This window comes from Phalacrocorax carbo, chromosome 7, assembly GCF_963921805.1.
Source record: "Phalacrocorax carbo chromosome 7, bPhaCar2.1, whole genome shotgun sequence".
In the NCBI taxonomy this organism is placed as follows: domain Eukaryota; kingdom Metazoa; phylum Chordata; class Aves; order Suliformes; family Phalacrocoracidae; genus Phalacrocorax; species Phalacrocorax carbo.
The window spans coordinates 53,010,185-53,582,765 of record NC_087519.1 but is presented as its reverse complement, the minus strand read 5'-3'; the positions used below and the strand labels follow the sequence as shown (position 1 = coordinate 53,582,765).

The following is a 572,581-nucleotide window of genomic DNA, read 5'->3' as shown; positions in this document are numbered from 1 at the left end:
TGCGATGTTCGGCAACGTTTTTTTTTTAGGTTTGCCTGACACGAACCCCTTTGACATGAAGGTGGCTGGGAAGTTAACGATGCTGTCCCAGCCCAGGTGCGAGCGAATGCAGGCAGTGAGCGCCCACAGAGAGCGCAAGTGGGGACAGCCTCACTGCTGGAGGAAGTACTTGCTTTCCACGTTCATTCACTCATTGGGCTGCTCTTGAATCCTGATTTATTTGAAATCAGCGGAGGTTTGGCTGCTGATCTCAGTGGACCAGGGTCAGATGTCCAGACTGGATATTCTCTTTCTTTGGAAATATTTCTTTGGTTCTTTTTGGGTTTGCTACCGAATATGCAAAACTTCTAGCATCTGGCTCAGTGGGACTAATAAGCAGCTACTCCTTGGGAAGCAGAGATTTGTGAAGGGCCACACGTTGCACCCATGAAATGAAACCCTGGGTGTTATTTCCAAACAGGGCATGCCACCTGCACGAGAGTTTTGTGGCCTCGGACTTGCCTTAGGGCCACCCTTCAGGGCCAGCTCTGTCGGCAGGAGAGGCGGCGGTCGCTGGACCGAGGGTTGTGTGTCTGGTGCGTCCCGGCTACTGCAACCCCCGGTGCTGCCCGTGCAGAGCGAGGCCCCCCATCAACTCACGCCCTGGGAAACCCCCGCGTGGAAGGAGATGATCCTTGTTTCTCCTGAGCATACCAGAATGTCTCATTTATTCATGTTTGCTAGTTGTCGCTTTCCCTACCTGCTTTCCCCCTCTTTCCTGGGGGCGGTTTAACAGAAGCACTTCCCATGGCAGTTTACGTGCTACAGGCTAGCACGCTCTGGGACAGATTGCCTGGCCCGTGTTTGCTGTTGGGTGGGAGAGAATGTCTAATACTTGGAGGCTGAGTCCCATCACCTCCCCTGTGCAGGGGTGGGAGCTAGCACGTGCCAGGGAGGGAAGAGAGCGGCTGGTGGTGGGAAATATGCTGCCGCTGGTACTAACTTGCTTTCCCACCCATCTTTAAGCATATGGTAAAGTGGTGCAGAGGAAGAGGCAACTAATTACACCAGGACTCCCTCTGTGTTGGGTTTTGCAGCCTTCTGCAGTTTAGGCAAGCTCCCGTTGTATTGTTCAGCTGTCTTGCTGTATTAATGGCCTTGAACTCTTGCTTGTGAGGGGAGTGATTGAGGTGTTGCTGCTTAGTCATCACACTTTGCTTCCTACTTAATCTGTGATGAATATAACAGAGCTTATGTGCACGGTGATTAAAACCGTAAGTGCCTTCCATGTGGAAGGGTTTCAAAGCACTCTTCCTTCTTGCCTACTTGATTTTGGGGTCTGGAGCTGCCCAGCAGCCTCTGATACAGGAGATCCTTTGCTTCTGACCTGGAGTTAAGTGTGCGGGTGGCTGGGGTATTAAAAAGTGCTTTTATAATTAAATACAGAATAATAATTGTGGTTATGCAAAAGAATAGCCCGGTTGGAGACTTTAAGGAGAGACATGATGATGAAACCGCCCACCTTCCTCATGTACATTATCACATGATGTATTGCAAAGTCTACCCTAGGAGACGCTTTCTTGGACATTTTACCCTGAGTTGTGTGGGAAGGATGTTTTCAGTTCCACAACATTTTAGTTGTTTTTTTTCTATCCTGCATACGGGATGAGAAATGGAAGTTTTCAAAATTTTCTGCAAACTGAAAAATCTGAAAAAAAAAGAAAAAGTTGGGTCAATATAAAGAACTTGTGGGATAGTGGCAGATCGCTCCATTTCAGGTTCAAATTTTATCTGTGTATTTTCTTCCAAACCAAATGAGTTTAACTTTTGGAACAAAATGGTGTATTAGGAAATGTTGTATTTAAAAATGAAGCTAGCGCGGTGTGAACTGAGTGGCACAAAGAGTGTTTCAGCAGTTTCCTAACGTTTTTCCCTGTAATGCATTAGAAATGGAGGACACTCCTGGAAAAAAATAGTCATCGCTTTATTTTTTTTTGCGACCTATAGCAGGGGCCGATCCTGCTGTGCTGCGCCAGAGGGGGTGCACATATCTGCTCCCCTGAATCTGACCTGCCTGACTCCTTCTGGAGACGCTTCTACTTCTCACCTGTTTTTCTTGAACTTCCGAAGTAAACAAACCTTTTCTGTGTTTTGGGCGAGAAAGTCGATTCCCCATCTCTGCTCATCTTTTTTATGAGTCATTTGATGCTCTTCTGCCTGGAAATGGCCACGCTTCAGTATTTCGGGATATATTGAGTTTGCAGAGCATTTGAGAATGAGCATCTCTTACCCTCTATATTACAGTAAAATCAGTAGGCAATGAAATACGTAAGTTGTCACCTGAATAAATGTAGTTCAGTTAAAAATATATACTCACTTACCAGCTCCCTGTATGAAAATGGAGAACTATAAAAAGTAGACAGGCTTGTATGGACGGTTCTGCTAATGTTAATGCATTTTTCAGTGTTTGGAGAAATTTGATTCATTTAAAAAAGCCTGGTGTGAATTCACCTGGCAGCATTTCCCTTTTTTTTTTTTTTTAGATCACTTCAGAAGGGCAAAGAAGTCCTTTGTGTGAAATGGGGTTTGGTTTACATTCAGTAATCACAGGTCGGGGCCAAAAAAGGGCTTGTCAGGGGAGCGGCGCGTGGATGGAGGCATCCACCCCTCCTGCTTCGCTGTGATTTCTCAAAACGTAAGGGAGGACGCAGGCAGGGAGAGCCAGCTCCCAACGGGCCAAGCGCTGTGCCGGCCCTGGGCTCTGCCCGCGGGGCCCTCCCTATCGCGCAACCGCTCGGACACCCGAATCGCGTGGCCCGGCCGCTCCGCTTCGTGTGACAAGTATTAAGCTGGTTTGGTTTAAGATGCCCAGAGGACGTGCCCACGAGCTGCTCCCTGGAGCAGCAGCAGCTTCTGCGGGGGCACCCGCACCCGGGCGGGGAGCTGGTGTCCGGGGGCCGCTGCCCCACACAGGTCGTGACAGTGGATAAATGCTCCGCTCCCCCTGATTTCGTACCCGTTATGCTCTTCGAGGTAGGTGCCGTGCTCTGCTTTACTCACGGCGACGGTCAGCGCTGCTGTCTGAGGCGACCGCCCCAGCCTGGCCGGAGCTCGGTGGTTACGCCTGTGTGACCGATCCTGCGCTTGGCTGATGGCTCAGAAAAACGGAAGAAAGGAAACGTGTTGCTGGTCATCCCCCCCCCAAAAAATAAAATGTTCAAAATGTTCGGTGAACTGAGCCGTTTCTGATAGTTTTGTTTCACATCAGAGGAGCTATAACATTTATTTTTCAAGCTTTCCTAATTAAAAAAAAACCTACCCCCGCCCCTGGGCTTCAAAAGGCAACATTGATTCAAGCTAAACAATTGAAACATGTTGTTTTGAAAACACTGAAACAAAATGATATATATTTACCCCAGCTTTTCACTTTTCTGCCCAACAAAAAACAATTTGGCAAGGTTTGTGCCCAGCTGTGAGGTGTTGGGGAACGCCACAAACCGTGGGTTGTTCCTCCTGCAAAATCAAGGGCTGGGAAGTGACGAGGGTTCAGTGGAGCTGAAAAGTGAGGTTTTTTCCCCAAACCTTTGATAGATGGTGGCTATTGGAGAGCTGATGCTACTGTGCTTAGACATCGGGTCTATGAAAAATTTGTATTGCTGCCAAGGTACTGGTTCAGTCCACCTGAACGGCTGCCGCTGTGTTAATAAGGGCATGACTGTGTGAGAAGGGAAGTCAGCTGGCCAGTTTTCATGGTGGTATTACCTTGAAATTGCCGTTCCCTTTAGAAGTTACACTAGTACGGTTGTATCGTTGTCAGGTCAGAGCTTTCATAGTCAGACAAGGGCAGGAGTCTGCTCGGACCAGGCTTGCCCCAGACAGTACTTTCTCAGCAGCTGCTTCCACGGAACTCCTCTGTGGCTGGTGACGAGGGTGGAGATGCGGATGCGAAGCCGGCACCGTCCCCAGCCTTGCCTTGGGACCTTCATTCCCTTTTTGCCCCTTGGCTTTGAAATTACTGCATGTGCCTTCTCGAGGTGTGCCGGCTCCCGTGGTTCCCCAGCCCCGACTCCTTTCTGCGTCCACCTCAGGCTCACACTGGCGCCGGGTACACGAGCACCCTGGGAACCTTTTGTGAGGTGAAGTGACATCTCAGAAAAGCTAAACCAAAATAAGCCCTCCCTTGTCCTAGCTGGTGACATTTAGTAAGCCTGCTGCAAGGTGCTGAGTTTGAGAGCATTACAGCAGGGATGTTCACACTTCAGCTTCAGATTTAGCCGTTCCGGAACAGAAATAAGATCTGACGTGATCTAATTAAGAAAATAACTATTAAAAGGCCATGTGAATTTGGCACCTGGAAAACTTACGCATGCTTTAAATCCCACAAGGGTGCCTCTCACGGGCTTACGATGCCTTGGAACGCTGCGCCGCCGTTTCCATACCGCACTTTTGCATTCAGGGGTTTTGCAGGACTGGTTGTTACCTGCCGTCCCGAACGCCCAGCTGGGACGTCAAGAGGTGAAATATTTGTGCTGGGAAGAATCAAGACCAGTCTCAGACACGCGGTGGATTTGCCTGAGCGCTGAATTTCGCTACCGTGGATTTCTCGCTCATTTGAGCCGCCTGCAGGAACATCAGTTCCTTTTGCAGGGGATAAGTGTACTATTAAAATGGAAGCAGAGGAAGAAATAGAACAGGGTAATATCCCCTCTGAAACACAACCTCTTTTTTGGGGGCAGCAGGAGATGTCAAAATGGTGTTTGCAGTGCTAACGCTTCAGTAGGGGGTTAACGGTGCCAGCGATCAGACGGATAATTCCCCTCAAAATTATTGTTTTACCTCACTCCATCCAATTACTCAAGTCGTTTTGCTATCCCACAGATCTCTGTTAACGTCAACAAAATGATTACAGACTGCAACGGCGTCAAGATGTTTCACTCACAGGAGCGCCGGCGAAATGTTTGTGGCGCGACACGTTGGAAGCAGCATTTGATGTGTAAATGTCAGGACAGCCAGCCTTCCTGTCACCAGCACCAAACCGCACAAATACGGGTGCTGAAAATGTCACCCCCACAACCAAAGAGCGCTTTTATCGCGGGCCGCGTAAATCGCCACGTAAGAGGCCGACGTCGCTGTCAGTAGCGGCGTGGAAAAGCTGCGGCAGCCCTCCGCTAGCGGCACCGCGCGCCGCCTCCGAGAGCTGCGGTCGGCAGCGCCGTCCTGCCTCTGGCATCGCCGAGGGGGCCGATGGCAGCCGGACGGGTGAAGGACACCCATGAGGGCGGCAACGCCGGCCACGGATCAAACCTCTCTGCTTGGAGGGAAAGCGACGTTGTTAAGGGTGAGGGGGCACCCCGGGAGCCACCCGGGCTGGCTAGAAATGGGTCAAGAAGCCGCCTCGGCTGTGTGGCTCTGGGGCCTCGCCCAGTACCTCCGTTCTTGGCAAAACCTGCAGAATAAGGTTTTGTGACGACGACGACGAGCGGCTGTAGCCTGGAGCGCCTGGCGTCACGGGCACCGGGCGAGGAGCGCCCGTGTCCCTGCACGGCGGGGCCCGGCCCCCGACTCTGACCCCCAGCCGCTCCGGCCCCTGCGCTGTCGCGCTTTCTGCTGGCCGACGGGCGGTCGAATAAAGGTTGCTCTCGGTCCACCGAAGACTTTGCGGCTCCAGTCCCACTGGCTGCGCCCAGATCCGCCGATGATGGTTTCTGCGAATCCCAGGAATTGAGGAAAACTACATTTTTGCAAATAAACCTCTATGAATTCCCTGTTGCCTCAGCACTCTTCATTTCTTGGTAAGAGAAGCTACAAAGAAAACTCTGATGAAACAAGCCAGATCTGAAGGCAGGAGATACTGAAACCTGGAAGATTTAATTTCATATTTTTATTACATGTTTTTGGAGCCCTGATTATACCCCCACCCTCCAAGAATTTATTTACCTAAGGAAAATTATACTACTGATTACAAGATTGCAGGTTCATTTTCACTGTTGAGAACTCATTTTTTTACAGCTCACGTTACACTCGCATGACTTGTAAAGTTTTGTAACATCTTGAAATTTTTAATGCTACATCGCAGAAAGGTACTTATATATAGATGAACTAGGCAGAACGCTTGCTTTGCAGTCTTATTTGGGGGGAAAAAAGTTAGTTTCTTGGTTTGAATAGGCCTGTAAATGACTTCTTGGAATTACTGGACAGTGAGTTCGCAGGGTGCTCGCAGGAGCTGCCTCGCATTTGTCCTTCAGGCTGGGTGCAAAGTGAGAAACTGAGACATGTGTTCATAACATAACATAAGAAAGAATGCTTTCTACAGGGGAATAAAAATAAATTATGCAGAAATCGTGACTATAGTGTGCATGAAATGATACTGGCAAGGTCCCCATGGTAAATATTTGACAGGTAGGACATCTTAGCCAGAATCTCAGTCTTTCCAATAAATCATTGCACCTGGGCCTTTTAAATCATAATTCGCATCAGCCAGCATTGCACACTGAGTTAAGGCCAGGAGAGATTTCCAGATGTATTATGACAATTATTCAGTTAATAGAGCCATAGAATTGGATGAGATTTTTGTCAATTCCGATGTCACAGCAACAGCGACCTTTGACTGAAACATCACCATGACTATTGGATAAGGTCCTGCAGTGCTGCTCCTCCGTGTTACCCAAGGATGAAGGTTGTAAATACATGAGTTACACTGTTCGCTTTTCAGTTGGTAAAAACAAAGGAAAAAAAACCCCATAATCAAGTTCCAATACACAACTAGATATAATATAGCTTTTTCTTTTTATATATATCTGTATATATATCAAGTAAAAAAATCTAAAATAGTTGGAAGTAAAAAATGAAAAAATAGCTGATTATGTTATTTTGTTTTTTCTTTACAGTGATATGGTAGCAAATACAAGACAAATGAATAATAAACCTTTATATAAGGTGTTCTGGTCCCATCTCCATCGATTGGGCTCAGACTAGAATAGAAAATGGATCAAGGTGATTTTTGTGGTTTTTTTGGCTACAGCTTCTGCAAGTGACAAAGATGATGTTGATAAGACAGAAGGAAATTATAGCACTAAATAAAATAAAACTCCAAAGGGTTTTCCAAAAGACCTTAAACACCACAGGGTGAAATTTACTTCTGAACTGGGGGAGCAAACACAAAGCATCACCAAGTCCTACTTAGGCTGAAAATACTGTATGCTTATCCTGGCCTCAAAATACATCCTTTTTGTGCCATCTTGCCATAAAAAAAAAAAACCCTATCAATGCGTTCCCCCCCCTCGGCAGCTGATAATAAAAAAGCAAAGCCACAAATCCATCGACTGGACCGAGCCAGACGTGAGACCTCAGTGGTGCGCTAGTGGCTGGCTGCCCTTCGCCCAGCGTGAGCCTCCCCCAGAATCCTCTACACTGAGATGGCACTTGACTAAGCTTGGCAAACGGTCACACCGAGCCCTGTTTTGGCTGTAGAAAAGAAAGAAGTACTACTCTCAGCCTAAAACAAGATTATATAGACGGTCAACACAAAACAGTGGGTTTTTTTCAGTTGTCTGCATAATAATAACATCATGTTTGCATATAGAACAGCTTTTGCATTATTGCTCTACTCATAAGAATATAGTAAGGAACTTATAACAGACTTGCACGTTACAAACTTAAGGTTCTTTGGTGAAGAATGAGAAAACAGTATTTTCGCTGTAATTGAATCTCAGAGAAGTTTTTGTTTTTTATCTGTTGATCCTTTGGAGTCTCTCACAGAGGAGGGAAAGATATTGAGTCAGCTTTACCATGGCGACGATGGCGACCCCGCCGATCATCATGCAGGTGGGCCAGAAGAGCGAGTGGAACAGCACGTTGGAGCTGTACAGTTTGGTTAATATCACGTTCTTCTGAACGCCTTCGGGGTCGTAGAAGCAGGAGAAGCGTTGGTACTTTCTGAAGTTTTCCATCACGACGTTCACCAGCGACATGGACTCCTCATAATTCTTGCCGCACTTGGGTATGTACGAACACTGGGAAGAAATTAGAGGGAGAAAAATGCATCTCCAAACCAGATACCTTGTCTGCTTTCAGGTGGCAAGCAGGAAAATCTCAAGATGATTATGCTTTTCATAATAAGAGTGGAATATTATTAAGCTAATAATAAATTTATCACAGACAAAACTCAATATTTTGCACATCTACAGAATTTCCCATTGGAGGCCCTCCAAGTGCTGTACAAACATTAATGCTTTAATCTGCACAGCGGCCTCGTGAGATAGGTGAATATATTATTACTGCTAATTTACACATGCAAAAATGGAACTGATGAAGTACCTCTTCATCTTAAGTGGCACGCATATGCTCGCAGTTAGATGGGTAATTGACTCTCTGTAAATACAAATCTGGTAGTTCAGATCTCACTCGGGTTGGATCCAAGTGATCACGGTGGGCACAGGAGGTTGCTCACAGAGGAGAGGCTGATGAGGGACAATTATACATATCCCCCTGGGGGTAAAGCCTCGATTAGGGACAAATAGATAGTCTAGGAGAGACCGCAGTTTTCTTACTGACGGCCTGGAAGACTTTCATTCAATCTCTAGCTGAAGATCAGCCTGGCAACCAGGATGGCTCTTAGTGGTGTTTTTGCTCCTGACCCCAGCGTAAGTCCAACAGTTCCTTCTCTCTGAAGATGCTGCGTGAATTTCGGTCTCAGTCACAAAGAAAAGAAGATTTGGGGGTGGCTCTAAGACAGTTTCAACCTAGCATTCCTAAGGAATACTAAAACCAAGGTAATTAAAAAACCCGCTTATGGAGTCTATGTGTTGAAGATACTCCACGGGACACGTAGGATGGTGGCTGTGGGCTGTACTGACCATTCCCTGCAAGGAGCTCGTGTGGGCTGGTGAGGTGGTGGGCAGACACACAAGGATTGGGGCCACTCCTGGGTTTTGATCTAGAGCAGAAACACCTGAATTTGTTGTTGTTGCTGCTGCTATTGGTCTGGAAGAGGATTGATGGGAGCAGCCCAGGGCCCCTCGCTCCCTCCTCTCTTTTAGACACTTATGTCCCTCCACACCTGAAGGTTTTCTACACCCGCCCAGGAGCTGGATTACATTCCCGACCTAGGCTTCAGGACAGGGGGAAGTCAGCTGCTTAACTTCTCGCTGAACGTGCATGGGAGGGCCCAGCAGGTCATTGTTCCCTGGCAGCTATGGGGGGATCGTGGGTCCCCGCCATGTTCCCTGCCTGCGCTGCTGAACCTGCTCGGTTACTGTAGAAAGTAAGTTTTGCAAAGGAAAAAAGCTATTTTGTTTGCAATAACGTGACCCGTGGCTTTTGATTATTATTGTTTTAATGTATATACTTTATAAATGCCCCTCAGTTCTTTTTCGTGACTATGCTGTGACTTTTTGTAACGTACTGCGACAAATCTCTAGTCCTAATAATGATCAAAGGATTAACCTCATAACAGGGTTTGATTGATTCATTGGCGAGTTTATTAGCACAGAATATGATCTGAAGCGTGGCAGAAAGATTGCCTGGTGGTAGCAGGCTGGAGCGTTAAGGGTAGAGCATGGCAGCACTGCCATTATGAATATTTCATGCAGCTCTAGAAATTAGAGATGGAAAATATTAGGGCAGTAATATCCCATCTGTCTTCCTGCTGGTGCAGGTCTGCTTCCTCCAGGATATTCTCTTGCACTCTGCCCAGCTTTGTTTTAAATGTCCAAAGCCACAAGCCCTCCTCCAGCGTTATGACTCTCTAACGGTTCATAATCCCATAAGTAGGGGAAATTTCTCAGTGAGGCGTACCTCATTTTCTTTTACTAAATTCTGTGCTATCACTGTCCTAACAGCAGTATTTCCAGCTCAGATATTTTTTTGTTGTTGTTTTTTTTTTTCTCTTGCGAGTTTGGTGCTATACATTTTTGTTTCTTGAAGTCCCAGCTGTTACTATCCTGAGCAGGGAGATTAAATGAGGACTTGGCCACACTTGCCAAAGCCCAGCCCTCCCTTCCTTGACAAAAAACAGCAGGCACGTGAAAGCCCAAATGATGACAGATTCCCGGACTCAAAGTCTGTGGAAAAGTCCCAAAAGCGTGGCGGGGGGAGGTCTGACTTCCTGCAAGTCCAAGTATTTTCTGAGCATTTTCAAAGGAGACCCGATGCTGAAGCAGAACCCGAGGTGTCGCCTCCTACACGTGATGGCACAGAGCCACCGGCTGTGTCGGGCTGGTCAGGCTGCCCATGACATGAGGGTCTGGGAGCGTGAAGCTGTGGAATGCAGTTGTGTAAGGGAGGATGATTTACTTCGCCTCTGAGCCAGGCTCCTTGTGCTGAAACCGTCGATCTCCAGGCTATGGTGTCCCCAGGTGCCCTTTACACCACATGCTATCTGCCTCGTCTCAGTTCTCCTGAGCTCCTGGAGGCATCTTGGCCTCAGCTTTGAGGAGCTCCTCGGCACAAGAAATCGCTGCGTGCATTAAGCTGTGGTTGTGGCATGGTCCTGGCCTCCTTCCCCTCCTTGGCTTCCCCAGAGAGATCCCAGGGATAGCACAGGGCTAGCTCTGCCGTGCTGTGTAGGTCATCAGCAAGCAAGTAGGTAGACACGGATAATGGGATGCTTTGAGTGTTTTCTTTGGTTTGATCTTCGTTGAGTTTTCTCCAGTGCCTGGTAGTGAATTCTAGATCTGCAATCGTTACGCTGTACATGTGCACGTAGGCTACTAAATCTATGCCATTCTGTTAGACCTCTGCATTGTCAAACACCTGGAAGTCTGCAAATCTGGAAGTAAACAATGCCTGGCTCTCTACGTCAAGCGAGGACTCTGTGACACAACGTAAGAAAAGCGGTTCTTGCGTTACTTGCAATCTGATCACAAGAGGGACATACTGGACAGTTACAGAGAGAATTTGTTATTACATTTCCAGCTCAGTGTTTCTCATTTAAAGGACCGATAGGTAGCCTATACGAACCATCTTTGGACGTGTCCAGTCCAAGGCCCTGCTCAGTGCAGAGTTGCTCAGGGACCTGTCCAGCCTAGTTATGAATATCCCCAAGGATGGGGACCACACACACCTCCAGTAATGCTGGGGGCAGTTTCATTTAAGACGATGAAGTTACACCGACAACCCTATCGCTAGAGAGGCCCCCAGTTCAGGCTGGGCAGAGAAATACATGGCTCTCGTCATGCGTCTGCCCTTGGGGCGTATGTCCCTGCCACGCTGAGCTTCGAAGCTGGGGCTGGAAGCTTTGACAGGATGTGCCGTGGCAACCTTTGTGAGAAAGTGGTCAGGGTGTCAATTTACACCTCTTTTGGAAAGTGCAACAGGTTTGAACCAAGGGCTGAAGGAGGAGCTCTGCGTCTGTGTTGGCCTGATATTGATTCCCGAATTCTCCAGCCCCAGCCAAGAAATGGGCCTGGTGGGAACCGCAGCTGAACATCGCTGCTCCCCCCACACCAGGCAAGCTCCCCTGGGATATAAATATCTGAATCTTCGGCAGGAAACAATGACATCCCCCATCATTTCTTGGTCTCAGGCAGTTACAGCTGGTATAACGGTGATTCTGGCGATTAAAGCCTGCTTGTTATCTCACTTATGGAGCACGGGTATAAATCAGCAGTAGCTCCGACGACATGAAAAGAATCAATATGATATAGTATGAGATTGAAATGGGGCCTCTAGAACTGCTTTAACTACTGCAGCCCTTCCTCAGGGTGACAGCCTGGCTCCGTGGTCCGGGCGCGAGGGGACACCGGCCGATTTACCTCTCCCAGAGGCTTTTACAGCCTCTGACAGCTGAGAAAGGAAAGTGTAGCTGTGAAAGCATTTAAGCTGCTATGGATGTAGTATTGATGAGAGGCTGAGCTTGTCTTAAAGGCTAGAAATAAAGTATGCACAGCGAGAGCAATGAAAAGCCATGAAAAACCTTGTGTGCTTTCCTGGGAAAGACTCAAGCAGCTTGACTGGTATCCATTTACTTCCCACTGATTCCCACCGAGACTGGCAGCAGCACGTTGTAGATCTCAATATAAATTGCACCTCCTTCTTCCCGCACCTTGTGGGACAACAGCTACATTAGACAGCAGGTCACCTAGATTAATCGTTATTTAAAATCCAAGTGCATTTTGCTCCATCCATGCTAGCTGGCGGGGAGAGGAGAGAGACAGGCTCCACATGCTGCTCCGTGTGCGCGGTGCTGCTCAGCGAGGCAGAGAGGTTGGCGGGGGGATGCTGACCTTCTGAAGGTCGCTGGTGTTGGCCTTGGAGGGTAAGCACCGCGCTCTGCGGCGTCCCCAGTAATGCCAGGGCTCAGTGAGCCGGGGACGGCGCTTTTTTTTGTTTATTTGGCAAGGAGAAAGATAAGAAATGTAGACCTGAGTAGGTGGGTGGAGAGAGACAGCTAGCCCCCAGCTCAGCACCGCTCGTCCTGCTGCACGGGGCTGCTGAGGGAGCGCCCATCCAGGGGGCTGGGATGGGTTGTGCTGGTCTGAGCTTGGAGCCTCTGCTGATCCCAGCCGGGCACAAGAAGGCAGGCATTTTATAGACATTGCAAACTTCCATTCAAAACCGTGTTTGGATTCAGGTCACATAGCCAGTGGCATGGCAGGAAAACCTAGGAATCCTCCCGAGAACAGAGCTTAACCTGTAAAACAACCTTGGGCAGGAGAAGTATTAACTGTGCCTACATTAAATTAAGAGGAGGCGGCATCTGGGAGAATTTCAAAGTCCGTTTCAGCAAGCAAAAATCATCAATAACAGAATGTGGAGATTTACGCTGAACCTCTTGATTTATTTGAATCCAGCAGAGCACAGAGACCGATCTGATCTGTTTTAATCAAACTGAGGTATGAGCATCACTGGATTTTGCTTCTGCCCCGTCAGAAAGCAGGGTCTGTCTTGCCACAGGCTTCACGAATGGCAGGTGCCTCCTTTCTGCACCGACGCTGAACAGGAGGGTAAGATGGGGGCACTCTTCTCCATTCCACACTCCGCACCCAGCGGACTTCGTCTCTCAGCCACCGGAGCTAATTACCCAGCAGAATAAGCAGCCCGGTGCAACCATGCCGTGCTTTGACTAATTTTAATATCGCTTCATCTTAATATGCAGAAGTAATTTGGTCTACTGAACTGCTGCCATAAATAGAAACACAATAGAATATGTTGTCAGCAGCTTGAACCGGGGCTCTGCTGTTAACGGGCTGTGCTTTGCCGAGCGCCCATAGTTTGGGGTTCAGTGACCTTGGATAACTAAGCAGCTAATGCAAATCTGGCACTTGTAAGTAATGACTTAGCTGCGTGCTGGCTCACTGCAGCTTGCAGTCTTAGGTCCCCAGGTGCTGTAGGTATGAAGAAAGGAAGGTGGGGAGAGGGACGTTTCTCAGTCCGACCCTGCCTCGCTACGCGGAGGGAGCCAAGAGCCACCTGCGAAGAGGCGGTCGCTTGCCCGGGTGTGATGCACGGCCCTGTGTCAGCTGCACAGCTGTGGCCGCGGGCCGGCGGGGAGACGCCTTCTGTGCATCCGCTGCGTTCGTTATAGCCTCCAGACAGGAGCTGTCTCCGTCCCACCTGGCTGGGGGTACGCTGGGTTTTTCACTTGTTGAAGCAGAGAGAGGAATTCTTCTGCAGACTTGTTAAAAATAATTTTTTTTCTTCAATGTCGGCAATCAGGGAATCTGTGCGAGAAAGATGGGCTGAGCCCTTAGCTTACGCATGCCCAAAAGCCAGGCCTTTTATTTTTGTGCTGCTGCTTTTATCTTGACAGTCCCTACACAGCAAACTTTCAGCATCTTTGCGCCATCCACAGGGGTAAGTGCTGTGCCTTGGCCCCAGCGGCACAGCTGACCGCAGCGGGGGATGCTCAGGGTGCAGACTTTGTCACCAGAGATTAAAACAGACGCGCCTGCTGTTAGACACGGGGCTCCTGCTGCTCCCCGTCGCCTTGCCTGGCCCCGCAGTAACCAGGCCATTGCTGTTCTCACCTCCGCGGACACCCCGGGTGCATCGCTGGGGTGTTGGCTAGCCTGCAGAGCCATTCCCGGGTGGGAAGCGGCTTGTCCCCAGCTCCACAAGAATGTCGGTGTGAGAAGCGCTCAGCGCTGGCCTGCACCCGGAAAGCACTGGCAAAGGGCGAGGGAGGCTCCAGCCCCCGGGGCCACCATCCCGTGTGGGATGGGCTGCGCTCCCTGCATGGGATGGAGGTGGAACACTGACCCTGCCACACATGGGGGCTCTGTTTGTGCACTCATTTCTGCTTTCTCTGCTCTGTATTTACCAGGGAAGCAGGAGCCTTATTACTTTAGAGCGAGGAATGGGTATAACAAGGTGAGCAGCCCTCCAGAAACCCATTTAGGAAGAAATTTGATTCCGTGCTCCTACCTCAGAATTAATTTTCATCGTTTCCTCGGTGTGGTAGAGCAGAAGCTTCTGGCCAGAAGAGGTGAGATTAACGTACACCTGGAGGCAGGGGTACTGAGAGATTTTCCAGCAGTCTGGACCGCAGCTAAATGAGCAGTTGAAGGTTTCTGTGATGGATGCGTTGAGGAGCGAGCACTGAGCCTCTTCTGTCCAGACACTAAGCAGGAAAAAAAGAGACATTAGAGCATGGTGAGAATGGGCAATAAGCACTAAATACAGCTCAGGCTTTCCATCGCGGTGGACCAGGGGCATCTCGTAGGGATAGTACATGTTGCAGAGCTTTGAGCAAAGGCTGGGCTTTCCCACATCACACATCACAGAGAGAGTGTATTATTCTGTAGTACCTAAAGTTTGTGCTTTGGGCGGAAAAACATGTGATTCGCTTATGTCTATGTATAAATGAAAAAGGAACTGGAACTTTTGGTCTGGAGAAAAGGTATATTTGAAACCAAAGGGAATCAGCAGAGATATCGGAGAAGAAAACTGAGCAGCCGGCCCCGGGAAGAGCACAACACGTGCAGTGCTGCATGACGGGGCGTCCTGGACTAAGACTTGATGGTTAACCACCAAGCCCAGTTCAATTTAAAGCAAAGGCTGGGAGGACAACTTTGAATTTCCAGGGCGTGTATATTCATATGCATGAAGACACAGTAACACACAAGTGGTACCGCATGGAGCTCCACCTGCGGAAAGGCTTTTTCTAGTGGCAGCTTGCTGAGTTTTCTGTAAATTAAGCCAGCTGATGCAATCATTCTGGAGGATTTCAGCTTATCTCCAGTTCACCAGAGGCTAAAACTGGAGTGATGGAGCCTGGGTGTGCACTGGCAATGTTCACTTGGGTCTCTTGCATGTATTTGAAAATCCCCGGCTGTATTTTCCTTAGGGACGAGAGCAGTGGGAAGGGCACGCGGAGGGCTCTGCGCGAGGCCCTTCACGGGCTCGGGGACACGTCTCACCCCAGAGCTCCCATTTAGCCCCTCTCAGCCCCTCAGCCCACACCCACGAATGGGCTGAGGGTCTGCCCGCCCCTTGCCAGACCTACAAAAGGCTTTACAGAGCAAGAGATATAAAAGATTTCTGACTAATTCTCTTGGTATTTTACTTTGGCAATAATTCTGCCCATATATTCCATTTTACATTTATATTAAATTATGTTATGATTTCTGGGGGGAAATCAAGTGAAAGGATTTCCCCCCCTCCCAGGCAGTATTTTGCTGGAGGGGTATTGCTGTCTGTAAAGGAGAATAACCCCTGAGCTCTGGCTGTGCAAAGAGAAGTGACAGCAGAGACTCCTGGGTTGTCGTCTCCTCCTCACTTTCACCTCTCTGACTGCTGCTTTATTCATGCATGGGGGTAATAAAGTAACACCTACCTACAACAGACTTGTGAAGATGGAATATTTGATACTTCATAGGTGTTTTGATATCTTCTGACAATTTTTCACGTAGTTTGTAATATAAATCCTCTCTTTCCACATGAGCAATTTTGACCTTAGCAGCCTCTGCGACTGACCCTGATATTGCTGAAAGGTCTGCGAGAGCAGTTTGAAAAAGCAAATGCTTTTGGATTCTTAACAGGTCTTGACCTCTGTTTTCAAAATCTAAACTTTGCCTGGATTTAAAAGGGGACAAATACCTTTATTGCACAGATAAGATGCTGCAAATCTGTACGGCTCCTCCTCGGGCATTGCTACTTTTTCCTTATCATTGCGGGGTCAAGAAGGAATATTCTCCTGCAGGTACGCTACTAGAATAGAGGAGGTTCATCCCAGTTAACTGTAGGCACTTATTTTACATGCCTAAAGAAGGAGCCTGTGGTGGACAAGCCAGGACATGCCAGGTATTGGCTGCTGCCTCAGGGTAGTTTTGGGCATGACAGACTAATGTTTTGAGCCCCAATTACCCATTTTTCATTCTCCTAACTCCACTGATCAGGGCGGAAAAAACATTGTTGACAGTCTCATTACAGTCTGGGCTGGATTTTAAATAGGGCTGGTGCTTGAGAACTGATTTCAAATGCTGCTAATGAATCACAGGCCAAACTTCCTGCTCCGTGGCAGAGAAGGAAGCCAGAGAAGACCTCAGAAAAATTAAATGCAGTGCAGTAATGATGAAACATGATCTTTCACTTTCAGTAAATTACTATATTTCAGGAGGATTTCACTTGTTAAAATGAAAGTAATAACCTACATGGAAAACTACATGCTGCAAAGCAGCTTGGTTTCTTTCCCAAGCTAATTATCCATTCTTCACTTGAAAGTGCGTTGTTTCTCGAGGCTGCTAAATTTTTTTGCTGTTTTCTCCTGAGTTTGTCTGGGCTTTGCAGCAACAGCCCCGGAGAGGCGTACAGGGCTCAGCAGGCTGCCCACCAGCAGATACGGATATTCTACTGGTGTTACGCTGTGGCAAGTCTAAATCCTACGGATCAAGATCTTGTCAAACAGGGATCTAATTCTTCCCTCACTTATGCCAGTATTACTCAACTTGCTTTCACTACAGTTATGCCTAATTTACACTGGGGTAAGGAAGTGGATAATCAGCTCTGTGTTGACCAAAGGAAAAAATGATAAAACTTTAATAAAAAGAGTCAAAAGGATAAGCCACGAGAAGTAAGCTGGAGCAGAGAGTGTGAGATCATGAGATCATGAAATTACCTTTGCATGTAAGACCGCAGCAGGGTGATTCCCAGGAGGAAGTACATCATGATAGAGCACACCATCATGGCCAGCCCGAGGAGTATGGCCCGGTCTTCTCCGGCTTTTAGGGCTGTGACTGTTTTCCTTTTGTCCAGTAGATCGTGATCCCTGATTTTTTGGTAAATATTTCTGAGGTTGAAAATAATACATTCTTATGTGAAGTTCATATTTAATCAACAAACCCTCTACAGGGTGGGTAGTTCCACCTCCATACCCATCTCGTGGGAGAGAAAGGCTTAAGGGTCCTCAGGTGTCCTTTTTCATCGGATTCACTCTGACCTGGTGGAACCTTATTCATCTCCAAAACAAATTACAGCCATTTCTGAAAAGGTAAAAGCCTCTTATAGCAAATATAAAGATTAGACAGTTGTGCCAGCTCAGTAAATCCTTCTTTGGTACAGCTTCATTGGCTCAGTTGAATTATACCATAGGTGAATTTGACCTGTCAATGCCAACGTAGGCCACTAGATGTTGATTAGGTATATGAGGTGTCTTTCTTCAGCTGAATATGGTAACAGGTCTTATGTTACCATATGTAGAAAATAGCCTGAAGAAAGTTGTCACTTAAACTATCTGAAAGGATCATGGGTTGGTTTTTCTTTTTTTATTCCCTACAGGCTAGAGGTTTGGGTAATTTTCTGCTCCGAGTGTGACTCAAAGCTCATGAAACACTATGGGGATTTTGCAATTGATTTCTGTGGTGGTTTTTTTTTTTCGCTTGGGAGCTTTTTTATTTATAAAATAGCCTTCTGGAAGCCCAGTTACTCATTAGAGTGAAAACCCTTGCTGAAAATTATCCACCAAAGCTATTTGTTCTGGGATTAAAAAGAAGAAGCTACAACAAACCATTCCCCCTTCAGCAGAGAGACCGTTGCATTTTCTAACCATAAGTCCTCCTTTCATCTCCGAGCCTTTGATGATTCAATGGGTCATGAGGACACAATGGTGAAGAAGGAAATATTTGAGTACATTTCAAACACACTCAAACTTTGTGGGTTTAAAATGTACTTACAGACCTGAGGCTGGTCAAAATCTCCTGTGTTTTCTGTTACGGTTCTTTGAATCATCCAGGCAGCACCCGAAGCATGTGAACCGCACGCCTCTGAGCCCTGGCACCACCATAACGTGGACATAGTAGTGCACGTGGAAGAAGTTCCTCTTCTACTGTCTGCAAAATGGCAGGTGAGCAACGTCAACATCACTTTGGGCTCTAGCAAACCCGCCACTCGTTTAAGCTGAAACCACCAAGTTTCACTCAACCTTGGAAAAAAGCACTGTGTGTCAGAGCAACCAGGTAACTTACATTCACCAACAGGGACAAAGAAATAGAGTTAAGACAGGTGTATAATCACACATAAACAGAGTAGAAACAAGAAAATCGGTATAATCATAAACTCCCTGAAACTGGAATTGAATTTGTATTTCGATGATGAGTCACAGCCAGGAAAAGCACATATGGTGTGGGGTTTTATAGCAGAAACTTTGCTTAGACAGTACTGCAGGCAACAGTCTCCCATACCAAAGACCCCTTGAGGTTTCTTCATCCAACTGTAATTTACGTCTTTAGATGTCCATGGTTTCTCTTCAAAACCATCCTTTAAAGCTTGTCAATGTTTTCCTAGTTGGAAATGAAATGGTAATTCGGCCTGTCAAATTTTTCTCTGGTGTTGGGGAGAAAAATACATTGTGAACTGGCAGATGCAATTGCCTTCAAAAAAAGTAATGTAGAGTAATAATCTAATATTTCTTTTCTATTATTATTTATCAAACTGTATTTAACTCTGAGAGCTGCTATTAGGATTTGCATTGCTCCCAAATGGAAGCAGGCAGGAAGGCAGAGATTGTCATGCAGTTCCAGCACATTAACCGATCACACAGCATAACTTATGTCAGCACGTAGACATAAAACAGAGACAGTGCAATCGCTCACTGATGTCACCGGAGCAGCTAGGCCATAAAAGGGAAACAAATGGACAACTGAAAAACAAATAGCTAATTGAGAACGGTTACAAATACTTCCCGTGTGGTCTTGAGCCAAGAAACGTGCGATGAGAGGTAAAAAAGGATGGGCTGAAGGGAGTGTTGTAGAAATGATCTATCTGGCAGGTGACTGGCAAAGGGGCCCCTGTGCGGTGACCGCCTGCCAGGGGGATCTCCCACGCTCGCCTGCCATGGTAAATAAAGCTAAATAAAGCTCTGCCTCGGGGGTCATGCTCGGAGCAGACGTTCCGTCGCTTTTTTACAAATAGTGGTTATTCAAAGCCCCGAACAACAGGAAAGCGGTAGCCTGGTGCACCTTGCGGGGGGTGTTTTTTCCTCCTGAATCCCTGCCAGGAGTCAGTCTGGTAACACAGGCCAAGGCGTGCGGTGGCGTGGCACGCGCCGCGCGTGACGCACCGGTCCTGACGCAGCCCAGGGGACACGCTGAGTAACCATTCCTCCTCCTCCTCCTCGCTTGTGCCTGCGCCGGGGAGGTACCGATTTGCTCTGTATGATACTGGGAACGCCTGCTATTACCAGACGTCACGTTTTACCCCCAAGAGCCCTGGTTTTGGGGGACGGGATACGTTGCGCAGAGTATTTTGCCACTAACAGCGCAGCCTCGGCACCTCCTTAGCCGGAGCGGCAGCGGTGGCCTGCCCACGTGTGTGTGCTCCTCCGTGGGGGGGGGGTTGTGTTCGTGTGAACTTTTGGCACAGCTCAGGGACCTCTTTCTGCTCGGTGAGCTGGAAGAGCGCCGTGCTTAGCTGGCTGATTTTGGATGCCAGGGCTGCACCGCCACAATTAGCTGACGGCTGCGGTGTGTTTAAGTGCGGAACACTGCATCCCAGACGCTACTCCTCTAGGTGACTCCATCTAATACTTATGGTTACCTGTCATAACTCCCCAAATGTGACACCGAGGGGGGCTGTTTGTTTTTAAAGAAGTCCCAGCTGTCAGACCACGGGGTCTCTCTGCCCAGCACAAAGATATTTAATAGAAAGCAAGCCTCCAAGGACAAAAGGTCTTTGCTCTCCTGATCATTTCCAAACCGAAGTTCTCTCCTGCTAAATCTCTGTGTTCCTTTTGCCAAATTGCTCAGAGGATACGGGCTGGCTGCTCTACCCAGGCTCGGCTGCCAAAGGGGAAATCTCGGCCGTGACCGTGCCTGCTGGGGACGGAGCAGAGATTTCCCTCTCCATATCTCTGCACAGCGCAGTGCGGGGATCCCTCTGCAGTGTGGTCAGCAGCTCCTTACGTGATCTCCAGGCTTAGGGAGGACCTGTGCGATGAAATCAGGCAGCCCAGGTTGCGTTAGTCAGCCTGAACACGAGACAGCCGAGGAAAATTACAGTGCCAGTGGAAGGCTACTGGCCTTAATAAGAAATTCTACGTCTTCTGTAGAGTTACTCATATTTGCTGCAGCCAAGACCTTTCTTTGCCATCATGAGGGACATGGCCTTTTAGCACTCGCTTATGTGAAGGACAAGGCACGCCACGTGCATCCTACGTGCTCTGTGCTCTGCTGGTGCAGCACTGCTCTGCAGCTCCGGGGATATGATGAATTTATTGGCATGGATTAGGAACAGTCCGGTATGCCAAGGGCTTGCAGCTGGGCACTGCCACGTAGAGCAGAGAAGGGTAAAGTAGTGCTTCTTCTGACCCAGTACAACCGTTCTTGTTTTGCTCCAAAATGGGTAGATCTAAGAGCACTGCAAAGGGGCTCTAGTTTCCTCCCTAGAAATCTAGAATAACCAGGCACCTGCAATTACTTTATTTTTTTGAAAATATACACGAATTACCTATCCTCGAATTCCTTCCCTTGCAAATGGACCGAGGGGGACGCTGCCTCCCCCGGCACTGCGCCGTCACGGGGCTGTCAGGTGGGGATACCTGCCTGCCTGAATTATTCAGAGTGACTTTGAGTTCTCATTCAGTTCTCTGATATCACAGTTCTTATGCGGATGTCACTCAAATTACCTCACGTTAAGGTGTTTACTGATACCAGAAATCCTTGAACACAAGGGTCAAAAAACCCTCCTGTATCTTACCTGCAGAATTCCCAATGCTCGGGGACTTTTCTGCTCAGAAGCCAATTTCTTAATTTTTTCCTTACCGAGTATATTTAGCTGAATCAATTTTTGTTATTAGAGCTACGGCGACAGGAAAAGTCTCTGGAGCTCTCACAAAAGTCTCAGTGATGGCTGTAGAAAGATTTCTATCAATACAAATCGAGTTCATTCACTCAATTCTTTCCCTCTTCCCCACCAAACTGGACCGAACTGAACCAAACTAAACCACTGCTTTGGTTTTCCAAGCTTACGATGCTGTGGAAAACATAACTGACGGCTGAGAAAGAATGAGGGCTTGACTAGGTTCCCGAAGCCTAAAAAATGGCAGTTGGGAAAGAGCAGATGTCTAGAACAGCAATGAAATACATAAATTTAGGGCTCGATCCTGCAAAAGCAGATGCCTGAGAGACACCTTCCACCCTGGAGGAGGTGATTCATCCACAGCAAGTGACCCGTGGCTGCACAGGGTGTTATTATGGTGAGATGCCTCAAAAGTCAGCAGTCGTGGCGTATGTTAGGTGGAAGGTTTTCTGCCCCAGCTGACAGTCTTCCTGTCTACAGTTTAAAGAACAAGATTTGCTAGGAAAGGGTCATTTAGGGGAACTAATTTCTCTAAAATGCACCGCCTGTTTGATACAGCGATGCTGCTGGTGACCTTACACGTGTTAAAATCACTGCCAGATGCTGATGGATGAGTTTCTCCCACCAGCAACACTTGCTTTGTGTTCACACCTCTCTTCTGCAGTCCTGAGGCTGCAATCAGCACTCTCCTATTTCCATTTTCTCTTCCTCCCTTTCCCTCCTGCATTTTATTAATCGCTCATAGGATATGAACAATTCCTTCTGTACGGCTCTACAGGACCACCTGGGAAATAAACCCACCTGAAGGCTTCAAAAGGCACCTGAAATTACCGCGGCTGGTGTGTAAGCACAGAGATACTGCTCCCTGCCTCCCCATTTCTGCAGGCAGACAGGGACGAGCTCTGCCCAGGGTTTAAGCTGACCACATGCCGGTGAGCCCTGCCCAAGTTAATAAATCCCACTGAAAGGCACGGTGTGGGCTGAAGGCCACGCTAATCGGGAGTGCATGGCTTCCAGCCAGCCCAACTTGTGGGCAGATCTCTCCTGCAAGTGTCTAACCTTGGACCATCCTGTCTGTGACAGTGTTTTAATGCAGCAGAACATTAGCCTGGGGAGAATTCAGGTAAAGAGGAGCCTTGCAGAAGTACAGCTAGATAACCAGCGCCAGCCGAAAGCCCAGGGAAACCTGCTGCCAAGCTGGCCTTTGCCGCTTCAAAATACCTGCTTGTGACCGGATTATCAAAAGAGCTGAACACCTATGCAGCCTTTGCAGAAAAGTTCAGCAAACGGACCAGTTCTCCAAAGAGGCCCTGTGTCCTGAGGGCAGCTCTGCTGCCTGAACCCCTGAGTGCGCTTTCCCAAGCAGATGCCAGCAGTAATGTCTCATTAGTACAACTGAGGAGTGTGCTTTGCTAATTGGCACTGTGGATATATTGACCTCTGTTTTTGTTTCACCGGAGTCTGATTTATTTTTGCGATTACATTTAACAGTGACTGCAAGGGGAACTGAAGGAGAGGAGGCAAGGAAGGGAAGGGGGAAAGAAACAAGAAGAAAGGGAAATGTGTCTGGTTGTGACAAGACAAGCTGGCCGGCAAATATCACTACAAAGGAGAAAGATTTTGGGAGGGTGAGCCTGAGCATTACCGACAATTGTTCTTTCATCAGTGATATTTAACTTCTTTCATTCCCAACTGAGCGCTGCCTTTGTGGACTTAAAACCTCTCCTTCCCTTTCCTCTCTTCTGTGTGATTCTCTGCCCCCCCTTTGGAGATCCAGTAACTCTTTTATTCCTCTGTCTCCTTCAGCCTATTCCCTCCAGGAGCACCACTAAAGTGAGCTGGTGGGCTACCAGTAATCAGCTCGCTTTCAAGCTGCTTGTCATCCCCCAGCCCACGTGCAATGTGCTGTGCTCACACTCATCCTCACACACACTTGCATATAGACAGAAAACACCTCTAACAGCTGGATGCACCATCCAGATGTGTAAAAGTTGCATAGGGCTGGGGGAGAGGAGGCTGTGTGTGTGTGTGTGTGGTGGCTGGGGGGTGGTGTGGGAGTGGTGTGGGATGATGGCTGGAAGCAGGATGCCTGCAAAAGACATAAAGGCTTCACAGGGCTTGGAGCTGGGGCTGCAAACCTGCGGCTGGGGGTTAGCGTGTTTTTAAAAGTGTGATGTCTGTGTGCTGACCTCAGAGTCACAGTGTGCTGCTGATGACCTGAGGGCAAGGAAGACTTTGGCCATGGGTCTGGCATAGTCCCTCCAACTCTGTTTTTTGCCATGTTAACCCTGGCACTCATCAGCTGGTCCTGTTGTTTTTGGAGCAATAGCCGGGGCCAGGGGTGAGAGGCAAGGTGGGCACACCGTTTGCATCCCTCCTACTTCTCCAGTGCCACTGCTGAAGAGAAGCTACAGGCCGCACTCCTAAAGATTCAAAACCCATAAGAGACAATCAGCATAGATGCTGTTTACCTTTTCTCATCATGTCTGTAAGATGTAGAGCTCCGGCCACTGGTCCAAATAAACATTTTAGAGGGTTGCCCAGTGTTGGCTTTGCTCGCTGTAGTGGGACGATGGAAGGACCTGTGGGAAGAGGCGTAATTTTTGTCACTGCCCATCCACCGAGGCAGACCACGTTATAACCAGCGTGCCAAATCCCCTGTGGCCGTGCCCAGTGTGCTCTGAAGATGGACCATTTGTTAACTCAAGGTGGGATGTAAAATAATGGGGATGAAAGCTCACCGTGTGGGAACGAAGGATAAATCTCATTAGCCCCACTGGCAAAATGTGATCCTGTCTAATCAGGCTTAGCTACGCTCCACACTGCAAAGGATTTGCACCATGGACAAGAAATCACCGGTAGTTTAAGAAAAGGTAATAGCTGCATCCAATGTTCTTATGGCAGTATTCTGGAGGTAGAAAGCGGCTCTCGTTTAAGGACACCCACGTTCATTGCAGCCTGTTAGCTGTATGGCAGCTCTCAGTGCCATGAGGCTCTCAAGGAAGGCGTCTGAACGAGGCACAAGCATGAGACATAAATGCAGCATTTTGTGGAAGTGTAACTGATGTGACAAAGGTGCCTTTTCCCATAGAGAAATTACTGTCCCAAAGCCATTTGACCAGACCAGTTAGATTTCTGCCCAGGGACTTTGTTTCACAGTAGAGTATGAGACCTACTGCCTGCTCTCAGCGTCTTCTGAAGAGGGGAAAAGTCTGAGGGGTCTCATTTTAAGGACTGAATTTGAACTCTGAATTTGACTTAGATCTCATAAAATCATAAATATAGAGTTGAAAGGATCTTGAGTGTTGCTGCTCTCTTGCCCTGATTCAAGACACATTCACTATGTTATTCGTAGCAGATTTTGGTTATCCTAGATCAACTGAATGTGAACAACCAGCTTTCCAGATGGTAACTTCATTGCCAGGCTGGAAGCATAGGCTGTGTCGGCCCTGCTAGTGGGGCTACAGCTCCCTTCGTAGCTCCTCCTAATCTGCTCCTGGTTTTAGTGAGGCTTAGTTAAAATATCAACCTCTCAGAACAGGGTGCTTCTTGGTGAGGGCTGTATTTCACATTATTTTACGGCACAGCACTTTGTCCTTTTACTGCACTCAGAGAAAGGCTTAAGGAAAAAAAAGAAATATTCCAGATACCAAATACTTCAAAATACTAAAGGTTTTCATGAACTGGGGACCATTCTTTAGCTCACTGAAAAATAAACCTGGCTGTTGATGCTGTCAGCAGAGAAGGCACATGAATTCCTCACTGCTCCTTGCCTGAAAAAGTCTGTAATGTCACTATCTACATAATTACGTAAAGGGATAATTTCAATATTTGCATAGTGGTGAACCTGAGAGAATACTTAAATCCTGTAGAGGTGGCTGCAGGGGAAGGCTGATGTGGACGGGAGCCAAAATCCATCCATAGGCAGACAGGCTGATGGGTGCCAAGCGACCAGCCTCTCCTGGAGTCAGCCCTGAGCCCCACCACGGGGTCTGTGTGCAGACCCCAGCCAAACTCACCAACTGGCCAAACTGGTGACCCTGCCACCTCCTCCTTGCTGGGATCCTGCTGCTCCCTGTTGCTGCGATGCTCAGAGACGCTGCCTCGGGACTGGCGCTTGCAGGCAGGGACAAAGTTTTTATGTTGCATTCATGTGCAGCAAATTGGGCAGGAAGGTGGCCCAAAAGAAGGGGGGCAGAAGGAGAGGAATCTCCCCCAGCCCTTTCCCTGACTCTGTGGTCATCACTGCGGCTGTGAGAGTCCCAAACCAGTCTTATCTTTCCTTAAAACTGCTGTAGTTAAGTATTGGGAAATAAGCAATAAGAGGAGGCACTTTCTCCCTGAAATAAGTACAGTTTAGAAGGTGAAATAGCATCTACCAGAATCTAATCAATATAGCCACTGACTAAGAAGTGGTTGTATAGTGATCACGGCCTGGAATTTGGGTCGCAGGGCCTTGGGTTTAATCCTCACTCTGGTATGTAAGATTGCACCTGCACTACCCGAGACAGCACAGCAGCGACTGCCAAGCCTGCACCGAACGAGCTGGTGTTTCTGTACCGAGCAATGCAGGAGGGCTCAGAGCAACTATCCAGGGGCTCGGAGGCCACACTGGATGTTGGACTGAGACCTGTCCCAGGCTGAGCCCTGAATGATGGAAAATAAAATATTATATATATAATTTTTTTTTCCACTGCACCCTTTAGGATGTCACGGGTGAGTTGCATGGCAGGAAAGCCTGTCTGGCTGTCCTGCCACAGCCTGAGTGGTCCCAGAGCCATCAGGAGATGGTGGGGAATGCTATTAGAGAGTCTGTTCTTAATTAAGGAAAACTTGGGCACACATTAAAGGTGATCAGCAGCTTCTGACGCCTGTCTGAGTCAACAGGGACACCTGGGCAGGACTGCCTGAGCAGGGAGGCAGGTTGACAAGCTCCAGAGCAAATTGCAGGAGCACCCCTGGTGTGGGAGCGGGGTGAGAGGGCTCTGTTCCACCGAGGGGACACCAGGGGAAGAAAAGGGGTGTTTCTCTTCCCACTAAAGTCGCAGTGATTTCAGATTCCCGTATAGTGCCAGTGTCCTGGAGCAGTCCACATGTGATGCTGCCTGCTCCATTCGTTGGGCAATCCAAGCTAACCATCACTATTTAACACAGAATTACATGCCTAATTTTGTGTAAAATTGTTACACTGACGACATTGCAGCGAAGGTCAGATGTAAGTGACTAAAGTCCCTGTTTCCTTTAGGTGGGGGTTAGCTGTGAGGTAAGAGCTTTTTGCAGGACAGGATCAACACAAACTCCCCAAGACCCACCTTTGAAGGCCTTCAGAGGACTTGTAACTTGCAATGGTTACAACCTACAGGACCATGTTCTGCTCCACCAGATCAGTTAGCAAACTTCCATGCCATTCTCCTCCCCTGAGTTAATCCCAAGGCAGGACTGTGAACCCTGTTCCTTCCCTGTTCCTTCCCTGTCCCCTCTCTGTTTTCTGAGAAAACAAGTAGCATTACTTTTTTTTTTTTTTTGCCCGTTGCCTCTCTGAGTCAGCTGCTGGCAACGTATTTTTATCATGCAACAAGTAATCAGCCTGTGAAACTCATTACTGCAGGATGTCAGCCTGGCATTTAGAGTGGATTGTGCTATTGCTCAAACAGGCTGAACACCTGAAGTCATAACAATACCTGTCAAAAAAACAGTTTAGAAGAGGTGCTTCAAGCTGCTTTTGGGCTATCAGGAGTATGTGGGGGATATTCCTATAGGACAGGCTACCAGCAAACCGCTCTGCTTGATGGGACTTTTGCTGTGTGCTCTTAGTCAGGAGACTAGGCTGGACCCCGGGCTTTGCTCGACTTTGCTCGAACATCCCTGTCTCCATTATTTACCTAGTGTGGCATCAACACAGTTGTCTCTTGGCACGGTTGCCACAGGGACAGGCAAGGAGGCCATGCTTTGGTTTTTACAAAACACGTCTTGTTCTTGGCATTCGGGTCAATTCTGAATAAATGCGCAATGTTTAAGAGAGAATTGCAGAGCGGAGAGTATACAATCGCCTGTGCATACACGTACGCTGGCCAAGGAGCAACCGCAAGGGCCCGCGATGCTGCCACAGCGGGTCTCCCCGGCACTCACCCACTCCTCCCATCTTCACCCGTTCTCATCCTTCTCTTGAACATTGTCTCCTGGTGAATGTTACGGACCTCACCAGAAAACCTGACAAGACTTGAGATAGTTCTTATAAGATTAGAACTACTCTGCCCGATTCTAAGGAGTACCAACAAGTCCACCCAACAGCAACCCACCGGAGAGAGGGCTGCAGTGTGAAGAAAACAGGCTGGGGCAGCATTTGCTTCAAATTGCTCCAAAAAAGATGTAATTCTGAGGGTGAATCTCAGAATCCTTAGGAGGTGCCTTGATTATATTATGTATATATTGTACATACATATACACACACACACACACATCTATGTACATATTTATTTTTACCCTGCGCTGGCCGCTTTCCTTCCTCACGCTTCAGTTTATGTCACAATTTATATGAAAAGTCCCTTACCTCGAGGTCACCACATCTGTGAACAGAGGGATATTGTGGACCACGTTTTTAGATGGAGAGCTAGGTTTTATATGTGTGTTTATTTGTAATTGCCTCTGTCTATGTTTATGTTAATCACAGGGTTTCTGAGACCTTGGAGAACCTTTTACATCACCAAACTAATGAGCTTTGTTCCCCTTATGGCATTTTATTTCCTGGGAAATGTGGCCACTGTAAAAAGAGAAGCACTTGCATTAATTTTGCCTCATAGAAGACGCCCTGAGTCATCAAAAGCCAACAAAAGCTAAGCATTCACCTAAAGACATAATCACTGACCTCTTAAGCTTTGTCTGAGTACACCCCCATCCCGCACTGTCCATGCTGCCGAGTGCTCTGGGTGCTTCATCCCAACATTTCCCAGCCAGAGGATTCATTTGGACCCCGAGGCAGTTCCCTGCGAGCCCTGAAGTTTTCCTGCTAGTCCGCCCTTTAGCCACACCACAGAGGTCAGTGCCAGTGCCTGAACAGACAGGGTGGCTGCTCTCGAGTGATGGGAGATATTTGGTCTCCTTCACAGGTGGAGAGACTTTTTTTGGGGTGGTCCCACCCACCATCGCCCTCGGAAAAGGCAGAGGCTGGAACTGTCATCAAAGGCAGCCCGTAAGGGGATGATTGTTCACTTCGAGGTGATTTTACTGAATATGGACAGTTAGACTTAATGCCCCGATAGGTCTTACCCACATCTGTGTCTGATGATAGTATGTTTTCCTATGGCTTTGCTAAGCCAGAAAACAGGGAGAAGTATTGTGTGATAAAGGACGGGAGATAAATAAAATGGCCTGTTAAATTTCTGATGTAAAATGTAGCCTGGCTGCTGGGTAGCCTGGCATTCAGGTGCCTTAGTGCGTGGAGTTTCCCAGGCGGAGTGGTGGAGGTAAGTACTAAATCAGGATGCTCCTGTCTGATTCAGGAGGTGATCCAGGGATGGTTTTCAGTCCTGGTATTAAAAGAATGTAAGAGCTGGACCCAGGACTAAAACCAGTGCCTGGAATTTGTGACTCCTAGGTATGGTCCATGGCAACATGAAGGGCAGATGGAAGCAGAGCTACACCAGGGAGAAACCCAACGGGGTAGTAAAAACTGAGCAGGCGACTGCCTGGGGTATCTGTGCGAGACCTGCTGGGGCCGTGGCCGTGGTGCAACACCGCATGTACCAAGGGAGGTTTCACACACTAGCACTGAAGATGCAAACCAGAAGCCAGGTGAACCCCCAGCTGGCAATGCCCCTGTTCTGACACGATTCGGAGGGCAGTGTTTCTTGTGTAACAAAAATCCCTGCTTTCTCTGCACGGCTCCATCTGAGCACAGTATCTGCTTGCCCTAAACCCGCTCGTCTGCAGCCACAACCGAACAGCAAGCATGGACCAAGAACAGCAATAAGCTAACTCATAAAAGAAATGCATCTGCATTAGTAGAAGACAGTTACCACTTAGCGAACGTTTAACGCTCTGGCAGCAGCAACACTAAATTGTGAAGCAGCAACAGCAACATCAGCTGTATTTTTGCCTCATGACTGGACTTTGCTGTACCGCAAGCTAATGGGCACAGTGCAGGACAGAGCGACATAAATAACTGCTCTCGCTGAAGCATCTCGGGAGCTCCGGCTGTACTAACTGACTAATCCAACTGGTAGATGACCTTGAATTTGGGGTTCCTCATTACAGCAAAGAAAAAATAGACAATGGGCAGCTGGTGTTAATGTACTGACAAGGGTTTAGGAAGCCTGATGGCTAATGATGCTTCATTAATGAATTCAACTCTATTTCTGGCCCTTCTCCTAAATATCCCCAGAGCTCAGAGCTGAGCTCTCCATCTAGTTTTTGAGTTGAATGGTACTGTGGTAGAGGCATGTCTGGGACACTCCATGTCCAAAGGAGGAGAAGAACGGGACAGCCAGTAACAACTGAAGCCACCACATATGGATGCAGCTTAGCTGTGTGTGAAACACAGAAGCATTTGGTTACGTTTTCAAAGGCAAAATTTCTTTTACCTTCAAATCGTACCTTACCATTGTTGATTTCCTCTCCCCAGTACATACAGGAGTAAGAGATATTCAGAAAGGCTGAGGTATCTGTACCTCTTTGCTACATGACAACATGCAATATGTACACACTTCAAAACCAAATATTCCAAAGTAAACTCTAAATCTTCCAGGTTTCCATCTCATGATGATTTTTTTCATCTAGTGCTGGCTGTTTTGAAAAAACTTTTCAAGCCTTGCCATTTAGTGATGCCTGTTATCCCTAGGCTTCTCCTTTGCCAAGAACTACCTGCCTAGTATGAGTCTAAGTAGCCCACATGGCATGGCTAGTGACTTTATAGTCTTTATTCTTCCTAATCTTTTTAATTTTAACTTCCTTCTCCACTTTTTCTTTTCCTTTTATTTTTGTTTCCCCCAATGCCTCTTCCTATACATTGCTATCCCCATGACGACTTGTTTCACTCACCCTGGCTGCACTGTGTTAGTCTTGATTATTCTGATTTACCTGATCAAAACAGTAACTTTTTGAAGAAATTCCTGTCTCCCCAGGTCAGCTACCAAGGAGGGAGCTACCATCTGTCATCACAAGCAAGAGAGTCCCAACTTCTCTTCTTTGGCAACCTTCTGGCCACCTCGGAGCAGTCTGACACTACGGCCTCAGCTCCCTCACCTGCACAAGGGATGTGTTAGTGCCATCACTGTTCCTGGCAGAGGGCATTTTCAGGCCACATCCAGGTAGCAGAGCACCTAGTGAAGAGCCCGCCCGTATCACCATCCTCATGTTTTGGTGTGGGTGAGTTTGCAATCCAAGCACGAGGCAATGCCTCTCTTGGCACGTTGCGGTCACCAGGGATGAACGTTTGTGAGGAACAGCTGAGGATAATTGTCACCTTTGCCTGTCAGGACTCTGCAAACATTTTTAGCTTTCCATGCTGAATCTGAATTTACGTAGCAAGTGACACATTGGACAAGCACTATACTCATCATCTTGGCTGCTCTCTGGCGTCAGAGAAGGGCACAATCTGCATGTAAAATGGGCTGGCTTTGGGAGGGGACAAGCGCTGGGTCACCCCCCTGCAACATGCCCCTAGTCAATTGAGCCAAGAGAGTTTTATGGGGAGATCTACCCTGCCAAGGACCAGGTAGCATTACACTGATGAGGAAGGATCGTGGGGGTGAGAATGAAGCTGTGAAAGTGCTGCGCTACTTCACTTGATGCTTTCCTTTAAACCTTAGCACACTTCTCTGTGATTGCAGGGGGATATATCACCTTAGGTCCTGCAATGTACCAGGAGAGCTATATGGCCCTGGGGCAGGATGGCTGGCAGTGAAGATGTTCTGTGTCCTGTGATCATGCCATGATAAACCCAGTGGGAAATGGAGGGAGGGTGAGAGAAAGGAGACAAAGTGGAGGCTCACTGCTGCATTGCTCCTCCACTCCCAGGGCTGGGAGGTGTTTCCAGCTCTAGCTCCGTGCTGAAGTCGGTCTCTTTGATGGTCATCAAGAAGGAATGACCTTCTCCCCAGCTGAGATTTTGTGGGTATCCACTTGACCAGATCTTAGAAGAGGCTCTTTTGGATACTAAAAGGGCTATTTTTAAGAATATTTGGTTGCACATTTGGGAGCTGGACACCTCTGACTATGCTGAAGTGAAGTGGCTTTTGACACGACTCGCATGTCCCTGCACCACTGTCATCTCGGGGACCTGGGATTTACACCCAAACTGTGAAGCAACAGGGTGTTGGCACTGCCTTTTTACAGGTGATGAACAGAGGCACAGAGGCTGCTAAGACTTGGCCAAAGTCTCCCAGGAAGTCTGCGGTTGATGTAGTAGAGAAAACAGCCTAAAAAATGGTGGACAACCACTTTCCAACCAGCAAGGAGGGGGGAGAGCCAAGACACATGCAGATTCCCATGTCAGGGAGCAAAGGCAGAGCCTTGCTTTGGGGAAGCGCCAAGTCCCATCCATGGGGACATCCCCTCCAGCCTCAGCTTTACGCCCTCTCAGAGAAGACCTGCTCTGAGAAGTACACGGCTTTTAAAAATCCCTGAAGAGACCGTTTCATTTCAGGAAAGCAGTGCTAAAACCCTGAAGGTGCGTTCGCGGGTGGGAGCACAGGGAGGGGAAGAGTGGGGTGCTGCTAGGGACAGGCAGCCCTTAGGGAAGCCACTGAGAAGCAGCAGATCACACAAGCAACGTGGCTGGGGAGAGAGGTGAGGACTGAGAAAGATAAACAGACGCAGAGCAACACCCAGAGGAAAAGCACAAACAGCCAGGGCAGATACAGCAGGAGTGGTTTTTCTCCCACCTAATTCCTTGAGCGGGTCAATCATCTTTTATCTCCTTTAAGTCAGGCCCATGCCATGGAGAGCACCAGCTGGAACAAAGCAAAGGCAGAGGCGAGCAAAAACTACTGCCCAGCGGGAAGTGAATGCTCTGGCACTATTTATTTTTGAGTCCACATTTGGATTAGCTGTAAAAAGCTGTGTGGATAAGCAAGCAGGCAATTACAGCTGGGACGTGCTGCTCATGAATGGAAACAGCTCCAATCTGCTCAGGACATATTGAAATTCTAATTCAGTTAGATTCCTTTAGTTACAGCGCTCATCACAGACACTAAAAGAGATGGGATCAAAAAATAAATACAATTCTTATGTTGCCTTTGGTGTGCCTTCTCTGCTCCACTTTCCCCCCTCCCCTCCCCAGTGTTAGCTGTTGTTTGACTTTATTTTCTGTGGCAAAATACAGCAGTCTGCATTTAGTCCGCTTGTTAATTTTTACAAGAATCTAGCGAACTGCAGTTGGCCGAACGCGTGCGCTGCTAACGAGCGGGCAGTCAGCATGCACGCTAGACCACCGCTGGGGTTTCACGCATCACATCTTACTAAAGACCATGACCCGGAGATGTCTGTTAACACTGCAGAAGGGCAGGTGTGAGACGGAGGCACAGAGCAAGAGGGTGATTCGCACAAGCTCTTCACTGGCTTCATTCCTGGTTCGGAGCAGTGCTCAAGGCCACCAGCCTGCACTGCTGGAGGATCTCTGAATGCAGAGGGATGTCTACAGACAGGTTGTGGATAGTACTGACCACATCAGCTCAGAAACCTGTTTGTGACAGACACTGGGCAGAAATTACTTGTCTCCCTCGAAACTAAGAAAAGGGCTTGTTGGGCAAAGGAAGCTATAATACCTCCATACTAGGGTACTGAGGCAGGGAGCTGTGAAATAAACACTTCTGTGGCAAAAGCAGACACCCAGCTTGGATCTCTTGAGCATCTTTCCTCTTTGTCTCATTACAAAAGGGTGAATCTTGCAGCATAAACACTCTGTGGTGGCTCCTCATCCTGTCAGGACACAGACTTCACCATCTGGAGCCCTCTTAGTTGAATATGATCAACTGTTGCGTCAAATCTACAAAACAGAATTTTATGCCCAAGTGCTGTAGAAAAAGCACCGGAATTATTTTTTTCCTGCAGATATTTCATGTAATTTTCACAGACTTGAATACTTTAAGTGTCCTTATTTTTTTAAAATGTAATTCTGTAGAGGCAGCCACCTATTGGCTCTTGAGTCTAAGTTGTGTGCTACAGTACGGCTACATCCCCGTGGACCGCTGAACTCACACGTGTGCTCTCTGGGGCTTCCTGGTTGCTTTGCCTACTGGCATCTCCCAGTCGCATATTAGGGACAGAAACCTACTGCCTGAATGGGAAACCAATGCAAAATCCTAATTTCTACTGAGAAGGTGCCTGTGCCAGAGAACAATTTCCAGTGTAAGATGAAGGAAGGGTTTCTAACGGATTCATTTGTAGTTAGAACAAAGAACAAATCCAGCCTGATGAGCAAGACTGGGAGAAAGTGAGAAATTAAGTGGGTTGCATTAAGGCAGAGCATTAGAAAGACAGGGAACACAACATAAAAGATAATAGTGATGTGCACACACAAGAGAGAGCAGGAACGGCTGCATATTGCACAAAGGTAGTAACGAAGTCTACAGAAGTAGAGGGAAATCTGGCGGAGTCAATGAGTCAAATGACTATGGAGACAGGGCTGATGAGCCGGGCTTAGCACAGTGCTGCACCAGTCTATTAGGTCAAAAATCAGTGTAAGCAGTAAATCACCTGCTTTGTGGATGAGTTCAGTGCGTGATGCGCTGGGTAGTACAGATGCAGATTTAGCTTCCTTAGAAAACCAATAGCTTGAGAGCTCATGAATCTCTTTATAAATGTGTTCTTGTAATATACTTTTTAGCATAAACACAATTTTTCTTAAGAGTCAGGAGAAAAGATAATGAGAAAGAACAAAAGCAAAGTCACTGTAAGAAAGAACAGTGTAGATATGCCCTCTACCCAGTTTTGAACCAACAAAGAGAACAAAATCTCTGCAGTCCTCTGAGGCCAGCGGCACACTCCAAACAGCGAAGGGGCCATGTCCATGAAACAAAACCCCAATGTATTTGTTGTGGTTTAGCCCCAGTCGGTGACCAAGCACCCCACAGCCGCCCGGTCCCCCTTCCCCCCACCCCCGGTGGGATGGGGGACAGAATCAGAAGAGCAAACGTAAGAAATCTTGTGGGTTGAGATAAGAACAATTTGATAATTGAAATATTGTAATAATAATAATATTGATGATGTAAAGGAAAGGAAAACAATGAGAGAGAGAGAGAAAACCCAGGAAAAACAAATTATGCAACTGCTCACCAACCGCCGACTGACTCCCAGCCCGTCCCCGAGCAGCGATCGCTGCCCCCCAGCCAACTCCCCCCAGTTAATATACTGAGCATGACATCATGTGGCATGTAATATCCCTTTGGCCAGTTGGGGTCAGCTGTCCCGGCTGTGCCCCCTCCCCTTCCAGCTCCTTGTGCCCCCGGCAGAGCATGGGGAGCGGGAAGTGTCCTTGACTAGCGTATGCACTATTTAGCAACAACTAAACCATCACCGTGTTATCAACATTATTCTCATCCTAAATTGAAAATGCAGCACGGGACCAGCTACTAGGAAGAAAATGAACTCTATTCCAGCCAAATCCAGGACAGTATTTTGGTCTCATAACTGGTCTAGAAACGAAAACAATGGTAGGAACAGGCACAGACGCTTCTATTCCTCCGATGGAATCCATATTAATTACAACAAACGTCCAGCTTCGAACAATGTCACTGCAGTGCTATTACTGTTGAAGTGTATTGAGTTTCCAAGGAGGTGAATGTCTTTTTCTCTCCCTAATCATGATTACTTGGCTTAGTACTTGGGCTAAGCTTTCATTTAACCAAGATAAATGGATATTTCCAAAACCAGCGAGTTAACACTATGCATCACATTATTACTTTCTTCTCAGATTTCTTGCCTCGCGTGCTGTTTTACTCAGCTGCTAAACACAAATAACAATAAGAATAGGAAGGAGGAGCTGCGCAGGATGCCATATGGATTAAAGATCAAAAAAAAAAAATCAATCTGGTTTTGACCCATTACTTTATCCTATTCTGTGCTAGCATTTTCCCTCAATCAACATAACAACATTATTTTGTCCTCTAATTTCCCTTTCTGGAAACACGAGTGCCCACACCACATTTTTGCAGACACCACCAGCCTATCTGACTAATATTGTGTTGCTTTCTATTCGGAATCCCTATTTATCATTTAAGCTTATGTGCCAATACTGTAAGTTAACATTCAGAAGAGCAGATGGGGAATTAGAGGCAAAACTTCTGTCAGTGATAACGGGACTTCCACGCTTCATTTCCCCCAGGGCACAGCGAATATCTTCCTTTCAACAGTGCTGGGAAAAACTGCCTTAAGGAACAGGTGGCAGCAAAACTGTGCGCTGGCAACACACTGAAGCTGTCAGGATGCAGGGATGGATTTTTGGTTGCTGTGCCATTTGCGGGAAGTTATTTTGTAGTAGCTCCTGGAAGATACCCATCTCAGTACAGAAGTTCAAGTGCAAAATAGCCAGCAAGAATTGCTTTTCTAGCAAAGTCAGAGAGAGGTCTGGCGGCGAACACCTCCTCCTACACAGGCGGGTTCACCTGGCCACGTTGCTGCCCAGCGGCTTGGCTTTTGATGACCAGGGCAGGCTGTGGATCCAGGAGAGGTCCTAACTTCAGGTCCCTAAACTCTGCAAATGGCGTTATTTCAGCGGCCATCCCACTCCGCACTCTTCTGTCCCTCTGGGGACCAACGCTGGCAACATGACTTCACATGGTGGGAAGCTGTTCATCTGCTGTAGGCACAAAACCCCTCACCAAGGAGTGACACTCAGACAAAAGTCCGTCTGTCCTGGGGATGCTCCCCAGCTGGAGAGCCCCATGGCACCTCACTGGGACCCATCATCCCTGTGTTCTCGTGGCTTTGCTCCGGGCCTCAGGCTGCGCTGCCGATACCGGCCCGCTGCCACTCCGCAGTTGCTGAATGACAGGATCTATCAGGATCAAGGCAAAATTCAGTGTCCTAACACACCAAATGCCACACAGGAGATTAAAAGCAGCTTCTGGCTCCTAAAACGTGCAGTAAAGACATGCTAGAGGCCTGCCCAGAGAGCAGGAGCTTGCCCCCGCTCTCAAGTGCCACACAGATGGGGCTTGTCCAAATAATTACCACCAGATACAGGCTGCACCATCTTCTCTGGCCCTTTATCTATAAGGTGTCCATCATTTGGCCAGCCTCCAGCCACCTTCTCCCCAACAACAAAAGGCTTCTGCTAAGCACTTAATACTGCTATTAATGAAACAAGAAAATAGACGTTGACAGTCAGGACACGTGGGTTATGTCGGTGTTCTCTACTTTTTAGAGCGGTTTAACAAATGCTTGTTAATTTTCACCTTTTTTTATGCTTTTATGAAAGCTCTTCCTGCCTCTGCCTCTCCTAATGCTCCCTGAGCCCCAGTAATCATGTGAATTACATTCAAATCAAAATGCAGAAAAGCTGTGTTTTCACATTGACCTTGAAATCTTGAAGGCCATTTCCACTTCCCACGGGACAGCATTGAGGAGGCTGCTAACATAAGTTTAACCAAAAATGTCTTTCCTATGTAGATGTTCTCCAGATCCTGTCCTGCAGCTAAAAACTGGCATCTGAATTCTTCAATTTATTTAGATCAATTTAAGGAAACCTACCTGTGGGAAAACTTGTTAAGGTACCAGCTAACACCAGGCAGGAGACTTGAGCTGGCCCTGTTGTAACACTTGTGTGCCTCTTGCTGTAATACAGTGTAGTAGGTAAATAAAAGCCGGTAGTCTTCCTCCTAATGCGTTCAGGAGGCCTTTCTCCCATATTAATTTGATAGTAGTAATTAAATTACAGAAAATATTATCAGAGGCTGCTGTAATATTGACGGACTTTTATTTCATAGGGTGTAAAACATAACTTTCACTCCCACCTGCTCTTCTTCCTTACACTGGAAATGCTGCCATCAATTCCCCAGCTCAGCTTTTTTTTTCCCTTTTAAAGCTAACGTACTAGCTTAATGAAGTCTATAATTTCAATGTTCTTCGATACGTGCTTCAGAAGAGACTGGGTACTTGATTCTCTTCTTATTTACATCAGCGAGGTCAGGAGCCGAATGCAGAAGCAAGTGGAGGGGTGGAGCAATGCCACAGAACCTCTCAGCACCAGAGCAAAGGCATTTCTTCAGTTTGCTGTGGTCCCTTGGGAGATCCTAACGGCTGGACTGACGTTGGGTGTAATGTAAGAAATAGCCTCATTAAAACACCAGGAGGTTCAGTATCCGAATATAATCCCTGCTGAAAGAATGCTCAAAAACTGAATTTTGACCTTCAAGCAAGCCAAAAAAGAGATTTTTTCCGTATCTGTAAAGATTTAACAAATGATGTGGAACACTTTGTCCAATAGTAAGTAGCTTTTTGATTTCTTCATACTGTTTGTATTTATTTTTACCTTTTGTCACAATGGAAATTCAAGTACAATATTCAATCAAAGTCAAGCATTCTATCACCTTTCCACTCAAATTCCTGAGTCAGATGCTTGAAATGTAACACCAGCAGCACTGTGAGTAGTGGGTGTACAAGTACATGGAAAATCAACCTTTTGCACTATAGTCCAAGGAAGTGCCTTTTCTTTTTTGCTTTATCCTGGTGGAGCATTTGCTATCAGAACACGCTGCCATCAAAAGGGATCTGCTATTGGTGTCTTACAGCTGTAGGAAAATGCTACTGCCCGAGTATTCCAGTTGCGCTCCCCAGTCAGACCAGTTCGCTGGTGCAAAGTTCGGAGCTTGTGGCGCATTTACCAGCTGGGAATTGGCAATTTGCTTCCTCTCAGGTGCAGAGAAAGGCAATGGTTGTTTAATCTGAAAGGTGGAAAGCTGGCGTGGACCAAGAGTGACCGCCACCCTGTGCCTTTCCAGCTTAAATTTTTGCTCCCAGGAATTTTGCTTTTGCACCTTGAGAGCTCTCTCTCCCTCTGCTGCTGCTAGAGCAGCCGTGCTTTCGGCAGTCAGCTCCTTCTGGGGCTTTCTAGTCCCAGGCTTGGTCTGATGCGAAGGCGACCGTTCGGTGACAGAAGATACTCACCCAGCCTATTGCCACGGTCAGTCCTACCACGGGACACCAACACTAGGGTTAAGGTGGTGGGAGAGGAAGGGCTGCCTACGAGACAGCACACCCAGTTCTGTTTCTGCAGGTTTTGATGAGCAAAATGGATTGCTGTGGGATATGCAAGTACTGGGCATTGGCCACTGAACAAAGATATCCACCTGTGGGTTCTTACTCCATGTACCCCGCAGTAAATACAAACCCGTCCACTGACCTGGAAAGTCAGGTTGGCTCCAGGAGTGGCCTGGCCCTCCTTTCTGCTCATCTCTTGAAAAGCATCACCCCAAGCACTGAGCAGCACTTGGAAGCGCAGCAGCAGTTGCAATAAGTAACCAACTGTATTTCCTAAGCGTCTGTATTTTCACTTTTATGGAAAACATGGAGCTGCTCTAGGAGTACTTAATTTGGGAGCTGTAACTCAACTGGAGTGAAAAGCAGCACTGGAAGACTACCCATGGATTTCAGCAGATCAGATCCCCTGTAGTTAAACTAAATGCCATCAGACTGTACAAGGCTGCTGATTTCAGGTTTGCTAATTTGTAAAACAGTGTGAAGAAGATGTTGCAGTTGTGAGTGGAGCAGCTGAATTATGGGTACTTAGGCAGCACTGTAGGGATATGAATTCTGTTTATTGCACAAACCTGCCTCTATAATTAATAGAAACAGTAACATTTCCTTGCTCTGTTTCCATTAATTCAGACTGATAGCTTTGGAAGATCAGAATGGATTAGGAAACACATTTTGGAAGAAGAGGAGAGAACCAGAGGACTCTCTTGGCTTTTCAGCATCACTCCAGATCTCCTCCTTCAATGTGCAAGGAGCAAAATTACTAGCAATGCTCTGTGTGTAACAGACCATCTGTCACCATAATTGTAGCTTTATTTTAGTTTTCCCTGCTTCTGGGAGAACAGATCCAAACTTTCCTAGCTGCCTGCCGGAACGGAACATTATGAAATTTATTTTAAAACCTTGAGAAACAATCACAGTCAGTCCAAAGCCTGCTTAAACCCCAGCAGCTAACACCAGTGCCGGCACCTCCTAAGAAAAACTGGCTCCAGGGTTTACCTAGGTAAACCCAACAAGATGCCAACGATCTGAACAGCCACCTCTCCTTTAGCAGGAGTTTTATAGGCCTTTCCCCCTCTCTTAGGAGGTGTAAACATATCAAGGTTTAAAATTGCGCTTTATTTATCTCAGTGGTATGGTATGATATTGTTCCCACCGAAGCTCTGGTGATACTTTATCATGGCAGAGGGGAGGGCACGGCATGAAGCAGAGCTGATGCATGAGCCAGCGTAGCCGCAGCTGGTGACAACCAAAGTATGGCACAGGCTTCAGTCTGGGGGTTATTTTATTATTTTGGATGCTTCGGGGACTGGAAGAAAGGGGTGTCCAGAAATGTGCATGAAAACCAGAGAGCTACCCGAAGGGCTTTTCACCTCTCCTGGCGGAAAGCTTTGCCTCCCCCTGCCCCGTCCCTCTTGGGATTACCTACAGGAACAGGTATGTCAGAGGGGACTTATTTTCCCAATGACTAACTGAAAAAAAATATTAATCTTAATAGCTTTCTAACATGAAGTACGTGCAGACCACTGAACCGCTCTAAGGAGGGCCTTTTATTGGTATGACTCCTTAGCCAAATGTAATGCAATTAAATGATTGGGTTTCATTACGTATATTGACATGGTGTCAGTGACAATTTCCATTCTCCCTATTATTTCTATAAATGAAGTCATCTGCCATAATTAGAAAATATGAACGTGCTAAGACCTCCATTAATTCTTCCCTATATTAATCTAAGAGCTGGGCAGATGTTTATTAATACCTTGTTACACTGTGTTCATCAGCTGTTACCAGGAATAGAAAGGCTGGGACCAGATCTCATGCTGAAGGTTAAATAAGAGCAGATCTGGCTAAATCACAGAACAAATCTTGGATTCCAGTTAACTTTTTGGCAATATCTTTGGTTTTATCAGAATGCTTTTTAAATTTCTAACCTCTCCCTCTCTTTCCTCCCCTCGGTGTGCTTCGGACCACGTATGAAACTCAGCAGGGTTCCCCTCCTGGAGCAGCAGTGAGTTCAGCCGTCCTTTAGCCACATCCTGATGTCTGTTTTGATTTCAGCAGAGCTGAATTACATCAGCCTGTGACCTGCCCTCTGCTTCTCCCTCCTGGAAGGTATTTAAACGCAGCGGTGCCAGGCGAGAGCCCAGGTCCACCCCATTCAGTGCTGGGATGGATGTGAGGAACAGCAGGTATGGATGGACCCGCACCAAGCCGCAATGGGTGCTGCGACCAGCCCGTGGGACCTCCCGCTCCCTCCTGGCATCTTGTGGTTGGCAGGTTTCAGAGCTGGTCTAACCTCTGTCCTAAGTCATCTCCCATTGTCACCTTCACGGGGTCTTCTGCCAAAAAGCTCCATAATTTACTTATGTTTTCTGTGAAGGTACATTTTTTCCTGTTTCTTTTGAATCTTGTGCTCAATAATCTGAGGTTTCTTCCTGATCTTCTCCTTTCCTACTTGCCTGGCGTTTTCGGTCTCTTCTCACTCTCTGCTCTTCCTCACCACCACCTGGACCTGTTCTCTTGGCACTTACCGTCTGGGTTTGGTGCCCATCAGGGCACCTCCGCTGACTTCAGCAGTGCTGCAGTGACTTGTACCAGCAAAGCAATGGTCCTGTGACCTCTGCAGTCACGGCGGATGCTTGGCACTGCCTGTGCCTATGTGGCTGCATCAAGGAGCTCTGAGGTTCAGGCTGGTGCCAAACTCCTGCTCGCACACGTTCCAGGTGTGCTCAGGCTGCCTACGGGGAGAGGAGGTGCTTGATTTCTGGGATGAGCCAACTAAAGTACAAACAGTGCTGATTCACATCAGATGTTCACAGAAACAGCGCATAAGATATATTTTTACTGTGTTGGGACTATAATGGAGCCTATTTCCTTATTTCAGGAAAAGTTTAAATCTTGCTGGCTAAACCTGATCAACTTCTGAAGGACTTGGCCTTCCAGGCTAAAACAATTTTTTTGCATCTGATAATTTTGTAATTTTTTGCAGTCTCAATATTTTCATGGACACTGAAGTGGATGAGATGAAATTGTACGTATCTTGTGACCTTTCCTCAGAATACTGGGCTGCTGCCGTTCCTCATTTAAAGCCAAGCAAAGGATGGCTGTTCACAACTGGGATTCACTTCTTAGGGTAAGATGTAATGCAGTGGAGCGGATGAGGCAGTGCTAGGTCTGAACCTGCCTTTATATTTTCATCTGGGCCAGACCTGAAATAAAACTAGAACATGTTGTGAGTTGTCCAGGGCTGGAGCTGGCCTTTCTTTACTCCTGTACCCAGCACTGAGCAGCTGGGGCTCCTGGTCTTCATCAGGCCTTGAAAAAGGATTTAAATAATATTTTCAAGATAGGTTGTCTTCACTACAGTGTAGGATAGGCATGACCCAAAGCCTACTGTACTGTTATCAGCCTAAATCCTGAACTGATGGCTGATATGTACTTTGAAAGACTGGTGGTGGCGGAGGCTGGCCCAGGCGCATCCCACCCCATCCCAGGGCAGATGAAAAATGGCTCAGTAAATCCAACAAGCAGGGTTCATGTCAAAACTTCTCTTGACTTCAGACAAGAACATGGATGCTAAATTAGACTGCCCAACCACGGAAAACATATATATGCAGATACCTGTGCTGTTCCTGTACTCTTCCCTGGGTTGATTTCAGTAACAGTGCTCAGATCTTGCTCTGTACAAAGTCATTTTAAATTAATATATTTTAAAAAATATTTTAAAATCCAGTGTTGCTTCCACCACTTTCTAGCCTTTGCCCATCTCCTTTGAGCTGGGTGCTGCTTGTCGTCTTGTCTGCCACCTCTAAAATTACCCACTTACTTTTTGCGTTCTCTTTCCCTTTCTCAGAATTGCCTTTGCAGAAATGCACATAAACAGCTATTCTTCAGGTCAGCATTTCAATTTGTTTTAAATTGTACGTTTCTATTTCCTGGGTCCTTACTTGTTTACTATTGTTTATATTGAATCTTTTTTTCTCAATATTTGCATTGATTCCGATAACTCTGATAGGTGCTTATCTGTATAAATAGATCAATAGCTTTTGGACTGTGCTTTCTGAAGCAATGGACTGAGGGGCTTGCTTTGAACGTGAAAGCTTCTGTACTGAATTTATTAATACAGCAAGCTATTGCAAATGTACGATCCATAAAATTACTTCAATCCCACATTAAGTAAGTGGATTTTGTACCTTTTTTTTCTGGCCAGTTGTATTTAAGCAGCTGCTCCTCCTTTTTTCCATTACAGACACCCTCAGTTCATCAGGGACTGATGTCACGATGACACTCTTTCCAGCTAATTGCTGGTCCCAGCAGAGAAGGGTGTGTGGATCATCCTTGGCTCCTCCAAGGGACTAATCATAAGGGAGGATCTAACAGGAATCAATCTCCCACCTCAAATGAAAGATGCTCCCTTCTCTTAAATGGCAGTAAAACAAACCCTCCTCTAATCTGATCTGCATTAAAATCAGGCACGAGCTAAGACTTTCATTTCTATTTCTAGCTTACTCAAGGGAAGACCTCTTTGCACTGTCTTCCTCCAAGCCAATTTTGGGCTAAGTGAAAAAATGTAGTTCCACAAAATCTCTGTGTGAAGCCACCAGGAACGCAGCAAGATAATAGTGTAGCAAGATAAGGGGGATTAAGATTACGTCTGGGCTTTTTAAGAAATAAGGGGTGAAAAAGTTAATGGAACACTCAACTGGGAGACATTGCTGGGACCTGCAAAAAGTGATAGACCAAGATATCTGGGTGCACAGCAGTTGTGTTATGTGAAATACCATTGCATGGCAGCCTTTTCCCTACACATTGAAGCCTGCAGGATTCCACGTGGATTATGGCATGGAGCTGTTAGGAGCTATGGATAATGATGCTGATCATCTCCAGCTGATGTGTGCAATAAAGAGGTAGCTGAAGGACAATGAGCTGGCCGGCAGTGACATGAGAAATACAATGGCTGGCAACGCGACGGCATAATCGTTGCAAGATGGGCGGCATGCCTCTTGTTGGCTGTTCATGGGTCTCTCGGAGGATGAGCCTAGGATTCTTGTCTGGGGTCTGCCTATTGATTACACCTCATTTAAGAAGGTCTGATGTTTGCATCCCACCCACTTGTGATTTTTCTTGGCCAGTTGGGTTCTCGTTTAGCGCAGCAAATGGCTCTGGCGCAAACGCAGCGGTGCCAGCAAGAGCAGCGCACATGGAGAACGTGCTTGTATTGTTGTGGAAATTAGACGTTACTTTAATCGCCGTGGTGAGTTTGAGTGAAATATTCTCTAGATACAATAACAGCCACCGACAATCCAAAACCAACAGAGGCCTGATCCAGCTTGTATTGGAGCTGATGAAGTATTTCTATTGGACATGGGTGCCAGGGACCCGAAACCTGCCCCGAGCCCGCCGGCAGGACAGGTTTCACCACCGCAGCTCAGTCACCGCGGCAACCGAGCGGGCCGGGCCGGCAGCGGGGCCGCCCGGCGAGGCCTGCCCGGCGGCGGCGCGCCTGTCCCGCGGCCGCTGGAGCGCGCGCCCTCCGCGCGTGCGCCGGGCCCAGCGCCGGCTGACGGGGCCCGGGCCCTCTAGAACTTTCCCGCGCCCTCCGGTGGCGGTACTGGGCATGCGCGGCGCCGCCGGGCGGGAGGCGGGGGAGGGAAACCAGCCACTGTAAAAAGGGGGAGCCGGCGAGGACCATGAGGAGTGCCTTGGAATATCCTCCTTGTTGCAGGATTTGAAGATACATTGGATGTGTGGACTGCACTGACCAACTGGACAGTAGGATGGGATGGACTGACTGCATGGACAGCCGCAGATCCGTGGTGGTAGCTATTGCAACATTCTTGTGTTTGCTTGCTCTCTCTTTCCCCCCTCCCCTTTCCTCCCTGTTTTTTTTCTCTCTTTCTCTGCTTTTCTCATGTGTATTTATTGTTGGCCAATAGTCTTAATTGGCCAAGAGTCTTAATTCTGTTCCTGGGAATGTAAAAGGAACCTGGTCACGATAGCACATTGGAGTCAGTCAGAGGTTAAGCCCAGCTGCCCCCGGCCTCCCAGAGGTACCCGAGGCTGGTTGGAAAGCCAGGGGGTTTCACCTCTGCCAAACTGCTCAACCCAGCCGCGGATCGTGTCACTGGGCCTCAGCCTCAGAAGGTGCACTTCAGATTGAATGTCTCTGCTTTTGCAGAGATCTTATTAGATTTGCAGAGTTGGTATTAGATTTGCTCAGTGGTTTGAGAACATTACTATTCTGTTAAATTACTTTTTCAGTTCATAATATATTCTTTTCTACAGGGGTTTTTCTTTCTTAAGTCCTTTTTACCTGTTTGCCTTCAACTGGTTAGGGAATTCATTCTCACTTTGTCTTGAACTACTACCTACCGTTATCTTGCAGGATTAAACAGCTCTCATCCACCTCTCAGATGAGGGCTCTATATGCTAAACTTTATTGTTCTTTGGGCAGGGTGTCCCTTTTTCACTGGTGGAAGCAAAACAAGACCCTCGTGAATTATGAGGAAACCTAAATCAAAACAGGTTCTTGATCCCAAGCTCTTCCAGGACCAGGCTCAGCACTAACTTCTGGGGAAGCCCTCCTCATACCTGAACATCTTTTATCACAACATACAGATACACTTTGTAAGCCCATTCCTAATGAAACAGATCTCCAAGATCCAAACTGTATTACATTATTTGTAGTATTTACTCCTGTAATACCAGCAGCAAGCTAAGTGCTTTGAAGGGATGTTGGAAGACAAAGTCCCTGCCTAATGAGCTTAATATTCATATTTTATTCAAAATAAAAAATATCCATACCTCGAGGCTGTAAGATACTGGATTAAAAAGGCTTTTCTCCTTAAATTAGCTTACAGAAATACAACCCCCCGCAGGGAGCGGAGGAGACAGCTGCGGAGGGAAGGGAGCCAGCACTACGGAGTACAAAGCGACTTTCAGCTGCCTCATCCAGAGATGCACTTTCAGCCTCAGCCTGGGGTCCTTAAGGACACTTTTATCCCTGGGAGCCCAGCTGGGATTAGAGAGGGTCATATCCACTGGGCGGCGTTCCCCATGCAGAAGGAGACCCAGCCCAGCTCCACCTGGGATGGGGGGACCGGGGGTGGTATAATGGGAAGTTAGCCTTTGGATCTGCCTGTTCAAATGGCAGCCCTTGCTATTGGAACAAAATCGGATCTTTCTTCCTTTTTGTCAGAAGTCAGGAGTGTATAACGCACAGTTTCTCAGTTCTGGTTGCACTATTCCCAGTATTTTGCCACAGTACAACTATTTGCTGTTTCTATGTGCAGCACGTCAGTGTCAACATTCTTTATAAAAAGGTATTAAATTATTTAAACCAAAGGAATTTATCTTTTGGAAAAGGTTGTATTTCTGCATCAGGTAGACTAGAGGTTCAGTGGAAGTAGGATAGTTTTGCTGCAATGGACAACAGTGAGGGAGAAACGGAGCACAGCGCTCAGGAAGGGAACAGTGAGCGCGCCTAGCAACATTTTGAGGAGAAGGTGGCAAACCACCAGTTACCTGTTGACGGTTAAGGAGCAAAGCTGATGAGTTTTGAAGCTGTAAGTTCCATCTTATTGCAGAATTTTGATGTGTTTCCACATGAGTGATATTAGGTAAGATATTGTAAACACAGTACTGGAAAATTAGGGTTAGCAAATGAGTAAATTAAACTGCAACTTGGGCAAAGGGATTTGAAGGTAGACATAAGCACTTCAGTCTTTTTTTTTTTTCTTTTTCTAATAGTCTGTGAATTCTTATTGGATTTGAAATTGTCTCCATTACAGACGCTAGAGATTTTGCAAGGAAATCTGCTGGGGTTATAGAAGAACGGTAACAGAACAACAACAGAAGAGGCGTAGGTTGAAAGTGATGCGGTTTTGACTTAATGATCTCTCTTGTGAAATGCTTGTCACAGACGAAATTTCTGGGCTTCATTCCTGGCCACAACACAATGACAAAACCACTTAACGCAAACCTCACTGAGCCACTCCTGCTTCTTAAGAAAATGTCTGTTACATGGCCAAACCCCACATCTGTCTTTGCAGGGTTAATTATTTCTGAAACCCAAGTGAGACACAAATAAAGCTGCACTGATAGATGCAGGACGTAAATAACGCTGGCCATTAGCTGCACAGCGGGGAGATCACCCAAAGGCGGCAGGCGGAGGAGGTGGATCTGCGGTGGACCCTGGGGTACGCCAGCATGCCCAAGCACCTGCACCGGAGCGCCCTGCCAAGCGCGCTAAGCTGAATCCACTTCCGAACAATGGTACTTTGATTAACACAGGAGACGGGATGCTGTGCAAACCGGCCTCGCGCTGATGCTGAAATGAAACAGGCAGCTCAAATACGAGAAATGGAAAAAGCAATAAGCATTAGCAAAAGAAAATAGCAGCTTGTGTGTCGCCCCAATGACTTTGCCAGTATATTGTCTATTGTCTTTTCCATGAAGATCTGAAAGATCTGACGTTTTTATATTGGTTCTCAAGGAACACTGCAAGAATATTAGAGATAGAGGAACAGAGATGCAGGGCAGTCCTCCGATAGCTTACCATGATAGTACCTAACAAGGCAAAATTACATCCAAGGCTTCCCTTTCCAATTTGTGAGGTGAGATCATGCTGATTGTATCAGCAAGGTCATTTTAGCACCCATGCTTAATCCAAACTCTAGTCTGATATTTGTTTAGGAGATTTGAGTAATCTCTTTAAGAGAATTAACAAGTGCTGGAGTCCTAAGGAACAATCTTTTCTCAGCCCTGTCTGGAGCAGAAGGATTTGAGGTCAAAGCTAGGTGAAGGGTTTTTTAAGGCAGTCTGGAAACAAAATCTCTTTAGAGCCAGTCAGATTATGGAGAATGGTAGCACAAAACCTGCAACTGATTTTAGGTTGGTTTTTTGGGTTCAGTCGTTTGGCTGCTCTGGAGGCGACCCATGACACCCTGCATGATGCTGTAGTACTGATAACACGATATGCAGAGGGGCTCGCTCCGACGGGTTTCCTCTCTGAGCCAAGTACACCTGCAGTCAGTAGCCAAAGAACACGCGAATGTTTTGCTGCCTCTTCCACCGTCACTGCGTGCTGCCTCTTGGCCCTTTGTGACGCAACGCTGGCCCTGGAGCTGTGTGATGGGAGCTAATTCCTATTTAAGGGAGCAGATGGGAAAATTCAGTGAAACAGTCACTGAAGGTGAAGTGCCAAGCTGTTCAATCCTTAGTAAGTCTTAGTTCAGGAATCAGTCATCTTTTCTTACAAATAATTAGATAATCAGTGGACATAAAGTCAAATATTCACTTGAGGTTCTTGGGATAAATGTTGGGAAGGGCTTTGAGGAACTGGCTTTGAATCCTTGTATCCAGAGCTATTCTGTGTGTTCTGATTGTCAGATGGATCTAAAATAAACCATTTCTACATGTTCTTGTCTGAGAATGTGTGGCTGACATCACATAAGATTAGCCCTTCTCTTGCAGATCTGTCCAAGAAAATAATGAAAAACCCACAAAAGCAGCGTTCTCACGAGACTTCTATCATGTCAGGCAGAACGGTCACCTAGCAGCTCGTGGCATTGTTGTACTGTTAACCCTTACACCCTTTTGCTTCCCAAAAGGCTGATGAATTTTTATCTAGATCCAGGAACAAAGAACAACATCTTGGCCTGCGGAGGTGGATGCTGCGGATGCTCATCTCAGGCACCCCGCCATTTCAGAGCTGGCAGCAACAGATAAATTTATCAGTCATGTGAGCCAAGGTTCACCAGATGGAAGCACATCCCACTTAGAGGTAACGTTGGACTATTGCAGCTTCAAGAGAAGAGGTAGGTTTAGGTATTAAAGTTCCCAAGTTTTGGACTAAAAGATTTGAAATATAACTGGGAGTCCTGAGGCCAAATACCCTAAACTTAAGAGCACATAATGCAGCAGCTACAGCTGGAAGGGGGACTAAAACTCACCTAGCCAAGTTTTACAGTGAAGTTTGCTATCCAAGCCATAAGAAGGTTGTTAGCTCTATGAAGCTGATAAATTGCAACAGAAGTGGGAAGAGGACACTGCGACTGCCCAGCCTTGGGGCTCAGAGGGTGCTAAAAAGCCCGACTGTAATGCAGGCCATACATGTCTCCTTTAAGATGAATGATGAGGACTTGCTGCAAGGCAGCCTGCCTGAAGGAAACAGATGTGTATTAAAGGGCCCATGCAAGTGTGGTCCACAAAACCACTGCTTAAAGTCACTCAGAAGAGATGGTTAGCCAGCCAAGCGGGCCCATTGGGGTGGGTTCTCTGGCGTGAGCGGCCGTGCTCCTGCAGATGGTCTGATGGGGCACCCATGCTGAATGCAAGACCACAAGGGTTAAATACTTGGCACTTGCAGACTTCTGTAATAAGAAAGCTGTAAAAGAAAGCAGCCATCTGCTTCAGGAAAGGCATCATGCAACGATCAGCCTGCATTTCTTACCAAAGCAGTGAGATGGGGAATCGAACAAGATGAGACTAGGCAGGCTAAGCCCCAGCTGCCTTCAAACTCTGCAGGAGGAACTCAGCCTTCCCCGTGCTCTCACAGTGGTTTACAATTACAAAGCAAAACACGCCCGACACCCTCATTAGGGTCCTCTGAATGCCCCAACAGGGGGCTGGAGCCGGAGGTCACAGTACTGAAAGTGTCCCTGTGCCAGGTCCCTGGCTGGCGGCTCTGGCAGGCACCGACCGACTGCTGGTGGCACCTCAGACTCTTCTTTCTCTGACACAAAACTGTCTAACACCGAAATGGAGAATTAGGCAGTCCTGCTCCTACTGCATGGGAAAACAAAATGAACACCCCACGGGGGGGACAGGGGAGGAAAGAGGAATGCGATATTTCCAGCGTTCTCGGTGCTGTGTGGTAGTAGACATGAGAAATTACCCCCAGTGCTTAAGCCCTTAACCCTTAGATACTTTCTTCTATTAATGCCAAATGGAAGATCTCGAAGTCTGAAAGTATAGTGAAAATACATTACAGGAAGGCACGCAGAGTTAAACAAGTCATTGAATGCTCAGTTCTTCAGTTCTGTGCATCTTGGTGTACCACTCACTTCAGCAGAAATGCTACCAGCTCCCTGGGATCCGTTCCAGCTTTATTCCAGGGCAAGGCTGAACAGGTACTGCCCAAAATAAGGGACCCGTGAGGCTGCCAAAGAAAAACGCTGGGGTAAGAAATACCGGCTGCCGCTGCCCAGACCAAAAGTTTGGCCTGAATTTCAAGGAGGAGTAGAATTTGGCCCGATTCAGACTCCTGGTCGCCATATCTTCCCATGATCAATCAGAAGAGCTCCAGGACACACTGGAGACATAGGAGGCTCTGCAAGCTCAGCTAAGCTTTTGGATGCTTACCCAGATGGAGCCTTAAGTACAAATATATAATGTTTGTCAGTGTTAATGAAAGCCTCGTGATGAGCCTCTCTGTAATACTCACAATTTATGATAGCCTAAAAACACCTGGTCCTATATCAAACTCATCACTATTTGCAGAAACAAATTCAAAACAAAAAGCCTGAAGCAAACATAAATTAAATAAGAGCTACTTCTTTGGTGGCTTCTCAGAGACAAGACACCTGAGGGTGTAGAGGCACCCCATAATATACAGTTGGGGTGTATATATAACTATGTATGGTTATCACATCCATATACCAGCACCTTTCTGTACATAAGCACACCTAACTGGTTCGGTAAAGGTTAATAACCATGCCTTTCTTCTTCAACGTCCACATCTTCAAATTGAAGCCTACTGTTGCTGCTAGTGCAACACAAAAGTCACATGAATGTCTATTTCTGGTGATAGTTTCAGAAATGATTAGGTGGTTTAGTAACTAAGGCTTTGGTTGTATCACGTAAGGGGAACTAGAAAGCACCAATATTCAGAGCGTGGTGTCATCAAGACATTTTTGGCGTGCCATGTCCTGATGTTATACCTTAATGTTGCCAGGAGCTGTAACAGTGCATCGGAAAAATAGGGGTTTTCTTTTCCTGTGTCTATCTGAAGGGTTAGATATAATTGTTAATACATAGCATGCTACTACTAGTAAGAAATTTAGTATAGAACTCCTATTGCTAGTGTTTTATATTATTAGCTACTTCTCTTAATGTGTATTTTCAGAGGTGAGTGAAAATATGTGATAAAGGCATTCCTCACCAAGTTCGTGCAGTATACTCTCCAGCTATGACTCACCCCTTACTGGGAGAAGCAAAGCCCAAGTGACCCAGCTGTGGTGAGCACACGGGCAGCTCGGAGGGTGGTTCCTTAGCAACACCAGCCACACAAAAACATCCAAAACATCTACCTCCTGCTTGCTGTCCCTTGAAGTTGTTGCTAAGTAAGTGGATGCTAAACCTCTTACCTGAATTTCAGAGGTACTGTCAATGTATCACAAAGCAAAACCTTTTGCTTGCAGGCATGTCAACCTTTGCTACTGCCCTGACTTCAGGCTTAATAGGAAAAATATCTTTTCTTTTTGTACTGTGTTACCTCCAAATCCTGCCTCAAAAACAAATAAAGGAAGCAGCCCCTTGGCCCTCAGCTGATACCAATTGTCATTAGGGATCTGTTAAAGGTAATGAACTATGGCAAATTAGAGCAATCAGCTGAGGGTCTGCTGGGTGTTTGCTGGTTCCAGGTGCTCCTGATCAAGGCTAGATTAAGAGTGGACAAATAGCTCGCTCACCAGCTGGTGTTGGGTGTGGTTTTGTGTTGAGGCACTGTGGAGAAGGTGGGGTTTTTGGAGGTGTTGGACCAAAGAAGTGGGAGCTGTTTGGAGTGGGGAAAGATGTTTGCAAGCAAGGGGAAAGCACTGCTTGTACATCCAAGGTATTGTGTTCTGAAGTATTTCTTTTTTTATTTGTGTGTTTCTTGAAGTATCTTTGCTCCTTGTATTGCAGCCTTCTGGGGTAGAGCATGTGTATTGTACTGTGCTGAGATTCTACTTCTTTGTGTTCACTGTAATCTAAACTAAAGCTCACTAAGGCTGAATGTGTGGCTTTCCTCCTTGTGTAGGCACACAGTCATGGAAGAGCTGTGCAGAAATAAGTGTATTGATTTATGACTACTGTTGTTTGGCAAGAGCAGGTGGGGTCTTGGAGTTTTGGTTTAGCTGATGGGCCTTACTAAATGTAGCCTGGTCTGCTGCTATTATGTGTGAGTTATCTTTGATGCAGCCAAGTTGCTTCTGAAGTGTTGTAGAAGGTGAAACAGAGCCAGCTTTATGGGCAACAATAACAGAATGATATTATTTAGGCTAAAATGAATCAATATTTAGAAAATTCCACTCTTAGTAATATAGACCTTGCCTGAGGGAGGCTGATTGGCGCTGCCTGTAAGGAGAGAGCCTGTACCAGTGGGGAGGGTGAGTTAGTAGCATGAGACAGAGCCTGAGTGCTCCTGAGAGGCAATGCTTGGGGGGGGGCAGCTTAGGGGGAAGCACAGGGGTGCAGCAGGAAAAGAGGAATATGGGCACCCAAGTCACCTGAAACTGGGAAAGTAAGATATGGGAAATAGAGTTTTAGTTGCAGTGTTGTATAGGGCATAAGTGCTGGTGGTGGTAACCTGGTTGGTAGTGGGAGGGGATGCACATCTGTATATTGAGGCATAGTGTGAGCATGGCATAGCCACAGCTTTTGGTTAAAGGTGGAGAAAAAAAGGCAAATTTGGAGGAGGTGTAAAATGGTAGAGACTTGAGCTATTGGGGAGCTTGTCCCTGGTAGCCTTTGATGGTGATCCTGTCTCCAGCTGGAACCCAGCACAAGGCTGCCTGACCTGCTTTTCTAGGGCTGCTTAGCTCCTGCTGGCGTGAGGAGCATGAGGCCCTGGCTATGCTGTGCTGACACTGGTCCTATAAAACTGACAGCAATAATGAATAACAGTCCATATTTCTGTAATATCTTCTTCCTTGGAACACTTAACATGCCATTGACAACACTTTTGAGGGCTGGGTTGCAGCCAGTTTCTTGAACAGTTTGGCCATGGCCCTACAACAGGGAGCCCCAGTCTTTAATGCTTATGAGCGGGATGAGGGATTTCCTTTCCCTTCTCCCCCTGCCTACCTCTCCCAAATTATTAACCTGTTCTTACAGCAAGTGCTGCACATCCAGGACTGTCAAGAGGGGCATTAAGGGTGTTAACTGCTCAACTTGAGCACCTAGCTGGTCTCTGATAATCAAACTCTGAAGCCATCCCCTCTAGCTGAACAAGTGTATGTGCTCTAATCAGTGTTATTAGATGGGAGCAGCTGTCTAGTACCAGACAGCAGATCTAATGACACATTGCTGGAGGAGTTCTGGGCTAGACTATAGCAATCAGTTATGAAATATAACTCTAAGGGAGCCAGTTTTGCTAGTTTTGGAGAGATTACAAACAATTGAGAACTAAATGAGTGTTCTTTCTGTCCTTGGCCTGTTGCACATGTCAGGACTTCTAGTTATCTGTGGGCTGAATCTTGTTATTGACCATTGTATTCCTTGGCATGAACTGACATTTCAGCCTCCAGGTTCATGGCCATTAACTGTGGTGAAAATAAGTGATGCATTCATCTCACATGATGAGTTTGCCTGTGGAAGCTGCAGGTGGTTTGATTGACTTATGACTGGGTACTTGTATCAGGTGCCTAGAAAAACAGCCAGTCTGGAATGGCTGCTTGCTTGTGTGCTGAGATGGTCCCCTGCAGATGCTGGGCACTTGGCTAGGAGAAGTGCTCCAAAACAGCTGTGAATTTCTAGTGCCCTGATGGAATTTGCTGCTTCTGTGTTGAGAGTGTGGTTGCAAGGATTAAAATGGGATGGATTAAACTGACCTGATCCTTTATGGTGGATTCTGGTAGAGCTTTTCCGCTCTTTCGCCTTGCTTCCTCTGACATGAGCCACTGACATGAGCAGGTCCTTTTGATTCAACAGCATAAAAGAAAACAGTTGTGATTTGGACTGCAGGAGTAAGGATGGGAGCCAAAGCTTTTAAGCACCTTGTGTGTATGCAAAGGAGACTAATGCACTTGAGGTGGTGACTACACTAAAGACTACTTTAAATCCTTGAGTGTGTGCCTGAGTGGAGTTTGAACAAGCTGTGTGCTTATGTAATTAAGGTGAAGCTGTGCTGTTGCTTGAGCACTTAGAGCACTTGATAGGGATACAGACAGGTGAGCTAACTGCTATGTGGTCATCTATTTAATCACCAAATGGAGGGAAATGGGCGCCTGGAGGAGGCCATGGGTTTCAGTCTTGGGCTGTGTAACTGCAGGCTCAGATCCCGAGGAGTGACTGCCTCTTTAGCAGCACCAGTGCTCTTGTTTTGCTCGTGGTGTTGCTTATTTTTATGGAGCAGGAGGTTGCAGTCAATTCCAAAAGTACCAAACATACAGTCTGAGCTTGAGATCAGGAGTGGATGTGCACTGAAGAAAAAACACTTTTGAAAGAAGTAACAATTTTATAACCACTGTAAAGGATTGATACAACAAGGGACTGTTTTTTTCGTTGAGTGAAATGGAAAACAAGGAATCAACATTTCCAGATTCTGTTTTCAGCTTTTCCATCAACTTGTGTTTGGAGGCAATCAAGCACCTTCCTTCCCTGCTTTGCCTCCTGTACACAAGGCAGAGCTGTAACTGGGAACAGAGGTGTCCTGTGGCTTTAAGACCGTACAGTGATGGAAAGCTCTGGTGAATACTCCTATAGAGATATAAAATGATTAATCTGCAGGCATCCAAGAACACTTATGACTTAGCTTTTGGTTCTGTATCTGTCATTTTACTTATGGGGCTGTTAATATCTCATAATGCACATCAGACCATATCTTAATGATTAAAAAGGGTCTGTTTTATCTGTAACTAGTGAGAAATGCAATAATTTTTAGTAACTCTTGCACCAGTCAGATGAGTGGCATTAAATGGCTTTAATAATTTGGCTGGAGGCTTCTTTCGAGGTGCTGACAGCACACTGTCCCTCAGATCAGCATGTCATCACTACGGCTCCAGAGCTGGTGTGGGGATAATGCAGAGGGGCAAGAGTCCTGGAGGCCATGAGATGGAGGGGAGGGATAAGGCATTTTGCAGTGTCAGATGTAGCATCTTGGCCTGAGAGCAGCTGGGGAGGGAGAACTAGACCTGGGCAGGATGGGAGAAATCTAGTAAGGAAGACAGAGCTGGGGGATACTGAAGGATGGACATGTGAAGAGTGGGAGGGAAGAGGGCTGAAGCCGGGGTGAGGGGGAAGGAAAGGTCATTTCTTTCCACACCAAGACCTTGTTCTGACAGCAAATCCCATCTAGGAGCAACCTTTGCCTCCTAATGCTGACCTGCTAATAGCTGGGATGCAGCCTGCAGTGCTGTGACCCGGCAGGTCTGCCGGCAGCAGCAGGATGCTTTCCATCATGCTCCCCTGCCCCTGAAACTTCCAGCACTTGTCCAAAACATGCAGCTTCACTCTGAGCTAATTAACTGTGTATTAGCAGAGACTGATTTTAAGCAGAATTAACCCAACTGTGAGCATGTGGGTAGGACATGGGTGGGCTTAAGCTATTTCTGAATTTTGCATTCATTCTTCCCTTGTACAGGACATGTTTTGTCTCCTTTGCACATCAGCAGAAGAGTTAAGAATTAGAAGCAGAGCAAAAAAAAAAGAACAGTTTTCCGAGCTTGCCATGTGTCTAGAGTGGAGGGCTACAGTTCAATTCAAATAAACCAGTACAGAAGGTAATTGCAGAGAAACAGTGGGATCTTTCAAAGCTCTAATTAACAGCAATTTAAAATCTCCGCTGATAATAGTGGGAGCATAAAACTGCTGCTGGACATGTACCAGTTAGTGAGACCAGCTTACCAACCGAGGGGTGCAGCTGACCCGTTTTAGAAATGGGCATGGTTCTGCTGAGCAAATTGGGAGTTAAATTGACTGATGTTGTGTAGAAATTTGGCCTGTTACCCCTCCTGCACACCCCTGGCAGTGCAGCTGGGAAATTATATTTCTGAGCACTAAGTGGCAGGTATGTGCCTGTGCTGAAGGGTGAGCGTGGTGCTAAGTGAAGCCAATCTGATTTGGACCCAGCCCAGCAGAGAATATCGATGTGTGCCTGAAGCACAAGGGTACAGGCATCCTTAGGGCTGCATCAGAAGTGCAGATTTCCAGTTCTGTACTGAAGTAAAAGCTTTACCTAAATGACAGTTAAGTCACTATCTAACTCCATGCTTTCGTCTTGCTTCATTTCTGGTGAAACACCTATTGAAATCACACTGCCTCATACTTTTGTAAACAACTGATATTCCACCCAGCAGCATTTATCTGTACGTGGGTGCACAGAAGTGAGTCCCTGGCTGTGCAGGAGCCGGAGGGAGTTTTGCCACTTAGTTCAACTGGCAGTAAAACTATTCTTGTAGAAGTGCATTTCTACAGTTGCACTGTGATATCTCTGCTGTAGACCTCTAGTTAAATGCATGTTAAAGTCTAGGGTCAAGCCACCTGGTAGTAAATTAATGGTCCATAGTGTAGCTACTGCTGTGATGCCTCTCTTCCATTCAGAGAGGCGATGTTGCTGTAAGTGGCTTATATGCCTAGATAACGGTGCTTGTGGCTTGCACCTGCATAGGAGAGGATGCTTGTTGCATTTAAAGAAGATTATATTAGCCAAAAAGCATTGCTTAGCTCAAGAGGCACTGTGGAGCTGCAGCGTCCCAAAGTCAGACTCATGGGAGTGGGGATTTCTGGTGTGTGTCCCCCGTGCATCACATCAGGAGGATTCACGCAGACCCCTTCAATTATAGGGTTTTGCTGCCTCTGCCTGCCCTTCACCTGGAGGGGTGTTGCAAGCATCAATGCTTCTGTGTTTGCAGCCTCTGAACAAGCATGCAAAAACCAGGAGGCTCCTCTGCTACCACCGTCCCTCTGCCAGCACAACATGCAGCACTTGCTTATTGTTACTTATTTATCAAATAGTCCTTAAATTTAAAGAAGAGAACTGTTGGATCATTCTGGACACATGCAACACTCCAGTCCACTAGGTTGCCTCTCGGCTTTTGGATAGTAGCCTGGAAGGTGAGGTTCAGCCCTCGGCATTGGAGTCCCCCCAACACCCTGCTGCTTGGCATGCAAAGTAGCACAGGGAGGGGGTGATTTCTCTGGCTTCTTTAAAAGAAAGGAGTAGAAAAGGAAATAAGAGACATTACCAGCTTTGAAGGTGGGAAGGTTGCTGAGGCTGCCTGCTTTCCTTTCCCATTGCTGTGCTCCTTGTCTCTCTTGGGCCCCATGTTGTAAATCCTATGCTCCCATCTGAAGAGCACCAGCTGTGGGCTCCCTCCAGAGCCCATTGACGCAATCTGGGTCAGTCAGAGAAGGCTGTCAGGAAGGATCCTGCGCCTCCCTGCTGTGCTGCTGCTAAGCTTTGCCTTCCAGAGGCTGCGAGGGGCTGGTCTGGTCCTGACCCCTGCTCTCAAACCTGGCTTGCTCAACCCACTGCAGCCTTGGGCTTCAGGGTGTCCCATGGGGTGACTGGCTGAGGGAAGGCAATGCTGGGGCACCACATCGGGGACATGGGAAATACCTGGTGGGATCTGTCTAAGCACTTTTCTGGGTGGGGACAAGTCAATGGCTGAAGCTAGCATGGAGTATCTGTGAGAGGCAAACCTAACCTGCCCTGCCAAGGGACTGCTGGTGAATGAGAGGGTTTCTAGCAAGGCAACAAAGCCCTCCTGGGGAAAGACAGGATTTGTTCAAGTGGGACTGAGTGGATTATGACTGAAAACTAATCTGTATGGTTGCTTCATAAGTTTCCCCAGTGCTTGGACTCCGTGCTCAGCAACAGACACTCTATGTGCTGAGAATAACTGATTTCTCAGAAACACTATGTAAAAATATGCATGCAGAGGTCTGGAGCAAATTACATGAGTTTCTTTGTATTTTAGCTTTATCTGTAACAAAATCTCTCCCTGTTCCAACACCAAATTAGTACTAGGGGACCAGATGTGCTGTCAAGCACCATGGCTTGATGGAGGCCACCCTCCACCTGGCAGTTCATATTCCTCACAAATCCCGACCTTTTCCTAGATATTTACACAGACACATGCTAGTGGCAACAAACCCAACTCCAAAGCCAGTGTTTAGATGATTGTCAATGTCCTGCTCACTTACTGCAGTCAAAATTCACAAGCAAAGGCAGGATGCAGGTGGTACTCTAGCCCAGGGGCCACACCATACTGGGGCAATGCTGCTGTTAGTCCCTGTGCTCTGACCAGCTTTGCTGCATAGCAAAAGTCATGAGTGATGAACTTTCAAGATTTTCCAGATTAATAGAAACTTAAATCGTCACTTCCATTGCTCTGTAGTAAGTACCTGGACACTTTTTCTGTTCGGCTGCAGGTTTTTATCAGAATTACTTAAGTGCTTACTGCCTCAGTTTCTCCATTTGTAAATTCCTAACCTGCCTGTTTGCTATTCTTGGATTAAAAATGCTGGGTAAGATAAGCTTCACGTTCTGGCAGCTGCTGCTTGTACACATTTGGAAAAGCAAACTCGGTGTTTTCTGGGGTTGATGGGTATCCCAAATCAGCCCCAGGCCAGAATAACGGCACTGTTGCAGCATAGCATGGTGTTTGTAAGCTGGAGAGTGCCTGGAAGTTTGTGCTGTGCCCCTGGGAAGTTTGTGTGCAATTACTGCATCCTCAGCCCTTTTCTGGTTTAAACGCAAATATATAAATGACTTCAACTTCACCTTAAAGTGGATAAAGATCATAAATATGAAGTCAAATAAGACCCAATAGCCCATTAAGTGCATGAAAGCTGACAGCTTGTTTTAATTTGCTGCTGGCACACCTTTAATATGCCTGGCACAGCTGGGAAGTGCAGTGAGTGAATGCTGTGCAAGCCCCTGTGTGTGAAGTTGGAGGGGGGATGAAAAGCAAATTACCCACTGGCTGTGAGCTGTGGCTTGGAATTTCTGTACAGATTATTTTTTTGCAATGCTGAAAGCAGCTTGCTGCCAGCAAGTGTGCTCCTTCCCTTCCCTGTCTGCTGCTTCCAGTCTCTGTTGCAGCATGCTGAAGTGTTTTGCTTTCCAAACAAGAGGGCCATGGGGTATTCAAGGAAATTGTGTCCGTCCCCCCATAATAACATTATAATATGCATCACTAAAGTACTACTGTATGAGCGTCTAGCTCCAGCCCACAAATGCTACCAACACCTAATTCCTCAGATGAGCAAGTGTAATTTAAATCATAAAACAGCACTTGAAACTTTTGCCTCTAGAAAGTCCTTCTCTTGAATCCTCCGTTAAAGCCTGGCTTGCACCAGCCTCTTGTCAGATGTAACTGCTCTAGGAAATCCTTTTCCAGGCTGCGCTTAGCAGCAGTGCCTGATTTTGCTCTAACACATGCTCTAACCTTCCCCGATACTTCACGGCAGCCCAGCTAAGCTCCCGACACTGTCCCTGTCCCGAACGCCTCGGCACGTCCTGCAGCTTCCCCCGGTAAGGATCAGGTTTACCTTAGCAGCAGCAGAGCAGCAGTGCCCAAAATGGAGATTTCAGTGGGATCTGATGGGGAGATTTTTCCCCCTCATCTACATGCTTCTGTAGTTTCCACCGTTGGGAAAACAGCCTATCTACAAGCAGGAGGCTTTCGTATATCTTGTCACTTGATGTCTCCAAATGTTTCTCACTGCTCTTGCAGTTCCCAGGCAGTTTTAATTACTTTGTGTTTTTAAATAGAGGCGAAGCACCAGTGTTCAGTAATTATTCAGAAACAAGTCACCAGAAGGAAGTGGGTGCAGAGACCCTCTGAATAAAGTCAGCCCTAAAAAGCTGAGCCTTCTCTCTCCAAACTTTATTTCATGATGCTCCTTGTTATCCTCACCTTCATAAAAACTCCTCTTCCCACCTGCTCTGCCCGTGCATCCCCAGCTGCCTGGGCTCCTCTGGGGCATGATGGCCATCCCATGGGGGCAGGATGCTCAGCGTGGGGTCAGTGCCTTCACTGTCACTTGGCAAAACTCATCCCTTTCACCTGCTCTTCGAAGAGGAAGAGAACTGCAGGAGTTGGGCAGGAAAGCAGGCTCAGACTGGGGCAACCCCACTACTGTGCCGAGCCTGTGGCTGGCACACGGATAGGCAGCGCTTGCCCGTGCAGTCTTTACTTTCTGAGATGCCAGGGCTGTGCAGAAGCAGGTGTGCAGCTCTTCCTCCAGTGCTCGCTCACCCCTGCGTATCCTTGTTTGTGCTGGTGTGAAATCGGGGGTTTCCCAGCCTTTCCCTCAGTCACCTCCATCGGCCCACTCTGTCCTTGGGTGGTATTTGCTTTTCTGAGTCAAGAGCGTGCTGGAGAGATGCTCCCGTTTGTCTCGGGCTGCTCACTGATTTCTCATGCTGTGCACTTGCTGTTTGCTCCTATGGCAAAAATAAAAGCTGCTTTCGCTGCTGTGGTCCACAGTTGTGATAGGATATTTTTTTCCCTGTTTAAAATGTAAGGTCTCACAAATTAAGAAGCTACAGCCTGTCTAGATCTTATACCAGTCAGTCTCTGATTCATCAGAGGATCTCCTTGGTAACTAGCTGTTCCTCTCTGATTTGTTACAAAAAAGCTCTCCCAATTTAAAGATAAAATACAGTGAAAGTAGAAAGAGGAGCTATACTATATAGATACCTTATACAGGGACATATGCCTTGTGTGCATGTAGCTATACTGGATATTTTCTGCTGTGTGTGGGAAGCAGCCTCTCTGAAAGCGTGGTATCACCCCCTGGATGGGAAACATACCCCGGCTGCTAGAAATCCTTTCTGCTGCTCTAGGGCCAGCAACCCCATCTGCAGGGTAAATAATCCCCCAGGGGAGGATGTTATTGGCGTCTAACAAAGGGTTCAGCGGTTCATGCTTTAATAAGCTAGATCTCTGGCCTTGTGTGGGACTGGTCACCAATTACAAGGACTCGGAGAGGGGGTGACTCTGCCGGAGGTGTGCCCAGCATGTTTGATGCTGCCTTGTAGCCCTCCTACTCTCGTAATGAGCCCTGGCCGCCTGACCCTCCTGTTGGCACGCACCAAAGCACTGCCTGTGCTCCAGCAACTGCTCGAGTTGGAGGGAAGGTGTTTGCTGAAGATTTGTGGGTGTCTTGTTTGTTTAATTGGTTTGGGTTTGTTTTTCTCCCTAGAAACCAGCATTGCTGGAAAAGTTGATCCAAGGTGAGGCTAAGAATGCGTTGTGTTTGAAATAGCTGGTAATTGTGTTCAGAAAAAAATCAGTGTAAGGGAAGTTTGACCCATGAATGCCCAAGGTTGGGAAGCTTTGCCGTGAGAGCTGCCCAGGTCACAGAAGGACAAGGCAATGGTACAGGGCTAGGAACAAGTTTTCACACTGCATATGTCATCTTCCTCACTGTATTTTCTCAGTGGCATTATGCTCTTTCTCTCCTGTAACGCTAATTCCTCTGAATTAATACAAATAAGAGCAACCCCAGGTCTATGAGGTGTCTTTTATCTCTGCACGAGGCACTTGAGCTCACCGTTGAAGCTTGCCCACACCTGGGGAAGCACATGGCAGCTGGAGCAAGGCTCCCCCAGGCAGCTCTGGCAGTAGGGCTATTGTGTACCGTGGGTGTCAGCCGCTTGGGACAAAATCTGTGTTCCCACAGGTGTTGTGGCATCTCTAATGTCTGGGCAGGAGGGACCCAGGATCGTGTACTCTGCTTGGAGGGGCCTGATCCAGATACAGACCTGTGGTTTCAGGGTGTTTAAATCTTTGCAGGCAAATGCACTGCCCCTACCAGAAAAGCCTAAAGCACTCAAATCTCCTTTTACCAAGTAATATAGGAGACTATGAACTGGCTCTGATAAATGAGGGTTAAGATAATCAAGCTCATTTTTGATGCAGTTGACCTATGCCAGGAACACAACCTCATTCTGATAAGGGATGGGTCTTTAGATAACCAAAGCTGTGATAAGCAAGGCTTGACTCTCCTCCCCCTCAGCCAAGAGGAAAAGGAGAGAGATGTTCATCCTTCCGCAGTCCTGCTCTCGTGCAGCTGCTGTGGGTGCTGAGCCGTGGGAGGGTGGGGAGCCCCTCCTGTGGCTCCGGCTTGTTGCATGGCTGCGTGCTGTCTCAGGCCAGAAGGGGAAATACAAGGGGAAGTTTCTCTTCTGCCCTGCCTCTTAGTTTTCTTTCTGAACCTTAAAAGAAAGAGCAAAGCCTTTGCTGCTATCAGATCTCTGCACCTGTGTGTCTTGGTGAGCGGCAAAGAGAAGTGGAGGGAGACCCTGATGGGAGGTATGTCTGTGGGGCATGTCCCGTCTGGCTTTGTCTCCAGGCTCCCTCGATGGAGGGAGGTCAGGTCCCACAGTGCTGGTGCCTGATGTTGACATATCTAATACCCAGTGCCAATCTGAACCACGGCGTGGCTGAAGCTAGCAGGCTGGGGAAAGCAGGCTTGCTTTTGTTTTACCCAGGGGTAGCAGGAGCCGCATGTTCCCCCAAGCAGAGCATTGGGGCAGAGCTGGGGTGCCATGTCCCACTGTGTGATCCTCCTGGAGTAGGAGATGCTCCTCTGGAGCCTGTCCTGACCTGTGGAGGTGCTGGGCAGACCTGAAGATGGGCTGTTTACCCTTGCTGAAGCTCTGGAGCAGCCAGGAGGGGCAGATCTCAAATTTTTTGTTACATATTTTAGATGCACCATTGTGACTTGGTGCTTGGTGTGGGGAGAAGTGGAAAAGCAGCAAAACCTGCTTGTTCCTTACCCCCACCTGGTGCCTGCAGCCTTCAGAGTTGACCTGCAGGTGCCTGCAGACAGCATCTCCTCGGCTGTATTATTGCATACCTTGGGAGTTTTGGTTATAAATTCATGTTTATGAAAAAAAAAAAAAAGGTTATGTGCAGTGTTTTGCTGTTCCTATTTCCTTTGCAGTGTGTTGCTATTTTGGAAACAGCAAAGGTGGCTGCAGCTATTTATAGCAGGGGAAGGTGCATGGATCCGGGTGTCTGCAGCTTGGGGTGGGCATGGGGCTGCCTGCCTGAAGGTGGCAAGAGTGTGCCCTGCAATCAGATGTGGGGTTTTCTTTTTGCTTTTCTGTGGCTCATCCTTTTTATTTCAATTGCTGGCCTAATCCTCAATCAGATTTGAACTCAAACGTATGTCAGTGACAGTAAAAAAATCGGGGGGGGAGAAACCAACACAAAAAATGAAATGTGCGCAGCCTTGGCGAGTATTTTTTATGAATTGAATCTCTTGAGATGAAAGCTTCATTACTATGAAACAATGAGCCCGCTACAGTCTCAGTAGTACAAATGGTTTCATTTGTATTAGGAAGATACAAGCTTATTATTTTTAGTCTGTTCGTGTAGCACCAGGAATGTTTAATGTGATAATCAATGTAATTGAGGAACTGAAGGTACAGAAAATTGCGACACTCTCAGGGGTGATAACGACTACAGCTGTAGCACTGTTGAGAGGTCTGGGGGACGGGTACAGGTGTAGGGAAAATAGACTTGGATCCTGAGTATGGATGATGCCATGTCATGCTGGGGTCTGGGGGAGGGCACCAGGCAGCTCCAGTGCAGCCCTTCCAGTAGGGACTGGACCTGGCCCCAAGCACCCAGTGAGAGGCTCAGGGCTGTGGGACGGACCCAAGGGTGGCTCAGCTGGAAGGGCATGGGGAGAAGGAGCTGCTACTTTCTTCCCCCAAACCCAAGGGCTCAGGAGGGGCAGTGTCCCTTCCTGGGGTCTGGTGGGAAGGAGGGCATCCCAGAGCAACCCTGGCTGCTGAATTTGGCAGCTACATTTGTTTGACCAGGTCTTTCCTGGGTGTTTGTAAACCTTGATACCTTCATAGGTTGGCCAGTTAGGCTGCCTTTCCTCCCCACCCCCTGAGAAATAGCAAAAAGCACACTTTTGACACCAAATTCCCAGCTCCTCCTCTGAAGCAGAGGGATGCTAAAGCTTTTCAATTTAATGCTTCAGAGCCTTTAACGTAGACAAATCACAGCGTTTTCTCTCCAGCCTGGTGCTTGGAAACTGTTAAGCTGTTTTGTGAGGCTTCCCCCCCTCAAACTCAGCCTGTGGCAGGCACCCTCCACAAATATCAGTCTGAATTCTATGGAAAGCATAAGTAGCAAACTTGTCAGAGGACCCGCCAGCTATAGGTGGGCCACCTATAGCACTTCAGCCACTTCTTGCCATGACCCTGGCCGCATGCAGCTTCTGCTCAGGCTTTGGGGAGCTGCTGGTCACCATGCACCAAATTCAACAGCTCCTGTACCTCCAGGCAATTTCACCACTAAATTTAGGCCCTCTGTGATAATACAGGGTTTTTTTTCCCCTGTTTGCTGGTGATTTACTGTGTGTGTTAGTCTGTAGAAGAGGTGGCAGGGAGGAAGACTGCTCGCTGGCTCTGCCCTGGCCGCTGCTCCTGGGGCGAGGAGGCTGAGTGTGGGGCAGCTGGGCTCCCCGTGAGCTGCTGGACATCAGCCTGGGTGGTGCTGGGTGAGGAGACATGTCTGGGACCCAGGGAAAATGGAATACTTTTTAGATGCAGACTCTGAAGCTGCTAAATTTAGAGCAAGCCTGAAAGAAGTGACAGCCTGCAAGGGTGCAGTCAGGTTTGTTTTTGGCCCTCTCCATTTTAATTTGTTTCACTTAAAGGAGGGAAATTTTCTCTGTTAGGGAAGTAGCTGTGTGGCTAGTGGTTTTCTAATAAATCATGGCTTTAGAGCCACTTGGTGCCCTCCCTTTTGGGGAGGGCTGCTGGAGCTGCCCTCCCACACTGGCACCAGCTCCTGGTTAGAGCCAGTGCCCAGTGCCACCCCACGCTGTGGGGTTTCTCCCTCTGCCAGTCTCGCACAGACACCTACAGAGAAGCCAGGTTTGTCCATTAAATGAACTCACTTTAGCATATGTAATCAGTTGTGCCATGAGCTGCCTTTAAGCGTACTGCAATTAGAGGGAACTCTGAGGGAAAGGGCTGAAGCCAGAGCCGAAGGTACGGCGATGCACTGGCTGTGGTGTTCACGCTCATAATGCAATTGCTTACATTACAAAGCAATTATCAGGGTTTAAAATTCCGGTAGCAGTTTGAAGGTGTGTATGCCTGGGGGTTTTCCATTTGCAGAGATGTTTCTTTTATTGTACCTACTTGCCTAATAACTTTTATCATCTTAAACACATCAGGTGTTTTAGCAACCTATTTGTGATCTTTGTTGAACAACAAAGGCAATCCTGCCAGCACCACGCAGAATGCTTGCTCCATCGCATGCCGCTCCTAAGGCCTGATTTAGGTTTTGTGCAAGTTTAATGAGGTAAAACCCCTGTAAAGTCTTTCCTGCTCCCTTAATTTTTGGCAGTGCATCCTTCAGCTGGGGCAGAGCACTTCGGTGCTCTATCACTGTGAAACCATTAGCTTTCCCCTATCTGTCCAACCCCTCTGGGAGCAGCAGTCACTGTTGCAGTAAATTTTCACCCCAAATAACACATACATCATTCTCGCAGCCCGTTCCCTGTGCTCTGCAGGCAGGCTGGCAGAGGGAGTGGGAAGGGCAAACTTTCTCCATCAGTTGCTAAAGAGCAAATTTGCTGCTGGTGCTTTGAGGTGGTACCGCGTTGGAGAAGTGGGGTGCTGGGGCAGGGCTCTGCGCAGCTCCAGTCCAGCCCAGAAGGGCCAAGAACTGAAGTGGCACCTACTGGAGGAGATAATTCAAACAACCCTTTTCGCCTCACAAGGGAGAGACTCTGCAGAGAGGGTGATGTCCGAACCTGACACTTCAACACCTCCTAGGGGTGCTATGGTTCCCTTAAACAAAATCAACAGCCTAATTATCACACAACCATTTATCATGTGCAAAATGCCTGAGTAATTTCCATAGTAACCATAATCATAACCTTCCTATGTTAGGGATTCAAATGCCAGAATGAGGCATACTTGATAGTACCATGTACATATGTGTCCTTGCACAAAGCATACACTCTTCTGGCAGCCAGCATTTTGTTTCTGGGCTTCCACTCCTTGGTGCTTAAGCGCTTACAAAAAACCTTGATTACTCATGTGTAATACCCTTGCACCAGACACGTGCTTCTGTAACGTCTTTAAGGTTATGTGGAAATCTATTTGCAATCCCTTTTATAAATAATAATACAAAACACTTGCTGCTAAATCTGGCTGTCAGCAAGCAAATGCCAGCAACCAAAATGATTATTATTACTATTATTTGTACCATTCCAAAAATCCATTAATTTGCTTGTTGCGGCGTTAGGTAATAAACGCCTCTGCAGCAAGGTCACAATTCCATTTTACATCAGATAACTATCTTTTTCTCATGTATGATACATGAAGCATATTTCTTGCTGAGGGCATAATGTTTTATTAAAATTATTTTCTTTGTTCTCTCTTTCAGATTGTCTATTATGACTCTAAACATTGCCTGCATGACATCTTTTTTAATTCAATGCATAATTATATAAACCAGAAATTCATCTGATGGTACGTTGTTAAACCTCTCATTTTCTTTGAATGGGGCAACACGCTGCTACTTTTTTTACCAGACAACATGGATTTATCGAAGCTTTGTGGAATTTCGCAGTCACTGACACACGTATCGGATACGGGCAGAGCAATGATGGAAATAATGTGAAGGCAAACTGTTCAGTTCAAGCCAAAAAGAGTAATGGAAGTAGTAAAAATAAAGATATGAAAGCAAGAACTACTGAAATAAATAGACGGGAACTTGCAGGAAAGGTTCGCTGCAGCTGTGCCTGGCTGAGTGTCAGCCTGGGTTAATTTGCAAGGTGACAGATGCCTTGGGAATGGGTGAACGCTGAAGAAAAGCTGGTGTTTCTGGGCCAGGTCTGCTCGTGGAGCTGAGCCGCACTCGGGTGTCCTTGGAGCATCACTGATTTACTGCAGCTGTGGCTTTGCTGCTTGTGTTTAAGGATTATTATGCAAACTTACACCTCTGGGTTTTAATCTTTGGTCATGCACAAGGCCTCAACCCCCTCCTGGCAGCACAAACATTGTTTTGATTGACTGACCCTACACTGCTTGATCTGCTTCATCCACTTCAGCTGGTCTTGTCTCATCTCTGGCTCTTCCTTTGAGCCCGTTTTTGCCTTGACTGGCTGTAACCACCTCTTGCTGGGCTTCCCAGGGCTCCCGCCAGCCACCATGCCCTGGTGCCTCTGGTTCCCCTGGCTCCTTCTGCACCAGGCCTGCTCCTAAACACCCACCCGTGCTGTGCTGTGATTTCACTGTCTCCTTGCTGTGGCTGGAGGAGCCTCAAGGATGTCCCCAACCGTTGTAGCATCCCCTGCACAAGGACAGAGCAGCAAAGTGGTCCCCATACCCTAAACTTGGCTTCTGAATTTGCAGGTAAGTGTTGCTGTTACAGTTCTGTAGATAGAAAAACTACTGGGTGGCAGGTGTTAAGTGGGTGGCTCAAGGTCACAGCGTGTATCTTTGAAAGCGCTTGACAAACATTTCATTTGCAGCAGAGGCTGTGATCTTATCCTATAACAAAAGCTGTGATACGTTCCTCTTTCGTTCTAGTCCAGGGGTATATTTTGCTCACACTTAATAAGTGGAAAATCATTAACTTTGCCTTCTGATATATGTTTTTAATTTCTTTATTCATAATGAGTTCATTGCTACAGCAGCAGGAGTGAAATATGTGATGCTACTGGAATTTCTTTGCAATTCAGCATTAATTAATGTCCACTTCTTGCACAGCGTTAACAATAATGTGCCTAATCTTTCAGAGGCCGTTGTGGGAAATTCTTTGTTCTTTTCCAGCCAGCAAGAAAAGGGAAATTTGCATTTTAGCCTCTTGTTTAAAATTGCCTCTTAATGGTTTTGAAGCGTAGGAGAGTTGAACGTAGCGCCCTTGTTGTCTGATTGGGATTCCGGTTGCTCTGCTCACCTTGCCTCTCCATGTTTTTGCCCATCGGTGCAGGGAAGAATGCTTCATTTCCACAGAGACCCTGATAAACTTTTTGTTAGAGCAATAGATCTGTTAAGCCTTATTTCTCCTCTTCCAGCAGAGTTTTGGTTACATGCCCTGTGTCGCTTGCTACCACTGAGACTCTTTGCCTCCCCTTGCGTGGGAAGGACTCCTGGTCCCGAGGCGGGACTGTAAGGTGCTTTTCCTCTCTTGTCCATTGCAATAACAATTTACTGCAAGTTTTGCTGGTCTGTGGCTCTCTGGAGGATTAGACATGCAGTTTAGCCAAGCTAATAAAAATACGACACTGAACTCAAGTTTCTATTTGTCTATACTCTGAGACTTGCCCTAATACCATCCCCAGGTTAAACCCGTTTCTTCATGGGTCAAAGGGGATGGATTTACTGGTTTGAAACGCTGATTTTTAGCACACCTTGCTGCCGCTTTGGGTGTGCGGTGTGCATGCTCACCTCCTCAGCCCTGCCTGGGGGAAAGGAGCGGCTGGGGGTTGGGAAACCCTGGCCTGTGGTTCTCAGTACAGACTGGGGGGGGAGCTGGGCTGATGGTTCATGGCTCCTAAATGGTGTGCAGCCCTCTGCATTTAATGATCTCTCTAGGTCAGCAGCAGGCTTAGGTAGACTTTAGGCCTTCAGCACCTCACCAAATGCCCCTGCTGTGAAGATTAAAGGAGCATCTTGCTGTCAGAAGTCAAAAGTTGTTGCACTCTCTCTTCCTGACCCTTTAAAGCATGGTGTAGTGTGTCCTTTCAATGTAGATGGAGAGCTGAGAACTTTATTGATGCGCACAGATTTAAATAAGAGATGCCGCTTCTTTGCGAGCCCAGTAAGGCCCTGCAGGAGTGGGATGTTGTTACATGGTAAACTTGGGAATTTCTGTGTGACCTTGCTGCTTATAAGCTCCATCTTGCTGCACCAATGGATACCACTAAACTTGTGAATGAACTCTTATTTTTGGCTGTTCTTAGGCTGCTGAATGAGCAGCTGTGGAAACCAATGGGTTTGAGTGCAGAGATTCACTCTCAGGTACTATTTGCTATTCGGCCTTTTTTTAAAGGCAGGAAATTTGCTGATCTATGTAGGGATCTATGTGGACACCAGATCTCTTCTCCAAGGCCACGTGGGAGTTGGAAACCCACCTTCTCTGGGGTCTGCATGCTGCCTCTGTCCCCTTCCCCTGCCTAGATGGGGCTGCCTGGACTCTGCTGCCTGCTATGCATGACAAGGTGCTCACAAATTGCTGAGGTGGCTCTGACCCCTCTCCAAAGGTGGCAGCTGAAATATCGCTGCCAGCTGGGACGTGCTGGCATCCATATTACAGGGGGTTGAACTGGTTTTATGTAATAAGCCCCTTCTGTCCTAAAAACCCTAACTAAACTGTTTCCCATCACTGGAGAAAGGGCACAGTTTAGCAGGGAAATGCCATGGGAGCTTATGGGATTCCCCATCTCCCTTTCCTACTGGCACCGTGCTGTCCTCTATTAACAGCTCCGTGGCTCCTTGAGCCCAGTTTAAAGAACAGGAGAGCACCGTGTTGCTGTGCTGAGACTGAACAATGCCAGTGTTAGGGCACATTGGAGGAGGCGAGAGATTTGTGGCACAGTTCAGAGCTATCACTGGCTGGAGCCACTGCCTGCTCCTGCCTGAATCCGCCATCTCGTAATTGTGTGCCACAAAGGGAGCTCTCTTAGACCTCCCTGGATCAGGCAATGGAGAGAATTGGCTGCCAACCAGCCTGTGGGAAGGCAGGGCAGGTTGCTCATGTGCTGCTTCTCGCAGCTTATGCTCTGCGTGCTTGGGAAGGCATTCCCAAAGGCTTCTGCCATGGCCAGAAATGTCCTGTGCCTGAAGACAGCCGGCGGGTGGAACAGCCTCGTAGTGTGGAGGGGTGTGATTGGGGGGGGCTGCTCTTCACCTTGTGCCCTTGGCCATCCCTGATGCCTTACTCTGTGTGTGTGTGCATCTGAGCTTGAGGAGTGACTTTGCTGGCTGGGATAGATGCAGCTGGGAAATCCCTCACCCCAGCAAGAGCCATCTCTTCTGCTTTTCAGCTTTCCAGCCCTGCTTCGCTCCAGGCTGGAGCTCTCCCAGTGCCAGTGCAAAGCAGCAGTCACAAAGCCAACGCCTGGGGAAGCTGCGGGTTGGGGGTGTGGAGGCATTTTGAGCTCTTGTGTGCCGGGGATGTCCGAGAGGCATTGGTCTGGCCCCTCTCCCTCACCAGAGCAGCTGGGGCAAACTGCTTCTTTCACACCCCTGCACCGTCACATCGGAAACAAAACTGGAAGTGATGGTTATTGCAGCTTCCTATCCTTGCTCGGCAGGGGGACGGCACTCATCGTCACAGCCAAGCCTGCCGCCTCCTGACCTGGCAGCTTTGGCAGGAAAACTTGGCGGGAGGGATGCCGGATCCTGCTCCAGCCTGCTTCACTAACTTCCCATTAATAAGGTTTCTTGCTTTTTGTGTCTAATTTGGAACATGTGTAGATTTTGGTAAAGAAAAATGAACAAACATCAACGTTAATTGCTGCCCCCTGAGGGCAATGGCATCAGCCTCCCCATACTGCATCTAACTTACTGAGATTAAGAGAGGCTAAATACAAATTCCAGTGGTAGCTCAGGCTCTTTAGTAGTATGCTATATTGCTTATAAATGTGTTTTGCAGGAAAAAGCTTACTTTAAACCTTCCTCTTTGCTGTACTCACAGACAAATGTGGCCCTGACTTAATGATGTATTTTTCAAACCTCCCATTGTATCTGTCTGCTGAATTCATATGCAGAAGTTTATGTGAAGAAATGAATTGCTAAAATTCCTAATGAATTTAGTTATCAGAGAGGCCTTTCTAATAAAGATAATATATGTCAGCAGAGCTGGCAGGGTTCTTACTGGGGCAATTTTTCATTGAGTCCAGAGTAGATGTTCTTTGATAAATCTTGTCAGTGCTGTCACTCTTGGTCTTAATGTCATGAATTTAGCTTGCAAACAGCAGAGGCGGTCAGTGGCTCCTGGGATTTGGCATCCTGCTCTAGTGTTCTCCAGCCTTTCCTGTCTTTTGCTAATATCTCTGTGACTAATTCACTACCTTCTTTATAGTGCAAGAGAGGCTCCTGCAATGCATCTCATCTCTTAACCTCTGCTGTTCAGACCCTTATGATGGATGCTGCCTACTTTGACTGCAGGGTCTGACCACTGCTGCAGCTGACCTGGCTGCACCATCACAGGAATGTAGCTAGAGTTAACAGTTTGATCTCAGAAGAGCTGCGTGGTTTGTTTTGTATTTAGCTTTTCCTTTCAGAAGCTCTTGAGTCAGGCTTCCTCTCTGGCTCTGACAGCTAGTTACAGCTCTGGACCAAACCGAAGTCTGAGATCAACCACTCTTTATATTTTTTGTGCATCGTTTTGTATGGCAGGTTCATTCATTGCGGGGATGCCGTTGCTTGCTGAGCCACCGCCAGCTAGTTGTGTATCTCCTGAGCATTGCGGTCTGTCTCATGGAGACACCCGCAGCCTGAGGCTGTGAGTCCACAGCTGCGATGGTCGCTTGCCGTCACGATGACAGTGACCTTGTCTCCCTGGCTGGGCCTGAAATTACCACTGTGTAATGCAGGGTGTGTACCCTGCAAATGGGGGCAAGCGGGGGAATTTGGAAACTGCCAACCTGTGCGTGGTACCTGGGACGAGTGCTCATGCTCCTTCCTTGCCATGCGCTCTGTGGGACCAGCGGGGCCTGGTCCTGCTGTGTCAGCCTCACAGTAGCATGTGGGAGAGTCTTTATTTCTTTGAAAGTATCTGATGCTGATCTTATGTCAACAAACTCCAGTGTCTGCAGCAGAAACGATATCTTAATGAGTGAGTTAGCATCTGCAGAGACCTCAGGAGAAACAGAAAAATGAGGAAATGCTATATAGTTTAGTGAGACCTGTGTATCAGCTTTATCTAATACTGACCTTGCAAGAAGTCCTTGGATGAAGTGAACTGGCTCTTATTGCTAGCGGAGAAGATAAAGTTGAAGCAGTTTATACCAGCTGAGCACCTGGTCATTATATCTAATGTTGTAAAAGCTGCTGTGGAAGCACAGGCTAAAATGGCTATTCATCTTTGATCCCTCAGCAATACAAGAGTCTCTAGTAATCTCTAAGATTAGGGTTAGAGAGCTCAAATTTTATCTACAGCCTGCTAAACCCTGTTTACAAAATCTTTCAGTTTGAAGAGGAAAGTACTGCACATGCAGGGTTGTGAGGGTCTCCCCTCCTTCACCGTGCCTCTCTTGGGCTTTTAAGTGCATGTACATGGTGCCTTGAGAGTCTGACTTTGTGCTGGGTGCTGTGAGCTCAAGGTCAGCACCGCTGGGCCCAGCACCTGGTATTTCCAGGGGAAACAGTGCAGCTGGAGGCCGGGGTGCCACGTGTTTACCGAATCCCCTGTCTGCGGGGAGCAGGGATGGAGCCAGACTGCGTTTGAGATATGTAAAACCAAGTTAAAGGAATACACTAGTCCTGCAAGACTAGTGGCTTTGCTGTCAGCTGGCTGCATGGTGAAATGCACTTCACGTTTCCAGGTGGCTTTAATTATTCCTCCTCTGCAGGCGAGGATGTAAAAATACAACTGCGCAAATAAATAAAATGATCGAGCTAGTAGGAGGCACAGTTGCAGGCTCTTAGTTTCCAAACCAACATATGTTTCCAAACCAGCCATTGTTTCTGGGTTTGCTGTATGTGTCTTATTAAAAAAAAAAAAGGCAATTAATGAGTGGCAGAAAGCCACTGACACTGGGAGCCAGCTTGTCTTGGGCCAAGCCTGGGCTTGCTCCCCAGGCTTCGGTGGAGCGACAGAGGGTTTGCTCTGGGAGAACAGCGTGCCTGACCATCAAGAGAAAAATGTAGCTCAGACTGCAGAGCAAAGCAGGGTGAATTTTGTGGTTTGCTTGCAAAAGCCTTGCTCTTTTCAGCGTCTGCTCTGGTCTCGCATGCGATAACGGAAAAAGATGGATATGGTAAAGGTTGGGGTGCTTCAGTGATGGATGGAGAACTGTTTTCTTCTCTCTCAACTTGTAGCAGTTACATCACGTATCTGTTCAGAAGTTTCTTAGGAAACTATTTGTATCCCTTCTGCAATACTGGGTACCCTGGGTATCTCGGAGTCTGCAGGAAATGTTTACTCTGTCTTGTTTGCCCTTCTCCCAACAATGCACATGCATAAAAGACAACTTGGAAATGTTTGTGCTTTTTGATTGACAATAGAAGTCTTTGCTTTGAGTTTTGGCAAAAGGTTCACGGTGCCCAGAATGCTTTTCAGTTAACTCTCATTTCATTTGCATGACTAAACAGCGGTTCTGCATCGCTTCATTGCAAAAGACTTGCAGAGCTCTGAATGTGTTTCGCTGCTGGAAAAAAATCCAGCAGTAAATCAAGCTTCTGTGTATGGTTAAATTGCTTTAAACTGAAAATCTCAATAGCAACAATGCATTCTATCCCTTCAAATGAAGCCTTAGGCAATATGTAATGGTGAGGCTTCAAACTCTGGAAGAATCTGGATGTGGATGGTAGAAAAAAGGGGAGATACCTTCATTTAAGAAATAATCCTGGTTGCTGTCAGCACAATAATGTGAAACACTGATGGTTCACTGCTGGAACTTGCTACTACATCAAACATCTTGCCATGAATTATTTAGCAAATCTAATAGAATGTTAATTTTGCTATTGGAGATAAGTAGCCATTGAGCTTAGTCTGAAAAATCCATTTGTAGGTGTCACAGTTCTGATATCCCATAGAAGTTGCTTGGAATCATGCACAGTGCTGCCTCCTTTCCGCTGCGGTTTTATGTCCTTCTGTTGGTACTGGTTTGGCCTGGGATGTCCAGCAGCCCTGAGCTCTCTGAAATTTTACATGCAGGAGGATGTAAATCTCCCTGGATTTCCAGGGTGGGGGACATCTCGAATGCTGCTTTGTCCTTTCTGGAGCATTTACAACATTTTTTGGGTGCTATGACAGAAACACCTGGTTCCCCAAATGGTGCGGGAGGGCTTGGGTTTGCTCCCTGCAGCTGGCAGAGCTCGCGGCGGAGGTGGTGTGGATGCGCTGAGCCACAGTGGAAGTGAGCCAGCACGTAACAGAGCTGGAAACTAGCTCTGCGATGGAAGCTAGGAAACAGCGTAAAGATGACGTGTAGGTTAAGAAACCTAGATTTGGTCTATCGAGGTCAACATCATCTACTGGGGATTAGGTAGGATCAAGTAATTAATGAAAAGGATAATTTATACCAGTTTTCTAATCCCTTCAGACAGAATAGATGACACACTTCTGCTGTCAACTCTGGGTGGTGTGGTTTTTTTTGCGAAGAAGTGCGGGGAGGGGACGCACGGGCAACAGGCTGCAGAAGTTGTCATTAATGCTTCCCGAGTGCTCTTCTCTGCCAGCCCAGCAACCCCTCTCCATGGCAGATCCCTGGTATGCCAAACTCAAGGCCCATCCATGAGGCTATGCCAGCCCCACCCCAGTCCCCTAAAGTACCCAGCAGTGCAACCTGTCCCTGCTCTGGCACACTGCTGCTGTGCCCTGGGGGGATGGTGATGCTGCTGAGTCAACTCACGCCTGAAACTGCTCCTGGAGGCAACAACGGGAGCGATAGGAGCCTCCATTGCTGTATTTCATTAATCTCAAAGTAGTGGGAAGAGTAGCATCCTTGGGGGTGCTCAAACTCTGGTCTTAACTATGTGGTTTGGCCTAATTGCCTCCGTGGCTCACGCAACCGAAGCACTTCCCTGGGCACTGGTGTGTGACGTGGCTGGAGCTGCAGGCTGGCAGGTCCAGCCGTTCCGTGGGAAGGGCTGGATTCTTAATAAGCTGATACCCCGTAGTTAGAGCCAACAAGAAAAACAAGGAACAGGCGTACCTTTCTCTTAGAATATATGTCTGAATGACAAAAAAAATAGTTGGAGTCAAAGGTAAATCAACTGACCAAGGACTAATTACTGCAAAATAATCCCCTTGGTCCATGAACAACGGGATTTGCTACCTTGTGAAAGCTGTCTCGCATCAGGTGGACGCGTGGGTCTTGGCAAACTACAACTCCATTTGACATCTCCAGTGGTAGGGTTGAATGAGCTCAGTGGTGGGTGGAAATTTTTCTGCTTCCAAATAGTTTTCACCAAAATGGCCTAAATCAGAGGGATAGTTTTGGCTGCAGATAGGAGGAGGAGGACTACTTCTGAAACTGTCACTCTGTTTCAAAGCTCATAAAATGCTGTTTCAATACTTTCAAAAGAAAACTCTTGGACTCTGTTCTGAGTTAGTTTTCTAGTTTAAAAATGTCAATTTAAAAATGGCTCGATTTTAAAACATTTGAAGGAGACTTGACATGAAATGTGGGTTTTATTTAAATGAAAAATGTCCTCTTCAGATCAACTTAAACTAAATTTTTCCTCTCTGACCTGCTTTGTCCATTGGCCTGGAAACTCCGTTATTTGTCCATCTCTACAAGGGTTATTAGATACTTAGCAGGGGGGAAATGCTGCTCTCCTAAAACGGGTGCTGCTTCTGCCAGTGCCCAGCCTGGGCCTTGAGATGGGAGAGGGCACAGCCAGGTTGGCCACGGGAAGGGTTTGCACCGGGGAATCCCCTGCTGCGTTTTGGGGTACAGAGGTGTGATGTTTTAGTACGCAGGTGCACTGCTGCTCTTGACATAGCAGCTTTGATGCCAAATACGTGAGGCCCGAGTCCTCTGGTGCTTGCGGTTTCAATATGGATATCAAAGGTTGTTTCCCACAATGTTCTCGCTTTTATTGCTGAAACATGACACCCCAAATGACTTTACTGTGGTGCCTGGAGCTGTTTAGCCACGTGCAAGGGCCTGTTTCTGGGTGTACATTGCAGGGCTGCATCTCGCCTTGCTCTACAGGGTGTGCCCGCTGCCGCTCTGCTGGTGCCCTGGTGCAAGGGCGTTTGCCCACCCGCTTCAGCCCTCTGTGTGGGGAGCCTTAATGCTAAAGTAAAGGCGATGTAGTTGGGGAAATGAGTCATTCCCTTGGTGCCTGTGTTCCTCCTTTGGCTGGAGGCTGCAGCGCAGGAGCTCGGCTGCAGGGCTCAGGAGGGAGCGGAGTGCTGCCACCCACGGCTGCGGGGATGTGGGGGTCAGCTGGGGCCAAAAGCCATTTAAACTACTCCAGCCTTCAGGCAGAGAAAGTTGGATTTACAGGCAGCTTTGATCCTGCTCGGAGAGGTTTTGGTGTGCCTGCCTTCTTGCTCCCATACCCATTCTGCTCATCATGGGACATCTATCATCTCCCTTGACCTATATGAGATAGATAATCTCTTCTAAAACTTTTTCTAGCCTCTTCTAAAACTTTTCTGGAAGTTTGAATTTTGCCTTGCCTCCAACATCAGAGAAATGGTGCACTCACACCCTTTGAAATCAGTGTCTGCAATACAAAAGCAGCATATTGGGTTACACTGTTACGCTGGGTTTGGCCTCTGCTAGGCAGCTCTTAGTCCCTCTGCTGCAGCAACTTGCTCAGAAACATGTTATTAGATTAGCATAACCAAAGTGGGAATGGCTCCAAAACACTGGTAGAGATAAAACAGCATAATCAGATGCAACGTGCCTGTTTTTTTCCCAGCACATGCGAAAAGATGTGATAGATGGTCACCCCGGCAAAAGCAGATAAGAAACTCCTTGAGGTAGAGGGAATTAAATAGGAAGCTGTTTCCCACTGCCTGTTTGTAATAGTTTGTAGAGCACTACAGATCAAACTCTGTAGTATTTTTAGTCTGCATTATTGTCAGCCTATAGCATTTGGGAGCATTTGGGACTCAAAACAGGTTTTACGTGCACAATTTTTTGCCTTTTTATGTCACTTTACAGCTGTGTGACGCACCACCGAGGCTGCAGCTGGGTGAGGAAGCTTCCAACGGGGCTGTGGTGGGGCATGGAAAATGCAATGGGATATTTTCCATCAAAGGTGGATTTCTATTTCAAATGTTTCTCCAGCAAGACGAGCCCTTTCCTCCACTGTTCTCATGACCTTATCCACCTCAGAGTGAGCCTGAGTCCTGGGGAGCCTCATGTTCCCGGCAAGACCTCTGCAGCATCATGACTCTTGTCTTCTAAAGCCTAGTGCATATATTCCACGCCATATGCCACAGTAATCCCACTCCTATAGCACTAACTGCGAGCAGGCAGGTACGAGGGGTGGTGGTGCAAGACATTTCCCCAGGAGGGGAGGAAGCTTTGCTCCCTGCTTGCAGGTTGTGCACCTTGTGAACATCTTGCGTGGCCCAGTCTGGGCTGCCACTGCCGCACTCGTAGGCTCGTGCACAGGCAGCAGGCAGAGTCTGACAAGCCCTGTTGTACCTGAGCAGTGGCTGTTGGCTGACTGCATGGCCGTCCTTCTACTTGGCTGTTTGTCCTGCCCCTGTCTGTTTGGGGAAGGTATTCAGTTTGTTGCGGGAATAGTCCCAAGAGAATTTGATCCCAGCTTTGGTTATTTAAAGCCAGTGAATCAGTGCAGTGTTTTATGGGCTGTTACTGCACTTTATTGGACCATCTTTACGGATGAACGGGGCAGTGAGAGGCGTAGTCACTTGGCTCTTGCTACGTTTTGCATGGTAAAGTACTGACTTGCACAGGATGGTGGTAAAGCTAATGTCAAAGTGAGAACTGTAGTCCTAGAAAGTATAAAACACAAGCAGGTCAAAAGCTTTGGGAGTTACCCACTGGCATCCAAAAGCAGAATAAAGTGCAGAGGTCTTGCCAGCTGAAGAAGGAAGCGGCACCCATCAAACTTGCAAAGACCTGGTGGGAGAAAGGCCTCGTTCAGCAGTGGGCTATCAGCAGCTGGCGCCTGGGGCCCTGGGCTGTAAGCTAGCAGGCACACCATTTTCTGTGGCCCTTGGGATGGGTGCCTTCCCTCACACCTGCATGGGAGGAGGGTATCGGTGTGAATGCCTCTCCTCAAGGAAGCTTTGCAGGCAGGAATCCTGCCCCAGCTGCAGGTGAAGCTGAAGGCCCTGAAGTTACTTAATCACCACTGCCATCCCCAAACCGTGCATTTAAAGCTGCTTTATTTCTCTTTGTTATGTTCTCTGGGCCATACTCTCTCCTGATAGCATGGGTATTGGAGGTAAACTTTACCTTGACATAACTGTAATGGTTATTGAGCTTTACGCTGAGTGTCTTTGCACCCATTAACAGCACAATCAGCCTAACGCTGCTTAGCTGCCCTGCAGTTACAACTAAGCAACGCAGTGATGTTTTGACAGGCAAAGGGTATGCTTTAAAAGGTTATCAGTGAAAGGAGGGATGGATCCCATAAAAGCAAGGGTGCAGCTGGGTTGAGATCTCTTCACTGCCTGTTTGCGTGGGATGATACAGCAGAAATGTTAAAATAAGCAAATAGGCTGGGTCTGCTTCACAGCTGGGTGGGGAAGGGGGTTTTTCTGCACATCTGGAATTCACTGATCCTCCCTGGCAGTTGTTTTGGCCCTTGCTCCTGTCCAGCCTCGATGCTACTGGGCCTTGTCCTCTGCTGAAAGCCCTGCAATGTGCAGCAGGAAAGGAGATAGCTGGGGTAGAAACTCCTTGAATGATCGGGGGAAGTGCTCTGTGGGGGAGGACAGAATGGAGAGGCAGCAGAGAGGGCTGTCCTGGGCTAGCCTGCAGGGGTGGGCAAGTGGCCAGAGCCTGAGGGGGGAGCAGGAGGGAGAAGAATTAGAGAAGGTGGGGCAAGAATCTGTAATAACCCCACTCCCTGGTTTCATAGATCTGTGGTGGATTAGGATTGTCCTGTTGAGCTAATATGGAGTTGGAGGTCCGGGAAATCAATCCACAGCAGTTTGTGCATTGATCTGTTTGGAAGCATTAACCTGAGAAATTTCTCCATCTACACTTGTTTTCATTGGGGTGCATGCTCACAGGGATTGATTTTCTTAAGATCTGAGCATTGAATTAGATGTTTTTTCTGGATGCACTGGTTCAGCTTTTGTAAGGAGGTATCAGCTGGGATTTTACCTAGTTTGACTTTGTTATTGAGATTCACTGACAGCAAGCAGGAGGTTTGTGACTGCGTTTTCCTCAGTAGCCCTTGAAAGGGCAGAGAGCTCTTTTATCTGTGAGGCTTAACTGTGTTTTCACCCAAGTGCTGCTGGAAAGGGGGTCTAAACCCAGCTATCGCTGTGCAGCAGGGTTGTGTGGCATGACATGGGGCTGAATTCCTTACCCAACAAAACATGGTGACCTCTTGACAGGCAAAGATGACACTAAAGTGTCATCTTTCCTTAGGAAAAGCAATGTGTGTATAGATACATATGATCTGTGTGTAAATATGTGTGTGTGTGTATATATTTTCTTAATTGCTTTGTTGTCCTCTGGCCATAGAAGAACGAGAGTGGAGCCTTAAATAAAGGCAAAGCCTGGTGGCCCTTGGCTGTGCGATTCTCGTGGAAAACACGTCTGGGAGAGAAGGAAGTCACAGGATATACCAGAGGGCTATGGGAGAGGATCCCCATTACATCCACTTGGTGATGGTGCTGCCCATTTTCTAGCTACTCTTGTTTGGGTGCCTTGCTGTGGCTCTTGGAGAGTGCCAGGCCACTTAAGGAAAGGGGTGGATATCTGTGCCCAAATCGCTGAATCGGGCGTTAATACAGCCTCGCTTTCCATGTCTGCGCCTCCCCCAAGGGCTCTCTGCATGCTCCTGCCCGCTGCTCGTCACTTAGCCCTGGTGGTCCCAGGGTGGACTGCCCTGAATCACAGCGAGACTGCTCCAAAGCCAGCTGAAAGTGGCGCTGCTGCGCAGCTGCAGAAATGAAAGAAGAGTGACTTCGTCCTCTGTAGGCTTAGCACCTCTTTACCTTGAAGCCATGAAGAGCTTGACGTGCAGGGGTCAAGTTGGAGTGAGATAAAGTGCAACTCATTTCAGTGGTATTTTGTATGCAGGGTCTGAGCTCAGCACGCTGCGTTACCACAAGGTGATAACAAATAGATATGAAACATCTTTGAAATGTTAACTTATTCTGAAAAGCCCATTTCTTGAATGCTTCTGAGCAACACAAAGCTTCATCCCAGACAATCTGTTCCCTGCTCTCTCTGTTAATAAGCGAGAAGCATAGCATTTGGCTGAAAAAGGATGCAACAAATATTTCCACATTCAAAAAAGCTTGGGAAAGAAGGGATGTTGCAAAACTCAAGAAATCCCAGTTTCGAAGCACAGAGGTGAACAGACAGAAGAGAAAGCAGAGAGCAGCGAGGTCTTGGGGAGGAGCATGCCTCTCCCTCTCAGCTTCACGGCCCCATCTTTTCCCTGTAGGCTGTAAGTGTCTGCAAGGGCTGTGCCCTTCCAGGGGATGTTTTCTTTTTGACCTGCATTGCGAGAGCAGCCAGAAGACCAGCTTTCCGTTGTTCCAGGCTCTGTTTAACACAATACACGCTTGTTCTCCCCGGCTGCGTTTTCCCTGTGCTCCTTCTGAAGTTTGGTTTGCTGCTGAACTCCTTGTGTGGGTACACTGTGACCCATTTCAGTTCAAATGAACTAGGTTAGCTAAAGCAGTGTAAAATGTAGGTCTCTTGCTATTTTGCCTCGCTTCGAGTGAAATCCATTGGATGCAAAAGACCAGTCCCTGGGCTGATGTAAGTCCTGTGACTTTGATGGAGGCTCACCTCTTCGTTCAGCCGTGGATCTCGCCTGGCATCTGGTACAGTGGTGTTTATTTTGATAGCCTGATAAAACTATTATTCTCAAGGGGACACAGTGGCTAGTAGCTGTGTTTAGCAAAAATCTGCACCCGTACAGATTCCATAAGTATTTGCTTCAAAGATGTAAACACCACATTACCCAATTAAAGGAGTGTCCTTAATAATTTATCAGGCAATTAAAGTATTCATTGCCCTTTATTCCAGAGAGCTCTGCCAGTGATACATAATCTGAACCTAAGTTAAAATGCTATAATAAATGAACAGTGATGCAATGGATCAAACATAATGAGAACATTAAGGCAATGAAGGGTGGTTTGTCAAGAATGGAGGATATAACGCAGTTAGTGGAGCCAAGAATTTCTGGAAATACCACTGCTCTTGAGGAGTGGGGCATGGACGGGGATGTCTGAGGAAGAAATCCCAGTAACGTGTTCCAGGGGACGCTTACCCATTACAAAGTTAGCGGTGGAAAAGATCTGTCTCACCAGTTGTTATTAATAAGACTCTTGAGATTGTCATGAGAAAGGGAAATGAACAGCCAAAAGAGAGGGATTATAGCAGAAGCGGTGGTTCAGTTTAGCTCTGACTGTTGTAGTACAATACTGCTTCATACTTGCGTGATGAAAAATGCAAAAGCAAAATGGAGGGGTGGAGAAGCAAATTCTGGCCTGGATGCTTAAAAAGTGACCCAACAGGTTAGGGGTCCATTTCACAGAGTTGTAATCAGATTTGGACGGTTTGTTTACCTTTTGAAAATCTCAGTCACTACTGTAAAAACGCCAGAGCCTCGGTGGTACCAAATCTCCTGCCTGTGCCGTTACCTCTGCTGCTGGGAGTTGCTTCTGGTGGTATTTTGGGGTGTGAACGTGTACCCAGAGATGTGGAGGTCATGTAAACGTACAATTGTGATGTGTTGTGCTGTGAATGAAGAAGGGATGATGGTTTCATCTTCCCAATTTTTAATAGTATCTTGAGGCGAGGGGATGATTAAGGGCCACTATTACTGCTTTTGAAGAGCTCTTCTTAGGCCATTCAATTCTGGATATGAAAAAGGATGGGACGGAAGTGAATGGAGGTATGAAAGTGATGGTCCTACAGCTCTGAGGTTCAAAAATATAGGGAAGTGATTTGCTTTAACAGGAAAAACCCAAGTGAGGCTTGTTCTCTGACCAGAGTTTGAGATGGGCTTCACAGATATTCACAGCTGCTTTGACTGTGGGCAGGAACGTGGCATGCTTTGAAAATGGCTTCCCACAATAGTGCTTTTAGTGTGTGTATCTTTGATCTTTTTATGGTGACACCCCTTATCTGCCAGTTTAGGAAAGAACTGCCCTGTTCAAGGCACTACTCCATGCTTGCTTGGTTTATTTGTAAGCCTTGATACCTATGGAAACTATGGTCATTAAGACTGGAGTCTTAGCACAGCGGCTTACATCAAGCTATCTGACCAAAAGACATGTTGCACGCAGCAAGGACAAGAAGGATGTGGGCTCTACTCCTGCTTCCGTTAGTGGCTTGCTCCCTAACCTTGGCTACTTTGTGCTATTATCATTTTTCCTTTGCTTATTTGGTCTCTTGTGACTCTTTAGAGAATGAACAGCTGCTTGCTGCAGGATCGCACGGCACTCGGCGCTGGCACTGTACACCAACTCGTAACTATGGCAGGGAGGGCTATTGGATAGCGAGCTTTGTATCAGCTAATTTGGATTGGATTATACGGACTAGAACAGTGTAATTGAATGCAGGGCTCATCTTTTTCCCCATCACTTGGAGTATGCTTTAACTCCATTTATTTATATTGTCATGCTTTCTTCTTTGTGTGGTGCAAATGAGAGTCAGCCTCCTGTTACAAACTCCCCAAAGACTTTTGGGGCTGGGATCTGCTCTTTACTACACATCAGAAAGCTTTTGTAGTTGTTGCTAGTCTCTGGAAGAAGCCGCTTTCCAGACGTACGTGCAGCTCTGCCATCCTAGCCTGCACAGCAGCATCTGTGCTGGTGCTACCTGCCCTCCCTGGAGCAATCGGCTGGGGAGCTGGACGCTTCTTAGCAATCCCCTGTCCTAGTTTAAAGAATAACCACATCTACAGGCATAAAATGGTTTGGTTTGTCAGGTCACTTCAGAACTAACTTTTTCACTGGATAAAACTTAAGGGCAAAAGATTGCACAGAAATAAAAGCATGAACCACAAAACAAATAGCAAAATATGCTTTTAAAGTGATACCTAATACAAATGACTCTTTGTTGGTTTAACTGAGCCAGCTTTTAGTTCTTTGTTGTAGGTTACAGCAGGCATCTCCCTCTCTTTTCTTCTCTGTGCCTTTCTGAAGCTGCAGTGTCCCTGTCTCTGCCATTAGGAGCCTGCATGTCCTTGTCTTTCCCTCTTGCCTTTTGCACTTGGTTCCCTTCTTTTTGTAACGCAGCATTTGGATGCGGTTCAGCCCGATGGGGGACTACAGCTGTTCCTTCCCTCCTCATCATTCTGGTCATTTGGCTGACATTTCTACTGTGTACCTAAACTTTCCCATTCCTGGATTCAGTCTGCTTTTCTTTTCACCCCTTTGAAGGCAGAGCAGTAAGACCTTTTGTATTGTTATGAGATTGAAAATAAAATGCCCAGGCTTTTTAGCACAGTCATAACTATTTTCTCTTAAGATGCTTAAATGAGAAATGGCTTGTGTGGTTTGCTGATGCTCCACCTCACTGCAGGGTTATAGTGACTGCTGAAAGTCCCTCTGCAGCTAGACACTGCCATTATTTTGTTTGTATAACTGCTATTCCTTGCATAAAACTTAGCAGGAGAGCTGAACCAAAGCCAAAGATGCAATATCCTATCCTGAGAAAATCAGGAAAAACTCAGCTCTAAATTTGCTGTGAAAACATTTGATTTGTGATTAATTTCGGGGGGTGGGGGATGGAATAAAAATTGCCACCTTGCAGAAGAATTGCATGCACAAGAATTTCAGTAGCTTACTAAAGAAGTGTTCCTCTTGACTGCCTGAATCCTCCTCATGTCATATAATTTATGTTAATTAAATGCTGATGGAATCTGAAGAAGCATATTGATGGAAGATATATTTGAGATACTGTTATTAATTCATCATTTGGTAGCTAGTGCGTGAAATAATACATTCCTAGACTCTGATTTAGGACATTTCACTTTCAGTATTACCAAGATGTCTCTTTCCTACAGAAATAACCCTTTAATCTACAATTTAACAAAACAACCCCACAAAAAAACCAAACACAAAAAACCTCAAACCCAAACAAAACACATCATCAAACAACAAACTCACCAAAAAGTGCTTTGGAGGCAGCCTGAACAGCTCTGAAGTAATTATTTATGCACTTTCAGAGCTCTAGCACATACTGATCATAATTTTCCAGGCAAACAGACAATAAAACATTAATTTAAAAGTAGTTATAACATTCAGGTATGAAGGAAAACTTATAAACTCAACAACTTGTGCTTCATTGCACCCCAAGCTTATATTTCAGCAAGCGTAAGGATGTGGCAACCTTTCTGCAAGCTCAGCAAACCTACAGTTTGTATCTAAGCTACCTACAGTGGTAGCGAGCTGCGGCCAGGACTCAGCATCCTCCATCTCACTGAGGCTGGCTGCTAAACCTGACCTTAGGACAAGGTGATGTGGGGGCACTGGTGGTGTCCGCTTGATGCGGATGGCCTGGTACCGTCCCAGCAGGCAGGCGGGGATCAGGGATGGTCCCTGCCCCTGCCGAGCCTCTCCGCCTGCCAAGATTTCCATCAGCACAAGTGGGGGTGAGCCTTGGCTGCCCCTGAGCTGCCAGCAGAGACTCTTCAGCAGCTCAAAGCATGGAGAAGGGGCAGCCTTGCCTTGGCTCTGGCTTGTCACCTCTCTTGGACAATGGCATAGTTATAAGTAGGTGAGCCTGGAGATCATCCCAAACTGTTTGTCGCTGCTGCGTCTGCTGCTAGCGCAGGAGTCTGGCAGAGCGGAGCACAACAGGAAAGATGGTCTGGATACCTGAGACCCTCAGCTAGAGCTGACCTAGGAAGCAACCTTTGTCAAACAGTAGGATGGGATGTTTTGGAGAGCGAGAGACTAAGGAAGAGTGGTAATGATAGTCTAATGCAAACCTAAAAGCTCGCCTTCTATTCAGGGGGAGCATTTCTATTGACTTGTGTGTGTTTTGGATCAGGTCCCCAGTGCCGAGGGTGCTCGTAAGTGCTCCTAAATAGTTGGAGGGAGGGAATGAAAACATGGGAGCCGGTTTCCCACCATGCCGTGATATTCACTGGTGCTGGAGTTGATTTCAGAGGTCGTCTGTAAATGTACAGTGAGTGTTTTATAAGTTCATTTGGGGAAGCAATAGTGCCCGGAAACTTAACTGCTTCCACTATCCTGAGCTTTATGGGAAAAAGGGAGGCAGTCTCATCTCCAAACGTTACAAAAAAGCTAAAGCTGTAGTAGTTAGCTAAAAGGCAAAGGCTGGCTCTGTAACCTGCACCCACCTGTTATGCCACCAAGAGGAAGGACCAACACATGGCCCTGTGATTCCCTTAGCTGAGGGATGGAGGGTGTCTGACCCCAATGCCAGGAAGAGGCAGAGGGGGTGCTGTGATGCACTGACTCTGTGGTGCCTCTAGAAGGGCTTTGCTGCTTTCATGGGACCACATGAAACTGGGTCCTGATTTGTCTGCAAAAGCTTTAGGGGGTTCACCCAAGGCTGACAGCTTCCTCTCCTCTATAAAAGCATTATTGCTTCAGGTGATGGGGAAGTGTTGCCGTTGACAAGTTAATGCAAGAGGATGTTCATGTTTTCCCCATCACTGCACTGAGTTCAGAAGTGATGGAGAAACCTAATGATGAGCTTCTCTGAGACTATTACAAATGTAATGGGGAATGGAATGAGGTAAGCAATGAAAATCAAGGTGAAATTTCCCGACTGGCTGAAGCTGAACTAACTGTGGGCACTGCTGAAGGAAGCTCTCCCACCCTCTACTCCTAGGTGTGCAGGTTTTGCCAGTTTCTTGACCCAGTACTGTCACACGGGTGGCAAGCTGAGCTGCGTTTAAAGCTATGGGATTAGTTTTCAGGTGGATTATTTGAGCTAAAGTCACTGGGAAATTCCTGCTCTTGCTACAACTTTACCCCGTCTTAAGCATTACCGAACTGTGCTGTACAATTGAAAGTATAGTGTGGCTACTGGTAATGCCGTAGGCTGGATATATAGGCATATGTCACAACTATGCTCTCTCTCTGCTTTGGGGAAACGTTGGCTTTTAGAGCTCATAAGCAACTGGAAGAACTGAATATTAGGTTTTAGCCTCTGGGGACCTTTGTATTTCACCATCAAGAGAGAAATTAAGATCTGGGAAGAGGTTTCTTTGAGCGTCTGCATGGAAAGGACAGAGGTGTTCCAGATTGCAAAGGGCCACATTCCCCTTCTGCTCCCTGAGACTAAACAACCCCAGAGTCATTCTGCATTTGCTCATAACCATTCAGACTGGTGAATTCCTTTATTTAAATGTAATTCCTGCAGCTTCTGAAATGGCAGCTGGAAACCTTTCCTTGAGCCTCCACCAGGTTGCTTAGAAAAAGCACTTCTAGCCCGTTGTGTTTTGCCAAGGAGATTGTTATTGAAGTCGGTGTGAAAGGGGTTTGCAAACAGTGTGTGTGTTTGTGTAGAGCAGGGAGAGGAGGCTGCCTTCTTTAATTCCGAGTTAAGGCTGTGCTTGGGGAAGGCTCCAACTATCCCAAAGACCAAAGGTGCCCATTTATATGACCTGCTTTTTGACTGCTTTCTGCTAATGATGGTGTCTGGCCAGGTAGTCCCAGGTATTAGCAGTCATGACACACGGACAGCTCTACGCAGAGGTGCCAAGCTGGAACTACTGACGCATTTCCCTTTGCCACCCTCCCTCCCAAAGCCGTTTGGATCTCTGGAGGATCAACTGGAAAAGGCACTCACCAGAGACATGGCTAGGAGCTACCAGCATCCCATCCTGGTTGCACTCATGGATTCAGGCATCTCTATAGCCTGCAAACCTGTGTTCTCTCTCCCTAGCTGTCAGTCTTCAGCGTTAAGGTGTTTTTATGATAGTAAGGTTTGAGAATATTTCTTGCTAGGGCTGGTATTTGCCTTTGGTTTTGGCTTCTTCGCATCCCAGGGTTGGGGCAAGGTGCAAGACCAGAAGCTGTGTGGTCTGTACAGCAAAGCACAAGAACTTTTTAGCTTCTGCATCGCATTCATGTCCTCTTTGTTTTTGCACTGCTGTGGTTTTATGTACATCCACTTGCCTGGGGACTTGTCATCGTATTTGTAATCTATTGTTCTAATTATTTTCTGTGAAGGTGCCCAAAGACCTTGGGGTATTGAGACATAAATGCATTATTTATTCATTAATTATTCATTATTGCTAACTGCTTGCTACAATATAGTTGTCTGCAGTAATGTGTCTGGGTACCCCCTCTTCCATGGTTAACAGGGTAGCTGTTTTATTTGCTGACTATTCCTTGGTCAGGGGTAAGATTGCTTAGAAGAATTGGGGGGGAATAGCTATATTTGGCTAGTAACTCGCTTTCTGACATGAATCTCTAAGAGTTGACCTGAAAATCATCAGATGGAACATAGGCTCCCTAATCAACATCTGGGGCCATAACCTATTGCTGATTTGTCCCAGAATTACCAGGAGAGGGATTTACCGGCTGGGTAAAAGGGCTTTAATTGCCCTGGTGATCACTGACTTTTCCCACTTCTGAAATCTGTCTCCTCCTTCCTCTGCAGGTTCACCTCAGTTGAAACCACTCCGGTTACCTCTGCAACTCAGTGCACAGGTAGTCATCTTCCCTGCATTTTTCTGAAATGCAGAAATAAACACAGGAATGTTAAAAATAGAAATAACCCTGAGCTGAAATAACTTCCCCTTCCTGGCTGACTGCCTCGCGCACCAGCCTTCAGTCGTATTTCATCTGAGATTGTTGAGTCTGGAGCTACCCACTGCTAATCTCAGCGATGATTTTTTTTCAGAGGAGTACTCGGTCCCAGTTCTTCATGGGCTTTTACTCTTTTTTTTTTTTTTTTTTTTTTTTTGTCCCTCTGTGATTTGCTTTCCATGATGTACTTGCACTGATTGCTAAAAAAGAGGGGCCTGCAGCAAGCCTCCAGGTGCCGTCCTGCCTGACTTCCACAGCAGCAGATGCACGTTCTTGGCCAAAACACAGTGACTTCAGCCTCCCTGATGCTGCAGGTCATTGCATCCCTCGATACCAGCGAGTAATTGTGTGGTTTAAAATGCAGGTAGAGGTTGGAGCTCTGGTCCTTGTGGGGGCTGTGATCCTCTGCCAGCCCCACCGCTGCACGTGCAGCTGTGGGTCAAGCGGGATGATGTGCAGCTTTGGAGCTGGTTAAATACAGCCGGTGAGTGACAGCTTTAAACAAGGTCCTTTGAAACCTCAGGGGAGTTTCACCAGGCTGTAGGATATCTGTTTTGGTGTTTTGTTTAAAATAACTAATAATTGCTGAACTTCTTGGATTTTTTAGCTTGAGGGGAAACCTCTTAATTAGTGACTTGATTGGTAACAGGTCAGAGAGGTTGAAATATCTCAGGTGGATTGATGAGAGCGGACTTTCTGGGGATGGGGAGACAGACTGGAGGGGTCGGAGAGCTGTGTGTAATATCTAGTGGCAGTGTTTTGTCCTCCCAAAAGAGCGTCTCTTCAGGGACTATTGCGGCAACTTGAATTTGTGCGTGCGCTTCTGGAAATAAAGCTCCGCCACACAGGAAAACCAGTGCAGGCTGCTGGGCACTGTTGTGACTAGCAGGTCTTGTGGGACCGTCGGGAGAATCTTTTTGTTAGTGTCTTGAGATAATTTCTGGGAGTTTTGAGTCTGAGAGAAAAAACCTCTTTGGGTTCGTAGCCTCATCAAAAAATCCCTCCTGGGACATTGTGGTCACCATGACTGTCTGCTCAGGAAATCTTTGCATCTGCTTGATTAGTGTGTTGGATTGCTATGGTAATCAAGGAAATCTAAGTCTTTAGTGATATGGACAGATTTTCTGTTGGCCTGGAGAGGGCAGAGAGGAAGCTTGGGTAGAAAATCCTGGCACTGGAAGGGTAAATGGAGCACCCAGCATTGCTGTCAGCTCTTGAATGGAAGACAGCTCAATCACTGGCACGATCAATCCCTATAGACCGAGCCCATGGCTATTATCAGCTTTTCCTATGTCCTTGCTGCTTTTAAGTTTAACTCCACCTCTCCATAATTTTAAGTGAAAGGCACAGCAGTGCTGCAGAGAAAGGAAACAAAATGCTTCCCTACCACATTTCTTTCTGAGTGCCCCTCTTTCTGTGTGAAGCTTAGCTTCTCCCTGTTGCCTACGCAGGTCTGTGGCTCAAGTTTGTTCCTCCCTTCGCTCTCTGTGGTGGTTGAGTGCAGCCACAGCGTGATGCAGCCGGGATGTACCTGCCTCTGCCCCTCCATAGTTACGAAACCCTCTTGTAAACGCTTTAAGAAAAATCTTCTTGGGAGAGCACAGCCCATTACAGGTGGTTGTGAGAGCCCCTAGCAGAATTGCATATACTGAATGGTTAGCATCTTAGGCGTTTCGCAGGGTAATTCTCCCTCTGTTGCTCTCTCCAGTGCTCCTACCCTCTTGGAGTTATATGAAAGTAGGACTTCAGTGTTTTCAGTCTGTCCTGGTTTTGGCTGGGATAGAGTTAATTTTTTTCCTAGTAGCTGGTGCAGTGCTGTGTTTTGGATTTAGTGTGAGAATAATGTTGATAACACGCTGATGGTTTAGTTGTTGCTGAGCAGGGCTTACACCGAGTCAAGGCCTTTTCAGCTTCTCATGCTCTGAGAAGGCGGGGGTGCACATGAAGCTGGGAGGGGGCACGGCCAGGACCACTGACCCCGACCGGCCAAAGGGATAGTCCATATCATATGACATCACGCTGAGGGTATGAAGTTGGGGAAAGGTGGCCGGGGAGCTGCTGCTTGGGGACAGGCTGGGCATTGGTTGTCTGGTGATGAGCAACTGTTTATTATTTGGGTCACTTGTCTGTCTGGGTTTTTATTTCTCTCTTTTTGTTATTTTCCTTTTCATTACCATTTTTTCAATTATTACATTTTGATTATTAAGCTGTTCTTATCTCAACCCATGAGTTTTGTCACTTTTACTCTTCCAATTCTCTCCCTCGCCCCACTGCGGGGGAGTGAGCAAGTGGCTGTGTGGGGCTGACTTGCTGGCTGGGGTTGAACCACGACAGTCTCTTGCTGGTCTACCTGGAGAGGTCTGGAAAGCAAGGTGGGAAAATGCTGGAAAAGTGACTATTAGCATTCTTGCACCAGCAAACAGCTTTGGAGCTGTGCTGCTTGGCTGCCTCTTCCATTTGAGAGGACCATGAAAAGGGGCATCAGTGACCACCCAAAAACTGTCAGGGTAGTGGCTGAGCGCTGCTGGCTCGGCTGCTGGGAGGCGATGGCCGGAGCTGGGGTGAGGAATGACAGAAAAAGCTTGCCTAATGCAAGCTCCAGGTTTGGCTGTAGGCGCACAGCGAGCGTTTTTAGCTTTCACGCTCTCCCTGGCACTTAGGTGTTAATTTTATAGCACCCCGATCTGTTTGCCTACAACTGTCTGTCTCACACAGCCCTGCTGTCCGCTTCGCGTCAAACCCAGGCACGAAGCCAATGACTGGAGGCATTGGATATGGCAGCAACAGGAGCATCCCATGCCAAATACCACCTCCTAGGCCCGGGTTAATAGAAGACCGCCCAGATGCTTGCTCGGTTTAACAAAAAAAAAAAAAGAAGAGATGTCAACATGTCTTGGCAACTGAAGGCTTTAGTGTGTAATTGTGTAGAGGCTAAAATTGTGCAGAAAGTGATAAACTCGGAGTGTTTCAGCATTTATGGGAACGAATACCCCATATATTATCATCAGACATTATAATATAAATTATCACCTCCTCTATACCTCCCAATTGCACCATAATCTTCCCTAACGCTGCTCTTTGCCGTGCAAGGAGCAGCGAGGAGCCCTGTATTTCACACTGCTTTTCATACAATGAAAGTGCAACATTATTCTGACAGCCGCTCTGTCTGGTGCCCGGGTGCCTGGAGCACGTCCAAAGCCGTCTACCCCGCACCTGCGAGACAAGCAGAGCTAATCTGACACTGCATCTGCCTACTCTGTCCGATGCTCCTCATAAATAAAGAAACAGTTCAGACTGACATCTGTAGAAATGGGATATTACAAGCCTCGCTGCCACATATATTTCAATCTTTGCTCAAAGGAGAGAGAGAAACTGAAGTCGAAAGGAGCCTACTTTTGACGCGTGGTTGCCGTAGTAAAACCAAACTTCTTCCATGCAAAGGGTGTGAAAAGGTAAAAGTTTGTACTTAAAGCAAGCAGGTTCATTATAGGAGAAAAAAAAATAGAGGGGAGAGCCCTAGGGTAGGAAAACACTCCTTCAGAAATTTCATCATGGATTATGTGAGACAAAGGAGCCGTTGAAAAGGCTTTAACACGTTCCAATTATGTTGCTTTCAACAGGTCTTGCCAAAGCCTAAGACCCCAAGGTTCCAGGCAGAATGTGATAACGATGGAGATGGGCCTCAAAAATACAAATTACAGAAACTGGATCTGATGCGGGGAGTTCGCTTGAGGTTGTTTTGAAAAGCAGCATTTCTCTCCAAATCCTCCCTGTCTTAGTCTGTCAGGAAGATATACACATGTATATAGGACACGCTCAATACCAGACAGGTATATCACTGATGAATAAAGAACTTTGTAGACGGATAGCCGCAGGTTTAACACACAAACAAAGCCTCTTTGCCGTAGTGAGCAAAAATACGGTAGGGAAAGCTAACAGCCTTTCGCCAGCGGATTGTTTTCAAATGCGTAATTGGTACCAAGTTGTGACACCACAAAAACCAGCAAAAAATGTAACCAATGATCAGAAAGCAGCAGTTGCTAGAGAGAAAGAGTTTTCTCCCTGGTTTTGTAGACCTTGTTAATTTATCTGACCGTGCAGGGCAGATGAGTGCTGCAGCATCTTAGAGCTCTCCTCCTCTCTTAGCGCCTACAGCTGCTCTCCACGCTCCCCTCCCGTCGCAGCTGTTTTGATCCCAGGCATATACTGCCAGCACCTGAGAAGGTTTGCAGAGTGGCATTGCCCGTGTCCAGCCGGGAGGGCTGTTTGCCTTCTCTGCTTGACATGGGAGCCCTGGGGTGCAGACCTGCAAGGACACCATGTGGAGAGGTGTGGGGATCCTTCCTTTAGAAAAACAAGGCAGGGCCCATCCTCAGGTCTTTTCCCTGTAAGAAGGCAGTTTTTATTCAGTCTCTCTCTTTGTCTCAATATGCATGTGGAGCCATCCTCCCTTGACCTGGGATAACTGGTCTGTGAGGGTCGTGTGCCCCTCGCAAGGATTACAAGGTCGCTTCATCCAGCATGGGGCAGATCCTGGGGCTCTCACTCAGATTTCTCTCGGCTGTTATTTCAAGCCAAAGATCTCCCTTAGACAAGCCATCTGTATTTATAGCTGAGCTAATGTTTATACCATTCCCCCAACAACCATCTTGTTTCCAGGTCCCCCACTTTCGCCTTGCAGAGCACGCCTGGCTCGAGGCCTCATTCTGCCTCGGAGGAGCTCAGAGGCGGCCAAGGTGATGCTGTGCTTTGACCCAACTCCAGCTGAAGTCAATGCAACTTTTCTCTCTCTCATCCTATTAATGTATATCGGGGTAGGGGTTTTCCAGATGGGGATAAAGTTTGCAGTAGCGTTATGGTGCGGTAAATAAACATCAAAGTCTGCTCTGCCCATAGAAAATAAATTTGCCCCAGTGAGCTCGCTGTGCAGCGCAAAGGTAGCTGCCGTCTGCTGAAAAAAGACGCTGAATGTAAGGACCCACAGGTAAAAGAATAAGCAAGAAAGTCTGCTCCACATGTACGTAGGAAGTTTCTGATCGAAAGCAGCAAACTTTTTAGATTATGGAAGTTGTTTATGAAAATGGTATCTGGGGGTTTTTAGCTGGTACAAATGAGAGGGGCTCGTCCTCCCCTCCCTGCGGTTTGTTGGTCTCCAACCTCTCACTACCTGGTTGCACAGCTGAAAACCTGGCTTTTACCTGAGGAAATGAAATTTAGCAAAAAGTATTTTTATGAAAGCAATCTGATCCCTGAGCCTGGGGAGGAAAACACTACAGCTGCAGTATTTAATACAATTTAAAAGCTGATTACCCCGCATGTGGAATAAGTACTTGTCAGGAGGCTTTCTGCTATGTATGCTATGCGCCCTAATTCCTATTAACAGCTCCTAAGGAGCCATCGTAGCTTATCAAGAAAGTAATATGCATTTTAAAAGCACTTAAATGGAGATTTACATGATAAACCTTAATGACTCCAGAATGTGTTATTAGCTATTGTACACTTCCAGAAGCACTCACTCACTGCAGGCAAGTGAGGTAATTCGAGAAACCCGTGAAAAACTTCAGAATTAAGCTGCTGTTCAGCCACTCTCTAGGATTTATTTCATGTATTAAGGGGCACTTTCCACCTCAGCCTTTGTATGGCAAGTGGCTATTTTGTGCGCAGGAACATTGCTATGATCCCTTCTAAAGAAAACAACCTGTTAAGCTTTAACGCTCATTATTTATCTTATAATGGCCTTATATCTCTGGCAATATTTTCCTGCAATTGTCCTGTCAGCTAGATGCTAAGTAAGATATCAGTATAAACTGGTTCCACAATATCTGTGAAATATGGCTGGAAGATAACGACGTTACTGAGATGATGTTTTTAAATCATGACAAAAGCCAGCCAGTAAATGGATAGCTTCCGTAAAGCCAATGGAAAAATGAATACTGTGGAGAAGCGGGGCTAGCAACTGCATTTCCCCCAGCAAGATGAGATCAAAGCAACTGTGAAAATGAAAATTCAATGATTCTTAATTGTGCTGAAGATTAGGACCTCCTTCCCCCCCCCCCACCCCGTGATACAAAGACTTGCATGGAAAAAGAAAAAAAATGCATCCTAGGGAATAACTGCGTCCTCCAAGTCAAAGGATTAACTGACCTTTCTCTGTCCTAGTCCAGGTAATTTTACTTTATACATCCTACTGTACTACTTCTTAGTGAGACTGGTCATGTCCTTAAAAATGAGCGATTTACACTTTTTTCCCCAACACTGAATTCTGAACTGATGTTTTCGTGCTGTTGACCCTCCATTTTTTGGCTTTTCTGTAGTTGTGGTCATTCTCACGTGGCAGTCGCTCTGTGCTGCGGCTGGTGCTGCTGGCCGGTCAGCCTCACGGGGCTGGCTGGGCACGAAAGGCTGCCAGCCCGAAAAACAGAGGAAAGGCTTAATTGCCCAGACCGTGAGCGTGCTGCCACAGCACTGCCTAGAGGAGTGGTTTTTTCTTCCTTTTTTTTCGTGGGGGGGTTGTCCTTAGACGTGCTTCTCTTGTGGGCTTACTGTGCCCTTGTGGTTTTACACCTTTGCAGCTTTGGAGGAAAGCTCTCTGGAGCACAGGTTGGGGGAGCCGCAAATGCTTGTGTATTCCTCTGCCGTTCAGAGAATTAATAGGAGTGGAAAAACCAAATTTTAAATGCACTATACTTTTTAGACACTTAGATACCAGAGGGTCTTAGTCAGCTGGAGCAAACTCGGATAGCTAAGACCTGGTGAGGGAAATTATTCTGAAAGATTAAAAGCCTTAATTTATCTTGAGTGGCACTAGAAATGTTTACCCACCTTTGCAGGGCCTGCGCTACAAAAGATCAGCTGCTGACTGTGGTCAGGGGAAGAACTTACTGAGGGAAAATGGGATCAAAGGGGAGAAAGATAATTTTACCTAACTGATCTGCTCGTTACCCGTGCCTCTGCATGACCGGACAGTGCAGAAAAGTGCGTGCAAATGTGGATTATAGCTGAGTGGGGCAGTGTGGGAGCTGGCTGTGTCAGAGCCACGACCACCAAACGCCTGGCGGTAGGTGTATGGCTTGCATTACCCAAAAGCTGTTATCTGCTGGACTGCAGAGCACTTGGTATGGCAAAATCACATCAAGCTGGTTAGTGCAGAAGCGATTAGTGCCGTGCACTGATTGCTCCTCACCTGGGCTCAATTGCGAAGGGGCCAGCCCAGCACTGCGGGTGGGGGGAAAGCTCAGCCAGCCGTCGCTGGCAGCAGGATCATCCCACCTGGGTGCCCAACAGCGAAGGAGAAGCTGGAAAAGGCTGCCTGGGGTTTTCCTGGGGATTTGCTTGGATGGTTTGTTGTTTTTAAATGCCTGTGTAGCAGGGGCTGAAGGAGCAGGGTCAGGTGGCTGCCTGCGAGGAAGGGGATTGTACCATCCTTCTTCTTGCAGAGAAAAAAAGCAACTTTTGGGGAGTTCTCTGTATGCTATAAGGCTGTGATATCCGAGTTACTGCCTCTGGACCCCCTTGCCCAGAGTGCTGTCAGGCAATGCAATGGGAGCTTTGCTGCAGGGGAGGAAGGAGCCCTGGCTTATCCCCAGCTGACCCACACTCAGTACCTGTTTATAAAGAGGCTAAATGTCCCTGAATGCAAGTGCAAATCTGAAAAACTGGGCTGCCTCCAACTGAGCTGCAGCTGCCGTTTGAGTAAATGACACACAGCTTTGTCTGGTGCTGGGGAGTGGACAAGAGGAGGTTTGGGAAGTGCTGCACTGTCTGAGGTCTGTGCAGCCTCACTGGAACAGTGCTTGCCTTCCCTTGGACGGGGTGGCCCTGAAACACCACGGTCCTGCCTCGGTCCTTGCTTTATAACCCTTCCAACAGTTCGTCAGAGCTAGGCAGGGTCAAAGGCCACTTCTGACTTCCCTCTGGTCCCTTCAAGGTATGTCTCTAATGAGGTACCTGAGAGAAAGCACGTTCATCGTGGTGCTACCCGTCCTCTTTCTGGTCTGGTGAGTGCCGTGGCAGCCCGGCCTTGGCGTGGAGGAAGCTGCCTTTTGGTGAGGCCATGGGAGGCAGCGGAGAGGGCAAAGGATGACCTGGGACATTTGGTGATAGCTGGAGAGGGAGTGCAGTGGGGCCAATGACTTGCATCCTGGGGTATTTTTCCTTAGCACATGAGAGAGGAAGGGGAGGTGGGTCTCCTGCTCTGTTTCTCTGTTGAGTAGCTGCTCAAGAAAGTGAAAAAGAGACCATCTAGAGTCATCTTCCCCTGAATGCCTTGCTAATAGCTGCCTGGGATGGATTTCTAGCTGTGTTAATTACCTCTAATAGGCTGCAGCTTTGTGGTCAGCCTCGCCTCTCCCCAGGAGGTGATGGCCTGGGGGGAACAGGGGCGACCTCATTGGATGGGACCCCAGGAGCTGCTCCTTGTGGCCAGAGACCCCTTGCCCGTGTCTTCCCCCAGTGCTCAGCACCGATCACTTGGGCATCTTAGCACCTGTGGGTACTCAAGGGAAAATAAATGTTTTGGCTCCTACTAGTTTTGTAACATCTTTATAAATATGCATATAACAAAAATGTTTTTTTAACCTGAGATTTCCTTCAGGTGCCTGATTCTGCTGATCTCAACTGGAGCATTATATGAATTTCTGGGAGTTGTAATGGGAAAATAAACCTTGAAAAGGGAGTTTAAAGTGTTCCTATAAAGACACAGGGAAGTTTTCCTTTCCTCCTAGTGCAGAGATAGACTTTTGGTCTATCTTTGATTTGTGCACTTGAAAAAAAGAAAGCTGGTTAAGAGTTTTAGGGGCATTTAGTATCTGTCTACACAAAATCTAGGGCTTAGCTGTGAAGAGATAGAAGTAAATCTGGCTTTATTGTTTCTCTTCCTCATTTAAGCGATCACAGAAGAAGCAGCCGTAGCCCCAGTGCTCAGACACGCTCCTTTCACGTTTAGTTTTTTTTCGTATTGGTGCAAGTCAGAGTTTGAAATGAATTTTCTGCAAGTTTGTTTGTACGAAGTTTGGCACAAAGCAAATTCAAAACTTGGCATGGCAACAGTGAAGGGGAAACCATTCAGAAATCCAGAGAAACAAGCCTGGCAGCGTTTCAGCCTTCTCCACCTTGATCTAAAATCTCACTTGTGAATACCGGGACTAGTGAAAAATAGGCCGGGCTCCTCTCTTCTCTCCTCCATCATTAACCTGGTAGTTCTTGTTAACTGACAGGCCTGTGGGTCTCGTATTATCCCCTGACATCCATCACAAAAAAAATTGCACTAATGAAACAGGTAACTGAACGGTTCGGTGTGAGAGTGTGACTTCTGCGATGGACCGGACATGTCTGTGGGTAATGTGAATGCTTGCAGTAATAATATTTAGCACTAATAAATCGGATTTTTGGAACAGCCATAAAAATTTATGCTTCAAGGCTTAAGGTTTATCTCTGTCAGGATAAGAGCTTCATTGGCATAGATTATCCCACATTTACCAATTAAGGAACTTCTCGTATCTTCCCTAGAAGACCATTGCTGCCTGGCTTAGACAAGATTGTGTCAAGGCAGAGGTTTTGCCTTACCGAGGTGGCGGTTCTCACACCGGGTGCACCAGCCCAGGGGGATGAGGCAGAAATGGGTACGATTCCATGAATGCAAGAGTAGGAGACATTAATTGGGGTTTAGTCTTTGTGCTGGGATTTGGGAGACTGACTGCTTAACTCTGCTCTATGCTTCCGATGTGTTTTTGGACAATACCCATAATTTTTCTGTGCCTCTGCTCATCTGCTTTCAAATAAGAAAACACCTTCCCTCTTCCCATGCCTTTCGGTCGAGCCACTAACCCTGTACTGCGCAGGGATCAGTTCTTGCTATGGGCTGCCACAGTGAGCACCTGGCACTGCACAATCATGGAACATTGATTGAATTTGAGGGTTTTCATTTTCTATCGTGATGCTGTTGCCACTCTTGGTGATAAGGATGACAGCTGTAGCTTTGCATTTTCTGAAGTTTATTGGTTTCAGCATTTGTTTTTATGTTTCATTTTCTTGTGTTAAAAACCGCTTTTCACGCATAATAGCCTGTTTGTTCGATTTTTCAGTTGTGAGGATGGATAGTAAAGACAATCGGGAGTTAGCAGAATGTGAAGTAATTTGACAATATCACTAGAATCTGAATGAAGAAATCAGGGTTAATTTATGATAAAACACTTTTGCAACACACGCTCGGTCCTATTCACACAGATTTAGTAAAAAAGATACCAGCGAGACGCATCTGAAACCTCAGGAGGTGGGGAGGTGCTGTCAGATATAATTTGTAACTGTTTTTTCATGTCTGGATATAAAATAAGTTATAGATGAAAAATGAGCTAGAGAGGAAAAGGAACTCTGTTTGGATAGGCAATGTTTCCTAGTTGTGTGCATGCGAAAGCCAGAAATATAATGTATAAAATACACGTAAGGAGGAGTGGAAGAAAAAGATATACTATCCTGGGAAATGTGTGCCTGAGAATGTGAAAGGCAGATGCTGCTTCAGAGAGGGAAGATTTGTTTCTGTGGCTCCTATGAAACCTCATGAATGAAAATGTCGTTCTGGATTTATGATATTATCCAGTGTAATTTAATGGCAGGCAACAACCTCTTTGGAAGAAGAGCTAATGGTCAGGTTCCCGTGATGCCGTTAATACATCCCCCCACCCAGAAAAAAAAATAACCAAAGAGCTAGAAAATAGTACAGTCTCTAATTACCCTTCTACTTTTCACTTCCCTGGCCAGACCACCGCTGCTCTGCTTCCCTCTGCCCCAGGATATTAGTTATCGTGTAACCAGCCTCAGGTGGCTGCAAAATAAACGTTCAGTACCTGCGATACGGCAATTCCTTTGCAGCTGCTACTCCCCCAATCTTTCATCCCTCTCTGCCGCTCACACCGAACGCTTTAGAAATGCGAATAAAGCCCTCCAGGAAAGCGAAGCAGCCAGAGAGATGGTGAGCGTGTGTTTGGTTGCTGGGGTCTGCGCAACCTTCCCCGTACGAGGCGCGACGCCGGCTCGGCACTCGCTCTCGGGCTACACCCGGCGCTGGGTCAACGCGCGTGGCTCGGCCGGGTGACCAAGAGCCTGCGAGGGCAAGGGTGGCCGGAGGGTACTGCTCTCCTAACTGCGTGCGGCGCCTCGCGTGGAGCTGCCGTGGTTTCGCTCGCTGCACGTCACCAGTTCGGCCCAGTAGGAATCTCCGCGTCTAAGGAGCACAGAGTGGCCAGCAGGATAATGCCAACGGTACTGCAAACACGGCCAGCTGCTTGCTGCCCTGCCCCTCTGAGATGCTGCAAAAACACGTGTAAAACTCACGCAGCGATCGTGCACGTGCTTTGGGTGTCATTTTTTCTGTGAAAGATACACTCCGAGCTGTCAGCCTGCCGTTGATCGGCAGTCCTGCTCTGGGGAGGGACGAGAAGTGGAGCGAGAAGTGCCCGGGTGAGGCTGCGGGAGGGCTCTGGCTGCAGCGGGGACTTTGGTCCTGCCCAAATCTAGCCTGGGGACCAGCCGTGGGTTGCTGTGTGGTGTGATGCTCACGGGCACCAGGCCCACCAAGCTCATTTTCCTAGCAGGTCCCCTCCCCGTGCAGGACCCTCCTCGGTACCATTCCAGTGTTCCCCTCCAAAGGTCACCGTGCATTTACAGCGGTGGGAGAAATGGGGTGCTGCCTCTCCTCCCCCGGCTCGGGTAATGCCCGCGGGGCTGTCCAGTGCCTTTTGCAAGTGTTGCATTCGTGTGCGACGCCTAAACGCATTTAATTGGTCTTTATGGCTACATGTTTGTCTTCCACCTGGCACAATCTGAGACTTTAGTTGGCTGCCATGTAGCACGCATCAATAATAAATACACTAATTAGATAAAATTGCGCTTATTAGTTTGGTAACTGCTTTGCATTACGTATCACGCATTGAAGGTACCCAAACGTTGCCGGGCGGCCTCACCAACCAAATACACAGGCACTCGTTCAGAGCTCATGCCGGGGACTTTCTCCTGTGCCTCTGCTTGAAGCAGCTAGCAATGCGAGTGCTCCTTCACAAAAAATAGAGATTTTTCAGTATTAGGTAACCCTGTTACACATCACGCCGTTTTCTGACCTGTAGGAAAGGTGTGGTGGCTGCTAGTTGTTTTATAGGGCAGGCTGGTGACGAAAGCCCAATGCCCCCGTCCTCAGTTCTCTGTTTCCCAGGGAAGTCTGAAGGCACTCTTGATGCCAAGCTGCTTTGAAAATCCAGCCCGTAATTTTGGCAAACTCTTTGAAGATAAAGTGTTGTTATTGTTGGTGTTCCCAGCTCTCAGCGGACCCCAAATTTGTGATGTTGTATCTCTGTCCCCTACCAGCCAAAAGAAGGCAGTGCGCAGCCACCTTGTACTGAACAGAAGAAAGGCAAGTGCCTTTGTCATACCTCTGATGAAGTACTTGGATTTGATTTTGTATCAACTTTGAGACAAGAATCAAGCTGGTTTTCATCCAAAACAGTTTGTTCATCTTTAGTTGATTGAAAAAGGTCTTTATACTCAGTCTCCAGCTATCATTGGCACTGTGCTGTGTAATCCCTTCTGTTGCGCTATCGGACTCCATCATAAAAATAGTCAGGAATTTTTCCCCTCCATCACTGAAGGTTACTTTTCATATCCTGATCCCTTTAGGGTGAGGTGATTTGACACCTAATATAATTTTCAAGGCAGAATATATTATGAAGGCAAAACTAAGCATTAACATTTATTCTCTGATTGCCTTTATACACTCCTAACACATCTTGGCGCACTTAACTCTTTTATAAATCTCTGACATCTGCATAAGAGATAAAAGTTATCGGCGTAAAGAAATGCAAAAATCATTAAGGATGCTGTCACAGGTGACTACGATATTTATTCCTGCATGTCTGGGGGCTTCTAAGGTTTACGGTGTCATTCAATAGAAATTACAAGGTTGGGTTTTTTTTAGCATTAACAGTTGTTAAATGTGTCAAAGCTAGTGAAGTCAGAGGAGTTTAACAAAGACAAATGTATGAGCAGCATGACAGCTGGTGAAGTTCATTGATGAATTCTAGTAAGATTGATTGGAAAGAATCATCTCAACTTCTTGTGTGTTGGTGGATTTTAAATTAATTATATTTTAACTGCTGTGGAGACAGGTCTGAGAATAAATTTGTGGAGCCCAGTGTGAGTGGCTGCTCAATAAATGAGAGAGGAATAGAAAAGTAATCAACATTTTAGCTGTGTACAGAATGAAAAAGAAATCAAACACTGAAAATATTATTACAATGCCATTAACATAAATCAATTGCATGCTCTATCCTCAGAATCTTTTTTCATTTCTGGTCATCCTATCTCATAAAGTCTTTAATGGGTATAAAAAGAGTCCGGAGATTGACAGTGAAAATGATTAGAGACGTGTGGAGATTTTTGTAAGAGGGGAGGCAACGAACTGGGACTGCTTAGAAAAAAGCTTTAGCTCCACCAGGAGCCTTAAACACCTCAGCAGGGCCGAGGCAGGTTGTAGGTGGAAAAAGTGGTCCCTCGACCACCTTACTCGCCCCCTCCCCAGCCCTCGGGGTCCCCGAACTCCATGAGCATGTTGGGTTTTGATCGGAGGCCCCAGAGGCTCGCGGTTGTGCATCTGTTGCCAGCTGTCACTCCCGTTGCAGCGCAGGGAAAGGCCCTGCAGCATCGACGTCCGCGGCAAGCAGGAGCAGCTCGCCCCGGCGTATGGGGCAGGCGCGACTGACCGCAGCCCGGCCTGGGGCTATTCCGAGGCCTGCAGTTACAGAAACAGTCGAAACTTCCCAAAACGCTATTTAAGATGATGCAGTTCTCTGAAAGACCGATGGAAGGGCTCGCCCTCGATCTGTGCCATGTGCCCCTTGGTGGAGGTGGGATTTCAAGCCTGTCTCGTCAGTGCCTTGTCCAGGTACCTCGGTTTGGGGAGCACCCAGCGCAGCACACCTGCTGACTCTGAGGATTTTAACTCCCTGCCCCCTCCAGACCCCACAAAATGAAGCTGCTGGTACCTTTTTATCATGCTAAAATATTTGCCAGAAGTTACCCACCAACTGGATAATAGGATTTAAAAAAAAAATCTAGAAATATCTGTAGGTAAAAAAAGCGTATATCAGTTTTATTGAGCAAGCTAAATATTTTAAAGGATATGTTATCTCACTCTTCAAGGTATGACTCAAACACGCAGCCACAGCAGGTTTGGGCAATGGTTCCCTTCTCGGCAGATTCCTCTGCAGTTTTGTGCCGTCCTTGGAGGACACGCGTGGGCTGGTGGGATCCCCAGGCACGATGCAAATTGGGGTTCCCACGGGCAGGGGAAGGAGACCCGTCTTCCCTGCCATTGCATTTGGGGTGGGCTCAGCCCCCTGCTCACAGAGGTGCTCCTGAAAACCTCATCCCCTCTACCTTTCTCCTTGGCAAATGGAAGAGATTAAAGAAATAGCATTTCTGAGCGAGACGTAAATAATGTTTAATGAGTGGGCCTTGGACTTGTAAAAAAACTCATGCGCTTACGCTTAAATCATGTTGGTGGTTGATTTAGAGCCAAATCCTGCTGGCCTTACTGAGGCAATTAGCCTGATTATTGCCAGAGGGATGCTCACACGGTTAAGGTGAGCAGTGTTTGTTTTTTATCCCAGACACCAGTTGTCTGTGCAGAAGTAGTTGTTGCCGCGTTGTGGTGCTGAGGCAGTACCGTGACGGGCACGGAGAGGAACCTTCGCACCCAGACGAAAACCTGGCATCCTTCAAAGAAGAGGGATGGACAGACAGACCACCCACCTGACGCTGCTCTGAGAGGAAAGCTAAAACCCGATGGTGAGAGACGTGACCTCGCGTGTTTGCTCTGTGGGACTGCAAGCGCTGTTGCTTCCCCAGCTTTTCCAGAGGAGGGGACCAGCTAATTGGATCTACAAATGCCATTTATCAAAAAGAGCATCTGAAATCTTCCCGTGATATTTTTTTCTGTCTCTCCCTGCTATTTCTAAGGCACCTATCAGTGTGGTACATAAGTACCATCTGGATATCTGGCTAGTGACCAGCAGGCTGTGATATGTGAGGCTTTTTAAATAGAGACAAGCAGAATGGAGAGTAGAAAGAGTAGACAAACAGAACATGTTTTAATGGAGGCTGAAGAAGGCATATATTAACTCAGTGACAAAGAGGGTTGGCAAAGCACCTTTGCCCAAGATTTCCTGCTCAAAGAAGAGGTGGGGTATGTGAAATCTTCTAGGAACCTCCCCAGGTATATTTAAATCACCTGGGAAGTGTGCTTGCAAGACTAACAGGGCTGCTGCATTGACTCTGTAGGTGAACACTCACCACAGAGCATGAACACCTCTGCAGAGGAAACGTCTTTCTGCTCTGCCAGGAGAACCTCTGCACCTTGTGCTGGATGCCAGCGCTTGTTTACGTTCCTGGCACAGATGTGCTGGGGTTTTATTAAGGAAGGGCACAGCTTTGAGATCGAGAGTCTTGATTTCCTCCTCCCTCACCCTGAATTCAAGGAAATCTAGAGTTTTTATTTGGCTTATAAGAAATCAAAGAAACTTTACAAAATGGGAATTTGCCTTTTGGATCATCCTTAAGACCTTATGAAGAGTCTAGCCCAAGGTTTTAGTGTGAAGACACTTGTGTCTTCTTGCTGATGGCAAATTCACTGGTGTCAACGGAGTTTACTGTTTGTGTTAGCACTTTGCCCCGTGTGGGTGCCTGTGCGTGCCTAAAATAACGTCTCAGCCTGGCAGAATATCAGTGCTGAGAAAACTTCTGTTGCCAATTACTGGGGATTTTCCCTGAACTCTGCTGGTTCTGGAGCAGAGTTGGGGCTTCTGGTGTTACGACAGAATTTCACGAGTTCTGCGATAGCTTTTGACAGTCCAGGTCCCAGCAGGGCGAGACTCCTCACTTGAAATCAATCCACTTCATCACACGGGAAAAAATAAACCCACTTAGAAACTCAAACCTAGTGTAGAAGGGGATCCTCTCTGACTGAGCTGAGTTACTGCAGGTATCTCCACACGCCAAGTGTGCTCATGTAGGGAAGCATCTAAAGGCAGGCGCACCTAACAAAGACATCCTGTTCACGCTTAATGCACCGGATAAATTGTCTTAAAATGCAGAGGTGTTTTGTGAGTTATTAGTGAATAACTCACATATTAGCGCATCCACATATGCATCTCTGAAGAGATTTTTAATTAATTGTTTTCAGTCATTTTCTCTTTGTAAAATTAGAACAATGATGGAATAGACTGACTGTGGAGTTTGGCCGAGGAAAGATTATACTAATCCACTTGAAATATGACTGAAACAGAAAGCAAGAAGGGATAAAAGCAATATCTTTATAAAGCTTGTTTACCTGTGAGAGAATCTTTCCGGATCAACTGCACACAAATTACTGGATCATCTTAATTAAACTCTACCAGAAAAGATTTTGCTGTGGACTTTTTGGGGTATTTTACAACCAGTGACGCTTTTTACAAGATGGGGGAATACGCGTTTCAAGCAATTAATAATTGGAAGAGCAGAGTGGCAGCAAGATCAACGTGTTGTATGGAAGCAGGCAAAGAAGGGGAGTTCGTCAGAAGTTTATGCTATACCCTGATGCATCATTAACGTGGGCTTTCAAAAGTCAGGGGACTTTTCAGTTGCAGATCATCCCGTTAATAAAATGCTATCTTTGCAAATGAGCTTCCTTTGTTCCCTGCTTGGATTATTGCTCCCCATGCCTTGAGGTGTATATGCTTTGTTGAAGGAATTGAAAGATGCCCTAGTTTCATTGATGTTTTCCATTCAGGCCTGCTTTCTGACACTCTTATTTCCTGGATCGGTAAACGTCATCAAATCACAACAGTCATCCTTACACCTGCTCTGCAAGGACAATTTTTCACAGCTGAATCAATTCTTTCCCTATCACCACAACAGCAGCTCTGGAATCCAACATACAAGCTTAAAAACTGCTCATCGATAGCTAGATGGGTCCTGACGATCAAAGACCAATAAGCGCGGACAAGCTGTTGTCCTTTTCTGCCCTTCACTTCTTTTACAACCCTTGGGCTCTGGAACATGTTGCTGGGGTCAAGGTGTGGTTATCTGAAGCCTGCTTCTGCAGCAGTCTCACTGGGTCATTAGGACAGAGTAATTTAGGGGTGTTTAGCTAGAAAACGTGCTGTGTCAGGACTGGCTGCTCCTTGCTCCCCATACCTCGCTCCTGGCTATGCCCTTCTGCTTTTCTTGCGCCAGCTTTAGTGCTCGTTGGCTCCCAGCTGGGCTCCCTCAGCCAGCCAAAAGCAAAGCATGGTTTTCTGGAGGTTTTGTGAGCCGAACCGGCTCCCAGAGGGCCAGGAGAGCCTGGCAAGGTGCTGGAGGGGGTGGCTGGGTGGGAAGGGGAAGCAGCAGGAGAGCGAGGGGCAGCTGGAAGCTGCCAGGGCAGCCTGGCTTCTGGGTCCCTTGGGCCGTCCCGCCAAAAAACATACCCACGTAACCAAGGTCAGGGAGTCGGTGTGTCTGGCAGTAGCACTGAGGTGCACGCCAGCTCCCGTGGATGGAGAGGGATACAGCCTCCAGAAGGATTTTACATTTCTTTGTTTCCTCTGACTTTGATTTAACCATGGGCTCTGATGCTTTAAGTACAAGATATTAATTAGAAGTGGTAGGGAGTGTGTCCCAAAGGGGCCATACTCCTGGTCTTCTCACCATTCCTAGTTTGACTTATTTCAAGTTATTGCGCTGAAACATTATTTATTCACTCAGGAGCCTGACGTTTATAAGGCCTATCCAAATTTGCAAATAACTAATGGTTGTCAGTAAGAAGTACCACTCTGCTGAGGTGGAAAATAGCTTGCCCACAAGTAAAATACAGCCAAGGGTACTGACTGTTTTCTGCGACACTTCTTTAAGGCAGGCAGTGTTATCTCGTCCCTTCTTCGGTTCCGCGCCTCAGCAGGCACACAAGGACAGTGCTGTCCAGACGGATCCTGCCAGGATGGCAACCTCGGGCAGATGAACCACTTTGGGCTTAAGAAGAAACTTCAGTCCCGCTCTGAGCCACTGAAAGGGAAGCGGGGGAATGGGAGAAATGCTCTTTTGTCTCCTCTGGTCTTCAAAACCCTTCTGGCAGTCATTCATTTAGGACAATGCAGTGGCACACAGCACGGGAGGAACACTGAATTCAGACAAAATTGCTGGGTACCTGAGGATGGCTGGGGCATGGGTCCTGGCCGGTTATTGTGCCCATCACGTCTGCAGTCTGGGGATCTGGCTATAACCCCCTTTTAGTGTTTCTGAGACGCTTAACATCTATGGCTTGTTTGAAATTTTTCTCCTTTCCCCTGAAGGACACCTTCCCTATTGCTTTTGGATCTACCAGTCCCCTGCGATGGGGAGCTGTGGGGCAGATCAGTGCCAAGGATTCAGCAGGCAAGATAGGCTCGTGCAGGCTTTGATGAGGTTTTGTCCAGTTACGTGGTGCAAAGGCTTGCCTAAAGAGCTTCTGCAATTACCAGAGTAGTTTTGAAAGACCGTTGAGGACCTCAGAGCTGCCAGGTCACTCCTGTGGAGTTTTAGTAGATGATAAATAAACAGTGGGGACACCCAGGTGCACTCGTGACTGTTGCTGCCTCCAACCTTTCAAGGACCTTAGGAAAAGACGCTACAGCTCCAAGATGTTGCTGTGTGTCCCTGCAGGGCTTGCCAGTGGGAGCTCTCTGCTCTCGACCGGACATCAGAGGCACCAAAGCATGGACCAGAGGGGCAACTGGCGAGGTAGGCAGAGAGAGCTGGGATTTGACTTTTTCTGTGTTTTCCCTTTAAAAATTATCTACTTCTTTAAAAGTGGTCCATATGAAATTATCCCACTTGGCACAAGCAGAGATGGGGGTTAATTATGGGCAATAGGACAGCTTGATATTAAGAAAGAAAAAGAGGCATTGGAAGACCTAATGGGAGCTTTAGTGGTGTCCAGGGGGAGTTTCAAGTGGGAATTTCATTCCAGAGTACACAGAGTCAATTTTTGTCCTGGCAAAGATCCTCTGTGCTTGCTTTGATTTTAGCTCCTCTGATTCTTCCCATTCTCTTACCCTCCCCAAGAAATATTAACCTGGAATTACATGTGCCCTGACAGAATATGGAGGCACACGTACTGCCCGCAGTGGCACTCGCTGTGCGGCTCGCACGGAGTGCTTGCTGTGTGCAACGTGGATGCGTTCCTGTTTTTAGAACAAATAAGGATATTTAGGATCTTTGGACTTGAAAATCATTGAAGAGGTAAAAAAGGCCGCCTAACGGGGGCGTAACACTGCTGGTTGGCTCCGCGCAGTCACAGCAGCCCTGTCGATTCAACACACACCTGGTTTACTCTGCATAAAGCGGGAAGTAGTTGGACAGCACAGCTCACCCGGTAGGAGACCTGAGGTTTCCTCCTATATGCTATAAGTACAGCGCAAAGATAATTCAAAAGGCAAATATATTCGTGTTTTATAACCTTTTCCGCCTCGTTTGTTTCTTCGTCAAAAGAGATTGATGTTTTGACGGCTGATTTTTTTTTTTTTGCCTCTGAGACAACACGCTTGACAGAAATTCTTCACCCAACTGACTTTTGCTGCCTTTAAACCACGCGTCAGGTGTTAGTTAGTTTTCTTCTTGTCTGTTATTTTCACAGCTCCTCCATACGTCCCTGGCATGCCATCAGACCCCTGCCTGACAAAAGCTAAACTACCTCACCTCCTTGCTTGGCTGCACCTGCAGCGAGCACCCCCGTAGCGCCCGCGTGGGGAAGGATTGGGAGCGGCAGCTCCAGGGCTTGCCGTGGGCTGGGTCTGGTAAGACCATAAACCTTGAGGTTAATGAACCCAAATTCATTAGATTAATTGTTGAAAATTATACTAGTGTGTTTATGTGCTCATGCTCTGTCAGTCCCTACCTCCTACATATGTACTCGACATGTGGCGGATCCCCCTCTACCTATGGTCATCCTTATTTTCCCCTCTTTCAATGTTTTCTCTCCTACGCTCATACGTCACCACTGATGCTCTCTTGCTGCCCTCCCCGTTGGCTCTCTTCATCTCGTGCAATGTGCAAGACAGGCACAACAGGAGTGGCTACAACGTGGAAAATGTAGAAATTTCCACGATGGTGGTATTTTCCCTTTTGCTTTGGCTGCACAAGCAGTTTCGCCAGGCGTTGTGGGCTTATACAGGAGCGTTAGGGAGAAGGTAGGGACATGGCAAATGCTGTGAGAGAATGGCCCATGCAGCACGCGATGGATGACGCTGACTATTCATTTTAACTGAGCTGCAAGGATTCAAACACTTTCCATGAATATTCATATGAAAGTGAAAGCTGTTTAACCCGGCTCTCACATCTGTCTGGTGGGAGCACTTCAGCGCTTATGTGTTGCTCCTATGACTACTTGCAAGACATGAATTTTAAACCTGACTGCTCAGATAGTGATGGAAACCCAATACGAAACAGTACGCTTGGCTGTGAAATTTGCAATTCACTTCCTGCTAGTTAGCTGTACAAATCATCTAATCAAGGGAACGCCACATGACTGAACTAAGCAACGCAGGATGAATTTGCAAACATTTGCCATTCCCAAAAGATCTGGAAGCCAAGAGTTATTCACTAAAGAAATTCCCAAATAATATCAAATAAATACATTAGAAAATTGCATGAGCTCCACAGACAATTCATAGGCAGAAGGGCAAGTGAGATTCGCGGCAAAAAGTACTCACTGAGCATCTGAAGAAAACGAGGAAATTGTTTCTCAGTGCAGTGAATCAATCTGATGCAGTTTGTTTCATTATCTGCTGTATGTCGATGGAGCAAAGGGGATGCTGAGAGCTTCGGAGTCACTTCTGACAGGCTCTCAGATGAATGGATATTTGCTGCTGGCAGAAGTTTTTGTAAGTGGCAAATTATTCTGGAATAGTTTTGAAAGCAGATTTGGTTTTGGATCACGGGATTTGCAATATGTCTTATTTTACAGCTGAAAATGTCTGAAATATTAACCTGCTCCTGCTCCAGAATTTTGCCTTGTATTTTTCCTTACCCGGAGCTCTGTGCTCAGCCTCGTTCCCTGAGCACCGCCGCCTGTATTTCCATTGCACCGTTAGAGCGCTGTCCTCACTCTCACTTTGCAAACCCTGCCCGTTTTGCAGAGGGGCTGGGGGACTCGCCCGAGTCCCCCCAGAAGGCCGTGGCTGGGCGCAGTTTGAGCGCCGTTTCCCACCTCCTTGTGGTTTTACCCTTCCAGCCCCTTCCCTCAGAAAGGCACTGAAGTAAAGCAAAGTAAAATTGTCCGAGCCTCTAGACGAAAGTGGGACAGGGAAGACAAAGTAGGTACTTGATCTCCATATGCATTGCTTATTTCTGAGACAGATTTAATATCGCTGCATAAAATCTCTTTGATCCACGCCGCAAACTGCTAGAAACGATTTCTTTGGAAGAAAGTTTTCACTCATATCGTTATATACCAAGTGGTGAGGATAACACAGGTTGAAATGATTTTTCCCCCCAATTTGCAGTGCAGAGTAATGCACTTGACTGAAAAGTTGTTGCTTGGAACTAATGGAGAATATTTATGTTATGTTTCTTAAAAGGAGTCCTTACCACTCCTGAGCCAGTGTTGCTTCTCTTTGGCACAAGCTCTATCTACTGTGACCGAATGCATTGAGTGTTCTTGTTGTTAAATTGTCATCAGTGTTTTGTTATTAAATGAATTATATCACAACCTATTTACAACGTAGTATAATACACTGAAATTCTCCTTAAAGGGAACATTAGTTAGCGTGAGTAAATTCAAATGACTTGGTAGGTCCCTGCTGTATAGCAATTCTTTTTCTAATGAAGATCTAATGAAAACAATCAGTCTAACAGAATTCTCTCAAGTTGTGAGCTTTTGACAACTGTATTGTAAAGTATGCCTGATGACACCCACATTAAAGTAGATTTAAAATGGCATCATAACCTTAATTTTAAAATTTAGCAGAGCAAGGGATAGTACACCCCTTACTGCAAGCTCTCAGCTCCTTTAAGTGCATTTTTAATAGCTCCTGTGAGAAGCATTTCCGCAAGCAGAACGTTTTATTGTTACTAAATACCGCTCACTCCGAAGTCTCTCTCGTGTTTGGAAATGAAACTTTAATGCACGAGTCCAAACAATTCATCAACACAGGGAACATCACAAACACACCAAATGATAAGGACTCCGCATCTGCATGCACGTAAGGTTTTCGCTCGTTTAGTCCCCGCTGCTTATCTCAGCGAGGGTCATAGGCAAGGACAAAACCGCAAACTTGCAGCCCAGCGCTGCCCAGGACCCCACGCAAACCTCACCGCCCTGCTGTGCCGTGCAGACCCGGCTCTTTGATGTTCAGACATTTTCTTGTCTGGTAATGCTAAACAGGCGCGTCAGGAAAAAGTACACGGGGCTTCTAACCTTGCATATCGCTTCCTGGACTTCTGGCTGGGGAGAAACACGCTTTTTCAAGGGGAAGCTTCCCTGTTATACTATTCCCCCCTCAGCCCTCGCTCCCAGCCTGTTCAGCATCCGACCAAACGGCGTTTACATCCTTCCCCACACTGCTGTTTCTCGGTGGGAGGGAGGGTGGCAGGGGACTGGTGGCGGCACAGGGGGAAATCATACCTTTTTCTGTCTGAAACTACAATCCTTGTCCAGCAAAACAATGCCAACAGTGCAGAGGAAGCTTTGATTATGCAAAATGGATGGACACATCGTGCTTTTTTTTTTTTTTTTTTGCAATAGGTTATAACCTAAGGAGTTCCTCACGCGGAAAATCCCTCCCACCCCCCACCCTGGCTCTGTTTTCCCCTTTTCAAATGACATCGGTGGCACTCCAGACACATTTTACACGCTAATAGTATGTCTCCCTCATCTTATAGGATCCATAGCTCTCCTCTTCCCCTTTTATTTTAGGGCAGCTTCCTCTCTCCCGCCTCAGAAACAGCCCAGCTGGCTCAGTACAAAAGGAGTAAAGTGTTTTCTGCATGACCTCTATGTATTTTACTCCGTGGGAAGAGCAGCGTGGAATGCACACTCAGCAGGCGGCGAGATTCGAGCCAGTTCGTCCTCGAGGCATTTCTGCCATAAAACGCAGGACTATCAACAGTATTTCCACCCTTGGCTCTCCCCTCCGTCCCATCACCCCCTCCCCACCACCGCCTCGCCGCTGCCGACTGCACCTGGCTGTGCTGGGAAAGCCGGGGAGCAGCGCACAAACAATGGGCACCGAGCAGCAACAGCTCCCTTTGTTTCCCATGCAAATCCTACCTCCGATAGCTGTCACATCTTCCTCCGAGGCGAAGCCTAATTATTAATAAACAGAGATCCAGCGGAATCCTCCAAACTGCCACCAGTTGTTAAGCGCTGTCATCGTTCCCTCCTGGTGCTTAAACCTTTTTGGACCATTAAAGTCACAACCTCTGCTAACTCATAGCTTAGTACTCCCTGCTCAAAATGTCTGAAAGAGTTTGAAAGAACAATAGGAATGACAAGCACACTAGACAGCCATGCTTGAAATTAGTTATCTCAAGCTGACTTAAGGCTGTTTTGTGGTGCTTTTAAGGCATGCTCTCAGTAGGGTTTCTTAACCTAGGCTAGACATGCCATTCCTGCTTTTATTCAGCGCTGTAATAGGATGGCTGCGAGAAACGCAGCGATAGGTCTAACCCCATTCATCCCTCCGTAGTTTTTAAACCTCCCTAGGAGAGGAAATAGCTTCAGTCATCCTTAAACTTACTGAGGCTACTGTTTCTGCAGAGCAGGGTTTCACACATTGTTTTGAAACTAAGGAGAAAACCACTCCCGGGAATGGAAGGTGCCGTAGCTCTCGCGACTGATGCGAACAGCAAAATGAATGCGACAGCATCCACCCCCACCGCAAGCCGGGGCTGCCGCAGGAGTTAGTGGAAGTAGCGATTGGAAGCTGAAAGTTCATAAAACTCTGAGAGGCAGATGTGGCATGAAGCGAATTAGGGGGACGTATGGACCCTGCCGTGGTCTGTATTTACACAGTGGCGCGCACGCTACGCTTCCCGGAAGGCGAAGTGCAGTTTGCAGGTAGCACAGCCTTGCGATCTGAATTTGCAAGTTGGCAGCACCGGGGATAACGATGGGCAGGAGAAACGCGAGCGATGCACTGGCATTCGCGGTGCCTGTGATGTGTGGAAGAGGGGTGGTGAGAGGATGCTATTGGATACTGCTGTTTGTAGGAAAACCGTGCGCATCCCTAGATCCCGGAAATATCTCGGAAGTCTCAGTGCTCTGCTGAGACTTTTTCTTCTTGGTTGTCAGTTAATGACCAGCCTGGGTCAAGACGGATCAAAGCTTGTGAACATCTGCTGTCAGTTCAGTGCTGCTGATCTCGGTGTGGTCCCTAGTGGGCAGACGTAAAAGCCACCAGCACAGATGTGTCCCTGCCAGCAGCAATGGCACGCTGGCTGAAGGGCTGGAGAGGCAACCTGCTGCCAAGGCAGGCTGGGAGAGAGCAAGGGGGGACTTAGCACTTCTGCTCCTTGTTCAGCACCTGCCTAACTTCTTGGTACCACCCGGTTCACAGCCCTTGGCTTAAAATGAAAATACCATGCATGGAGACATCTCAGAAATGAATGGTGGTTAGAGAGATCAAGGAGGAGATCAGATCACAGCAAAAACCCAGCCGTGGCTGCCTCACCGTGTGGGAGTGAAGGGGATAAGAGAGCACTAATGGCAAACACACATTAGGTTTTTAAATGGCTGGGTCCTGAGGGCACTGAGGGTTGGGTAAGGTGCGATCCTTCTCATCTGAGAAGATCTCATTTGGATTTGTGTTGGTCCTTTGCCCTGGTGACTGTTAGGGACTACCTGAAGGTTGCCCTTGCTGGAGAGGAGGCTGCTGGTCTGTGCTGCACCAGCTGGTGAATTCTGCCTTGCTCCCGGGGGGAAAGTGGCCAAGCTAAACCCCTTTTTATTACCACAGAATCCCAGGCTGGAAGGGACCTCAGGGATCATCTAGTCCAACCTTTCTAGGCAGAGCCCAGCCTAGACAAGATGCCCCAGCGCCCTGTCCAGCCGACTCTTGAAGGTGTCCAACGTGGCCGAGCCAGCCCCTTCCCTGGGGAGATTATTCCAGTGGTGACTGTCCTCACTGTGAAAAATGTCCCTCTGGTGTCCCATCGGAATCTCCCCAAGAGCAACTTGTGTCCATCCCCCTTGCCCTCTCCATGGGACTCCGTGTAAAAAGAGAGTCTCCATCTCCTTTGTAGCTGCCCCCTAAGTGCTGGTACATGGGGATGAGATCCCCTCTGAGCCTCCTTTTCTCCAGGCTGATTTCCACATCGTTTCCTGCCACCAACACGCTGCCAAGGGCTTTACCGAACAGTGCGCTAGTGTGTGCTACAGCCCCTCCTTCTGAATTGGCCTTCGTGGGAACTGCTGAGGCAGAGCAAGCGTGCTGCTGGTGTAAGCAAGCCATAGATGCTGATGGGGACCTCTGGGGCTACCACAAGCATGATGTTTGTCCCTAGATCAACATTGCTCCTACCCAGGCTGCCTTTGCGCTCTGTGCTTCCCCATGCCTGTACTTGCTGTCGCTCCTGGACGTCCTCCCTTCCCCTTTTCACCCCCTGCACCTGACACAGTCAGTGTGTTAGAGGGGAGGTCTCAGGGCTCCAGTCTGGTTTCCCAGTTTACAGTGGGGAATTAACACTGGAAGCTTCTCCCAGAGTTGGTGAGAGCAAACGGGACGTTGAGTTTTTTAGGCGCAAGTCTCAGGGTGGGCTGTTGCATGCCAACTCCCAGCACATCTCCCAGAACGATAGCTGCTCTGTGAATAATTTAAATAAATTTTTCACTGCCATTTATCTAGTATTTTTCATAAACACTACATTTGCTTTAAGGCAGAAGACAAAAAGGGGGAAAAAAGAGTAGTTCTTGTCCTGAGCAATATACCTGTGCCTCGCTAAGGGGCTCGCTGCGGAGCTGATTTCTGAGTGGGATGACACAGCAGTTGAAGAGATGTTAGGGAGATTCCTGTTGCAGAGACACAGGTCTAGGGGTGCTGACTTTGTTGATGACCTTTTGAGAGATTTCCGTGCTGAACTGGACACAAGAGTGTTCAATGACAGGTTAAAGTAGGTGACCATCGCCACCCATGTCCGCAGCCCACCAATTATGTGTGCTGTATACAAGGCAGCTCATAAAAACCAGATGACTATCCCAGCTCCCCCCTTCCTTACGCGGTGAATACATTACCGATGGACCTCCCCGCCACAGTGATCCCAAAGGCTTCAATCCTTTGCCTTAGGTTAAAGTCACTCAGACTTGGTGGTCAACAGGTGATAACTACCCGTGAGTGCTGCGCACTGGAAGGGACAAGGAGATGTATTTTCATTGCGTGGTAACTGAAAGGGGGGCAAACCATTCAAGATGTGAGGTGTAAGCCAGCGGAGGATGATCAGAAAGATCTAGGGGCTGATTAGTTCAAAATGGCTCAGTTTTAGGGAGATATTCTGAGACGCTCCCCCTTTCCTCAGGCTTTTTCTAATCACTGAGCAGCAACAGCAGCTGCCACCAGTGATGGGGCTCGTGCATACTCCCCGCCCTTGCCATGGCTCTGCTGCTGTTGCATTTTTCTGATGCTCCAATCTGCTCCTTGCTGGAAAGAAGGTACAAAGAGCGGTGGAGCACTGATCTCATCAGGTATGGCAATTTTCTGACTTCCTGGACTGTATGAGTGCTGCAAAGTAGGATTGCCCTGGGAAACAGAGGGCTCACACGTGCTTTCACTTTGACCTCCATCAGCAAAACCCTATTGACTGCTGTAGGAGCTGAGATTGCGGCTCCGCTCTGCAGCAGTAGCCCCTCTGAGAAAACTCATTGCTTGCAAAGGAGTTGCAACAGTTTAAAAAGCCTCTGTCTGTTTCTGACCGGTATTTGCTTTGGAAACGGCCAAGGGGGATGAAGGAGAGGAAGACTGCAGAAGATTTGTAGTTTGCATGCTGACTGTAAGTCAAACAATATAATGAATTGAGCGACTAATGCATAATTTCATTATGAGTCATGCTAATTATAAAGAGAATTTGACAGACACATAACTAGAAAGTGTAACTATCTGTTACAAATACACATTTCTAATTGCACAGGGAAATACACAATATAATTAAAGCTGCAGGTTACACACACAATAACCTTTTCTTCCCCTGTGGTGACAAATTCTCCAGGAACAGTATGAATTTGTTTTGAAGTTGCGTACCTATCAGACAGCGTTCTTTCTACCCACTCACTGAGTCTTTTTGAAACAGCAGCAGGGAGCCTCACTAAGCCGTAGATACTTGGTGAGAATCACGTATTAAAGGAATTGCAGGAATGATCCATCGACAGCTCTTCCATGTTGGGTCTCTCTATGGAGTGTCAGTGGTCAGTGCAGCGTTACCCTGGCATAGCTACAGCTGTGACGTGCACAGCAGGTAACAGATTGTATTAAGTATGTATAATTACAGTGTAAATGAAAATTAGTCTAAACAAGAAGAAGGACCGTTCGAAGAGGCCAAATTCTGTCACACACACCTAGGTAACTCCTGGGTTTTGTGGAGCCTGAACTCAGGACTGAGCTTTGCAGATGGCAGCTGTTCCCTAAGAAGGGCGAGTCCAGCATGGGGGAAGGTAAATTCCTAACAGTTATCTTGGCTACATGCATTAATCCCTTCTCTGTCCTTTAAATGCAAGAATTATCAAGAAAGCTGGTTGATGTCAGTCCCTCAGTTTGCAGCTCTGGTGGGTCTCCCTTGCCTTCTGCACCTTCAGACGTGCCGCCACAGGAAAACACAGCCAGGCTGCCCTGGGTGACTAGTCATAAACTGTTATCTTCAGCATCAAGTCAGAAATCACTTGTTTATTGATGGTGAAGTGCAACCCTGTGTTTGGGAATAGTCTTGCAGTCTCTCTTATGCTGAGAATCACAGGACACCCAAGTGTCCTGGGAATCTGTTTATTTAACTGAGTTGTATTACACCGTCTCGCTAATCACTTCCACATGCTGCTTGATTGTCCCTCTTTATATGCTGACTGTCTTTTTCTTGCATAGCTCTTTTTGAGCCACTCGCCTAGGAGAAAATAACTACATCTGGAGTGGTGTTAAATGACCCAGAAGTTGCTGCTTTGCAGGCTGACAGCATTTGATGCAAATAGATGGCTCCTTGCTGTGAAAATCTCCTTGGTTGACAATCCATTGGGTACTTTTGATGATAGTTGTCTGAGGAGTTAAAACACTGGCTCCTCTTTGCATATTCACACTATCATTCTAACAGAACTGCTGGTATTAAATTCTTCCTGCACAGTTTCAGTGGAGGCCTTTCTACTCCCCATTTGTTCAACAGCTGCTGGTGTGCATTGCTCCTTCTCTTTGCCTTCAGCTTTTGCCATCTGCCATCATTAAGTTGCCCAGGTGTCGGAAATCTTCTTCCTCTTCTCTTGTAAACATTATTCTGCCGCCTTCTTCACTAACTCAACCTTCATTTATATAGAGGCTGATAGATCAGGCTAGCTGTTCTCCAAACATCTGCTACATTTCATACTTTATGGGGGCGGATGGAGAACAGAGTATGTATACTTGCTTTGCAAAAATAGAGACTGGTTAACTCTTCCTTCGCTTTCCTTTCCATCTCCGAAAGCCTACTGTTCTCCTGCTTTTCCACTTCTGGATGTGCCAGTTAGTTAATACTTGCCAGCTGGGATGTTACCTGGAGCAAATATATCATAAAGCACAGCTAATTTTCAGAAACTTCAAAGCTTCTGCGTATTGTACCAATGGCTAGTCCTCAGTGGTACTGAGGAGCAGCAGAGATGGGACACCCCTGAGGCAGCTGTCAGCAAAAGCGTCGGCATAAACCTTTTTCCCGCTTTAGACTGCTTCTGCTGGTGCAAACAGGGGCCACTCCACTGGCTTCGGTATGTTTTCTGCTCAGATACTGGTCAGGCATCTTTTTATGGTTAGGTGGAGGGGAAATCCAGACTGAAAGAGCATCTTTCACAATAACGGATAGTGTAAACTATTGAATTCTTTTGGCAGAGATGATGAAATTAAATGATTTCTGGTGCGCCTAATCCTCCTCAGTAAATCACGGAAGATTGACCGTGAGTTTGAACAGCAACAAAACAGATTCCAGCAAAACAGGCTGCTTACACAATGCTGCTTGCTGGGCCCAGTGAATGTTTACTGCTGAAAGGGTAGTAAAATATGTATCTGAGGATGCACACCCAGTTGTTGGGGCCAGTCTCCAGTGCGAGCATTGAGTAATTCCAACAGGATTTCATGCTTCAGTGATTTTACTCTCCTCAGTACGGGTCTCAGTACCAGTGCTTTCAAAGCCTGGTTTTGTGTGCAACTATTGGGCAGAGATGGTTTCCTGCTCTGAACGGTTCTGCTGAGCAGCAATTGCTGCCTGCTGCTTTCTCGTTTGTTAAGCAATGGATTACTGTTCAAACATTTGCAGCCCGTGTTGGTCTAAGCTCTGTGTGCAATTCTCCACATTTACTCCTCTCCTGGAATGCCGTGATCAGAGGTTGTTTCTTGCTTGTTCAGTAATTTCCTGAAGCATTGCTCCAGTCACCTCTGCCGTGATTTCCTTGCTTTGTGACGGGTAATGCATTGTGCTATTCACCTTTCACAGAAAAAACAAATTGGCCACTTAGACGCGCTCTGATTTTTACATACAGTGCCTAGCTGTTTCTCCACCAACCCTTCGATGGCTTTTTCTATTCATACGTTCCTATTCCTGTGTTAATATTACTTCTCCAGCAACTCTAGCAAGATATTGCTAGCTAATTCTTTCCTTGCCTTCTTCCACCCCCTTGCAGATCATTTGCTATGCAGTGCTCTCCTTTCCTGAGGATTCAAGTATCTCCTTTAATCTGTTCTTCCTTTTATTCTTTACTCAGCTGCTGCTTTGCTTTGGTGGAATAGTCACTACTCTGATGAAGCTTGTGCTTCTATTTCTGTTCTCTCCCTTTTTGAAAGGTCTTTTGCATCAGCGAAATGCCTGTTTGGGTTTCTTTGATGATTTGGTGCTGTACGCTAAGCTCTGCACTCCAGGTGTGAAAGTTCAAGTTGTGGAGTGAGCATGCAAAGGGGAGGGAAAGGGACTCTGCCGTGCCTGGGCGAGGGGAGTTTTCAGTGAAGCAATGACAGAAGCAGTTGCGTAAATAGCCTGGGAGGCAGGATCTGTGCTGTGGAGAGGCCGTTTTGTAGCACCGTGCCTCAGTTTCCCCATTTGTAAGCTAAGAATGATCCTCTGCCTTTATAAAGTGCTTTGCGAACTTTGCCTGACAACTGAAATTCAGTCTTGCTAAGCTTTATGTTGTCGCTGTCTTGCTGAGAAACTTTAAATTCAGAACAGTAAGAGCCTAAAACAGCCTAAGTAGCCTCCATATTTTGTGCAGTGTGGTTTATGTTGTGTGTTGCTGCTGCTCCTGAACGCGCAGCCTCCCTTGCAGCTTCCTCACAGCCGTCTCGCTGCTGTTTTACTTGTTGTCTTTGGACTAAAGAGCACCCAGAAGGAAGGGCTGGTTTTCCTGTGTGCCCAAGGAGTCGGAGCCATCAAGGTCACAACTTCATTGACTCCGTGGGCCTCTTTCGGTTCTCTTAAGCTGAGGACAAGCAACACATCTCATGGCGCTTGCTGTGGCACGAGCATTATCTGCGGGGGTGTGCCGAGGCGCGCCTGCGCGGGACAGGCAGAACAGCACGCTCGCCCGCAGCGGCCCTCGCCTCCCCTCGGGCTGCGGAGCCAGCGGTTGCCTCCACGCCAACGCCAGATGCAGGGCGCGTTAGCAGGACGGCGCATGGAGCTGGGGGTTTGCACCCTCTGGGGTGGCTCAGGGTCGCGCCGGGCCCGGGAACGGGGCGGCAAGGAAGACTCGGCAACTTTTCTTCCATTTTCCCCCAGCACTGCCTTGATATCCCCAGTCTCAATGTCCCTGGCTCTCGTGTCTGTGATTGCCATGGTCACTTATGAGGGTGAAGAAGGATTTCGGTGGCTGCTTCACAGCCGCTGAGGAGCAGGAGGGACATTGCCTGGGCTGGGTTCAAAGCCCAGCCTGTTTGGAGCAAACATGTGCTGGCAGGGCCAGGAGAAACCTCCCACAAGATGCAGCTTTTTAATTTTATGGACCTAGAGTCTGTAGCTGGTGCTCAGAGGGGCTTATCCTGCTCCGTGGCACGGTGCTGCGGGGTGTGTGGCTACCGGCAGAGGATCTATGGTTGTGAATATGAAAAATTCACCAAGGTTCAAAGTCTTTCTCCATTTTCCTGTGTAAATCTGCAGTGACCGCAGGGATTTGACTGTATTTACTGAAGTAGAGTTGTTTAGGATTTATACCGCTGAGGGCAACACTTGGTCTTAAACATACATCTCCAAAGATATATAGGTTTCGTACAAAGTCATTTCCCCCGCCGTGAAAAACTTCCAGCCCCTGTACAAAGCTGCCACCTCTTCCCCATCGTCGCAGCAGCTGAGGACACGGGACGTGCTTATGGATAAATGACTTGGCGGGGGGAAAGAAATGGTATTTGGAAACCAAGCAGATGCTTTCCAAGAGGAAATAGGCAGAATGATAAAGCTTTGCCTTTAACACAGGCCACAGGGACACTCCTTTGGCATAAACACACGTTTTTTCATTGATAAATCTCTTTTTTCCATCCTCCCTGATATGTTTTTCAATCTCACATATGCAAAAATATTAATGTATCATCAAAGGCTGAAGTGGACTCCAGAGGAATTTAGCCAGTGAGTTATCTCTGTTTTTAATTACCTAACACTATTTGTTTACATCTGTTGGAAATTATTTTATACTCGTTATGCCTATTCAAGTAATGCTGCATTATTTCTCCACTTTAGGTAATTTTTAAAACAGGAAAAAGAAAAAGGAACAACTTGTCCCTAAATACACCTGTAATCTGACCTTTGCTCTGCTCTGAGAAGTTTTGAGTAGATTCTCTAAATTTTTTGTGTCTGTACTTGCTCTATTTTAAGACTCTCTGAAATAACCTTGACTCTAAATTGTGGACTTTAAGGTAGGCACAGAAGAGGCAGTGCAAGCTGGGGAGTTCACCCCGAGCGGGACGAGGGGCCGTGTCCGTAGCAAGAAGCACTGCACAAGCATTTGTGCAACTGTACACAGATCCTACCCCTTGGTCGCGGGGGCTCTCAGCTGGAGCTTTAGACCATAGAAACCAGCTATGTTTTAATGGTGAGTAAATACAACAAATCGGGGAGAAAAAGCATCCCAGAAAGCCCTTACTTCTGCAGATAACGCCCCAGCTCCAGCATGACCAGCCGGGTGTTGCAGGATCAGGCTCGGGGGATGTATTTTGGCCTCAGCTGCCTGTGTTTAAAGATCGAAGCGCCCTGGTGTGCCCCCCCCCCACACGCGCACCCCCCGCCCCACGTCTCTAACCCTTGGCTCATGCATCTAATGCGCCCCCCTCCCACCCACAGCCGCTGCAAGAAGGATGCGTTTCCTTTACTTAGTTTTCATGCTTGTATTTCAAATACCTATCGGTGCAGTAAACCAGTGAAAAACCCCAATCCCGGGAAACAGAGCACCCCTTGGGGGAGGCGTGATGGATCTGGTATTGCAGGAACAAATCCCCCCAGGGTCCTGTTTGTCTCACACAGCGTGTCTATTTACCTTCCCCCTGCCCTGAGCTGCTATTATTTTTGCACGGAGGACTAAACCAGCTCTGTCCCTTCTTCCCCTCTGCTGCACACTGGCTCCTGCTTCGCCCTCCTCGCTGCTGTGCTCAGCTGGCTCATTAACCCCTGCCAGGCTGGTGGGCTTAAGCCACGCTCAGCCTTCAGCAGCAGGCGAAGGTAATCCCTCAGAAAGGGCAGGCAAGTCCTTGGTGCGCCTGCCCGGCTCTCCAGAGATGCTGCACTGTCTGCGGGGTGGAGGCAAATAACTGCAATAGAATAACAGGCTCTCGGCTCTCCCAGTAACGCTACGCGGGAGCAAGTCCAGCAAAAGAGCAGAGTATCTCTGTCCCTCGTGGTCCCATGCAAAACCTCTGCCCGGGTTTAATTGCTGGCTGGTACGAAAGGGACGGAAAGCCCCTGTGAGCAGGGAGGTCTCTTAAGCTGTGAAGAGCTCAGGGGGCACTGTCAAGCGTGGAAGCCGCTACCTGGTATTGAAGCGTGGTTTGCTCTCTCCCCGTGGGTGTGCATGGGGCATTGTACAGTGTAGCTGACTGGGAGCACTGGGAGGGTGCTGGGGATGGCTGTGGAGCGTGGAGCTCCCTGTGATGGGGCTTTGCGTTGCCAGGCTTCCCGCCTGAGCCCGGCATGGCCTTTCCCAGCAGTGAGCTCATTGAAACCTCCACCGCAGCGCGAGGTACGAGGGCCTCCGCGCCCTGCCTCAGCGATGGCCGCCTGCCTCACCTGTGGCCTTGCAGGGTTGAAATAAAATACCTGTGTGGAGAGCAGTTCCAAAAAACGAGTAACTCGCCCGTGGGTGGGAGGCGGAGTTGGCTCCTGTGCCGATGCAGGGGTGGGCAGTGCCTGCCACGGCATCGCTGCTGCCGCCCCTCTTTTCTCTATAGGGAAGCGCAGGGGGAAGCCTAGGCGGGGGCTGTGCTCGCGTATGAGGTCGGTGATGACATACTTCAGCATATTTGGCAAGACAGGCTTTCAAACAAGGGGAAAATCCAAACTACACCTTTCAAAGGGGTGAAGGAATTGAGGCTCCACTCAGCTCTGAGCTCCACCTGTGTAAATAGAGAGCAACTCCCTGGCGATTCGACAGAGCTACCCCTACCTGTGCTGGTGGAGACGGGCAGCGTTTGGTCTTGCCAAACCCGGGATAACATGCAGGTTTTTTGGTCTGGAGCCAGTTAGGAACCCGTCACTGGACTTGCAAGTGATGTGTCTCCCACACACCAAGATGAAGAATTACAGGTCTGAGTCCAAAAGCTGAAGATCTGCTTTTTCTTTCCCCTTTTGCAAAGAAATCAATCATGTGTGTTAATTATTTTGGACGTCTTGGCCCTTTCAGGGACCGCTCCATTGTGTCAAGAGCTGTACAACCACTGAACAAAAAGACGCTGTCTGCCCAAAGTTATTCATGTGTTTCATTTGAGTAGCCTCCTGATATTTTAGCTACTAGAACATTCCTTGAAATATTTGAGATACTGTGAAGAAATTTCATGCCGTTAATTTTTAATATAGCTATTTTTAATGAAATAGAGGATGGAGATGCTGCGTTTATATATTTGGTGTGATATATATGAGATTTATTCTCTACTGTATAATTACTACTGTCTGCTGTAATTCCTGACTTTAGATGTACAAACGCATTTTACTCTTAAAAACTTAAATCCCGAAGTGGGGTTTTGCTCTGGAGATCTTTTGTCCTTCTAATAATAAGACTCAGTAATGTTTGAGTATGATGGGAGAACCACCTAAATGTAAGTGTGAGCCCGGTTACTGTCAAGCAATATAGTTTTACAAAGGAAGTCTTAAACTTCCCTGAAGCTCGTCTGATTTCAGTGGGTTGACAGGAATATAAATGAGAAGGAAATTTCCCCCTTTGCTGGCATCTGATTTCTGAATTGGATTAATTATGACAAGAGCTTTTTTTCCCCTGCATTATCAGATTTGCTAAAACTTCCTTACTAGGTTCATAAAACTGTTTTGTGAAACAGAGAAAATGAAGTGGGGTTTTTTCTTTGCCACTGAGTTCAAATTTGACTGAACTTTCAGCTGGACTCTGGTATCCTACTAGAGTCTGTCTTTGATAATAGTCACGTTTCATTATTTTCTCTCCCAATTCCACTCACTGACTGTTCGTTTTATTTTTTATAATAGATTTATTGTCCATGCAAGGCTGGTTGAGACAGTCCTAGAACAGCTTGAGTGAAATGCCCTCATTTTTCTTAATTTTCATTAACTTTATTGTTCATATGTAGTATAAACAAGTTAGTAGCTGTTGAAATGGTGTCGGAGCTCCTACACCTTGGCATGCATGCTAAATACGAGGAGGGGGGATGAGACGCGGAGCCCCAGGCAAGGGCCACGCTGAGTGAAGGCGCAGTAAGGGGCAGGCGCAAGAGTGATGCGATGGACAGTCGGCCACGGGAAAGCAAAACCACAGCATGAAGGTGTGACGTGACCTTGCGCAAGGCACAGCGTTTCTGGGACTGAAACCCCTCCAGCTCACGGCCTTCCGCCCTCCTCTGCCCCCGTCTTCCTCCCTCAGATAAACTGCACCTCTCGGGGGCTAATGATCGCTTTTGGGCTCACCCGTGGGCTAGATTGGTGAAAAGCTGGCGGTGTTTATTATCTGGCAGGATACAACCAGACCCGGCCATCTACCCCCAAAGCACGCAGGGGCACCAAAGGTTTGAGGGGGAAAAGCCAAAATGCTGGCTGAGCAAAGGAAAAGGAATTCCTTGGTGGGTAGGATGAAGGGAGAGCAAGGGAGAAAAAAAATGTTATGAACAACTTGCTGAGATAAATTTAGCACATAGGAGCCTATCAGGGCCTCAAATCCAGGTCCTTTTCCATGAGCGACCAAAGGAGATAGAGATGCTTAAGAACTCTATCCTCAGCCAAAAGGCTGTGAACGCCTAATAGCCCGTTAGCTGCACCACCCAGAAACCTTTGGATCAAACCCAAGCAAAACACATGCAATATTCTCATTTTATTTTCATTTCTTATCACCCGCTTCTATGCGCTTCGCAATTCTCTGGCCTATTTCAGGGAACAGATTCCCTAATTGCCATGGGAGAAGATACAGCATTTTGTTTCCACTGGGCAAGTGGAAGTACAGGTCTCATATTATTTTTCTAGATCTTGGTCTGTTTGATTCCTAAGCCCCTGATTCTGCACTTTGACACTGTAAAAGCCCCATTTCAAATCTCTTTTGAAGTAGAGAATGCAGAAAACTCCAAACATAAAAGAGAGTAGAAGAGCAGGTAATGGAGGTTAGCTGCTGTTCTGCTGCGGCTTTGCTGGGGCCAATATGTAGGAAATCCGTCTCCAGATGGGGCACTGGTCCTGTCTCCCCTTTGTACAGTACTTGCTTAGTATATTTTAAGAGAAAAATACGATTGATGTGACTAAAGGGTGATTTGTCTGACCTCAACGTATACAAAGCTTTATGAAGGAGAAGGACTTCTTTTTGAAAGGAAGAATGCAGTACAGCTTTACCGAAGGTATATTGTGTCGGATGAATTTGGTGATTTTATTGGTAAGATAATTGATTTTCTTGACAAAAGCAGTGCAGTAGATCTAATCTCTCTGGACTCCTACAAAGTATTTCACACAGTGAAAAGATGAGACAAACTAGAAAAAATGGGGATTAGCGGAGTTGTGCAGGAAACGTCTGGAGAGTAAATAATGTATTTGGGAAAGTTTGGGGTGCAGTGGCTGCCCCTGGGTTCCCTTTAGGGGTGGTGGGGGAGCCTGATTGCATTTATAGACCTAATGTTCCTGGTATAAAAGGAGAAGCTTTGACATTTGTGGCTGAGATGAAGTTAGAGCGGATTAGCGCAATAGTGGTGGTCCTGAAAACTGTATGAAAAAATGGGATGGTCTCGAGGGCTGCGGCAGGAGAGATGGAAGCGTGAGGATGGACGTGATCGTACAAAAAGCAAGACTGGGCACTGAGGGAACCTTGCCATGCTTTACTTCTGTGAAATGGCACCTATCTTTTGGAAACGATAAAGGGAAGTGATGTTAGCTGTTCTGGGGTGCACCAAGGGACCCTGGAGAAGGAATTGGTCAACCTGTGATGCTTCAGACATCCAGGGTGAACATCACTGGTCCAGGGCCTGATGAGACCCTACCTGGAGCACCAAGTAGCCAGTCCTGGCACACATGCTCAGAAAAGGTCTGTTAAAATAGGAACAGCTGCAGAGAAATGGAGCAAATGCAGCCTTTATTTGGCTTTAAGAGATGTGATTGCCGTCTATAAATGCAGGGGGGAGGAGGGTTAACACTGGAGAGTGAGACGAGCTATTTAAACTCAAGAACAGAATTGGCACAAGAACAAATAGGTATAAATGGGTCATGGATAAACTTAGGCTGGAAATTCTGAGAAGGTTTCCAGCCATCAGAAGAATGAGGCACTAAATTAGTCCTCTTGACAAAGAGATGGAGGTAAAAACAAACTGGTTTTAAGCTAGAGCTTCACTGTTGGATGAATGGGTTCTTATGATTTGGTGGCTTGCGACTGCAGCAGATGGGGGCTCAGTGACACAGAACCCTCTCCCAGCCCTCTGTTTTCTGCTTCTGTCGTGGCATCTTGAGTTTCACAGTGATTCTGTGAAATTCTACCCCCTGCAAGGCAGTGGCTTAAGAAGGCTCAGAGAAGAGGCTTTGCACCAGTCAGGAGCATAGAAAATATCTACTGAAGGCCAGCTCTGTGAGTCCATGCGTGAATATCCCTGGTGTGCACGTTTGTGGGTGTCAGCATCTTTATGGCCTCTGGATGAAAGAATCGGCTTGCTCCAAGCTGGGCACTCCAGCCAGGCAACACTGAGCTTGGCAGGCACAGCGCCGTGGCTGCTCTCTTGTCCCTGCCCCGCAGAAAAAAAGAGTCAGGCTTTCTTGCAACTGAAAGATTCATGACCTATGACGGAAACTTTTATCTAAATCCTGAAAATAGAGCTGGTCTGATCCTCAGCTCCCAGGAACAGCAGCAGCAGAGGGTAGAGCCGGCAGGCATCAGCTCAGCAACGGCAGTTCTTTTCCCCTTCTCCCTCCTCAGTGTCTCTTGCTAAGTGGCCTCCAGCTGCTGCCGCTTCTGCCACCTTCGTCTGGGGAGCAGCAGTGAACCAAGCAGCGTCCCTTCAGAGGGCTGTGGCACCCGCAAGCAAAGCGTGTGCTGCTGCAGGCCGGGCTGCCGCTCTGCCGCAGCGCTGCTCGCAGCCCAGCGCTCTCAGGATACCTAGTCGCAGCCTCCTGCAGACAGCGGCTCATTTTACCCCTGGTCTAACCGCCCCAAAACCCGCACGGATGCGGTGAGCTCAGTGCTGGCCGCCTGCTAGCCGCGTCGCCAAGGCGCAGGGATGCGAGTGGTAGGTCAGGGCAAGTGCTGATGCACCACACGTCTTGAGGTTGGCTTGGCTCTTTGACCAGGCTTGCTCATGTCCGCTGGAAAATGCCGTAGCTCTGTGCCACAGTGATGCGTCGCGGCGGGTAGTGGGATTAGAGCAGAACGATACAGTCCTTCTGGAGCACAGTGAAACATTCTCCTTCTACAGGGATGAAGTAGATGTCTCCTTAGCTCCTGTAGGTAAGGTTAGCTGAGGAACAGCATGGCTGAGACATGTTACCCGTGAAAGTGCCTCTTGAGACATTTTCTGAGGACTGACTGAAGCAGCAAGGATGCCAGTCAAGGAGCAGTTCTTATCTGCACAAACATCTCCTCAACTCATCCTGCAACAGATCCTGCCTTCTGGGCATGAAGGTACTTGCAAAGTCCATAAATTTACTACCATAATCAAGTCAGGAAGCAAAGGGGACGCTCTGTTCCTGCAAGTGTCTGTATGTCTTCTTTTTAAAAGTTCAGGCCCTGAGGAGCGTACTGCACAGTATCCAGCTGGTATTGTCTGAAATGACAATAAAAGTGGGTAAGCAAGTGTCCAGAAGTTACATGCGTTTGAGAAGTACCTGGTACTTCAGGAGAGAAGAATGAGCATTTGCTTTTGGGAAGCTTCTTTGTGTCACAGGGTTAAAGATGGGAAAATAAGCCTAGGTTTGTAATCATTGCAGAGGGGACAGTTTCCCAGAGGCAAAGAGCTCAGACCAAACCTCCCTTCCTTTTGGTGCCGTGTGACACCTACTAGAGCTTCTCCAGCAGAGAGACCTTCACTGAATCACTCCTGTAGCCCTTTGTAACTGGCACTGGTATGTCTCCAGCTTCTCTTTTTTCCAGAAGAAATTGAAAAGACTGTGTCAAAGAGCACAAATCTGGTCTTTGACAAAAATAGCAGACAGAAGTATTAAAAAGACCCAGAGGACAGAAAATGAGTATTTAAAATAAACAAAACAAAAGACACCGGCCCATTTTTCAGTTTGACTGAGTTTTGGCTCACATCTCCTTGCACTCCCTATACGAATGCCAGAGCTCTTGGAGTTAGAGGTGCAATGTTGGGTCTCCTACCCCCATCCCAAGTGCAGACACCTTGGGGCAGCCCCTGCACCCCCAGGGTTCTGGAAGAAAGAGACTTGCCCATCTGAAACTACCTAAGATTTTCTTCCAATGGTGAACTTCTGCTGAGAAAGAAAACGCTCTTCAGAGATTGCTCATTGATGAAATTATTATGGATCTTGTGAATACCCTTTGGGATTACTCTGGCGATGAAGGATTCATTGCTATCTTTTGTCATTGAGCAATATGTGTGAGTGTGCACGCTGATACTTTTCCCTGGCTTACTCCCAAGGAGAATGCAGCTGAAAAGAGGGACTGGCAGCCGTAGTCTCTGTGGTTGCCGAATGTGCTGTTGGCTTCTTGGGCAAGACCTTATTTCCTTGTGTTTTGGTTTGCTCATTTGTAAAGCAAATATTTTTTTCTGTAGCTGGAGGTGTCCACGGATCCCTGACCCTCCAGAATCGCCCAACTCCATTGGAGTGGGCAGATTGCTGCTGCTCAAACCCAAGGTCACGCCGACCTTGATCGCTGAACATGACTGAGCCACCTTTTTCTGTTGCACTGAAAACAGTTCACTCACTTTTGCCATTTCAGCAGCTTCCCTTTTACCCTGCGAGCTTGCTTCAAGTCAAATGGTCAAATGGTAAAAGGTTTCCATCCGTCTGGTAGACGCCTCAGAATGAGAGGAAGCCAGCAAAGATGACACCGTAGCAGACATAAGCTGCCCGAACTCAGCTATTACAGAAGACTTTTCCCCATCACCTCATCTGAGCACTAAATAGCTGAGAAGTAATTACGCCTAATGTTTCCTGATCCCTTCTCTCTTTGCACATGGTAGGCTATTCTGTTTCTGAAACGCTCGCCTCATGTTCATGGCATTTGGCCTGCAGCAGTGAGGTTGAGTCCAGCCCCAGAACGTCTAAAACATTTTCTTCTAATAGATGGCTCACCATAAGCTGGAAATGCGTCACACACCAGCTAGTTATTTCCACATCATAAACTCCTAATGCTTCTTTAGACTGATGGGGTTTTGTGTTTGCTAAGACCTGGAAATATGCCAAATATTCTCCCATGCGTGCCACTTCTTTTATTTCAGCCACTGTTGAGTTAGTCATTGGGTATTTCTGGTGTTTGAAAGCCCCTCCATTTGTTCCCGAGTATTAGTTTAAAGCACCAAGCCACTCCACAGCTAGGAGCACCCTGTATAGCCAGGACACGAAACATTTGTGCTGAGACGTGACCTCCCACCCCGGCCGTGGGGTTTGCATTGCAGGCATTCCCAGGACTTCAGGGAGCTCCTGGGGCGGGGAGCTGAGCTGTCCTCATGTCCAGGTTCCCACTCCAAGTACTCCTAAACGGTTTCTTTAAGCTCTGCATGCCGCCGATCCCGTTCCCACACTTCATTTTTTCCTCCTCCACCCACCTTCCCCACTAAAATCCCAGTAAAGCAGCCTGGCTGGGAGGTTCAGATATCAGTGTTTGCTGGAAGGAGAGGTGTTTGGGAGGGTAGTGAGAAGGCACTGGCTACGAGTACAAATTTTCAGTGGCGACTTGACTTCTGTACTCAGATCTCTGGTGATCCTGTTGGGATGCAATTGAGCGTCGGCCCCAAGAACCAAAAGGCAATTTCACTTCATTATTCACTTTGCTAGCTGGTTTCCAATGGTCTTAGCAACATGCTTTGCCATCTGCAGACTGCCCCATCTTAGAAGTGCTCTGTCTCTTTGACGCTCTCTTTAATTTGTTCTGTTTATGGCAAGACTTTGGCAACTGCAGAATTTCCTCTTTTCCCCACTGACTCCAAGTTTGAGGTGCTTTCCAGATTCTCCAGCGGCTCAACTCTAGTTAAGATTGTGCCAATTTGCCAGTGATAAACCCTTCTTTATTCCACCCCCCCCGAGGCTTGTGTGTGTACAAAGCTTCAAGCATAAAAATCTGCTCCAGTCCTGAAGCCTCGCGGACAGCTTCTCAGGCCAGGAGCAAATATCTTTGCAAGGTTAAAAACAGTGATAATACGTTTGGCCATTTTTCAGTACTGAGAGTGTAAAAAGAATAGTTTGTGTGATGGAGGAGTTTATGAGCTTACTTAACTAAAATTAGTTTGATTTAGCACAGGGATTTTGCAAGGGATTTATCCTCAATACAGCCTTATTGCAGTGCTTTAAATCCCTCCTCTTTGCTTCTTTTAAGGTTAATGCGGTTGCGTTCACACAAAGATGAGAATGTATTCTGCAACTTTATACTTTGTTCTCCAAGTGCGTCCAGGAACCTAGGAGTTAATTATATCCACAAACCTACGTGCATATGCACATGCATGCAGATACACACAGGCGCATGCATGCGTGGATTGTTTTCTCTTTGCCCTTTCTAAAAGCGCTGACCTTGTACCAACTCCTCTTCTGTAGCTACTGGAGCTGCTCCTTCCAGAGCTCTGCAGAGCTGTTCTCCACAAACAAAAGCTTTACTTCCTCAATGAACAGCACAAAGTATCTGTGAGCCACTCTTCATGAATCCTTGCTTCCCAGGCTGACAGCAGACCTCACCACATGCAGCGAATCCTTCAAATGTCAGCTCCCCTAGGGACTGCATTTCAAAGGACAGCAATAATAGTAATGCTTTTCACTTCTGCCACACTTCTCATCCCAGGATAGCAAAGCGTTTGATCAGCGCTAGGTCCTGGCTACAGGCTTGGAATAACTTTGCCAAAGAGGGGTGTGCTGGCACCCTTTACCCTCGAAGCAAAAAAATTCTCACCCAGCCTCACCAGCACCGCCGGCTACGACCATGGCCCGCTCGCAGGGAGGTGGGACTAGAGGTCTGGGCACGACCAGCCACGCAGGCAGGATGTTGTGCAAGGAAGGAAGGAAGGAAGGAAGAAAGAAGGGGCAAGGCAGTTTGAGCAATGAGATCCCGCTTTTGCTGAATCCAGACTGTGTAAATTAAACTGATTCACGCCAAAGTGTTTTCAAGTCACAGCAAACTGCCGTAAATCATAGTAACCGTAAATGCCTGCAAGATCACCTCTGCATTATCAGTGTAGCTCCTAATATATAATCTTACAGCCATCCCTACTTACCCGGCTGTGTAAAGGTGGACAAAACCTCACACTTCAAGATATATGAAACCTCTAAACATTTCACGGCGCCTAGAAAATCGTTTAGACAATGCAGTAAGTTTGCTACAAGTCATAATGCACAACAATTAATGGCAAGAGCACAGTTCCTGCCCAAATCCCTATAAGCACAAAACAAAAGCCTTCCTGTTATAAACACAGAATCACACTATATTGCTTAATTCCACCCTGAAACACTTCAGATCCCCGGTCCCACTGGAGGGCTTTATAGTTATCAAAAATCCAGTAGATGAAACGACAAAGGCATGGCAGAACCCAGGCTGTCCAAATCAAAGCCTCTGAGATTCTCTGTAAATCCACCACAGAACATAAGAATCATTAATTTATCTCCTGGCTTCACATCCTCCTGACAACTCAGTACCCAAATGCATTGTCAGTGGCCATTCCTTTGCAGTTGGTAACAGCCCAAAGAAAATCGGGAGGGAAGGAGCTCGTGGTTACCAGTATAGGCTCGGGGATCGCAGGAGCTGCGCTTTGCCACGGGCTTGCTGTATCCTCTTGGTCAAGTTGCTTAACCTTTTTATGCCCCGTCTCCCTCTCTGCCCTGGATAACAACTGCTGATTTACTTCACAAGGCTTTTGTGAAGGTCCATTTCTCAATGCCTGTGATGTATTATTTATTGTCAAAGACATAAACAATCGCATCCTGAAAACGCTGAGCACGTCACCTGCATTTTGATTTCTGCCAAAACCTCTCTTCCCCTTAGGATTAACCTTTTCTTTCTTCTCCACTAGCCTAATAGTCTTTTATTCAACGATAATTAAATCTAACAGGCCAATATTCATATTTGGGGCCATGACGTCCGCTCCCAATTACCGACCTTCTGTAAGGGGAGGCTTCAGGGAACGCTACTGGATTTGTGATGGGGCGGCGGCAAAAAGCATTGCGGGATTTGAGGACCCTATGCAAGGCGCTTGCAGCTGGGGGTCCTGCCAGCAACTTCAGCAAGGTGTCACTCGTGTCTGAGGGACAGCTTCCAGGGGGAGCATATGCCCCGCACAGATGCTTAAAGAGCAGCAGGATAAACATTTGTGAAGAAAAAGCTGAGCAGAGCCCAGATAGGGCACATCTATCTCTGCTAATGCTACACAGGGTAAACGTATCTGAGAAAAGGCACATAAAAAGAAGTGCATTTTCTATAAATCTTGGTGAAAATACTGGTTTGTTTTTAATATTTTTTCTTCTGGAGCCCCTGGTCTATCAGGCTCCCTTGTTCCCGTTATAAAACCTGATGACAAACTAGGCAGTGGCGAGATTTAACATCCTGACTGACCTTATCTAACTGACCTTGCACCAAAACAGCACAGCGTGCTGCCAAATTTTCCAATTCTCTTCAGTATCTGAAGTCTCGGGAGGTCCTTTCCTACATAATTTTGCATCTGCTGACCTTATCGCGTTGCCCAGAAACAAAACTGCCGGGCAGCCGGCGGGGGGATGTAAGCAGGCTGACAAAAGGGGGAGCTCTGGGTGCAAAGCTCTCCTCCCAAAACGCAAAAGCTTGCCTGGGTGATGGGGGGTGCTGTAAATCGCTGAGGAAAACAGGGTCTCTGTCGCTAAGGTAAATTTGGCCTCTAAATTCAACCAAGAATGAGGGTTTCACCAAAATCCTGCCCCGCTCTGGAAGGCTGGAGATGGTTGGAATGACATGAAGTGTTGCATTTCTAAAGATGCGTGGTTTCAGTTTAGGGAAGACTCTCCTCAAACACTTAAAAATAAACAAGAGGAAGTTAGAAATGTACCTTGTGACTCTCCAGAGGAGTTTTATGTTACTCCTCTTGTTACACAAGCCAAAAATGGTTTTAACACAAAATGGCACTGACTTTTCAATCATTAATGGCACAATCAACTAAAACACATAATCTGTTGCAGTGAACACAGTGTTTGTAAACACGTGCAATTAAAGTGGAATAAGATTCAGTTATAATGGGTTATGTGTGCATAATAATGCAGATCATGCAACTCTTATTAGCTGGGCTGTAGCCTGAGCTCGGTTCAGGAGGAAATGATATTGAAATGTGCTATAATGAAGAAGAAATTTTAATGAGAAGACAAGGTTGAAAAAATATTACTCAAAGCAAGAGGCATGAAAGGGTCCGGAGGCAGAATACAAATGACAGTACTACAGAGTCATTTGACTGTATCTCCGGCTTTATGCAAAGATTAGAAAGGCGCACTTGACAGCTGCCAGGAGCTAGGCAGGCAGGGCTCACCCCGCTGGTGGGCGCCGCTCGGCGAGCAGGTCCGCGCTCTGGCTCCAGGGAAGCTCTCTACAAGCTTTGCTCGTTTTAGGAGTTTCACGTGGTGCAAGAGGCCGAAGAGTTCAGCTCTCAGTGCCGTGAGAGTGTGTAGCTTCTCCTGGGCTGCTCCTTTTTGGGTGGGGGCAAATAATTAAGCCTAAGATGCTTAATTTCATTTCTTTCCGCTTTTTTCCTCTGATAGATAGGCTTATATCCAAGGTAGATATTCTGCACCTGTCTGATCTTTCCCTTTGTTTAATCACTCACGGAAGTTGATTTACTTCACATGAATTGCTTTAATTAACCACCACTAGGAGTGGGGGAGGACCAAACTATGTTTTCTAATGCACAGAAAATTACTAGTAAACAGAGCCTGGGTGATAGTGAACACAGAAGAGCTGGTCTCGGCTAAAACACGCAGACCTTGTCTAATTCTGGAAACAGATAGCTCCCCAACTTCTTTACAAAGACCAGTTATAATGGGTACACGTGTATAACAATGCAAACTGTGCTACGCTGATTAGTACAAGGTTTTGGCTTAATATCTGAGAGGCAAAAGCAATACAGCGTATGAAGTAAAATAAAACAAATGAGAAAACCAGGATGCAGCATTGCATTAGCTACACGGTCCTTAGGAGGCTGAAATCCTGAAGAATAACCTGTTTTGGCTTGGACAGGGCATTGAGGGTGTCTGCCCTGAGCTGGTTGCTGGTGGCACAGAGGCGCTACGCTTGAGAACATAAAGGTGGGCTTCTGTAGGGTGGTAACAGTGGCTGTAAGATTCAGTTGGGAATTTTACACGGAGGAGCGAACCTCTGTGTGCGTCGGGTCCCACAGAACCACCGAGCATAAAAACGTGCAGATGATCAAGGGAAAAAAATGCCCAGAGACCGGATCCCAAGTTCTTCATTCTGAACAAATGCTCGCTAGCGGAAATCTGAAATTATATGAAGGAAATGATGCTGTCGCCACAGCTAGCAGTGAACAGTAGTCTCATACATATTCATACCTTCGCTGTTGTCTTGTAACCGCCCAGCGAGGGACCTGAGCCATTCCCACAGAAGGCAGCAAGAAGCAGGGTGTACCTCTGGTGCCAGGGGCACTGCGCGATCATCCCCCGTTGCACATCTGGCCTTTTCCTCACTCTAACTTCCAGTGTTGTGACCTACGAGGCTTCCCTTGCCAGGAATTTTTTCTGGATATTTAATCCACGTTTCCCTTTCTCGCTTCTGACTCCTCATATTTTCTTCTGCACCCCACTGTGCTACTTAATTCTTCCTTGTCTTCGGAGTTTACACCTTTCAGCACTAGACTGCAATGTCCCTCCATAGCCATTTTTCTCTGAATGGCAGTATATTACAAATTCAGTTTTTCCAGTACTGATTTAGCTCCTTTAATCTCCCTTTATAAATGAATCTCTCCATCCCCTTGATAATTTCTGTTGCTCTTCTCTGAACTCACTACAATTTTTCAATATCTCCTTGCTAATGAGCTTCCCAGAACTGAACGCAGTGTTCCAGGTGCAGAACCAGCGGAGCAGCCTAAAGGCGGTCTGAACCTGCGCTGCCGCAACCCGCGCTGCCCTTTTTGCTGCCATGTCTCACTTCTAACTTGGGTCTAAGTTGTCTCCACGAGTTTTGTGGGAGAAGATGGAATTTCACCTACTGCTCTGTTTCAGATAATCAGCAGGCAGATTCTAAAATGCTAAATTTGATGACTTTTTTTTTTTTTAGCAAGTAATTTTGGGTGTGCTCGTCTCTCCTGGAGACTGCAGTCTGATCTCGAAGCACCGTCACCCACGTGGAAGTCACTAACTTAGAAAATATCCAAATTGTGCAGCTGGATGTGTAATTCAAACCCTCCCATTTAGGAAGGATGCTGGGGTAGAAGTGGATTTTCCTAAGTCTTCAGGCTAGCGAGATTCACACCCGCAGAAGGAGACACGCACAGTTATGAACCAAAACCTCCTTTCCTCCTACCGATGAAAACGGATTGGTCTGTTTCATTCCAGTGACGAGGAAAAGTGCTCCAGTTCTCCTGTTCTGTAACTACCCCTGAATTCGTTTTATAGCGTCCTGACCCAGCCGCTTCTCTCCCTGGATCTGTTTGCATCTTTTGTGGAGGGTTTTAGTTCCTCCTAATTTCAGCTCACCTGCATGTCTTATTGAACTGGTGCTTCCTCCTCCATTTCTAGACGAACAGTGAGGATTTTAAATAAAACTGATTTAAGAGTAAGATTCTTCTGTGGTCTCCTCATCTTCAGCTCCATGCTTTGCCACTCACTGTTAACCTCTCTTTACAGCCTTCCAGCCTGGTTTCAGTCAAGAAGGGAGCGTTCATCTCCAAGCTGAATTAAAGTAATTTTTCTAGAAAGATTTCATGAGGCACAGTATCAAATGCACTACTCAGATGCAAATGTATTACAGCTCCAGCATTCACTTCATCTGTTAATTTTCTGTTTCTATCAAAAAAGCAATCAAGTTTGTCTGGTGAGATTTATTCTTGCTAGACCAGCGCTGCATGAGGCTTCGTGCTGCCGGGGGCAGCTCTCAGGCACCCCAAACACCCACGACCAGAATCGCCTCCAAGGCAGCCAGGGCATCAACGCCTCCAGAAACGGGTGTTGGGGGGGGCACTATTATGTCAGTCCTACGCTGTGGGCTGAGCTCGTTGGCAGTTCTGTCATTGTATCAGTGCAAGCCCAGGCAGGACGGGGATTTCTGTCCAAAAATGTCTGGGATCCCGCACGACGACCTGGGGCGTGATTTCCCTGCGGGGCTGCAGCCAGGGGTTGAAGTCCCTCCACCCAATGCGAGCAACTGCGCTTGTGTTGTGGCAAGGTCGCCCAAAACACCTCGGAAAGCCCTGTACTGGCACAGCTTGCTCAGCACCATCTGCAGAGCGTCCCGTTCCCTGCCAGGCATCGCTCCCAGGGCTCTCTCGATGGTGGCACGGCGCCTGGCCGGGGCGGGGAGCCCCTGCCTGGAGTCTCATGCCAGATTTAGGAGCAATGAGCTGCTGGGCAGCGGCAGCCACCCAGGGACCATTGCGGGGACTTTTTGGTGGGCCAGGTTGTGCTGGTGGCCTCCATATTCCTCACCTGCACTACAGTCCAAAGCAATGCTGGTTTCTTTATTTTAGAAAGGGTAAAAGGTAGATTCTCAGAAAACAGTGTTTTGGGATTATTTGTTTGTCCTTTTCAGTGTCCGTATGCACTTTTCTTTAGTAACTTCTTAGACTTCTGTTCACAAATTAGGAGAAATAATCACATGCAGTGTTACATTTTCACCACTTTGCCCAATATCCTAAGCTCATCTGCATCAGCTGATTTACGTATAGACTCATTTTCCCTCAAGTATTTTCTCACATGTTACTAAGAAAAGATATTTTATTGGCTTTTCCTCATTTCTGAATAGTCCACATTTCTTTTATCTGTCTCATTAAAGATAGATTCCAGTCATCATTAGTTTCATACCCATCCTAGTTTACTAATTAATGGACATACTTTCTCTCTAGGATTTTTGCTCGTCTTCCCCTGATACTCATATAATAAATGTCTTTCGTATTCCCTTTAGTCCTTTGGCAGCATTAATTCACTATGATTTTTTTTTAATCCCTGTCTGTTCCCTGCTGAGCTTTAAATGAATCTGTATTCTCGTTTGATTTCCTTCCCACCGTTTCCTATTTCAGTAGAGGTTTTTTAACCTCACATCCGTGAGCAGTCCCGTGTGAAGGGGCTGTAACCGGAGCAGATAACCAACTTTTCATGCACGCTTAGCGGCCGTGCAGATTTGTGCATTCCTGGCTGCCGTAGAGCTTGGAGGGGTCAAATCTGGAAGCGGTGCTTTGTGAACGACGGGTGCAGGGTCTGGGTCAGGACAGGGGCCGCTGTCAGTGGGTCCTCCTAAGCTGAGCATCGTCCCTGGAGCCAGGCTCCCTCCGCCCCAGCACCGGCCACCAACCCCCCAAGGCCAGCAGCAGCCCCAGCGGGTCCAACAGGGTCCTTCAGAGGAGCCCTGGCACGCACCCAGAAAAAGCAACAAACATCTCTCTGTCGGTAATTAGTTCCTTAAAGAATTAGTTAATATTTGTATAGTACTTTGAAGATGTTAAGTGCTCTGTAAGTGCACACATTATTTCTGGCATTCAGGGGTCCTTTCAGGCTCTGCTGGCAGCACCTAGTCCTCAGCATTAATGAGTTATGTGACATTGCTTAGGGGTAGATGCGTTTAGCAGAAAGGATTAGTTGCTATCTCTCCCCACACTCTTTTAAAAAAAAACAAAAAGAAATTGCTGTATGCCGGGAAAGGGAATATCTAGCTTCCCTGTGCCCTTAGGGCAGCAGAAAGCCTCATCCTGGGCCCCTGCTCCAGCTGAAAGGCTTTTGTCCGGGGGGTGGGAGCATAGCTAAGCTAGTCTGACCCATTCCAAGGCCGCTCCTAACAAGTTCTGGCTGCAAATCCTTTCCTCGTTCAGGTGTGGCTCGGTGGGGTCAGGGGAAAAGGCAAATTCTCCTCTTCCAGGCCAGGTAAACCATTACATCTTTTGCTGTCAGCTCTAACGTGATATTTTTGAAAATGAAAGTGTTCTTTTTTTTTTTAAGCATTTCTAAGATTTCAGCAGGGACACCGGTGAAATTATTCTTAATGCTGGGCTATCAAGATATTAAGTAGCCTCTCGATGTGATTTATCTAAAGCAAATGGAAGCAGTGCCTGTGTTGGTACTGTTTATATTGTTCTTAGCAACTTACTTAAAGCTCCTAGCTAATTTATTATTCTGGGAGTCGAATGCAAGGCAGCAGGTACTACAGTTCCCCCGCAGAGTCTATTTTCGATATTAATTATCTTGCTGTGCTTTAAGTAGTTTTTGTTTTTGCGTTAAAAGGTTTATGAAGATTAGATGATTAAAATGATAAAACCTAATTTTCTCAAGCATAGCCACTCTGCAGCAGTCACCTGGAAAGAGGAAAAAAAGGTGCACTTAGTTTTCTTGGAAAAAATGGCACTATTGCTGAATTATCACATGGGGGGAAGGGAACAGTGGGAAAGGCTGTCTGATCACAAGTGTTGCTGTCCTGCTGGCCACACGCTTGTGCATGTGTTGACGTGGCCGCTGCTCATTTTTGTTCCCAATAAAGCAGATTTTTGTCTGAGAAATTAATTTCAGTTTATGACAGGAACGGCTATCGCTTGCAAACATACCACATCTGCTGCAAAGCTAAGCTCAGCGTGACAGCAGAGTGTATTTTGACTGCTCTTTGAGGAGGAGGGGGGCTGATGAAACACCTCTGCGGCTGGGTCTGGTTTCATGGCATTAAGCTGGGCTGCGGTACAAGTGCCTCTTACAGGGGCAGCTGTTACTGGAGGATGATCTTACGGCTAAAGGAATCTCTTTTACAAACACCGTTACTGCGCCTCGGTTCCCTGGCTGCAAAATGATGAGGGAACTCTGAAGGAGAAGGATAAGTCACAGCCCTACCTTCTGTGAGACGTTGTTATTAGGCTGCTAATGCTGACAGATACCTGGTTTCACTCCTTTGCTATCTATCCCCAGTGGCATCCAGAGGGACTCTGCAGAGCTGTTGTGGCTTATTACAGTATATCACTAGGTTTGAAGCTGTTGGACCTCAGCAGATTTGTTGGGTTTAATTCTGGCCTAAGAATGAACTCTGAAGTGAGGATCGGTTGGTTAAGGAAAATATATCTACCCCTTTTTCATTGAAACCGGTGGACTTGAAGTGCGAGGCTGCCGCCCTGAAGAGCCCACGCTGCAGGTTTCGGCCCTATCACCACAATCACGTCTAACTTGGTGCCCGCTCTCACCTCGCCGCGGCCATCGCAGGACACGGGTGGTGGGTGAGCGAGGGCAAAGTAGCCGGGGGCAGACCAGCAGCAGCGCCGCCCCCATCGACGGCGCTTCACATCGTGTCCTGTGGCTGGCACAGGGTATCTCTTTCCTTTCCCCTCGTTATAAACATGGTGACTTATAAGCAGCATAAAATGTTTTGTTATGACGGAGTTTCCTGCCCGTCAGGCAGAGGAACCCGCGCAGTATTTGCTGATGCTGAAGCCGTGGGAATTAAAGCCGCTCTTGCCATTAGCGGTAGAGGCCCCCGTTGCATTGTGAGGATGAAGCTGAAAGGGCCGGAGGTGCTTTGTGAGGTGTAAAGCCAAGAAACTGAGGACAAGCAGGAGAATTGCTCCGATTATTTCGCGTGTCGGATATATTAATTTTATATGGTCCTGTGGTGGTTTCTGCGTTTTGGGATGCTTTTCCTTCAATGTCTAGCACTCCAAATACCATTTTTTCTATGAGGTCGTCGTCGTTAGAGTTATGAGCTGTTATTTCTTAATATCATGCAATCTTTTCAATGACCTAGAATTTATTACGAGTATTAGAGATGCCAATGTTTATCCCTTTTACACCTTCATTATCTGATCTAGCCTCATCATTGCTCCAAATACGTACAATGGTATTATCTGTGTTGTCTTGTTTCATTATAATATCCATTTGTTTAGTGCTTTTTCTAAGAAATAATTTATTAGAAAATAGGCTGAAGCATAATCAGCCCCAATATTATGTATGTCTGAACCTCAAGCATTTGACAGAGAATGCCTGTGACTCAGAGGTGGCTCTGTGTCTGTTTTAGGCCCGTGTTGGTAGCCTGGGCCAACAAACACACTTTATGCTGGATCCTGAACAGCCTAAGACGCCTGTAGTGGATACCTCAGCCTCCTACATGTCCACAGCGAAGGTTCCTCCCAGTGCTAAATGTAATCTCTGTCCTCAGAAAATGAGGAGTTTGTCTCTTTAATGTATGTCCCACCTACAGGAATAATGACTGATGTGTATTTGATCTTTTCCCCCTAGTCCTCCTGAACTGAACCTGTATGTTGCGTGAGGCACACAGTCAGCTGCAGAAGGGGGGAAGGAGGAGAGATGGGGGGGGGGGGGCAAAAAAAAAAGCAGGGTGCAGCTGCCTCTGGCTAAGATGGACATAGATGTCACCCTGTCATGATGGCAACTGTTAGATTTTTATGTTGAGAAGGATTTTAAGGATCAACTAAACAGAAAGTAAAGCTGAGATGAGAATGCAGAGAGGAAAGGGGCCAGAAAGACAGCTGTGACACGTCTGACACGAGGCAATTCTTGATTAAGGAAACGGCCTGTCCACGCTGGGCAGAGAAAGTGCACTCAGAGCCTAGGACAACCTGCTGAACGTCCTGCCTGAGAGCAAGCACTGAAAAGCCTGACCTGAACCCACTTGTAGCAGTGCCTCTCCTAACTAGAAGTGTTTTCCAGCTACAGTGAAGCTGCACTCAGCTACGAGCAGGCTCTGCTTTGCTGGGCTCCAGCAGGGCCAGTTCTCCGCCATCGGCGTAAGGCGGTGGGATGCCACCGAGGCGTGGAGGAAGGCAGCCTTGGCTCGCTCGGCAGCCCTTACCTCTGATAGCATGAGGCAGCTCATGGCGATCTTTGGCCACAAGTAACAGAGTTACAGGAGGTCTTACAAGAGCATCTGCTGCAATAAAAGCAGATAATTATCTCTATTTTAGGGAAGCTTACAGTGAGTCCGACACAGTAATTCCAAACGTAGCACTTCATCCGTGTTAAAGGCTGGAAGGGAAAGCCCTAGTTTCTCAGCTTGCAAGGTGGCGTTAATAAATCAACCCATAGAGAAAATACCAGAAACAGTGTTTTGGAACAGATGATTTAAAAAGTGTATTTCATCCAGCAAGTAATTATCACACCCACTGATATTTGTTAAGATATAAATCAGTGAAAAATAAAATCTGTGTTTCTGCTATAAATTCTGACTCGATTCCCACAGATACAGAGTCTCAGTCTTTAGCCAAAATTTGCTGAGGCATTGTCTGACACAGAAAATGGACTCTGAGCTCTAACGTAAAACCTAATTACAGGAGGTACTGCAAGGCAGGGCAAGAGATGATGCCTGTAGTGCTGGAGAAGACGGGGTTTGGTACCCGTTCTTTTCCAGCAAAAAAAATACCAGCTATCAGTAACACTGCCTTAGATGCAGAACATGCACGCAGACACGTGCATACTCCGGTATTGAAAAGCATAAGCTGCCTTCTCCCCTCCTCACTCAAAACCCAAATGCCTGCAGCAATATCAACAAATACCATAAAAATTAGAAATACCGTTCTGGTTCCCAGTGCAAGGCAGCTGTGGCGTGTGCACGAGCACACGGGGGGAAGCGTGAGGATTGGGCTGGTAGGGAAGAAGTCAAAATTGATTCTACACAGCATAATCTTTTGAAAGCCTGTCCATCTATTTGTGAGGACCTGCCTTGTGCCTAGGCAGCGGCGGCAGCTGGGTCGGTGACTGCAGCGATGCCCATCTAGGGGCAGCAGGGTACTGGGGGGGCTTATGTCTCTGCAGGCATTAAGACCTCTGGCATCAGGACTGGATTCCCCACATGCCTTTCGCTGCTTAGCACTCAGGGGCTGCGCTTTGCTGACGGTTTTGCCTGGAGGCTGTGTATTCTCACGAATGGGAAGTTTGCCATAGGCTGTATGAAACAGCGTAGGAATGAAGAGGGCTGGCGAAGGCAGGTGAACAGCACGGCTCTGAACTAGGCTGGAGGGAAAGTGCTGCAAAATGCACTTTTGTGTGGGAACTGCTCAAAATTGAAGGCTCAGTCTGCCGTGGCGGTACTGTGCCCGTGGCGGGAGCAGCCAGCGACTGTGCTCGGCAAAGCGCCGGCTCCCAAACAGTGTCCGAGCACGGGCCACAGGCTGCATCAGGACTGACCGCAGGTACCCGCTCAGCGTTCCTCACAACCGCCTAAGTGACATGGAGCAACGGTTAAGGCACGTGTTAGAAATGAGGCAGAGGGGGTCTCAGTTCTCCAGCAGGTGCAAGGAACCTGTCCGTTGCTTTGTCAGGCAGGTGGTACAGGCTGTGTAACAGGCTCCTCTGCTCCCTGCTCTTTCTCAAGCACTATTTCTCTTTTGGGGCACGGTTTGACATTGCGGAGCGGTGGGGAGGACCCATTCCTTTGTAGGTTCGTCTCCCTGCGGTGCCGTTGTCTGTATCTGCCCAGGATCTCCTATCCCTAGTTTGATGTTCCTGCTGGATTGCCTGGACATTGCTGCGGCTGAGAAGTGTCTGTGTGATTCTAGGCAGGGACTATTTTCTATACGATGAAGTTGTGACAACTAAATGTACCAAGGTTAAGAAGGCTTTTCCTTCCCTGAGGTATATGCCTTATACCTCCTAGGATCACCTGTGTTAGACGGTGCTGCAGAAAAGCACCTTCCGATTGCTCCCATCACCACACCCTACCATCGCGCTCTGCCACCCGACTAATTCTCACTGCACATCTGACACCTTCACATAATCCTCACACATCAGCACTCAGCAGCCACCAGAGATCACGTATAGGCATTAAATGCATTTGTTGAGAGGAGCGTTCCCAGATGGAAGAATTGGAGCCATCCTCCAAGGTTTGTGCCTGATCATGCACCATCCCTTCACTAGGCTGGGATTAATATGTCAAAGGAAATAGTCTCTCCCGTGGGCACTTTCAGAGAGGCCCCATGAGCCAGCCGAAGCAGGGTAAACTTATAAGATACACAATCTTCTTGGTTCTTTCTCTGCAGTATATATAGCAACAAACCCCTTGCATAAGTATACGTGTGCTATCAGGGATGCAACGTGAACTCTGTCAGGTCTCATTGCCCGAGGACAGGCAGATCCGTTATTTACTGTTTCAGTGCTTGCAGTATATTTGTGGGACAGTGTTAAGGGTTCATCTCACCACAAAGAGTTCATGCTATATCCTGCACAAGAAGACACTGTTAATACAGCATCTCTCTACTGGCGGTGAGACAAAATTACCTTCCTTGGTTGTCCCAGCTGGCGTGGGATCAGCCGGGTAATGAACATCTTAAATTTGCATTCCTTGGGGCGTCAGGAAAGGAGGAATAACACTTTACCTTAACGCAAGGTGAAAATCGTAGTATGGCAGTGAAGAGGAAACCTGTGAGGTTGCCCTCGGGGAACAAGGGAATATTTGTTACTTGTTTGGGGAACAGCAGGATGAGACTCACAGATCTGCTAAACATCTGAGTAAAGTTCCTGGAGGAGAAGCAACCAATACGCTTTCTGGTACGTGGTCTAACTTTCCATCGCTGGTTAGCTCATTGTGGTAAGTTTATGGTGGTCATGACATGCTTTGTGATAGTGATCGATATCTAATTAGGCAAAATGTTAATTTGCTAATGCCTGGAGCTTTAAGCCTCGCCTTCAAGCACCAGCCCCATGTGTGTTACTGTTCTCTGTGACAAATCACTTGCGTTCCTGGTCTTGACCTAACAGGGTTAACCCCTATCATGACAATGCCATTAGCTCAGTTTAACCTCTTTTTCTTTGTGTGAAAAGCTAAACCACAGCTGTCACTTAGACAAAATATGATGCAGAATGCGCTGCTCAGGCTTATTCCCTCTGCTGCAGTCCCTGCAGGAAATACAGACGGATAGCCGTGCCCCGTGTGCTGGCTTACACAAGAATGAACAAAATGCCTTTTCCTTTTTTTTTTTTTTAAAAAAAGCACTTTCTGGTGATCCAGAACTGCTGCAGTTTCCTCCTGCAACATGAGGAGATCACTGCCATCCCTTTGCCTTTCCTCCTGCCGGGAAACCCATTGCTGGTCGTACAGCAGCACCTAGAGGCCCCGGGCCGGAGATGGCAGGGTGGCAGCAAGCTGTCCGGGACAGCCCCCGCCCGAGGAGCCTGCAGCCGCGGGCGCAGGGGGCTAAAGGGGGGGTGCTCTCGGGGTCCCGGTGAGCACCCACAAAACTCTGGGGATCAGGGAGAGAGTGCTATTTCCCTAGCGTCACAGAGGGTTTGGGGATGAAACCAGAATGGACCCAACCTTCCTGCGTCGCAGGGCCGTTCATCCCTTCCAAATTCAGACCCACCAGCTCTGTGAGACCTAACAGACTTACCAGAGCTGATTTCTGGGGGATCCTTCTGGTCACTCGCCTTCCCAGCGGGCAGGGGAAGGGGAAGGCCAGCCAGTTTGTACTGGGAGATCTGCCTCCTTACCTTGTTAAACCAGAGGCTCCCTGTCGGCAATACCCGCACCCCCAGCCTGCCTGCGCCCCTCTCCCTCCTGCTTCGCCCGGAGCCCCTGCTGCATCCCCCGCCGCTCCTCTGCCTGCTCTCATCTCCGGGCTGCTGCTGCCACTGCTCCAAGGCAGCCCCAGGGTCTTCAGGGGCAGGTTACCCTAGAAAAAAACTAAACAGCTCTGCCCCAGGGAAGGGATCTCTGCATGGGAGAGATCACTGCCTTATCACTGAATAACCCCTCTCACTATAGGCTAAAGCTTTTTCCATGTAAAGCTTTTTTTCTTGGTGTGTCTGTGGATCTTGTTATAATACAGTTAAAACTTGTGTGGGGGTTGGGCACATCATCTGATCCCGACTTGGTCAAGGAAGGGAGGATCTGCCGTCGACACCGACAGTCAGTCATTAGAAGCAGCTCCCCTCGCTGCTCCCTGGAGCTCGCCTGGCTGCTGCTTCCAGATGTTTTTCCAGGCACCTTTTCTGAAAGATTAAACGGTTCTTTATGCCTGATACTTTCCTCTTGTGAAACTACTTTTGTGTTCAAATTAAGTCACTTCTCTGTCTGACTTTAGCAGTTATATAAGATAAGAAAGAAACTTGTCCTCTGTAGCCTTTTGCAATTGCCATGGATCTGAACTGGCTTTGGTATTTAAGCATTCATGAGAAAATACGGATGCTAGAAATAGTGCAGCAGTTTAGTTTAATGCTATATATGGAGGTAACAGCACTTCCTCCAATTGGGCTTAATTTCCTTAATAATATAGCCGTGAAGCTCAGCTTGCCTTTGGTGTCTGCCTTGGAGAGACACTCGTTTTCGCTCCAGGTGTAGGAGGGGAAGCTCTGAGCAAAGGGGTGGAATTCGGGGAGGACAAGGAGATCTGAGGAGGGTCAGGTCAGTCCAACCCTTCGCAAGGGGCTGGGGCGCATGACTGAGGTTTAAGCCTGTAGTTAGTTTCTGGCCAAGGAAAGAGGTGTCAAACATTTGAAGAAGGGGATGAGCTGGCTGTATGCCACCTGCTCTGCAATTAGAGCTGTGCTACTTCTCTGCTGCGGGACATGAGACTGGGGTAAGGCTGGAAGAGAGAAACTCGGTCCATTTGCTGGGAAGGCTGATGAGTACATCAAGACCTGGCCTTGCCTCTGCCTGTCACTGCTTGGGCCAGCAGTGGGTTCATCCTCTAATCCTGTGGGCTGAGCCATTTGTGAGTTGCACGGCTCCTGCCGTGAGGGCTATGGCAAAAGCTGAGGTGATGGAAGGGCTCTGCGTCGGACAGATGGGTAACGTATCTGTAAACCGACACAAGTTAGAGCAGACCAGTTTTTTTGTGTGCAGACATGCTTTTCCAACCCCTTCTATTGATTTTATTTTAAGCTAGGCCTAATCCTAGCATAGAGAACAACACTAAGGACAGAAGCGTCCCTTAAGAGAGGGCGTCGGTTCTGTGCCGCATCCTGCTGGCTTTCCTTTTCACCCAAGGTTTTCCCTCTGTGGCTGGTGGCAAATGTCATGAACGCTGTTACACTGGGGTCTAGGAGGTGCAGTTTATGTTCGTAATCCCTTTGCACAGGACCTCACACAACTGTATAAGTACGTATTAGAAGACAGTCCTGGAATAAAACAGGCAAACAGACAATAGAGACATAACCAGAGAGAAAGGAGAATGGGAGGAATTTTCACAAGTAAGCCCAGTCTCTCACTGCTGCCCTGCCACTGAGACACCTTGCTCTTTATGCTTTCCTTACAACCAGTTGCTTTCTTTCACCCTGTTTTTCTTTCCTCCATCTCCCATTACCTTCAAGTTACACAAGCTGTGGTTATGCTTTGCACAAAAGCTTGTATGCGACATAGGTATTTTCACTGTCTTAATGCCACCATCGAGCTCTCAAGCTAATTCATCACTGCTCTCCCTGTGCCTGGCAAGCTGAAAGGTAAGTGCCGTTAGATGTCAGCGCTTGTAATGGTGATTGTATTTTCATTTGCTGGTTCATAATGTGCTGGTCACCCGTCCCAAATAAGCAGGGAACGTTTCTCACTCCTGCGGCCATTGTTGAATCATTAGCCAATCTCCCTGAGGACTTTTGGCAGCTTCACAAAGGGCTTTTGGCCGCAGAGGGCCCCGGGGCAGGCTGGAGGTGGTGGTGGCTCTTGCAGGCTCTGAGGTGTGATTGCGGAAGGGGAAGGTGCAATTCGCCTCGCTCTCATGGTGAGCAGCAATATCGTGCAGAGCTGCAAACTGATATCCCAGCAGGAAGTGGCGTGAGGAGCTGAGCAGGAGAGCAGGACTGGCACAGCAATTATGGCATGTCAGCAAAGAAATTTATTGTTAGTACCCACGAATAAGACTCTGCAGGTGGAACGCTTTGGAAAGAACAGGAATGTATAGAAAGGCCTGAGGCTGTTGCTTGCTTTCCTACTTGAGCAGCACCCTTGGGAGCCCTCTTTCTTGCTCTTGAGAGCAGCATAATGCAGGGAAATATTTACCACTGTTCCAGACTTTCAAAAGGATAAAACCGTAGAATGAGGCACTCCCTGATTAGCTCCACTGCCTAAAAAACTGAGTTCTGTGCCTCGTTGTCTCTTTCTGGGAGAAGAAAGATGGCTCAATCCCGTCTTCTTGTCCAGCTTGCTCCCCCAAGGCACATTCTGTGTTAACCAGAATTTTCCTTACCACTGTGCCTACAGTACCAGCACCTAGCTGGCATCCTCAAGTGAGCACCTCTGCTGCTGCAGCTATTCTTAACCTATCGGGGGGGGAAGAGCCTTCTGTAATCTAAATCTAAAAAAATCGGTCTAGAGGGAGAGTGAAGAGGGCTGCTGGAAGATATTCTCAGCAGAGGTTGCATAATTGCAAAAAAAGCACATTCTGTGCATGCCTAGGCGCTGGTTTACAGAGAGGCCAGGTCTGGGGGTAATGTTACTGATGCTAATAAATCAATATGAGTATGTATGAGATCAAGACCTATGGAAATTGATAAGGGCAACTAGCCAGCTGGTGTGTGTCAGCGCAACTCCACAGAATTTGATTTGCACCGGTTGGTCAGCTGCTGGCCGTAAGGACAGAAGCGCCCGTGTGCCACAGGGTGTGAGCTGCTGCGAAGCTGGGGCCCTGCAGAGCTCCGCTCACCAGATGCTTCATGGAGTCCATTAACTGCTTAAAGAGCAGATGAGCTCTTTGAGCGTTTCCTCAGGAAACGCGGAAAGAAGCGAAGCAGAGCATTTGGAGTGGAGTTCCACAGGCACGCCGGGGCAGCCGTGGAGGAGCAGCTGGTGGGCACAGCAACAGGAGGCAGCGAACCGGACTCTGCCTGCACCCACCACTTGACATGAATTATACCTGTTGGAGTTCTGCGTGTTCCTCCTAAACTTCTGCATGAGATCAGGCACTTTAAGTCTTTGAACTGTGGTAGTGATGCTTGTCTGGAAACTACACAAACAGGAAAATCCACAAAGCGTGTGAGTTTGTTTTCCAGACTGTTGGTAACCTTGTTTGATTTGTTTAGTAGGTATTAGGTCTGCTGGTGCTCTCCTTATTTTCAGGGAAAGGGGCACAAATAATAGCTGTTTTGCTCAATGTCATGAGTGACTACTGAAGTCAGCACTAGCTGTGAGAGCCGTTTTCCTCATTGAATTAATTTTGGCGTACAAGATTTCATTAAATACAGGAAAACAGACATTGGCTGAGTATTGCAAAGCCTGTCCTACCTGCAGTCACTTCTTCTTGTCCTTTATTTATAAACTGAATCCATACTAGAAGTGTACATCTAGCAACTCACTTAAAAAGTGACAGTAACCAATATCTTTGCAAACTCACAAGTAAGAATGATTTTTGCTTCTGGAGAGGGAAGAGTTGTATTTCCCATTCTACACATGGAGGCTTGAAGCCCAAACCTGGCCCAAGGTCTCTCCTGTTACCTGTGTAAGAGCCAGGAACTGAAGCCAAGTCTCCTCTACTCCAGCCCAACCTTGTTGCTGCAGGGCTATTCTCTAGTCTCATTCCTGCAAGCCATTACTCTACAAACATGATAAATAGACAGGTAGAAGTGCTTAGCATTGAATATTTCTAGAGTATAATCATTCCAGCCTTCCTTGGCAGCAGAAACATTACTCTTATGTCAAAGATGGGGAAATTGGGACACAGGGCTTTGCCCAAGCTTGTGGGACTCTCAGGATCAGAGTCCTACAGCTCTGGACTGTGGCTCCCATCAGTTCCATGAACTATGTTGCCTGTCAGTGCTAGCTGCTGCCAGTGAATTAAGTGATAGCTTAGTGTAAGAGGACAATTAAGCAGTACTGATAAGGGAGACAAGATATGCTTTTCAATGAGATTTGAAAATTGAAACAGAGGGTTGAATAGGTTTGTATCGCTGTGGGATCTAGAGATGTTAAACAACCAGCTATCCACAGCCACGGGGGTGGGGATATCAACCAGATGGAATCGCTCCTCCTGAAACGCAGTAACCCGTTAGTACTGCAGTGTTGCTTGGAGGGTGGTTATTTTGTCATGGGAGGAAAGAAACAAACCTTTCTTTCCCTGACTCCCAGAGTCGTAGGGAAACCTGTGTGCAACAACATGGCACTTGAATTTTTCTTGACTCTTCTGCAAAAAAAGATAGCGTCAGAGAAGCACATGGAGACGCCGTGGAAGAGAGAGAGGTTGTAGGTAACAACCCTAGTGTTATCAGCACAAAGAACACGTCTATACTGTGAGGCCACATCTATGTTGTGATGGGACAAACTGCAGGGAAGATGTTGGAGTGTGCTGAGCCCTAGGATGTGAGCGCTCCTGTCCCTGGCACAGGCTGTACCTCGTCTGTGGTTCAGATGTGCTGGCTGGAGATGAGACCAGGAGGCAAAGCGAGTGACCTGTGCTGCCTCTTCAGGTCCTGTGGCTGAATGACGCTGGGACAGATCAACTGCAGTTAAGATTACCCCTTCCAGAAAACTCTAGGGAATGTCAGATGGCAACAGGGGAGAGTGGTCTTGACAGTAGGTTGAGAACTGCAATGAGCTGACAAGGGGCGCAGGCGTGGTGAGCAAGAGAGGAAGGTGTGTGAACACCCACACACCAGCCTTGCAAGACAGAAGTTGGAGAGGGAGGATTATGGATGATGAAAATTCTTGGAGTACTAGTTTTCCAAGAACGTCTATTTTTGCTATGATGCTCCCTTTCCAGTTATGTTCCTAATGCTTTGTACATGAAATCTAGTTCCGGCTGACTGACATACTGCATCAAGCAAGGCACATTATGAATTGGTCTGTCAGCCTGGTGAGCTGAAGAGGGAAAAAACATCCCAATTTCTGAAAACTGTCTTTAAAAAAAAGATTAAACTCTACACAAACGAATTCCAAAGGAGTTGCCTGTATATATCATTGCTTACAACGAAGGCAAGGGTATGGTGTTGAGACAAGGTGGCGAGGGTCTAGATGAGGTGGAGAGGCTGATTTTGTTCCCTGTCCTACTGAAGTGCTGAGGACAAGGAAAGGCAGCAGCGGCAGCTGCTGCTCTGTACCCACACGTGCGCCTGCCTCCCAGTTCTGCGTGACTTAATGGGGCACCCGGACTCCAGGAGGATCACCTCATGGTGAGTCGTCCACAGTTTGCATTAGGAAGTTCCCCACTACAGACAGCACTGCTCCTCAGTAACAGCCCGGGCGGCGATAAGAGCTGAATAGAGCTGCGGTGCTAGCGGCGGTTTGTCTGCCCCTTTCCAAACCGAAAAAGCATGTTTTGTTGGAATGGAAAAGATTAGGGGCTATTTACAAACATCACGGCTTCCAAAGTTCTGGAAAACCTTTCAACAAGTTTCTTTGGTAGCAGAAAAGTCTCTCAAAGCACCCTGCCTTCAGTGCTGTTGTAATCCTGTTTTCCCGGTGACAATCTGCAGAGAGCAGAAGGGCCCCTTGCTCTGCTCGCCTGCTGCCAGAGATGCTCCTGACTGGGCGAAAAGCGTGGGCGCTGGGAGCCCTGGCAGGGGCTCTGCTTGGGGGACCGTGGGTGGCCGAGGGGGATGTAGCACGTGCAGCTGGAGGCAGTCATGGTACCAAAGGGTTTCTGGAAAATGAGCAGTATTTCTGGATGACTGGGCACAGTGGTGAATTTATAGGGCTCTTCTGCTGCCTCAGAAAGGCGCGGCAGAGAAGAGAAGAGGGGGTGAGGGGGGAAGGATCAGCATTGATTAAGCTGACAGTTCTGCTAATGTCACTGTGGACACAGCCACTTTTGCCAGCAGCAGCTTAAATAATAAGATGCAGCGGAAGAAGGAGGGAGTGTGAGCGCGGGGCTACTCACAGTACTGTTGGCAGTATTTGGATGAGAAACTGGGGGTGTGATGGATGGCCACGATGCAAAGATACATGGTGATCAGTGCTCTGGAAATGCAGGCAGATTAAGTAGAACTGTGTCTGACTAGTCTGAAGGTGACTCTACCAAGAGTCAGTTGCTAGATGTTAATCAGTTTTTGTCCCTCACAAATAATCTTTGTACTGAACTCAGCTGTGGGCACAACAGTTCTTCTTGCAAATATGTTGGCAGATGCTGCTTTCTCACTTTGGCCGAGACCTGCGTGCTATGCTGCTCACCAGGCTCGAGGGGTCACAGGCAGAGAAGAGCTTGTTTGGTTCCGATCAGATCGTGGCAAGCAAATCTGCCCTTCAAGCCCTGGCAGAGCTGTGAGTGGTCCAGTTGTCCTGTCTCCATGCCCCTGGTCCTGCACCCTGTGTCCCTGCTGATTAGCCGTTGTGCAGGCTGGCGGAATGGTACTCCTGTCACACCGTGGTTTGAAGATAAACTCAATTCTCAAACTCTGTTGGAGTCTTTTTCCAAATGTTCCCTTCCTTCTGGCAGTCAAGGATGATTTAGACAGCTCTGTCTATGCACCCCTAACTTCATGACCTAGTGTAAGGCAGAGTGTGGCCGGATGGCCTGGGAAGTACCTGCAAGCTGTGCTGAGATGGGATAGTCTTTGTCACCCTCCTAGGCACCCGTGAGGGCTGGAATGAATAGGGATAATCCCCAGGTAGGGAATGTGAACCACAGTGTCCGTGCCCTGTACCTGTATTAGACTTGATGATTGAAACGAAATCCTTTAGATCCACTGTTCTAATCCTAAGCCCCGCCTTTAGAGAAGGAGGAGGGGGATGTAGAAATGGTGCCGAGACCGGCTGCTGTATCAGGTGCGTTACCGTCAGCACGTGGGCCTGTGCACTACGAGCTCCCAAGCGTTTGTAACTGTAGTTACGGAGAGCGTCCACCAAGTCTTGTATTTCACACAGTGGCTCTTAAGCCTTATGTTAGACTGCTGGACTTGGATTTAGACCTCATTCCATCCATTTCAATGGATTCAGAGTAAGTGAAGTGTCTTTCTGATTTTATAAGCTTGATGTGTATTGTATATGGTTAGCTGTGACGGGCAGCTCTGAGAAGAATCATTTGTATAAATACCCAGATATCATTATTTGGATCTCCCTGTCATTACGAAGAGGTGATCTTTTGACATCTTTCAAAACACCATGTCAAGCTATTTCCAAGGAGGTTTCTGCTTGGAAATGAGTATAAAGCTTTCATTTTAATTTTGTAGCAGTTAAATTGAATGTTAATAACATCTCCAACACTAGACTTCACATACAGGACATTATGGATATCTATCTAGTGTTTCCAATTAACCAGGGGCACTGCCTGCTGTCTGTTTCATCCAAGGACAAAAGTAATTGGTTAGGATAGCAAATTGCCTTCCACTCTTGCAAATTAGCATTAGAGCATCACTATAGAAATAATCCATGCTATCTGGACTATAGCAATGAAATTGCTATAAATGAAAGCTGTTTTCTGAACTAATATTTAGAGAAGATGAGAGAGAGAGATATACATGAGGGGCATTGCTAAATAGATTCCAGTGTTTCTGTTTCTGAAAGAGGTTCTTTTTCTCCTGAAAGGGTAATGTACGTCTATCTTGCAAGGAGTTTCCGTAGTGGGTTTAAATGAAGAGTGAAGCTTTGAGAACAAAGTGAAAATGGAAGAACATACTGCCATGGGAAGCTCAAAAATGAGGCACTTGGGGTTTCAGAGAGTGATCATTAATCCCCTCCCGCCCCGAGGGCATTCCTGTGTGACCGTCAACATGACACACACGCAGCTGTCTGTCAGGTTGCCACATCTCTAGGTTGATGGACTTTGCTCTGGGGATGGCTAAACCTCCAGCTGTGCAGAGTGAGTTTGTTTTCCTTGACAAACACGGTCAGATGTTTATCCAAGTCCACAAAAGTAGCTTATAAATTGTTTCAATTTTTTTTTTCTTTTTCCAATGCCTTTTCCTTACCAGAACCTGGAAACACAAGAGGACACCAAAACCCGAAGGCCTGTCCTGCCTGAACACTGCTTTACCGTTAGATTAGGATCAGTGGTTGCGCCGGGGGCCTGCTAATATTGCTGGTGTACTTGTGGCTTAATAAAATGCGTAATAAGGTGCCCCTTATTAATACAGGGGGGGAAACCCAGGCATATATCTGTCTGGCTTGGTGATAAGACTGCAGAGGTCACATAAGCCCCCAGCACAGCACGAAGCAGTCCCTGTCTGATCCCTGGGGCAGTCCAGCTCATGCAGTTGCACGGCGCAAGCATATACTTCGAACGGGTAAAAGGAGACAAAGAGTGAGTCCGAAATATAGTCCAGGAGGCAAAGTGAACTCTTGCAAGTGGGCAGGAGCTCAGTGGCAGGGCGGAGGGGCGTCAGCCAGGGGCTGGCGCCGGCAGCAGGGGCTCGCGGGAGGGCAGTGCGTTTCTGTGTGCATGGCTGAGCCATCGGTGCCTGAAACGGTTTGGTTCCGATCACCTTGGGCAATCTCTAAATCAAGAGTTTTAGAGCACTGAAAAACAGTTTAGTAAAAACTGACAAGATATTAGCATTGATTATGAAAATGCTGGACAGTTATGATAAAAGAGCAGGTATGTGATGGATGACGGGGCTGTATGAACCGCTTGTTTGGCTTTGTTTGGTGTTGAGTAAAAGATGAGCGAGAGAAAAGGATCTTCTCACAGTACCATGTATCTTAACAGTGTAAGACACACATACATTTCGAGGCCTCCCTTCCCATCCTGTGCAGCAGCACGCTGATACAGGGATGGTTACTGAGACAATATCTGGTGCCTGCAGACAAAATGTTTATTTGCTTTTATAAAAAAAGTGAGCTAGAAGTACGGCTCAGGAACGCCAACTGGGAAAGGGGACAGATATTTCCAAAGCTACTGCCAATCCCCTTACATGGACAGGATTTGACCACTGCGCTTAATTGAGAGGGACCCATGACTCAACACGTGAATCTGAACTGAATTGCATTCGTTATGACTCCTAAGCTCCAAAAATAACAGCCTTTCAACAAATTTATTTTAAAAGGAGACCAGGGGGGTGATTTAAAAACACAAAACCAAAAAAACCCAAACAAAAACCCAACAACAAACAAATCCCTCTGAAATAATGGGAGCAGCTGCTCATATTTCTTACCAGCGAAAACTAAAATCAAAGTATCTTCTGACTCAAGAGAAATCCTACGTTTCTTGTGTGTACAGTTGAGACTATAAATTTGGAGAAATGCTCCTCCAGGAAGATGGAAATTCCCTTGCCAGATGAGGACTTGACTCTTCTTGCTCAAATACACGTGTTTTCAAGATTATTTGGTGATGGTCAGCTCTAAGTCCAGGTCTTTCAACCTCTTAACAAAACTCCTGAACATATTAAATGCATGAGCAACAGACAGGATTCAGGGAAACTGAAACCTGCCGTATGTCTGCCGAAAAGAATAGCACATCTGCAGAAAGGGCTACCGAACCGGGATGCCTAATGCAGTTGGGGCAGGAACACGGTGATTTTGGAGTACCTGGAGTAGAGGGAGCATGACCTGCACTTGCAGAACTAGACCTGCAGTCACAGCAAATCTGCCCCCAAAACGTTTGGCTCTGCAGTTAGTGCACTGGAAAATATTAGACATTTTGGTTCCTCAGTTGTTTAGCTGACCAACATATGTGGGTTTGAGGCTAGGTATTGCAGCAGCATGAAGCTCAGTCTGGTAAGCTGGGAAGATGTCGGTGCCTTCCTGAGCTACCTGGTAAAGCTCTGGCTGTGGGGCGGCTGTGCCCCAGGGTAGGCTGAAAGGATATGGTTAATCTTGTGTAGCAGGGTAGACCTCAACGTTTTGTGGTGTTTTTGTGGAATTCATTTGGTCCTTACTCGAGCAGGGCACTGACAGGCTAGTTTTGTAAGACGTAATTTACTCAGAGGTTCAGACTTTGTTTTGATTTTCCATCTGATTCAGATTTTTAAAGCAAATACCTAAACTGCAAATCAAACCTTCTGTACTTCAGGTGGAACAAAATTCAGACATACAAAAAAATATATATATACCCCAAGAACTAAACCATGAGTCTGGGTTCATCTGAAATTTTGTCTCCTGAGCCTGCAGAGCTGGTAGCCAAGCTGAAATCAGCGGGTAGCAGTGCTCCACCTTGAAGCAAGGCTTTGGAGGAGGAGAGGGCGCACAGGCTGCTGTCCGCATGTCCCTGGGACAGAGGGGGGCAAGGAGCTCCCTAGGTGTGTGTCAGGGGTACAGGGAAAGCAACCAGGCTTGGGCAGGCTAAATCCCTGCTTTACAGCTTAATCTTTCCGCTGAATGGCAGCTTTTGAAAGGAGCCGTTCCCCTCCCGCTGAAGTCAGGGGGACCCGCTGCTGTGACTGATTTCACCCAGCGCAGGTGAGAGCAGAATCGGTGGTGCTACCTCTCCAGCACGGCCAGGCCTTTGCTTCTTTACCCAGTGCTACCAGTAACACACAGACAAGTGCTGCATCATTTCCAAGTGGCCCCCACAACTGAAACCCGTGAGCTCAGTAGACTGCAAACAGGCAGGGCCACCATATGGTCAGAAATTCAGGGTCAGCTGCGTTAACCTGGCTCCCGCTTGAACACGCCAATACCAGCCTTCCGTAAGAATTCAAAGTTCTCGGGGCTCAGCTGGAAGATAAGGTCAGAAACTGACCTTTTTTTATTCTAGTTTTTAGAACTTCTGCCCCCAAACATACAGATGAAGTCCATTCCCTCACTTAAAAGTTCATATTGTGATTGCAATACCAATAGAGTGGAGGAATACAGGTCACTCAAACAGAACCACAGACTAATGTAGGCAGCCAGATATTTTCTAAACTCTGCAAAATGGTTAGTGTTTACACGCACAACCTTTCTCTTGCTGGGAAAAATTTCAGCTTTTCAGGTGTCTGAAAACACAAACAACAACCAGCTGCGCACGTAGCCTGTTAGCTCTCCTCCAGAGCTGGGTGACTGCTCGTAAATTGAAAGCAAACACTCCAAAGTGGCCTCAGCTAAGCCATGTGCATCACTTCTGTTATTTGTCGACTGATACAGGGCCAGCTCTCTAGTTAGTGAAACAGAAGCATTAAATTAGAGAAATCATGGAAAATGGAGACTGAGGGGCCCCTTAAAGGTCACCTGGTCCACCTGCTGCCCTGCGGCAGGTTCAGCTTTACCTGCCCCACTTCTCTCTGGTTTGTCTAACTGTTTTCCAAAATCATCAGTGATGGAGATTCCAGAATTACCCACCATTAGGTAAAAAGCACAAGATGTGCTTCCTGAAAAATACAACTGTTCAGCTAGTAGCTTCTCTCTCTCAGGTTAATCTGATATACAACACGTCCACTGTGTGGTTTACTAATGCTTCAAGGAAACACGCCGACCCTTCGGGGACGTGCACATCTCAGCACTGGGAAATGGGAGCTACATGCTAATTTTTGCCTGTAAGGTTGTTATCAGCAATTTGCCTAGATGAATTTTGGCTAGACGGGATTTTTGGTCTAATGCACTTAGGCGGTTGCCCTTAAGACCTTAATTGTCACAAATGCAATTGGCCTACAGTTCTCCAAGAGAGGCCGCGCTGTGGCAGGGATGGGAGCGTTTCCCTCCAACCTTGCAGGCCAGCCAGCACACATCCTAGCGCAGGATGCTGCTGCCCTACTGGCCGCTTGCTTTAATTAACATACCAGAGCTGCTCAGCCTGTACTGAGACGAAGCATAGCCGTAACCCTTTGCCCATCCCTTCTGCACTCTTTAACTGTCCTCAGCCTCTCTCAACATCCATAATTCTAGAGTTTACAGGAAAGTTACTCTGTTGCTTCCATGTTTCTTTCACCATTTCACTATTTCCCAGGCACATACTGAGTAGCTCTTGTGTAGTTTCCTATTAGTGATTGCATTGAGACTACTCAGCTCTTTCTTTGCCTAGCCAAGCCATAAGGTAAAATGGACTGAACTGTGTGTCTGGCGCATCCTCCTCCTCTTTTCTTTACGCTTTTCATCCTTGAGCACATTTTTAATGGTGGAGGTCAAAGGGCCTCCCAAAAGGGCCCACCCCCAGGCTCAGCGCCACAGTCGTTAGGGGAAGGTTGCCATGTGTTCCTCGGCAAGCCTCTTCCACACTTCGGGTCCAGTTACTTCTCCCCAGTGCCTACTGGGAATGGCACCAAATCGCTTCCTGCAACCTAGCATCCTACCAGTGCTGTCAGGCTGGCACCCCCAGAGTGCTCAAACCAGTCAGTGCTAGAGAAACAGAAACATGTAAGCATAAAGTCAGCACATTATGGATTTCTTTTGTTTTTTTTAATATCCAATGTCCACATCTTCATGCCAGTCAAATTAGCTGAACTCCTAAACACTCTTGTAGGGACTGCGAGTGTGTGGAAAGGAAGAATGTTTGTAAATGGAGGAGATAAAACAGCAGGAAGAGGTTTCCACAGAAGAGGCAATTCAGAGCTAATCCCAGGCGCTGCTGCATGGCAGTGTCTGTGAATGCCCTCTCATTCACTGATGAAGAGCAATCAACTCCTGAACGTTACCATTTATGCCATTTCTGAATTGTACTGTTTATAACACGTTTTAAACATTTTTTCCAAATCTGTGTACTTCACATGAAGATAGGGGACAAACTGGCGATGGAAAGGAGCAACTGTAAACCAGCTAATAGGCCTGACTGTCATTTTTATTCAGCCTGTATGTGTAAAGCTGTTTTAAAGTAGCTTTAAGCAGAATGAGAATCAACCTTCTTGAACTTACACTATTTTAGACAGTATGAAGAGCGAGCACAAAGCTTGTATTCCTTTTTTCGGTTCATGGAATATAAATCAGAGAATATTAAAATCTAATAAAAAGTAATTCCGAATCTGCACTGCTTAACACTGGGAAAATGGATGATTCCAGTGATAGAGAGCAACAGTGTAAAGCTTGTTTACCCATATCAGGTACTGCAGGTTTTACCATCAATTCCTGACTTGCCAGCAGCTCTCTGATTCAGCTGGACTTTCTTCACAGCCTCATATTCCAGCATTTTCCTAGCCTGAAGCTTTCTAATTTCATGATATAGCCCGATGTTGGCAAATCAACCTCTTCTCTGGCAGATCAAAACCCCCTTTGCCCCGCAGAGTAGGCACACATATTTTGCTGGCTTCCTAACCCAGGACTTGCAGAGTTTCACTTTTTGGCTCATTTAAGAAACATTGAAGTTAGAGATTCGAGGCTGGGAGGGGCTGCACTGAAGTCTGGGTGTTTGTTTTTTGCTGGGGTTTTTATCTGGCTTTTTTTTGAACCTTATCCAAAGTACTTAAATGTGGTAGAATCAGAAACAACGCTGAACTGCTGGCCTACCACTTGTTATCTTTTTCTCCCTTGACTTATCCTCCTGTTTGGTAATTGCTCTTGTTTGAGTAGATTTGGTTGAGTGCAGCTTTTAAATCCCTCTCAGAACGAGGCCCCAAAGAGGGAGTTGAAGAAGAAATTAAGAGGAGAAATTCGTGGGGGCAGAGAAACTGAGCTAAAACCCTGCTCTCACGCTCAGAACTTTCACAGGTGCTTTTTAACGTCTGCACATGTATCCAAAAGAATAAAATATCTGTCAGAGGGTTACCTTTGCCAGTATTTCTCAACAAATCCCCACAAGCTCTGGATATGCAAGAAACACTGGACGTTTTCCCCACTGTTTTAATCACCACAATATAATCAGAAATAAATAGATTACTGTTGGTTTCAGCAGAGCGTCATGCTGTACAGAAATAAGGTGGCAGAAAAACCTTTTAAGTGAAAGCAGAAATTTCATTCAGAAACAACTGAAACACTTTCTTTGTTAAGCGTAATTAGCAGTTCAAAGAGACTTGCCTTTCAAAATCTCTGCTTTGATTCCTGTCGGATGCAGAAGCAGTGATAGATGACATGACATTCATCAACTAACTCTCGACATAAAAAGACTTTTCTGTAACTGAGGGGATGGGAAGCCAAATTTTTAAGTGAGCTTGAAAAATAATTGAAGTGGCTGTCAAGTATCCAGCAGTGGTTAGCAGACAGCCGGGTAGAAGATTTTCAAATTCCGTTTTTGCCCATTCCCAATGTTTTTCTTTTGAAAGTATTTTACTTTCTGACATTTCAGATGTTGCTTATAGGAATATTTTTTTCCCTGTTTTTAAGATATCTCCTGTTCAGATTTTGCCTGCTGACTTCACTATGCCGTCCTGACAGCTTGCTTTGGGACCAGTCAGCTCTTCTGCAGTGTATTCCAGTTGAGAGGTTCCAAAGTAGTTTTATTTTATTTTATTTTTGATCTTCTATGACTACTGAATATTTTGCTGGCCTGTTTGGTTTTTTTTTTCTAGTTGGCTGCTCTAGTGTTTCTTTATTCTCCACTGACTCCCAGCACAATTTTATTTTACAGGTGGATATTGTTTTGTGTACTTTTCCTTGCATATTATTTTTCTTAGCCTCTGGATTCTGCATTAGCATGATTCTGCCTTTTTATTTTAGAAATCCAGCTAGAATGACTCAGGGCAAAATGGGAGGAGCGGAGGGACTTGTGAGTATGGACTGCTCACAGCAGAAATCCGAGGTCTCTGCTCTAGCTGAGAGGCCAGGAGAGAAGGGGTCACTGGTCCTACTTCACCTCGAGTACCTCGATGTGGCTTTGATGACTGCAGCAGGTTATTTCCATGTGTCCAAAACCTGCCCCTTCAGGTTTTACACAGGCTGTGGGCAGCATTTCAAGCTGTGCAAAAACAGAAACTGAAAAGCCAGCAGAAATACTCACTGGTGTGAGTTTAAAATCAGGCTGTGAAAATAACCGTACAGGTTAATAACGATCCTACACCCCTGTTTCTTTGTCTGTAGCAGTGGTTCAAGGTTATAAACATAACCCAGGCCTGTCTTCTGGGTTTTTCCTGACACAGGGCTTTCTCCCTCTTCCCTCGTTACAAGTCGGATAGCTTGGAATTGTGACCGCCTCTGTTTCTGTCTCAGTGCAGTGTATGAAAAGCAAACATCTGCAGCAAGAAGCATATTGGAGGCCTCGGTGGAAGAGGAAGGATGTACTTTGGAAAAGCAAATGTTCAAAGGAGCCATAGCTGCTGCTCTGTGCAGAGTGACTCAGCTTCTGGGCATGGATTTGCCAACATAAATTGCAGTTTAACTCAGTGTTTCCATGAAACCAACAAACTGACAGTCATACTCTGAGGTCTGGTACTGTCATGTAAAAACTTCCATCCACTTGAGTGAACTTTTTGCTATCAAACTGGGTGAATAGAGACAGCTTATCTGATTTATTATCTGTGCTATGCTGCTAGGGAAGTTAGAGCAAGACACTTGCAAGCACCCAGCCAGGGAAGGTCCCTGCCCCAAAGAGCTTTGGGTCCACATGGGAGATGAAGTCAGGCAGGAGGAGAACGGGAGAAGCCAGAGGTAATGTGATCAAGAGAATGATGATCCATACTTCCCCAGATCAAGGTTGTCCCTCCCTAACACCCTTGCAGAGCTAACGTCCTCTCATAAATTACGTACCCTTCACGCACCAAAACGCAACTCTGCTTTCTGGTACTTCACAACACGAGGGGGCATAGTGCCTGGTCCAGGGGAACAGAAGAAGAAACAAATCTAACAAGTTTGTAGGTTCTACACAATATTTTGGGAAAATGTTCATTCTATTTCATATATGAACTAACTTTGTGGTCTTTGACCTGCAGTTGTTTGCTTTCAAGATTTTCCTAGAAAACTTTTAAATAGAAGATCGAATGATCAGCAAACAGTAAATAACAATGGTTATGTTTTTGGCAGTAGAGTCTGGAAACTTGGCCCTAAAAATCATGATAATGCAGTTGGAGACCAAAAATGTACCATAGGTGTGCATGTAAAACAAAAGTAACTTAAGGTTTGATATTAGAAGTATTCATTGAACAGTACAGAAAAAACTCAGGAAATGTCAAGATTCTTAAAAGATAGTTTAGAAAACAGAAATAAGGGGTGCCAAGAATATGTAGTCATTTATTGCCTGGTCTCGGTGGACATGTGGAGTCTTGTTTTGACACGCACCCCTTTCTTCTCTAAACTGAAATATTCACTGCCTTTGTACATCACAATAAACAAGGCTATTTTCATCCACCTAACTGCCAGACATGACGCCCTATAAATAAGAGATCTGCATGTCATCAAATCCTGTACTGAGTGGTTTTCCTTTAAAGACACCATTTTCAATTGATCTCAAAGTCCAGCTTAGCTCTGAGTATCTCTTTTACGCCGGTACCACTAAATTGTATCAACGTTATAGGATTATGAAGTGGGATCACTTACCCTGTCAACTCTGGCTTCACATTGATACTTCCAGCAGAGCAGGTGCTATATTTTATTAGTTACAGAGATTCATTGTGCATCCAGAAACTGCCCTCTGCACCCTGCTTTTGTAATAGGTTTCAATACAGCTGAGCAAATACAACCTCTGTAATATATATGAAATAAAGGAAGATAATAGGAGCAGGATAAACTCTCTGATTAGGTATAGTGTGCACAGTGAATCAGAAATACAGAGACGCTTTGCAAGGTGGGGAAAAGGGAGGAGGGAAAATGCGTTTAAGGTCTGCTGTGAAGGCCTAGGAAATGCTGCTTAAAGGATTTCTGTCCTAACCAACTCTGTAATCCATACCAAAGGCCTGAACGCAATTACAACTTCAGTATATTTCCGTGCCGGACTTAAGTTAAATTCTTAACATCGCAGTCAAATAGGGGAAAAAAACAAAACCAATCCAACGTACTAGTTGTTAGTAACCTCCGAATAACGAACTGACAGCAACTCCCCAGCCCAAACAGCTTAATCCATTTGTTTCTACTTACCTCCATTTGTCTCTTGGATATTTAAAGCAAATGCTCATTTTGTCCTGCAGATTCGGTGCTGCTGCTCAGTATTATCTTGCCTGATCATAAAAAGGCTCCTGACCAAAAGGAAGAGGAAAGCAATACGTAAAACAAACACAGAAGCCCAAGAGGAAAGCTACACCCTAAAGACCAGCACTAATAGCAACTGCGAGGCAGGGGAAGAGAGAACACTCCCAGTTACTAACTTTTTCCATTGATACATCTGTTACAAAACAATTTTGCTGCAAAATTCTCTTCCTCCTTGCAAGCAATGCTTTGCTGTATATGTAGACCTCAGATAAATGACATGATGAGTGGTTTGGGGTTTTTTTTAGGACCAAGTAAGCAAATTAGTGAAACATAAACTAGAGGCTCAGCTGACTGCTTTAAAAGCATAGTGCTAGGCAGAAATTATCACAAGGTGCATTTGTCCATACTTCAGATTTTTTTAAATTCTGAAGTCTTCAGTGGAGGCAGAGTAATATTTGAAATAACCACCTATGGGGCTTTCTGGCCAGAAAGCCTTAGTGCAGCAGAGGTGAATGATTAATAACTTAATTTTTTAAGAGCTTGATGGGCAGACAGGGAAAATACGCCAAACTGTCCTTGCCTCAGAGGGATTTCCAGTGCCAAAAAAGAACTGCATTGAGAAGGAGAGCTCATGATTTCACCTCTAAAGACTTTAAGGCTAGAAGGATGTGCAGAGGGGCAAAGGGGGATTTACTGCAGCAGCAGAAGCTGCTGGGCCCAGCTGTGTTTTCACACCCTCGCCTCGGTGGATTTAAGCTTCTCCAAGCTCCAGGGCTGTTCCTTGGTGTAGGTCACAGGGTAGCTATGCGTGTGAGCTCACAAAGGCTCTGTGGAAACTTTTGTCACAGCCAGTTAATATGTGGCTTGGAACAAATAACAAACAATTTGGTTTGAATTAAAAAGTTTTGACAGCTACACTTTGCCAAATGTTAGTCAGAGAGGAAAACCGATGGATGTGTCATGTTTGAAAATTCCTAGGGTGTAGTAAACTCATTTGTTTTCAGAAAGTTAGGATCAGATTCTCCCCTTGCCTCAGAATAAATCTGGAACTACTTCAGGGAGGCTGACAGAAATTAAGGTTGTTCCATTCACCAGGGTAAACGAAATCTGCCTTGAGCTCAGGGCCAGAAAACACTGTGTCCAGTAGCAGAGGTGCGAAAGAGGTGCGGCAGGCAGTAAGGCTGACAGGGGTCCTGTTAAAGGTAGTATTATCACCCCGCCCTTCACCCTCCCTGTGACATCTGGCTGCTGCAGTTTTCCACCTCCACGTGCTGAGGTGGTATGCTGATGGGATTTTTAAATGTTAGAGGTGAGGAGTCACTTGGATCATGTATAAAGGTGTAACTCAGCTCATGGGAGAAAGGAGTCTTCTTGTTCCCACCTGGGATATTTGATGAGACATGAAGGCGTTTGGTTCCCAAATCCCCTTGGACCCAGTGGAGCAGGCGTGCGTGTATCCTTGGCGCTCCGTGAAAACTGCAGTCAGCATCTCCTCCAAGTCTTGTTTGCTGAAGGAGTTTTCCCACATGTGCTCCTCTCCGCTAGTAGCAAACCAGCAAGCCTTTCCATCCAGGCTGCCAAACAATGCTCGTTCAGTAAGTGATGGCCTTGGGACGCAAGCCCAGGAGAGGCAGAAGTGTCCCCAGCCAGTCCCCAGGCCTGGCGTACCCATTTCCTTTGAGCTGAGAACTGCTGGCTGGGCAGGAGTAACCCCCCCAGTCAGAAGACAACACGTGAGATGCGTGTCTCCCCTCCAGTGCAGCGGGGCCCCGTGCAAGCCCTAGAGCAGAATCTGGCCAAGGTTTTAAGGCTGAGGTCTTAAAACACTGTACAAAGGGGTGAGAACTGGTTTCAGAGGGACAGGACAATTGAGTTATACCGCTGAAGTCCTTGTGTATAAAACCAGACCTCTAAAGGAGCAGAGGAGCGACCCCTTTTTTTAAAGAGTCTTTTTGGATTATTCCTTTATGAGTGCTCCTTTTGGCCTGGTACGACATGGAGTTACACGGCAGGATGCTTTTTTCCCCCCTTATCATTTTCTCTCAGAAAAAGCATCCGGCAATGCTGCCTTTGTGGCTGGTTAAAAGCTTGACATACCAACTCTGAATAATTGAGCCAGGTTAATAGTAGAACATCACTTACATGCCGCCCAATTACTTTTAATGGGCCTGGTTGGTACAGGTGGTTGGAGTAATTGCCATCTATGGATTTGTTCACAGAGCTGGTCACTTTATGAAGGAAAAGCAGTGGAGTAATTCCAGTACAATCATATTTAAGCTACTGGTTTGCAAAAGGCCGTTATGTAGTTCGAAGGAGAATATTTTCTCCTTGTTATTAATGCAGCATTGCCAGCAGCATAGATAACTTGGTCAGGATTACCAAACCCTGCTGCGCAGGCAAGCAAGGACATGGTTTATAGTCAATCCAGAGGCTAGTTCCGACCAAAAATAGTGAAATCGTCCTGTTTTCCCCTTTCTGTATCATTCTGTATATTAATTTTATTAATACTTGAGCATAATACATAGCTAGGTGTTATAACTAATTACAACTAGTTATATAATCACATCTTATTCTGTATTTACCCTCTTTTGCATTGCTGCTTGCCTGCATGCATGGTGAGCTGGTGCAGGGGGTTAAATGGGCAGAAGACAGCCCTCTCTCCGTGGAGTTACTTTACTGCCCATTTAACCCCCTGAACCGAGTCTCTAAGAAGGTAGATAGCAACAGTGCTGGCACAAGGCCGGTGGTAGGAATGGGTGGCTCAGGGCGTTGTGTGTGGGGAAAGGAGGTGCGAGGAGCCAGGTTACCTCATGTGATTGTAAGATTGTCTAACTGTGCCACAATGGTTTAATCTGGAAGGTTTGGGGATTAACAGGTGCTGAAAATTGTCAGCAATGGAAGTGTAACTGTTCTGGAGTATTTGTACCTAGCCTGTGTGAGGCAAAGGCTACATCGCTGACTGAAAACAGCCTGAAATCTGTTAACTCCACACCATCCCAGTCAAATCATTGGAAGAGAGAGAGGCCCTGCAGAGAGCTGCTTGCCAGGGCAATGGATTTGCTCTCCTGGAAGTGCCCTGACGGTGGGGGGTGCAAGACTTGGCTGCTTAAGCGAGCACAGCAGTGACTGCAGGTGGCTGGGCACGTTGCCGTCAAGCCAAAAGGGAACTGGTTACCCCACTGATGCATGAAGAGGCCATCATTGCAATTTAACACCAAGGTGAACTCGAAGGATTTGTAGCTGGAGACTGACCCAGTAGTGTAGTTGTAGGGCACCCAACTACTGGCCCAGCTGGCGATTCCACACTGCCTAAACAGCAGGAGCTGTGGTGGGAAGCTGGTCATAGCTGGGAAGGTGCTCAGAGGGATAAGGGCACTTACTCAGAAGGGTAAGGGCACTGAACATCCCTGCTCTCCAGTCTGCACATGCTGCTAGCGTCCTGGCAATCTGGGTGTATTTTTATGGCCGTTGGCCTTACTACAGGGCAGCTCAGTGGAGCTAAGGACAGCTCTAGGCCAGCAGTGCTCCAGCCAGGCTTTAATTCTTCAACGCAAGGCCATTTCTGATTTGCTGTACTCGCCTCACTGACATGTTTTGCTGATCAACTTATTCACCGAGTGTGGCCCTTTGCACACCAGGGAGCTGTTACAGTGGGAAACAGATTTCTCTGTGAAGCTTTAAGTAAGATTTGTTTTCTCTTTTTTTGTTCATTTGGAAGAAGCTCTGTGCTGACATGTCAACATGTTTTTCTTCCATCTGTATGCGTTTATCCTTGAATTAGAGCATCTCAGAAGCTGGAGAAGGGGAAAATCGTTTTAGCCCATCTAATCTATCCGGGAGGTCAAATACAAGATGAGCCACTACTATATATTTTCCAGAGTTCATGTTCCAGTTAATGTGCCGCTTCTAATATTTTGCATAGAAGAACTTTTTTAGCTCAGTAGATCTCTTTCTCTTCAAAGGAGGCTTGTGATGGCCTTTGTCTCACTGCTCTCCTCGTAACAATAATGCCACTGTGCCACCCCCATTCATCTGTGCAGTATTGACACTTTCCCTTTCAAAATTAGCTTTTGATAAATGTTGACCAAGCCCAGTCAAATTCTTTGTTCTACTGTTGTTCGTGCTTCCTACTGACAGAGCCTCTAATTGCATCTTTTTCTTTGCCTTTTAATTGAACCAGAAAATGTTATAGCCGTGGCTATATATGACTCTGTGATCCCCATCCTTGCCTCCGTGGAGCATCAGGGGCTTGCAGGCAGTGGTTTGGTGGCTATTTCAGTTCCCATGCCCTGCTTCTGCCAGGCTGAAAGCATTAATTTACGTTCTTTCCTCTCTGAACGAGTGTTGGAAGGCATTTCCACAATGGTGGCGTTTCATGGCCAAGTCTCATCACTGCTCCTGGTGGTGGGGGAGATGTGCAGATGTGGAGGCAGGGCTTCCAGTTCTTAGCAAAATCAATTCACCCTTAACAGACAGATATTCAAAAGGGCCCAGCGGGGTGGAGTTGAGGGTTTGCACAACTTTGGCCTTAAGTGATTTGCTCAGAGTCATCAGTGAACGAGTCTGTGACTGTCAGATTGAATCTGCTAACTCGAAGAGAGAGTCGATGCCTTGCACAGCGTTACACATGTCAGTGCTGTGGTCCAACATTACAGACTTCAGTGTTACAACCCAGGTTTCTCCAGAGTTAAGGCTACAGGTTACGTGACAGCTGAGGAGGCACTTTCCAAGTCTAATTTCTGGATTTATACCCTCAGACTTTGCCTGTTAGTCTTTCAGCTCTGAAAGCACTCTATGGACTTGGATGACAGGCAGTGTATACGTTAACATGCACTGTTTTGTATAGCATAAATATATGTGAGGTGAGGGGATGTCCATTGCAAAGAAGTACGAATGAACTCCATAGAACAGTGGAGCTGATTGTACTCGGCTTCGTTTGGGAACAGAGATCAATGCAAATTAAATTTGTTCTCACAATACCAGCGAGATCCCTGGGAAAGCAGAGAGGAGCTGGAAAAGGGCATTTTAGAAAAGACATTACAAAGTGATTTACAGAAGATTAAAGGATGACATAAAATACTAGTAACCATGAAAAGCCTGGAGGCTACTCTGTAATATTTTGAAGCAGGGAAAATTTACTCATGGGAAGCAAAAGAGGAAAATAGAAATGGAGGAATCAGTCTGTACTTAGAGGGGGCTGGATTGTAAATTCACTGCAATCAACAGTAATTTTTCCACAATGGGTCAAGCCCATGTAGCTGTGTTGTAAGTGTTGCACAGGGATCTTAATGGTGCAGAAAATGGTGGAGGGCATCTGTGCAGTTCCTTTTAAAGAGGCAGAATATACTGTCCTTTGCTTTGCAGACAGGTATTGGGAATGATGGATCTCACCTGTCCCTGGGGACTGCCAGGTAACCGCGGGGCTTGGGTCAACAGGCAATAATCAAGTTAGTTAAGTGCAATAATGTCATGAGGGTGAAAAGTGAGTCAGTGAAGGGAGGGGTTGAAATTTTCCTTCCTATTCAGTAAAATATTAAAGCCTCTTTACATTATTTTCCTCTCTGGTCTTCTTCTTTTCCCTTTTTTTTAAAAAATCCTTTTTGAAAGAGAGACCCTGAACACCCTCCGCTCCACATTTTCAAGAAAATCCCATGTGCAGTACAGTTTTGTGATGTTTGACTATACTGTTGACCTTCCTGAAACAATCTGTTTGAAAAACCCATCTCCCAGGACCCGCGATGTCCACGGTAGCCGTTTCCCAGCCTTCTCTGTTCACAGCAGCACGGGAGCGAGGCGCAACCTCAGATGAGCAGGCGGGGACTCCTCAGATGGAGACACAAGAACGTGTTTCTCCGCCTGAGAGCCAGGGGTTTGTTTATAATTGACCAAAGCCGCCGTCGTACGGGGTGATTTGGCTGCCTTGTGGGCTTTGCTCCTCACGCACCTGGTGGAGCTTCCCCACAGCTTGGGACCTGTGAGGCGCGCTGGGTCGCAGCCCTGAGGGGTTCAACACGGACGCCCCAGCTCACACCTTGTGTGCTCCACAGAATGGCTCTCTAAGCCCAGAAAAACAAAACAAAAGAAAACATTTTCGCAGCGAGGGTTGCTTCCTGTGAGAAGTTTGGCGCTTCCCAGGAACCCCGCTCTGGGGCCGGCTCCCCTCACGACCCCGGCTCCCGCCCGCCGGCGGAGCGGCTGCCGCGAGATGGCGCCGTCCCCATTGCAATGAGCCGCCTCCGCCGCCTGTGCCCAGCCCGGGCCGGCGGAGCGTCGCCAGGACCAATTTCTTTGTTTTAGTGTCACTCCTCGTCACCGCGGCCCTGCCCGAGCACGCCGGTCCGCGGCTGGCCCTGGCTCCCCCTCACTCAGGCCGGCCCCATCGCCCCGAGCTCCCCCCCCCCCCCCGAGCGGAAGATGGCGGCCGCCGCCGGGCTGGCCGCGCTCTGCGGTGGGACAGGCCCAGCCGCGCCGCCATGGCCCCCAGGGCCACCTGGCTCCTTCAGCAGCAAGCCACCAGCACGAACTGCCTTTGGTGTGTCACCCGTAAGGGTTTAGCAAGGCACGAGCCCAACTCTGTGCGTACGGCCAGCGCCCTCCTGGCGTTACTCGGGATGATTCCCTCAAAAGCCGCTGTATCGGCGCCGAAGCTTTTTGTGAAAACAAATACATTAATAGCGTGGCCAACAACAAGGAAAGGATTGTACTAAAAGAGGCTGTGAAAGAATCTTGGGGAGAAAAAAAGATTCTCCGCTTTCTTATCTTTTAGCTAACAGCTTGGCCCTATGAAGGGAAAGCAAACGTAAACTTGAGAACAACCGACCGGTGGGCATAACCGCGCTTTTGAGGAAAAACGGATACTTTTGTGGGGTTGACAGAAAATCCCAAGTTAGCTGTGTAGGGGCATACAGACCGCCCATATGAATGCAGCATCAGATTCACTTTCTTGCTTCCAACAAAAGACCGTACTTGTGTCAGGTGCCTTCAGAGGACAATACGCGTTTCTTCACAGAAGTTGGGTTTTTCAGCACTTGCAGATTTCTTGAAGGTTATTGCTCCTCTTGCATTTTATTCACAGCTGAAAGTATCTGGATACTCTTATTGATAGGAACAGCTGAACCTTTTTTAGAGTCCTGCTTATTTGGCCTCATAGTAATTCATGGCAAATGCGTCACAAATTAATTATGTGTTCTGGGAAACAAGATTTCCTATCATCCCGTCTACTGGTTGTTGCCATTTAATTTAATTGGTGCACCTCTTGTTGATACAGTGTGAGACACAGTAAACCTTTACAGTCTCTTTTCCATTTATTTTTCATAAACATCTGTTAATGTCAGTTCTAATTCACTTCCTCCTTGCACTAAATTTTATTTGATCTGTGTCCTCATGAATGTCTTTTGCATGTTTATAACTGTTCTTGCCCTTCCTTGAAGCTTCTCCATTCCTATTTTATGATTTGTCAAAAGGGGGGGTTTAGTTGAGACAGCGGTATTAAAAACATTAAAAACACGGAGGTGGAAAATGGGAAGGGCTGCTGTAATGCTGAATACAGATGGGAATGCTGCACAGGATAGGGGAGGTCGCATCACTTCTGCCATAATAGTGGCAAGCCCAGATCTTGGTGCAGTTGCTGTTGAGTCCTACTGACAGTAGCTCCAAAGGCAGGTTGAAAATTTGGAGTGAAAAGCCACTAAAACATCAAACACCTTGGAAAATGTTATCTGCAGGGAAAACTTTCAGGGAACCTTACAAATTTAAGGAAGATTTGATCAGAGTCTTAAGCACCCTACAGAAAGGATACAAATTTGATAATAAAGCAACCTTCAATCTGCTAAAATAAATGTAAACAGAGAGCTGAGGGCAGTCAAATGTAGATTTACAGTAAATTGCAAAATCCTAACAGGATAATTCACTGTCAGGGCAACTCTCTGACAAATGTGATCTACCTAAAAATCCTGTAATTTAACATGGTTCTTCTACGTTGTCTGAGCGTCTCTGGTAACAAAAGGAATCAGAACTCTAAAAATACAGTTTATTTCTATAAGACCAGCAAAGGCAGCCAAACAAACACTTCCAGGCGATAGGTGCAAAAAAGGAACAATCTGTCTCATGGAAAAAATATTTAGAACAGCTGAGATTAAAAAAGTGACCCTGGCCCAGAGGCTATTCCAAGATACTGGATGATTCTTCATGCAGCCAAGTTCCTTGGGAGGCTGTGAGCAATGTTTAGTGGGCATAAGTTGCAATCTGATTTCCTCTTGATAAAAAAACCACACGTAAGCTCACACACTGTCGGATTACAGGTGTGCATACTGGAAATGAAAATTTCCAAATTTCGAAACCCAGCCAGTACTTTACTAAAATTCCTTATGATGATACAAAATCACCGTGGGATTTTACGCCCAAATGTGGATAACCGTACTAGGATGCTTGCTGATTCCCTTCCAACCCTATTTATCTACTCATCGTACCTAACTTGGCCTGAGGCAGAATGTCTCAGCCTTTCTCATGGGCAATGCCTGGGACTGTGGGGGACGCACTGCTTCTCAGCACAGCTTCCCCAGGCCTGCTCACTCCTTGGGCAACCCTGGGAATTTCTGCTGCGCTCTCATCTGCTCATGTATTTTTATTCTCTTTGGTAACATGGGAAGGAAGCACTGGCAGCGTAAGAGCGGGAGGGAGGGAAGCAATATTGGATGATGTCTGTTATCCCAAATTACAGCAATTGCAGACCAGAGCATGAGCTCTGATAATGAGCTCGTATGGGTGGTGCTGCTGAGGTGAAAAGTAAACCCAGTACCCTGATGGCTTGTACTCACCTCTTTCATGCAACACTGGCTTGGATAATGCCTGCCCAGGTAACTTTCACACCTTGTCTTGCGAACTTTAGATCAGTGTTGCTGTGCAAAGGTCTCTGCTTGCAATTTCCACCCTAGAAGGGTTGCATTTTAATAAGGAGGAAACTGAATCCTGTAACCCAAGCTGTGTGTGTAGTGAATGAGTAAACTATGGGAAAACATGAGACACAGTACCTCCAATATGAGAACAAACAAACCAACCTGATATTGACCTGCCCAGTCAAACAGGACAGGGTTTAAGATTCTTCTCTTGCTACTAGTGTAGAAAAACCTGACCAGACCTGACCTAAATCCCTTTGGGACTACTATATGTTATTGCCCAATTCCTTTAGGTTTCTCAGCATAGGTGCAACTGGGTAGGTGGCTGCTGCCAGTGTAACAGTTTGGAAAGGGAATAAAAGACCCATTAATCCCTTGAAAAATCCACATGTGCTTTGCCTTGGGGCTCGACACTCAGCGTGACCCCGGTGTGCGTCCTGTACGCATGCAGAAACGTTCCTGCCTTTAGCCCTGTTGCCAGGAGCACATTTCTCTGCTGGGCTCTGCCGGCAGCCTCCTGGTAGCCGTCGCCAGTGGCACTTTCGCTGAATGTGCCGTCTGCTGGCACCCTCTCTTGGGCACTGAAGATCTACCATGGGCTAGTCAAGTCTTCCGCAACAGATTTTTTTTGGTAGCTTCTTCCTGTTTTTTTCCTTAGTGTTACCTGTTTCTCAACTTATTATCTCGAAGCTGATTGTTTCTAGCCCCTCCTTGAACCTGACACTCCATTTGTGTTTTCCTACCATGCAGTACTGCTACTCTGAATGTTTGAAGGTTTGGGGTTCTTCTTTTAATTTTACTTTGCTCTCCCATTGCAACGTCCACCCTCTGGCATTTAGTTTTGAGGTATAGTTTCCTGTAAACCTGCTGCCTCTAAGCCTTGTTCTCACTGATCCTGCTCGTTTGCTCCAAGGAAGTGCTTTCTGTGTGAATCCTCTGTCTGTGGGTGCAATGCACGTATGTGAGAGGTAGGGCACAGAGGGCAGGCACAGGGCTAATGTGAATGGGGCACATTCATACGGTTGGATTGCGTTTTTCTGTGGCCTTGGTCACGGGAATGGCAGTTTCAGTGGCTTATGTTGGATAACTTCCAGATTTGTCCCTTTGTGGGACTGAAAATGGCACTGAGAGGCGTCCGCACAGCTCACGCAAATGCCATAAACATTTATATACAACTAATGCACTGAGAAGCCACAGCTACTGTATGGTATGTCCAAGGCATGGGCACTTATCCAAGACAGTAATTCTTTCAGTGCGCTTACTTCTTTGGAGCGATGATGATGAGGGATTTCCTTTAACATCTATAGAGGACACCTGGGCCTGCAATGTTCTTTTTAGAAAGGTTATTTCAACAATAGCTAGATATTTTCTTGTCATTATACACAGTACAGTATCTGTTTCCAGAGTCATTGCTTTAGTAGAGAGACATTTTATTGAAGTATTATTCATTGGTAATGGTCATATTCTTGCCATGTATTGCCAAATAAATATAACAATAAATGAGCAAATATTACCACACGTGTGAGTGTCTGAAAACCTACAGTCACTGAAGGTTATGTGTGCAGATAAAGTGTAAAATAGCTGGAGAGGAGCTTAATCCTGCAGAGAGCTTCACTTGCTGCAAGGGGTCTGTGTCCACGGGGGTCCCAGTGGGTGTATTTGTCAGTGGTGGGCTGCCAGCCTCTTTTGCAGACACAGGGCTCAGACCTGGCAGGAAGCAGGCCCGAAGATGGACAGCACAGATAAAATGTCCCACGTAAAAGTAGCCACCTCTCTGAATTTCAGACATATGGCCATGGGAGCTGCAGACACACCCACCCACCCCCACCCCCAGCTATCAGAAGCCTCTCCTGTGCCCTTCTCCTGTTCCAGGTGCATGTGCGACCCATTCCTGTAGCATCTAGGGATTCTGTTGTGTTGATGTCATGTTACATTTTCTCCATTGGAGGCAGGAGGAGCTTGCATATTAATTATTAAGGCAAGAGAAAGATAGATACTTATCCCACTCAGCTACCCCAGCCTGGCTGGGGAATGTCAGTGCAATGCAGAAATCCTGAGAAATGTAGCAGAAAAACACTTGTTTCACCTATCTTTATATACATATTTATCTATAATATACAGATCTGGTGTTCCTGTGCTTGGATAAAATCACATAAACCACTGCTTAGAATCAGGGTTTCTCTCAAGAGGCTGTTTCACGTTGTGGCCAGTGGAGCCCAGGCTCAGCTCTGTGTTGCTGCTTGTCAAGCATCAAAACCCCTTGGGATCGCTGGCCGTACGAGTTCAGGGTCTCCCAGCCATGGTTCATACCTTGGCTGCGTTATGAGTTACAGAATGCAGGCTCCAGGCCGCCGGGTCTGTCCCTCTCCCTTAGGTGCTATAAATACGTTTTGCTCCAAGTCAGTGCTGTCTGCAGGAGTTGCAGGCACGTTCTGTAAATTGCTGCCCTTGCAGTAAGGAGATGTGTAAAACATGACGTTTGTCTGTGTGTCAGAGCAGTCCTCAACATCGTTATAGGCAGTTATAATTTCCAATCTGTTGAGCTCACATTGTACAGTAAAACACTTCACCAAAAAGGTAGCGCTTCTTTAGATTGTCTTCTGCAAACGGGCCATTTAGGATGAAATGCTGCATGAACCCTTGCATGGCGATGCTGTGAATTGCTAACAAAGTATATTCCCCAAAGTACCCTACGATACCTCAGATGGATGCATACCTCGGTAGATTGATGTTCTTTCCGCGCTTACTGCCACACGAAGATCTGGCCTGTGGAGGTCACAGTTACCACCAGGCAAGAGATTCCCCATCATATGGAGGCGAACCAGCCCTGGGGAAATGTCGTTTGGTGTAACGTCCTTGGTCAGTGACCAGATGAGCAAACTTTATATTCACAAAACATCGCTCCTAACGTCAGAGCTTTTCTGACAATTTTCTGCCTGACTTGTCTGGTGATAAACCAGACAAAGGCTCGCTTGGTATGCTGGAGAACATTTTCTCCATTGGAGGCAGGAGGAGCTTGCTTATTAATTATTAAGGCAAAAGAAAGATACCTATCCCACTCAGCTACCCCAGCCTGGCGGGGGAGTGTCAGTGTGATGCAGAAATCCTGAGGTACGGGGGAGTTTGTGCCTAAAAGAGGAAACAGAGGGCTTCTGTTGCTCGCTGGTGTCCAGATGCCCCTCGGGTGTGAAGCCTCTCAGTGAGCCTCTCATTTGCCACCGCAGTCAGAAGACCTTCACGTTGGATGGATACACTTGTACCTGTGTGCACCTATTTAGTCAGCTGTCTTAGCTCCGTGGTTGCAGGGAGCCTTCCGGCTATTTACACAATGCTCAAGGAAAGATTTGCAATTAGATTAAAATTTTATGCTTTGAAACAAGTCTGACTATTCCCCAGGTCAAGATTCTCCCCTACCCACTCCTGCCTTGGATTTGAGCTGTATTTAATCAGTGTTTTGCTGCCCTTGCCAAGGTTGGTGGCCGGCATTATTGATACAGAGGTTTGAAGCAGGTTCTCGAGTGCTTTGCTGAGTCCCGTCCCGGGGCCGTCCTGATCAACTCTGAAAGACACATCCTGCCCAAACAAGGCAGGAGCGCACATGGGCGTTGATCGGATTATGGATCTTGTAGACCTGAAATTATTGATGGATACAAGTGCTTATACTTCTTGAACAGTATTTTCTCTCCTCTTTTATAAGTGTCTCCCTAGTGAAGAGAAACACATAATTAATTCCAAAAAAGGGAAAGCTGGAAACATCAGAGTCTTTCAAATTGCAGCACTTTTTTTTTCCCCTCCAAAAAACTAGTAAAAACAACAAAAGTACATGTTGGAAACTGTTATTAGGCTTCCACCTTAGGAAAAAAATGTAATTATTTTGTCAGTTACTTATTTCCAAAGGATTTGAAGGTAAGAAAAGGTATTCTGTGTGATTTTGTAATTTAAAGCAATTAGAAAGGCCCAATTTTGCAAAATTCTGAACTCTGGTAAGGACTTTGGTATCGAGGGTCCCTCTGGGATTTACACATTTCCTTTGCAAAATTGCAGGGCTTGTGTTCATAGCTTAGCTCTTGTTCTGCTGCTCTCCTAAAACCTGCTATGCTGGTGATTTTGAGGTGTTCCCATTGACGTTCTGCATGTTGGCACAGACCCTCATGTGGCACTGGTGAACTACACTGACTTGAGCTCTTCTTCCTTGCCCAGATTTCTGCTGACTGAAGAGGAGGAGGGAGAAACAGGAGTCTTACAACAGCTCCCTGTCACTGCTGGGTAGTCCCAATTCAATGGGTGAATTTTGGTGGCTCTGGGAAGGTGCCAGGAGCTCTGCTTGGCACTGTTAACCTTAACCGTCAGGGTGAGCCTGCAGGAAGAAGAGGCTCTCCAATTTATTGCTTTGACCCCATAACATGCCAGGTTAGTACTAGTTTAATTCCAGTAAATTCAATACGGTTACACCGGGGATCAATTTGTTCTGAAGTTTTTTTGGTGTATTCACACATAGAAGTGTCAGGTATTATTAGCAACAGAAGTTTATCTTGTGAGATAGTATTTAGAATGTGATAGAAGTGTGATTTTGTTTCATACTGGCAGATAATATAGGAAATGCTGTTTGACTCCCTTCACAGCATGGATTAGCAAAATTAGACTTGTCTCCTTTGCACTAACAAGCCCCAGAACAGAATGCGAGCCGTTAAATGACTGAAACTCCTTTCAGACACACGCACGCACAAAGCTCTGGGAAAATAAATCACCTAGGCTTCCGGGAGGACAGATTATTACAGAGTTCATACCTTTAGGGCATCCACTCTGCAGGATTTTTTGTGCACAGTGGCATGACTTTATGGTTTTATTTACATTTTCTGAAGAGTTCACATGACTTGTTGCTATGGGGAATGCTGCAGTTGTCTGGGATACCCTTTTATATTTACATCACACACACAGTTCTGCCTATATACTGGCTTGATGCTGCTTGACAGATCAGTAAGTAACTATGATAGGTGTGTTAATTTAACAGTTTGAGTCAGGTTTTAATCTAGTAAGAGTATTGTTGGATCTTTATTTTATTTCGCCATTTGTTTCTTTTTTCTTTCTTTGAATTTTTCATGAGTAATGCCTCTGGAACCCAGACAAACTCAGGAGCTGGTAAATCCTGTTCTCTGAGGCTGCCCATAACACTGCTTGCCCTAGGCAAGATTTGCAGAGAAGCTCATTTCTATATAGGCACCCCAATAAGTGACCAGAATCTGACTCGACCTTCAGGGCGCCAGCTGTCCCTTAGTCAGGTATTTGAGCATTTCTGGTACGGAGCCCTTGATAGGCATAGTGAACACTTGAAATTTTCCCTAAAATCTTTTGAAAATCTGCCCTCAAGGCTAAACCCTGAACTGATGTAGTGGAACAGAGAGACTTCATTCGTTTTCTTCTTGTGGGCCTTGAATCTGGCCCAAACTAGTTTCACTTACAAATAAAGCTCAACTTTGAGTGTAAGTTAGGTGAGGACAATAAGCATGAATTAAAATAAACAGATATTCTCAAGTCTGCTGTTTCAAAGCATGTCGTTGTGGAAGTTCGGTTCTCAGACTGTTCACACAGTGAGAAGTAAACAGTAATGTTTCAAAGTATTCCTGGAAAATTCCTCCCATGGCTGTCACCTTAAGCACATACCATCCTCTGCTTGGTTTTACAGAGGATTGTGCTAGGAAAGTCTTGGATTCAGAGCTCGCACCGCAGGCAGCAAGGCCTCAGGGTGCAATGAGAAAATTACCGTTTCTTCCTCAATAGATTCCTCTGAGCTGGAAAGAAGTGTCCCTTCCATGACATTTTCCCCTCTTCACTGTCTCCTTCCTTTTTTTTTTCCCTTTAAACTTTTCAAGATACCTGGCTTCCAAATGTCAGAAAGGAGCCTGACACTACAAAGTTTTAGAGCCACATAAAATCCTCAGAGAACTGGTTGGATGCCACAAAAACATTGCTCACATCCAAATGACATTGTTTTGGTTCTGAATGACTGTGCCTTTTGACCACATTCATGTTCTTCATTACTAACTGATCTCGGCTGTTCACGCTGGACTGCTTCTGCTCACATGCATGTTTAACGAATGACTGTCTTTCAGAGGAACTGAATAATTAGGCGTTTGTTCCCAGAAAAAGTATTAACTGTGTGTCATGTATTATCCATTTTTCATCAATTATTTATCACTTGTAATCCTTATTTAGGAAGTTCTAGTTATCCAGTCATCCAAGAATGGTGTCGTGCAACTGTGCCCTAATTTCATAATCCTATAAAGTCATGAGAAGCTGTTACTGCTTCTGGAAGTTGGTGCTGCTCCCTGCCCGTTCTTGTCCCTCATCCTACACGGTCCCTTCTTCCATCACAAGAACTCACTTGCTCTTTCGGAGGAGGATGCCAAGAAACTGATCTAGGTTAAAACTAATGCTACAAAGGAAGATCTTGGCCAGACAAATGGTCGTGTTGGTGCACAAAGGACCTGGCAGCACAGGGAGCACGCGTGAGTTTCTGGAAGACGGCCCGGCTTTGTCTTCTGGTGGCCCACGTAAACTGGCTTAAACTGATTGAGAAACAACATTGTAAAATGAGTATTACCCATTCCTGCGGAGGAGCTGACGTGTAGCCAGAGCAACAAGTCTGTGAATGCCCTAGATGGCAAACAGGTTTTAACTTCTCCTGGACGTGGATGCTTTCTCTTGCAGGGACGAAGGGATCCCCCTAGGTGCCCTTGGCAGTTCTGCAGCGCCAGTAGTCCCCACCGTAGCACTGTATGCTAAATTTTCAGGTGGGATTGCAGAGCGTGGCCTCATACAAAGACCCTGGCCAGCGGTTCTCTGTCCCCACTGGAAAAGTTAGCCTAGTTTTATCAACAGAAAAAAAGATTTAAATTAATCAAATAAAGACTTTGTATCATGTTAAGCTTTCTGTCCGGTCCAAGTTGGGACATTCCTGCCCACAAAATGGCTTTTTACTGCTCCATCCCTCTGTTCCCAGTGCTGTCGCCCACTGCATTTCCTCATACGTTCATAACCTGGTCTAATCACACAGGCTGGCAGCCAGGTGTACGCCACTGCAGGGGGGAACACCACTGGTTTTTTGAAATGCAAGTTATTCGATAAAGAGCAGCACAGCAGAGCATAGGTACAAACCCAGCACACTTTGAGGCTCTTACAAAGTATAACGAAGCACAATGTCCAATGCATCACCCTTTCTATCTATATAAAGCCTTGCTGGCAGTTTCCCCCAGTCTGGCCCACAGGATGTCAGTCATTGCCCTCTGCTCCTCACTCAAGAGCCAAGCACTAAATGAGGAAGAGAGTAGATGATGAATAGCAACAACAGGGTTAATTCTTTTCATTTCTGGGTCAGGAATAGGCTGAAACATTATCAGAGATGTAAAAAAAAAAAATTAGAAACAGCATGGTCATTTGAGGGAAAACAAAGCAAGCCCAGCATAGTGCCAATTACTAAACAGCCTAAAGAGGAAGACCTTTGGTGGCAATGACTGCTGATCAGCCACGGTGCTCTTGAAACAGATAACCATGTCCTTGCATTTCACATGGCAGTAAGAATGAAGAATAACCCCATTTTTTGCATGTATTTGCCCCATGCAGAGTGTTTCCTTCAGCTCCGAATGAGACAGGGCCCCAGTCTGGCTTGTTTTGCAGGAACGGCTCAGCTGCTAGAAGAGCTGGGCTCCCCTTCTTGGCATGCCTTATCCTCTCACTCTCCCTTTTGCTTTTCTTATTGTCTTACGGGTTGTTGACTTTTGGTTACTTATCTACTCCACCGCTCCCAGTCCTGCCCTGAAGAATGCACACAATGAGTCCGGTCTTCTATATCTCTTAACTCTGGGATATAAGAAACGGAGCAGCACATCTCAACAATGCACATTGTTCTTTGACCTTGAGCAGTCTGTTTGTGAGTTTAATTTTGCTGTCTCCTCCTCTAGCGTCTCCGGTAACCTCAAGCCTCTTAAGCCCCTCTCATCTCCTCTCCAAGGTCTCTTCCTACTTTGTGTTCTCAGAACTGCTTATCATGCAGGTAAGGACAAGCATCTGTTTACTAGAAAGGGAATTATACATTTAAACATCACCAGTCTGACACAAATTGATTTTTGTTTTAGGAGGTAACATGTAAAACATAAATAAAATACAGGCTTTAGTGGCTTCCTTCTAGGTCAGGTTGCAGCCACTCCATCACTGGTGTCTGATCATAGCAATGTTCACAGACTGTGCAACCCACCTCCCCACACTGACCCAACGGCAGACTTTCTCTGGAGATTTAATTCCCGCTGGGTGATTCGCATCACAGCCGTGTGCCTGTTTTTAACTCCAAAGTGGTACAACAAGACACCTCCAGCCCTCTATACTGGTTTGTGTCTGAATCGCACCCTTTCCCTCTGTGGTGTCTTCTGCCTTGGGTGACTTTACGGACTAGCTGAAGCTAGTTGTCCTGTACCATGGCCATTCATCAACCTGAATGTGTGCTAAGGTGTGGGGATGGGAAATCTCAGGTGTGGAGACACCTTGGGACTGCTGGGAGGCTCGTGCAGCGCTGTGGAGTGAGACCAAAATTGGGTTCAAAGAAGAGCTGTGTGTACAGCTCCAGACACGCCGCCCCCTTAAGAAAAGAAGATGCGGTTTAAACCTTAAGGCACATCAGCTGGAGGTGCCTCACAGCTGCGGGGCTGAAGACCCATTTGCTTCCCCTGCAAAGTCTTTAAGATTAACCCAAAGCACCTGCAGCCCCACTGCAGTGAGTCAGAGAGAGGTTTGCATTGTCTTTTAGCTCAGTTTCCCCCTGTAGCACAAGGGCAATGTTGTCTTTAGTTGCCCCATGAGCTCTGCAAGTAGATGATGATTTACAGCTCTGAACAGGGTCTTCGTGGGCAAGTGGTGGGTGCTAAGGAGAAGGTTAGTCAGGGGATTGTCCTTGCTGACCTCTTCTGCCTCTGAGGATGGTTGAGCTTCCAGCAGTGCTGCAGAGGGGTAAGTGTCTGCGTTTGCCTCTGTCGTGAGTGACTGCAGTTAGAGCTCGGGGGGGTGTTGTGTTTGCCTAGTCCCAGTGCAGTCCAGTGCAGAATGGTCTCAGCCTGAGCTAGGTGAGCCCCTTCCTGACTCCTGCTTGCTGGCTGCCATGTACTTCCATCCCTGTGGTTGGTGTGTGAGCTACTCTGACAAAAATAGCTCCTTTCTGCAGAAACCTGTTGTATCCTTTATTGCTCTGACTCTGTACCCTGTGTTTTAATACCAAGCTGCTTGCGGCCCCTGCCATTTCGCGTGCTGTTTGTGCTCAGCTCCTGACTGCTCAAAAAACCTTAATGCTGACCTGTATTTACTGACAATTGAGCTTTCCATGGTTTTGTAAAAAAGTATATGCTGCTTTTGATCATGAAGGGAATTAATGCAGAAAATCAGCACAAGTTGTCTACCTTTTGAAATCTTAAGCGTGAGGCTTTCCTTTTAATGTCTTATTGGAAGTTACTATTTTTAAAAATCATAGAAGAGCTTTTTGTAGTGCAACATACATCTTGGAAGGGCTTTTCAAGTATCTGTATAATTCTTGGGAGGACATTTTTTTTTTAATAGAAAAACTCTTACTATTGCTGTTCTTGAATTTACCATGAGTTGTGTTGAAGTAATACAGAAGGTCAAAAAAAGCAACTTACTGCCTTTGGGTCAGCAGAAGTTCACAGGTCTTGCCTGTGACCGTACCTGTTTGTTACAGGTTGGTCTGACTTCTGTTGGTCCCTTCTCCCAAGTCACTAGTGATAGAACGAGAGGAAACGGCCTCAAGCTGTGTCGGGGGAGGTTTAGGTTGGATATTAGGGAAAATGTCTCCACTGCCAGAGCGGTCAGGCCCTGGCACAGGCTGCCCAGAGAGGTGGGGGAGGCGCCGTCCCTGGGGGGGTTTAAAAGACATGTAGACATGGCACCTCAGGGCATGGTTTAGGAGACCTGGGGGTGTTGGGCTGATGGCCTGACTTGATCCTAGAGGTCTTTTCCAACCTTCATGATTCTATGATTCACGTGAGGGAAAGAGCGAACAGAAAGAGCGGACTTATACCAAAAAAGAAACGACGACCATTGTTGTTGGATATGAGGAGCTACCATATGTTGTTAAAGGCAATTACTTTGCAAACAAAACCGTCACCACAAAATGTCTCTATTTGATTGCAAGACAGCTTCAAAGGTCCAGAGAGCTTTGTACTTGGCGTATAACATGAGATTTTTAGGCACATGGCTTACAGTGTAACTTAGCTAATTCTGTGGGTAGTTCTTGAAACTGGCAGGGGTTGTCCCTATTGCTCTTGTAGGTTCTTCGGGGCCCGAACTGGATAAATGCATCTCTTCATGTATTCTCTTTACCCTTGGTAACGTGTTCTCGGGTATTTTTATTTCTTGACTATACCTAAGAGGCAGTCCAGTCAACCTTGTGTATTTTCTGCTCTCATTCCAAGAGTGAGGCTGTATTTTAGTAATTAACCAGTAAGAGGCCAACAGGGGTTTCCTGGAGAATCTAGGTGATGACAAGTAAAGCCTGCTTTCAGGCTGAGTCTTCTGGGAACGTGCTTTTGAAATCTGGAAAAGTTGTCCTGGAGAAAATCACTCTTGTACTTAGGAAGTATTTTAATCAGTATTTCAGTTAAGTGTTCAGGCAAAGGAAAACAAAGGAAACCGGTATCATTAAAGAAAACTGTGAACATATTGTATATTGCTACATGAATGCTTTCAGCAGGGGATATATAGCTCAGAATGTATTTGGATCTTAAAATACTATTATTCTGAAAAGTGGAAATGAGAGAAAATATCTGATGCTATGTGAAGTGTTGCCAATCTATACGAGCCTTAAGTTTTCTAGTCCTCGGGACGTGAATCAAAATGTAAGATGCTGCGTGGGGTGGTCGTGCGACTCTTGGGACAGCTCATGAAGGCTGCGGCAGTCCTCGTTCCAAGTCATTAGCTAACCCAGATCCCTCTCAGCCTTGGGGGCTCTGTGCTGCCCCAGGGCCTTGCTCCCCAGACCTTTCCTGGGAGCAGGCAGCTCCTGGGTGTCCTCATCTTACTTTCCACTTCTTAGTTATCCAGCTGATTTATCAGGTGTGCAGCGCTTCTTACTCTAGAGGTCAGTGTAATGTTAAGAATGGAAATGGTGCATATCCAATTCCCTTTCCCTGATGAGACGTTCCAGGGTGAACTCTAAATTATACTCCTTCCCATACAGGGTGGAGGAGAGATTTCATACTGGGGAAATGTACTTGTAAAAGCACAACAGCCAATATGGGAAGCTCAGAGGGCGTTAAAGAAAACAATCATTGAGCCTCTTTGTTGAATGGAAGTTATGAATGCACTAGTAGTAATTTTCTGAAGCCATAGACAATAACATAATGTGAGTGGGTGATGGAAGAAATTACATAGGATGAAATTTAGAGAGCTGACAGCAGCCTATGCATCACTTAAGACCTATTTCTGAGGGCTTAATTGCGGCTTAAATAGCATGCAGGCCTTGTGCTCATCTTCTGTGTAGAAACAAATTCCATCTCGAATGAGCACCATGAGCAGAACATGGAAAATGTAATCTGATCAGCTGTAAAACTCCTGCTTTGGGGAAGGGCTGTTCTGAACTGAGAACAGATGTGGGCAAAGTAGATTTATGTTGTAGCACGCACAGTATAAAGGTCTAATGTTGTGTTTCGCCATAGGATGCACTGATGTTAGTCCAAAGAGATGCCATGAGAATATCAATCTTTAAACAAATGGGAAAACTGAGTAATGAGCACACCCCAGGCGCTGGGGTAATCTGCTCCATTTGTGAGCTGTGTGGCTGATAACCCTGAAAGCAAGCCTGCTTACAAGTGCTTTGGAGGCCTTTATTTTACTTTTGGGCTGGCTTTCTGCAAATATTCAGACTTAGTGGTGTAAGAGATTGCTAAAGTAAATTTTCGGCTTGGTCACGTGAGAGGTCAGAACTGGTCACGTGTGGCTTTGCTGCAAGGTGGTCGCACGCTGGCTCAGTAAGAAAAGGAAGAGCTCTGTACAGCCTCTCCGAGAGATCAAGCTAGCGAGCCCCTTGGCGTAGTGAATATTGAACAATTTTTCAGTCAATTCTCAGAATGATTTAAAAAAAGTGCGGTGGGTAGAATTAAAGCTGAACCCATTGAACTTTTCCTTATCTTTTCATGCATGGATTTCTTGTAATATTTAACTTTTTCTTTGCATTTTCCGGACTTGGGATTCTTAGTTCTGAGACAATCAATATTCCCTTGTAATGTATTTTGACGTACGTTCCTGATAAGCATTTTTGAGTTGAAGGCCTAACATGTTTTTTTTTGTCAGAACAGAAAAGGTAAATTGAAGTAGTCTCCTGGTAGCCACCTTAAAAGCAGAAATAGAGATGAAAAATTAGGACTACACTAATAGCGCTTCTCAAAACACAAAGCTTGATGGATTTAACTGTTTTCTTTTTAATTGAGAAGCAACTTGCAAATCATTGCTGTTGTCTGCGGAGAGATCTGTTATTCAGATGTCTGCTAAATGGTTTGCGTGAATTCTATTCCGGTTCTGGGTTTGTTTGCAAACCATTCGCAAATTGTCTACTTTTATTATTCACAGTGTGTGATTGGGCATGCGGTATATTTTCTGCTCTCTGGTTTAACGACTGAAACGTTTTGACAGGGAATAGCGAACGGTGAATGGCAACTAGAAAACAACGTGCAACTTGGGGCGTTTGCAAAGACTTTCAAGAATATTAGCGAGCGAAAGAACGCTGCTGACGCCTGGGTAGTCTGACCTCTGTGAATGATGCTGATTCACATCTCAGCCATTTAGCTACGGATCTATTTGAGTCAGTTTGTTGTTGGTCCAGCTCTGCTAAGTTTGCAAGCAAAATCATTGTCTGCGAATGATGCGTCTTTCAGTCAATTCAAGCCTTGAATTGCTTGTAAATAAAGTCTAATTCTGAAACTTGGCCACAGGGGAACAAGTTCTCTGATTTCCATATGAACTAAAATAACGTACTTCAGTCCTCTAGGACTGACGCAGAGGCAGGTGCTGTGTTCTTGTTCAAAGAGTTAGAAATGTGGTGCTAAAGTCAGTTTGCCTGTACATTAGCATTAGAAACTCTGCATTTCTGAGATCTAAAACTAACTTAAGGTTATTTAAAGATATCCTGATGCTCTTATTCAAGTATAAGAATTAGCCTACTTTTATTTGATATAAACCTCATTCTCTGTTTCCATGCAAAACCCATAGAATTTCTTCACTTCTTCAGCTTGGCAATAGAAACCCAACCCTGTTCCAGCTCAGAAGGGTTGAAATGGTGGATGGTGTGATTCTCACAGAGAATATGTGCCACTCTTCCCCCCCCCCCCCCCCCCGCAGCCTGGGGTTCTTGAGCTGTATGACAGATTAAGATTTCATAACACCGCAGGCAAAATTCTTTCCCTTGATCTGTGCTGTAGATTATCGTTTGCATTTTCTGCACACATGGTACTTTCATTTCCATCAATGGGAATTCCACATGCCGAATAAGGAAGAAATATTTGCATTCTGGATAAGTGCCTTATTTGGGCGCTTATTAATACTTATGCACTCGGGCGAAACTCCTACTGACTTTGATCTTGTTGGCGAGCTGCCCGCTGGATTTGAATCCCTGGATTGAAGAGTTGGTAAATGGCATTTTAATGGCAAGGGTCAGCAATGATTGCCATACAACTTCTCCCGCTTTCCCCACCACAAAGCTATCATCTGAAGTAAGGCATTGCAGTTCTTTTTGGAAGATTAATAGTTCTCTGCTAGTAACAGATTTTCCACTCGCCAGAAAGCAGTACACCCACTGATGAGTTTATCATTTGAACTTTGAATCCAGTCGGGAAGTTGAGACGTAAACTCCTCCGTGATGGTGATTTGTGGTATATTTCCAGTTTTCAGGGTCAGGTTATTAACCAGAGTAACAGTGATATAAGTGCGTGTTGTAGGGAACATGAATCAGAGGAAGTGTCTGACAAAGACCTCACTGTGCAGGCAGCTTTCCCAGGAGGCTGTGAAAGTCTGACATGTGTCACGAAGCTCCAGGTGTCAGGTTTGAAAATACCACAAGTATTAACAACCTGCATATGTGTATATAAAACTTTTTTCTTGGCAGCATTTTTGGTACTCGGAAGACTTTATGCTGTGGCCTGTCTAAGGAAGGATTTTCATTTTGCTCGGAGATGTGCAGTTCCTAGAGTTTTTCTTTGCTTTTCCCTGTCGGTTTGAGGGAGAAAAATAGCAACCAGAAACTAACACGACCACCTGTAGTAGATGGCTTGTAACTTTTTCACATGGGAAGTGTGTTTCTCACTTTGTATTTAGTAACAAAGCTCTGGGCTACTGTTAAAATTAAGACATTGAAAAAGCATAATTGTCTGCAGATTTCTAATGCTTGTCCTGTCATCCTGAAAGTACTGAAATATAAAACAATCTGGGAGAAAACCTGTGGTGTAAAAGGTAAATATTATTTGAGCTGTGCTAACACTGAAAATCATTACCCATAGAAAATTCTGATATTCTGACGAGCTTCTGTCCTGAACTGGAATAAATATTGAAAATATCAGGGAGTTCTGAAAAGCAACATAGTATAGAAGTATTTAACCTTTTGTTTAGAACCAGTATAATGTTATATGTGTTGGGAACATGCTATGGACGTTGTAGTTCAGGTGTCTGTTGCCTCTGTTCAACTGCAGGGGTTAGATAGCTTTGCAGTATGGTGTATCCCATGCTACGCTCTCTTTTATGGCTTCCATAAAATATTAAACAGGGAGCAGAAACCAGAAAGTACTTCCTGTGCCAGATTTTGGTCTGGTAGAATCTGCTTTTGCTGGTGGTTTTTTTTTGTTTGTTTGTTTGTTTGGTTTTGTTTTATTTTCTCCCATAGCAAATTGCTTTGGGGGGGGAAAGACTCCTAATTGTATCTAATGATAATATGGACTGCAACCTCTTGTACTCAGAGTTATGGTATGGTAAGTTCTCTGTGCTGTAACGATCCGTTCAGATCTACGGTCTTAGGTGGGGAAAAAAGTCTGCCCTTTGCATTCAGAATAATGCTGCATCCCACTTCTGTAGCGACTCCTACTCAAGTTGATGTAGACTGCAGATTCGAGGGTGATTCATATGCAGGGAAGTTACACAAGTTTTGTGGGCAAGGTGAATAGCATGTGAGACTTAGTAGTACTTCGGTTGGGCTTAGAGAAGAAGCATTTCTGTCCTGTTCTGGTGGCATAAGCCGTGACCAGGGGTCAGGAGGTGAAGCCTTTAATCGCACTCTGCGAACGGCCTGCCTCTCTCCTCTTCTGCATGGTGGCTCCTCAGCTTTCCTCCTGGGCAGAGAAGGTAGTCCCCAATGAGGAGCTATTGTCACGTATTTACACATTCGAGTGCTAGTTCTCTAAATAAAATATGCACGAGAAATTTTCTGCACGTTGCACGCTGCTAATTCTGTGCGTTGCAGATGTGGGGGGCTGAAGCCCTGGGAGAAGCAGCCCATTCTCACGAGCGCCCTCCTGAAGGCTTTGCTTTAGCCGCTAGGTGATGTAGCGGCTTCTCTTTGTGTCCGAGGGAGAAGCTTGGAGAGTCTGGCATATGAATTAAGAATGAGTAATTGGAGAAGATCCCCACTAGAAGCAATACACAGACTAGATAATAGGCCTCGGAAAACTAACGAGATGATAGGGCTTCTAACTTTACGTTTTCTAATTGCTTCAGATGAAACCCCATTAGAAACAGCTGGTCTGATTCTCAACTGATATAAATTGTCATATATTTTTAGATTTAAATAGCACTTGGCTGGCCTACCCCAGACGTAAACTCTGGCCTAGATTATGTGAAAGCTATCAGCTTGGAATGGAAACTTCAGTGCTGCTTTTACAGACGAATTTATTTTAATGTATTATCAGGAAAATCCAGCATATTTCCAGGTATTGTGTATCTGAAAAAATAATCATCGATACAAGACTGCTATGAAGAGAGAATTGAAATAATGCATGTATCCACATCATCACTGCTCAGGGCAGCTAGATGAAACTTGAGTCCAAGCCACATGCTGGTAACAAGTAATCTAGGGCCAGATGCTCCGAGCCAAGGGCGTCTTCAGCTGCCTGAATCCACAGAAAGAGAAAGGTATTGTATTTTTCAGTGGCTGCTGAGACCCACACGGAACTGGAAATACATTGAAATGAAATGACTGAAAATAGCTTTCTGGTAAGAGTGAAGTGAATCAGATTTAAACAGATTTATCCTGTGAGACATTGTGATTCTTAGTGGAAAGACAATTAACAAATAATTTGTTGTTCATTCTAGGCCAGATTCTCTTCTACTTTAAATTCAGAAGAAATCGCAAATCTGGCCCTTAACAGTTCCTCTTAATTGGAGTTTGGATGACTGCTGAGCAGTCCATTGCTGTAGCCCTTTCTAACAGTGGTGTGCTTATAGATTTCTGACCTGTGTTGAAAGAATTGTCTTACGCCCGGATCTAAGGCCCAAGGGAGGTGGGTCATGGTATCGGAGGTCTGCAGTGATGCAAAATGATGGGGGTGAGGAAGTTTTACTTGTCTCTGGTTTCTACTTTTCCATTATGTGTTTATTTACTAAGGTCAGGGGGGGAAAAAAACAGAGCAGGATTAAAGTGGGAGGGAAAAATATTGTCCAATAACCATGAGCTAACCACTGATCTCTGGAAGATAAGATTTTTATAGGCAATAGTCTATTTCTGACCTAATTTAAACTAATTTCAGAGCAGTCGATGCCAATATACATTGCTTTAAAAGAAAGACTTCAAATGAGCTCACTCAGGGAATGAAGCAACACTGAAGTTCTTGGCTATTTGAAGCTGTGGGACTCACTTTTGGGGAATAAATTGTCTGAAAGAATTGGATTCCAGATTACTTTCCAAATTAATGACAACTTTCCTGCGTGTTTGTAGTTTCACAGAATTACATAATCAAGCAATATAGAGCTGCGTGAGTAATTATGGGTTATAAACCTGAAGCCCTGTGGTATAGACATCGATATAAATATACTCAGCAATAAAGGATTGTTATGTTAATCTGTATATATTGATCAGTTAAAAATTATTAAAAAGACGCTATTCAAAACCACATGGTTTATAATGGGACATTAGTCGAATTAAAATTCTCACATCGCAGGTGACAAATATCCTTCCTTTGATAATAAAACATTAACAAAGCTAGGAAAATTCTAAAAATACAGCGGTCTTCTCTTGTTGCTTTTGCTTCCCTCAATGCAGGCGGTGTAAATCGCTGCTCGCGTTACTGCTATTTACGTATTACTGCTTCCTATCATCTGTTTCGTGTTAGCTGTGCCACAGTTCACGGCTTGAATCGCAGCCGTGGCTGGAGACTCTTTCGCCACAATTGTTTCCATTGCAGTTAAAGCATATGAGGTGGTATTAAAATTGACCTTGGTTTTTTTGAATGAGTTGTTCTACCAAAATTTTAGTTTGGGGATGCACTTTTTAATTTGGCAGTGCCCTGATGGAAAAATTGAAGGCAGCGTACTGGGAAGCGAGGCTGGGCAGAAGAATACAAAATGGGACTGGCTTGAAAGCTACGTAAATTAAAAGCCCTTCGTGGAGTTGGACAATATTTTAGAACCTCAGAGGTCATGTTCTCATGCTTTTGTGTCCAATCTTAACGATTAAAATTTACTTCTTCTAATGTGAAGGCCAAGGATTTCACATAATAACATGCTTCCAAGAGGAGTTTCAAGTCATTAATACTGTAAAACCCGTTGTGAAATTGGGAGGGTGGCCAAGTGGTAGGACAAAATACTTGCATGTATTGGTAAGATCCCATTCCAGGAAAGAAAGAAATCCAAAACTGACATCACCTGGCCATCTGTCCCAGTAACGACTGCATTACATTCCAGCTTAAGTGAATCTAGAGGGGACTATACCCTTTTCTGGACTCGTTCAGTGAGACTCACTTTTACACCTGCAGCTTATGTTAATCTACTGATAACCCTGTTTCTGAAATCAGCTGCATTGAATGTGGATACACTTAAAACTTCAGAAATATTTGGTCTCATTTGTTTCTCCTCCTCCTTTTTTCCCTCCCCCCCCACCCCGAACATTGATGCTTTCAGTGGAGGTTCATCAGATAGTTGCTGCTCTAGCCTAGGTGTTTCTACATGTGCTATAAAAGCTTGTATTTATCTTCATTTGGTCAAGACTCTTCAGCTGATAGAAACTGGCCCTCGCTGTGCTGAAAGCAAAGGGGCTCTGCTGATGTCTGTCAAGGTTTGGAGCTGGACGTACCAAACTCGTCTCCAACATGTGCATATCATCACTTCTGTGTGACAGCAGGGGAGAGGGAGAGGAAGGAAAAGTAAACACAGCACAAAGCATCAGCCCCTACTTCGTATTTTTGTATCCTTCGACCGTTCTCAGTAGATCATCTTCTCTGTCATGGATGAGGAAGACAAGTACTGTTCACACCAAAATCTGGCAATAAATCTCCTGCTTGCTTATATGGCTGCTTCTAGCTCTGTTTCGGGATATGTTTTCAGAGTAGTTGCCAATGCCACTTATCAGTGAGTAGGTCTGAGGAGTGAGAATTTGAATGAGATGCCTGCTTAGAGACAAACATGGAGCCTTTTAAATCACAAGCCTTGTACTGATCTTTATTTTAGGACCCAAACCAGAACATGCATCCTTGAGTATTTACTGGCTTTCCATTAGGGGATGTCTGCAGTTGCTTACAGGTTTTGCTTTTTAAAATCTTACCACATTTTAAGAATTTGGACTGAAATTAGAAGATACTCTCAAGATCTCAAACAGCAAAGATCTTAGTGCCGTTCACTCAGGTGCTCTCACCAGTAAGGGGAGGACTGGATTTGCTCCGTTGGTAGCTGGTAACATCTAGCTGACAGACTTGCATGAATAATTCATGGGAGAGAATGCAAAGACACCACGGCCAGACCTGACTCCCCCATGAGAAGAGGGGCTGCCCACTTTGGGAACACCAAATCTGATTCACACACATCCTTCGTGCTGAGTGAAGACCAAGGGGGTACCTTCTGGAGATGCTTTCCCAGTCTGCCCAGCATCCAAACCGAGAACGTGCCAGGACCTCCCGTGTGCCCCTAAGCCCCGTGGAGGCTGGTCCTTCGTGCTCCTGACGTTCAGCCTCTCCTCTCTGCTGCTGATGCAGCTTCGCTCTTGCGTGGGAGGTTTCGGCAAGACTCGGGCGGCTGTGGTCAAAGGTCTTTTAAGATGTTGAGTCTTCTGCCAAAAGGCTTGGTTTTCAAGGCCCTGTCACAATTTAATATGTGTGGAAAGTAATTATCCCAAAAATGTGAAGGAACAAAGGGATTATTTTTTTCCCTTTTAATCCCCTTGCATCTCGGTTTTGCATCTGTAAAACGAGAACAATACACTGCTGCTCATAAAAGTGAAGATGTGTATTGTGTTCCTCATGAATCATGCAAATGCTGTGTGATGTCCCATACCCTAGTAGAGCGAACAAGGAAAGAAGCAATGCTATTGTCAGAGCTCAGCCTTTACAGCGGCGGGAGGGAAAAGGCTGAGTGATTTTTCGGAGTGAGGATATCGAAGGAAGGCACTGACTAGTTGCTCTTTCTGCAAATGATTTCCACCCTTTTCACTGAATAAGCAGGGGATCTTGAAGAGAGATGGTGTATTGGAGGAGGACAAAATCGGTATTCCTGTGCATAGTAGGATGGAAGGAAAGTAGGGGTATCTTTGGTGTTTCTGGACATCCCGAGTACTAATTAAAATGAGGCCTGGAGGCACCTTTCCTGCCAACTCCAAGCCCCAGGATTGGATTGAATAGTACGGTGAAATAAGTGTTAGTGGGTTTTGGGGATCCACTTGGTCCTAGGGGTGACTATCATAAGTCCCCCTTCTGTAACAGCCTGCTTGTGGCTATGTCCCCGCTCGCGTAGCGGTCGGTATTCGCAGACCGTGCATTAACCAGGGCCCCAGTCCCAGCTGGTGACCCTGCTGGCAGCCGAAGCTGAACCGGCCGTCCCCGCCGGGATCCACGGGCATCGGGGAGCTGCACAGCCGAGGTGGGAGCGCCGGGGAGGGGGGGATGTGGGATATGTGCGATACCACTTCAGCAACGTGACCGGTTCCGCCTCCCAGTGAGCCCTGCCGGTGGGTGTGTAGGGTGGGAAGGGCTCCTCTTGTTTGCCAGACTTGGTCCTGTGCTCTCCCAGGCTCCTGCATCGCACAGATCGTTTTGTAAATGCGGAGATTTAGGATGCTCAGGAGGCGAGTTCCCAGATACGTTGCCTGTCTGATGCCGAAATATTTTAATTTGATTTCCCTCTTGAATGTTCTGCTTGCACAAAGGAAAGCTGTGACAGTGGAGGTATCCTTGAGTCCGCTCGAGTGAGGACGTTCCCGTTGTGCTGATATAGAGGCCACAGAGGAGAAGTGGTGTGACTCAGTCTTATTAGAAGGTATTAAACCACTTCATCTCTCACCCCTGCGAGCATAACCTGAGGAAGGCTGTGGGTGGCTATAATGTCGCTGTCTCATTTTTCTTTGTATTTCTGTTGCTCAATAAACATTACTGCGCTGTAGGAGAGTTAGAGGTTTTTATTTAACTGGAGCTGTGAAAGTGCTTGTTCCCCTCAAATTTCATTTCCTTTTTTCCTTTGTTCCATTGATGACTGGCATCATCTGTTCATCTCCTGGAGGGTTTTGAACTCAATTATTATGATTGTCTCTTGCTGCCCTTGTTTTCTGCGCACAATTTCTGTATTCCTATTGTCTTAGATTAAATTAGCCCAAATTTAATCCCTAGCCTTAGCAAATTTAAGCCTCAAAATAGGGAAGAACATTCCTAATTTTTAATATGGGAATTGTCTTGTCTTGCTGGCTTGGGAACTTTCTGAGCTTTTGAAAAGCAGTCATCTTGTTTCTTGTAGCACCTCAGTAGGTGTTCTTGCACTTTCTGCTCTTCCCCTCACCTTCTCATTTGCCCAGGACACACAGTTCATGGCTTAGCACCTTGGCTTCACAGATCATAAAAACTGGCCTGGCCTGGCAGTTTTTATTTGAGCAAATTTTTTTTTTTTTTTAATACTTACCTAATTTAGGATCAGGCCCTAAAGCATTGGGGTATAGTATATGTAACAAAACAAATGTCTTTTTCAATGTAGATGACTCTCTTCCCCACAAACCTCCAAAATTAATTTTGTGTTAAATTAAACTCTGGCCCAAAATGCAGGGAGGGAAGAGTTCTGCTTATGGAGATCTTCTGTTGGAATATCTTCTTGTGCCAAATGCAAAAAAAAAAAATAAAAATAATTTGGAAACAAAACAGAAAGATGAGACTTGTTGTTTCAAACTACCAGATTAAAATATGCACGGATTTTTTTTTTTTTAGAAGCTCATTTTCCCTTCTTTTATTAAACCTCTGAGGCAATTCACTGAATTTGGTCTGCATTTGCAAATCATTTCAGTTGTGAAATAAGCCCTTTTTGCGAGTAAAATATTTGCCTGAAAAATATTTGCTTGGCTCTAGCAGTGTAGCATATGGGCCCGTGTAATTCCTCTCCGTGGAGCGCGTTTAACCCCAGGTGACAAGCACACTGTCGGCGCTTAATAACGCGCGGTGGAGAATGTCTCAGAAACGTGTTGTGGTTCTTGGGATCTCGGCTGATTTTCCGCTTACCTGTAGCAGACCCTCACCTGGGGAAGACGGGTTGCCCCGTGGGCGCCTTCCCAGGCGCAGATTTCTCTCTGCGGCTGGAAGTTCCTCGTGGCGCTCCCCAACCGCCGGCCCACGAAACGCCCCTGCGAAGGAGCGCTGTGCGGCAGAAACGCTCTTCAAACCTCAGGCTCCCATAAACCGAGCCTTAGGCCTGCCCTGTGCTGAGCCAGGCTGCTTTTAAATTTCCTTACCGCCGCCTCGTTGCGTATTCCCCTCCCGTAGAGAGGAGAGGGGGAAAATAATGTAACATTTGGTAGTAAATTGGAGAAATTATGACCACGGGGTTCTGCATCCCTTGAGAACATTTCAGCTGTGCCGTGTTGGAAGCGATTTAAGCCATAGGTCCAGCCGTACTTCAGAGTATGTAATATATTAATTTTAATGACAGAAGTAGCGAAGGACACTTGGATAGCTGAGGTTCTAATACAATATGTAAGACTGAATGAAAAATAAATTAATTTTAAATGGTTTGCAGACATACAAAAGGTTCATTCACTGCATATAACATGCTCAGTAAAATAATATCCTTTAATGTGCTGAACTTTTCATGCTTTTCATGAAGCTGCATCTAATTGTACTGCTCAGAGTTGACTAATTCTGCCGCTGCCTGCCTTTGAGAAAAATAGCATTTCAAGACATGACTAACACTCTAAGTAGTCATTAATTCTTAATTAATTCAGAATGAAAATTAAACTTCTACACTGTATATATCAACCTGAATTCCATACAGAATACATACAGTCAGGTCATTTATTTTGCAATGAATATTACTACATGACTTTAAAAAACAAAAAGCAACCACAACCACTCAAAATATTAGCAAAAGCTAAGCCATTTCCTAATATAAATATTGGGTTTATTGTCATATATGTGTTAATGTATTATAATAAGGCTTTGTGTATATTTATACTGCATGATGAAGCTCGGCTTCTAGGAATATTTTACACTTGAACATTAAGTATGAGCTTATGATCGTACCGGTGTGAATGATCCACTATCTTTTTGTTTATGTTAAGAATATTTAATCTAACAGTCTCTGTTGTTTTCTGTTTGCCTTAATCAAAGGAGATGGGGTGGTTTGCCTATCTTTCTCCAAGCAGACATTTCCCTCAGCGGTTCCATGGGAGCTGAATTAAAGCTTTCTGGGCTGAAGTTCACATTCTCTTCATGATGCAATAGTTCTGTTTTATAGGTCTCGTGGGCTCCTCGAGACAACCCTTCAGTGTGCTCCCATGCTTGTCTTCTGTCCCAGCTGTGGCTGTGAAAGAGGTCCGAATAACCCTTATTAGCAGAAGCTTATACTGAGGGTGGGTCAGCTTGCTATCGTACCCTCCTGCGCTGATCCAGCTGGATCCAGAGGAGGACCTCAGTGCTTGGGGACACAGTGGGTGAGGGGACTCACCTTTACGTAAGGGCAACGGATTCAATAACACGTGCTTCTGATGATGCCCCCTTCCCCTGCCTGCCCGCTGAAAGCGTTTGGCCAGATCTAGGCTTGTGCAACATTTCGGCAGCCCTTAGGTGCCTGTGGTCACCAAGAGGCACTTACACTCTGTACAAGTACGCCGGTACCTTCCTCTGGTGAATTTGACTTGAAATTGTATCTATTTTTTCATTCAGAAGAATGGCTATAAAGAGCAGAAATGTAAGGTGAATGCTAATATGAATATATATGTACACCTGACTATGAGTATACGTACAGGCCTGAATGTCTGTGCCGGAGCCATCGATGGGACATCCTGATGTCTCCTTCTGAGGAAAATACAACTTTATTGGTCCTGTGTGCCTTTGGTCTTTGCCTCAGAAGTGATAAATAATGAATTCTGGAAGAGGCTCTGTGGGCATTTTACGTACTGCAGAATATGGAATGAAATAGTGCCTTTGAAGGAAGCCACGATTTCACTAGAAATTGATTGTTAGCATAAGAGGGGGGGTAAAGTAGTTTAATCCATTTGCAATGTGATACAGTGAGAAATTACCTGAAAACCAAATAAAAATGCCTGTGACAAACTGTCCAGATTGGTGGTGGGGGTAGCGCCAGAAGAGATGGAGCATGGGATCTTCAGCAAGGGACTAGCCTCTCTAGGAGAGGAGAGAGCAGTTAGAGAACAGGCTAGCAAGAAGTTCCAAGACCCTGCAAAGACATGATTGAAAGTACTCCTTTTGAAGATCTGGAACTGAACCCAAAGCCTATTTGGACACTTTAGCGGGTGGGAGGTTGCATTAATTTTAAAATCCATCCTTTTGCAGCCCCTGAGCATCATCAGGCTGAGTGGCTGTTTCTCTCTCTTCATCCTTTCTCTCTTTGCCAGGACCTGGCGTTATTTATCTCTTGGGCAGCAGTTGCTGGAAATAGGTTTCCTGATCCCTTGTGACAACTGGAGGAGAGTGGTGTCCTGAAATTTAAACCTTCTAATGAAGAGCTTAGGAGGGGAATCTAGCCTGCTCCAAGGCCTTTCCACCTATTTATTAGGCACAGCGCTACACAGAAATCAGCAGCTGTCAGGCTGCCAGCCAGAAGACAATACCATTCTTTCCAAGCCCCTGACCAATTTTTGTTCGTCTCTGGAATTGGTTGTTCCTGCCTCTCGCATTCAGTCTCTTAGAATAAAGACGGCTGAATTGAAAACTATAATTTCAGTGCAGCTCTGGCTTCTGCGCTGGTAATCAGGACACAATGTACTGCTGAGGATGCACGCTGCATTATGCAACTCATCCAGCCTGTAATTATCCCCGATTCCCCTCCTGTTGTAGCAGAACAGCTACAGACACTTACGTGACCGTTCCAGGCTGTGCGGCTCCTGCTGCTCGTTAACTGCTGAGATAACGAACTCCGGTGCTGGTGGTGAGCTGGCCTTCGGGGATGCAAAGGCTTTTAATATTCAAGTTAATTTATTTTTAGGGTTCTTGTAAACATTGGGTATTTGACCTGCTCGCAGCTCACAGGCAGGATTTGTACTGTCAGGTTCTTATAATATTTGCTGGTGCTAAGTGCCGAAATGTTTTAAACCCAACCCTTCCTCTTGGTTCTACCAAAGTTGGTCTAGGTGGTCGTGTTGCTTGAAACATTCAGTGGTTCCCATGCCTTTTCAGTTCAGGGTTGTTCAGAGGTCAAATGAGTGATGGATTAAAGGAAAAATGTTACAATGGCTGAAGCTATCAACGAGCTGTAGGGAAAAGCAGGTGCGGTGGTAGGGATGGCCAGAGTGACTTGTTTGACTTACAGGAGCAGATCCTGCCCGCAGACAGCTCAGAGTTGTGCTTCCACTTCGCTGTGTGGCACTGTCCCTTGGGAAGCCCAAGGGCCGGGCTCAGCCTCCCTGCCCTGCCTGGGAGGGGAGGAGAGGGGTGGGCGAGCAGGTATGTGGCAGGGGCTTGCTCCAGCAGCAGTGTCCTCCACCAGCAGTGTCCTCCGCCCGTGCTCTTTCTGCAGCTGGTGCCATGGCCGGCAGGGGACAAAAGACCAGAGATGCCATTTTGTGACCACCTTCATCCTCCAGCCTCCACCCTGGTACATTTATCCTATCCTTTACTGTTCTGCTGGATTTCATGTTACAAACATGCCAAGTTCATCAGCCTGTTTCTTTGGAAAAAACCCAAACCCACTTCCTTTCAACCACGTCCAAAGGTGCTGACGTCTGTGGAAGCCTTACTTTCCTTGAGGGGCTTTGGATCAGGTCATCAGTGTAGGATGTGGTACGCAGGGCTTCCTGTATCTTGTTAAATAGGCAAAACTGGTGCAGCCTTTTGGAGGGGGCGGGGGGGAACTGTACTAACAGACACACCCTTGTGTCATTGAGGCTCCATGAAACTCAGAGTTTTTTTTCAGGATTCTGAAATATTCAACCTTATTGGTTTCCATTTTCTCCTGCTGGATTTCCAAATGGTAAAATAGGAGCCATTCTGTTACTTCAGTCAGTGGCTCGTCCGGGATTTCCTGCAGTGTTTCCGCCCCTCGGAGAGCGCGGTTCCCCGGGCAGGAGGACCCTCTCCTAGCAGCCAGGAAGACATCGCTCTACCCCTGAAGGCGTTTGCCCACTGGCACCAGATGACATTTTCCTTCGGCACATGCCTCCCTGTGGCTGAGCAACAGGGAGCTGAACCGGTGCGTAGGATACCCACAAGCAGTAGCTTCCTGGTATCCCCAGTTGAAAACTTTGGGGATGGATTTTAAACCTTGAACATGTGAGTATGTTCAAGTCTAGGCTTTTTTTTTAACCAACTAAACAAAATATAAGACAACCCTGACATTAGAACCAAGACGTCTCCTCGCGGGTCATGACACCCCATAACCCCACGGATTCTGCTTTTGTTTCCATTTGTTTGTTTTATGTCACGACACAGCAGCCACCAGCTCGTTCTCTGCTGGATGTAGCTGAAGTTAGCACACCAGCCAGGACGTTCTGGATAAGGCTTCTACCTTTTTTCTTTATACTTACTGCAGCAATTTCACGTTGAGAGCATCGAGAGCCTTGGCCAGCACTGTGGTGGTATGAGTAAATGAAGTGTGGAGTAATTCTTACCTTAATTTGTGTTTTTTTTTTTAAATAACTGGAGCACAGTGCTGTTAATTAAGCTTAGTGAGAGACTTAAGCCACAGTTTTAAAAATTTTGTGCTTTTACTCTGCTTTTTATAACCAAAATATGTCAAGGCTATAAGGGAGTAGAGCAATACGACAGGAATCTTCAGTGCAGCGAAGCTTCGTTGAAACAGAAGGGGTATTGCAGTAGTTCTGAAGGAGAATATACTTGCTTCAGTGGAGAAATAATTATTTTCAAGTAACAAAATATTAAATGATTGTACCGTTAAATCATTATAAATGCCGATAAAATGCCACTTTAGAATTGTTAAGTGAGGAGGAAGCAGAAAGCATTGCAACCTCCTGAAACAGGTATATTTCTTTTTTTAAAGTAACGGCGTGCTGGCATCAGGCTTTGGGCAGAATTGCTGGCCATGGAAGATGAGGAGAAATTATTTACCTGATTTTGTATCTCAGCTACAACCCATGTCTCTGGCACCACTAGGCTTAGCTCTGCACCAATGCAACCTTATCCACAATTTCAGGAATTCAGCGAAAGTTTCATTGATTTCCTACAACTTCTTGACCTGAATTTCATTCAAATACAGCTGCTGAACTGTAACCAGTGGTACTTGACTGCTACTAGAAAAAGTGAGTTACTCCCTTCACCACCCCGGGCCTGACTCTCAGTAATGTTACTGTCCAAGTGTACTGGCGTTAGGATTTCTGAAATAACTGAGACAGGAGAAGACGACCTATACTTGAATGTATTTACAAGGGGGAAAAGATAATGGAAGTCTGAATGTCTGAATTATTGCGGCAGTACCTTAAAAAAATTAAAATCACCATACAGAAACCAAACCTGCCCAGAGTGCGTACCTGTGAACCTCCCCTCCACGCGCTCCTCCTGTGGCTATAATTATGGTATTTGACTTTTAAAACTCTACATGTTCCAGCACAGTGATGACTGGAATAATAATAATTGAAAAATCTGGTGTTACCTAGCAATGATGCAGTTTATGCCTTACCAGAGTGTTCTAATGTTATGCCTAATAAAAGATGACAAGACTTGCTTTAAGTCTTAATCCATCAGCAACACTATAATCTACTCAGGTGAGCTGTGTTTTCCTTCTTGCACAGATAAATAGCGTAAAAATTGGATCATTCAGAGAAACTTTGAAGCAATGTTCTGGGAACAGTTACTGTGTATGCCGGTTTCCTTTCGTCCTCTATGCCCAGCTTCAGAAAGTGCCTCTTTGCTGAGGAATTTCACCTTATCAGAATTGGGGATGATTTTTCTTTGAAGAGAGAGGTCACCTTTTCCCCTCTGTGCCGAGAAGGAGGTGCTCATCAGGAACTAGGAGACCAGCTGTGGCCTCCACAGGCATGTTTGACCTCTGTGGGCCCGCGGCCAAGGGTGAAGTGCAGGATATTTATGCTTTTTTGTTCTTTCATCCCCATTCCTTGCTATTTAGTCGGTCGACCCTTCTGGGCAAGGACTGCCGCCTCCCACGTGCATGTAGTAATGCCAAATGAAGATGTAGCAGCAGCCATAGGCTGTGGTCGGTACTTATTTGTGGTTGATGGTGAGAAGGTACTGATCAGAGAGGAGAAACGTTCGCTACCCTGAAAATCTCGGTGCCTGCACGCAGAGAGGGCTCCGCAGCGGAGCCAGGAACGCTGAACGTTGCTCCTGAAAGTAGAGAGGGGAGGATGGGGGGAAGAGGGACAGTGTGCCAGGGAAGGGATGGGCATGGTGCTCTGGTTCCTCCTCCGGCCTGAAGGATGGGTTCAGATGCCCGGGGCTTTTCCTCGCTGGTGCGGGAGAGGTATGGAAACTTGGTTTCACGCACAGAGGTATAGACCCCCAGCTTGCAAATCCGATGCAGGACATAGCGCCTTCCTTCCTTTCCTCCAAAAGCCGTTGCATTGCTTGGAACACACGAAGGGCTGTGGGGGAGCCGCAGAGCCTGGTACGCCTGTGCTGAGCTGCCGATGGCAGCATTCCTTAAAAAAAGGTTACAGACAGTAACTTTGCATGTCGCCAAAAGTGATCTAGTTGCTGTAGAGCTCCAGCTCCTGTTATTGGCTCCCGCAACTAAAGATGTAATTTTAGAGAAGCATATGAAAGGTCAATTAATTTTCCCAAACCTTAATCTTGAAGTATCTATGTTTATTTGACCTTCCAGCTCAGTCAGAATTGGCGTGAGTTCAACCTCCTGCTAAATGAATGCTGCCTATTGATTTCACGCAGACTTACACCAGCTCGGATATATTTAAAAGGCATTCCTTCAGCTTTCCCGAGGCTTATAAATTGAAGTATTGTAAGGCTGCCAGGTGTGAGTTACCTGGACGAGATATGGCAAATGAAAGTCCTTTGTGTGGATGTTTCTTAACAAATATTATTTTTCACGTGGTAAGGTCAGATCCTGGATTAGGGGTTTAATACCTGTGGCAGCCTGGGCCATCAGTTGGTATCTTTGTCTCGATTTTCATTTCTGTGTTTCTGTTGGAGAACTGGTCAAAATATTTTGGCTAATATCTAAATGGTGAAAAGTTTCAAAGCAGCTTCAGTCTCCTGGGGGTGGAGGTGGGAAATCAGTTTTTCCCATTTTAAAAAATATAAACGATAATTTTTCTTCTTGAGTTTTCCTCATGGAAGAGACGTCGGCTTTCTGGCGCACGCTCCGTTGAGCGTAGGGTCTTTGCGTTGTATCATCACGCTTTCTGGGAAGCGGCTGCATTGCAGTGGCAAAAAGATTGAGGGTGCTCTGTGTTGTACCTGTCCTTGCACACGGTGAGCGGAGCTGGCCGCTTAGAGCAAGGTGGGCGTGTTGGGGCCAGTACGTAGTAGCTGAGAACATGATACCACAGGCCTGGAACACACCATCTCTTTTTTTTTTTTTAAACTGTTGAATTCGATGATGTTTCTAACTGTGATGTTACAGCAGTAGTTACATACTTAGCCTATTTAATCTTCTTGTATTTTTTAGTATCATTCTCCCTTCTCAAACACAGCTATAAAAGTTTGCCTATTCTCACTCTCCATCTCAATATGCAACTTTAACTTTTAATCGTGTCTTCACTGACTTTTAAATCAGAACAAGACATTATTGCGTGTATTTACTTCATTCCTTTGGTGAATTTTGAAGTCTCAGTAAGAATTACAGTTTGTGCTTCTAATAATTATATTTTCCTCTTAATTTTAATCTGCCGTACTGTGGCTTGGTCAGTCACCTTTACATCCATTACTACAACACTTCTTCATCAATTTGTCCTGAATACAAGGCGTCTTACTCAGTTATCCTTCTTCCAGCTCAAGTTTTCTCATCCAGTAATCAAGACGGGCTGACCAGCAGATGGGAAGTGTTACCTTCATGACTAGAACACAGGCTTTTCCCTTTGTCCCTCCAGTACCTGCAAGGCCGTATCTGAAAGAATGTGAAATCCTCCAAAAATTTCCCTGTCTCTTAGTGATAGCAGCTTTGTTTCATGTTTGTTGTTTGCAGGTATTTGTGTTTTCCCATGGCAGCACAGACCTGCTGGTCATTAAACACCTGCAGATGATGTCCTGAAACTGCCCAGCCCTTAAAATAGCTGTAAACTCCATATCCAGATAATTTTCAGCACCATTTTCCAGAGTGTTGAAGTAGGTCTGCTTGGCTTTTTGTTTTCCTTTTTTTTTTTAAAAGCTTCTGAGGTCTTTTGATCACTTACTCTGTGGGGGTTTTTTTTGTATTTTATAATAAAATCCATGCTTACCCTTAGAATTAAACATCTCAAAGAAACATTAAAATTAAATTTATTAAGGTACTTATTGAACAGTATGCTTGCCAAATGCCACAAGATTATTAAGCAAAAGCTTAATGATGGTTGGCCAAGTAATTTGTACATTATGCTGTAGGAGCTCCCTAAAGTTTTCGTCAATGTTATTTAATATATGGTAACCAACCGTTGTTTTAGTTGTATTGAACTGCTGGGGTTTCTACAGCTTAGAGGCCAGCAAGGGCTGTGAGACTTGGCATTCTCAGTTTGGCGCTTTAATGAAGCGTTGGAAATGTTCAGAGATGTCACTGAACGCCTCTCTGCCGTGTCGGAGCAGGCTGCTCAGCTCCCAGAGCCGTGAGCTGGCTCCAGAGTAGGACTTCACAGTGCAAAAGATCCTGCAAAAATGGCACCTTTCTGGTTTTTGTTGAATATCTCCGCTATGGAGAAAGAGAGACTGCTCTTTATGCTCTTGGAAGAGCCACGTAACCGCGAGGATCTGCTAGGAACTACACGTCAGCTGCCTCTTTTTGGAAGAAACATGATTTTAGGGAACGCGTGAAAGATTAGATCACCCAATTCAAGAGCAGACGGGTAACAGCAGGTCTGCTTTGCTCCGTTATGAGCAGTAGGGCCTTGTAAGCTTTGAAGGTTACGCTCCGAACATTCGTATAGAATATGTTCAAATTTGAAGCACGGCCTGGCGGAATGGTCAGGAGGGTGTGGTTGGTACGGGCTCGGTGTGGTGGTGTGTTTGGGCACAGAGTGGTGTCTTCCAAAGCACCCAAGTGACGCAGGAGCCTTAGTCTCACTGTACAGGATGATTTAAGCAAACCAACTCTTAAGTTTGTTGACTTCTAAATGAAACTTGACTTCTAATTCCTTAAAGGCCAGATCTGCAAAGGAATTTAGACATTTATGATAATTTTTAGGGATACATAACTAGCCAGGATGCCTACTTCTGTTGCCTTCAGATTATTTCCTTCTAAATTATTCGTGCTGTCCTCCTTAGATTTTATGCTACCTACTAAACAGGTTTACTATTTTAGCTCCATTTCTTCCCAGTGTAAGGGCATTTACTTAACACAGTTCTTCCCAGGGAAGACTTTGCGTTTTGCTCTCTATTTCCAGAACAGAAAAAACCAAAACAACCCTTGATTGTCTCTTTGGAGTTCCTCTTACCTTTTTAATCTGTGCATTTTAAGATTCAAAGAGAGCAGAAGGTATTTAAAAGTCCTCTTTATTCTGTGTTTGTCAGCTTTGAACTGTCTTAGGTCATTTAGAAGCTAATGGCAAAGTCTTTCTATAACTGATTGGAGTGTTCCTCGTTTACTGTTCCCCCGGCTTTAACACCATCACTTTATAAGCACTTCTTAATTTGCTCCCTGTTCCAATGCTTTTTCTACTCTCGGCCAGCTTTCTCCCTCTGTCCTGCCACTTGTAGTATTGCAGGTATTTACTACTGACCTTGAGTTAGTGTTTTAGTTAAAACAAACCACCCCCCTAATTTTTAATGAAAAGAACCTGTGCGGTCTTCATTATATCGTTGTACGGTGAAGTATATGACTGTTTCAGACACGAATCTTTCTGCCATCTTCTGCCTCTGAACTTCTCCGAGTTCCTGGGGCTTCTGCTGGGCTTGCCAGCAGTACAGCTGCAGGTGCGGGAATGCTGTTGAAGATCACTGGTTTACCAAAACCTGGCCTATCATCCTTTTACCAAGCTGCCAAGCAGCCGCCATCGCTCCTGGACTCGGCTTATCTCCTGTTGTGGTGCTGCTATGAGGTCGGTCAGGTGGGCAGGGAGAAGGCAGTGGTGATAAGCAAGTGGAATTTGCTTGCTTTGTGTTACCTGGCCGACCTCTGCCTTCCTGCATCCCTTCTTGTCTCTTCACAAGAGTTAATACGCTCCTCTGGGAAAGCAAGCTCTCCCTAGGATGACAAATTTATATTAAACCAAGATAAACAATATTTTCTTCCATCCCTGGCTGGATCTTGTTGCTGAAAGATAAGATCTTGCCAACACTAGAAAGGTAAAGGCAAGATTAAGGAAGCACCTCAGCAAAGGATCAGTGGTTTTTATCCACCGTAAAGAGAGGCTGTCGATGAACACCACAGATCACCGGCTGTTGAGCTTGATACGGGGGTGTCTGGGTTAAAGAGAGGAAAGGGTGCTGTGCAGTAGGACCGCTGCTCTCCTGCGCCTGAGGGGAGGAGAAGCTTTTCTGGAGGGTGGATTTGAGCCTATTGGGCTGCAGTTAGCCTTTGGCTGCTAGGTGACACAGTGGGCTCTTCTCGTTCAGGCTCTTAAATCTCGGTGGGCTGTGAAGACACTGGTGAATGTTTACTTTGGCACCGAGCTGGGCAGCATCTGAGGTTCTGCATTGCGATGGTCTTACTCCTAATTGCGTGCATTAGGAATAAGAGAAGTTACAGGAGCTAAATGGAGAGACACGTCCTTGCCCCGCGGAGCCCATGATGTAAATCAAGGGCTGGAAGCAACAAGGGATCGCGACAGGAGAGAGGGTGGGATGTGCTGAGGGTAGTGAAGCCAAAAGGCAGAGCGGACAACTCCTCAGCTGCTTAATTGATAGGGTGGCAGCGATCTGTATCCATTCTGGCAGAAGGTGTTTCTGTAGTTGTCCTTATTTCAGACTGTGAGTCTCCCAACACTGAGGAAAATTGTGTGCTAATTAGGAGTAATGCTACAGCAAATCCTATTTTGCACCAGCCTGTGGTTTTTTCTTCTTGCAAAAATACACCAGCCACGAGAAAATTCCAATGAACTTTTTTCCAAAACAAAGTCAAAAATTAAGTATGGTGAATTTTTTGTTTTCTTTATCCCACTCCGATAGCCCCCAGAGCAATTTATCTGTAGGAAAGATATATAATACACAAAACTGCAAGCAGTGGCACTGTCCACTAATTCTTAAGCTAGCACAGTTTGTTTGACAACCTTCTGATTAAACGTTCTTCCTTCCTCCCTTTCAGCCCAATTTAAATCAAAATATCGACAGAAACAATTTCCGTGAGGAAAACGGAAAAGTTCATAGGGCAGCTGAAGTTGCACAGCCTTTCCCATTAACGCGCCTGGGGGTTTGTTCAATTTATGTATTATTTATCTCGCCCCTGAGGTGTAACGGGAATACCGTTTGTAAGGCATTCCTACTAGAATTCTTGCGTATTGTGAAGAATTAATATCCCAAATAGGGCCAAGTTTCACACAGCAATTTACCATGACAAATTCACGATTATATTTGCACGCAAATAAAATACTGTCAAAATAGGTATGTATTCCACTCGCCGGAAAGCTGCTTGGAGGATCGGCCCAGCTCCGGAGATGGATTCATGAGAGCTTTGTTTGCAGCTCTGGCAGGGAGCCTTTCTTTGACCTCGGGCCAATCACTTCACCTCTCCCCGCCTTCATTTTCACTCCCACCTCTCTCTGCTTCGATGTTTTGGCGAAACACATTGGTGCTGGGGCTACCCGCTTGTGCTTACCCCCACGCTGTGATCCTACTCCCTTCAGCCTTTGCCGTGACCTCTTGGCACGGTGCTAATGGAAGCCGTGAAAAGTCACACCTTGCCCGTCAGTGGGGCTGCAGGACTGCTAACAAGCTGCACCCGTCGCCACGTCAGCAGCCCTGGGAGATGTAAGCCAGCATCCCTAAGGTGCGAAGTGGTGTGCCCCCGCCGCTGTTAGCACCTCCAGGCCAGGGTGTGCAGAAATGCAGCGGCACCGTGGGAGTTCAACCTCATGCCTTTCAAAGAGGAGTCTGTCCTGCCTGGGAGCACAGATCAGCTCCTCAGAGTCAGAAAAAGCGGTGATTTACTTCCTTGAAAGCATCACATTTATTTTTAAATGTTAAAAAAAAAAAAAAAGCTGTGTATAAATATATATAAAAACTGAAAAGGCAGTGGGATAGGGCTGTAACTGGTAAAAGCAAAGCCAGTGGTAGCTCGGTGTCTGCCAGCTGAAGCAGATGTTTGCTCAGCCTGCAGCAGCCCACGCCGCAAACTCCCCGCTGGAGAATGGCCGTTGAGCGACGTGCCCTCACGCCCTTCCTGAAGCCAGCTGAAGGGAGCAAGGCTGCATTGGACGAAGTGCGAGCCAGCAAGGCCAGGAGCAAAGAAATAAAGATTCACGCTGAGTTTGGTGGTCCTGCTCCACACTCTCTGCCCAGTGACCTGTGCAGGAGCAGGTTCTTTCTTTGCTGGCCCATCCTCTGGGAGAGCAGAAGAGGCTCCTCGTGAGCCAGTGCCAGAAGAAGGTGTTGCTCACCGCCGGTGTCATGGATGGGGAAGGGAAAACACTTGTTTTAGCAAACAAGTCAAGGATTTTGAAGAGGAAGGACAAGGACGTGTAGCAGGCTGAGTAGCTGTACTCCTTACTGGTGACTGCAGGTATGACAGTCCCTGGGCCCAAGAGCATGGCCAATAACGCACAAGTGTCTGCACCAGAAGCAGCAAGGTTACTCCAGATTTATGTCAGTGTTCCCAGGAGATTACTATGTGTTTCAATCATCTTTAAGAACAATCACTGCAATGCTACTGAGCTCACAAAAAAAAAGGATAAAATGTAAATATTATTGAAGCCTAACACAGCACAGGCATCAGCGTGATATTAAAGGCGTTTTTTATCAGTAGCCTCTCCAAAGATTTATATCCGTTTATCAATGCCTTTGCTAAATTAAATACATAAAATCTTTACCCGAGACAAAGTCACGAACAATATCAGTATTCAGACAGTATTAGTGACATTCAGCATGACGAACTGCGTAGGAAGCTGGTTGTCAAAGCCCTGTGATAGTGAAAATGGCTCCGTTCACAGTACGAAGATATTGCTTATCTCTTAAAGTCTGAAAGGCTGCTGAAAAAAAAAGCCCTTATATATATTCTGCACTACATTAGAGGCGTCAGCATACCATTAAAGCGCCTGACGTTTTGTGTCTTGCTCTGCTGAGGATATGTGGGAGCAGGCCAGCCTCTCCCCTCCACCCCACTCCCCCCAGAAACAAAAAAACCCCCAAACCTGAGCAACTGCAACTGTGGGTTTGCTTTTTATTTTTAAAACACAAAGCAGTGTTCAGCATTTTCTAAGAGAAATCCGAAGGCACTGGTAATGGATTCTGAATGTAGCTGAGAATTGCTACAAATAGCTTATTTCCACACCTGGAAGCACCTTCTGTCCAGGAGTCCAGACCTGAATCTGCACGTCTTCTGTCCTGAATTAGCTGTAAAAAGGGAAATCTGGAGCGTTTCGAGATGATGTACAATAGAAGCAACAGACCCATAAAGGGTTGTCTTTTGTTTACGTTAGTATGCTTGGAGATGAGCCCCCAAAAGTGCAGGGACGAATGCAGTGATTAGGGAAGGGATCTAGGTGTTTAAGTTCTGTTGGCTTTAATGGGAGACGGACACCTCAGCATCTTGGTACGAGATGTGCACCGTGCCAAACAAATGCAGCGATACCCGGGGCAGGCACGTCCCTGATCCAAGGGGTCCACGTGGCGCCTGGGGAGGCGAGGGGACGTGGCCGGCAGCGTTCAGTACATCTGTAGTAGGGTTTGCGCTGGGGCTGGGCTTGACAAATGACTTGCCACCTGAGGCGAGTTAGAGTTAAGCCTGAGCGCGGTATGCTGAGGGGCCTGGTTTCCATACGGACGTGAAGGTTATCTCCGTGCCAGAGTCAACGCAGAAGCTGTAGATACAGCCGTTACTCTGAATTGTGATTCAGAAGCATTACTCAGTGCTGCAGCGTGAAAGATGCTTGGAACCAGATTCCTCCTGCAATCCCTCTGGGTTGTTAGCAGTATCATGGCTATTTTTTCATATTTATCCAGTGTTGTTGCTCAAGGTCTGTAGAATGCCCACTGAATCAGAAAGGTAGAGACAGAAGAGAGAAGCAGGGGAAACAGCACTGTGTGCTCTGCCAACCTGCAGCTGTGACCTTCCTGTTTACTATATTTTTTTTTTTTAACATTTGTTAAAGGAATGAAGCAGCAAATCACCAACAATAACAGAAAAATCAATACCCGCCTCTGCTTCTTTTGTGAGATCTGGAGCGTGGCCTCAATCTGTCAGACTGAATTACAGAGACTGTGGGTGTCAGCAAGGGCTCAAACAAATAGACCTGCCACGCTGCTCGTTGATAAAAGGCTTAGGTCTGTACCAGTGTCACCATTACCGCTGCCTCCACAAGGCATGGGGGGGACGCTAACCTCTCAGATGAAAGGCGAGTTATGGAGCAATGAATGTGTTCACTTGCACTTTGCATGTAAGATTGCGCTAATCTCCGGAATAAAAAGGGTAAACAAACAGTCTGACAAATACAAGGCTCTGGGGCATTACCTTGCTAATGGATGTTAAATCAAATGGATGTATTTGAATGGAAGGTGATATATCAACACGGGAATGTCATCCTAAAATAGGCCATTGATCCACTGGCTGAGAATCCAGCCTTTGACAAAGGTCAATGCATCAGAGAGAGGAACAACCTCTTCCAAACTCATCATTTTCCCAGGCAACAGTAAAAGGCTGTATCAGTATAAAGAGGAAAGCTTCCTCCTGACTCCAGCTAGTAATTAGTTTATACCCTGGAGCATGAAGATTAACATCCCTTATCACTTTTAATTTTGCCAGTGGATCTTAAGCTACTGCAATGAACTTTTGAATCTTTGAGTAATGTACTATGTGATTTTCATCGTGCAAAAAGGCGCTGGTGGGGAAGTCCGGCATGGGCTTTGCGTCGTCCCGCTGCCGTTCCTGCAAACAGGGCAGGCAGGATAGCTGCTCATGCTGGTGGAGGAAGGGGGCTGTGACCAGCAGCGCCGTCAGGAGTAGCTCCAGAGAAATCAAAAGCGAGCATCAGGGGTTTATAGGCACAGAATCAAGCTTGCAAGAGGAGCTGAACGTAACTTTACTATTATGTTTACTGTGAGAGAGGATTAGACCGCTTTAGATTTGCTTTCTTTAAAGATGCTTGACACCATGAAACGTAGCACAGTGCGGTTTCCTGAGTCGTAAAGGCTGCACTGGTGAGTTTGTATGGCAAACTGCAGCCCGCAGAGCAGCGTGGACCTTGGGCTGTGCGCTGTGCAAACGGCTGCCCTGCTTCTAGAGTCACCTGCCTTTGTGTCCTGGGAGGCAGGGGCTCAGGACCCGGCTTCCCTGCCCCTCTCACCCCAGGCTGGGTGGCCTGGTTTCAGCTGGGATAGAATTAATTTTCTTCATAGTAGCTAGTGCGGGGCGATGTTTTGGATTTGTGCTAAAACTGTGTTGATAACGTGGAGATGTTTTAGTTGTTGCTGAGCAGTGCTTACGCTAGTCAAAGATTCTGTCAGCTTCCCGTGCTCTGCCGGGTGCACAAGGGGCTGGGAGGGGACACGGCCAGGACAGCTGACCCCGACTGACCCCAGGGCTGTCCCACACCACACGGCATCACGCTCAGCACATAGAGCTGGGGGAAGGGGGGATGTTGGGAGTGATGGCGTTTGCCTTCCCAAGTCACCGTTGGGTGTGATGGAGCCCTGCTTCCCTGGGGATGGCTGAGCACCTCCTGCCCGTGGGGAGGAGGGAATGAGTTCCTTGTTTTGCTTTGCTCATATGTGGCTTTTGCTTTCCCTGTTAAACTGCCTTTACCTCAACCCATGAGTTTTCTCGCTTTTACTCTTCCGATTCTCTCCCCCATCCCAGCGGGGGGCAGTGAGCGAGCGGCTGCGGGGGGCTGAGTTGCTGGAGGGGGCAGCTCAGTGCCCTCTGTGCCCACTCTTCCTGACATGGCCCAGTTCAGCAAAGCATTGCTGACTTGCCCCGAACATCAGTCCCACTGTGGGATAGACAGAACTGCCCATCTTACTCCAGAAGTCCACCCGGACTTCTGAAGGTCTTCAGCTTGTTGACTCTGTGTGTCAGCCTTCCTTCCTTGGCCTCTCCCTTTTCTTCACTGGCTTCCTTGCCTCCATCTGCTTTTCAAGCATCTTATTCTAAGCCTCCTTCTCTTAAGAGCGTTGTTAAAGCTAATCCACCCAGACAGCAAGCAACAGCTCCTGTAAAGGCCTTGTGCAGACCAACACCTCCTGCTTCATCTTTTCATTTAACTGAGATGTTCCCTGGTTGCTTTATTTCAAAACGTGCTTTAAGGATGTGAATATCGCTAGATCCCACGTAATAGAAGACACAGAAAATATGATCTCATTCTTCCCCAGCTCCGAGTAGGCAGCAGTTAATTTCACAGGCTGGTTATAAACTACATTCAAAGAGGAAAAGTCTTTCCTTTAATCCGTATTAGTCTTTGCAGCCTTTCTAATTTCATGAAATGCCTCCTTATTCTTGGCTTGTGCTATGGGTAGAATAGGAAAATCCAAGGGGCTTTCATTGCGTTGTTCATTATTTCACATGCCTTTGTCATTCTACATCTGTCTATGCGGTGATGAAATATCGTTAATAAAGGAGCAGAAGCCTTTTGTTGAGGAGAGGACCTGATCACAGTAGACACATAACTAACATTATATGTGGTTAAGGTCGTAATTTGGACCAAGGCTAGCACCTAAGAAAGCGGTGAGGAGCATACTGTTTCTCCAGATGAAAAGAGCCAATTCTATAAAGGAAGTGAAATAAAGACGAGCACCCAGGAAGGGGGAAAAAAAATTCCCCTTTTTGAGATTGTATTCACTTCTATACCAAATGCCCCCTTTCTCCTTTCTTGTTTCAGTTCTCAGTATAGTGGCAGTGCCGTGTGAAGGCTTAGTCTTGCAGTATCCTCATTTCCAAGACTCTTATGGTAGCATTTGCTCTTGCAAAGTGCAAAAGTTTTGGTGATTTCATATATTCAACAAATCTAGACAAGTCTGTGAAATCCAGTGTGACTGAACCAAACCTGAATTTGCAGCTTTTGTGGCTGACCTGATTCAGCTTCCCATGAAGTCAGCTGGAGGCTTTCCATTTAAGTCAGCGTGACCACTTAGAGGCTGGTAGGCTTGTGTAGGTTTGTACTGACTTGCTTTTGGGGTAGCGTCATTAGAAACGTTTCTACACGGACCCAAACGAGGGAATGACGAGCAGATATTTGAAGTACTACATGGCAAAGGATCGTGCAGGCTGAGAGTGCTTGGATTGTCACAGACGGCTGTGGTTGAAAGTCAAGCACCATATTTGAAGGAAATCTGCATGGATGGTTTCCACCCCCGAGGTCCCCAAATCCTGGCCCAGCTGGAGCTGAAGAGGAAGTCAGGTCACACTGCCCCCGAAACCCAACCTGGTACACCTTTAGCCAGGCGGTAACCTTATTTTCTATGGAGATATAGACATCTATAGCACATGGGCTTCTGGCTGTTACGGTTAGAACTAAACCTGGCTAGAAGCTGAAATTCCTGTTTGAAACCAGCATGTAGGAAAAAATCAGTGTTGGGGAAACTCCTCTGTGTAACCAGAGCCCAGGCAGCGTTCAGTACCCGGGAGCGACGGCCTAATTTGCGAAGGAATGAAAGCAAATAGCGTTTTGGAAGGTAGGGCGCCCAGGCTGGTGGGCAGTCAGCCTGGCGGGTGGGTTGCTGGCATCTAGCAGACGAGGTGCTCGCTGGGTTTCTGCGACACGCTTTCCTGATCTGCCTTGTTACCATAATCAACATCTCTCTGCAAAGTGTTTTTGTTTCAGTGAACCAGTGTTCTCTGGGTACAGTGGCCTCCCCAGTTCTGTTTCTGAGGTTGCTGCAGCGCTGCTTTTGGGCAGTGGAGTTTCCTGCTTAGGTTATGTGAGATGGAGCTGGAGGTCTATTTCAGGCACAGCTGAGGAGTCAGAAGCTCTCTTGCGTGATCATTCCCTGCTACTCATTTGCCAAAGTCTTATCAGCCGCTATAATGTCAGCAGAAAAGTAGGCATGTACTCAGCCTGTCGTCTCAGAGACTTACTAAAGATCAGCTTTGGAAAAGGATTATGCTGAATTTTCTTTTCATCTATATTTATGAATTTTTTGGCTTGGTTTTGCACTGTGCCAATCTTGTGCCTGCCCAGGGGGAATATGAACCGCAGCATTCTTCGTGCCAGCTATTTCCTGAATACCTGTGGTAACAGTTTCCAAGGGGCTGTGCGACTTATTTGTTCATCTCAACGGGAAAGCATTGCAGCAGCAGCCTTCGCAGCAAACCGGAGGGAATTGAAGGAGAGTGAAGTTGCTACAAATCGAAGAGCTAGGAAAATACGACCTACCCTTGCCTGGAAAATAATCCACAACACATAGCAGACCCTTTTCAAATGAAGCCTGCCGATATACAAACGCCAGTGTGGCTGCATGTCTTTTGGAATTGTTTTGTGAGCAGAGTTTGCGTTGGCCAAGACATCCACGTTACAGGAGCCACAATCAGTCGGCTTTAGAAGAGTGCACAGTTCTGCAGGGTGATGGCTAGGCACGGTTATCCGCTAGGCACGCGCCCGTAGCTGCTTCCTACACTGCTTTGGTGTAGGATCTCGGTAGCTCAAGAAGAGCAAACAAAATTCATATTCACCATGTGCAGCACTCTGAATAATTCACAGCCCAAACTATTTGTCCTGCACATCAGGTAAGGCAGTAAACAGGTATTCAGAAGTATCCCGTGCAGGAAAGGCGGCCAAGTGACAGGATGCGTGAGATATACTGGGATTGTCTTGCACAGCAAAAGGGAACTAGAAAGAGTTGCTGCTCTCATTCACCCACAAAGTCAAGCAACTTCTTAGTGCTGTGGTCTGTGGCTCCATGAATAAATCTGTGGCCCAGAGCTTGGGAGAGCTGTGGTTTTACTCGTGCCTCTGCTTGGTTTTAAAGAGGTCACTTCATCTGTTTCCTTTTCCACCTTTTGTAGTTGAAGTAGGAAACCTCCACAGATTGGACATCGCCCTGCTGATCATCGGTGCCTCTAAGCGGCTCCTCAGGAGACTGGTTCGGTACCATTTAGGCAAACCCCTCCGCCTCAGGCTTGCAAAGAGACGAGCCAAAGCTGGCCCAAGTGCCGGAGCTGGGTGCTGGGCCCTGGGCAGGAGTCGCGCTCCTGGCTGCAGGGGCCAAGTGGCTGGCGGAGAAGATGCACCAGGCGTCTTCAGAGGAAGCCACGGGGGAAGCGGGGCAATGGGAATATTTCACGCTGAGTGACACAGGCCGAGTACCCTCCTCTCCGTACCTGTTTGCTGTGTGGAGCTGTGAAAAAAACACAATTCGCTTGTGTTGGGCAAGTGTAGGAAAGCAGTGTATTTTCGCCAGTGTCGAAGTGGATTACCTGCAATATCAACCTGATGTGAAAGTGTGTAGTTCGTGGAGCTACAGAACCCTACGTCCCCTTTGGTCCCTAGAAAAATATAACCACGAGCGCACAAGAAAACACTTTTTGCTGGCAACTGATTGATTTGTGGCTTTTCTGTCTGACCTTCACTTGCTGTGCCTTTGGCAGCACCCTGCCAGCAATTAGGCTCCTGCCGAATAATCACATCCAGCAATATCTTGGAGGGTTTTTTTTTTTCCTGTCCTTCTAGTTGTTTTAAAATCAACATATGGTTTTGCTTTCGGTGCAGCTTAACAAAATCCCAGTCACCCGGTAACACCCACCATTTGGCAGGTGAAGCCCTGGACACAGCAGAAGTGCAGGAAGAAATCTTCTAAGCAGCCACAGAAGTTTTGCTCTTCTCAAGATCAGCAGAGACTGGAGAGCACTGGTGACCAGCGGGCGAGGGGTCTGCTGCTGGCACGTGGGAACGGGGTCCAGACAACACCCTCCAGCGCCGGCTCTGCCCTGCAACGCGTTTCTGATAGCAGGCAGCTGAAGTGAATGTAAGCCATACAGGGAGCAAATGCACGCACCAAAAACTCAGGAGGGTGTTTTAGCACTTTGTTCTCTCTGGGAGAAGGTTTGCTCAGAGGCTCGGTGCAGCCGAGCGCAGTTTGAGGTGGTGTAGAGAGACAACTGCTTCCTTGCACTGACTCAGGCCTCCCCACCCAGCATGTGAAAGCCGAGTTAGTTCTCCTTTAACATTCTTCCGAAAAGGCTTATTTTTGTTTTGGTGGGTTTTTTTTCTTTTTCCTGAGGCTCGGCAGGCACAAGCGTGTTTCACAGCTGATTTAGCAAGGATGCCTCTGATTTAGAGGACATTGAGGGTTCCCACAAACCGTGGCGACACTGATGGCGTGGGCAAAGCGAAGCACTCGGGAGGGTCTCTCCTGAAATGGCTGCCCGGCACGGTGATGCTGAAGCCACGAGGGAGGTAAAGCACTGAGTCGCCTCAGAGCAGCTCCTGCAGTGAGAGCTCAGACACGGGAGATGCTGCATTCTCTGCTCCCCAGTGGAACACGCTTTCTTCTGCCTCTCGTACCGAGCTTTCCACCTTTAATTTTTCCTCAAAGCCATCCCACGCGCTTGTAACTTTAGCGCTGGCTATTCGCTTCTTCCTCATTTCCCACTTGTCCCGGTGCCCAGTGCACGTTGCTGTTTAACGCGTGGCAGTGGCACAGACGCCAGCCTGTTGGCTTCCCGCTTCACACGCTCTTGCGAGATGACCTTCACCGGGACATCCGAAGCTCACCTTGCGAAGTGCAGCCCATAGTGTGCCGAGCAAATGAGGCTCTAGTGTGCTGTCAGAGCCTGGATGAACTGGGCTTAGCTGTGAATTAGGCTATGAAATGGAAATGGTGAAAAGATCACTGGTGTATGCGATCAACAAGTACAAACAAAGCACCAAGATTATAAGTTGCTTTGAGAGGAGCCAGCGCTAGGGCTGTACGTAATGCCTCTGGGCACAGGCCTGGGTCGAGGAGCTCAGGCTCTGCCCCTGCTTTGGTGAATTCCCAAATCCTCCACATAGAAATAGCTGTTGGGTAGATAGGAGACTGACACAGTAATACTGTTTAATTTTGTCTTTTCTGTTTTGCAAGAAGGATGTGGTTTCTCGTGCCAGTTCTGGTAGTGCTCAGCTGAAGCCTTGGGGAGATCGGGAGGAGCTAAGGACTTCCAGTTAACCTCTCGCTTGTGGTGCTTCCTTCATTTTTGTCTTTAAATTCAGAGAATTGAAGCGTAGTACGTGTCTCATCTGGTTTTCATGTTGAACCAAGACTTCCAGATGGTTCTGTTTTTTCTCCTGAGTGATGATACCCAGCTGTGCCGGCAGGACAGCCTCACAGGTCTTCCTCTCGCCACGTGAGGGGACGTCTGGCGGCTCAGAGCAGATGAGGAACATGTGATATGAAAAGGCCTTTGTAGCACAGAGTCACACTACAATAGCTCTGTGCTCAACAACAGGTTGTGGTTCGAAAAAATATTGCTTCTGTCAGCCTCGCATAATGGAAACAGTAATCAGCATCCATTAGGTCAGAATGTATTGTCAATCCACAGCGAAGCAGAAAGGACTACATCTCGGAAAACCTTTTCATTAAGCAAAGAAAATTGATACCAGTGCTTGGCTCAGCCTCGCACGTTGTTCGTGGAGGCGAGCGTGGATAATGGCTGCGTTTGTTTTCTTTTCATTTGTTTCTCTATGCACGGTTATTTTGATTAGGAAACATCCACCTTTCAGTCTAGATGAACAATTCTAAGAACTTTCTCCCAACGTTTATTAACTTGTGTACACAATCGACGCTTGTGTAAAGAGCAACGTTAGGACGTAGTTCAGGAAAAAGTATTTTGGCTTATGTGATTGAAGTCGTGCAGTCTCATTTTAGCTGAAGAATATCTTTTATCTGTGTAGTAACTACAATCTCTTTTTTTTTTCCTTTGTGGATTTTGCCAGAATAGGTATAGGCCATGTCCGTGAGTACTTCCGTGCCTGTGCTAGCTCGTTATATGTGTGCGTTAATGATGTAGTACTGGCTGCACGGGGCCTGCCTGGCCAGTGTACGAAGGGACTAGGGGTTGAAGGGAGCTGGATGGTGATTTGACAGAAGGGATAATAGTCTATCTTTGTGGTGGCATTTTGTGAGGATGACAGAAACTAATTAATGCTAAGTCTGATTCGTTAGCCAGAAATCATTGCTGTACATCAGCCTTGCAAACACCACTATCCCGTTACCGTGATGGGCTGATGGTGATGAAAAAGAGCTGATGGATGGGCGGGCTCTTGCATACCATCGTCAAATCTAACACATGCGCAATGAGTGGTGAATCACTGCTACTCCTGTTGCTAGAGGATTTTCTCTCTCAATACTTTTCCTGTTACCCTTAAGCTTCTCTTAGTAGCGAGGAGGAGCCTTCCCAAACCTTCTTTCTAGCTCTTCTAATTCCACATGTTCTTCCTGCTTGCTCCAAACCTCCTTTGTTTATAGGGATGGAATTAGGAGTAGCCTTTTTCTCTCATGCTTATACCATCAATAAACCTTCTCAGTTAAAAAAAAAGGACTCATTTCAGGAGATAAGAGAAAACATTTTACTTGTACTCTGTTGCAGGCGGCTTTGGGAAGCCTTGATATTGTGGGTAATGAAACATAAAACAAGAGATCAAGGGCTGGGAGTAGTAACGCTGCGCGTCAGGTGCAATATCACTTCTTTTCCTTCCTTGTATAATTCATGAATGGTTGTGGAGAAGGGAGTTTGTTGTTGGGCTCTGCCCTGGGATTTGTGCACGATTCTCACACGTGGGCTGCCAAAGGGCCCGGGCTCAGCCAGGGAGGCTACGGACAAGCGGCAGAACTGGCCAGCGGTGGCTCGGGCTACCTCCTTTCCTGTGATGGGTGCACCTTGACTCCTTGATGGCATTTACTCAGCTGCAGCGTGGTCTCTGCAACAGGTCTGCCTGTTCTCCCACTTCAGCTGAACTGTCGTGTTCTCCAGGGTCGGAGTGGGGATGGCACGTTCTGTGGTCTGTCGGTATCCTTTGGTCTGCTGGGGAGATAACCATAGCCCTGCATTGCTGGGAAAATTGCCGTCCCCTGGGTCAGGCTTGATCCAATGCGTATGAATACGAGGAACGAGTATGAACATAACAAATATGCCTAGGAAGGATTTGTACTGATATCAAGTATAACATGATATACCATCAGCCCCAAGTAACTGTTCTTGGTAGCTGGAGAAAGTTACCCCAACCTTCTCAGTGAATAAACCTGCTGGGATCCTGATTTTTGGCTGCTTTTTCTGGCGCTGCATCTCCCCACTGCTTGCTACTCTTAACTGCTGTCTGTCTCTAGATATAAATGGCTCTTCTCACCACAGTAACTGAACGTCATGAATAAAATGAGATTGCAAATTCCTATAGGGGACATCTAGCCCAGACCCAAGTGCTATATAAATAATGACCCATCTAGAAGGAAGGTGCTGGAGAAATATGAAGCTGTTATCGTGGTTACTTCCATAGTATGTACACCCGATATTGGGTGTAACTGCCACAAAACTGTTTAACAAGTCCCTTATCGCAGAGCTCTAGAACAATTCCTCCCCAGACTAGCTTTCTTCTCTCCTCGTGCATTTATCTCCCAGTCTCTTGCACCACAATCATACATTATGCTGTCAGTTTTATGGTTCTTTTCTACTATCACTCATAAGAAGTGTTATGCTTAGTCATAAAATTGCAGCTAAGAAAAAAATTAGTGCATCTAGCATTATTAGGAAGCCTTCATGTCATAATCTATCTGTTCACTGTTTCCTCTGATTCCTCGTTTGTGACCCACTACAAATCTAGGTTGCTGAGGAGAGATTTTCTTTTTGGCAGAGAAGATTTTCATCCTTATCTGATGTATCCATTTCAGGGAAGAAGTCTATTCTCCATGTTGTTTCTTCCTTTTTCCACGTAAAGCATGAATCTGACTGTGATACCGCAGTTTTGAGTAGGGGACTTGACAAGGGATTTGGCCCTGGGCTGAAATGCAGAAAACAAAGGCCAATATTAATGATCCCAAGAACTCTTGTGTGACAGTAAGGGCTGCAGTACCCCGAGGGACAACAGCAGGCGTGGAGGTGTATAACAGAGCCGTGATAGGGGTACGTCTCTGATGGGGAGCATCACGAGAGAGAAAGATATAAGACTCTTGTCCCGAGAGAACTAATCCAAAATGTGCACAGTGGGCGTTGCTTTGGCTTTAATTTGATTTTGCGCTTTTCTTTAAAACTTGCAGGTTTTAATGACGTTGAGTCCCCACTCATGTTCCCCGAACAATTTCTCCATTAATTTTCTAAATTTTTCTTAATAACATTATTTTTTAACTAGATCAAACCTTCTTTGGTTTAACTTTGATTAAAATGCTAGATAGGAGAAAAATGTCAAAAAAACCACCCTCAATAAGACCATTAGTCTGTTTCAGTATTTTAAGAGTGATTTTTTTCATCTGAAAGTGATAATCTCAAAAGCTTATTTCAGTTATTACTTAAGAAAAACCTGAAGTAGAACGTTAAAAAATATTTAAGTTTTATTCCTCTGCTAATTGAAGTTATGTTTTCCATTTTGGAATTACAATGAATTCCCCAAATCCATGGGGAATCGTACCACCCCGTTCAGAGATTCTCCCATAGGAAATGTACTTATAGACTGGACGACGTCTCTGAAGAAGTTGGTATAAAATCGGTATCCATTTATGGTCAAAGGCTGGTAAGGTCTTAAAGAGTCTACACTGCAACCCAAAAAAAAAGGTGCGGCTCTGAAGGAGGGTCCAGATCCTCTCCAGTCAGGTCTGGCCTAAAACATGAGACCTTGCTTTGCCTCCATGGGCTTTTCCCATCCCTGATGTCTTAATCTTCTTTTACACCTCAGCTTGAAGCTATCTGTGCTGAAGGAGGTGACACGGTCCATCCAGCTCTCCTTGCCCAGGGGAGTGTTGGAAAGGGAGAGACTGGCCATAGGGTGAAAATTTAATTTTCCTTCTGAGGTCCAAGAAAAGCAACTTTCACGTCTGACATCCCAGCTCTGAAACCGTGCTGGAGACAAAGCAGCTTTTTTGAAGACTGACTCAAAAAAAAAACCACAAAAAAACAACAGAGGGGGAACGGGGGAAAAGGAGAGATGTAAAACTGTAGAAAATGTGGTATTTGCTGACTACCTTGTGCTTGGAGAACGCTACTTTCCTTTTATGTTTTGGCCATTATAACATCAAAACCTGGCATGTTTTCCACTGCCTGCAGGAATTACCGATACAACAAGTCTACACCTGGAGGCCTGAACCTTGCCTTAACTATTTAATGTTGTGCAATGATTAGGCCATGTCTCTAGGGCCATTTACTCCATCAGATTAACACATCAGGCAAGAACACATACTTAGAGAGAAGTATATCCTGACAGATATAATCAAACACTGTTTAAATCAAGGGAGACGACTGTGACATTAATCTACCCTGGTATAACAGCCCATTTAAATGAGTAGGAGGAGGGAGGTGGTACAAGTGAGGATAGATGGTGTGTTTAAGTAGAGAAATGAAATCTGTAGAATGACTTCAGTGGAGATAGTTTTGATTGAAGTCAAGTAGTAAAATGAACAAGTGAGGGAGATAAATTTCTTTAAGCCGGAGACACTTCAGGTTAAAAAAAATATGTGTGCATACCAGGGATCTGTAACCTGCCTAGACCCACAGAGATCTGTGGTCTTGATACAAACTGAGACAAAATGGCTTGTATTCCTTGTGGAAACCTAAAAATTGTGTTCTACCTTTTACAAATCATTCAGCGTGAGCTTGAGTTAGTAGATTAAGGCCAACCAGATTATAAATAAAAGGGTTTTTTGAGGCTAGGGGCCGGTTTACGTTGTCATCTGTGAAGTAAGTGAAAAATGGTAAGGCAGGTTCATAGGCAAGAGTGAAGTACTGAGGGTCTACGCAGAAGGTGAGACTGAGGGTGCTGGCCCTAATTAACTGGAGCAGCAGCGCAAATAAACGCAGCCGGGAGAGGCAGACGTGCCGAGGCACTGGTGCCTTGCTTTGTGCGGTCTGGTGAATTTGGGAAAGGGAATGGGTCCTAGGTAGCGAAGGGGAATTTCTGGGGTGTCAGGCAAAATCCCGGCCTAGAGTACGTGCCCTGGAGGCGCTGCTCGAGGCTGCAGGGAGCACGGGGTCTCCTAAGAAAAGGTTGGCAGAGCATTCCTACAGAGCACTCGCGCTTGTATCTGTGGGCACGTTGCCTCAGCTTGGGCTTCTGCAAAGTCTCTCTCATTTCACTCTTATTCTTGGTGTGCAAGAAGTTACTAAATTCGTATCAGAAGTGGGCTCGGCGTGGTGTGTGCCCTCCTCCTGCCGGGACTCTGCAGCTCAGACCCCGGGTGAAACAGGCGTTCGAGAAACAAGCGCCGCGCGGAGCACGAGTCGCTCTTCCGAGTTGCACAGGGAGCTGGGAGCGCTCTGCTCCAACTCAGTGCCACCCCAGGTTGCACGAAAAGAGATTAGGATTGAAGGGTGCTTGCCGTGCTGTTCTGGGATGGCTAACGAGCTGACGCAAACCCAGCTCAAAGTACTGTTAAGAGAATCAGACCTAGGAGGTAGGTACGGGTATTGTCTCACCAGGAAGAGCACTAAGACTAGAATGAGCTTGTTAGACAGAAATACTAATTTATTTTTTTTTAATCACAGGGAGATGTAAATAATCCTGAGACTACAGCCATTTTATTAAAACCTTTTCTTTTCAAACTCAAAAATACATCCTGAAGGTACTACTACAAACCACTATTACACCTCAAAAATAATTTCTTGGATCAGACAGAAATCAGCCAGGAAAAACTTTTTTAATAAAGCACTTTACAAATACAGAAATTTTGGTTCAACATGGGTTTTTTTTTTTTCTTTAAAGGTCATTTTAGCTACCGTCTTCCTTTGACCCCAAAGAAGTTGGGGCATGAAGTTTACAGAGGCGCGGGCAGAGCGTTCACAAGCAGCAGATGAACCCTGCGGCCCGTCACATGCCTCCAGCCCCGTTCAGCGGGATTCCTTAAAGCTGGACTCGGATGGGCCTTTCCTTTCTGTATGGCTCTTCTGTTTCTCTTTTCTCTATTTTAGAGCAGGGGCCCTGTGTTAAGAGAAAAACATATCTCAGTAGGGCTACTCTGTTTATTAGGACTTTCTTTCACTTAGACCCATGCTACTTTTCCCTAACACAATGACTGTTTTGTCGTGCCAAATAAGTTCTCCTACTCTTCATCTTCCATTTGGGAACGTGGGCTCAACCTCGGAACAAAGGATATGATAAAAGACAGGCGAAGCACTTTCATTAGGGGAACAGGGAGCTTTTGAAGTACACTCCTGAAGTCAGCAAACAAAAACTAGGCGGCAGAGAGAGCTGCCTGTTACAGTGTGCTGCAGAGATGAGACTAAACCCAAATGAAATACGCTTTTTAGGCACCGGTCCTGCTCCTGAGTGATGAAAGGGACCTGATGACTTTCTCCTGAGTCAGAGCGTTCATTGCCCCTGAGAAAGGGACGCACTGGTTGTATAAATGGCAATTAATTGAAGTACCTCAGAGCCTGGGAAACTCCAGAGCGGAGAAATGCAAGCCTTTGTAGGTGGCACACAGAAGCTATCAGTCAGGAAAAGGATAACTTTTTTTTTTCTTCTAAGCGGCAATTGTTCCTGCTAATATATTTATTTCTGAAATCCTACATCCAGCCCTGGGAGGCTCAAAGATGATGTGCAATATCATTACAGAACCAAACTCTCACATCTGAAATGCGCAGAACGTAATGAGGAAACCCTCATCAAACTAGAGCAACCACTCTCGGTATTTTGCCTGAAACTGTCTCTATATCCCAGATGAGAGCTCTTCCCCACGCTCATCTTCTAAAGATGTAAGACCTACTTTAGAGAATGACATTTCCTAGTACGGAGGGCAGAGCTTCGAGAAGCCCTCGGGATATCGGAGTGGCTTCAGATTCCTCTCTCTACCGAGTTTGTTCAACCGTGTACTATCTTCAGTCTATACGATTAATTAATGTGCGATAGATTAGTAACTCCCAAATAGGAAATCATGTTTTCGCCACAGGCCGTAGCAGAAGTGCACAGGGTCTTATTCTGACATTGCCTGCGCTGATAAATCCTGAGAGCAGCTCTGCTGAGTCTGTCAGGCTGGCAAAGTCAACGCGAGGAAGATCTGAGAGGGCGCAGCAGCGGGCAAAGCCACCCGTCACCCTCATATCTGAGTCAGCCACTGCAAATACACGGACACGCACGCATGTGCTATCCTTTTGTCTCCATCCTTTCGTTTAATGGGATGAAAAATAATAAGCACCCAGGGAAAAGCATAGCTGAAGAGGAGTGAAGCAGTCTGTCTAGTGATATTCTGCAGCCGTTGCTGCTTTAGCTTCATTTTTCTTCATCCTTGCAGAACTCGCTGCTCTTGAGCACGTCTTTTGCCTCCTGGTGCCAGCCTCGGCTCTACGAAGGTGTCTCAGGCTGACGCGTCTGCCTGTCTCTGTGCCGGGGCTCCTGGCTGGCTCTGGCCCCGCGTTACCGCAGCGCGAACTGCGGTCGCGGCCGTGGGAAACGCGCCCGCGGCTTCTCCGCAGAAAGGGCACGTGCGGGTAAGGACGTTGACACAAACCAGGCAGCCCTTCCTTGCTTTTAAAAGTGGAAAAGCTGTTACTTTGCAAAAGCAGTTTACAAATCGGTAGGAAAATATAAACTAGTCCATGGTTACCTCTTAAAGCTCCTCTGTCTAGGCTGTTAAATAGGATGAGGTATATTGAGGGTGGGAGAAGCTCAGCTGCTTTATGAAAGCAGAATTACTGTACCAAAAGAAGGAGCTGTGCTCACTGCATATAAATATTAGTGTTTTGCTTTAAATCTTATTGCATCTAAATATTAGCGTTTTGTTTTAAATCTTGGGAAAACGCAACCCTAATTGCAAATCCCCCACTATTAGTATCCCATAAACATAAAAGAACTGTGGATGAGCAATCCTTTGAGGCACGTCTGTAAGTGCTGTACTTAACCCGATTGCTCCTAACCGAATAGATTTGTTTGTGCCAAATCTGAAGGTTGGAATCGAGCACAGCGTATTTTTTTTTCCAGTGAGGCTTTCGATAAAAGGTCAAACTACATCGGTGCCGTGGCTGTGGTCTGCAGCACAGCCAGCCTGTAACCTCGTCTTCCTCAGTAAAATCTCGATACGTTTGGATTTCTGCACACCCAATATCGAAACTCCACCTCTACCAGAGAGTGGAAACCCGTTGATTTCAGCGGGGCACCAACGGCGCACGTCGGGTTTTGTTATATTTGTCTTTGTACCAGCGTGTGACCCTCAGAACGGACAGTTCTTTATCAGCAAAAGCCCCACACAGTCGTACGTCGTTTTTTCCCCCTCTGTCTCACCTCGTTAGTCGGCGCATTGCAGCGACTTCAGCTGGCTGCGGTAACGTGGCTGAATTCGGTGACTCGAGTTGAGGTTTTGCTAACGGACCACCCGGCTGTGCTTGGGTATCGTCTTCCACGCGCGCGCTGCCCTTTGTGCATACGGCATCTGACCTGACAGCGTTGCGCTTTGCGTGGATCCTGCGCTCTTCCCCTCCGTTTACTTTTGCCACTCTTTCCTCTTTATGATTTTCTGAAGTCAGCGGCATAGAATCTCTCTCCATCCACCTTCTTAAGATGAATTAGCTGAATAGCATGTATTTAAGGTTCGCTTTCCATAAATGTTCCTCAGGAGTTGAAAAACAATTATGCCGACAAACCCGTTCTGAGAAGAGCTGTAGAAATTTGCATTCTGCCCCAGTTTCTGACACAGACTTCCCTTCTAAGGATGGAATATTGCTCAGTTCTTATCTGTCTCAATTCTTCAACTCCAAGGCGGCAATAATAACGTAGCCTTTTCCCGGTGCTTTCGCTGTATATTTAGATTAGAAGCACAAAAGGGACAATGGCTGCTTGATTATGTTATAGGGTAGCTGCTCACACATGGAATTGCTTATCATGGCTATTATTAATGTATGTAAAAAATAATGCTTTCAAATACAAAGGAAAGCTAGTTTAAAATTTGACCCGATACTGATTTTCGGCATTTTCCAAAGCCTAATTAGTAACAAATGAGGGGAGTTCTTCCTTCGTGGTGTTTGCGTTCCTGTGCTACCTTGCTGCGTCGCGTTAATCCTGTGCTAAGTCATGCACGTCCTCAAAGAGTTTTCCCGAGGCCGCTCCCGATACGGTGCCGTGTGGCCCTCGAGCCTGGAAATGGGCAAGACCTTTCTGGTTTGTCAGTTCATCGCTCAGAAACGGGGGTTTTTCATGGCTGTTTAGAAAGAGAGCTTTGCTGTAACTGTTATAGTTGCAGACTAGGCCGCTAGGCGGTCTGTCGTTCCTTGAGAGTGTTTCCGTACTGTGCGTGTTTCTGTTTTCTGTGGTATTTATGTATTCTGAACAGTGAGAACAGCTGGTGGGAGGCTGTATTTCCCCCAGGCCGGGGAGGGTAAAGTGAACTCTTGGTTTAAAACAAATCTTCGCCAGCCTGTTCTCTGAAAAGTTTTTCAATTTTTATGTTCCAAAAAGGTATTGGTCACCTGGAACTGAATGCTTTCTGACTTACACATGCCTTCCCCCCCCCCCCACCCCTTGGAAACGTCGATTTTGCACATCTCTGACCGTTTCTGCCATGCCTCCGCAGTGCTGTTGGCGCAGCGGGGCTCCGGGTCGCGCGGAGTCGCTCTGCTGCCGCCTGTTGTACGCCCAGTGCCGGCAGGTACGAACATCTATTTCTCGGGTAGTTTTCAATACTTTTTCATCTCAAGCAATATATGAGGTGTTGGTAACTTAAAGAGCGGTCAGCAAGCCTCTTAGCCCAAGATTCATACTTGTAGCTTCTGTCTTATCGGGAGGAGAGTGTTTTGTGTCTGAAGCAGTTCAGATGAGTACTAAATTCTCCGCTGGTTTGGAAAGCGTGACTAGTGGCCACTTAATCTCCTTTATCCCTGTTAACTGTCTGCAGTATATCTAATTTGCTGGGTTTCTAAGCTACTTGCTTTGCTTTTTAACAAGTTTTGAGGTATAGGTTAACTGATGTCTTTATAGAGTACCTGACTACAATCTGCTGAGCTAAAATTTGTGGCTTAGCTGTCTCTTTTCTCTTCATATCATAAGCAATTCATCATTTTTATGATTTTAGCCCTACCCTGACCCTGGGGAAAAAAGAAGTCTGGAGATCACCTTGCAGTCTGAGCCTTGTCCCTGGCGAGGTACTTTTCCCGCTAATTACCAGAGCTGTTAATTCTGTTGTCGGGTTCAACAGTTGAAAGATGGTGGCTATAAATGTCCATTTCCCACCAGCGGAGCGAAGAGTTAAGAGCAGGACTGTAACAGGATGAAAAACAATTTTGGACGCGCCTTTGCTTTTCTCACTGTAAGATTGCAAGATTTCAGCAACGTTCTGTTTCCAAAGGAGGGATCAGCCCTGATTTACCGAGTACCCCTGCAGGGAGGGCGACCTGTGTGGTGAGGGGCTCGCTGCAGTTTTGACAGGTTATTTACTGAGATATTACTTCAGAAACACCACGCAGTAACTTACAACAGATGCGTGGTAACAACCCAGCGGCTCCTTGCAAACGAGAGTAACTGCACGGTTATCTTGTGGCAATGCCTCTGCTTTATCTCGTGGTAACACGACAAATAATTTTAGCCAGCACTGCAAGCGGTGAATCTAATCCAGGGCTACCTTCAGGCTAGGCAGTAAATCCTAGGTTTGACTGAAATACCTGTGCCCCTGCAGGCTGCTTAGCAGAAGTGTGAACGCCCATCTCGGTACCCAGATACATCGTGGTCTTTTGTGCTGGGGATCGGCAGCACGAACAAGGTCGTCTTCTACTGCTGTGGTCTCTGTTGTCATACTGTAAGCCCCTCACCTCTTCGCAGTCTCCCAACCTAGTACCAGTGTCTTACTTTACATCTCATGCACACAAAGAGGTGATGGCACAGTAGGGTTTAGGACGACGTAGAACTGCTCATCTGCGTGTCATAAGCATCGATCGGTTGAAGAAAAAAGGAAAGGCTCTCTTAGCTCGGTGCGCTGGGGTTTTGGAAGAGGTAGAGAGGTTTGTAACCACAGTTTGCCTAGGGGCAGTGCTGAAACTCTTGCCCCTGGAGGGTTTTAGGAACACTTGGTAGCATCTCTGCTCTTCGTTTATAAGAAAATAGAAAAGTGTTAACATATATACACATGTATGTTCCCTACGAGTGGTCTGTTTTGGGAAGCTGTGGATTTCTAACCTGCCACGACCTGACACAGCTTTGGTTGTGCTTTGCAAAGTCCAAGGATATCTACTGGTTTCCTGGTTTCCAGTTTGGCAAGAAGTTGGTTACTCCCTCCTGTTCTAAAGTCTTCAAATGCATCAAAGTCTTTCTGATTGTGTTTAGATTTTTTTTTTCCCTTTAACAAATTACTTCTTTTGCTGCCCCTCAAACCCGAATCTTTGAAGTTAAAAGTCTTCTCAAGCACAGTTAGTGAGCTTGCTTCAAGCATAGTGCTGATTTGGCTCTTGATCATCAAAAAGCCTCTGAAAAGCTTAATTTAGCCTTCCTAAAGAATCTGGACATCATCAAATACTTTAAAGTGTATTAAGTATTCATTTCTTTTTTGCATACAGAAGAAGTGTAGGCGATATATATTTTTCAGAAGCCCATGGCTTGTAGTACTTGTCTGGGAGGCTTAAAACATTTCACTGAGGTCTGGTTCCACTTCTGTGGGGCAGGTGTTCTCTCCACAGGTTGTTTCTTACCGATAACTTGTTATTGTCCGAGTATACTTGCCTTAGCTTTCAGCAGGCGGCACACTGTTAATGGAGCAGAGGGATGCAAACACGAAAATCTTGGAAACCTTGTCGGTAGGGCTGGAGCCCGATTCTTCAGCTTGAGCTTTCTGCAAGAAACTGGAGCTTCCTGTCCGCTTGGGACGAGTGTTTATGGGGAAAATATTCCACTCTTGGTTGATTATTTTTGTTTGTATAAGGCTGGATGGGATTATTCTGGAAGAACACAGCTCTGAACTTCAGAATGGAAATTTAGCATGAAAATGTTTGTTTTCCCTCACGAAAATGCTTTAAGAAAGAATTTTTTTCCCCCAGTTTCCTTTTGCATCCTCAGCTAACCCCTGCCCCAGTGGGTCGGTATGACTGTTGCCAACCATAACAGCTCTCCGCTCCTGGTTCTACCTCCTTTCAGTATCTTGCCTAACACTAGGCGTTACTTCTCTGGCGAGGGGGAAATGTCTCTTGCTCTTCAAAACAGAGCCTCCTCTGAGGCTTGAAGGAGCGACTGTAGCTGAAACTAGTACTGTGATGTGGATGTCCTCAAACCTGCCAGGGTTCTTTGCATTTTTCCAGGAAAAGACGATGATAAGCTTGATATTTCTCCCCCGGCGACGTACCACTTTGAAGATATATTTATCTGAATATTGACTGAAAAGCAGAGCACAAGATCTCAAAACCAAGCCACTCCGAACAGCAAAGCTCCTGTGAACCACTCGGAGCTAAACCCACAGTGTTTTTTTTTTTAACCTTGCCACAGAGGATGGGGAGAGCTGGGGAGCCTGTTACGCTCCTGCTGCTGCCTCTGGGCATAGCCGTGTTTTGCCTTAGCTGTCAGCTTATCTCTGCGAAACAGAGATACTGCAGATTATTTTTTTTAAATTAAGGTTTTCATTTATTTAAGTCCTCTATCTCCCTACTGATAACTGGAATGACAAAGCCCGCCGATGTTGTATCTCTCTCTCTAATACGTTTGACCCACTTGTCATATTCTTGGCAGTGCAGCCCGTGGGTCTTACCAAGACTGCTTTGAAAATGAGCTAATAACATGTACGGGGGGCTTGCGTGGGGCCAGCGGACTCCCACAGCTGTGTGGCACGAGGGGGTCAGGAACATGGAGAGCAGCTTCGTAGTCTGTTGCTTGAAACGTACATCGCGGCAGGGCTGGACCTATTTAAAAATCACCAGAGGTCTTGCTAGTTAACTTCCCTTTCATGTAACAGAAAAAAAGGTTGAATGAGTCATGTGAAGCCAGCCATGAGATTAATATAGAGAAAGATGTCATATCCTCATGCATGCAGCTGTGAATGGCATATCTACTTTGCCATCTGCAGATTAAATGGACATAGTGTCTCAGTGGCTGCTGCAGGGCTGGGTATAACTCAGTTATCATCAGGCAGATTTCCTGTTGCCTAATACCCAAACACAATAGTTGTTTAGCGTCAGACTTTGGTTTCTGGAGTAGTTTCAAAACCCGCCAGCCACAGTATGTAGTTTTATAACACCACCACCGTTAACTAATTGCACTCGCTCGCAGAATTATGAAACCCGGGAGGATAATTCGGTGCATCATGAGTATATCTTTGTGAATTCTTCATAGGCAGTTTATATTTTAGCTGATACTTAAAATGAGATTATTTTCCTGCAGATCCGTTTGCTCCAATTTCTTTCCTCCTGGTAATTTGGGGCTTTCTTTTCTAACAATTAGAAAAGTGACGTTCTGTTTAAATACAATATTTACGGAAACAGCTTTTTTCCGTATTGCAAGATGTAACAAGTTTTATGTCAATTAACCTCTATATTTGCAAAGACACATCTGTATTGACCTTTAAGTATCATTCCTTTGCAAATTGGATGGTTGAGTGAGAGTGCTCAATTTATTAAAAACATTTAAGGACATACTATGTTAAGCACGCCAATAATCTTGATAGGAAAAGTACCGTAACTCCCTCAAATCGTCCTGGTGTTCTGGTCATGGCCAATATCACTGAGCAAGTTTATCTAGATTCTTCATCGAAACTTATTTGTGAGTTCATTCCAAAAGGCCAAAGCTGGGAGAAAATCTGTGCTCTTCATACTGAAATCTTTGATGCAGTCACGTAATTCCCATTTACTTCAGTGAGTCACCCATGTGCACAGAGATGAGAAGTCTCCCTTGTTAGGGCTTTAAAGATTTCCATGGGAGTTTGCTTCCTTGAATATTTTATTTTCAGCTTTGTTATGGTAAGATGATTTTTCTGACATTTCGCTGATCACAAAGCAGCTGGCCCCATAAAAAATAAAGCACACACACAAAGAAACAAATGACTGGGTGTCTGGGGGAAAATGTGAGTCCTGTGTCTGAGCTGCAACAGATTGTCATCATTAAAACAAAGCATCAGCAAATGCTGGAATGATGGGCATTAAAGAGTGGAAGCATCTTCTCGGGTTGAAACACAAAAGAAGGGGGGTACTTTAATTAAGGCACTGTTCATTTGGGTGTATCACCTAGCTCTGATCGTTTTTAAAATTCTAAAGTAACGGTGTTAAATACAAAGACAAGCAGGAACACTGGAAGGTGCACTTGATTTAACTGTACGAATCACACCATCCCTTACCACGGGCCTAAATGTACCTCTGCACAGCTCTGCCAGCATCGGAGCACCATCAAATCCCAAAACACGGGGGCTTGTCCATGCTGGGGGCTCTCGGGCAGAGAAGAGTTGAAATCTGAATTTAAAACTGCAATACACCCAACCCCGTAGCCATTACGATCTCTCCCCCGTGTCTGTAGCATATTTATAGCAGGAGATGGTCCTTATTCTGCACCCCCCAGCACCCCTTTGCGGGCTCCTACCGGTCTTTGCTCCCAAGAGACCAGGCAGGTGGGTGACGGAGGGGTCTGTAGTTAGGTGCTGGCCTCCTTGTACCAGCTCCGTCGCCAGCTCCCAAAGGCTTTTCCTGCTATAGGAAAAGATATAGGCAAAAGAAATGGCCCTTGAAGGGCAAAAAATCCCAGGTGTGAGGTGGGAAACTAGTTCATTCTTTCCCCCTTCCCTAAGCTTTTTAGTAATTGCTTTCTCTTCTGAGTTTCCCATTTGTTTTCTATTTCTATTTAATTCCTTGATTTATTTGTTTCTGCTTATCTAGATTGCATGAGTCATCATGCTGTTAAAGACCCGTGTTAAGGAAAGTGAATAATCTCCTTGAAGTTACTTATATGTGTCTGTTCCCTCCACTTATGGCTGTTTTCTCCCTGGTTATTGGAAGTTAAAGGCCAGCAAATGGGTTTGACTTGGAATTTTCACAGGAATTTTTTTTTTTTTTTTTAGGTTTTCCCTTAAAAGCTTTTTAATCAAAAGCTGGAACTAAACCCCAGATTACTTCTACAATTTCAAAAGGAATAGGTCAGCACTCTGGGTTTATATCAAATGTTACATTTTCAGAAACAAAGGATTGTAACCTCAAGTTGAACAGAAATGTTCTCAGGCAGACAGCGTCCTGGCCACTGGCCCAGGCAGCTGCGTCCCTTCTCCCGGGGCTGGGTTTCTGGGCAGTCAGAAGCGAAGCAGAATCTGGAAACCAAGACTTCAGAGCAGAACAATGGTGGAACTCAATGTGCTGTCGTGGGGGGATGATTTCCTCGGCCCGTTTTCAGCAGCTTTCCTGTACTTGCCTCCATTCCACTCCCCTCCTTCCCATTCACTGTTCTTTCCTTCTTCTTCCCTTTTCCCTCGTCTCTCAGCCCTCACTTCCCTGTCCCCTCTCGCCTTGTTCCCTTCACTGCTCTCTCTTTGCCCTTGCAGTGAGGCACTAACAAGACCCAACCCTGGCAGAGCTTTGCAGGGGCACACGTCCTGCAGAACGCCGAGGTGGGTCTCAGGGCAGGCTCAGTGTTATTCCTTCTGCACAACGGCAAGGACTGGGCCCGTACCTCAAACCACGCTTCCTTGTTCCGAAAGAACGGGGTCCGTGCCTCAAAACACGCTTCCGTGTTCATCATGTGGTTGCTTAGCTGGTGCCTCACAAAGACAATATGAATTTTAATGTGTAGCGGTTCACTGAGGGGCACCTTTCAGGTTTGGAGAGGTCTTGTGGCCTTCCAGAGCTCGCCCCTCTCTCTGTAGGCAGCCATCAGAGAGGGGCCTTTTTCTTTTAAGTTCTTGTTGACGGCTCTCAGTTTGCCTTATCGGCTGAGGAGAAGAAATGTGAAGATGTATGTGTCTGATGAAATATTTCGACTTTTAATACTAGCAGCTCACAAGATACATAAACCATAATTTATTTCTGTTTACAGCACTTCTGCTGGAAGTATCCTGCTAATCTACCTAATATATGTAAGAAAATGCAGACTTGCTAAGTTTTCTTTTTATTATGACTATCAATCTTCACTTCATTATTATGAAGCAACAAGGAATGCACTTTTCCAGGAACTAGATGTCCTATTTATTAAAGACAATGCCTCATGTTAACTGTCAGAGCTCTGTACGCAGCACTGGGTGACCTTTTTTGAAGCAACTCAATTGGGTCACGTAGTTTTTCTGCAGGCTTTAGGTGTGAGACTCTGTCCCCCTTCCAGATGAGGCTGCGCTAGATCCTATACACAGGCATCACTGAATGAGGCATCCTTGGGGCTGATGCCCTCGTAGGGGCGATAGGGCCGCGCACGGCTGGACAGAGTTGCCTGGGGACAGTGGAGGAGCAATATTCACGCAACAGTCCTTCCCTCAGGCCTGGTGCTTGAGGGAGCGTATCTCGGAGGTGAGCCTGGGGACTAAATTTCCAAATTTCCAGGGGGGTAAAAGTCAGGGTGACTTAGGTCATTTGGCTTCATGACAGCTGATCCCCACACCCCAGCTCCGGCCGTGTCCTCGAGGCAAAAATGACTGTTTTCTCTGTGCTTCCACAGCCAGCAACCCTAGAGCAGTTGTTTTGTAACCATATTTAGCTTTCGGTTTGCTTCCACTCCATCCCTGAACAAAGGATTTATAGCCCCGAAGCTGATCAAGGTTTTTTCCCACTTGCAACTTTTGGTTTAAAATAAAAAAAAAAAAGCGTCTTCTCCTTGGAACATCACATTTTTCTCTGGAGGTTTCTTCCCACTTGTTATCTCTAGGTGGATGTGGTTTAGCCCTGTCTCTTCTTGGGACGCTTTGACGTTGCTACAGTGGCATCAGCGAGGGTCTTTGCAGGACAAAACTTTAGAGAAGATGAGATCTAGCTTTCCCCGCCTTGCATCTGAAATGGGAACCGGTTAGCTGATGCTGCGGTGACTTCTTGAGGCAAGAACCCTGGCAAGGCAGAGCAAGGGAGCAGGAGGAGTTTAACCCCCAGAGCTGCGGCAGGGAGGCAGGCTCGGAAGCGGGGGCTGCGCCCCACACTTGTAACCGGCAGTTGTCCCAGCCTTCGCGGCCTCGGTACAAACGGGTGCAGCTGACAATGGAAACGTGAATGGACCCCAAAATAAAGGAGATGGGCAATAACGTGCCTGACCGGCTGAAGTCTGCTGCATGTTTTTAAGTTAGCTGGATGCTCTGCACTTGGTTTCAGTATATAAGATCAAAAATAAATCCTGTTAATACTTCTATTTAAACTAGTCGTTCAAATTTGAGTGGGCTGAGAAGCCATAAGCACCCAGGTTTGCCCAGGATTACCCCTGGCATAAATTATGTACACATATCAGAGGTATGAGAATATCAAGTGAGTTCATTTAAATTAATGTTATTAAAACAAATGGCAAATTGATTTTTTTGTAACAGAGGGCTTGATTTACCCTAGCTTAACTCCATTGACTTTGCTGGATTTGCTCCTGCTTCACTTTGGTATAAATCAGGGAAAGAGCAAGTCCACGGAGTGTAAACACAAAGACCAGGTGAAATATTTACTGTCTGTGTCTTATCATATTCAAAGTGGTAGAAAATGTGTTTCTTCTGATTTATCCCTCTGTGAAGCTGGCAGTGGCCAGGAATAGCAGAAGTAATGACCGGCTGTTTATTGCAGTGTTTGGCCTTAATAACTAACATCGTGCTAACACAAACATAATTACAGATTCAAATTGAGCTTATACTTAAGATATTCTTAAAACAACAAGCAGAACTCGGGTATTGACGATTCACAGTCACAAATGGTTTCCAGGCTCCAGGCTCAGCAGCGTGCTAAGGTCTGAAGTCACTCGTGTACCCAACTGGAGTCCTCCCTCCCCCTTTTTTTAAAGTGCCTTCTTATTGCTCCACGAGTGAAAAATTAATGGATCTTCTTTCATTTGCTTTTGTGTCGAGAAGGAAGCACTTCCATTAACGACACTAAGAATAGGATTTACTGTAACTTGGCCTCGGATGGTATTTGTGGTTCCCACACATCCTGTAACAATATGCTTTCTAAACTTAAACGGATATTGCCACACTGACTGTTATAGAAAAGCAGAAGGAAGATGATGAAGCACCTCCTCCAAGCTAATTTTTTTTCCTGAGGCAAATTTATTGGCCTTGTGTTCAACACCTCAGCAAGGGGAAAAAAAGCCCCGACGTGAAAGTGAGCCAGGTTGCGAGTGCGTTTTACTGGTGTGCCTGCTGTGGGGTGATTTCCTGCAATTAATTACTGATATGAGGGGTAGAGTAGGGAAAATAGATTTTTACAGCTGGTTTTTCACTCTTGCATGGTAGTGTTATTTGACAAGGGCACAAATACCATATTCAGCTCCACCTTTCCCGTCTGTCAGCCAAACCTCTCCTCCACCTCTTCAGCAATTCCCCCGGCAGCGCATCCTCTAGCAACCTTCTACCGATCCCTTTGCACCCGCCCTCTCCCCCCCAGTCAATGCTCCTCCGGGGTAGCTCTGTCACCGATTGATGAATTGGTGGCGTTCGGCTCGAGCTGGCAATCAGCTGCCTCTGCTCCTTGACCCCTTGCCCGAGGCTGCCTGTAGACCTGTCGATCATGGAAATATTTTTTGTGAAGTCAACTCTTTAAGCAATTAAGGGTGCCTATGTAGGCAGCCAGAGCATCTCGCGTGGCGCTTGGGCCAGCTAAAACTTCTCTTACCCATTACCAGCCTCTGAGTAAGCCAGTCCTGCGTAGAATAGATAAATACCAGCCATCCATCATCCCCCGTATGGCTTAGGAGTGTAATTTCATGAGCTGCCTGCGTGGGAGAGAAGTGTGAGAAGATGCTGCGTCAGTGTGTGGGCTGTACACGGGACAAAGAGGTGACTTAAAATTTATACTGGAAATAGAGAGTGAGTAATAACGTGCCCACCATGGACCTTTCTTGAGAAGAAATATGCAAACGAAAAATGATTTGAATGATGGATTTAACTACCAACTGAAGGTGACGCCGGGAGGCTGAGGTGTGAGCCAGCCCTCTGGCAAGATATGGCAGCAAACAGACGTAAACCACAAAGTGAAATAGCACTGTGTGTGCAGGGGGGGTGAAGTTGTGTGACATGGAGCTCGGAAAGAGAAAGTTTCTGTGTACCTGCTAGGGTTTTTCTCTTTCTTTCCTCTGGTGTTTTCCCATAATTAGTGGAACCACGAGGAGACTAAAGTGATGTGATGCGCCAGACCCGAAATCTGAGTCCCGGGGGATTTCCAAGATGAATCCAAACCAGAATACCGTATCCACAGGGCTCTGGGAAAGGGGTTGGACTTTGTGCCTTGGACCTCAGAGACAGATGGATATGAACCAGAACACCAGTTCAGACCCTTCAGATTTTGGAGACATTGCAAATAGGGCTCGTATCCAAACATTACCACATTATATTTGCTCTAGCACAAAAAAAAAGGCTTAACGTGCATGCATGAAAGAGCAAATAAACTGCTAGGAAAGCACAGAGACGATATTTGAGCTGATGGAATGGTCTATCCTGATGTGATACTTGTCAGCTGTGGTCTCCTATATTCACCTATGCAATTCTCCAGCGTTCATCACTCAAGCTGAAGCAGGTTTTTAGCAATAAAGAGATGACTCTCTTCAAAGAAAGTCTCTCTTCATGCACGTGGTCTGCAGAGAGCGTTCCTTTATTGTCCTGTTCCCGTTTGGGGTGAATTAGGATATAATCTTTTCTCTTCTGTCCATTCTCATGCATCTTCCTGCTTGAGCTCCTTACAACTGCAAAGTCAGTTCGGTGAAAAGCGTCTCTCTCCCATCCCCTTCCTTCATTTCCCAAGAAAATAGATACTTTGAAAGGCATGAAATATAATGCCAAGCGCTGCCTTCCTAAAGAATGTCTAAAATTCCTGCGAGACAATGCATTGTTTCAAAACAAAGCTATTTCAGGCAATTCGAGCCTCGTATGTACACAGCTATTCATCTGAGAGACTTTTTTTTCAGCACAAATCTTCTTGCTCTGGGGTTTTATCTTTTAGAAAGAAAAAAAGAAAGTGTTTTGGAAGATCAGTTTCATATTGTTACAATTTAAAATAAAACAAACAAAAACAGATTCTGCAGAAGTTCAAACCAACTGTCATTCTTGCTGTCCGTGTCTAGTCAGAGCCAGCACGATCCCTCTGGAACATCTTTTACAACCGTTATTTATTTGACAGGCCGCCTCTGGTGGTTTTATTTATATTTTTTTTATGTGAAATGTTACCAAGAATCCTCTGCCATGCTCAACTTTCTAAAGGAAGAGCGTTGTGGGTTTGGGTTTACACACTTTAGGGTCTTACATGCATCTTGGTGTGGCGGGAACTCCCCCCAAGACTGCTGGATGCCTTGTGCCCGCGTCTCCGTGCCAGCTTCCCGGGGGACGGGCGCTGTGTTATTGCCGCGTGGTGCGGCGAGCGGGAGCCACAGCCAACGTGCTGGCCCGTTGCAAGCCATTTCCTACCAGCAGGGATGTGCCTTGTAGATTAATTTTTTTTTAATGAACTTTGATTCACAAAATCACAGAGCTGGAAGGTTATGAGCTCCGTAGAAGCATCGTCATTTCTGAAGGAAATATTTTGTAGAAGGCAGGTCGGTTTTGGCCAAGTAGAGAACCTCAGCTGCTGTTCTATGTACTCTCCCCATGCATAAATTCAGTGTGGGATTGAACCAGGAAAACCTGGCTAATGCTGCCACAGTAAAAGACAGAATGAGCTCAAAAGTATGGATAGAGCCATGATGCCTTCAACTCTTTCACTTATTTTGCAGAAGGCAGGGCCTCAGGCCGTTAGTGCTCCCTCCTTTCTCAGCACCTTTCTCACCATAGGATACAAAACTATTTCAATAACCCCTGCATTTCGACTCCAAAGTCATTGGTTTGTCATTGGGGTAGGAGATACCCACAGAGCAAAGGCAGGACGCTATTGCACTAAAATGTGTTCTCTGGGAAGTAAATTGTAGGCATCCTACTAGATAAAGATTTAAAGATGTCCCTTTTCATTTCAGTGGGGATGGTACCGTGGAGGAAGCTGTTCTTAGCAGCCGTTGGCAATTAGTCAGTTTGCAGTGTTATCAGAAATATGCGCTCTTTTGCAACAACAAAACCCCCCCAAAACATCCTTTCTTTAAAAATACCTGTTAAACAAAACCAAAAAGTGGAAAAAGAAAATTGGCAGCTGCTGTCGCACTAAACTTTAACGCACAGATACTGCTTTCCGAGAGCTGTCATTAGAGCCAAATTAAAATATAGCCGAGATTTTTCTAAATAAAACTGTCAATGAAGATAAAAAGTTTTTATGTTGACAGTAAAGCAAATGATTTTTTTCCCACTCAGTTGAAGTTTTGTAAGGGTGCGGTATATCTGGTTGACTTACGGCACGCTAACGACAGATTAACCGCCGCAGGAGAGACGATTGCTCCGAGCATCGCTCTCGAGCGAGCGAAGCTGAAGGCCTGTGGGCAGGGGCTGGATTCGGAGGCAAAAATGGGTGGAGGATTTACGCAAGGCTGCACATCGGTAACACGGAGATTAAGAAAAGCACTTATGGATGTGAGAAGAAATGGTTCCTAGGGTGGGGGAAGCCCCACGGTGGAGGTTGTCTTGCCACTGCAGGAACTGAGATGCAGCAGCAAAGTAACTGAGCTCGGGTATTTTCTTGTGCACCATCAGCAGCGACAATTGTTGGAGGTACTAAGTAGGTTAAGTGAGAATTATGGTCTGCTGGAGTCTTTTAATGCATTGCCAGCATGTTCAGCCAGCACAGATGTCCCCGCGACCAGTAGCTATTTCCTTGGGTCTTTCCCTGAAATATTCACGTGGGGAGATAAGAGCATGCCAGAGGAATTTTTCTCTTCTCACCACCCAAAATAGGAGACCTTGTTCCCGCTTTGGCTGGAAAAGGGTCAGAGCTCAGCTATCTCCATGGTCTCATAGGAGGAGGAGTCCTGCGCGGTGGGAGATCGCTGACTTGTCCTGCTGCACTTGGGATTGCTGCACTTCCTTCTTTCCTTTGGAAAGTTGCCTTTTGGTGGAAACACCCATTGGATTAAAAATTCACTCTAAAGACCTCACTGATCTACTACTATTTTATCTATCTGAAATAGTGCTTGGTAGTTTGTATTTGGGATGCGTGTCGCAAATGAGGCAGCAGAATGGTTTGAAGGGGAGCAAGCATTCCTCTGCTCGGTACCTTCACTGTAAGGTGATGGCAGTGGTGGCTGCACATTTCTATCTGATGCTCTTTGTTGCAAACAAAGAGGGGCTGGAGTGGTGCAGCAGCAAAAGCCAGTCGCTGTCTGTCTGTCCTCTGTGCCCACAGCAAGCGGAGAGAAAGGGATGGTGAATCCTTGAGCCATAACTCATTCTCAAGTCTCCAAACGTGCTGGAGCTGCCCCCTTCATTGTACAGTGCCCAGTTATCACCTTGTCCAAGGACAGGGGCTCTTGGCAGCTGTACCGGGTCCCCCGTCCGAGTCCTGAATTTCACCACTTTTAGCAAAGAACACGCATTTAGCTCTTCAAAACTAGCATATCTTGGAGCTCCTTGGATGCCTCCAAAACCACTGTCTGTGATGACTGAATTCACATGGTGTATTTCAGGTGAATTCACCTGAAATCTTCAACATTCTAATTAGACTAGCTATTTCGGCAAGGAGGAGGAAGGAAAAAAAGCAGAATGCTTAGAAAAGAACAGCTTTTCCTTGCATTGTGACATCTGAATAATTTAGAGAGGTTTTGAGAACTATGCTTTATTTTAATTAGTTTCTGAATCAGTTTCTGCTTTGCCTATTCTTTCTCCCCCCGATTTGTACTGTTTGTTTTTGATGACATCTGCAATCCTGGGGAAAAAAAAAAAAAAGAAAAAGGAAGCAAATTAACTTGGTTCAAGCCACATCAGCACATCCCTTGGAAGATCACAGCAGTCAGCTGTAAAAAAATGGGCTTATGCTGAAAGAAAATGAGGAGCTTGGAGGGCTGAAAATGTACTTACCTATTTATTAACTACATCTATCTTTATTATTTTTGTATGACACCAAAAAGCGTTCCTGGCACTTCGCAGATGTGCACAAAGGACATGAGGTGGGCTGCTGTGGCACGCTCTTATTAAGGCCACTCTCCACCTACATCTGCCAAACCCAGAACAAAGTCCATCCTTGGCCAAGCTCTCAGCCTAACTAGGCACAGTCCGGGAGAGGGGGAAGAAATGAGCCGCGTGGCTGTGATTAACGCTGCGGTTAAGGAACATCCCGTTAGTTCCAGAAAAGTCTGTTTGCTCCCTGCAGACCCCTGCCCCGCGGTGCCATGCATTTTGCCAGCAGTCCTTCTTCTTGTGTCCTGTTCCTGCTGGGCAGCGAGTGAAGGGTGACCTCCGCAGGGGCAGCCTGCACATTTAACCCAGCTGTGGGCCTGAGGAGAGTAGGGGGAGTCGGGGTGAAGGAGATGCTCCCGGAGATCTTAAGCAGAGAAGCGAGAAGGAGGAGATCCAGCAACCCGCAGCCGAAGAGACCTGATCAGTTGGTTGCTCTTGACCTCGGTATCACCTAGCTACAGCTACGTGTCCTTTCAAGGATGGCGAGTTGTCCTGTTTGGAAACAGGCGCTGCTGTTTGCAAACATAGGTTGCCCACACAAAGAGTTACTTTACTCTCCATGGGTGCAAGGAAAGGAGCTGCGACTCCCCTCTCATAAAGCCGGGGGCTACAGAGGTTGACAGAGAGATGCATGTGTCTTTGGCCTGTCGCTGCCAGCCCACATTCAACTGATAATTCCCTGTGCTTCCTGGAAAGACAGGATGACTACGGAGTAAAAGAACATGATATACAGTTGTAATTTTAAGATCATTTTGGATGAAAAATGAAAAATTGCCTTAACCGATATGTTTTGCAAATTAATATAAGCCTCAGCTAATATTTCAGTAAGAAAGAAAAGCACCAAAAACCTGTCACAAAAAAAAAAGAGAGAGTGACTGAAACATTTCATTTCAATATTTTTCAAACAAGAAGTTTTAAATTTTTTATTTGAAGTGAACAGTTGGGGTTTTGAAATGTATGCCCTCCCTCCTCCTGTGTTCAGGAAGCGCAAAGTGAATCATACTTTTTTATTCATCCCCAAACAATTTTTATTTTCAACCTTTTCTAAATGCTGGGAAGGGGGGGAAGTTATTTGTGCAACATTTGTTTGAGAGATGCGGTTTCTGACCAGACTGTGTTGTGATGAGGTCCTGAACACTGACTCACTAGTTCTGATCCGAGTTCAATAAACGGTACGCGTAAGGTAGGCGGTGGAGGTAATTCTGTTATCGTGTCACTCCGTCCTGCCAATCCTCCCCTAAGCATTATCAACTAACGTGTGACAGTTATAAAGTGGATTATAGGCCAGTCTGTCCGATGTAGCTAAGCTGAATCCATCAAACATATATCACTCAAAATCTCAAATTGGACTTGAGCCTCGGTCTGTGAAGTTGCAGATAACTAATTTGTCACGTTTTGCGAACACCTTTCCTCTGCCTGGTGTGTCCCTTGTGGCCCCGTACGGCAATTCAGCACGCTCATTTTAGCTGTGTTTTCAGGATGTAATATGAAAATTACTAGGCATTATGAAAAGGTCAGCTCTGTTAGACTCACAGCGTAAGGCGGAGGAATAGAATTGCTCTTAAGATATCATCTGTCATTGTGTCTTGTTAATCATCCCAAACAAATCTTGGATGGTAGGTCATTACGGAGCGCACGTCCTACAACTGCCTGTGATAGGTGCCAATTTTGCTCTATCTTCTCTTTCCGATTATTTCGTCGTGTTACTAATTGAGATCCTTATTGTGGCATTTTGGTCATTGCAAGTATAAAATACATGCCAACACGTTGCCTCTGTTAGGAGAAGCTGAACAGAGAAAAGCTGTGTTGAAGAGTGAGCGTTGGCCTCGGTGAGCGGCAGGGCTGCCTGATGGGGCAGTACCTACGTGCACAGCTCACAACTGAAGACAAACTCAACGGTGTGACAAGATTCGAGAGATCCAGAGCATCGTCAGTATGAGAGAAATGCACAATGTCAAAAATGTGCGACCCGCTTGGTCTAAAGGAGGTGTTAGGCAGCGTAATAATGGAAGTATTTAACTCCCTAGCAGAGCCCAGCCTGCTGTTCGCAGCTGAAAGATCCGCGGATGCCAAAAAGGGGCTTCTGCGCAGCCAGCCAGCTTGGCCGGCGTGAGTCCTTCCAGAGGAGTTTGACGGGAGTCGTGTTTCTGGGCTTCAGAAGCAAATAACAACGTGGAGGGCTGAAGAGCCAACACACACTTCAACGCTTCAAAACATCCCTGTCGCTTCGGAAGGGTTGGATATGTGAAATGGGCCAGGTGGGAGCACCCCGCAAAAGAGGCAGCGTTCAGGAGCTGTCCTCTTACCGATTTGTAGATTAGAAAAGAAATGTTTGGTGCCTTCTAAATATTTGTCTTCACATCTCGGGTGTGAAAGTTTAAGAGTTTATTTTTTCCTATGTCTTCTGATGGTGTAAGTAGAGGGAAATAGAGTTGCGAGCTGTACTGGAAATGCATTTTTCCTTTACTGCCACTTTAAATGGGAGTAAAGGTCCGGGTTCTTCACTGGTGGAAATGACTGTAGTGCTAATGAATTTAGGGACGCTGCCATCACTAGGTGACCCAGGGAAAGTGCGATCTGGAGCCACGCGTTACGTTTTTTTCTGTTGCAGGAATTGCAGCTTTTGCAGAGAACACATTAACCCGATTTCCGACGGGTTTTTAACCTGGCCTCTCAGAAAGATAAGAATAAAGCAATAATCTTTTCAGAAGGACATGCTGATTGTTTTTTTGAAACCGTAGGACCGGACTCTCCTCTTGTGTAAACAGGCACAGATGCGTGTGAGATAACTGGAGTTACGCAACTCTGCTCGACCCCAAAGGCTGTCCTAACTGTGTGCGTGGCTCTCTCCTCTAGCAGAGTAAAGCTGTTGATGAAATATCAGGAAAGATGAGGAGACAGGTTGGCCTCTGACCAGTATTTCAGCTCACCTTGCGTAACGCAATGGTCCCCTTACGCAAACCGCTCTGGTAACACCTGCGCTGCTTCCTCATGCCTCTCCGCTAAGTAGCTTTTCGGTACTCCCACACACGAGGGCTTTCCGCGAGACAAAGCCAAGTGGTGCAAAGAGAGTGACTCTGCTGTCACCCAGCCACCAGCTTCTTTCCCCCACGTGGCTGAGAATGGTCACAGGCAAGGAAGAAACGTGTCCCAGCTCATGGTGGCACTTCTTAGGGGGCTGGGAGCATGATAAAGGAAAGCGCGTCCCTCCATAACACAGGTACCAACAGAGAAAAAACTCGTGTGGGAGTTTTGCTCTTTGGTAAGTTGGATCTCGGTGGTGTAGGCTTGTTGATCCAGGCCGTGGGCCAACACCACGTCACACGTTGGCACCAGGAGGGTTGGCCTCTGGGGGCAGAAGCCAGGGGCTCTGCTAAGTCTGCCCGCTTCGCCTGGTGGTTTCCTTGGAGGCAGAGGGGTTTGTTGCGTTAGGTCTGGGAGATGCCAAAGAACGGGACCATCTTTGGTTTCGTCTAGGTTCTTCCTGTATATTAAGTACAAGAAGCAGGGGAAGGATATTTGGCCGGTACAAATGAAGGTGGCCACGTGGCTGGCAGGAGGGCTGTGCTCATCCGTAGCGAGCCTTTAGCTCGGTGACATGGGGTAGCACTCATCTTTTCCTTCCACGTTCTTAGAGGACCTAGCACAGTAGAGGATGCTTTCAGAAACCACCACAGTACAAGTAAGAAGTGGATAATAGAGTATTTTGTTTCCTCCTCCTCCTGCAGGGTTTGGTCTATTTTTATACAGTTATATGTAAAATGAGCCGCGTAGATAGCTTTTCAGCTCTCTTTCTACTTGTCACGCTGCTGGTAGATCGATACATAGCAAAAAGTTCATAACTTGGCTTTTTTCCCCCCCCATATCCAGTGTTTGTTTACAGAGGTTGAATCTCTCATTCCAGATTAACAGGCAACCGCCAAATGGTTTTATGAGTACCGTGGTAGCTCAGTTGTTGTAGGGGGTAAAAGCTGGGTAAAAGCTGCACTATGGTATCTGTTTATGGATAACCCTTTAAATAAATGAGTAGTTGGAAAAGCAGACTTGTTTCACGGGGATTTCAAGGATAGCATGTTTCAAGCCTCGCAGGTATTTGCTGTGTGGAGTCTGGAAGGCAGATCTTTGCGCACAATGCCCTGCAGTGACGTGGGTGGCAGGACCAGGAGACCAAACCTGGCATCCTTGGCTGTCGGCAGCGAGAGGTGGAGGAGCAGCCAACGGCTGAGCTGCACCAACCCTTTTGTTGCTTGGCCACCTCTAGAGGGTGACAAATGGCCACGCTGAAGGTTGTTACCATAACTTTGTCATGAGACGCTGTCATAAGACTGTGCCATAAAGCTATATGGCAACTTATCAGACTGCCTCTTATCAGTGCTCTTCTGGCACTCCTTTGCAGGCTCTCAGGGGGGCTGTGGAGCAGTGTAAGGAAGGTGATCAGCAAATAACTGCTTACTTGTTCCCCTAATGCAGGAACTGGAAAGCATCAAATGAAATAGGCGCTTGCCATGCCGTTGAAATGTGGCACTCCTCGCACAGGGTGTTTTTGATGCTAACACTTCACGTATAACCTCTAGAAGGTCCTTGCGTTGCGGATGTTTGGAAGGGAGGACGATCTGTTGAGGCAAACAAGCTTTCCCTGTACTCTTGTTCTCTCCCGGGCTGCAGTTAAGACACTTGGTTTGAGCTAGAATGACCTTTGGTCTGACTTGGAATGGTAATTCTTGTGTTGGGATGCATTGTAATGGAGCAAAACATAACATTTTGCAAGAATCAAATGGTTTTGTTCAGGGTGATTGATGCGGGCTTGGAAATCACACGAGGGCTTTGCAGCAGCATGGCCATATGCAGTTCTGAGTCAGAAAAAGGAGGTAATGTCTACCACCAGATATGGAAATGAAATGTGAAACCAACTCCACCACTTAAATCATCCGTGGACCTTTTAAATAAGCAGAGCACAAAATGTAACTGCTTTTTCTCCCCAGAATGACAGAAACCTTAAGCAAAATATTCCCTTTTATATGTGGAATTAATAGTTCTAGCAAAAGCTTTACTTTTCTGGAAATCAGGAGAGGGTTTCTGTCCAGCAGGCAAGTGGACTCTAGGAACACTGACAGGACATGATCAGCGGTGCAGGGGGAATGGCGTGGTGCGGAGACTTGTGGGTGCAGAGGAAGGGACTTGCATGCCTGCATCAGCCATGAATAACCTGAGAATCCTCTCCTAACATAAAGATATTCAGAAGCATATTTTCAGGATTAGTGTATTTGAACACCAGAATTGAAGGAGAAGCTCTTTATATAGGAAAGTGAAGGTAGGATTTGGAATCTGATGTCAGGAAACGTTAAGCAAAACGCCACCCAGACACAGCGGCGCTTTGTCAGCAATGTCTACACATCTATTTTTCTTTTGCAAGAGACTGCAGAGATGCTTATGATACAAAAATGTATTATGGTGCTATTGTTGCATACAGAATGTGAGAGAGGAGAACGTTTGGAAGGAGGCACAGAAATTTTAAAAGAAAAAGAAAGAAAATTAAAACCATCAGGACGGCCAAGCTGAATAATACCAGCTGAGGACCTGACTCATTTTGTGATGTCTGTGGCACACCAGCTGCATGCACACGTATTGTGCTTGCTGCCCTGTGGGAGTAGCTGAAAGAAAGAAAAAAGACATTTCTAGAACAATACTGGCATAAGGCACGTATTATAATACTAACCCCCCTCACGTGTCATGGTTTTAGAGTAATCTTGTGGGTGTTTGGTGTTGGAGGGAGAAAGGAGAGATACTGCAATGAATCACCTCTTCTTTCCCGGCTGGCTTTTGCACCATGGGCAAGGCTGGTGGTACCTCAGAGCTTTCTCGCCGTACCACAAAGGTGTGTGTGGACCTTCTAATGTCTTCTAAGGTCACACAGGACCATTTTGCTTCACTTCCAGCAAACGCAGCCCCGGATTGGGGTGTCCCGACTGCCCAGGCTGCCCCAGCCGCCCCCCAGCTTTCCCTCCACCCGCTTGCTCTCCCCTCCCGCGCAAGCAGTCGTTGATTCTGATGTTCTTTTCCTGTGGTCTTTTGGGGTTTCCGTCCTCTGTAAAGGATAGAAGAGCAGCCCGCTGTAGTCCCAGCTATCCAAGAGATAACCCTGCACTGTCCAAGTCTCTCTGTCGGGCGGTGGGGCGCAGGTGTGTGGGGGTTTTTCCCCCCAGTGGTGTCTCCTTGGAGGTGTGCGGAAATCTTGGCTGCAAGGAAAGCCAAGGGAAGGTTTCCATTAAACCTAATGGGGATAAAGCCTTAGCGGATGAGGTGAACACATAAGTGATGTATTCCATTTCTACTCTACATGATTAATATGGGGAACCAAATGTCTGTATCAAATTCAGCGTCTGTTGTAGTTATGCCAAATTTCGGGGCTCAGACAGCTGGCAACCAGTAAGGAATTTCTCTGGAAATACAACCCATTGCAAATAGCCCTAATTCTTTTACTACCTTTTTCCTTTTCTTAGCTATTTTTACCTCTCCTTTTATTCGTTCCTATTATGTTAGCAAGGGATTTTTCACTATCATTTGGAGACACGTTGGTTTGTAGCGCAGAGGTGGCCAGCCCCACCGAGGAGCTGCCAGGAATCCCGCTGCACCTCGCTGCCTGGCTCTTCAAAGGGAAGCTCTGATGCAACATTTCTGTGGCCAGAGAGCAAAACGAGTCCCATGGGAACAGCTTCGTTTCCTTTGATGTTTGGTGGATTTGGCAGTTGAGCATCACTTGATTCACCAGCCTGGCAGAGCGCCGGGATGCCTGCAAAGCAGGTCAAGGCTGTCATGATTTCGCTGTGGAACAAACCCATTTTTCGGACGCTGTTTCGTAACAGCAGCCGAGCGTTTCCCCTGCCCTGTGGGGAGGCTGGCCCCAGCAGCACGCAGCAGCGAGGGGATGAAACCCTGGCTCAGCACTTTCTGGTCGCCAGCCCCGTCTCGGCTCCCAGCCATGCTCATACACGCACCGCAACACTGCAGCCAAGTCGGCGTCCTCGCTGCGGCTGCAGAAGTGGAAAAAACCACCCACATGAGGAATAAACTGAAATTCACGGCTGCGAAAGGACAGCTGGGTGGTGCAGGGAAATATGCAGCTTGTCGGCCGGTGACACTCTTTCTGGGCCAGGCCCTGCGCAGGAGCACCGGCTTGGATGGCCGCAGAGGTGCCGGCTCCAGGGTGCACCCAGAGCCTAAGAGGAGGGTTTTCCAGAGGTTTGCAGCTGTTCTTTCTTGCAGGGCAGAGGAGAGGGCTGCGGGAGCTTGACGCAGCCCCCTCATGCCCACGGCCGCAGCCAGAGGAGCTGCCGTGAGCCCAAACCCAGCTGCCAGCTCTGCAAAGCTGCCGCCTTCCCCAGGGCTGCCGGAATAACTTATTTTTGCTCTGCGGTAGCATCCAGGTGCTGTGCCCGTGGTACGTGTGTTATGTGTATGTACACATATATGTACGTACATATATATCTTCTTCTGGGAGCCTGAATAGTAGTTCTGTACAGAAAGTCTCTGAGCCTATGTCAGGCTTTTATATCTTTAACCCCCCGATATATCCTAAATCTGCATTGACTCTGTGTTCCCATGTCTCTGAATAATACTAGTGATGAAGAAAGAAATCAAATGTAGATACACAGGCTCTGTCAAGCTTAGGTGGAAAGCAGTTCTGCTTGCTTAATTCCCCAGAACTGGTCATTGCCATAGGGCTTATTTTGGGCTAAAATAACCTAGACGGGCAATGCTGATTGTCAGGAGCGGGGATTTTTGGGTTCAGATGACTGTTGGTGCTCAGTGGGGACAAATATGACGGTGCCTGAATCCGTAGGAGGTTGGTCAGCTGCTCGGAAGCGGCTGCCGCGTGCAGGACAACGCCGTGCTGGTGCTGGTTCTGCTCGCGTTGAAGGGGCAGCGTTGGCCCCCCAGTTTAGCTCACGTGTCCCCCATGCGATGGGCAGCCCAGGTATAATTCTGTAATGATAGCTCTTCTTTCCTGCTTCCCTCCCCATCCTACGTGGTTAATTGGCCTGAGTGAGAAGCCTCAGGGTATAAGAATGTCAGAGCAAAATATAAGTGTGCCATACATCGAAAATAATAATGAAAAGGGTTAATTATCTTTGATACTGGGAGCTGTCAGAGCTGAGCAAAATGAGATAGCAGTTAGAGTGTGTTTGCCTGCGCGTGTGGGAGGAAGGTGTGGAGGCTGTTTGTTTACAATTATTCCCTTTCCGGAGAGCTGGTACAATCCAGTGCTCCCTCACCCTGTCGAAAAATCAATGAGAATCCTCCTTGGCTTTGATTTTGTTGCTGTTTCACTTAACCTTTAAAATTTACCTGTTGGGTAAGCCAGGACTCAGCAAACCAAAACAGTTTGGAGGGTTCTGAATGAAATCCAAAACCCTGAACTTCAGCTTTGATATATAAATATATAGATATACAGTGCTGGAGCACCGGCTGGCTTCAGTGCTCGGAGGTTTGCAGCACAAGGTTAGCACTTGGTGTGCCTGCAGGATCCCAGGGCAGCCCCGACTAATGATTTGTATGAACACTTTTTGCTAAGGCAACTCTGGTTTTCTTATATTCTCCTCAGGTTCGAGAAATAAGCTGTGACCTTGCTGGTTTTTTTCCCTTTCACCCGAAACTGCTAGAGGTCCTGAAAGAGAAGCAAAGGCCGTTGGGTCCCCTTTCCATGCGCCCCACAGGGACTGATTTCACCTCGGTGGCCCTTCTCATTGCGTTGCAAGTGCAACAGCCCCAGATAGCAACTCTGCTGTTGTAGCCCCTTGCTCAGCCCTTCCCGGGATGGTTTGTCTGGGGATCCACCGTGGTGCCTCTGGCCTTTACCCCAGAAGCATCATTTCAATTCTTTTGCAGGACTCACTCTGACCAGTAGGTTACAGAAATGCCTAAACAAAGGAGAAACCTATTTATATAGTTAGGTGCAGGGCCCATGGCCCTGCCTAGAGCTACCCGTGAGCACGCTTTAACCCCTCAGTGGTAGGCTTGGCACAGTAATGCTGGATTTATAGATTTTCTAGGTGGAGGGAGTTAAGCAAGGTGTAAGAGTCCATGACTTCAGCCTTTTTTCAGAGACAGGTAATTCCCTTTGAATGAAGTTTTCAGTGCGGGGTTGCTCCAAATTCCTCCAAGCATCTGTGTTCCTGGAGTGTATGGTGGAATAAAATGAACTCCCCTCGGCTGGGGCTCCCTGGGCGGCACGTGCCAGAAGGGGCACCGTGGTGGGGTAGGGTCACCATAGCTCGGGGTAAGCGAGCGTCAGGCGACTGCAAGTTTTTGCCAAGAAAGATATGGTAGAAATATTTGTAGATATTTAACTGCTATGCTGTGCTACGTTCTTGCTGTTCGAGGCACTAAACACCTCGTCTCGAGAGAACAGGCTCAGGGATGAGCAGAGAGGAGCGAGGCAGCTGCTGGAAGGAGATGTGAGGGAAGTGTGATTCAGCTTGGGGCTGCAGGAAAGAGCCATGGCCACAGCAGTAAAGGAAACAGAGCTCCCCGGGTACGTTTGGTGCCCACAGCAGCAAGGGAGAAGGTGTTCTACATTTGTGCACTCTTCCCTAGTAATTTATCCAGTTTTCACCTCTTCTTAAATTGTCAGCTTTACAGTATGCGTTTTCAGGAGTAAGGACTGTGCTCACAGCTTCGGTGCTGTGAAACTCCAAAAACTTGATTTCAACTTTTAAAACATTATTCCGCACGAAAAACAAAACCCAAAAGTGTCAGCATCATCTGCATCTGTGGAATTAGGCGTTTAAAACTAAGACCAAGCCATGTCAGCTCGCTGAGGATGAAGCCAAACCAAGCGTGTTACCGGTTTTAATAACTTGCCGGGAGTACGTAGCAGAGTTGTGGGTGCCATCGGTCCTTTGCAGAGAGCACGTTAAAGCCGGGTCTTTTGGCTTGCACCGCAGTGCTGCGTAACGAGAGTGTTACGGTGTGTGCCAGCGACTGAACGGGGGTCCTCCTTTCTTTGCATCACGTATCTGTTATCGCTCCGGGCAATGGGTGTCTGATACAAAATAAAAGTGATGGATGCCAAGTGAACCAGTGAGGGGGGAGAAGATACTGTGGTTCATTGACTAACCAAATTACTTTGGGGGTGTTTAAATGCATCTCTAGCTTTTTATTCTGCATGGGCTATGATAGATGCGTTCTGAGATGATTCATCCTTGGAAATATTAACCTGTTCTGTTCCGTGTGGGGCACTGGTGATCGCAGGAGTGTGGTGATGTGGCAAGGGGTGTATAAGGAGATATCTATATCTCCTTTTATATATATATATAAGGATAAAAACGTGCTGGGTTTGGACACTGATGGAAATGATTTCAACATTTATAATTTCATTTTAGTAGGGCAGTGTAGCTGTTCCTACTTACAAACTGAACTAAAACTAAACATTGATTTGAAATAGGGGCTGGACCGCGTAGCTTTGGGCAGCAAACAGCGTGCGCTGCTTTAATGCATTTGCTTGGCTTTATCCCCCATTTCACTGCTGGGTTTTCCATTCCACCATGACAGAAACTGGGGCGGGTGGATGAGTTTGCAGCAGAAAAAGCAAAGCAGCTGTTAACTGAAGCAGGGAGAATCCCTCAACAAGTTATCTCTAAATAAGTAAATAAAACCCTGGATTGGCTTTGCCGGTGCTTGCACCCATCTTGTATTTTGTTCTGAGGCGATTGTAACACGGCAGTTTGTTTGCAGAGACTTTCACGTAAGCAGGGTATCGGAGGTCGGTGTGTGCGTAGAAAGGCGTTCCGAACTTTTACGTACAAATGCGCACGCTGGAAGCTTTTTCAATAACAGTGGCCAAAATAAGACGCCACCGGCTATATGTCTTGTCCAAATTAATGAACAAGGTCTGCATTTCCAGGGTCAGATACCAAATTCCTTACGAACGGCTCCAACTGACATGAAAAATATGCAGACTGATGGTAAGTCAGTTCAGAAAATCTGCTGCTGCTTTTGGACAGTTCATACCTCTAAGAGATCTTATTCTGTCCCAATACAAGCTTATAGAAAGTAAAAGCCCTCCAGTTACCAGGAAAACTCTGTTATCCACTATTAAATGAGAAATCCGGAACAAAAAGTTCTTTTAAAATAAATTTTAATATTGGCATGCAGGGTGCACAGACCAGGGCAGTGCAGCGGCGTTTGGGGGATGTTTCTATAGGTGTTCGCCATTGGATTTTACTGCAGACGGGCTGTCGTCACGCAGAGACTCTGACCTGGTGCCTTCGCTGTCGTCTCAGACGGGCTTATGATCAGCCACGAACACATTACAATGTTCTGCTAAAACCCATCAACTAGTTACCGTGGAAGTTGCTGCGTCTTCCTCTGCAGCTGCTGAATTAAGGTGATGGCAAAATAAAGTTGAACTTAAAGACATCTGGGAGGCTGAGGGGCTGAAAACCATAAACATGGAGAATTATTTTTGCAGATAAGCACGTATAAGCTGACGAGTAAAGCCTCTGAATGGAATACGTGCTGTCAGTGAGGTGTAGTCAGATAATTGTTGAAACCCAGGGAGCGGGAGAATATATCGGAAGACGGGAATATCGGTTAGCGGGAGGCCAACGGGGGCAATCGGAGCCTTCCCTGCCCGCAGCTGTAACCCGCCTCCAGCCATTGCCATTAGCCCAAATTGTTGTCTGTTGGGCTGTAAAGTGTTACACATTCCATTTAATTAACACCTTAAATTTGATCTTGATGGTGTGGGAGCTCCTGGAGAAAATTAAATAAATTCACAACTTGCATTAACAAAGACAGCGTTTGCAAGGGGGTGGAAACCAACAAAATTGCCCTGGAAATGTTAAAATGCTTAATTGGTGCAAGGGGTAGAGCCGAGTGAGGTCGGCGGGCTCACCGTGCCGAGCAGCTGGCTGCTGGTTCTGCGCTGGTTCTGGTGAGGGCCCGCAAGGGTGGGTGATGGCCTCACGGCACACCCGCAGACCTGCCCGTGTCTGGAGCCTTCTCCAGGCGCCGCGTTGATGTAGCACCACCCCGAGCTCCCTTCTGCTGAGGGGGACAGCTCTCTCCAAACCCAAAACCACAAGGAATGACTCCGTACTGCTGAGCTTCGATGATAAATCAGCAAGCTAATTATCATTCCCAGTGCAGGCTCTCGGTAGCTTTTCTGTCGGGAAGAGAGAAGGCTGAGAACCGAGATTTAGTATGCAGCGAATACGAGCTGTTTCCCACACTGCCTGCCACCAGATGACATTGGAGAAGGTTTCAATGTTCCAGGAGTAGGAGGACTTCTGTGTGTAATTGTGGTTTGGTCACCAGTGTGAGACAAAAGCCTTTCAAAAAAGCGGAACTTGAATTTAAAAAATAAAAAGAATGGAATAGATTTTATGTGGATTCTGTGGACCATCATACATATCCACCACTGGAGTTCCTTAAAAAGATGTGGGGACATTCGACAAGAAGTATGTACGTCGGGTTGGGACTGCTTTGGGAAGAAGGATAGACTAAGTAATTCCTTGAATTTCTTTGCAGCACAATTTCTGATTATTACTATTTTTCTTGCCAAAGATACCCAGGAAAAGCAAAACTCCAGATTATTTTTATACAAACCTGTAATTCCCGCTTTTATGGGGAAATAATAATTTCTAAGCAGTTCAACATGCAGAATATATTCCGTGTGGACGCACCCTGGCTCTAGGAGCAGGGAATCGGACGGGCTGCGTTGCTCCCTCGCTGGGCATTGCTTGGCTGGCAGCGTTGATGCTGCCCCGCCGTCCGGAGGGGCCGCCTTTCCCGTGGGACCTGAAATTTCCCCCTCCTTCCAGCAGCTGCGATACGAACCAGCAATATCCTCCTCAGGTCCCGACTTGGATTCCTGCTCGTGTATCATAACAGACAGCATCTCTTTGTCATTCGGCGCGCTGCCTGCCCTGCTTGCATTTCTCACGTTATTGAGTTTGCTGGGCCCACCGGGGTGCTCAGTGCATACCATAACCCGCAGCATCATCTCGGGCTGGTGTTATTTACGGGTGGTTTGGTTTTGAGGGAAATATTTTCTCTGTTCTCCCGCTGCACGTCAGTTTAAAGCCGGGGCTGCAGCCCCCCTGGAAGGAGTGAGCAGAGGGTGCTCGGTGCCGTGGCAAGAGCAACCTGCAGGCGAAGCCCGCGGTGGCGTGGGGGAAGATACACCCTTATCTGCACCGTGGAAATGGTCTCTTAAAATACACGAGCCCTGCCCGGCCACTGTAGCGATGCACCGGAGAGGTTCGCTCCCCGGGGGTGCACGCTGCCACCACGCAGCCGGTGCATCCTTGGGTCTGGAAGGGGGACTCCGCTTCGTGTTGAACATATCAGCCGAGTCGCCCTCGCCTCGCGTCGCGTGCGGCCCTCGGCAGAAAACCCTCGGCGTAACCATGGGAACGCGGTTTTGCTTAAGCAGCGCTTGCGAGGATGCAGTTCGTAAGGAGCCAGGGGTGAGCGGGGCGGGTGCGTGGGGGAGAGCGAGAGCGTTCGGCTTCGCTTTCCTCTACCTCTGCCCTAATCAAATGCGAGAAAATTGTGTAAATGAAGGACTATAACTTCCCTTCCCCTCCACAGCTTTTCTCAGGCGGCTCTGTTGCTGGATATCGCTCCTGCGCTAAACACAGCACCGCAGGGCTCGTTTTTAAAATCAGATTTTTTGTGCTGGGTTAGATCAGTGAGATGCTCTGTGCCCTGGGAGCCCGGGGCAGCTCCAGCAACACCCATGGATCCGGGGTCACGGGGGCCCCCAGCTTCCCTGGAGCCCAGGGGTAAAGCACCATGGGCAAGGTACTCAACGCAGAGGTCAGGTAGCACCTAATGACCACCTCCATGGCTCTTATAGTAATTTTTTAGGGGTTTTGCTGCTGGTGGAATGTGGTCCCTAAAGGACAATTTTGGTGCCTGCCTTCTTGTATCCTGCGTTTTACACTACGGTGACCACAGAGTTGGTGTCAGCAGTACAGGCGCCCAGTGGCTGTAAATTTATTGCCACAAATTGGTAAATCTCTCCCCACGTCTCCAGAGGGACGTAGGCGATACCAGTGTTGGCTTCCCCAGCGGGCTTCGGTGGGTGCCGGCTGCGGGAGGTCGCGGCCTCAGCCGCTCTTGCCCTCAGACGGGATCAAAGGCACCTTATCTCAGCTGCTGGTCACGTTTTCTCCGAGGTGCTCCCGTGATAAGAAGTCACCATGGGACGGAGCTCAGCCGCACGGGGACTTGTCTGACATTTTCGCTCCCCTCCGTACATCACCCCAGGCAACTGCCTTGAGCATTTTGTCCCTAGTTAACGGACGTATTTAAGGACGTGCTCAACTATAAGTGAACCCTTCAGTGCCGCCCCGATGAGAGGCTTCCCTAAACCAGCTCTCGCTGTCCCGGCTTTAGTGGGACCCGCAGGACAAATGTTTATTTTTAGAAAGGTTAGTGCAAGAAACATTCCTCCCCCTTTCGCACCCTTTCTTCTGTGTGAATGTTGTTTTTTTCAAATTTTCAGTCACCTGCATGCCTGACTAGAGGCTGAACCAAAGCCACCCGGGTTGGTAGATCCCTTCCACGGACTTAGATGAGCTTTGGGTAATCGCCCGGTGCACCGGGGCATCAGAGCTGTGCCGAGAGGTCTCAGGCTGCACCCAGATGTGAGCATTTTAAGTATCAAATGGCAGAGCATATTGGATCAATGGCTTGCTTTCATCCCCTCCAGAATGATTGCTCTTTCCCCCTTTTTCTCTATTTCATTTTTTTGTCTGTTCTGTATTATTGTTTTCTGCAAATAGTGGGGAAAAAAAATACCCATCTAAAGCAAAGAGTATGCACCAGCTATTGCCTGCCCCCTCAGGAGAAACCATTTGGGAACACTGTAATATATATATACAGAGAGAGAAATTGCTACAGCTATTAAGCAGTGAACTGAGACAAAACTGAACTCGCGTCCTTGTTTAGCTGCTCAACACGGCAGCGTGATAATTGCAAAAATATACTTCTTGGAGTGAGAAAATGGTAGGGATTTAGGAAGCAGGATCGATTATTTTTCACATGTTGGATTACTCTGGTATGGTATCCCTGCCAGGTTGCCGTGGGCAGGGGGAGGTGGCTCGCTTTCACACGGGGGCGTGCAAGTCGGACAGGAATCTATAGAAAACCTCAGTGAGACATACATAGCCACCTCCGAACGTCACGTCGCTGCCGTTGCGTCGTGAGATGGAGTTAAAGGATTGATCCATTAAACCGGTTCGCTAATTCCTTCGCTAAGACTGAGTCTGGGCACGATTCCCAGTCACTAAACTTCATCACCTAATCTATGGTTTGCGAGTCGTTTAGGCAGAATGGAAATTCTCCCCGGCTTTTCCCTCACACGGCCCTGCCCTCCATAAATAACGTTTATGGAGAAAGCCTAAGCATGCTTACTTCAGGGAACATTGTTTTGCTTTCGCAGCTACACCCGGTATGGGACTGGGACCAAAACCTCAGAGCCACACACTTTCCATCCTTCAGGATGGTTGAACATGGATCCGTCTATTGGAGCTCAGGTTTCCCACCTCTTCTCCAACCTTGTCTCGGCATCCGGGCGGTCTGAAGCCGGGCAGCCCGGGGAGGAGGAGGTGTCTGAGCGCATGAGTCCTTTGCCTTTTCAGGGACGCGTGCTGTGAGATGCGGAGTGCTGCCCGCTTATTCTTCCCTGCAGGGCTGGGCGGGATCCAAGCAGAGCATCTGGAAGGGATGAGAAGGACCCAGGGCAGAGCTGAGCTGGGTCTTGAGGGTCTGGGGCACTGGCTTAGGAGAGGCGGTGGCATTCAGGTGCCGTGTGCTTCAGCTCTGTAAGGAGGCAACAGGAAGGTAATAATGGTGACAATAATACTACTTTTTTCATCTGAGGATAGTACATTGAGGCCAGCCTGTTATTTTCACTCTACTTTTGCTTTTGGACTCTTAGTGACAGCAGCGGAAAGTGCAGTTTAGTTCCATTTCCCTCCTCCTCCACCAGCAGCAGTCTCCGTTCGCACAAACCCTTCGCTAGGAAGGAAAATATTAGCAAATTGAGCTGAGCGTGAAAGGAGGCTTCCAAGAGATGGTTGTGTTGTTTAACCACCTCTTTGCTAATAGCAATAGTTTCCTTGCAGGGTGACAAGCTGGACACCTTCAGCGTATATGTTTGTACCTCTGGGGCGAGTCACACCCCAAGACCCTTCTGAGAAGGGGGAGGGGAGAAGGCAAGAAGAGGCTACGATGCCGTATGCCCCGGCGAGCTGTAACTCTGCCCTCTCCTCCTTCCTTCCCTCCCCCTGGACAGACGAGGGAAGAGGCAGGGAATGGTTTGGGTTCCTTTCAAGGTGGCTGTCGCTCTCTAGGACGGCGTATTCCCCCACTGGTGAAAAGGCATGAGGCTGTCTGACCTCTGTGCTGCGGAGAGCATCCTGTGCCCTGCTGCGCGCATCGTTGTGGCACATGCCGGGCTTCGCACATGAAAACATCACGGCATATATCCTCGGAGGTGTAACTATCTTAGTTGCCCTGAAGGCAGCGGGAGGAACTGCTAGCTGCAAAGCTGGCCCTTGCTCTAACTGCAGAAGAGCACGTGCTGCATGAATTATGTGATCTGAATCTCAATCAAATCTTGTTTCCATCTCTCGACGATTCTGGCTTCGCCACTGGGCTGGGTTTTCCTCTCGTTTCCCGGGCTGAAATCAGGAGCTGTGCTGCTTTTGGGTGGGCTGGGACAACAGGCAGCTCCTCGCCCTCTGACACACGCCAGAGGAAGCAGGGGGGTGGCTCGGAGTGAGGGCTCTCGCCTGGCAGACCCGGCGTGGGGACCCGTCCCACCGCAGCGGGGCAGGCGGGGCGCTTGGGCAGGCCGCGTCTGCTCCAGCCACGGCGTCGGGCTGGGGGGCAGAGCTGAGCCCCCTCTTTCCATACCTGCAGCTTGGCGGCCGTTTTATCAGCAAATCAGGTTCTGGCTGCATGGAAACCTCATTTTTCTTTTAAAGGCAGGCGATACCAGGATCCCTTCAGGGGGGAACTTCTCTTTTCCCACCTTGCAGGAGAGGTGCGTAAAGGCGGCCAGGCTGCACGTCCGGGGCTGTGCTGGGGAGCAGGGCGGGCTCGAGCTGGAATTTTCCCTGGGTATCCCACTGGTCACCCAAAGCGCCACGTTTGTAAGCTGGGGCTGTTGTAGCCCCTGCAGTACCGGCAAGAAGGAGGCAGGTGGTGGCTTGGTAGCTGCGGCGAAGGGCCATCCCAAATGGCACTGTAAAATGCCCCGAGGAGTGGAGGGAGGCTGGGACAGGGGTCGTGCCGGCTCTTTTCTAAGCCCGTTTCTATTGTACTGCACAGAGCGATGCAGCACAAAACTACGTTTATCAGGAGGATGATGCATCTTCTCTTAATGTCATGAAGACGCTGGCTGATCTTTTTCCTCCCTCTCTTGATTTTAACAGAGTAGAAGTTTGCCTTATAAAAACAAACCAGGCCTGTTAGTGGGCTGGTGGTAGTGTTGTTTCAAGGTGGATGCAGAAGATTCAGAGAGCTGGATTGCGTCTTTTTTTTCTGGCATGCTGAGTGATTTTGGCCAAGTCTCTTGCCCTTGTTCATCAGCTTATTTTTGCTTGTAAACCAGAGGCAAAAAAGCGCTGTGTTCAGCTGAAAGGACCCTTTTTTATTCAAAGAGCTTTGTAATACACGGAGTAAAGGACTGTGGAAGGGCAGATAAGTGATGACTGCTTAAGTTACACAGCAAAGCAAAGTAAAAGATGCAAGCCCTTGTAACCATATGCGAGAATTATTTGGAGTCACCAGATGGCAGGATTCTAGACCAAATTTGTTTTTGTTCTGCAAATCAAAACATAGCATCTCTTATAAATGTCTGTCAAGTGAGACGTGGATCTTCTGAAATGGCAGGAGCGTTCGAGTATCACCACAAAGGATCCAGGTGCAGCGAGTCTGGGAGGCAGGATGAATAATCAGTAAAAACTTGCTGCTAGGCACGATGGTCCTGGGGATTGCAGCTGGTTTTAGGAACAACTGGCACAGGGCAGAGGCAAGCTGTGTGTTTGCAGGATTGCCACCAAGGCGGGGTGATTTTCCAGAAGCGGTGCTGCAGCCTGAGCAGCACCCGGTGCTCAGAAGCGCTGCGGCTGTGAGATGAGGCCTTCAGGGCAGCCAGTTGCCACGGTCTCTGCCTCCTTCCCTATCTGCAAGCCCAGAGTGTGTCGGCTGTAGACGTCAACAGTCATTTTACTAGGCGGCAATAAAATGATATTCATTTTCCAATTAGCGGTGCAGGTAGCATCATTTCATTTTTCATTGCCTGCGTGATGTAACCGTGCTCAGGTCATCGTGGCCTTTCTAAAGAGGGAGAAAGAAACGGATAGGGCTTCTGTGGGATGTCTTTGCCAGCAGCTTTCCTCCTCTTTAATAGAAAACATCAAAAGAGGTTGCGGGGAACTTACAGTGGAGACTAAATCTGTAGCACCAGGATAAATAAGGCACACAGTCTTTTGGATTTAGAGGACATCCCTTCATTTTTGCTCAGTACAGTCCGGTCTCTCCTTTTTCAGTTTCCATGACAGATCTGACAAAGACAATCTTCCCTTTTAACGCTGAGCTGTGAGCGCTGCCAGACGCTCAGTTCTGTGAAAGCATGCAGTTTTGATCAAACCAAACCAATTATCCTACCAGAGCGGTAGTTTACCACGCGGAGCGTCTCTGTCTTACGAGATGCTGCTGGAGTCTTTTGTTTGTTTGTTTTAAAATATACATAAACATTTTTTAGACCTACACCCCTATTTGACTAGATTACTACTCATCTAGGGAGCAAATGTCACACTGCCGTGGAGGTAAGCTGCCTTCAGCTAAAGACAGACTCAGCTGTGGCACAAGTAAGTGCAATACCCGTAACAGACAAGTACATTCCATCTGGAAGATCGACGATGTTGACAGCTTTTGAAAATTGTAAAATGTTGCTGTTATTAAAGCAAGGTGGTGGGTGAGAAATAGCGTGGCCCAAAGCAGGTCTTGTCAGCAAGGCTAATGTATATTCCTTGGGTGACTTCAGAGCTGCTGAGGAGGAAATACAGGCGGTTTGAATCTCCCGATCAGGTGTGAGACGCCTGGGAGCTGGCCGCAGAATAGCTTTGGGAAATGCAAAACTGCAGGGCCAGGCTGTAAAAACTAGAGTGAAATCAAGAGAGAGCTCAGCAGTATGACAGTGGTAGTTCCGTGGGGCTCTAAGCGATCCCTCCGAGCGACATTTGTTTGCTCTTTAATTACTGGAGAAGCAGTTGAGCTGGTGAAAGCGTATTCCCGCGCACCTGGGGCAGGGGCTGTGCGGGGATGGCTTCGGAGGCGATCAGTCTCAGCAAGCTTCCATCGCATCGTGCAGGAGGACTTTCGGCCCGGGAAAGGAGGGAGAAGCATATTGCAGTAAAAATAATCTAGGCTGCTTTGCAAGTCGTTTAAAAGCTTGGAAAGAGTTGCTTATTTTTTAGAGCCCATAGGAAAGTGTTCATTAATGGGTTTTTTTTTTTTTTAAAGGTCACATATTTCTTGAAAGGAAATTACTCCTCATTCTGAGAGTCTCAGCTTCACTGTCACTCCATCGCTCTCCTAATGCGTGGCGCTCCTAAACGCACTGGGCTTTAACTTTTCAGCCCTTCTGAGCGGTGTCGCCCTCCTTACTCACAGCGCCTTTGTGGTTTTTTCCCGGCCCTCTCCCATTCTGACACTGTTGTCAGCCTCCTTCGCAACGAGCCGTCTCTCTGACTCTTCTCCCAGGCCTCCTGTGGGCAATCTCTCATGCTTTTATAGCCCGTGTCTGCTGATGATGCCTTCAAGACGGTTTTTTAAAATGTCTTTTGTGCTTCTTGCAGGCTCCTTGCTCTGAGCCTCCCCGCTGTCACCCTCTGCCTTCCCTGCTGGAACCCAAAGCACCCTCCCTCTCGAGCCTCTCCCATTCAAGCTGCAAAAATCATATGTTAAAGTGATCTGTTAAATTTCAACAGACAAGGGTTTGCGTGGGGCTGACATTTTTTTAAATGCCCATCTCAAAATATTATTTTGCCTTGTTACGTGGTCAGTTGCTTTGTTGTGGCTTTTCTTAATCGGTTTTTGACTTGCTGCTGTAAAAATTCAGACGTAAGGATTCGCCGACCTCTGAATCGATTCCCACACATCCTATGGAAAGCGCGGTGGAAATGACACTGGAAATTGACCATCATGTGGTGTGATAAATAGTCATTTGCAGGTATATTAACCTGCTTGCTTTAGGTAAAGAAATGTCTTATACGATAACTGTCCTCGTTCAGGGGCTGACATTTCCTCCTGATGAGGCATTTATCTTACGGCTTCAACTCTGACCTTTCTAGATGCTGTAGTTGGGCTGTGCTTTCACACTGACCGGCAGCTTGCGGTGGCATGAGGGCAACAGGGAATATGAGGTGTTCTGCCTACCCTAAATCATTGAGATGGTAACAACTTGTTGAAAAGCTCCTTGATGAAACCTAATTCCCTTCCTTTTCGCTAAAAGATAACTTACCTAGCAAGGTAAAATGAGTTGATGTGACACACGTGGAAGTGTGGGGCAGGTTGCGTGCCGGAGGGAGGGGTTGCGCTGCTCCCCGGCACTGCTGGCGGGGGCGATGCCTCCCGCGGAGGCGACAACCCGTTTTCTGCCCCAGCTTCAGAGTTACGGGAGAGATCTGGGTACATGGCAAAGCAGCGCTGGAACAAAGCCAGGTGCTGTTGTTGTTGTCTCCTGATTCAGGGAGTCAGTCCTGCTCTGGTCTTCCCTTGGCTTACCCTGACCGGTGACGAGTGTAGAAAGCGGCTTATTTCTCTGGGAAACGTGGAAGGCTGTGGGAATAAGCTGCACCGTTTTCAGGCTGTGATTATTTCCCGCTCTGTGCAGCCAGAAAGGGGGGGAAGCAGGACTAGGGACGGGCTCATGGTGCCCAAGCCCCTTCCAAGGGCAGGCTATGCACGCAGAGCCCTTTCTCTCTCGAAGGCGAGCTGTCCCTAGCACGGCTGCCGCTGGAGTTGCTGGAGATCTGCTAACGTCAGAATACCAGCATCGTGCCCTAATTTCTTTTGCAGCCGCTGCCTGACTGGGCGTAACATAAAGGCTGTCCTTGAAGTATCTACTTACAAGAAAACATCTGAAATGTTCCTGCGCTCTCGGGAGTACCTTAGATCAAACCACTGAATCCTTCTACAAAAACTGCAGAAAATTAAAACATCCGCAGAAGATGCATCGCAGTTTTGGTGTCATCTGCCAGAGTCAAAAGCCACCAGTTTGTGCCCTGCATCACCAGTGTGGCTGCGGGGAGTTCAGGGCAGCGTCCCTGGGGGCAAGGGCTGTCTGTGCAGATGGACTGTGTGTGCCTCTGTGTGCACCCCATTAACAGGCACCATGAAGTCTCTGTCCCTCGCATTTGCATCTGACCCTCCCAGAGAGATGTCACGGACCTTGCTAGCTTTTGTAGCTGGCTTGCATTTGCCTTCATTGGATGCTACAACCCATTTTCTTATGTTCTCATCCCGCCCGAAGAGCCCAGGGCTCAGTACACGGTCCCCTCCCCGCCAGCCTCCACTGGAGTGAGGCTCTGGCTTCTGCAAGAGGGAAATCAGAGGATCAAGAGAGACACGTGGCCTTACAAAGCTTTCTCTGTAAGGAGGGAGGTAGGGCAGCGGTTGGCCTGATTAAAAGGAGCCCAGACAAAGCCACAGGAACGACTGAGACAGCTGAATTCCCTCAGATTTTTCTCCCCTTGACTTTTTGCTGTGTAATGATTTTCCCTGCAAGGCTGCTGTGCCCTGCTTCTCTCGGCAGTGACTGCCCAGCTCCCAGAGCGCGCCTCGGCCCTCCCGTAACCGCTGTTGGGAGAGAAAGCGCTCAGTAAAGCCGTGTTCTCAGAAGAGTTTTAGGAATGTATGTGTACGCTTGTCGATGCTAGCAATAGCCAATTCAGGAAGCAGAGCCTGGTGCTGGAAGTCCCGCACCGCTAGCTTCTTCCAGTTTGTCCCACCACCTCCGGCTGCCTCAAACAGAGAATTTGATGTCGCAGAGACAAACCCGCCGTGCGGGGAGAGCTCCGCTGTGCCGAAGCAGCAGCGATGTGGGAAACGCCTTGTACCTGGGAGCTTTAAATGTCCGCGTGGGTGTCCTAGGGTTGGGCTATTGAACGCTTCAGAGATGAGAGCTGAGATCTTGAACATGACTCCAAATTTTGTGAAAGGCTGGTGAAGTGACAGGAGGTCAGATGTGACGTGTTTGCGGCAGCCCGTGCCGCTGAAGCCATCCACTGCGGTTTTTTGTGCTTGTTTCTGTGCGTAGCAGGGAGCTCATTACCCAAACCAGAGCACTGAGCCCTCTTCAGTGAAAGCAAAGAGCAGCGCTGCTGATGCCCCCCTGACCTGACAGCTCATTACAGCGTAGCTACGGCAGAGCTGAATGCATCCGTCACGCTGAGATTGGAGCCCGTGTTCTCACTGTGTCCCGTTGTGTCACCCAGAGTGGTTTAGGTTCAGACGTGGTATTTTCACCCAACACGCAGCAGCCTCTAATGAGAAGAGATCTCTTTCCTCCTCCAGCTCCCTGCTGCTTGGTCACTTCCAAGTGACAGTCCGAGGAGCGATGAGCTTTAAGCCAACAAAGGGGCTCTCTAAGCGATGCAAGACCCGCCGCCACATCCTAATTTCACAGAAGGTTCCTTGGAGGTCCCACGTTCAAACGCTGGTTACTGTGGTGTGGTCGGTTTGGGTGGAGGAGACTTGTGGGTGCACTAGCGTTGGGTGTAACGGGGTCTCCGCCGCACCCCTATTGCTTAAGCAAGGCAGGGAAAACCACAGCAGGGAAATGCCAATGTGGTGATTGCCAAAGGCATGTCAAAGCCAGGTGCTGAGCGAGCAACTTAATTCCAGCTGGCTGAACAGACGAGTAAGGAGAGGATTGTTGTTTAAAAAGGGGGCTGTGTTGGTGGTGCCGAGCGCAGGGACAACCTGCGCTGGGACCCATTCATGTGGCAAATGCAGTGGTTCAGGCGCGGAGGGGATTGCCCACAAGTGACAGTGTTTTGCAAACACAACCAGAATTAATATACTGGGTAAATAAACCCCAGACATGCTTTGAAATTTATGGATTGAAAAGGATTGCGAGAGATGAGAACCCTGCAGAGTTGGAGGTAAACGTCTGAGCTTGGTTTTACTTATGCTGGCATAAATCAAGGGTAAACCCATAGAAGTTGCTGGAGTGATGCTTATGTGTTAGAGTGTGACATTATCCAGAGCTGCCTGTTACATGCTTTCTATTGCTTATTTGCCAACATTCACTGGGAAAAATAAAGCTCCTGTGCATCTCACAAGTTCAAGTGGGATACAAAGATTGGGAATGTAATTAACAGCCATTGGTGGTGGTGCACTGGAAGGGGTGTCCACGTAAGGGAACGGTGAGCTCTACAGATTTCCCCTAAGGAAGAGATGGGCAGGAGAAAATACGTTCTTTGCTCAGGTCTCTTGAGGCTCTCCTGGAAGGCTCTCAGGTGCTGCTGTGACAAGGAGAGGGAAGGAGCAGATGTGTCGGGTACAGCCCAGGAGTAGGGCTGCGGCACAGCGCAGTTATCGGTGGCTACTGAGCTACGCTACTCAACCGTCGAGGTTGTAGTGTGCATACAGTGTGTTGTACGTAGTGTACAGTACGACAGGTAGGGAGTCACAGAGCTCCCAGGGCGAACCTGGCCCGTTCGGCGGCGGGCTGCGCCGGAGCTGGGAGCTGCCTGCGGGCGCTGGAGCCGCGCACGCCGCCGAGCAGCGAGCCGTGCCGTGACTCACTGCACTGCGGCCGTGGAGGGTTGAGTAACGCTTGGTGAGCCGAGGGATGCAGCAGCTTGTCAGGAGGGTTAGTGAGAAGCTCTCTGTCAACGTGTTGGAAAACTGTCTACAAAATGTAACAGTTTTGGGGAAAAAAATTTTGCCAATATTTTTCTTTTTTTTTTTTAAATGTTTGTAACAAAGCATCTCCTTACTCCCTGCACCTTGAGCACTCAGAAGCCAGCGCGGAAGCAGATGATGAGGGCTGAAAGTCCAACTTCCTTGGCAGGCATGAGAGGCTCCTTGGTCCTCGGTCTGCTGGGCAGGCTGCCCAGCTCCCCCTTTTCTCCCCAGAGCATCCCTGAGCGGCTCCGGGGCTCTGTGGACTAAGCCGAGTTCCCAGGCTGCTCAGGCAGGCAGCTGCCAGGATCCCCTCCTTGCACGTTGCGTTTCAAAACTCGGCCAAAGATCCCTCAGCATCCGCGTTCGGGTGTTGCTGAGAAATTAAAAACCGCAGCGCTCCAGCTGTGTGAGCAGCGCCAGGCTGTGGGTGTTCTGCCCCAAACCAGCACGCGGCGCTTACCACCCTACGCATTTTGTGAAGCCGAAACGTCCCTTTCCCCGCCAGCCCAATACGTGGCATACATCAAACGCTGTCGGCAAGGCTGGCTGGTTTTTGTCAGCGTTTTGCTTTCTCTCCTGCGGCACCGCTGAGGTGAGTGGGAATTGTAATCGCTTTCTCTTCCTTCCAATTAGTGGTCCCTCTTTTGTGCATCCTAAAATTGGCCCCTGGTGACATTTGCATGTCTACGCGGCATTAACGTTTCCAAACAGGCGGGGAGCAACGCTGTAGCTCAGCAACCAACCACCTGATGTGCTTGTTTTAGCTAAAACAAGGGTACACGCATGTGCATGGGGGGGGGTTCAGAGGGGAATAGCTGCGATGACTAATTGCTTGGGGATTTTAACCCAATTAAGACCAGTTAATGGACTTATGAGGTGGGTCGTTTGTAAATATCACCAGAAATTGGAACTGTTTAATTGAAAAGAATTTTTAAGTTCCCGAGGCCTGACTCGACACGTGCTCCCGTGGCACCGCCGAGCCCAGCCCAGCACCCGTAGCTGCGAGGCGTCTAGGAGGGAAATTGGATTTCGTATAATCGTCCCTTTCCTGCACCTGATGACTGAGCACATCTTGTTGGGGCTCTCTTCGTCTTTTGGAGCAGACTCGAAGCCGAGGTCCTGACCGCGTGTGGTCGTTAGCGATCCCATGGTGTTTCTAGCAGCGGTGCTCTGGCCAGGTTCCAAATCGGGTAATTACATTACGTTTCCCCAAGTTCCCCCTGTAGTTTCCACTGGATACAATTTTCTTTTTCACATCCTGCCTGAATCCATACTGTAGCCCTGTAACTAATTAATTTAAGAGCTTTGAAAGTATAAAGTGCTGTGTAAGTGCTGCGAGTGCTATTATTACTCGTGTCCCAGCGTGATGCTGAACAGCTGTCGTGGGCCAGCCCCAGAGGTGGCTCTCTCAGAGAGGGGGGATCCTTCGGAAGAGCTTTGAGGCTCATCGCAAGGACACTCTATAAACCTGACACAGCATAACATCCCTGGAAAAAGGAACAAGCAAGCAGGTTGCATTTATTGAACTTTAAAAAAAGTTTCATACCAGTAATACCTTCTTCTCTTCATCTCCTTGGATGAAACAGGTTCACTAATATTCTTGCGATGTTGATTTACTCTCATTTGCACTACAGTTACCCACAGAGATTAGCATCTCCTTATGCTAAGAACTGTGTAAACTGTAGTAAGGGTTGGAGTTTCTAATCCAAGGAGATGAAAATAGAACAACTGGTCATCCCAAACGAGAAGCTGTGGTTGCACCGGCTGACATTTTTAACACCCCTCTGTAATCCAGGCTTCAGGGTAGCCAACTGGCAAAACACCCGCTGGCAGCTTTTCATGGTTGGGACTTCTCAAAGAATAAGGAGAGGCGTGTTAATTGAGTTAAAGCTCCCCGCAGAGCCGCTCCTGGAGAGGCAGCGCGCGGGGGCCGATGCCCAGAACTTCTCGAGTCCTTCGGTGGTACTGTTGGACCAGCAGTCCTCCATCCCCTGAACGGCCTGAATTTTCAGAGGTGCTGAACTCTTATAAAACTCAGCGTTTAAACCGCAGCATCTGTTGCGATGGCCAAATACGGCGTTGTTGGTCTCTGTTCGGGCACCCGCGCTTGGAGCTGGCTTTTCCAGCGGGACCAGACGCCGCCACTCTGTGGGGGGGCTGTGTCCTGCGCTGCGGGGGTGAGAAGGCCACAGCAGAGGGGCGCTCGGTTTCCTCCGTCTTTCTTCCGAACATCTGTGGAAAGTGGGAGAGCAGAGGCTGCCCGGGTGGTGGGAGGGAAGGCAGAGCAGGGCTGGTCCTGCCGAGGATGAAGCTGCCGCGGTCTTGCTTGTGCGAGGCTGCCCGTACCCCAGCGGCAGGACCCCAATTATTATTTTTTCTTAACTCAGGCCAGAGGGGGTGGACTGCACTTTAATTTTCCATCAGAGCAAAAGCCCGGACCTGAAGGCTCCCATGCTTCTTCTCACCTTCCCCCTCACTTTTCTTGTTCTATTTCCTATGTGACTAATGATGCCTCGCTGTTGTGAAGCACAGGTTAGGATTTTGAAGCTTGGTGGGAGCGAAGCACAAGGGCGGTGCTGGCAGGTAACAGAAGTTGCGCGCTACAAGCCTCTGCGTCGCCGTGAAACAGCCGTGACCGGTGTCAGCAGGCTGTGGAGCAAACGGGTGTGACGGCACGTGTGCCAGCGGTGACATGTCACCGAGACATTCGGGTCACTGCTGCTTTCTCTGAACCTCGCACCAAAATATTCGCTCCCTTCGCCTCTCTGTGATAAGGCATTGCCGTGGGGAGTTGATTACCTTCAGACAAGCGCTGCTCCAGCGAGTCTAAACGAGGAGATGTAAATCTGAGCCTAGTTCTCAGTCCACAGCCCAGGCCCCCGTGAATCAACGCTGCGGCTGGGCTGCATGTTTAGGTGTGCGGGAGGATCCCCGGGCACGGCCGTCTGCAGGCGCCGTCCTGCGGCGAGGAGCGGCCGGCCGCCTGGCGCTACCGTGGCGTCAGTTTAGGCTAAACTCTGGACCACGAGGTAGGACTGGCACATCGCTTTTCTGCGTGATGAGGAAGAGGAAAGCTCTAAGAGTAAGCTGGGAAAGCTCTGCAGCTGGAGCTGCGAGCTGGTCTCTCGGAGCTGGTACTTTCAAAGGCCAGCCTGCAAGGCTGGGACCCTCCGTGCTCTTCTAGCAAACCGCCGCTGCACGTGCTAGCAGAACACCTGCACACCTCTCTCCATCTCATTACCTGTTCCTGCTTTTATTTATCATCCTCATTCAATGACCGAGTGAATTGTTCCGTAGTCTCTGTAATTATTATATTTCATATCCTAATAAAAAGGAACATGCTTACTTCAAGGGGAGCTATGATTTTAACGGGATGAAACTCAAGCCTGAGGAAGTTGCAGGGATGCAGCGTACCATCTGTTTAGCTTCTTTGGTTATGGTAGGCTTTGAAACCCATTTCGCTCAGGAGGATGAACTGGATGTGAATGGTTGACAATGACATTTAGAAGAGACACTTTGGCGAATAAGAAAGCATGAGTGTCTCCTGTGGACTGTTAAATACTGAATAAAATATGACTAGTGCTGTGTTATTACTAAAATGAGCTATTTTTAATGATTCCACTTACAACCCGCCAGCCCTCTGACGTGACAGTTAGCAACAGCACTCAAAACCCATGAATAATAAAGCAAGCAGTTTAAAAGTTGGCCTATATATTAACGTATATTCTGACACGGGTCTCAGGTGTCTGTAATGAAGAAAGATGATTGCACAGAGAGCTAACAAGAAAATCATGGATTTCTCCCTCCCACCTGAAAGTTATTGATTTAATTTAGTCTAATGATGCAGGGGAAAACCAAACAAGTTTGATTAAAATTTTCTGTGCTGTTTTTGAACAGAAGCAGTGAGCTGTGCTTATACTGGATGAGGAAAAGGAAATCATTTTCAATTTAATAGCCACTGAAGAAAATGCTCAACAAGGTTTAGTAGAGTTCCTTTTTTTTTTAATTTTATTTTTGATTTAGCAGGCCAGGATAATTTGCACCCAAGAACTTTAGAAGTCTGGAAGAAATTAGCGTCTCTGGTTAACGGATGTTAATTCTGAACAAATCTTGGATTACTAATAGGGAGTAACAGACCATCACAAATATGGGCGTACAATATTCTACTAGAGATGGACAGCTGAAAGGGGAGGAGGTCTTTTTGGCCTGAATCCAACTTCTAGCTGAGTGGGTTCGTATCCGAGCAGGTTGCTCCAAGAGTTGTCCAGCTTGGAAGGTCTCACATCTCCTTGCCAGGCTTTGCCAAAAGCTGAGGGTTAGATCAGCTCCGTGGTTTGGGCATCTTCAAGGTGGCTGCCACCATCTCCTCCATCTAGGTGAGACCCAGGGTGGCATTAAGGACCCAGGGCTGGCTGGCTTCTCCCCTGCACAGCGCCGAGTGGAGACGTGGGCAACATCCCCAGCTCGGAGCGAGCCACGGGAGATGCCTAGTGCAGGGCTGTGCCTTAAATGTTGTCTTGCTGCGCAGGCGTCTGCATCGGGGCTGTGAGCAGAGACCTCTCTCCAGTTAGGATCAGGATCCTGGCTTGCTCACCTAGATTGCGAGCATCTGGCATCTTCTTTCAAAACAAAACAACAGGAAAAAAAAAAAAAAAGCCAGAAATGGAGCAAGCTGTGATAATCAGACCGGGATCGCTCACTCTCATTGCTTAGTGCTGGGGCTTAAAAAAGTTAACGGGAGCCAGGAAGCATTTGGGGATGCACCAGTGCTCTGGAGCATCCTGCAGGAAGGGGGAGCAGGAGGCAGGGCTGGGGTTACCCCACACTGAGGGGGCTCAAACCTTTCTCCCAGAAAGAGGGGCCCAGCCTCAGGGCCTGCAGTGCCGTCTGCCTCTCCTGCCAGAGCTGCCTGGCGGGGCTGGGCGGGCAGCAAGATCTGTGTCCTGTTCTGGGCCCCCCAGTTCAAGAAGGGCAGGGAACTGCTGGAGCAAGTCCAGCAGGGAGCTACGGAGGTGGTGAGGGGGCTGGAGCATCTCCCTTGTGAGGAAAGGCTGGGAGACCTGGGTCTGTTCAGCCTGGAGAAGGGAAGGCTGAGGGGGGATCTCATCAATGCCTATAAATACCTGAAGGGTGGGTGTCAGGGGGATGGGGCCGGGCTCTTTTCAGCGGTGCCCAACGCCAGGCCAAGGGGCCACGGGCACAAGCTGGAACACGGGAAGCTCCACCTGAACATGAGGACAAACCCCTTCCCTGTGCGGGTGCCAGAGCAGGGGCACAGGCTGCCCAGAGAGGCTGTGGGGTCCCTTCCCTGGGGACATTCACCCCCCGCCTGGCCGCGGCCCTGTGCCCCTGCTCTGGGGGTGCCTGCTCACGCAGTGGTGGGACGGGGTGAGCTCCAGGGGTCCCTGCCAGCCCCACCAGTTTGGGATTCTGTGGTCTGCGGCAAGACAGAGCACGCGAGGCTGCATTGTGCAGTGGTTTGGGGCTGTTCGGTGTGAGCGGGGAAAGCTAGAGGTCTTGTTTCTGCTCTTGAAAAGGGCAGTGTTGGGTTCCAGTTCTGTTCCTAGGGCTTTTTGTGTCTTTTATATTTGAGGCTCAGTGGAGAAAATACAGCAATTGCTCTGGAAGCAAGGATCAGGACCCCGGAGTGGGCTTCAGTGCACTACAGAAGTTGTAAAATGCATTGTTTGAGGCCCAGAACATCGTCGGTCCCTTTACTGACGCTGCTGCTTTCTTTCCCCCGTGGCATTGGTACTCCTCTGCTGCAGCGTCGTGGCAGAGTGCTGCTGTCCCCCTCGGGGAGAGGAGGATGCCGGGTTACCAGGTTCCCAAGCCCTGAACCAGGAAAGCAAAGTTTAACTGGGCCAGGAAGCAGCTCGGGGGCGTGCTAGTGCTTGGGAGCATCCTTAAGGAAGGGGAAATCTGCCTCTAGGGACAGATAAAGAGCCACGCTGACACTCAGCAGGAGGATTAGCGCTCTCAGAGCGATGCTCTCTCTTGCTTTGAAAAAATTATTCCTTGCCGCTGAAAAAAATGCCTTTTTGGTCTCTTTCCTGTCCTCAGTCCTTCTGTCTCTGAGAGAAAAGATGCTTCCATGTGGTCATGGCAGGGAACTGGGAGTACTCTATGAAGGGCATGGTTTAGGAGGGCGGCTGAAGCGCTTGCCTGTCTGCTGGGCTGCCCCGAGCCCCTCTTTCTGTGGCACTGAGGATGCGCGGGGAGCCGGAGCAATTAGCGGTGCAATGCATCCTTCGCATCTCCTTGGCGTCCCTCTCGTCGTTTCAGTCTCCGCTGCTTAGGTAAGGGAACCACATCTGGAGCTAAAATTACAGAAATGGGCGAAATCGGCCCAACCCCAGGCTAGGCTGGCTCGGCGGTGAGCTGCAGTTGTTACAGCTCCTTGTGGAACAGCTTCTTCCACCAGCCGTAGCCGGTGAACCGGTGATTTACGCACATACTTGTATTTTTCCAGGGCTTTGACCGAGACCTTGTCTCCAACCAGCAAAATTAAGGTGGATGATTTCCAAACCAGACATTCATGAGTATAATCCTTATTTATGTGAGAACTTCCACAAGCCTAAGCTCTTTACTGCCATTGCACTTGTAGTGCCTTTAATGGCTGTAGGTACATAATGGATAGACCTTCGGAAGAACAGCATCATCAGTCAAGTTCAGTAACCCTTTTGCAAGCAGATGTTGAAGGATTTACCAGGACCTCATGATACGTCCACCTGGAAACCTCTGTATTTGATTTAAAGGTGCTCACGGAGTAGTAATTAACTCGGAACCACCAAGCACAAATACAGTTCAAGGAAATAATATTTCAGCTTTTCAGCGTTTAAATGGAAAAATGAATTAATCATTGGCAATTACTGAGTTAAAAGACTTAACTCATGACTTGAAATACTCCCACACAATCTTGTTTCCGAAGCTTTCATTAACCGAGCTGATAATTACTACTACAATTAGAGATGTGAGGCATTAAAAAGTCCAAGATAATAAAACATACGTCGTTATTTAAAAAAATGTATCAGTCAGTTTTGCAGTGTGTAAGAAATTCACCTTGTCTCTTGTTTGGAAACGTTCCATTTTCCTGCAAATACTTGCCTTTTTGGACAGTAAAACTGCCTCGTGTGCTGGCCCAAACCGTCCTGGGACAGCCCCGAAACAACGCTCTGCTCTGGCTCCTTGTGTTTACCTGGGGGGTCTGGTCGCCGTCAGGGGTCCGAATTTGTGGAAAGGTTCTTTTTTCTGGAGGATATGGAATGAAGCTGGTATGTCTGATGGTTTCTGACCGGGTCTTGTATCAGCAGAGATGGGATTTTTTTACTCATTTCCCTGTTTTTGTCCTGTTTGATACAAAGGCGATTCAGTGTCAGTCGTTGAAGGAATGACATCAAGTGCTAAACTAGGCCAGTACTGAAATCTCAGACAATCATGTCTTTATGGCAGAGCATTTCCCTGCAAAGAGACGGGCTCTCAGCCGCAAGGAAAGCTTGGAAAACAAGAAGAGGTGGGCAGGAAGGGAGGTCACGGAGGTGCAGAGGGCGGCTGGCACTGACCTGTTTGGGAGTTTGGCTGGGGGAGAAGGGGGGAAGGGAAGGGGGAAAAATGGACCCTGTTTTTTGAATTTTCAGAAGGGTATTTTGATGTACAGAGTAGCCCAGCTTTGATCAGGAGAAGGGTTAACAAACACACAAACGGACTGTTTAGTCAGATCTTAAACAGATACTTTTTGTCTTTTTGGCTTGTTAGCTTAATTATTTCTTGCCAAGAAAACATGGAAAAAGGCTGCTTTGCATCAATACAAAGTGATTTATTTCCTCCCCACCCCCAAACTTTTGGGTTAGCCACTGAACAGGCAAACCAGTTCCTTGCAGGGCCGTGGTGTGTCTCGGGCGTTCCCCAGCGCCCGCTGCCCCGGGATGCACGTCCTCGCCCGGCCCGCCTTGCGCAGCCGCTCTGGGAGCCAACGGGGGACCCTGGTGCCAGGCCAGCCCGAACCGGGATGCAGCGTTCAGGAGCGATGAGGACTTGCTCTGTGTTCCCTTAGACCCGTCTATGTTTGTGGAGTGATGCTGGGTGAATAACTTAAGGCTCTTGCCCCAGTGTGGTACCGTCCCTTTTAAGAAGAGAGTTACAAAGCACTGATTTGTTTAGCAAAAAGCCGGATGGGCAACCAGAAATAAGAGTCCTGGAGAACATAATGAATGAAATGAGTTATTTGGAAGTTGTTCTGCAGCTATTTTTTCTTCCTCCTTTGCACGGTGTGTGTGTATCTGTATGAGCATCAGCGTGCGTATAATTCAGCAGCCGTCGGCAAGGGGAACCGGGAGCTTCAGAAAGCTGTAGCAAAAGGCAAGAAGTTAGAGGAGATGCAAATGCATGCTGAGGTCCTCCTCCCCTCGCTGCCTGTGTGCTGCTCATGGACAATCTGGGATACAGCTCTGCTTTGCAGTGCTGTTGGACTTTACCCAAAATCTTACCCTTTTGGCTCGTCTCACCTTGTTGGCTTGTTGGCGATGGGCTGAAAGCATTCTCACATCAGGAATTCTCACTCATCTGGTCCTGCAGCTGCAGTTGCTTAGTATAAAGCTTCAAGGCTTTTGAAAACCATGGGGAAGAGAGAGATGGGCTTCACCCAAAATCAGAACATGTCTAGGCATTGAAATCCTCTGGCCTTGTTTTTGTTGGACACTGCAGCGTGTCTTTGTGGTATCAGTCATTAGGCAAAGCATTTGCAATAATTTATTTGATGCATTTTGTCCATTTTTACTCTTGCTAATTATACTAAAGCAGTGTTTGATGTCTCTGTATTTTTTTTTTTTTTTTATATTCAAATCAGATCCGAAGCATTATGCCAGCATAATCCTGCCTGTTGGGGCTATGGATAAACTATTTGCTCTGACTATTTACCATTTAATACTCATTCTTCCAACTCTGTGATTGAGCAATGATGTGATCTAATACTAATTTTGGTACTTGGCTGGCTCTCTGAAAAACCTACAGAGAGGAAAAGAGATTTCCAGCTTCTCCTGCTAGCCTAACCCAGCAGGAGCTGTTCCATGAACTTGCTTTTCCAGTCTCAGCCATTCGGGCATCTACGGTATTTCTAGAAAACTTTTCAACCAATATTTCTATGAACATAGATCTCTCATAAATATTTGAGGAAAACCAATAAAAAGGGCCACAAACTGAAGTAGATTCATGGGCTTTGCTCACATCACTGAACATTGGTATGTGTTTTCCAAGCTGTGATGTTGATGGCTTTTCATCTGATTCATCTGATTTCCATATAATAAGAAAAAGAATTGTTTTTCCCTAACTGTAGGCAATCGGATGAGCCATAAGTCAGAATTAAAATATGATTATCTGTTACAAAGATCACAGATTCCTTTCAAAGTTTCATTATTTACAATCCTTTTCTTGGTGACATTTCAATTCTCAGGAAATTATGCTCTAAATTGTACCTAACATGCTCACCACCCGCACGTAACACATGCAATAAGCTTATGAGATAGGAAGGGTGAACGTTTCCATTTTAATTTTGTTTTTTAATGAGATTTTGGAGTGGAGGGTGAGTGTTTTGCTAAAATATACGGCAGAGATTGCACAGCAAAAGAGTCTAACGGGGCTTTCAGCGGCAGTTATCTGCAACGTTATTTTTCTGCCATCTGGGTAAAACCCATCCCGTTCTTCCCAAAGCAGTGTGAAGGTTCCTTGCGCAGGAGAGGCGCGCAGGGTCAGTAAAGCAGGAGTCTCGTCTCAAATCAGCCCCGAGGTTGCTGCTGTGGCTGGCGCAGGGGGAAGGAGGGGCCCCCAGACGTGACCCCCGCCGCTGCGACGCGGATTGCCCGCTCGTGCTGAGCGTGGGGCGGGAGCTGCCGACCTGTCCCCGCTGGGGCTCAGTTGGTTTAGTAACGTGGATGTAACCTACGGGAGCAGCGTAGCCACGTGCGGAAGGACGCGCGGCCGATGGATTCTGCACTCGCCGGCCGCCCGTACCCCCTGCAGCAGAGGTGGGCTGCAGGCACGGTGCGTACAGCCTCACCTCTCGGGGTCCCTTCCTCCCTCCGGAACCCCGGCCGCTCCCCGCTGGTTTATCACCGGCACAACAGGATTCAGCTCCTTATGCGCTTCAGCACAATTTCCTCGAAAATGAAACCACATCCTTTATCTTTTTTTTTTTCTGAAGAAAGCTTTACAAAACATACGTTTAGGGGGGAAAATAGTTAAAGGCTGTAACTGAGTCAAAATCTGATCTCTGTTCATTTGATGTGACCCCGAAGTAACTTCGTGGGACTGAAGCCAAGCACTGCAGTTATTCCGCCTTTCCTTGGTAGTAAAGGAGCGCAGTACCTGGCCTGTTATCTTCTGGGAAATGCACAGTTGGAGGTGATTTTGCCTCCTCTTTCTGGAGATTAATTGGTTTCTTTGCTCAGAGCAGGTCTGGAAATCAGAGGTCTATAGACGCCACACCCGTAATCATAAATGATTTATTTAAGGGTATTCCTTTCTCATTTAATTACAGCAGCAGCGTAGCCTAAACCCTATTTCCATAGGCTTACAAAAGGAGCTTCTGAAACCAGTATGTAATGCGCTGCTCGGTGCTAAGTCCTTATGGGAGCTGGCGATACCGGAATTACACTGTTCCCATATAGCAGCTGCAGGCTTTCCAGCGGGCTGAGAGGCTGCCTGGAAGGACCATATGGATTTCACTTGTCTTCACGTTAGGAAAATACTCCCATTTTATACGCTAGTGTCCAGATTCTCAGCAAGCCTCTGCTGTTTACAGCCACAAAATTTGTCAGCTTATACGTCTGAACGCTGTGATATTAGAAGAGCGGATGCAGTAGAAATTCCCCGAGCGGCTCTGTAGTTACATCTCCCATGTCCGAAAGACAGCTGCAAAATATGCGTATTACGGTGCAGTTGCATTCAGAGAGCCACTGCACCCCAAATATCGCACATGGTACTGCAAAAGCAGGGGACTTGGCGTTTGTTGACATGAACGGTTTGGGAGCTGGGGCTGGCGTGGGGGAGGAACAGCCCTGGCCGGAGAGCCAAGGGTCAGCGCCGTGTTGGGATAGCATCTAGGGACCACACTGGCTACGGACTTCCCTGGGAAAACGTTTGTATCGCTGTGCCTCTCGCAGATGCGAGTGGAGGTCAGAGCCCACTGGCTGGGGAAGTGTACCGAGGCTCCCAAGCCTTGCGGGGGGGGCTGGTGGGAGGCGGCGTGGGGATGCTGGGCGACTTGCTGGGAGGCACAGAGGCAGAGGGGAGTCAGGGCTGAGCCCGCATTTCTGTTCTCTACATCTTGGCCCTGAGACAATCCTTTCTCCCTCCTAAATTTCAGAGTGCCCTGATCTAAATTTTCTTCAAGCCTGTCTCTGATCCGCTCTCTATAAATAGTCTCTGCATTCAGCAGCTTAGATGAGGGGGGAAAAAAAAAGGAAGGGGTATACGCTTTGCTGCAGAGCTTGCAAAGCCCGCCTTTTCAAAACATTCTTGTTAGTAGGAAGGGGAGGAAGTAATGGGCGTTCGAGTAAGTTAATGTACTCAGTGAACCATTGGAGAGCTGCCAACTCACATTTTTAAATAAATGTCAACATTAATTTTTAAAGTTTAAATGCATATTTTGCATTTTTGCTCTCAGCCATCTCTGGTACTACAGGGCTTTCGGAGCTGGCACGGCCGGGCCTCCCTGGGGAGCTCCCCGTGGAGGCAGCCGGGAACGGGTGCTCGGAGCACCGCCGTTCCCATGGCATTTGCTACGTGGGCGTAATTCCTTCCTCGCAGAGAAACCCTTACCTGCTGCTTAACTCATGTCAAAAAAAAAAAAAAAAAAGTAGTTTAAAAAAAAAAGGTTTTACGTTGTCACAGTGCTGTTTATTTCCTTCAGGCGATACCAAACTGAACCTGAGCAGAGTACGTGTGTTACAGATTATCAGTGCAATGGCATCTCCTATAAATAGGGTCGCTGCAGTTATGTCGGAGCTTTGCCGAGCACAGATTTAATTTAATCAAGGTATCTTTTAGTGTCAAGGCCCATCTGTTTAAAATTAGCGCTATGATCTCTCTAGGCCCTCTTTAAAATCGTGGCGGTCCAGAATCTGTATCCCTTAAAGGCCTTTGCTGGGCTAACAGCATCCAAAGTGCTAAAGGGAAGGATATTTTTCTAAGGATGAAGCACTCTTTGGAAAGCTCGTAGACAGACAGTAAAAACAAATAAGTGAAGAGGGAGTTGTGCCGTTCGCTGGGGACAGCACGGAGGAATTTGGCGAGAGGGAGGGCTGTGGAGGGTAGCGCAGAAGCAAGGTGTAAGCAAGCTGTTCCTTGGCACCGAAGCAGGAGGAAAGGTATTTCCAGATGGCAGTCGGAGGGACCAGCTGCAGAGAGGAGAAGGAAGCAGCCCTCCGCGCGGAGGATTCCCCCTGGCCCTGGCTGAACCGCCAGCGCAGCTGCGGCCGCGCAGGACCGAGGAAGGCAGCTGCCTCGGCGAGAGCCCGCTGGCCTGCAGGATGCCGGCTTGGCCCCGCAAGCTGCAGGATTTGCAAGGTTTTTCCCCCAGGACAAGATCTCCCTGAGCAAGAGCATTAAGCAGGCTGATGTTTGGCCTCTCCTCTCCCCTCCTCTTGCCACATGATGCAGACCAAGGTCCCCAAAAGTGACCCCCAGCTGCCAGGTCTCATAACCTGAGTCCTTGGGTCACCCCACCAAGGAGGACAGGAATCACACAGGGTTGATTTTACCTCCACAGCGCCATAACGTATGAGCCTACTGGGAGCTGATGTCAGTATAGATTAGTTAAATATTTTTTGCATTAAATGGGCCTATAGCAGCACCTGGGAACATATCACTCAATGCATGAGCTTTCCCCTCTGTGAAATGCAAACGCGACAGGCTTCTTCCCAAAATGTACGGCCGTATCAGTCCCCTTGGCCACCACATCACCTTCGCCCCAAGGAGGAGATCGCACCGCGCTTGCATCCAGTTCAACCTGGCCTGCCTGCGGACGTTCCCCTGCCCGCACTGCTCCCCCTCTGCTCCCGTCCTTTTCAAAATATCAGCAGAATTTAAAGGCAGAGCTTGCAGTAAAAAAGAGCTGTGTCTTAGCAAAAAGAGCACATTTAATCACAGTTTGCAATGGCAGCTTGCAGAGTAAATAATAGTTGTCTTAAAATCATATTGCTCCTGTTCAGCAAACTCCTTTCCGTGAATAGAAACGCCACCCAGAAGGTAAGGCAATGTCAGTCCTCCCAGCTGGGGTCCCTCTGCAGCCACTGTGCCCTCTGCGGAGCCCACTCCCCATCCACACGTGCTGCTCAGGGCAAGCGGCAGATGCCCACCCGCACCCCACAGGAACGCGAGCGTAAATTGTCGGTGTCTGAGGCCATAGATTTAGCAGACCAGTGCCACTGAATAATTTTTTTATGGGTTTAGGAAATTTTTTTAAGACCTCCTAGTTGAGAATTCCCTTCCCCGTACGAAACTCTGTCCCCAGGCATGTGGGTCAGAAACCCGGGAGTTTGTGTCCAGCTTTGCGTGTGGTCCAAAGTGCCCTGGAAGCCTTGGGACCCCAAAGCTTCCCTGGGGGGACTGCCCCCGGACTGGCCGTAACTCCACAGAACGCTGCATTTCTGATGAAGCAGCATGTCTGGTTGGTGTTGTGTTGGTGTAAACACTGAGCCAGGCTGGGGCAATGCTCCGTAGCCTCCTCACGCTTCCACCTCGCCCACCTCGGGCCCCGCGCAGGCTGAGCGCTGAGCAGAACCACCTCGCCTTTTCCTATCGCCTCGTCCCTGCCTGGACGTAGCTGAGACACCTCCTCCCTCTGCGCTTCTCTTGTTTGCAGCTCTGCCCGTGATGGCTGCTGCAGTCTCCAGGAGGAAAGACAACATCAAATCGAGAGTGAATTACCCACATTCATGGCGTGCTTGTGTGGCTGGTGGCACGAGCGACCTGCCCAGGGGAAGACGGGGCCACGACGAGCCTGTCTGACTCGGCAGGGAGAAGCTCTGAGTCACCTCGCTGAACTGCAAAGGCTGAATAAATTCCTTGGCCTCGGTGGAGTTTACCCTGGTGACTCAAGGCTGCAGATGTTTTCCATTTTCCTTTTTGAACTTGCTCTTTAATATTAACAAAAGTCATTATTGATTCCTTTTTTTAACCTAAAATGAAGATTATCATGCTGTCTGTCAAGCACGCGCTAGCACTCCTTAAAAGCAAGTATTTTATATAGCACCTTCAGATTAATATATATGCAAATAAGGTATTACAGATTAATTAGTATGCAAATCAAGCCGTGTGTTATTCGTGTATACATATATCTTTCCAACCCTACTGCCTGGATGGGCCTACGGGTAGCTTGTGTCCTTGTTTATGAACCTGTACCTATTACTCCACGGTAGCAGGGAAGCTGTCTCCGGCGTGCAAGCGATTTCATCTGCCTCTCCCCAAAATTATAACGCTGAGAGCATAAAGGATCTCCCATATTTTTCAAAATCATTTTTCATGCCTGTAAATGTTTTTAACTGAGCTGCTCACCTCCAGCTAAGATCATGTAGCTAGACTTCAAAATATCACCTTCTCCAGCTGATATCACGAGTGGGACACCATTTACCAAGGTCAAGTCACCAGAATCTCTGAGAGATGACAATTTTTACCCAGGTCCTTATAATTACAGCAGCGGAAGCCGCAGGCAGGACATTTGTAAGTGTAGGAGAGAAACCCTGGCGTTAGCAAACCTAAAATGACTTGGGAGCAGCTGTTCCTGAATCAGCAGGTTGATGAATAACAGTAGGGATGACGTGAGCCGCTGTGCTGGAGGTCCTGCACGAGAGCCGCTTTCCTCGTGGTTTCCCTGGGACAAGCAGGGGCCAGACCCAGCCGGTGGCTCCTGGGAAAGGCTGCAAGAGGTGCAAGGGGTAGAGCTGGGACCTCCTGAGACAGCTGAGACCCCTGATGGCTGCTCTGACAGGCACGTTTCCGTCCCGTTTGTCTTTCCCGAACTCCAGACCACGTTCTCCACTCCACATGGGTTTGCGCCCTACTTATCCCACAGAAACACGGAGTTTGGCTGCAGATGTTAGGAACTGCTAGCCCAAGGAGCACAACCGTAGGGTCTTCTCAAGGCCCTCGGAGCTCTCGTGGTGCTCCCTGCCTCATTTTCTTCCCCTTTTCCAAAACGGCATGGCTGATCTCTCAGAAGAGCTGGAGTAGCAGTCGGCTTTTCCAAAGCCTGTTTTCCCTGCCTTGCGTCACTCAGCACACGAGAAATGTGGGGACAGTTTGGTGGGAGGCTTTAGTACAGCCAAGCGTAATGACGAGCCGTGGGGTGGACCAGCCTTCTGTTTAATTTAAGAACCTTCTCCCTATGTTTTGAGCCCGACAGTGAAATCCCTGCATCCAGCTGCACTTTGCTGCCTCATTACTTCATAGATCATTTCAATAATCTGATTCCAGGGCTCCCACACTCTATTCCCACTTCTCCAACCATCAGCCAAGAGAGCTGGGTTAAATTTCTTGCAGCACAGAGGGGACTAGAATAGACTACGCAAGAGCCTAATTAGCAATCTTTCCCTTTTACAACATATTGAAGTTTTCTAGGCATCGAGCCATATTCTTTCATAGCCTTTTTCCTTCCCTCCCTCTCTCTCTCTCTTTTTTTTTTTTGGTAGCTTCTAATTTTTTATTAAAAGATAACAGCATTATGGACAGTACGAGATATTCTTGCATACCGCTAAGCATTAAAAAGGAAAGTGTCAGATATACACGATAAAAGCAGAGCTAAAGCAGCTAGGCACGTCGCAGGAGCTATACGTACGGCCGCAATAAAAGCTATACCAGCAAGTCGCTTTTAGCCAGTTCCTGCCTTCGGGCTTTCCTCCAAAGACACTCAGTATCACCTGCCCAGCAATAAAACTTCCCAGTTTTCTTCATCGGGCTGTATTTCTGCAGTGGGCCTCTTTGGTCCGAGTTTCCTACTGCCGGGGTTGTTCCCCAGACAAGTGGAAGTGTGTCTGTCTGTCTGTCTGTCTGCGTGTCCCGCAGGCCAACGGCAATTAAAACTTGCTTGGGCGCGTGGTGTGTGTTCAGCTGAAGCGCAGTCACTGCGGGTTCCCTGAGGACCAGGGGAAAACCCTGTGTATTGGATCATAAGCCTACAAAGACGTACGTTTTGGTCTCGAGAGCTGGCCGCCGGCCACCCAGAGCATGGATGGTCCGTGGGAAGAGTGGGCAGCTGTTGAAAGCGTGAGCGGGGCGAGGAGAGGTGGTCGTTCCACGGTCAGATCATTGCCATGGGAGCCTTTCCCTTTCCCTGGACGTGCTGAAGGGGGGGTGGTTGTGGGAGGTTCAGGTCCATGTCCTTCACCTACCTCATGTGAGGCTTTATTTTTCCTCCTGCAGCCTTAATGAGTGCCCTGGGCAGTCAAGTTAGATGTTTTTCCTCTGCCCCAATCAATGTTTAACGGTTCTCACCGAAATGACCGAGGCGAGCTCACCTTGAAGAGTCACTGGGGTGTTGGGCCATTTCCAGCTTGCCTCTATAAAACTGGACCTGCCTCTTAAGGATTTGATTAAGTTCCCACTGAATTCAAGAGCAAAACTGCTATTAAAACCTGCTGGAGCAGGCCACACGGTAACAAATGTTGGATTTTAATTTATTATAATAATATCAAAGCTAATGCTGGCTTTGCAATGAACCCCTGGAATGGTGGAATAAGAAAGAGGTGGAAAAGAACAGTGAGAAAATGCTATTAATTCAGAGACAGATATATTTATTTCAAGTAGATTATTCTTAGAAACACTCGTAGCATTATTTACAAGAATCTTTAAAAAATTGCAGTGCTACAAAACTGAGATTCATCACTGAGGTAAAACATTTCATTATTATTTCTCAAATCAATTCCCCCAGCAGAATATGAATTACAGGATTTCAGCCAGCCTTTTCAAGAAACCTCTTTTAAAAATTTACATAGCTTATAACAGATTGCCAGAAATATTGCAAGCAGCCATTAATTTACTCCTAACCAATTAAAGCCTATGCTAACACATGCGCGGATATGCACACACTTGTTCCTAATTTTTCTTCTGCAGTTAAGCATGAACAAAAAGACATGCCTTAGAACTAAAAAGAATTTGAAGGCATTTTCATGCTTTCTTCTTTCAGCCTCAAGGGCAAATGTGCCTTTGATAAATATCATCCTGGTTTTTTTCCTTCCAAAGAAGAAACCTCTTTACAAATCGCCACGTTTTTCTCTGCCGTTGATTGGCAGGTAGATTCGCAAACAGCAGCCTACAATGAACAATGTCTCCTTTAGCTTTTAAGTTTAGATGGGATGGCATTTTAATTTAATTAATTTATTAAGGATACTAGGCTGAAGAAAGATGTGGAACAACAGGATTTAGGCTTTTTCGTATTGCTGAATTGACAAGGCGATTTACGCAAACGGTGACGATCACCAACGTTCCCATGGGAGCCCTGGGCGCGAGCCCCTTTATTCGCTCTTCATTAGGAGGGATGGTGCTACTTCAGTTAAACGTCATCGCTTTGCAGTGATCTACATACCCAATAGGGAATTTTTACGGACCTTGAGAAAGAAGAGGTTGCAAGGAAAAACCCTCGTCGTCTCAGCCACACGTCCCGCTGTGCGTCCGGGGTGCGTGTGGTTGGTTATCTGAGCATCCCAAGGTGCATCCTGCTACCTGTGGGTGCTTCAGGCTGGCAGGAGGAGTTAAGGGGTAGGGAAAACAGCAAAAGGAAGCCTGATAAAAACAGCAGAATGGGAAAAACAAGTTATGTGGCCATCAGTATTTGGCTCTCCTGGTGTCGCAAAGTGATGGCAGTGACTCATATCAAACCCACTTTTGGAGGAATGGAGGTACAAGAGGACTCCTAGCTGAACCCAGGCCTTCCGCCTTGCCTCTGCACATCAAGGTCTGGTTCGTAGCCACCTATTGCAAGGACGTATGTGTAACGGATGGAGCAGCCTGGCTTATTCACAGGGAATCTCAGGACTGAGTCAACCCAAATATGCAAGGTCTACCTGCAGCCTTGGCTTAGCCTGCAGTTTGTGCACGGAGCACGTCTCCGAGTCGGTGCAGCTCACGCCAGAGCTGCAAGAGCGCACCAAGGCTGGCATGGCCATTGGGGGTTCACGCTTCATACTCATTCTCCTTGCCAAGTAAAAGCCGGTATGAAAATTGCTTTGCAAAGCTGTGGTCACCCGTGAGAGTTATCCATCTGAGCTGCTGGCTGTGTTCCACAGGGCAAGAACTAAGCATTTTCCAATTTATAGTAAAACCTAAGTAAGACAGATGAGGTTTAAAACATTGTGATCCGTGCTGTGAACTTTCCACTGTGTTTCAGTTCATGCTGTAATATTATGCTCGGTGTAAAAAGGCTTGAAATACTGGATGTACAATGGAAATACTGCCTTGTGCACACAACTGTACCTGGAGGTGTCAACACACTCATCTACTCATAGCATTAAAAGGCATCGCAAGCGCTTCTCTGGGAAGGCACCATGATTATTTTTCCTTCTCCTGTGGCAAGGCTTGCTGCCCTTCCACATATATTAGTACTACAAATTTCAATAAGAAAAAGAAAATCAATTCCACTTGAATATCATTTTTGATGGTTGCTGTAACTCTTCTGATGGGCCCAAACAAAAGACTCCAGTTTAATGTGTGTGTATTTTGAGCTGCGCCCCTTGCTGACCCTCCAGTTTAATTTCCGTCCTTCAGATGAGATGAATGGAGCGTGAAGCAGGTCATATCTCAAAACACTGACACATGGGTTACAGACAGAACTCACAGGCAGGAGAGGCAGCCAGTTTGTAGATTAAATCAAAGCAGTTCTGAATAGATGGGAGGTCAGCAAGGGCCAGCTTTGACATTTGATAGGACCTTGTGATCAATCAGCTCTTTCTTGGGTCTTCCAGGTTTCCTGATGACAAAGCTTCTTCAAATAAATAAATTAATTAATTAATAAACATGGACGAGACATGGCGAAAACTGCCACGGCAGCTCTAGATTGCGCAAAACGGTAGGGATTAATTATTATCAAAGACGATAATATCCGTTGTTTAAAGCAGCCAGCATGGAAGTTAGTGCTCTTTAATTGCAAGCATTTTGTCTGCGTGCAGCGGCAATAATTTTTTGCATGGTGCGTATTTTAGCACTACGATTTTGGGAATAATCCAAAAGTGTGATAGCAAACGCTGGTTGTTTATGGCACTCGGGAGTAATCGGAAGGAGTCCGTGATTAAAAACCTACTGTTACGCTGAAAGGAAGGGTGAGGCGATATCCTGGCCTCTGATGAAATTTGCCCCCTGCTAAGTCATCCCTGCCAGCGTGATTCATCCAGAGGGAGTGCAGGAACATGCCTGAGAAGCAAATGTTTGGCTTTGGGCACGGACCAGACCTCATGAGATGAAGCAGTTTTGTCTCAGATTCTCCATGGGAGGAAGCCCCCCACTGCCTGTGCGGTCTTTGCCACATAAACACGCTCCGGCAGAAAAAGCTTGGGAGGGGGGTATTCGCAGCATCACTCCACGCCAGACCTGATTTTGCCCCTGTGATGTACGTGCGGCTTTTCCCATAGGTAGAGCCCACTGGAAAATCCTCTGTTCCAGCATGTTTGTTTTCAGAGACAACGTTAAGCTTTTTGGGGAGCGTATGGAGCCTAGGAGGGTTTGTCGTGACCAAATGGGGCCGAGCTCTCGCAAGGTTACAGGCTCATTATTTTGGTTTTATTTTTCCATCCTTAGGAAGGCAGACGACGTGGTTTCTTGCTCCCTTCCTTGCTTCATGCGAGAATTGGAAACACGGCGTCCATTTGGGGGTTGGCTGTGGAATGTCATTCGGGATGATTCTGAAAATATTGTTTCTCAGGAAAATATTAAATTTAAGAAAAACTGCCAGAAGTTTCTTTTTGGAGCATGAAAGAAAAATAGATGCAAAAGCCTCATTTGATGGCAAGGGATGGGCTGTAATGAAATGGAGAGGAGCTGATGAGGAAAGCAGGATTTGCAAGTTGGTTTAGAGAACAGTGAATTTCCCCAGTGAGCCACAAACTTCCCGGTGTGGTCTTAGCCTCTAGCTCATGGTTCATAGGCTAGGGCTAACATTTCCTTACCTTGGGGGATAAACTCCTTTCATCTACAGCAATATAAAGATGGTAGGCACTGCAGTGATGGAGAACCGTATAAGTAACTTGACAGGCAGAGTAATGGGCTTGTGTTTCAATGCTCTGCTAAATAAGACTCCCTGGGCATCCCCAGACGCACACGTTCAAGAGAAATGAAAATGTCAGAACGTCTCCTTGCTGCCGCAGGAATTCAGCCGAGCTGCGACCTCAGACACCGGCTGAGCGGCCGGCGTCCTGCGAGGGCAGGGCCCCTGAGCCAGGTAGCGGCCATCAAAAGATGTTACCTTTCGCAAAAACCCATTGATTGTGAGAAGGTAGGACAGGGGAGTTGGTAGAATGGCAGATGGAGAGATGGGGCTAGAAACGCCCGGCTTCTCCTCTCTCCTTGCTGTTCAGTCTCTTTCTGACTCGGGCTGCGGTCCCTGGGCTGCTCTACTTCTCCGTACTTTTGGGACTCAGGTTACGAGCCTCTTCGAAAGAAGGTCCGTCTGCACGCTTGCCAACGTGCCCATTCTGCGCCAGTCAGCGCTTGCTCACCTCAAAAAGGTCTTGAGTGCAACACTGCGATGTTGCATATAGGTTGATGAATTTGAGTTCTGTGAAACCACTGCCTGTAGTTGGTGAAGAACTAGCTAAAATGACACTGTAAATTAATAACTTCAAAACATTTCAGTCCTCTCTTCTTTATGCCTATTTATTTTATTGGAGTCCCTCAACCTACCTCCCCCTCTCATGGGCTGTTGGAGTCTTCTCCAGTGCTTACCCATCTTTTTCTCTGTGATAGCCCATATTCTTCCTGTTTTCATCAGTCATTTCAGCATAAAGGTTTGTATACACTTGTTTTCTCATCAGGACACCCCAAATCAACACCAGGTGTGTGCATGGGAGGAGGAGGAAGGTAGCAAGGTCGTTGAAGACACCCAAGTGCCAAATATGTATTCCCTGCAAAGAATACAGTTTGGGTTTTTATGAAGAACTCAAAGCAAATGCTGTTCATTTACTAAGAGGCGCATACAGGGAATGCTTCCTGTGATCAGCGATTCGGAGAACGCTTTTGAGTCTTACAAACATTGTGAGCAGCAAGAGGCTATTTTAAGCTAGAAGGACCATCCTGGGGGACAGACAGACACAGCAGCATCCCTCGCTGGGGAGAAGAGCCCCAGAGCAGCCAGCCCCACTCTGAAGCTCAGCTACTGCTTCAGCTGAGGCTCTGAAACAGCTCGGAAAGAATCTGGTTAAATATAATGTGTAACTGCATTTTATGACTTCATTTCACTTTATAGGAGCTCAATTTTTAAATTGAGAACTTAACCCTTTGCTCCACTGAAATAACAGGATATCTTCCTTTCCAAGCGGACAGTGGTGTGCACGGAGGTAAATCTGGCACCTCGAACGGCCTTACTCCCCAGAGGGTATGCAAGAAAAGCAATGAGCGGTACTGCAGGCAGATCCTCAGGGAGCCTCTCTTCAAGGGAAAGGAACTGGAGATTTTTTGCTGCAAAGGTAAAAGAATTAGATTTGGGCTGGCAGAGGTCAAGTGCCAAGGCCTGGAGGATGGCTTTTGCTAGGAGGTAGTGCTAGTGTCTCCTTGGAGAAGTGGGTGCGTGCAAGGATGCGCCCCAGCGATGGGTAGCCCCCTCGTGTCACAGAGAGCAAGTTCGTGGACAGCCTGCAGCAACACTTTGATTTCTTGAAGGTCTTGGTCTTTATACTTCAAAGTCTGGGGTGTTCAGCACGTTGCCTCCCAACAACTTCTTTTGCTGTCCTCAGGCTTCAGGAGATGAACTCTGGCATTAAAAGCAAGCAGTGGGAGCAGTCTGCAGGCTCCCCAGACGCCCTCTTCTTCCATAACATTCTCAGTCCACCTCATCTTCAGAGACTACTACTAAAACTGTATCCATTTTTAGGGATCTGCGAAAAGCAGGTTTTTCTGAAACGGTTACGTGTCCTGTTCCTATTCCAAGCGCTGCCTTTGATAGCGAAGGGGCAGCAACCAGAAAACGGTTCGAATTCCTTCCAGCGGAGGGAGGAGCAGATGCAGACCTGATGTAATGAAATAGTACATGTGATGCATACGCCCACAGGGCGTGCTAGCAGTGAGGGCGAAGGCTGCCCGAGACCTTCAGGACACCCTTTACCCACACCCTCCTCAGTCCCCAGTAAGCCTGTGCCCGGTGCGCGATCCATCGCTTGCCTGCCGCCTTGTATCACAACCCACTCCCTAGATATGTTGACAGATGCAGAAGGACATGAGGCAGGAGGAGAAGAGGCTGTTTGGTAGAGTTGATCTTTATTGCTACGGTTTAGCGAAATATGTCTGAGGGAAGGAAGAATGGCCCTTTTGAATCATTTCTTGCATTTATTATACAGCCTGTGGGGGCGAGGAACGCTCGAGGCAAGCTTGCCGCACAATTGCCTGTAACAGTGCCTGCTCTGTCTGCCTGTGCCGAAGAGCTCGCTCGTGTAGGGGAGCCCAATGTGATTAGAGCCGTTTCTTTACTCCTTGAGATTTGTCCTTCTGAAGGCGTCTTTCGACTTGAGCACCTGGTCTGAGATAAACCAATTTGTCACCGCTATGTTTGATCATCCGCTACGAGGAAGGACAGTTTCGGCGCAAGGTGCTTATAGCGGAACCAGTATTTATGAATTTGATTTTAACCCTTGAGGTACTGAATTTTGTTTTTCCTTTGCACTAAACAAACACTTAAGATACACATATCGTGGCCATGGGTTCCTAGCCACATGCTAGAACCTCATTTTTTTGGTGACCGCACAATCATGAAAATTAAAAGGTAATTGAAATGCTTTAGGGGGAATTAAAAAATGGGTTCGATACATTATTAGTCACGCCATAATTTATTTGGGAAGTCTCTGCCCTGTTTTTTTGATTTGAAATAATCTTGCTCTCTCCTAATTCAAATACTTTCCAGGCTCTGCAGAACACTATTTCCCCACTTTTATTCACAGTCTGAAAAGCAAACGCCATTGCGAGCTGCCATGTTTTTCACGCTTCATTATTGTACATTTTCTGGTACGTAATGAACTATCCCCATGAAAATTTGCTGTGAATTGTCTTGTAATTGCCTAGATATGAAGGAAAATGTGGTTAGAGTAAAATAACATTAACGTTAGAAATAGGAAAATTGCAGTTAATCCATATGAACAGAAATACTCCATCTCGTCGCAGAAAGAAGCAAGGGCGCTGGAGGAGAGCTGGTGGAAACGGGGAGCGTGGCGTACCGTCGGGGTCTGGCCCTGGTGGAGCAAGGACGGGGCAAAGGCGTTACCACAGGCCAGGTCTCCTGCCCCAGCGGCCCTGGGGAACCTGCTAGAGATGCCGCCTTCAGCCTTCGGGCCTCTGCGTAAGAAGGATATTCCTTAGGTGAAGCAAAATCTGAGAAGTTTGCGGTTGATATGGGGGGGCTGGAGGGGTTAATTTGTGGAAAATCACACAGCAGGGCAAAAAAAAAAAGAGCGGGGGAGGAATTCTAGGGAATCCTAGAAGTGCAGCTAGAAAAAATACGAATGATTTTAAGAAAGATGCAGAAAATACAAATGTAAATATAAATGCGAAGAAAAATGTGCCGTCCACAGGGAGGTGATCCTCGCGCTGCAGGATTTTGCGAATCAGGCTGGAGAAAACTCCAGAGGCTGTCACTGAGGAGCAAATAATTTGCCTAACAGTGAGCAGGACCGAGTGATCTAATAAAGCTTTTCCGTTCCTCCTGTCTGGGACTGGGAAATTAATGCTGGATGCGGTGCCAAACTATGTATGTTGAATGTGTCTCTGTCAGCATTGGGTAGAGGTTAATTTTGTATGTTGATGATAGCATAATCCGTACCGCGCTGTACCACGCGAAGGCAGGCGGTTAACCTGGGAGCAGGGAATGTTTATTTCATGCTTGCCTTGGGGTAAAAACTAATGGCAAATGTTGTAGAAACAGCATGCTAGATACCATCTTGTCTTTTATTTAAGTGTACTGATTTATCTCCTATGGGAGGTGGTGGAGTCCCTATCAGCTCCTGAGTCATTTAAAACTCGACTGAACAAAGCACTCATGAATAGACTCTTGGGAGCAATCATGAACTGCTTGGGGATGGACAAGATTAAATACGAGGGTTTTATCCAACTATTGTTCTGTGGATATAGAGTATTAATCGCTCGGGTGAGAGCAGGGCACCGAAGTGAGGAGGCGCCGGCGTCCCCTGGCTAGGCTCTCGCCTGACCGCCGTGCCGGTGCCTGAGCGCGGCAGTGAGGAACGCGCCACCGCGTTCCCCACTACAGCGCGTTTGAAATCAAAACCTTAAAAAACATCCTTGAGGTATGTAAAGGAAACACCTTCAGGCTGTGGAGCCAAATGCTCACTTGTTGAGACCTGGTGGCCACGTTCCTGGGCGCGTCTTCCTCCCTTGCTCAGCCAAAGCAGCATTTGGAGAAGAGCTGCAGAGAAAGTGCATGTTTGTCACGTGTCTCCTGGGGGTGATGCTTTCCAGCCATAAATAGACGTGGCTGTCAGTGTGACAAGTTAATTATTTTATTGGTGGGCTTTCAACAAAAATATGGGCCAAAACTTCCTTCTTCTACTCATCAGAGGAACTTCATTGAATTGAAAATAACCGTCCTTCCAAGTGAAGCAGATTTGGCCCTAAATCATAACTCATCAATTGTTGGCACCCTGCAATTTAAATCTGCTGCAATTTAAATCCACAACAAGGAAATAAATCTTTTTAAAAAGTATATTAAAATCAGTATTGATTATTCCAAGCAGGAGCGCTGCATTCAGAGCTGTAAATCATTTTTTTTAGGATCCCAAGATAAAATATTGCAGCAAAACTGCTGTATAAAAAATCACTACGGTTTAATCATGTGGTAAATTACTAGGATTTTTGTATGTGGAATTTATAGGGCACCATTTCTTTTAGATTGAAAGGGAACATTCCTGATTTAGGTCTGATTACTCATCTACAGTTGGGGTTAATGTCATGTGTCTCTTTGGGGATGTGTCTTCCTAAGTAATGACGTCCTTATTGTGGGCTATATGGATCCGTTGTCAAGACGCCTTTAAATATATCCTTGATGGCACATGGAGGTACCAGCAAATTATGTGTTGAATTAACAGGTAATTCAATCCACCTTGGTGTTAATCTTATTGCAAAATAACAAGCTACATAAAAGCTATTTAAGTGCAATTTTAAAAAAGCTCTACGAGATATAATCTCTCTAATCAGAAACAGATTTTGTTCAATTACCTTTAGTCTTCTCTGTAAAAACAGCGAGGCCAGATCCACCGTGTCTCCCGGGAGCCAGCGGCACAGCGCGGTGCAGCCGGCCACGGGGGTCGGGCCGGGGTGCCACCGAGGCAAACTTGTGCTCCATCGCCACGTGAGAGATGGGTTTGGGAGAGCAGCTACTCCTCCGGTCCCCTGCTGCCTCCCTCACGTCCCTGACACCCCTGGCCCAATGCCCCGTTCAGGGCTGATACAACCTGCACCCCGCTCCTGCTGCTCCGTCTTTCCGTTGGCTTTATTGGCTGACTACGAGGGCAGGCTGGGAGAGCTGGGTTTGTTCAGCCCTGAGAAAAGGAGGCTCAGAGGGGATCTCATCCCCATGTACCAGCACTTAGGGGGGCAGCTACAAAGGAGACGGAGACTCCCTTTTTACACGGAGTCCCATGGAGAGGACAAGGGGGGATGGACACAAGTTGCTCTTGGGGAGATTCCGATGGGACACCAGAGGGACATTTTTCACAGTGAGGTCAGTCACCACTGGAATAATCTCCCCAGGGAAGGGATTGGCTCGGCCACGTTGGACACCTTCAAGAGTCGGCTGGACAGGGTGCTGGGGCGTCTTGTCTAGGCTGGGCTCTTCCCAGAAAGGCTGGACTAGATGGTCCCTGAGGTCCCTTCCAGCCTGGGACTCTGTGACCTGGGGGAGGTGTGGGGTGGTAGTTGTGAAAACGCTCCTTGGCACTTAAGATGAGGAAGGCTTGCTCGGGTGGAGCGGGGATGAGCAGCACAGGCTCCTCTGGCAGTCCCTTCCCTGCTGGGGGTGTTTCCCTATGGGCGTGAAGATACCTAATAAGCTTCAGTGTTTTCAATCCCTGGAGCATCTCAGGCTTTGCTGGAGGGCCAGGGCTGGCGTGGCTTCCCTGCTGCTTCCTGAGCCTCTGTGCTCAGAGGGGTCAAAGCAAGTCACTTTGCAAGGGTCCGCACCAGCGCTGAACAGACGATAACGCACACAAACAAGTTCCTCTGCGCAATTCCGTTGCAATTTTTGGGCTCATTAGCTATGCAAAAGTATTTGCCCATCCACTACCAAATGCCTTTCTATTGTGTGAATAATTGCTTGGTTTGCTGAGAAGTGTGAACCGTTTTGGTTAATTTTCAGGCTGCCTAGTTTGTTTCTGTTCTGGCTGCTGCCAGCAAAAGGTTTCTCAGCTTCTGCTGGTCTCTTGCGCTGCTGCCACATATTCCTAAGCTTAGCAGAAAAATTATAGATTTCCGATCTTCCAGTCAAATGCAGAATTCAAAAGGCTATGTTTTTCCCGTGGGTGAAGAGCGCACACTGTTTGAGTCACGCTGTGGGGGCCTCGTGGCAGGTTAATTTGAAATGGTCGAAAATTAAACTTCATTCCTGGAAGAAGAGCCCTGTTCTTGGAAATGCTCTGTGCTGTGCACTCCTCCCTTGGAACAACTTTCAGAGCATCCTGTCAGAAACTAACAGCCAGCAGATGGGAAATTCAGAGCCCATCAGCCCCTTTCATTCATTCTGCTACTTTTCTATACATGGTCAGTGTTAATCCTGAATTTTTTTAAGAGGGATGTGGAATCCGTAGCTGAGAGATGGCTACAAAATACCTTGGTATGAGCCTACAGCTGGACTGTACGTGCAGAGCTACCTGGATCTGAAAGCATGGATCTCAACCTACTAAAAATGCATCTGTGGTCCAATCTCGTTACGGTCAATTTGTTCAGAAGGAGGATTAACGATGACTGGCGTCCCCTGCCTTAGGAATCTGTTTCACCAGGGAAGATGGACAGCCATGTTAGCTTACACCCAGGTGTGGAGGTCCAGGTGAGGCAATCACACTCTGTGGGACATTAAATGACAAAGATATGATTAATACGAGCATGAATGGACAAGGAAAGAGTTCCCTGAGCAGTCAGGACTGCAGAAGTCCTCCAAGAACTAGTCTGTGTTCAAATCACGTTTCTTTTTATATCAGCAGCTCACCTTAGAGGCAGACGTATAAAGCAAAACACTGAAGGACAAACTGAACCAAAGACGCATCGCTAGTTCCTAAATGTGTTTTTCCTGACCGCTGCACTGCAATGAGCTCAATCCTGCCGTTGTATCCCACTTCAATGTGCGTTCCCTAAGGGATGTGGCATAAAAATTGCAGCCAAGGAAGGGAAAAGCAAAAGTAACTTTATAATAACTTTGCTCCTTCTAGATTCTGGCGTATGGGAAGGCCAAAGCGACACATGATACGTGTTAGCGCAGCCTTTGCAGCTGCTCTAACTCAGAGAAGCCTTCCCAGGGCTGCCGTTAGGTTGCACGCAGAGGGTCTATGGCTTTCTCCTGTCCTTGCGCCACCCTGCAGCCCGCAGCTAAGCGGGATGGCCTGGGACCACCAGTGCTGGCTCCACTCCCCCCCGCAGCGATGTTGACACCATGGCTTTCAGGTGTCCTCGCAGAGCCCACCTATGCCGCCAGAGCAGCCAGGCAGCGCACGAGCGGGGCAAGAATGAGCTTCCCTGTCCCTCTCCAGAAGGAAATCTCTATCGTGAATAGAGCTCTGCACAATAGATAAGGCTTCTCAGATGAGAAACTGCTTCCCCTTCCCGGCAGAGTCTAAAATTTCTTCTGATGGTGATGACGCCTTGAACAATGACAACCTTCATTCATCTCTGCTGGCCAGGAGAGAGCTGAGAGTTCACATTTTAAGCTCTTTCACTGTGCTGAAGCCTCTCATCGCTGTTCAAACACAGTCCTCCATTAGGAGTTATTTAAGCAGGAGCCGCTTTCCCTGCTCCAAACCTCTTTGTATGAAATCCTTCCAGCACCGCGTGTGGCATCAGCCAGCAGCTGATCTGGCGTGCGCTGTGCTGGACACACCAGTAACGGGTAGTTAATTAACCCGATCCATCAGACAGTTCCTTTCCAGGTTGGTATCCGTGATTTTAAAGCTTAAATCTTGTATCTTCTTTCTATCTTTGTGTCATTGTCATACGTTAAAAATAAATAAATAAATAAATGAGACTAGAGGGCACTTTTGATTACTACAATTTTTCTTCACATGCTTCATTTGCTGGGCTATTTGTATCAGCTGAGCTGTCTTTATTCGCCAAACTCTGGCAGGACTCGGGGCTTGCCCTTCTGGCAAAATGCAGTTTCATCCCAAATTTGTCTCAGCTTTTGCCTCGGTATCTTTGTTGTTTTCTCAAAAAGCTAAAATAAAAGCAAAGAACAATCAAAAGCTCGTTGATTTGATTTTAGGTGCCAACAGTGCCTTTTTTCTACTTTAAAAACTCTTTTGGTCATGAAAATAATGACCTTTTTCTGCAAAGGAGGGATTTCTTTTCTACTGGAGGTAACACAAGAAGAATGGTCTCGCAATTAAGGTGATTTTGAACAAAGTTTATTCCACGCCTGGCTTGCCTCGGCCTCCTCGTGTGACCTTGGAGGTACGCGCCAACTCCTGACGATTCTCCTCTCCAGTAATCACGCTCTGCAAAGGTATTGCCAGATTAAAGGTCAGGCTTTCAAAAGTAACGGGTGGTTTTGTTTCTCTGACTTAACCTACAGAGGCATCTCTGAAAATGAAGCCCTGTTACAGATATTTGATGGGAAGGGAGGCATCCAGCAAGGCGGACACCTAGAATCAATAGTTGCTTTCAGAAATCTTGGCCTACACCCATGGATGCTTGTAAAGTACTTTAACATCCAAATGTTGGAGAAGAGAGAATGATTTAAATGTTTTGAAGTTATTCCCAGGGCTAGAAGTTTGCAGGATTGTGTCACAATGAGAAAAAAAAAAAAATATATATATAGCAAATGTAATGAGGAAATTCTCACAAGTTCAGGGAGAAGACGATATTTTCCTAAAGCGCTTCTGATTGGCTTTAGTTTGGTCTGGTTGTCTTCTTTCAAGGCAGCCATAAATCTTCTGAGCCAAGGAGCTTTCCTGGGAGCCGAGCAGATGTCTGCTGAACCACTGGGTTTAACCCTTGCTCGGCAGCCCGCGAGGCAACGCACGCCCATGGCCTTGCAGGGCGTCAGGCCGGGGATGATGTGCCGATTTACACCCCGTGAGTATCTGGCGTGTCACGTCTCTGCTTGCCCGCTCGCTTCTTGCCTCTTCGTGCACACAGACGTCCGGGCTCTGCAGTGGGGACGACCCATCCCGCCCTCCCAAGGTTGCTTCCCACAGGTGCCCCCAACCACGCTTGGGGCAGAAGGTCCCTTCTCCAGCCCGACGCCACACGCAGCTCGACGAGGGCGGCTGCTTCCCCGTAGGCGAGCGGTGCCCGCGGGTCAAAACTGGGGAGGGGGGAAAGGACTCGGAAGAGCATCTGTCTTGACCAAAAATAACCCTGCTGTTTAGGGGCCGCGTGAGAGGTGGGATCCCTTCTGAGGAATTTCATGCTTGAAAGGTGAGACAAGTCTCCTGAAAAGGTTATTATCTCGAGCAGACAAATCCTTCAGCAGGTTGGGCTCTTTTTTGTATACCTCAAACAAAGAGCCAGCACAATCAAAGAGCTGTAAGATCCTTTTTTTTCCCTTTTTTTTTTTTTTTTTAATTCGCTGCCTCTGTGCTGTTCCTTTTCATTTCTGCTGCCCACAGAAACTACCGCGCCTCCCAGTCTTCTGCTGAATGTACATCACACAGGAGGTGAAGCACTGGCAGTCTTCACAGGAGAAGCCAGGCGGCGAGGGGGAGGGTGTCTTGCATGCTGTTTCATTAATTTATTTTCCCTCCTCTACAGGGAAAAAGTAAATGTGGGTGACCCAGGGCAGACCGAAAAAATGCGTGTGCGCCGCGGTCTGGGAAGGAGCCTGAGAAGCATGCGATGAGTGTGGGTCAGCTCCTTCTGCTGCCGGGCTGTAAGGGTGCGGGGCTGCAGTGGGGCTGGTGCCGAAGAGTCGCGGGGGGCTGCCGGGACCCCCCCAGGCCAGGGAGAGCTGCTGCAGGCCGGGCCTCTCGTGTGGGTACCACAGGGATGCTGCCCCTGCCCGCACCTGGCAGGATCTGCCTCTTCCCCTTTAGGAAAGAGGCTTTTCTCGAGCTCCCCTAAAAACCAGGTCTGGCATGACCTCAGGACCACTTGAGGTTAATGTTCTCCCCCTTCTCCAAACGCCTCTATCTCTTCCTTTAGTCTCACCTCTAAAGCGCAAGTTGCCTACTCAAACCAACCCCACTGCGTGTTCCCTTCTGCCTACGTACCAGGTACGATAACGGCAACAAGCATTACCTGGGCCTGGAGAACAGCATTGCTATGGACCGGGTTTATTGTGCAACTTATTCACCTGGAATTAATCTTGGAAATGTTATCAGAGGCTGCTGCTGTTCTTGCGATGTGCTCTTGCTTTGTGAAGCCTTTGCTTGCGGGACTATTTCTAACACTCGGCTAGTTTTCTTCAAGGGGTTGTGTTGTTAATTATCTTGCTTGCAAGCAGGATTCCCTGGCTACCTAGCAGTAGATACCATACTTATTTTAAGGAAAATCAGCTGCACGGGCAGGCAGACTAGCTGCCAGATACAAAATGACTGAACTAGCTTTGTTTATGGGTCAGACAAGAAAATTGCTGGCTGTGTAACGCCTGGGACTATCGCAGCAAGACCCCTGGGGCCTGGGGAGAGTCAACACCACACACGCCTTTGTGCCCCAGCTTGTTGTACTGGGAAAGAGCCTTGAAAGTCCACGTTTCTGAAACCAGACCTTTATACGTGTGGATATCGTCCAGGCGTTGCTCTGGATCTTACACTGGAAGGTGAACTGAGAGCATGTTTTGGCTCAGGTGCTGTAATGTGCTTTTATTGCTGTGCTTTGAAATACATCTTTTCATTTCTCCCCGGAGCACTCGGCCTTTCTGGCAGCTTGAACTCTGCCTCCCGTAGTGTTTGGGCCATGATAATAGTTTGGGTTTGTCTGGTTTTTGCATTGCTTTGCTGAACGCCTTTGAGGACCACCCCGCCTGGGACCTCGCTAGCGATGCTCCCAGGAGTGATGCTCACGGGGGTGGTTGCAGCCTGGCCTTCCAGCCCGCCCCAGCCCTGCCCTCCTCGCTCGGTGCCGCCCGTGACCGGCCGAAGGGGAGTAGGTGCGTTTCCCCCGCTCAGCACCAGGCAGCGGGAAATCTGCTTTTTCTTAGGTTCGTGTTTCTACCAAGCCTTGCCTAATGAGCCTGATCCTGCTTGAGCCTGATCCTTCATAAGCCCGACGAAGGGCTGATAGACGCGTGGGTGAGAGCCCACCGCCCCGTACGGCAGCGCAGGGTCACGAGGGGCTCACAGATCCCTTCTCCCCTGTAACGCTGGCTGCGACGGGAGCACGCTGCTGTGCCTGCGGGCTGGTGCGTGACGCCTCGAGCTTGTGGCAGCACAACCCAGGTTTTGGTTTGTTTTTTTTTTCCTTTGTAAAGCCACCGATTGTAAAGGGAGTGGCTTTATTTATAAGCTCTGCTACTATAGAGGGATCCAGGTGGTTTGTGGCATGACTGTGGGTCACCGGAATGTCTCTAGAAATGCTGACGTGCCACGTCTGTGTGAGACAGGTCATCTGCAAAGGTGCGGATGTGATTCTCCATTTACAACGTAGAGCAGCAGCCTGATTTATGTGAAGCAGGCGGCAAAGGTTGCAGTATGTGAAAAAGTAGCTCTCCCTTTTCTGTGCAAATAGCCTCGATTTCACTGAAAATTATCCATTCAAACCAGACGGCGAAGGTGCGCAGTGCTCATGTTGTTACACCACAGGCATTTATTCCCCCTCGCACCGCAAGGTTTCCTACGAGGTAGCTCTGGAAGGCTGTTCATCTTTCCCGGTCACTGTCTGGTTTGTTTTCATTTAGATCAGGCACATTTTTAAAGGCAACTCGGACGTACCACTGCACTGAGGCTGCTGTTCCACTAACACACGTCCTCCCAAAGCCGCGTCCAGCTCTGTCCCCTTCCCGGGGGGCTGAGACGCCCTGTACCGCACCGGCCCTCTCGCCGCCCTCCTGGGGTCCGGGCGTCAGAGACCACGCGGCTGCCGCCGAGCTGGATGCTGTGCCCCTCATCTAAGAATAGTCCTACTGTCTTGAACGCTTGCCAGCCTCTGATGGCTCCGCGAGCAGGGGGAAGAAGCACAGCCATTATGTAATGGCTTCTCCTGGCCAAGAAAAAAAAATCCCATTTATCGATCTCCTGCCTGAAAACCTCAGTAACTCCGTGTAATTGATGACCAGCTGTTAAGAAAAGCTGTTTGGAGGAAGAACATTTATAATTAAAGAAGAGACACTTCAAATTCAACTCGGCCTCCATTTTCTCATTGCATTTCTCCATGCTGTCTTGGGGAACAACCATCCTGCCTGGGCCTTTAAGCTTCTCGTTTCAAACCAATATATATTTGCCTTTCCCAGAGAGCAACGTTGCGTTCTCCGATTTCACTCCCTGTGCTACGGAGGGGAACTATTCATGGAGCTGTGTGAGAGAAAGAGATTAAGGAAATATCAAGACTAACAGATGGGAAGCAGGCAGTGGATGATGTGTAGGCAGGGCTGATGTTACAGCGAGTCTTATCTTGTTAGCAGAAATATGTTGCAATAAGCAGAGTTCTGGGAGAGAGGTTGGTTCTGAGCATGGAATAGGAGGAGTCATTTCTAGCTGATAAGGGGCCTGCCTGCGTCTAAAAATGTCGTATTATTAGATGCCCCGGTACCCCAGAACATTGAGATCTTGATCCTCTTCTTCCAACTCCATCTCCCCTGGGCTTCGGAGGTGAAAATGTTTCTGGGTCTCTCTGCTGAAAGCGTGACCGTCCCCGTTTGAGGGAGACCCAAACTGGAGGTCCCTCAGCTTGAGCGTACAGTACAGCTCTCCCAGACCAGTGGCTATCCGCAAGTTAAGCTGCAGCCTGCCTCTCCTCCCCCTTCACAGACACTCTGAGTAAGGACTACACTGGAAAGAGATAATTTAGCATGAGAATTATATTACGCATTTAAATGTAAATTGCTGGGGAATTGACAATTGCTTTGTTTGAATTGTAATGATTCGAGCATGCATGGGTTTTTTCTTAGAGTACATTTTAACTGGTATTTATGTCCTTTTACATCCATCTCGAACACCAACGTGCACGTGTCCTTAAGCTTTCAACTGTAAATCCTTGAGCTGTCACATTCCCCGTTAGGAAACCCATTTCTTCAGCCTCTCCAGCAATTCTAGGCTGGCGCTTTCCCCGCCCCCCCATCTTTGGGACTTTTTTTGGAAGACCTCTTATTTTATTTCAAGCAGAGGTAGGTTACCAGCCCCGCCAGCGTGAATGGTGCTGCTTGGAGCTGAGCACATGGGCACTGACCGCTGTGCTCTTCGGCGGCAGCCGGCCATGGCTGAGGGCACCGAGCGCATCCCCCAGACTCGGCAGCCCCGCCGCCCTGCTGCTGACCATCGGCTCAGGGTTCGGGGCTGAGCAGCTAACGTGCAGGAGATCTGATCCCTTTGCTTGTGCAGGGCGCCTGGAAAGGAACCACACAGAATCCCAGGCTGGAAGGGACCTCAGGGATCATCTAGCCCAACCTTTCTGGGAAGAGCCCAGCCTAGAGAAGACGGCCCAGCGCCCTGTCCAGACGGCTCTTGAAGGTGTCCAGCGTAGCCGAGTCAACCCCTTCCCTGGGGAGATTATTCCAACGGTGACTGTCCTCACTGTGAAAAATGTCCCTCTCGTGTCCAGTGAGACTGCATTTTTTTCCCATGGCAGGGAGGGAGAGAGGGGGGAAAACAGATATGCGCAGATCTGTTCATAGCAAAGACCCGGCTTCATCCACGGATGCTCCTGTCCTGTTAGCGGGGTGCCGAGCACAGCCCTCCGCGTGAGCGAAAGAGAGTGAAAGGGTGGCTGGTCGCCCAAGGCTATTCTCAGGCTTGGCCCAGAGAAGGACTTTTTTTACCATTTAAAGAGCTAGTAAAGTGAGGGAAGCCAGGGGTTAATCACCTCTACCTTCCCCATCAAGTTTAACAGGCAGAGGTGGGAAAAGCCTGGGTTTCGGCTCTGTTTGCAAGGTGGAGAGCTGTGAATACCATCATTCGCAGAGTCTTTCTGAGATGCAGCCAATTTTCAGGAATGCCATATCTCGGTCCAAACAAAACCTGCATGTTTCTCGTTGGCCTGGCCTTGTTTCTTGAGACTGCTTCACTGATTGATACAGGAGATAAACAAAAATTGAAATAACACATGCATGGAAATATAAACAAAATGCACCAGAGGGAGAAGATTGCAAAATCAGCAGCTCGTGGGGCTCGAACGCAGCCATCCAGTCCCCGAAGCCAAGCCGTTGAGAAAACAAATAAATAGACAAATAGAAGTAAAGCTGACTGCGATAAGCCCCTGACCTTAATTGTGTGGATATATGCCTGTGAAAGCCAGAATCAAGCTTTTCCCTCCCAGCCCCCACGCTAATTCCTTTGGCCCCGGTGGCATAAAATGCTCAGGAGCCTCATCTGGTCCCTCCATCTCCTGCCTACCCACGCCAGCAACGAGGAGGAGAAATCTGTCATTGTCCCTCTGCAGAGGAGACCCGCAGGTTCATCCCCCCACGCCTGGGCTCCTCTCCGTTCTTAGCTAACTCCCAGCGCAGATGCCTGGAGCAGCAGCCGCTCACCTCCTGACCCGCATAGAGCGGTTGGTGACGATCGCGTATTGCTGATGAGGAGCTTTCCCTCGCTAGCACATATAACCTCCGTCAATGGGGAATGGCTGTTGGGGAGTTGGAGAGGCTGGAAGCAGTTTTCTGAGCCACAAAGGTGTAATTATAGTGGGTTTCCTGCAGTTCTGTAATTTATCGCATTCGAAAAAATCACCCCTAGTGATGCTTTATGTAGGACTCCACCTGGTTAGATTTAAAGGCAACTGTTCAACCAAGATAAAAAGAGAAACGGGATGTTTCTGTGTTAGAGGTGCATTAAATGGCCATCCCCAGCCAGGCCGCTGAGGCTGCCGGGGTCACAGGCCGCCCCGAGGTGCTTCTCCCCAAGCCCTGCGCTCCCCACCGCCTGGTGGGTGCATCCTCCGGGCGCACCCCCTGGCTGCAACCACAGCGCGTTCCTGGGTGCATCCCTGGTGCTCTCCCGGGCGCACAGCTGGGCGCATCTGCAGGGCCACGGGAGGGCACAGGTTGCACCCCAGCACGGAGCTGCAGCTCAGAAACCTCCCTAGGCGGTTGCACCTCCCGTTTCTGGAAGCGTTTCTGCGGGAGGTACAGACACAAGAGCCAAAGGAGCCCCTGAGCCGTGCTCCACGAGGACGAGGGTGCAGGGTCAGGCCCAGGCACTCCTCCTCTGCAGCACGTTGACACTCACCCTCGGGCTCTCGCTCAGGGACCTGGCAGCGCGTTTCCCAAGCGGCAGCTCCTGCTGCGGCCAGGTGGGAATTCTCCCCGGGGCGTGTTGTTACTCACTTTAAATATTTCAGATCTTCAAGCTCTCTTTTTCGAGCCTCAGACAAAAACATGACAGCTATCCCACAAATCAGCCACCTAAAGGAAAAAAAAAAAAAGAAAAGAAATCACATTTAATTACTCCTGAAGGGGAACTTATAAATGAGGAACACTTATTAGTGCAATATATTTTTCTTTCGGTAGCTTTGAACTGATCTCTAATAGTGCCAGCAAAGTCCCGGCATAACCTTGGAGCGTGTTTCATTATCATTCACATGGAAACTGCTGTCTTATGACTGCACTTTTTAAAATACAGTACATTTTTATAATTTCTAAGTAGGCAACCCAAGTGGCCGTAACACATGAAATTCTATCCAGTCCTGGCACCAAACCCTGCCCTTTGCTTGGCCGCGCTGTTCTCTGGGTATTAAGGCCTGGGTGTAGCTGAGGGCTGAATTTCAACCCCAAGGTGAGCCTGCAGTCCCTTCCTCTGACAGTAGCAAAGCAAACATGCAGGTGTTTATGGATTCAGTGAATTTAATTTCAAGTCACTCAAGCACTCAGGCAACCTCTCTTCCTTCCTCCCTTTTCTTGGCACAGGCAGCAAGTGGCTCCTGGCTGGAGAAGACGTGACCCACGAGCTGGTCCTCATGATGGCTGGATCTCCAGGAGCTTCAAATGCCGCCCTGTGTTGCCAGCGCCGACCCGAGGGTACCAACGTCTTCGGCTGCTTTCCTCCCCTCAGGCAGCTCTCCGAATCTGCAAACCCATTCCCTTAGCTCATTAGCAGATGGCAAAGGCAACACTAATCAATCATTTCCCGGTGGGGCTGCTGGTAACGCGTCAGTTTGGCACCCAGAGTGGCTCTGCCCCAGCCCCGCGGCCCCATCATTCCCAGGCGGGCTCCTGAGCATCCTGCTTCATCCTGGGCTCCATTTCAGGCTCGGGACAGAGGACGATGAGCATTTAGCCTGGGAGCCACACGGTCTGTAGGAAGTTCAATATTTTCTTGCCTGTATTAAAGCTGTTGAAAATCGTGGTATTTTCAAGAGAAAGCAGTAAAAGAGAATAGGAATGTCAGGGTGAGGCTGGAAGACAACAAATATCGGGGAGGACAGATGTCTCCGTTTTGCTGATGAAAGAACTAATATATTTCCATTACTATGTAATGTATAGGCAGGGAAAATTACAAAGATAGGAAAATCCTTCTTGGTTTTCGCTCTGCTGGGTAAAAGTAATATTACAAAATACGACGTGTCTCACGTAGGTGTGACTTTAGATTTGTCACCAGGATCTGGGGGGCATGTAGATATCTCCAAGAGCCTCTCGTGGCTCCCCAGTGTCTGGAGGCAGCCTGGGCTTGTCTCCTCTGGCCACCAGAGGCGGTTATCCAGGAGCAGTCGGCGTGTGAGGTGCCGGGAGCCCCCCAGGTGAGCGTGGGCAGCTCGCTGCCAGCTCCAAGCGCTGGGAGCGCCGCGGTGCTACGAGAGCAACCTGCAGCACCTGCGGCTTCATTGTCAACTCCCTCCCCGATCTCCTGGGAATCCCCACTCTATAAATGAAGAGCAGCCAGCGCAGAGACGGTGATGTTCCCTGCTATTGCAGGAACGAGTGCGCTGGTGATCTGGGAGCTAAAGACGCTTGCCCATGGCCTGCAGAGGGAACTGAGTCACACAGAGAGAGCATCTGATCTTCAGAGAGGGCTGGGGGGAAGAGGACGCAATTTCTTATACACTGGGTGTTGGTGCTCTCAAAAAAGCCCCATAAGGCTCCTAAAAAGCCCACGTGAACACCCCACGAGGGACGCCCGCACGGGTAGACCCTTGTGCCTCTGTTGAAAGGAGCTGCCTCCCTCCCCTTCCATCTGCCAAATGTTCCCATGGGCCGCCGTCGGTGCTGCAAGTGGATTAGGTTACCCAGACCCCAAAGCGAGCTGCTTTGTGGCAGAAAAATGCCTCCGTTTGTTAGTTTAACATCAGATTTTTTCCCCTGGCAGTTTAACATCAGATTTTTTCCCCTGGCAGAAGTTCAAGTATGTGCCACGGGAGCGATGGTTTCACTGCTGTCTTTGGGGCCTCGCAGGTTTTCCACATCTCTAAGCTCAGCCTTGTTGCTTCTTTCAGGTTTCCCCTCTGTGTTTCCCAACACCTCTGCCTACGTTTTAGAGACCACCACCTTCTGAAAGCCATGGCCAGCCCAGGAAGTGCTACCCCAGGCACGCCAACCGAACGAGATGCCCAAAGCTGTGAGCAGCGACCAGCCTGGCCCTCCTGGGGCATAAATAAGAATAAAAGAGAATAAAAGTCAGGTGGCTTTACCAGGGATTGACTTCCTTTTTATTTTTTTGAGCTGTTCTTCACATGGTAATTTTGCTTTTAGCTTTCTGCTGCCTTCCTCGCAGCGCTGCTGTCTGCAGTGCAGCCCTGCCAAAAGCCTCCGGGGACGGAGGGCGCTGCCACGTGCCTGCGGAGCAAAGGGGGTGGCAGGCGGTCCGAGATGCTCTCCTTCCCTAACCGAGGGGGATTTAGTCAAGCTCACGAGTGTCTGCCAAAGCCACGTTTAGCGCAGGGAAACGATTGCAACACTGACATTACTCACTGGGGGTTTATAAATAAAACCAGCCCAGGCACAGTCTCTCCTGACACTGGAGGAAGGGATGCAAGGGGAGGCCCCCATATACTGTCCCACTGAATTGTTTGAAGCTTTTATCTCCAACGACCCTCCCTCAGCACGCAGGTGACAGTGTCCAGCACACCGTGGCGGGGGGATATAGCTGCAGGAGGGGAGCGTTAGCGTATCCTTTCCTTAGCAAACAGGCCAGGGTGATCTCCTTTGCCCTCCCTGGCTGCCCAGGGCAGGAGGGTTTCCTTGCTTGTCTTGAATGCACTGAAATGAAACCTGGGTGTTTGTTCCCTGGACCAAGTTCAGGAGACACGGCTGAGATTTACTGTCCCACGCCACATCTGTGTCTGACCACGGGCTCGCGTCTGGGAGCAGAAACCTTTGGATGTCCTAGCGCATACCGCAGAAGACAACACTCAGAAATTGCTTCCTTAAATATCTACTGAGCAGAAAATAATACTAATCAAGGGAAGCTCTTTCCCCTTGTAACGAGCTGACACTATGACATTGAAGCCTCTGATGCGGCAGCGATCATACAGCCACGAAGGTCGGGGACCCCGTGGAGATGCTGCTGGTTTACACTGTGCCAAGCAGAAGCAAGGCCCGTCCTCTTAAAAACATGCAGATATTTTCCCCTGCAAAGGCCGTGGTTTATCAGCAGCTGCTCACAGGCTCACCTCCTGCGTATCGCAAGGTTTGGGCTTTTTCTCCTTAAATTTAAAGGTGATTCTGGGTTCTCGGTTTTGTTGATGGCAGCCACCAATTTCCAGTGAAGCTGCAGCTACAGTTGCAGTAAATTGAAGTCAGCTGAAAGCAGGATTTCCTTCTTCATCATCGTTTTCCAGATGTCCCCGAAGCAGTCGATGGAGCCTGCGGGGTCACGGGCTGTGAGCTGCTCTGGGTGAGAGCGGCGCGTGGCCGCTGCTTGGATCGTGCCCTTTCCAGCCGCCCCGGCCAGAAGGACCACGGGCACTCCTGGTGCACCGGCCAACCCAGAGTGTCTGAGGCACTGAGGGATAAATGAGAACGTTTAGGGAAGAAGAGGAGCAAACGTCACGCAACCAGGGAAACTCTTGCTCGAGTACGGGTATGTCTTCTCAATGCCTAATGGAGAAAGACACCTAATGGTTTCCAGAGCTCGGTAGCTGGATAAAAACAGAGCACAGAGGTGGTGGAGTGACAATATCTGTTAATGAAAAGACAGGATATACAGCTGGGGCTGTCGGGGACTTGGCCCAGCGCTCGGCCAGAGCAAATCAGCTGAGCTGCGCTGGAATCTGCACCAGCGATACTCAATTCTCTGCCTTGTCAAATGCCGTAAATTAAAAACAGAATAAAAAGCTTTTAAGGGATGTGTTCACTGACAGTTTAATATAAGTGGCTGTGGGATCATTTTCTACAGATAGGTTTATACCGGGAAAGAAATTGCAATGTGCTTCATAGCAGGTATTTTACTGTTATTGCAGAGTTTCCTGATGCACTTATTCATAAGGAGCGACTTTCCAAACAAGCATCAGTGGGACAGCGGGTCACTGTGGCCGTGCCAGGCCGAGACGGGGCTCAGCAGGGCTTCGCTTAGCCCCAGTGGCGAAACCAGCCTCCGTGGGCAGGGACACAGCGCGGAAGGGCAGGTGACGTCCCCGGCCAGCCGGCATGCCTTCCTTTGCATCCTCCGAGCCTCCGGTCCTGCCCTGCTGACGCAGCAGTGCCCCCGTCCAGGTACGGCATTGCGCGTAAAGCCCCCGCCCACCTGGCATTTCGATGCAAAGAAGAAGGTTCCCAGAAAACGCAATTTGAACGAACAGAAGTTGCGTGTGAAATTTAGCTTCTGAAGTTTAAACGATCGGTTTTGGCACTCGGACGTGAAAATGTCACTTTTTTTTTTTTTTTTTTTATTGCAGTATTTTAAATTAGTTGGTTTAAAAATTTCCATTTTTAATTCCTTCAAAAGGTTAATCTGAAGTTGGGATGAAACAGACATGAGTCAATTGAGTATTCAATTTAGAGCTTTTGGGGTATTTTTTAAAAAAAATAACCCAAAACTTCATGACAACCCAAAATATTTTTTCCTTCATTTTCTCCATTTTAACATTACGCAAAAAATCACACGGGTCAAATTGGTGAATAATAATATTGGCCCTTCTTGGCTGTTGAAACCCAAGTCGTCAACACAAACCGCTTACGATCTGTGAGGCCGTGGCGAAGTGATTTGTGGCTGCTCTGTGGAACCTGCTCCTGCCACGGCGCTTCCATTCAAAGCCTGGGTAATGGATTTTCACCACTTTGCCCGCTTTCCCGCTGCTTTTTTTTCTCATTGTCGGTACCTCCGTGGCTAAATATGGAGGGCCCTCGGGAGTCAAGTTTCAGGAATACTAAGGTAGTGCCAAATTTAAATATTAATGTTCCTGGGTTTAGAACAAAGGCGGCACCACTCATAATGTTTATTATTGCCATCTAAGAAATTCCATTAGTAGCATGGACTTGCTCAGTGCTGATGGATGCCAGTGGACACCCCTCCACTGAGTCCAGCAGGCTTTGTATCAAATCATATTTGCATCTGAAGATGTACATCAGCTAAATACAGTCTAGGAGAGAAAAAGGTTGGCTTCTTTGGAAGGGAAAGGTTAAGAGTACAGCCTGCCTTTATGCCTTTGTGTGCGTAATTTTTTAAAAGCCCATCACAAGTAATCTTCTTTACTGCAGATTCGACCATTTATTTTCTGCCTGGAAAGCATTAAAAAAAAAAAAAAAGCACTAGGGAAGAATTTTAAGGGGTATTTGTTTCAAGTGAGATACCAGGAATAATAAGGGTTTGGGCTTGTTAATACACTTTCTGTTTGGGTTGTCTTCTGGTAGGCAAGTGCTGTAAGTGCGAAATCAGAAAGATTTCGGATAAATGCACCAGAGGGAAGGCCCTTTGCGGGGAAGAGTCGACCCCGGCCCCTTCCTCGGCATCTCCAGTAACTGCCTCTGTTACTGAAGTTTCTACTGAGTGGCCGCCTGGTGCAGCCATGCTTCGCCCAGGTTTGCGTTTGTAATGCTCCGACTGTCTCCCCTGTAAGAAGTACCAGCCCTTGTGATACCTTTTTTCCACGATAAAAAATTGTTCTGACCGGTTTGCTGTGCGCTGTGAAGCCCTTCCCTGTACGACTAGTGCAATCTGGAATTTATTTCCATTAGTTTAATGGAAATAGTGGTGCGAGTACGGGGTTACCAGGAGGCGAGTGTGGGAAAAGCTGAGCGCGTGTCGCTGCTGCCAGGGCTGCCATTGCATCCAGGCTGGTGGCATTTGTGTTGCTGCCGTGGTAGGTGTTGTGGTGTTGGAGAATTTATTCCATGTGCCTGACTTGTATCTGGTTTGTGTTTGCCTCGCTGCAAGTCACCTCTGCCCTTTTGTCCTGCGGTTTTGGGTACGTTGTCCTGTCCCCAAGTTTTTCTTCAGACTAAGCCCATTTAGCCCATCTTTCACTGCTCCTCCCCTAGAAGACACCTCTCCCCCTTCGTTTACACGCGGGCTCATGCACGTACCCACCCAGGATGCTAACTGCTGATGCAATTATTATTATTCTTGCTTTCAGCAACTCCTTAACTCTTCTGAATGGGAGGATCGATATTCTCTGCTCGCCTGGGAACGGTAATGGCTGACTGTGCTGCTCTGTAACATCGGATGAATAGTTAAACATCGGTGTGTTTTCATCTGGTGCGGCCCAAGCCTCCCAGCTGCCGGCAGCTCCCGGCGCCTCGCTCACGTATACGTGCATTTTTCACAAGCCTGTGCTGTGCAATGACCATGCAAGGCAGGGATTCCTTTGTTTCTTTTGTGTATCCTTAAACTAATGGTGTCTGTATTTGTTACGTATTAATCATTTTTATAGTCATCTCTGCGTGATTCCTTCTATAAATAAGAATCTCAAATCTCTCTCCTATCTTGTTTACCACAGCTAATTCTTTAAGTTGGGTGTCTCCGCCAGAGCCGTAGTCTAAATGAACACAGATAAAATCATAACATAGGCTCGGCTGTAGTAAACCAGCATTTTCTTGGTTCTGCTGCAAATCAAACCTTCCAAATAATCTTTTTATCCAGTCTCTATAAATACCGTACAGCGGTGACAAAAGACAGGTGCCAATTTCAGACTCAAAGCTGTTGTGTTAGTGGCTGGCATTAAATATATAATTCCTGCTGTGTCTGCATCATCTGTAAATGAAAGTCTCCCGAAGGAGAAGCCTCCAGGGAGGGTAAAGAGCCGCGAACCAGTGACTGCAGAGTGTGCCTCCGAGATGCGAAGTTAGGAGGAGAAGCTGAAAATGTGATATGTCTTTTTCAGTTTGACCTCGGCCTCTAATAGTGTTTGGCAAGTCAGCCCGGCAGATAAATTGGTTCATATTAGAAAATGGGGTTGATTTATTATGAAATTGATCGCAGCCCTGTCCTGTGCTGAAGGCATTAGCGATAACGGCATCGGGTGCCTCAGCTCTTAACTAATGGGCTTCCCCCCGGCTCTCCGCTGCTGCCGGGCTTTTACCAGCAGCCAACAGCATCCGAACCACGCACCCCCGCTGGTCCCTCCTCATGGATGCAAAATCCTCCCCAGGCAGGGGCGTTTTAGGGAACGCAGGTCGGGCTTTCTGGACGGGCTGGGATCTCGGGAGCCTGCAACCATCTCCCGCTCCATCACCGTTGGGCAGGGCGGGCTGAGGTGCCCTGGAGGCAGCTGGCACTTCCCAGGACGTACGGACCTGCAGGAGCAGGGCCGGTGTGACCCTTGGAGCCAGCACCTCGAAATATCACAGCACTCTCTGTGGTTTTCTGACAGCTGTTTTCTGAAAATGGAAAGGGTTAGGGGGAATATGGAAAACTATCCAGCAAACATCTTCCTTTTCTTTTTCTTTGGTAATATCGAAACGTCTTTTAACCACAAAGAGAAGGTGTCACCAAACGTAACAGGGGAGTTCCGCTGCTTCTTGCGAACAAAGCTGTATTTGCCCACGATTGCCACAATCTGCATTGCAGTTGCCTCAAATCCCTCGACACGGCGGGGAGTAGCCTTTCCGTCCGGGGCTGATGAAAATGCAAACGTACAAGCCTAACATAGCGGCCGCTTAGACCCAGTAAACTCCGTTTCATTTGGGGAACTCTAATCTATGATTTACTGTATGGGTACAGATGTAATAAATCCAAAAAAGAGCTTACCCCGTGTCAAAAGTCAGCCTCTTACCATAGCAAAAGGTAGGTCACATCTGGCAACAGCTGCCAAGAAGCCAAGGGACGGCAGCGTGTGTCTCATTGAAGCAAAACGTCCGTGTGGCCGAGAGCCCCAGCCATCTCCTGCACCACCCGAATCCGCTCAAGGACTGTCCGCCCAGGGTCGGGGTCTGGGGCACTAAGGCTGCCGAGCCCTGCGTGCGTTCCCCAAGACACGTTCCTCGCCAGTATGGATGCGCTTGAGCTGAAGGCCCTATAGCATCCATACCCTGCTCGTTTAACAAGCAGTCCTGGGAAGCGTTCACCCCAGAGGGGCGAAGCGCGGCTCTCCCACCACCCCACCCCCGGCGGCAGCAAGCAGATAACATACAGATCTGAGCGAGACGCCGGGGGGGGCCCATATATTTTCCGGATAAATTTTTATAGGGTAGCACATCGGCCTGAGAAACAGTTCTGAATATTGTGAATAATTGCCTAACGTGTCCCTTTTTCAGGCTTGTGCTTTTATCATTAACACCTCCGATTAGCAAAAACTCGGGCTGAGATGTTCCTTTGATTTAAAAGGTTATAAATCTTGGATGCAATGTCAGAGAGTGAATTTTACAACGCAGCTGAGCTGTGGACTAATTAAAAGACTACCCCGGTACTCTTCGCACCCAATACATCTCAGATTTGTGACAGCCTTCAAGAAAAGCCATGAATTGTGCGCCAGATGCGACCTATCGCTCGCTCCGTGTGTACGTACGCGGTACGTGTGCCACAGCCCGTGTTCACGGTGGCTTCCTCACAACCGTGCGCGCAGGTGAAACTTTCTCATACCAGCGAACTCAGAGCAGTGCAATCAATGACTGCAGTCCGTTTGCTTCCTCGCCACCGCAGGGTTGCTACCGACACCTTAGAACTCGGAGCCGGCCGTTACACTTCAGACGAAGAGGGTTCACCCACCCGCGCTGCTCCGGGGCACGGAGGTGAGATTTATCTATCGCTGAGCCGTTGCTTGGGTCCTGATGAAGGTGCCCTGACCCATGCCTTGCGGACCCCGTTGATTCTGTGTACTTTAAAGTGAAAAAGGGAAAAATGCTCATGTTTCGCTTGACACCGTGCACTGAGTGGTCCCATATCTTTTTGGCTTGGGAGTCGATGGTTTGTGGTCAGAAACAGTGTCCTCCTCGGTGCTCTGCCGGACACAGAAAATCAGGGTGTCTCTGAGTGGGCTTGGGCTTCCTGCGGCGGTGTGAAATGGCTTTCTGCTTGCCGGGATCGCTTCCTAAGGCAACGGCTGCAACGGGCAAGCTTTTCTCAACCGTCAGCAAAGCAAATATATAAAGAGCAAAAGGGCAACGTATATTTGAGAAACGAGATCTGGGGTGACCCGGGGAAAGTGGGAAATTACATCAGCCAGCTTTAGTGAAGCCCAAAGGCGAAATCTCTGAAGTTTCGTGGGCCAGTCTTTCATTTTTCTCAGTCATTCCCATTCTGTCCGTTGACGTCAGGATTTGGCAGTAGATCAAAAGGGAAAGAGGGGGACAGTTTCCCCCCTACAGATGCAGAATTAGAGATTCATACCAAGATAGATGAGCTAGATTTAGATGAGAGGGAATTTCTGGTTGAGAGTGTTCATGTAAAGGGTATTATACAGTATTAGGCTTGTGTGAGCTCCCAGCGTAATAAAGGAGAATTGTATAAGCCTTGGCAGGAACACATCACTAGGACCTTGTTTTGATGAAAAAAACCTGGAAATATACACTTAGCTTTCCTACTAGTTGTAATTATCTGGCTGTATTGATCGTGGTGGTAAGGTTATCCGATGGGTAGGGTGTGAGCAAGGATCAAGTTCAGTCCGTGAATTAAAGCTGCCGCGTGTCAGCTCGAATTTAGACGCGTACAGTTTGAAAATTGTCCTCCTGCAACTGCAGAGCTCCCTGGGATTAACACAGATAGGCAGCATATGGAGCCTGTGCAGCAGGAACGGAGGCACCCGGCACTTGGCACTGCTGCTCTGTATTATGCAAATAGCTGGGTTACGAAAGAAGGAAACAAGGGCAGAATAAATTGGGAAGTCTGGTCTCTTCTGCAGGCACACGTAAAACCCTTGGTGGCATTAATGAAATGCACAAACTTGTGAAAAGGAGGACGGGCTCCTCAGCTCTGATTTCAGTCCTACAACACCTTGAAGGCAAGACGTGGTGATTACTGGGGTTGACACGTGCGGCTTTGCACAGCGGGGGCATCTCCGCAGCCTGCACGGTAAACTACGCCGTTCCGTGTCTCCAACACCACAACCAGAGCCAAAGTACAAGAACCAGCAGTTCTGGCGGATGGGGCTCTCATTAACATACCACCCCTGGCTCCGGAGGCAAGCCTGTCCCTTCTGCCGCTGAACTCTGGGGCAGGGAGGAGGCAGGACGAGGAGCAGGAGGTGATACCCGTCACGGCTGCGTTGTGCATCCCAGAGAACGCTGCTGTGCTGCAGGGATGCACAATACGGAGGGGGCCCAACCCTCCCCCTTCAGGCAGCTCAGCCCTCGCCCCCGGGCACTCACCGGTGGGCTGCCCCGCAGCTGGGGGCTTTCCTGTAGGGTTTCCAGTGAGGGCCCGGCGGCGGGACGTTTCTGGGAAGCCCCAGCCTTGAGCGAGCAGGGTTGCTGCAGCTTGGTGCCCACCAGCCTCAGTGCTTGCTCTCCTCTCTCAGCCTTGGGGCCACCGACCTCCAGCTGATGGCCACCCTCCTCTTCCTCCCGATGGCTGGTTGAAAAGACAAGGGAGGGGGAAGGGGAAGGCACAAAATGTCTTAGGAAGGCTGTGCCCTGCTTACTGGCCGCTCTGTCATCCCATCCAGGAGGTGGCTGCACGTCAGTGGAGAACGATGTTCCAGCAAGGCACACAAGGTAGCCGCTCTGCAGGGAAGATGTGGGCGTCAGGTAGCTGTGAGCTGCTGAAAGGTCCTCGGGAAAGGCTGCGCGAGGAGCAGCGGCCGGACAGACCTGAAATCCGCCCCCCTCCACTGCTCTTATTGGACTTTCTCCATGACCGCCGTGCAGTTGCCTGTCCATTCACAAGCATTTGTTGTGGGCTTCTCTGAGTATATTTTGGCATTTGAGAGGTGTCAATCGGCTAAATCTTAAGTGGCAATAACTAATCGCAGTTAGATTTATTCTCTGCAGAACATGACGTGAAAGCACAATAGCATCGCTCACTCTCTCTGGGCTAACAGCGTGGTCAGTGCTGCAGAAAACCACCCCGGCAGAGGACGCAGTCTCTGGGCCTTGCTGTGAGCTCCAGGGATCCTGCACTCAGAGGTGCATCAAATGAAGAAAAAAAACCACCTACCCCCACGTCATTATTTATTCCAAAAAAACGGCAACACCAGGTTTTCTTCTCGCCTCCGGTATCTTGAGAAAACACTGCTTTCAAAAGTGAATTATTTTCGCTGGGTCCTTGAAATTCAGTGCCACTCATTTTGGATTTGAAATCTCTCTGTAGAGGTTTAGAGATGGAAATTTCAATCCCTAGGCCCTAGAGGATGTGCCGAGCGGGTGTTATGTTGTATTCATTCAGAAAGCAGCCGTACCCGCCTGTCCATCAAAATCACAGGACTCCGTTGTCGTGTGTGCATATTCAGTACGCCAAGCAAGGGCTGTAAACAGTGTTTGTGAGATTTCCAACAACCTTCCACAGCGAATGCTTTACAGCGCAAATCTTTTCTATCGTAATTCACATTTCATACCTATTTTCCCAAATCTTCAAAGTCAGAGGACCAAATCCTTCCTTTAGCAGTACTACTATGAAAGCTACTGACTCATAGGAATAACCAGAGTATGGGATTTGGCTTAACTTTTGGCTTGATGCCGATATAACGTTTCATAGACCTTTTTTAGGTGTTTCCTATTGTCATGGCAACTCTGATCAAAACCCTCCCCATGAATGGCCTTGTCGGTTGCAATACAAGCTCCTGGCTGACTGCAGCCTGCAGCTCTGCTCCAGTGTGATTTCACAAGCTCCTCTCGCTTGACCTTTCATCTCCTATCTTTCCCCAGATCACTTATTGCTCAAGCTAGAAATATATCTTTTGTTTTGCAAGAAAGCTTTAAAAATCTTTATAAGTGATAACTACAGCCAGATCTTGCAGCTGGCTCAAAGAGAGAGTTGCCTTAGGAGAGATTACGGGCTATACTAAGCACCTCTCCTGCACAACAGAGCACGGACCATGACAAATCCCTACGAGCACTGGCTTTAGCAGAGCCTTGAACTCTGCAGCTCCCTGAAACCACCCCGGAACACCTAAACCCCTCCTGTAACAGAGGGATAAGCCGAGCTGTAGGGAGGGGTGTGCTTGGTAAAGGGGATCCCTCCTGTGAACAAAAGACCCCGCGGCCGGATCCCCCCGCCGTGCCGAGGCAGCTAAGAGAGGCCTGATCCCACCCTGCTCGCTCAGCTCCGGGGCGGCGGGGTGGACAATCCGTATTGGTCAAGGCAGCTGGACTTGGCTTTTTTGTATCTGATTTTTCCTAAGGTGTTTGAACAGGCACATGGGAAATTGCAGCACTATGGAAATCAGCAAGAGTTTTGCCCTTGGCCTTCGGCAGGGCCGGGATTTCACCGGCTGTCTCTAAGGCATCATGCTTACCGAGAGCTGAGATAGCTGAGTGGAAATAATGTACATTTTGCATATACATCTTATCTGAAGTCGGTATCGTTACCCCCAGACCAGGAAAATAAGGCAGGGAGAGGTGAAATCTCATGCCCTAAGGTCAGCCCATCACTAACCCTGGGAACAGAAGCGAGGTCTCTGGAGTTTCCCCTCCCACGTGGGAGCCAGTGCTTCAATCCATTATTTTAAGCACTTGCAAAAAAAAAAAAAAAAGGTAGGAAGGAAAGAGGAATAGAAATTACAGGGATAAAGATCCTTCTTTATATATACATATATATTATATATACGCTATATATATATATATAGTTTTGCCTTGTCTTGTATCTTCAACCCTGCTTTAAATAAAATCTCGCAGACTTGTCGGTTTCCATCAGGCAAAATTATTATTCGGCTTCAGAAGGAACATCTTGCCAAGTGTTGCCGTTCAAAAATAAGGAAAACAGCTCTGCCAAAATGCAGCAAATGTGATTACACAAAGCCAAGAAGACCATAATTAGATCATTACCATGGAAACAACCTAATTACATGTGTAATGCAGCAAGGTCTGAGCTGCGTAACCGAATGTGTTTTGCTATTGTCTAGCAGGGCCGTAGCACTGCCGTTCGCCTTGTGTTATTAAGCCACCTTGATCATTTTGGATCAGGTTTTCTTGGACCAAGGCCCCCTCCCCATTGCGGAAAGAATTAAACTGTGCACGAAATGACTTCGGCAGGACTGCCTGAGGCTCGGCACTGTACGCGGGCACACGGGATCCTGCCGGCACGACCGCGGGGCTCGGCCCCCACGGCGTTACCGCCCTCTTGCACCGAGATGCGGAGCTCCCCCGATAGCAGCCTACAGTCCCTTAGCCGTGGCCAGGAGTTGACGTTGGATCATCAGTGCGACCCTGGAAAAGAAAGCCAGAGCTTGCCAGAGACTTGATAAGGGCTGCCGCCTTCCTCCGCCTTGTATTAATTTCTCCACTGGTGCAGTCATTCACCGCCGGGACAGTGCTGTATGGGGGGGGGGCACGTAATGGCCATGCAAAGGTGCCCCGGGGTCCCCGTGTGCTGATCCGCGTGTTGCTTTCTTGCATAGCGGGACGGCATTGTGGAAACGGGGGTTAAGCAGAGCTGGGTTATGGTATCGTCTCGCTGGTGGAAACCAAATCGGTTCTGAAGGACAGTGCCGCGGTTCTTATTTTCAGGGAGAGAAAATGAGGCGAGGTGAAAGGACGTGTTTGTCAGCTTGGAGGACCGAGACAGAATTGTGAATAAAAACTCCATAAAATCCAAAATCGTTTCAGGGAGTAAAAGCCAGAATCGTACATACATGGTTGCATGCCTTGCAGCATAAAATTAGACACACAGGGCGAGACAGGGGAGTCATTGATGAACCTCTGCTATTATCTCCGTAGGCCTCCAGCCCACCGCTGTTGAATCATGCGGTTGCAGTAAATATGACCCACAGGGTATGTACACGAAACGGTGGCAAGCGCTGTCACCCCCTTTGCCGCACAGTGGGTTTCCGTGCCCGTTCTGCGGTCAGGCTGGATGTACCTCACTCAGCAGGGAGGGCAGAGGATGGCTCATTAGCTAAGGGGTACAGTAATCAGGCAAAAGCCAACGGGACTGTCTGGCAAGACTACTGCTTCTGCTAATTAATGAGGAGAGATGGTTGCTGGGCCAACTGCAGGTGTTGCTGCAAATTATGCCATTGCTATCCCTGCCAGCGAGCTCTCGCTGCAGCTAGCACATCTCCAGGTGTTCTTGCCACAACAATAGTCCCTGCTGTTCGTTTTGTCTCCTTCCAGGGAAAATAAAATGCTTCCTTTTGGTGGGGAGGAATGCTGATACCAAAGAGTTTTTCAAGCCCAGACTCCACTCCTTTAATTTCTTCTCCTCTTGTTGTATTGGTCCCATTTTCCTCCTCTGATTTGTCCTCAAAGTCTCTTCATTTTCCATTCAAATTCCTTTGCAAACCACAGAATAAGGCCAGAGAGAAGCGCCTCGAGCGACGCCGATTCCCCTGCTCGGCTTCCCAGCCATGAACACTACGAGGATATCTCGAGGAAGCTGCCGAAACCTCTTCCCACCCCGGCTCTCTCCCTCTCCCCGATGGGGCCACGTGTCCCGCCAACGCTGGTGGCGACCCAAGACCTGGCAGGTAGGGACCGCTCGCTCCTCTCTGGCTTCCTCCCGCACACCTCTACTACCAGCTCATCTAAGTTCACTGGGTAAAGCCTGATGTTCAACCTCTGCGCCGAGTCAGCAGAATGAAAGAAGCCGCAGCAAAAAGCCCAACCCCCCCCACGCCGCGTTCTCCATTTTTGCCCCGTATGCAAAACCCGACCGTACGGTTCTGCCAAGCGCCGATGCCCTGCTTTTATCCCTCGCATAGCTCAGCTCAGAATACACCGCGATTTCAAGCAAGGTCCCTGCTGTGAACGGTCTGAGCAAGCAGGCGCTGCCGCGGCCCGGCCGTGCCTGCGCTGTGCCGTGCTCCCGGCACAATTTGTACCAGCCCTTGGCACTAAATAGGATGAGAAAAAGCCAGCAATCTTGAGAAAAATCAATACCCCTTCCTCCCATCAGCTCAGGCAAAATGTCCTGACATGGCGTTGCGAGAACAAAATTGAAGAGATATGAGATAACTTAAGAACTACTCGCTATTATTACTGCTGTTAGTGTTATTTATAACGCAGTAGTACTGAAGAAGCCCCGCTGGTGTAGAGGGTGGCTTTAAGCAGTAGCATCTGGGGCTCTGAAACAGTTATGGAAATAAAACCAAGGCTGAAACTCTTCATGCCAGACGTTGCATGTACTTGCTTTACGTGCTTAAACCGAAAAGAGACTACCATGCTATTTTTGCCTAATTTGTGTAGTCCTGAGAAAGTGCGATAAATAAAGGTTAGTGGAACCCGATTCTAAAAGCAGGGGAAGCTAATAGAGAGTGTTTGTGCTGAAGATAGGGTCTATAAATTCTTCTGCCCTGGAAAAAGTGACTGAATTTTACCATCCGGCTTCTCAAGTTCCCCTAAACAATGTTTTTCACAACAGCATGGGTTTTTAGAGGGCTTCAGCTTGACATTCACTTTAGCTGTCTTCTGCTTAATTTTCCATATCGTTAACAGGAAAATGGTAATTATTTGGTGAGGCCTACGGATTATTTGCAAATAAGGATGTACATATGTGGGTCTAACTGATAGGAGGAACGGCCATTACTGCCACCTCAAGCCAGCTGTTTTCACAGGCAGGGCGTTAATCTCGCCGGTCCTTTGCACGGGGCCGTTCCCTGGTGAGGGCTATCATTTACAGTATTTGGGAGGTGACCCCAAACGTTCCAGCTGCGGGAATATTAACCTGATAATCCTAAGGAATGGGTAGATGCGGCACTTGGCTGCCATCGGGGGGGAGGAATCTGGCCCTGTGCATGCTGGTGCCCCCCAGCACTGCCCGCAGCTCTCGGGGAGCCTCTGCTCACGGGGGGCTGGGGGCCAGCACGCCTGGTGCTGCACCTCCGCCACCCCCTCCTCCTTCCTCCAGCAGGTTGTTTTCGAGGGAAAGGCAGACATATTTTTTTCCCAGAGGCTTTCAGCAATTCCTTTTTTAAGAAGGGGAACAGGGGCTCTGAAGAAAAGAAGCCTGATGGATGGTGCACTTCCCAGGGCACTCCCCCTGTTGCAGAAAACGCCAGCGATGCAATTCCCTGGCAGACTAAATTATGAGTAAAACACTTGTAAAAGCCATGAAGGTATAAGCATTTAATTAAGGCTTTGGGAAGCTATTGCATTTTTTTCCTATTAAATATTAATTCCCTTTAAAACAGTACTTTTGAGCTGTTTTGAGGACACAACCGGTAGTCTAATGCTATCTAATTAATTAAAAATTTCATACATATATGTGTCAAAAGTCTGCTATTATTGCTGAGGACATTTCGCTAGTATTTAAATATATGGAACCAAACATGATTTGCGTTTAAACGGCAATGATCCCTACGGCTTCCCGGAAAGGCAGGTCTGGTAGATGAAGCCTGACTTTGCCTCCCTGACTTCGATGTCCCAGCAGTATGCCGAGGCAGCTCAGCTAGGATTTCACTCCGTAAATGGAGAAACGGCAAGGAAACAGCAGAGTTTCCCCCAAAACAGAGTACGCACTGGGTACTTTCTGAGCCCGCTGGTGACAGACACAACCTTATCAATCGCTGACATCCGCCTTGACACCGTCATGTCTCTTATCTGCTGAACTGCCCGTTCTCGTGTTGCTTCTTTTGATGTATTTCTTTTATTGCAGATGCTCGCAGGACCCCTGTAATACCCAGAGTCGCAGGTGGGGATGCACCAGGGCCCTCCCGAGGTACCCACCTCAGCTGGGGGCGAGTTGGAGTCGGGGAGGAAGGCAGTGGCCCATGTCACCCCCATCTTCTCACGGCCCCACGGAGGCGTTGGACAGCTGGGGAGAGAAAGGGTGCAGAAAGAAGGTGGGGCGTGGGGTTTTAACCACACGAGATGCATCAGCGGGATGTGCTCTCCTTTAACAATTACCTCAGTTGTTTCCATTTCCAGGATGACTTCCCAGCACTTATGCATTACTCTTCTACTTGTCTAATACGGTTCACATCGATTTTTCCCCTTACTCTGTGCTGAGTGTACAGTCTGAAACGCCAAAGACCTTAAAGTCAAGGTCAAGTTTTTATTCCCTGAGTAAACAAGCTGGGGAGAAGGGGAGAGGGGGAGCAAGCACTTATACCAAAAGATATACACAGAAAGCTATGAAACAAATATATTCCTTCTAAAAAAATTCCCCGAGGAAGAAGGCATACAGACGATTAATCCTTTCAGTCTGCAATTTCTACATTAAATAAAATCCTTACTCCTGAGGAATAAACGCTAAGAGGAGGCCACTGTGCACGTGACCAAAACAAAGCCATTCTGCAATGTTAAAGTCAAAAAAGAAGTTAAACGCTGTGTAGCCGAGGTACAAGGAAGCATTAAGAATTGTTTTCATTTTGCGAGCCAAGCGGCTTGCATTTCGCCCGTGCACTGAGCACTTTTATGTCTCATCACTGTATCCAAGCATTGATCCCATTACATCGAATTCCCAGTGTTATTTTTGACCAATTAATGAGACTCTATATTATGTTTGCCCATTTGCAATTAGAAGCAATGTTATGCAGCAAATAGCCGGCTGCTTAGCTGTGATCCGTGGACTCTCCCGAGCCTGCAAATTTGGCTGGAAACTTGGTAAGAAATTATTTTGGCTAAAGATTTTGGATGCTTCTTGCTCGTGTTGAGCTGAAATACAATGAGTTCAAGTGTTTGGGGGCTTCTGCTTTGGGTTTCTTCCAGGCAGAGAAATGGGTCAGTATGAAAATAATTGTAGAGCAAGGTGGAGATACAGGAGCTGCAAGGCTGGGTCAGACCCGAGCCCCGTCCAGCCCCAATGCTGGCACCAACAGCGGTCACTTCGCACGCCTCGGGCAAGGGCAGCCCCTGCGCAAGAACATGTACCCACAACCCCTGAGAGCCTCAGCCCTCCATCTCAAAGGCAAGGGTTGTTTCAAAGCCCAAAGTCTGAGGCTTTATGCTCTTGCTGATATTTTTTCATTAAAATGAGTCAATACGTATACAGCCGTAATTGCAACCTGATGCTCTAGATCTTTTCAAGCAGTTTGGAAACAGAGGGCCCCAGCTGGAGCTGGCAGCGTGGGCTGGGGACAAAACAAATTATGAATTCAGTACACCTATTTTCAATGCTGATGTAATTAAACGGGGCAAAGTCTACGAGGAGATGTAATACCTTTTATTAGAAAAAGTGGTAGTTTAGGGGGGGAAAAAAAGCAGGTATGTTTTCAGGCACACAAACCCCTTTTTCAGGCTTGAATGCCAAAAAGCTTGTCAGCGTATCAGCTGTGGTCCAACAAATGGTATTGCTGCTCTGTGTAAATACTGCCTCAGTCGTACCCTCAGACGATAACAGCTACAATAACGCCGCTAATGTAATTAAAAGCAGTGGAGGGTGATTAAATGCCCTCTCAAAGCAGAGCTGGACGTGAAGTTTCCCAAGAATAGCAGGGTGGAGCTTTGCTGCAGACACAAAAATATTTGTACTTTCCCCTTTATCTTTACTCTGCAATTCTGATTTTACTTACACCAGTATAAATGGAAGTCACGGGGTTGATACAGGTACAGCCCCCTTTGGATTCTGCATGTATTTTCAAAACAGCCTTGCCGCCTTGTAAAACCGATCTCTAATGCAGAGGATAAAAGTAGGTCATCCATTTTCTCCAACATCCTGCTATCTCGTAACATTAACGGAAAGGAACAGCGTGTGCACATTTTATCCGGCGTCACCGTCACTGTATTCCATCAAATTATGACCCTTTAGTCCCGCCATTGGAGTGATTCCCAGAAAAGGCAGTAATGTAAGTGATGCACAGATAAGAAAGAAAAAAAAATAAAATTAAAACCTCCTAAGGTGGAAAATGTATTGACAACAAGCCAGCTTAGCTTCCCCTGGCGTTTATTTTCATTTTATGTTTTTAAAGTGAATTTTCCCAAGACACCTCATAACCGACTTCACGCGCAGATACAAATAGAAACAATTTGTGTGTTGCAGTAAATCTTAGAAGTAACAAATCAAGGCTTAGAAGAAGGAAGTCAAGACAGGCAAGATAAGAAGTAGAGAATGATTAAACAAAATAATTTTGGAAATTTAGATATTAGAATTTGTTCTCTGAGCGGGAGCAAAGCACGCCATCAAAGAGCGAGGAGATTAAGGGGTTTTTACACGTAAGATTAGGTGGGGTGTGGAAAACATATCTTCCAGTGAGGGAAGCGGGAGACTATTAGATGCGTGAGGAAGGGGCTGGAGATTCGGGAAAGAGAGCGGAGGGCGGGCGTAAAGCCGGGCTGGGCGCGGGCCGGGCGATGCTGCGGCACGTCCAGCGCCGGCACGGGCTGTCCCAGGGCCACGGGGCAGCTCTGCTCCCCGGGGACCATCGGGGCGCCGTGCCTTGAACACGCGGCTGCTGCAGGGGTCCCATGCGGGAGCTCAGGTGCCCCTTCCTCCCTTTCCTAGGGCGGCGTTGCCAAGCCTGCCCGTCTCCGTCACCAAGCAAAACCGCAGGCTCCGTCGGTCCGGGGGAGAGCGTGCCGCTGAGCTGCCCAGAAATGCTCCAGAGCTCCCTAAATAGGCACTGCCAATGTTTATTTCTAAACATCAGAGAGCCAGGGAGATAGAGTAGCACTTTGACTGTTTTGCTTTGGAAACATTTGTGCAGATTCAACACTTGTCTGCGGCACCCTTCTGGGATGAAACCGCATAGGTACAGCAAGCGCCAAAAGTGCAGGCAGAGAATTTGGAGGGGAAATTCCAAAACTCCGAGTCATTTTGAAGAAAAGCCATTTAAAAGAAGGCTGATAAGGCAGAGAGCTTGTACTTCAGCTAGCTCGCTCCCGCCACAGCCCTCACTCTCCTGGGAGCCTCGAGTGGTTGTTTCTCCGCAACAAAAAGCCAGTAAGAGTCGCATGTAAAACTAGTCAACAATATTTTTTGAGCTAACCGTGGTTTAGTTATTACCTACTAAATGCCACTGCAGGCCCTGACAGTTATTTTAAATGATTGGTTATACACATGTAGCTCCATATTTAATGTCGCCTACGTTCACGTTTAAGGGAGATAACGTAGAACCGGCTGACGGGCAATCCTTACTCCTTTTTATAACCTCAGGTGTGAAGGCAGATTTGCCTAACAGGCGACCTAGCGCTGAAATCCTTCATTAAAAATCTCAAAAGTTCACAAATAATAATCGTTACGATTGTTGTCATGATGATTGCATTTAATTATTATTGCTCGTTACTACTATAGATGATAATTATTAATGTACCCACAATAAACACATCAGCACTGGCATGGCCAGGGAGCGATGGCAGGTGGTTTTCTGCCTGTTCTTAAAGACTTTGCTGTGTTGAAGGCAGCTTTTCCAGGTGTCCCTCTGCTGCCCATGCCACGGGCTAAGCCCTGCTCCCGCTCGGCCCCAGCAGCCGTAGCCCCCGGCAGCACACGCAGCCGTGGCTTAGTAGCTCAGCATTATGGATTAGCACCGGCAGAAGTATTGGGAGAGAGCGAGTTATCTGATGTTTTCTGCCTCCTTCTTTAAAATCTATGGCTGAGCCACAAGTGGATGATCCTGAGACTGGCGTGGGAAGGGGAAAGTGAAAAATCCCACAGATTGAATCGAAAACCTCCCGCTCTTCGTTAGCATCCCTGTGTAGGAGCGGATGTTCACGGAAAGCAAAGGACAAGGACAGATAATACCTCTGGGGAAATTTGTTACTACACAGTCACGAATATATTGTTGAGGGGTCGATCTAACGTGCTTTGGAAAGTTCTGAAAATTTGGGGGCTTTATCCAGCGCGTGTCATTCTCCAAACCCAGCCCGACTTGCTGTGAGCAGCGGCAACACTGCCCTGTGCGTATCTCCTGCATCTATTGCCCTTTCCCTTGCTGGAGATATTTTTTATTTTATTTTATATTTAATTATTTAGTAAAATAATATTTTATTAAAAAAATATCTATGGTGTATTTTTGTTTCGCATGAAAGGGACTGGGATTCAGTAATGCAGAGAGGGCCTCACGGGAATGAAATCTCTGCCTGTATTTGGCCGCACAAATTCAATTTTTGTTAACCCTAAACTGGAAGGGAAGCTCGGTGTGTTTAACAGGAGTGACTGGCAGAGCTGGAGACTGAGGCTGTAGTACGATTGCCCAGGGCTGAGAATAACAATAGGACTGGAAATGAGTTTTGAATTGTGATGTCCTGGAAAAATAGTTTGTAAAGCAGCTACACGTGCTCTGAGGCACCGCGGCTGCAGCCGTGTCGTTGCCCCGTGCCAGCCACCGAGCCTCAACCTGCGCCCGGGGCTTCTATAGGAAACCGAGCGGGGTCGCAGGGAAAGGGAATAAACTAAAATAGCAGCAAATGGCACTGGCGATGCGCTGTGGGTGAGCCAGAAGTTGCTAACCGCAGTGCTGGGCAGGGCGCTGAAATGCATTTCTATTTCCTGCCCACCGGTGTAACTAAAGCATCCCTTTTCTCCTGCAGAGCCTAGAAATGGATGGCTGAAGGCTCCTCTGTCACGAAGGGCATGAAAACAACCTATAGGAAACTGATGTTTATTAGGAATTCCTCACAATCCTGAATCTTGCAGCAAACTCCCAAAGGGATGCAGAGAGGAGGGGGAAAAGTACTGGATGTGCTTCTGTGGCAATAGGGTCCAGCTACCCCATCAGACATGAAAACGCTCTAATGGCTAGTGTCCAGCCAGGCCCTGGGCAGAAGAGCTTTTCATCAAATTAGATGGGGAGGCCAAGGCCCAGAAAGCAGTGAGACTGAACATTAGGTGTGTCAATAGCTTTTGATGAAGCCTGGGCTCAAATCCTGGCTCCACTGCATCCAACGGGAAGTTTCTCCATTGATGCTCAGATACCATCACAGTGGGGATGTGGGTACCGGGGGCAGCTCACGGAGCTGCCTGTGGGCGTATTAAACCCCCAAACCCATCTGCTGTTAATGAGCAGACTTTACAGCATGTGAGGGTACCCCCGAGGGCTTGGGTGGCTTCAAGTGTCTCGGGGAGCTGCAGCATCTGAAGAGCTTCCCCACCACGAGATGTCCGCGAGGCCCTTCGGCTCCGCTCGCAGGGCACCGGGGCTCGTTGTCCGCGGCATCCTGGGCGCAAGAAAGTGCCCGATGGTTCCAGAGGGTCCCTGCTCTGCAGCCGGCACGGCTGGGGCGGACGGTGAGCTTAAACACCAGCAAACCAGCTGTCTGAGAGCACCAGAGCCGAAACCGAGCTGTGCATAAACAGAGCCAGCTCCACAGCGACTGTTTGATTAAAGCTATTTTTGGAATCGAAACTCATGGGTGGGAAGGGAAGCAGAAAGCAGATAAATTAGCCATTAAAAAGCAGCGCGGCCGCATTGCTGAGCCCTATCGGCCATTTCAGGCGGTGAGTAACAGAGGACGCGACAAATCCGTCTTTGTTCTGCTCCCTCGCTGCGCGTGATCGGGAGATAAGGCGTTAGCGAGGGTTCATTTTGCTGGCGAAACAAGGGAGTTATTCATTAACCCGCTTTGCTAAATAAAGCCCGGACAAGGGCAGAGCGCCTGGCGGGGGGCAAGCCCAGGTGCGGTGGGGCGGCCGCGGCTGTGGGACGCGGGCAGGCACGTCCACGCCCTGTGCCAGGGCCAGCGGGTCACCCGTGGCCGCACGTACCCGGGATGCCTCCGCGCTTTGGGCATCCCAAAACCAACGTCTGGTTTAGCAGCCCCCCCCCCCCCCCCCCCCCATTTTTTTTGCACGGTGAAAGCAGGGATGCCGAGTAACGGCCGGGATGCGAGGCTGCACGAAGGCGTTGCTTTCTTTTAGCAGTTGGAGATGCAGGATGAGTGTTACCAGTGAGAGAGGTAGATGAATATGGATTTTTCAGTTCGGCTGTCAAATCCAGAAGTGGGGGAAATTAGTGAAACCAAGCATTTTCCTCAGCAGGAAAAGAAATGCTCTTTTTTAATTACATAATGCTGGTTTAAAAAATGGTTTCCTAAAATGTAGGTCAGTTTCTAAACAACAAAGCTTGTTTCAAAACAAAGAGTCAAAATATTTTGTTTTGCCGACGCTGAAACAAAATGTCTCCCTATCTCCAAACCATTTCTTTTGACAGGCCAAAAGGAAACGTTTGAACACTTTCTAATTTTTTTCACAAATACCGCTAGTTCCTGCATTTCTCAGTGAACTTATCCATCCGAAAAATGTCAGTCAGCTCTAAAAATTACCATACATATAGAGCTACCTCTGTTACCACATTATGTCTCATGCAAGCGTGCCAAATATGAATTCCTCACAAAGGAGCTGGTTAGACTTCAAAGCTGACCGATAAAGCCTCAGACGGCATAAAGCCAATTAAAAGGGTCAAAACGTCAGTAAACTTTCCATTAACCCCCGCCAAGGTCCCACTCGGCAGGTCAATGCTATGAGCCAGGATTAGGTGGGGCTGAAGAGCACATTTGTGGAGGGTCAAACCATAGCTTGCACCCCCCACCCACGCAGGCACGAGTTCAGATTAGCGCTTTAGCTCTTTGTTAAGGCAGCCTGGCTACATCAGGGCTTCCTGGGAAATGCAGCATTTCATGGATCGTCTTGGGGACCCTGTTGCACTGCAGGTATCTAAGGAAGCTCTTTGCAGGCTTCTTGTAGGTAGGTTGTGTGGGGTCTAGTGATAAAATCATGCACACGCATGAAAATCTGACAGTCCTTCAGAGCCAGGAGGTGGGTGTAGAAATGATGAGTCCGAAACATCGCTCTGCACCACCCCGAGGAAAAAGAGCAGCCCAGAAAGGCTGGGAGGCAGCTGCAATGCTTGGTGGGACTCTTCTTGTCTCGCTTGTCTTCAGAAAGCATCTTCTAGACGTCTTCTGGGGGTCGGATCAGCTCAGCTCCCTAATTAAACATTAGACTGAGGCTGTTGCACGGATTTGATGTTTCTATTCCTGGGTGAGAGACGTTCAGGCCTCGCTGGGGTGGTGGGGTTTTATGGTGTCAAACGACCCTCAGCACAGCACCTTGGCGAAGTCTTCCGAGGCCGCCGTCAGCACACAGCAGGGTTTCATTAGCTCACGCTGATTTAATTATAAATCCCCTTTTTGTCCCTAATCACTCCATTCAGGGATGGAAAGTCCGCAGAGCCAAAAACAGACCCGGTTAGTCAGCAGGTTTGTGAATATTTTGAGATATTGGAGGTCATAAGTCAGTTTGCCGGCGTTATCTTGATTATCCTATGGAAATCTTTACTCAGAAATAGTCTCCAAAAATGCAAGTTTAGCAAAACTTGGAGCTGAAATCATTGGAAAACACATTAAATGCACTCACCAAGCTAAATTCACAGGAGGGCAGTTACTGTGTAATAGGCAGATGCTTTTAACTACCCTTTACGTTCTGGTGCTCACTCACATCCAGAAGCAATAATATTGGTGAAAGGTTAGAATAAAAAATAATAACTTCCTAAAAACATGCAGAATTTTAGTTTTTATATTCAGGTCGATCAGCTGCACATGCACATTTTGGGTTTTGGTTGTTTTGTTGTTTTTTTTTTATAAACGAATCACACCTGAAAACAATCTGCAGGGGCTGCTGGTGTCCCAGGGCAGCTGGCAAGCGTGGCATACAGAGTGGTATTTTTTTGGGGGACCCATTTCTCAAGGGTATTTTCTCAGTCAGCCTCAGCGGTCAGGGACGCAGGAGGTGCCCGGGCTGGGAGCGCCGCTCTCTGTGCGATGTGACTCCGGGCTGTGAAAGGCACCAACAGGAGCCACCAGCAGCCCTTACCTGCCAGCACGCACGCACAAGTTGTGTGCCTTCGCCTCCGTTCGCTGCGCTCCGTTACAGTGATTTATGTGCTGCCTTGTCATCTGGAGCGCTGGGGGACCGCGAGCGAAGGAAGAGCAATAAACGAATAAGAATCAGCAGAGGTAAAGCAGCGATGAGTCCGCAAATGCTACCCCCAAGCCGGCAGCAGCATTAAGGTCCCAAGGAAAGGGGTTAGGGGGTGCTCTCCAAGAGAAGGGCAAAATAGGGAGGCTTTGGCGAGGGGTTAGATCCCATGGAGGAGCGGTCCAGCACTGTGATCTTTGAAGGGCACAGGCAACACAACAGATTGGCTCTGGAGAAGGAAAAAGATATTGGAACAAGGTATTGGGAAATAGGAAAAGGAGAGCTGCTCCTGGGGAGGTATAGAGGGGAAGTCCTGGAAGATAGGCGGCGGGGGAGCAAGGCTGGATTCGGTCTGCGATGCTGAACGTGGTGGGAGATTACATCCCCCCGCCCAGCCAGGCAGGTGGAGCAGGCGTTGTGCGTCCCACAAAGCTGACGAGGCCAAAAAATAGTCTTCCTTTTTCCCCGTGTGCCCGTGCCCTTGGTTGCTGTTTTGACGCCTCAGGGCTCTTTGTGACGGTCAAAGTACAGCAGCATACCAGGCTGCAGGAGCGTTACATGCCATGTCGCGCGTGGAGGCAGGTGGGCTCGGGAAAGGGCGTGGGGGCGGAAAGGACGTCAGAGATGCACCACCGTCCTTACCCGCACAAAGGCTGACATCTGCACAGGTTGCCACGGTCATGGTCGCGGTAGCACCGGCAGCCAGCAGCAGCGTGCCGGCCCCAGGGCCACGGCACCCACCCAGCAGCTGCAGCCCGAGGTCTGTGTGACCGAACGTGGGCCTCCTCCTCGGCACTCAGCAGCCCTACGTGATTAAAGAAGAAGCGGGGGCCCTTTTAGAGATTACTGGATGGTAAATTATTCCCTTCATTTGTTATTTGTGATGAATAATGAATTATTCTCATAACATTTACTATGCTGTTCATTTATTATACAGGGCAGGGGGATGTTTAGAAGCTAATTATTGCTAGGAAAGCTCTACACTTGCAAAATACATGACTTTTGTATATTTTTTATATCAGTGCTTTAAGCGGGGGAAGGGCTGTTTGCCTGGTTTAGCACGATTGTGGCCCTCCAACACCCAGCCTTACCTCCCACCTGCGGCAGGACAGACCTCTCCCTCACCATCAGCAGCCGAGCTGCTCTGCCCCCTTTGCAGGAGGAGCCCCCGGAATAGGTCTGGAACACAAATTGTCCCTTCTCCTTCCATGCAGCAGTAAGGAGGAGCAGCGCTGGGCTGGCGGGGCAGGGGTCCGCACCGCCCATCACCGTGGCCACTGTGCATCGCCCATCCCTCTTTCAAGGGGCTACCACTGCTGCCAAGGCCTCAGCAGCCGCGGACGGGGAGAAATCCTGCGCTGACTGCCATGTCAGCCGTGAGAACGTCCGTCGCCTGGGAAATAACCCGGAGCAGCCAGCAATGGCAGGGCTCAACGCATGCATGGCTGGAGAAGGTGGAGAGGGAAGTTGTGGGGGCCGGGAGGAGACGGCCTCCCGAGCATGGAGAGACTGGGGGGATTGTTTGTTATTCCTGTAAGTATTAGGAGACTAATATCCTTAAGAGTGGTCCACCAGCAGCTGTCAATTGTCAGTTCTAGTTGTCAAGACTAACCGTGCTGTGCTGCCGCTCGCCAACAGGTTCATCCTGGCCACTTATTGTTCATAAATAATTCATCAGTTAGTCTGAAAAAAATGTTTTTAAGGAGACTCGGCCCTCCTGCCCAGCTCTGCCCCGCTGGGTGCGTGGCGCGGCGCCCCGCTCGCCCGCCACGGCCGGCTGTGTCCGTGTCCTGCTCACGCGCGAGAGGCGATGTCCTGCATCCCCCCGAGCGTCCTGCTACAAGAAGGCAAGCTGTGAGGCAGGTTGCTGTGTGCCCGAAGCTTTGTTGCTCCCAGCCTGAACGGGAGCATCGTGGACCCAGCCCAGGCTGCCTCTGCCTGGTGGGGCTCTCCTTTCTGAGTCTGGTGTGAAAGCGTGTGGGTCCAACCCACAGCTGGCGGCGTTACCGTTGGGCTTGGTGGAGTAATATACGTTCACAGCATATGACCTCGTTCTGTGCTTTCTAATATCCTTCTTAGCTACATGATGTACCTAATATCAGTGTCCTCTTGTGGCCTCCAGTGATACCCTTGCATATCTCGGGATAACTGTTACCAGAGCTAAGCCAGAGAGAGGTTTATAAACCCATGGGGAGAGATAGTTCAGCGCCATGTTTCTGAATAATTGATTATCACACGCTTCAGTCTAAAAACGATCTTCAGTGATACCCTTTCGGCTGTGCCTCATCATCCCTTTTTGTTTTATTCTGATTCCCCTGCAGAAATCTCCCTCCACCAGCTGCCTTTGTAACCTGGTAAGAGCATTGTAAGCTGCCAGTAAATGATCTTTTATTTTATTTTTTATCCATGTAGTGGTAAATTATTGTGTCAGCACAGAGATGATGCAGGTGACTAACCTCATAAAATGTAGTAAATGATTAATAAAAATCTCAAATAACAATAGCTCCACGGGCAGATCATAACTCGCCACTCTTGAGCAGACCACATGCCTTTAGAGGACACCGGCTGATCGCTCTGCGGGGGAGACTTTTTTTAGCCATGAGTCAACAGAGAAATGCCAACCTAAGGACAGCTCGGGAGCATTGCTGAAGTACATCAGTCGCGGTTTTTCAGCCATAGGGATCACCCGCTGCGCCGGGTGATTTCGGCATGAGCTGGGGTCGGGCGGGCAGGCGCAGTCCCACGGGGGCCGGGGCGCTGGCTTGCTGAGCACACGGCCACCGAGGAGCCCTTGCTTCAGCATCTGGGCATGGGGGGATGCTCACGCGTGCGGGTGATGGAGGGATGCTTTGCTAAACTGCAGCCGTGATCCCAGAGCCCCGAAACAACTGCTCCTGTAAATCCCAGAATTTTTCCATTTTTCTTTTTAAACAGGGAAACTTATTCTTGGGAAGGTGAAATTAGCCACGGCGGGTGGAAGGGCTGCTAGGCTGAAGCGTGCTCCCAGCGGATGTCAGAGGCGATGAGGCTTTGACGTGCAGTGACAAAAGCGGTCCCCTCTTCCCCAGGCGGACGCGCGGGAGCAGGCGTCCCCCTTCTGAAACGCCTCGCCTGCGTCCTTGCCCGCACTGGCTCGCGGGACGCTGGCCCACCAGCCAGCAGGACCGGGAAAGGGGCGCCCAGGAGGAAGTTTTCTGTCCGCACTGAGGTTTACAGGACCTACAAAACTCAGTGCTTACACAGGCTGTACTTCAGCTGCATCCCCATCGGTTTGGCATTTACCTCCATAGACATAGTATTCTTGCAGCACACACACACACAAAAAAAATGCCTTTCTTGAAGCAACTGTTTATTCTCTGAAGGCACCATATGGGACAGAAACCTCAGAGAAAGGGAAACAAACTGTACTTTTCCATGAGACTCCAATTATTAATATTCCGGTATTGGCCAAGCACTTGTAGAGCTGTAATGAGAACATCCTCTTACGTGCTGTTTCCAGAATTTATGCACAACAAGCAATACATAAATATCAATTAATGAAGCAACTATAGAAAAATTAATTAAAACATGAGAGGATAGAAGCCTCTATTCAGCCCCCTAAAAAGGAAAGGCATGTTCAGAAACCCCTCCCGCCTGCTCGGAAGAAAGCTCTCAATTCCAGAGGAAGGAAACCATTAATATTTTTTTTTTTTTTTAATTGCACAATACTTTTAAATTCATTTCCATGAGCACCACAAACAGCAAATGGGGGAGGGAAAATCAAAGATTTCACAATTAAATTAGTACTTGGGAGCTGTCTCTTGCCTGTTGGTTACGATCCAAAGCCCCCTCCACGAAGTCCATAAAGCCAGGGCTTTACTAATGGCACCTAAACCTATAAATCCACAGCTACAACCACTAACGCATTAATTAGCCTAAATTAAAATTAAAAACCGTAGAAGAAGGCAACTGAAGGTGAAACCCAGGCACACACGGAGAGGTTGCTTTTTTGGTTTTCGCCCGGCGTTTCAGCCACACTCTGGACGCGGTTTGGTGGCAGGCGGTGGGGGTGGCCCTGGCTCCAGCACAACCACGGGAGCCTCTCCGTCGGCCGCCCCGAGACACAGCTCACCCTGCTGGAAGGGAACGAGGAGCCAAGCAGGGAAATGGGCAAGGAGCGGCTCGTGGGCCGGCCAGGCAGAGGGGCCGCAGCCCGTGCCTGGCAGCCTGCGTGGGCAGGCTGGAAAACCTCCTGCGACCTGCTCTGCCCCCCACCAGGTGACACCTGCAACTGTATTTTCCTTTTTCGTGTGTGTCATGGTGATCACCCCTCTTGGTCCCCAAAGAGGCGGCAGCCATTCTGGTGCCACGGAGCCAGCAGCCAGAGGCGCTCCTTGCCTAGGCCAGGCCTAGGCCAGGCGCTAGGCTTGAGGCGCAGCGGTTGCAAACTACAAAACTCTCCGATCCTGCTTTCCCTCTGGCGTTTCCAGCCGAGAGCCGCGGATGCCCGTTCACTTTCAGCGGAGGAAAAGTGGATCGGCGTGACTGCCTTTTATAGTAAAATAACTGGAAAATAGGACAACCCGAACGGTGTTTGTCCTGCTTTTCCAAGATGTGCGTGAGACCTGCAGCCACAGAGGGGATGAGCGCGCTGACACTAGGATAAATAAAAGCCACAGGGTCCTCTGCACGGTTGCATAGATCTACAGGAATAAAATATTAAAGCCTGGGGGCTCGGGGTAGTCCAAGTGGCCAATTTAGTGGGCGGGCTCTCCGGCACCCCCTGAGCACCCCCTGAGCACCCCCTCACCTCCTGACCATTGCAGCAGTGGCTGCGGCGCCCTACAGAAGAGCAGGTTCACGGGTACGTGGCCTTTCTGTTACATTACAAAAACAGCAGCGCCAACACTACACTCTTACCGCCTTTGAGGGACTGGAAGGGTTGGACCCTCGTTACTAGCAACTGTAATGGTAATATTTTATTTCGCCAGCACCCAGTGCCAAGGTTCCCGGGTGTTTTTCTTCGGGCAGCACCCTATTGACTTTGCATGCGGCTGGAGGTTTGCCCAGCTCGGCGCCAAGCGTCGGTCTGAGCCAGCGCTTCAGGAATCGATCCACGCTGCTTTCATCCCAGGTGCTTAGCAAAGGATTGAACTTCATTTGACCTACAAAATACAGTATATTTTACAGCATCTACCTCAAGACATTGGCGAACGGGCGCAGATTTGCTAAAAATCGCTGCGCCCGTGAGCCTGGGTGTCGGGAAAGAGCTGCCGAAGGCACCGACCTCCAGGCCATGCCTCGTCCCCTCCCTGCCCTGCCCAGGCAAAGGCCACCGCTGACTTCCTAACGCTCTTCCTGCTCGGCTAGAAGCTGCTCTCTGGGGTTATTTTGCCTTCTGCATTTATTTATTTAACATCAAAAAATGCCATCCATTAACCACAATGGGTAAAAACGATAATATTTTGCATGTGCCTGGGGTTTCCTCCTCGAAGCTCTTTACAAACAGCACGAAATCAATTCTCACAGTGGGCTGGGCAGGTCAGTGCCTATATTAATGTATAGATATTCCCACAAATGGCTGAGGATGGCGTGCAGGATTTACACCGGTGCAACTGAGAAGTCAGTCAAGACCTGGGGAAGGCAGCGGCTGGGTCAGGACCGGAGCTCAGGATTACCAGAGTCCCCAGCTTAAACCCCGCTCTCGGCTTTCTGCAGAGTCCGGTTACGAGGATGTAACCTGGGATGAGGCGTCCCACCTAAATCTGCTGCCGGGTGAGCTTAGCCTGCGCCTTTATTATAGCCAGACTGTGTTGTTTTTCTCTTTTCCCTTCTTTCTGCCCCTTTTGGTAGTGCTTAGAGCTGTGCTGGTAGCAGCTGGTTCATCGATCCCCCCCGCAGCTGGCAGGGAGCCGCTGTGCCTGGGGCCGTGGCCGAGCATCCCCGCGGTGGTCGGCCGTGGCGAGCCCTGCCATGGCCCTGCCTCGACCAGGGACCCCGACGCCTTCGCTGCCTGCAGCCCTGCCTGGCATCAGCCTCACGCGCCGGGATGAAGCAGGGCATAGGGCCCGGTTCCTCATTTAACAGAACTTGTTAATTTTTCTCTTTTATAACCCGCAGCGTTATCAGCAGCAAATTGCCGGTCTCAATAACTTGTTAGCAAATAAAATGAAAGACAATGCCGCTGACATCTGTATGAAGCCGTGTCTGAGTGGCTCCGGCTCCTGTTTATTGGGCTTTTAGTATTCATTAAGGCCGGTAAACGGTATGTGTTTAAAATGCTGATCTACGCCGCGCGTGTTGAACTCTCAATCCGCATTAGCTGAGCCAGCGGCTTGTACCAACCCTGCCGCCTAACTAACTTGATTTATCATAGTTTCCTAAGCTCTGTTTATGAGGCTGTTTTGTTTGTAACGACTTAATATTTTTTTCACATGGGAGAATTTATCAACATCTGTGCATCACATTGCGCCGGGCGTCTGGGTGGCCTTGATCGTACTTGTTATGCCGGAGTAGATCCGGGGCGGAGGGTCGCGCTGCCGGGGGTCCTGTGACTGCTTTCCAAATGACAGCTAATTTAAAAGGTGGTGCTTCTTCTGGTCGTTAGTCTCGATGGAAGGGAAAACACATCATTTCCTCTCCTGTCCTCTCTCCGTCTGGTTGAGGAAAAGGAGTGCAGGCAGCCAGGAGGGCAGTCGGGCTGGGGAACCCCCCGCCACGGGCTGCCAGCCAGGTCGAGCGGCAGATTAAAAGGTGGATTGGGCATCGGTGCTGATAAAAAATGATCTTTGTGCATGTCACCAGGCACTGAGCACGCAGGGTACTCTTCTGACATTGACCCTGTCCTCTCCAGCCTGCTCGACCCTGACCAGATAAGGTGCTCTGTGCTGGTCTGGCTCCTCTTATCTCGTGAGGCTGCAGCCCCGTCACGTCAAGGATTCCTTAGCGTGTGTACCTGCAACTTGTTCACCTGGTGCCCTCAAAACCTGGCTCACCGTCTCCTGAAAGCACGACCTCAGAGACACTTTGTTCTGGGCATGTTGCTGTTACGCAAAGACTGGGCACCTTGTAGTGGTTTAATGATATAATTAAGCTCCTTCCAGTGGCTTTGGGATCCCCTCTGGCCTCCCTCTTGCAAACCGAGGCAGCTCCCTCTATAAGGGAATTCCCTTACAGAGAAAACTTCTCTATGTGTTTGTGGCTTTGGGGTTTTTTTAAAGTTGGGGTGGGGGGTGGGGAAGCTAAATATTAAAACAGCAGGAACTTTCCCTGATACGGGATTACATCCAGCTTTACCAGAAATATGTGTGGTTTCCTACTTATCTGCCTCCGAGGGTGGAAGATGGACATCAGTGTCTCCAGAGAGGCTGGGATGGAAACATCAGATAACGTAGTTGTGAAACGCTTTGGGCTTAGGGCGCGCAGGCTCTTCTGGGCCTCACTGATGGCAGCGGGCGCTTATTGCAGCGGCAGAGATGAACCCGAACCGCTGGACTCCCCACGACACCTGCCTTCAAAAGCCTTTAAGGTGGTGGCACCTTTTCAGGCCTGAGCGCTGCCCAGCTCCTGGGCTGGTTTAGCTCGGAGGCGGGAGAGCACCTTCCCTCTGAGCTGCGGCCTTGTTCCTTGGCAAGCGCGTCTCCGTCCCCATGCGAGAGGGGGTTTCCACCGCTCTCAGCTAGGCTCACGGCTATTTTGCAATAGTAGTATGTGAGAACGAAGGCTCCAAGTTCCTGGAATAAATGTAGGGGTTTTTTTGCATGATTGGAGTACTTCTGTGGAGGAGTTGCTCCTCCCTGCACTGTCTCTAGCTCCGCATGCCTTGAAAGCTGCCTTTGAAAAGTCCGCATCTACGTCATGCCACCACCCTGCAGGATCCAGATTTTGATCCTCAACCTAATGCCGTTGTCATCATTGTTTTTATTACTGTCATCGGTTATTTTCAGTCTGTTTATTACTCTCATCTGTTTCCTTGTGCACTTGGGGAACTCCAGGGCCTTCGGTTCTTAAGAAGATCAGGGAGTGGCCCATTGTAATGAAGCGCCTTGTTATAAGGTCACACCTTAGAAAAAACAAAGGGTGGCACGAGCACAGGACCAGAGAAAGCCTTGACATATTCCTTTTAAGGGTGATAACAACAATATTTAATATGAGCGACTGGGCAAAAAGTTTGGACCAGACGGCGAAGGTTTCCCTGTTCTCAGGCAGATTAATAGCTCTGTTTTTTAGTCTGTTCTCAGTAATTCAGGCTAAATGAGATATGGAGCATGGGTACACGGGTACCTGTTTCACCATCCGGAAAATTCCCAGTTACTGGGAAATTTTCTTTGGTTGGACCACAGACAAAAGAAAAAAATCAAGGAAGACAACATTCTTGTGACTTGGAAAAAAGAAATACTCGATGTTGCTATTCAGAAGCCGACTGACCCACGTGAGGAAGCCACCTCTGGGCTGCGCAAGGCATCAGTGGGGGGAACAGGGGACCGAGGCGCGGCTCATGCGATTTCAGATCCCTTCCTGCATCAGGTCGGTGTTACAGCAATGGTAGCAGTAGTCCTCTTGTAAACACACTTTACTAGGTCACACGGTGCATTTGTTTCCAATTTACTTATTCCTGGAATTTGGCGTATAACTTCTCATCCACAGCATCTGTGGAAAGTTTTATTAGAAGGGGAAAAGCAGTGAATAAGAGTCACCAGTCCTGGATTCGATTCCTGGCTCAGCCGCTAACTCGGGCCATCGTTATCCAAACAGCCACTTGGTTGTCTGGCGTCGTGCATAAAGACTCGCTGTCGTGCACGGCCGGGGCAATAGTACAGGACTTTGGGGGAACAGCTCTCTGTCTCTCCATTTACCCACATATAAAATAGCTCTAAGAACACTTCTCTCCCAAGGTTGAGCTGACATTTATGGTCTGCTTGGAAATCTTGGAGGAGAAGTGCTATTAAAGCACAGAGAATGATTATTAACTGATGGAAAGGTATTTTAATGAAATACGCTGGCAAGCTTCCCTTTACTGTGCGGTGCCAGTGTTAAATAGGCTGCTTGAAGAGCTGCCTATCTTCGCTTTCTGAGTGATTGGCTGAGAAATAATCAGAGCTGCTTCCCCCGGCGTGTTTGTTGCTAGGTTGTTCTTGTTTCTTGCCATCTCTCCTTCGTCTCCTCCCCAGTAAATTCAGCGTCAGCTCAAAAGCTGAAGGAATCCACAGTTGTAACATGTAATCCTCGCTGGGGTTGGGAAGCGTTTCTCTGGGTGGTCCGAATGACACGTACTGCCTTTACGTAACCAGCCCCCAAATCTCAGCCAGCTCTGTCTCCCAGACGCTCTCACAGGTCCCAACGACTCCGTGGCATCTGTGCCGTGGCTTAGCCCATGCAGGACAAACGGCGAGGGGGCGCGAAGGGAATCAGAAGATGTGCAGAGATGTGGGGTTTTTTTGATCGGGATATGTTTCTTGGGAAGCGTGGGTGGCACTGGTGGCACAAAGCTGAGCTGGGCTCTGAGGCCGTCACCTTAGCGTGGGATGATCCCTCACCTGCCTGGCCCCTGGGCATGGTCCTTCTTTGTGAGGCTTGACTCGTGTGAAATCGTTTTTTGGCCGTGGAAGGCACGAAGAAGCAGCAGTTGCTCGTGAAGGCGGACGAGCAGACTCTCAGCAAGCGGTCGGGCTCTCCCCAGCCCTTGGAGCAGCTGCACTTGAGATGGGAAACTGCTGCAAGTCCTCCCAGTGGGCACGTTACCAGATACCATTTCCTTGTGAACGACCTTTTTTGCTGGAATTGGACCTAAATGTGCTCTGCTGAGAGGACAGTTCCCCTGAGCTGTCCCCATCCAGAGGCAATGCATCCTGACAGCTAATGACGGCTGTGGACTGAGAAGGCCCCCGTGCAACCCACCCAAATATCCCTGTATCACAGTCACGTCCTCAGCCTCGGCAGGAGTAGCAGCTGTTTTTCTTCAGACAGTCTTTCCCCAGGTCTGCGGAAAGAGGTGATTTTGGAGAAATCTCCCAATTCCTCATCCTGAGAGCTTCGGGTTAGCCATAAACTCTGGATACAGGTTGGCATCTTCTTTGCTCACACTAGTCCTGCTGGGTGCCATGGAGAAGCGAGAACCAGGACTGTGTTTTGTGGCCATCTCTAGCTGTTATCACATCTCCCGGCATGGGCAATAGGTTGGTAAGTCCACCTGTGTTCATTGAGCCCCTGCCAGTGTGCAGTATGAATGGAAAACCAAAACAAACCCAAAAACCCCTGCAAGCAGAGATCGTTGTAGAAAGATTGACTTCTGCAACCCAGTGCTACCTTCGAGGAATGCAGTGAAAGCCAGCCAAAGACACCATCTGTTTGTGGCGGAACGTGTAAATTTATATCTATTTCTGAATTCTTGAGTTATGAAACTGGAAATGTCTCAGCTGTAGTGTGCATAGTACATGAACCAGCATGGAGATCCACTCTGTGTTTGATCCCAGGACACGTGGAGCGCCTACTCATAGTGAAACTAAATGAGGCAAGACCGTAGCAGCCAGCAGGAACCATTGCAAAACTTCTGTGTCTCCTGGGGCCTTTGCAAAGCTCTTTCAGAGAACTCACCAGGGCTCGCCGAGGAACAGTAACAACTGCTTGACGAGCCAGTTTCCCACATTATGTATCAGGCATTTCCAGTGCCTTTCCCCCCCAAATCAGCTGGCTTTCTGATTATGAATCACTCAGATTTGCATCAGCCAGAAGCCTTACTGTACGGTCCTCATTTTTGGTTCTTCTGCTCTCTTTCAGTGCTTTACCTCACACCTCTTCTTCTCTCAGTGCCCGTTCCTCACACTGAGAAGGTGACGTTTTCGCCTCCAACCTCCTTAAAATATTTTGGAGGGATGCTCGTGTCTCTAGGCAGACAGGTCATCCGCCATCCAAGGCCAGCATTGTGGATGGCGCAGTGGGTTAGAAGCTTTGCAGAGTGTTCTGGGCAGCCCAGAGGTGGGTCCCACCTCCTGGAACCCCCCGCTTTGGAGACCAGCACTTCGGCTTAACGTACGTGCTTCGTCTAGTAACTCCCAGCCTCTGGTATTAGTGTATATTAGCCTATTGTCCACTGCATCTATTTAAAGTGGTCATTCTTCAGGACAAGACTTACTTTTAGGAGTGTTTCTAGCCCAGAAGGGCCCAAATCCTTGTTGAATTTTCAGCATGGTCCTATACAACAAACAGTGATAAAGGCGGGAAAGAAAGGGAACAGCCACTGGAGTGTGGAGCATTTCCATGAAATAATTCTGTAATACAGAAACGCTGAACACCGCTGGCCCAGAGTGATTATGATGTTTTTTTGCAAGCGTGAATATCCTTAGACTTTGGCGGTCAAGGTGAACATTTTCTCACCCATGTTCTAGCTTATTAGTCAGGCTGCGTATGAGAGCGCGCCGTCTTCCTGATATAACTACCCTGCTCATTTGTCTCACAAATACATTTCACCCCTCCTTGATTAAAGTTGCACAGAGCCTTCAGCTGTGTCCGTGGTGCAATTTGCATTTTACTTGGCTTACGAGCCTTGGGGCTTTGTCTTATGTTATATAGGATATGCTATACAACAATTAGCCTGGAACCAAGACAACAGGCGTTTGCATTGTAATGAGCTATTTTCTTCTTGCACAGCCTGACTCGCGTTGACAGGATTGTATTCCAGTCGTCTTCCAGTCGCTTAGTGTGATTCTTGCATGTATTTTTCAAAAGGTTTTGGCCAGCCACGCTGCTTTGGGCTGGTATGAATATGGCTGCTAGGGCTATTGGCTACCACTCTTCAAGCCGGCAGCGCTGACTGTGAATAATGGGGAACAGGTGAAGAATCAGCTGGGTCCTTTAATTATTGTTCTATGATTGCCTAACGTTAGGCTTTTGAACTGTTGTGATTTTTTTGTTGTTGTTAAAACCAGATTATTTTATAGTTTTGCGCCATTAGCTGGATGCCATGAAATACTTTCAGCACCCTTAGAGTATTCTTGCTGTCTTCTGATTTCACAGGGTTTGAGCTCTTTCCTATTTATTAATGCTGCCCCTTGGATGATTCCAGCTCTCCTCCTCTGCGATCGCCTCTCATCATGTTATACTTTCCTTTAATCTTCCTATGAAATTTCCTTAGATTCAGAATCCAGAATGAATTTGAGTATTACTGACCAAAATAATGTGCCAAATCTTAAAAGAGCCGTTACCACGTGGCATATATCCTTGCAGCTCATTACAGCAGAATCACTTTGAAACACGGTCTTGTCCCCTTCCCTGTAATGGGAAGAAATGATCTAGTCTTGATTATCCTATTGTTCCCTCTTTCGGTGTAGGATTAACATCAATCAGCTGGACAGCATGATTGATTTTCTAATTAATAAGGCATTTGTATCAGCTTGCATAACCACACAAAGCTTAATGGGTTCCCTACTGTATCTGAAAACCGATTTCGTGTGTGTGAAATTACTCCTGCACTTGGAAGCTTTTTAACTAGTGGTGAGGCATCCCTTCGTAGATCTTAGTAGATAGCCCTTAGGTAAAGCATCCTTCACGTACAGCTCTCGTGTGTATTAACTGCTCTAAAGCATGTTTCACCAACCACCACAACCAGATTTAAAAGCTTATTTTGAAAGATGACTTTTGTCCCAAGCCTGAAAAAAATTAAGAGGTGTGGGAAGAGAATTAATGCCCTTCAAGGCGAGCTCAAAACACGGTGGTTGGCACAACATTGCCCAGCAGGACCCCAGGCTGGCGTGTGGGTTAGGGTCATCCTGGGGCTGCTCTAGCTTACGCCTCGCTGCCCTTCGGTCAGCCTTGTGCTGCTTGGTTTGGTTTATGCTAAAAAAAGTCCTGGGCTACCGAAATGACCCAAACAGCTTTACCCTGAGCTCTGGGAGCCTCTGCGTGCTCCTCCATGGGCTGCGTGCCAACCTGGATGTTGGTGGCTACCATACCCTCGAAGAAATGCTAGAGCATCGAGAGGTCCTAGAGCCCTATCAGCTCTCTGAAGGGTCAGGGATAGTGGCTGGAGAAGAGAAAGGCCAATTAATACCCTTAGCTCTGCCCCGTGCCAAAAAACCCCCTGACTCTAGCTGCTGCAGACGTGAGACCGGAGGGCCATGGTGTGATGAGGCAGTGATGAGGAACTGGGGCATGTCCTCGGTGAATAAGTAAGCAGAAAAGCAGGAGGAGAGCTGTCCCACTTTGAGCTCCTGTTCTGGGTTACGGGAGCTAATCGCTGCGACAGCATAAATGATTTACGCGCATGTGGCTGGCCCAGGGTGTGAGGAGCCTCCACCTCCCCCTGCGTTTGAAGGGCTGTTTGCAGCCAGAGGCACGGCCGCATCCGCAGCAACGGACCTGGAGCACGCTGCACGCTGGATTCAATGTCCCTGGGTAGATGGTGATGAACCCAAGCTAAAGCTGAGCAGAGAGGGTGTCTTGCGGGACCCGCCTGCAAGAAAAATACTGGCTCAAGAAACTCAGGTCTGATGCACCAGTTTCTTGCACAACTGACCTTCCCGCACTGCCGGTCTCGGGGGAGCAAAGCTGAAATCAATGAGAAGAGCTGGCATCTCCTTCGGTTCGACTTTGATCTGGCTGCGCTGAGAAAACAGTTTAATTCCCATTTCGCATCGTCATGCCTTTCGGCAGAAAGACAGAGACTGCGGGCTCTATTCCTGTTATGAATTGCCCTTTGGCCCACGGTCCCCGGGAGCAAAAAGATGAAACAAAGACTAAATCTTGCAGGCAAACCAAACAAAACGAGGTCAAACATGTTCCATGATTTTAATCTACCTTGTAAATTAAATGCAGTGCGGATGGGAGCATGGTGCAGCTTCTTCACAGTCTTCTGCCCTGGCTTACACGTCTCCAGCCCCCTTGCACTAAATTACATAAATCTGACGGCGAAAGCTATACATCAGCACAGATTTTGGCCCTTAGCCCTTACACACTGTCTAGAGAACGAACAAGCTTCACAGCATTAAAATAAATAGACTCACATGCAAGCCCGAGATGATTTAAATCAGCGCTCTGGTGCGCGAAGCAGCGGCCACCCACGTTGTAGTTACCGCGGCTGGGACAGACAGGCTGCGGGGGGGACGGCGGGGCTCGCACCGCTCGCAGCTGCAGGCAGAGTGTGAACTGAAAGCTTCGGGGGAAAGAAGGCTCTGGGAATGGCCCGCTATGCAAGCGCTGCGGGCTGCTCCAGGCCGCGAAGTGCCGCACACGGGGCTGGGGGGTTCCTGGCCGGGTCAAGCTGATGCACTTTATTCTTTGAAGGATATGGTGGAAATGGTGATGTTGGTTTAAAAGGGTGCTTCTAGTAAAATGACAACACCACAATTTGGCTTGAAGCTGAGCTAATCAAGTCATTTACTGCACGTGACATGATGGCATCTCCTTCTCTGTTGAGATATAATGAGATACAGTTAGAGGTTGGCATCACATCGGCCCCGGTATTTCAGGCCTGTTTAGGTTCCTGGAGGACAGACCAGTTTGCTGCTAAGGAAAACCCCAGTTTGCATCTGCACCAGCAGCTCCACACCTCAGAGCAGCAGCCGAGGATGCAAATTTTGTATAGCAACATCCCAATCCACCTGATGCAAGATAAAAACTTACGGGATTTCCCTACCTAGGCTGATTGAAAAATAAAAAAAAGAAAATTAATAAAACCGGTGGCCAGAGAACTCAGACGGTAACGATGCAGGGCAGGGTGAGTTCACAGAGCAATCCCTCAGGGTAGTGCCAGTCAGCCAGGCCGTGGGGCCTCCGTGGGGATGCTGTTGGCCAGCTGAGGCTGTGCAACCACTTTAAACTTCCAGGGATGAGTTTTAAACTGAAATATTTCATCCCTTCATGATGAGATGAAAAACACACCCTTACGATGACTCAGCTGGCGTGTAGTAAGGGAGGAGAGGGTGAAGCGCGTGAGCTTTTGGCTTGTACCTCCATCGTGAGAGACTGGCACAAGCCAAGGGCTCGGGGACCTTTCCTGCCCTGGTGCTCCAGCGGAGCAGGGGGAGCTCTGGGGGCTGGAAGTGCCCCGTTTGGCTGTCGGACCGGGTGCCTCCCCATCAGCGCAGTGAGCGTTGCTGGGTGCCGGGCCTCCCGCCCTCCTTCGGATGCTAAAGGAAGATTTGCAGCTCTTGAATTAACCTCAGAGGTTTTCCCTGGTGCTGCTCAGCTTCCAGGCTCTGCTGCAGGCGGGTGGCTGCAGGCACGTGCAACCCCGACACACGGCTCTGCCGCGAGAAGGGCAAAACCCCATCGCCCCAGCAGGCTCCGGCTTCCTCTTTGCCTCTCAGCCTCCTGACAGATACCTACCGATTTTTATATCACGTATCGCATGATCCATCCTGGAGCTGCTCAGATCGCTGCAGTGATTGTTGATTGAAACAACATGGGATGTTGGAGCACCAAGTGCTAACAGCTCCTCTCGCAAGTTAACTTGATTCTCATTTAGATTTTGTATTTGTCCTGTGTTTTATCCTTTTGGGGAATTTGTCAGCCCTAATTAATCTTGGATCATGTCATATTTTGTGCAACCGCCTTATTGATTGTTCTAAATGTGCAATCGTTTATTGTTTCGCTCACTCCATTGGCTGAATGGCATTTTAGGTTTTGAGACCAACTCATCCTTTGTTCACCGTTTTGAAATCAGTGGATTTCTTCCATGAAGTCACACATTCATTACATCTTGTTAATAAAACAGGTTAAAGGCATCTTTCATTAATATATTTTTTTGCATTTGGTTTCCCCAGAATAGAAAAGGAGACAAAATATTAACCAGGCTTTCCTAAGCAAGACCATCTGTATTTTCCAGTCTTTTTGGCTGAGCGGTGAGAATTGGCAGTCAGCAAGCCCCTGCTGCAAACCCAGCCCGGCCAGCTGGCCGGGGGATGGCACGGGGATGCTCCTGCCATGCCGTGCCGTGCTGGTGAGACGTCCCGCTCCGTGCGTTTGAAGCGGGACGGGACCATCCCCTGGTAGCAGAGCCTGTTCTGGTCAGTTCAGGAGACCTCAGGGAAGAGCTGATGGAGAGCAGATGCCTCTGGTCCTCCCCAGAGAGGCAGAAAGGTAAAGTCATGTCATTTGGACATCCAGGTTGTCCATGTGTCGCATATACCCAGTCTCTGAATTTCAGATATTTCACCTGTAAGTAAAACACTCTCTACTTCACTGAGCAATTGCACCATAATGGGTTTATTTCATTTTTTTCCTAAGTATGTTTTCTCTGTAATCACTTGAGCTACGTTCCCTGGCCGATGGCAGCTCCACGGTGGCATCCCCGGTGCCGGTGGCACTGCAGCGCTTTGCAGAGTGAGGTAACAGTCAATGATACCTAACTGAAGGCTGACAACAGATGAGAAAAGAGAGATGTTTTCCTCTTACTAACTGCAAAAAAAAATCTCGCTTCTTATCTATAAATACACTCATCAAATTTCCACCTGCCCTCTCCAGTGTATGACACAGCCCATGCTGTATTCCAGCTTCTGCCAGCGAAGATGTAGGCAATTTTATGCTTCTTCATCATCTGCCCAGAATAAAACCCTCCTGGGCTCAGGCAGGCTGTGGCCAGGAGCAGCCCCGCGCCGCCACAGGTGTGGGTGACGTTACAGAGAGCTCTGACCCCAGTAGCCACCCCCTTCCCAATTCTCCCTTGTCTTTAGGGAAGCCGTTGGCTGTGAGATGAAATTTGCCCGTAGTATTTCTGACAGCGAATGGTTTGGGAGAGCCATCGCGCCTTGTGTGGTGGCAGGACGGTCACACATCAAGACCCGATCCGAAGTCCATTAAAGCCAGCGGGGTTACTCCCATTGAGCTCCGCAGGCTGCGGGGTCAGGTGGCTTTTTGATCTGGAGCAAGCCTTTCCCCAGGGGCGGGGTATTAGTTTTGAAATGTCTCCTTCTGTCTTTCAGAAAAAGCCCTCCCGTTCCAAAAGGTGAGATTATTTAACTTGTTGCATGTGTCAGCCTTTAAAACCACCTGCATCTGGTTTTTTTTTAACGTGCAAACTGTCTCTACGGAAACCACAGACTATCCGGGGTTAGGCAAAGCCCATCTCCCCGCCGCAGAGCACTGCGTTCCCATCTCTAATGGAAGAGTGAAGAGCAGAAGTGTCTGAGCAGCTGCTTTCTTAAAATCTCTGACTAAACCAGAGACCAAGTCAAATACTTTTACTTTCTTGCGGGAATCAAAAGAAAAAAAGAAATAAATATCCAAAAACATTTTGCTAAAGGTGATCTTAAAGCAAAATATTGAGATATTTTAAAAATTATTTTTACTAATTCATTTTAACGGAATGCCAGTAGATTTAGTCTCGGTGGACCTGTCGCTGCAGCAGCTGAGAAGGGGGAGCAGAGGCACCCCCAGCCCCACTCACCCTCTCCTGTGTGCTCTGGTGCTCCCCAGAACAAGCGCGGTGATTAAGTTAAAGGAACGGTTTGCAGGTGGCATGAGATAATTTGGAAAGCGCTTGGGAACTTGGAGCGGGTCACGCTGAGCAAGGTGATTGAGCGGAGGACTTCAGGGCGGTTACTTGGCTTTTCGACACATCGGCCTCCAAATGAGTGCTATTATTTTTAACATTATTCACTGAGCACAGAATCTGCTTGAAAGCTGGTGAGGTTTCAACCGCCCTGCAGAGGAGGTGAATATTTTCGGGTGTGGAGCACACCGAGGGCTGGGGACGCACGCGCTGGTCGGACCCTGCCGAGGGGGTTAACCAGTACACAGCACGATGCACGATGCACGCTGCACGAGCATCCTCCGGCACAGCAAGGCCAGTAACTGTTCAGCTGCTGTTCCTGTGCGTGCAGGAGGATGCAGTGAGACCCAGGCTCTTGTGTTCTCTTCGGTCATACAGGCAGGCGGCTCAGCCGGCCGTGCGTGGCATCACCCGGCTGTCCGGGGGAGGAGACGGGCAAAGAGAAGGGCTGCGGGATAAATGCCTCCCGGCTCCTTCTCTCTTGGATCGCCTCCTCCTCTCACCCCTGAAATATTTCCAAGGAAGGTTTATCTCTCCTTAATCACAGAACGTTGTGCGGTGTCTCTAATATTAAAATCTCTCCTGATTTTCTAGGGGTATTCTGTTAATTAGTAGGTTTCTCCTCCCAACCAGGCTGTAAATGGAAAGAGTACATACTAAACCGATTGCCCTACTTATGTAGCTACTCGGAGGAATGCTAAGATGGATTAACATGCATAGCAGAAGGCTTATGACCCTGGGAGACAGAAGAACCTGAAATAACCTTAATATGCTGTCAACTTGCATTACTGAACCTCACTGAACAAGAAGAGCCTATTTAGTAGGCTGTCTTGGAGGAAAAATTCAGATCTTTTATCTAGCTTATTCCTCCCTCTTTTCAAATGGAAGTGTTGTTTTTATCTCTCCTGGCTGTATTTTCACGAGCTGCATCACCCACCCCCACCCCCCCCCCGCACCTCCCCAGCCTAAACAACAGTCCCCGTGCACGGACTGGCTCAGATCCCGAGAGGTGCCTTTGTCGGGCTGTTGTGTGGTGAAAAACCATCTGTACCCGGGCGGGCTGGGCAGAGGGAGCCGAGCCGACGCCGCGCGCTGCTGCGGTGCCGCGTCGTGCCCGCTCGCGACGTTACAGACGTCACCCCGCTGCTCCGGCGAGCTCCGCGCCGAGGCACCACGCTGCCCGTGCAGCGCAGAAGGACGGCGAGATGCCTTTAAAGGTTATAAATCCTCCCTTTTAAATATTTTATTCTCCTCCACGACTTGCCGCTGTGGATTGTAGAGCTGCCCCGACTGGAGCCCCGTCAAAGCCGTAAGCAGCCATCGTACCCACACCAGTGCCTGCTCCTTATGGTCGCCAACGCGGTTTGAAATCAAGAAAAGATCTCACCCAAACCCCAGCTATTTTGCTGCTCCCAGTCTTCCCAAACTGGGTGTCTGGTTCTCCTACATGCTTGAACCTGATGGAGAGCTTGGTTGTCATCTGTTGTGGTTTAGCCACATCATCAGACCTCTCTTTTCAATGCGTAGCACAGCTCAGCCCTCTGAGGCCCTACCGTCACGTACATAAATAGTGAGAGTTAAAATGAAAGCGGTAATGCCCATCCCCGTAGACCTTTGTGGTACGTTTAACACAATCCTGCTCCGTTTTGGCCCCGTGAAGTTCACCGGAGGCCGTGAAGCTCAACGCACCCCTGGGTGCTGAAGTGACAACAGCCGCTGGCGTTTAGTCCCCCGATCCCCCCCATACTGGGGACAGCCCAGCCCCAGCCAGCGGGTCTCCAGTCCCAGGACCGTCACAGACAGGGCTGCAGCACTGGAGGGGTACACTTTAATGGGAGAGGCAGCAGTGCTCCCGCGGCAGGCAGCATCTCCGTCATCGTTAATTATTCCTCCTTCCCTCACCTTTCCACTTGGGGTTTAGCTCAGGCCTGCTAAAAGAGGAGTTATTTCTTTAATGAAAAAAAAAAAAAGGTCAGAAATGCATCCCACAATTAAAGAGTTCGGTCTAATTAGGACTGAGAACCACCGTAATTGCCTTACGTGTCTGCTCCTGAGATTCCCTTTCGGTGTTAAATACGTATGGAGCACCTTACCTGATTAATGACAGTTCACAGGGAGCAAAACTTACCCTGAAGAGGGAGAAACATGAGGGCATGTGCCGCTGCCCCCCAGGAAGGTCTGCTCCCCCGGCTGCACGCCAGCCCTGCCGCGCGGGGCGTTCGAGGGAACTGGAAGCAGAAAGCAGCCCCACGGCTGGGGGCGATTTCCCATGTCTATGGGGGGGGGAAATGTGCTGAGCCTAGAAATAGGTCAGAGATGAAGCAACGCATTCTCCAGCCACCCTGCTTTCCTTGCTTAAATAAAGGAAACACAAGAAGCTGCATTTCTATTCAAAACGAAGGCCTTTGGGCTTGAAAGCCCTAGTAGCAAATGCGTAATGAGGGAAAGCAACAAATACGAGTATTTCTCCTGTATGAAGGAAATTAGAGAATATAGTGAGGAGGCTACGTACGTTTTTCAAAAGCAACAATCCAACGCTGCACCTGCCGAAGGGAATAATCCCGTTCGTACTAAGGATAAGAGTTTTACTCCTATTTAAGAGGATAAGACCGTGCCTACCCAGCCATTGCTGGCTGCCTGTGGGTGCAGAGACTGCTGCTCGGGGCTGCCCACCCGGCCCGTGCAGGACCTGGTGCCCGGGGGCACTCGGGGGCTGCCCCTCTGCGGTCAGGGTCCGACCTCCCCTTCCCACCACGTCCTTTCCCAATGGAAAAACCATACCCACGTGTGCTGCGGGCACGTAACGCCGCTGCACGGGACGTGGTATATTTTTTTGAAAAGAGGTATTTGGAGCCGCAGGGTGTGTATTTTCCATGTCATGGCCTTAAAAGCAAAGCGTGAGGGAGGGGCGAGGAGGCTGAGGGATCCGGGGCAAGTGCTCCGGCACTAGCTCCACAGCAGCAGCCCGAGGGGAGCGTGTGGGAAGAGGCAGGAGAAAGACTGCAGCCTAATTTAAAGGTCAGCCAGGCTCTCTCGGCCCTGCGCCCTCCCCGGCTGATGAAGTGGCCTTCTTTACATCATGACCTGTCAAAAATATAAATGCAATATATCAGCCTGGATGTGGCAATTACAGCCAGAGAGAGAAAAACATCGCTCAGACGCCGCCAGACGCCGGGGAGCGCCTGGCTGCAGCGCTTGAGTCATCCTTGCACTTTTCAGTGCACATATTTTATTCCAGTCCAGTTGTCAGCTAGTTTTCCTGTTTGTTTTGTCTGACACGGGCAGGATGGGGCTATGGCGTTGCCAAGCGTATTTCCATGGTCTGGCAGGCTGGCCTGGCGTTGGGGGGTGAGCAGCGGCACAGCTCGCACCATCCTGGGTTAAGAGCTGGGTCTTACGTTGATGCTTGAGGTTCCAGAACCTCAACCTTGAGTTCTCGCTGCCGCAGCAGAGAGAAATAATAATAGAAAAATCATAATGAATGAGGAAGCTGCAGAGTCTAAAGGATGAGACGACAAATTGCTAGTGAAACTGTCCAGAAGACAGAGGCAGATGGAGAAAGATGGAAAAACTTCTCTTGACTTTGGTTGGTCGGAAGGGAGGTGGAGAGCCCAGCTATTGATTCACTAACCTTTTCTCCAAAACCTCTCATATGTTTCATACCAGCCCTTTCTGCTCAGATTTCCTTCAAAGACCCCAGTAGGGCTACAGGAAAAACCCTCTGTGAAAATTCACATTGACGTCGTTATTGTCCAGGCAATTCTTTCCTCCACTTGCAGTTCAAACCAGCAAACCCTTCACTCCGGACCCTTCCCATAACGGGGCACGTAAAGTCCACTCGTGGTCTGGAAAATCTGGGAACGGCAAAGAGCCCCTTATATGAATTTTTTTTTTTCCCTCCTTTTTTTTTTTTGAGACAGTTTTTTTGGCAAGAAGAAGGGGGTGTGCACACCTGCACGCGGAAACACTGGCGCTGCTGGGAAATAAAGGCAAAGGGAGGAAGCGCAAGGCTGAGGTGGCGGAGAAGCACCTGAGACAGCCCCATCCTGGCAACTCACTAACTGAAATAGCATTTGCTGTCAAGTTCCCATGTTTTCACAGTGCCCCTTATGAAAAAATCTGCACATTACGGTGCTATAAATCCTTATTATCTACCTCTTCACAACCAGAAGCTTCCCATTACCCAAAAGAAGGGCGAATCCCGTGAGACACATTAATGGCATTGAAAACTCCTTCTGTTATCTTAAACCTTGATTAATCAACCTTATTTGGTACATGATAGTGGGATAATTGAAGCTGTCCCTGTATTAAAAAAAAAACCCAACAGTAAGTACTTTAGCATCTGCAGCTCCATTTCCTTATTACATAGATATTGATGCTTCCTGGAAAACGTTGTGAAATCCTCTGTTTAGGGACGATTCCACTGATCTATATTTTCGGGGCATGTTAGTAGGGGGTTCCTGTTTGTAGCCTCTCTAGCAGGAGAGCAGGATCGCTGCTTCTCGCGCGCCCATCTGTTCCTGCTGCTCATTCACAACCCGGAGCCGCAGCCTCCTGTCATCCCCCCGTCGTTGTGAAAAATAATAATCGTGGGAGGACGATACAACGGATCGTTCGCTGGCGAATTTCTGGGTATTAAAAAGTACAATTTCGGGGTTGCTTCCAGAAAAATGGCAAATAATTTTTATGAATTTAACATAATCATGAGGCAATTAGGCCTGATCCTGATCGCACTTGGATCTACGTTGACTCCCAGCTCATGGAGCTGGCTCATATTTTTGGAATATAAAGCCTACTGTGACATTTTTCACCACAGAGGTAATTTGGAGAGAAAACTTCTGTAATTTTTCTGTTTTGGTTTGTGGTTTTTTTTTTCCTGCTTCCTTTTTGGCTTTTTTTGTTTATTTTAGTGAACCTACGCAAAAAATCTTGCAAGACTTTTTGCACAAAGAGAACAGCATTTTGTGCTTTCTTGAGAGCATATTGTCAGGGAACAGGGGAACACAACAGAGGCAGTTTGGGCCAAGAGAGTTGTTGCCCAGACAGTTTTATGTCCTCTCAAGCTGTCTTTGTCCTCTGAATCGTCAAGGTCCATCAAATTCTGCTGCTCCGACTGACTGCCAAGGGAAGCTGCGAAAAAAATTTTGCCAATGATGCCTTGCATGCAAAAAATGGAATTTCAGCAATTATTATTTTGGAGTTCTTAAAAATAGGCTTTGAACAAAATACTTAGAGAAGAATTAAGCTCCAATAATATAAGCCAGAGGGAAAGCATCCTCTTTCCTTCCCACTGCTCTTTTTTTCCGCTGTGAAAATCCAGATTAACCAATACAAACACTTCTCCCTTTTTTCTCAGACACTATTTTCTCTTTGAGTAAAATTATAAGAGAACACAGGAGGGGGAAAAGGCCCCTTTCCAGATTGCTGGGGCTTTTTCCAACATTTTACAGTGGCCAATTCCCATCATTCGCCAGTACCTTCTGTGGCCTGAGGAAACGCACTGGTAGCACAAGCAGGACCGACGACCCCGTCTTCGTGGCTCCTGGGCTTCCTGGCAGATGCTTTTAAGTACCAAAACACAGGTATCGCGGGCCCAAAGACTGAGCGGCCCCCATGAGCTGGTGCAGCTGTAACCGGGGCCAGCAGTCGGGCTCAGCATCCCGATGGGACTTGCTTGTTTTAGAGCATCTCCAATACTTCAGAGCTTAAACTGGGGAAAGAAAAGCCCTTTCTGGTGATGCCACCTCTCCTTGCCATTTTTATCCTCTCTTATTATTAAAAAGAAAGGCGTTGATTTCAAACCCCCCCGCCCATCGCATCTCTGGGACGGCACAAGCCATGGGTGCGGCTGCAGCTCAGGCGGGTCGAGGGCGGCGGGATGAGGTCTGCGTCCGGGGCTCCCCGGGTGGGCTCGGGCCACTCAGCTGCTATTTGTTTCGGTGCTGATTTACGCCCTGGTGCTCATCTCAGCCTGCTGGGTTATTTACCACTGATCTTTCTGGAAAAAAGTACTTCAGCCCTTAATAGACGTATTGCTTTTGGCTAAGCACGTGGGCATCGGGGACAGAAAACAACCAGAGGAGTACGCCAGCAGTGTACTGTGTCTCAGGACTTCGAGTTGAGGACACAAAAAAAGCCACCCTGCATCACCGGAGCTCACTTCTAAATGATAACTTAAGCCAATTATATGTGCCTCATTCATCTTTTAGATAAGAAGCAGAGAGAAATGGTTTTTCTATTCCCATAATCATGCCACTAACTAGACAAAACGTGATAATCCATAATGAGCTGGGAAGAGAATTAAATAGAGAACAGGGTCTTTAGATGACTTGCCAGTTTCCTCTAGCATCGTTCATACAGGTTATTGACATAGGACCAATTTTTCATCCTCGCTTTAACAGGACTTCCATTATTACAGCTGAAAAATGGCAGGCACAAATGTTTGCAGGCACATTTTGGTACCTTAATTTAAGACTTCCTCAGATTTACAAGTCCTTAATTACACCTACAAGCCAGGTACCCAGGAACTAATGTCATGTACAAAACAGCTGCAAATACTGCTTCTGTGTCACTGGAAGCCGGTCTCCATCACCGGCCCTCAGTGACCACGAAGCGGGGTTTCCTCCCCTCCGAACGCGCTCAGTTTGTCACCCTTATTGGCCAGAAGTTAACTGGAAATAAATCTCTGCATGCGAGAGGCTGAGGCGGTTTTTATGAAGCGCCTGGAAACAGAAAACCCCAAATTTTGGAGCAAATTTGTGGAGCAAAATACAGCTTAGTCTGATTTTTCTAAAGCTTTGGAAAATATTTAAAAATACTGTGGCTCCTGGAGTAACTTGGACGCCTGTGTTTTCAGCTCTGCAAGGAGGACCCTGCGCCTTGGCCACCCCAAAAAGTCTGTCTTTCAGGTTTCCTTCCCCCAGCCCGTTTCTCTGAGCGCAGACACGCCTGCAACCCCGGCAGGACAGGGGAGGAGATCTCTGACCATGTGCTGAGTACCACGGTGCCAACCATTTTACCTCTTGCTTGGGAGACCAGAAGTTTTTTTCTGATAAAACATCAATCTCATTAAAAAAAAACTTCCCCAGCCCTCGCATGAATTAAAAAAAAACTTGCAAGGATCAAGGAAGAACCCCAAATTTATTATTTCCCTTCAACTTCTCGCAGTTCTTTAAAGGACCTTTTCCTCTGGATGCCAGTGTGCCCGTCGGTGGGTCCCGCAGCGAAGGACACCTCCACGGCCATCAGGTCCCCCAGTGCTGAGGGTCCCCGTGCTATGCCGGCGACTGGGGTTTCTAGCAGACCCTGGTGCTATACCCCACAAATGCATCACCCCAGCAGCCCCCCGGCAGGGGACATGACTGAGTTAGTAATTTTCCTTCATTATTCTCTTTTTCCTCTTTTTTTTTTCCTCTCTTTCCTCTTAGGTCACCCGATTTGAGGTTGGGACGCCCAACGCGGCAAATATGACAGCAACAAGGGACTTTTTTAAGGTCTTTTCTTGGTTATTACTCATTGATTGCCTTACAGAAAACTCCAGTGGGACTGGGGGGAGGACAGAAATTCTTTCTGAATAACATGAATTCTTTTTTTTTTTTTTTTTTTGTATGGAGATTTAGTTGGATTTTTCTGCTCTTTCCAAGTAGAAGCTGCAGGGGTGGAGTTTTTCTCAGCTCAGACATCTCAGCTAGAGCCATTAAGAGATGAACAGAGGGGGAAAAGCCTTTTCAGAAGATCTTTTATTGACTGACAGTTTCCAGAGAGTCCCCCTGCTTTCCCAAGCACTGAAGCTCTCAGGGCGGGGGGGGCCAGGCTGCCTATGACTTAAACGTGAATGTATGTGCGCATCAGAGACAAAAAGATCAGCAGCAATTTGCAGTTTGTACAAAATAATGCAGCATCAGGAGAAAATTCAATACAGCACCTTTTGCGTAAAGCTACCCCAAGGCGCTCTGCAAATAAAATGCCGTGCGCAAGGCCTGCTCTCCACCAAATGTTAAGCATTATGCCCCAAAACAGGAAGGATATTTAGGCTTGGACCCGTATGCATTTACTGATTTTTATTCAGTCCTGGCCGTGGCTGAAATGCAGACTGAGAGAGCAGCCCCACCACCCACGGGGTGCCCACCCGTCTGCAGACCACCCTTTGGTTAGACACAGGCGACGTGGATGGTTCCAAGCAACAGCTGCACCCTGGCAGCAGCCTGAGCATCTCCCGTAAACAGGTGGGCTTCAAGTTTATACATCGCTGTATAAAACTCATCAAAGCACCTTTCGCGCACCTCTGGTTGGAGGGGAGCGGGGCTGCCCGCGGGGCACAGGCGGCCTCCATGCTGCTGGGGGTGGGAGCTTTATCAGGGGCACCCTTGAGACAGCCTCATCTACGGGGCTACACAAGCATGCAAAGCAGAGCAATAAATAGATTAGAAGTGATAAGAGACACAAAGGAGGAGATAAGAAGGGAGCCTGACAAAGTTCACAGACGGTGCAGGGTGGGCATTTCCTTCACGGAGAGACAAAACACACCCAGTCTCTTTGCAGTGCCTTGCTGACTATTCCCATCCAAGGCTGGTCAAGAGTAGGGTTATTTTTTTTTTTTTTCTCCAAAAGCTGATCTCCACACCTTCAGTTTGGTCTGTGGGATAAAATCACTGCCATTTTGGGAGTGCAAATCAGCTATACCTGCCATGGAGCTGGCAGAGATTTACCACCGTCATTTAGCACACCACTCGCAGATTAAAGGGGCTTGTCCTTTTCACTTCTCCTTATTTACGATTTTCAAATAATAAAGCATTCAGGCAGAAATTATGGCTCTGTTAAACCATAGATATGTCCGTGTTCATCCCCTGTAAATGTACCTGAGGGCTGGAAGTTCATCACTTTGACTACGGGAATGAATCTGAACCGGAGCCAAGCAAACGTTGGACCTAGACCAGCTTGGGTTTACACCAGCTTTACAACAAGCCCTTTGCTCTGGGACCTCAGGCAAGGCACAGCCCGTTTGTGTTTTGATCTTGGCTTCACACAACCCGGCGTTGCCCAAACATTTATGAATTTTTAGTGAAAGCTCTTAACTCAATATTGTAACATGGCAACCGGACCAAGCTAAGAGTATTCAGCCTAGAGAGAGAGTAGCTATAGCTGGGTTGTTTATTAAGGCGCCATTAAACACCTGAACAATATCACTTGTTTCCTGCGAACAGGCCAGAGCAGGTCAGAAGCATCCATCGGAGCTGCCAGTTGGCCAGGCTGGGGCTGGGGGAGAGGCTGTAACTCAAGAAGGTCTCAAACCCCAGAGGGGTGAATGCAATACCCACCGCCGGCTCAGGCTGTTGCCAGCTGCAGCCCTGACAAACCCGTCTGGGAAAATGCAGCCTCCTGTGAGTAGCATCAGCGAGGAGGACTATTTTTCCATGTGGCCGAGTCCCTGCACAGCCCTGGGTGTGTGAGAGAGGCAGCCTCAGTAAGGACATGATCTTTAGGGCTGGGAGCCCCCCCTTTCTGCCAGGCAGGCAGCCAGCTTGGCCCTCCTGCCCGCGCGGGCAAGTTTAATTATTCCCAAGGGTCTGATATAAAAAAATAAGAGGAAGAAAGAAAGAAACGGACAGTGTGTGCTGAGCCCCATGCTTGAAAAGTCTCTCAGCAGCTTCCAAAAGTGCCAAGCTGGCATGTGTTTGTTTGCACACATGGGTCTCCATGGAAAAGCTTGTGTGCAGGGAAGGAGAGCCCCACGGCTTCGGCAGGGCGAGCTCCCGCGCGAGGCACTGGCACCAGCCACGTCCCGCCCCGCGCCTCGCCCGGGGGGTCCGTGCCCTCCCCATCCCCAGCTTCAACCGCTTCGTTCCGATATTAAAGCCGTGCTTTGCTATAAGGCAGCTCCTGCTCAGTTTAAGGCGGCAGCGGATATTTGGGGGCGACGCGTCCGCTGATGGAAGAAAGGGGACGGTGACCCTGGCCGGGCTGCGGGGGCACGGTGCCGGTGCCCAGCTGCAGAGCTGAAATGGGGTCGGGGGGACTTTGTCCCTGCGGTACGTGAGGACGGTCACGCGTGCGAATGCTTCGGTTAATCCCGGGCCGGTCTGGCACGTAGCACATGTAATAGCTGACACATTTTGAAACACAACAGCCCTTGCGCAGAATAATGACAACGTGGAGCTTAGTGTCACGTTAATTAACACGGCTTTTAAAACAGCTTTCCTTGGCTCAGAGTCGCGGCTCGGCTGCTCACCCGGGGTTGCCAGCCCGCGCTGCCCACGGTGGGAAACGCGGCATCCCCAGCCCAGCTGTCTCCTCCGGGGGACGGGAAAATCAACCTCAGTTTGGCTTTGACGATGGTTTGAAGAGCAGAGACAGGCTTCCCCTGCGACTGCTGGACGGGCCTGAGAGCCGCTGCATCCCCTCTGACCGGGAGGGGATAGAGCTGGACCCTGTGTCCATATGGCTCCTGGCAGCAGCTCCCCAGCAGGCACTGGGGAGCAAGGGGTGCTTTGCCTTCCAGCGCTGGGCATCACCGGTCACGAAGCGTTCCCATTCCTGTTTGTAGCTTCATCTTGGAAGGTGCCAAGGGTCCCCAACACCCTTAGCTGATCTGTAGGTGTCATGTTCTCAGTACCAGTCAAGTCAAGCTCTTGGATTACGTATTTTTTTAAATATATTCCTGCCAAGACTCTTCGTTGGAAATCCACATTTGTCAATGAACATTATGGGCCAGACTTCTTGCTTTTTGATGGTTGCAGTGGAAGAGGAGGAGAGCAGAGAGCAACTTGCCTGGCTCAGCTCAGGGGACGGCCCTCTCCATTGACACTCGCGACCGATTCTGGTGATACCTTTCCTCAGCACTGACCATCTGAGCTACCATTCCCTGCTTCTATCGGACCCAAAGTCTACCGAAGTAGAGCAATTGTAGGAAAAACTTGTGTCTCCTTCCAGGCCTGCCTGTACAGGTTGCACTCTCAATAGGATGGGGGAGCATACGCCAGGAGGGCGTCAGGGTCTTCGTTTCGAACATCTGAAATGGCAGTGAAGCAGCTGGTCAGGAGCAGCGTGGTGTTTACCCAGAGAGCCTGGGCTGTCCCCGTCCTCAGAGGGTTGCAGGGCCCAGCTGGGTAAACCCTGCTCTGCCCTCCTCGCTGACCCTGCTCCGAGAGAGGCTACAGACCTCCTGAGCCCCCTTTCAACCTAGATCACCCCGTGACCCTACGAGCCTAAATTTCCCCCAGGGTAATCCCAGAGACCCCCTCCCCAGTACTGGGTAAACAGTGGATAATCACATCATTATTTTAGAGGGCTGGAGTGGTCCTGACTGCCAGCCCCTGCCTCTCACTGCCAAACGCTCCCTTCCCCATTACAGGGATAGCACCATGCCCTATACATGCTCATTCCCTTTGCCAGGAACCCATTTGCTTAGACATGGTGTATGTGTCAAAAAAAAAGAAGAAATAAAATAATGTCATAGGTTAAAAGGGATTAGGTGGATGGACTCGTCTCATTACTCACACAAACCGCCAGCAGGAGCTGGAACCTGAATATGCAAACAGCACACGGCCCTAAATATCCTAATGCATTTTAGAGTGGTCATTTCTAATTAGCACTTGAATCCAACACCCTACTTAGCCTAATTAGAGACATAACAAAAAGCTGTTTGAGCTCACACACATATTGAATATGCAGATCTCCAGCATCTACTGCTGCCCTTCTCTAAAGAGCAACAGCAAGAAAAGCATCTCAGCATCCAGCACAGGTGAAAACTGGCCCCAGCATGGATGTAAACTGGTCCCATGATGCCAGCGTGTTGAAAATCTGCACCGTTAACTCCATTAAGATGCTTTAAATGTAAATCTGAAAGGTTTTCATGAGTTGTGTTACTGGGGGAAAAGGAGGCAAACCCACAGTTTAGGAGATACTGTATTTATTTGTTACATATCTAATCTTACAGTCTAATTAAAGCCAGGAAACAGAAGAAAGGTAGATGAGGAGGGGGAATGGGGGGAGAATCACAGAATCCTAGAATGGTTTGGGTTGGAAGGGACCTTTAGAGGCCACCTAGCCCAACCCCCTGCCCTGAGCAGGGACACCTTCAGCTAGAGCAGGGTGCTCAGAGCCCCGTCCTGCCTGGCCTTGGGTGTTCCCAGGGATGGGGCATCTCCTGCCTCTCTGGGTAACCTGGGCCAGGGTTTCACCACCCTCAGCATAAAAAATTTCTTCCTTATATCCAGTCTAAATCTACCCTCTTTTAGTTTAAAACCATTACGCCTTGTCCTATCGCTACAAGCCCTGCTAAAAAGTCCGTCCCCATCTTTTTTATCAGCCGCTTTTGAGTAGTGCAAGGAAGCCAGCCGCACAGGTAGCTATTTCAGAGCTGGCGACATGAGGGTTAAAAGCACCATGCGGCTCTGCAGATCTGCCAGGCAAGACAAAATTATGCGTCATTTCTAAACCTCGCTTTTTTTAAGACAAAGCGGGCACACCCCCGCACATCCAAGAGTCACGGAGCAAACGCCGAGAAACCGCTCCGCTTCGTTTGTACACGCCTCGTTTTCGGAAATGGATTTAGCCAAGCGCTGGGAGGATTTCATTGTGAATGAGGAGAAGGGGTGCTATGGGCTCCATGGAAACCCGGCCAGCGGCTGGGATTGGCCCGGCCGTATCCAGGCTCGGCAGCAGCAATACTGCCGAAAGTACAAGTACTGTTAATATTTAACACGGTGCGGGGACGTGGTAAAACCTAGCAACCCCGCGGCAGCGGTTATGCAATTCTCCATTAATAGCTCAAAGGGATTCAGCACCGTCTTAATGCTCCCCTCCCCTTAGTTTCTATATATGAGGGGTTTTTTTTCTTCGCTGTTGCTAAACCTTAAAGCGACAGGAAACCAAAAAAAAAAATTGCTATTACATAATATATACTTACAGCCAAGTCGTACTCCTGCTGTTTTGGAAACATTCGGGGGCCAAGCTGAAAGCGAAGAAGAGCCATGTGATAGGATCCTGGTTTTTTTTCCCCTTCTCCTTTCTTCCATTTTCTAACTTCCCAGTTAAATACATTCCATTGCTCCAAGATCTGCTGGACCTCACCTATTACTGAGCCATTAAGTAAGCAGGATCTTTGGCAGCGATATTGCACAGGTCTAGAAAAGGTAGGATGGTGCATTGTCACGATTGCCCCATTTCTTAAAGAAAAAAGGAGGCTCGTTGAGGGTGGGGGCATCACACAGGACTCGCACGCTGTACATCGCCGCCGGGGAAGGGTGATCCACCTCAGCCTGTTTGCAGCGGCGTGGGGTAACTCCAGCAGCGGGCTCGCTCGCAGAGGAGCTCAGCCCCGGCGTGGACCTGGCTGCAGGGGGAACACGGGTGTCCCCGAGCCCTTGCGCTCCTTAGGGCAGCTGCGATGGCCCGGGATGGATGGGCTGCCGCCAGGCTTTGTGTGAGGCCAACAAGCGCTGCGCCGCGGGAGTGCTCTTGCTCCGTGTTCTTCCTCGCGTCTGAGAGCACAGCGCAGCAGAGGCCGGACAACTTCAACTTCTGTCTTGGTATTTCTCAGTTGAAATTTCTACTGCGTTTAGGTTTGCTTTTGTTTTAATGCTCCTGAGCGCAGTTCTGAGCGTCTCACCCAAGCAGAGAACAATGACCCAAGGAGGTAGGTCACCCCAAGACTGCTTGGGCCAAAAGGTATCTGCTAAAATATAATGTCTGTGGTCAGCGGGCTGTTCTGCATGAAAATGGGGAAAACAGAGGGCCTGCCGCACCTTATCAGCGAGGCTCAGCCTTTCACAGGACTGGTCTGAAGCTCTGGTTTAAAGCTGTGGTTTGGGCCAGCGCTAGGGAACCCTGGTTTTTTGGGGGGAGGAAAGCTGCGCTTTAGCCAAACGTCAAACAGGGTGCTGCGGGGGCGCCCGGCGGGCCGCAGTCACCTACGGCTCTCCTGCAGGATGCTCCACCACGGGCAGGTCGGTGCTCTGCGCTTCCCCTTAGCAAGCCCTCGCGCATCTCTTCCTGTGCCTCAGTTCCCTGGCTGTCAGGTAAAATCAGTGTTTCCTTATTTCTTAGGGTTGTTGTGAGGATACGTGCAACCCTGCGGGCTACTCAGCTTATAACAACACCTAAGGATTCCCCAGAATAATTTAAAATACCTCCAAAACCCATTCCTTAACTCCCAATGAATACAACTGCCCTTTTCTTGCCGCTTTGTGTTTTCTCCTACATGGAAAAGGGTCCTTCTCTTAGCCCCTAAGCCAAAATTCTTGGAAAGGTCTTGAAACAAGATAAAATATGTCGTCTAGATCCTTTTTCTTTTTTCTGTGTTAGCTAGCTAACCACCCTAGGAAAACAAGTCATAAATCAATTGAAAGCCTAACCTACAGTTTGCCAATCTGAAAAGCAGACTGTGCGCCAGGAATGCGACCACAGCTCGCTTAAACAATGGGGATAAAGGAAAAAAAAAAACCCAAACCATTCCATCTCGCACTTTGTAATTCAGCAGAGCTGCACCGGCGTCAGACACGCAGCAAACCCCCACTAGCTTCACCGTCACCCTAAGTCCATGGTCTCCTCCCGAGCAGTGAACGTGCAGAAGGTGCTGCTTTCCAGGTGCAGAGGGGCTGCAGCTCCCAGGTCAGCTGGAGAGAATTAGAGCAGCTCAGCCTTCTCCTATAAAGGGACTGAGGGTCCCCAGCAGCCTATTTTTTCTTGCTTTTCCTCTCCTGCCTTCTGGTTTTCCAGCAGAATTAGGGCTCTTATATGTTTTGATTAAGGAATTGCTACTAGTTTTTTCTTTTAGGGGTGTTAAGGCACTCTGTATGCCAGCTTTTAGCAAGACAAGAAAGCACGGGGGCTGGGTGGGTTTTGTTGGGTGAGGCTGATGCAGACTGCGATGCCGACGTGTTCTAGGGGCTCTTCAGCAAGGCTACCCAGGGTGGTGATGGGGAGGAAGGTTGTGGGTCTGTGTGAGGGCACCAGCCCCTCTCACGGGTACGGTATTGAGGCTACTCGTGCGTTGAGGTCTAGCTTTGAGCGGGTTGAGTGCCATAGAGCAGCCTGTTATTTTCCTGCATCCTTGGATGAAGAACTGCCCAACGTAGGCATGAAATGGAGGAGGGAGCGCCAGGGGAACGATGCTCTTCAGAGGCACAACATACTCTTTACACAAACAGGTAAACTTTTAAGGCCTAAGAGCCTCTAGATCCTCTGCAGCCCTCAAAGCACTTCCACGAGCCATGCAGCAATGAGGAAGAAATGTCATTTTCAAGTGCCACTGCGTCCTTACTGAGGTTAATGCGTCAAATTGGGACTAGCCTTCAGAACAAAAAACCTGCCTCAAAAGGTCAGGAGTGAGGAGAAATAAGGAAAGAAACCTGAGGAGGCTGCAAACTCCATCTGAACTTAAGGGCTCTGACCACAAAGCAGTAGAGGAAAGCAGCAGGAGACTCATTAACAGTTTGCAGTTCCTAATGGGTGACTAAAAAAGAAAGTTTGCTGCAGAGAAATGCCAGTATTGCTTCAGGACTTCTGATTTTTTAATCAGGGATCTCAGGCCCTCGTAAATCAAGGTCAGAGCAGTGCAAGCTGCGGGATACCTGTTCCCAGATCAGGCCAGCTGGAAATGAAGCCAAAGCCAACAAGTTCCCCAGACTGGGGGTTGCAGGGGCTGTCTGGAGGAAGCGGTTACGACCGATGCTGCAGGCTGCCCCGCGGAGGCCTTCCATTATTTAGGCAGAAGAAAGAAACACCCCCTCCTCCCCTCGCTTGCACTAAAACTAACCCTCAGTCAGGCAGAGAAGTGGCCTGTATTTTTAATACCTTTTTTGCACTTCATTACTGAGGGCCTCGAGCGAACTATGTCATTGGTGATGACATAAGGAATAGAAGTAGTTGCAGGGCAGTAGAAGTGAAGGGGGAAATTAAGCTATTTAGCACATGGGCAGGAGATGTGTGTTTGGGTTGAGGCAGGGATATATTTTTTTTTAATTAAAAACTGGAGAAAATCGCCTTGCCTCTAACGGAATAAGCGCCAAGGCAACTTTATCTGACCCGCAGGCTCCCGCCCGCAAGAAAAGCAGAAGAGGAGGAGTGGGCAGGGTCCGGTTCCTATGTAAAGATTGTACGGCCAGACCTGCCCTAGAGCTGCAAAGCAACCAGACCCCAAAATCCAGCGGGTTTTGCGTCGTTTCTGTAGTGCTGCCCAAACGTGCTATTGTTATTTCGGCTTCCTCCAGTTCTTTCCCCCTTTCTAGCCGAATTGCTATGGCTTCTTGACTCTGGCTAATGGGAAGGGTTAAGTTGTTTATTATACTGGAACTTGATTTGCAGAAAAAAGCTTGGACTTTTTTTGTGTGTGTTGCGTGTGACTGGCGAAGTAATCATGATTTCTGCTCCTGTGGTTAATATTTGGAAATAATCTTTAACCGTTTATGCAAACGGAGCTTGCCCTGACCTTCCCTGTGAGTTACTGAAGTCTGCGTAACTAAACCCTGATGAGTGGCCCATGACTTGTCGCCTGCATCTCGGGCATTTTGCTCTGTTTTAAGATGGGGCAATGAAAAGATTTTTACATGGCAGGCAAGGCTGGAGATAAAGCATAAGCAATGCTGTGCCGCTGGTATGAAATTATTTCTCATTCCTTAGTCTTTGGGGACTTGCAGACACTTTCAGGAACAAGGGAGGAGCATCCTTAACCCACGAACGGAGGAGTGAGGCTTCTGCTCCCATCTAGGAGCGAGGTGCCCCGACCGCGCCGGAGGGTGGAAACGCGAGCTCCGGTGCGCTTGTGATTCCCCGCGGGGGTGGTCGTGCCCACCTGCGAGCAAAATGTGGTGACGAGACGTGGTTTTAACATGTGTTCAGTGTCATTTTTTGTCTTTGGAGGCATGTCGGCGCCCTGCACGGAGACCGGGGATCTTGCCTTGTTTTAAATAACGCAGTAAGCTGTAACACAGCATCGCGTTGTCTCGCTGAGGTGCAGGGAAGACCCCTTGCTGCTCCGTAGGGTACAAAGGCTAGATGAAAAATTCCTATGTACTCAGCTAAAGGACTTGGAAAACAACTTGCTTTTAGCATGCTTTGAGAGGTTACATCCCTGTTTCATGTCATCCTCCACCACACTTTCCAGCTGAAAGAGTGCCATTCTCAAAAATAGGCACTTGAAAGCTCTTTTTAGGCCCTTCCAACAGCAGTCTTGGACAACACAGAAAGCTGCAAGATGGGAAGGGAGAGCTAGAGGTCAGTTAGAACTTTCCATAGAGATGCTGCAGCCCGGGACTGATAGACTGAAAGATCTCACCTCGTTTGGAAGCAGAACAGGGCCACCATATTCCCTATCCCTCAAGTTATCAGCTAGCCCCGTAACTGTTTAGACTCAATATTCATTGTAGCATCTGATGGTAACGGAGCCTTCGAAGGCAGCGTGTGGTTAGCTCTGGATGCTGCTTTGAAATCAGATGTTGTGGAAGACAAACTCATAAATCAGTGGCAGGGCTGGCATGGAGGCTGGTCGCAGCCCTGCTCAGGAAAGGGTGGGACTAGAAAATCTGCCTCTTCCTCACGTAAGTGTAAAGGTATCACACTGGATCACTGCAAAAACCTGTTTATAGCCCGTCTTTATTCAATGGCCCGTGCTGGGTGGCTTGGGAAGGGTGTTAGGACAAGGCGAAAGCGGTCAGACAGCTGCCAGTTATCTGTGACATTTGATTTTAATTGCCCTTTTTTTCTAAGAATCCTATCACTTTTTCAACTTGCTTATATTTCTGGTATCCATAGCACAAGTGGCAGTCATGGGTGGTTTATGAAGCAACAATGCCTGTGACTAGAGATATAGGTCAGTTATGTTTTGGTAACACTGAGCAAGTTCTTGCAAATACTTTTCCACCTTAACAGGAAAGCAGACATCACATGGTATCTGGCTGGACTCCAAAACAAATAAATGATGCTGATGTTCAGAAAGGAAATGCTGCTGTCCTTAAATAGTCAAGCATTGTTCTCAGACTTCCTGCAATAATCTCTGCCTTCTTACCCAAAAAGATTCCTGACTGTGTGGATCCTGAGACTTCTCTGACGGCTGCCTGCGCGTACTTGTAGCCTTTGTGATTTTTATCCTTTTTTTTTCTCTGCTTTGAACAACCCTGTGCCTAATGCACCGTGTGTAGCATTCGGTGGCATGGGAGGATGTGAAGTGGATATTCTGTGCAACCTCCTGCATAAAATGTCCCTAAAGGTGATAACAGTCCACAAAGCCTGTGGCCGCCAGTCTGGTCGGTGCCGGGGAGACGCGTGAACTAGAGAGAAGCTACCCCAGTGATGCAGCACAGGGGCTGTGGACGGGGGTGCCAGCAGTCGCTGGTGGGATGACGGGAGCAACTGGGGGCTTTGCTGGTTAGTCAGCGGTGCCTGAGCGTGCACGGCAGCTCACAAAGGTCACGGCAGCTTTGGGGGAATTTATGGTGACTAAACCCTGAGAGAGGGAAGTGTGACTGGGGTGGCAGAGTAGCCCACGAACACCTGGAGTGATGCCCAGCGTGGCTGGGCGTGGAGGCTTTGGCTGAAGGTGATCTGAAAGAGCTGCTCAAAACCTTCAGAGCGATTTAAATTAGGGAATATCGTGGTGGGGGGAGGACGGGGCCAACAGCTCTTGTGCCTGATGGAAAGCTATTGCCAGCAAAGCGGGAGGCTGAGCTATGGCAGGGGATCTCATCGTGGGAGACGATGATGTGGGACCCAGCCAGGTGAGCATCCAACACCACAGCAGCGGCTCTGCGCCAAAGGCATCGGTTGCTCTCTAGAGCTGGACATCAGAGAGAAGAAATAAACCTTTTAGTCCACAGGGCTTGAGTCCCTGTGGGAGCGGGGCAGTTTATTACTCCAAGGCCTGATCACAAGTAAACCACGGATAGACCCAGTCCAGGAGCCTGCAGGCACAGAGGAAAACAAGTGGGGATCCTGTGTTCCACCCTGTATTTTCCTCCTGAGAAGTGGGGGGCTTCCCCCCACAGTGGTCCTCTTCCCATCCAGCTCTAACTAGTCAGTAAACTAGTGACTGGCACAAAAAGGGGATGTGACAGACGCACTCCAATCAACCTTTGCTGGTGATTTGACTTTAAAAGGCTCCTCCGCACATTAGCGGGGCTGTGATGGGACGTGGGCATGAGGACCCTCTCCCCAGCATCTGGCCAGCTCAGGCATTAAACCCTCATGGTGCTGTTGCCGGGCCCAGGACCACTGTGTCTTTCCCCTGACACGGTCCTGTGCTCCTGCAGTGGTGGATAGTGATGGTTGTGTGTCACTAATAAATTGAAGCATCTGCCACCAAAATATATTACAGGATTTGGAAGCTAATTTGATGTCTTTGCTGCTGGGTTGTCCAATCCACATATCTTATTTAAGTTATGCTTACAAATACGCCGTGACCTATGAACACTTCAGTAATGGGTTTGAGCCAGGAAAGAGTTGTGCTTCACTGAAGTAATTATTTATTCACTTAATAGGGACTGATGGTTTTGCTCAGCTGGGAGCTGTATATAATTAAAATGATGGTCCCTGCCCCGAGAGGTTTCCAGTCTGAAAGATGAAGCAAAGGCTGTGCCAGAAGTTGTGGGAATCCCATGTGCCCATATCAGATGTTCAGAAAATTACATTTAAAAAAAAAAAAACAACAAAACCTGTGAGCTTTTTGTAAACAACAGGAGACACAGCCCACACTAGCCACAGGGGCTAGTGTGTATTTAACATAGATTTTTTTTTTCCCTATAGCTGCTGAGGCGGCTGCTGTAGGTCAGAGGTCCTGCCAAAAGCTGCAAGATCAACTCAAACTTGCAAAAAAAAAAAAAGAAAAAAAAAACCCTCCACATAACCATGAAACTCTGCTCAGTGTAACCTGAGGACGCACACTGCCCAAACCAGAGCTGCTCCCTTTAAACCCCGCCTAGGCAAGTGTGGGAGCTGGTGCCCGTTGCCCTGTGCAGGCACCATGCCCCAGGCAGAGCAGCGTTGCTCAGAGACCCGGCTGAGAGCGATACCCCACATACAGCTGTTTTGCAGCTGCAAGGAGCATTGCGTCGCCCCAGACCTGACGAAGGGTTTGGGTGCCTGAAAGCTTGGCTGTTTTTTTACTAATTATATCATTTGGCTTAATAAAAGCTATTACCTCTCCATACAAATCTTGTGTCTCTCTGAATAGGTTGGTGCATTTCCTAATAGAATCAGAAACTGCTTCTTAAACAGAAGTTTGACCATTATTGTTATTAAAATAGAAAAGGAAATGGAAGCTCGTTCACAACAGTGATATTTATTGCTGAGTTTAATTGCTTAATGTAAAGCGCATGACTGGGGATTTGAAGGGGCTGATTTGCAGTTCGGTCACCCTTTGAAACAAAGCCACGCGTTGTGAAATTGCATGTTGAAACTCAAGGGCTGAAGTGGCTGGGGCAGATGGGAGAGGAATAGGAAGCTTTAGCGAAGCCTGGAGCGAGCCTCGGTAATTCTTCTGGGAAAAATTCATCTTGGAAACACGCAGCGTCGGGACCACCGCCTTGCCCGGACCTGCAGCCTCCAGCAGGATGGGAGATGCTGGTGTGGGATGCCCAGAGGCTGGCTTGGGGCCTTCCCACCCAGCCAAAGTTTTCAGGTGGAGGATGTGGCTGTGGAGGGGACCGGGCAGGCGATGGCATGTTTTGCAGAGGCCCAGGCTGGCGCTGCCCTGCCCGGGGCAGGGGTTGATCCCGCTGCCTGCCCCCAGCCCCAGCGCTGCAGGGAGCTCCGTGTGCCCCTGGGGGGTGGCACTGCAGTCCTCGGGGGAACGGGGCAGGGGGATGCAAACACAAGTGATGCCAGGCCCAAATATCTGAGCTGTCCGCCGGTACGAAGAGGCGGCAGGTGAAAATCTGCCCTGGTAAATCTCTGAATCCCACGCCACAAGCATTGCAAACTCTCCCCCAGCCCCGACCAAGGCTGCACTTGCCTGCAGAGTCTCAGCTAAGCTGTGTGGCCGGTGCCATGCCCCTGTCCTTGTTTTAATGGGGAATAAATGCAGCGCGAGGTGTTGCCTTTGGATTAGGTTTAATTCATCGCCCCAGCCCAGCTGCCTCCCAGCGGGCCGCCCCCCCGCCCGCGAGGTGCGCCGGGTACCACCCTCCCTCCTGGCACCAGCAAGACCCCACAACCCCCTCCTCGGCTGGGGCTCGGCCTCTTTATAGCTCAGGTTTTGGGGCACGCACACAGGTTTTACGGCCTTATCACAAATAAGGGATAGTTCAAACAAGTATTTTCTGCCCAACCCCTCCCCGGCGTGAGCTGAACCCAACATTTCCCACGCGTGATTCAGCAGCGTCGGAGGAAGCGGGAGCTGCCCCGCTCCGAGGTCTGTCAACACGCAATAAATCCAGTGTGACGGCAATGAAATAATATTTTTGCATACTTGGAAAGCCGCTTTTATCAGTAGCAATGCTGAAGGCATGACTTCAGGGGGTGGAGAGCTATGACTCCTGGGTGAGGCAGCTCCTGGCCCTGGAGAGGGGGAATTCTCCTTCACCTACCCCAGGAGCTGGAGGGGCACCCCATGCCCACATCAGCGACCAGCAAAGACCCCCCCCGCCAAACCTAAACCCTATCCTTCAGACAAAAACCAGTCCAAAGTCCTTTTCCTATGAATGAGAGGGAGCATTTTCCCTAAGGACACCCCGAATATCACCCATCCCGCCATGCCAGGGCTCCCGGCACAGCTCTGCAGCCAGGCAGATGGGACCCGAGGGCTTTCCGGCAGCGGCATGGTCTGCCTTAAGTGGCATCTTGTTTTTCATAATGTAAACGTGAGGCTCTGAGCTATTCCCATAGCGTTCTTAGTAATCAGCCCTGGTATGTTGAAAGGCATATTTGTCATGTCTCAGCCAGTCTCTCGGAGAAACAGTCACAGGTCAGGTTAGTTACCTAATTTATATGTCAGGGGCCGCAGGAGTGAATCAACAGCATTTTTTTATTTTATTTTTCCAAACAGTAGCTTGATATTCCCGGCATGTTGAGCCCTAGGAGTTCCCTTGCTTTTGTGATCATCTGCAATCCCTCCTTATTTGGCTGATGTTACAGCAATTCAAGCAGAAAAATAGCGCTACCAGCACAGAGAGCCAGCGTCTCCTTTGCAGACGACTCTCTCCAAAGCCTGCAGCCCGCTGCCGCACGGACATCCACGCACCCCTTGGTGCGAGCTGAGCTCTCCAGCGGCAGGTCCCAGGCACCAGTTTGGGGGCTTGTCCCAGAGGCCTGGCAGTAGCATCATATCCCCGTGCAGAGAGAGATGGGATGGCTGGTTAGTGCCTCTCCCCAGCGCCAGTTATGGGGCGGGCGTTGCTGTGGGGGCAGGAACGGTTGCGTGTGACTGCACGAGCACCCTCTGCAGCTGCGCACGCGAAGGCGCGCATGGTGCAAGGCCTTCAGCGCAAAGGCAATTTGTGTGCAAGGGAATTTTACCCGTGGAAAACATAACTTGCCAGACCTGGACCACCCAGCTGCCCTCGTGCCACTAGAGCGCCCGGAGGGTGGCTGAATTGAAAGCAGAGAGCCGGGGCCACCGCCTCCAGCGCCAGCCACCCCCAGCGAGAGGCTGCCCAGTGCTGCCGGCTGGATATTCCCGCTGGGACCGAACACGATCCCGTCCAAGAGATTTCAGGCAGATCTTTTCCAGCCTGTGAATCTGTGTTTGTTTATTTCCGTCCAGCCGTATGTGGTTGGGAAGATGGGTAGGAAACCGTTCCTGATGGAAGCGATGTCTGAAACAAAAAGCAGTAGGCTCTGCAATTCCCTGACCTCCGCGGGATCTGTTTATAACCACCACGATGCTGGGCAAAGCAGGTGCCGGAGGAGCCCTGCTGAAGGGGACCCTCGCTGCAGCCTACAAAGCCGAGCCCAAAAGCCTCGATGCCCTCAAGGCTTCAGACAGGTTTTTTCCCCCAGGGACTTGCTGCTCAGGGCTGTGCGGGTGGACGAGGGTTTAGCTCACGTCTCTGCAAGGATGTCTCTGCTTTCGGGGTGCTGCAGGGGGAGGGTGTAACCTTGGGTGCAAGGAGGGGAGCAGGGCAGGGCCGCGGCTGCCTCCGAGCACAAGCTGCTGTGGCCCTCCAACAGGAAACACAAAGCAGAAGCAAAGTGGAAGATGTTTTACGAAGCGCCCGCTTACTCGAAGCTACCAGGGGGATAAAAACACGCGGCAAGGAGCGGGCTGTGCTCCCGTGGGCCGTGGGAAACATGGTCAGGTGGGGAGGAAAGAAATAAATTCCAAGAGGTGCAGCTTGCCATCACGGGGAAAAGCAGAATAGCAAATTATTAGCTTGGGGTTTTTTGCAAGATGAAAGATGGGCCATAAGCTGCCTCTGGAAAATACTTTCCAAACCCTTTTGTGCAGCAGTTTCTCTGCAGAAGGGCTCTCCCAGCACCCCGGGCGTCCCGGGCGGCAGCAGGGGAACGCCCCGCGGCCAGGACTGGAGAGGTTTGAACTTGAACTCGTTTATTTAGATTTGACTTTTCTCTTGCTGGAGTCCCTGGACTTCGCCCAAACCTCAAAAGTCAGTTATAGCCAAATATTTTTGAGGTTGGTAATGAGATACCAAAGCCTTACTTAAAAAAGAGCCCTGTTCCAAATCCCGCTGCAGCGTGCGGGGCCGATGCTCCACCACGGACGCGGCAGAGCTGGGCTCGGGGGTCGCGGCGCTGCCGGCCGGTGCGTGCTCAGCATCCTCCTCCCGTATCACACCAGCACGGCTCCATGCGGCCACGCCACCATAGATGAGCCAAGCACACGCTCTTTTCACTGTAAAACAAACATTTGAACATTTATGTTGTCATGCACCCGCTGCTCAGGGTTAATTGCGACAGATCACGTCTCTCCCCACCCTAAATTCCTGCTTGGCTGCTGAAGTCTCCCACTTTCCAAGGGCCTAAAAAACATGGCACGACCTGCAAAGCCTCTTCCAGGCTGCAGCAGTGCACGAATCCGCTCGGTGCTCGCTCGTGGGCTGCACACAGGAACATGGCCCATGGCGCTGGCCGGACCAAGCAGCCCCCGCTCAGGCGGAGAAACCCAGCCCAGGCCACCCGATCCGCTTTGCTCCCCGATCAGGATCTGGCCCTACGTCGCTTTCTCTGCGTAATGATACGGGCTTCGTGCTAGGCTTCCTTGCTGGCATAATGAAACGGAGCAACCCTGTGAAACGTTTGAGGATAAACATTTTGAGATCTTCAGGTTTCGGTGCAAAGCGGTGTTATAAAAATCTGCAGCCTCCCTTGGAAAATACCCAGTGATATATCTTATGCCCCCCCTCAGCAAGGGAAAGGGTTAATTACTTTGGTTTCTGCCTGAAACTGATGGCTAATGCCAATCCGATCTGGAACGATAAGGATAAAATATGATTGAAACCTCTGGCTCGTCAAAAAAAGCGTATGTTTTAATTAAATTGAGAACTAGCTGGTTAATCAGCACGAGGACTAATGGTCTGATTAGCAGGAAATGCCTGGTGAAAAATAGACCGTCTCATCAGCTGGGCTGGAGGGAGAGCCACGGGCCGGGGACGCAGCCCTGGGCTGGGGGAGCTGCGGGTGCTTTGCAAAGCGCACCCAGGCTCCATCCGAGGACCCCCCAGGCAGGAGACACAGCCTTGAGCCCAAGACGTGCCCATCCCACGTGTCTCCTCCCTGGGGGTCCTTGGCTGGAGCTGCCCCCCCCCCCGCCCCCAGTGTGTCCCTGCCCAGGGCCCAGCTGTGGGAACCCTCTGCAGAGAGCTTCGCAGGGGAGCAGGGGGTGCCAGGGGGACAAATGAAACCTCTCAGCCCAATTACCTTTGAGAGGGAGAGTACAGGGATGGGGGAGAGAGGATTGCAAAATCAATTTGAAATGTATTGTGTCAAGGAGAAGAAGAAGAAAAAAAAAAAGGCACCACCCAAGAAATAAACTTTTAAAATTAAAAAATCAATGGAGAAATGTCCTTCTGGCTGCCCCTTCCCCCACTGTGCAAAGCATAGGCTTCCTTCTGATTAAAGCTCAGCCTGGAGCGGTTTCGGTGGCAGGAGGCCAGAAGAAAGCTTAAGGTGCTCTCTGCAGTTTAAGGTGGAGCTGTTCGCGTTGCCTTCCCCAGCGGCCCCAGGTTTGGCCACGCAGCAGCAGCTGCCTCTCTTGGGTTTTTCACGGAAAAAAATGAAATTAAATGCGAGGTGAGAGGGAAGGGGTGCGGGAACACGTCCTGCCCCGTTACTGGGGAGAGGTGGTTGGGATGCGCCCGCTGAGCAATGCCCACACGCAGGGGTTTGCTCGCAGCGCCACGATTCGGGACCAAACCCTGCAGGAGCTTTGTCCACGGCGGCCTCCGACACCGTTTCCCCAAGGGTCGGCAAACACCCAGCGCAGTCCTGCTGCTTCCCCGGGATGTGGTTGGTGCTACAGCACAAACGGCCCAAGAAACACCTGGAGGAGAAGCGTTGGCGGCGCGTGAAAAGGCACGAGGCCGTGCCGGCATCCGCGTGGGACGAGGAGCAGGAAGGGGGTGCTGCCAGGCAAGTCCTGACCGGGAAAGCGGGTGCAACCCCATCACGAAGGGTTTGCTCCAGAAACCAGGACCAACACAGGCAACCCGTGCAGAGACCCTGGTGTTGGGACCCCGTCCCAAACCCTGGCGTTGAAGCTACAACAGCTGCTCGACGACCTTTCGCTACATCAGAAGATGCCTCAGCATAAGGTGACGGGTCTGACGCCCACCAGAAATGCTTTATCCCAGCCAACAGCCCCATCCTTGCCCAGGCAGGGGGGGAGCACTGAAGAGTTGCAACCCAAAACCACACAGGCCCCTCTCCAGAGATAAATCAGCTGCAGTTTTGGGGGAAGGCTCAGCCTGGCACCGCAGCTGCCTCCCTAACCAGACCCTGCACCCCACAAGAGAATCCCCTCCAATTTGCTCACCCGCTGTACATATCCCACCCCCAGCCTCCCCGGTATGGGTGTTCATAGTTCACAAACATTTACTGACACCTATTTGTGCTCCTATAACTCAGGGCCAGCGCCGTGTACTAGCGTTTCACAGTCTTTTAGCTCATAAAGTGGGTGCTACTTCTCAAAACAAACACGAGCACGTGCAGCACATGTATAACGGGTGTAACACTGAGACTGACAAGGCGCTGCCTTCCCGAGGAGCAACTTTTTATTAGGATCTTTACTGTGCGTTTGGTATTATGGGGCAATAAAGCTGGTAATGCCTATTCACGTCTCATCGTCCGTAATCGCTTGGAGGAGAGAGCTGCAGCCTCGGCCAGAGCTGGGGCCCGCTGGAGTCGGCGTTTGCACGGGTCTCAGCTGGCCTTGGATCAGCCGAGCCCCCCGGACAGCCTCCGCCGGCGGGGCGCGGGGTGGTTTCACGGCCCCGTAGGGAGCAGCAGCACAGAGAGGCGAAGCAATAACATAAGGGGCCATGCAAATACCAGCCGGATTCAAAAAAGGGCCAGTCCCAGTTCTGAGCCCTCCAAAATACACACAGAAACCCACTTCTTCAAACCTTCGGTGCCACCCTGCCCAGTCAAATGTGTCGCTCAGCATGTTGGCAGAGTGGCAGTGTCTCCCATTTGAATCTAAATACAGGAGATTCCAGATCTAACGAGGTTATAAGATGGAACCTACTGCTTTTAAATTGTGCCTACTGTAGGGTAAGCCTTACATAGATTTTTCTGGGGGTTTTGTTTAGAAGTGCTGCAGGGAACCTGGTGAAAACCACTGAGCAGCTCTCACAAAGCCCCAGATCCGAACGCACGGAGCCATCACTGAGACTGGAGAGCTGCCAAGCACAGAATCTATAAATCATGAATCAAACCCCACCATTCCCGTCCCTAAATCACAATTGTTTTAAAAAGAAATAAAACATATTGGTTCTTTTAATTTGCCTTTTGGAGTCTGTGCCTTCAGGCACATTTTCCAGCTTTTCTAAAACACGAGGACTAGAAACTTCCTTTCATTTCTCAGTGAAAGCTGAGAGTCTCAATTAATTACTTGCATCCAAGAGCCCAGCTTTATGAAAAATTCCAAGTATCAGAAGATTCGTAATAAAATCACAGGGGCTGGCAATGCGGACACTCCAGTCAGATGCAGGATATTTCTTTTATAAACTTCCAAGAAGAGTATGCAACACTGGGATGCTGGTCTGCTACAAGAATAACAAATATAATGAGTTTTGGTGAACCGACGCAGAAAAAGACCTGAAGTCTATGTTCCTTGGCCAGGGTGGTCACGTCGCCGCTCAGCTCCCACCGCCTTTTGGACAGGCACGTCACCGTGCCAGCGGTAACGCACGCAGGGATTTAACTGGGAACAGGGCAAAGGTGGCTGGCACTTGCGCAAGGGTTTTGGCAACGGCAGCGCAAAGCACCTGGCAAGGGCGAGCGGGAAGCGAGGAGGTGCCAAGGGGAGCTTGGGGTTTAGTTAAAGAAACGCTGAGGCTCAGCCAGCCCATCAGAAGAGCAGCCCGGGGAAATTATGTGATATCTGAGAGTTTTTCTTGTTCAGGTCCCAACTTGCACCCCTATCAAAGTAGCTTGGTTGACCTGGGCTGGTCTCCAAGGCACGGGGTTTAACATCGCAGCCCTGACCACAGCGTCTCAGGATGAAGCATCCTGCCATGCCTCGGGGTTTCTCCTCAGGGTTTCAGTACCCTCCGTGGCAGCGCGGTTTCTTCTGGGTTTGCCGGAGCAGCCATGTCCTCCCAGCCACGCTCGGCGTCCCGAAAGCACAAGCACCACCCGCCTCGGCGGCCCCAGGAAGGGACATTGGAGGGACAAGCCGCCACGGGCAGTGCCCTCTGCCACCGCATCTCCCCGGAGGGGCTCCCCACTGCCCCCGGCGGGAACCGGGACATCCTCACAGGGACTGCACGGGCGAAGCAAAGCATCCTCGTGTGTCCCAAAGCCAAAGGGACCGCGGGGCCTGAATCCTCCTCGCCGCCTCCCCGTGCCCAAGCATCCCCGGCCACGGGCCACCGCCTGCGCGGGCACCACGCGGACTATCTTTGCCTTCGCAGGGAACATCTCTTGTCGCTACTCATGGAAATGATGAGATAATGGCCTGAAATCTTGGTTCCTCTAATATAATTGAAAATGGAGCTAAACTGCAACTCTAAAAAGGAAGTCTAAATTAGGTTGCAGAAGAGAAAAGGATATTTGACAGCAGGAGCAGGCTCTGGAAATGCAGTCATTGTTTCTACTTATGGGTTTTGAAATGTAAATAATTTAACACCCAGCTAAGCAGAGGAAAATCTGCTATTTTTGGTTTATTCTGAACAAAGACAGCTGTGTATTCTAAAACATACAGTTCAGCATTTAAAAAACAAAAAAAAACCAGAAATAATGCTGGTGAGAATGTCTTTAGGTATTTAAGACCCAGCGCCGGGGGCTGGGCTGGCCATGCCTTGCATTGTGCTGGTACCTCTGCAGCGACCTCAAGTCTTATCAGGTCACTGCAATAAACCCATAAATAAATGATTTGGATGGGCTAATTCTAGGGGTTCATTAAAAATTTCAGCTGAAGGATAAAAGCACAGGGAGAGGTTGCAAAGGCAGCATTTAGGTCTTCAAAGAGGCAGCGCCAGGGCTTGCGTGGTCAGGCTGACTCCCGCTTAAGCGTTAGATTCGGAGTCAGAGCGAGACAGAGCTGCTCTCGTTAGCAAGATTCCCATGGCAGCAGCTGCCGTGAGGTACCAGCTGTATTCCATCCAAAACAGCACAGGAGAACCGGATTGCAATTCAGATTCGGGTCCCCATTAAAATAACAAGAGCTATTGAAGACACGCAGGCGCGTCTCTGGGAGCTGAGGATGAAGCCTCTTCCTTCAGAGACCTTAACCGAGTTATTGTGCTTTTGGTAATTAGCACAGTCAGGCCTGATTTGGTTTTCTGCTCTCTCAGCTCGCTCAGATACACATATTTTTTTAATAACTTCCTGGGAGAAAGGGTTAAATACCTCCAGGCTGTATAAAACCTCCCGTAAATGTCACTGCCTTCCCAGCTGTGCTCGCTGCCTGCAGATAGACCCGGCAATGGTTCGATGAGATTTTGGTGGGATTCACTCCTGTCTTTCTGCCAGGTGAAACCAAACATGACAATGAAACCCCCTCCACCACAGCAAGAATAACTGCAGTATTACGAGTAACTGCTGCTCTTTCTTTAGTCTTCCTGAGGTCTGATCACACTAATGGGGACTATTGTGCTGATGCTCCTGAGACGGGAAATCTTTGCACCTCAGGGCACAGGACATACTGCTGGGTCCCTCCTCCTGGTCCAGCCTCTGCAGAGAGGACACAGGGGTCAGGGAGGAACTTTTCCCTGGCACAAGAGCCGAATTGCTCATCCTGAGGAGGGGCTGCAGCTTTGTGGGCTGACGGGCATCGGCCCGTCTGTATTCCTGCAAAGGAGGGCAGGTGTCTCCTGGAGCTGCTGCTTGCCCACCCCCATCCCCTCCCCGTCCTCATCCCCTCCCCATGCCCGTCCCCTCCCCATTCCCAGCCCATCCCCATCCCTGGCTGGTGGCGGTGGTGCAATCTGGGCTCTCCCAGCCACAGCGAGGAGACCACGAGAGATCACAAGCCTGGCTGCGAAGGCTAACCCCGTGCCGGTGCCTGCCCTGGCAGCGCGGGTGCGTGTCTCAGCCAGCCGGGCACATCTGGGATGAGTCGTGCGGCATCTCTTCTGCCGCGGATGGAAGGTTAGATAACCCCCTTTAGAAATATATATGCGTGTCTTGGGCGGCCAGGGTTCCCTATGCAACACAGAAACTCTCCTCGCCATTGCCAGGCTGCCCGGCTGTAAACACATTACGGAGCTGGAGGGCAAAACACGTTGGTGCTGAGTCTTCTTGGAAAACCTGGCCCTGGGTGTGGGGAGCACCTGGAAATCTTCCTCCCATCTCCTATGTTAATCTGGCCCCACGGGCCTCGCTGAAGCTCATTGAAATTCAGGGGGAATCTTCCCATTGAGTTCAGCCAGCTTTGAATAAGGTCGTTTTTCTCTTCAGTGTCTTTTTTTTGTGTGTGTGTGTGGTTTTTTTTTTTTTTTTTTTTTTGTTTTTTTTAAACCTATGCTCACTCTGGGGGAAAATGTATTTAAACACAGAAGAGCTGCGTTTGCAGCCGCGCCACTATTGCCTCCCCAGCGGCGATGCGGCTCCGCGAAAGGCTCCGTTCCCACAGGGAGGAGGTTGGCGGGGACAGCCTCCCCCGCAAAGGTGGTGGAGACCATTTCGCCTCGCTCCAAACCCACGCGGACGTTGTAGGTCCAACTGGGCTGACGTGGAGTCAAATACTGCTCAGGCTGTGCTTCTTCTGCATGTGAGAGAGAGAGAGCGTCAGTTAAAGAGGCGGGCTGGCATGCTTAGGATAGGATTTTCTGTGGTTTGGGCTCCTTTGTACGTGCGCTTTTTATCCATGTACCAAAATAGTAAGTTAGGTCTTATATGAAATGCCTCATCCAGGGAACTGGAAGCACCTCTTGAGGAAGAGCCGTTATTCCCAGTTTAGAGGTGGAAACGAGACTTGCCCAGGGTTGCACACAGCATTGGTGGCCGAGCTGGGAATGCAGCCCACGTCCCTTAACGCTGCTTGGTTGTCCCTCCCCAGGGCCACCGCGTCCCCTTGTCACCAGTGCTATTCCGTCTGTGTAAATGCTGGGGAACCTCAGACCTCCTTTTATCCCAGACCATCTCCCCTTCCACGTGACCCCTGTGGTTGTCGTGAAGTCACCTTTGGTTTTGGTGACAGCGAACAAAGATTTGGCTGTTCTTAGCCAAGACCATAGGCGAGGAGGCCATGAAAGGCTCCAGCACCCGACGGCCGGCAGCCACGCTCCAACACGTCTGATTTCTGGGAGAAAAGTTCTGGTTCCTACACCCTTCCCCCGACTTCCCCGAGGTTTGCAGCGGAAGGGTGGAAGGTCCGTGGAGGAGCCACAGAGCAAAAAACCGTCACCGCTTCTTCCCAACCAGCGTTCCCATCTCCGCAGCTTTATCGACCTTGCCTGCTTTGCCCTGGGAGCTGTTTAGACTAGACAAGCGAGCTTTGAGTGTTTGCTGCTTTTTCCCCACCCCCCCTTTCCTGCCGAGTATCTCTCCATCTCCCATCCCTCCTCGGCAGCGCTGCCTCTCCCGCCTGCAAACACAAAGGCGAGTGAGTCAGCGCAGGGAACACCAAGTGCTCCAGATATGAAGCAGATGGGAATGAAAAGTCTGGTACAAATCGTCTTTTTTTAATTCATTGAAACTCTCTTAAACCCCCCCCACCTCCCCCCCACTCCCCTCCCAAGACTGCTCTCCATAGTCTTCGTCAGCAGGGCTGAAAATGAAGCCGCTCCTCTGCAATCCAGGATTTTGTAGTACCAGCCATAGGTGTGGCTTTGCCCCATGTTATTAATAAAGATGGTGACTATTGCAAATGGTTTCCTGTGAATATATGTGTTTGGCCGCTGGAATTAATTCATTGGGTGAATTTCGCTCCTTTCTTCGTGCTCCGCCTTTCTTTGAATGTTCACAGAGCGCATCATACCGGAATTAATGTCTGTAGAAATTGACTTTTGTAACAGGATGAAAATCGATAGAAAATTTCAGTTTCTCTTTTCAGGCTGAATCAGATGAACATTTTGAGCCAAAGTAACAGAATGTGTCATGGGTTGGCAAGAAACGGTCAATCAAAATTATCCAAAATCCATGTTTTGACATTTTCCGTCGTAGTGAACTGATCAGATTTTGCTAAGTCCTGTTTCATTTGACTATGAATGATGACACATAAGTTTTCATTTTCAATTACTTCTACATTTAAGGGAGGTGTGTAGGGTCCTACAGGGCCTCTGGGGGCATTAGCGGCCAGATGCATTTGTTCCCCTTTTCCCTGCAGGATAAATGCCTTGTTTTTCCTATTTTTGGTGATGCTCGTCCACGAGACTTGCGTAATACACCATGGGCTGGAGGCCCCTTTTGCCTTGGGGTAAAATTTTAGCTTTTGCAATTACGTTTTTTGCTTGATAAATGTATTTTAACGGAAAAATCCCCAAATTACTCTTGCCTTGTGACGTTTGCAGAAACACAAATCAGTGTTCGGGAACATACTTAACCATATCGTGGTGTTTATTCATTTCAGCCGTATGTTGACACCTGAGCCAGGAGATGAATCCCATATCCTGTGATCAACGTCGCGTAACCATCGAGCTCAGAAAAGTAATACTGAAAACTCAGAATCAATCACGAGTTCAACGAGTTAAAAAACATTTCGAATAATGGCCAACGCTGGCGAAGTAACAACCTCCTTGCAGAGGCTCCACAAGGAGAAAAAAAAAAATCTAAATTCATTGGATAAATTATTTGTTGCAAATTATTTCTTCAGCTCTAATTAGTAATCTTCATTTTACACAGTAGGCCTCTAATGACCTGCTTGACAACTATGATGTCTGATAGACAGTGGGGATTTGCATGAAAATGAGTTTTGTTTTCTCCCATCCCAGCCATAAAACGACAACAGTGAGGGTGCTCGGCTTTACCACGCAAGGGGGGAATAACCAGGCACCCAAGCTCTGGGTGAAAGGAGACAATTCAGCTGTATTTTGGGAAATAGAGAAAAAAAAAATAAAACCGAAAACAAACCCAGAAGCACTAATTCAGACAAAAAAGAATAGCACCTGGCACACAAACAAGCCTAATCAGATATGGTTGCTAAGTGGAGTCATGTGAATAGCGGATGATGGAGCAAAAGCAGAAGATACGGCTCTCACGGTGACCCAGCTCTAATAGGCCTTACACTGTTGTTTTCTGTGATTGAATAATCTTTTGCCTTTTTATAGCACGGGTTTTTAAATGTTGGCCCTTTTTCAAGTGCATTATCGTCTCATGTCTGCGCATAATTGACAGGCTTTGGATCTCTCTCTGCCTTGTATATCCTGAATCCAGATAGATGCAAGCGGAAGACGGTGCTTTTGCCAGTCACGAGCAGCTCAAATAAGGTTAAAAAAAGAGCAGGAGAAAATCAGGGAAAGGCAACAAGCCTGATGTCCCTCCTGCAGCTCCAAGGGTTTCTGTCATTGGGATTTGCAGTATTTTTTGGTGCTTTCAGCAATGTTATTCCCAGCCCAGTTCAGCACATCTTGTGCTTTGACAGCTCACCGCACCTGGAAATTATTACTTGATAAAAACTGGCAACTTCTCGCATTTTGGAAGGTTTTTTGGAAACCAGCCTTTATTCTTACTTGCTTCCTGGACTTCTGCTGGTGTAAAAGGAGGCGAAAGTGGGTGTAAACGTAAGCTGCAAGAAGCACTGTAACATGGCCTGCATGTTGACGGACCGGAGTCTTGCTCGGGTGCTGCAAGGAGAGAAAGGGCTGGCGGTTTGTGTCTTGGCAAACAGACACCGGCTGCACAAATATAGTCTGTTGTCAGACGAGCTGCCGTGGGAGCTGTGTCCATTTATTTGGTGGTAAACACGAACACGATGCCTTGAATTTCTACAGTAAATTAGTGGGGTAACTGAGATCAGAATCCGATCTCAAAAGGAGTTCTAGCTAGTCTATTTTTTTTTATTTTATTCAAAATAATATTGTCACCACATCAGTTTGTGAAAGAAAAAAAAAAGAGGCAATTTTTAGTCGCTGGTCATCCCGTTCACTTGATTTTTATTTTTTTTAATGATTTGGCAAATGATCTCCCAGCAAAAAAGATAAAAGATGTAATAAACCACTTTCAGCCACTTCTCTGCGAATTGATCCTGCTCCTTCTTCATGTATTGTTGATCTGCTAATTTAATGATTTGTCCGGAGGGCATACACAAATTTGTAGGAAGTAAAAATGTCAGACGAGAGAAAAAGGAGGAGAATGAGAGTGGAAATCTCTTCCCTGGCCAGGCTGTGTGTCCTGTAGGGGAAGCAACGCCCAGACCGAGCGCTGCCCTGGGCGGGGAGGCGGAGGGATGAAGGGGAGTCTGTTTTCATCCCACCGCCATCGGTATCACTGAACTTGGCCGGGGGAAACATAAATCATTCGGGGGCAGACGGACAGGCAGCCAGAAATACATCCACGCAGCCGGCGTGATTGCGCGAGTTTTATTTTACGAGAAAATTGACCTCAGAATAGGCCAGGGAGGGTGCGGGGGGGTGCCCCTCGGCCGGCAGCCCCCGCCCAGGTGAGCTTTCCCTGCACGCCTTCGCAGGGGCAGCAGCAAAAGCAGTTTTTCCGCAGGTGGGAGTCAGGAAGCAAAGCCTTTGTAGCGCCGGTTCAAAGGGGCAGCGACTGGCCGGAGGTGGCCGTGCTTTGCAGCGTTTAGCTCGTTGGCAATGGCAACCTCTGGCTTTCATGTACCCGAAATCGCAGGAGCTGAAGGATTAGACATGGCTGTGCTTGTGGATGCAGCACTTTAATGATTTATTGAATTCTTTTGTGTGTTGGTTGTTTTTTTTTTTTTAAGGTCAAGAGTTGCCGTTTTAAAATGGTCTGTAAAAACCAGATGTGTAAATCTATTAGCTTTTAAAGTGCATTTTTATGAGTTGGAGAAAACCTGCTCGGACTCCGTGGGCTCTGTGACGCCAGCCCAAACCCACAGCCCCGATGCGCGCCCCATGCAGGTGCTCAGCCCTTCAGAGCTCCCCCCGCAAAATTCAGCCACCTCGGTGGGAGCTCTGCGAGAGGGGGGGCACCGCCTGGATCCCCTGGCCACGGCCTGTGCGGAGGGGACACATCGAGGCCCTCCGCTTTTTGGTCCCCAGGGAGCCTCTGCCGGGGGACCAGAGAAGATCTGCATCTCCAGGAGAGGAGAAAAAGCATAGGGGGGGGGAGCAGCCATGGGGCTGCCAAGGAAAGGATGGAGAGCTGCAAACCACAGCACCTCAGGGCAGACAGCACAGGAACAGAAGTGGCCGAGAAAGCCCTTTCTAGGGAGTTTCCATGACCGTCTGCGATGTGTAAAGCCAAGCCGGGACGCAAACCCGCAGCTCTATGTATAGACCCCGTCTAAATCTACTCCTAATCTTCTCCAGGCTTAACTGGGCTGCTCCGGGCTGCAACATCTGACAGCTGTTCTCCTGAGAGCCAGCAGAAACAGGGAGCGTGATGGGGATGTCCGTGGGCTCTCCAAACCTGGGGCTGCCCCGCGTCCCCTTGTGTCCCCCCACCCGGTGCCTCCCAGGCGCAGGCTGAAGCGGCGCGCGGGACCGCTGACCAAAATAGCTCTGCGTACCTAGAAAGTGGTGGTAGCCGGGGTCTGAACCTGGCTCCGCGAGGTTCAGGTCATGCCTCTTGTGGTTTAAAAAAAAGAAACGGGCTTTGACTGCGGGCCAAGTCCTCTATTGGCATAAATGGCCACAGTCCCGCTGAGCAGAGTTCAATCTATTTATACCGGTAAAGAATTTGGCCCATCAGATAGAAGAAAACCTGGACTCCTCTTTGACTCTCTAAGTTTCTGCCCTGTAGGGCCGCAGGACTGTGTGTCCATAGAAAGGAAGACTAAGGGAGCTTTTTCACTAACACTGTTCTGTAAAAACTGCGGATACAGGGAAAGTCGAACTTTTCATAGGAACACACCCATCCTGCCTGAACTTTCTTTGGAAATGGTTTCTCAGCAGGCTCGAACCATAAAATCCTTCCCCAGCAAACGCTGCGCCCTGCCGCAGCAAACAGTGGAGTTCAAAACACGCGGAGCACCAGGGGTGTGAAAAAATGGGGAGGCAAGAAAGCCAAATTCCAGTTCTTGATCTGCCTGTGGGACTTTCACCACCGGGGAAGTGTCTTGGTAAAGGGTGATTTGCTCATCCGGGGTGTTTCTCTCACTGGGAGGGTGGAGAGGGGATTTGGTATTGCTTGTTTGTTTTATAAATGCTTTGAAAAGCTTTGGCTTCCTCTCAAGTTCAGGGAAAGAGCTGCAAAAATCTCAAAAAACCCAAACCAAAACAAAAAAACAACAACCCTTCATGAGTTTTGAAAGCTCTTCCTGCCCTGTTCCAGAAGGGGCTGTTAATTGTAGAGCATTTCAATTGCAGAAGGCCTGACTATTGAGTAGAAGAGCCTTTTTGAGTCTAACCAGCTGTGCCGGTCTTTTGTAAGTTGCTCTCCATGTCGCATGAGCTCGATATAGTCAGCTTTGCTCAGAATTTTTATTGCCACTGGTTGTAAATATGTCTGGATGCATATTTCATTGTAGAGACCCCTACGAGCATCTAGGAACCAAAACTTCCCCTCCACACCCCAGTCACTGAAATTGGATTAAACACTGATTGCATAATTACTGTATAACAAGGTTTGCTCAGCCTCCCAGTGCACAATGCCTGTTTTCATAGCGTTTTAATATGAGTGACATAATAGGCAACCAGCTTGAATAGCCGCATGCCAACGAGGCATTGCATTCCCCAAACCAGCCTGGGTTTGTAAAATCTGGCCCAGCTGCTCAGCACGCAGAAGGGTGACGAGCAGCCGCCTTCCCGCCTGCGCTGGGCGGGGAAACACCCCCCTTCCCCAGCCTGGCGCTGCTGGGGTTCGCTCTTTGGGCTACCACAAGCCAGTTACGTTAATGCTGTGTCCTTTACACCTGTGTTCCTTCACCAGCATTTGCAGATCAGGACCGAGAATGGTCCCGCTAACATTGCTCCGGCGGCTGCTGCTCTCGTCTTTCCTCTTTGCTCTGAGCGAATGATTTAAAATGGCTCGCACCCTGCACAAGGCTCGTTTTTCTAATAAGTTAGGCAGCAAATTTGCTCGTGTATCCAACCCCGGTTTTGTCCTGAGTGGTGCGGACCTGGAACAGCCCATAAACAGCAATTTGCTCATCTTTTAAGCTTTATTGTTCAGGCAATGGGTTTTACTTGGATGGTTGAAGACCAACCCTCCCTTCGCACAAAACGTTTTACCGGCTCCAACAATAACTGCAGCCTGTTCTTTCTGCTTTGCATGTATTTGCAACTAAGATAAATGGACCAAATGCTACCAGATGAAATGAGCACGTTTCTGCTTGACTTACCCCCCGCTCCCACAGGTCCCATCGCCCGGCGGTTGCTGCGTGTCCTCTCCACCCGCTGCGCACTGCTAACGGTTTGAGTCCTCTTCCAGAAAACGCAAGTCCTTCGTGGACTCACTGGGGCTTGTTCTCAGCCTGTCTCTGGAAGGAGCACGTTGATGGGGCAGAGTTGTTACGGGAGGGCGGTCCCCAGTTCTACACTGGTTCATTCTGGGGGGCTTGTGAAGAAGCAGAGCTGGGACCTGCTTCCTTGTGATGGTAGAGATGTCTGTAAGTTTTAGGCTGTTCAAAGAGAACGGCCTGTTTATGGCAAACCAAATATTATGGGCCTGGGCTTACTTAAGGTAATTTTGTTGAGGGTTACCATAGTTGAAACAGGCTATCTGGAAGAAAAAGTGAAGAATTTTGAGGCATTTTCAGGCTCTTTAGCACCAGATGCATGCACTTTGGGGAAAGAGGTTTTCCTGTTGCCAGCCTTTCATTTTCCTCTATCTCCTCTAACCCGTGGCTCAAAGTCACTCAGTTCATCCCTCTGTTTTGCCACCCCGCAGTGCTGTGGCTTGTCCCTCTGGTTTGGCGGGTGCCCGGGGAAGCGCCCGGGAACAGCTGCTGCTCCCAGCGCCGGCCAGGCTGACAGCTGCGAGAAAGTCGGGGGGTGCCACAGGCTCGGGGCGACACATACACGCCCGTGTCTGCCTGCGAAAGAAACCCGTCTTCCTCCCTCGCAGCTATTTTCTGTTGGTGCTATAACCAGCAGAGAGCTATTCGGAGAAAGGCTTTTTAAGTCTGAAGTGTACTAAGGAAGGCTCTCAGGCTATTAGGAAGCTAGTGCCCTTGCTAAAGTTACTGCACTCCTTTCTCTTAGCAGGCCAACCAGCTGCCGTTGGCACCGCAATCATGGCCGGTAAGGACTCGCTCCGGAGCCGGGATTTTTGCCCCTTCATCTTCTCGAATCGCATTTTGCTGCAGAAGTGGTGTCAGTGGGACTGCTGGGGGACGTTAGTGATGCAGCCGAGCTGGAAGGCACTGACTCCTCTGAGAAGAGGGGACACGAGCGGGGCAGAGGAGCAGGTATCTCCCTATATTTTCTGGGATGCAGCAGCCCACCGGCACGCCGGCGGCAGCGCCTGCCTTCCCCGTGGCTTTGAGGCACCTGGCGAAGAGGGAGGGCATAGGTCAGCCGCCGTGAGCTTACCGGAGTGTTTTCCAGGCAGTGATTGGGAATGGCCGGTCCTGTTGGCTCTGAAGGTGAGCGGCACGGCCGGAGAGCAGAGATCATCGTGCCCTGAGCCATCCCTCGCACGCCCACCCTTGCAGGGAGCAGCCCCGGCACCCCGTCCTGCCCAAGCATCTCTGTCCCTTGCTGGATCGATGTGTTTTTACATCTGCCTTCCTCACTTTGCTCCTTTGCTTTGGTGTCAGACTCACCCCTTTGCGAAAATTAATTAAACAGACTTTACAGATGCAAAATATTCTAAACCAGAAAAGAACCTTAGTCGTAAAAATTGCTAATTGTGGGTAAAGGGAATTAATTCTTGTACATCCCTGGGGAAAGCAATGACTGGTGTGATAAGAAGACAAATGAGTTTTTGGAAAAGTTTGCTTACTTTCCTTATCTAGATTGTGCTATTTTAAGTGTGGAAGGAATGACTTTATTTTAGGGAAGCACCCGCAGCCAGTGATGGTTTTTGCTGGCTCTCCGAGGACGCGCCGGTTTGCACGCTGCAGTGGCATGCGGTTCACAGCAGCACTTGAATATTATCGCTGGACGTCACACGCCGGCGTTGCTCTGCGTATCCTATTTCCTGAAGAGTCGGAGGATATACTTTGTTCAGAAACTCAAGGTTTCTGATTTAAAAGGACTTTAGACCCCGGATGGGGGTTTGGCCCTTTATCATTGATGAACAGCTGTGAAGCACAGAGGTTTTTCTTGCAAAAATGCCGGTTCATGGGACATCAGCCAGGGCTATTCCTTGACTCAGCGAAGCTGTGGTGGGAAAATCAGGAGGCAGCATTTTTAACGCCACCTCTGAACATTTCCCCTCAAAAATATTGCCTGGAGAAAGGCCTTTGGGGGGGATGTGCCATTTTTGCAAGAGCCCCCAAAACCTGCCCCAAACGGCTGCACCACTCAGCCCTCTATCGGGGCCACCAAGCCTCCCACGGCCCTGCGTCGCCTTCTGCGGTGGCCAGGCACCGTCTGCAGGCAGGTCTGGAGACCAGGGCCATGGAGGGGTGAGCAGTTATCTAACCAGCGGGGTATTTTTTTCTTTTCCTTGAATGAAATCAGCGCCAGCTCAGAAGGAAGCTGCGGTTCGGGCTCTGAAGCGGGCTGCAGCCCTCGCTCTGCAGCAGTCGCCGTCCGCAGAGCTGGAAGCAGTAGTTTAATCTCACTGCACCACGATTTCCCCGTTTCCTGTGTATTTTGGAGTCTATTAATGAACCCAAGTATTCTCGCATGGGAAAGGCAGCCCTTGAGTTTCCTTCACATGCCAAAGGGGTTAAGCATGTGATGATGGTGAATCTTGCAGAGAACGGTTTCTGTGCTTTATTGTAAACTTCCTGGCTGCCCCGCTGCAAAGCAAGGGGCTACGCTATTTTGAAAGAAGCCGAACTTTCGGGACAGCTATTACATTGCAGAAGTATTGCATCTCGCCCCCAAAGAGCAGCTCCGCTTCTCCCGGCTTCGCGGTAACGTGAGGGCCGGGATTTCAGGTGTCAGCGCCAGGGAAGTCCATTGCATTTGTCTTACGGCAGTTCACGGGACGTGGGAGGTCACAGAGGAGAAGTCGGCCTCATTGTGGCGGTCTTCATCAAGCAGTAGCACAAGCGAGGGGCCGGTACATGAAAGTGGGACTCCGTTTGAAACCATTTTCTTGTTCCCTGAAGGCAATGGCTCTTGTTATCTGAAGTCAGAGTGGAAATTTCTTTGGGTGGAGGAGGCTGGGAAGGGAGCTGCTGACATCCAGCTCGGTGAGGCTGACAATTCCCGTAGGGGGTCTCCTCTTAGGTCAATATAATGGCTATCTCAAAGGCTTTTAAGTTTTAGTTGATCTGGCAGATCACAAATTTGTCCAAAGCTTTCACAAACTCACAAGTTTTTATAAAAAACGTGTTACCCAACTGGAGGATTTTGCCTGTCATTCCCCCTTGTGCATCAGTCCAGCTGCACAGTGCCCACTGTGAAGACCCCAGCCCTTTGGTCTATAGGGGGTTTGATAAGTCTCTCTGCAGCCGTAGCGATAGAGAGGTGCTATTTCTCAAACCGCTCCAAGGCCAAGGCCTACCAATAATTGCTAGTTCAGGGCCTTCGTTCAGCGTCAAAGAGTACTTCCCCAGCACGACGATGCTAGGACTAAACTACCCAGCTATAAGGGATCGGCCGCTTCCACGGGGAGGGTCGCAGAGCACTTGGTGAGCTATGCACCACACCTACAGCTGCACTGGGCCGCTTTGGGACAGAGAGCCGCCGAGGCGCAGACGGTCAGCAAACACGCGGGGCAGGAGAGGAAATGCCAGTGATTCCTGGGCAGACGTCCACTCCTGCCAAGCATGCCATCGGGCCTTTAATATCCCCACAGAGCAGATATTTTTAAAGTCTTTGCTAGACCTTAGGGAAAAAAAAAATCAGATTTTTAAAGTCTTTCTAGGCAAATGTACTGAACAGAAGACAAGCGTGCTCGTTTAAGTCAGGCTTTGCCCCACCAGGGTGCTGGCGCGATGTGTTACCGGGTCAGTGTGGTCCCAAAGGAGCCGAACGTTTCAGACAAGAGCGGTCACGGTGTTTTCAACTTCATCTATTTTTGTCAAAACACATGGGTTGCTGTGAGCACCGACGCGTTTGGCACCCAGGCCTATCCACCCCATAATCGCTCCCGGCCGCACACACCCCATCCCGTGCCCCGACTGCAGCGACAGAGCAGGGGAAGACCCGCGGCGAAAGGAGGATCTCTCCGCTCAGAAAGTGGACATTTTGACAGACTCCCATCTCACATGAGAAATGTTTTGATTTCATTTCCTCTGCAAGAACATAAACAGATTTTGAAACCTCAGAAGTTGCCATGAAACAAAGCCATTGTTCCCCGGCCAGCTCTAATTGCGGCTCGCGACCAGCCCTTGCCTCTTGAAGTCAGAAATTACACAGGGGAGGATTCTGGCTCGGCACAGATTTGTAGGGAGAAATGCGATTTGTCACTATTGTTTTAAGAAAAGTTAACTCTTAGATTTAAGGTTTCTTCTTTGTGTTTTCTGTCCCTCCTCACCAGAAGCAAGCACCAGCACAAGGTGTCATGCCCGCAGTGCCGGAGCGGGAAGGGCCGACGTGAACGTGGCACGCGACGCGAGCGCGGCGATGCCCTCTTTTCTCCGGCTTTCACCCCCCGGGGGGTGGGGATCTGAGGGCAGACCTGGGGGAGCCCTTCCCCCGTGCCCCAGCACGGCACGGCCGCCCCGAGGGCTGAGCAGAGCCTGGAGCAACCGTGTCCCTTTCCTCACGCGGGCTGGGTTCTTCCTTCACCCACGTTCCTGTCCTCTAAATCCACAGGCTGAAGCTTTCAGAGTTGTTTTGGTGATTTTAACACCAGCAGAAAAAAAAAACAAAACCAAAAACAAAACCCAGCGAAGAGACGAGGCATACAACTCCTGCAGACAGCTTTGAAAATATCAACCTCGTCAGCTTTGAAAATATCAACCTTGTATTTCTGGGCAGCTCATGAGCTCAGAATTCCTGATAAACTGGACAGAATTAGGGAATAGCAAGAAATATGATGAGCAGAGGGGCTCGGTCACGGCAGGACGAGGCGGCGAGGGTTGCACGACCGCATTTGAAGAGTAAAGTGTCCAAAGGGCAAGGGGGTGGTTGGATGGAGGTGGCTGCTGTTGAGCAAGGCAAAAGGCAACATGGCAGCGCACCAGGAAACCTTTCCTCACCCTGAACTTCAACCCGTTGTGAAACCTTCCCTCTGGGGGAAGTTCTGGAAACCCCCAAGTTTGTGCCAATGATACACGGGCTGGCCAGAGCCCGCGGGCGGCCCCGGAAGGATGTGCCCCGTGGAGAAATAAAGCTCTGGGGAACTGGTGTACCCAGGCTCTTCTGATTTATCTCATCACATCAAAGCAACCCGCCCCGCAGGGCTCGGCACAGGCAGTGGCACGACGGGCAGCCGGGTTTTGCAGAGCAGGGGCAGGAAAAGACAATTTTGCAAGTGGTGGCTCGAGTTACAGCAGGAGGGCGCAGACCCATTGCACGTACACGCGCTAAACCTACAGGCCAGCATTTTTCTTCAGGATCAGGGTTTCGTCTAAGAAAAATCCTAATTTCACTGTCTGACACAAAATAAGTGGATGGCACTGCCAAGGATTTATAAACATAGGACTTCTTTCGAAGTCTTTCAGTGCCGCTCTTGACCTGAATTCAGGCTGTTAGGCCTTCCATCCCCTCCCATCACGATTTTATTTTATCATCCTCGCCGATTTTTCTGCAATGACTAATTGTGAAGACGGTAAACCTGCTGCTGAAAAACGGCACCAGAAATATACGGTTACCAGGAGTAATAGGTGCCAAAGGCACAAATCTTACAGCTGTGTGAGGGGAAATGGCAAGAGTCAGCTGAATAATACGGAATTATTTGCATCCCATCTTTGTCTTAGTGCTTCTGTAACAGAAAAGCAATCCTTTATTATTTTTTTTTTAAAGTGTCTAAGGAATAACATCATAAACCAAAAAAACTTCCAAGTTACTGTTAAATTTCCTTTGCGGTGTCTGTAGCAATCCCTCAAAAGGGTTAGCTCTGAGTATTTCTTAATTTTGCAAGGATAACACAGGAAGCGATTGCAACTGTGTTGGGTAAGTACACAGCTTGTTTTTTCAATGACTTCTTTGCGTGTGTGATTTCCACTTATACTTCTACATTTTGGTGCACCAGAACAAATATTTCTGGTAGGACCAAAGGAAGCACTGAATTTTTTTCCTCAGAATTGACACTTTGAATAATTTCAGCCAACTTTCAAGTCGGCTTAAAAATGAGGGTCGTCGTTTGGGAAGAAAATTGCCTGGATTATTCCACGTTCTCCCAATATAATGTTTCAAATTTAAAATCTCAATAACGTTTCGAAGTTCAAAGGTGTTTCTCCATGGCCTGTGCTCGTCCACTCCGCCGATCGGGAAGGACAAGTGTTACGTGAGGTATCGGACCCATCATGACTCATCTCACATATCTGAAATAATCTGAGAAATCGTTGCAGACCTTTTTTTATTGCAAGAAAGCATGGAATTCTTCTCTGACAGAGGATAAATAAAGCTATCATGTTTTGCCCTCAGAAAATCTTCAAACCGGGAAAGGAGAGATCACATTCCTCTGATCATTTCTTCGTTATGTCATTATTTGTTATGATAATCCCATCGCCAGATCCTTTGGTATCTGAAAGCCTTCGCAACTGTCATCTTTAAAGTCATGAACAGGGGCCCGCTCCTCCTGAAACCCTCGGTGTTCGCCCTGCGGGCTCTTAGGCTTCGCTTTTGCACGTTGGTGGAGATTTGGGGAGTTTCCAGCCCAGCGAGCAGCAGGACTTGTTCATCTCAGGGCAGATGCTTCCAAAAGGCACTGGGAGCTGGGCACACATGTTTCCAATTATCATATAAGAAGGAAAAAAAAAAATATTACATTTTTAGAGGTTTCCAGATTTAGGCCTAAGTGTTTATAAAACTGGTTTCAGCTTTTAAGAATGTATTTCCTGGCTTTGAAGCTAAGAGGAGCCCCTTGACTTCATGGGACTTTGGATGGGATCCCTGACTGTTTCTGGAGCTCCAGCGCCGGAGAGGTTCAGAGCAGGGGCTGGTACCCACGGCTCCATCCCCGTTGTGCCGGGGATGGGAGGGCTGGCCCTGGCACTGGTCTGCCACCCCCTCCCATTGCAACACCTTTATAAGGGTTGTTTGGGGTTTTTTTTAATGTCGTCCCATAGGAAAAAAAAATTATTGTCCTATTTTCCAGTCTCTGAGGAGGCTTTGGCCAGGAGGCATGTTGGTGTTCAGCAGCGTTAGAGGTAAAACCTCCAGAGTATCCTCAAAATCACGGTGTGGGGAGGTAGGGAGAGAGGAGAGAAGGGTGCTGCCTTGGGACACCAATGCTGGGTGGCTCCCTGGTGTGACCTCCTCCGTGTTTTGTCCAGACCCATTATAAGTAACATTAAAAAGCACCACCCCAGTCCATCCAAATAGAGTGCCTGGTGGTATTAACGTCTTAAATATAGATCCTGTCCTTTTCACCCTCTTTGGTTTTTTTGCTTCTTACATGAGCGGTGAGAACCAGTGTTATATTTTATTTTCCTTCATTTCAGCATTTGATCTACCTCCACGGAAAGCTGCAGTTATTCCATAAAACCAGTCACTGAGGTAAATAATAGCAATCTTACCCCATAAACCTGCTGAAACCGTTAAAATACGTCAAAAGATTAGAGCAATCATTATTAATATAAATTACAAGAAAACAGAACATTAGCCGAATCTGTTATAAAAAAGGAAATTTTTTTTCCGAGTTGGTTTTAATTTCAAATAAATAACAGAAAGAATTTTTCCTGGAACATGAAGGACAGTTTTATAACATCAGCCTATCAGAAATAATGCCCCGTTGGCTCTGTTCTCTGCCACGGAGGCTGAAGTGTTCAGACTCTGAAGTGCTGTTTTTTCTTCAGATATAGGGGGAAAGAACTGATAATGAACATTTCGTAAAAGCACAGAGACCTTTATCAAAGGAAAAGATGCATAATGCATTTTCAGCGTTGTTATTGTTATTATAGTACTTGTCTTTACACAATTATTATTTGATGTTTAGGTTTGCTTGAGAGGAACATCTGAAAAAGATCTGCTAAGTCAAATCCAATGCTTTTAAAAGACACTTAATGAATTTTTCTTGCTGTGTTTATATTGAGAGGTTATTTATTTGTAGATCATCTGTCGTTTTTTGTGCAAAGTGTTTGGGTTTTTAATTCTATTAGTAAAATTACTTGTGCAATGGGTATATGCTTTCCCATAGGGCGGTTCTGCAGGAGCTTCCAGCGTGTTGATTTAGTGCTTATGAAATAAGCCTGTCCGGCCTCCCTGGAGACCAGTTTTTTTCTTGATCGGTGGAGACACAGGCCCGGCTCTGGCCGGACGTGCCCGACGAGCCCGCACACCCCAGCACCCAAGGGCCCGGGCAGCCCCAGCCCTGCTGGGCTGCCGCACGGTGAGAGCTTCGGAGATGCCTTATGGGAACCTCGGGTTTGACCTCTCCCACCCATGGGGTTCTTTGGGATCAACCCGCTGTGCTTAGGGAGAGCCTCACCTCCCGGAGCACCCATCGTCTGGGCTCTGTGGAGCCAGATCCTGCTTTTTCACAGTAATATTAAAATTCAGCTTATGTAGGAGCCAAATATTTCACGGAAGTTCTCCATTCCCTAATTTCCTGAGGAATTCCTGCAAAATGCCCTGAGAAATCACACATGGGACAGGACAACCACTCTGGGTCAATACTCAACTACTTTGTCTCAATATCATGGCACATTTTCATTCCCATTTCACCCCTCCCACATCATGAGGCGAGAGCCCGGAGGTCGACGCAGCAGTTTAGGTTAATCGGCAGAACATTAAAGCATGTCACATTAGTATTAAAAATAAATGGTATAGAGCAGACATCCGAAAACCAGGTGGAGGGAAGGATTATTCCCCTCCCTCCCCTCCCCCGCCCAGTGTCTCTTTTAACTCTGCAAAGGCTGCCAGAGCCAGAGCAGTGGGTAACACAAAAAACATCACTTTAAATTGAGGAGTTTATCACTTCAGCTCTCTTTTCCCTCCCTTCCCTGGCCCGTCAGCACAACCCCAATCCCTCATTAGCGACGAGGCAGGAGACGAGGCAGTGCTTGGGCAACCTGACAGTTCAGGCCCTGGTTTTTACAGATTGCCTTTAGCAGCTGAACTTGTCAGACATTTTGGGTAGAAAGAGCAGAAGTGAGTAATGGAGGCATCTGATTATAGCCATAAAATTCACCCAACCCCAAAAGGCCACAGCGCTGCTCCAGAAACCCCAAGCAGATATTTTAAGGCATTCGCAGGCTCCGGGGCTGACGAGGCTGTTGCCAGCAGTAATAAACTCCCGCGATCCGATCTCGGCGTACGCCCAGCCCCAGCCGCCTGTTTTATTTGGGCGAGGTGCGGAGGGCAGAAATTCCCTTCGTTTATTTTCACTCCCAATGACAGGGTCTGCACGGAAACCCAAGGATTCAGGGCTGTTGTGAAATCTTAATTTTATCGCCGTTCCCTCAGGGGGCCGGCATGAGTGCAGTTTTCTGTACTCCTCGGGGTTTCGTTGGGGGACAGCGGTGTTTTGACATCCCCGAGTTGTCATTGCATAGTTATATTAGATAAAGCACTTAAAACTCTGCCTTTTCCAACCAGAATAAGCAGAGGTGGCCAGGAAATATAGGGACGGCTTGCAAGCACTGCAGCCTCTGCTCCTCCGCCCCATGCAAGCCAGCTTGGTCTCCTCCTTAAGGTGCAGGGCTCCGAAAGCAGAGACGTTTCTCATTCCTGGCCTGTTTTACCTGAATTTTACCTTTTACCTGAATTTTGACAGCACAGGATGGCACCCACAAGACATTTGCCTTTTGCTGTGTTTCTGCAACAGGCAGATGGGGGTGGCTTCAGGCTGGGCTTGGAGCAGTGGGAGACCAGATTTCTCCTCCCACTCTCAAACCCCTAAAACTGGGCGTTTATGTCCTGGAAGTGCCTGACCCCAGGCACTCGTGGTACCTGCACGGACACGTGGAGGAACGTCATAGGGCCAGACGGGAGCGCGCTGGGCTGGCACCAGACTCTGCTCTCGGTTTCTGCACCGGTTTAGTTGGTGAGCGGCTGCGTCGCCAGCTGGAGGTCAGACCGACCACGTAAAATGGAGACAGTGGAGCTCATCTGCTTTGTAAATGGAGAAAAACACACGGAGCTGTAAGACGAGGCTGCCCCAAGCCAGAAACCTCATCCCCGGCAGCCCGACTTGGTCAGCCCTCGATGACCCCGAGGCAGCTAAGCCTCCATTTAATCACGAAACATCGGATTCCACGTCCTTTCTCGGCCATCGCCAGCTCCGTCACCACCCCAGCCAAGGTCAAACTAGCACAAGGAGTTCAATGCTGGGACTGTGTAAAGAATTTCTCCTTGCTGAGCTGGCTGAGAGGCTGGGGACACTGGAAAGAGGGAGAACCAGGGCTGACATGGAGCAGTGAAAAACTAATGGGTTTAGTGCCTCTTAGTTATTTTTTTCCAGTTACTTGGAATACCTTCTTTCAAGGGGTTTTTTTTTCCTTTCTGCTCTATTGTGATTACCTCTGATTGCTTCAAACTATTCACATTCAAAAAGAAAAACATGTTTATCTCTTTCCAATATTTTTCGCAGGTGTTTTCATTCAAATCCATCCAACAAACCCAACCTGAATTACCTGATCTGGCGAGGCAGTTTTTAGACAAAATCAAAGGCAGGGAGACGTTCTTGGCTTTCCCGCTGCTTGCCCATGCCCACTGTGCACCTCGTGCCACCGTTCCCTGAAAATAATAGAAAACAGCCCCAAACAATTAGCAGCTTCTCTAGCTGGGCTCCTCCTGCCCGTTTATCGGGGGATGCCCGATGATATTAGCAACAGCAGAGCAGTGCTAGTTTGTCTCCCGTGGTTTATACGTGAGTATAAAAAGGGCAGAGCACGACCAGCTGCTGCTGAAAGCAGTGGCCCCTGCGGCACGTTTAACACGGCCACGCTGCCAGCGCCCACCGCCGACACCCTTGCTGCCTTCGATCAAAGGGAAGCATGAGGAGCCGTTTCACTTGATCTGAAGAAAGCTGTTGACACACTTAACTGGAGTGTATTAATTAACAAACTTCAGCACCAAGGCTCCTCTGACGCAGCTCTCACGGGGTTTCAAAGCTGCCGTGCAGGAGGAGGGAGGGGACGGCGATTGCCGTGTGCCGGGAGGTTCATGTCTCTAGGTCCTTCGCCATTGCAGGGACAGAGCATGCAGACCCGGGACCGGCAGCCGGGGTGGTGGTCCGGGGTGCCGGGAGGGGACGGACCCGCAGCGGGTTGGGGCTGGGCATCCCCCACCCACCCAGCCGAGCTTGCCCTGGCATTAACCGGCAGCCCAAATAACCAGCCGTGGGGTCCCTCACTATGATTTGGCTCTGTGAAGTTTTAAGGAGATAGGAAAACTCAGGTTAGAGCAACCCATCTGCAAAACGCCTGCCCGGCTGCGGGGGCTGCCCGGCTCCGGCTGCCCTGCGCCCCAGTTTGGCTGTGTCCACGCTTGGACCCCTCCTGCTGCCGTGGTCCTGTGCTCCCGCAGGAACCCGAACCGAGGGAAAATGGAGCGGTGGGTGGCAGCAACGTCACCACGGCCCCGCTGCACGGCGAGAGCTGCCCGCGGAAATCGGGTCAGCTTCTGCTGGTGTAAATCAGCACTCCTTTGGTGAAGCCAGTGGAGTTAAAAGAGTGCAAGAAAGACCAAAATTAGGTCAATCAGATGCACAGCTCCTTTTATGCAGCAACGTAACCCTCTTCCTCCTTCCTACTACTGCTCTGCACAGTCAAGTAGGTCAGAAGTATCTCCTGTCAGGCAGCTGGATGCACCAAGGTAGCTCTGAAATATTCTCCAAATCAGCAGGATATCAGGAAAAGGCATCCTTGTCCCCTCTAAGCACCGGTCTGAGGGGGAAGCAGGCTCTCAGGTGGGGGCTGACGAAGGGCGGGGACTAAAGCACCCCACAAAAAGCTCAGTCTGGGCTTAACTAGAGGTAAACCTCATTCCTAAATATCCCATTAGTTGCACTTGCCTTCTGTGCAGGCTTTTGCCATGGGCTGTGCTTGCAAGGGACATCGCAGACACGGCAAGGAGCCGCTCCAGTGGCCCCCAGCAAGCCCTCGGCCACCTGCACTGGAGCCTGGTCCCCGCACCGCAGCCTCCCAGTGCTGCTGGTATTGGGGTGCATTTCCCTTCCCCACACCAGTGCTAGGCCGGTTGGCACAGGCTCGCTCGCAGCGAGCGGGGCAGCGGCTCCTCTATTCCTCTGCAGACCCCTCTTATACCCAGACTTACATGTTTTGGATGCTTTGAACCGGTGAGACCAAAACAACCGCTTAACACCCGCTGGAAAAGAAGTATAATTGAAACAAACTGGAAATAAGATTATTAGCGAAGCAATCCAGCTTCCTATTTTCATTCACCAGGAGCGGTGCCAAAAGGTAATTCTGAAGCTGGAGAAACTCTGCGGAGAACCATGGTGGAGTCAGCGGAGCAGCACGGGAAGCACTAACGTGGGTGAGAAATGGTCTTGAATCACTGAACATGTTGTTCGAGCTATAATGATTTCGTGATTCTGACTGAGAACTTTCTGCCTGAATCATAAAATAAATAAGGGTCCTGTAGCACCACGGTTTCGTACCAGCAGCCAAGAAGATGAAATAATGAGACTCTGAAATCCAGAGCTGCTCCCAAGTTTGGCAACTCCCCTTTGCGGTGAGGAATGAAAGCCCTGTGCCAAGTCAGTCACAAATTATAAACAATCCCAAAATAGCGATTTCTTATCCCCCCCAGCCCTTTTCAATCTTCTTACTCTTCCCGTGTTGGCCTTATCTCGTATCTGTGGGGCGTCTCTAGCTGTCTTCAGACCATCTGCAAGAGGCGACTAGCATGCGTTAGCACCAGTTCTCCCACTGGGTGCCTATGGAGCCGGGATGTGACAGGCTGGGTAGTGAGGGGCCTGAATTGCTTATCGCATCGAGGTGTTATTGTAGTCACAACACCTACGTTGAGACAGCTATAGTAGCAGCCAGAATTTGGTCCAACAGAAAAAAAAATGAATAATACTAATTCCTGCAATTATTTACCACTCTCAGGCAAATTAGTCATCCCTTTGCCATACCTGAGACAGTAGATGCCACAAAATACCTTCAGTGCCATCTAGCTACTAAGTTACATGAAAAGAGAAATTTGCAGCCAGCGCTAATTGCCAGAAGGCCCATCAGCGGCGCGATGTCCTGATGCACCAGCTGAGGCTCTGCCCTCGGGGGTCTAACCAGGGCGGTAATGAAAGCCGCAAAGATAATTTGCAACCGTAGCAAACTCTGCTTTAAATTGATGCTTATCTGCAAAGTGAACCCCTCAGAACAGAGAAGAAATAAACAAGTATACACATCCCAAACCCGCCTTCCTTCCGCTTGTAGAGGCACTTCAGTATTGCCAGTCCCTCTGAGCGAACCCAGGGAGGAAAAACAGCGCTTCTCGGCTTTAGCTTTTGTTTCATGAAGATGTAAAGAGGCTTTGGAACAATATCTCCTTTGCTGTCTAGTTGTCTTGGGTTTCATGCCACGTCCATCATGGAGGTACGGAGCGCTCTGGCCCCTCATCGTCGGTTGTCTCCAGGGCTGCTGGGCTTTTATAGACAACACAATAGTCTTCGAAATTACCAGGTGGATACCGAGTGAGACAGCAAGTACCTTTCCCTGGATGACCGTGCGGACTGACGACAACACAGTGGTGGAACTGAGACTCAGGGTGACCGAGTGGCCACGTGAAACCTGCAGAAATGGAAATGTGAACGGAGGGAGCCGAGCCGGGCTGCCTGCGTCAGGCTCTCGGCACAGACGCAGCGGCCCTCACTGGCGGAGAAATCACAGGATCCCAGACTGGCGGGGGCTGGCAGGGACCTCTGGAGCTCACCCCATCCCACCCCTGCTGGAGCAGGCACCCCCAGAGCAGGGGCACAGGGCCGCGTCCAGGCGGGGGGTGAATGTCTCCAGGGAAGGGACCCCACAGCATCTCTGGGCAGCCTGTGCCCCTGCTCTGGCACCCTCATAAACAAGCTGCTGTTTTCCTTTTTTCTCCCTGGCCCAGACTGTGGACTGTTGCCACACAGTCCAGCGTGTCCTGGACCATGCAAAAAGCTAAGAAAAGCAAAATACAATTAATTTCAAAAAGAGGTTGCTTTTATGACATACTGTACTTTGGCAAGAGTTTTCCTTTTATGGTGTAATTTTTCCAGATAAATCTGTCTAGAAATGACCTTATGGTCTGGGTATGACGCTGAGAGAGGATACACACACGCTTTTGCTCCCCCAGTGTCAAACAGCGACGCTTGGCCAAGGATCAGCTCCAGGGACGGAGCAGGCGATCGCCCCCGCGCTCCGCAGGTGTGACCCTGCTCTGGGTGCACGCTCGCGGATCAGCCCCGCCAACGAGAGCACGAGGATAGTCCGTGGCTCACACGGCAGCGCACAGCTGGCAGCGATGCCAAACCTGCTGACGGCAGCGGGACGCAGGTCAGAAGAGACCAGTGCCTGTCGGAGCATGGTGAGGACTTTCATCTCCTGCTTGGAAGTCCTCGCTACCTGAGCGCTGGAGAGTTTATCCAGGCAAGACCAGATTATCTCCAGGAGCAAATAGCGTTGGCACTCACAGGGAGCCCTGGCCGGCAGACAATCTGTCTGTAGCATCGTAGTCAGTGGAAAACTTTTTGGAGCATATTAATAATTGAAATGAGTGCCGAGGAGGATATTAATCTTCATATGGATGGACCTCAGCTAGGTGAGCTGGGTCTTAAAAGCAGCATCCGTGTGGCACCCACAAGGAGATTTTTTAGTCAATACTTAAAGCTTTGACCATGAAAGGTAGACCCTCCGTGGCAAAAGCTGTCAGCTCGAGCAGAGAAGGGCTGCAGCCCTCAGGTGTCCTCTCTGAGCTGCAACCACCATACAGGCACTTAAATAAAAATGAGACCGGCGCTCGAACCTGACACCAGGTCTCAACCAGAGCTGTGCTGATTTACACCAGCCAAAAAGAGGCCGGACCTGCAGGGCCAAATCTGGCCCATGGCTTTATCCAGGCAGCTGCAGTGATTTAAAAGCTCTGTCAGTGTCAGTCACCAGTGGGTCTCATTGAAAACCAGATTTATCTTGTAATCTGCACTAGGAGGCGTAAACTGCTGCTGCTGCTCCCCCGCAAAATAAATCAGCCCAACGCAGCCGAGAGCTGGTAGCTACGAGCGTCAGCCCTCGCTTTCCCCTCTGCCTGATTTATACGCCCTCATGTTAAAGTCAGCAGTGGCCCAACGCCGGCAGAGCCCTTCCCCTTTCGCCGACGTGTTTTACACCTCCGGTTAACGTCAGAGGGACTCCTCCTGGAGCGGGGTGGCATTGGGGTCAGCACGGGGACCTGCCTCTTCTGTGGGCTGCAGCCAGGGCAGTTCGAAAGCTCTTTGGGGGCAGGAACGAGCCTTTTGGTCAAGCGGGTGCTATGCCTGGCATCTCCAGGCTGCCAGTCCCCGCTGGAGTCTTCCCATGCTGTGGTGGCACGAGGAAGCACTCCTGCGAGGAGTGCCATGGAGCAGCACTGCCGTCCTGCCCGGGGGGGACACCCCGCTTGGCTTGGCAGAGCCTGTGGGAACGCGTGAGCACACGGGGTTAACTCAACATTTAGGCTCATGGTTATTTTAGGCATCCTTCTCTGCGCTGAAACACAGGCTGACGAAACTCAGCAACAAAGGTAGTAGTGTAATAACCGCCCAAACGTAGTCACAGGGGATATATCCTCCGATTCTTCACGTCCCAACTGCGAGCTTCTTATTTCAGCATCTCTCCCCTTTGGGATTTTTGCTTATCACATAAAATGAAGAATGCTCTTTGTTCTTTCAGTCCTGCCCAGCACACGCCTCCACCGCCCCATCGCTGCCCCGGCATGCTGGCTTCAGGGGCAAAGCAAAACCCGCAGAACTCAGGCGAGTGTCGAAGCCCACCCAGCAAAGGGAGTACAGGATTTTGGGGGGCGCATCAGCAAAACGGCGATTGCCACCCGGCCAACGGCCACAGGCCATTGCGAGGGGCGATGCAATGGAGGGAGGACGATGCTGTTGGCCTGGCCGCGCCGTGGAAGCTGGTGGTGAAAGCCCGCACCGTTAAAACGAGTCTTCAAGGGTTGTGCTGGAGCCTGAGCATTCCTTGGCGTCGGTTGAAGCCGCAGGGGTTTGGCAGAGCGGCCGCAGTTATGCCCGGTCCCTCTGCAAATAGTGTTGGCAATTTCAGGGAGCAGAATAACGTCCCAGCGCTGCCAAAAGCCACAGTGATTATCAGCAGTGTAAGTAATCAAGTAAAAGCATTTTTCCACAGCCGAATGACCAGATTGTCAAGCATGGGAAGAGTAGTAGCTAGAATTGATTGCAGCTCACATGGATAATTTCTACCAGAATTACGTTATTGTATTGAAACAGTAATGCATAATGTATGGCCGTGCATCTCTGCAATAAACATTTTACATTTAATTCAGAAATCTCTGAGTCATTAGAAAAGTTCTCCCATTATGTTGCAGAGACCTTTGTGGAGTCAGCAGTAGCAGAGTCTTTAAAAAAAACAACAAAAAAGGTTAATGATGAAGGGAAACAGAGGGATGCGAAACACCTGAGCTGGGAATGAGAGCGGGGGGCGAGCACTGCGTGCCCCTGCCATGCCATCCTGCGTGGGACAGCCCAGCCACCCCACCGTCGGCACCCAAACCATGCTGCTGCACCGGGATGCTCCACGCACCGTCAGGGAAGAGAGAAAGAAGGCGGTTCCCCGGGGAAGTTCGGCCAATCTAACATTTAAATCACCTAATAGGGTTGCCTCCATCTCTGCGCTGGCTGCAGAGGAGGCCGCGGCGGGGGAAAGCTCCTGGAGAGGGTGCACCTCTGTGGCAGGAACGCCCTGTGCAGAAGACATGTTGTGGTGCAATAAGCTCGTAGCAGCAGAGGAAAAATCAGCAGGTCTGATCCTGAAGTTCTTGCATAGGTTTAACTTCCATAGGAGTCAAATCCCTGCGCTGGCCGCCCGGCACCCAGGTGAAATTGCCAGCTGGGTGGAGAGTTGCACCCAAAATGCACTCAGGGTGGTTCCCATCGGAACTCGCTATGAGTTGTGGGCTGGTACAGAGACATCCACCATCCGCGCATATTACAGGAGGGAAATTCACTCCTTTCCGCATAAAAGTCACTCTCCTCCATGTGTCAGCCCACCTCTCCTTGCCAGCGCACGATAACCCTTCACACCTCCCAGAGAACTTCTTCCTTCGGTAGTTTGCCATGGCTCCAACGTGGGGATCAACACCACAAGGGAGCAGCCAAGTGGATCTTATTGCCCGGGTCCTTCCTCCAAGCCCCTCGTGCTGACAGCGGCTCACGTGGTCCGCGTGCTGCTGCTCAGCGCGGTGGGTCAGCTGGACACGGCGGCGAGCTCGTCCACGCGAAAACCGCCCCCGCCAGCTGGGGGCCCGGGCCTGAACAGCCCGTGCAATTATTTTGTCATCTGAAAATGGGGTGATCGCAGCGCTGCTTGCAGGTAGAGCCGCAGAGCGTGGTCCGGCAGTGCCGCAGAGCGCTCCGGGGGCCTGCGGGAAACCACAGGGCCCTGAAATCAGCAGGCATTTGCCAGAGTCAGCAAAAGCAGTCTACAAACATGAACTTTATTACTCCTTATATTCATATACTCTTTAAACTGACCTTTTTTTTTTCTTCCCCCAAGTTTTACACCCTTGGCTTTTACTTGGCAAGCTTTCCTCTCTACGGACAAGGTTGGTTTTAGAAGCTTTCGGATAATAAAAGCATTGGGAAAAAGAAAAGCGATGGGTTTTCAGGTACCGTGCAGCACTGTGCAATAGCAATTTGGAGATACAAGTGGTGTTTCTAGCTCCGATGCTGCTCTGCCCTGGGACCTCTTCCTCCACCACTTCTGCCTCCACGGGCTCGGAGGGGCTCTTGCTGCCACCCCCTCGGCAGAGGCACTTACTGTCCATCAAAGTACCTCACACAGCACAAAAGAGGCATTTTCATTACGAGCGTGAGGAACTGGAGATCGTTGTCGTTATCTAAACATTAACAGATTTAGTATTTGTTGTTCTCAGATTCTTGTCCAACAGCCTGTGCAGCTTTTCATATAGAGACAAAGAAGTCGATCAATATTTAGCGCAGCCACGGCACGCTATTAATGCCTCCCTGAGAGGGGGCTTTTACCGAAGTTGAATTACAGGAAAAACCTGCAGAAATGATAGCGATTCCAGACTTTAGTGGATTTTACTGGGAAACAGGGTGGCCATATGGACTTCCCACCTACCGTCAGTTACTAGCAACACAGCACACTTCACTCCGGAGATGCACACTTAGCTTTGAGTTAAAAATAAATAAAGGAAAGAAAAGCGTAAGGATTATTTGTGTAGAGCTGGTTGGCACGCTTGCCAAGAAAGGCAAAGGGCAGGGTCGATGCGGTTCAGCAATGGGCTGTGATTTTGCCCCCTCCTCCTGGAAGATGCCGCTTAGTGAGGCAAGGGAGAAAACACAACGGGGGGTAACAGCAAAGCAAAGCGCGGTTCAGGTAAGGACTGATAAAATGCAGCTCTGATGTACAAGGCCTGCAGGGAGCTCCTGTGCATGGTGCCAAAGCCTTGCGTTCAATGCCTCAGCTAGAAGATGGGGATGACGATACCCGGCTCCTCCGCAGCTGAGGTGAATGGAGGGTGCCCGCACCACGCCTGCCCTGGGCGAGCAAACGCCCTCACCCCGCCGGCCGCTGGCGTGAGGGTCTGCTCAGCTCAGAGGGGAGGTCTGCAGCCTGGGCTCGAGTGTTCTGCTGCCATTAACTGTGATCCCAATCAATACAGTACGTGAGTCAGCGGGAAGCTGTTTGGCCGAGGGAGAAAAGGCAGTGTTGTGGAAACGAGTCCAGCAAAGAGGCTTCGTCTCCCACCTGGGAGATCACCCAGGGGTCCCAGCGGTCCCACCGGCAGCCTGGGGCAGCTGCCGGGGACACCTGATGCCAGAGCGGCCTGGCACATGGATTTGGTATCGTAATAAAGCCGGCGGTGCCAGGCAGGAGGAACGCCACGGAGGATGCCGGGCTTTGCGGGGCAGCGTGGCACAGGGGACCCTCGTCCCTGGGGCTGGCGGGGATGGGGGTGGTGTGAGGACACGCGTGAACCCCCCTCAGGCACCGCCTCACGTCCCTGCTTTAGTTATTCTGCGGTGTGGAAGATGTTTGAGGTCATCTGATTTTTGAAATAAGTTAATCTCTCCTAAACAAACGATCTGCTTCTGACTCATTTCTAAGAAACTTGGGCTCCTGTGACCAAGCTTCCTTTTCAGTCGTCAGTGAATTTTAAATTATAAACTGAGAGGACATAATATTCAGGGAAAGATGCCTCCCGTGCATTTTGTGGGTTTGATTTAACAGCCGGAAGACGATACTGAAATATTTGAGTCCATAACAATTAATGATTATATTCTGGGGTTTATAGCCGTATCGCAGTTCCCACCACAGGTCCCCTTTCGGGTTTTTTTCACTGTTAACAAACACAAAGGCTGCATATCTTTACACCCAGTAATTGCCTCCACATTCATGCTAACTTTACGGAGAAGCACTGTTTTTCAAGACCCACAAAAGGCCTCGACCTATAAAATTCAATTTCAAATGGTAAAAATCCCCTGGCCACTGTAGACGCTGGTGACAAACTAACGTGTTATGTTCCATAACGGTCTGTTTTGAGTACTGGCTTGACCTGTAAGTGTTCTGGATACAGCCTGACTAAAATGGGTTTTATTATTTTCCATTAGTGCCTGCCGCAAGAATATCAACCGGCAGTCCACAGGGGAAATAAAAGTATTTTTCTCCTCTAGATAGCATCTGCTGCAAATGTAAACGGACCCTTTCCCAGCCCTCTCCTTCCTTCGGTTCCCGTCCAGCCCTCTGACATGATCAAATTTCCCAAGATTAGTGCTTCCGTCGCAAGCTCCGAGGCAGGGCCAGGGCAGGAGATGCTCCCCGGCCCCGCAGGACCCGCTCGTGCGGTTGGGTGATGCCTGCTCAAAGCCCCGGCCGGGCGCTGGTCGAGGAGATGCACTGTCGTGCCGAACCACGGCGGCGTTTCCCAAATTTGCCGTCAGACTCACTGAGATTAGGAACTTTCTGGTTTTTTCTCTATGCTGCAGATGCTCGGGCAGACCGCCGTGTCGCGCGAGCTCGTCTCTTTGTGCAGGCACCGGGGGACAGGGCTGACGGCACCCCTTCCCCGGCCTCCTCCGCGCCCGGGCATCTCGGCCGCGCGGGGTTCCGCCTGCCCTCTCCCAGCGGAGACAGCCACCAGCTACAGCCCGACCTGCCCGGTGCTGCCTCCCCGTCCCTCAGGCTCTGCTTCCACCTGGGTTTTTTTTCTGCCCCTCCTTCCCAGCAGCACCCACCAACCTCGTTTGCCCTCCTTTCATTTCCCAAAACTTCTTTTCTTTTTAAGGCAAATTATTCTGTTAAAAAATCCCCCAGCATTAAAACCTGTCTCACGTCGTCTTGTCTCAGTAAAACAATGACATTTTCCCCTCTTTGATGCTCAGATCTAGCTCTGCAGGAAATTTTACTACCATGACTCTTTCATCTCTCTCCTGGTTTGAAGATAAATGATCCTTGGACTCTTCTGGACCTGCATAAATCACAAAAGCAATCTACTAAGAGAGCTGCCTGTGGCACCGACTTCAGCTGGAATTGAAAAGGACGGTCAAAAATATCCATAGTGCTTACACAGGGAGTAACAGAGCCGGGGTAATCCAAGCAACATCTCCTCTCAGCAAGCAGGACCGTGGCACGGGGAAGCAGAAGATGGTGTGACCACGGCACTGGGGGGATGACAGCCCTGGGACGCCATCCTCAGAGGCGCTGAGCATCACTGGAGGGAAATCACAGAGCTGGGTGACTTCTGAGGACACGGGACTAGCTCCCAAGGACAAACAGGCCCCAGCACATCCTCCCGGGCCACTGAATTCGGTCCCCGGTGTCATTTGTGTGTGACACTATCCCTTTCCTAACTGCAGCCAGCTCTGCCTGAAACTTGGGGGGGTTGTCCCCTCCCTTCGATCTCTGAACAAGATGCTGATGCCAGGACGGTGTCGCCTTTGGGGACTTGGGTCTGGGGTTTAGGAGAGGCAGCTCGCCTTGGACTGCAAACCGATTTCAGCTTTTGCTGAGGTTTTGTATCAGGATGGAGAAACACAAACGGCTGCTGCTGTGTCAGTCTCAGCACCATCTTTTCTGTCCTAAGAAACTTCTCCTGAGGGCCTGATGTGATGGAGATGACAACCAAAGTACCCAAAACTTGGCTCGGGAGTGGGGTGGCAGCCTCTGGGCAAGACCTCTCCTGCTTGGAAACTCCACGAGAAACCACGGAAGAAGGGCAGCACATGCCCCGGGGAAAAGCAGGCAGTTAATTCTCACATCTCCTCACTCAGGGCTGATTTGGCCAAGCTGGAGCTGGGAGCACGCAGGGAAAAATATCCCCTGCACTGCGCCTGCTTGGGAGATGGCTACAGGGTGGGCAGCGGTGGCCAGCTCATGTGCTGCCAGAGCAAGAGCAGCTTCGGCTGCACCTCGAGTAAAGCAAATCCTCTGCTGCGTGAATGTTTGGGTGCTAACGAGAGCATGGTCCTTGTCCCCAAGCGCAGCTGCAACCTGCCAGCGCCCTGGGACTTTGGGCTGAGGTTGCAGCTGCAGCAAACGCTGCTCCAGCAGCTGCTGATGCAGCAAGCAACTGCTTCTGGGTGACTTGTGCTTTTCCGTGGGTGGCAGTGTGGGCTGCGGAGCTATTTTTGTTTCTCCCCTTGCTTTCACCTGATAGCAACCGGATACCGCAAGCTCCATCAGCCCTGAGCAGAGCGCCCGGCATTGCTAACATAAAGCACTGTATGCTTGCAGGCAAGGAGGTGGGGTTTCTCACTTATTTTTTTTTTCCTTAAGCAAATTTTTAAAGTCCTATTTGCCAATTAGTTGGATTGCTCATCACTCCTCGTAACTTGGGAACAACCACCGAGATCGTTCATGCAGCATCGCTCCCCTTTAACAAAGGCGTTACCTTGAAACTGGATTTAACACAGACCCCCCCGTGACACTCTGCTCCTTCCAGTCTGATACAACACTTCGTGATCCCATTTCCAGCCATAAGACTCCGATCTGTGGCTAAATAATTTCTGTGCCTACACATACCCAGCTATTAAAACAGCTTTTTACAACGAAGCATCACTACCCAGTACAGCGACCACCCTACCGATGAGTTAGCAAGCACCCTTGATGTGTAGTGAGCAGCACACGTGGCGGCTGGGACGTGGGGACACCCGGCATAAAGCATAATTAATGCTGCCCTCCATTCCTGCTCCAACCCGCGTGGTGTTGCACGGGTGTCCCTCACTTTCCCATCTGCTTCATTCAACTCCGACCACCTTCATTTTAGAGATAAACAGGAGCCAGTATGTGTCATGAGAGCTGTTTTTTGGAATAATTCTCCTGGTTTCCATCACAGAGCTGCAAACCGAAGCAGCATCTCATTCTGAGTTCTAAGCCCTTCTGAGATAATCAAATCAATAACTCAAAGGTCTTCACACAAGGTTAGGGATTCCCGTGCTGGGGTATCTCTGCTGAAGCTTGTGAAAATCAGGCCTGATTTTCATGGCTGCTTGATTTTTTTTCCCTTCTCTCTTCTGACTCGGAAAAACTTGGAATTGAGAATTGATTGTGTGGCATTTTTCACACGTGGAACTACTGATCTGATTTTGGTGTCTTCTGTCCTTTTATTTGGGTACAGCCGAAAAACGGCCTCTCGCCACAGGAAATTTGTGGGAAATGACACAGGGACGTCAGCCTGGAACAAACCCTCGTGAGCAGGAGGAGGACAGTCAGAGAAAATGGCCTGGAAAGCAACGGATGGAAAGAGAGGAGAAGGAAGGATGAACATTTCCACTTCAGCGGGGTGTTGCTGAAGTGAGGGGAGGGAAAACACAGGCCATGACACTTTGCTGTCTTTAAGACAGATTTCTGCAAAGCCTTTGTGTCCCCGTTGACACTGCGGTCACTGGGAGCATCAGGCTCCACATCTGACCCCTGAAGCAAAGCTCTCCCGGCCTCTTCCCGTAGCCCGTGGAAGGATCTGCCTGTTGTGCTCACCTCGTGGGGGGTTTGCAAAGAGGCACGGGAGGCTTTTCAGCTCTTAAGTGATTTGCTCAAAGGCTCCACTACAAAACAGAGGGACCTACGTGAAATAATACCTATGGGATTCAAGGGAAGCTTGCCTGGGCTCCTATATATGATATATTTGTTAAACATTGCATAAAAATATGTAATTCTTTTTGCGCCAGTGCCGTGGAAACTCAGAGCTGTAAATCAACGGTTCAGATAAGATCTGCCCCCTGTGAAGTGGATCGACCTTCTCTGGCAAAAGAATATGATAAATGTACTGGTCCATGCCCAGAAATGAAAGATAAATACGCAGGACACAAGCTACATGTATGAGACACAGGCAGCGCTTGTGTCTCCTCGTCTGCGTACGTCCTCGGGCAGGACGTACGAGGGTCTTTGTATCTTTTGGTGGCTTCGTTTGCACAGTGTGAAATCTTCAACGTCAAAAAAAGCACGTTGCAATGCAGAAGGGAGAGCTGCAGACTGGCATAACCAGTCCATAGGTGCATCCCATACTTTGACATCAATTTTTACTAAGAACAGGGAAAAAAAATGAAAAGTCAGTCTTCCACGAGCCCCCCGTGGTGGCTGGGCCGCGGCTCCGGGTCACTGAGAGCAGCCCACGAGGTGCCGCAAGAAGGGCGGCAGGGCAGGGGCGCTAGCCTAGGGATGGGGGTCACAGTTGTGCCCTTGGACCTTTGTCACAAACCAAGTGTGTTGATTTGGCAGAAATTTCCTCTTTCTTCAGGTGATTTTCAACGAGAAAAATACCGCGGGGCTCCAAGGCTCGGTGAATTGCTCAAGGGAGTGAGGGCCGGTAGAGTCCAGCGACTGGTCCAGGAGGCTTAGCCGGCAGCCAACACCAGCTTTCTTGCTCAGATGGTTCGGTCAGTGTTTTCAGAGCTGGAGGACTACAGACCCAGCCTTCATCTCACATTCAGTCCTGTGTTTGTGATTTATCTAGCAAATTCTGTGGGCTCTAGGGTGCAGTTTTATTAAAATGTCCTTTTTCCCTAACTCAAGAGAATGGTTACAAAACATGCTGAAATTTGTTTTTCACTCTTTAGGGCTTCCAGAACTTCGTGCTCATCTATCTTATGTTATTTTTCTTTCTATTTGTGGTTTTGAGGTCATGGCTCCAGAAATGTTAACTCTTCAAGTGAAGTTCAGAGCCAAAACCAAATTATTCTCGGAGGAAATACCAAAATTTCTACTGGTGCCTTACAGCTGAAAAACATGGAAATGAATACACAGTAGTTGATGTATCTCTCGGATCGAAAGGTACCTCGGCGTAGTTACGTGCTCATGGAAAATGCCGTGTGATGGTGTCGGGTGGATGGCGCAAACAAACACAAACTTTCCCACAAATATTTGCTTGTCTCAAATTAATCTGCTTGGCTCTGCTCACGGCTCTCCGGAGTTTATTTCCCACAAATATTCTAACAAGAGCTTGCTGGCAAGAATACACGTAGGAACCGCTCAAGGTGATATCTGAAGAAACTATTTTTGAAGGTCCGTTTTAAGAGCAGCAACCCTAAACCCCTGCTATTTTCATGCCTTTGGACTTACCGGCCCTGAGGAAAGGGCAGCATTCCCCTCGGAGGAGGCCAGGCACGGGGATGTGGCTCTGAGTCATGAGTTGGATGCTCATTCCCCCTCTGCTCTGGAGAAGATGTTGATTAACCAGTGACAGTTGGAGAGCTGAGACGGTATTTCCATGGTCGGAGGAGAACGACCCTAGAAACGCTCTTCCCTGCTCCCTGCTTTTGCATTACATGAAGGCAGGAGAACCAGGGCTCTCCCCTCCTCCCTCTCCCGCGGATGCAGATGGTGGCTCAGTGCTGAAGTCCTGGGCGGAATCACAGCCCCACGATGCAGCAAGGGTCCCAGACGTGTGGGGTGTATGGCCTGGCTGCACCCAGGTTTTGCCATCCCTGGTTTTGGCAGGAAGACAGCGGTGTGCAGCCTGGCGGGGAGCTCCACTTCCCTTCCCTTGCCTTCCTTTCCTTTCCCTGACACTTAGGAGACCAAGATCCTGCCGGAGCAGGCTGCAACATGAATCCTCCAGGCAGTTTATATATTGCTGGAGAGAACCAAACAGCGTTATTTGAAGTTCACGAACTAGTCTCTGTATTCCCTGTAGCAACCACAAGGCAGCTCGAGTCAGACTCGCACCGTGAATGCAAGGCTGTGGGCATCTTCTCTCGTCGGTGCCTGAGCGATGGAGCAGATCCCCGGGGAAGCCCCGCAGCACCTTAACTCGTACGGCAAAGCTGGGCTGCTGGGGCTGCTTCTCCCACTCACTGCAGAGCCCGACATCTTCAAGTCCGGCTTCACTTTGATTCAGAAGAAAATGTCTGAAGCTGTCCTCAAAGTCAACAGGAAGGCCACTGTGGAGAGACCAAGGCATTTCATTTTTATCGAGACTCCTTTATTTTAGATTATTATAATATATAATAAACAATAAAACTCCAAAGCCATTCAGAGTGGAAAAAAAAAATACTTCACAGTGTCTGCTGATTTCTTTTTATCTTTTTTTTCCTAACCTGGGTACCATCTGGGGGAACGTGCATGATTTTGAAAGCTTTGTGATGGAAGTAGGTATTTCACTAGCAAGGAGTTTCAAACTTAGCCTATCAGCTCTATTAATAGTCCTTAGCACTTATTCAGGTATAATAACCAGAGTTTCTCAAAGCACATTATGAAAGTGTATCATCAGTCCTATTCTAGATCGATCTGTGCAAAGCAGAGCTGGAAAGTGTTTCATTTCACTTCTACATCACCATTGCCAAGAGGCCTCTGTGGGTTACCCTTGTACAGCCAGGAAACGAAACAGTTTCACATGACTTATGTCAAAATCGGGCAGCGCGAACTGGCTGCAGCCCCCCGGACAGGACACAGCCCCACGCCAGCAATCAGAAGATCCTTCTCTGCCACCACCTTCCCAGGGGGCTGAATTTTTCCTCCTCCTTTAGGCTGCCAGGTGTGTTTAGGCTGGAAGTCCTCTGGGAAAAGCACGGTGGCTTCCTGCTGCCATTGCCACTAACGCTACAGGGTGGAAGCCTTCTTCGGAACAGGAGATGTGACAAGGTGGAAGCAAAACTCACGAGCATGTTTGCAGAAACGCTGCTTGAAAGCATTTTAACAACTCTTTTGTTTTTTAGCATCTTTAAAAAAAAATAACCAACGTAAAAATTACCCCTTGGACTTAGAGAAAAGAATGACTCTTGCAAAACACGATCCCAAGCAGCCGCGATATTAGCAACTACCCCTTCAACATTATGGCTCCGTAGGCATTGGATGAGAAAGGCAGAAGGGGATGTTTGCAAAGGAAACCAATTTTTTTCACAGGTTACTTCCTCCGGAGTGGGAGACCACAGATTGAGAAGAGCTGCCTACCCTTCCGGTAGCAATAATGCGATTACGCTATTCATAGCGAGAAAGAAAAACACCGGTTGATCTTCTTTGCATCATAATTTGTTAACCTCAGAATTAACCTGGCTGGACACAGATCTGTTAAATTTTACCACGCTTCTCCAATTAAACTACTGAAGTCTGAGACAGAAATAGCTACCCACAGCTGTTATGAATTGATATGTTCCTTGACGATGCTTGGCACCGCCTGCAGAAAAAAGAAAAGTTTCTTATTTTATTCTTTGCCACAAAGTTAACCTTTTTTTTTTCTTTTCTTTTCTTTTACTATTTTTAATATTCTTTCATTGCAAACTGATAGTATTAGACTGTTCTTCTTTGCTTTGCTTGGAATGGAAGGCAGACACGCTACTTGAGTACGCTCCATAATGGTAACTTCATACCTAATATTTCTGTTTTAGAAAAAGGAAGGGTGGAGGGCGCTTGCAGGGCTGCCTAGCTCTAAGTGCATTGAGTTACACCGGAGCAGGCATTGCACCTCCAGCGCTAACAGGGAGCCACAGACCCTTAGATGTCCTCTGCCCAGCTGGCAATGACGGAAAGAAAGGGATAGACCCACTTGAGGCCGACATCCTGAAAATGCCTGCTCACACGCAGCGGCAGCCGCGGTTTTAGTGCGTGCTCAGAATGGAAATCCCCAAATCTGCAAATGGCAGAAAAACAGCAAAATCCCCAAATCTGCAAAGCCACCCCTGCAAACTCTTTTATGTATGTACCAAGCAAACGTAGATCTTTAGAAACACATTGTGAGGTCTCTTTGATCTTTCCCACACCTGCTTAAGGCTCCTGCTCCTGACACTGGCCATCACGGCTGAAGGACATTCAGGTAGAATCGTAGAATCATTAAGGTTGGAAAAGACCTCTAGGATCATCAAGTCCAACCCCCAACCCAACACCCCCACGTCTCCTAAACCATGTCCCCAGTTCCTATGGCTACACGGTGTTTGAACCTCCCCAGGGCTGGTAACTCCCCCACCTCTCTGGGCAGCCTGTGCCAGGGCCTGACCCCTCTGGCAGGGAAGGCATTTTCCCTCATATCCCATCTAAACCTCCCCTGACGCAGCTTGAGGCCGTTCCCTCTCGCCCTGTCACTGGTGACTTGGGAGCAGAGACCAGCCCCCCCCTCACTCCAGCCCCTCTCAGGCAGCTGCAGAGAGCGAGAAGGGCTCCCCTCAGCCCCCCCTTCTCCAGGCTAAACCCCCCCAGCTCCCCCAGCCGCTCCCCAGCACACTTGTGCTCCAGACCCTGCCCCAGCCCCGCTGCCCTTCTCTGGACACGCTCCAGCCCCTCCAGGCCCTTCTTGTCCCGAGGGGCCCAAACCTGAGCCCAGCACTCGAGGTGGGGCCTCCCCAGGGCCGAGCACAGGGGCACCATCACTTCCCTAGTCCTGCAGGCCACGCTGAGTGTCAGATCCTCAAAGTAAAGCTTTGGAGCCCTGGTTGAAAAATTGACTTAATTACCAAGAGTCAGGTTACGTCCTTGGGACATAAAGCATTGTTATAGAAAACAAAGCATGGGAAGACGTTTAAAGTGAGAACGGTGCCAGCAAAAACCACACGAACCTGCTGACTCGGTGGCAAAAACATTTCTACGGTACAGACGAAGCCGCGCAGCTGCCGGGGTCATCCGCACGGCCGCACTTCCCCGCAACCTTTTGGACGACAAAATACCCAAACCCGCCCGGTCACGGGGCCGAGCAGAAGTAGCGGCATTCCGGGGAGCCGCGTCGCTGCAGGGCACCCCGGGGTGGGAAGCGCACGCAGCCCAGACCCGCGCCTCCCGCTCGCAGAGCTGTGCCCCGTGCTGTCCGCAGCCTGCCCTCGCGGGTGGGAGCCACCGGGCACGCGGCTGCTCTGCCAGCTGGCGCAAAACCAGTCCAGCCTCCCACCCGCCGAGGGGCCGGTGGGTAATGCTGCTGGGGCTTGCTTTTCTTTTCCATCATCTCCAACGCTGCCTCGATTCAGAACAAATTAAAGCATTGAGTGTCTCCGAAAGCTCCGAATAACTTGCGCTTTCTGATCTTATGCCCCCTGCTCCGTGCATGACTCTTGTTTGCCTTCCCTCGCCCTGCATCTAGAGGAGAGATTACAAGTTGCACCATCAGCAGACGAGCAAGGTTTAAGCCCCAAGGAAGGGTCTGAGTCATCTCCCTGAGAGAATATTTTAGCCATACATCATTGTTTGTTTTCAGGCAAACCAGTACAATTATGCAACATAAATTCTTTTAAAGCATTTGGGACTTCAGTTCAATTTAAAACCCTGTAGGTTTTATGGCCAGAGTGAGTGATTACTAAGTGCGCGCATACAAACGAGGACTGGGGAAGAAGCATGCGGAGAGGATTAAAGGGCATGTGGCACCTCAGGCTCACGCTGGGCAAGCTCCGGCCAGGCTGTCACAGAGGACGGGAGATCTGAAGGGCCCACGTCAAAAGGTGGGTTGCGGTGTGTACGGCTCCGGAGCACAGTTTTGCTCTGCCAGTGCGGCAAGGCCCGACTGCGATCTCCTGCGAGTGCATTTCCACAGGCTTCAGTAGAGACTTTGCCTAGATTAACTCCTGATTTATGCTGGCTTAAATGGGGATGAAAACCTGATCTATTTAAAAACAAGACTCGGTTACAACAGGAATAGAGAGAGGCATTAAAATGTCTCCAAGCTGAATATTTTATCGTTTCAGGAAAGCGTTAAGCCAGAGGTATAAGGTGGCCTGTTTGCCCTCGGGCTGGGAGGATGGCCGGGGTGGGGACGCAGCCCTGGCACCCTGAGCCCATTCCACTCCTCGCTCTACCACAGCCTTTGCCGAGATGTTTTTACCACCACCCTCTGCCTCCTTCCCCTCCCGAGGCAGGGGCCGCATGGGGATTTTGTCGCTTTGACCTCACAGGGTGACAAAGGCCCCCGTCTCACCTTCCTTCTACTTTGCTTTAATTAAAGGATGCAAAACAAATCCCCCTCCTTCGAGCACAAACTCCGCGTGATCCGTTCCTGCACGAGCAAGATGCAAAGCCCGGGCGTGTAACCTCCAAAGATGCACCCGCACCCAAAGAGCTCAGCACCTGCGCTGAGCACCGGCAGGACCCGCTCCGTGCCGAGCGTAACCAGTGGTCCTGCGGCCGCCGGGACAACTGGGAGGAAGCCCAGACCCAGCCCGTGCCCCGCAGCGCCCAGCTCAGCCTCGGCACTCGTCGGCGCTGCCTGCTGTGGTGAAAAACGTGCGTGGTTATTAAAACATTACCAGGAGCGGGATGAAAGGAATCAGTAATTCAGCGCTCGCAAAGAAAACCAAATTGTCAACAATAGGGTTTTTTTTTATCAGCATCATCATCATTATCATCACTACTATTTAAAGGCCCAGTGCTCACTGTCGTGCTCTTGTAGTAATAAAGGTAATAAAATTACTGTATAAACAAGGTCTTGGTCCTTGTGAACTGCAGACCCCAGCGAGAGAACCGGCAGCTAGAGGTGCAACAAGCAGAAAGCAAAGAAAAAGACCCCAAAGCCTGGCTTAACATGCTTTCTTTGAAATGTACTCTCATGCTCTTGGGAGGCTTGGCAAATAAATCAGAGTTTACAATGCCAGCTACCTATTTATTTATTTCTCCTTCTGCATAAAGGAGTGGAGCCTACAGTATGTTTTTTTTCTCTCTTTTTTAAGGGAATATACAGACAGATTTGCACCTCCACATTCTTTTTTTACTTACGCAGATGTAAACTCCACTAAAGCCGGGGGAATTATTGACAACCGAGGCAAACCAAGGCCAGACTCTGACCTATTGATTTCCCCGAGATTGCACAGGACGTACGTAGTTCATTGCAGAATGCGGTCTTTGTTTTGTTTATTACTCAATATATAACAATGTGGAATAAAGAACAACGCCGAACTGCAGAAATGCCTGAGGATTTCTCTTTAATTGAAATCAGGACTGGGAACATCCTTGTAAATCAAGAGCAGTCGGCCTTTGAGAAAATTCATTGCTTTTGCAAAGTTTACTTTCAAATGGGATTTAGCTTTAACTCTTTGTCTCTCACAGCAGCTCAGCTAAATAGCTTTTAACGATTTCTCTGGAGGGGCTACGCGCTGCTCAACAGTCTGGAAACTTCCAGGTGCCGCAGATGCTGGGCGGGATTCTTATTTATACTAAAGATGAGAACAGCAGTTGAGAAAAATCAAATACACGTAATTATTATTAGAGGTATTCCTGATATCGGTCTAAATCTGTATTTTTAAAAAGCTGGATGCTCCTCCAAAGCAGGATTTTGGTTCAGGCCATTAAGAACCTCCTGGTAAAATTATGACCTGGATCTGAATTTTACTTAAGTTTGATGCTGCTTGAGATTAACTTTGAAGGCAGAGCCCTGGGCCACAGAGCGCACTTAACCCCGTCAGCAGTTCGGCTGCAGTTCCATCCCCCTCGGGGAGCGCTTCAGCCCCCCGTAACGGGGCGCCAGCCACGGGAGCAGAGGAAATGTCCCGATTACAGTCCCCCCACTTCCCACACCGGAGCCCCCTGAGCATTATGAAACAGCCGAACAGCAGCGTTTCTGCTTCGCTGAAGATTTCACACTGGGACTTTCCTTCTTCAGCTGTGTTTTTCCAAACTCGCATTTGCAGGGGCTCTCATTTCAGTGCTTTTCTTGGAATGAGATGCCTCATAATTATTTATAACAAAAGGGTTCGTCCTTCCAGCCTACTGTACACGGGCAGCACGCTGAACGCCAAGTCAGCGGCAGCAGGCTGCAAGAGGATCAGGCTATTAAGATTAATGCAACAAATTTGAATTCTTCCATCCCCTCCCTCCAGCAACCCGTCTGTGTGTGTGTGCGTGTGGCTGGGAAGGAAAAGAAAGGGCTCCTGTGCTCCAGAATAATAGCGAACGCTACCGAAGAGGAAAAAGGAAAACACTGTTTATCCCTAGCAGGAAGATAATTGATCTATAGTCTGCCCACAACTGGTCTCAAAGCAGCCAGTAGCTACGCAGCAGAGACTGTAGCTAACCAGAGCCCAAACCCGCCTGTCAGACAAAAGCTTTATGGGGACACCAGGGAGAACAAAAGTAGCGCGTTTCATTCCTTCATAATAAATCTCCCATCTTTATTGTGCAGAGATGTTCTGCTCCTGAGCGTGCCGTGTTTGGGAGCGGGGCTCGCCCTCGCCGCCCCCACCACAAGGCTTGGTGGGGACCCAGAGCAGCCAGCCTGAGCCCAGCTGCTTTCTCGGGCTCTGGGGTTTATTTTTGCTGCGCACAGCCAGGCCCAGCTGTTCTCTGCATCCTCAGACAGCGGCAGCTCTTGAGCTCCAGCTCGATCACTCTCTATTTTATGTGCGCTAAAGGTAATAAAAAAACCATTTCTAAATTTAACTAGCATTACATAATGCAGCTATTTATTATGTAAAGCTGCCGTTTACAATGCCTGGAATATTGATCACTATAAAAAATGCAATGCAGCTAGAGTTTGGATAAATTAACGCTACTGTTTTCCTTTCTTTTTGTTTAAAGGATCAATCAAAGGTCTAATTTGTTCTCGTGTATTCACCTCTGCAAAGCACGCAAAGCACCAGGCAGCGCATTGTTTACTGTCGTTCAGGCTCACATGCAGCGCTCGGCTCCGGATCCGGCAGAGGATACGTAAAGATGACAATTTCTTCATTATCCGAACCATTGGAAAAGGCAAAAAAAGCATACTAACCTGCTTTATTTCAAATCAGGTCAATTTTTTTTTTTTTCTCGGCTATAAAGCAGCAGTGGCAACCACTTAAGAATTCCAGCATTATGACTGTATATCATCATTATCACCTAGAGTAGATTATGAATAGGTATTTTCTTACAATAGCACATGAAGCCTGAGAAAATGAAAGATGTTTTCCTATTCTTTAGGCCTTTTGGGGGTAGAAAGAGGGGTGGAAAGAGAGAATTAAATATTAACAGAGCGAACAGATCACTAAGCAAAAAACAATTAAATAGCACAGCATCCATTCAACAATAACAGCAAATCATGATGCAACTGCTGAGCATGGGGTGACATACTAATCACGGATTAAAGGGACTGATTTGTGTCTCATGAGTATTCATGGGCAAAACCTGATACGTGCAAACTGATCTCGGGGAAATATGTTTTGTGGGAAACATGAGGTTATACGAGTGTCTGAGCAAAATGATGATGGCTTTTCTTGACTGTGCCATAGGGAGGAAGGAAATATTTACCTTTTTATCTCCTACTTTCTTGTTTCGTGGAGTTGTTTTCCTCCTCTCTACCAAACGAGACGCAGATATTTTTCCCCATCTACCTGCCCATTCTTATATTTGCCTGAGCAAATACAGGTGATCCCCAAAACCCACTCCCATCGTTCAATGTCACCCAGAAAATCAAAGGTCAGGATGAACCATGGAGCATGCCATCGTGGGCAACATTCCTCTAACGGCATCCAGCAGGCAGTGGATCTGACCACGAACCACCCCTATAAGGGGAGAATGAGGCGGTGTAAATCCAGCCCCGTACCCGATGCGCTGTCAGCAATTGCACAGGGCTCGTCACCTGGGGAAGAGGCCATGGGACAGAAAAACCTCCTCCCTAGGCGGGAGCATCTTTGCCATTAGAGTTGCCTGGCTTGGCTTCAGCACAAAGATTGCTGTTAGTCATACAGTACTATGCAGCCTTTTTTCTTCCAGTTACTTTCAGCTCAGGATGTAGGAAAATTAAAAACACTCGTGGGCCAAATTACGGTCTCCTGAAGAAATTTCCTTCATAGACCAGAGAAGACTCCAACCCGTCCTGTACTGAGAAAAGGTCAAATATACTAAATAGCGCTCTCTCCACTCCCTCAACGAGGGCGAAGAAGGTCACACCCGCCTCGTGAAAAGCCACAGAGCTCTACAGCTCTTCCAGGATCAATTCTGTCTCCTGCTCCTACTGCTCCCGGGCCTCGCACTGCGGCACGGGAAGTCCTCTGCTGGCCTCCAGCCACTGCTGAAGCCAGCAGGTAGGAGACGCGAGGAGTAGTGCTGCTGAGGGCAGCTTAACTGCCGGGGTCAAGGCTCAACGTGCCTTCTCTGCTCTGCTCTTCGTTCTCCACTCACATTCCTCACTCAACGCCCACCTGCCTTTCCCCAGGCTCCTTTCAGCCCCGGGAAGGAAAATCGTCTCCAGTGGTGTCTGAACACCAGCTATTGCCGTGTCGGTAGGGAGCCACGTGCTTTGTGCAAAAGACTCTCGGGAAATGATGCTTGGCAATATTTTCCACGAAACAACAACTCTAAAACAAGGAGGAGGTCACCTGAGACTTCAGTGTCACTGAGGAGGCCATTGCTGCGTATCCTGAGGTGTCTGACTTACGTAGCTCCAGCCCTGGTAGAGCAGACTGGTTTCTTTTCCCCATTTAACAGTTTGGAAAGTCCCCAAATCCTCCATCTACATCCTCATCTCTGCCATCAATCAACAATGTCGGGGCATTAACTGTTTGTTAATATTGAGATCGCTCTTCTCCATCAGCCTCTGAGCGGTTGTCGTCCTTTCAGCACAGTGAAAAATCCGGCAACTAAGGCAGTACATTTTTATAATCTTAATGGAGCTCGTGCTTTAAAGGAGCTTAAACAGTGGGAAAGCCCCTGCGGAGAATCCAGTGTTTTCATATGCAAGTCAGGTTTTTGGTTGTGTATTAGCTGTTGTTATTTTCAGTAGCCGGTGTTTCATTTCTGTTCAGAAGCAAATGTAAGAAAGCAAGCGAGCAATTTATAATGAAATAATCAATGCTGGTGGTGAATTCGCTCGTGCCTGTGCACTTAGCCTCGCCTATGATCAGAAATTTCTCTTGGGGGCAGCATTTCTTACAGAGATGGATGGATTTATTTTCTGTCTTCAAAATGTTTACTAGCACATCTAGATCTCCTGCTCCAGCCGTACTGCTGGTGGAGGACCAAGAGCTCCCCCCGCTATTGCCCGTGGGGGAGAGTGGAGGCATCGTGAGGTGGAACAGCAACCCAAAGACAACCCAAAGGCAGGCCACTGTCCCTTTCCCTCTCCCTGAGCCCCACCCTCCCTTAGCAGCCCTGGTGGAGCATTCACGAGGAACTTGCAGCCCACCCAACCCACTGTCTACGGGGCCCCAGAGCCCCTCTGTCCCCCCAGGGTGGGCTTCACAGGAGCACCAAAGCTCAGGCCGCCTGCAGTGACCATGCACCAGGGGATAACTGATGCTGGCGACTATCCGAAGCTGTGTCCCCACAGCAAGATGAAGCACATGGAGCTGGCTTTAGGCTGCCAAGAGCCCTAAGCCACCTAACGCCTGCCCACATTGCTTGCTTTAGTGCAGTGGGGATGCCCTCCGACTCAGGGGAGCAGTGCTTAAAACCTGCCTAGGAAAAGCAAGAAAAATGCCACAGCCACAAGCTCCGGTGGGCACGAGGAGCTGCCGCGGTGGGCAGGGGTGTCTCCAGTGGCGAGACCTGTGTGCACCTCAGCCACCCCAGGGAGACGAGTGAGAGCCCGAGCCTCAGGGTGGGCAGCACTCTGCCTCCTGCCCCAAGCCTTGAAGGGGCTTGTTCTAACGGTGTGGGATACAGAGAGGTCCGCTGGTCAGCGGGCTGGGGACCACGCCAAGCTGGCAGAGAAAACGCAGCCAAGTCATGCTCTCCGTAGGTCAGACGCAGGAGGCTGCCCCACAGACATGCCAGGAGGTTACAGAGCTATAAATGTTTAATTGCTTTCCCCACATCAGTCCCAGTAGGTGAAGCAAGCCCTGCAAGGTGAATGGGAGAAGCAGATGCAGTGTTTGCTTTAATGCTCAGGACTACGGGCTCTCAAACCTGCTGGTTTCTCAGGAGCACGCATCCAACCTAGGTGAAAAATGTAGCTGAGGATAGCTAATTAACTGCGTGGCCACTGGCAGTCCATGAGGATTCAACTCCCCTGTGAACAAAACATGTGAAAAATATGGCTGAGGTTCAACCTCTTGGAAAGAAAGAGTCGGTGAGCAAAGGGCTGAAGAAACTGAACTGTATGTCGTGAGAGAGATGAGAGCCGGAGCAGAAGGGTGTTCCTGCAGGGACTGTTCCCAGGAACCTGGATGATTACACAGCACAAAATAAACCAAGGAGCTTTACATCAACGGAACTTCACAAAACTTGCCAGGCGGGATGTCAGGAGTTCAGCATTTATCAACAAAGCCGGGGGGAGAGTGGGACTTATAGCTAGCCTAATCATGGGACCTCAAAAATAGACGCTTCTGAAAGCAGGCAGAGATAAACCCGGGCCATTTCTGGAAACTCTCCTCCTCTTCTTCCCTTTCGTTAGCTCCAGACCGTCTGGAATCTGAGGTGACTGATTTTTCATCTTGCTTACACGACTGTAAATCAGAAGCGAATTTAGCAAAGGCAAGAAGGTGATGTGGGTGTAGCAGGCTGGAATGCCTGAGAACCATCTTTATTGTTGTTATTATTAAGCTATAACGGCATGTGGGACTATAAATCAGCCCACCCTGCCGGTAACGAGCGTAGGAAGCGCTACACCTTCCAAACCAGCCTGAGACTGGTCAGATTTTGTGGCAACCCACAGGAGTGAGTGCCTAAGCTCCTCCTCCATTAGGAAGAGCTGTGGCTCTTCCCTTCCCATCAATGGTGTGGCTGGGCTGCTAAAACCCCTCTGCTTTCTTCCCTGATGTCCAGATCTCTGTCCCTGCCTGTCTTTTGCAGTGCTTCTCTGCACAAGCAGTCTATTCTGCAGACTCTTGGGCTTGCTAAATACAGCAGCTTTTCACAGGGGGAGCAAATAGGGAGCAGAAGACTTTCCTGCAGAAATAAAGCATAACAAAATGTAGTCCCCCTGCATTTATGCTGGATGTGCCTGGTTACCTTTACTCCCTGCCCATGGGTTTGGGAGGATGGGAATCTTACTGCAGAGATGTGCACTTCTGCTTGGTGCTGTGAAAGACACTTCTGGCCTTACATTCCTCTCCCCCTCCATCCATCCATCCATCCATCCATCCATCCATCCATCCATCCATCCATCCATCCATCCATCCATCCATCCAAGAGCAATTTCTTCCCTTTTGTTTTCTTGTGGGGAATCTCCCCATCCTTGCTGAGCACGGTGCTCCTTGCTCATGCCAACAGCATTAGGGATCTCACCTGGGCTGCCCCAGTGTCAAAATCATGAGGCTGAAGTGGCTGATAAAAGTCCTGGCACTGGTAATCAAGCCAGTAGTGGGCTTATAGATGTCTTTGCATGGGACAACGACCAGCAGGTGAGACAAGATGCCAGGCACAGAGGGGTGCCTTGTCCTCAGCTTTGTGGGGCCACTGCCACCCTGGGCCACAAAACCATCTTTGACTTCTTACAGGATGCTTTTGGGAGGGCCTCGGAAGCATGGATCAGACCTGACATGTCTGGGTGTGAGAAGGAGGCCATCTTGCAGCCTCCACGTGTGTTGTAAGCAGATTGGCGTGGCTCCGTGGCCAGTGGAGAGGCCACTCTCCACCTGCCTTCGCATCCTCCACTTCAAATGCCAGGGCACTGTTTTCCAACTGCAATACTCTGTCTGGTCGTGGGGGAAGGGAGAACAGGTCCTTATCTTTGGTATCATACAAAAAAGCTACAGAAAACATCTTGAAGGGTGTCTAGCCCTCCCCCTCTCAGTCTACACGAGTAAACATCCTTGCTTAGGTGTGCCTTTTACCATATTAATAGCTACTTCCCTTTCCGTAATCACTGGGTTATTGCTAAATAAATTGCGGCAGCGCTAATAGCCAGTGACCCACAAATTCAATGCAACACCGAAAGTCACGGAGTTATCTCACACAAAGAACTTACTTTTGACGAATTGGTACCATTCCCTGGAACATTTTTACAGTAATTTTAAGAGTCATAACATCTTACCACATGCTGCTTCAACTTTTTGACATGCAGCTAAAAATAGCCAGTGCTGCAAAGCCTGGGAGAACAGCTTCAAGTTCAGATCTGAGCTGAAAATCCCCAGCGTTTCAGGACGTTCGCATGAGTGTTTTGATTTCAACACAGCATAAAGACAAGGTTAAACCGAGAAGTTTGGATATGAGTCCAGAGCAGGAAGGGAACAGGTACAAAAAACCTGGGTGCCTGCCTTCATCCTCTTTCTATTTAAAGAACTGCAGTATCAAAAGCCTGGCAACTGATTTGAACGCAGAGGCCAACTCAAAATGATAAGCGATTATAGGCAGAAGCGGCTCAGGCTGCGGTGGCTGTGCTGTTTGCTGCCCGCCACCACGTCACTACGCAGGTGTAGTTCCCCGTCTCGGGTCTTGCTCACCCACTGTGCCACGTATAATACGGCTCGCTTGTCTCACCGGGGTGACAGGAGGGCATGCAAGTCGCTTCGGTTTTGCCGAGCGCTTCGAGGCCGTTGGATGAAAGGTGCCGTTATTACTGTTATTGATTGCGGTGATTTGCTGGCTCTCTCCGAATTCACCACCCTACTGGGAAGGCAGGCACCTGGGGAGGTTTGGAGCTCGGGAGGAAAACAAGCGCTGAGCAGATGCCTACCAGGAGGCCTGGTGGTGTGAACTCTGCGTCCTGTGGCCCCACAAAAGGGGAAGCTGGGCCTTACAGCCCTCTGGCACGGCCTTCCCTGCACTGCCCTGACTGCTGGGGTGAGGGAGGGCGTTCTGTATGTCTGCTTCCTGAGAAAACGTGAAAGCTCGGACCATTTTCGTTCGCATTTCCACCGCTCCCCTCCGACACGTCTGCTCTTCTTTTGATTTGGCCCAGCTCATCTCACGCAGCGGGTTGTTCCAGCCCTCCAGGACACAGGGTGACTGTATTCGAAGCAGTGAGGAGGTGGCTCTGCCTTGTTTACGTTTCGGAGCATGAAGGCTGGCTTGCAATCCTGTGGGCTGTCGCGGTTATCAGGCATGGCACGGCTCTGCTGGCAGCTCCCCCACCTCGAGCCGTAGCGAGCGATGCGCTGCGTTAGGTAATCTGCAGTGTGGGAAGGGTGAACACCCTGCCATTTACTGGTTATTTATACACCCAGATTGGCTTTCTCTGCCTGCCTATTTCCTTTTTTTCTTAAAGGAGCTCGTGAAAATTCAAAAGGTCTTTTCTGAAACTGTTCCCTCTCCCCTCGCCTGGATGCGGCCAAGGGCATTTTCTTCTGTAGCCCCCACCGTTGCCACCAAAACCTCCAAGACACATTGCCATGCTGAAGCCGCAGCACCCTCACCACCGGGACGCGACGTGAACAGGAGGACCGTGGCCACGGAGGTGCCCGGCAGTCCAGCCAGGGGAGAGGAGCATGGCGTTTAGGCTTTTCGCAAGGGTTTAAGAGTTAAGGCTGGAAAATCAAGGCTTTAAGGCATGTTTTGAGACTGCACGCGCTGTGGCACCCAGGTGGATTGGTGCGATGTTATTCGTTGGGCTTGGATCGGACCAGCACGCCTGCTGCTCCGCCTTCCTCGCCATCCGCGGTTAGATCCGGCCTGTGCAGGCGCTGCGGGTCCCAGCTGTTAAATCCAGGGCAAACTCGCACAGGATGGTTTGGGGTAATTCGATCCCAGCTTGTGTTGTGTTTGCTGGGCTGTGGACAGAAAAGACAACCATTACATACATCTTCTTCTACCCATCTGTCCACCCTTCCTTTTGGAACAGGGGTTTCTGTATCATTTCCCTTAGGGAATAGTATCACGCAAACACCACAGGAGAAATATCGTCAGAGTGAAGTTTAACACCGCCCCGGCCCCGCTGTTAGACGTGGGTTCGGTAACCAGGCTGCTCTTTTCTGCCACAGAAGGCTCCTAGGCAAAGCCCAACAAAATGTAGAGAAAAATACTCTGCACTTGCACAAAGACTTCTGTGCCAGGAGCTCTCAGCAACATACCCACAACAAGGAAGCGGGCCTCGCAACGCTCCTTTGGGTCGGATTAGCACAATCGCACGCTTTTTGGATGGCTGTGTTAGAGCCAGCTAAGGTCAAAATCATTAATTCCAGTACGTTCTGCTGCGCGATAACTGGATCAATATAAATCGGGGCACCTAATCTGTGGGGCGCGGGGCCCTGCAACGTCAGCATGAAGCTGCGGATGCTCAGGCGTTCCCTTAAGCTATTTCCCAGATGCTGAAAAACACCGGGATTCTGCAGGGACTCACGCGGCAGAAAGAGATTAACAGGCTGAGTCGAGAAGCTGGAGAACCTGATAAATTCCCAATTTCTATTTGCTTTCCCCTGAGGACTTATTCAGCATGAAAAATGCCCTCCTGTGAGACTTTTCCGCCGACCGTGGCCCCGCTGGAGGAGGACCTCGGTGCTGCCAGCGGCTCCTGTGGGCCCGTGTCATGAGAGGGCATCACTGAGACCTGCAGAGCCCAACCTCGCCATGGGTTAGACCACAACTATTATGGGACAATAACCAGGGGAATTTCATGGATTTCACTGTTAACGCTGTATTGAGCCTACAGGCACCACCCTGCACGTACCTGCCTGCAAAGAGCAGCAGCAATCAAGATGGTACAGGCATCGGGGTTGGGACGGCAGCCGTACGGGCAGCGGAGATTGGGGCTGCACCTCCCGATTCTCCTCGTCACCGCGTGGCCGGTGCCCTTCTGCAGGGCCTGCAGCCTCGGAGTAATTAAAATCTAAAAAAATAAAAAAAATAGAGGAACAAAATAAATGCATAAATAAACACGGAACCTCGCAATGCAAATTAAGGCCATATTGCAGGAGAAATTCAATCCCAAGAATGCAAACAGCCAAATAAACAAACAAGCAAGCAACAAAAGAAAACCAATTATTTTTTGAGGGAGTCACAAATGAGTAAACAAAACACTGAATGCCTCCGGCCTCCAGCACCCGTGCGCTGGCACTGTCACAGCTCCCTGGGAGCAAGGCCTGGCCTTCCTTTCGGAGTCCCTCCTGCCTCACCGCAATGCCCCTCTACCCCATGGCTTGGTTATCTCAGATTAAAACGATTTAAATGTGACACACGGCTGCGTCTGATGGGCCCGGCACCATATTTTTTCTTCAGTTAAAGCCATATATTAGACAAACTCCCAGAAGGACAAGGATTTCTTTTTCCTTTTTCCTTGTGGCATCCACTTCAGAAGAAATTAATTTCTGCCCCCCTTCTTGATTGGCCGTGTAGTCTTACAAGATTTCCCCTCCTTGTTTGAAAACCAGGGTAGACAGTTGGTCTATTGTGAGAAACCACAGGGAGTTTTTTAAGCTGTCGCATCGCAGTTACCAGCTTTAGCTTCACCAGGATGAAAATAGACAATAGCGAAAGGAAGGGGGTTCTGGAGGTCTCCAGCTCGCAGTTTCCAATTAGGAAGCGACTTCGGTTCATTCCACCACTGCAGCCAATCTTCGTTAGTAGCACAAATTGCTCTAATCCTCGCTCAGGCTCCGATTCAAGGAAACTTCCCTGTTCGGCAAAGCGCTTCAGCACGTGCCCCGTCCTGCTGAAGTCCACGAGGTCGATGCCAACGCTCCGCGCGGATCGCAAGCTTCTCGGAACCGGAGACTCCCAGCCTGCAGGACGGAGAGGGTGGAAGGAGTCCCGTTCCCTCCGTGCGGCCCCAGTGCTCCCTCGCACCACCTCCGTGTCCGCAAGACCCGACTCGAGCGCTCGTCTCCTTGTACTTTAGTCCAAGCTTAGCTTAAGCACAGGCCGTCCTGCTGCTTTCGGCGCCGCCTTGCCCGAAAGGGCAGCACGGCCTGCCTCTGACTGCGCGTTGTAATGAACTGCCAGGGATAAATCTACTATTCACCCCACTCCTTGCCTAATTTTATTGATTTTAGCCAGGGATTATTCAAGTTTTCTGGCGGAGTACTACCCCACATCAGTCCGGGCGGCAGGATCGGTCCCTCATTGATTGGCCTTCCTCGTTTATTGCTTTTGTTTCCCTTTTCACAGATTAATTACAAACATCTCGCTCTGCGAACTCCCACTGTACGGTGGTTGTGTGATCTCAGCGCCATGAATTATAGATGCCTGACACATCACACCAAGCTATTATGATTTTTTTTTCCACAAGCAAGCTATGAATTATGAAGATCTATTAAATTTATAATATTCGCTATCTTTGGTAAAGGAACGGGAAGGCACAGCCTGATGATGCCTTTATATCGCCCTCCTCTACCCCTCCGGCCTCGGGCAGAGCGGACAAGTCGCAATACGAACGCTGTGTGTTTAGGAATAATGTCGTGGAGATGTGGGCCCCGCAGCCCTCCCCGTCAGTCGGGGGAGCGTCTCTCAGGGGTTTGTTCGGATTCCTGGGGGATGCCGCGGGCCCAGGAGCCCTGCGCGAGGGGCTGGGGGTGACATGGCGCCCCGAAACGGCACCATCACCCGGTCCCGCAGCCCCCCGCTCCTTCCCTTGGCCGCTTTGAGGGAAGGCCGGGGGCAGGGACGGGTGTTAAATGGCGACGCGGAGGCAGGCTTTGACAGAGGGGTGTGAGCGCCGGAGGCCGCACGACAGGAGGCGATGGATGCCCAGGGACGAGCAGCGGCCGCAGCCGGCCCCCCTCTGCCATGTCCCCCAGGGTCTCCCCAGGGCACCATCCCTGCAGCCATTTCCCCTCAATGCCCCCTCCTCAATGGTCCTCCCCTCAGCGGCCTTCTCACAACTGCTTCCTCTCAAGGGCTCTCCCCTCAGCCGTGTCCCCCCAACACTCTCCTCAGCTATGCCACCCGCAATGCTCCCCTCAGCCATGTCCCCCCAAGTGCTCCCCTCAGCCATGTCCCCCCAACACTCTCCTCAGCTATGCCACCCGCAATGCTCCCCTCAGCCATGTCCCCCCAAGTGCTCCCCTCAGCCGTGTCCCCCCAACACTCTCCTCAGCTATGCCACCCGCAATGCTCCCCTCAGCCATGTCCCCCCAAGTGCTCCCCTCAGCCATGTCCCCCCAACACTCTCCTCAGCTATGCCACCCGCAATGCTCCCCTCAGCCATGTCCCCCCAAGTGCTCCCCTCAGCCGTGTCCCCCCAACACTCTCCTCAGCTATGCCACCCGCAATGCCCCCCTCAGCCATGTCCCCCCAAGTGCTCCCCTCAGCCGTGTCCAACACTCTCCTCAGCTATGTCACCCCCAATGCTCCCCACGGCCATGCCCCCCTCAATGGTCTCCCCACGGCCATGACCCCCAATGCTCCCCTCGGCCATGCCCCCCTCAATGCTCCCCTCGGCCATGCCCCCCTCAATGGTCTCCCCATGGCCATGACCCCCAATGCTCCCCTCGGCCATGTCCCCTCAATGCTCCCCACGGCCATGACCCCCAATGCTCCCCTGGTCCATGTCCCCTCAGTGCTCCCCACAGCCATGCCCCCTCAATGCTCCCCACGGCCATGCCCCCCTCAATGCTCCCCACGGCCATGTCCCCTCAGTGCTCCCCTCGGCCATGCCCCCCTCAATGGTCTCCCCACGGCCATGCCCCCCTCAATGCTCCCCACGGCCATGTCCCCTCAATGCTCCCCACGGCCATGACCCCCAATGCTCCCCTCGGCCATGTCCCCTCAGTGCTCCCCTCGGCCATGCCCCCCTCAATGGTCTCCCCACGGCCATGCCCCCTTCAATGCTCCCCACGGCCATGTCCCCTCAATGCTCCCCACGGCCATGCCCCCCTCAATGGTCTCCCCACGGCCATGACCCCCAATGCTCCCCTCGGCCATGTCCCCTCAGTGCTCCCCTCGGCCATGCCCCCCTCAATGCTCCCCACGGCCATGCCCCCCTCAATGCTCCCCACGGCCATGCCCCCCTCAATGGTCTCCCCTGGGCCATGACCCCCAATGCTCCCCACGGCCATGTCACACCAATGCTGCCCCCCACTCCCCTCCCCGTCTCTCCCCTTCGCGCACCCCCGTTCGCGTGGGGGAGGGGCGCCGCCCCGCCGTGCCCCGCCCCGCCCCGCCTCGCGGCTCCAGCCCTCCCGCGCACGGCCCGCCCCGCCCCGCCGGAGCCCCGCGCCCTGCCCGCGCGCCGCTGGTGATGTCAGCGTGTTATTGACTCTCCCCGTCTGAATGACGGAGCAGCGAGGAGGGGGCGGGGAGGCCGCGCGCGCGGCGCCCGGCCAGGCGGAAATGGGCGCGCGGGCCGGCGCGGGGGAGGGGCGCGAGGGAGGGGGAAGGGCCGGCGCTGGCGGGAGGCGCCGCGAAATGGCGGCGGGGCCGCCCCAGCGCTGCCGGCGCGGCCCGGCGGGGGTGGCGTCCGCCTTCCCGCCCTCGGGGCGCGGCAGCGGCCCGCCGAGCCGTGAGGGGCCGCGTCCCACACGGGCCGCGCGGCCCGGCCCCGCTCGGCGGTCGCCGCTTTGCGAAGGCAGCGGGGCTTTTGGCTGCCGTCACGCAGCCCTCGGCGGGCTCTGAACGCCCGCACGTCGCCCCAGACCTCCGGGCTGGGTCTCGGTCGTGCTGGGTTTGTTTCTGGGTTGCGTCTCCACAGCACGGCCGCTTCCACGCTCCGGCCCCGCTCCCGCTCCCGCCCAGGCTGCCGGTGCCTCCCCGGCGGCCCGGTTGCTGCAATATCCTTTCTCTCTCGCCCTGACACGTCCGAGCTTGCTCCGCTCCATCCCAGAACGTGGCTGCAAAGATCGCCGTCCCCGGCCTGTCCCGTTGGCCGCCTCACCCTTGGCGCGCCGCCACCAGTTCACCTGCTTTATCCCCGCACACCTACGTGTCGTCTTCTCCCGTTCCCGGCCGATGGCGCGGTGCCCGCGCTGTCCCTCATTCGGGATCAAACAGAATCTATCACCCGCTTCTTCAGCGTTCAAACAAGCCATTTTAAGCTTTCTCATGTGTTTCCGACTCGGCTTTGCCGCGAGGACTACAATTTCTTGCAGCGGGGAGGCCGCCGGGTGCCGCGTGCCCTACCCCGCTGCCTTGCCCCATCGCGCTTTCCCGCCTGCCTCTTCCCACGCGTTGCCTCTAGACTCATCGTTGGGTTGGAAGCTCCTTGGGTAGTGTTTCTCCTCGGCAGGGAGGCATGGAAAGGGTGTGCTGGGTGCGGGGCACGTTTCCCTGCTCAACTTGGATCAAAGCAAAGGCTTAAGCAAGAATTAGTCTCTGCCTGTAGCGCTTGGTCGCTACCATGGGTGTTTTTTCCTGCCCAGCAAGCCACGGTTGGTGGCAGGAGCTTTTGTCAGGCACGGGTGGATCTCGGTGTCTGGAGCAGAGGCTTTTCCCCAACCCAGACCCATGGGGTATAAAGTTCTCGGTCTGTTCGAACCACTCGGAGCTTCCCCGCGGGCTCCGCGTGAGGCAGGGCTGGGCGCAGGGTGGGAATCGCCTGCGCTGGGAGCAATTTGCCCTGTTGGCGGGGTGTGACAGGCGGCAGCGCGGGTCGACGAGGGACGCGGCGAGCAGATGATGGCACTTAATTTTTAGGCTAGCTCGATGCTATCATTGTGAACAGCAGGCACCCGTTCTGAGCGTTCGGCCAATATTTATGGGATCAAATATCTGCTAATAGCAGGGAGGTTTAAACTGTGGGATACGGAAACACTCCAGAAGCAAATGCCCCAGTATTCACTTCAGTGCCCATGCAGAGTGATTAAAGCCCAGACTGCCATTTGCCACCTGAAAGCTGGCTCTCGCGGGGTAACGCACAGGGAGAAATATCTGCAGCATTAGCCAAATCCTCTTGTCTGTGTGCGATGGGAAGGTAGGGGCTTTACCGGAGCATCCCATGTGCGATGCCTCTGGCTGCTGCCGGAGCCAACGAGGTGCACACAGCAAATGCCTTCTGGATACAGTCGTTCACAGGCACAGCAGAAGGAAAGGAAGACTTTTATAAACAATTATCTATGCAAGCTGCAAGAGTAGCATTTGCACTAGCTCTCCAGGGCCCTGATAATACTCCCTGAGACATGCCAAGATGGATAGGATTTATAAACAGTGGATGGGTATTTCCTACGTTGCAGCTCTCTCGGCAGCATTATTCCATGAAGCTCGCTCTAGAAGACATATATGTTCATGAAAACATTTTATAGCCCTGTTGTGCTGGGATTAATATCTGACAAGAAAGTCCAGACCACGTGTACTTTGTTCTTCCTGGCACATTTCTGAGTCCACAAACAGCAAAGGGCCCACAGGAGCATATGACTATTAAGTTGGCTGGGCATGAGCCAGCAGTGCCCGGGTGGCCAAGGAGGCCACCAGCCCCCGGGCTTGTGTCAGCACTGGTGTGGCCAGCAGGAGCCGGGCAGGGATGGTGCCCCTGTGCTCGGCCCTGGGGAGGCCCCACCTCGAGTGCTGGGCTCAGGTTTGGGCCCCTCGGGACAAGAAGGGCCTGGAGGGGCTGGAGCGTGTCCAGAGAAGGGCAGCGGGGCTGGGGCAGGGTCTGGAGCACAAGTGTGCTGGGGGGCGGCTGAGGGGGCTGGGGGGGTTTAGCCTGGAGAAGGGGGGGCTGAGGGGAGCCCTTCTCGCTCTCTGCAGCTGCCTGAGAGGGGCTGGAGTGAGGGGGGGGGTTGGTCTCTGCTCCCAAGTCACCAGTGACAGGACAAGAGGGAACGGCCTCAAGCTGCACCAGGGGAGGTTTAGGTTGGACATTAGGAAGAATCTCTTCACCAAAAAGGTTGTCGAGCTTTGGCACAGGCTGCCCAGGGAGGTGGGGGAGTCCCCATCCCTGGGGGTATTTAAAAGACATGTAGACGTGGTGCTTAGGGACATGGTTCAGCGGTGGCTTTGGCAGTGCTGGGTTAATGGTTGGACTCAATGATCTTAAAGGTCTTTTTTAACCTAAATGGTTCTATGATTGTAAGTAACTAATATTCTTGCAACTTGATGCGACTTTGGCATTTCATACACAGTTTTCACAACGACTTACAGGTGATGCGTTTCTTCAGCAGCAGGCAGCAGTTACTACGTTTCCAAAGACGGTGTCTCAATCTATAGATGTACGGATATAAATAATACTTCTTGCTATATAAAAGCTATTAGTCAGTGTCACATGCAACGTTACGCAGAAAGTCACCGGTTGAACCCAGTGAATGTTTTTCAGTCACCCAAAATGTGTTGCGGGTTGCCCAGCCGTGGGGTTGTACCTAATAAGGCATCGCACCCCCTTGCAGCGGTGGCGTTGTGTAAAACCCTACGTACACCCACCCCGTCCTCAGCCCTGAGGCTCCCTGCACTGTCCACTCTCTCTCCTCCTTATTTTGGACTGTGATCTTAAGGAATATCTGTAGACGCTGCTTAGTAGTGATCATAGAGCACCTTCAAGTAGCAGAGAAGGGGGTGAGTTGACCAGAACATTTTTGGAAGTGGCCGTCAGCTGGATGAAACTACCACGGGCAGAGAAGGGTTCTCCACTTTGGTGCCTTCAAATGGGGCTGTATGTGCCGTTCTGAAAGGATCTGACCACCCGGTGCAACACAGTGTAGGGAACCTACTGGACAACACGACGCTGTAACTGGGGGGAATTGAAGGAGGTGTCACATTCAGGAGGTCGGATGGGAAACCCACCTGCCCTTGCGGCCCCAGGCTCCGCGGAGGGAGGTGGGAGCGAGGTAGCAGCCCCAGCTGCAACGACTGACACTGAACCAGTCCACCTCATTTTTGAAACAACTACTGTTATTGTACTGTTTTGTTGCAAGTGCCAGGATCTATTTCATGAATAACGTATATGAAGACTGTAGAGCCAGAAGCTTCCTCAACAGAGACAGACTGGATCATCTTTAGCAGGCTAGTAGGACCCATTTTGACTTACACCACCCTGAGAACAAGCAGGGCCATCTCCAGAGATCCAATTCCCCTTCCATAAGAAGGGGAATATTGCTGCCTTGCGATATTATCCACACGCAGAACTTCTCCACGTGGAGCGAGCTGAGGATGGGTCTAGTGCGGCAGAGCCGTCTCCCTTTGATATGACGATGAAGTCTTCTTACGGGCCTTGAGCAACCCCATCAACATCTGCTCTCAGCTCCGCAGCCGTATGGCCAGTGTCCCTGTGCATTGCACGGTCAGCGGTGTGCACAGAGCCTCTCCCTCTGCCTATGGGCAGTATATATGTACTCTAGGTAGTATATGTGGAGATACTATAGTATCTTTAGGCCATGCCCTGTTTTAAGGGTACTTGAGGCAACCAAGGACGCCCTGCAGCCCTCTTGCCGGGCAGAAGCACTGTCAGATCAGCGCCTTTGCAGGGAAGCTCTTAAAAGGGGAACCGAACATGTTGTGCCGAACATGTTTTGTTTTACATTAGGCTTATGATTTTAGGTCTAATGTTTGGTTTGGAAGCTCAAAGCTGTGCTCGAGCCCACAGCTGCCAGCTCTAAAGCAGGCAGTGGTGTAATAGTCATTTAATTCCTCTGTACTGTAATCTGACGGTGGGATGTGCTCCCAAGCTGCTTTTAGGTCTGACTGGGGAACGAAATCAATCACAGAATGCACATTACAAGAAAAGTGCTGTTGGTGTCAATTACCTAAGCTCTGCAAACGTAACTCTTCTAATTTCCTGTTAAATCAGTAATGTTACCAATCTCAGTCTATTATTTTAATTAGGACTGTGACTGCAGTTGCTAGGAGCCGAGCGAGCGCAGACAAATGCGAATGTGTAATTAGTCCCACAAACGAGTGGCAAGTTGAATGTGTCAACATCATGGATAGTTACAACATGGGGTGCAGCAGGAGGCCAAGTGATTTGGGCCAGATTCTGATCTCACTGGCCTCGGCGCCAGCCCAGGCGACTCCGCCGAGGTCAGAATTACCCCAGACGTGGGCTGGGGTTAGGGAATCTGGATCTGGCCCCTGGTCATCACAGTTTCTTGGAGCTTCACCCTGGGTTATTTTTAAAATGCCTGATGTCCCATCTTGTTTGATTAATTTTTTTGCTTTTTGCTGTAAAGCCTCCTCAGAGCCAATTATCCTGCAGCGAACGCTGCAGTCAGGTTAGCTGAATGTGGGTGTTCCCAGCGCCAGTCGGCACTGGATTCCAGCCCTCCCCGGGGACCGGAGCTCCTGGGGAGGGTATGGAAGTGCTTGGCTCCCTCCTCTCCCTTCCTAGCTGTGAAAGAAACCCCTCAGCTTCTGTCACATCTGACTGCCTCATGCATCCCAAGAACATCCTGCGCAAAGGAGGCAGGCGTACCGACAGCAGAGCAGCATTAGCTACCAACCTCGCCGAAAAAAAAATAAGCCAAGGACAGAGTCCCTCGCTAAATATAGAGCTGAACTGGGAGAGAAAGCAGCGTGGCAACGCAGCTCCATCAAAATGAAGAATGAAAATCTTAAGCCGCCGCTGGTTGATGACCCCAGGCTGCTCTCAGCGAGCACCGTATGCCCGAAGGTCCAGCCTGCCTCCGGAACATAGCGCAGCGTGGCACAGGAGGGAGAGCGCTGCTTTTATTAGCACTTGGCTATCGGTCAGCGGTCCACGCTCCACAAATAAACGAATGGGCTGGGTGCGTGTCACCCCAGTTCACGTGCGACAGAAATAACGCTGGACTGGAACCAGAGTTAACACAGCTGAGATTTGGGATGCAGCTCATTTTGAGAGAGGGAGGATGGCAGAGCCTGGTTAGGCTACACCTGCCGTTGGAGGCAAACCTGATTTACAGCTCAATCCATCTTCTACACTCTAATTTCCCTGCTTTAGTAGGTCACTCTCCCACTCCACTTCACAAGGTACTTCTTTTGGAACAGACAGGCTCGGAGAAAGTCAAGGGTTTAATGGATATTAGATGGACTGATTCAGTCACCTTTCCAAGGCAATAATATTGCAGAAACAGCGTGATAAGAGCGGGGAGTACCTTGAGGTTTTGGTGTGAAGGGTATTCATAGCGGGCCTGAGGACCATATAGTGATAGTGTGGCAACGTGACCATTGCGACGCTGTAGGTCCCGGTACGCCTCATTGGGGACTGGCTATGGCTTCACGCTCTTACTCGTGGGTTGGTTGGGTTGGGTTGGGTTTTTTCCTCTTCTCTTGTGACTTTTAAGCCGAGGTCAGGCACCGTTACCGGATGCATTAATCTCTGAGCCCGGTTCCTCAGTGACGGAGCCTCTGCCATTGCCTTGCAACAGCCGCTGTGATTTTGCAGAGGCTGCCTTACCCGAGCCGTTGTTTTCTTCCCACTTACTTTCCTTTAGTCCTACAGGAAATCATTTTAACCAAAACCACACTGCATATGCGATATATATAATAATAATCCGTTGTTACTGTCACCGACGGGTTTGCAGACCTCAGCCCTAGCCCCGAGCACGCGTGTCCTTGTGACGGAAAAGCCCGCGGTCCGCCGCCTGAGGAGGGAGCGGAGGAAGGAGCCCAGGGGCTGGGCAGAGCTCCCCGCTGCCTACGCACACCACGAGACGCCTGCTTTGTGCAGAAGGCCCTTGTCTGTAGAGAATCGCCGTCCCCACGCCCTGCTGGCCTGAACGCGGCGCGGAGGCCGCGGGAGCTGCAGCTGAGGGCGTGCTGCGGCGCGGCGCGCGTGCTCCAGCGATCCTTCCCCCCGGCTTTCCGCAGCAGGGGGGGTGTAACGCAGCTGTACCGTCACACTCCGGGCCGGCCGGGCAGGTTCCCTGAACCGCACGCAGCCCTCTGAGGTGAACAACGGTTACCCCGTGATTAAAGTCTGCGTGATGTCATGTATGCATAAAGACATCCATAGCCGTAAGATTGTGCAACTAGCTTGTAATGTGCATGTTAATAAGGCTATTAAGGTTTACAAATATTCTGCTCTTCCTTACAGTTTATAATTTAATTAATTGCCAGTTAATTGTCTTATTTTTCCCCTGTGATTGATGTCACTGAGTGGGATTAGGCAGCATCAGATGACAGAGGAAGGAGGAATGAATGCAGCGTCCTATGATGGTGTGAGTGGAGATGTTTTTATGGACAAATCCGTTCCGACATGGATGAATACCTCACTGAGATATCACAGGGTATCAGCTCAATACATATTGTAATGGGATCATTAGCGGAGGTACCAGCTGTGTGAGGTTTGTATTCACAAGCCACGAGTAAGTAACGGGGAAATATTGGCTCCTTGGAAATGTTTGCCAAGCGTAAATCTTTCCCTTTTTACATAGCTGGTGCTCTGTTTACATAAAATGGGAAAATATTCTCTGAGTCTCTAAGGGGGACTGCTCCAGCTACCCCTGAGGTCAGGCAGGGCCGGGGAGCCTTTGGCTCCTGCGGTGGAGGAAGGGAACCTGAACATAGCCCTGTTTGGCAATATTATTCCATGAGGAAAACGTAGAGAGGAGGGTCTTCCATCAGTGCGCCTGAGCCGGGCAGTAGCTCCATCCCTAAAACAAGAGGCGTCTTCATTTCTAAGCAGGGAAGGTGGGATGCCTGAGCGGGCGCTGGATCTTCTTCTCTCCCAGGAGCAGGATTTTGCGTCTGTTGCCGGGCTTGTTCGCACCCTGCCCACCCCCAAATGCACGTTTGATTGACTGGTCTGTGCTTCAAAGGCTTCCAGACGTGCCGGGAGCATCGCTCCTTCAGGTGCCGTTCCCCGTGTGGCCTGGCGCAACTCGTAACGCGTCAGCCGAGCGGGTCGCTGAGCCCGCTCTGCAGGGCATAAACCTGGCGATGCCGCAGAAGCTGCTTCAGAGATTTTGCTTTCCCTGAGTCATTCTGGGTGACCAAAGGCAACTGGCTCTGGATGGGAAAGGCATGCCTTTAACTCCCAAAGCCTGCAGTGGTGCCAAGCAAGGATGTCCAGGGTAAATGAAAACCCAGTCTTAATGTGACTTTTGACCGGACTTTGCATTTCTGCAGGATAAACCTGGAGCAATTCCAGGGGCTTTGGTGCGAGCGGGATCAGACTGTGCAGCTGGGCTGGACAGCAAATGACCTGTACGTTCCCGTCTGGGCGGGTGCGCGACGTATTTGAACCCCTGCATAAATCGGCACGAACTAACTAGGCTATTTCTGAGGCTGTAATCTGAACAAAGAGTCAGCCAAACCGCATCTGTCTCTTTTAATTCATGCCTTCCATTTTGGGGACTTAGCCTTCAGGAACAGCTATCGGTGATTACATAAAAGAGATTAGCTAACATTTCTGCATAAATCAAGGCCAGCGCAAGATGTTTCCTACGTGCGTTGCGAAACCCGGGGCTCGTGAGGACAAGTTCCTCCTCAGGGAGCGAGGCTCCCCTCGCCCAGTGCCGCAGGCGGCGCGGGAGCGCGGTGGGGCCGAGGACGAAACCTTCCTGCTTCTCCAAATGGCCTTTCAGTAGCAAAGGAAAAAACCTCTCGAAGAAAACATGTGCATGGTGGGGAATGGTCTGCGCCGGGTTTGTCCGGGGTAGTTTTTTTTTCTTCACGAGAGCGGATTTTCTAGCCAAGATACATGGTGGAAACAATGAAAGAAAGGAAGGGGCAGAAAAAGCCTTGTTGTAAACCAGATTTCCATGTGTGAATGCAAATCAGTCTCGCTGTTAAAGGAAAAGCCAAACCAGAATGTGTTACATTTACTCTTCTAGCGCAGTTGCTAACAAAATATCTTGATGTGACCGCTGTTGGATGACTCAACAAATCTTCTCCTTTGTTTCCTTTTTCATTTCGAGGCAATTTCATCATTTTTGCTCTGTTTGTTGCTCTGTTAACATGAAGGGTGAGGTTGTCCCAGGGTCAGCGAGTTGGAATTTCCCTTCCAGTGTTGTCTTACTGCTCCTCTCCTGTTTTTTTCTGTCCTGTTTTTTTTTTTTTTGCTGCAGGTCAGAGCAGATCTATAACGAGGTGGAGTGCGAAGGCTCTCCCATTCGATCTGCCCTGGGTCGTGCCAGTCCCTGCACGTGGCTCGGCGTTGTCCTTCCACCCCATCACCAATATGTCTGCAGCCCAGCTTCCCCAAGGAGTTTTTGAGCCAAAAATACCAGAAGCAGTCTCGAGTTTTTGATTCCTTCATTTTTGAGGAACTGAGCTCGAGACACTGCAGCTGAGTTTCAGCGCTGCTGAGCACTCGCCGCTTCTTGAAATCAGGCCTAGATTAGCTCTTAATGGCGTTTTATCGCTTCGAGTAGCATTGTGCTTCAAACCAGAGCGAGACCTGGGGGACGCCGAAGAAAGGGAGATTTACACTCCTCTCTTTCCAGGTGGGAAACTGAAGTAAAGTGCACTTTAAGGTCTGCCATTTAAATGCACGCTGGCTCCTCATGAAGAGGGCATTTAGTAATTATTAAGAAAAAAGCACAAGGGCACCCATTTCCTATTGAAATGTGCAGGAAATACATGCCCGGGAATAGACCTGAACGCGAAGCTGGTTGCCTTTCCTCATCCTTTGATCTCTACCGTCTCTCAAAATCTGGCCTCCCGGTGATATGCCCGAGGATGCACGAAATCAAGTGCTGGGTCTCCATCTCCGCCGCTTGTGCACCTCTGCGCTGCGGTTCACAACGCAGATACGTTCCTCCTCGGGTCTAGTCTTGGCTAACAGCAATGATCAAGGCTCCCCCCAGAAATAAGGACACTGGGCAGGCATTCACAGGGTGGAGGGGAAGGAGGGGTCCCTGGGAAGCCTCCGAATGACGCGGCGGCGGGCGATCGCCCCGCACGGACGCCCTCCCCGTTGCTTCCCATCCAGGTTGCAGCTGCGTCTGGCCCTCGATTCTCCCCAGATGTGTGACGAATTTAAAGATCTCTCCCAGTCCTTGACCTGCACTGAGGGCCGCAGAGCTCGTCATTTCTGAAATAACACCCATAGAGAATCTGAGACCTTTCCATGCTAGAGATACCGCAGGGAGGAGAGTGCCTGCAGACACCAACCGCCTCTGTAGCGAAGGGGAATCTGAAGTTTCCCCTCTGCTTTTTCGTGCATAACAGCATCTGGATGCCTCATTTCCATCTTCACAGCTCCCGTAATTTACATAATGAACATTTGCAAAGCCTGAGATCTGGGTTCACTTTGTATCGCATTTACTGTAGGTGACCTTCAATGCATCATCGGAAAAGTTTCCCAGGCAATTTTCCCAAAGGGTATGAATGTGAAACATAAGACTGTCAGGAAAGGAGAAAAGGGAATAAAATCAGATTTCTGAGTTATCCATCATTCAAATTTATATTTTCTCTTCTACAGCAGGGCAAAGATATTTGGGTTGAAAAAAAAAAAAGGGAGTTTTGGCTTTAAGAACTTGCTTCTTTAAAGCAAGTGTTGGTGTAAGGTCCCCCAGTGAAGTAACTTTAATAGGGTTTGCCTTCCTAGATCTGCAGAAAGGATATTTCCATAATGCATTTGAAGAAATCTTAAGTAGAGGGGAAAAAAAGCAATCAGAGAGTCAGTTGTATTTGCATTCCTCCGTAAGAAATGGCTGTAAAATGGGCGTATCCATTTTGGTCCCCTGATCGGGTGACGAACCCGACAAAGTCTGGTGGCAGGTAATTGGCAATCTAGGCAGAGATTCACGACCCAGGAGGAGCCCTGACCTGGAGGGACAGGAACGGGACGTGAGGGTGAGAACAAGCAGCTGACGCTACTCCTGCCTCCGCTGGAGGTGCCAGGTGCGGCTCTGATCGCTCCTGAGAGGGCTGCAGCAACCGCAAGGAGATAAACCAGGAACTGGGCTGCTTTTGCTTCTGACCCCCGTCCTCAACGACCTTTGCAGCCCCCTTGCGAGAGCCAGCGTTGCTCCTCTGACAGCGTCCTCGGAAAATCATCGCTAATACCGGAGTTTGTATTATCCTGACGCGGGGCAGCAGGAGGGAACCTTCTGCAGGTGTTGGCTGGCTTCTGGATAAGCTCAACCTGGGGACAATCTCTCCTCTGGGCAGTGCCTGTGAGTTTACTTTTATTCTCTTTTCTCTTGCTGCTCGGGCTATCAAGGTGGTCGTTGCTCGCTGAAGCAACGGAGGAGGCTTTGAAAGAAGAGCTGTGTTTTGTAACCGGCTCAGGACTTCTGTTGTTATAGAAAATGAATTGAAAGCTGAAATACAGAGGCTTGTTCTGGTGATGAAGAAAGGCTCTTATGTCAGCTGTCGTAAGACTCTTCAGATAAAAATGCATCTTAAACCCGTCACGATAGGATGCTGGAAATGCTTGAGGTGGATAAACCTGACGCCGTTCCCATTGCTGTAGGCCGAGCGTGTACGAAGCATTGCTCTAAGCAAGAAGCTTGAGAGGGAACGAAAGCTTTTTAGAGTCCTTTTGTTCTTTTAAAATAGTGCCCCGTGCGCCCTCCTTTCAGGGCAGATCTGCGTATTTGCACGGTCAGGTAATTACGGGACTGGTATTAGCTTCTGCCTTCCCAACTCTTGTGTGTTGCGAGAGGGTTATCCACGTGTCCTGCGCGTATCGTTGATGCCGCCATTGCAGGGGCAACGTACGGGTGAAAACTACAACCTGGGTGAACCCTGTTTTGTCCAGATTTGTCAAGAAATTCTCAAGAAATTCTCAAGAAGCCAGCTTGTTTGCTTTAGCGTGGTCTGGCTCCGGGGCTCTGGCCATTAGCTGGGTCTACAGGTAAATGTATAGTTTAAGTGCTCAGAATATAGGCCGCATGTTGCAACCTTTCCACCTTAGGACCAAAAAGGAAAGGGAGGGGGGGTTGGAGGGAGAAGAGGAGCATCCCTGTCCTCGGGGCCCCGCCAGGGACCTCCTGCCCTCGGTGGCCGCTGCGTCGCACGGTGTCTGCTGGGTGAGGGATGGCGTTATCCTGAGCCAAACGGGGGCTCTCTGCAGCTCCCCCGGCCGCCATCCGTCGCGGTTCGGGGCTGCCGGACCTTCCGCTTGGGTTGGGAGGGTCTGTGCTTTTAGTCCTCAAACCTCCCCGGATGGTGGGCGCTGGAGGAGCGCCGCGCTGAAGCCGTGAACAAATGGTTAACGTCGCTGCATGGCAGCCGGAGAAGCTGTTCCTCGGGCCCAGGAATGCTTCCTCCTTTCATCCTGCCTCTTTTTCTTCTTTTTCTTCTTTTTTTTCTTTTTTTCTTTTTTTTTTTTTTTACGGTACCATATAGTGTTTAATAATTCAATATATACATAATCCAAAATAAACACACTAATTAACCTTTGTTTTGAGAAATTTAATTAGTTAATGCTTAGTCTCTGTTCGGATTCCAAACAGTTTGGAGCGGGAAAGGTGCCATGGGGAAAGCATGGCAAAATATGTTTAATGCTGAGCACCTTCAAATATTTAAGCAGTAACGTGGGCTGGACCAATTAAAAAAAAAATGTTATTATACAAGCACGTACACGCTAAAATACCTTCCTGCACTGTTCCCAAACGCCAGCCTTGCTGCGGAACGGTAAGATACACCCGCACGTAAAGCCACCGTATGGAGGAGGGGGCGCGGCGGCTGAGGAGCGATTGTGGTGCTCGCCAGGAGCCCCCAGAGCGTCCTGCTGGGGCTCGGGGGACAGGAGGGGTCAGGGGGGCACCGAGACTGCCCGCCCTGGACGGGTGACGCTGGAGGGCAAATCCCGCTCTATGTCCCAAATAAACGATGAGTTTTCTGAAAGGCCTGAATCTGTGCTCTGACTCACTGCTACTAGTCATCTACAGCCCAAACGCCTTCAAAATATATTACTGTAGGATAATAATTTTACCCAAATACTCAGGCTTTAATATTCTTCCCCAGCTGAACTGTAAATAAAATTATTTCCTAAGAGCACTTATTTGAGCTTGATTATTAAATACATTGCCAAAATCTGGTCGGTTAATATACTGCCTGCTACTTGAGCTGAAGTATCTAAAAGACAAAGAACGAAGTAAACGAAAAGGAAATCAACATTTTGCTAAATTGCATGTTTTTAAAAATCCTATAATTGAGGCTGCTACTTCATTTCCATTTGTAAAACAGATTGAGTTCCCCTTCCATCTACTAATGGGTCTGGTTTATCTCTGATACTAATGGCAGCGTTAGCGCGGTTCGAGCGGGCTGCTGGTGACGGGACCTCGGGTACGCAAAGCCGAACCGCTCCTGCTGAGCTCCGGGGTGTCGTTGCGGAGCGACACTTGGCACCCAGCTCCGCTGAACCTCAAGCCCTTGGACTTTTTTCCTATGGCTCCAAAGTCTGGGTCAATCAACCAAGATAAACTTGTTCATTCGCTGTCGGGATTATGTGCCTCGGGTCTGGCTTGCGAAGCAGTGGGAAGGTTCAGGTGATAATAAAGCAACAGCAGCCAGTCTGGGTGTTTAATTAAACTCGTCTGCGCTCTTTTTGACCTAGTGACTGGGCTGGAAATGTCACCAGAACAAAGGTTGCTCAGGAGGTTTGCACGCGGGCCTTTCCGCTGTGCAGGGCTTTGGGAAGTTCTGCAGCCTCTCGTCTTTTTTCACGTTGTCATCGGGAAGGGAACTGTGCTCTGAAGGTCTGGGGGGGAAAGAAAACAAGGGGGATTTTAGATTAATGAGCCTTTTCTTGGAACCTGCTCTAGCAAATCTGTGCACAGCCCTGAATTTAGCAATTCTGGGCCTGGGTCTGGTGAGAACATGCTGCTTTCAACCCACCCAGAGCTCAGCTCCTCGTTAGCAGCCACTCAAGAGCTCGAGTAGACGCTTTTATTTTGCGTTTTATTGCTGGGGTGGGGAGGAAAAGCAGCTTTTCAGAGGATTGTACCCAGGAATGGAGACCCCTCCCTCTCCCCAGCCCCACGGTCTCTGCAGCCGGGACCCTCGTTCCGGTACCCGCATGCAGAGGTCTGTGATAAAAGCCTCCGCGGTGCGCTTCAGCCTCTAACACCGCTTCGGTATCGCGGAAGCAAACTGAGGCTTCGTCCTTTGCCTTCCGTTGTTTCATTTTACATTTACAGAGAATTTATTTTATTTATTTATTTATTTTAAGGCACTCTTGAAAGCAATCCCTGGGGTTCCCAGGGAGCTCGGTGTGGCAGAGGGAGCCCCGGTTACAGAGCGGCCTTTGTGGAGCAGGTCCGTGGGCTCTCCGCCACCGGCGCCGCGGGGGAGCCTTGTAATAATGACACCGGCATCGACCAGATGTCTTCTGGAGGATTTGGTTTCAGGACGCAGGGCTGCTAGTTCAGGAGGACGTGTGTGTGGGGTTTCTGCTCTAATATACATGATTTGTTTAAAAAGTTTGCAGGTGTTAGAATTTTTATTGAAGTCGGGGAGCTGAGAAATTATATCCAGTCGGTGAGGTAATGCTTGCTCCGCTCAGACTGGGAGTGGGGACAACACACAATCTGCATTAAATAAAGGGCAGCTGTGTTGCCAGCACAACTTTATCCATATGAAAACGAACCTGAGCCACACCAAGTCAGGCCTCCCTTCCTGCAAACGCCCGAAGAGAACAAGAAAATCCGCCGATTGCTCGGTGCTTTCCTCCAAAAGCTGGCGGGGGCTTGCAAGGCAGACCCTCCCCGCGGTGGTGGGAGCCCCCGTCCTGCTGGCATCGCCCCTGGGCTGCACCCTGACAGCTGGGGGGCAGGCGGGGGGGGCCGGGGGTGCTGCTGCGGCGGCGGAGCCATCCCTGCAGCTTCGGCGGAGCGGGAGCAGCTGCCTCCTCTGTCATCGCCCGGGTAATGCCTGTGACGTGTGGTCCCGGAGGGACCCAGGTAGGGACGGGTCCTCGCTTCTGCTCCAGCTGCAGGCTTTCGCTCTGCTAAGCCAGAGAAAAAGGAGAGCACACACCAGCAGTTGTTCCCATGGGGCTGTTCAAGGGTTTTGGGGGTGTTTTTTTTTCCCCTCTTTCTTTGGGCTCAGCTTTGGTACTTGCTGAAGCCCCAACAGAGATTTGAGATTTTTTGAAAAATTTTCATTATTTTTTTTAACATAGACAGGTTGTGATGTCAGGATATGAGGTTGAAAGGGCAGCTCTGAGTCAACTCTCGGGTGAATTCTGAGAATTTCCTTTCCACACGGATGAGATCCAGGCATTTATCTCAGTTCAATAAACCCCACTTATTTCTGACTTCAAATAGACTTTGAATCCTTTGTGCCTATGGAGCAGGGCCGGTCATTCGGGTCCTCCGCAGCTCTCGGAGAGGCCGGGACACGCAGAGTCAGCAGGGGAAATATTTTTGGGGTGGCAGCTGAACTGGGCTTTTTTTATATTTTATAAATGTATGTATATATATATAAAAGCAGGCCCACCCACTTTTGCCATCTGTATGTCTTGCTGGCAGGCGAAGCTTGCCGTGCGGCGGCTGGGATGTGCGGGTGCAGGCTCTGGCCTCAGCACAGTCTCTCCGGGAACGTTGCATCTTACCCCCGTCACGGAGGTTACACAAATAGGGCTAAAATTAGAGCAAATGATACTTCACAGGTGGAAATTTGTCCCCTGGGGCTCGCGGGGTTTCTACCAGCTGGGACTAAGGAAGGTGCAGCCACGGTGTGGGGCTCCGGTGCCTGCAGGGGTGGCTAGGGGGGTCCCTCTGCCAGAGCCCTCCGTGCCCCGCCGTGCTGCCCCCAACATCCTTCGCATCCCTGAGCCTGGGCTGAGCGAGTCCCGCTGGGTCTTTCAGCTGCCTGAAGTAAATTTTCTCTTATTTCCCTCCAGGCTGTCTTTTCCCCTATTGCTGAATTTCGCGCGGCGTAATGATTTCGAGGACACCATTTTCAATCGCCTTTTACGGAGCTAAAGTTAATACTAAGTTTATGCCGCAGCGTAGCAGAGCTTTAAGCACCCACCAACAGCGTGCGTATTTCAAAATAATGTAAGGGCTCCTAAACCCAAATGCTGCTTAAACCCACCACCACGCTCCACCGTAAATATCAGCGATGCCTGCCTGAGCCGCGGCGCCAGCGGTAACGGCTCCGCCGGCAGCATTTATGTGCTCGTTGACATCCCACCGCGATGACCCTTTCATTACGACCAGGAGCAAAAGCCTGTGCAGATGCTGGGACCGTGGTCGGGTGCTGCTGTGGGGCAGGGAGAGGTGCTGGTCCTCGCCCGTGGGAGGGGAAGGGTCTGGTGGCACCACTGTTGGTGATCTTTGGAAGAAGGTGTCTCGGGGATCTCTGAAAGCGTTGAAACTCAAGTCCTGTTTATGAGAAGGACGCGGCCGCAGCGTGCCTTGCTGCAGGGCGGGGGGTGTCTCTGCGGGGACGTGGCGCTGCTGGGTTTGGGATGCAGAAGGAGCAAGCGCGTGGCTCTGCATGGCATGGCTAGCGGCCAGGACGGAGCTGGAGACCTCCCGATAGTGCTGCCCGAGCTGACTTCAATAGTTTGCGTATCGGGTCCGGCCAGAGCAACCCTCCCTCCTGATCCCCGGCCAGAGGTTGCCCGTGAAGGACAGGCTCGGCCCCTCGGGTTGCCCTGCGTGGGCGCAGCGCTCCGGAGGGATGCTTTGGGAAGCCGCGCTTGTGGCCTTGGGCTGAAGCAGCGACGTGAACGGCCGGGCTCCGGCGGGGCTGGACCGCAGGGTGTCTCGTCCCAGCCTGGACTGCGCCGTGGTTGCACGTGAAACCGTGGATCTGTTGGGCTTGGCACGGAAACTCCCCGCGGCTCCAAATGAAGCGAGGCTTTGACTTGAGCTCTCCCGAGGTCAATGCTGGAGGAGAAGCCGCCCTGCCCGAGCCGTGGCGAGGGCCTTCTCTCCTCTGTGCCGGGGTCACTGGTGTGAAAGGGTTTCCACCGCTCCTCTTGGGAGAGTTCCCTCTCCGTCAGACCTCGCAGCAAGGAGCTTCTGCTAGGAAAGACTCACCGCTTGCATTTTTCTCTTTCCCTTCCCAGCCCTGCCCGCGTAGGGAAGCCCCTCTGCTCTCGCTTCCACTGCTTCTCTCTCGTGACAGCTCTAGCTAAAGGTCAGATCCAGGCAAGAAAATGTGGGTCTGCTTTCCTTGGTCCCCGAGCCTTGTGGGCAGATGTTCGAGGTGAAGGATTTTAGCTGAGTTACGAATTCAGCGCGTGCCTTCTGTGTATGCCTTACAAGGGAGGCGGCCACATTTGGGTTTTTTAAAGAAATACATACAGTTGGGAGGAACGGAGGGCCTGTCCAAAGAACAGGCTACAAGTGATTGCCAAGACTATGGATTTACCGAGCGCGTTCGCTGCCTTGGGCCGGTGATCTTGACTCTGTTTAGAGAGGAGCGGGGGGATTATAAGAACCCGTGTGTGCAAAAGTACACAAGCCATTAATTATGGCGACCGCTTTGCGATACGGTCTAGCAAGAGCTAATGGAGCACGAGAAACCCGTGGAAAATGTTAGCGAGAGCTGTCAGGATGTTTGTCTTACAAGCTGCTCTGGATGATCTCATCCCTCCCAACGTTTCGGAGGGCGAGGGGTGTGCCGGGTCAGCTGGAGGCGGCGGGCAGACGCCCCAGCCGTGCAAGGAGGGCGATGGGATGGAGGCGCAGGGTCTGCACGAGCTGACGGGCAGAGAGGAGGTCGCAGGGAGCCGGGGCACTTGTTGCTGTGCTCCGCTGCTGGGGACGAAAGACACAGATGGAAAGTGTATGACTTGAGGGCGTTTGGAAAGCATAAAATTGCATCTTTTCTTTCTGCTCCTCTGAAACAGTCTAAAAGAAATGTCATTTGGCGTTGAGGAACCAGGCGAGCGGGGGCCTGCGAGCAGCGCCCGGCGAGGGGCCGCGGCGGCCGCGGGGGATGCAGCCGGGCTGGGGAGGTGCCGCAGCGATGCGTGCGGGGCAAGAACACTTTCTCGGGGCAATTCCTTCTTCCCCCACACCTTCCCTGTGCCGTGGCTCACAGAGGCGCTGCCCGGGGGACCGAGCGATGACAAACAGGCCAAAAATGATGGCTTGGCGATGTCGGAGCCGGAGGTCAGCTCGCTGTCCTGATTTATAAGAGATCTCGCTCGCTGCGTCCCAGGGCTGCCTTGGCTTTTCATTCATGCTGGCGATGACGAAGAGCCGTGCTTAAACAGCATTACCGTGCTGGCACGGGCTGCTTTTAGGAGCAGGAAACCGCTCCCTTTATCCTCGCTTGATCTTTCGAGTGAAATATGTGCAGTGCCGCTGTCGGCAGTAAGAGCCTCCTAAGGAAAAGAAGAAAGGTTAGCGAGCAGAAGCAGATGTTTACCTTTAACTTCTCGCTTTGTGTGGACTAGGGAGACCGGAGGAGGGAGGCGTGAAGGGAGAGAGGTCTGCAACGCAGAAGAAAGTGCTCCCTGAAGGGCTGAGAAAGTTAATGGTGGATCAAATCTGCCTTTCTCTTGATTTTGCTGTGGCTTTTATTTGGTCTGGCATTTTTTTATTATTATTATTTAAATAATGAAACTATTTAAGTGCACTGTTCTATTAAGAGAAAGATAATTGCTTTTTCTTCCTTCTGCTTGAGCTTCTCAACATGATTAAGGTACAGAAAAAAAGTGCCTGGACAAGCCGATGATCTCATAGGCACCGACCAGCCCCAGTCACTCTGCCCCAGTTTAAAAACATGGCACTTCTCCAGGATCTATTTGTTTATCTTAATACGGCGATTTGTTTTTCTATATTGCTCTCCATAATTATCACCATGCTGCGAATTCACCGGCTCTCGGCTCAATGTAATATAAATCTGGAATTAGTCTATTGAAGTCAATGTCGGATACATTTGCTTTAACAACTAAACTAGGTCTTAGTCTCATTTATCCTGCTGTAGCTCCAAACTAACTCCACCAAAGTAAATCCAGCTTCTCTCTCACGGGCATTTTCCGAAAAGCCCTTGCCGCGGTCCTTGGCTACACCTTCCACCCTCGTGCTGAACGTCACGCTGCTGCAAGACAACTCTTGTGGCATCCTGCTCTGCCTTCAGACTGAGCCTGGCTTTAAAGCCTTGCTTTAAACCTGTGCTGAAAGCTGCCTGCGTTTGACCCAGCTGGAGAAGAAAGGGCGGCTGGGTCGGAGCCATCGCCTCCCTCTGCGCCACTGGCGATGCGCGTTGGTGCTCCTTCGCCGCTTTAGTTCAGCCTCGCTCCTAAACTCTGGGTAGACCTGGGTTCAGGCTGCTCTTAAATCTGGTGCTCGAACCTTTTGTTTTCATCTGCACTGCCAAGTCTGGAAACGGCTTTTACGGGCCCGTGAGATCCCTTGGTTTTGTTGTCTCCCCTCGTTATCTTGTGCCTGGTTAGTGCTGAATCAGGGTTTATTCTTAGAGTCCAATAATTATCCTTCCCAAGCTTGTTCTCAGTAGCTTAGCAGGGAGAATTCACGGAAAAATACTGAAAGGCAAAAAAGCAGGCCTGGTTTAAAAACAAACACACACACACAAAAATCAGTGTTATTACTGTTAGTAGGGTTGACATCTGCTAGTCAAAGCTGTTGAATCGGAAATTTCAATTCTAAATTGTTGTGTTTCGGGATTAAGCGTGGGGCGAGCGCAAGGGTCGCTGCTTCTCGCCGCCGGGCTCGGTCCCGGCTCTCCCCTCCCGGTGAGCTGGCTGGCGTCTGGCTGTTTTCATCCTCGGGTGAGAACTGAGGCCGCGCAGCAGAGCCGACCCCCGCCAGCCCTCCCGCACCGCGCGTATGGATAAACCGGCTCCGCTGGGCCAGCTGCGTAACTGGACGGGGCCGTCGCAGCCCTGGAAACTTCCCCCCAAAATTCATTGCCCCCCCCCACCCCAAAAGAAAAAAAATGTTAAGGTTTATATTCAGGGGACTCTATTTCTTCGCTACAGAAAAATTATAGCCTCAGTGTGTACGTCTGCGGACGGCGGCTCGTAAATGACGTGCGCGTCCCCCTGCCCGAGCTCGGGAAGGAGCATCCGAGGCATCGATGGCCGGTCCCCGTCCCCTGGCGTGAGCCGCCTCCCCATTTGGGGGGTGGTGGTGCCACCCCCGGACCCGTCGGGCGCACGGGGCCCCTGCTCGGGAGGGATGCTGCAGCCCGCGCTGTGCGCCGTGGGCGCCCGGGTGTTCCCCGGAGGGGACGGGCTCCCCACGCGCGTGGCTATTTTTTGGGTGGCTTTTTCGCAGGTTTTGGTCGGAGATGGCCACGGTGATGAGGCGCAGCCCCGAAAAGCAACAAAACGCGCGGGGCGGGACGGATCTCCAGCCGCGCAGGCTGGGAAGCTGACGGCAAGCCCAGGGGGGTCGTATCCTTTCAAATCTGAGCAGCGTGCCCTGCGATTTCAGCCGTTTCCTAGTGAATTGGGTGTTGAGTTTGGGGGTGCAGTGCTTGCCTGGGCGGGTGGAGGAGAGGGGCTCAAAAGCGTGCAGCTAAGCTTGGGAAAAAGCCCTAGGAGCACTGGGAAACCTTCAAGAGGAGGGTAAGAGGACTGTGAATATTGAAGACGATGCTGAGGGCCAGGGAAGCAGCGGGCCAGCAGCCAGACTGAGGTTGAGGAAAGCTCTGCCAGCTGGACAGGGGCCACGGCAGCTGGAAAGCATCGCCGCCCCCCGGGCGAGCGCCGCGGGCGCGGGGAGCCGGAGGGCGGACGCGAGTCGTGGCTTGTCCGCGCGTGCAAAGCCAGCGGCGTCGGGCGGAGGGCTCGGCCTCCGCTCGGATTTGCTCTTATGTGGATATACGGGTAGAAATTATCAGGGAAAACGCAGGTCGCTGGGCTGCGCTCGACGGTGCTGAGCCGCCGAGGGCGGGGGGACCACGGCCGGCCCCTGCTCTTCCCCTGGAAGGAGCCAAGTGCTCTCCTGTGGGCTCCCGTAGCCATTTCTAATAAGGAAAATATATAACTTTTCAATCTTTTCCGATTTTCTGGTAATCTGGAGGAATTCTGATATAGGTTAGGGATTTTTTTTCCCCCTTCCTCAGATGGAAACACGCCTCGTGCTTCCCAGTGTTTTCCCCCAACTTTTTCTCCAGCCGCTGCACAATGAGTGCATCTCGCAGCTCTGTGCTGACCCTCGATAAGGCAGCTGGAGAGAAGCTATTTTCTGATTTTCAGATACCGTAGTTTATCTTTAATGCTAGTTTTCGCTGGCAGTTTAAGAACTTCTTAGAAAACTCTTCAACTTCCCCCTTAGTACCAAGATGGTAAGAGGCAGATAAAATTTATCGTATACTAATAACCAGCAAAAAAGTTTAGAGGTTGTTTTAGATGATAACAGGGGGCCTATTATTTGTGTTTTTTGAGATGACACGTGGCTCACCCCTACCCTGAGAAGAAAGGGAAATGATTAGCCACCCTTTCTACTGGACTTAAAAAAAAATTTTACCCAAAGAATGTAGACTTTTTACTATAAACTGTTGAGACTTGAAGATTTTGGGGCAAAAAGCTGTCAGTTCAGAGCTTAAAGTTCTGATTGAGAAATGTCCCCAAGGGGACTTTCTTGCCGGGGGGTTTTGCTGGCCGGGCCATACGTCCCGCGTCGCCCCGCGATGCCCTTTCCAATGGTGCCTCATCGGGGATGAGGCTGGGCTTGGGAGCTCTCCCCGTCAGGGGAAAGGGAAGCTTTTTTGGTTAGGAAAAAAAATAAATTACTATTTTCCATAGGCCAGGAGGCCTGTCTCTAAAGATTTCTGCTACAAAACCACAATTTTTCCGTAAAACGTTGTTCCTGCTGGCTACGCGCCTCGCTTCAGAGCAGAGAGAGCTTCTGGTCCTTCCCTAAGCGTGCCCCGAACCAGCGATATCTGACCAGCTCCTGCTCCCCATTAAAATTCAAAACACAGCCTTTCTCGCCATTCCTTTTCTCAGATGACATTTAAACCTGTCAGTGGTTACAACTGGTGTCGTGTAATCTTCGTAACCAATGTGAAAATCGCTCTCTCGCTTCATGATGGCTTCTAAAACGAGAAAAAGGATGGCTGAGGATGGACATAAATACGCCGAAATGCCTGTGTGCTGCTTTCCTCGTCGCTGGTCCGACAGCGTCTCCACCGCTCCTCCCCTCGGGAAGCAAAATAAACCCGGGCAGCGGCGAGTAATAACGTGCAGCACGCAGGGGTGAGAAATACATTTCCCAGGGGTCAAACAGGAGGGGCCCCGCGCCGGCCCCGGCCCCGCGCCGCGTTCGGTGTCGCACCAGTGTGGGCACGGGTCAGGAGCGGGTGCTGGGACATGGCTGCCGAGAAGTCGGAGCTCGTCCCTGGGACCAGCTGGAAGGGGGTCCCTAAAGGGGTCCTCAAAGATCCCCTGAAGGGATTCCTTCACCCTCGGGCTCCACCCTGGCGTTTCGGTTGCATCCCGAGGGGCTCGGGCTGGGCTGGAAGGGGCCTCTGGGGGTCATCCCATCCAACGCCCTGCTTGAGCAGGCACCCCCAGAGCAGGTGGACACCTGGAGCGTGCCATAGGGAGCGACAGCCGAGCTGCCGACGCGCACGGCCCGTGCCGGTAGGTCACCGTACGGTCAGTGTATGGCCACGCACCGGCGCTGCTTTGAGCTTTAAATACACATGCGAACCCTCTTGATCGCTTTCGTCTGGGATGGCCACTGGTAAAGAGCGACCTATGATTGCTTCATGCAGCACGAAGGGTGCCAGACAGTCCTATCGAGCTGTTTCCATTTCTCCCTGATTAATGCATTCGAGTCTACAGTCATTTGTTTTTATAAACTTCACAAACAAAAACTTAATGTTGATGTTTTGGTACCAAGCTCAAATATGGGAACAATTTTATTCTCAACGCCAGCATTTCTGACGCGAGAACTGAAACGCGTCCAGAAACGCTGTGTTTTCACTGAATATTCTTCGGTCCCAAGATATAGCATTTTTAAAGCGTTACAGAAGCAAAAACAATCCCAGTGCCTTGAAAGCTTTTTATACTGACTCCGCTTCATGGAAATACTGACTCGGGGCCAAATGGCTGATTATGTCGTATGATGTAAGAAGGAGTTAGAAAGCTTAGCAGGGAATTAGAATAATGCAGTTTGTGTGTGTCTGTGTGCAGCAAAGGGGGGGGACACAGTATTTATTAGAAAGCTTTAAATCTTTCGCAGCTCTATGTTAGTCGCTTGCAAACCTACGGCGGGCCCTGTTGAAAGCGAAGGGGATTTGGTGTCTGACAAGCTCTTAACTGCTGAACTGAGCTCCCGGTCGAGATCTTTTCCGTTCATTGAAAAGCTGCAAAATCTCCCTCGCTGGGGTGTGGAGGAAGCAAACGCCGCTGCCGCTGCGTAGACGAAGAAAAGGACTTTGCTGCGTTATTCTTCTGGAAGGGGAATGAGGGATGTGGCGGTGTCGGGGGGGCTAAATTGTGGCCTGGCTTCTGCCCTCGCAGAAGGTGGAGGTTTGGGGGCTGGACGCCGGCGTGGTGCGGGCGCTGGCAACGGGAGGGTGCAACGCAAGGGGAGCCCCAGCCCTGGCCCTTCCCTGCGCTGGCCCTCGCTGCTGGGAGCCATTGCACTGGGGGAGACTTCATGGTTTGCTTTACCTTGTTGTCCTCCCAGGGAGAAAAGCCTCTCGTTGCAAGCATGAACTCTGAGATGAGTAAAAATCAAAGGTGACCCAAGTGCCTGGAGGCATCAAAACAGCCACTGAATTGTTCAGCTTGTTTAATGAAACGGAGCGGCACAAAGACACAGTTCACGTATAGATTTATATATATATACAACAACGCTGGCACTCAAACAATTTATGGAGCTCGCTGCAAATTGTAAGACGGGGAAGCCTGGCTGCCGTCGGCTGTTTGAGAGAGATTTGGGGTGGAAAGTCCTATCAGAAAACCTGCCCTGGCTGTAGCGTTGTGATGGCAGAACGCGAAGGAGCTGGGGACGCGCCGACTCGTGGCTGCTGTTGAAGGCCGAGGGTAAGCTTCTGCTTCAACCTCGAAGTGCCGCTTGCTGGCGTCGTCTCGCCCTCGAGTCGTGCCTCCCCGTAGAGCCGGAGGGTAACCCGCTGTCCCTGCCACGCCTGCGGGACGGACAGAGCTACGAGGCAGATCTGCTGCCGTTCGCTCCCGCTTTCCGAGTATACGTGTTGTGGAGGAAGGCGTGCCCAGGCACGTGCCGCGGCGGAGCACGCCGTCCCTTCCGTGGCGGCTGGCCCCCGTCCCCAGCCGAGCGGCTGCGAGCGAGCGGCCGGCGGCCCCCGCCGCCCCTCCGGCCCGCAAGAAGGCGGCAGCGCTCGGCCCCGCGGCCGTGCTTTCGGCCAGCCGGTTACTGGCGTGAGGGGTGGATGAGGCTGTGCCACCGCGCCGCGTCCCACCTCGGGTCAGCCACGGGACGGGACGCGATGCGAGCGCCGAAGTCTGTTTGATGCCTGTATCTGAAACGCCGGGTTTGAATGATGGCGCGGGTCACTAGGTCCTTAATTTCCTCTTTAATGGATTTTCTAATGCATTTGATGAATAAATAGGTGCTCAATTGTGAATAGAAATACCATTTGCGATCTTGGATTTGAAACGGGGCCTTAGTGTTGCCATTATTTATGTTTACAGAAGTCCTGCGGACCTCACGGGAGGTGGAATACGCACAGATGCTGAAACGACCGGGGCTGGAAGCGGGCAGCGGTGTCAGCCCGGGCCGCTGCCAAAGGAACAACTCGAGTGCCCGCAGGGTTTTCAGAACATGAATGATCCCATTGACTCCCGATTGCCCGCGGACGCGTCCCGGGCTGAATGGGTCTTGTGTTTGCACGGAAAGACGGTCCAGAAGGAACCGAGAACGTTTCCAAGCCGGCATCGCTAAATGTTGCTTTGTATGTGCGGAGTGGCTCCCCCAGCCCTGAGCTGGGTTGCCGGCGGGCGAGCCTGGGGCTGAGCCCGGGGAGGAGGAGGAGGAGGAGGAGGAGGAGGAGGTGTGAGCGGGGTCCGGCCCCATGGCGCTCACTGCGCGGGTTCAGCCGTCCCTACCTGGCTCGGAGCCGTCTGCCCTGACGGTGCAGCCGTTTGAGCCTCTCGGTTTTACACGTACCCCGTTGGCGCAGAGTAACGCGATTATACATTCGCATCGATTTGTGTAAAGCTGGCAGCGTCCTCGGCGAATATTGTTGTCCCTCCCGTTTCTAAATGGCATTACTATTAACAGCAATGTATCGTCGTTACCAGCAAGGCTTTAGAGGATGCACGAGCAAAGCGTGATATTGCCTAAACCTCTGCGGGCACTGTGTGATAATTAATCAGGCGTGGGCTGGTTACGTTTTCACCTTGCTCGGTAGAGAATAGCGCAGTGCCACGGAGCAGGATTTTGGTTAAAACCCTCCGGTGGGGCGATCCCCGCCAGGCCAGGCCGGCTCTCTCCCCGTATGTACACGAGAGCGCCCTGGGCCAGAAGCCTCGCGCGCGTCTTTTCCTTTCAGCCGAAGCATCAGGTAGCGCCGGGTTGGTGCCAGAGGTGAGATCCAGCCCAGAGGAACCAAGGGTCCCGTCCAGGGCTGCAGACCCCCAGCCTTTGCCGGCCCAGATGTCATTTGATTTTCTGGGGTCTCATCCTGCAGCTGCTTTGGCCACGGTGCTCCCTCCGGCCGCGGTGCTCCCTCCGGCCGTGCCTTGATGCGTTAACGGCACAGAGCCGGCAGCAGGAAGGGGTAGCAGAAGTCGGCATCTGTCTTGCTGTCCAGCAAGCCACATAACAAATATCGATGCCAAGTGTAATCCTGCTTCAGTTAAAACTGTTGCTTTAGTTTGTCATCATTCATTGTTCGGAGTACAGCTGCTTAATGACAGGATGTGGGAAATGAAGTTTGGGGTGGTTTGGTTTTTTTTGATGTTCTCGTAGGCTTTTTAAAATAAAAATTCCTGAGCAACGGAGGGAGAGAAAGCGCTCACACAAACGCCCGGGTTCGAATGCCGAGGTGCGGGCTGGCCGGAGCGAGCCTCCCCTCAACGAGGCTCCGGAGACGGAGGGTTTTGCCCTTAGCTTTAAAAATAACCGGCTGCGTAAGGCCGGGCAGCATCCGCGGCTGGGCTTTGTTTGCTTACGTTACGCATCTGGTGCAGCTGCCTCTGCCCAGCGCCTTGCAGTTGGTAGGAAGAAATGAAAAGTAAAAGACAAATGCCAGGTATCTGCGTGGGGCCGCTCCTTTGCAAAATGCCCCGTGTCCAGTGACGTTAGCAAATGTTAGATTTCGATCCTAAATGCAGGGGAACGGGGGTGGGGGAATTATCCGTACGGACTCTGAGCAAGCGGATGAAATATGAGGCTGGAAGAGACGATCCCAGCCCTGCCGAAAGCCGGGGTGCCTGGGGTTCCCTTTTCGTTTTCAGCTCCATTTTAATAATGACCTTAACCTTTATACAGGCCACGCTGGGGCTCTGCCCCTTCCGCACGTAACTGCTTCTAGTTGAGGGCGCAGAACTACCGGCGGGCGCCTGGTCCGGGCCCTCGGTGGGAACCCTCTTGCCTGGGTGCGCTGCGCATCACGTAAGCACACGGGGAGGCTGAAGGGTTCGGTGGGAGACGCGTTTCACCCAGGCTTCAAACTCATTTCTGGCAGGCGCGGCCCTTGGAGAACCACCGAAGGCTGGGATGTGGCCAGCTAGTCTGCATAACTGCTAGCCCATCCCCTGCTTCACTGCGCCTCTAGGAAGATTCTCTCTCCTCCTCTATGTCTATTTATTAAGCCTGGTCCTGAACTATGTGAAATCAGGGTGGAATTTTGCCTGAGGTTCCCCTCCCCCGGCTCAGGGCTCCTCAGCAGCATAAGCCAAATTAAAGGAGGTGCTGGGGTTGGGATGAACCCGCTCCGGCTTATCGGCGAGGGAGGAGGAGAGGAGTCGGGGTGCCGCGCTCGCTGCCCGCAGCGCTGCCGGCGGGACGGGGAGCTGCCGAGCTCCCCGCGCTGGGCTTCCCGCATGGCTGGGATTTCCCATGTTTTACGATCTCGGAGAAATGTCGCGCTTTTTTCTGGGATTATTTGATATATTCTTACAGTAATCTACTACCAGCACATCACCGCCATGCTCATCACCGCTCTCTTCGTCCAGAAGTTGCTCCTTTTTTTTTTTTTTTTTATTCTATCCTTTGAAAATTTCTATTTCCAACAAGCCTACTGTTATCTCTTTTTTGCTATTTTAAGTTCTGTGGTACAAAAAGGCTGACTCACAAAAAGCCGTGTCGTAGGAAATACTGCCTCAGCTGAGGAAATAATTCTCAGTTCATTCTTCCACCATGTGCTTTGGGTTTTGTTATTTTCTTTTTTTTTTTTTTTTTTGTCCCTCTTCTTTTTGTGTGCGTGTCTTTTGGTCTCATGTTCTGGCACACATCTAGCACCGGGAAAGACTGAGAGCTATTTCTAATGCACTGGTCCACCCCGGCCAATGTCTCTCTCTGTACATACCCCGAAGTGTTTTATGTACCTGCTGGAAATGTGACACGGGGTGCTCGCACAGCTCGTAAAATTTGGTCTCCTGTTGGAAACGTTTTGTGGAAATAACGCTGCCTAATCTGCTGCAGCCGTTCACAGTTAACGCTGTCGCGGCGCGCATCGGAGGGGGTGAAGATTACAGCCGGCTCGGGGAAGTTTGATACGTTATCTGAAGTCCTCAAGAATAAAAATGAAAGAAATGGATGTTCAACAAAATGTAGATAATTGGCTAAAAAGGGGGAAATACGGGAGGCTCCGGCAAAGTCATCCTTCTGGCTGGACCCGCGCTGCGTTCGGCTCCTGACCAGCGCCCGCAAACCCCCTTTCGCAGCTCAGGGACGGTATAAAACAAACCCGGGGTGTGCTTTAATCCAGTGTTAAGCAGCTCAGTGACGCGGAGTGAAAGATGAGGCTGGAGACCCAGGATGAAATCCTAGCCTAGCGGGGCGGGGGGGAGGCAAAAGCCCAACAACTGCAGGACCTTCAAGGGCTTTGATCGCTGGAGCAAGTTGTCTAAGACCATACTGCGGGGCGTGCTTTGGCACTGTGCTTCGTTCATTTTACGTTTAATATGCCAGAAAACAACACTTAACGTCGTGTAGTTGTGGCTATAGCGTATCTATCTGCAGGAAAGCAGCTGAGAGCACAACAAGAAGAAAAACCAGGGGCTTTTGAATGTACTTATTGGTATTTTTTTTCTTTCCTAAACCTTTTTGACGCTGTCGTTAGCAAAACCTCATTAGAATCAACATTAGGATCAACAATCGCTGCCTTCGGGGCGTAAAGTGTAGCCCTCACATAAACAATATTAGCGTCTTTAAAATACTTGATAAACACTAATTCACCCTCCCAATTTTCTTGTGAGATAATTACGTGTTAACAGTAATATCGTCATCGTTAGTCCCCTCCTTTCAGAGGTGGGAGCTCCCGCCCTGATAACAAACAGCCTCCCGAAGGCCGCGCGAGGCGTCTCAGGGCGCTCTCCCGAAGAACCAGAACGACGTAGGTAGAACGAAGGAAAAGCCGGGCTTTAAGTACAGGTGAGGAAAGGGAATCCTCGTCGGGTTGGCTGGATTCCTGGGCTGCCAGGAAATATCAAAATAGTATGTGACAGAGATAAAGGTAAATACCCAATAAATATTATACCTTTTGTACCTTTATTTACTCTGCAGTAATTATACCGACTAACGCAGATTACATTATGAATCACGATGACACTTAAAACACTGAATTTTTTGCAACCACATCCTGGCCCTGTGAGATAATCCGTTCTGATCTCCGACGAGAGCCAGATACGTCTTGCTTGAAACTTCAGAGGCGCGCGATAGCAGCTGCTACACGCCCTTTTTCGTAACCTTGTTAAAATAAAACAAGTCTGGATTCGCTCGGCCATTGAAGGATGTAACATCTGAGTTACAACCCTGCCGCGAAGGGAGCTTTGCCATAACCGTGGAGCGAACAGGGCCCTCTTCGGTATTTCTGTTTGAGAAGTAACTTTTTTTTTTTTTCTCCTTTTTAAGAAATGTGGGTATTTACATATCCAACTGCAAAGGAAAAAAAAAAAAACCAAAAACAACAAAGCTAAAACAATCTGTACAGAGCGATTAAAGCCAAAAAAATAGATTTGTTCCCATGTCTCTAACTCAGCTCGCCGTGTCTTAACTAATTCCCGCAGGAGCTCGGCGGCAGCCTGGTCTTGCATTGCTGGGCGTGCGCGCGGAGAGGTTGTTTCCTAACAGCCCGCCCGCGGTCACGGCGTCCGCCGGCAGCGCATCGTCTCTCAGGGAAACCCCCCCGGTGCACGCTGAAACTCCAGCGCTGCACCTGCGACAGCTGAACCCGCCGGGGTCCGTCCGCGACCAGCTACGTGGTGCTCGCCGCGCTCGGGGCCGTGGCAGCGTCTTCGCGCCTTCCTCTCTCCCCCACAACCGTGGGAAACGTCTGCAAATCCTCCCGGGGCCGGGTTCTGGGTAGGAAGGGGAGGATGAAGAAGAGGAGGCTGGCCAGGGGCTGGAGGAGAGGATGAAGAAGAGGAGGTTGCCCTGGGCCTGAGGGGATGAAGAAGAGGAGATCACCCCGGGGCTGGAGGAGAGGATGAAGAAGGGGAGGCTGGCCTCAGGCCAGAGGGGAGGAAGAAGGGGAGGGTCAAGAAGAGGAGGCCAGTATGGGGCCTGAGGGGAGGAGGAAGAAGAGGAGGATGAAGAGGAGGAGTCCAGTATGGGGCCTGAGGGGAGGAGGAAGAAGAGGAGGATGAAGAAGAGGAGGCCAGCCTGGGGCCTGAGGGGAGGAGGAAGGGGAGGATGAAGAAGAGGAGGCCAGCCTGGGGCCTGAGGGGAGGAGGAAGAAGAGGAGGATGAAGAAGAGGAGGCCAGCCTGGGGCCTGAAGGGATGAAGATGGGGACGCTGCCTCTGGGGCTGGAGGGGAGGATGAAGAAGAAGGGGAGGCTGGCCCGCTTTCATTTTGCCCTTCCTCTTGTGCCAGGAACTGCCTTGGGAGCCCAAGGGGACGGCGGCATCCTCTGCCCACCACGGCAGCCCTCCGCGGCCAGGGAGGCCCTGGGACAGCAGCAACCAAACCTGTTGGTTTTCCTCTCAAAAAAATAAATAAAAGAGGGAAAATGTGCCCCGGCAGGAGCCGCCGTTCCCCTGTGGGAAGACACGGTGCAGGAGCCCGCGGTTGAAGGGGGCTGAAGCATCTGGCACCTCTCCCCCTCTGTTTCTCTCACTTTTCCTTTAAAAATCCGTTCCTCTGGCACGGATTCGGAAGCTCTCCTTGGTGTGGCACGTTCACACGCACACTTGCCTTCCTCTTAGAGCCTTTAGGGTACGCTGGGCCTCTGGGGAGGAGGTCCGCAGCAACGAGACAAGGCCAGTGCCTCGCTTCGGCAGGTATCTCAACCCCGCAGCAGCAGCACTTTGTCACCTGTGGGCTAGGTTTGTTTTTGGGGGTCTGAAACTTCTGAAAGAGCCACTTCATGGCTTCAGATCAGACAGTTCATCAACTGTCTGTGAATGAGGGACTATTCACCTGGTCACGCTGTTCCTCCGCTCCCGCTGTTTGTTCTGGGAAGCAGAAGCTTCCGAGATCGATCCAGGCAAGCCTATCAATGAGACGATTGTTTTGGGATCGAATCCTCTCTGCTTTATGGAGTTCTACAACGTATCTGGGCACGTACACTTTAAAGCAACTGATAAAAAGAAAAAAGTAGCGCTACAGGCATGTTCATCACCAACATGTTAGATGTATTTTACCACCGATCAATGACGGATCGATTTGTACGCCGAGGTAGGGGCAGACGCTCCCTACTCAGAAACAAGTCCCTTTCCCAGCACGTCCTCCCCTGCAAACGGTCGTTGGCAGGAGCTGCAAAAAGAATAAAGCCTGTCCCTTCAAACTGGCAAACTTCCATTTCCTTTCTCGATACAAAGACAAATAATTTAAAGCTTTTTTTTTTTTTTTTAAGTTGACATCTTCCTCACATCAGTTGACATTTTTCCTCACAAAGGGAAAAATAAGCCTTAGAGTAGGAAAGCCACTGGCCTTCGCTGTTCAGTGCTCCCGATTCGGAGCTCGCAGACGCGGGGAAGGCACGGGGAAGTTGCTAGGGTGTGGGTGTACCTCTCTCTTTCCTCGTTTTTTCTGGCGTGGCAGCATTATTAGGACTAAAGTGCCTTCACGGTTTACGTTAATCCACTTAGGGATGCAAACCAAAAAAAAAGCACCTTTGTGGGGAACCGGGGGATCTGTGTGAGGTGCCCGACCCCAGCACCGGTCCCTCCTCCGCCCCGGCAAGCCCGGAGCCAGGGCGCTCCCCCGGCGGGAGCCTGCCCGTCCTTCTATTGAAGTCAAGAGGGTTTAAGTCCCGCTTATTTAAATATCAAGTTTAACTGGGGCTTGCCTGCATATCAAAGGCAGTATGGTAATTTTTACGAGGGAAAGGGTTTGCCCTGCGTTGGCCAGACTTGTCCCTGCTCTCCCTGTTGCACAACGTGGTGCTGAGTCACTGCTGTTTCTCACCCAGCAAGCGCTTGCATTTCCCTGCTGCTGTGTTTGCGGAGGACGGGGTCCCGCATCGCACGCCGTTAACTGGGGGAGCCTTCGCATAAAGGAGAGCTAAAACCGAACAAAGAACCCTCCTGGTTCGCCGGTATTTATTGCCACGCGTGGCAAGTTTTGTTCCGGCACCTAGATTGCGCGGGGGACTGGGCTTGAACTTGCTTGTCTGAAGTCAGTCATCTAATTGCGACTGATGTACCGACATCTCCCTGGGCCTTCAGTCTCGCCCCAATCTGCAAGAGATTTATGGATAGATATTGTACAGATTTAACACGATACCGTGGCTTTTATTATTTGCTGGAAAATGTTAATAAAAAAGACATTACAGATGCATTTTAATCCCTGAAGATTTTTGAGTAGAACGCATGAATTATTAATTGTTGTTATTGTTCCTATTGCAGCGCATACCTATCTCTGTGTGGACGCTGCGAGGATTAATTAATTCTTGTAAAGATGTAAAAGGCCATACAGGTGTCAGGGGTTGCGACTACAGCGCTTTGAAAATGGAAACCGCTCTGTGAGTGCCAGGTATTATTTACGGAGTCCGGGCAGTGTGCTTGGTGCTGTGCAAACACCGGTCCAGTTATTGCAAATATTTGCTTATACGCGCTTGGTAGGGTGAGCTCTCGCTGTTACAAGTCATTTCAACTATTTTAAGGATGCGTCTTACAAATACGGCCATGAGAAGACTTTCTGGTAGATGTGGGGACGGAGCCACGGGACGTGAGCAGCCGTGTTCCTGAAGCACTTTGAAGACACGCTTTCATCCAAACACGTGAATGAACCAAGACCTCAGGTCCGGTCCAGTTCTACATCCAGAAAGTTAGGGTTTTGTTCCGGCTTTCTCGCTACTAGAAGACTTTGGGAAAGGAAACGTAACAATGGTTATTGTTTAAAAGTGCCTCTACCGGCTGAAGGCAAAGCCAACTCCCTAAGCCCGGCTCGCTCGCTGAACAACCCGCCATAAACCACAACCTGCTCAACTGCCCCGTGTTACCCAACATCCGTTCTTGGAAACCTCCGACAGCCAGAACCTCCTTCCTGAATGCTCTGGAAGCGGTCCCGGTAACTCTGAGCCCAGCTGCGTCTCTGGGCGACAGACCTACAAAGTCTAAAGCTCCTCACGGAAGGGAAGGCCTTTGTGCAGCCCTGTGAGGCGTTCGCCTTCGTCAAGAAAGGGAAACCAGGATGAAACGGACGGGGTGGAATTATTAAAGCGTAAATCTGCCAGAATGCACTTTGTAGGTTCTGCAGAGCAGGACGTACACTCGGGTAATCACCCAGCTGAGTACATCACCGCGTTAAAAACGAGAGCCTGGCACCCCAGAGCGGCGACTGAACGTTTGGAGAACACTAGACCACGGACACCTTCAGCCAGATGACTTCAGTTCAGCACCCTGCTGCTGCTACCGCTGAGTGGATGGATGGGACGACAGTGTTCGTAGCTCCTGTGGGCCAAACATCGCACACTTGAGGGTTTTTTTCCCCTCCTCCGTTTCTCACACGATCTTTCTGAACGTGACACCTCCCGCCCCTCCTTCACGGGCTTCTCGCAGCTCCTCCCATACCCTTCTGGTGTCCCCCAGACCCCTGCAAGGGGTCCCTTATCTTCTTTCCTCCTGCCTTAGGCTTCGTGCACACTCCCGGTCACCCCTCCTCCACCCACTGTTCCTGCTTATCTTCTTTTACCTGGGAAATAAATCATTTGGAGTATCAAGAGGTTAAACTTCGGAAGCATGGACAGATCTAAGATTAGGACGTAGGAAGGTGTTAACGAGTCCCTTGCCACCTTTTTCCCCCCCTTTTAAATGTCCCACCTTTCAGCAAAGTGGTCAAATTTTGGAACTGGACTGGATATGGTCTTCAAAAACCATTCCTTCTTTACATACCTAAAGCAAACAGCCCACGCACCATTACTGAGAAGCAAAGGTTGCCCACTTAGGCCATCAAAATCGTTACAGAAATAAATGTTTGAACATCCAAGTGGTTTGCAGTCACAAATACACTCCCTGGCTCTCTACGGGGACTTTGCTTTCCTCGTATAACTCAGGTCTGTTCAAGCAAATGGACTGAAGGCCCAGGGCTTTCTCAGAATTAAATGAAATGAAAAAACCCAAACTGTTTTCTCCAAGTATTCTAATTATTTGTAAAAGAAGGAAAAGCACATGGGCCTCACCCTGAAAAAAATGAGTGCTGTGAGGTGATCCTACACCCAGAGGCCCACCCGTCCGCTTTCCTCGAGGCTTTGCAGAGCCCCATCTGCTCCTGAGATGAAGCTCAGGGAGGTGAAATCTGCCTACGGTATGTCCCAGTCCTTAGCCCGAAAGTAAAATCCACCTTTAACCCCAGCAGTACCGCCTTCGGACTAGGGTAATTCTCCAGCAACGCTCAGCTCTGTTCACAAAAAAAGAAGGAATATGAGAGTTACATTTGTGGCCCATCTCTCTACTTTCCCGTTTCGCCAGCCGCAGTAAAAGCAAGCTCCGCGGAGGCGCGGTGATGCGGAGGCGCCGCCCGGGCAGCACCAGGCTCGCGGCCGCGGAGGGCCTTCGGCACCAGCAGGAATGACCCCTGATGTCGCCGTCAGATCCGCGCGTGGTTTGTGCTCGTCGGGACTCTGCGCAAGTGCCGATGGCCGGACACGAGAGCGCTGCAGCAACGCCCCAGAGGGCGAAACGCTATTGCAAAAACATGTTAAGATGGAAAGGACTGCCTAGCGATGGATGTGGTTTCGACTAACAAAGCTGGCTTTAAAAAAAAAAAATACAAACCCGCGATATAAGCGGTAAGTAGCATTTTGATTGTAAATAATGCACGGCACCCAGGCAGGGTGCAATATTGTTGCCGTGGAGGATTATTTTTGTTAAATAAAATTATAGGGCGGACACAGTAACGGAACCAGGTATAAGAGCGAAGCTGTGCCGAACCCCGCATGGGCCCGGGTCCCCAACGCCGCTGGGCCCCACTGCACGCTACAGAAAAAGAAGAAAACCACCCTGTTAAATTCTGCAACAATTAATGTTTTTCCTAAAAAAAAAAAAACAAACCCACAGCAAAAAACAAACAACAAACAAAAACCACCCCACAAAAACTAAACTTCCAGGACTGTTTCATGCCACACGCCGTACCCGATGGCCCTTTCCCTGGTCCTCCGCACCCTGGTTCCCTCAGGGTGCCAGCACCCTGGGCCAGCCTCCCCATCTTCATCCTCCTCTTCCTCATCCTCCCCTATGGCCCCAGGGCGGCCTCCCCTTCTTCATCCTCCCCTTCTTCATCCTCCCCTTCTTCATCCTCCCTTCAGGCCCCAGCCTGGCCTCCTCTTCTTCATCCTCCCCTATGGCCCCAGGCTGGCCTCCTCTTCTTTTGGCCTCCCCTTCTTCATCCTCCCCATCTTCATCCTCCCCTCAGGCCCCGGCCTGGCCTCCTCTTCTTCATCCTCCCCTCACGCCCCGGGGCAGCCTCCCGTTCTTCGGCCTCCCCTCCGGCCCCTCAGCGGCCTCCCCGCCGCCGCCTCCCCTCACAGGCAGGCCGCCTCCTCCTCCTCCTCCTCCGCCGCCGCCGCCGCCGCGCCCGCCCGGCGAGAAGGCGGGGGCGTGCGGGGCGAGGGGGACGCGAGGAGCCGGGGGTGGGGGGGGGAGGCGGGGAGGAGGGGGCACCCCCCGAGCCGCCGACCCCGGCTTTGCGGCACCGGTCGGCCGCGGCGGGCCGGCCCCGCTCCTCCTCGCCTGGCCTCGCCTCCCGGCTCCTTCCCCTCTCCCTTCCCTCCCTTCCCGCGGCGGCGCTCGGCGGCGCCCATTTCCGTGCGGCTGGCCACCCGCTCCCGCGCCGAGTGTCTGCGGGCCGCTGGCTGCTCCGAGCCGCTTGGCTCCTTCCCTTAGTAACAGCTTTTACATTCTGCCTCAATTCCTCCTCAATCTAAATCACACACACACTGATATTACTTTTTTTTTTTTTTTTTTTTTTTTTACCCCTCCTTCCTCGGGACTTAATCTCTCACCCCCCCCCTCCCCACCCTCCCCCTCCCCCTGGCTCGGGATATAATTGAATATCACAGCACTACGCGCTGGTTATTTTTTTTTCTTCCTCCTCCTGTGTGTGTGTGTGTGGTGTATTTTTTTTTTCCTTCCCCCCGGTTTTTTTTTTTCCCCTCTCCTTGCTGTGGACACCTAAAAAAAAAAAATATATATATATATTACCGACACATATACGTGTGTACACACACACACGCGCGCGCACAGGCAGATGTGTGTGTATATATATATGGCTGTATAAAAAAAACCCCAACAACCCCCAAAAACAACAGCCCCCCCCCCCAACACCGGGAGGAGAGGCAAACAAGGGTGAATTCCGTGTGCTCCGTTCCCGGGGAAGGGGGAGCCGCCGCTCCGCCGCCGCCGCCCGCAAGGTAAGGACCGGGGGCGGGAAGGGGCCGGGGGGGACCCGGGGGGGGACCCCCGGGGGTGTGAGGGGGGTGTTTGGGGGTGTGTGTGGGGGGGGGGGGCCCTGTTTGTCTCTGTGGCGGTTGGAGGCGGGCGGGGGATGGGCGGCCACCCCCTCCTTTTTTTTTTATTAATTATCGGGTGTGGGGGGTGTGGGGGGGCTCCCGTGGGTCTGGCTTGGGGGTGTGTGTGTGGGTTTTTTTTCTGTTTTTAAGCAAACAGCACCCCCTTTCCCCTCCCCCCTCCGCGCCGCTGGCCTCCCCTCCCCCCACCCGGCTTAAATTTTTTAATTTTTTTTTCTTTAAAAAGGGGTTTATTTGGGGGGGGGGGCGGCAGCGGGTGGCACACGGGAGCCATGGCGAGCGGCCTATTTTTAGCCCGATTTGTGTGGAAAATCGCCCTCCCCTCCCCCTCCCCGCGTATTTACTTGGGGGGGGGAGGGGAAAGCGGAGGGGGGGGGGGGGCCGGGCCGGGGGCGAACTCCGGCGAGCGGGGGAGGGGCGGCCGCCCCCCTTTTCCGGGGGTGGGGGTGGGGGGGACACCCAGGACGAAGCACCCAAGTTATCGATCACTTTTCCTGCAAAAAGTCCCGGGTGGAACGTGAAATACCCCGCGGTGGCGGGGAGCGGGCCCGCTTCGGGGAGGGGGGTGTGTGGGTAAAATAAGCTCTTTTATTTTATTTTTTTTGCTTGTTTTTGGTTTTTATTTTGCATTTTACAACGGTTCTCCCATCCTGGTCCGAACACCCCCCCGTGCAAATTGTGCATTGCATCTTCTAGACAGGCTTGCACGGTTGATGCAACGTATACGTTTCCTCCATATAGGTCTTGCAATAGGACGACATGTGGCTTGTTATTATTGTTGTACACCCCATCTTTCCCCGAAAGGGTTAAATTTACCGTGTTGTTCCAGGTGAATTTAATCTTTCATCACCCAATTTCCTTTTTAGGCAGCTTGAGAGAATAAAAGTCTCCCCTTGCTCGTCTTTTGCTTTATCCCCTGAAGAGCAAACTTTATATGTGCTTTATGGCAGAGGCTTGTTGCTGCAGATGACACGTGAGTCTGGAGGAAAGTTTGGTTTGCAGGTCGCCGTGTAGGAAAGTGAAGTTTGCTGGTGAAGTTTTTACTACTCTCCAGTGTGCTCGACTTCCTCGTTTTTCCTGTCTGTGTAAATCAAATTCCTCCTGATTTATTGGGGGTGGGGTGGGGGAATCACAAAACGTATCACTTCTTTATTATTCAAGCGGAGAGGCACGATCAGGAGAACAAAGTCTTTGTGGCGTGAGGCGGAGGGGGGGGAAAAAAATGTTCTGGGCTTGTCTTGATTCTCTTTCCTGTCGTGTGGTGCTAAAACAAATGTCTGAGGACGCTGAGCCCGATGAGCGAGGTCCTTCGGCGCTGCGGGCTCTGGCCTTTGGGCGCTCACCGGGGCTCTGGTTTGTGCCCCTCTGAGAGAGAGGGCACCATTTGCAAAGACGACGTTTGGGTTTTGAGCCGTGCCCCGGCTTTCGGGCGCGCTGGGAGGTTTTGGGCCCTCGTCTTGCTCCTGAAGGCTCATACGCTTGAGGCTCGGGCTTGGATTTGGGGCCTTCCCTTGGACTAACGCGGGTTAACCCTCGAGGACCGATCCTGCCAACTCTCTTGAATTTAAGTGAGTGGGTACGTGCTCGTGGATGAGCGTGTGAACACTTTTTTCCTCTTAACTACAGAAAAAGAAGGGCCGCGCTGCTGTGGTGGTGGTGCTTAGGGTGCAGGTGTAAATGATCGTAGCAAACTTTCTGTGGTTTCTTGTAGTGATTTTTTTTTTTCTCTTTGCTTTTGCCTAAGATCTAATGGAACACAAGGTAGCGCGTTACTTACCTAAGATCACCCGAGCTGTCACTGCCGTAAGTTTTTCTCAGCAGAAGGTGGGTTTGCCTCCACGAGACCAGGGTTCATGTGGTACCGTGCCTTGGGAGCTCGGTGGCATGGCTCCCAAACTGTTACTGAGAACACCTGGAAAATGCTCAGCTCTCACCCCACGAGGAAAGGGGAAGGAAATGTAATTTAAATATATGAAAGCTGTTGGGGCTTGGCTTTTTGGGCTTTTTCTTTTTTTTTTAAGGCTGTGCAGGAGTCTATGATTTTTTGTTCGTGTAAACGTGTGCAGCCATAATGCGTGTGTGTAGCATAAAGCATGCAATAATTACAGGAGATGCTGTTGCTTAAGGTTTTTTTGCCCCCTTCAAACAGGTAGTTATGACTCTTTTTTTTCCCTGTGAGGTTTTTTTTTTATATGGATACTTCTTGCAGTGTTACTCTATATATGGTAATTATTGATGTTTGTGTAACGCTTTGAAGTTGCAAGGCATGGCATGAGCACTAAGTACCCAACAGCAGCACTTCATAGTCGTTTTCGCATCATAAAAGAGTTTGATGCTAAAAAGCGCCACGGCCTGAAGCATAAAGAGGCTCTGGATGGATTAGGGGAAATGGTCAAAATTGTTTATAATGTCATTTTCAGGTAATATTTTTTAGTTAGGAAAACCAGATCTGAATAACGTGAAGCAAACGGAGTTATTTTACCTAACTTGATTTTGGTTCTGGAATTTAATTTACCCTGGGCTTCACATTTGAGTCAGAATGTGTTTGCTGTTATAAATTTTGTAGTGGCAGTAAAGACCCACATCCTACAAGGATGTAATCGTGCAGAAGTCAGGAAGTCCTGTAAAGAAACACACACAACTTTGCGAACATCAGTGGTCTAGTTCGCTTGAATAAGCTCCGCAGATGTCTGTGAGGTTGCTTGCAGAAGCGAAGCGTGTTTTGTGTTAGTGGTGGGGCAATAGGACATGAATCTTTCACGATGCTTTTTTGGTATGGCAGCGCTGTTGAGTGTTTTGGGGAAGGATGAGGCAGTGGCAGGCGTGACACCTTTCTCTTGCTAATCCTGTTTCTCTGCTCGTCTAGAGCCCCAAGAGACAGCTGCCCTTCCCCCCGAGTTTTTGCATGCTTTGCCTGTCTCTTCTGTCCCGCCTTGGACCCGCAGCCATTTGGGATCGTGGTGCCTGCGGGAATTTTGACGCCTTGCTGCAGAGGATGCTGCTGGTGAGTGGAGAAGAGCCAGACCCAAACCTGCTGCTGGCTCTTCCCCCTTCTGAACTGGATAGGGAGGCCGTAAAGTGGTCCAGTCTCCGCTTCGGAGAGGAGAGGACAGGGTGTGTTGCGTCTATAGCGCAGTTATCGTGATACCGAGATGTGTCATACCGAAGTACAAACTTTTTTTTTTTTTAATCCAATTGGTGGTGTTTACATTGAGACCTGTGGTACTGTTAGGTGCACTGACCATCCTTAGAGGGTGTGTTTGCGCATGTGTATGCGCAGGGAGTATAGGGTGTGATAATGACTGTACATTTGAAGCCCTAAACATCAGCTCATGCAAGTAGCTGCAGGTTGGGAGAGAAGTGAAAGTGCATACGCGCGCTCTGTAATTATGCCTGTTCGGCTCCTACAAAAAGCAACTGCTGCGAGAATATACCCATTGCATGCTTGTTTTTAAATATAAATTTAAGTGTTTGCATTAGGTGAAGAAGTGTCAGAAGTTTTCCATTAGGAGCGATGACTGACAGCTCTTTCCAGTGTTTTGGAGTTGCGTTGCAGTGTTCCTGTAATACCTCCGAGTTAGCAGGCGATGACGAGAGAGTTCCTATGTTCCCGCTATTGATATAGCTACCCTTCTCCCAAACGCGTTCAGCGCTTGAAGCGCTGCAGTATGGGGTTAGACGGTCTTAATTTCTCTAAAGTAGCTTAATGGCAAGAGTGACCTGACTAGAAAAAGGTTCATCCAGTGATCCCAAGCAGACTCGATAGAGACGGCTTTATTCACCTCGTGGTTGGTTTCCTCCAAGATAAAGTATGACAGTGAAACGAGGAATAGGAAGTATCTTTTCAGGTGGAATTGCAGGGGAATATGTTGGCTTTCTTTTAATTTTGCAAAATTGAATTAGCTAACTTGAGGTAAAAAGTAGCAAAGACGAGGCAGCGTAGTTGTCACTTTGTGAGGTTGAGTGAAAAAGTACAGAAGTCTGGTCTAGAAATCACTCTGCCAGTTTGTGTGAAAACTGTGAACAACTTCTCCTCGTTCGGGTTCTGCCTTGTGGTATCTAATCCAAGACGAGAGGGCCCTTTTCTTCCTTCTCGAAAACGAAAACAAAGCTGAAATTGTTTATACAAAGCACCCTGGAGTCTTAATGGCCGCATTTGAGCCGGAAGATGAGTTTTCCTTCAGTTCTGGAGGATCTATAGAACCGTAACCCGGGTTACCCTCCGAAACATTAGTTTTTAATGCTTCACCACGTGTATTTTTGCGACATCCTTTAGACTGTCCTTTTTCTATCACTAAGGAGAGTTAAAGAAATTTTTCCTTGATAAGAAATAAGCGGTCATTCCAAGCCGGAGGATGTGTAACCGCAGGGGAAAATGCAGGCACTGGTCGGGTGTGTAGGATCTAGCAGGCTTGGCTAGCCAAGGCGTGAAACTGCAGGTGTTGCAGCTTACCCCTGCTCCCGCTTTCTCGGATGGGCTGATGGCTAGAAAGACTTCTGAGAATATTTTCTTACCTGTAGAAATAACAGTAAAAAGGGTTGGTGAATTGGTGCAGCTTTCTGAAAAACCTACTGAAAGAACCACTGAAGTGATGTGGAGGAGTTTTGAGGATTTTCTCAGCCAGCATAAGCGGCGGCTTTCAGAGAGTCCCCTCTCAGTTTTTGGCTCTAAGTGTACGTGGCATAATTCAGTGTGACCTAAAGACACCAAGGCCCTTCTAAACAAGTTACCTTGAATACTAGCAGCGACATACCTCAGTATGCCATCAGACTAATCGGTCCTTGCTTCAGGATGAGTAACGCGAGCAGGCCAGGCGTCAACCTGAGCTGGTTCAGTGCCCACGTGCGGCCCTTCGCGGTGCCCCGCATAGCTCCGAGAGCTGCACGGCGTGGTGGGAGCGGGGTTTGTGCTGTAGTTCGGCTTGGTGCAAGCGTGGCTCTTCCTAAGAGTATAAACTGGCATCTGCACCTGTAAAGTAAGATATTAATAGTCATATTTTCGAAGATGCTGAGTCCCCGCAGTTGCGTGTGCAGTTGGCAGCCTCTGTGTGAGCTTAGCGTTTCTAAAAATCAAGTCTTGCAAGTGGTTTGCTGGCTTTTGCAAACTCCCGTGAGGGTGTAGTTTCTGTTTCTTTCCGGGAGCAGCATTAGTAAAAGGCTATGTGGTGTACTCTGACTTGCGTTTATTGTTGTAATTCTTAAGTCTCCATGTTGCAAAGGAGCAATCTTGTTTATTAGTAATGTCTAGCAGTAAAAAAATCAGAGTCATCCAGAGGAAAAACAGTTTTGGTTTTTTTTTTTTTTGTTGTTTCCTTTTATGACCTGAGATTCAGTTCAATCTCCGCTCAACGTGTATCGCAGAGACGCTCTCTGCAGCCATGTGCCATATGCAAACACACTGAGTGTTATTTCAGATCGCTGGAGGTGCGTTACGAGGAGCTTAGCTGGTGTGGTGTGAGTAGTAGGCCTGCCTTCCCCCCCGGCGGGGCGATGGTTCTGCCAACCCGGCAGGGCAGGCAAGCAGCTGTCTCTGCAGCTAATGCTAGTGCTGCTCTTAACCCGTTGCGGGGTTTGGGGAATGATTCCGTCGCTTCCCCGGCTGCGTGCAGAGCTCCCACCGAACCCTCCCTGACGTCAGGTCGACGGTGGGTTTTTATGAATTAGGACTGTGAGAGTGGCTCTGGAAACTTTCCTCTTCTGTCGGCAGCTACGTGCCTGCTGGCAGCGACTCCAGAGCGTGCAGGGAAGAGCTCTGTACGGCCTATTCGCCGGAGCGTTTTTCCAGCATGATGAGTTAGGGTCAAATATTTACTATTCATGAAAACGTCATGCTAAATACTGTGCCCCATGCCAAAACCGCAGAAATTGTTAAGGTTTAGAGCCCTAAATATAACCTATCGTAAAAGTTGCATCCATTTGACATGAGCAGTGTTAAAAGTTCGAGCTCTTCACGTGGGTGACCTATTGCCGACAAACCCCGAGCTGGGAATTCCTCTGATTGCAAGCACATGCGAGGTGAACTTCAGTCCCCTGATGGTTCCCTGAAAGTACCAGGCAAAGATGAGGCAGTTTGGTTTCCTGGAAGGAGTTCTCCAGGCTGGCCGAGGAGAGGAGTAACAGGTTTTGTAGCTCTTTGGTGTTTTTTTGGACAGGCTGATTAATGCTCGGGTGTCAGCCTGACTTCTGAAAATACATTTTTGCCTTGTAAAAATAGCAAAAAAAAAGATCTACTTATTTTTCATTTATCATTGGTATTGGTCTAACTTACAGCCCTGTTTGGAACAAATGAGAAGTTTTGCCATTAGTTTCAGCAGTTGGGAGAGCGTTAAGTGTGGCTGGAAGTTTTACCTTAAAATACCAATTGATCTTAACTGAGATGAGGCTGTCTGACACTCCCCCATCCCCAGCTTCCAGGTCCTTTGAGCTTCTGGAAATGATGAGAACTTTTCCTCTTTTAGGTTAAGTCTAAATTTGTGGGGAAAAAAATAGGTTTGATATTGCATAGACCTATGGGGGAAATAACAAGAGATCTGGGTCAAAAAAGTAGGACGTGTAAGATTTAGAAGCTGTTGAAGTGTGTTTATTTGTCCTATATTAGGTTAAAGGAAGTATTGGTGCTTTCAGTTTGGCCATATGTCCTTCAGTCTGCGGTGTTCTGTAAAGGGAAGACAACTGTTAAACAATGAATCACAGCTAATTTTTGTATGGATGTCAACATTCTTCTCTAGTGCAGAAATTTGTGCTTGGGTATTAACACAAACATGCATTCCTAAATACAGACTCCTAGCGATAAATTTTAATTAGGAAGCGCTTTGTAAAATTTTGGGTTTTTGCCACGATGATACTTGTGAGTCTGTAACATCCTTGCTTTGGGGTTACCTGCATTCAGATTTCATACTTTTTAATGTGCTTTTAAAGCAAAGTTAGCGCAGGTGTGGATGGAGGGAAATGAGGAACGGTGTTATTGAACCATCCACTGATGTTGACGCCAAATATATTGTGCTCGGAACATATCTCGCATGGCGATGGATGAGCCGTTTCTTACAGCTAACGCAGCTGATCCGGGGTTTAGGGAAGCGGGGTCCGTACTCCCTGTAGAACGCGGATGTCTTGCTGATGCAGACGTGGTACCTGAGTTTTCGCTTTATTTCAAATGCGCAACTAAATTTCACAATCTGGTGTGCCTTGTTTAGACTGTAAATTTCTAGCGCTCTGCTAGACGAAAAAAGGCAGGAATATGAAACTTCAGTATGTTGAATTGCGATAAAACTTAAGCAAAAATACAATGAAATGGCCTACTAAGCAGTTCTGCAGAGCTTCATCTGATAGCAGGAACGGATATCTAAATGTAGCTGATTAATAGAAACCAACCTTTTTTTTTTTTTGTCAGCTTTCACCATGATAGTAAATATTTGTCACAATTGTTTGAGTTGTAAGAAAAACGTTTTTGTATTTCTGTGACTCTCTTCCAGGGCAGATTCTGAATGGCTGTTGATTACATTAGGAATATCAATGTGTTTATCTTACTCTTGGCAAAGTCCGTGTTAGTTGGTTCCTCTGTTGTCTACACGCGCAAGGTTATTTTGATATGGATTATTTATTTCTATTTCATCAAGGCCCTTTGTAAGATCCTTACAGCACATGTAGTACACGCTAAATACGTTAGAAATGAAGTTCTAAGAGTCTGAGCCATTAAAAACAGACAAGAAGCCTCCTTGACCGTTCGGTTATCCTGTTGAGGTGCCTGGGCACCACAGCCCTTCCCGGTCTATTACCTTCTGGTAAAACACATGGGCATTACTTAGGTCTTAAAAATGAAGCCTCTGCCCCCTGTGTGGTTCTGTGGGCTGGCGGTAGAAGCACCAAACTGAACGTTCCTGTCGGTCTCCTCTCGTCGTCCCTGTCCCTGGGCTCAGCACGGCCGTGGTCCTGTGTTGGCGAGACGCTGTTTGCTTGTATCTATGTCCTGGGGCACCGCACTGGACTTGAAGACCCTGTGCGTATTGACCGACATGCTAAGAAGAATTTAAAGCAATTATATGAAGGGTAAAGGGATGGAAACTTTCAGGAGTAGCTGGGGAAAGCAGTGTTCATGTGCTGTGACTCGCTCGTTGGCGCTGTGGATGACTTCATACGGGAGACTCAGCGGGCACGTGAAACGCAGAGTCGGACTATGGCTAAGAGTACGTCCATTATGTGGGCTGAGATTCTCCGTTGTCCTAAGTCGCCGAGACTGCCAGCAGCAAGGCTTGCGTATGTTGGACATCACCGAGGAGCTCCAGAAAGCTGCCTTGACGGTGCTAGAATATGTAAAAATCTTACTTGCGTGCTTTATGTGCCTCCCACCTTCCCAGCTGTGGTTTGTAACTAGCCGCTTGTGGAACCGAGGTTTTTTTTCTTCAAGGTTAAAAGAAAGAAATGCACTGTTTTTCTAAAAAAACCACTTGTTCAGAGATCAGATGAGTCAGATTTCATTTGCATTAACGTTACTCTAAATGGTGAAAGTTTAGAACTGCAATGTGCCTATTGCTGCCTACTTTTATTTGTTAGTCTGGTGCTGTTGGGCCTACTGCTGTTCTGTGTGATTAAAATAACCCCCCGAGCCCCCCTCTGTGTAATTAAACACGAGTGGTGCAAGATTATACTGCTTTTTTTCTTTCCAAACTTAACCCCTTCCAACGGTCAGTACGGTTGTGCCCTCTCTCTGCTTGGCTCTGCTTCCTTGTCCGCGCTGGAGCATGAACGTGGCGAGTTAATGCAGTAAACCGGGGTGTTTTGTCTCAGTCCTGACAGTTTGAATAATTTTAATATTATTCCTTCCTAAGGCTTTATTTTAATTTTTTTCTAATCTTGCCCCCCACGTGTTTTTTTCCCCTAGACTTCTGTCTTTTTATCATTTTGGACTTCCTTTTGCGTTCTCCCTACCTGTTCCTTTGTCAGTTCTTTAAACCAAATCAACGCCTTTTTTGTTTCTGTTCTCCATGTTTTCTCCGCTTTCTTCCCCTTTCTCCTAACTTTATTGAGTTTGCTTGTAGGACTTGATCCTGTGTAGCCTGCGTGAACGCTTAGGTTCGAGGGGGTTGACAGTTTCGGGGTTAGATGGGTTGGGATGGTGCAGCCCCGGTCCGTGGCGGAGCCAAACCTGCCGGACTGCTGAGGAAGTCTCATTTTGCAGGCTGTGCCGCTGGCAGCGGGGCACGGAGCAGAGGTGAGCGAGGAGGGCAGGAAACGGAGCGGACAAATTTTGGCAGTGTTTGTATTTGATAAAAATAATCTTGGCTCTCAGCATAAAACATCGATTGAACTCTTGACGAAGTCAGAGGCAGGCTTGGGTGGGGGGGGGTCGGTGCGTTCAGTGCAAATGCAAAAAGCTGAGGGAGTTGGAGTGAAAACCTCCGTGCGCCGTGAGGTTAGCTTTGGGCTTTTCAAAATATGGGATTTTATGCCATGAATTTTTATTGACCTTTTGCCTCAAAATTAGGAAAACCAAAAGCAGTCGCGGTGAAGTCAGTGGCAGCCTTATCTTACTGTTTTTATTGTGGGTAGTGTTGACAAGTCACATGCCCCATTGTTCTGGGTGAACAAACACCACTTTGAGACCGCGAGCTGGTACGTGCGCGCAGGCGCCTTTGTCCGGTCCCGCACAGCCGAGCGTGCGGAATTGTGACTTCAGAGTTGAAAGATCGTCTTTAAAGAGTTCACATCTAGAAACCGCGTTAATATATGAAATGCTCTGTTGCTCTGTATTTAAACGCCATTTTTATTCAGTGTCTTCTTGTTCAGAACCTGAGAAAATAAATGGAAGAGAATAATTTCATCCTAAGCTCTCGTACCTTGCTGCCCAGTGAAACCTACGGATAGCAGGCTTGTATTTTGTCTCTGAAGCAGGTGTGCTTGGGACGGAGAGAATGGAAGATGCGCCTTTTGAGAAAGTAAAAGGTTTTTGCTTCAGATATAAGCCCTTTACCACAAAACTGCCAACACTCGAGATGATAATAGTGACCCTCGTCTCTCCTGAAGCCATGGTTTCGTGGATCACCTCTAAATTACTCTTGCTGTTTATAAATTCCTGTAATCAGGGTATGTGTAGTGTAACCAAGACGGATGCAGTAGAGGCGGGCTGCAGGAGCAAACTTGGCACGCGGAGGCTGTGGATGTAGTCATCCAGCCGTATCTGGGGGAGAACCCCATTGAAACCGCTCTGAGTCCTGCCTAAGGAGGAACAGAAAGACGACCCTTCCCTGCCTCCAGTGATGTTGTTATGTTGTTGTTTTTAGTACATCTTAATAATGCTAGTAGCATGCGATGTAGCTCACTGTCTGGTTCCGTATTCCTAATTCGTCAGACAAGTTTTTCTCCTTTTGTCAGCTCATAGTCTTGCTTTTACCCCTTCAGAAACCCGTGCTTGCAGTGTGTTTTACACCAACACAAAAGCATTCACCAAAACGGTCCTGAATTGTCAGAGCTCCATAGTGGGTGTAACCGGGATGCTTTAGTATGAAATGGCACTAAAGCTGGTAGGAATTGTCACAGCTCTCTTGACTGCGTGTCGACAACGGTGGCTGTGTGTCTGTCCGCTCTCTGGTACTAGAAGACTTCCCCAGTTTCGGTGGCTTACAGGATATCTGTAAAACGCGGCTTTAATTTCGATACAGAATGAACGGGAGGCTTTTGGTGTCCTGTACAGTAATGGAATACATCCTGTGGGTTCAAGGTTTTCAGACCTTTTTTTGAGCACAGCTGCAGTTTCTCTATACAGTCCCTTCGTGGCGACTGCTTGAAGAGAGGGAATTATGGAATAACTTTTGGTTATAAATTCTCTCTCTGAATGTTCACGGGCTTGTCTAGATCTGCGGTGGATCCCCGGAGACACACCTCCGCTCCCCACACCCGCAATTCTGCTTTTCTGGGTTGACCCAATATACCTGTATGTAACAGATAACTATTTATTTTTAGCTGACATCACTGAAGATTTTCTGTCCGCATAACGATTAGGACAGAAAGCTGGTGTCAGGATTATCTGCTATTTCTGCCACTGTGTGACCTTAGCAAATGGATTAACAAATTTACCCATGCACCAGTGATTTGATACTTACCAGGAGGGCTTTTTTTTCAGACCAGTTCAGTGCCCTGGGATCTCCTGGTGAAAGGCCGCATAGCAGCGTTAAGTGGCTTTTGTTTTAATTTTCAGCCTCTGCTTGCTTGGAGTTTTTTGTTTAGGCAAGCGCTCCTTTTGTGTTCGTAGGTTTTGTGCTTGCCTTCTGTTTTTGCCTTTATGTTGGACAAAACACGGCCCTTCGATCAGAAACATTTGCTGATAGTGCCCATGCATGATGGAGAATCGCGTTGGAATCGGGCGACGTGTTTCATAAAGTTAGGCATGTTTGTGTCCTTAGTTTTGTGAAAATGCAACCTTACGTGAGGTTGTAAGTGCTTTTTCCAGACGCCAGCAGCTCTTTGGGGTGGGGAAAAGGCTGAACTTTTTTGATGGAGCCACTCCAGGGACGGGTTTCAGAGTGGCGGCGATGGGGGTGGTGGGACCCCTAAGCTGGCCCTGCTCTCGGCGCATCGGGGACACGGAACAAAAGCTGCAGGTGGAGCTCTGTGAACTTCTCTGTCTGGAAAGAAATCCTCTGCCATGGTTTATTGGCTCTGCCATGTCAATACAGTGGTTTATTGGTCCTACAAACATCATCTCTGGAAGGACTGTGTCAAAACCTACCGCTGTTTTGGGAGGGTGTTAAAATCCAGGTGGTTTTGCTGAACCAGTTTATAGCATGACTCCACAAACGCCTGTGTTGTTACTACGAAGGTGGCGGTAAACTGCAGCTTATCCACAGGAACAAACCTATCTATAATAGGTGAGGGTGGGCTGTGAACTTCTTACACCAGCTTTGCTATCGGACAGAATCTTTGCAGGCTGCGGCGGGCCAGGTAATAGCTAAGCCAGGCTGACGCCGACCTTTCTGTATGTAGTGATTGCGTTACTCATGCCGTCTTGGCTGCTTGGATTTGTCCGTATATAGCGTAAACTTAAGTGGTGACATGATCTTTGTCATGCGCTTGCAATTTCATTTGGGCAAGTCTTCCTTAATAACTTCCTAAATGATTCTTGTTTATATAAATTTATATAGCCGAGCACGTTTACAACCATGTATGAAAATCCTTTTTTATGCCCTTTACTAAGAACTGGTGGTGTTTTCCTTGTCAGAGCTGCATGCCCTGGGCAGATAGAGCATTGCAGGTCTTGTCATGAGAAGTGCTTATGCAAGGTGTGCGGTGCTAAAGGTAGGACGTTGCTTTGTGGGGTGAGTTTTCCCCGGCAGTATGGGTGTCTCCTAAAGCACGGCGCAGTCCTGGCGAGCACGGTTGGCTTGTGATACTGATGAGCACACGTGTTCTGTTACATTGCCTTGGCTCCGTGTGTTGTTTGGCTATTTTTCATCTGCTGGAAAATGAAATTTTAGGGAGCATTTTAATTTTGGAAACCCTCTACAGTTTGGGAGTAGCACTTAAAGTTGTATCCATTTGGGTTTTGCTGTCCTAAATGGTGTTTTTATATTGTGACTTTTCTTATTTTCACCATACTCCACACTGAGAAGTATCCTCTGGTTAATTCAAAAAGAAAATCCTGCTAGCACTTCAAGAAATCCCTTAAACTTTATAAGAATGTATTTACACTCACTAGGAAGCATGGCTGGAAGTTAAAAGCATGGATTTACAGGGCGTTTGAATTTTTTTTCTTCAGTCATTCCAAAAAAAGTGTCTGATTCCTGTTTAGTATAATACGTATCCATGTATCAGCAGATTTAGCCATTGGTGTAGTCAAGCCCTAATTGTTAAAAAAAAATAAATCACTTTCTAGTGTGATCATTGGGTATTTTTAGAAGAGCTGAGTGAAGCCCTTTCTTAGTTGAACCATTTTCTTGTATTCTGAGGCAGTCTACATGTTCTTAGTAAGAAATATATTATCGCTCCATTGAAGTCAATTCAGGTTCTCTGGAAGTGATCCAACCTTCAGGAAAGAAAAATATTAGTGTGCGTGTTGAGGAAAAGGGTTTCCCTTTATTTCGGAATTTGCTTGTCATGTTTTAGCAAGTAAGCCATTTTCAGATGCATTAAGGCTCTGCGAAACTAATTTTCGGGGCTGACAGTTTTCTAGTCTTGGGTTAAGCAAAAAGATTTAAATTTAATGTTTCCAATTCTTTTTTTTTTGTTTTAAATAGCTAGGGATATGTACATTTGTTTAGTTATAATTTGAGTGCCATGCACGTTGCAGGAGAACAGAAAAATGAGCTGTTTAAAATGATGATGACGATGGGGTAGCGTTTTTTAGCCAGTCATTTGTTTAAATGTTTGAAATGCTTTGTTGCCAGTTTAAATGTTGAAATTTGTGGAAGTAGCCTTTGCTTGGAAGTCTTAAAATATTTGCAAAGTCTTGTTTATTCGGTTTATGAAGTTTTGTGCTGTTTGAAGGCTGGTTTTCATTTTAGCTATGAGTTTTGGCAGAACACGCTCTAACATATGTAGTCAGCCATAAACAAGCTAGAGACCAGTAATGTGTTAGTCCTGCGGCTGTATCAAAGCGTATAAGGTTAAAATTAAAACTGTCTGAATGTCTGTCTGTGCACGTGCGTCTTGGACCTGTGCTCCACTGGGACCTTCGAGGCGCTCGTGTGAAAACTCTGTGCCTTCTGTCATTAAAGCAGCGACTGTCTGAAGTTATTACGACATCAAACTCCCACTTGAGGCGGGGGGTTTGGAGGTTTCTAGGCTCGGTCTACGGCTGAAGACCAGCGCTGCGCGTACAAACCCGGCCGAGGTGGCTGCCCGATCCCCATAGCGAGCGGAGGGTCAGTGGTTTTGTTTTTTGCACTCTTCTAATGTGCTTCACTTGTGAGGGCAGGGACTTGGCAGAAGGCTGTCAGATGCTCTTCGAAGCTACGCAAACCGGATCATTTGGCAGTTGCTTTCCCCAGCCTGCAGACAGGCTACAGAAGGGTGGAGGTGCAGTGAAGAGCCCCAAGATGAAGGGCTCTTCTTCCAAGGCTGCTGAGGGGCATGCGCCGAGACGCCCCGGGGAGCGGGCGCTGGGTCTGTGGGTGCTGCCGCCGCTGCTTGAGCTGCCCCAAAGGAAGCTTCACGGCGAGGACGGTCCGGACGGCCTCCGGCCGGGGTTAAGGGGGGAAGAGGCTGGAGCCTTGGAGCCTTGCCCCAAACAGAGGGGTGAACTAGGGTGTGCTTGAGCAGAGCCCTGCTCCGGGAGACCGCCACGCTCCTGCATCCGGCTGAGACCTGCCCCGCATTTACTCCTCTCCTCTGATTTAGCTACCAAAAACCGATGGTATTTTTCTTGCACCTGTCCAGAGCGCTCCTTTCAGTGTTGGTTCTGAAACAAATGCAGCTCGATGGCAATAATGGGGAGCAAAGGCGGCAGTTTAGAAATTATTAGGGTTTTTTTTAGTATTGACACATATTTCAGATTATTTTCCTAAATACTTTGTTTAGAGTTTTAACATCTTAATGACCGAAAACTTCAGCTGGTTTTGCTTGGAACTAATTCTTCCTCAGGCAGCAGTCAGACCTGGGATGTATTCCTCTGAAGTTTGTGAAGGAAAAGCTCTCCGGTAGCATTTCTGAGTTGTTGAGATTAGCTCTGAATTTCCAGATAATGTAATTTTCTTTTTTAAAAGAGCTCCCCCCCCCACTCCCCAGCAAGCCCGAAAGTGTTCTTTGTGTGAATGTACTATACCATCTCTAATTATATGATCGCGTACCATTCCACAAATAGTGCAATACAATAGCATAGAATTATTTCTAGGATCTTGTAGAGGTCTATTCAGTAGACTACCTTAAACCCTGATCCTGCAAGTTGTTTTGTGTAAATCGACTCCTTTGCCTCCCAGAAGCGGTGTTTACTGTAGCTCCGCATTAAAGCCCGGGTTCAGAGCTCCTTACAGAACCAGGGCTCGGGATGTCAGTTTTGAAAGTTGCCATTTAACTGCTCTTATACAGCATATGCATATTAAGTAGGGTAGCAGAATAACAGTGAAATTGCTCACCTAGGTCTGCAGATGAATTACCATAATTAACTGCTTCTTCCCATGAATTGCACCTAACGAGGGCTGTGCTGTTGGCTGAAAATAAATTGCATAATGCATTACCGTTGACTAAATTATTTACATACCTTTGAGAGGAGATGGTATAAAAAGTCTGTGAAATAAGTGCTGGACCATTATGAAAACGAAATGGGGGGGCAGGGGGAAGCATCGCAGGCAGAACGTGGTGTAGCCTGCCTTCTCCCGGGTCACTGAAGAGGATCCTATTTACAACAGCGCGTGTGACTTCATGGTTACATATTTATCGCATTGCATTGCGTAATGTACACGCGGAGAAAGCGGGGTGAGATCTGTGCCTGCGGCCTCGGGCCTGCTCAGAAGGAGAGTGTATCCGTGTGGTTATAAGTTGCTAAAAATGACACACTATTTTTTTTTCCCCGTGTAACTGTGGTCCCAAAATACACTAAGTCAGAAGCAAAATGTGGGTTAACAAAATAAATTATAAACCAAACTGGATGATTTTTGAAATGCTTGCTGTTCTGTGCTTACCTGCGAAGCAGCCCTTGTGCGGCTGCTGCGGTGTGAGGCAGTTCAGCATTTCTAGGCTATATTCATGGCCTGTTTTTCTTAACACCTTATTTAGCTGAGAAATATTTAAAAAGCGCAATCTTTGGATCTAATATCCTATTTTCATCATGTGGAATCTTGTAAGGCCCTGTTTATTGATGCTTATTGTGAAAGATAGTTCCACTCTATAGAGATTACTTACACTGATTTACCGGACGAGCCATACAATAAATATACGTGTGAGCCACTCCACGCACGAGCGTCGGCAGCACCGAAATAACTGCGAGTGACTGAGGATGGGCTTGGCTAGAGGTGGCGATTCGTGTTAGAATTTGCCAAAATAAGGCTTGCCACAGCCGGCGTTTTCCAGTCCAGAGTTGTAGACCTTGATTCCTACTCCTTTCAGGTTTGCTTTTGTCCGGGGCTTTGATTTGGGCCCAACCTTGGCAGCCATTGCCAACGCTCGAAAACGCACTTTGTTCCCTGATGTTTTCAGTGGGGAGCGTCGGGGTGTCCTGGGGGCAGGGCTGTCTGTCCCTCTGCCCTCGTAGCAGGGCTTGCCTCGGGGGAGGTGGTGGCCGGGATGGGGCCAAGGAAGCTCCAAGTGGGGTGACGGCCCTCGCCGGAGCGCGGTTGTTTGTGGGGTGGCTTCGCGTTCTGATCCCGATGGAAATGTGGTTGCAGTGAGGAAAAGCTTTGTAAAAACAACTCGGCTTGGGAAATTGGATCGCGTTTGGGTTTTTTTTGTAAGTAGGCTGAAACATTTTGTGATAAGGCTTTTATCAAATAGGCTCCCTTTTCTTGCCAAATTGGCTGGAGCAGGTCAGCTGTTGTGATAACGGCAACAGTGAGGAAAACTAGTAAGTTGGGTTTTTTACCTCTTAAAAAGTTTCCTTGAAAAGCTTTATTTCCTGCATAAGAACACGTGCTCGAAGCTTGGCAAAGACGGGACCTTCGTGTCAGCGGAGGGGATATTTTTGTTTTTCTTCTGGTTTGGGATTTTTTTTTTGCGTAGGGTGGGGCTATTCTGTAAAACCTAAGTCTGACATCGGCAACCTTAATTTTTACATTTCGAACACAATGGACTGCTCAGGCTAGTGAGCCGCTAGGGGTTGTGTGCGATATTAAAAAGCTATAAATGACCAAATAGCACTAATTGGTACACGGGGAGAAGTGGAAAGCAGAATAAGCTTTTAAATAAAATATGTTAATGTTCATTTAACAGTTGTGACGTACACTGCAAATTATGACAAAACATGTTTTAATGAAGATGAAAGGATTAGAGATTCTTAAACATTGGCTGGTATAATAAAGAACTCGAACTTAATATGTTGCTTACCTGGATGGACACTTTCCATTCATTTTCTCCAAAATTTCAGAATGCCTTCAAACCCTCTGTTGGCCAAATATATTTAATTATATTTCATAGATACTTTGTAGTGATGAGTGATTAACAGTACTGCAAATATGTCCTATGCCAAAAAATACCAGAAAGGAAAAGAGGAATTGCTTTTTGGGGGTGTTTTTTTGTTTTTGTTTTGTTTTTTTTTGTTCTGCTTTGGGTTTTGGTTGTGTGTTTTATTATATTTTATTTCTTTTTTTTTTTTTCTGCTGTATTTACATTTTTTGGAGAACAGTCCAGATTTAATTTACGGAAGCTAATTGGAGATTTCCATAGAGAAGTTGTGGAGTTGCAGTGAACAGAAAGGGAATCCGATTATGGTTAGCACAGTCCTTCAGACGTACGGTGAATCCCGAAGGTACTGCGAAGGATAGGGCCTTTTCTGCTGTCCTTCTCCTGTTGTTGTTTGTCACTGAACTTCTGAGCTGTTATTTAGCGGAGAGGGATGATCAGAAAGGACAGCAAAGACCTTGGAAACACTCTGCCAGAATCTGAAATCTGAACTGGGGTGTTGCGAATGCATATTTCCTTTTTGAGGACTGGGAGAGGAGGCTGGGGCCGAAAGAGTATAGAGGAAGGGGAGGAGTTGCATTAATTCTGTTTTTTTTTCTCTTCCCTTTCAAAGTCTATGTCGGAGCATATTAATCTCTGAATGCTCTGAGTGCCGATTATGTGACTGCATGAAGTTCAGTGCCCTGCTCTAACATGGTAGGAGCTTCACAGCTTCCTAGTTCTGTTAATCAGCTATTTTATGATCACGAGCGCGTTACAGAATGCTGCCACCTGACGTGGCACTGCTTATTGCCGGGGGGACAGTCGTCTGCCAGCGCTCTGGTCACACCGCGGGGCTCAGTTGTGCTTGATCGTGTGCAGTTACGACCTCAGTAAAAAAAATGAGGCAGTAGGTGAATGGATAGAGAGGTGAAAGTGTGCGTGGAAGTACTGACGTCGTACTGTCCGGGAGGAGGAATGCTTGGTTCAGTGACCTGTGGCGTAACTGTCTTCAAATTTGTTTGGCTTTTTGGTTGGTTAGATGGAGGGTTTTTTTTTTTTCGTATGTCACAGAAAAGTTATAAGAGGAAGGTTTCAAAGGGAAAAACAAACAAATTTTGTGGGAAGTCTGGGGTGGTGAGAACCTATTCTGAAGCATGAGTAGAGGGGACAAGGTTTTACATTTAGGGTATAATTATGTGTATGGAACAACTGTAAATTTGCAGGTGAGAAAATACTCTGCTTTGCATCATAGGCTCAGTCCCAGTTGAGCAAGGATGGAATTTGTCTTGGCTAACATCTGTTCCTTTCTGGAATAAGTGGCTTTAGCAGAAGGCATTAAATTTGAATATGATTTCTGTTTGCCTCAATCTATTGCTTTTTTTTTTTTTTTTGTATATTCAAAGCATTTAATTTTATTAGATTCAAAAATACAGGCTACCTGTATTATGCAAGGCAAGCTGCTGGCTCCTTACATAAGTAATCATATGATAAATACAATTAGATTGAACTTAGCAATACTGAAATCACTTCCATAGGAAGTTGGCCGGCTGCCTGGACATCTGACATCATCGAGGAGCCACACACTCCGTCTTGGACAAATGTCTTTGGCACAGTCCTGTGAAAGTCACTGTGGTTGGGATCTGGGTGGAAATAAGCTCTGAAGTCTGAGCGTTTACACCTGACGCCTTCCCAGGCATCTCCCTCCCCTTAGACACCTTCCCGCCTACGCTGAGCGGCCCCGCCGCCCCCAGGCGCACGGAGAGCAACGCCAGTCCTCAGCCATGACGCGTCCCTTCGCGCCTGGCGAGAAGTTTCCATCCAGCCTTCCAGACTCTTGTTTTGTGCTGTAATAATCTGGGGTAGGGACTCGGTTGTGGCCAACGTAATTCTTGGTAAAGAGAGACAAGGAACGATGTCTCATTAAAAAATGCAGTGTGGCAATACAAAAATCATGTTTATTACCACTTGTAGAGTTGTATAAATATAGATGCTAGACATCTGCTGAGTATTGCATTAGTAGAAATGCTCAAGTTAATAAATTTACTCATGTGAATAAATCCCGGAGCTTGGAAGGAAGGTAGTGGAATGATGGGTTAGAAGCAAGGCAAATGACACGAGCTTGGAAACCAAATAATGGGAGAGTTTTTTTCTAATATATTTTCACAAGAAGGTAGTCGGACAGCAGTATTCAAAGTTTTTAGGATTTTGTCTCTTAGGCTTGTTGAAAGGGCACGACGGAATGAAGGTGGTTACTGAAACCCTTGCCTCAGGCCATTAATTGCGCCTTTGCCGTTGGTGGTGCGCGTATGTTGGACTGGCGGTCGCGAGAGCCGCGTCTGCAGAGCGAGGGTTGTCCGACCAGCGCGGAGCTCCCTGTGCTGTTGGGTCAAATCGTTCCCAAATTGTAGGAGGTTTTTATGGCTCCTCCTTACACGCCTGCAGGATTTGGTCTTGAAAGAGCGTTAATGCTGATGATACAGCAGGGTTTGGGGTGTTTTGGTGGGGTTTTGTCTGGTTGTTGGGGGTTTCTATGTTTATTTTTTAAACAGTCAATGCATCTCAATAAAATTCTCAAAAAACCCAAACCGCTCTTTTTGTGTGGCGCAGTTTTAAGCAAATGAGGAACCGAGTCTAAATTTAAATCTGAAATTAAAAGAGTCATTTATTACCTGTCTGTGCTGTCAAGCTGTTAAACATGAGCAAATAAAATCCCAGTATATTGAAGAATGTTATGAATCTAATTTCAGTGTAAAATATGGACAGAAATCTCTCCCATCCAAACTGGTCACTGGTGGCCTAAACACGGTGGTAGTGATCCCTGTGTGACTGAGCACGTGTTCTTGCAGGAGCAATGGTTTTACCAGTTGAAGCAAGAGGGAAGATGGAAGGTGCAAGTGCCACATAGTGTAGTTCTAGGAATGGATGTGAATATTTCTCTTCTTAATATCCAGTTGGTTGAAATTAAGAGAAAATTAGAAATGATACCAGGTTTACGTCAGGCTGGTTTGACAGAGTTCTTATTCTTACCACTGCTTTGTTTTGTGTTGGGTTTTTTTTACCCGAAGATATACCTAACTCTTTCTTTCACGGCTTCCTTCACGTGTCTTGTCCTCAGCTTATACTGCGAGATGTTTGTCTGCTACATTTGTCTTTTGAAATTTGCAGGTTATTCTGTTGACTGCCACCTGTCTCTCATCTCATGAATTTGTATTCGGAATTTTTTTGCTTGTTTAGCAAAATCCATAAAGTAATGCTGTGCTGTTGTCCATTCAAACTCCTCCTTACTGCCTGAGCAAAACTGGTTTTGATGGTAGCTCAACCCCTGTCCCCTCCCCCCCTTGCATTGGCTTTCCTCCATAAAAACCCATTCCTCCTCCATTCCCAGTTTAACCACCGGCTCCCCCAACCTGTTCAGCTTTATCCAAGCCTAACGCCAAACCAGATGCTCTGTGGAGCATCCACCAGTTTCTACCTTCTGACCCTACTGTTGGTATGATTATTTTTAAGGTTATTGTTAGAAATTTTGTAATAGCAATCGATTGTGAACGACTCGAGCGGGAGGAGCAGGGCAAGAATTTTTTGGATCCTTGAATCATTCTAGTTTGAACTTTCCCCCCAAAAAAAAGAAAGATACATTTTTACAATGTGTATTTTGAGGTGGAAAAACTGTAGCATTTTGATCGCTCTCCAAACACACCGGAAAACTGGGTGGCTTCCTGGCCGGGGGCTGGGTGCGTGCTTTGATGTGCTGTGGACACAGATCCTGATTTGTGTGTGCAAATGAAAGAGTTGCATTCTGTTCAGTTTGAATGGTGGAAATTATTCTGGTATTTAGTGCACCAGTATGATTACTGGAGTGGGGGTGGCATGGGAAGACTGAGGGACTTCATTATTTATGGGGTAATTTTTATTTTGTGGTTCATTATATTGACTTATAATTAATTTCACTGCAAGGTTCCAATAAAATTGCTTTGTGTGAAATACTATTTATTTTACCTTTTTAATAAAATGTCCCAACTCCTGTGATAGGCATGCAAATAATTGAAATAAATGATATGCAAATAATTATTTGAATAGTGTGGAAGTAGAAGCGTGGTGTAATTAAAATGCCCGGACTCTCATCAGCATCCCTAAGCGGGGTCCCCGTAATGGTGTTTTTCAGCTCCGTTTGCCCTCTTTCACTCTTTTCAGCGTGAAGTTAAGCGACAACTTGGGTTGAGGAACTGGAATGACCCTTTGCATTAGAAACATGACCCGGACGGTCTTTCTAGCAATGCCACCGTGAGGGTTTTAGAAATACCTAGAAAGAGCACACTGTTCTCGTTGCTGCCTAGATTTAAGGCCCCAGATGGTTTAAACCTGTAACTCTGCTGGGGTCAGAAAGCTGATGGACTCCTGTTCGGTGTTGGGCAGGGCTGCGGCTCCGACCCCCCGTGCTCAGCGAGGAAGGATCCAAAATCAGAGCGTCGAGGTGGGGTTTGAGTTACGCAGCAAACTCTCACTTGGGTTTAGATACACAGAGGAGTAAGGAAGGCTCTTTAGGACCCTGGTCATAAGCAAGACATTAAACTAGAGCCAGATCTGTGCCTTGGGTATCTCCAGGTCCAGTTTCCTCGCATCATTATGTTTTCTGAAGCTCAAAATAATGCCTTGTCCTCAACTGATATTAATCATTTTGCACGTATTGAAGCGTAGATCTGACTGTGACCCAGAACAATTGATCTTTTAAAAACTGACTTCACTTCCTATGAAAATAAGTGGCTTCCAGAGGAGAAAGGACTTCTGTTTTCATTTATCGCTCGTGGTGATGAGACGTACTTCATAGCTTGAGAAGTCCCATCTCGTATTGACTTCCTTTGTGTCCGAGCTCATGCTGACAATGTGATTGGCTTCGATCCCAGCCTTTACTGGGAGAAAGCCTTGTAATGGTTTGGGTGGCTTGTGGACAGATCTGATAAGAGGCGGTTTCTTAGGTTTCACGAGCAGGTCAGGCTGGAATCGACAGAAATGCAAACTGGCGTATGTTTTAAGCATGGAGAGGATAGGTATCGTTGAAGGGAAGACAGCTCATGGGAAGAATTGAATTGGCTTTGGGAGCAGCCCTGGAGTGAGAAACTATTGAAGTAAAGGCTGCGAAGATTGATCTTTTGGGGGTTATTGCTGGAGGATATGTGAAACATTTTACTTTCATTAAACTAAACTGTATTTGAGTGTTTTCTTACTGGTACCTTATCTCTACACCACAATTGAAGGAAATTACTTTTTGTCCCTTTGGATTGCAGTGGGGTGTGTCTGTTTAATAGCCAGTTCCAGGTTTTTTTTTAGTTGAGAATGAATGGTCCAGGGTGGTTACTTAAGTAACATGCCGTGCACAGGTTTCAAAGTGGGGAGAGAGGCAAGTTCTCCGCACGTGTTTGCTCACAGTGGACTGGGTTGAGAAGAACATTTAATGGTTTCAATGAAAACTGTTGAGAGCTGGGGGAATATTTGCTTAAATTAATTCACCACGTTAATTTCTAGATGACATTGGGTAGCGTGGGCATGCAGAATACGCTGTAGTTTCACTGTTAGGTGTGGCCTAGTGGATTTTTAGAGAGTGACCTCCCCCATCTGAGAGGCGGTGTGTAAGATTGGCTGCCCGTTTGTCAGAGTTTTAGACAATCTGTAAGACAAAGTTGCTCTTGTAGAGGAGTCTATTTCTGGAGTATGTTCTGGAGACAGTATGTTGGGGTGGCAACTTTTGTTTGCTATTTTGGAGGCTTTCTCGTAGTCCTCATCCTTGCTGAGCTGGACAAAATAGTCAAATTTTAAGGCAAAAACCATAATCCTCTTTGGGAGCTAATGCGTTGTGTTACTCAACAGCAGCCTCCAATCAGTTAAACAGTAGTACTGGTGGCCACAGTACCACGCTTCAATTTATCCGCAATTAAAATAAGCGTGTGTGTTTGTGGGAGAGAATTTCTGGTGCTTTTTGCTTGATACATATATTCATCGCAGCGTATTTTTCATTTATACGTCTAGTTTCAGACCTAGGTGTGTTACAGTTGCGATCCTTCAGAGGATGAGTGGTCAGAGTTATGCTTCTGTGCAAAGGCAAGTGGCTTGTGGTGGTCTTCCCCGAAAAAGTGGGGAACAAGCTGCCTGGAAGTGGGTGCAGATTCGGAGCCTGCAGCGTGACCTTGTGTTATCCTGGCAGTTTGGGCTCCTGTTTGTTAAAGTGTTCCTTTATTTCTTTAATTTCATTTGGGAAATAAGGGGTTTTTTTATCATGCTAGTGAAAGCAAAATCTCAGGAGGCCGTGCTGAATGGTTGCAGTTATTTGCACAAAATTCAGAATGAAATTTACCTTCCTTTCTCAACAAGGAAGAACGCAAGAATTCAGTACAGATTGAGACCAGATTTCTCCTCCTATATCGTCGTCTTGTTAATTCTAATTCTCGGTGATGGCTTGGGGAGTGTGTGTGTGTGTCAGTTTAACAAATTAAGAAAAGTTTAATGAATTAAGAAAAAGAGTAGTGGGTGGAGAAGTGTGGTCGCCAGGAGAGACTCTGAATCTTTGAGTTGTTCAGTCCAGCACACAAAGTGCTGTGTTGGCGTGGAGGGGATTGAATTAATTTTCCTGGCTTGTGACTTCTGGTTCTGGGCTGTCTTGTGCAGAGCACGTGGTTGCGTATGAGGCAGGACGTGTTCTTGATCAGCGATGACCTTCTGTTCCATTTTTATTGAGCTGCCTGTTCCTGGAAATGATAAGCTTTGAGTGGCTGTAGGAGATTTTGATATTTTCTAGTTATCCTGAGCAACAACTGTAGACAGCTGTAGAGTTTCAGAGGGTAGGTGTTTAAGAACCCCAAATCTCTACACTGCAGTTCAAGCTTCCTACAGCAGTTGCCCTTAGTACATGGCCAAATGGAAAACAATCCCATCTGCATTCTCTGTCCCATTTTTAGTCTGATGTGAAGACTAGATGACTTACCTAAACTGCTTAAAAACCCAAACAAAACCAGACTTAGGCCAGGGCTCACGTTTACGCTAATGGGTGAGTTGGCAGTGTGCTTTTGACTCTTATTTCCAGGAAATCAGGGATGTGATGTGACTGGTATGCTGCCTTTGAAAGAGAGGTAGTGTCTGATCAAACCTGGCATGTGCCAAGTCAGAGCTGCTCCTTCTGGGTTTTTTTTTGTGCAAATTCTATCTGGCAACATAATTTTGTACCAGCTCCTCTCTTTGTCTTGTGCGATGGTTCGTGTTCTGCCGAAAGAGCCCTTGACCTGGTTCAGTTGGGATCCTTGGTGTGGCTGCAGAGAGAATGGGAAAAGGCTCATGTTTGTGGCAAAAACCCCCTTGCGATACAAGGAATAGCATTTGTCATTGTAAGAATTTCAAATTACTGCAGTGCAAAGTGTGAAGAGAAACCATCTCTGGTAGCCAGTACTGGAATAAGACATCGTATTTCTCTAGTCTCCTTCTCAAGCCGTTCAGCCTTCAGATGGAAAAGCATGTTGAAGTTTGTCCTTGTAGTCCTTCTACATCAGACCAATCTACTGCTGTGGATTTGATGTATTACTCATGAGGGTGCTGGGTGAGATGTATTTTACAGCCACAACCGTGGGTCAGGTAAGCTAGATACAGTTCCTCTGCGTTCTTGGCATGGTGGTGGTCCGTGGTCCCAGGCTCTAAGACTCCAGGCTCCTGCGGATTTATCTGGTATCCTCTGAAACTTCACAACAGCTGAAACAACTTCCATTAAACTTGAGGACAAGCGAGAGGGAGTTTGCTTAATATAGAAACAAAGTCCACGATGTTTTCTGGATGTGACCTTCTGACATAGGATTGCACAGTTAAGGTAATTTTAAAGAAATGGAAGTTATTTTGTGTGAGTGGCGGACTTTTACATCTCTGTGATTTGCCTGTTGGGTCCCCTGTTGGCAAGTCATAATCTGTCCTTCAGCCTTGCGCTTAGCGGGCGAGTGTTCGCCGCAAGTCCTCCTCCTAAGTACCACGGGTGCTCGTTTGCTCCTGGATGGCCTGTGGCACTTATAGGTATGCCTTTGGAGTGAGGAAATGAGTAGTCATTAAACCAGAGGAAACTGGAAAATAGCTTGCTTCAGGCAGCTTATTGCAGGGTTGTTTTTAATGTTGTTTTTTTTTTTTTCCTGAATAGCAGAACAAAGCCACAACAGTAGAAAAGTTTTAAAGGCCTTTTCCTCACTGCTATTACTTGTTTATGTTCTGTTCCCCTCCCCTCCTCCCATGTTATATTATGCAGTTTTGGGGCTGTTACCTTACTGTAGATACTGCTTTAGCGAAGATGAAAATAGTAACCTGAGTAATACTGTGTGCCAGGGACGGCGCTGACACCTTCACTCGATCAGCATGCGAAGCTCTCGCTCTCCTCTTTAGCAGCGGGAGAAGAGATGCGCCGACCTCTCCTCCCTGGCACTACACCCAAGCCGGGCTCTCTCCCGCGCCCGGGGCATCCCGTCGCTCTCCGCAGGCCCTCGGCGGGACGCGGCGGTGTAGCCGCCGGCGGCTGCTGGGCTGCGCTCGCTGGCCGGTTGCGCGCCTGGGAAGCGGGGTGCGTTCATTTAGGGAGCAGGCAGAGCCAGCCACCGTGCGTTTGGTGAGCAGCCCTTGGCTTCGCCGGAGCTCGAGCCGCTGATTCCCGCGTGGCGATGCTTGGTGAGGCGCAGCCGGTTGCAGGGTGGAACCCAGCTGCCCGGGGCCGCAAGGCTCGGCCCGTGGGGGAGGAGAAAGCGGCACCAGCTCAGGGGAAAAAAGTGGGGAGGTATCAGGCTTTCGGGGTGGCAAGATTGGAGGACAAGGATGCGGCAGCAAAGGCCTGGGAGGAAGAATGGCTGGAAGGTGTCAAGGCAGTAGGCAGAGGTGGCAGAGGGTGAGTGGCTGGCAGAGGAGAAGCTTATTTCAAAATGACTGGGACCATTTGGTTTACGTTAACACATTCTACTTCACAGTCTGGGAGGGAGTGCAAATAAACTAGGTCATCTCATGCAAGCCTTCTTAAGAGAAACGTGAAAAAATGGCTAAGTGTAGTAAGAGAAACTATGGGAAACATCAAAGATAAAATTGTTTGAATGATTTTATAATTTTTGAAGTGATTATTTTTATTGGATGTGCAATGTTAACTTAGTGAGGCGGCATGGATTTTATTTTCCCTGATGCTATAGTTAATGATTATCAAATATCTTGCTTCTCTTGGAGGCTGAAAAATAACAGCGGTCGAGTGTGGCTAAGGCTTTGGAAATATCTGTGACTCAGTAGGCAGTAGTTCTTTAAACAGGTGTGAGGCATCTCTGAAAAGGGTATAAAATTATTTAACCATAGAGCAGTGAAACTGTAAAACCTTTCAGTGTGTTTTACCAAAGTTCTTGCAGGTTCATGCTTAACAGAAAGAAAACCAATACTGGAGAATCTCACTGATTTGTGTCTTAGTCAACTTAAACTCTGTACCGAAAACGGATTTCCTGGCTTAAAGTTGAAAATATTCATTTATTAGGACTGTAGCTGCTGTGCTGTCTGGATCATGGAGAAGTTGCTCATCTAGTGAATTAATGGATGCATGTGTGTTGGACTTCCTCACACAGCCAGTCCCTCTTGCTGCCTAGAGCAGGAACGTGATCACTGTTCCCCTGCTCTTGCAGAATGAGGAGTTGGACCAGGAGGCAGATGAGGCTCTAACAGGAGCTGCATTAGAGCTGCTACCGAAGCGCACGGGAACCAGGTCTGCGGCTTCCCTGCGGGTTTCTGGTTCGTCACAGCTACCTCGTCATCCTCAGTGAAGCTCAACCCTTGAGAGAAAACCTAATTCTTTTTTCACGGCAGTAAGATAAGGTGTGGAGACTGAATAACCGTAGAAGCTGAGGGAGGATTTGCCAGTCTTCGCTCTCCCTTGCTGCCACGGGTGACTCGGAGCATCTCTCTTTTCCTGGCAGCAGAAATTAGTAGTGCTGACACCCTTCTTTGTACACAGCACTCAGCATCCTCCGTCCTTGAGGTAGCACAATTCGAGAAGCCTGTCTTGCTAACGAGGAAACAAGCTTATTTCTTTTTAAGTCTTCCTTAGAAACTTAGTGAGGTGTCTGCTCATGTTCAGAGGCGAGGTCACCTCTGCCGTCGGCATCAGCAGTGGAAGAGTTGCGTTACACAGGCGAGTAGTCGCCAGTTTGGGCGGCAGGAGCCCAGCGACGGCTGAGAGGGGTGATGGGAGAGCTTTGTGAAATGGGGAGCATTACGGTGGAGGCATTCAGGGAGCGACTGTTGTTAACTCTAACGCAAAGACTAAAGGCATCAAATGAAACTAGAAAGTGATGACCAAAATGAAGACGGTTAGGTATCTTTCCCTGGAATATTCCTGCAGAATTCTCTGCCTCAGAATAAGGTACTGCTAAAAGTTTGTGTGAATTCAGAAAGCCGTTACAGATATTCATGGAAGAAAAATTCACCTAGAGCTACTGAACACACAGTTTTTGTAGCTGACATGGAAAAGGAGACTTTTGAAAAGGGATTCAAAGGAGACTTGTGAATTTGGGAGCACCTCTCATAATGAGCACTGTGTGAGAGAGCGTGCTGATGCTCATTAGAAAATACATCAAGTGCATCATTAGCCTTTTGGAGGGAGCTGAAGTTAGCTCTTTGGTACCAAAGCGGTGATAAGCAAAGTGCAACGGCCCTTCTTGGCTATTAAAAGAGAAGCCTGGTAAGTGTCTTATGTTTGAGGTATTAAAAGTGAAGCTGGTGAAGGAGTACAAAGAGCTGTGGCAAGACAAAAGATAATGATCTTTTCAGAAGGATCCTAAGTGGATCTGAGGGGGCCAAGCTTGCTTTTGCTGGGACCAGCAGAAGCTCAGGCATGAGATAATGAAAAGTCTGGATAAGAACTGCAGTCGTATGGAATAGGCCATGTTTTAGAAGTGCTATGCAGAAAGAATTGCAAAATTTTGATACAACCTAGTTAAATCTATAGTCTATATGAAGATCGAGGCATTTAGACCAGTAAAAAAGGGTGGGTTTTTAAATGGGTGGCACTGATGTTTTGCCTCTTGCACGTGTTAGGTACTTGAGCATTTTGAAGACATGCAATCACATTCTCTAAGCCTCCAAAAATACTTCCAAAATGAGGATACCTCTGTTTTTTCCTGCCATTTGCTTGAAGTACGAGTTGCCTTAGAATGTACGCTGAGGCTTCAAGAAGTAAAATGGTCTCGCTTTTAGTCGTGATTATTTAAGGAGTAGCTGTTCTGATTGCACAGGCTTAGTTAAGAGGGTTTCTATTGAAGAGCAATGGAAATTGAATGATGGTGTATGTCAGCCTCTCAGCTAACGTTCCAATTATATGCTTTAATTAACCTTTTTTCTTCCAAAGTGATCATTATATGAGAGTATGTTGTGATCTGCCAAGTACTGCTCAGGTACACGTCACAGGTTCTTTTCTGAAACCTTCATTTGTGAATGTGTATGATATTTTGTCCTTTTTTTTATGTTAGGAGATTGAGTTTTAACTGTGGGAAGAAGCTTTACGCTAAGCAGATATTTAGGTAAAGAGAAAAGAGCGGAATTTTGCAGGTATTTAAAAATTCTAGGAACGCTGTAAACATCACACTGCCAAATTAAATCTGCTTTAACCTCAGGTCGTGCTTTAAACCTTAGTTTTTAAAGGAATTCCTTTTAACAACTCTGAACTTGATTTTTATCAAGGCGAGAAGCCTTGTGCTCGTACAATTAAAACACGTCGCTTAGCTCAGCGTGCTTGCGTGACGGATGTTGTAACAGACCTTGGAACGTGAGCAAGACGGGATGGGTTGAAGGTAGAGCGGCTGTTCAAGCTTGGGAAGACATTCACGTTGAGGTTTCTTGCCTCTTTTTCCTCCCTCCAGATGCTCACGGTTTAACCTCTAACTTTCTCTTTGTGCAGCTGCTGTTCTGTTTCCCGGCAGAAGATAACCCGGGGAGGGCGGGCGTTGGCTGCAGTGTGAGCGCACGTGCTTAGCTCGCCCTGCGTCTAGGGGAAACGAAGCGGGGCTCTGTGTCCCCAGTGCACCTTGTTTTTCATGCTCCAAAATGTGCTTCTATAGAAAATATTTGAAAGTGTGTGTGTGCATATATACATATATAAAATAATGTGTTTATACGAACATGCTTCTTGGATAGATTTGCTTTGGTTTGGGTTAGAAGTAGGCAATTATGTGTTCACAAATAGCCTATTACATATGCCCAGTACACAATTTTTCCAGTAAATTTGTAGCGGTTTGCCTCCCTTCCAAGCGTGCGGGAGCATGCGCCGTCTCTCCAACGCATTCGGATTTTTGCATGCGGAAATAAATTAATTTGGTTTTGCGTGTTAAGTACTGTATTCATGGAAGTTCAAATAGTCACTTATATTTGTGGGGCTTTGCAGTTGCTTGATTTTTAACATGCTTGATAAGGAATCAGCGTTAAATACAAATTGAAGGAACTCCTTTGGCAAACGAGCATAAATGCTCGTCGCAGTCACCATGTGGCACTTTGTCATGTGCATAGTATTTACTTTTGCAGCATGCAGTGTAGAACGTGCCCCTTAAGGTGCCAATCGTGGCTTAACTATAGACACAGGAATCACATTTTTCAGTTATTTTGCTGAAGGCTCTGCACTGGCTCTCTCTGAGGACAGAGCGTTCATTTTGGCAACAAAAAATCCGCAGGTAGCAGTACCTACTGGACACGGAGGTGCTGGCGTCACGCCTTTCTACCAGGACTCCTTCATTTTAGGAAAGAACTGCTGAAATAATGTCATTAAGGTTTTGAAGTCAAATATTCCAAAGGCAGCGAACAGAGAGGATAAAACCATCGTAAGGCCAAGGCGGCCGGCGAGTACAAAGCGCCGGCGGCTGGGGCTCGGCTTGCTGCCTGCCAAGCCCCGCAGGCTCCGCTCAGCAGAGCCGCTCCCTGGCCCTCGGTCCCGGCCCGGGGCGATGCCAGGGCTCTTCCCTCCCCGGAGCAGCACTCTGCGCTTGGCCGTGCTGATCGCCGTGGGTTCCTGGTCCCTCCGCGTGGCAGCGCTGCCCTCGAGCGAGGCCGCTGATTCCCCCCAAACCGGTATCGTCTGCGAGCTTGATGGGAGCGCGCTGCCTGCCCTTCTCGAAGCGATGACAGCGGTGCTGAATGGGCACGTCCCAGTAGAGATGGATACGGTATCCCACGTGTTACTGGCCTCCGGCTCAGTAACGGAAGAACGCATTAACCACTGCCCACGGAGAGCAGCCATCCCACCAGGTTTCTACCCGTCTGGTGTGGTCTCTCATCCAGATGGCAACGTCCCACACTGGACATGTGAATATTGTGGCAGGCGGTGTCAAGCCGGGCTAAAGTTGGGGTAATAGCCTCTACTGCTTCCCCTTTTTTCTTTTTGAAGATGGCACAAGATCTGCCTTTCTGCAGCCATCGAGGACCCCCTCAATCTCACGGAGTCACAGAATCATTAAAGTTGGAAAAGACCTCTAGGATCAGCAAGTCCAACCGCCAACCCAACACCCCCAGGCCTCCTAAACCATGCCCTGAAATGCCCTGTCTACATGTCTTTTAAATACCTCCAGGGATGGTGTGTGTTTTTGAACACAAACATGTTCTCTGTGAGCTTTCTAACGCGATAGTGGCCTTGCTATGGCCTTGGCACCCTGCGCCCTTGGACACAGCCCATCTGGTCCCATGGGTCGGCTTGCATTGAATAATCCCTGCTAGGAGCCGCAGCCGTACCTCCACCTGCTGTCACTAGGTCGTCCACCTCCTCCAGCCACGGGCCCGCTTGTTCCCTGATCAGCCTTTTACTATTATTTGCAGCCTTAAATGTCAAACTGTTTGCTAAGGCTTTTCACGAAATGTTGATTTGAAAAGTTATGGATTATCAGTGGAATGTAATGCAATATGTGTGTTACACCCTGATTATACATGAGTTAAGTGTTCTCCTAAAAAGCCTGAACTGAATTTTGCAAATTTTTATTTAATGGTAGAGTTACATTTTGGGATGTATTAGGCCACCCACTAAATATGAGGGTGTTCTAGACTGCTCCCAAAGATCTACCGGTTGCTTTGGGAAAACTCGGTTCTCCTTGTCATCAACCTGATGATGTTCACAGGGAATTTTCCTACAAAAATGACAGCATCTCTCCTTTGACTTCTCCATCTTACCTGAAAATTTAATTTTAAAACCATAAAATCTAATATTTGAAATAACTTCTTGTTAGAGATAAGTATAAATATTTTTCGGTTTTATTTAATATTTAAAGCAAGTACCTGAACGTTTCAGTGTATGAATGTGTGCATTTGTACACCGTACAGAAAAACACTCGGCATATATGTGTGCTTCATTCATTTTACTGTTATGAAAAAAAACCTCGTACATCTAGCCAGGACAGAATTTTACTGTAAACCTAATGCAGCGTGCTCATTTGTATGGGTTGCTGCAACTGGAATTCTTCAAACGCCTAATGTGGTGGTCATGATAATGTGTTTACAGAGTGTAAAACTTCAGCTTGAATTATGATTGCTAAAATAATTGATCATCAGTGTTTGTGCTTTGCATAAGAAGAAGAGTTCAAGAAAGCTGAATGTTAAACAAAGACCGTGTTGGATGAACAGCGTTTCTCTTTCCTCGCAACTCGTCAATGAAACAAAAACTAGGAGAAGAGCATGTATTCCTATTGCCAATTACTGTCCAAGGACGATAATGATACAATCTTTATGACCTGCTAGAACTGTACGCTTAAAATAAATTTCCCATTATGGTCCTCTCGGTGTTAAAACAGAGCCTTTCGACCAACAGATACGTTGTGCTAAAAATAAAATTAGAAAGGTCTCTCAGACGGAGTTTCTGGTTATTAAATAATGCGCGCTCTCTCCATCCCTACCCAGTGGGCAATTCTGGTTTTTCCAAAGGCTTTGGGAGTTCCTGCTTGAACTCAAGGAGTCGGTAGATGCGGGGGGTGAACGAACAAAATTAAAGTCCCCTCCTTAGAACTTCTCACTGGTTTTGATTGTTGTGCAAACGAGTAAAAACGTATAGAATTTCTGTTTGGTTTAAAACAACATTTACACTGCATCTCAGATATCTCCAGTAGAGCGTTCGGACATCAAACACGATCCTCCTTCCATGGGAATTCTAAGTTCTGTAAGTAAAATTATTACAGAAACTGCTTGGTTTTGGAGATACCTGTTTAATTTGTGGAAGCTAGTAGTGTATTCAACCTGTTTGATCAACCCGTATTCTGGGAATCCTTGAGAGAGGCAGCCGAAGTACGCTGTGGTGTGCACGGGCGAGGGAGAGGGCTGGAACGAGCAGCGCTCTGGTCGGAGCGGGAAAGCACAGGGAAACTCGTGCTTTGTGTTGACACGGTGCGTCTTCTCCTCTGAATAAAGAAATGATGTGGACTTGGGGCTGGAGCCACCAGCAGTGCGGTCGGTGGGAGTCTTTTCAGTGATGCATTAGTCCCACAGAGGTGTTTACACCCCGCTGCCTCTGTTTTCCTGGAGCGCTGTGGGTGCGGGGTGTGAGAGCGATGCGGCTGCGCCCAGCCGACAGGTCGCAGGGGTTTGGGTGCAGGCGGCAAAGACGGGGAATGCATCCGGCACGGCGTAGGCAGGATGAATACAGGACACCCCCTCCCCGATTCTCGATTTTTTTTAATTTTTTTAATTTTTTTTTCCCCTTTGGCAGTCCCTACCATCTCTAGTGTATCTCTGTTTGTGTGCCAAAATGATCAAATCAGTAATGATCACTTTCTTGGATGGTTTTTATAGTTTTTCTTGTTTCTTTTCCGTAAGGAGTCCTTCAGGGCTTGTAAAGATCTCATTTCTATTCTTGTGATAGCAGGTGCCTTTGATAATCTCCTTTTCTCCGGTCTTGATTATTCTTTTTCTTTGTTGTTTGTTTCATCCTTTTGGCAATTACATCCTCAATTTTGGATTATCTTAAATTTCTATTGCTGAAAACAAAACACAGTCAGTAACTCTTTCTGCGTTTGCTGCTTTATTTTGGTGGGGGCAGCCCGCCCTTTTGGCGTACTAATTGTCCGCATATGGGAAGTTATGTAGTCTCTAAACTGCAAGATATTTTTTTGTTCAGTAAATTATCCGTGTTTGTTTGTAGTCGATCATTTTTTTTTTGTTTAATAGCATTTTCTGTTATACAGCATGGCAGTGTCCTAGGCGAAGAGGACTTTCTCCTGATGCTCTAAGGAGTTGTTTTCTTATCTTCCCCGAACGGCGTCCCGTTTTTAGAGGCAGTCCGGTAAGCGTCCTTGTGGCGTGGACGTGTGTCAGGGTTTGGCAGATTCCTTCTGCCTTGTTTGGAAATTTCTCGGGCGCTGAACTGAAGAGAAGTGAACCCGACAGCAAGTTGATGGGGCCAGAGTGGCAACTGGATGCCAGTCCCGTCCTGCTGGATCTTTATGCACGTTCTACTGAGGGACTCCAGTGTCTGAGCTCGGGGGCTTCACAGAAGGAATGGCTTGGCAGAACGCAAATCCCCAGTGGCTCCAGACCAGGGACGATCCGAAATGAGACTTTGGTGCTACGATGTAAAGATTTTAAAAGTTACTATAAGTAAAATCCTTGCAAAACGAGCACAAGGGTTGTATCGGCTGATCAAAGGGTGCTGCCCTCTCCCTTTGGCATCCCCAGCCAGTGACACGCAAGGCAAAGTGAATTTCCAGAAAGCTCTTAAAAAATTAAAAGGATGTGGTGGGGGGAGGGAAGCCCAGAGAGAAATCCTTAGAGATCACATTTCTTTAATAACGGTTTTTACTGGAAATGAGAAAAACCAGAATGCCCACTAGAAAACCGATGCCCTGGCACGCATTCTGTTCTCCACATTCCCTATTTGAAGATATGGGAGGTTTAGAAATGCTCGATTTATAACCTGTTTTGTTTCTTGCATGAAGATCCGTTTGATTTATCTCAGTGTTTGCTAGCTTACAGTTTACAATATTTTTTTTTTTAAAAAATTTATTGATTTCTGCCCTTTAGTGTCTTATGGGGCTGTATTTGATCTTCCAGGGTCCTTCATGGGTTTGAAGTCTGTAAGACAGTGAAACCTAAATTCAGAAGGGTGTTTCTGAGATATTTTTTTAATATAATGTACGTATTTTATATTATTTTTGATTCCTTATTTGCTACTGTACAAATGGGAACAACTTTATTGTTCTTCTGATGTTGTTTGTGGTTAAAATCAGTCCTCTGGGTCTAGTCGTTGGTGTTTCTTACTGATATTCCAGCAGGGATACGGAGGAGGAACTCTAAAGACACTTCTGGAGGAGAGGTGCAAGTTAATTCTCAATGGGTTGAGATTTTATGATATCCAAAAAGAATTTTTGGGGACCGCTCGCCTGCAGAAGCGAGAGCAAGTGTGGCACTGCTCCTATGAATTGTAGAAGCGAGGTGCAAACAGATTCGTTTGGAATGCATGCCGAATGCAAAAATAAGGGCAGGTGGGATTAAGACAGGTGACTTCATGTGCCGGTTGCCCTCTTACCCTTTCCTTCTTTCTCACTGTAATTACTTGAAGATTGCTATAGTCTGGATACAATTTTGTTTTATTTAAATCTTGGATGTTTGCTGGGTTAGAATTAAACGCTAAAAACGTAAAAACCCAACACAAAACCTGAAGAAGGTAGGACTGCTTTTCCTAATTACTGGTAATGCCGAAATACTGAGCTCCGGATTTCTAATTCTGTCATCCCTGGTGTGTCGATATCGATCGCTGGAAATCAGGCTGCAAAATTGGCTATTGCAAAATAGACCAGGCTTATGAATTGTGGATATTTGACAATCTGATCCATGTTAAGATTCATTTAGACAGCGGCCCTTTCTCAGGGCGGGAGAAGCAGCCATTCCAGCACCTGAGAAGCTGGGACGGCGGTTTGCAGGTGCTGTACGCTGTTCGGTGCCTGCCCTTTTTCTTCAAGTGCTGACTCGATTTCCCCACGCGTAAAGACGAATGCGCAGGGGCTATTACAGATCTCTCTCTTCCGTTTCAGCGTAACTCCCAGCGGGAGCCCTGCCATTCCATAATCCCTAGGCCCGTGGCGCGCAGCCCTGCCGCCGCCTGGCAGGCGGGCGGTGACGGGCCCTCGCCTTTGGGCTCTGGGCGCCCAGAGCTTGGCTGCCCCTGCGTCAAGGAGCTGAAACCCGCCTTTGTCAGCAGCGCCCAGTGCGAGCGGTTTGCAGGGGTCCGGGCCGCCCTCAGAAGCAGCCTCGCTACCCACGCGATTTCTGAGAGTTGAGCTGTGTGCAGTGGGGGCGTCCGTCGCCTCCCGTCACCCCCCGTGCTGCCCTGTTCGCTTCACCGGGGCGGGTCTGTCTTGCGTCTCTACAGAATTTGTCTTTATTGTTAAACTACAGGTATATTTGCTTAGCACGTTGGGGGTTTATTCGCAGGTGGGACCCCAGTGCCACCACAGTATAAACAATTGTAGTAGACGCTATCGCTATATAAATGATACTTTTTGTTCAGCAGCGTAGAAGTTAGGGTTTTCCAGAGTACTGACATCTGAGAGCTCCTGATCTGCCACATGGCTGTTAGAAAGGAGTAGTTAAACTTCCCTAGTCGTTTGTTCGGTGCTCGCCGGTTTGCCTCTGAAGGAGCGCCAGGCACCTCAGGAGGTGGGGATGTCCTGCTGGGGTTTCCTTGGGTCTCTCTTCAACGTCCAGAAACAGAGACTACCTCTTGCCGCATGCCCTTGCTACCCTATTTAAAATCTTTTTCTTTTGAAAGTATTGGATTGCTCTTTGAATATCAAGGCTTATCACACACGTTGCTTTAAGGAGGTCTTTCAAGCCTTAATTTACACCTTGGAGTACTTAATACCAAGAGAAACGGCTGCTAGGCCCAGGGTGGATCAAAGTCAAAACAACTGAACACGCAGAAACCCTTTTTTCAAGTAATTGATTGTAATTTTGGTTTGGATTTAGAGAAATCAAACTGTCGAGAAAAATAACTGTGCTGCAATCTATTAAAACGTTTGATTTGCTGCTAGTGTTGAGCTGTTGGAGTAAAACCGGTGTTTCTTTTGCTAATCGGGCAGATTTACTGATTTGCTGTGCTTTTGTTAAAGCACGTAACTTAGCCTTCGTTTATGCAGATTATTTAAGTTTTCATGACTTTACGAAGCTGCAAGGTGGTGAATAGCATGTTTCTTATTTACTGTGTCAAACTGTGTTGAGATGGAAGCGGGTATCTAATGCACAGAATCGTCACTTGTTTTTACTGCTGCAGCGTGCGGGATAAAGAGGGACTATTTATGAATACTTTTGCATTTAAAACTGGGAAACATACTATTTTTTAGGCCATTAAATGATCTGATTTTGTTCTTTAGGATTTCAGAATTAGAGGGGGTTTTCCCTCTTAGAATCAGCTAATAAACTTCTCACCCTTGACTGTACGAAGTACGTTCAAAGTACTGGAACTAGGTGAATACTAACTAATTGGGGTATTAAAAATATTTTCTATGCCCCTGTAAAAGCTTACCGCTTACCACTTCTGTTAAAAGTTCTTTGTGAACACTATGTCTGTGATTTCCAACAGCTCCATCAGTGGTTTAGCTTTCTTTAAAACTTAATGTTTTTCTTGAACATTTCATTTGTCTGAAATTAGTATAGTGGCTTAAATCAGAATTTGGCATGGGTTGCCAAAATTTGAAATTGAACTTGGAATTAAAATTTGAACTCCATCTTAACAGGTGGTCTCTCTCCAGAACCCGCCCCCAGCCCGGGTGGTGCTGGTCCTGCTGCCCCAGGCTCAGCTCAAGCAGCCCCGCGGTGCGGCCTTGCGCTGGGGCGGGGGCCAGCGGTGCCGGCGTAAGGCATTGCGGGGAGCGTGGCGTAGCGCTTTCCCGAGCGCGCCGCCCTTGTGTGCTTGGGCTTGGGTCAGTCGCAAATAGCAGTTTTAACTGCAGAAGCTGTACGTCGTTTGCTACTGGGTCGTACTTTCACCGTCGTGACTTCTCAAAGACATGAGAGAAAGGGTCTTGAATTATTTTCGCCTATTTGCCTCTAGCAATCCATAAGTTACTCTACGGAAAGGGGAAACAGTGATGCGTGGTTTCCCTTAAATTGGGTTTTGAAGGTTTTCCTGTGCCTGAAGGATGTCCCATGCCACCTGATGCAGCCTTCCCCTCAAGGAGCTCTGATACGAAACGTGGTGTGTATCACGGCGCGTGCCCCCTTGCTCTCCAACTCGGCCAGCTGGTTTAGGGCGTCCAGTGAGATTTCTGGATTTCTCTTTTTCTCTCAGAGCTGGTTTAATACCAACCAATGTCTTTTAATCTCAACCTTAAAATTATATGATCCAAGACAAACTGTGTCATTGCAAAAGCTTTGTTTTCTTAAGGGAATAATAGCGCACGTACCAAAGATGCTGCAGCCGGGTTCTGTTGTTGTCAAAACGCAGCGAAGGATTTCAATCAGAGTAATAAAAAATATTTTTTATCTTAATTTTTTTTTAATAGAAAGTTTTGGCAAAGGTGAAAAAATACTCTTAAAAAAGAATAAACAAAAATACTTTTGTGGTGTTCCCACTTCTTTCCTGCTCCCCTGATGCCTTGATCCCCAGCGAGGCAGCGGCATGGGGCAGGAGATGCACCCCGGCTGTGGGGAGCCAGCCTGCACCGGAGCTGGAGCTCGATGGTTGAAATAATAAGCAGCAGGATTTAAAAGTCATTGTGGGGTATCTGTAGGGTTTGTATTGTAATCCTTCTTAATTCTGAACATTATGAATATTAATATCATAAAAGTGTCTATGCGCTTTATCTTTACCAGAATATTTAAGTTCACCATGCCTCATTTCTGGCTTTTTGGGTCTCTCTGGCCATGAATAACTCAGCTGCTTATCTCGGGCAGTGCCCACCCTTTTCCTTTGCAAGACAGCGTTGGAAACGCTCCCGTGCACGTCCAGGCTGCGAGTAGCCACAGCAAAGCCCGTCTGAACCTTGGTAATCCCGTTCATCTGATGGGGCAATGGCAAGGGCAGTGCTGCAGGTGTCTGTTGGGAGGCTTAGGAAATCTCTCTCCTTTAAACTTGATTTGTGTCATTGTTTATTCATAGTTAGCAGTGAAAAACGGTTAATTTGAAAAAAGGAAAAGAAACCTGCGGGAGGGTTTGGGTGGAGTGCCTCAGATGTGACTGCTGAAATGACCTCACCGGGTCAAGTCTTCTGGTAACCAAGGATGAGCAGACTATTTGGATCCTCAGTAGTCTATTCCTGGTATGTTAATCAAAAGAAAAGCTTTAATATTTTGCAGATACGCCTCTCTTTCTACAACGCGTCACACGAGAGGTTTTTATGCGGAGTCTCACGTGTGAAATCAAATTGCCCTGTTGGCAATTCTGTCACGTACTAACAAAAGCAAAAAGCTGAATCCCTAAGTTGCAACTGCAAGCCAAGAAGCAAACCTCCCTCTGCTTACATTTCCCTTCACGTACGTGCATACACCGAGCCCCGTGGCGCCGTGCTGCTAGAATTCACGCCTGTTTCCTTATCTTACCGTTCATGGCCGTACAGTGTGTGCTGGGACGGTGGGACCTTATGCGGGGCTGGGAGCCTCCGTAGATCACTTCCATCCATGCATTACTAACACTTTCCGCTGTTGTTGCTTCTCTGGCATGAAATATTTGCGCTTCGCTGCGGCTGCGTGCCTTCACCCGCGCTCATCTCCCAGGCCACGGGTGGTCTGCGGCTGGCCCGTGGAGCCAGGGGCTTCAGAATTTGGTGAGAGTCTTTGGAATGTGTCGTTTTTGAGGACTGGCAATAGTCCAAATCGCTGAAGAATTTTGTAGCGAAGTCTTTACACACTGAAGTAATAAAAACTAACTCTTGATATGCAGGCTAAACTGAATGAATGTAGTTGCATTTTTATTTTTACTACTTTACAGGAGGACGTTGTCACTAGTTTTACCTTTTTGTTCTTAATGAGTTCTGAATCATGCCGTTAAATTATTTAGTTAAAAACGGCACAAGGAAATTATCTTAACTTGACAAAAGAACAAATTGTGCTAATTGCTCTTAAATTTAGCTTGTTTAGCCTACAAATATTGCTAGCAAAATAGCATCTTTTCATTCTTGTGGGAAGTTGGGAGAGTCGGTGTGCCCGTGGGGCGCACACAGCCTGCTGCACGTACGGTCCAAGGGCGTCAAATGAGTCTTCTCTGAAAGGGTGTCAAAATCAGTCTAGTAGCAGTATTCCTGTGGGAATGTGGCAAGTGGATTTATTTCTGGATAAAGTTGGTATAAAAAAAACCTGCTATGCGTTAAATGGGTCAGAAGCGCTAGCGTTTGAGACAGTTTTGCGATTCCGTGATTTTGCTTGTTCCTTAGGCAGTGATAAGAATGATAAGACACAAGAAAAAAATCTGATAAACGATTGCAGCTGTACAGTGTCATACAACAAAAAAAATATATATATTGAACCTTGTTTTTATCTGATCTGGTAAACGGTCTCTTCTGAAGCGCAGCAGCTTGTAAGCCTAGGTTGTTATTGCTTGTGGGCTGATGGAAGATACATCGTTATTGGGCCGTCGAGAGCTATGCGTTTATTACGTAGTGCTACGAAAGTTCTGCCTATCTGTTAGTGCTAAATACATCATATTGTTCCATTTTAAAATCCTGCCGGTGACTTTGAAAAGCACGGCAGAAAAGCATGCTTAAATGAGGAAAAAAAAGGGGGGGGGCAAAGAATAACCCTTGACTAGGTGTGACTAAAATAATATCTAGAGTATTCTGCCTGGAGATGAACCAGACCCCAATATCTGACATGTCTGACACGGAGGGGAAATGCTTTTGCTGGGTGGAGTATTTTTGACAAACATGTTTGTTTGATATTCCTCACCCGAGCGTTTGTCAGTTGTTTCCTTGGTTAACAAGTGTGTGTAGCATGGCCACAAAAGAAAGCAGCAAAACGTACGGGCCTCCAATATGTTCTTCATCAATAAAAAGAACGAAATATCTGTATATTCAAACTGAAAATAAGAGCCACAGGTTTGGGTGGTGGTTTTTTTAAATTTTTTAAATTTAGACATCCATCACTTTTTTAAAATGGAAACGGGGCTAGACTGTGGATGCTTTAGCAAATCTGTATCCAAGCAGCAAAAAAACTGCAAGGAGGAAGTCAGTTGGGTGATGGTAGCTATCTTGCATATATTAAAACTAAGGTGTGGGTAAATTTTCTCTCTTTCACAAGTTGGAAGGTTAAAGGTTGTTTTTTTTTCCCCAAAGACCGAGACTAGGGAACTTGAGTCTTTGTTACTTTCTCCGATCAGTCTAGCAGATCATGCTGATAAATATAAGTTGACTTTTTAAAAACAAAAAGCCCCAAACCCCGCCTTTTCCTGAAGTCCTGAGAGCAGTCGCGGAGAATTCTGCAGGCAGCCGCAGAGGCAGAATTCAGTACGTGAAATTCCCAAATGGTGCAACCCTGCCTTCAGCCTATTCTGGTTTGAGCAGCGAGATTCGCAGGGTGCGCAGCTCAGCCAATTTCAAATTCCTGGTGTGAAGCAATCAAGATAAGAATCAAGAAGTAAAGGAAGAGAAAAGCCCTGTTAGATCAAATGCTATACACTAGATAGATGTCTCCTTAGGCAGAATTACTCCTTCCAGAGTCCTTACTACTCTTGCTTAAAATAACATAGCATAGGCTGTTTCTCATAACTATTCTTCAGCTGCATGATTTTGTTTTGGGGAAGTTTTTCCTGGTTATTTAAAATGTGTTTCCAGCTACACCATCTTCAGTAGATTTAGCTAAAGGCTAGCTCTCTTCTTGCCCTTGACTTTTGCTCCCGTTGCATTGCCACGTCTGTTCTGGTCGGAGGCGTTGCTTACCTGTACCCAGGACCTGGGACGTTAACAGCTTTCCAAGTTATCAGGTAGACTTTCACTGAGATTAAAAAGGCATTTAATGTAGAAGGTAGTAAGTGGTTCCATTTTTGTACTGATTTTTGAAAATGGTAAATAACATGCTTGACAAAACTCATTTTTTCTGGGATACTTTTTGAAGACGGTGAATTTAGTGTCAGTTCTTCAGAAAAGGTTAAGAAAGCTTAAATGCAAGTCATCCTTGATAGCACTGACACATCTTTTACAGTTCGGAGTAGGACATACCTGTTACAGAAAACAAGATGCCATTAACCCTGTTTACAGGGAGTTCTGCTGAAGAACAGAAGAGAAAATGAGTGGAAAGGTGAGACACTGAGAAGAGTATTAGTCAGATTACTGTGACGATAAGATTTAGAAGTTAATATCTTCCTGAATTAAAAACTAATATGTAAGAAACTGAATTCTTTTGTAGGTGCCAGCTTTTGCTGATGAGCGCATATTGGCTGATGCTCTTCCAAAAATAGTCTTGAAATTTAATGGCATTATTTTACCACTTACATGTCAGATGCTCAATTCCCCATTTCACATTCCTAGATGAATGCTTTTGTAGATGAACACCTTCAATAACAATGTGTTAAGTGCTTTTTTTTGTGTGTTTTGTTTTTTTTTGGGGGGGTGGGGGTGGGATGGTGGGGGTGGTTTACTAGTGTCCATAGAAGTAGATCTGTATTACTGACCACCCTATCAAGATGGTAACGCTAGACAGATCAGAAAGGGCAGGAGGGTTGGAAACGCCGCGGGAGACTTCAGTTATTCCCATGCAAAGCGTGCGGTTGTCGTATCAAAATGCGATACAGGGACCAGGTGGCTGTTCTGTGCAGCGACTGCTTAAGGCCCCGAGGGGATGGCAGGGAGATGTGCCAGGGGAGGGTTAGGCTGGGCATTAGGAGAAGGTCCTTCCCCCAGAGGGTGGTGGAGCCCTGGAACAGGCTCCCCAGGGAGGCATCACGGCACCAGCCCGGCGATATTCCAGAAGCACTTGGACAAGGCCCTCAGACTCAGAGACACGGTGTGAATTTGGGGTGTGCTGTGCAGGGACAGGAGCTGGACTCTGTGGTCCTTGTGGGTCCTTCCCAGCTCAGGGCATTCTGTGATTCTATGATCCTACGGCGTGGGAGCGGGGGATACTGAGGTCTGTGGGGTCACGAGAGCTGTGGAGAGCGGTCAGAGGTTCCGTTTCTTTTACAGGAATGTCAATTAGGAGGCAGCTATATAAAACTGGAAAGAAAGACGCAAGCTATTCTTTTTTCCGAGCAGGGAGCTGACCTGCAAAAGCGCTTACCAGAAGAGGTAGATGCTAAATGTTTATGGGACTGAAAATGTTAATGGAAGGTAATTCTTTTGAGGCTACTAAATACATAGAAACCAAACAAATTGTGCTCTGAAAAGTCCTCCAAGTTGAAAATAGCTGGAGGTTAGGAGGTTATGCAGGGGACTAGGTCATGTCGGTGCTGTTTTCAGTCTTCCCTTGGATCGCTGCTGGAGAGAGGGTGACGGGCCGGGGAGCCCTTTGGCCTGATCCGGTGGGGCACTCCTCAGGGCTCATTCCGGTCTCTTGCGGTTTTGTGTGGATAAAATCTTCTATCTTGCATGGAGGAAAATACGAGGTGCTGAGGAACTAACATTAGCAAGTTTTTTTTCACTTTTTAAACTGTTTGCAAAGAGGCACAATAGATTATCTGATGATGCTTCCACTTGTTTGTAGGATAAACACCTGCTATGTGTTGCTCTGTACATGTAAAACATTAGTTTAAAGGGCTATAAATTGAGCTATACGGCTGCAATGACCGTAGGAAATTCAACAGAAGAGATTTCCAATGAAACAAAACCACCGACTTCACTCATTTTGGCAACAAATTAAGTTTGCTCAGGTTTTTTTGCACCCGTTTGCAGTAAGGAAAAACATTTTCCTACAGTAGGAAAGCCCAACATAATTGAAATGGTAACTAACAAAATGAACAGCATTTTTAGGAAAAGTGGCGGGGTTTGTTTTGTTTTTTTTTTGGTGTTTTTTTTTTTTAATTTCAGAATTTTATTTTCAGAGTAGACCATGTAGGAAGTACATAGTTTAATAGTTTGACTGTATACATGTAGATAAGCCTCACTTTACTACTCCTGACAGACTTGAATAAGGGCACTGTTAGGTTGTTATCAGTTAATCATAGCCTAGTGACGGTCTTTATGTGGGACCTCTCTCCTGAGGCTCCATTTCCTGATGCTCATCAAATCCTTTGAATATGCTGTCATTGATGAATCCAACATATTTGTTTTCCTCGATCCTTCTTAGGTCCTGTTAAAAAAACAGAAAGTCAAGAACAAGTGGCGTGATTAGATTAGTCTAATGCTGCTGTTGATTAATGACTTTAATCCATTTATTTAACAAATGCTCATCTCCTTGGCCGTACTGCTAAAGTAGGTGTTTTGCTGTGTTTATCTGCACCGTTTGGAACAGGCTTCGGTGTCTCTTACGCCGTGTATAAGCCTAATACCGATGCAACTATTTCCTCAGCCAGCCAGTGTGACAGACAGAGTTTCTCGGCTCTGGCATCCAAACGGTTTGAAAAGACAACAGAACAGTGTGTATATATTTCATACCGTTAGTGGCTGTGTTATTTCTGCGATGACTCACGTTACCTAGCACATCGTTCCGTGTTTGCTGTGAGCTTTTTGTGCTGGGATCCCCATCGTCGCCCAAGGCATGGGCATCCCTTGGAAGCAGAGGTGCGTTTTGAGGACAGAGCTATAGGGCAGTGCTGTTCCCGTGTTTCTTCCCTTTCAGGGCTGTGTTCCCTTCGTCCCTTGAGCCAGTTCTGTCCTCTTCTGACCCGGCCGCGAGATGCTTCAGCAGCTGAGTGGTAGAAAACTATCAATTTCAAATTTTTTAGGGGAAATGAAGTGGTGAGAGCACCCAACTAGGAGCGGGTAGACTGGGGGTTTCCGAGGCCTCCCCGTGCAGTAGCAGGTAGGACTTGAGGACAAGACTAAACCAAAGCCTTGCAGTGAGCTATGCCCTGAGCTCTTATGGGCAAGAGACAGCTGGTTTGGGAACGAGCGTGCCGTCCCTCTGCCCTCGGAGCTTTTAGCCCCCGCTGCAGGGATGGCTTAGCTGCTCGCGAAGCAGGAAAGCTTGCCGTGGTAATGAGAGGCACAGTCTTTCCTGTACCCTCGTCTGCAATTTGTCACAGTTCAGTAGCTGCTGTGTTAGAATAAGTTGTCCTTTTAGCAGGGTTGGCTGGATAACCAGCGCATGGACGAGGACAGCCCTCTCCGGGTACGCTTTAACTCCTTGTGAGTCGGAGCCCTCGTATAACGCCCCCAAATTACCCCGTTAGAGAAATGATGGGAGGATGGGAAGGGCAGAGGCAGAGGGGTTTGTAGGAAAGATGATGATGTCTGCTGATGGTAGGCTGTGGAGATTTGAAAAAGGGAAAAAACCCTTGTGTGATGCTTGGTCTTGGGCAGCTTGAACTGCTGTGCTTAATCACAGGGCTTACCTGTATAGAAAGAGCTTAATCTCTAGGTTATTTGTGTGAAAATACGACCAAGACACAGAATTTTTATAGAACGAGTATATTATGCACCAAATGTCACTCAGTTTTGAAACATTCCCGGGGAAATGAGTATTTTTTGGAAAAAATAATTAAATATTCCATGATACATTTAATGGATGATTTCAGGGCGGTCAGTGATACCTTATTCTGGCAGCGTGAGAGGCTTACTTTTTCTCTGGCTTTGTACAAAATAGTAATAATAATTTTGGGAAGAATCTGCAATGCATTATAAACACTTTATTTTAGGAGAGCTGCATCCCAGGTACATCTGGAGTATACGAGCCCAAGCTCCACCACAAACTTTACTTTTGACCTCTGGTATGACTTTAAATTCTCAGGAAAATATTTTCATACCTATGGATTTTTTAAAGTGCTTTTGAGTATTAAAAGTAACTTGTAATTTTGAGGGCTATAATAAAAGAATCCGTGGATCCCAGTTTGTCAGGCTGTGCAATTGCTTTTACACACCCAATATCACAAGTAAGGCGGATTTTTAGAGCGTTTTGGTATACATCTGGTTTTAAACCCGATACTTTGCTGTGAGGGCAAATGTCCTGGAAGGCGCTCCAGCAGAAGGCAGACGGAAGGCAGGCAGCCTTCCTAACACGTTCTCAGGTAGGAAGAGAGCCACAACTTCGACAACACAGGGTGTATGCGATGTTCAGGGTCAGCGGCCGCAGCGGGACTTCTTGAGCCTGTTGACGTCAAACTGCAAACGCCGTGTCCTGCAGCGGAACCCAAGTCCCGCCGCATCGCCTGAACGTCCTCTGCAGCTCGTTAGCTTGGCTCGACAAAAATATAGGTGGAGCTTTTACTTAGGAAAGAACGCTACGTTTGACTTCTGTTTGCCCAAAAAAGTAAGGACGATAGCGGTACCAGTGTTGAGGGAAACACAGGCAGGGCTTGAATGGTGGCTACGTTCGTTAGGGTTGAAAATAACTCAATATTGTCATGTCCTCTTGTTATTTTTGGAGGTTTCCTTATTTAAACATTTTTAAGCCCAGTTCCAAATGCGTTGTGTACTTAAAACACGTATCCCGCCTCCCAAAGTATGGCACGTTTGTGACAGGATTTAATGAATGCAATACATTAAGCTCTCTAAGAAACGTGTACAGTTGTGCTTTTGCCCCACTGTAATGATTTCCGATGCTTGCCATAATCTAGTTTGGCTCTTCTGCAAGGCCACCGTTCATCCCAAAGCAGAGGAATATCTTGTCGTGAATATCTAAAAACACAGGCAAAGCAGGCACTGGTGCAGAAGCAGGGAAAGGGAAAAAGGTGCTTTCCCAGGGAAGCTGGGAAGTTGGATTTTGTTCTAGATCCCCAAACTGGAGACCAATCTACAAGTCCCGCTAACCTTGCAACTCTCAGTTCCCTGCAAACACGTCGTCCTCTTGGCAAAAGCAGGTGCCTGCCTCCCTCCGGCTGCGTTGGCCGGCTCGGCACGGTGCCGGCAAGGGTGGTCACTGCGCAGCACGGCTCACTGCCTTTGGCAAGCCGGAGCGGGCTGAATTAGCATCCCGGGAAATATGGCTCTTGAGGAAAGGGAATGGAAAAAATAGATTTTTTTTTTTTTTTTTTAAGTGGTATGTTTTGTTTGTGTCTTGGTTCAGTTTTTTAGGTGCGTATTTGAAATCTGTAGTAAACTTACTGAGGATAACGAAGCAAGTCCTAAACGCTACACATCACATTTCTTTTTTGCGATTTCCGATTTGAGGTGTCTCTGCTGAGAGCGCCCGGTTTGACCGGCTGTTATTCTCAGGCTTTTCCCTGATTAATCTTGCAGCGATGAATTTAAATCTCAGTTCTAGAATAAAACCACAAAAAATTATTTATCATTATGCTGCTACTATTGTCAATATGTCACTAGTCATCATGTCCACTATTTTCAGAAGACAAACACACAACAGAAATGAGAAACTGCCTTGAAGTTACGGAGGTGGGCCCCCATCCTAGGTGCAGCAGTCTGTGAAGGTGGGATTTTGTGACTGCTCTAGACACCGTAGTCCCTTCACGTAACACTCAGCGCTGTGAGCAATAACTATTTCTACTCTTTCCCACTCTAGACTGGATTTAAACTTATTTTCTAGGATCTTCTAACTTGCAGTTTATGCAAACTTGGGTTACTTACTAATTTCATTCGCCTGCCTTGCAAGCGAAATTGCGCGGCGGCAGGGCTCGCCCGACCTCGTCCCCGGTGGTACCAGCTGATTGGTGTTGCCAGGATTGCTCTGGAGTGTTACGTGTTCTTAACAGAGCTGGCTAAGATGGTTTCCCCTCCATCAATTCAACTTCCTTTCCTTTCAGTGGGCTATAAGCCATCTTCTGTGATTGCCTCAATTTTTGCCGTTTATAGAAATGGGTGTTTAAACTCGTATATAGCTGCTACAATATTCTCTTGCTCTGGTCTGACTCTTCCTATGTTTCTCATTGCACAGGGAATGCACTTTTGAAGAGTGGTTCCTATGTCCAGATGATTTCTTTCCCCAGAAGACCGTTGTCTGCTTACCCAGTTCTTACTCTTTATCCCTCCAGATACCCTGTTTTGGTTTAATAGTTGGTTCTCAGACATCCATAGACATACAGGTGCTTGGTATATGAAAGAGTATTTCTGAAGCATGGAGAGTTGTGCAACTTTTATGCGATATGAATATATATGTTAAGCATTTCTTCTTTGAAACATCCAGAAAATGAGCTTGCGTCAGGTTCTCCCATATTTCTGACGTAATAAAGGCCTAAAGGTAGAACAAAGATCAGGAAATAAAGATTTCTCAGTTGACAGAGAAAAGTTCAGACAGATTTTAGGAACAGAGGTGAGTATGTCCCTGGGCAGGTCTCGGATACTTTGAGTGCTCCCAGTTGTAGAACACCCTCGGTGATCCCCCCCTCCATCCGAGCACCCCGCAGCGCTGTGCCGCGGCCGTGCTCCTCCCGTGCGGCGCTGGCACACTTTGGGTGTGTTATTTTGTCACGAGGAACCCTATTGCTACCAACTAGTTGCAGGTAATGACGGTTTTTAATGCAGTCTTGTGTGTGGTCCTGATTTTTTTTTTTTTTTTTTTTTGATCCCACTCATACGTATTTGTTTCTCTGGAATTTTTTGAGTTGGTATTTATCCCAGTTCAGCCCCTCTGTTAGATCTGAAAAGCAGATGTTATTGTAGAAGTGCTGAATTGTTTTTAAAAAAAAAAATTTGCCATACATCGCTGTGGAACTGTGATTAAAAGAAATAACTTTGGAACATAAACAGAGAAAATCAAGCACAGTAGTGGTAGGATCACCGCTAGTTTTGCATATGCCTATTAACCAAATGAAAAGAAGGATTCAATGGAGTGATTAGTTTTCAATTTAGGCTTTTAAAACTATTGTCTGATGCTTTTTGAAGCCTAGTTACTGAGGGGAATATCCAGGATTTAGTTATTTTTAATTCTGTTTTGATTGGGACACTCTTTCCAGATACTGAATCCAGATAAAAGCAGGATACTCGAGGAGAATTTAGAAAAAAAGATGCTGCATCCTTAGAAGGCTTTTGTAATTCACGAAGCACAACATCTAGTGACTTAAATTCGTTGATAAATCTCAAATAGCACCAAAATCTCAGAAAGTAGTGTAAACAGTGCGATCCTAAGGATTAGAAGAAAAAGATGAGCACCCAAGTTCACATGGGGAGCAGAAGCGATTCAGAGCTCACGCGGAAAACGTTTTAGCCGTAGCACAAACCCAGTGTAATTCCTTGTGTGATGGGTGGGTAGGAGAAAATAACGTGAGTGGGGGCGTTTCAAGAATCACAGAGTCCCAGAATCCCAGGTGGGAAGGGACCTCAGGGACCATCTAGTCCAGCCTTTCTGGGAAGAGCCCAGCCTAGACAAGACGGCCCAGCACCCTGTCCAGACGACTCTTGAAGGTGCCCAACGTGGCCGAGCCAACCCCTTCCCTGGGGAGATTATTCCAGTGGTGACTGTCCTCACTGTGAAAAATGTCCCTCTGGTGTCCCATCGGAATCTCCCCAAGAGCAACTTGTGTCCATCCCCCTTGTCCTCTCCATGGGACTCCGTGTAAAAAGGGAGTCTCCGTCTCCTTTGTAGCTGCCCCCTAAGTGCTGGTACATGGGGATGAGATCCCCTCTGAGCCTCCTTTTCTCAGGGCTGAACAAGCCCAGCTGTCCCAGCCTGCCCTCGTATGGCAGCTTCCCAGTCCTCTGATCATCCTGGTGGCCCTTCTCTGGGCCCCTTCCAGCCTGTCCCATCCTGTTTGTACAGCAGGGACCAGAACTGGACACAGAGAGTACAGAGAGTGTCTCAAGAGTTCACGGCTTCGGGCGTTGCTGCCGCGCTGCGCACCGCGGCGGGTGATCTTTCCGAGGAGGAGACGATGGGCGTCGTGGGGGTACACGGGCATCTTTGTGCAGCCAAAGCTGGTGAGCAGCGGCTGAGAGCAGGGCGGTACACATGCAGCAAAGTCTTATTTATATTTAAGTCCGGGGGAGCAGTATTCAGTCGATGCTGAAGGCGTTGGTCATCAGTCATCGGTCGACCCTCCAGCCCCTCCAAGCTGAAGGATCCAAACACACAAGCATTTGTTTCCCAGGTGTGCTTTACCACCTTCAGGGGCATCTGGTGCGTTATTTTTAGGTGTCGCATAGTGTAGCTGTCACTACACCTGGTCACCTGTTTGTATCACCATAACAGGTCGGTATGTACAGGGGAGAGGTAGTCTAAAATCAAGAAATTACAGCCGTCGCCTGAATTGTTTCAAGGTATATGTCGAAATGGCAAAATCCGACAGGATAAATTTGGAAAGGAAAAAGCTGCTGATGAAGCGTCTGTACTCGGTACTTGATTCTGAAGAAGGACATTGCAGAGTCTTCTAAATGTTTACGTCTCATTTCAAGCGCTCTTATTTAAAACTGGAGCCTACAACCAATTAACACGAGTGAGGAAGGAAGCAGAGTCAGTAAACCCTTTCGTTTTTTCATTCTCTGCTCTCTGGAGTCTTTGCTTCCAACCTCTTTCCATGTCACTGCCCTGTTTAGATAGAAAGGGAAGGACAAGAAGCCTCCTCCGTGGATCGGACAGAGAAGTTTCCCTCTCTGGCTTCGACAATAAGTACAGCACTCAGAAGATTGCGCAAGGGCAAAGGGCTGTTGGAAGGAGGCGGTTTGGGCAGCGTATACTGAAGGCGGCCTTTTTCATTGAAGAAAGTGGTTCATGTTTTTGTAATCATCCTTTTATTTATGTTTGTCTTGTTCTTTCCCAAACGGAATAACCCACACCAAGCATCGTGCTCGGAACAGGACAGCAGAGCCCTCCTCTGCCTTTCTCTGCCCACAGCTTTTGTAACGATTTAGTCCGCTCTCAAAAGAGTGCAAATATTGGGTGGTTGGTGCCTTGTTCTGTCGTTAAGGCAGGCTCTCGTTATAAGCGAGTAATGTTTGCTGGTGGGCTCCCAGCAAGGTGGGAAAGCTTTCTCTTCTCTGCTGGTCTCAACTCTGGCTGTGGAAAAAACAGACCTTCTGAGGAGCTCTGCGTAGGAGACCGCGCTGCTTGAGGAGTGGAGTTTTCCCCAGCCTATTTACATAATTCCTGCAGCACCAGTACAACTAAGCAAGGGAACAAGAGCCTGTTTGTAAATTCTTTCAATTCCCAGCATTCCTGCATTCTTCAGCATCCTCTGCAGCTCCCCGCGCTTGCTGCGGTGAAGGTTTCGCGCTGTGAGGGTTACGTTTCCGTCTGCCGCGGTAGTGCGGCGCGGTCTCTAAGAACAAAATAAACCCGACTGCTGCAGCTCGTTTTTCGGCTGGGTCCAAAACCACCTTTATAACAGGGCATTTCCTACTGGCTGAGCTTGAAAATTGCACGTGAGAACTCTGCGTTGATCGTGAGCCCCGAAAACCTTAGTTATTCTTTATAGTCGTAGTAACAGTTTTTCAGCGCAGTTTACAGATGCTTCGTAAATAGTTTAATCTAAAAATAGCCAGATAATACTTTTTTTTAGTCACCCGTGTCCATCTGTCCCCGTTCCTGCTCTTTGAGTGGGCGATTAGATGATTTCCCAATGAGAAAAGTAGTCTGGCAAGTATTTGTGTAGAGAGCAAGAACTTAGAAATATTAGCGTAAATAAAAGTTGTTTGTCATTAATGAATAAAAGTGGGTGTTACAGTGGACGGGGTTAACACATATGTGGACACCAAAACGTGTTTGCTGATGCTTCACTGCTTATTGTTAGATGCATGAAATTATTATTGGTATGTAAAGAAAATAACTAAAATGTAGGAGCGTGGATTTTTTCTTGGGTTATGTTTGTGTTTGGTTTTTGAAGATGGGAAGGATTTCTCTTGAATATTGCACTGGGAAGGTTTCCATTATGTACATGTTGTTAAATATTGCCAGCAACTAGTATGAGCTGGGGTTTTTTTTTAATTACTGAGGTCACTCCAGGCGTTGGTAACTATCTGGGTGCACGGGCACATCTGTGTACGTAAACAGGGTTGTTTAGTGCAATATGTGTTAGGAAAACAGATTTTTTTTTTTTCCTTTTTTTTTTCTTTTACTGATTTTCAGTGGATTTAACCATTTTGGAAGTCAAATAGCTGGAACATTGATTTCTGTCTGGGGCTTTTCAGAGCGTTTAGAATTCGGTAGCTGAGGTTTATCTCCAGAAGAAGTTTGGCATGGGCAGAAGACACTGCAAGCTGCCCTCTTTGCCTCGGTAACTTCCCGAAGCCTTTTCTGGAGCGCTAAGGGCAAACCCAGACCCCGGGATTTCTGTACAGAGGTAGATTGGCTTGCGTAGGCTCCCGCTGAAGGGGTGCGACCGTCTCGAGGTCTGGCGGTGCCGGTATTCATTCAACAGGCTTGTTTGTTCAAAGGCCCGCGTTTCAGGCTCCCCGCAGGAGCAGTTCGTGTGATGTGGGTAGCGACGGGATATATGCAAAACCCCAGCTCTGCGTGTGCTGCTCGGGGCTGCATACAAATCCCCTCGAGCCGAGCAGGCTGCAAGAGCCGCGAAGGCCCGTACTTAATAAAGTTTTACTGTGCTAACGCCACCCCTGTTTTCAAAATAATAATATTTCCGATTTTGTCTCTTTTTTCCCTTCTCAGCATCACCCTTCTGTGGCAAGAGGCACCTGAAAGGAAAACTTCTGCATATCAATGCACTGCCAATGGTAAGTACCTTTTTAACTGACTAAAGGCGGCGTGGTTCCTTCCTGCAGATCGACCGTAAGCCGTCTTGTATGGCAAATAGTATTTTTAGAACAACTATTTCTTAGTACACAAGTGGATTATTTGAATATATTTTTAAGAAACATCCAGACCATTATTCTGTTTGATAAAAATATTAAAATTGTATCTGGATTTTCTCCCGTGGAAAGTAGGGCAGCGTTTTAGCTTTGAAGCGAGAAGTGCGACTTGACAATAACACAGCTCATCCTGTCGGTAACTGGTTTTGCTTCCTCTTTTGGCCAAAAGCCTGTTTGGGGCGAGCTGTAGCGGAGCCGAGTGCTCTATTGCCCCCCCTTGGGTGCTCTCTGCAGTTTGTTTCAGTACTAACAGCTTCTCCTATACTAAAAAAACCCCAAAAAGAAAATCTACGCAGTGTCAGGTGTGTTTTGCTTCAGCACATCTGACAACGTAAGAGTAGTGAAGTTAAAATCTTAGCTCCTGCAGGAAGGGGCTTGGTTGATGCGATCTTCTTCTTCCACCTCTGGAATATTGCTTGATGTTACAGACTACTGGAAGTTCGTATTTGCAGACCGTCTGTATGGTTTACTTTGGCTTTCTGGTAGTTGTGCAGATGGAAGGCAAAGGTTAGGTCTGAAGAGAAGGACTGGAACTTAACTGCTCCAGCTTTGATCAAGCGAGCGGTTTTGGTGTCTTGTGTTGTCGCAGTTGAGGTGTACTGCGGGAGTGGTAATTGCAGCCTGAGCCTTGAGAAATAAACGCGTGAAGCGGCAGCCTGCGTTTTGTATTTCAGGCATCTCTAGGTCATTGTGCTCTGTACAGAAGTTACAGGGATAGTCTTTCTACCCACTAGCGTTGAAAACTCAATTTGGGATCCGAGAGCTGAGCTGGGTTCCTTTGGTTTGCGTGTGGGCATGGACGTAAAGAATATGTAATTAAATTATAGCCTCGCTTACACCTTTGCAACTCCCCTGTCGTTGTGAGCAAAATGGCACTCCAAGAGAGTTTGCTTGGATGGAACTGCTTCACTTTGAAGCGTCGTAAGTAATTCTGTTGACTTTCGAAGATATTGAGGACTGAAACGTAATGCAGAATGTATTTGGCACTAAGTAAAGCAAATCTAATCCTGAAATCAGATGATCTGCACCAAGTGTGTGCGTCATATAATAGCCTGATGGTTAGGCTCAGAGTTGATACGTGTAAAGTTTATATTGATTTGGGATGAATTTCAGCTGGTGGGAACAGATTTGTTGAGTGAGAAGGCACCGTTTTTCACCTGGTCGCTTAGCCTGGTATTGTAACTTCCCAAAACTGAAGCTAGCAGCGCTCTCAGCCTTCTCTGTTATTGCTGAATTTTCATTGTTGTTGTTTTGACCTTTCTCCAACAAAAAGCTACTCTGATTTCTATTTTGTATTAGTTGAGCGTGTTTTGCGTTACGATTTAAAATACAGGTCTGTATTACTGCTTCTCTTAAAAACATGACTCATGCCATATTAACCTTGTCCTGCTACTTCATAAAATTTTAAAATACCGAGAGCCTGTACTTGAAATGTTACTGCATTTTGTCCTAATTTTCCCCCTACAAATTACATTAGAAATTCAGAATTGCAGAGTCTCAAGGGCATGCTAGTTGTTACAGTGATCATAAAACATACTCAACTGTTACTCGTAGTGAAGTGAAATATTCCCCACTCTTTTCTTTAAGGGCTGCTTTTGTGCTATAAGTTGTTGTTTTTTATTATTCTAGAGATTTCTCAACAATTACTCATCTCTTAATTAACTTTGAAACAGTTTGAATGTAGATTTAAGTGACAAGCTACACACATACTTCACCATCCCAAAAGTAATCATAACTTAATCTGGTTTATAGTAAAAAAGACTTTCATAGGTTTTTATTATGTTGCTTTTCCCTCTGACGTTTGTAGGCAAAGCATGGGCCAGAGGTTGACCTGAAAGAAGCAGTTTGTATTCTTCCCCCAACCGGGACGCGGTTTGACTCAGCTACCCATGTTCAATACATATATTTGAATCAGAAATTCATTTCTCATTCCCTTGAGAAATGATACTAGCAATTCTGATCAGTCTTGTCATCACGATTGTCAGTTCCATTTCTCAGTACTTAAAAAAAAAAAGTAAAACACAAGTTACACATCCTCTTTTGTTCTTTCTTTGCTTTTCTATTTTAAAGGTAATTAAAAGATGCTTTTTTTTTTGCATCACACCTGTGTTAACTGATAACTAAACAGAGTAAAGTATCAATTACTCCTTAAAAACACATTGTAATTGTGGCATTTTTTAAAAAAAAAAAATAAAATGTTTATACTGTGAGGTAGCCTGCCGAAAGAGATCATGGCTGTGTTCAGGTGGTGTAAGTTCTCCTTCCCATTCTTCCAGTCAACTGTAATGTTCCTCAGGGTCTCAAAGGAAAGATGCAAAGACTTAACAAAAAAGGCCTGTTAAGTGAAGGAAAATTGGTGTATAATGCTACTTTTTCTAGGATTTCAAAGATTCATTTAGAGGCTGGTAATGGGGTACTTAATTGATGGTCGCAAGGATTAATGAATGTGTTGGAAATAAAAAGCGAAAGTCCTGGACCTTTGGCTTAAGCGAAAGATCGGGCCAGGTTTTCCACAAAGGCTTTAGCAAATTAATTTTCTTGTGATGCGATGGAGCAGGTAGCTTACCTGAGAGAGATTTTCCATTGGACCTCGTAAGGCTTCTCTTGCAAGTTTTAGAAGCAAACCAGTTTGCTTTTCTGTCTTCTGCAAGTCATTGAAGCCGGCCTGCGTTTGTGTGTGTGTGTGTGTGTGCATAAACACGTGTAGCTCTACAAGGGTGTGCTGGTGTGTGCACGGATCCATATACATCTGCGTGTATATCTACGTATATAAAAAGGAGTGTGCAAAACCCAGGAGCTTGTGGAAAGCTGGGAAGTATCCGTTTGTGACTGTCGTACAACAGCTTGCTGTGATGGGGTTAATTTTGCAGAAAGTAACCAAAAAGGGCTGTGGAGGAATTGAGCAAGATGGGCAACAGGGTGGCCTTGTGAGAGGCACCCTGAAAACCGCTGTGCCAGGGTTCTTGGCTCCATCTCTTACTGCATGGTTTGATGAAGATCAACAGGCTGAGCAGTTGGAAAGGACTCCTGCAGAAGAGAATAGAGGTTGTTATCATTTATTACAAGCTGACACAGGCAAAGTCTGAGGATGGGCAGCGAGCACAAAGTTACTTGGGCTCCAGTAAAGCTGGGTCGTCAACAGCTAAGCCATGTCCTTGTAGTCTCTTGAGGGAAGTACGAAGTAGGTGTGTTAAACCCATTCTTCTCAATGCCATCTACTTCTGGGTGAATATATCACACCGTGTTTTGAAGGTGTAACACACCCATTATGTGTGACACCAACTGGTCTTAAATATAAGAGGCTTGTAGCTCTGCAGGAGCCAAGTCTCTCGGGCCAGGAGATTCCATGGGTGCAACACTTCGCCGTGATTATCTACCCAGCGGATTTAGCCCAGGATTTAGCGGCAGGAGTGGTTGGAGGAGCTGGGGAGGATGAAATCGTCACTCCAGAGGAAAAGGCCTTCAGTGAAGGGATTGGAAGCTGTCTGCAAAAGCTTCCTCAAGACTGCAGCAAGGCTTTTTCTTCGAACCCCTTTGTGGTGGCTTCTGTAGCATCGTCCTGTGCCCTTATCACTGCCTGGAAGACAGCTGAAGGAATGAGTGAATATAACTACTAGCCTGTGGTTCCACAAGAGCTAAACCCATCTAAATGCTGATCTACCTGCCAGGTTAATCTTCTGCTAGTCCATTATGTTAAAATGGTTCCACGCAGAGGAAGACGAGCAGGGGAGAGGGCAGGAGCCTGCACCCAGAGCTGGAGGACTTGGGTTTGGGTGGACGCCCTGCCTCCGCCCGTGCCTGCCGAGGACGGCGTGAGGCCCATGCCGCCCGCGCCAGGGTTTGCACTGGATTTGCAAAATCGACACTGTTGCAATGGGAGCCAAATGCCATCTCACAGCTATAAGTATGTACGAAAGAACTTCTGCGGGTGGGCCGACCTTTGAAAGATGGCAAACTCAAGAGTTTATGAAACTTGGAAGTATTTAAGATGTTGGCCAAAATGAATAGTTGCTTCAAAATAACAAATACATATGCACGTGTGTGCATGGATCTTCAAGTGTAGGAATAGTTCTTTTGAGATACAAATAAGGAGTACTCGCGTGCATAAAGCTGACCGAGCTTGAAAGCACTTTCAGTGGTAGGGCCTAGAAGTGCTCATGTAATTTAGCATTGAAGCTGTTGGTTGTACAGTTTACAGAGCACAGCTTGAAAAGGAAAAAAAATATATATATTTCTACTCGTTTCTGCAATAGTCTAAGTGACAACATGAAATTTTTTTACTGTTCTGCACCTTCTGAAACCAGTGGGTGCTATTATGAGTGAAGGAAGGTGAAGTGCAATGTATTTGTCTGATAATTGGTTACGGCTGAACAACTATATTTCAGAGTGTTCATCCATAAGTTGTATTTATTAGATCAGCGTGGATTAGCTGATCTAGTGGCATATGTGTTGAAGAGGAAGCGCTAATAACGTGATACAGAAGCAAAATTGTGTGGTGTGGTAGGGTTCATACTGCGGTGAGCATTAGAAAATGTACATGCTATTGCTTTCCGATCCATTTTTGGAAGGGCTTTAAATTTTCTGTTTCTTTACAGAAAGCAAGTTAAACACAAAAGTAAGATCCCTTTCTGATTCAGTGGGAAAACACCCCTTGCCTTCTTTTTCTGCCGCTAGTTAAGTTCACTACTGAATGAATCAACTGAAAGGGAAATGACTGTCCTTAAAAATTTTAAGAAGTGGTGGCTCTATTTTGAAGAAGCATTTGTCAGAGAACTTTCTCTGCTGATTCTCTAAGAGTTTTACAGTTCAGAAATAAGCTTTGACTAAGAATTCTCGGCAGAATCATAAATATGTAATTATGGAAGCAGCCGGGATATTTAGCCCCTGGCAGGTGCCCAGTGCAGTCACAAGAGCGAGGGGAACCGGGCCAGTATCGCAAACTAGGGGAGCGTCCTCTAAGCCAGGACGAGGGCCACCGCTGTTCCTTGCCTATTGCCATTCCTAGGTTTTAAATCTCAAATGTACCTGACAAGAGGCTGTTTCTGCTGCAATCGGTTGTCTTATGTTACAGCTTTTTTTACTCTGTGGGTTTTTTTTTTTCTTTCTTGCTGTCTTCTTCCCCCTTCACCTCCCCCCACCCCCCCCCGCCTTGGGTTTTTTTTGTTGTTACTACTTTATACTGGGTTTCGTTCAGTAGTTAATAGCAGCAGTAGTAGTGCAGCGAGCATTAGATTACATCTTACTTGATCAGCATGCCATCTGCTTTACAGGAGAGGGAGATTTCGTGTTTCTGCTGTGGGTTCACTGCCATATGCCCGTGGTGCAGTCGCATAACCTGAAATGACCCTCTTCCTGCTATGTTATATGGAAGTATTAGAATTATCGTGTTGAGCGTTCTTGACAGTGGCTAAGTTTGGTCATGTTAAAAAAAAACAAAACCTAAACTGGCTGTTAGGTGCACATGAAGTGGCATGTAGAGAAAACAAAAGGACAGGAGGGTCTTTTGTGTCTGAGTACATGAGTGTTACCTTCCAGAGAAGAGCAGGGCTTATTTCACAGAAGACTGTGTTAATGTCACTTGTATCATCAGGTCTTGATCCTGGTTTCCTTGTTGTCAACAGAAAGTTGATAGTACTTCCAGTCAACAAAAGTAAAAGCTGCACTTAGTTTCAGTGGTGTTGATGCTGGGAGATAATGAATATTGCTGCAGAACAACAGGAAGTCTGTAGGCTGGGGGAATGGGAGCGAATATACCGACTTTCATTTACTGGGGAGAAACTGAGACCTGCTGGCCACCAGAGCCCAGGGCACCTGCGTCTCCGTGGCCATCAGCATGGAGGCCAGATGTAGAAGCCTGTAGTTAGCATGCCATGTCTCTAGTTCACCGTAGGAATGGAAATAAGGATCGTAGTCACTGTCTTGGTGAGCTCATATTTGTAAATGAAGGTCAAGTGTGGTCTTCTTACTGTGATTTAATTAACATATATAAAAAACTACTAAAGACAAGGGATGCGAACCCTTCCGGGGTTGATACTGAGCATAGGGATGTAGATTCGACATCCATGAATTTAGTATTTGCATAAATGGAGGGTATTGACGTCAAATGTGAGCCATAGTTGGAATACTTGTCCTCATTGATGATCATGCAATTTTCCCCTTTCATTTAATTTCTTTTGGCTGTAGATGGGCCATATTTTATTAAGGTCTACATCTGTTTTAAAAATGTGTTCAGGTGCTTGACATCAGTTTCAAAACAAACAAACAAATAAAAAAACCCCACAACAAAAAACCACCCAGTAGCATAAATTAAGTTCAAGCCTGTCATAACAATGTGAAAAGGAGAGGACTTTAATAAATTAATAAACTGGCAAATGAGCTCTTACAAAATCTTTTCGATCTTTTATAAGCTTGTTTATTAGCATAGCTGCCGCTCTTTGTGAAAACAGCCATGCACTTCTGGTGAAGAGAATACAGTGAGTCAAGTAACATGCATGTATGATGGACTATGAAGAAGTGATTTTACGTGCGTGCTTCTTAATAGGAACCTAGAACAAAGCCAGCATTAGTTAAAATGAATAGAGGGCAGATCAACTGTCAGGGCGGATTCTTTTTTTTCATGAATAAAAGAAACAAATTTAAAACCATCAGGTACATAACACACAAATTAAGGGGGAAAATAGATGGTCAAAGGTTAAAGAGGGAATGAAAACACAAGTTTTATGGTCACAAGATCAAATGAGGCATTAGTTAATTTTCCTTTTTTTGGTGCAGCTCACTAGGAGTTCAAGTAATTCAATTGAGTGATTGAACTGGAACAGAAGAGGGTGCCAGAAAAACTGATGACTAATAACATAAACAGGAAAAAAAATCAAATGAACTTAAGACTCGATGTCAGCAGTTCACATTAAAATGCATTTGAAAAGGCTGGAATTCCATCGTACTTGCATGGAACCTGATTTACAAAGAAAAAAATTATAACAGCTATTCTTGCAACAGTTGATAAATTATTCTACTAATGAGCTGCCAGAATGGATTTAACCAAGAAGTAGCTGAGGCGCACAAGGTATTTTCTGGAGAGTGACCATCTGGGAAGTGGGAAGGAGCCTGAGGAGTAGGTAAGGCTGGCTGAGCCGAGGAAGCACTGTGATCCTCGGCGACTCTTAATTACCTACATTGCAAGTGGTGCCGCTCTCGAGGCGGGATCGTTGCTGCCTTTTCTCCTACAGATTTCATGCTTTTTACGTTGAGCAAGTGACTGCTTCGCGTATGAGTTTGTGCTGTGAATGCAGCTTAGAACAGATTGTTGGCATACCTTTCCACTAGCCTAATTTCCCAATTTCTTTTGTATTTAACTTTTTCTCACAGGAAAAAAAATCCTTTTGTGCAGAATCCTTCAATTTCGGTTATTGCTAAGATATTTTCTAAGCTGTTGCAGTTTACTAGATTCCTGGTTCAGCGCAGTCAGCGGGCAGAGGCTTTTGTGTCCTGGTTTTTGGCTCAAGCTGAAAGCCCTTGTGAATTGGCTCTTGTGGCACAAAGTTGCTTTCATTGACCCGTCCAGTTTTGTTCCCCTGTTCTCTTTGCCGAGGCTGGCTGAAGTTTCCCAGCCCATCCACCTCCTCGTAGCCTACGGAAACAAGCAGTGCCTCTTCTTTTGGTTTTTATTCACGCGTGCTGTGGTTGTCTTTATGGCGGTCCATGTATTTCAGTTGAATTTCTGCTAAAACAAACTAAATCAGCTACTGATTTTTGTCTTGCAGTATGACTGTGCCGTGGCAGTTGCAGGGATTACCCCGGTGAGGTTGACAGTACCCCTCAGACTGTTACTGCTGCCCATTTTTATCGGTTTGCTTTTCAGTCAGCCGCAGTTGGGTGGGGATTGTAGCATATCTGAAAAAAAATGAACGTTTTATCACGTAACGTAACTGCGACCCTCTGAAATACCTTAGTCCTTACGTCCCAGCTTCTGGAGGTCACGGGAGCTCTGGCTTTCCGTTGGGAGGGGACTGAGGAAGGGTTGCCACTCTGTATTTTGTGTGTGTGTACAAACATATATATGTATTTATAATCACAATAGACTAGACTTAAGCACATGGGCTTCCTGGACATCTATAGTAGGATCTGTGTTGTCTTTCATAAAGTTGTTAGTTTTTGGCTTTAGACGAGAACATGCTAGAGCTAATATGCCTAGACTGTGCTATGATGCTTGCTTCAGCAGTATATTGGAAATTATTCATTAAAATACTAATGAAATGCTGTAGAAGAATTTTGAGGTGAATAAGGAACGGGCTAAAGGGAGGTCACATCATTTGTGCTTACAGGGGATGAGCTGTGCGCTGTGCTTAAAGGAAGTTAGTTGTCTTAAGAACTGGTCTTGGGCTGACTTTAATGTAGTCACTAATGAACTTGGCACCAGAAGTAGGAGCGTGCAATGAAATTTGCCAGTGATGGGAAGTTGGGAGGTGCTGTCAGTATAGGCGAGGAACAGAATATCCTCAGGAAGAGCTGGATGATCTTCAGGACTTGAGTGGAAAAAGTGGACTGAAGTTTCATGGCACGTGATGCATGGTTGTGCACTTCTGGAGAGACGTGAATTTTCCCCTAACCTGGGTGCTCATCTCTTGAAAATGACAGAGGAATGGAAAGACTTGAGTATATTAGCCGGTAAAATCAAAGGATATCTTATCACTAGTCCCCTGCAGCTCTTAAAATGGTACTCCCAAGGTCTGTGAGGTGAGTAGGTTCTTAATGGTAGAAATAAGAGCGTGTTAACGCTGCTCGTGTGCAAGGCAGCACTGCTAAATGCCCGTGTGTAGCACTGAACTGCTCTGGTAGACCATGGTCAGGGAAGGTGAGTGTGAAGTGGAGCAGCTACAGAAGAGGACTACGGACATGGTGAAGGAAGAGCTGAGTCCATATCGTAAGAGGACACTGCGAGGTTGGTTGGCTTATCCCAGGAAAGCGAAGTCTGAGAGGCGCTACAATGGCTTTCTCTAAATCCATGAGGGGTTGATGAAGGCTTGAGTGAGTACAACTATTTTCTATGTTAGATTGGAGACAGCACTGGGACAAGAAGAAACGCATGTATCTTGGCAAGGAGTATTTCAGGCTGTAAATTAGAAAACAGATCTTATCCATGAGGGGTGTAAGAGTTTGGGATAACCCTCCCAAATTATAATGGGAGGCAAAACAGCCTTGCTAGTTTTGAGATGGACAGTTGTTAATACAAACTGGGTTCAAGGCAGGAGCCCCATGGTCTTCCTAACAAGCACAGTTTGTTTGTGGGATAACAGGTTTTGTCTTTGAAAGATGAGAACGTTTAATTTTGTGTAGCCTGGAGAGAACATCGGCGATCTTTCAGCCACGTTCTGTTTTGCCAGATTAGCAGCTTTGACACATAGAGAAGTAAATCACATCCTTCTGTTAGGGACGTGGGACAAAAGCTGCCGTCTGGGAGGAAACAATAAAATGAATATGAACATTAACATTCAGCAAATTCAGAAGCACAAAATAGGTCCTGGACTCTTTTTTTTTTTTTTTTTTGTCTGATTTGGAGAACAGTTTACGTTAATCTGTTACGTAAATGTCTTTAAATTTATGCCTGTGTTACGTACGTAAATTCTGAAGCCTTCCAAAGAACTCATGGCATCTACGCATAGCAAACCTATGGAAGAAAACATTTGTTTTGGGTTCCTAAGCTTCTGTTGTTACCCCAAGATTGATCTGGGACTTTTTGCACAATGCTCGAGTGGAGAAGCATCAGCAAAGGCAAAGCTTGAGCAGGGTGTTACTAGAAGTGCCAAGTTACAGCTGCAGTGGGTGACATCTACTTAAAAAGATCTCAGCTATGCAGCAGTCATCGGTTAGGAACCCCAGTGCTCGCTTTTGAAGAAAAAGCATTGCAGCTTAAGCAAAGTTAATTGTTCCACATATTTTTGTGACTTGTAACTCATCCGGTGGAAAATCCGCCGTGGTTTGTAGGCACAGTGCTCTGGGTAGGGAAAGGAGCTTGGAGATCCCAGGAGGAGATCTGGGTCAGAGGAAAAAAAAAAACGCACTTGCTTCCTTGTTCTCTTGCCCTGACAGCATGTCATCTGTGTTTTGAACAGCGCTACCTCCCTGGGAACCTTCCATTGGAAAATGAAGGCATGTCAGAGTAGTTATATATAAATCTATATATAGATTTATATATACAAAAATAGATTTATAGATATACAGATATCTGTGAAAATAAATTTATAAAAATATAAATCTAGCCCTGCCTCACATCCCTCCGCTGGCTACACCCATGACAATTGCCTAGAGGTCAACTAAAAGGGCTTGTTTGGGAGCAGAAGCGGGTGAAACCCGAGTGCCCGGTGAGGGGTGTTCGCAGCCCGTCCTTGGATGGCTCGTGGGAGCCGGGTATCGCTCAGGACGATTTGGAAGACGACGCTGTGGCTCGCTTGCACCAGCAATTCGTTGCACCCTGCGTCAGGGTTGAGGAACGCCGTCGCCGCCTGCGTGGCCTTAGTGTGTTGGAGCAATTTTGTGGCTACCTCGAATTTAAATTCAGCGTGCTGTGCAGCGCCTCTGCTATCGTATGTTGAAATCCTGTGATAAGAGTGCTATAATTAGGATGCTTAGTTGAAGGATTGAGTGGGGGAAACACTTATATTCCTTAAGTATAGTGGATTTGTCAGAAGGTAAAGCGTTCCCTGACCTGCTGACTGTTCCTAGAAGAATTTCATGATAGAGTGTTGGGCTAAAGGAAAAGAGCAATGCTGTAGAAAATCGGGAATATACTGAAGGGGGGAGGGAGACAATTGTTTCTGTAGTAATAGGTGAATGCCAAAAAATCCTCCCAAACAGCATTTTGAAGAGAGGCTTTTGCTTCCTTTCTCCTGTACTGAGTCGCAATGAGAGAAGCGACTGTAGGATCGGTAAAGCTTGGACTTCACTGTGGGAAACGCCTCTATTTATCACTTCTGACCAAATCTAGGTGAGCTATATGGATTTTTCAGTAACACCTAGAAAAATAATTTGTTTTGGGACTCTTAAATCTACTCAACGTTTGCTGAATGAAGAAGCACTCCTTAGACAGGCGGAAGCATGTGTAACGTTTTGCCTCACGCTACGATAATGGCTGCAAATTTCTAGAGCTTCAGCTGTTTAATAAGGCATTCCCTAACTCAGCCCAGCAGCCGGAGCCAAGAGCAGAAGTGCCTGTTCCCGTGATGCTTTTTTTCCCTTTCCTTTCTTAGCCTGTTCCCTCAAAACACTTTCCTGCTCGCCGGGCTCGGATCTAGCTCAGTGCCCGTCTGTCTTCTGCGCTCACCGGGGCTAAGCAAGGACCGTGTGTGTAGGAGGCTGTTTGCTACGTGGTTAGAAAATAAGAGATAACTGCATTCGCTCACTACTAGCTGTACGTAGATTGTTTTTTTTTGCCAAACAGAATAGACTCACAATATAGCTCTTTATCTAGTTGTTTGGCACATAACCCAAGGGCTAGGATTTCATCCTCGTTCAGTACTGCAAATATTTCATTTCACTGACCAGAGGAGTTACTGAATTTAAATGAAGATGGCAATATTCAACATTGTACTTACCCTAACTCGGAAACAACCTGCACTTTTAGGAATGACTAGAAAAGCTGTTACATCTCAGCGCCTTCATTATCTTTGAAGACTCTTCAGTGTTTTTGCGTCCCACAGAAGAGGAATTTCTTTTTTTTTTTTTTCTTTTTTACTGGGATGTGCTAGGAGGACAGAATCAGCAGCAGCAGTGATGCAGGCTATCTGGAGAGCCTTGGTCGGTCAGACAGAGCAGCAGATGGTCTAAGGAAAATACATTAAAACAAAGCAATAAAAGCTCTGCACAGGAGATTTTTTTGTTGTTGCTGTTGACATTTTACTTTTATGTTGTTTATGGACCTTGTCTGGTTAGATTACAATCTCTGCACACAGGAACGAAGTCTTATATGTTTATGCAACATTAGCACAATGGGGCCCCTATCTTAAGAAAGGGACTTTTGGATGCTTCTCTTAGTCAAATAAGTAGTGACAATAATAATATTTATATCGTCTGGTTTTAATTGTGGTGAAGGTTCCTTGAGCAAAAAGAGAGATGCCTGAAATAGAACAGAAAAATTTTAAGTGAAATGAGTAAAATCCTCATGACCTGTGGCATGTGATGTTTTCTAATTATCTTTTGTAGCTCTTTTTGTACAGCTCCGTTTTATCCGAAGCTGTATAACCACATCAGAGTTTTCACAAGGGCTTGTATCAATGCACACTGCGATTTATACTCGGATAGTAAAGACGACGACTACCGGAGGTTTTTTGGGTTTATATAATCCTGGCCTTGCAGCCTCGTAATTCACTTGCTGTCTGTTTTGCAGCACAGATAAGTGATATAAACCCTGCACATAGACTCGTGTGGCTTTTCCTTCTCCGCAAGTCGCCGCGGCACACCTGCGTGGGTTGCCACCCGCCCCCCGGCGTGCATCCCCGCTCGCCTTCCTCCGAGGCACCCAGTGTAGTAGCCTTGTTTCTTCCTCAGGTTTCGGCGTTACGAACAGAACCGAGGGGCAGGGTGGATCGGGGTGAGCGTGCTTACGTGTGGCTACGCTGTGGAAAACGCGGCTCGCTTGCGTCTAGAAATTGGGTCAGGTTTTAATTGCGTTGTCGGGGTAGTTAGTGCTTGAATAGTTTGCTTCTCAATGTAAAAGGGAACCAAAATGGTCTGCTATTATCTTTTTCTAGCACTTACAGAATGCGTGTATAAATGTAAAGTACAATAGGTCTAGAAAGCCCTACAAACCTTTAACTATTCGCAAGTGCTCTCCGTTTTCTTATTGACAAAGTGAGCTTTGGTTTTTTAATGATATATGTTTTTAGCATATCAACAGTGAGCCTGTTTCTCATCAGAGTGTTGCTATTCTGAATAGACAGACAAGCTTGCTTCACCTACGGCAGAAAATAATATTTTTGATATACTTCGAACAACATTTGTAAGGGTCTAGCGGATTTAGGAGCCGAAGTTAAAGGCCATCATCACTTGACAGCGCTGCCTCATTCTTCTGCCTCTGACCGCCCTCCATAGCCTGGATCAGGCTTTTGCCCTCGTCTGTACCCACTGAGGCTGTGTAAGTGAATAACCACGTCTGCTTCTCTCGCCGTACTGCACGGGCTCATCGGGTTTGGCGCTCTCAACTGCAATTCAGGTGAAGGATGTGACGGCAAAGGATTTACTGTTTCTGTGGTAATATAATAGAATATTCAGTTCATATATTAATCGAATTAATTCGGTTAGAGTCAGCGGAAAGGCAGCTTCCCTGGCCCCTTTGAGGGGGAACGCTGCTACCAGGAGACGCACCCCGATGGACGGAGCAGTCTGGTTTGCCTGGAGGAACGCAGCCCTCAGCAGCGGCAGGGAGCCTGGGGATGCGCAGTCACCGTCTGAAGACCCGGGACTTAGAAACGGGTGTTCGTCTATCAGCAAGAGGGCTTCAGTGTCCGTTACTGGCTTGTTCTTCTGTGGTCTGAAGAAGTTCTTGTTGTGGATTTTTTTGAGCGGTCTGTATGACCCAGGATGTCCCAGAAAACCACTTGCCTTCATAATATACCCAAACCTCTAAATTCTATCCCTACTTCTATTAATCAAACTGTAAAAATCACGTCAACTGTCCTTCCCTCTGTAATGCCGGCTTTGCCTAGGCTAAGTGGAACTAAAAAATAATTTTGAAATGAAAATAGTCTTTTCCTTCTGCTGACAGCGTTTGCATGTTTGGAGATAAGCTGTTGCGGTAAACCGATTTGGAAAAGGAGAAAAATTAAAAGATACGAACTAGGTCTTGCCTTGGTGCTGGTTCACTATAAAGCAGGCGGTGTCAGATCGATGGCAGTATTTCAGCTACCGAAGCAAATTTGCTTATCGATAGCTGGGCGCCAGTTTTTATTCATAGCTATAAGCCATTGCTTGAATGAAATCGGCTGATGATAGAGACTTTCACTTAGCTGGTCAAGCCCACCCTAATCCTGAAAATTTTTAAATGATCTCCTTAAGGTTTAAGTATTTTCAGCATATATAAAGGAAAAGCCCAGCAAGGGATGAATGGGACCATGTTCATCTCTTCTTTCTTATCTCCTTTTAACGTACCTCGCAGCTTTCCTGCTTACATGTGTGACAGTTATTAGAAAAAATAAAATGTACAAGGGATATAAAAATATCCCCTGCGATGAACGTGGCTTTGGATCCCAGCTGGCTTCGTATTTTGTTTCTTCTTGCAGCTCTTGTTTCCTTTCCTCAATTTGGACTCCTCTAGTTTTCAATAGTTATCGTGTTAAAGTGGATTTTAAGATAAAAGGAAAATTTCGGAAATGGAAAAACATAGACAATCCTGTTCCTGGACAGCAAATGATGATCTTAATAATTCAGGATTCTCTTCATTCCCCATGGATTTAAAGGTGAATCGGCAACGTGCAAAATTAGTTGCAGCTACAATTGATTTCTTTGTACAAATACTTTGGTATGCATAAATACATGAGAAATTAAACAGCTGGCACAGGGCCCCTGGTTTTGTGCAAATCTTAAGGCTAGGAGGATGATTTTTTAAAAATTTATTTATTACAAGAATAAAAGAGCTAGTTGTAGAAGGAAGTTCTGTAAAAGGCGTTATTAGAAGTGTGTTCCTGCAAGCTGATGGAAAGCGATGTGGTTCCACACCAAGAGGAGAGATGAGCAGCAATAGTTGCTGTGTTTCTCTTCAAGTCTATCTTTCAGACTTTCCTGAGTATTCCAGATTAATCTGATGTAAAACTGTAAAATAGACATCCACCGAAACGTGAGCACAGGTCACCTCTTGTAGAGGAGATGGTGTTCCTTAGTCTGAAGTTTGTTTAGAGATCGGTTTCTGTGTAATTCTTTCTCTATTTCTGTTTCCTCTCCGTGGCAGACATACCCGAAACAATGAGTCCCGCTTCTCTCTCAGCAGAAGGCTCGAGGCAATTTAGCGTCTATTGCCAGGGTTTCTCCTGCCAGCTCTCCATCTTCAGCGAACCTCTGCAGGATGCTCGTTTTTCCACTTTTTCTGCCGATAGTATCAGGCATCTGGAGAGAGAAAGGGAGGAGAACTGTTTTCAAGGCAAATCACAAAACACAGACCAGAAGAAAATGCAGAGGAATAGGCCGTGTTATTTAAAAATGTGACTTTTGACCTCCTCTGAAATCCCCAGCGTGGTCTAGTTTTGCCAGAGAAGTCCTGAATTACATCACTTACAAAAGCTGCAGAGTGTCCCGAGGAGGCCACGGGGCTGGGGAAGGGTTTAGAGGGGAAACCGTACGAGGGGCGGCTGGAGTCCCTTGGGTTGTTCAGCTGGAGCAGAGGAGGCCGAGGGCAGCCTCATGGCCTCTGCAGCTCCCTCCCGAGGGGAGGAGGAGGGACAGGGCTGGTCTCTGCTCTCTGGTGACCAACGCCAGGACCCGAGGGAACGGCAGGGAGATGTGCCAGGGGAGGGTTAGGCTGGGCATTAGGAGAAGGTCCTTCCCCCAGAGGGTGGTGGGGCCCTGGCACAGGCTCCCCAGGGAGGCATCACGGCACCAGCCCGGCGATGTTCCAGAAGCGCTTGGACACGGCCCTCAGAGACACGGTGTGAATTTGGGGTGTCCTGTGCAGGGACAGGAGCTGGACTCGATGGTCCTTGCGGGTCCCCTCCAGCTCAGGGCATTCTGTGATTTTAAGAGGCGTCCCATGCTGATCGTACTCTACTTGGTTTTGCCGTGATAGAAGAGAAGCCGGAGAGGCCACAGAGGGACCTCTGCCCTTCACTAGGTGGCCACGTATAAAGTGCATCTTCCATCTCGTGAGCCGGCAGTCACCGGGGGACTTGGTCCGGACACAGAGTCGTTTTGTGCAGGGTGTCTTTCGCAAGTTCGTACACCTTCCCCCGCTGATGCATAAGATATATTGTTAGAGAGGTTGTTTCCCCTTCATTGGCGACTCTTCCACGTGAGTACAGTCTGAAGATGGAGTCGTATGTTGTGTTCTGTTTCCCGGTGCGTCGCTTGTCGTACTAGCAATCAGAGCTAGGCTCTGGATGGGAAATAACAAAAGCAGATCCGAGAATTTCTTATCTCCATCTCCCAGCATCGCTGCTGCACAGGACCTTTTAAGATACGGCTGTGCCACTGTCCGACCCGGCTTCAGACCGATGAATCACTTAACGCTACTCTTTTCCTTTCTCTCTGCATAGAATTCTATGTGGAAAACTGTTTGCACCAGCTCGTGTGATATAATAAAGACAATTAAAATCTAATAAGACTTTTGTACCTATAGTTGCCTATAATGAAAGCTAGGTGTTAATTTGGGAAGGCGCACAATAGGGGTATTGGAATTTAACAGTGGCTGACATGTCTCTCAAAACTCAAAGTAGGTTGTACTATAAATATAACCTCTTGTTTTGCAATTGACATTTTGCTAGTGGGTGGCTAATTGCTAATTTGAAGGGAAATAGACCAGAGATCTAATATTAATAACTAATTAATAGTTATATGGCTATTTTAAGTCTATTTTTCTGCTTATTTATAGGCATATATTATTCATCTATGCTGTGTGTCTTTCTTTGCATACATGTTTTAATTCTGAAACGTTTGCTTTAGTAGCATTCACGCTTACGTGCCATTGCAGACAAAAGCTTGAAAGCAAAGTTGGTCGTATTTCTCAAAACCACTTTCTGAGAACAGTGACTTCAAAAAATGGCACTTAAAGCTGTTATGAGAAAAGCCACCCTCTTGAGCTTGAACCCAGGCCTAAGAGGAAAGCCAGTGATGCATTGCCTACGTATCACCTTCGGCAGCATGAGTACTGCCTGCTCTCCTGGGCATGCAGTGAAACAGGGCAGTTTTTAGGCCTCCGTTGGAAGTGGGTAGCTCATAGGCAAGCTGAAGAGGCATAAAATAAGAAGGGGCACCTCACAAGAAGCTCGATCCTTTGGTGTCGGAGTAAAACGTGCATTCAAGAGCACGTCACTTTGCGCAGCGCACGTGTCACCGTACCGAAAAGTTGGTACGTGCTGGTTTTCTCTGCTGGGAAAAATTTCTGCACAGGTTTGCATCTCTCCTGCCTATTCTCCTTGCCTCTGCCTTCTCTCTCCCACTTACGCTCATCTGTAAATTAATAAGCGTGTGATACTTGTCCTTTTAATGAATTCTTGCATGAGTTTATAATAAGGCAGGCAGATTATGTGAGAGATGCATTATACCTTGCATGCGCTTGGTACTTTTAGATCTGTTTTGTCACGTATCCAAACGCTTTTAAATGCATTCCACTGAACTTGATGGAGCAGTGCTGCGATATCCCGGGCGGCGACTCCTGGCTGCGGAATTTGCGTGGGTCTTCTTTGCATCTCGTCCCTTTTGTGTGAGTAACTTTGCTGTGAGCGCTCAGCTCACGGGGAACAAAAATTGTTTCCCCGCTATCTATAGAGTTCACGTTATTCATTTAGCTAGCTGTCCTAGGAGGTTTAAGCTGTGTCCTAGAAAGCGTTTGCTAGTGCTGGATTAAAACCCTGCTGGCTGTTATCTGTGAAACTCACCTGTTGGGAGAAGCATCAGCGGTGCCTTTGACCACACGCTGCACCTTCTGCATTAAGGTCTTCTCAGCATTTGTTGCAAGAGCGAGGAAAAACTCAAATTAGTGCCAAACATCTAGCAACGAGCAGCTGTACTTTCCTGCCTTTTTAATACCCTGTGCTTTGGAGGGCAGGCTGCTGCAGCTGTTGGGTTGTTGGAGGGCACGGTTAGCGATGATCGAGGAAGCATAGTGTGGGGATTTGAGCTTTCATGGACCTCCTGGCAACTGCCCGTGGCCTTCCAAAGGTAATGAGCTCTTTGTATTTAATCTTTGCTGCTGGTCTCCCCAAAGCCGTGCCTCTGCCTGTGTTTTAGCGTAGTTCATAGCATTATAGCTGTGAAAGAAACAGTTAAGGGTAGACAGACTCTGCAGCAAGCTTCTTGCTTCCATTTTCTTGCAGATATCCAAAGATGTTAATTTTAAGGTGTTTTGTTCTGGTCCCGTCCCCCCCCCCGGCTCTTACATACTTTACCGTGCACAGTACAGCTGCGGGCAGAGAACCGACCCAGAACAACTTGTTGTGTTACTGACACAGTGAGCTTAGCTGGAGAGATCGGTGTTTCGGGCATCCCTGGGGACCCAGGCCATTTCAAGAAGTGCTTACGGCTCACTCATTCTCCATTGATAAAGCGCAGCTGGTGGTGTTTGTCCGATCCACAGTGGTCTGAGGCAGAACTGGCCCCGCTGAAGCACCCGCCTGCTCCAGCGGTGGGAGTTGTGTATGAAGGCAGAAAACAAGGCCCACATTTAAACTCTGCAGGACCCTTGAAGCACGATTTCTCTCGTTTCACAGTCGGTTTGAGGCGTGTTGGGAGTGCCTGTCAGTGGCTTGTTCTGCAGGTTTTGTCCCTGTATATTTTTCTGACTCTTTTTGCATGGCAGTACTAGTTTTTATTTTCAGCTCCATGTCACTCGGGGAATATTCCATCTAGGCACGCGCTTATTGCACGCAGTCCTGTATGTAATGTAGTCACGGTAATCGTGAGAATCCCTCACAAGGTGCACGCTTAATCTGCCAAGATTTAGAGACAAATTTTAAGATTCTGTAGTAGTTTAAAAAAAACAAAACCAAACAAACCTAATATTTTTAAAATTTCCAAAAATTCTCATGCATTTCAAGTGGCGACTTCCATGTCTTCTCCTCTGCTAAGAAGCATAGCTGCATCTGGGCAACCCCACTTGTCCTTGTAATATTTACTTGCTAAGCTTTTCTATCAAAAATAGTAAACCGTATTTGTCAAAGTACTAATATAGCAGGCCGCAACACTCGAAGCATCTTAAAAATTACCTGTATGCCAGCGCTGGTACTGCGGTGAAAGCGTCTGTGAAATACCGTGCTCTGGGAATATTAAGCAATGAGTCCTGTATAAAGTTCTCATGTTTTGAACTGCTGCCGATCTACCAACAAGTTCAGGGAACTTCAAATGCCCCGTGAAGGATTGCAGGCGGGGCAATAGGCAGTTGCACGTGCTGGAAGTCAGAAAGTTAAGTTCATGAGTAATTGTCACACCCACGTAAGTTTTGGGGTACAGGACTTTGTAATGGCTGGGCTTCTTGTTTGCTTTGGATGTATAGGCTTGGAATTTAGGCTTCCATCTGAATGGATTTTGGACCTTTTTTTTCCTCGAGTTTGTCTCGTGTTCCATAAGTATCTCAACCCATGCTTCTTCAGTGTTTGCAGGTCTCGAGATGGTGTTTTTCTACGCAAACACGTAACTTCCTGAATAGCACCGAAAATTAGTGTCCTTTTGCAAACCATTTTTTAAATCTCATATTATTAAAGGCCCATTGAGCCTGAAAATTAAGTAATGTAACTTTCCGCAAACATGCGTATTTTTCAGTGTAATTGGAAGATGTTTTGGATTACTGTCTTTAGGCCTATACAGCCAAGAAGCCAATTATAGGCATGGTTAGAAAGCGATCGTGTGCATTAGTCAGATTATAACAAGATTCCAATAATGTAAAATTGCTGCACAACAAATTAGTTTGTATAGATTTTTGACAGTTGTTGCCTTTAATAACCTAAACTATTAAGCAATACACAGCTGCAGTGCTTCCAAAATTGGAGAAAAATAGACTCTTATTTCCTTGTCAAAATCTTTCCTACAGGGCAGGACCGCAGGCGTTGGTAAGCCCGGTCTGAGCTTCTCGGTTGACTTTGAGTCCGTCTGTCCCGAGATGATTTTTGTCTCCATAAGCAGACGATACACAGATTACAGGAGCTACTTTAAAGACTTTGTCAGGCACCTCCTTTTTGCTGTCAGTCCTGACAGAAGCATTCGCAATCTTTTGGTCTGCCATTTAGCAAACTACAGTTTGGGTTTTTTAATGTAACTTATGAATAAATGGCGACTAGATTAATGCCGCCTGTTTGTTTTCACCACAAACCTGAGCCAAGAATTTAACCTGAGTCCCCCGAGAGAGTGCAAGAGCTATCTGTGTTGTAACTCCGTATACCTATTGAATTGCAACTCTGAAATCCGAGAACTTGTCTTTCCCTCTAGTGAAGTGTTACTCCAGTGCTATAAAATAAAGTAAAATCTACCTAAATTCTAGAAATCAGGCTATTCAGTCAGTAGCTTTATTATGTTTTCATGTCTGCAGGTTTGAGAACAGCCGTGGCTGCCAAATGGTGTTTGTATCTACGTTGGCCAGTCTCTATTTTACTGATACGGACTTTAATGGGAAACGATACAACCCGTTTTCAGTCCAGTTTAGGACCAAGTCCCACTATTTTTACATGCATACGCCAGCAAATTAAAGCCCAGTTTGAAGCGTGTGCACCATCCCAATGAAGCGCCGCTTGATATTTATTGGAAGGGAGTGTCACGGTCACTGCCCGGCGGTTCGGCTCTTGCCTTCTCACAGCGAGGACGGACCTTCCTGAGCGTCCTCGGCGGCTGTCGCTCGCGGAGCTTCGGCTCTCGCGCTTCTCCCCTGGGAGCACGGGGTGGCCCTGGCTGAATGGGGGCAAACGGAGAGAGGAGGGCTGCTCGTCGTCTGTGCTTGTGGCGCGGGCGAAGCGCTGGCCGTGAGCTCAGAGGCGGGCAGCCTTCCGCTCCGGGAGCGGTGACTCTGAGGATGGTTGATGCCATAAAATAAACTGCTAGAGATTGCAGAATGGCAAGGGAAAAAAAAATATTTCTCAATTTTATAATGATAAAATTGAGGTTTTTCAGGAATGAGAAGGTCGACCAGCTTTACAGCATGTTTCAGTGGCTTGCATTTTGAATGCTGCTTTTTCAAGGCAAGAGATGCAAGCTCCAGAGATCGCTTTAATGAGTGTGCGAAGCAGTGCCCGTAGCATTTGCAACACCAGGCATGAAACAATACAAGTGGAGGCAACCTTTAAAAAATTAAATGCTTCTGCCCTCCATTTCGGTAAAAATCATTCCTGTGTTTGATTTTAAAAAAAAAAAAACAACAACAAAACTGAGAATATACATCTAAAACTTAAAGGCTTTAAGCCAAGTAGTTTGAATTATGATAGGCCAACGAATTGGAATATCTCTCAAATAGAAAGAGAATTTCAGTGTCTTGTTTCCAAAATAGTCTGACCAAGTAACTTTACAGAAACATATCAAGTAGTGTCCTGTGACAGGCGCTACATAAGCAATCTCGTAGAAAACAGTAATACGCATCGGCTCCTTGGAGATATGCTGCAAAATATTAAAGGAAAAAACAAAGGGGGAAAATAAGGAAGGAAAAAAGCCTGTCTTCCATGCATGAAGAATAATGGGACAATAGGACACGCAAGTCATTTTGCTTCAGTTAATTCTTGCATTTTTCCTTAGTGTTTGAAAGGCGTATCTCATCTGAAGAATGCACAGCACAATAAAGCTCAAACCCCTGTCTGCTCAGTGTATGCACCAGTCAAAGCTCCTATAGATGTACATCCTGCTTCTTCCTTCGCGCGCCCTCAGCAGCTGGTCAAATATAAGGCTTTTTGTGCGCCATCAAGTACATTACTCTGAAAAGATCCTCTGCACTGGTAACGTATGACTTCTTAAATCGTTAGAAGGATGAATTATGGAAATGACAGTGGATAAGGGAGAGGAGATGCGCATTCGCTTGGGACATTGCCTCGAGGTAGTCAAAGCAGAACATCAATGCTGTACAGATAGAGATCTTAAACTTCAGAGTTTCGTTTTCAGAACCTGGAATAACTGTTTTGCTAACAAGTAGTGTTTAATAGGACAGCTGCACTTGGAGATGCAGCACCGCTGAAGCTTTGCTTGTCTGCAGCGTTGTAGTCATCTAGAGCTTGCTGCAACACGTTAGCTGTCTGGGCTACAAGCTATGGGGATAAAAGTTTCCTGGGTTATGACCCAAAGACTCTGAAACTTCTGTAATGCTCCAACTTCCCTGCCTATGCTTTTCAGTATCTGAGTAGCCTTGCTCAGAGCCCCTTTCGACGGGATTAGGGCTGTGAGAGGTCTTGGAGCCTTACTCTTGAGTGCTTCAGTTTTCTCCTGAAATTACTGGGTCTGCTGTTATCAAGGAAATGCCACTTTCATCGTGTTTACTTTGCGATCATAAATACTATCGGTGAATGGCGATCTTAAACTTTGCGTGTGCTAAACCGTTTATTGTCAGTTTAACTTGCAGTGCTGTGTTTGGTTGTGCTGTGTGCAAGCTTCTGAACGGCAACAAAATATTGAGCAGTCAGTGCAATCCTCGAAAATTAAGCATTTGCTTACGGTTCGTAGAGCGATTCTGAGGCCAATGTGAATTTTTCAACCCGAGGCTTCTGTTTCCTCTAAGCCACCTCTCCTGTTCAGTTGTGCTTTTCTCTCAGGTGTGGCAAAAAGGGATCTGTGGTGCTGTTTGCAGAGTCAAAATGGAACAGCAAATCCTGGTTTTTTAATAGATGAAGCAACCCTTATTTTGTTAACGCATTACTTAGATTTCAGCCTCTCTGCTGGTGACATTTGTCGGTTGGATGGTCTTTGAAATAGAGGGATTAGAAGGAGTAAGTGGTAGCGAGCAGATCAAATATCTCGGTGGTAACATTTGGGTTTATGCAAATGGAGGGAGAAGCAGACCAGAAATTATGCTGCGCTCATAGGACAGGCTAAAAATAAGGCCTTATTCATGCATTGAGCTCTTGGAAGATCCAAATGCGTGCGTTGCTTTCAGTTCAAGAGAGAGACTTAAATTTTTATGTAATGTCAGTTTATACTGAATTCTTTTTCCGTCCGCACACGTTTCGTCGCCTTAGTAGCAGCCTTTGCTATAGTCATGCTCATCATACAGAAAGAAAACACCATCAAATACTACTAACAGGTGGCCTAGTGGGGAAGAAAGACAGCAGTAAACAATACTTCCTAAACGTAGATCATTTCTCTCTCCCTGATGGGCCACATTCAGTTTATAAAATGCACATCGGTGCTTTTTATGAGCACATAATTTACTTTTTTGTCTTTTTTTCCCCTAACTATATGTGATTTAATATCAAAACAAGAAAAACCCTGGGCGGTCATTCAAAAAAAGAAATGTTACTTGTTTGTTGAAAAATCCATTTTTTATTTATTATTTTTTTTTTTTAAATTGCATTGACTTAAGAAGTCCCAATCTAATAGTAGTAAGGATTTCAGTTACAAGTCATGGAAGAGGAGAATCTGTACTGGAAATTGCTGCCCAAACGCTCGGGAGGGTTACAACCAAAGCTGTAATTTCAAGAGATTAAGTCAGTCTAGTTTGGATAGCTGTATTCCTTTAATTTAGAGAAAGGCAAGCCGCGCTTTTCCCTGTATTTCTTTCAGTTAGCAAAATGAAAAAAGCTTGTGGAAAAAAACACCCAGCCGTGAAATGGGTAAATAGGACTCGGTGCTGATGAAGGAGCACGCCCTAGTGGCAGGTAATCCAGCGTGGCCTCCTCGGGCGAGTTCGTCAGCTGCTGCACGAGAGCGACACTTGCACGGAACCTTCTTAAATTTACCATTCCTGTTGCCGCCCTGTGCCAAAACCAGTGCAGCGTGCTTACGTGTGGCATCGTCACTTGGACCGGTGGTAGCGGGATAAAATTCCTGCTCTGTAATTAATTTTGAAACGGGGCAGCGATGTCTGGTTTTGTATATGGTTTTTAAATGCATAGATATTTTAAGCCACAGAAAGGAAGATTTCCTGCTCACGATGTACAAATGCTTACAGAGTGTGAGCATTTTAGTGACAGATACAGTCGCTGAGCTTGCCGGTTAGCGCCCTGTAAAGCCTTGGGTTCTCAAAATCATCCACATTTTTGCAGTGTTTTTCTGTTCTTGTCCTTTCCCTGAGGCTGGTAAATCTCTTTAGCCCTTCCCCTCCTGCTCAACTCTTATTTTCCCTTTAACGAGACAGTAGGTTTGCAGTTTGATTCTTTTCAGATTCTCTGAAATACATGGAGATAGGCATCTTGTAAGAAAGAAAAATAAAAGACTAAGCATGTAACTAAGAAGCAATCCACAGCATGACCGCGGAATGAAAGCCTGAAGAGTGGGTATAGTAAGGGAAATTCTACCCTGTGATTATAGGTGAGCACCCTGTGATGTGCTTCATTTCATCACGCCGCTTGGTAGGAATGCAATTAAATGTGGAGTTCTTTTCCTATGTGCTACAAATTCCGTTCACGTCACTAACTTAGATTAAAAGAAGAAAGTGAACATATTCTCTCCATATAATGTGTGAGTCTTCACAGCACACGCAATAAATTGATTTATTTGAAACAGGATAAAAGTGTTTCCAGGACAAATATAATTTAGGGGATTCTCCGACGGTCGCATTATGTGATGCAAGTGCCTGCAGAAGTAGCTGGCTGTTCGGGTCCATCTGAAAAATTACTTACGTTGCTTAGTCATTCTTCAAAGACCTATAAGTCGGGCCATGCATTTAATTCTTGCCGGGCGCGCCTCAGCCCTCTCCCATCCCATGGCAAAATAGTTACCCGTAAACAGGTTTCCTTTTGTTGGAGGGAGGCTGATGCGATGATGAATTTCTAGTGGTTCTGTGTATGTTGTGTTTTTGTGTATCTGGAAGGGAATTCCTCTGGCAGGAGCCGCATGCGGTGGTACGCTGCTCTCCCGCGGGGCCCCCTCGTTCCTCCTCCTCTTTAGCATAATTTTGGGGGTAATATCAGTTATTGGCTTGAAACAGCGTTCGCTCTAAAGGAATGAAAACTACTTAATGCGAACGTAATATGCACAAAGATCAAAGCGTTGAAACTTATTGCTCCCACGTGTTTGTTCAGCCAGCGGGATCAGCATCCCCTTTTAATGACCTTTTGCACTATCGTTCATCTTGGAGTTAAAATTTTATCAGTGTGTTAAACTTTGCTTTTGATTCCCCCCCCCCCCCCCCAATTAAATTTTAGCAATACAGCTGATATCTACAGTTAGGTTCGCAGAAATGACCAAGGCAGTACATAGTAGCCTATCAGGGAATTAAAATTACATTAATACAGCGTCAGGGCCTCTTCACTTATCGTGTGAGCTGCTCTCAGTAGGTGGTGTTAGAGAAGGACGAGGCTGCTGTTCAAGTCCAGGGTAGGGGCACACGCATGTTTCTCTTAGAAATGTAGGAGCAAATAAACTGACTTTTATTATGAGGAAGCTGATGATCTCCAAGCGGTGCTTTGTAGCATTTGCTTCTCACACCTCTAGGTCGTCGTATTTATACCTTCTCATTCTGAAAAGGAGAACAGTTAATATGTAAATATTAATTAAATATTAATTAAACAAATGCTGCGGTTTCCCTGTCGGTGGAGGAGTGTGGTGCCATCAGCGCCCGTGGCGTTCTCCCTTCTCTTGCCCAGGGCTCTTCCCATGGTTTTGGAGACTACGGGGCTCTGCAGGGAGGAGGAGTTCATCTGAGTCTCCTGGGAATTTAAGCATGGAAAATGATCGCTGACCAGAATATCCTGTACTTCCTCAATCAAAACAAGGACAAAAAAAATTTTTTGAGTCTTATCCATCTTAGACTGAATAGCAGAGGGTTTCTCAGAGGTCAATGATTATTTTAAAGATGATGGAAAGTCTCCAATGCTGTGTGCTGTTTAAGGCACATGTTACCTGCCTTGGTTTTAGTCCTCATTTTAAGGAGGTGTTTGGGAAGCGTCGGTGGTATTTGTAATGTATTTTGTGAGCCTTTGTGGCTGGGGTTTAGTGTTTAGAAAATAGTTTGCTGTCTTCCCAATCCTCGTCCATCTGGGGCAGGGTTCTCTCCCTTACTGTTAAGTAGGTCCGTCTTCAAACAGCATATTCTTGAAATGTGGGTTCTTTTCTTGTGGTGCCCAGACAGCGTTCCGGCGCTCCTACCTTCAAACCTTTCTCCTTAATCCCTTAGTTTACCGAAGATCACTTTCTAATGACTTAATCTGTAATGAATATTGGTGGTAGCAATCGCTATGTTGTACAAATACGTGACCAGTAGTTGTTTTGATCACAGGTACATAACGTACTTAACTCCTAGGGAGCGTTTGAGTTTTGAAGTAGTTTGTGGAAATTAACTCCGTGAGGGTATTTTAAGGATTCTTTCATACAACATGTTCTTTTTAATTTGTTGGTGTTAAATCCAGATCCAAAATGGTCAACTCTGAAGACACGGGGTGGTTTGATCGTGGCCTCGTGTTTCTTAGTTTTTTGTCTTGCTGTGGGATCATTGAGCGTGTACTGTAGCTCGCATGAGCTACCGCATCAGTACCTGGCCATTTGTAAACTTCAGTCTGGATTCTCCTAAAGTTGCCCTTTGTCAATATGGGCAGCCAAAAAGAACAGAAATTCCTTTAAAGCTCACGCTCTGTTCTGTGGTAGGGTTTTGTTTTCAACTACAAGAGTGAGAAGAGGGTAGAGTTGAAACTGTGGATGTGATTTTTAAAAATAAATTCCGTGTAAGTAATGAAAAGATGGTCTTTAATTCTTGTTCGTTTATTTTCTTATCTAAGCATATATTGTAATCAGTAGGAAGCTGAATGTTGTGTTAATGCTTTCGGTAAAAAGACTGGTAGAAAAATAGCTTTTATCCTTTTTTCATCCTTTAAAATAAATATTGATAGAAACTGTGGTACTATGGTTTGTGTTACAGGTGGTGTAATACCAAGGGCTGTACTGCTGCCACATCACAATTTTGTGGGGTTTCAGAGAGTAGTTCTGGTAAGGACACTCAATGATTTATCTATTTATTTGTCATAAAAGCGGACTGATAGTTCGGTACAATTTAGCGTTAGTAGCTGCAGTCGCGTGCATCTACAGTGTTCGTTAGGTACCGGTTTCTGCAGTCCGCTGAATCTTTACGTTTCGTGTTCCTTTTATTCAATGGTCTTTAACAGCTCCTTTTGGAGCTGTTATTGTCTCTTGTGTAAATTCATATTCATTTCGTTAGAGCTGTTATGATGTAACACATCAGTTCACAGCACGGAAATAATAAATAGACCTTTTGACAAAACACCTTGTAGAAACTGTATTGTCTGTTTGAAGCGTGGAGTCGCTATTGCCTTAACGTGTATTCGTTTTTTAAAAAAGGGTGGATTACCGTATGGGTTTTTTCAGCTACTAAAGTCTTGGCTTCCTCAAGGAAAATAAGAATATGTGCCTCAGAGGGCAGTATCCAGACCGTGTGCTGTGCTCTTCTTAAATTCAGAGTACAGACACGGTCTTGCAATTGTATTCTTTAAATGTCTGTAACTGCAACCCCTCTATCATTTTGTTTGATTTCGTGTACTTTCCTTAAACATATTTTCTTATGTCTCCTCCATGGCTAGAGTTACAAGGGAGACGAGATTCCCTTTATTAGAAAAAGTAAGGTACAATTCATTCTGAACGAGCCTACCAACAGTCCCGCTTCAGCACTGCAAGGGCACAACTGGGTGTTTGTTGTTTCAGCAGTAGAAAACTGACAGCGCTTTAGTATCTGTAGGATTTTTAATATATGCTGTAATTTAACAAATGTCTTCGTGGGTGTAGCAGATGCCTTGTCTTTGTTTCCATATTTAATTTTTTTTATATCAGAGTCCCTTAAAGTTTTTTGGCAAGCTCTATTTGTGTGCTATCTTAGGTCTATAGAGGGCACTCAAAGACAAAGGGAGTTTGTTTTAACTAACCTTATCTTGCAAGTAGACCCTCCCCAAGGTAGAGAAGGGTATTGCTGATGGTTCTTTATGGCCTTGCTCTCGCAGGGCACTATTGTACTGGCTCTGCTCCAACAAATCACTTAAGCAATGGAAGTCAGTGGGCCTGGAGTATGTTTAAATATTCTTCTGCCTTGATCTGTGTCCACGTATACTTTCATAAGCTCTGTTGTTGTTGTTGTTGTTGCTTTCTAAAAACAAGGTGGGCTACACAAGAACTTCTAATGGGATTCTCTAGTCAACCTAAGAAACTAGTAGCAGGTCTTTCTGTGTTGGAGATATCGGGGGGTGCTTGCTTGAGAAGGCTCTGGAGGCTGATAAGGTAGGGAAGCAGAAGGATGCTATTTGAAGACACAAGTGAATTGGCGTAAAGACTGAAGCCGTTTTCCCTGCTGTCATTGCATTACGTTGGTCTATCTAAAATATTTGGGCACGGCGCTATTCGCACCGTATGGTTTCCAGCCCTATAGGTACGTAATACCTTGAGCGTGCACAAATACAGTTTCTAAACCTTGGAGTGGAAGGAAATAATAGGCTTTCAGATTTGTATGAGAGAAATGGCACTGTGAAGTTTGGAGTAGCATTACTCAAGAATGCTAAATGGCAATTCTGCAGAGTAAAGACATCACAGCTTGTAAGAATATTGTAAGAAAAGAAAGATGAGGGGAGCTCTTTGGAGTCTGAGAAATACTGAAAATTTTTCAAAATGTTGTGAGCAATTTGTGCAGTACTTATTAAAGTATAATGTCATCTGGAGACGTCATGGACTTCTTCCTCTCTATCATCTCTTTATTTTCAAAGAATGCTTCTATTACTAGAAGTGGGTGAGCAGAATTTTTAATGCGTGGAACCCGTTATTCCAGTGTTTGAGGTAAACTAAAGATAACATGGCGGGTTTCTGTTTTTTGAAAAGCTGTCCTATCTAATTTGTTCCAATCTGAACCAGGAGAAGTAGTTCCTGTGATTGCTTAATTCTGCAAAAGATAGAGCAGAGGTCATTTGCGGGGCGATCTGAAGACCATTTCGGTGCAGCTGCCTATGTAATAGTAGCCTGCGGTTATAAGACATGGTGTATTTCCATCTCTGCTGATGTTTGAACTTGACTAAGCAAAACTGTTTTCTCTACACGAAGCTGTGATCGTGTTTCCAACTGCACCAGCAGAGGAGGCTTTAATTCAAAATAGCACCATGTAATGGAGGGGGGATGCTTATTGGTCAGATGAGGTATCCTCAGGTTTTGAATAGTTTGGCTTAAAGAGGATTAATTAAGAAATTAGAACAGATGTCAGAAAGAAGCAGCCAGAAAGAGGAGGAAATGTCCTGGGTTTGAACTTTTAATCTTAATCGGATCCTTTGTGACTTTCAGCCCATTTGATAAGAGTTTTTTCAGTTGGCTGTCCTGCTTCTACTATACAAAGCCAACAGTTTTAAATTTTAAGGTTTATGTGTATGTCTGTATAGGCAAGCATTTGCATACAGCTTTGAAGGATGCTTCCCTCGCAAAACAAAAACTTTATGTGCAACAGGCTGCTTTGGTATAGCTTTTTTACATCCGGAAAAGCAAAAATAGTGTTCTTTTAAATCATCTTTTAATACTTTTTTGAAATTCATCACCTATCCCTCTACAGGTGTGTTCAAGTTTCTTTTACTAGCCAGGCCTTCTGTACAGCACCAAATTAGCAAGAAGAATGTTTGGTACCCTTCTGTAATCTTCTAAGATCAACAGTCAATTGCTTCTACAGATGCAGGTGACTTTACAAATGTGTAGGAGCCATCCGGGGCTGTGTTATGGCAGGCGTGTTCATTGGATCTCTGGGAATTTTTCCTTTGCGGTAGTATAAATATGCCTCTAGACTGAAACATCCAGGACTTGGCATTCATTCAGTCATCCTTAGTCTAGGATAATTTGAGTTAGGTAAAATATTTCATTTTCAACAGACAAGGGAAGAAGCTTGTTTTTATTTTTCAGGGTGTTTTGTAAAAGAAAAGACTGTTCTTGATTCAGATATTGGAATGGCTCCCAGTAAAAAAAAAAAAAACAAAACCAAAGGATGTATTGCAGGGTGTGGAAAACCTGGTCAAGGATGACAACTGTATTGCATGACTTTTCTATGTATTGTAGGCATATCACCCCAGCATATATGCTGTTCTTAATATTCTGCCAAAAGGCCCTTGATACAGCTCCATTTTAGAGAAAAAAACCAAGCAGATGCTAAAGGCAGGAAGGGGGACCAACCTAATGTCTAGACAACCTTTGGAGGCACGAGTGAGTTTTTTCATTAAATATATGTACTTGAAGGGAAAAAATCAATGCTATTTCTTACCGAAGTTTGGGTACAGCTAATATAGATGGAGACATTCTCTGCCAAAATACATAGCGCTGAGGCCTCGCCAGTCCAGTTTTGCTGATGACAACTTACGCAGTCAAACTTGGAGATGTGGTACAGAGTAGGATGTAGAGGTGCGGAGATTGAATGTCTGCATTGAAGGTGGTTATTGTAGCAGAAACTGGAAAATATATAAATTAAAGAAGGGAGATACTTGCAGGCTTGGAAAACTATCTGGCCCTTGTTGCAGAGTTACTGGCGGTGAGGTGTTTTTCTTGGAGCTGCCTGTGTCCCGGCGAGGGTCTCGTGCCTGGAGCTCCACCTCGTGTGTAGTTGAGTGTCCCACAGTGGAAGCGGGGCCGTGGGCTTTGCAAATCACTTCATCGCCTCTCTCATTCTTCGGTTATTGCCTCGCCGCCTCCTAGACCACGTGTGGCGGAGGCTGCGAGAGACCAGCGGTGGCCCAGGAATGCCTAATCTTTTATTTCAGTAAAAGTAAAGCAGTACTTTGCCCTCAGGACCGACGCCAGCAGCCTTTATAACCTGCCTCGGGGCTGCCGTTCCCAGAGCAGCCTCAGGCACGCGGGCCTCCCTGCCCGGCCGCCTCGGCTGGTGCAGCAGCTCCGAGACGTTGGTTGGGTTGCTCTTGCTTTATTTCTCTATTACTTCTTAATAGATCGCATCTGTGTTGCAGGCTGGGGTGTAGTGCAGTGAAAGAAGAAATGAGAATTCTACATTGCTCTCACATTTTTGTTATTTTAGGTTGTAAATAGAAAATAGTCCAAGAACGTTCCTCACGCTGTGGCACAGCCTAAGACAAATGAATCGTTGCGTGCTGTCTGCGGCTGCGGTCGGTCGTGTTCGTGAGCGGCCGTGCCCGGCCCCTTCAGGAGGGCTAAGATCGTGGATGTTAAACTCTTACTGTAATACTTGATTTAAATCTAACAGATGAGAGCTTTGACTCCTTGAATACCAAAAATAATGTTTGTCAGACAGTGTTTGTTTCTTAAAATTATTTTATGGGTCTTGAGAGACGCATCAACTTGGCCTCAGGAATTACTCAGAAAAGGCGAGTATTTCACATCCTGTTCTTCATTAGAAGTCAATTCCAATAAGGCTTCTAAGTGATTTAGGAGCTTCTGGAGAATTTAGGTACCTAATTTCAAAGTCCACCTGAAGTTAAATCTTGAGGTGCTAAAGTAAGCGTGGTTGGTTTCTGATCCACCTCAACGGTCCTTTTTCTAAAGTAAATTTATAAGCGTTAAATTAATTTTAATTAGAACATCTCTCTTTTCTGAGGAATGCTCTGATTTAATAATTTCTTCCTGCTAATTAGTCTTTAATTTAAAATAAAAAAAACAACCTAGATGAAGGTGGTTTCATACTGCCCTTTTGCACTTGATCTTGTTTGCATTGGTAACCGATTTCTGTCATTTAAGCTCAGACGCTGCAATTTGATTATTCTTGATCAAAAATGCGCTACAGTTTTAAGACAGCTTTTAAAGACTCAGAGCTGCGGTTTGCACTTTTTAATACCGCTGTTGCGTTTGGTTTTATCTGGGGATAAAAGAAACTCGTGCTGTAGGTGGTATTGGTGGAGGAAAAGATGTCTTGTTTTGCAGGTTAGCAACCTAAGAAGGCAGGGAGAGTGGAGGAGTGTGGGAGCAGACACGTCTAATGCCGATTCACACGTTCTTTTTTTACGTTGATAGACCAATTGCAGAAGCATGTTACCTATTATTTTTGGTTTCGCAAAAGGTGGGGTTCTTAACATTTATTTTTTTAAGGTGTTGAACTCCTAATGGTTATTTCCCTGCAGATTCCCACGGGTTTATTTCAGGCTGCTTCAGTAAACAGGGCTGGATGTGAAAACGCTTGGGTAAAGGAAAGGGTTGAGTTTTTAATCTGAGGGTAAACTTTCTTAAAACTCTCCTGCATAATGCTGCAGTCAGTCATGAGCTACATGTCTTTAAATCTTTTAGGTGAACATCTACAGGCTAGGAAGAACTAGTCAGTTTACCTTGAATTTATTCCAGGCTTTAGAATATGTTTCATGGCTGTAGAGAACTTTGAACACTAAATAAAGAAATGGTAGCACATATTATGGCCTCAAGCCATGTCAGGGGAGGTTTAGATTGGATATCAGGGAAAGTTTCTTCACTGGCAGGGTGGTCAGGCCCTGGCAGAGGCTGCCCAGAGAGGTGGGGGAGTCACCATCCCTGGGGGGGTTCAAACACCGTGTAGACACAGCACTTGGGGACATGGTTTAGGAGACCTGGGGGTGTTGGGTTGGTGGTTGGGCTTGATGATCCTAGAGGTCTTTTCCCACCGTAATGATTCTATGATTCTGTGATTTTCAATACCAGATTCCGCTGTCCAACTGCAGTCAGATTCTCAACATGTTTAATATCTGAGTTAATAGAGAAAAACGTGTCTAAAGCATTATGTATTTCTACTATTAACATTCATAAGTACCAATCTACCTATTTGCCATCAGTCCACAAATCACGAGTAATATCGGGCTTGTCCCAGGTAGTCAGAGGTAGTCAGGGGATTTTACTGAAAAAAAAAAAACCAACCACAAACCAAAAGAACAAAAAACCACACACAAAAAACCCCCCCAAAACCAAAAAAACCCCCACCACCAAACCCAAACTCAGTAACAAAGCCCCACATTCTTAATATAATTAATTCACTATTTTCCTTATCTGAAGGACACTGTTTGCTTTTTCTTCATCCCAATTTAATAAATAGATAAATCTGGCCTCCTCTTCAGTAAGTAGCAGGTTCTGATGTAGTTGCTCTTGATTAATGGCCAATAAAGCTGGAGACGATAGCTTTCCTTGTTAACAGTTTATATTTTCCTGGCTTGAAATGATAATAAATTGTAACTGAAGGATCTTCTCTGTGTCCTGTGAGGTTGGTAGGGTGGTTTTTATTCTTTTTTTTCACCCCATTATGGTCTTTTCTCACAGGGGTTTTAGATTTCGCCCTTCATTTTCCAGAAACGGTGGACTCGGAGCTGTTAGCATTCAAGAAAACATCTGCCTCAGGAAAAAATTGGCAGCTTTCACACACTCACAAAGGAATTTCAGAAAAATTATTTGTTATTCCCAAACTCGATGCTGCCAGAGTACATAATTCCAAAACTTTTTTCTCATGGGAAAGGCATATAAGACATGGGGAAATAAGCCGGGTTTATTTGCGTTTAGAATAGATCAAACTCTCTTCACCTGCTCTGTGAACAGAACACCTCATTACTGTCTCTCTCTTTTCTTCCATAATCAAGTTGCGTCTTTATATCCCCGGCACTGCGGGAGTTACATGCTACGCCTGATAATCCAAGATCTTTTCTAAAATAACGTAGGAGTTGGGGAAGCCGCTTGCACAGAGAGAGACCACCCCTTCTCCCGGGTCTTCCACTGCAGGAAGTGCTTCTCTTGCTCCATTTTTGTGGCTAATATTATTTATAGGGTAGTTCCCTCAGCTGCTACGCTGCAAATAAAACCTGGCTTGATATTAGCTTTGTAGGTGCTAAAAAAGCTGAGGTGAGAGTGTTCAGGCTCATACACCAAGGGCAGGGCAAATGAGTGCAGACCCTTTGTTGGGAAAGGTCATGTTCATGTAGGCGTCCGTGTCCAGACCGATGGAAGCGTGTTTGTTTTTAGTTTGTCTCTCATCGTTCACTGGGAAAGACAAACCAGGCCCCAAAGACCTGCAGAAATTCAGGATAATCACCTGAGCAATGGTAGCAATCTTCAAGCATAAAACCCTAGCGTTTCACCAAAAAGATCCAATCCGAAGCGACGAGGCAGCGGTGACCTCTAACGCGTGTTTCAAAGCTTAGGCTCTAGCAAAATGCGTTGCTGTACAGCCAAACGCTCTCAGGTCTCCTAGGCAGGGGCTGCTCGGGTCCCGACAGGCTCAGCCTCGCAAGTTCCAGGGCACACCACAGAGGAAGGTTTGGGGTCTTTTTGGTTTACTTTGGGTTACGGAAAAATTACAGATAGGCGGAATGGGATGGACTTCAGCAAGGGCTGCCCAACCTTACGCCACCATGAGCTGTAGATGCGAGCGTGGTGCAGAGGGGTGCCGTGAGAAGACGGTGGTTGGCTCTGGCAGGCGTGCCGTCGTCCCGGCTCCTGCACCCGTTCAGGTGCTGCTGCCTCCAGTCTCTGCTGTGCTTTGTTACTCTGCGTAGGTATAACTTCAGATCGCCTCAATTTGTTGTTGTTATGGCACCGTTAATAAAACTTCCTAATGAAGAATGAGAGAACCCACTGCGGTAAATACACTGAAGTGAGTCGAACAAAGTCCTTTCTCCTGCCGGCACTTCAGGACGTGACTCAGGGCACAAGGCTAAACAAACAAGGACAAAAAAAAATGAATAGGGCTTAGCTGGAATAGAAATCACTGTTGTTAAAGATTAATTGCATTTCTTTCAACCACCAGAGTTTATTTGTGCAAAATGTTAGCAACTCGTGTTGTGATGGAAAAGTAGTGAAAGAAGAATCTAGAAGAAGAAGTGACTGAGGGAAGTACAGATAAAGTCAGCGCTCTTGGAAGCGGTTGGAGAGATGAATCCAGGAGTGCAGAGTACGGGTAGGCAGTGCCTGCTGGAGAGGTGAAAACCAGGGCAAATGTGTGACCGCAGGCTCAAGATAGTATGTCAGATCAAGAGGTGAAAGCCCAGAAGACGGATTGCCAGCCTGGGGAAGATAGCGAGTACAGCAGATAGAGACCGTAAAAGGATGACGGGAAAGGGAAGAGGAATCCATACAGCTGCATGAAAAAATCCCTGAGCAAGGGATGTTATTGTAGGAATGCAGAGAGATCTTTCCACAGATGCTTGTAAGAACTACATATGCTGTTTTATTACCATCAGGTAGTAATATAAATATTTTAATCATAACAGCTAGAATCTGTGCCAGCCTACAGGGTCACTAATCACTGTTCCACAATGAGATTTCCAAAACAAAAAAAAAACCCAAACAAAAAAACCAACCAAACAAAAAAAACCAACCCCACAGGCAGTTGAAAACAGACTAATTACAAAAGTCTGCCCAACCTTCAGTAGTTTTTCATTGACAAATAAGTAGCATTAGTCCAAGCTTAGAATGAACCTGTTCTTTTTTTGTAAGCCATCAGTATGCAGGTCAGCAGCAGCAGCCTAGTGAAAAACTGTGTCACCGTTAGTGCACCAATATCCATCAGCTCAAGCGATGGATGTAGATGTAATCGCTGTCTCTAATAGGAATGAAGTCAGGGTAATGGAACATTGTCACGGGATCAATGTCTCCTGTTTTGAAAATAAACCCCCTCAGCTTTGCCTTTGCATTTATGTGCCAGCAGGCGACCGCATCATTCAATTCAATTGACACAGTCCCTTAGAGCCCTGAATGATCTATTGTGGGAACATCGGGAACAACGTATTGGAAAAAAATGGAATGTTCTTGATCAGGCTTACAGGCCGCGTTATTCGGTGGGTTTTCCAGCGGTGAAAATGAGAATAAATCAGCTGAGAGCAGAAACTTAGCACAGTATGGTGATCCTTAACTTCATTTAACTGTTTAATTCCTACACGTTCTTGATCAAAAAGCTTGAACCGTAGTACTTGTGCTTATTTTCAATGGTGCGTGGTCACAAATAGAAGACTTCTTTTGGGTGTTGCCCCTCCGCTACCTTAGGTGCAGCAGAAGCTCTTGATAGGGCTCATTTGGACTGACTCAAGAGCTCTTCTTAATCAGTTATTTTCTCTGAAATTTTTACACAGTTTGATTCAAGCGAGGATTAATGGGTGTGCTCCCACATTCATCCATAATTAATTTTTTGCTGAGGCTTTAATGCAGCACAGGAGATTAGCAGCCGTATCGTTGCATGCTTAAAGCTGGGTGCATGCCGAAGAGGTATATTGCATGGGATTTTAAACAACAGAGCAGATAACGCGTCTTCCAATTTTCGTCTTTCTCGCGCTTGATTCCAGTAACCTACCGCTATTCTGTGTCTAGATCCAGAGAATATTAGCCAGCCGTTATTTCCGTGCTTGGTAAAACCGTTTTAACTATTTTACAAAGCCTTCTTGAGACAGGGTCTATAGGTTTGATTGCAGAAGTCTTAATTTATTTAAATTAGGTATTCCTGAAGGATTATAACTCTGTCTAAAGAGACGTCCTTCTGTCGGCCTAAGAATGGAAGCTCTACACCTTGCTTGATGTTTCGCTGTTCCCGTGATGGCCCCTCCAGTAAGAAAATGTCCCCTTTTGGGGGACAGATGCCTCTCCCTGGAGTAATGACAAGCACTTGCCTGGCACTTCCCCCTCCATTTCAGAGTTATTTAGTGAACAGAGCCTAGAAAGTGGACTTTGCAGGTCATCTTGTGAAGTACTCCATACCGGCCGTCCCCGTACCACCGCTTCCCCAGGTAAACGTGCTGATTCTGGTCACCCACCAGAAGCCGTCTGTTTCTAAGCAGTTTTAGAACTGGCGCCTTTCTGGTTTTGCCGCTCTAGGCGTGTGCCCAGCTTGTGTGCGGGTGGGACAGTCTAACCTGGAAGGTCACCCCATCGAGCCATGGGTTTTTCCTTTCCGAAAAATGCCTTTGGTCTGGATGAGGTGTTTGGTCAGGGAGAATTTCATAATGTTTGGTTGCGTTTCCTGGTGTGCTCTCAAAGTTATTTACTTATTGAAAGAGGGTGGTGGTTTAACTTTAACTACGACTTCTTGATCCTAGAGTTTGTTTCCAACCTTAATGATTCCATGATTCTATGATTCTGGACAGTTTTCATTTAATCCTAGTTTGCCTGCATCAGTGGACTTGAGCCCTGTGATTAAAAGCTCTCTCCTTGGCTGCCTTCAGGGCAGCGGGACGGGATGTTTGGGCTTGGGGTCTTGTGGGGAGTCGGGGAGGGATGGCTTTCAAGAAGTAGTCAAAATTGAGGCAGGGCTTTCTGCTGGTGGTTTTACTGGCATACGGGGGCATGTTCTGAGCTGCTAGGTTTGGCTTTTAACTTTGGAAGGAATAACATATTTGTTCCTGAAGAAAAACGTATTTGTTCCTGAAGAAAGATGTATCAGAACTACCTCCACTTCAACAGGGTTGTAAATTATCGTGCAGAAAAGTTGTGCCTGGAAAGAGATGTCTGTTTTCATCGTTCCCCAAACAGTTGAAAAGTCTTTAAAATACTAATATACAATAGCTTTTGCTATTCTGATACAGGAAATAAGGAAAAAATCTCCCCCAAATACAGCATTTCTACTTCTGTTGCACTCTAACAAGGAAAAAAGAGAGGTTTAAGAACTTAAAGAGCATTGAATAAAGCGTCAGTACCAGAAAGATCCCTGTTTTTTTTAGTCAGTCTAGGGATGTACAAAATACGGCTGTGAAGAATCATACCAGGATGCCCTATAGCTGTCCACAAAGATGTAAGTTTGACTCTGGAAGCATAGAAATTTGCAGCTTTGTAGCCATAGCCCTGGAAATACGATACTGGATATACTGTCGCTGGTCTCTCTGCTGTAACATCCGGAATCCCAGTCTCCTGGGTCACGCAGCATATGACTTTGGGGAGGAGATTCATAGTTCAGTAATTAAATACTGCTTCGCTGTAGGCAAAACCAACAAATGGTCTTCATCTGCAGCTTCTTTTGTAACAGTACTCGGGACTGTACTTGGCGTTTCTGGGGGCTGAGTACTCAGATAAGTAGACAGTAACTATTTTTAGCTAAGGTTTTGGGTGGGTTTGAGTTTTTCTGGGGGGTGGTTTGGGCTTGGTTTTGGTTTTTCCCCTTTCAGGGTTGTAATTCTTTTTCCTCAGAAAATTTCAAACTGACTTTTTCATCTTGTATGCTTCCTACTCTCAAATTGGCACAGAAAGACAGAGGCTGTTGCCATAAATTAGGTCACTAAAGCTGAAGTACAGAATACAAATATTTATTGCCTGAGCTAAGGAAAACAATTCAGATGAGGAAAGGAAAGATTATTTTTTTAGTACTTGGAAATGAAGCTGTATTCTTGAGATTAAAAGCAAAGCAGTAGAGTTAAAGGATGAACATGAGAAGCATCTTATGAGAGCTACAAAGATGCTCAGGGGACGGGAGCATCTCCCTGGTGAGGAAAGGCTGAGAGACCTGGGTCTGTTCAGCCTGGAGAAGAGAAGGCTGAGGGGGATCTCATCAATGCCTATAAATATCTGAAGGGCGGGTGTCAGGAGGACGGGGCCGGGCTCTTTTCAGCGGTGCCCAACGCCAGGCCAAGGGGCCACGGGCACAAGCTGGAACACGGGAAGTTCCCCCTGAACATGAGGACAAACCCCTTCCCTGTGCGGGTGCCAGAGCAGGGGCACAGGCTGCCCAGAGAGGCTGTGGGGTCCCTTCCCTGGAGACATTCACCCCCCGCCTGGCCGCGGCCCTGTGCCCCTGCTCTGGGGGTGCCTGCTCACGCAGGGGTGGGACGGGGTGAGCTCCAGGGGTCCCTTCCAGCCCCGCCAGTCTGGGATTCTGTGATCTCTTGTTTTAAATTGCTAGAAGGAAAACTGGCAAAGCTTGGTCATATGGGAAATCAGTAGGAAGGTTCATTAGGTAGAAATACAGATGATTTTTTATGCAAGTTCAATAATCTATGTCAAATATGAATCTTAAAATAAAAAAGGGCATAATTAAATAATAGCAATTTAGAGACACAGGTGAAAATGAGATAACTTTCATTTTGAACTTATTACAACAAAGCCTATGCATTTAATTAAAAAAAAAGTTTTCCTTTAAATTAGAAGGTTAGAAAGAATTCCTAATTACAGATTGTCAGATAGGAGAACTTCAATAGGGCTCATCTGTATTGTACCCAATAAGGTATTGGACCCCATCTCGTGAAGATGTGAAAGAGCAAATAGGAGTTTTTAGAGCAATTAGTTGATTCAGTTATAGAAAACTTAATGGTTTTTTTCTTCTCTTTAAAATATGAGAAAACGTTCATTTTGACTGAAATTGATGTCCAATAAATTCTTGCGCAGAAGGGCGTACACATTTGACATACAGAAACCACTGGTTTATATTGTGAGTTTTCCTTTATAAACCCTTTCTGAAGAGCTATACATCACTCTTCTTCGGATGTAGTCTTACTGAGTCCAGCAGCCATTTGGGGTAGACCCACCGTGCCATGGGGAAGAGCCTTTGGCGGACGCTTTAGCAGAACAGCCGCCACCAGCGACAGCATTTTGTGGGGCCCCAGATTCAAACCCCAGCTCTGCAAGCTACTCACCCAGCGGATCTGGTGTCTGAAGTCCTGCTGAAACCTCACGGATCCGGGAGTTTGCCTGGTCTGAGTGGTTGGATTTTCACTTTCTTCAGCACCTCGCAGTTGATAAATCAAAGCAGATTTGGTGGCGTTGGTGCCTCACTGTCTTCATCCACCTGGGTGCAGCTGGAGAAGTGGTGGAGTTCAGTGTCCGGGCACTTTCCTGGGCCACGGGGTATCGTCTGTCCCCCGAGCCACCGCCACAGCGATCCCGTAGCTGTTGAGTTCAGCCGGTTCATGCAGGACTTCATTTTTAAGAGAGGTAATGCAGATGTAAAGCAGAAATGTAATAAAACTTTCCAAAGGACTTGTACGCACCTTCAGGTTTTTTTGGGTGGAATTACAAAACTATGCATTCCTAGGTTGGGTCATATAATTTGCTTTTTTGTTTTTTTTAACCATCATGGTCATTAAAAAAAGGAAGATTCTTAAGCAGCAATTAATAAAAATTGATATCACCGTCTATATGGACACATGCTGGCAAAATGTTTGTCTGGATTTCCTGTGAAAGAGGGAGAAATAAAAGGACTAGTGACGATATTTCTGTTGCAGGAGATTTATTGTTTCTGTAGCCAGACTTCTGTTTTCTGTGGATAAATGTAGCAGTCTGTTTGTATCTGATCATTAAGCATTTTTCAGAGCTACCCAGAGCATTAGCTGTTCCCTTTAATATACCATATTTGGTATCAAACTAATGATTGGTATGTTTGGGGGAATTATTATTCCCAGCAGCCAGCCAGGTTGTTCTCTTATCCTCCCCAATTAGGATGTGTCAGAGCCCATCTAAAACTGCGGAAACGCTACTTTCTTAGGCGGCTGTTTGATGATATAATCAATCCAACTGCAGTAAATGTACTATACGTTATAAAGCTGTGTTTAAGAGGTACAAAGTGCTAATCTGATATATAAGCTTTCGCTGCCAATTCAGGTTTGTTTCGGCTTTTTTGTTTAAAAAAAAATATATCCAGAACAAAACTAAGCCACAACCAAAAAAGCCTGTTAGGCCAGGGGCCGTATCGGGCGGCATCTGTTCTCTCGCATTTGGCATGAGCCTGGAAGAAGAGTACAAAGCTAGCATAAACATGCAGAGGAGAATAACAATTTGTCAGAAATGCAGTCAGATTCGTGCCGGTGGGCACCCGTTAGCCTGCAGGTCTGGTGTTCGTGACAGCAGAACTTGATCTCGTTATAACGGGTTTTATCTGTGAATTTTACCCAGCGTGTGAATGGTCCCCACGGGGGTGAGGAAGCCCGGGTGACACCCCGCGCGCCGCCGTGCCTGACTCACGGTAGGCACCGTACAGAAATACCGTCACGTTTTTGCCGTGTGGAAGCTAGGTCGGAGTCGATGTGTTGGCTCCGGGACAAGAAACCTCATTTCCTTTGAAAAAAAAAGTTTCCAAATGGCTTTTTGTGTGATATCTCGCATGGATTTGGAGTTACAATGAGAGGGTCAGTTTGTCTAAAGCACGGACGTGCGTCTCGACTGTTCTTGACCTGTGGCACATCTAGTTCTTGAGTAGATCTTGAGGCCAGCGTCTGTATAGACAGTTGACTTCTATTTTATGGCTGATATGTTTTACAGCTGATAAATTTTGGGAGCTCAGGGACTTTCTGTAGCGACATTAAAAATTACCCGGGATATCTTGATGCTATGCTGATTCTAACAGAACAGCGGTGTTACAAACTACAGGCTCATCCTGCGGGCAGGGGATCCTACAGAGAACCAGCGCCTGCGGCTCGGTGGGTTCGGGTGATGGAGGGAGAACGGGGTGACGGGTGGCCGACGCGGCAGTACAGTTCTGTTGGCTCTACGGCGGTGCCGAGCATCGCGGGGACGCGTGTGGGTTCAGAGCCGAGGCAGAGGCGTGCTGAAGTGGACTTCGTTTTGAGCAGTGACTGTGGGTCCTGGTGTGGTCCCAGGGACTGGGACTCCGTGAGCAATCTGGGTATGGGTGGTAAGCCCTCGTGCACGTCCTTTTTTTAACCTGTTGGTTTTGTTGTGTGGTTTTTTTTTGTTTGGTTTGGTTTTTTTTTTTTTTGTTGGGTTTTTGGTTTGTTTGGGTTTTTTGTTTAGCTTTGTGTTTGAAATTTAATCCTAGTTTTACTGGTAAGGCGTCTCCATCTTGTGCATTGCAATTGCTCCAAGGTGCAAAACAAAAGTAGGGTCAAGTGGGAGAGTTTTCCTTTAAAATCACACTCTGGAGCTAAAACAGTAGTGTGGGTGCATCATACTTTGCCATATTTCCTGTAAATCCACAGAATGTTTTGAGGAAGACTTGGATTTTTTATAAGGGCCAGAAGAAAGGATCTTGTTATGCTGACAGAATAGATTTGGGACATACGGGTGCAAATATCTTTGAGATATTTTTAATGGGCCCTTTGCAAATTAGGCTAGAAATTGAAGACTGGTAGGAATTACCTGCCATTTCGACTTACTTTCGTCTTCTTTTTCTGTGTCTTTTTGGTTATTTATTTGCTGTATCTAAAATAAAGAGTAATATTAATATCTATTAAGCGCCCAAAATAAGTAGGCAATTGCACATGGAAATTGTGGATTTGGAGGAAATAATGAATGATTATTTCATTAATGAAATAATAATAATGAAATAATGAAATTTCATTAATGAAGTAGATGTGGGGGTGGGGGTGTACGTGCATGGGTTCATACATAAAGTTAATTTCTTTTTTTCTATCTAGTTTTGTTCTTTTCAGCCGCTCCTCCTCTATCCGTGTTTCCATTTCCATGACACCACTTCTAAGAAATCTTGTCCGTCACCTCCCAAACAAGCCCTGGGGCCGTGTTGGGGCACTGGGGAAGATGGGGTTCGTGTGGTTCGTAGGTTAGTGGGTGTATTTTCTTCCCCATCGCTGTTTTCCTTTGGCAGACATCCGTGGCGAGCTGTAACTTCAGCACGAGCGAGGGGGTGGCCGTGCATGTTGAGCACCGAGAGCAGCACGGCCGGTGGCGTTGGGGTCTGTGGGTGCCCTCTCCGTCCCACCTCTGCTCCTCTTCACCATCATCCTCCTCGCTGCCGCTCTCTCGGGTCATTCCCGCTGGTTGCTTCCCAGCTGTGGGCGAGAAGGAGGGAGGCAGCACAGTTCCTAGGGCTGGAAACAGCCGCAGCTTCCCCGTCACGTGCGATGGGCTTCACGCAGCTCCGAGCTCCATCAGGTGCCTGCAAAGCCTGCTCCCGAGGCTGGAGGTGGCCAGGCTGCAGAGCCCTTTCCTGGGGGATGTTTGGCTTTGCCCCTACCCTTGAGGGTTGGCAGCATAAGCCCCGCAGCCAGAATTAAGCCCGCTATCAATTCAAAATTTGTCAAAGGGAAATAATCATTGTATCCCTCTCCTACCTGTACTTCTGCTGTGTTTTCTCTTTAACGTGATAGTTTGCTTTTGGGATGGGAAGGAAGGTGGTTCGGTGTTACTTGTTCTCACAACTCCTGGCTTGCCTTGGCTGTGCGGCAGCGGGGTGATGTCCCCGGGGCGCTGGCTGGGCGACTGGGCCTGCGGTGGGGCGTAACTCCAGAGCTGAGTTTGCAGAAAGCTTAAACAAGCACCAAAAAAAAAAAAAAAATGGATAAAGCACCATCTTGGTAAGAAAAAGAAGTGGAACCTTTTGCACCCTTTTCAGTTTCATGTCCTCCTCAGGCAAGCTGCGTATTTATCGAACGCCTTTCTGTGGTTTTCCACTTGTTCGGGTACAAAAGCCAGTGTTGCACTGCCACCTCTTGATAGCCGGGCAGGGCGGCGTGTGGCCGCGCTCCTCGCCTCGCCGCAGCAGCTTGTGGAAAACACTTTGAACCAGCCTTGAAAAATGATACCCGTTTGACTTGGGCAGGGTGAATAACAGGCAAGCAAAGCGTTAGCTTTTTTTTTTCCTTTAGCTATCCAGCTACATGTGAATTTATCTCCACTGTTCCGCTTTGAGTGGGGAGCCCTCTTCGTATTGATAATGCGGGTCTTCTCGAGGCAGCAAATGGTTTCTGCATTTTGATCTATCTTTTTGGATGACGCAGCGAGATTTTTAAAAATCAGTAGCAGATCCATGAAACAAATACTACTGTTTGTGTGTGTAATGTAAAAAGGCTTCTTTGCAAGTCTTTTAAATCTAATTACCCTTTCTTCTGAAGCATGATATGGTTCCTCTTCCTACAGAACTTCTCTGTAACAAGCAGTCTTAAATAGAAGTGATTTGTACCAGGTGTGACAACAAAACATAGCTGAATAAAACTAGTGTTTGGTCCTGCACGTGGTAGAATCGGTTGCTAATGCACGAAATGGCTAAAAAATGACATCCATTTCACACGCGGCTCAGTAAACGAGCCCTCAAACTATATCGTAATTTGGGTGGTGCATCTTGCACGTCAGGCATTGCTGGAGGCTGTGGATGGAGTGGGGTAGGGTTAGTGTCAGTGTACCCCTACGAGTTGTGTTGCACTAGCTGGGAGTTATTGTACTGGAGCAATTATTTTTTTCCTTTAGAAGTGAGAAGGATTTAAGTAGCTCTGTGTTTTTATTTATTTCCTCAAGAAACTAAAGCCGCCTTCCCCGCCTTTGGCAGTTTGCTCGAGCTGCTCTGTAAGCACAAGATCTGGGTTTCTGAGGACGCGTGCGGCACCGCGTACAGCCCCCCGTTTCCCACGCAGGGTAAGCCCGGCTCTCCCGCTCGGGTCCCGCTGGGTCGGAGCCCTCCCTGCGCTCTCGGACTGTGTCATTTTTCCTGTGCCCTCCCTCCTACCCGCGGCTCTCAGCTGGGTGGGCGGCCGCGGCGGGTCTGGGGCTGTCCGTGGGCTCATCGGCTCGGCAGGGCTCGAGCGTGGTTTCGGGGGAACACGCTCCTTTTGATGGCCGAGTTCGTTCTGTGGCCCCCGCTCTTCCCGAGGAGTTTAATTGAGTCTTTCCTCTACAGCGTTATGGGGCTCGTGGGGAGGTCACATCTTGGAGAGCTCTTTCCCCTGTCAAATTTGGTTACAGGTGACCAGTAAAATTCAAAAGGTGGATGATAAGAAAGGGAGTGTGGCTATTTTCTCCTCTTTTCCTTGGGAAATCTTGCTAGGAAGAGACACCTACAAAGATGTACGGCAGCCTTATGACGCCCATCATAACCTCGGGGTTGTTGCTCCCTGCTGCTTCCCTACTTGGAGCAACAGTGGCGAATGGCCTGACCACACAGCCACGGAGCAAGAACTTTTTGTTGTGAACAATACAAGAAAACCTGTTTTCTAGTCTTTTTTTTTTTTTTTATGTCAGATCCAGGTCAAACTTTATGAAATAACAGTAGGGAAGTCGCTCGCCTTCTCAGCCCCAGTTCCGTGGAAGAAAATGATGGTGGTGAGCGGCTGGGTAAAAACCTTGAAGGTCTGCTGCTGAACGGGGCTGGGCAGATAATAGGAACAGAAGATGGACCTTATTTAATATGATGTTGTGGAAGCTGATGGGTTTTTTGTTTGCTAGATGCCACAGAAAGATGAGGATTTTCAAACGTTCAGAAGTCATGGGAACGTGCTCAGAAATGAGGCTTAAAGTTAGAAAAAATGCCGTGTTCTGTGTCTTCGTGTTTTAAAGACTCCTCTTGCTGCGTGTTTACAAAATTTGTCATCAAAAGTGTATATAGTCTCATTCATTATTTGTCTTGCTAAATATTTACATTAATAAAATCAAGGGAAAATTGTGTGTATATATCCATCAATATTTTTAAAGTTACTAAATGTTACTAAAATGCTCTGTTTAAAGTTTAATTTTAAATGTTACTAAAATGCTCTGTTTAAAGTTTGTCTCTAATTTCAAGAATTCCTTTGTCAAAGCATAAGTGTATGGCTGAGATGTTTTCTAATTTTTAGTGGCCCATATTGCACCTGTTTATTAGTGCAGGAATACCTGAAAACTGAAGTAGAAAGTCAAAGTGAGAGCTTGCCTGGATCCCAACGTGAAGCCAGGTTCTCGCTCCTTGTTAGCCAGGCGGAGAGAAATCCACATTTTGGAAAACGTGTTCCATAGCAATAATGTTGAGTAGATGAAACTCGCTTGATTATTTTTTAAAAACCTGTGAATTGAGGCCTTTTTAGTACCAGTGTTAAGCAGTATAGTTTCTCAAATCCACACCAATTTGCATCATTTGAGAATCTCGCCCTTCAATATTTAATTTACTGACCTTTATCTTGTGGTGAGAGAAATGACTTCTTAATGACTACAGTAGACTTATTTGCATTATAAAATAAAACCATGGTCTGCGCTCCCAGGGAGCTACTTAGTATATAAATACAGCGTTTGTTGAGAAATGCATATCAGGTACTAAAAATATTTAATTGACCTACTCTTTTATTTTCAGGGTTGTGTCCTTTGTTGTGACCTCATGGTTTAACTGGGAATAAAGATGAGTATAAGCAGTGATGAGGTTAACTTCCTGGTATATAGATACTTGCAAGAGTCAGGTGAGTTTTTACAATTCTGCTTGTTAAACGACGCGTGATTTAGTTGCCGTTCAGCTGCCACTGGCTTTAGCAAACGCGGACTCATTTAAGTATTTTGCCAGTAGGCATGTTGCTTCTGTCTGAACTTTTTCTCGGTGTTTCTTCTCAACAAGAGAATGAATTCCTGCCAAGTTACCTTCTGTAACTTAATCAGATTTAGTCCTTTGGAGTCTTCAGATGGCAGTCAACCAACTAAGGGCTCGCCTGATCGCTAGAAATGCATTTTCCTGGAGATGGCTTATTTACGGGGTGACGATGACACCTTGCGCCATTTCCTTTGGGGCTGCTTGAAGAAGAAGAAAGGATGACCACCAAAACACTGGTTTTTCCTGTTCTGTCTTGGGGGCGACGGTGCCCCCGCGAGCTGGTCTTGGTGGGCGAGCTCCTTGCCTGAACGCGACTGTGGGAGGGCAGATGTTGCTCTGTTTCAGAGGAAGGAGAGGCAACCGTGACCATGACTCGTATCGTCTGAACCTAAATACCGATGAACAGAGTTGTGACGGGAACCACTCCTGGGTTCTCAAAAGCCTCCCTCCCAGCAGGACCTTTTCTCGGGGGATTTTGTCCTTTGGCGTCAGGCCAGCCAAAGCCTCCTGCTCCTTAGGAGGAGAAGCAAAAGACAGATGAATAGTGTCAAACTTTTAAAACGGGCTTCTTGAAAATGCGTTTGATGCAACGTCTGTCTGCTGCTCACGTCCCCTGCTCGTGGACTTCTCCAGCGGAGACCAAGAAGCGCCAGAAGCAGTGGTGGGTGGCAGAGTTTTTCAGTCTCTGCTCGTCAGAAGAAAGCAGAAACTCATTGTTCTGCCTGAATTTACTGAAAACTGTTACACGTTCTCATTCCAGTTGCAGATTGCTTTTGTCACAGAAGCCAAACTGACAAAATTGCTTTATCTTCCTCTGAAAGTTTGCGGGCAGTTTCCTGGTTACCTGGCAGAAGAAAAGAAAAAAATAGTAGTTTAATAAAAAATTCCGCGACAGTAAAGTTAATTTACTGAAACAACTATTTTTCGCTAGGTTAAATTCACCTTTTCAGGGTGATCAGATAAGCAGCAGTGCTGCACCATAAGATGCTTGCCGCTTCTTAATCAGTGTGTAATGCTGGGGTAGCTCCAAGTGCCAAAACAGACGCAGTTGTGGCAGCACTGCACCACGAAGCGAACGCTGTTCTACCTGCAGATCCATTTCACTTCTGTGGGTAACGAATCAGCGACCAACAGTAACAAGTCAGTCCTGGTGCCTTGGAGATATATACTTTATTAAATACTAGATACAAAACTGTATCTGTACATAGTTTCAGAATATATAAATATATGTCAATACTACCGCATACTGCATATTTTATATTTTTATATTTACTCCTGCAGAAATGTTTTGCCGTAATTAACAACTGCTGTCTTACGTATAAACTTAGTTTTTTGTCTTCTTGTACATTTAAACTAGAAACGTATCAGAGGGGAACAACAGAGGTGTGCTGATGAGGTGGTTTTAGTTCTCAGGCCCGGTGTAACTTCGTATAACTTGCTTAGATTTGTAAACAGCAGATCCTGCAGCAGCACGGCAAGTAGCATTGTCTGTCTGTAAATCAATTCTGATGTTTTTGCCTTGTCTTTAGGGTTTTCCCATTCAGCATTTACCTTTGGTATAGAGAGCCATATCAGCCAGTCTAATATAAACGGTGCTCTGGTGCCACCAGCTGCTCTGATTTCCATCATCCAGAAAGGTCTGCAGTATGTAGAGGCCGAAGTCAGTATTAACGAGGTAAGGAGGCTTTGCCCGCAGGAGCGGTGCGTCCTTGCTTGCAGTAAGTTTGAATGTTAGTATTTTTTCTTAACTTTCTTGTGTCCTATTTATCTACTTTTACTTCAGATTCCTTACTGCTGGTGTTCACCATGACTCCAGTGGTGGAACCAGAGTGGAGTGACATAACTGGGTAGGGGTTCTGCCCAGTGCAGCCACACAACACCAGGCATGGTGTTCTGGCTCGTTGCTTAAAGGTCCGTTGTCTGTAGAGTTTTTACCCTAATACAATGTTGTAGTAAATCCAGACAAGTGCAATAAGATAATTTATTGAGACGAGTAACCTCTGAAGTTTTCTTTTCGTAGACTTGCGCTAGGGCGGTGGGAGAGCACTCTGCAGCCCTCCGTTGGGTGGTGTGGCCTTCTGACGAAGTAACGAGAGCCCGAGGGCAAGCTTTCCAAATAGAGAGAGGTTTCGGTGTGGGGCAGGAAGGATGAAGGGATATGCCAGCTCGCTTTTTGCCGCCGCTGGCTAATTCATCTTGAGCAGGATCTATTAAATTTGATGTTTAAATGGTTATTCCAGCAGTACAGAAAGCTATGTATCTTCCTGCCTGACGCTGCAGATACTCGCCCTCAATTTCCACGCTCATTTATGCCTGGAAGGTTAGCAGCCTCCGTGTATGTCAGTTATATTACAGAAGGAGACGATTTTTTTTTTCCACTAACTCTGTTCTCTTTCCAGTCTCCCTTATGTCTTCTGTTTATGTGTAGTTTTCATAGTCCCAGTGAAGCAAATCTCTTTTCCCTTAGGAAGCCTCAGAAAAATAAAGCAAGCGATTGGAATAGAAGGAGGAGACCCTATATTTATCTCAAGGAATCCTCCTAGCTCCTAAAAATAGATCCTTACAAAGCCCTAGCATATGTATAAGGGTATTTTTAACTGGGTCTTGTCCATTTCAGGATAAAATTCTTCCTTGTTGTTTGAAAGCATGCCAGCACTGTTTAAAAAAAGGAAGAAACTAGTCAAGTCTCCAGATAATATGTTTATGGAAAGTATTAGTCTAATAAGATAGAATAACTTCACAAGCCAGTGACCCGGCTTGCAGTGTTTGCAGCTCTTCAAACAAACCATTAGATTTTGCTGCAGCCACTCATGTTTGAAATCATATTCATAGATAGCTGACAGTGTTTTTTGCTTTAGCAGATGATTTAGCAAACCCGAGGCGTAACAGCCTTGATTCCAGAAGCTCTGCCAGAGGCCTGCAGTGGCTTTTTTTGCGTACTTACGGTGAACGCTTAACTTTAGACTAAAATTCCAACCCTAACCACACCAGTGATGAGATACCGCTTCCAGCACCATTTGTAAACTTGTTTTATTATATTAAATCAAAACTTTTGCTTTAGTTTTCCTTGGAATTTTTGCCCATAATGTTAATTTGTACTTGGTGTTGTCTTTTTTTTGTTTGTTTGTTTGTTTGTTTTCTCCCTCTGCTGTAATTTAGGATGGTACCTTGTTTGATGGTAGGCCGATAGAGTCTCTCTCACTGATAGATGCAGTAATGCCTGATGTGGTACAGACAAGACAACAGGCCTACAGAGATAAACTTGCACAACAGCAGGCGGCAGCTGCTGCAGCTGCGGCCGCGACTAACCAACAGGGATCAGCGAAAAATGGAGAAAATACTGCAAATGGAGAAGAGAACGGAGCACATACTATAGCAAGTAAGTTGAGACGGAAATGACCTCAGCCTGCGTTGGCATCGCTTCCTTGTCCGTTACCGCAGCACGGGCCGGTGGTACGAGCTAGTAGGCGATGAGGTGCGTGCGCAGGGGTGCCAGTAACCCTTCGGCTTGCAGAGAACGCCTTCGTCGTGGGTGACGCTTCAGCTGGTGGCATCTCACCTTTGGCTGTCCCCGGTTTGATACTGGGAATTGCAGGCGGAGGCGCAAACTTCTCAGTTCATTAGTTCACAATATTCCGCTGACCAGTCTCACTTCCAGTACTGCTCCTTTCCTGTCGGCTGAAGGTTTTTCGCAGGACCCTCTGAGAGCTCTTGGATAAAGAGGGTAAAATTGAATAAAAAATAAAAATTCAGAGACAGCTCTTTAAATATTGCACCTCCTCCGCTTTGGCCCCTGTACGAGGAGGAATTAGGAGAGGAGTCTGCTAATCCGCAGCTGGTTAAACCTGAGCGTTGCCTGTGGCCGGCTCCGCTGACCCCCTGGGTCGGGGGGCTGTAACCCGCTCTCTGTAGCACAGGCTGCCGAGCCAGGGCGGGATCCTCGTGGCTGCGGAGGCAGATCCGCCGTCGTTCGTCTCCTTCATCGGTGGCAGCTTTCACGATTTGCTACGTGGAATTCTTCGGCGCAGCTGCTTGCAGGTTTATTCCTTGGTTCCGTACTGGCTGCGACTGGTGAAACACGCGAGTTTTATTTGTCATCACTGGTCAAAGGAGCGTAGTTACGGTCAGGCTTAGCATAGAAAAGTGCGGGGCAGGCATTAAAATGTGGTTTTGAAAATATTGTTCTGGAAGTCTGAATGACGTTTGAGAGGGGCAGTTACAGCTCTCGCTGTAAAAGCACTTGAAAAAAGACATTTTTGAGAGAATATTCTTGTGAAGCCGTGTACAAGTCTAGCATTTTACGTCTGGATTTTACTAGGTTTTTTCGTTATTATGTAAGATAAACAAACTGGAAATATAATCTTTGGCTTAAATAAGCTTTCTACTGTGATGCTTTCATTTAAAAATCTCAAAAGCGTATTTATTTTATAACTGAACTGGATAGAGCGAGCGTAAACTTCCCATCTCAGCCACTGTTAAATGTGATGTGCCAGCAGCCCCTGCTGGCTGGTACGCCGAAGTGTGCTGGCCTTGATCCTGTTTAATTGAAGCAATGTTTTATACGGTGCTCTACCTTAAAAATATGCATGTTCTGGTATAGCTCTAAGTAATAGCCTTTCCTGCTTTCTCACACGTACAGTGACGGAAACCCTTAGAGTTAAATTAAGCAATAGACGCAAACGGTTTGTTTAACCGCAGCGAATAAACACGGAGCAGGTGAACTCTTCAGCATTTTTCATGTTCTGCATTTACACTCAGCGTGAATTTGTTTTTAATAAGAGAAAAATGGTCGATGGTAGCTGCCAAGAAAACTGGTTTGTCAGTAGAATTACCCCCCGTATGTGTTACAGACCAATATGGATTCAACGTCAGTTCCACGCGGGAAGCTATGCACTGCCACAGTTCCACGGGAGCTGCCGGTGCAGTTTAAAAAGCTCTGTTATCGGTTTGCTGCATCACCAAATGTTATTATATTAATTAAAGCCATTTTCTAAATGAAGTGCCTGAGATGGAGACTTAAAGCTGACTGCAATTGGTGAAAAGAGACTTTTTTTTAAAAAAAAACAGATGTGTCACGAGCGTGTTTTTAAAGCACAAGATAGACTGGCAACATGTTGTGCCACGCAGTGTCGTGCCTGCAAAACTGTGAGTCCTTCTAATATCAGCGTTTATTTTGGAACATAGCAAAAAAATTGACTTTTGGCCTCAATTTTGAAGTTCCAAAATTAAATCCGTTTGGATGCTTGAGGTTTAGAAGGGCTGAGAGCTTTCTGGCATTTGTGGAACTCCCCATCCGTTTATAATACTTCATAAACTGGAACTGGAAGGATAAAGGAATGGTACAACCTTGTCAAATTTTGATGCACGTAAATTTTGGGTTAATTGTGCTCATCCCAGAAGACCGTGAACCCTACAGCAGTTACAACGTATTATCCCAAAATATTAAAATCCACCTCTCTCTACTGTTGTTTCCCATAATGCAGATAATCACACCGATATGATGGAAGTGGATGGGGACGTTGAAATCCCTCCCAACAAGGCAGTGGTGCTGCGCGGCCATGAATCCGAAGTGTTCATCTGTGCCTGGAATCCCATTAGCGACCTTTTGGCCTCAGGGTACGTGCTTTAACCACGCGGGTACGCAACGCCGGCGCTCGCTGGCACGCTTCCGCGGGGTAACGGCTTCGGTAGCGCCCGCCCCGACGCCCTCTGCGGCAACCCCCCCACCGTTGGCTGTTTCGAAACGGGCCTAACTGGGAGAAGGAGTTAAATTCTCATTAACTGCTTTGTAGATCTGGAGATTCGACAGCACGGATATGGAACCTCAGTGAGAACAGCACGAGCGGCTCTACGCAGCTGGTACTTCGACACTGTATACGAGAAGGAGGGCAGGATGTACCCAGCAACAAAGACGTGACATCGCTGGATTGGAACGTAAGTGGAAATGGCAGGGCTCAAAACGCGCCGAGGGAATCGCACCTGTCATTTCGCAGAGTCAAATTTTGAGTGGCAGCAGCCGCGCGTCCTGCGCCGCGGCCCCTGGACCGTCCCTGTTTCTGAGCCGCGTGGTAATTTCTTGTATCGCCCTTCTGGGACTTCCTCTTTAATAAGGCGTAGTCAGTGGAATAAATATCATAAATCTTACGCAGATGGATTCTACCTGAAATGTGCTTTGTGCTCTTTGGCTTTGAGTTATACAGTTAAACAAATAAAATAACCTTTTTGCTGGCAGAGCGAAGGTACACTTCTAGCAACTGGGTCTTACGACGGCTTTGCGAGGATATGGACTAAAGACGGTAAGCGAACTTTTAACTTCCACCAGTACATTTTCCTGTATTGTGGCTCACAGCATAGTTTTTTATTTTTTTTTTAATGTATTCATATCAATATAAATTTTCAGGTAATCTTGCCAGCACCTTAGGGCAACATAAAGGTCCTATATTTGCGTTAAAATGGAACAAGAAAGGAAACTTCATTTTAAGTGCAGGAGTGGACAAGGTGAGATAATCTTTGGTAAAATTAAAATTCTTTCCTTCCCCGTTACAATCTAATTGTAAGCATAATAGCAAAGCGATAGGAAGTAAGTAAATTAAACTAAAGGCATGGGACGTAAATATGTACTTACAAAGAACTTGTTACGCTAGCTGTGTTTTCTTGTGTTTAATAGTACTTTTTTGAGATACTTTAATTTATTAGATTGCGGTGTCTCTGGATCTCTTCCCAGTGAGGTTAGCCTAAGGTGGGAAGGAAGGGCCCTGGACGCAGCAACATTAAACCTTCATAAAACCGAGTCGTCGAAAATTTAATGAAGTACTTTAATGAAAGGCCTCAGAAAAAAAAGCCATGCTGGAGGCGCAGGGTCAGGCTGATTCGGGTATCAGTCGAGCCTGAGAATGATTAAAAAGGTTAGAGCTGGGACATAAGAGAAGTCAATATATCTCACGGGGGAGAGGCAGGGGTGGAATGCCAGGAAGCTCGTTGTTTACCTGTGTTTTATTTCACATCTCTAAACAAACCTAAAGACTCAAAATGTCTGTAAACTCAAAGCTGGTGTTAGTGTGAGAGGTTTTATGAGTGGTAGGAAGGGCACATAGGGATGAAGAACAGACTTAAGATGAATTCAGAGAATAGAATCGACGATTGAAAGAGTAAGAAGCACTTAGTCTTTCCTCTGGAACTGATGCAAAGTGTAGAAGGAATCACAGAGTTCTCTTAGTGAGTCTGGCAAACTGCAAGGCAACAGGCCCCCAGCGCTCCAAACTGGCAGTGTCACTGTGAAGTAGGAGATTTTCTCCTTTATTTATTATTTTTTCCTTGCACGCATTTAACCGAGTTTGCTTTAGTGCCTGGCTTTATAAGCGCTTCTGCTGGCACAAAGGAAGGAAAAGTAAATGTCTCAAAGCATGGAAAGGATGGGTTTCTTCTTCTGGCAGCTGCCATGGCTTGTGCCAGTTTTTAAATCTTTGTGGAGGTGCAGCTTTAATTTGCGGAACAAATATTCCGGAGGAGGCAGAAGCCTCATTTCAGCCAAATAAAACTCCTTGGACAAAGCAACTGAGGTTATGCTTTGAAAAACATTCTGCATTAGCAGAAAGATTGACCCAACCTTATGCTGCTGTTCCATAAATAATTTGCGTGGTCAGTTCATGCTTCCATCGAATTCAGTGTCAAAATCTTCATTGATTGTTGAGGTAGGTCAGGACTATGGGCATGTAGTAGTGATTATAAACTACTGATTTGGTCAGGTAGGAGTTCTTTCACCAGCAGGCAGAGAAAAACTCAGGCCGAAAATACACCCTGAAATCAAATCTGGCAGATTCTTAAGTACGAGACTAATTGTATAAACGTCTTTAGGGGCAAATGAGTATTTGAAATTACAATGTGAATATACAGGTATTTGAAATGAAAATAGGTGTGTGGAGTGAATTACAAGAATATAAGTAGGACTAAGGAGATAAACCTATTTAATTTTTGTTTATAAAAGGAAAAAGAAGCCCAGCACCCCTTTCTTCCCTCCAGACCCCAAAATGTGATTAAACACCTCTCTAATATGGCAACATACTAAGGTTTTCTGCTGTTGTCTGTACTCCTACTGCTTTAGTACTGGCTAAAACACTAGAAATACACACGTGGGAGCAGGTTTGGGCGATGGGGAGTAGGCTAGGTGGTCCGATACATGCGAGTGGTGGTAGCTGTGGGGAAATGAGCGATTTGTACAAGTCTGTTGATCGTTTGTGTATTTGTTCAACACAGACCACAATTATTTGGGATGCCCACACTGGCGAAGCCAAGCAGCAGTTTCCTTTTCATTCTGGTGAGTCTTGGTTTTGATCATTCAGGATTGTCATCTGAAAAGACGAATAGAGTGTTACTTATTAAAGTAAATTCAAAAAATCTGAAGTTTGTGGTGCTTGTTGACACCATTTTCAGGTCTTCCAGGCAGCCTTTGGATGCTGACCCCCGTATTTGTAGTCTTTTGAATTTTGGGAATGTAAACGAAGGTAGAATTGTTCTGATTTCATAGCTTCGTAGCTCACAGCCTTAGTGCAGTGCTGTGAACGTCGTAAGAGATAACCCAAATGTGACTGACTTTCTGTAGCACGGTGGCAGACAAATCAAGCGGGTGGGCCACGAAGGGTTTGTGTTTATCAGCTAAGGACTGCATTTGTCATCTTCCTGCTACAGTAACCCCAGCTCCGCATCCCATTGTTCTGTGCTGCCCGCTGTGCTGTCCCCAGTTTGTTTGGCCACAGACCAGCCGAAAGGCTGTGCGCTGGCCAGCTGGGATGGGAGCGCAGCCTCTCAGGAGGTCAGACAAATTGCTTTGTGGGCTGCACGCTGTGCGAGCCTGCCAGAATCAGCTGGAAAATAGAATAGAGAGGATGACGAACATGTCATTGAAGGGCCTTTAAGAAACGTGTCTCGTCTCCACTTCTTATTCCGCTCGCGCTGCATTTTCAGTGGCATGACAACAACCAAAAACATCAGTTCTTGATTTACTCCAAGCAGTTCTGCGTGCTCTCTGCCATAAATATCTTGGCTTCATCAAGTGGAATATGTCGCCCATGATTAAGCTTCAAGTTACCACACCTTATAATGCTGGAATTAAAGAAAGGAAATAAATCATTACCTTTCGCTGGCCGCCATCTATCAGCGCAAGCATGGACTGTTAGCGGAGATGAGCTCGTGCATGACGATGTGTTCAGTTGTGGGAACCTGTTCCTCGTGCCAACTCCTGAGATTTCTTTATAGCTGGCTTAACTACAGCTTGTTGTCCGACTGCGCTGTCTTCGGTGTCGCTGTTCCGTTTCAGATGCATTCCCTGTTTTAATGACTTCTATTAAATTTTGTTTCGTTCCTTTGTGCAAGGCTGGTTTTGGCTGCGTTTCTCACCGTTCGTGGTGTTTGATTATCTTTAGAACGGCTGTAAAGTTAATGGTCGCTTCCTGCTGGCGTTTGTTCTGAGGTGGTGGATGCTAAATTTGCAAATCAAACTCCTGCAGAATACGTACCGTAGTTTTAAACATCTTTCTTTTTCTTTTAGCACCAGCATTAGATGTTGATTGGCAGAGTAACAACACATTTGCCTCTTGCAGTACAGACATGTGTATTCACGTCTGTAAACTAGGACAAGATCGGCCCGTCAAAACCTTCCAGGGTCACACAGTAAGTGCTGGAAAATTGGGGGTTGCCGTGCAATATTTTTATTAATGGGAGACTGGGGGCCCAGTGTATTTGCCGGTATAGAGCACTTGTAGCGGTTGGTCTTCGGCAGCCGGCGACAGATCCACGTACGCAGGCGGTTGTAGTTAAGGGCATGCGGTAACTGTAGCCTCTATCTTTATTAGAACAATTCTCACTCCCACGTGCAGCCCTTTTCACCAGTGCCGTAGCAAAAGTGAGCTTTAGTAGAAGAAACGTGGTAACTTCAAGACTTTGCTAGGCGCAGCCTATCTTGTGTAAGGGCGCGCACGGGGGAAGTGTGATGAACGGGTAGCAAAAAGTTGTTGTTATTGAAGGCGAAGCTGGGAATGAAAACGAAATGTTAAACCGCTGACAATTACACAAATACTCATAACTGCTGTCCACCTTTATCTTTCATAAGCTGTCATTTGTAATGGAAGCGAAGACCCCAACTTATTCTCACTGTTCAATTTTAGAATGAAGTAAACGCAATCAAATGGGATCCAACTGGTAATCTTCTGGCATCCTGCTCTGACGACATGACTCTGAAGGTAAGGGGAGTTGTGGTGCCGGCTCTTGTCTGTGTGGGACTCCGGGGTGCGCACCATTAGCCCGGGCAGTCCAGCAGCATCGCTGTACTTGCCGTGTCGTCTGGTAGTTCTTTTTTCATAGAACAAGATTAGGCAATCCTAGCAAATCCTTGTTAATCAGAGCCAAGCTTTCATCCAGAGAACTTGTTACAGGCTGCCACCCTGAGACTTGGAGCATGATTTATTAGGTGCTTTTAGCTGTTTACAGAATCAGGCCATTAATCGTTAAGCTGTCACACTTGATGGTTGCTTTTGGTTAAAAGGAAGAGTTGGAATGCATGTCGTGTAACGCACGCAAGAACGGGTGACTAGCTCCTTTCCCGGCTTCCTTCTGCTTTCCCCTTCTTTTTAGGTAAAACCTTTGGCATATTTTTTCTTAAGAGACGGTGTGTACTCCTTGGTTTTTCCGGTTCATTCTACAGTTTTCAACTGCGCCTACACTTTCCTCCAAATAATTCATAGCAGCATGCTTTCTTGTAGAACCGGGGCAACCTTGGGAGCGCAGAGGGCACTAACCTACGCGCGTGGCTCCGAGGCACGCTAGAGAGCCGTACAAAACACCACCACCTTAGATGCACTAGCAGAAATGAGGTTGTTCGTGCCTGACAGGCCTGTGCTGTTTCCACGTTCCAGATGCTTTTCCATTACTCCCATACTGCTTTATATTTAGTAGGTGTTTAGCACTCTCTTTAGTAGAGTTTCAGGATATGGGTTTTATGTCGACAGCGCTGGCCTACTCGTAGCCCTTGGGACGGTATTTCCGTCCCGCTCACCGTTGTTTAATCAGAGACAGGGAATGGCCGAATGAGTAGCCAGATCCCCTCCTGCGCTGGCTTGTAGTCAGGCTCTTGCAGTGGGAATCACCTTATCTACATATAAACATGTAAGCGTTAAGCCTCTAGTCTGAAGGAGGATGCCTAGACATCTTTAGTCCACAGAGTCTCTATCACCACTCGCATCCTTTCCCGAGTGTCTCAGTCAAGTGTGAAGGATAAACCCCTGAGAGCATCGGTCGTTCTCCATTGGCAATGGATGGAGTAAAAAATAGCCAGCTTAAGCTAGATATTTCATACTTAGGCAGCTGAAACTCAGGGGAGATGAATTCCAGTCTGGAGCTCAAGCTGTGGCTGCTGCCTCTCGGTGAGTAGAGAGGTGGCAACTGGGAGCACGTCGCCGTTTGTGGGCTCAGGCAATTCAGGCAATTAACTTCTTGGTTGCTGTTCTCAGTTCAGCCCAGCCTGGAAAGAGTTTTATCATTTTGTTCAGGATTAACTGGAAGACCAGTTGCTTGTAGATAAGTGTACTCATCACTGATCACTTGTGGGTCACTCACTTCGCAGTGGCGGTAGGAACGAACGTCGGGTTTTGAAGGGTATGGAAGGTGCCTGGTGATTGATTTCTTTTTCTCTCTTGTGCTGCCAGCTTGATATTCTCTAGGGCAGCTAATACGGACTCTTCATCTATACTAGTTTTGGGAAGAGAAGCTAGATTTTGATCCCATCAATTTAGAGTGGAAATACAATTTTAATTCTGTCTGCGCATTGAAAATCGATTTCCCCTTCGGTGAGGCACCCGTTCTGAAAAGCGTCATTCATTTAAACATGCACCCCAATTGCATCTTAAATACAGTTGAGCTTAAACATGCCCCCGTTAGCGTTTCCTAACAAGAGGTGAGCTGAAAGCACTACTAAACCACGTATCGTTAAATAAAGCATTCAGATGATTAACTGCTATATCAAGTTTCCCATTCAGGAAGAGGTATAAAGCCTTCCAAACCCCTTTCTGTATGCAGTGCAAACAGAATAAAGTTATTTTGTTTGCCGAGGGTTATCGTGCAGGAGTTGGAGTCCCGAGGAGCTCCTCCTTTGCGTGGAGCACCGAACAAACACCTGGCGACGCAAACCCTAACGAGGCAGGAAAACGCCGTCATCTGTTCTGCAGTAGGCGTCTAGGGCTTTGTATGAAAACAGAAAATTTCTCTACTGTCCCTTTACTTCACTCAATCTGTGTAGCAGGAAGTTCATTTAAAAATAGGACTGTGATATTTTGTCAACTCAGACGTGAACGAACACATATTGCTCTTCTCATTTTAGCATCTGTTATCATCCCCGCACTTTTCAAGGGGCTTCTAGTTAGCACATGCAGATCGGTTTCTACAGGCAGTACCTTTATTACTCATTAACCCCATCAGGGACTTAGAACTCAAAGGACGGAGGATACTGCAATAATACCTGTCATAATTACTCTAGAAACTCAGCAGTCACAGCAAATGCTTCGAGCGGCCTAAAAGGTAGCAGTGAGGCTGCAGATGGTGAGGAAGAAAGGTGTAAAATGTGTTTTTGTACAATGTTGTGCTAAATGCCTTTGCGTTTTCTTCCGTTTGTACCGTAGATCTGGAGTATGAAACAAGACAGTTGTGTCCACGATTTACAAGCACACAACAAAGAAATTTATACTATCAAATGGAGTCCTACAGGACCCGGAACAAATAATCCAAATGCCAATCTTATGTTAGCAAGGTACTGTTTAACCGTGTTTTTAAATGCCTGTTAAGCATTATTTTTATTCACTCTTTATATATATAGGTTCGCAGCACGTTTTGAAGCATGTAGGATACTTTAATTACATCTCAGCCTGACATATTTTTGTTCCTAATATAAACACAATACGATAATCTGTGCTTTTTTTTTTTTTTCTTCCCCTTGACAGTGCATCCTTTGACTCTACCGTTAGGTTATGGGATGTAGACAGAGGAATTTGTATTCATACTCTGACAAAACATCAAGAACCTGTGTACAGTGTAGCTTTCAGTCCTGATGGCAGGTACCTGGCCAGCGGCTCCTTTGATAAGTGTGTACACATCTGGAATACACAGGTAGAGCTCTTCCGTCTGTTCGGAAGTTTGAGTTTCGGTCTTTTCCATCCAACCTTTGTTGCTCCTTCGTGTTTCGGCCACAAAGAGCTTTGCCCTTGCTAACGCGCTGATTCGCTTTCTCTTGGTTCTAAGGTTGCGTCTGTTAATGGATACATGTTTAATTTCTCTCTTTCAGTGCTTGCCTGTGGTGAGGTAGTAATTGTCTTTACATTGTCTTGACTTAGACAAAAAAAAAACAACCAAAAAATAACCAAAGACCCACCACCAAAAACCACAACCACCAAAACGTGTTCAACAAAGTGTCTCCAATAATATGTTGCATCCAAAAATTGTCTTTAACTCTCAACTCTAAACGCCTGATAAAACAGGTTTGCTGTGAAAAACGACTGACGTAGACATACAAACCTGATGGCTATTTCATTGAATTCCACTGAAAAACCAGGGAACGTAAAAAGAGGAAAGACAGTGACGACAAAATGTTTCCTCAGAAGTCTCTTAGAAAGGACGCTTTCACATGTTTTGTATTTCTGGCCAAAAAAGGGCTGACTGCGAATGAGACTCTAAAGACCTTGTTGTTAGGCAAGGCGTGATCTCTGGCAACGGGCGCTGGGTACGAATGTTGGTAGGGCTCATCGTAGTAATGGGGAGCTGTCGTGACCGTCGCCGGTTCTGCCTGTCAGGCGCGAGAGGTCAAGATGCGATAACTGTGCCTGTCCCGTCCCTTAACACAGCGCCGAGGCCGTCCGCAAGTCTCATCCCGACCCTGTCCTCCGGGAGTTTCAGCTCCTAAAAGCAGTGGGGAGGTTTGACACGTTGTACAAATGTTACTTGTTCGCTTGGATTTTCTTGTATTAATTATGTGTTTTGTCCCTTTTTAGACAGGTGCCCTAGTTCACAGTTATCGGGGAACAGGAGGGATTTTCGAGGTTTGCTGGAATGCAGCAGGAGACAAAGTTGGAGCAAGTGCTTCAGATGGTTCAGTAAGTGCGGCTGGACTTGCCTGGCGTTCTAGCGGGCGGTCTTCTGGGAATCTTCCGAGTGACGGCGGAGACGCCGTTTCCTTCTGCAGCTGGAGTTCAACGCAGCCGACTCACACACGGATTTTTGTATATAAGGGTGGCTGTAAGATTGAAAGGAAAATATGTCTTTACTCCAGAAGTCTTTAGTCTTTATTTATTTATGCATTGCTGTTCTAAACCCTCCAAAAATCTCGGAAGGCGGAGGTGCCTCTAATTTAAATGTTCGGTCCCTGCTGGGGCTTCCCATGGAAACGCGTTCATTGTGGCCGGTCTTTTCATTATAGCCCCGAAACACGTTCATTTTCGCCTCTTTACCCTTTCCGAGTGGGAACATTCAGTGTAGGTGATGTTACTGTGATACGTGATAGGAACGAAGTATCTTCCGCATTGCATTCGAGAGAAAGTACGGATTTCTGAACGCTCACAATTAAAAAGCTCCTCAAAATGACAGGAGCCGTACGTGAATACCAGCCCGCTTGCATTGCTTGGGTGGAGCAGAGGACAGAGTCATGTTTAACTAATCACGAATGCTCCCTCTGTGATCTCGTAGTGCTGCACTGCAGCGTCACCTCCTAGGTCTTCTGACATTGTCCTGCAAAGTTCTGCGGTAAAATATTAACGTGCAGTTCTTCGTAACAAGTACAGTGGTTGTTTTTCGCTTGCCCCTCTTTTGCCGTGGTTTCAAAAGAAAGGAGAGAGCCTAAGGAAAAGCAAAATTAGAATAAAATAAGAGCGATAAAGGAATTGGAGTTTGAAGTGCTGCCGCTTAAAGTTGCAGGCGTCAGCAAAAAGCAGTCCTGGAAGGTTTCTGGCCCAGAGCCTCGGGTAGAGCCTTAACACCGTGCCAAAGCGCCCTCCTGCCCCGCGGGCTCCGCGCCGGCGGGGGGTGGCTTTCTCAGAGCTCAGAACAGAAAGTGGGAAGTTGTGAGTTTTAAGTAGACTGAATTCTAGGGAATTAATTTTGACTGGCCTTTCGTATGATGTTAGTCTTGTAAGCATAGACAATATCATAAAAGGAACAAAAGCTCAAGGCATATCCTGAGTACAAATGAATTATCCCCCCACCCTAGGTGACCCTTTTAGATGTATGCCGTGTAACCTTTCCAGTCCTCCCGTTAATTTAAGCCAAGAGGCTGATTGTACTTGCGACAGATTGGTTTTCGTTTTGCTGTTGCTCTTTTGAAAACGTTGGGCTTACTTTGTTTTATATTGTTTGCTTGCGAAAGCCCTCCTCATCCCCTCGGCTTTAAATACACTTAATAACTAAGCGGATGGAGGCACATTTGAACGGTTTGATGACTAAAGCACGGCTTTGATGTGATGATATTTTACGAGTAGATTTCGATGCCTGACGGAACCGGAACGTGAACCAGTTGCTGGTGTTCTGACCGTAAGCCCTCGGGCAGCCGTTCCCGTAGCGGGTCTGGCTGGGCGCTCGTAGCCGAAGCGCTCCCCTGGTTTTGCTCGGCCGTTTCACACAGAATTGTGTAAATGCGGAATAAGGTGCAACGGGCCGTTTCTGTACACGTATTTCTTTTTTCTTACAGGTTTGTGTATTAGACCTGCGGAAATAGCGCTACTAGTTGGAAGCCATGGACCGACTATGAATGTGTACATAGCCAAAATGACTGTCCCTGACCCATGTACTGCTATAGTCCCAATTGAACCATGGCCAGTCCACTACAGCCAAACGTAAAAGAAATATATACATATACTGTATATAAAAAAAGAGGAGAAAAAAAGAAAAAGAAAAAAAAAAAGTCACACCCTGAAGAGGATGACAGAGTTTTGTCACAGCTTGTGAATCCTGTTCACCAAGTGCTGGAATCTGCTGTGCCCCAAAATAACATTGAAAGGTTTTGGATATGAAAATCGGAAGAGAGCGCGAGAGCGAGAGAGAGAAATATACCGTATACAAGAGCAGACCCATATACATACCAAATTCAGAAGATACTAATGGCAGCCTTCCTTCCCCCTTCCCCCCGCAAATCCATTACGACGGTGGATCGTGGGGGGGTTGTTTCCCTTCTCAGTAGTCGAGCAGTTTGTGTGTACAGAGAAAACGGACTTACAGAAATCTGCAGCAGTAGTTTTTTCTTTGCTTTTAAACATTGGGTTTTCTGTTTTGTTTTGGTTAAGTTTACGGATGCATGAAGTAAGGGAGTGAATTAGTTTCTTGTTTATATATATATATTTTTATTTTTTTTTCACCTTGGAAAAAAATGTTTCTTTGAAACATATTTTAATCCATTCTTTGAGGAGGTAGATTGAACCTGATGACGTTTGGTACATTTTGTGGCTCCCAGAGCACGATTTTGTGAACAGAGGGAGAGTGGAAAAGGGATTATGGAGAGAGAAGAAAAAACAAAAAAAGCAAAACAAAAAAAAACCCCTACAACAAAATCCTTCTTTGAGGCGTGATATTTCACGTCCTGCTCATCTACGAAGTATGACAGTAATGGGTATAATGCTATGTTTTATTTTCTGGTGACATGGCTAAAATGCAGTCGTTTCTTATTTGGGACATCATTCTGCCAAGCTTAAGAATAGAAGGGCACAAAAATACAGAAAAGAAAAATACAGGGATGCACACAAAAAGGAAAAAAAAAAAAAAAAGGAAAAAAAAAAAGCATCTTCTGTTGCTTTAAGACCATAACTAAAATATGGTTAAATTGTGCACTATTGTGAAAGGAGCAAAGTATCGCTGGGGGATCGTTTTTAAGAGGTTAAGGTCTTTCTGGACAAGGGTTCGCGCCACAGCTTCTCTGAGAGTTGCCCATCGTTACTTGTAGGAGCTTAGATGTATAATTGTAACCAAACTCCAGTATTAAAAGTCTCTCATGTAATTTTTCTTTATTAAAATAAAATCTTTGGCATATATTTGATAACACTGCCATTAAGAGGCAAAATGTTTACTACCTTAGATTTAAAACAAAACAAAACAAAAAAACCTTAAACAGAGGACTTGCTTCAAGTTTATTTTAATAGCAGTGATTCAGCTTATTTAAAAGATGAATACTTGCACTAATTCCCCTGCTGCTCCAGTCCTGCAGTTTATTGTATCTTGTGACTACATTTTTTTCCAAATATAGGGTAGATGTAAGCTGCTATTTTTTTAATAATCACTACTATATAGTGTCTTTTACTCTGTTTACAATATCAAGTATTTTTCTTACGATGACAGATGTATATGGCAAACCTTTTTCTGCTCATGTGATTAAAAGTATACTGATAGTGATTTTATTTGTAAATGATAGCATGAGGTTATGTTTACGCGTACGTGTAGTCGAAAAGGTTGCATCATGTCTTGCATAAGATTCCAAGAGTGTAAATTTATAAAAAAAGAGAGGTTGTCAAATTTATGTCACAGGCATTTTACTTAAGGAATGGTTTATATGACAGAGCTTTGCAAAGTTATCGGTTTTATAACACTATTTCAATCACAGATCATTTTGTGGCTTATGATTGCTAGTCTCTAACCTTTCATTTTTTCCTTTTCTATTTTTTTTTTTTAGTTTTAAATTTTGTCCCCTTCCCCCCCCAAGTTAGGTATAAATTGATTTAATTGACATAACGCAGCTTCGATGTTTTAACCATTGTTCTTTAGGCATTGATTTCTGCTATTTCCATGGAATAAACACGACTTGAAGCAAGTCTGAGTTTGGCTAAGGTAGGGCAGCAATTTGCCAGTGGTAAAGAGAAGTCAACAACGCATTCCCTGTATTCGCCCCAGGACCGTGATGCTGTCATACGCAGCGTTTAAAACCCACGAAAAGTCAGATCCGTAAAGACAGTCACCCGTGGTGGTTCGGTGCCAGCTGTTTTTTAGGGTTTTGGAAGATATTACAAAAGTCGAGAGCAATTACCCTGTGAGTTACAGTATGTAGGAAACCTAATGTATTGAGTGTCTGGCACTTGAAATGTTGCTTTTATTGCTGGAGGTCCATGACTGTGGCTGACCTCTGTCATTTAATGGAGAAAAAAAAAAAAAAAAACCACAAAAATAAAAAAAAAATTCTGTGCAATAATTTTAAACTGTGCTCCCAGGAATAGACACAAATGTTTTGAGTATCTTTAAGCTGCATTTTTTCGTTTAGCAATGCATATGTCAATTGCACTGAATTTAAATCTGAAAGTCAGAAGTGATTCTTGATAGTACTTTTGTATTTTAATATGGACAGTTTATTCATTTTCATAAAAGTTATTGGATGATTCTTTCAGCCGATCTAAACAATTGTGGTGGAATTCTGTGACATAGCCGCAAAATCACACACAGCCATGTTTTAGGGTATTGCCATTTTCCTCTTTCTCAGTCATCAGCTGTTTTGGTTGTAGTTCTAGTCGCTTAAGCATAGTATCACGTAGTCAGAAATAGGTAAAACAGAGCTTCGGTGCCGCCAGGTGCAGGGTTCTCGGGTGCTTAAGCCCGGCCTAGCGGGAACGTCAGGCGCGCAGGCTCGGGGCCCCCGGCCTGGCGTGGGCCGGCGGCGCCCGGCCGCGGTGGAAAGGCGCCGCTCCCCACTCGCAAAGGATCTGGCCAATAGATATTTTATTGTTGTCCTTTACTAGCATGCCACAGTGCTGCTCCTGCTCACCCCTCTTCTCGCCTCCTGTCTTATACCCTGACAACTGCATGCATGCAAGGTGTGCTGGGATCTGTGATTCTGTGAAGCGAAAACGAAGGAAAAAAGAGAACCGTGACGTCAATGATGATCTTTTATAGCACAAAGACCTCGTTTTCGATAGTGAGGTAGGCTGTCCGAGCTGTTCCTTTGACCTGAGTATGCCAAACGTCAGCGGGACCCGAAGCCCGCACGAACGCGTGCCCGCGCCTAGTCGTGCACGCCGAGCCGTCCTGCCGCGCCTGTTCTCCGAGCGTGAAGGCAAACGTGTGCCTGTGCCTACGTTGCAGCTCCTGGTTTTTTCCGGTCCAGCGCGTTAACGGGCAAATACCCCAACGGAGGATAAAAGGGAGGGGGAAGAGCTGGGCTCAGAATTCACGATGGGGTAAGAAGTGAACCGCTCTCGAGTTCGCCGTCTTCCTGTGCATCCCTCTCAGCATCCCGTTTCTCATCTCTGCGGAGTTAGGTCCAGGTTTCTGCAGAGTTCCTCTTTCTCTATTTTTACTTTAGCTTTTCCTGCGTTTTTAAATCGATGTAAAGGTTCCCAACCAGTGGACTTTTTAGTGTAGTTAAGAGAATATCTAGGTCCTCATCAAAGCTTTTTTTAGACTCTTTGTAATGTTGATAAACTCAGTTTATTCTGGGGCTACAATTGTGCAGGGTCGTTCGGCGTGTCTGCTTGGTGATTGGAAATCTTCTATGAAACACTAAAAGTGCCTCTTTTTCTGGGTTGGGTGGAGGGAGGTAATAGTTACCAGAGTCAGAATGACATGGCATTTCGAAGCATGTTTCTTGATTTCATGACACTTTAATGCATCTTGAGAGAAAGGCCAAAGATTTCTACCGATTTTAATTAATTTTTCATTTTAAAAAGCACTCCTTTTTCCTTACACTGCTTACCTCATGCTAGGGTGTTTAATGGCACGTCCTACCTTGGAAATGCTCTTTGTGTTTAGGGAGAGTAGTGGGAGGCCTGGGGCGGCTGCGCGGGTTTGCCTACGGAGCAGCCTTCGCAGCCGGTGCGGTTAGTTCTGCCGAATGAAGGAAATCCATTAAAATCGCAAACTGGGTTTTTCAGCTTGTAAATAAAAGGTTGTATGTTTTTGGGGGGTGGTTTTGGTTTTTGGTTTTTTTTTGTCCGCTTAGCGAAGAGGAGCCTTGGGACCCGGTTTTTTTCCCCGTTTTTTGTTGTTTTTTTTTTTCCCTTCCCCCAGTCTTTACTTAACCAGAAATCCCATTGTCTTTCACTTCGTGAGAAAACCTTGCCAGAATCAGCATCGGAGGCGCTGGGCGTGCGTAACACCGTAGAGCGACGCCGCGTCCCAGGCGGGCCGGGACCTGCCTCGGCGGGGCGTTCAGCCCGGCGCGCCCCTCTCCCCGGCCTCCCCCCGCCCCGCCAAGTCCCCCCGGGCCGTTCCCCGGTGGGGTGCTCTCCGCAGGTCTGAAGAAAGCAGAAGCAACATTGTGGCATGTTAGAAGCAAATACGGCGTCGGGAGACAGCGGTAAATCTCCGTCGAGATCCCTGACGTTTTCCGTGGGGAGGGGGCCCACGGAGCAGCCGTCACTCCTCCCTCTAGAGAAAGCTCTGAAATACCACGTTCTGGGAGAGCGTGGCCGCCTGCCCTGTCGGTCCGGCGGGCGGCGGGCGAACCAGGAAAACCCGCCGGTCCTCGCGGGTTGCAGGTTTAGTGTTAATAGCGCTTCAGATCAGTAGTTTCGAGCACATAATTCGCTTTCTCTGCCTTTAAGTTTGAAGCTTGACAATAACTTGAGGCGCGTTTGTTTCGTTTTCTTTTTGGTTTGTTTTTTTTTTTTTTTTTCTTTTAAATAATCATTCATTTTTACTTCATAACGTTTTTTGACATTTGTGGGTAAATACAAGAAAACAGTCTGCATGTTGTTGCTAGTCGAGTGTACTTTGCAATCTTGTCCTCAACAGACTGCAGTGTGCAGAACAGTAATTCTAGAATACAGAAGTAATTTTCTCTCTCTCCTGACATTGACATTGTAGTTGTAATGGTTTCATTTGGAGTTACAAATCCTTTGGGTCTAATTCTGTGAGCCTACCTATAGCACTGGATTAAAATGTCTGCATCATTTCTTCAGTTATCCAGTTAAATTACAGCTGTTGTAAAAGTGTAAACCAGCCCATGACAGTTTTTTTGTACTTGTTTAAAGGACTTTTATGTTCAGTTTTCATGATTATTGTCTAAAGAAGACTGATATAGATGTTCTATACTGTCCTGGACCATGTTAATTACACTTTATGATGTATTTTGGTTCTACATCACAATGATTTGTCCCCAAGGCCCTTATACCCCTTCTAGGCACATTTTCTGTTGCAGTTTCCCTTTGCATTGTATTGCTTTGACAACTGTAATTTGAATCAGATCTGAAAGAGGTCCAGAATAAAATATATTTTGATATTACCTTGGCTGAATGTAATTTTAAATGCTTGGTACGGGCGACTTCCAGGTGATTACGCTGGGGAAGACCGAAACGCTGGGTTTAATATGTATTTTGGCCCGTTTCCGCGTCAGGCGACCCGTGAGAAGCGGCGGGAGGCGATAACGCCGTACGGCGACGTGCCCTCGATGAGCGCGCAGGAGGTCCTTTGGAAGCGGCGAAGCTCTCCTCCGCCACCGCTTGCCGCTCTGCGCTTGATGGAGAGGAACTGCCGCCTCACGCCTGCGTTTTACGTGCTTCGCCTCCCCCTCACCCGTCGGCTCGCGGAGAGAAGCGGGGTCCGGCGCCGCTCACGGCTGCGCCCCAGGGGTGCGGAGGCTCTGGGGGCGCGGGAGCCGCCCTCGCCGAGCGCTGCCGTTTGGCGGTGGGAAGGAGCGTTAGTTGCGCTGCTGATGTTTGGGGCCATTTCGATTTTCACGTGAAATAACCCGCGTGCATCTATACATAATGATGTTCTGATTCCTTCTGAATTGCGGGTCGTGCCGCAATCCAGGAGAGCGAACCCAGATGGTTTATTTTCAGTGTCGCTGGGACATTATGGTGGAATTACGGCTTTTTCGTGTAGGCTATTTATTTGCTATAATATGTTCAAAAGTAATAGCTTTCTTATTTCAGTAATGTTATCAAAATCAATTCATTTTCTTAGGTTGAAACTTGCTGTTGAAAAGCATACGTAATGGATTAAAAACAGAGGAAGGACTGGATTTTCCAAGCGTAAAACCAGACTTGGGTTCCCCTCACCTGGAGCCTGAGCGCGCTGCAGGGTTTCTCCATCATCCTT

At 47.7% G+C, this 572,581-nt stretch overlaps 2 protein-coding genes and 6 long non-coding RNA genes across 18 annotated transcripts; 7 read left to right on the top strand and 1 right to left on the bottom strand.

The window, feature by feature from the left end:
* Positions 1-7,606: 7,606 nt before the first annotated feature.
* Positions 7,607-160,068, bottom strand: LOC104042439 (calcium-activated potassium channel subunit beta-2). Of its 5 annotated transcripts, XM_064458033.1 has the most exons (6): positions 159,972-160,068; positions 159,745-159,842; positions 23,682-23,792; positions 17,036-17,206; positions 14,344-14,539; positions 7,607-7,991 (listed from the first exon to the last, which is right to left on the bottom strand). In XM_064458033.1, the coding sequence occupies exons 2-6, from the start codon at positions 159,780-159,782 to the stop codon at positions 7,707-7,709; spliced, it is 801 nt and encodes a 266-aa protein (XP_064314103.1). In that variant the 5' UTR covers positions 159,783-159,842; positions 159,972-160,068; the 3' UTR covers positions 7,607-7,706. The 5 variants fall into 5 exon arrangements, with proteins under 5 accessions (XP_064314103.1, XP_064314104.1, XP_064314106.1 ...); XM_064458034.1 differs by lacking the exon at positions 159,972-160,068 and having other exon boundaries at positions 17,036-17,185; positions 159,745-159,936; XM_064458036.1 differs by lacking the exons at positions 159,745-159,842; positions 159,972-160,068 and adding an exon at positions 159,208-159,295.
* A 22,473-nt stretch (positions 160,069-182,541) lies between these two features.
* On the top strand, positions 182,542-301,328 carry LOC135314417 (uncharacterized). 2 transcript variants are annotated; one of them, XR_010373930.1, is made up of 8 exons: positions 182,542-182,778; positions 280,243-280,392; positions 281,260-281,920; positions 282,077-282,251; positions 295,125-295,235; positions 296,648-298,233; positions 298,613-298,865; positions 300,725-301,328. It is a non-coding gene; the product is annotated as an uncharacterized LOC135314417 (long non-coding RNA). The 2 variants fall into 2 exon arrangements; XR_010373929.1 differs by lacking the exons at positions 280,243-280,392; positions 281,260-281,920; positions 282,077-282,251 and having other exon boundaries at positions 182,548-182,778.
* On the top strand, positions 284,529-289,972 carry LOC135314418 (uncharacterized). The gene is made up of 2 exons (XR_010373931.1): positions 284,529-288,202; positions 288,881-289,972. It is a non-coding gene; the product is annotated as an uncharacterized LOC135314418 (long non-coding RNA).
* A 15,408-nt stretch (positions 301,329-316,736) lies between the features above and the next one.
* LOC135314416 (uncharacterized) lies at positions 316,737-321,972 on the top strand. Of its 2 annotated transcripts, none has more exons than XR_010373928.1 (2): positions 316,737-316,992; positions 320,685-321,972. It is a non-coding gene; the product is annotated as an uncharacterized LOC135314416 (long non-coding RNA). The 2 variants fall into 2 exon arrangements; XR_010373927.1 differs by having other exon boundaries at positions 320,493-321,972.
* Positions 321,973-324,634: 2,662 nt separating this feature from the next.
* LOC135314415 (uncharacterized) lies at positions 324,635-390,235 on the top strand. Its single transcript, XR_010373926.1, has 4 exons — positions 324,635-325,224; positions 381,243-381,297; positions 386,151-386,241; positions 389,613-390,235. It is a non-coding gene; the product is annotated as an uncharacterized LOC135314415 (long non-coding RNA).
* Positions 390,236-402,186: 11,951 nt separating this feature from the next.
* On the top strand, positions 402,187-408,115 carry LOC135314414 (uncharacterized). The gene is made up of 3 exons (XR_010373925.1): positions 402,187-402,790; positions 403,291-405,688; positions 405,855-408,115. It is a non-coding gene; the product is annotated as an uncharacterized LOC135314414 (long non-coding RNA).
* Positions 408,116-430,424: 22,309 nt separating this feature from the next.
* LOC135314214 (uncharacterized) lies at positions 430,425-431,284 on the top strand. The gene is made up of 2 exons (XR_010373660.1): positions 430,425-430,561; positions 431,035-431,284. It is a non-coding gene; the product is annotated as an uncharacterized LOC135314214 (long non-coding RNA).
* Positions 431,285-452,010: 20,726 nt separating this feature from the next.
* TBL1XR1 (TBL1X/Y related 1) lies at positions 452,011-571,152 on the top strand. Of its 5 annotated transcripts, XM_064458029.1 has the most exons (17): positions 452,011-452,755; positions 504,458-504,522; positions 531,326-531,393; positions 550,316-550,418; positions 552,073-552,218; positions 553,703-553,922; positions 556,009-556,159; positions 556,336-556,477; positions 556,776-556,839; positions 556,944-557,041; positions 558,797-558,857; positions 560,088-560,209; positions 560,704-560,778; positions 563,209-563,336; positions 563,527-563,692; positions 564,571-564,672; positions 566,259-571,152. In XM_064458029.1, the coding sequence occupies exons 4-17, from the start codon at positions 550,361-550,363 to the stop codon at positions 566,283-566,285; spliced, it is 1,560 nt and encodes a 519-aa protein (XP_064314099.1). In that variant the 5' UTR covers positions 452,011-452,755; positions 504,458-504,522; positions 531,326-531,393; positions 550,316-550,360; the 3' UTR covers positions 566,286-571,152. The 5 variants fall into 5 exon arrangements, with proteins under 5 accessions (XP_064314099.1, XP_064314097.1, XP_064314101.1 ...); XM_064458027.1 differs by lacking the exon at positions 531,326-531,393; XM_064458031.1 differs by lacking the exon at positions 531,326-531,393 and having other exon boundaries at positions 452,015-452,755; positions 556,027-556,159.
* The last annotated feature ends 1,429 nt before the right edge of the window (positions 571,153-572,581 follow it).

What these genes read in the sequence shown, in the direction of transcription:
- LOC104042439 (XM_064458033.1), bottom strand. Translation starts at nt 159,782, where the DNA reads ATGAGCATTTGCTTTAAATATCCAAGAGACAAATGGAG. An exon ending in TACAGACATGATGAGAAAAG is followed by an intron (nt 17,207 to 23,681) that starts GTAAACAGCATC and finishes TTTCAACCTCAG; the next exon opens with AAATATTTACCAAAAAATCA. An exon ending in CGATGAAAATTAATTCTGAG is followed by an intron (nt 7,992 to 14,343) that starts GTAGGAGCACGG and finishes ATTTCTTCCCAG; the next exon opens with TGTTCGTACATACCCAAGTG.
- TBL1XR1 (XM_064458027.1), top strand. Translation starts at nt 550,361, where the DNA reads ATGAGTATAAGCAGTGATGAGGTTAACTTCCTGGTATATAGATACTTG. An exon ending in CCGAAGTCAGTATTAACGAG is followed by an intron (nt 552,219 to 553,702) that starts GTAAGGAGGCTT and finishes GCTGTAATTTAG; the next exon opens with GATGGTACCTTGTTTGATGG. An exon ending in CGGAGCACATACTATAGCAA is followed by an intron (nt 553,923 to 556,008) that starts GTAAGTTGAGAC and finishes CTCTCTCTACTG; the next exon opens with TTGTTTCCCATAATGCAGAT.